This window comes from Bos grunniens, chromosome 2 (assembly GCF_055505025.1).
Source record: "Bos grunniens cultivar Pamir isolate PY7600 chromosome 2, Bosgru_T2T1.0, whole genome shotgun sequence".
Lineage (NCBI taxonomy): Eukaryota > Metazoa > Chordata > Mammalia > Artiodactyla > Bovidae > Bos > Bos grunniens.
In genome coordinates this window covers 112882922-113341854 of record NC_141166.1, presented here as the reverse complement: position 1 = coordinate 113341854, position 458933 = coordinate 112882922, and the positions used below count along the sequence as shown (strand labels likewise).

General features: G+C 41.3%; 1 protein-coding gene, 2 long non-coding RNA genes, 3 other non-coding genes and 1 pseudogene across 16 annotated transcripts; 3 read left to right on the top strand and 4 right to left on the bottom strand.

The window, feature by feature from the left end:
- The first annotated feature begins 9554 nt into the window (after nt 1-9554).
- Nucleotides 9555-37366, top strand: LOC147378559 (uncharacterized). The gene is made up of 2 exons (XR_015147820.1): nt 9555-9982; nt 36707-37366. It is a non-coding gene; the product is annotated as an uncharacterized LOC147378559 (long non-coding RNA).
- Nucleotides 11208-11314, bottom strand: LOC147378560 (U6 spliceosomal RNA). The gene has a single exon (XR_015154067.1). It is a non-coding gene; the product is annotated as a U6 spliceosomal RNA (small nuclear RNA).
- RAPGEF4 (Rap guanine nucleotide exchange factor 4) lies at nt 35723-370159 on the bottom strand. 10 transcript variants are annotated; one of them, XM_086358458.1, is made up of 31 exons: nt 369992-370158; nt 308453-308595; nt 305510-305598; nt 288129-288275; nt 190025-190097; nt 184752-184771; nt 134005-134058; nt 133583-133689; nt 129396-129517; nt 127709-127892; nt 107445-107529; nt 104690-104750; nt 102243-102319; nt 101678-101824; nt 99805-99920; nt 94164-94252; nt 90621-90699; nt 74304-74454; nt 72484-72572; nt 71742-71772; nt 71446-71524; nt 70147-70293; nt 67982-68079; nt 61732-61857; nt 61139-61317; nt 57854-57944; nt 53706-53756; nt 52840-52927; nt 52358-52422; nt 39966-40020; nt 35723-37098 (listed from the first exon to the last, which is right to left on the bottom strand). In XM_086358458.1, the coding sequence occupies exons 1-31, from the start codon at nt 370054-370056 to the stop codon at nt 36971-36973; spliced, it is 3036 nt and encodes a 1011-aa protein (XP_086214584.1). In that variant the 5' UTR covers nt 370057-370158; the 3' UTR covers nt 35723-36970. The 10 variants fall into 10 exon arrangements, with proteins under 10 accessions (XP_086214584.1, XP_086214593.1, XP_086214599.1 ...); XM_086358467.1 differs by lacking the exon at nt 134005-134058 and having other exon boundaries at nt 369992-370159; XM_086358473.1 differs by lacking the exons at nt 305510-305598; nt 308453-308595; nt 369992-370158 and adding exons at nt 294860-294931; nt 297227-297365.
- Nucleotides 45407-59013, top strand: LOC147378558 (uncharacterized). The gene is made up of 4 exons (XR_015147816.1): nt 45407-45637; nt 50060-50176; nt 50431-50492; nt 57478-59013. It is a non-coding gene; the product is annotated as an uncharacterized LOC147378558 (long non-coding RNA).
- LOC147378557 (cytochrome c oxidase subunit 5B, mitochondrial pseudogene) lies at nt 166875-167386 on the bottom strand (annotated as a pseudogene). The gene has a single exon (XR_015147807.1). The product of XR_015147807.1 is annotated as a cytochrome c oxidase subunit 5B, mitochondrial pseudogene (transcript).
- A 48964-nt stretch (nt 370160-419123) lies between the features above and the next one.
- Nucleotides 419124-419230, bottom strand: LOC147378555 (U6 spliceosomal RNA). Its single transcript, XR_015154024.1, has one exon. It is a non-coding gene; the product is annotated as a U6 spliceosomal RNA (small nuclear RNA).
- A 23775-nt stretch (nt 419231-443005) lies between these two features.
- Nucleotides 443006-443078, top strand: TRNAG-UCC (transfer RNA glycine (anticodon UCC)). The gene has a single exon. It is a non-coding gene; the product is annotated as a tRNA-Gly (tRNA).
- The last annotated feature ends 15855 nt before the right edge of the window (nt 443079-458933 follow it).

Sequence of the window (458933 nt, the reverse complement as noted above, 5' to 3'; positions counted from 1 at the left end):
TGAAGCAAACGGGAGACGAGGTTCGAAAGATTCGGGCAGCACAATCCAGGGCTTACTGAGTTTGAATTTTATCATCTATGGACACAGGGGAACTGGGGAAAGTTAGACTCAAAGGAATGAAATAGCTTTTGTGGGTTTTGTTTTTAATGGTGATTTCGAGAGAGAGCAGTCCACAGTAGATGCAGGATGGGTTGCTAGGGCAAAACCAGGAAGCAGCATATGGTGACCACCTGGTTATGTGGTTATCAGGACTTGGCGCATACAAAATAGAATTAGGAAAGAAGAAACGGACTTGAGAGGCATGTTTCAGGAAGAAGCCACAGGAACTGGTGATCCACTAGAAGTGAAAAGAAAGAAGAAAAAGTCAGAGATGATGCCAAGATTTCAGACCTGGGTGACTGGAAGAATGATGGTGTCATTGACAAAAATAGAGATAAGCAGACTAAGAGCTGGCTTTCTGTTGAGTTTGAGGTCATGGGAGGAAAAACCGGTAGAGATGCCCCAGTTGAAACGTGAAACTGATTCAGAAAAGTGGTCGGGAGGGAAATATAAAATTTCTAAACCATTCATATAGTTAAAAATATCAAAGTGGAGAAATGAGTGAAAAAAAACCCCACTTTCTAGTCTGTGATTCAGATTAATTATTTGAATTTTCCCTTTGATTAAAAACTGGAAATTTCAGCATTGATAATCTATTTGGGGAATTGAAAATTAGGATTAGTGAAAACTGTCATACTAAAAATGAAAAACAAAACTCTGGTATAGGTAATCAAAGAATTCCATAAACCATCTAACCATTAAAGGGAAAACTAAGGCTCTTTAACACAGACCTAGGTATAGAGTGTGGAGAAGGAAATGGCAACCCACTCCAGTGTTCTTGCCTGAAGAATCCCAGGGACGGGAGCCTGGTGGGCTGCCGTCTATGGGGTCGCACAGAGTCGGACACAGCGGAAGCAACTTAGCAGCAGCAGTAGGTATAGAGTGACTCCAGTTATTGCACCCCACCTTCAAAGGCACTAGATTGTAATGGAAAGGACACTGGGTTGGGAACCTGACTTCTGGTTTTAGGCCTGCCAATTATCAGCTGGGGTATTTTGCTAGACAGGCCTCAGTTTTCTTCCCTGCAAAACAATATCGCCCATCAAATGTTAGCTGAAGTTTCCAGCTTTCAATTTCTGAATAATACGGCTTTAAATTTGGAGCATATGTCACAATATTTTTAGCCACAATCCCTTTCCTTTCCACCTGTTCTTTTCTTCATTTTATTTTTCTTCAGATAATTAGGCTAAGAGAATAACCAGCAGGAACAGTGAATACTAAAGGGTAGTCTCATAGATATGCTGAAAGGATAACCCTGTAAGGCATTCTCTTGTCTTCCCAACTAGGTTGCAAGGTCCTTGAAGTCATATATTCTATTGTATCTGTTTATAGCTGAAAGAAATATATAATAATTGTGTAATAAACTGATTTCTTCAAGTCTGATTTTTCTTAGGTCAACTTGCCTGTTTCCTTATGGCTATACTGATCTCTTTAGGTCCCAAACTTAATAAATATACTCTAGTGTTTATTCCTATGGTCAATTTTTATTCCCAAGATCAACTCTGCTTTTTCAGACTGTAAAATCTTTTTGAAAGCAGATTGGTTAATTCTCACCAAGCAGAGTATAAGTTTACAAATGTAAATCGCAATAACAAAAGAGAGCTAGTCAAACCTCTCTTATCAGGCTTTCCTATTCCTTTATTTCACATGTCTCTGCACTAAAAATAGATGTACTTTCAGCAGTGGGGTGAGTTAGAAGTCCTTAGCACCCTCTTATATCCAAGAATACCCTCCAAAATAAACATGCAATGTCAGTAAAAAAATCAGTATTTGCTATGCAAATATAGCTTAAAAGTCTCCTAGCCCTTTATTCAATCAGATTGCCACTAAGTTCCTCTAAAATAGAAATTCCGGAGCTGCTATCAGTGGATCAGAGAAGTGCAGGCAGACCTCCCACTAAGAATGGAAGGAAAGGCAACTTGAAAGGCAGAAAGAATTCTGAGTATTCTTCACTCTTCTTGTATCGATAAGAGCTGTCATGCTTGTACATTGGAGTATTTTTTTCTAGCCACCTCAGGTCTCCGTCTTCGATTGTGACTGATTTGTGTTTGAATCATAACTAAGAATTGACCAACTTTTACACAAAAGTTGATGTTTTACCTCCTGTGCAATTTTGGGTCCCTAGGAAAAAAGGCATACAATCAAACATCTTTTAAGATAAGTAGCCTTTACCTTAAACTCACAGATGAACCCCAGGTCATTTTTCGAGCTTAGATTTCACATCAAATTTGAGGACTAAAGGACTCACAAGAGTATTTCGGGTACCAAATTTGCTTAGGTTTTCCAGGACATGAAAGGAGTGGTAGGTCAAGAGTAGAAATTGGAGACTTTTACAAAATTAATTCAATAAGCATTTACTGAATGGCAGGCACTGTGCTGAGCTTTTTGATTGTAGCAGTGACCCAAATATGGTCCCTACTTTCACAGAGTTTTCAGAGTGCCATGGAAAAGCCAGTAAAGATGCAAGCAGTGTGCTAAGTGGGCAAATACCCGGACCTACAGCAGGGCACCTGACACAGTTTCTGGGAGTCAATAAAGGCTTCCAAGAAAAAGAAGCCCTAAGTCCATATGAGAATGATGTTGAGAATTTGCTGGACAGAAAGGTAGGAAAGCTATTCTAGGTGAAGGAAACGGCAAGTACAAAGGCCCAAGAACATTTAACAAGTTCAAAGACTAAATCCCCTAGTAGCTGAGTAAAAGACATTGCCAAGAGGGAATAATAATCCTCATAGTGGCTGTAATAGTAGTAGCCATAGCAATAATAATAACAGTGATGGCTAATATTTTCTGAGACCTCATGTGCCCTGCACCGAGCTAAGAGTTTTACACAAGCTCACTCCACCTAATCTTCAAAATAACCCGACAAGGCAGTTTAAATCATCATCCTATGCTGTAGGGCAGGAAGAAATCTTGGAAATCTTAAGCCACTTATCTTCCCTCATGGAGCAAGACATAAACTTTAGAGCTTGTTCTTTTAGATGAAGGAGTTCTCCAACTTTTTGGTCTCAGGATTTCTTTACATTCTTAAAAATCCTTGAGATAAAATAAATAAGCCATGAGATGTAATATATAGCATAAGGTATATTGGTCAATAATAGTGTATGGGTAATACACTAGTAATAGTAATAGTGTATGGTCAGTAATAGTGTAACTTTGTGTGGGGACAGACTTATTGCAATGATCATTTCATACTGTATGCACATGTCAAATCACTTTATTATGTGAAACTAACATAACATTGCACATCAACTGTATTTCAAAATAATTAAAATTTAAAACACATTTATGTAAGTAAATAAGTCCTTGAGGATGTCAAATAACTTTTGTTTATGTGAGTTATACCTTTTATACCTGTCAATATTTATCATATAAGAAATTAAAACTGAAATCTGTTAATTTCATTTTAAAACAATAAAGCCATAGATTAATGTGAATAACATATTTTAGTGAAAAATAGCTATTATCCAAAATGAAAAAGCTAGTGAGAGAAGTGTCATTGTTTTATATTTTTGCAAATCCCTTTAATATCTGGCCTAATAGAACAGCTGGATTCTCATATCTGCTTCTGCATTAAATCTATTCCAGGATCACATTACATTTACCCTGTGGAAGATTCTACTGTACACTTGAAAGGAGGACAGTGAAAATAACGTCTTAGTATTCTTATGAGAAAAGCTTTGACCTTTCATACAAAGGGTTTCCGGGCTGCTTTTTGAGAATTGCTATCTAGGAATTTAAAGATACTCTTTGGGAGAGTTCATTGCTCTGTGCTTTGCCTCAAGATGCAGCATCATGGGTCAGCTCCATTGAGCAGGATGCTAGACATTAGAAGTTCTGAAATGTGGTGCCAGTCCTGTCCCTAAGCAGCTGTGACTTAGCTGAGATAATGCTGCTTGACGGTTATGTGGGATGATAAAGGCCTATGTACTGAATCTTGGGTCCTATTCACTGCTCACTCTTGCTATTGTTTCCTGTGCTTGTCTTTAAAAATCCTAGATCTAAGGCATTGAGCCCGCCATTATTCTTGTTTGTCCTTCAGTTCAGTTGAGTCGGTCAGTCGTGTCCAATTCTTTGCGACCCCATGAATTGCAGCACGCCAGGCCTCCCTGTCTATCACCAACCCCCTGAGTTCACTCAGACTACATCCATAGAGTCAGTGATGCCATCCAGCCATCTCATCCTCTGTCATCCCCTTCTCCTCCTGCCCCTAATCCCTCCCAGCATCAGAGTCTTTTCCAATGAGTCAACTCTTCGCATGAGGTGGCCAAAGTACTGGAGTTTCAGCTTTAGCATCATTCCTTCCAAAGAAATCCCAGGGCTGATCTCCTTCAGAATGGACTGGTTGGATCTCCTTGCAGTCCAAGGGACTCTCAAGAGTCTTCTCCAACACCACAGTTCAAAAGCATCAATTCTTGGGTGCTCAGCTTTCTTCACAGTCCAACTCTCACATCCATACATGACCACAGGAAAAACCATAGCCTTGATTAGACGGACCTTTGTTGGCAAAGTAAGGTCTCTGCTTTTGAATATGCTATCTAGGTTGTTCATAACTTTTCTTCCAAGGAGTAAGCGTCTTTTAATTTCATGGCTGCAATCACCATCTGCAGTGATTTTGGAGCCCCCCAAAAAAAGTCTGACATTGTTTCCACTGTTTCCCCATCTATCTGCCATGAGGTGATGGGACCAGATGCCATGATCTTTGTTTTCTGAATGTTGAGCTTTAAGCCAACCTTTTCAGTCTCCACTTTCACCTTCATCAAGAGGCTTTTGAGTTCCTCTTCACTTTCTGCCATAAGGGTGGTGTTATCTGCATATCTGAGGTTATTGATATTTCTCCTGGCAATCTTGATTCCAGCTTGTGCTTCATCCAGCCCAGCGTTTCTCATGATGTACTCTGCACATAAGTTAAATAAACAGGGTGACAATATACAGCCTTGACGTACTCCTTTTCCTATTTGGAACCAGTCTGCTGTTTCATGTCCAGTTCTAACTGTTGCTTCCTGACCTGCATACAGGTTTCTCAGGAGGCAGGTCAGGTGGTCTGGTATCCATTCCCATCTCTTTGCCCTTAGCCCTACTTTATTGCAAGAAACTCATGTGTTCCTTCCCCAAAGAAATAACAGTTGGTTTTATTTTCTGGCAAGATTCTAGAGTTATTATTAAATGGCACTATTAAATGAAAGGCTGGTAGTCACTTTGAAAGTGAACATTAGGAACCAGCATGGACTCATTGACATTAAGATATATATGAGACAAATCTAGTTTCCTCTATTAGGATCATCAAGGACTGTGAGGACTTCTGCCAGTGAAACATGTCAAAATTTCTCATGATGACTTTATAAGTCAGAAGAGGATTTTAACTGATGACAGTATAATATAATAAATTGCTGTTAGAAACTATACCCCAAAAGTGCTGATGTCACTGAGGCAGCAGCGTTCTCTTAAGAAGGATTGTTAGACTTCCCTGGTGGTATGGTGGATAAGAATTCACCAATGCAGGGGACACGGGTTCAATCCCTGGTCTGGAAAGATTCCAGACCAGGAGCAACTGGTCATGCTATGGAGCAACTAAGCTTGTGTGGCACAACTATGGAGCCCATGTGCTGCAACTGCTGAAGCCTGTGTGCCCAGAATCTGTGCTCTGCAATAAGAGAAGGCACTGCGATGAGAAGCCCGTGCACCGCAACCAAGAGCAGCGCCTGCTCACCACAACTATAGAAAGCCTGATCACAGCAACAAAGACCCAGAGCAATCAAAAATTAATTAATTAATTTTAAAAAAGAAGAAGAGATGTTGCTGGAATCTCTCTAGCCTGCCCAGTTCAACATTTCTACAACTTGGATGAAGATGTAGGTGGCATGCCTATCTAGAGAATAACATGCATTTTGAAGGAATAATTAGCATATTATGTAAAAGAATATCAAAACTCAAAAACTTCACTCACAAATCTTTATTGACACCTCACTGCCTACTAAATAAAGTCCAAGATCCTTAAGGCATCTTTAAAACCCTCTATTAGCTCACCCAAATTTTCCTCCCCAACATTATCTCCTAGCTCCAAGGGCTTCATTTTGCTCCTCTCCCACCAGCACCTTCCCTTCCTCCTTGAAACTTTTCTCCATCAGCTCTCACTCTCATCATCACATCTGTCCACCAAGCAAACTCTGTTCTTCCTCCACCACAGATGTGGCACTGGCAGTTTCTATTCAAATATTATGTTACTGAAATTGAAAGGAAACATAAAATGTTACAATAGTCTGATTTCTGAAACTGAGATTTCTGTCTTAACAGATCCAATAGAGATAGGTTTTCATCCCCAGATAACTGTCTTAGAGCCAGATGAGTTGGTAAAACATTATACATTATTTGGTTTCTTAGTCCCCAGAGCTTCCAGGAGACACATGGTGCTGTTTTTCTGGATAAACCAAATTCTCAGACCAAAGCACCCAGACATTCTAGGAAGGCCAGTAGTATCCCATGTGATATTCAGAATATCACCAATTTCTTGGATTTAGGCACATGTGATCAGGAAGGAGGGCTGTTTTATTTTTGCTATCTGGAAAAGCTAGAATTGTATTTCATAAGATAATTATTAGTTGCTGTTAATAATTGCTCAATCAAGTGACAGCAACAATTTTTTATATAAAATGTTCGGTTATCTATAGATTTTTAAACTTTTGTTTTTACTTATTTATTTATGGCTGTGGTGGGTCTTTGTGTGAGGGCTTTCTCTAGTTGTGGCAATCAAGGCCTGCTCTCTAGTTATGGTGCGTGGGCTGCTCACTGCAGCGGCTTCTGCGGAGCAGAGTCTAGAGTGCAGGCTTCAGCAGTTGTGGTGCACCAGCTCGGTTGCCCTGCAGCATGTGGGCTCTTTCCGAAGCAGGGGTAGAACCCGTGCACCCTGCACTGGTGGACAGATTCTCAACCACTGGACCTCCAGGGAAGTCCAGATATCTGATTACAGATTTTTCATGGCCCCTCTTAATTGTAAACAGCAGTAGATGATGCCAATAATCTAGTGTTTTCACTAGCCAGTTTTTTTCTCTTCAATATGCAATTTTTAAATAACTGATATGTCTAGTCTCTATTTTCTTCATTTTGCCTGCCTACGAAATGTCTACAACCAGGTGATATAGTTTTTCTGGTCTACCTAGAAAGAGGCTGCTGCTGCTGCTGCTGCTAAGTCTCGTCAGTTGTGTCCAGCTCTGTGCAACCCCAAAGACGGCAGCCCACTAGGCTCCTCTGTCCCTGGGATTCTCCAGGCAAGAACACTGGAGTGGGTTGCCATTTCCTTCTCCAATGCATGAAAGTGAAAAGTGAGAGTGAAGTCGCTCAGTCGTGTCCAACTCTTTGCGACCCCAGGGACTGTAGCCTACCAGGCTCCTCCATCCATGGGATTTCCCAGGCAAGAATACTGGAGTGGAGTGCCATTGCCTTCTCTGTAGAAAGAGGCTAGAGGAAGGAATAAGGGAATGACTACTTTCTAGTAGTTGGAAACTTTCCAGTAGCTGGACCTCTCAAGAGTGGATTAATTAGTTTATCATAATCAGAAAATCCTGATCAAATGTCAAAGTCACATTTTTTATATTATTATTTTGAAGTTAAAATTCTTCTACCAAATACTTATATAAGTTCTACTTGGTTTTTTTTTTGTCACCATTTTTTCTAACTTTTCAATGTCCACTTGTATTAAGTCCCTGTCCTTGTTGTAATGCCTTCCAATTTAGTATCATCTGCAAATTTCATTAACATGCTATTTACTCCCTCTTCCAGATCATTAATAAATGCTATTTTCTTATGTATTAAATTTTGCGGTCAAATAGATTTAATTTGCTGTTGTAATTTCAGTGCATGTTTTCTAAAGATACAATGCCGTTAAGAATGGTCTTAACATAGGCTTAAATCCATACCTAGTTTATAGCTATTTTACTATTATGCAATTCATTTGTGTTCTCTAATCAGCACTGTTGTGAGCTCCATTGAAGCAATAATCTATTGATTTTCTCTTCCTTCTTTTTCAATACAGTCATCATCTTGGCTTTAAATACACAGCAATAGCAGAGTTAGCACTATTGTGTAGTTGTAATCCACCACTATTTATAAGAGCAAATTAAGTCTTTTATTCTCAGTGGATATTTTTCCACTGTTAAAGAAATATTCTAACATTAAAAATTATTTTATGACCATATTTTATTTTCTTAAGCACAGTATCACTTTTCTAAAAAGAAAGAGATTCTAGAATTTTAAAGCAAGTAAATGTAATGTACATTACATTTATATATACATACAACAGATATTTTATATAAATAATATATTCTATATATAGAGAGATAAAGATACATTAGAAGTGTGTGCTATACATTTTCTTTTATAATAAATCAGTTCACTGACTCCCTGACTCTTATAGGCTATGGGGTGACTTTGTTCATTATAATGGACTCAGACGTGCCACCTTCAAATTAGAGAATGAGATTCATTACGCCTTTTTTTCACTTTGTGTCACACATTATCCTCCTTATTGGAGTCAGTTTTCATTTTCAACGAGATGAGGCTTCTCACATGCCACTTATTTCTACTTAATGTTCACATACTCGGAGAAGGCAATGGCACCCCACTCCAGTACTCTTGCCTGGAAAATCCCATGGACAGAGGAGCCTGGTGGGCTGCAGTCCCTGGGGTCGCTGCGAGTCTGACACGACTGAGCGGCTTCGCTTTCGCTTTTCACTTTCATGCACTGGAGAAGGAAATGGCAACCAACTCCAGTGTTCTTGCCTGGAGAATCCCAGGGACGGGGGAGCCTGGTGGGCTGCGGTTCAATGGAGTCGCACAGAGTCGGACACGACTGAAGCGACTTAGCAGCAGCAGCAGTTCACATATTGCAATTTTACATCATTTTTTTCAGGAGGTTAGCCTTCATGTTTCTACATAATAGTTCCAGGAAATATTTTCTCTTCCCTCACTGTCAGTCTCTCTCTCTCTGCTGCTGCTGCTGCTAAGTCCCTTCAGTAGTGTTCGACTCTGTGCGACCCCATAGACAGCAGCCCACTAGGCTCCTCTAGCAACAGAATACAAAGTAACTATAAGGCATTAAAATAACTGTACCCATGCACAGTTGGGGGCAAATTATGAACAAGAAGATACAAAAAGGCCAAAACGCAACTGCCACTTCTGAGGTTCAGGGAGCAAAAGCAGAGTACCATGCATGGTCTCTGCAAACAGCATCAAGGGGGTAGGCAGACCACCTGAGCCACCCCTCCAGCCCGACCCTCCAATCTACCCCTAACCTCTCGCCATTTGAGGGAATAGCTCACCCTCCCTCCCGAGGAGTGAGCAAAGGCACATGTTACTTGTTTTCGTTCCCTCTTGCTATAGCACGGATCCCAGCAAAGCCTTGCCCAAGTTTCCCGTCTGGCCTATAATCAATTTCTGTTGATTAAAGAGTCCAAGGCCCCAGGGCTGGGCTCCAGAAGCCCCTGATCCTGCTAGAGGGTGAGTGTTTGGAGGAGAACTCGTCCCACCCAGCCTGGGGGCCAGCCTGCGGAGGGGAGTCACGTGGTCGCCATCTTCTTGGTGTGTTTCACCTGTTCCCCCAGGACGTGGCTCTCCCCCAGGGCAGAGCCCAGGGCCTGCAGAGCCAACAAGGCGTGGTTCCGGTTCTTCTTCATGAGACCGGCAACTCCCATAGCGTCCTGGGTTTTACCCCACTCTTCTTGGGGCAGCTTCCACGCGTCCTGGAAGAGAGCACGGCTGTCTGCCCCGCTGGTTTTGTATTTTCAAGGGACCGCTGGTTGCCCTCACGCTTTTCTTCGGCTGATTCGTGGAAAAAGTGGCCCCTGCCCTCCAGAGCCACATCGTCCCAGTGGAAATAGAAGCCCAGAGAGAGGTAGGTGTTAGAGGACTGCGGAGGCAGGTTGACGGGGCCGTGGACTGCGGCCTCCACCTCTGTGGAATAGTTCTCAAGCATCTGGGAGCTCTTGAGTAATTGGTAATAAGGAGAGAAGCTGAAAAAATGGTGTGGCTGGTCCTGGTGGCTAAGAATAGCTGAGTGGTTGGTTCTGAAAGTTGTGACCAGAAAGAGGTTGGAGGGTGGTTGAGGTGTCGATGAAAATAATAGACAATCTGTAATAAGACTAGAAAAGTTTAATTTGAGCCCAGATGAGGACTAGCCCAGAATCCTGCTTCCAAGATTACTCTGAGAAACTGATCTGGAGAAGCAGGGTTTTCAACATAGTTTTATATCTTGTGAAAACAAAGAACAATGAACAAGTCAGGGTTACATTTCTTCAGTGTTTCAAAAAAAAAAAAACAGAAACAGGGCATTCCCTGGCAGTCCAGCGGTTAGGACTCCATGCCAAGGACCCAGATTCAATCCCTAGTCAGGGAGCTAAGATCCCACAAGCCATGTGGTGTGGTTAAAAAAACAAACAGAAAAAAGACAAAAAAACAAAAACAGAACAGAGCAGTAGGTACCCAGTGAGTCAGTATGGTCTTGGCACCTGGGAAGGGAGTCTTATCATCAAAGGAGAACCAGTGTCAGTGTCCAAGGAAGAGTGGTGTTTAACCTTAATTTTTTAACATGGACATTATTTACTTCTGCTCAGTAGGCCCTTTTCTTTAATAATTAAAGCAGTTGTACAATGTATGTTTGATAGGCCATAAGCAGGCTATTGTATTTAGCATAAAATTCATATTAACTCATGTATAAACCAGAATGACTTCCCTGTATCTCGATATGTGAAAATTTCTTTTATCAGAGGCTGGCAGAATGGGTTTCCCAGGTCTGTTTCATCCAAACACTGTTAAGCAAGAGACAGATCCAAGGGACTGCCAAGCACACTGCTGAGAGTTGATTCTTTTCTTTTTATGTATAAATGTATTCTTTTATGTGCTCCCAGTGCAGGAGCATTGGGATACATTTATATATGTGTATTCTTCTTAAAAAATTTATTTATTTTTAATTGAAAGATAATTGCCTTACAGTATTGTGTTGGTTTCTGCCACACATCAACATGAATCAGCCAGAGGTATACACATGTTCCCTCCCTCTTTTACCTCCCGTCTGCCTCCTACCCCTCTAGGTTGTTACAGAGCCCCGGTTTGAGTTCCCTAAAAATATGGAATGGTTCACAAATTTTCGTGTCATCCTTGCACAGGGGCCATGCTAATCTAATCTGTATGCATCCGATTTTAGTATATGTGCTGCTGAAGTGAGCACTCAGAGTTGATTCTTCACTATTCACATCTCTCACAAATTCATCCTTCTGACACGTTCCAGTCTATTCACTACAAATCAGGTTGAATGATAAATCTCTGTATAATTTTCCCCACTTACAGTTCTTTCTTTAGAAGATCTTTTAGTTGGACTATGTAGGATTTTTGTTTGCAGCATGTGGGATCTAGTTCCCTGACCAGGGATCAAACGCAGGTCCCCTCCTGCATTGGGAGCACAGAGACTTAGCCACCAGACCACCAGGGAAGTTCCCTGGATAGTAGTTTTTTACTTCATTAATGCAAAGCAAACCTTACCAAACTTTTGTGGTGGACATTTCAAAATAATTGTAAGTCAGATGTGCAAAATCCTACTGAATTATTTCAGTTGAGTAATCAAAATTCAACCTCACTAAGCCAGCCTTTGGAGAAGGAAATGGCAACCCACTCCAGTATTCCTGTCTGGAGAATCTCATGGACAGAGTGGTCTGGCGGGCTACAGTCCATGGGGTGGCAAAGAGTCAGACACGACTTAGCGACTAAGCACAAGCTGGCCTTGGTCAGTGTAGACAACCAGTTTATCTGGATCATTTCACAGAGCTCTCTAACAAGTTTCAGTGTTTCAGTTACGTAGCTTAAGATCTGTGACTAACATCCCTAGCCTCTGGAGGAGTATGCTTTAGACGCACCTCTAAATGGTTCAGATTATTTCTGGTTCTGAAAGATCCAGATACACAAGTTTTAGTGTTGACATCCTGTTATGAAATACAGCTCATGGATATTCTTGAAGTCATAGGCTGATTTTAGTAGTTTTATTTCCCAAATGTATGTAAGTGGAGGCCAAATTCAAGTTCTTACCTTTCCCCAGACTCTTTCTTAGACAAGTCCCAGTGGACCTTGAATGGTCTTATTCCATGAAAAGTTGGGAGATTGGTGGATCCTTTGGGACAAATGTTAATGAGGACTTTGACGTGTCAGACTCGAAGATTAAGGCTCTGGCTGCAATACAGCATAGGGACTAAGAACATGGGCTTTGGAGTTGGATAGACCTTGACTGAGGTCTGCTGCTTATGAGCTGTGTGACCTTGAGTGTTTTACTCAGCCTTTCTAAGCCTCATTTTCTTCACCTATAAAAACAGGATTTTTGTTTGGATTGAATAAGTCAACATATGTACAGTGTTTAAAACAGGGCTTTGAGTTAGTGTTGCTGTTATTATTGGTCATGTTTCACATGCTAAATATTCTTTATTATCATTATTCAGTTATATGAATTGTTTTCTCTGGAATTAGTTTTTCTCTTTTATGGTACTAGTTTTCCTAGGCATCTCTGATCAAATTAGTCATTTAAAAAAATTATTTATTTATTTTAGACTGTGCTGGGTCTTCATTGCTATGCGGACTTTTTCTCTAGTTGTGAGTGAGGGCTACCCTGCAGTTGCGGAGCGCAGGCTTCTCATCGTGCTGGCTTCTCTTGTTGCAGCGCACCAGCTCTAGGGCTCGAGAGCGTCAGCAGTTGCAGCGCGTGGGCTTTGTTGCTCAGTGGTATGTGGGATCTTCCTTGATCAGGGATCAAATTCGTGTGTGTCCTGCATTGGCAGGCAGATTCTTTACCACTGAGCCATGAGGGAAGCCTGGTCATTAGTTGTTTATATGTAAGAATGAAGAATTAGATTTGACTATTTTAGTTAGCGGTCATGGATTTTCTTTATTGTTGGGAAATAGATTTTTTTCCTATAGGACACTTCCTTGAATAGGAAGACTCTATGGTAACCTCGAGTACATGCAAGGACTAGTTGGCAAGCTGTCTTGCTTCAGATGCAGTTAACTTGTACACATATTTTCACGGTGGACTCAGCCAGAACAGCAGAAGTAGAAATCTTGCCTTGGATTTCTTTCTTTCTCATTTTGTGAAGTTATAACTTAAGATAGCTAATGAAAAAGTATGCAGGAGGTGACCAAAAAAGTACTCAGGAAGAGTATCCCATTGGATATTTAAATGAAAGTTTTGCTACAGCTGGTGTGGCCAGTTATCAAGAAGGCCAAAATCAGGAAAAATTAAAAATTGATGAAGGGCATCTAAAGTATCACTGCAGTCTCTGAGTAGTTGTCAAAAATAGCAGGGAAAAAACTGTCCCCTAAGCTTATTATAACTTAGGGGATTTTAAGAGAAAGGAAGAATGATGTCAATGTGTATTCTGGGGATTTATCTTTACATGGAAAGGTAATGGCTTGGTTAGGCTCCTGTGTCTGAGAATGCATCCCATGCTGAACGATGCCTTAGCACAAAACTGGGGAAGGCTTGAAGTTTCAGTCTTTCTTTCTCTCCTCACTAGTCTCTGAAATGAAGAGTTAGAGAAGAGAGGTTTACTTTCCCTGATATAAATTATGACACCTACCCTTATGAGGCAGAAGGAGAGGTGGCTAGTTTGGGTTTTAATTAAGACCATTTGCTGTTATCTAGTATAACAGGCTTTTTTTTTTTTTTTTGTCATTTATAGTTTCCTTTCAAAGAGAATGACCCTAGTGATAGGAGGGTCTTCTGTTGCCCAGTACAAACAATATCTTCATTCCCAGTCAGAATGGAGATTTTTAAGTTTGGAGCTAAGAAGTAGGATAAAATTAAGTTGATCTGCATAAAGAAGAAAGTGTGACTTAGGGTTCCTAAGGATTATCTGCAAACTGGAGGGGTGGGGAGAACCTGGACTAGAAAGAGCAGAGCCTAGGATACACAGCAAAGAAGAAAGCTTTGGAAGACAAATTATGTTCAATGAGGATTTTTTTTTTCAAGGAAGATTTTTTAAAATGAGATACTGTGCAGTTCTGGAATGAAACCCACTTCTCCCATCTTATCTGCCAAAAAAAAAAAGGTAAATCTGCATGGTTCAATAATGCTCTGATTTCAGTAGATTTAGTGTTTAATAAAATAAAACATAGCAAACAATGTGAAAACACACACAGGCTAACCAGACATTCAGCTTCAGGGATAAAATCATATCAGATACAATGGAAGTCCCTCCCTGAATATGAGTGGATAATTTATGGTGAAGGCTTAAAGGCTTCCACTAACATATATATGGTTTATTGATGCAGGGATGCACACATACATTTTTGTTCTAAAGAGAAAACTTCAGAGAAAAATACTCCCAAATCTCTTCCCTAAACTTCACAATATTTGGGCAAAATTAATCTCATGCTTTGGTTCCCAAACTTTTTTTGGTTATTTTTAGCTTTTTCCTCCTTGGGGACAATAGGATAGGCCGATAGTGAAGTCTCACAGTTAATAACGTAGGCTTTGTAATTTTTTTTGTTTACTTTTTATTTTATATTGGACTATAGTTGATAGTTTCAGATGTACAGCAAACTGACGCTGTTATTCATATACATGTATCTTTTTTCACTCTTTTCCCATTTAGATTTGTTACTTATCATTGAGCAGAGTTCCCTGGGCTAGTCCTTGTTGGTTATCTATTTTAAATACAGCAGTGTGTACATACTAGTCCCAGGTTCCCTAACTGTCCTCCCCTTCTCCTCCCGCCGCATAACCATGAGCTCATTCTCTAAGCCTGTTAGTCTGTTTTAACAGTATGCTTTGGAATCAGATACACCTCATTTGAAACCCCACCTCTACCTTAATCGAAGCATGTCTCCTGTATTGCAGGTGGATTCTTTACCGATGAGCAACCAGGGAAGCCTCTTATTTCTCTAGCCATCATCTTTTCTTGGTGCTCAATTTCCATGCCCCGTGTACAGATTTGATTCACTTGCTCCAAAGCAGTTTTTTCTAATGACTAAGAGAACTCTGCACAATAGACCTATAACACAGCTGCATATTTCAATTATCCCCATAACCCCTCCCCCCACAACTGTCTCAGTGTTGACTTAATGTTATTCATTTGCTTGTGTTGTTACTGAAAACAAACTCTTAATTAAAATGGCCAGCATCACCTGGCTCACATAGAGTGCCACAAGCAGTAATCCCTAATTTAATGTACCCTTTGGCTCATACCTCCAATTTAGTTTTTGAAACTAGGAATATAAATGGATTTCATAATGGCCTGTGAGCATCAGGTGACAGATTAGAATCACTAATGAAGAGCCACTTGCTTGGGAGGATTAATATTGCATGATTGTTTCTAGGTTACATGAACTGAACCTGTAATTGAACACCGAGGTCAGGCTAAAATCGAACTTCTTGAGTGAATTATGTATGTATGACTTGTGTTAACACTTTGGTTTGGTTCCTCATCTATTCTTGCATGGTGCTGGTTTAGTCACTAAGTTGCTAAGTCATAGACTCTTGCGACCCTATGGATTGTAGCCTGCCAGGCTCCTCCATACATGGAATCTCCCAGGCAAGAATACTGGAAGTGGGTTGCCATTTCCTTCTTCAGGGGATCTTCCCAACCCAGGGAGTAAATTTGGGTCTCCTACGTTGCGGGCAGATTCTTTACCACCTGAGCCACCAGGGAAGCCCCCATGTATTCTTACATATATGACCATTTTCTCTGCTGGTAAGAAGCATGAGGCTTTTCTTCTATTTTCACCTCCCCACTCTTTCATTCAGTAATTTGAAATGTTTTCTATTCCTCTGAAAATAACTTTTAGGTTGGGTATAGACAAGATAGTTATCCTCTGTTTCAATTATTGCAGTACTCCTTTAGTAAAACTCAAGTAACCCAAGTTTGGGGTGCAAAGGATGAGCAACGCACAGGCCTCTTGAACTGCTCCCCCACCCAGGTCAAGTTCAAGAACTCAATGCCCTCGTGTAAGTTTCTCTTCTTTCCCCTCCTTTCGTGATTGGTTTGACTGGAGACTCTCAGGCATCCTAGAATGTTCTAAAGTTCTCTTCACTGTGGCTTCTTATGGCAGAGAGGCAGAAAAGGCATTCATAGTTTTTGAGAATCCAGTACTCAGTATGCCAGACACTTTATATACCTAAACCCATTTAATCCTCACCACAGCCTGTGTGAGGGTGGTGTTATAATTCTCATCAGCAGATGTGGAAATTGAAGCTCCGAGGAGATACACTGGCCAGTGTTCAAATGCGAGGGCTACTGCATACAATGGGGGTTCTCTAGTGGGGCAGTGCCAGTCGGAGAGAAGGGTTGCTTCTTGTCCTAACACAAGTGAAGGTGTTGTATGGACTGGAGAGGGCTCTGACTGAGTCAAACCCTGATTTTAAAGCCCAGTGTATTTCTGCTCTTGTGTGTTCCTTCCCCCAAATCTACTAACTTCACCCAAGAGAAGCATTTTAAACATCTGACAGCACCAGGCCCTGAAAACTCTCCCTAAACAAGAGCAGCAACACTTCCAGACACTCACAGAGTGTGCTGCCTTCACTTTAGCAGACGGTCAGCAAAAATGGTAGCAATTTTCCCTTTCCTGTATCCACAGCCTTGGCGCTGTGACTTTGCAGCTCTGCACAGTCTGCACAAAGACAGAGTTACTTCTCCACCCTTTGAATCTTGTCTGGCCTCTTCACCCACATTGGCCAGTGGAGTGCTATGCAAGTGATGGCACATCCATTCTGAGCCCAGGCCTCAACAGCTCCTGTTCATCTACTTGTTCCTTGGGAATCCTTCCTAGTCAGCAAGTGAATAAGCCCAGGCTAGCCTGCTGGAGGATGAGAGACTGCACGGAGCAGAGATGAAGCAGTCCATCTGAGGTCATCCTGTACCAGCTGACTGCAGGTGCCTGATGGAACCCAGCCTACTATGTCTGGCTCAGGTAGCAGAATTGCCCTGTTGACCCATGGACTCATTGCTTTAAACCACTAATTTTGGAGTGGTTGATACACAGTGTTAGTTAACTACATGTCTCATTGGAGGATGTTTTCAGATGAGATTAACCTTCCAATTGGTGAACTGTTTTTTAAATTGATGACTAGTCTATTTACAACGTTGTGTTATTTACTGCTGTACAGAAAAGTAATTCAATTATACACATATATACATTCTTTACTTCCATTATGGTTTATTATAGAATATTGAACACAGTCCTCTGTGCTTGTTGTGTATCCATTCTATATACAAAAGCTTACAGTTGCTAACCACAACCTCCTACTCCATCCCTCCCCCAAACCCTTCCCCTCTGGCAACCACCAGTGTGTTCTCTATGTCCATGATTCTGTTTCTCTTTCACAGATAGGTTCATTAGTGCCGTATTTTAGATGTCATGTACAAGTGATGTTATACGGTGTTTGTTTTCCTTTCTGATTTACTTTATTTAGTATGATTATCTTTCCTTGCACCCATGTTGCTGCAAGTGGCATTATACCGTTCGCTTTTATGGCTGAGTTGTATTCCATGGTACGTATGTACCACATCTTCTTTATCCATTCATCTGTTTTTATTGTTTTTGTTCTGGCAACAGCATGTAGCTTTCAGGATCTTAGGTCCCTGACCAGGGATTGAACCTGGGCCCCAGTAGTGAAAGGGCTGAATCCTAACCACTGGACTGCCATTCATCTGTCAGTGGACATTTGGGTGGTTTCCACGTCTTGACTATTGTGAACAGTGCTGCTGTGAACATAGAGATGCATGTATCTTTTTGAATTATAATTTTTTCAGGATATATGCCCAGCAGTGAGATTGCTGGATCATAGGGTAATTTTAGTTTTAGTTTTCTGAGGAACTGCTATACTGTTTTCCACAGTGGCTGCACCAGCTTACAAGATAGTATACAATATAAACTCCCTCCAGTGATATAGGAGGATTCCCTTTTCTCCACATCCTCTCCAGCCTTTGTTATTTGTAGACTTTTTAATAACAGTTGTTCTGAATGGTGTGAGGTGCTACCTCACTGTGGTTTTTGATTTGCATTTCTCTAATAATTAGCAATGTTGAGCATCTTTTCATGTGCCTCTTGGCCTTCTGTCTTGTTTGGAGAAATGTCTATTTAGGTCTTCTGACCATTTTTTGATTGGGTTATTTTGTTGTTGTTGAGTTGCATGAGCTGTTTATGTATTTTGGAAACTTATTCCTTGTTGGTTGCATTGTTAACAAATATTTTCTCCCATTCTGTAGGTTGTGTTTTCATTTTGTTTCTGTTTCCTTTGCTGTGCAAAAGTTTGTAAGTTCGATTAGGTCCCATTTGTTTATTTTTGCTTTTATTTCTACTGCCTTGGGAGACTGACCTAAGAAAATATAGGTATGGTTTATGTCAGAGAGTGCTTTGCCTATGTTCTCTTCTAGGAATTTTATGGTATCATGTCTTATGCTTAAGTTTTTAAGCCATTTTGAGTTTATTTTTGGTGTGGTAAGAGGGTGTGTTCCAACTTCATTGATGTACATGCAGCTGTCCAACTTTTCCAACACTACTTGCTGAAGAGATTGTCTTTTTCCCATTGGATATTCTTGCCTCCTTTGTTGAAGATTAATTGACTGGAGGTGTGTGGGTTTATTTCTGGATTCTCGGTTTGGTTCCATTGATCTGTTTGTTTTTGTGCCAATACCATGGTGTTTTGATTACTGGAGCTTTGTGGTATTGTCTGAAGTCTGGGAAGATTATGCCTCCTGCTTTGGTCTTTTTCTTCAGACCCAATTCTGGGCCTTTTATGGTTCCATATGAATTTTAGAATTATTTGTTCTAGTTCTGTGAAAAATGTTATGGGCAATTTGTAAGTTGGTAAACTTCAAGTAAGCAGATTGTCCTTCATAATTGGGTGGGCCTCATCCCATTAGTTGAAGATCTGAATAGAACAAAGAGGCTGGCTTCCTCAAAGGAGGAGGGAGTTCCCCAGCACACTGATTTGGACTTTATCTGCTCTATCAACTCTCCTGTGTCTGCAACATGCTGGCCCCACTGCAGCTTCCATATTGTGTGAGCCAATTCCTCATAATAGATCTCCTATGTATATACACATTTTATTGGTCCTACTTCTTGGAAGAAACTTGTTTAATACATACAATAACTGATACACTTGCTGATGTAGTTTATCTTTCCACTGAACCACTTCTTTCTTCATCCTACTAGAACTGCTGCGTCTTGGCCGGTCCAGAACCTGTCTCCCCCCAGAGTTGCTGCATCTTCTTACATTCAGCCTTTTATTCTGCCAAGAAGACTAAACCATCAATGCATTTCCATTCCTTCCAGGTCCCTGTTGTTAACACACTAGAAACTCTTGCCCCTGCCTATGGCTAAAGGAGGGGATGGAGGCCTCAGAAGGGTCTTCTTGCAGTACCTGACAGTAGAAGAGGACTAGAACCTATTCTGAAAAATTTTATGCAAACCTTTGCTCCCGTTATTTTCTTACGTTTGTCCTCCTGTTGTAGGGGTCCACTCTTCTCAACTCTCCCTGCCAAGGAAGAGTCTGAACCCTCCCCACCGGTGCCAAGTGGAGGATACTATTTCAGAAACCAGCTGTGCTTACGTGCCCTGGCTCCAGCCTCTCTCTCTCTCTCTAAGTCTGGAGGTTCTCCCGTATCAGTCAGTGCCCACAAACTCACTGTGCTTTGTGCTCACTTCCCTTTAGAGCAGGTCTTTGGACCCAATTTTTCCACATTTAAATTGCCTCAAGAACAAAGATCCTAGCTTCCTGTAACCTTGACCTTCCCTAGCTGCTGGGAAAGCACGTGCAAAAGGAGCTAAAGTAAGGCAGGCACTTTTCCCATTCCCATGCTCTTATTCTCTGGGGTTAGTAACATTTCCTCCAGATCTCCCATCATTTAGTGTCAAGCAAAAGGCCACGGTAGTCTGATAACTTAGCCAACAGAGCAGCAAGGCAGACCACGGCTCTGGAGCTGTGACTGCCTCTGGGCTGTCATGGCTTAAAGGAGGGCACAGTGGCAAGTGGAGGCTTCCTGTCCATGCCTGGACACCCGCACACTGAGCCCTGGTCCTCTAGTCATTGCTTTTCCTAGCAGCCATGCCATGCACTGTCAGCCTCCATCTCTAAGACAACATGGAAAACCGTGGACTATGCCAGATACAGCCCATAAAATGGTGAAGCCACTGTGGAAGACGGTATGACAGCTTCTCGAAAAATTAAGCCCAGAAGTACAAGTTCAGCAATTCCATTTCTAAGTAGGTGTCAAAAGAATTAAAAGCTGAAAGTTGATATTTGTGCCCCCATGTACACAGCAGCATTAGTCACAATGCCAAAAGATGGAAACAAATCAAAGTCCATTGATGGGTGAGTGGATAAACAAAATATAGTGTATACATGAAATACAATATTTTTTAGTCTTAAAAAGGAAGGAAATTCTGATACGTGGATAAACCTTGGAAACATTGCCCTAAGTGAAACGAGGCAGACACAAAAGGACAATTATTGCAGTATAGTTGATTTACCTTGATGTGCTATGTATACATGTTTCTCTCATTATAGTTTATTACAAGATCCTGAATGTAGTTGCCTGTGTAACACAGTAGGACCTTGTTTATTTCCTCTATAGCAGTTGGTGTCTGCTAACCCCAAACGCTTAATTTATCCCTTTGGTATCCATAAGTTTGTTTTCTGTCGGAGTCTGTTTCTGTTTTGTAAATAACTTCAATCGTGTCATCTTTTAAAATGCTGCATATGAGTGACAGCATATGATATTTGTCTTTCTGTGAGTCACTTCCCTTAGTATGATCATCTCTAGGCCCACCCATGTTGCTGCAAACAGTATTATTTCATTCATCTTTTATGGCTGAATAATATTGCATTGTATACATTTAAATACCATGTCTTCTTTATCCATTCATCTGTCAGTGGACGTTTCGGTTGCTGCCGTATCTTGACTGGTGTACACAGTGCTGCTGTGAACACTGGGCTACACGTCAGAAGAGCGTTTTGATCTCCTTCCTGCCCTCTCCAAACCCCTTCCCAAGCTCTTCCGGAGACGAGCTTTGTATCTGTTTGCTCCCTGGAGCAAAAACATGGAACAAGTCTTCTGCCCATTTTTTGATTGGGTGTATAAATCATATGTGTATATATGTATACCTGTATGAACTGTTTTTATATTTTGGAAATTAAGCCCTTACCATTCACATTGTTTACAAATATTTTCTGCCAGTCTATAGGGTGTCTTTTTGTTTTATTTATGGTTTCCTTTTAGTGTGCAAAAGCATTTAAGTTTAATTAGGTCCTGTTTGTTTACTACTGATTTTGCTTCCATGATGGATCCAAAAAAAAATATTACTGTGATTTATGTCAAAGAGTGTTCTGCCTATGTTTTCCTCTAGAAGTTTTATAGTATTCAGTGTTATATTTAGGTGTTTGATCCATTTTGAGTTTTGTATGCAGTGTTAAAGAATGTGCTGTTAATAATTTCATTCTTTTACATGTAGCTGTTCAGGTTTCCCAGCACCACTTATTGAAAGGCCTGTCTTTTCTCCATTAAGTAGTCTTGCTTCCTTTTTTGTAGATTAATTGACTGTAAGTGTATGGATTTATTTCTGGGTTTTCTATCCTGATTCCATTAATCATTGTGTTTGTTTTTGTGATGGTACTGTGGTTTTGATTACTGTAGTTTTGTGTATAGTATAGACTGAAGTCAGGGAGCATAGTTCCTCTACCTCCGTTCTGTCTCAAGATTGTTTTGGGTATTCAGGGTTTTTTGTGTTTCCATATTTTGTTCCAGTTTTGTGGAAAATGCCATTGTAATTTGATAGGGATTCCATAGCACCTGGATAGAATGATCATTTTAACAATATTGATCCTTCCAATCCAAGAATGTGGTATATCTTTCCATCTGTTTATTATTGTTGTTTTTCAGTCACTAAGTCATGTCTGACTCTTTGCGATGCTATGGACTGCAGCATGCCAGGCTTCCCTGTCCCTCACTATCTCCCCAGGCTTGCTCAAACTCATGTCCATTGAGTCAATAATGCCATCCAATCATCTCATCCTCTGTTGCCCCCTTCTCCTCCTGCCCTCAATCTTTCCCAGCATCAGGGTCTTTCCAGTGAATTAGCTCTTTGCATCAGGTAGCCAAGCTCCAAAGTATTAGAGCTTCAGCATCAGTCCTTCCAATGAATATTCAAGGTTGATTTCCTTTCAGATTGACTGGTTTGATCTCCTTGCTGTCCAGGGAACTCTCAAGAGACTTCTCTAGCACCACAGTTTGAAAGCATCAATTCTTTGCTGTTCAACCTTCTTTATGGTCCAACTCTCATATTCGTACATGACTACTGGAAAAACCATACCTTTCACTAGACAAACCTTTGTTGGCAAAGTGATGTCTCCACTTTTTCATATGCTATCTAGGTTTGTCATTGGACTTCCCTAATAGCTCAGTTGGTAAAGAATCTGCCTGCGATGCAGGAGACCCTGGTTTGATTCCTGGGTTGGGAAGATCAGCTGGAGAAGGGATAGGCTATCCATTCCAGTATTCTTGGGCTTCCCTTGTGGCTCAACTGGTAAAGAATCTGCCTTCAGTGTGGGAGACCTGGGTTCAATCTCTGGGTTGGGAAGGTCCCCTGGAGAAGGGAAACCATTCCAGTATTCTGACTTGGAGAATTCCATGGATTTTATATTATATAGCCCATGGGGTCATACAGAGTCAGACATGACTGAGTGACTTAAAAAAAAAAAAGTTTTGTCATAGCTTCCCTTCCAAGGAGCAAGTGTCTTTTAATTTCATGGCTTTAGTCACTGTCCACAGTGATTTTGGAGCCCAAGAAAATAAAATCTGTTACTGTTTTCACTTTTTCCACATCTATTTGCCATAAAGTGATGGGACCGGATGACATGATCTTGGTTTTTTTCATCTGAGCCAGCTTTTTCACTCTCCCCTTTCACCCTTTTCAAGAGGCCCTTTAATTCCTCTTTGCTCTGTGCCTTTAGAGTGGTATCATCTGCATATCTGAGGTTGTTGATATTTTTCCAGGCAATCTTGATTCCAGCTTGTGAGTCATCCAGCCTGGCATTTCACATGATGTACTCTGCATATATGTTAAATAAGCAGAGTGACAATATACAGCCTTGATGTGCTCCTTTACCAATTTTGAACCAGTCTGTTGTTCCATGTCTGATTCTGACTGTTCCTTCTTGACCTGCATACAGGTTTTTCCTAAAATAGGTAAAATCTCTTTAAGAATTTTCCACAGTTCGTTGTGATCCACACAGTCAAAGACCTTAGTGTAGTCAACAAAGCAGAAGTAGATGTTTTTCTGGAATTCCCTCACTTTCTCTGTGATCCAATGGGTATTGGCAATTTGGTTCCTCTGCCTTTTTAAAATCCAGCTTGTATATATGGACGTTCTCGGTCCATGTACTGCTGAAGTCTAGCTTGAAGGATTTTGAGCATTACCTTGCTAGCATGTCTATTTGCATCATCTTCAATTTGTTTTTTCAGAATCATAGTTTTCAGAGTACAGGTCTTTTTCCTCCTTAGGTAGATTTATTTCTATATATTCTTTTTGATGCAGTGTAAGTGGGATTGTTTATTTAATATCTTTTGATCTTTCATTGTCAGTGTATAGAAATGCTAAGATTTCTATATATTTTGTATCCTGTGGTTTTACTGAATTCATTAATGAACTCTAGTATTTAGGTTTCTGGTAGCATCTTTAGGATTTTTTACCTGTGATACGATGTCATTTGCAAACAGTAACAATTTTATTTCTTTTTCAATTTGGATTCCTTTTGATTTTTTTCTCTTATTGCCATGGCTAGGACTTCCAAAGCTATGTTGAATAAAAGTGGTGAGAGTGGATACCCTTTTGTTGTTCCTGAGGAAATGTTTTCATCATTGAGTATGATGTCTGCTCTAGGTTTGTCACATATGGCCTTTATTATGTTGAGATGTCTTCCTTTCTGGAGAGTTTTTATCATAAATTGGTGTGGAATTGTGTCAAAAGATTTTTTTTTTTTTTTGCATCTATTGCGATGGATCATGTGGCTTGATGTGATGTATCACACTGATTGATTTGTGGATACTGAAAAATCCTTGCATCCCTGGGATAAATTCCACACCATAAATTGATCATGGTGTATGATCCTTTTAATGTATTGTTGGATTCAGTTTGCTGGTATCTTGTTGAAGATTTTTGCATGTATATTCATCAGTGATGTTGGCCTGTAATTTTCTTCCTTTTTTTTTTTTTGGTATCTTTGTCTGATTTTGGTATTAGGTTGATGGTGGTTTGGGAGTGTTCCTTCCTCTGTAATTTCAGAGGGATGCTGCTGCTGCTAAGTCACTTCAGTCGTGTCCGACTCTGTGCGACTCCATAGACGGCAGTCCACCAGGCTCCCGTCCCTGGGATTCTCCAGGCAAGAACACTGGAGTGTTCTTGCCATTTCCTTCTCCAGTGAGTGAAAGTGAAAAGTGAAAGTGAAGTCGCTCAGTTGTGTCAGACAATCAGCGACCCCATGGACTGCAGCCTTCCAGGCTCCTCCATCCATGGGATTTTCCAGGCAAGAGTACTGGAGTGGGGTGCCATTGCCTTCTCTGTTCAGAAGGATAGGTTTTAACTTTTCTCTAAACATTTGATGGAATTTGCCTGTGAAGCTTTCTGGTCCTGGACTTTGGTTTGTCAGGAGTTTTTAAACCTCAGTTTCAATTTCAGTACTTGTGATTGGTCTGTTTATGTTTATATTCTGTTTCTTCCTGTTTCAGCCTTGGGAGACTGTACCTTTCTAAGAATTTTTCCATTTCTTCTAGGATGTCCATTTTATTGGCATATAGATGCTTGTAGTAGTCTCTTATGATCCTTTGTATTTCTTTTGTGTCCGGTATAACTTCCCCTTTCTTATTTCTGATTTTATTGATTTGAGCCCCCTCTCTTTTTTTTCTTGATGAGTCTGACAAAAGGTTTGTCAAGTTTTTTGTCTTTTCAGAAAAACCACTTTTAGTTTCATTGATTTTTTTCCTATTGTTTAAGCCTCTATTTCATTTATTTCTTCTCTCTTTTTATGATTTCTTCTATTAACTGTGTTTTGTTTGTTCTTTTTCTAGTTGCTTTAGGTGTAAGCTTAGGTTGCTTATTTGAGCTTTTTCTTGTTTCCTGAGGTAAGATTTTATTGCTATAACTTCCCACTTAGAACTTCCTTTGCTAGTTCCTATAGGTTTTGGATTGCTGTGCTTTCATTTTCATTTGTCTGTCAGTAATTTTTTATTTCCTCTTTGGTTTATTTAGTGATCCATTGGTTGTTCAGTAGCATTATTGTTTAGACTCCATGTTCTGGGTTTTTTTTTTCTCTTACAGTTTTTAACTTGTAGTTGATTTCTAATCTTATAGCATTGTGGTCAAAAAAGATGATTGATTCCGTTTTCTTAAATTTACTGAGGCTTGTTTTGTCACCCAGCATGTGATCAATTCTGAGAATGTCCCACGTGCACTTGAATAATGTGTGTTCTGCTGACTTTTGACGGAGTGCTCTATGAATATCAATTAAGTCTGTCTGGTCTAATGTGTCACTAAAGGCCTATGTTTCCTTATCCACTATACGTCTGGATGATTTGTCCATCGATGAAAGTGGGGTGTTAAAGTCTCCTACTATTACTGTGTTACTGTTGATTTCTCCATTTATGGTTGTTAGTTTTTCCTTTTAATTTAGGGGCTTCTATGTTGGGTGCATACATATTTACAATGGTATATCTTCTTCTTGGATTGATCCCCTAATCTTTATATAGTGTCCTTCTTTGTTTCTTATAATGCTCTTTATTCTAAAGTCTATTTTGTCTGATATGAGTATTGCTGCTCCAGCTTTCTTTTGATTTTCAGTTGCACAGAAATCCTTTTTCCATTTCCTCACTTTCAGTCTCTGTGTGTCCCTAGATCTGAAATGGGTCTCTCGTTTTTTTTTTTCCTACTCGCTCAGTCGTGTCCGACTCTTTGCGACCCTGTGGACTGTAGCCCACCAGGCTCCTCTGTCCATGGGATTCTCCAGGCAAGAATACGGGAGTGGGTTGTCATTTCCTTCTCCAGGGGATCTTCCCAACCCAGGGATGGAACCCAGGTCTCCCGCCTTGCAGGCAGACGCTTTAACCTCTGAGCTATAGACAACATATATACAGCTCTTGTTGTTGTATCCATCCAGCCAGTCTATGTCTTTTGGTTGGAGCATTTAATTTGTTTATATTTATGGTAATTATGTATTTCCCTGGGGGCTTAGTGTTAAAGAATCAGCCTACCCATGCAGGACACCCAGGTTCAATCCCTGGGTTGGGAAGCTCCCCTAGAGAAGGAAATGGCAATCCGCTCCAGTGTTCTTGCCTGGGAAATCCCATGGGTAGAGGAGTCTGGTGCTCTACAGTCCATGGGGTGGCAAAAGAGTCAGACATGACTTAGTGACTAAACAACAACAGCGATTTTCCAGTTGTTGTCCTTTTGTTAATTGTTTTCGATTTGTTTTTGTAGATGTTTTTTCTTCCCTTCCTCCTTGTTCATGACTTGCTGATTTAATTTTAGTGTTACATTTGATTCCTTTTTCTTTTTTTGTGTGTATCTATTGTATTTTTCTGGCTGTGGTTTCTATGAAGTTTTTATATAGCAGCCTATAAAAACAAGATTGTTCTAAGTTGCTGATCTTTTAATTTCAAATGCATTTCCAATATCCTGCATTTTTGCTCTCCTCTCCTCACAATTGCTGGTTTTGATATAATATTTGTGTGCAGATGATTTCCTACCTTTAATGTACGTTTGCCTTTACCAGTGAGCTTTTCCATTAATAATTTTCTTGTTTCTAGTTGTGATCTTTTCTTTTTTGCCTAGAGAAGTTGCTTTAACATTTGATGCAAAGCCGGTCTGGTGGTGTTAGTCTAGCTTTAGTAAATCTTTTGATTGCTTCATCAAATTTGAATGAGAGCCTTGCTGGATAGAGTATTCTTGTTGTAGGTTGTTCTCTTCCATCACTTTATTTATTTATTTATTTTAAAATTTTATTTTATTTTAAACTCCACAATATTGTTCTAGCTTTGCCAAACATTGAGATGAATCTGCCACTTTAAATACATGGTGTCCCTCCCTTCTAGCCTGCAGTTTCTGCCTAGAAACCAAAAGCTGTAGGAATTCCTAACCTTGTAGGAATTCCCTCATATGTTATTTGTTGCTTTCTCCTTTTTGCTTTTAATATTTATTCTTTGTTTTTAATTTTTTGTCAGTTGATTACTTTGTGTCTTGACATGTATCTCCTTGGGTTTATCTTGCCTGGGATTCTCTGCACTTCCTGAACTTGGGTGACTGTTTCATTTCCCATGTTATGGAAGTTTTCAGCTATTCAAATATTTTTGAATATTGCAAATATTTTTGAATATTTTAGCTATTCAAATATTTTGAATATTCAAATATTTTTGAATATTCAAATATTTACCCAGGTCCTTTCCTTCTCTCTTCTCTCCTTCTGGAACCCTATAATGCAAATATTAACGCATTTAGTGTTGTCCCAGAGGTCTCTTAGAGTGTCTTCATTTCTTTTCATTCTATTTTCTTTATCCCATGAAAGTGATTTCTGCCATTCTGTCTTCCACTTCACTTATCCATTCTTCTGCCTCAGTTATTCTGCTATTGACTACTTCAGTGTATTTTTCATTTCAGTTATTGTATTGTTCATCTCAGAGAAGGCAATGGCACCCCACTCCAGTACTCTTGCCTGGAAAATCCCATGGACAGAGGAGCCTGGTGGGCTGCAGTCCATGGGGTCTCTAAGAGTTGGACACGACTGAGCGACTTGACTTTCACTTTTCACTTTCATGCATTGGAGAAGGAAATGGCAACCCACTCCAGTGTTCTTGCCTGGAGAATCCCAGGGACAGAGGAGCCTGGTGGGAGGCCGTCTATGGGGTCGCACAGAGTTGGACATGACTGCAGTGGCTTAGCATAACATAGCATAGCATTGTTCATCTCTGTTTATTCTTTAGTTCTTCTCAGTCTTTGTTACACATTTCTTGTATCTCAATCTGTGCCTCACTTCTTTTTCCGAGATCTTGGATCATCTTTACTATCATTACTCTGAATTCTTTTTTGGGTAGATTGCCTAATCTCCAGTTCATTTAGTTGTTATTCTGGGGTTTTATTTTATCTTCTTCCTTCTTCTGGGTCATGTTTCTCTGCTGTCTCATTTTGTCTAACTTGCTGTGATTGAGGTTTCTCTTCTGCAAGCTGCAGGGTTGGTTGTAATTCTTCTTGCTTCTACAGTCTGCTTCCTGGTGGATGAAATTGTCTAAGAGGCTTGTATAGGCTCCCTGGTGGGAGGTACTGCTTCCTATCCACTGGTGGGTAGAGCTCGGTCTTGTTCCTCTGGGCAGGGACATGTCAAAGGGTATGTTTAGTGGGCAGCTGTGTCCTCAGAAAGACTTTAAGCAGCCTGTCTACTGATGGGTGGAGCTGTATTCTTGCCCTGTTGGTTGTTTGACCTGTGGTGTTTCAGTAGTGAACCCTACAGGCTATTGAGTGGTTCCAGATCTTGGCAGCCTCCAGGAGAGCTCACGCTAATGTATACTCTCCAGAACTACCACTGTCCCTGTGTTTGTTCCTGCAGTGAGCTGCAGCTACCTCCTCTCACTCCACTTCCACAGGAGACCCTCCAATACCAGCAGGTAACCTGGCCCTGAATCCTAAGAAGTCCCTGCTTTTTTCCCCTGGGTTCTGGTGTGCAAGAGACCTTGTGTTCACCCCCAAGAGTAGAGTTTCTGTTTCCCCCAGTCCTCTGGAATTCCTGCCGTCAAACCCCACTGACCCTCAAAGCCAGATTTTCTGTGGGCCTCCTCTTCCCATTGCTGGACCCCCAGGGTGAGGAGTCTAACCTGGGGTTCAGAACTTTCACCCCTGTGGGAGCGCTTCTTTGATATAACTATTTTCTAGTTTGTGGGTTGCCCATCTGTAGGATATGGGATTCAATTTCACTGTGACTGTGTTCCTCCTGCCACCTGGTTGTGGCTGCTGCTTTGTCTTTGGGTGTAGGGTATCCTTTCTGATAGGCTCTGGTGTGTTTTGGTTGATGGTTGCTTAGCAGTCAGCTGTGATTTGGTGTTTTCGTCTGAAGCAGTGAGGTCACATCCTTCTACTCTGGCGTCTTGTTTCCATCTTTTGATGTCCTCTTTTACATCTTCATGTTTATCCTTTTGCTGTTCATTGTGCGTACAATTGCTTTCACAATTAAAAAAACTTTAGAAATCTACATACTGGCTTATTTAAATGATTCACTTTCCTATTGTGATTTTCTCTTTCCTATGTATTATTGCTTCTTTTCTATTTAGAGAATACCTTTCAGTAGTTTTTTTAAGGATAAGCTTAGTCTCACTGTATTCTTTAATTTTTTAGCTTGTCTAAGAAATTCCCTCTTCCTCAATTCTATATGATAATCTTGCTGATAGAGTATCCTCATTTGGTAGTTTTTCCTTTTTAGGATTTTGAATATACTTGCCCTTGCCTCCTGGCCTGTGATGTTTCTGTAGAGAAATCAGCTGATACCCTTATGGGGGTTCCCTTGTGACTAACTCTGTTTTTTTCTTGCTGCCTTTAGACTCTTTCTGTCTTTAACTTTAACTAATAGTCATTTTAATTATACTATTCTTGGTGTAGGTCTGTTTGGGTTCATCTTGTTTGGGACTCTCTGTGCTTCCTGTACCTGGATATCTTTTTCCTTCTTTAGGTTTGGGAAATTTTCAGCCATAATTGCTTCAAATATATTTTATATTCCCGTTTCTTCTTATTCTGGATTCCAATTATGCATAGGTTGGCTCACTCTAATTATCCCAGAGGTCTTGCTTATTGCTTTCATTTTTTTTTTTTTTCACTTATCTTTCTGTCTGCTGTTGTGATTGGATAATTTCCATTGTTCTAGCTTTCGGATCACTTGTTCGTTCTTCTGTATTATTTAGTTTGCTACTTATTGCCTTTAGCTCAGTTTTTGTTTTGGCAAATGAGTTTTAAAATTTTCATGGCTTCTGTTTATAGTTTCTACTTCCTTGTTACAATGATCTATATTTCTTTTTTCCCTTGCCATGCCATGAGATGTGTGGGATATCAGTTCTCTGACCAGGGTTTGAACCTGGGCCACAGCAGTAAAATGTCATAACCACTAGACCACCAGGAAACTCCCTATTTCTATTGATAGCCCTTTCTTTCCTTCAGTATTTATATTACGTCCATTTTGAACTCAGTGTTTAGTAGACAGGAGACATCTGTTTCATTATTCTTTCAAGGACATTCTCTTGTTCTTTTAGTTGGGAGTAATTCCTCTGCTTTTTCATTTTACTTAACTTTCTTAGTTTCTCTGGGCGTAGGAGAAACAGTTATCTACTTTGATCTTAAAGGGCAATTTTATGTGGGAGCATCCCAGTGTAGCCTGTGTCAGTGTAATAATTTTACCGTGAGGACTGTTTTTGGTATGGATGCCTGTCACCTCTTTTCTCTGTGTGTGCTGGCCATTATCCCCTTGTTAGGGGGTGCAATTGGTGTTGTGTTGAACAGAGACTACTCTGGACACTGAGCAGGGCTTCCTCTTTGCTTTGGGGTTGTCTGTTAGGGTCAGGGTCTGCTTCCAAGTTGAAACAGAAGCCCTCAGATGCATTTCTGAGCTGCAGTGTGAGGTAGATATTACTGGAGTGCTCCTACTGGGAGCTCCTTTTAGTTTCATGGCTGCTTGCACGCTCCCAGAGCTCACAGAGGCAGAGCCATGCCCACTGTGAGTGTGCTAAGGGGCTGATATGGTGGGGCCCCACCCCTCCCTTGGTATGCAGATCAACAGTGGGGCTTTTATGGCAAACCTGGGCTCCATCCTGTGCACATCCCTGGTTGTGGCCTGGACCACACTCCAGTCCCTTTGGCCCATCTCCGTGCACCCAACCCCAGTCCTCTCCTCGGATCTGCAAGAGGACAGCTATTGTATGGTTCCACTTAGATAAGGTAACTTCCAAATCCATAGAAGGGGGGTACAGTAAGTCCTCTACATACGAACCTTCAAGTTGACACTTTGAAAGGTATGAACATGTCCTGTATGCTAGTTGTACTGTTGTTCAGTCGCTCAGTTGTGTCCCACTCTTTGTGACCCCATGGACTGCAGCACACCAGGCTTCCCTGTCCTTCACTGTCTCCTGGAGTTTGCGCAAACTCATGTCCAATGAGTCGGTGATTCCATCCAACCATCTCATGCTCCGTCCTTTTTCTTCTGCTTTCAATCTTTCCCAGCATCAGGGTCTTTTCCAATGAGTCAGCTCTTTGCACCAGGGGCCAAGGTATTGGAGCTTTAGCTTCAGTATCCGTCCTTGCAGTGAATATTCAGGGTTGACTTCCTATAGGATTGACTGGTTTGATCTTGCTGTCCAAGGGACTGTCAAGAGTCTCTAGCACCACAGTTCAAAGGCATCATTTCTTTGGTGCTCAGCCTTTTTTATTGTCCAGCTCTCACATCTGTACCTGACTACTGGAAAAACCATAGCTTTGACTATATGGACGTTTGTAGGCAAAGTAAGGTCTGTCTTTTTTAATATGCTGTCTAGGTTTGTACTGTTGTACTGTACTACTGTGATTTTCAGCATACTGCACTATAAGAATAAAAATATTCTCTTTGTCTTTTGTCTTTTTTTGGTGTAATTTGTGTGAAAAGTACTATAAACCTATTGCAGTGCAGTACTATATTGTGTTAGCTGGTGCCTAGGCTAACTTTGTTGTACTTACATGAACAAATTGGACTTATGAACGCACTGTTGGACCGAAACTTATTCATGTGTATGGGACTTGCTATTGTAGCTTCTGGGGGCTGGGGGTAGGGGGAAGTGGGGAGTTACATAATAGGGGTTTTCAGTTTAGACTGATGAAAAGTTTTGGAGGTGGATAGTGGTGATGGTTGCACAATGTGAATGTACTTCATGCCACTGCACTGTATACTCAAAAATGGTCAGAATGGTAAATTTTATAATATCTATATTTTACCACAACCAAAAATTAAAAAGTAGCCCAGTATGGACCAAGTCAGGAGGAAGAAGGGTATTTGACTCTGTGTGGGTATCTAGGCCCGCCACTACTCTAGTATTTACCATTATGCACAATTCTCTCTGCCTTACGTTTAAGCCTGTATAATAAGTAATTAAGGAATTAGGTACAATGTGTGTCATCCACAGTGAGATATCGTAAAGCAATGGCCCTGGCCTGTAAGAGCTGCTATTAGAAATGCAACCCCCTGCCTTGAGCACTTCAGGCTTCCTACTGCTCTGGGATAAAAGACAAAGGTCCTTAAAAAGGCCGTGCAAGGCTCTGCCCGCTCAGAGCCTGTCTCAGGTCTCCAGCACACCTTACACCTGCTCACCCTTGCTGTCTCTGCTCTTCCACAGTGAGGTTTTCACCTTCTGTTCTTCATGCTGCTGAGGTTGTTTCCTCCTTAGAACATATTCTCTCCTCTCTCTCTGCTGAGTTAGCATTTTCATCCTTCAGCGTTCAGATCAACTGTTCCTCCACAGAAAACATTTCCTCACCTCAGATCAGGTTAAGTCCTGTTACTACATGTTCCAGCAACTCTACATCCTTCCTTGGAAGTGTCTTTATGTTTTCTTGTTTATTTGGTTACTCTTTAGTTTTCATCAGTAGATGATAAGCTCTAGGAGAACAGAGACCCTCTAGTTTTTCCTTACATTGAATCCTGAGATCATTGAGGGCCTGGCACTCACTTATAAGCCCTTCAATCATTACTGGCTAATGAATGAATGAATAGAAAAATAACTAACAATATCGAACTATTAATAAGTTAAAGATTCTTCTCCAGTTTTTAAGTCATTGATGCTATGCTCTGATCATCTAATACCACATTCTTCTCTATGTAAGACAAGTGGAGGAAATGAAGATTATTCCACAGCAAGAAAGGCAGTACATTTTAGATTAACAGGTAAAGGAAAACTATTTGAGGTAGGGGTTCATTTTTACAACACTGCATTTTCTGTGCTTATTTTTCAAAAAAATTAGAAGCCCAATGTGAAATCAGAATGACACTTCTTTTAATTTCCCCACACTGGTAGTCATTGATTTGCATTCGTATTTCAGAGGAAATGCCATTGAATTCAGGAGAAATTTATTTAACCTGCATGGCATTCAAAAATTGCTGGAAAAGCTTAGTTTCTGTACACTGTGCTAAGCAGGTATGTTAAACACTTAAATGTATAATTTTCTGTAGGCGCTTTTGGTAAAAACATTCTTTCTTCTTTCTCACATCTTCTAGAAAACCTCATTATCCTTCTTGTGACCCTGTAGGCTTCTCATTTTCTCTTGGCTTGTTTGCAAGTTTTAAAGTATTAACTGCATCTCCTGCTTCAGGGAGGGTTGCTTGGCTACTACTCTGTTTTTGCTGGGTGAATTCTTTTACTTCACCATCGCTACCTTGAATAATGGCATTTAATGCATTTTCAAAGAAGCCAGACATAATTAAACATCCCTTATCTTTATTAAGTATAGCAATAGTTATTCTCGTTTGGAAGACCAAGGGGAATATAATGGGAGAGTATGTATTAATTTTGAATAATGTGGGATCCAAATTAAAATAAGGTCAAAAGGGGTCAGTCACCATGGAATTGGAAGAAAGGAAGGATGTCATGTAGGATACCAGCTTTTAAGTAAGATAGGAGTAAGGAAGAGTAAACAAGAGCAAAGATGCCCAAGGGATAGGCTATCAGCTTCATTTTGTCAGCTTTTAAAATTATCTAGGAAAGAAAACTATATAATAGTGGGAAAGCATTACACATTATATAAGGGAAACTGCAGCTGATACTAAGGTCTATGAGATGGTATAATGCTGAAGAATAATAACTTCAATAAAATTTATTTGGTGACTTAAAATTCTCTGGTAAATTCTAGGCTTTCAGCTCGACTCTGGATAGAAGGCATAATGTTACATAAAACATCACCTCTGTGCCTGGGGACCTTGAATTATTACATGAATGAACACAGAAAGGCATTTGGCTGCTGTAGCATTTCTCAAAGAGGCCTTTGACTGTGAATGTGAAAAGGGATTACAGCAGGACTTCTCAGAGCCCTGACTATGTTAATGAACACTGGGAATCATTTCTAAGAAGGGGTTATATTATGGTTTCCCAATTTTTTGAAGATGTCATCTTGGTTTTGTGTCTCGTTCTGCAATTGTGTGTGTTTTGGAAGGAACAGTTTGTGAACTTGTGAGATTATAGCCTGAAAATGGTGACATTAAAAAACAGACATGGGTTGGGGAATTAAATTGTCTTGGAAATTTTTTCATCAAGTAGTATACCAATTTGGAGAAGGCAATGGCACCCCACTCCAGGACTCTTGCCTGGAAAATTCCATGGACCGAGGAGCCTGGTGGGTTGCAGTCCATGGGGTCGCTAAGAGTTGGACACGACTGAGCGACTTCACTTTGACTTTTCACTTTCATGCATTGGAGAAGGAAATGGCAACCCACTCCAGTGTTCTTGCCTGGAGAATCCCAGGGACAGGGGAGCCTGGTGGGCTGCCGTCTATGGGGTCGCACAGAGTTGGACACGACTGAAGCGACTTAGCAGCAGCAGCAGCAGTGTACCAATTGCTCAAATCACTAAAAAAGTGGTATAGGACCCATAATAGCTCTAAAATCCAGTGCCTCTTCATAGCAGCAGTATTCCTAACAGCTAAAAAGTGGCAACAACCTAGTTTTCAATTAATCAACAATTAATTGATAAATAAGCAAACAACATGTGACATATCCATATCATGGAATATTATACAGCCATAAAAAGGAATGGAGTCCTGATACCTGCTGCAATGTGGATGAACCCTGAAACATTATACTAAGTGAAACAAACCAGACACAAAAGACTCTGCATTATATGATTCTGTTTATACAAAATGTCTAGAATAGGTAAATTCATAGACACGGCAGACTCAGTAAGTCCCCTATATATGAATCTTTGAGAACTTTCAAAGATGTGAACATGTGTTTCATCAGCATCAGGCGTGAATGAAATTGCAACTTGCCCTTAGTCTCCTTCTGCTGAGTGTTGTTCAGCTCTACCATCTCCCACCCCCTTGCCCTCCTCCAGTCAGTAACTCTTCTTGCCTGTTCATCTGATGCCAGCCCCTGTATGCTAGTTTTACTGTACTACTACTGTACTTTTCAAGGTGCTGTACTATAAGATTAAAAATGTTGTCTTTATTTTTTGTGCTTGTTTTAGATATTTGTGTGAAAAATAGTATAAACCTATTACAGTACCTATATATCTAATATATGTACAGTACCTATTATATGTACAGTATATGTATAGTACCTATTATAAAGCTATGTAGTTGTTAGTTGGGTAGCTAGGCTAATTTTGTTGGACTTATAAAAAATTAGGCTTATAAATGCACTCTCAGACCAGAACTCATTTGTATATAGAGGGCTGACTGTAGTGGTTTCCAGGGACTGGTGAGAGAGGAAAGTGAGGACCAGCTGCTAGAGGGTATGGGGTTCATTTAAGGGATAAGGAGAATGTTCTTGAATTATATAGTGATGATGTTGAACAACCTTATGAATATACTAAAAACCAATGAACTGTATACTTTAAAAAGGTGACTTTTAGAGTATGTGAATTTTATTTCAATTAAAAAAAATATACAGGACTCCACCATGCCAAGTGGTTATCTCTCCTATATTATAGGAACTGAGAACAATACTTCTTGTCACAATTATATTTAATGAAGATACTAATTGTTATTTACAGAAGATATACATACATACAATTCCTGCACATAATGTAGCCTAATTGTGGAAACAGGAAAAAATGTACTCCAAAATTACATACTAAATAAATAAAAAGTAATTATTTGGCACAATATCTATTATGTAGCAAATAAATAACTCTATACCATTGATTGAATGAACTATTTACAATCTATTTGAAAGTGCAAAACAATTGCTGAAAATTAAGGTATCTGTAATAACATTTAAGTCCAGAAAATATGTGGGTTTTTTAAATCAGTAACAATAATTAGCCAATAGTAAAGGTTTTTTAATGCCCAGGAAAATAATTTTGAAAAATGTTTTGTGCATATTGTGCTCTTCTGAAATGTCATTTTTTTTTTAATCTTAACGCTGGCAATTTTAAGAACCTTAGAGTTTCTCAGTGGAATTCTTATATATGCAATCCTGATTTGTAAATTTTAAAAAGTTATATTGTAAACATAAATATTATTCTGTAAGTCATTCAGAAATTACAGACCAGTCTTCCCTAAAATTACATAAATAGCCAGAATGTTTTATAGTAATGTGGTCAGGTACAATTCCTTCAGAGGTAAGACTATGAAGATGGAAGAATACAGCCTCTAGTTTGGAGTTACATGGATTCCTCAACACCTTCCAAAAACCCCATGCTCAAATCAAGATGTTGAGTTAGAAATTATGAAACTATACCACCACTGATGTAGCCAAATAAATACCATTTGTAGCACATCTCATCCTGTAAATACTCCTAGAAAAAATATCAGGAGCTTGATACTTCTCTTGACAATGATATTTCTACCATACTCTTCATGTTGCTCTTATTTTATGTTTCAGCAAAGAAGATGGCACGACTGGAAATAAAATAAGGTGACTATGAACAGGGGATTTCTAAGTTAGAGTGTGCAAGCTGTATGCAAGTCAAAGAATTTCTTCTCTTGTCATGATGCTGGTAAGCTGAATGCAGCCCTGAGATGTCTCAGGATGGGTTTTTGCTTGTTTTATAGAATTCTCTAGTGACAGTATGGTCAGTAGTAGCATAAATGGCATTTTTGAAAGATTGTGAATGGAGGCAAACGTTGTTCTGGGCACTTGAAATGTCTATGGTCGACGAGGCTCTAGTCTGTGTGACATCTGTGATAAAGTTCTCTGGTTGTCGATCACATTTAATTGCCGAACGTAACTCCGGACATCCTGATGGTTCTTATTAGCTTGAGCTGCATCAGGATCTATCAAAAGAGCAAAGAGTAGGATTGGCATTGCATAATATATGCATATAAGATACAGCTTTATTTTCTCCAGCCTATTACATTTATCATGGATTCCTGGTTTCCATCAAGACCTTTCAACACACTGTATTCACTGAACTGTTTCTACTTGGATGTTCCATCTCCTCCCTCCCACCCTTTTCTTCCCTATTGCCTATTTTGATCATTTTCCTTTGCATCAGATATTGTTTTAAAAACACCAAATAAAAATGAAAGCGTCACCTAACAACCCTGGTTATATATTAAAATTGTTTCCCCTTGCCATCCCCCAGAGTATATCACTGATCTCTACTCCCTTTGACCCAGAGGAGGACTAATGACAAAAAGACATAGTTCTCATTAGCTTCTAACAAAAGCACTTAACACCTGAGCTGACCTGAAGCAAGCCAGTGCGACTCTTGTTCTTAATACTTGCAGACAACATACAGCGTTACTCCATAGATTGTATGACTGTCCATACTCAGGAAAAAAAAAAAAAATCTCAGGCTGAAGTCATGACTTCTACTAGACTTTCAATTCTCTGATGCTATTTGTTCTGAAATCCCAGTTACCATTCTAGTTTCATCCACTCCCCAAAGCATTTGAGTACCAGAGCGATCAGAAGTCAACCAATTTCCCTAAAACCAGGCTGAAAGAAGAATAAAATGCCCAATCAGATGCCTATACAGGGAATAGATGTGAATGAGGAAGGTCATTTGACCTCTGGTGAATGGGAAAGATAGTTCCCTTCAGAAGTGACTATCTGGCTCCTGTATCCTGAGTTGGCGGATCTTCCTATTTTTCTAGAGAAATGAGAAATCTGGATTTCTTCCCTGGGAATTCTTCCATTTTTGAATGATTACATTATTTCGGAATAAAAGGGGAAAAAAAGCTCCATTTAGATCCAACATCTCAGCCATGGTCCCTGGGTGGCCTCTGACCCACGGATGCCAGTGTGGGACACCAGGGGCGGCCGAGCCAGCCTGGACTCTGGACCAGCGTCCTTTTTCCCATAGCACGTTGCCTTCTGCCGTCCATCTGTTCTCCTTAGATCCACACACCACTCCCAAAGACAATTAGAATGCCATCTGCATGGGGGGGGGTGAAGGGGAGTGTTGCAGGTCTGAACACAGAAAAGCAGAGAGAAGATACAAAGGCCCCACTTGCTCTAAGAAGAAACTCATCAGTATAATTATCACATATAAATAATACCACAGTGCTTAATTTCCTTGCTTGTCACTGGCAGTGTACTCTACATGTACAATATACTATAATTACATTGTACATATTCCCACAATGTTTATGAATCTATTCCTATAGCTGTATCTATAGATTGTTGACTTCAGAGCCAAGCAGCTGTTGTTTACTAGCAGTTACTGATAACTTCAACAAATGCAGTGGAGATATATATATATCCCCCCACCATGTCTCTAGGAGATGTAGGAGAATGTAGGATTATACTTCCAAAGGAGCTTATAGAACAAAATATATTCTATCTTGGTTCTTGGACCTCATGGAGAACCTTCTCAAGGCTTTGAACCCTCTTAGACATTTTGTGTTTAATTTCAGGAATTTCCTAGACCCCCCTGAAGGGCGGTGGATTCTAGGTTATGAACCCTTGTTGTAGTCATCACCTATATATTTTCATACTTGTTTGTATAACTGCTTTATGACCATGTATTTATACATATAGTACATTTCTAGATGAAGAGATACGAGACACTTTAATTTTGGCAGAATCCACATAAGAACAAGTGATGATGTGCAAACTGTTCTCGTTTGGGGAGAAAGAGGAGACATAATCACTTGAACAAAATTTTTTCTTAAGGATCTTGCTCCTTAAGACAAGACTATTTTTCCTAGACCCCCCAACCCCCAGGCATTACAAAATAAATGTTTAGCAATTCTGGTATCCTGTGTTAGCAAACCCTTCGTTTGGGCCAGTTCTGTGCTAAGAAGAGCAAAGATGGCTCTGATGAATAGAATGAGAAACTTTAGTCTCTGGACACTAGGTTTATTGGAGGGGATGGTACTGGTAGCCTCGCAGTCATGTCTATGTCAGACTATCGTGTTAAATTAATGAGCCCAATGGCTTCAAGTGACTCATACAATGAAGTTGGCACAAAACTTTACAGGGGCCACCTTCTCACTCCCAGACCAGCTGGAGGGAGCCAAGGCTCCAAGCTCCACCCAAAGTCCCAGCCCTGAGGAAACAGTAGTACTGGCCCAGCACGATGATCTGGTGCGATGATGCCACTTAACTCCCAACAGTTTAAACTTGCTATTCATTATCAGTGACAGTTTCATATTAAAGCATTTATTATACCAGCTGTTGTACTAAATGTGCAGATTTAAGAAAAGCACCTTAATTCACCTCGAAATACTAGAAATATAATATGAATTCCTGCTAAGGGACCTTTTACAAGTGTGCTTATACACATTCAGGCGGTCTCTCAACACTCCAAGAGACAATAAATATTATCCTTCCCAGTTTATAAACGACGGAATGAGTCATCATGAGTTGATGTAAGTTTCTTAACATGAAGCAGTGAGTCATAAAGAGAGTTGGTTAGAGGCAGGGTTTGTTGGCATTCGTGCCTTAGCTGTCTCTATCCATTCTGAAAAGAGCAAATGAACTTTCTGAGTTCATTCATAAAATAATATTCTTACGGTTATTTTCTAGTTTTACAGCTAGAAAATCTTTAAACACAAGGCCCTTGTCCAATGAGATTCACGATTCAAAGCATCTCTGACACAATCAAATATTGTCCCGGCTTCCAGAATGTCTCTGTAGCCCATTAAAAAGGACTTAATCACCAAGATCCATATTGTGGCAGCATTTAACTTACTGAAGGGTTGGCTCCTGCAGTATCTCACTGTTCTGGCAGTATTTGCAATCATTCGCTAAAAAAAAAAAAAAAGAAAAGAAAAAAACTGAAATGCAGGTAAGCTTAGTGTAGAATCCAAAAACAAAAAACAAAAAAACCCCACACCATTATTTACTTTAGTGATACCTGGGACCATGAAAAATAGCAGGTTCTGATCTGTTGATCATCTGGAGGCAACTGGTTGATATATAACCTGTTTAATTACTTGACAGAGGCACCCCCTACCACCCACATACACATACAAGGTATTTGTCAAGTGAGGAATACTACTGGCATATCTTTAGTCTAATTGCTTATTCCTTAGGATGTAAAAAGCAGGCCGTTGTTCCTGAGACTGAACCTTACTCTTCAGGACCAGTTCTTACCATCCTCTCCTGAGGTCACTGTGAATTTGCAAGAGAATTTGTAGCTGTTTGGAGAGGGTTTAGCTTGTCAAGTTCCTCACTGTAAACAGTAATGAGATATTCGATGATCTTGACAGAATAGTCATAGATACTCTATCTCCACAGTTTTCTATACACTAAGCATTATTAGCCTTTTCCATCTTCCAGCAAAAGTGTGTATTTTAACATTAACCTTAATTATGTGATTCCCTCCCTCTTCACCTCCTTCATCCTTTCTGATTATAACAGTAACACACGCACATTTTAGAAAAATCACAAAATCTAGAAAATGTTGAGAACTAAGTAAAAAAATCACACAGAATACTGCTTCACAGAGTAATTTCAGCTATATTTTGGTACATTCCCTTCTAATATTTTAAAAATAAATATATATAAGCAGTTTTTTAAAAATGGAAGTCATATATTTTTGTTTTGATTTGAATTGTTTCATATGGAATTATGACTTTTCCATGCCATCTGCACTTTAAAATCTTTTTTAAAAATAACCAGGTATTCAGTCATGTGGATGGATCATAATTTATTTAACCTTTGTTAATTTTGTCATTAAGTAATCTTAATGCCTAAATTTTGGCTACCATAAAAACTTATAAGGAAACCTATTGAACTGCACTCAACTGAGTTAAAAACAAAGAAAGGAGGAAAGAAATGGACAGAAACATGAGGAAAGACACGAGGCTAAAGCACTGTTTCTGAGCCACTGTTTCTTGCTCCTGCCATTCTGAGGGTAACTGGGACCCTCAGTCTCTGTGTAACATCTCAGGGATACTTTTCTCAAGGTTGTCCCTCAGAGATGGTGGATTAATTCTAATACTAGCAGAAAATTGACAAGGTTCTGGCCAGGAAAAGAGACTTTCTAATCTCTGAGTGGCTATTTAACTCCAGTCCTTACTTTCTTCTCTCACTGAAACCTCGGCTTGCCAAAATTAGAAGATGACTCTGAGAAAACTGACACAGTGTTAAAAAAATAAACTTTTTTGGGAGGGAATTTTTCTCATAGAAGAGTTGAAGTTTTACAAGTACACACAGGTGAACGTTCATAATGCCTCGCTGAATATTACTGCTTTGAGGACTCTGGCAAGCATGAAGGGACATGTGTCTGCAGTGGGTAATTTCTCATACACAAAGAAGTAATCGGAAAAGTTTGAACTTCACTTTCATAAAGGATCCTGAAAACCAGCACATCCGTTGATCAGCATGAGAAATATATTACAAATACCTCCAAGAAAACATAACATACAATGTATAATTAGCCTCTGATATATGGAGCCCTGAAATAAACAGTAACTACGATAATTTTCCTGCTAATTTACTTTAAGTTGTTTTTTCACTTCTCCAAAGGCTTTGCATCCGAAGGGCACAAGTATATTCCATGTAGAATTATTGTAATTCTTCAGATATTGAATGGAATGTAATTACTAGGAAGCCTGGGAAATGCTGCCAGTATGCCCCTCTGAAGAATAATAAAATAATTAGCAGGGGTCAGAAACCTCTTCCTATACCATTTTGTAGGGAGTAATTGTTCTGCTTTTTAGTTTTGAAAGCTAAAACATTTCATTCTGACTTTGGTTTTAAGACTACTCTTTACAGCTATACTCTGAGACTTCATAATTTTTAGCTCATTATGTAGTTTAAAATGTGAGAACAATTGTTTAAATCAGTAATTTCCAGCTCTGGAGTTCATTCTCCCTTTCTAAATCTTTGATTAATTTTAACAATGGTTTTAATTTTGACGTATCCCTTTTAATTGTACTCAAAGATAACTTCAGTTTAACTTTGCAATCCAAATCTGGCTTTGCAACGAGGCCCATTCTTTCTCTCTGAGATGGCTGCACAATAATGTTAGAAGATGTAACATTAGCAGTAGCAGAGCCCGGACTCCATTAGCTCTGCTGGTCACTGCAGCTACAGAACGCTTTCTCAAAGCCAAAGAAGAGTTAACTTGATAACCCTACCCTCGTCTGTACCCACTGACCCATGGAATGCAATATTTAATATTCTACAGGTGCTTTCCTGGGTTTGCAGGAGAGTTCAGAAGTTCCCTTAACTATCTCCAGGGGCATAATGCCATCAAAGCTTGCCTACAGATACTGGCCCCTCATTGTTTGAATGCATCCAGCAATAAGGAACTCATTACCTCCAAGGTCAACCCCTTGCATTTTTCAACATTTATGACTACTAGACATTTCCGTATCATTTTGAGCCCAAGTGTTTGCCCCTCTGTTTTTCACCCCGCTTATCCTAGCATCCTATCTCTGAGCTCTGAAGCCACAACAAACACGTTTAGTTCTTTTAGGACAGTTCTTCAAATACTTGAAGATACTATCATGGCCCTCTCTTCACCCCCACATCTATTCTGGTTCAGCCTAAATATCCCCATTTTCTTCAACAATTTCTCAGGTCTCTTCTAGACAGCTCTCTAGATTGAAGTCCACAATTTAAAAAAAAGCCACATTGCTGATACTTGAACTTCTAGTGAATTAATTAAACCTCTCAGCCCTCTTCACTGAACTTCCTTCTCTGTAGATGTGCAGGTGGTTTCATGGGCCAATGTGGAGAATTTTGCATTTATCATCACCAAAAGCCATCCAGTTAGTCTTTCTGTTCTTCTGCAGACTTAAGTCTTGTGTGTCATTTTTGACAGCGGGTGACTGTTTATTCATTGCTATTCTCAGTGAAAGTTGGCAAAAACTAAGGTTAAAAGATATAGGCTGTATTATCCAACTGCCACAGCAGGGATGAAGCCAAAAATTATACCCTAGGCTTTGGGGCCCTGCTGGAGCAGGTTGGCCTGCCTGGAGCAGGCCAGGCAACTTTCCTACAATGCCAGCCAGTGGGAAAATACCTGATCACTCCAAAGCAGAGCTTCTCATCTTTTTTTGTTTTTCCCATCCCAGCAAACCCAGGGTTATGACACATTCCTATTAGCAACTGGCTTGTTAAAACAATGATTTGTAATTCAGGGACGAAGTGAGGAGAACATGCTGCTTTAGAAGGCACCTGGATCAGAGCAGGTGGGCAGAGCAAGTCCTTCTCTACACCTGCCCTGACTCTGATACAGCACCGCCCCCCCCCAGCCCCTGCCCCGGGAAGGCCCCACTTAGGGTTCACTCATCAGCCTACGCTGGTGGATGCAAACCAAGAATGCCAGGCTTCCCCTTGGGAATCCACATTCCAAATTTCCCAGGACCACCACTTTCCTTGAGACTAATTCTAAGTACAGGTCTTCAGAACTTATTTGCAAGAATTATGTTTATACAGTTCCTCACCTACAGGGATGAGACAAGGACCCAACTGAAAGCTGATGAATCTCCCTCAGGATGTCAACTCACACAGGGAAGCTCAGGAAGGAAAAATGAGGTAGCAAGCCAAGGTTTCTGTAACTACCCTCAGGTTTTTTTTTTTTTTTTCTCCTCAGTGTTTATTTTGAAGTAATTTCAAATTTTAAGAAAATTTGCAAGAGTAGTCCAAAGAACTCACATATAACCTGGTAATGTGTCTTAACAAGACCAACCCTTTTAAGGGCACCTCCCAGGCTTTGGGCCTGTCCTATTGGGCAGGTCAGTGGGACAGCTGACCAATGTGAGAGTCTGGTCTGGATAAAGGTGTAGACAGTGCATACCCAGTGACCCTGTGTCAGGTATTTATTGATTGTATTAAATATATTATTTATATACATTATATATATAAAATATAGTAACATTAGTAGTATTTCTGTATCAAGCTGTAAACAGAGCGACCCAGAGGCAGATGTCCTTCCTAGGGTCTGAGTTGCAGAATGACCAGCACAAAGATGCCATCTAGCAAGGGAGTGACCAGCTGTGGGCAGTCACGCCTGGCCCATGTGAGAGGCTCTGAGGCTGTGGTCCCCAGTGTGCGCGCGCACGCGCGCGCGCACACACACACACACACACACACACACACACACACACACAAAGTCGTTCAGTCGTTCAGTCGTGTCCGACTCTTTGCGACCCCATGGATTGTAGCCCACCAGGCTTCTCAGTCCATGGGATTTTCCAGGCATGAATACTGGAGTGGGTTGCCGTTTCCTTCCCCAGTGCAGATCTCCCTCGAACTACTGCTGCTGCTAAGTCACTTCAGTCGTGTCCAACTCTGTGCTACCCCAGAGATGGCAGCCCACCAGGTTCCCCCGTCCCTGGGATTCTCCAGGCAAGAACACTGGAGTGGGTTGCCTGCCATTGCCTTCTCCAATGCATGAAAGTGAGAAGTGAAAGTGAAGTCGCTCAGTCGTGTCTGACTCTTAGTGACCCCATGGACTGCAGCCTACCAGGATCCTCCACCCATGGGATTTTCCAGGCAAGAGTACTGGAGTGGGATGTCATCACCTTCTCCGACTAGGAGGCAAGTAATTCCTTCCCCTTGAATCCAAGGAGGTGTCAGAGAGGGCTCTTCTCAGATGGGTCCTTGGGGTCTGGGCTTCCCTGTTTATCTTCTGTGGCACCCTCCCCTCAGGGATGGGCTGGCCACCTTACACCATCACTCCTATCCAGATGGCCAACAGCCCACCAGCTCTCCCCAGCCATCTTGCTCTTCTGGCCAGCTCTGTACTGACTCTTGTGCCGGGTCTGAGCTCTCCCTTCACTCTCCTGTCCCTGGAGGGGAGCAGACTCCTTTGTCTGCTTTTCAGGTTCAGGCCAGCAGGCCCTCCGGGCGGTAGCACCTGGCAGGGTTCCTCTCCTGACCTCCTCCCCTTCATAGCAGTTGTGGAAACAGCCTTCCTCCCTCAGGCCAAGCTCCCTCCCTGCTCCCTTAAGTAGGCACTCCTGCCCTCAACAGTTTATGTCTTTCCTTCTATTGCCCCTTGAGACCTTTGCCCACCTTGTTCTTAAAGGTTGGCCAGACTGCTCTCTCCTTTCTTCTTTCTGCCCCTTCTGACTTGACTCTGCCCCCATCCTGTCAGATACAGGACCTCAGTCAATTACTCCCAGCTTACCATGTGTAAAACCACATTCACACCATTCTGATTATTTCACTCAGATCCTCATATACTGGGACAATAATTTTTTTCCACGTATATATGTAGAAGTATATCTGCCTCTCACCTGCCAAGATTGTGCCCATGACAGCAACCAAGAGGAAATAAATGCATGGTGAGGACCAGAGATAAAAGATAAAATGGCCCAGGAGCTGAGCCAGTCTTCACTATATGTTTCCCTGAGGAAGAATCCTGGCTCCTGTCTCATCCTACGGATCTTTAATATCTAAGAGGTGAGTGGCATACAGATACAAGCATGTAATAAGCATGATGCTCATGGTATACTGTACATACGATGGCCATGGCCATGGCAGCGCAGGTGTCTCTGTGGGCTCTTGCAGAGTATTGTGCATCTCTGTGTGCAGGGAAGGGCACTCAAGGACCGACAGAGCACCACAGGGAGGAGGGTGGACAGAATAGTGTCCACTGAGGTAACGTATTGGTAATAGAAGATGCTTGGGACATTCTGCTTTATCAGGTTTTCTAATAAGACAGAAAAATGCATTTGGGTTAAATCGGTACATAAATTCCTTTATAAATGCTTTAGTGTGTTGTCCTATCTCGCTAAATCTAACACCGGAATAGGATTATTCTTTTATGCAACAAATATTTCTTTCACACTTATGACATGCCAGACACCTTTCTTGGTGCTAGAGAAATATCAGTGAACGGAATAGATCAGATACCTGGTCTAGGACATTTACATTCTAGTGGAGAAGATAAGCAATGAAGAGACAATAAAAAAGATCATTTTAAAACGTGAAGCCAGTTGTTGAAGCAAGGTTATCTGTTGAGAATCAGCTGGCTGGCGAGGTGTGGAGCGTAGAAGAACATTTGAAGAGTGGTCAGGGAGGCCTGCTTGGAGGGAGGGACGCATGAACTGAGACCTGAATGATGTGAAAGTCAGGCTGGTGAAGGCTGGAGGAAGACAGTTTCAGGCAAAGGTAACAGCTAGTGCAGAAGCCCTGAGGCAGAAAGGAAGGAAAGCAGGTTGGTCTCACTAACTTGGACTGAGTACAGAGAAGATGAAGTGTGAGATGAGGCTGAATGGGTGCTCAGAGTAACAAGTCTGGATTTGATTATATTATATTGTATTTAACATGGTTTTATTTTTCTCTGATATAAGAAGTTACTACCTCCTTTGCATTTTGCTTTTTCACACCTTTTTAAAAATAGAGGTATAGTTGATTTACAGTATTAGTTTTAGGTGTACACAAAATGATTCAGTTATGCATATACATGTATAAGTCTATATTTTTTCTTTTCCATTATAGTCTGTTACCAAGATATTGAATATAGTTCCCTGTGCTATACAGTCTTTGTTGTTTATCTATTTTCTGTATATTAGTGTGCATCTGTTAATCCCAAACTCCCAGTGTATCCCCTCAACCCTGGTTCCCCATTGGTAGCCATGTTTGTTTGCTATGTCTTTGAGTCTGTCTCTGTTTTGTAAATAAGTTCATCTGTATCACTTTTAGATTCCACATGTAAGTGATATCATATGATATTTATCTTTATCTGACTGACTTCATGTAGTATGATCTCTAGGTGCATCTGTGTTGCTGCAAATGGTATTCTTTTTTTAAGCCTGAGTAGTAGTCTGTTTTATGCCTGAGTAGGAGGAGCCTGGTAGGCTGCAGTTCATGGGGTCGCTAAGAGTCAGACACGACTGAGCGACTTCACTTTCACTTTTCACTTTCATGCATTGGAGAAGGAAATGGCAACCCACTCCACTGTTCTTGCCTGAAGAATCCCAGGGACGGGGAAGCCTGGTGGGCTGCCATCTCTGGGGTCACACAGAGTCGGACACGACTGAACTGACTTAGCAGTAGCAGCAGCAGTAGTCTGTTAACACACACACACATATATATCACATCTGTTTTCTCCATTCATCTGTCAATGGACATTTAGGTTGTCTCCATGTCTTGGCTATTGTAAATAGTGTTGCCATGAACATTGGGGTGTGTGTTATCTTTTCTAATTAGAGCTTTCATCTTTTCTGGATATATGCCCAGAAGTGGGATTGCCAGACCATATGGTGAAGTGAAGTGAAGTCGCTCAGTTGTGTCCAACTCTTTGTGACCCCATGGACTGTAGCCCACCAGGCTTCTCCATCCATGGGATTCTCCAGGCAAGAATACTGGAGTGGGTTACCATTTCCTTCTCGACCCAGGGATCGAACCCTCGTCTCCTGCATTGGAGGCAGACGCTTTAACCTCTGAGCCACCAGGGAAGATCATATGGTAGTTCTATTTTTAGTTTTTTAAGGAACCTGTATACTGTTTTCCATAGTGACTGTACCAATTTACATTCCCATCAACAGTGTGTAAGGGTTCCCTTTCCTCCATACCCTCTCTAGCATTTGTTATTTGTAGATCTTGGGATGATGACCATTCTGATTGGTATGAGGTGGTACCTCATTGTAGCTTTGATTTGCATTTCTCAAATAATTAGTGATGCTAAACATCTTTTCATGTGTCTGTCGGCCATCTGTATGTCTTCTTTGGAGAAATGCCTATTTAGGTCTTTTGCCCATTTTTTTTAATCAGGTTGGTTGGTTGTTTTTGAGTTGTTGGAGCGGTTTGAATATTTTGGAAATTAAGCCCTTGTTAGTTGCATCATTTGCAAGTATTTTCTATTCCTTAGGTTTCATTTTGTTTATAGTTTCTTTTGCTATGCAAAAGCTTGTAAGTTTGATTATGTCTTATTTGTTTATTTTAGCTTTTTCTATTGCCTTGGGAGGCTGACCTAAGAAAACATTGCTACAATTTATGTCAGAGAATGCTTTCCCTCTGTTCTCTTCTAGGAATTTTATGGTGTCATATCTTATATTTAAGTCTTTAAGCCATTCTGAATTTGTTTTTGTGTATAGTGTGAGGGATTGTTCGAAGTTCATTGACTTATATATGGATGTCCAGACTTTCCAATACAACTTGCTGAAGAAACTGTCTTTTCTCCATTCTGACATCTCTTTTATTACTGTTTTGAACTAGTTTTATATCTTTTATTGATTTTTATGTGTTATGTTTTATTTTCAACTGCATATAATCTAAAAGCCAAGGACTTTCTTTATATTTCCTAGCAAAATTTTTTGCTTAGACACTCAACACATATTTAATTGCTTTGAAACATACCCTTTGGAAAATCTACATTTAGCCCAGATCATGTATTCTGTATAAAGAAGTAAACTTTCAAAGTCCTTTGAAAGATTTCTATTGTGTTGAAAAGGTCTGGGAAATGGGTAGATTTGAACACTTATAGAGTTTTACGTGGAGATTCTTTTTTCCATAGCTTGATATAAGTCCAGTGCTCTCACCATGAATCTTGTAATAATGTTATTGATGATAGAAAATTGTTGCTAATAATGTAACGGCATGATTAGCAATACCCAAATATAATGATTCAAAACATTTTTCTTCCTTTATAAATTAGCTTCTGTTAATGTTTCCAGAAGAACAGAGGTTTTCCTCAGGCTTCTCATTCCAAATAAAATGACTATCTTAAAATAATATTAATAAATAAATTCACCTAGATATGGGTATGTCTGAAATAGAACCAACCTCCTAATACAGCAGCAACTGTGGCTATCAGCATGCTTCATGCAGCCTGGGGTAGTGGCAGCCGGCCAGCATATTATCCTCTGATCCATTGCTAGTCTACCTCCTAAATGTTATAAATATTCATGTATGCCATAGAAAGCTACAAAGGGCTTTATTCAAACATTTTTTTGAATACTCCTTTATGTTTCCCCCAAATGAAAGAATGTCTGTTTTTTTTTTTTTTTTGCATAGGATCAGAGTGTGAATTCTCTTTTGTTCATACTCATAAATCCTGAAAACCAATATGCAACAAATTCTCTAATCCTCATTTCATACCCCAAGGGTGAAGAGGTTCAAAATAAAAATACTTAGGATTGGCACAGCAGCTCACTGTGACTGTGCAATGCTGCCACCAAAAAAAGCATCTGTGTCCCCAACTACCCAGGTGACTTCTGCCCCGGGCAGGGACTCCCTCAAGGGATACAGCCTACCAGCCCCATGAAGGCTGCCAGCTTTGCTCACCACCGTGGCCTCGCTGATGAATGAGGGGCAAGCTGCGCACATATCAACCTGGAAAGGGAAACAGATACGTCCTTCCCCAGGAATACAGAACTAACAGCAGTCACTAGTGGGAGTTAAGTGGCGGTGGTGGTGGTATGGGAGCAGGGTGGGCTAGCTTATGGGGAGAAAAGGTTAGAAAAGTTGGCACCAAGGGCCAGGCTGGTCAAAGCCAGGTTTAAAAAACATAAATCCTTTTTTGAAATTCCAGTTCATTTTTCAGTAACACCTAACTCATGGAAGGGCAGTTATAAAATTCAGCTTTCTCACACTGTGATTTAGCAAATGAAATAAAATGTATCACTGCTGGAGCAGAGAACCATTATAATAGTGCTCTTGCAGTATTCTTTCTCCCCTTTTCTTTCATAGTAATTACAACCCCTTAATTTTGAGTGGGGCATTGGATACCCAAAATAAGGGCTACACGTTCTTTCTTTTCATGCGACTATGTTTCTTCTGTCTGATAAAAGGTGAGCCAAGTGGTTACGTGCAATTCTGGGTCACATCCCTACAGGGAAGAAGCAGGTCTTCACCTTTTTCCTTTCCCCCTCCCTCTAGCTGGAATGGGGGTGGTGCTGGTCCACCATCTTGGACCATATGGATGGTGAAATGGCACAAGAGAAGAAGGCTGGAATTGTGACTGCTTCCTGGAGCAGAGCTGCCACACTTAGACATGTAAGTGAGAAAGGAATAGACTTATCTTGCGTAACCCATCATTAATTCGGGCTTCTGTTATTGCAGCTGAACTGCTATCTTAGCTCTTCAGTTGCTTTCAAGCAAAAGTGGACTCTGTCAGAGCAGGCTGTGAAGGACCTCTCTCCTCACTGCCAGGCATGTAAGAACACACTGCTGTGGGCATGAAGTACAGAGATGGGGCAGGGGAACTCCCTTAATGTCCATTAAATACGGTCTTGACTTCTCCTTCCCAGGTTACAGATGCGACAGCAAGATCTAAAGATCCAGATGAGACAAATTTCATCCTCCTTGACAGGTATTTTTGCTTTTCTTGTTTGTTCTGTTCAGTTAACATTAATAATCAAAAGTTCTAAAGCTCAATCAACTCTTTAGGAGACTGACTTCTACGCCTCTGTGCACATGTATTTTTATAGTCAAATGGTTGGCTTAACCACCCTTTGGTCTGTATTTCTGCCTAAGTGATCTGGAAGGTTCTTTACCTATTTGCTATATCTTTCATTTCTGGAAAACAAGTTTTCTCTTGAGAAATTAGGGAACTATGTTTAATTCTCCATACTAATAAGTGAACAAATGTTTTTACTTTGATCATAGAATTATTCAACTGACACAACAATAGAGATGTTCATACCCTACCCTTGGTATGGGTGGAGGGGGAGACTGCTAAGAAATATTTGCCCTCTAGCACAGACTTTAAAGAATCTGTACCAGAGGGCGAATTCAGTTGGTAAGAATCTGTCTGCAATGCAGGAGACCTGAGTTCAGTCCCTGGGTTGGAAAGATTCCCCTGGAGAAGGAAATGGCAACCCACTCCAGTATTCTTGCCTGGAGAATCCCCTGAACAAGGAGCTGGTGGGCTATAGTCCGTGGGGTCACAAGATTCAGACATGACTTAGTGACTAAACCACCCCACAGACTGTCCTTGAGGAGTGTGGACTCAGGTGCCATTTCCTAAGAAGCTTAAGATGCAGGACCTGGTGCCCAGCACTTGCTGCTGTTCTTTACCAGGCTGAGCTTTGCGATAAGCTCATTCTCAAGGCTGAATAGTATGATCTTTACAGGATGACTGTGGGATGTTTTGAATTCTCCCAGAGTCCCACATATTAGCTGGATTTCAGGAAACAGTTAGAACAATTTTTCTGGTAAGAATGCTTATAACACTCTATGACTTCCAGGAATAGTTAAATACCCTGGCCCCACCAGTGATTCCCCAGGGGTAGCTGGGGGGTGGGGGGCACCACCCCATTTTCTGTAGGGGAAACTGACCCATGGAGAACTTAAGGGACAGCTGCAAAGTGATGAAGCTGACTCTAATGTCTCCTGAACTCTCAGCCCTGGGCTTTTCCTGTGGTGCCACATTCACCGCTGCAAAGTATACCCCGGGCACATGCTCATCCACACAGAGATAATATCGCACCTCCCCATCCATGCGGGCTGCGGCCAAAGGATTTAGAAGACAATGGAGCATGCCATGAGCATGCACTATGTCGCTAAAGAAAGGCTTTGGCAAGACCTGCCTTATTGCTTCACAGAAGATGAGAAAATTAACTGCAAAGTAATGAATGCTTTTTTGGGGGGCTGGGGGGTGGTGTGGGAGGGGCTGGAAAACAGTGAATGTGCACCACTTCCACACAACTGTTCCCTTCTAAAAAATTTTTGTTTTCGGTTAAGGAAGATGTTCAAGTTCCCGCCCTGAACTTGGGTGAACTTTACTGGACTAAGGAGCACACATTCAGGTGACTGACTGCTCTGTAACAAAGAGCTTCTGTAGAGCTGCCTTTTACCTACATGCACTGAAGTCAGCCTCAGCATATCAACATTTCAAAGGCATCCTGCGGCGGTCTAGCTCCACAAACAACAAAACGACAGGGAAGTTGCTCTGGAACATTCGTGCATTTTAGCAACAGGCTGCGGAGGACGAGGCACACGGCAAAAAAGCTAGCTGCCGCTGAGGCCGCAGCACAAACACCATTCAGTGTCACAGAGGAGACTGACAGACTAAACGACGTAGCCAATTTGAACCGAGTATTTTAAAACTCCTTTATGTGTAACTAGCTTTTCAAGGCGGCAGCATATATGGAAATTATTTCCTTTATTAGTAGAAATGCAAATTTTTATTTTAAAAAAACATCGTCGTTAAGGTTAACAATACTGTACACGTACCATTTTTTCAAAGTTTACGAGATTGTCAATGAACGTCTTGTTCCCCTCATGAGTAAATGTCATATCTGCAAAGAAATAAAAGTCACATTCTAATCACTAACAGAAATATGTCATACAAAGAAGCCACAATAGCACCATTAGATTATGCTGAAGGATTTGCATAACACTGCAGCTGAAAAAAGCCGATAATAGTTCCTTTTATGTTAGGTGTTTAACTTTCTAAAAGCATTTTACCTGAGCTTAGTTAAAATTTCCAAACTAACCCTCTGTTTCACTCTCAAGTCTTCCAAACCACACACAGACTCCCGCTCCTGCAATAATCTTGCCAACCCTTTCAGAAAAGTCAGGGCAGAGGGGAGACGCCAAGGAAGGTGGGAAACTTGGATCATTCTTCCCAAGGAGGTCAATCTGATTAGGCACCTGATCCTTTTCTTCCCCATACACTCATCACTGGCTCGTCCTGTGCATTTCCTTGGAATTACCTTTAATGAGCAAAGGCATGAAGGGGATGAGAGGAGGGTCCAGTTTGGCTACTGTCAGCCTGTAGGCCCTGTGGTTTCTTGAAGGATCCTTTAGAGAAACAGAGATGCTGGTTAAGGACGAATGAAATATACACCACCCCCTTCTACCTCCTGACCCAACCCAGCCTTGTTATCTCCCAATCAGGTAGTTCTGAATCAAGTGTAGCTACAAAAGAAAGGTAAATTTAGTTAAACAAATGGATTTTTGTTTTAAAACAACTTCCCGTATGACAGGAAAATAAATAGATTTTTTTGTTTCCTTTCTTTGTTGAAAGGAAGACACGCCTCCAGGGATCTAGGGAAGAGATCCCCTTTGAGAGCCAACACAAAATGTTAAACAACCCCCAACCACAAGAGTCCCCTTCTGGGAGCACGGCCTCCTTCCGGGGAGTCCAGCTCACCCTCCTAGCTGCCTTGCGCTGCCAGTCTCGACTGCCTTCTCTGAAACTCTCCTATGACTCCTGCCAAGTCCCACTCACTCCTTTTCTGTGAACATCTCCCTGCCGATGGGGAAAAATAATTTGGCAAGCCAAGGAAAATGCAGCTTCCAGTCCCTGGCCAACCTGTGCTGGATGGAAAGGATCCCATTACACTGCTTTTCTTAGTTATACAAATTGACCTTATGTGGGACATAAGTCCTCTTTAAGTTAGTACCTGAGAGTGCCATTCATTAGTCAGACATGCTTGTTTTAGCAGCACTAAAATGGGATCATAAACTTCTTAAAGTCATACAAGGACAGATAAAATTCCTGAAATGAGAACTTCAGCTAATCAGAAATTGGATTAATGCAGACAGTGAATGGAATAAAGCAGCCACTGTCACTTACCATTAAACTTTCAAACTCTGCATAGAACTTCTTGAACTTGCTTGGCAGTTTCTGTTAATGAAATGAAAATGCCACACTCATATGTCAGATTCAATATCTAGATATGTATCCTGTGTTACCATTTCGAGGGGAAATGTACTTCTTTTGGCTCTTAATCAAACATCTCTAAGACAGGCTAGACTGTAATCTGTCTTGTCATTTGAGGATAATCTTAGGGATCTCATCTTTTAAAAGTCTTAACCTAGTTGAACCTAAATTAACTATGGATGCTTTTGGTCTTACTGCTTTCTATAATGTTTTCTGAAATGGATTATTCATAAAGAGGGCTGTATTCCCGGACTACAAGTGGTTTGGCATTAACTGCCCCCCTGCCCCCCGCACTGTTTTAAACTCTCAGATTCCCACGATGAAGAATTTAGAGATTATTACAATTAAAAGTTTTAGAAACTACCTAGTTCAACCCTCCTCTTCCTTTACTATGTAACCTACAAGAGAACAGGGATTTTTATCAGTTTTTTTACGGCTGTATTCTCAGGGCCTAAAAGAGTAGCAGCACTATGTCAGGTACATAGTAAATGCTCAATACATATTTATTTGGCTAGATTAAAACTGTGTTTTATAGACAGAAGAAATTAACCATCAGATTAAATGACATGCCAAAGTCACACAGCTGGTGATGGTCAGAGCCTCTGTAAATTCACGTTTCCTGCCTCCTTTTCTCTTGTTTCTCTTCTCTGCACTACGCTTTCCTACACAAGCATTTCTCCCACAGGATTTCTCAGCCCTGCTCTAATACAAAAATTGATAGTTCTCTCAATTTAGTAATTTCTCATGGTTTTATCTTGGCAGATGATTCAAAACCACTGACTGTAGCCGTACATTTACACCAGTAGGTCAGTGAGGAATCATTTTTCAATCTGTTGGTTCTCACTTTGCTAGGTCCTGAGCCCATAGTGAAGCTGAACTTTTCTGACAGGGCCACCCAAAGAGCAGTGTGATGCTCCCTGTTCCAAGACCACGAAGGTGCTGACCAGGTCGGCAGCCTCGGATGCCCCGCTCAGTTCTGCTTCCCAGTGACGTCCACTGGCAACAAGTGACTCACCTGTCAGGCCTCTGCAATCCCCTCAAAGTTCCTCTCTCTTTTCTCTCTCTTCTGTGAATGGGTTTGACCTATTCCCATTTAAACACTGTTCTTGTTTAGTTGCTGAGTCATGTCTGACTCTCTGTAACCCCATGGACTGTAGCCTGGCAGGCTTCTCTGTCCATGGGATTTCCCAGGCAAGAATACTAGAGTGGGTTGCCATTTCCTTCTCCAGGGGATCTTCCTGATCCAGGGACCAAACCCACTTCTCCTGCTGGGCAGGCAGATTCTTTGCTGATGAGCCACTGGGGAAGCCCTTAAACACTGTAGAACATCTTCTTTTGTTTCTAGGAACTAGTACCCTCATAATAAACTCATTGTTCTAGTGCCTCTTTTCAAGCTGGGTTTCAGGGAAACTTGATATCCTTGTTTAGTGGGGAAGTTCAAAGGGACGAAGGCTGGCATGGACATCAAGGGATACAAGAGTCTCATGCCCCATGGAGCATTCAAATCACTGTGCTCAGTGATAACTTTCCGTGAACACAGACAACTTACAAAATGAGGAGTTGACGGGACTTTTGGTTACGTCAGTCACTCTAGTTCTTTCTTTACTTAGCTGGCTTTTGGGTCAAAGGCAGGAGTGCACATGCGAATAAAACTTGTGTCTCTCTGTACTATTATCTGTGCACACCCCATGGGCTTCCCTGGTGACTCGGTAGTAAAGAGTCTGCCTGCCAGTGCAGGAGACATAGGTTCAATCCCTGGGTTGGGAAGATCCCTGGAGAAGGAAATGGCTACCCACTCCGTATTCTTGCCTGGAGGATTCCACGGACAGAGAAGCCTGGTGGGCTACAGTCCACAGGATTGCAGAGTTGGACACGGCTTAGTGACTGAACAACAGCAACGATAACAAAATCCACACCCCATGCTTCCAGAGCAGGGGTTCTCAAGTGGAGTCAATTTTTACTAACCCTCATTTGGTAATATCTGCAGACCTTTCCTGATGTCAATAGTGGGGTGGGTGGAGGTGCTACTGGTTATACAGTAGGTTGAGGCCGTGCATGCTGCTTAGCCCCCTCCATGGCACAGGACAGGCCCCTCCACCCTCATGCATACAACAAAGAATGATGCTACCCAAAGTCATTACCACTGGGGCCGAGAACCTCGGCTCTGGGTCCTCATTCCCACTGGCTTTATCTCAGATGAGTCTTCTCCTCTATGTGGAAGCATCCCCTATGCCACATGGTCTCACTCCATTTTCTGTTTTGTTGGACTGCCTCCCACCTGCTCTCTAGTTCCTGGAAGGCAGGCACTGTCCCTCAGGCTGCCGCTGCTGCTCACTGCTGTGGTGTGGGAAGTGCGTGGGAGGGGGTCGGCAAGTCCAGGAAGATGAACCCAAATCAGAGATGCTTGAGAATGAAAGCTCTCCCTGCAGAATGACCCAGTTCCATTTCACTTTAACAGATAAAGGCTTATACACGATGCGAGGGGGCTCTCCTCTTTGCAGCAGCATGCAAGGATGGGAACACAAGCTCACAGACTGATGTGTTTCTGCCTCTCCTTGTGGAATGAAGGACTAGATGATGCAACTCCCTGTCTTGGCTGCCTGCACCCCATTCCCTCCACCCCCACCCCCTGCCCCAAGCAGCCTCCTGTTTTTCTCTTTAGACCACAGGAAAGGGAACTCTGAGGGTGTTCCTCCATGCTACAGCCTTAAGGTCTAGCTCCTATTATGAATACCTAGACCTGGCCTTCCCCGACCCCCATGAGCCTTCATACCTTATTTGATTTTCCCAACCAAATCATTTGGACTCTGCAAGAGGATTAAATGCTGGAAACAGGTAAAGGAAAGCAGACTCTCTGAGAGGTTACCCTAGATTTCCAAAGATTCCAAGAGCCGTGGGCTACAAGAAGGAGAGGCTTGCACCCTGGCTTCACGGCTCAGATTTCTTGACAGCATTAACTTTCACTAGCTGGAAGATGCCTGGGATGTGTGGCACACGGGCCTCACCAATTCCCTCATTCCTATATTCGGGGGATGAGCTGCTGGGTGCTGCATCTGCCTGGAATTTTCAGAGAAACCCAAGACAGAAGGACCTGTAAGGACCTGTTCTATAAACAGTGGGAATGCAGAGGCGGGACAGAGGGAGAAAAACAGATTCAAGAGGGAAGTGGGGAGGAAAATGTTTCAAGGAAAACATTTAGAGATGCAAACAGCTGACTTCAGGACTTTTTTAAAGCATCCTTGCGAATTAAGTCTCTCTCGTATACTCCTTGCCCTCTTTTTGTGTCCCACTTACAGACACATTTTCTATTTTTAGTAAGAGCCTATTTTTGTGTCTGTGTTCTATAAGGGATTAGTATTTCTTTGACTATATACCACATGTAAGGGGTCAGGCATATTTTGAGTACTTGGCTAATTAAAAACGAAGCTGTTCTCTAGCACGAATAACCAACTGTCAACAAAACTTTCATTGTATTCGCCATAGAAATTCACCACACACCTGCTTAACTTTGGCACCAAACTGAATTCTAGCCAACTGTTGTTCCTTCCTACCCACAGAGGTCTGCCAGGTAGTTAGGAGATACTTGGTCAAAGCTGGGCCAAACAGTTGGCCTTCTGGCTAATTCGCCCAGGAGCAAGATGACTACTTGGATAAAAATGGATCTTCTGTCCTCTCTTAATTACAGATACAGCTTATTTCAAAAGCAAGAGGCAGACACCAGAGAAGAACAGGATCTGTGAGCAAGACCTCTGAAGTTAAGCAAGCAATGCTGTTGATTCCGGTTACACGTAGGAACTAGACTTATTATTATTTATATTGTATACAGCAAGAAACTCAGACCCCCCTCTTTCTCTCCCCACTGCATCGGACAATGCCTTTTATTTATTTATTTAAAATTCACTCTCAGATGCAAAAGGAGACAGATCACCTCCCTCAAAGTGTCCCACCTTTTCCACTGTTACATAAGTGTGAGCGATACTTCTGTTAAAAAGAGCTCACTGGTGAGCTTGTGCTTTTGTACTTAAGGCAAAAGTCACAGCTGGGTCTCTGCTGGTGCTTACCTCCCACGTCAGTGCCAGGCGGCTCACAGCTACATTACTTAGTCCCATGACGATGGCAAAAAAGGAATTCAGATTTTTGTACTCCTTACAGCTGAAACACAAGAGGCACATGTTGTAGTAAAATGCCACTTTGGAGAGAGATAAACAAATTAGAGTTCTATTTTCTGATGGTCATTAATAGTCGTCAGGACTCCTTTACAAGAACGGGCACTGATAGATTTAATGCTTTAGGTTCCACTTGGGTGACCATGATCTGCTGTTTGATTTTTCTTGCTGTAATATTAGAAAGGTGATGATATTAGCCATCTAGGTTCAGGTTTTGAGAAGGAATTTCAAGACACCTACACTAGGCATTGCTATTATAATCCCAAAGCTTGCTAAAAGCCCTGTGGACCTGGAGGAAAACATCTCATGGGCTAGGAAGAGACACAGCAAAATGTCCTTGGAGAATTCCAGGTCAATGCTGGACACCTCAGGCTCTGGTAGCAAGAGAGGGAAATAAGGAAATGACGCTGCTGCAGCCGCCAGGGCTTCCGGCTGCCATGTAATGCTTCTGATTCGTTGAAAAATATCAATTTACAAATCATGATCCCTCCAGTGCAGGAGACCTGGGTTCAATCCCTGAGTCAAACGATACCCTGGAGAAGGAAATGGCAACCCACTCCAGTATTCTTGCCTGGAAAATTCCATGAACAGAGGAGCCTGAAAGCCTGAGATTGCAAAGAGTTGGACATGACTGAACACACGCACACACAGCTAATAACCTAAACAAATGACCAAAAAATAACCTTATTTTTCCTGTAATTTTTCAATGTTGATGAAGCCGATCATTTTGAATCTGTACTTACGCCATTATTAGTTTTTATGAATATATATTTGGGAATAAGAATATTTTGGAACAAGACCAAGGGTTCTTTCCAAATTGCAACATTTAGTCTAGGTGCTTGGTTTAACTTAAGAAGAAAGAAAAAAAGGAATCTTCAACTTCTTCATACCCGCTCCTTGCAAAGGGAAAGAAGAATTCATTTTGCAATGAACACAAATCCTTTACCACAAATCAATATGGTTATCTAAGTTGACTACATCATAATTAAATCTTGTTTGGATTAGCATTTTTGCAAGAGGCTAATTAAATTGCTGCATTTGCTCCCTGTGTTCTCCTTGCAGAGTGCTTCATAAATGGTCTGTGTGGAAATGGGAAAACAGATTTAGAGAAGCTATGGCTTGTCTCTCGCAGTGCTGGGGGAAGCGGTGGGGCTTTATCTGTGCGGGCTGGTCAGGGGCTGAGAGCAACTTCAGAGACCCCAGGCTGAAGGTGGCGAGGAGGGTCATGGACACGGCTTGCCTTCGGCCTGCGTGTGTGCCCATGAGAGGACATGCAGGGCTGCAGACCTGCTTTTGTGCTCACTGCTCTGGTCACTTGATCACCCTAGGTAAGTCACGAAATTTCTCTCTGCCTCAGTCTCCCTCCCCTGGAAAAGGCAAGGATAACATTTGGACCCCCAACTTCACAAAGCTCTGGGCAGGCCGAAGAGCTTCAATAGAATATATGGAAGTTCTCCAAAAATAGCACGCGAAACATACTTCCTGCCACGGGGTTTACATCTAATGCGTGAAGATCTTGGTTTCTGAGTCTACAGTCTTCTCCAGCTGGATTGTGTGAAGAGTTCTACTGTGTGGGATAGTGCAGCTTAAATAACATTTAAATAACAGAAGTCAATTTATCCTGAAGGCTAAATTCACCCATAATCAGAAGGAAGAGAGAGATAAGAAAGGCAAAAACATTAAAAAAAAAAAAAAAATTCCTGAGTTCCTGAAAGACTCTCCTATGCTGCTGTGTAGAACAGCAGCGTCAGGCCCCTACAGGTTTTCCATCTCCATGTCTGTGTGCAGACTTCCTCTCTCCTCCCTTGGTGTACGCGGCCCTGCCAGGCTAAGGTGAGGAGAGGAGGTGCCCTAGAGAACAGGGAAGCACATACTCTCACAGCTTCCACAGTCATCTCCTTCCAGATAGAGACATCTGCCCCTGCAATCAGCCGATTCAAGGCTCCTGGGAAAGTGGCTGCACTCCGAACCAGAAATGTATAAGCAACATTTTACCAAATCTTTCTTTCAAAAGGCATATTTTTTTTTCAAATTAAGAGATACCAGCATTTGAATCCAAGGGCTTTGGATATCCTGCTGAACTCCCAAATTTTTGGCAAAATAATTCAAGGCATTTGGCAAACTGGCATGTGTGAAATGTCAAGCAGTGGTTGCTTCTTTGTTTAGCTCTGGAAATTAGACTCTGTATGGGATCTAAAGTTTTTGGCTCAAGCAAACTGCCCAGCTGGGGTCACTTGTGCTCCCCACCTTCCTAGGCTAGAGCTCCCTGCTTTTAGAAAGGAAAGACATCTCCCAGCCACAAGCTGCATTTAGCATTTTATTTTTAGCACTGTGGTGATACCAAAAACATGGAAGTAAACAGGAGGTTGTCAGGCATATCTAAATAGCAGGAGAAGATTAAATTCATGTCAGGGAGAAATCTAACTGGCCCCTGCAGTAAATAAATTGTTTCCCACGAAGTGCTGTTAAATAGAATATTTATAAGACGCTCGCTTTTTCTGATGTTTGTGGAGATGATTTTCATGGGCCAGGTTAGCTCGTCTTTATGCATTTTATGGATTTTATCCTGGCTGAGTTGGAAGCACGGTTTTACATGCATGTTCCCACTGCCCTCTACTGGCAAGAAGGTGTCAAGTTAGACCTCGACTTGCCCAGCCTTTAAAACAGAACTTTTGCAGCAGAACTTTGCTGACAGAGCCCTTAAACTGAAGGAGGCACACAGTCTCAGTAGTTCAGAGCAAAAAGAGGTCATGATTTTAACTTGAGCATCAGTCCTGTAGGATGTTAATTTATATATTGGTGTCAGTGTTACAAAAGCTAGACAAAGCACAGCTCTCACAAGAGTTCAGTAATTCTTAAGCCCCTGTGGTTGGTGTGTTAGTTGCTCAGTCATGTCCCCAGACTCTTTGTGACCCCATGGACTGTAGCCCACCAGACTCCTCTGTCCATGGAATTCTCTAGGCAAGAATACTGGAGTGGTCTGCCATTTCCTTCTCCAGAGGATCTTCCTGACCCAGAGATCGAACCTGGCTCTCTTGCATTGCAGACATATTCTTTACCATCTGAGTCAGCTGGTGCATAAACAGATTTAATATCTCACTTTGCTTTTTAAGGTGTAATCTAAGGGGACAAAATGAAACCACAGCTCAAATGTTTTTCTCTCCCCGAGTGAATACTTACTGGGCTGCGATCTTAATAAATTTTTTTAAGAGCTGAACACGCTTGCTAGGCTGGGAACAAAGGCAGATCTCAGTGACAACCCAAAACTGAATTTCATTAAACCTCCTCAGGAACAAATCCAAGTTTGCTGTGGTCTTTTTAAAATGATGCCTTCCAAATGTGTGATAGATTAGCTCCAGCTAGAAGAAAGGAAAACAGTGTCACATCTTTGTTTTTAAATCAAAACACCAGCTTGCTCCTCCATTTGACGTGGCAAATTGACACTGGTCAGCAAACATGAATACAATCACTGACTGGCATTCAACTTGAACTTCAACTTGAAGACCTCAAGGGCTCAATGAGGCTTGCTGAATACTGTAACTATAAACTAGGTGCTATTAATGTACTCAGGAAGACAGAGCTTATTGCAAATCGTAAAGATTTGTCTTTACTCTCAAAGGCTTCATAACAGGCTTTATTAATATACTCAATATTTTGTGCAAAAAAAAAAACCTCTTATGTGGCTTTAACATTGCAGCACGTATTCACATTTGCAGGCAACACCAGAACTGCCATGATACCTATGAATGCATGCTCTCAATGGAGCACCTTACCTCATGCACACAGTTGAAGAGCTCCCAATCATAAATTGTCATCTGGTAGGCCAAATCTTTGGAGCTCATCAGTTCGAAAGTTCCCATTGTTCCAACAGTTGGGCCCTCCTGTTCTGGCAAGGGAGTCTGTGAATAATAATATGGAAATATATCAGAATCTCAAAACAGACAAGCTGAATGCTTGGGACTTGGAGGGGAGAGGATTCTGAAGATGCTTTAAGGAATACCTTGAAACTTTGATTTTACCCAGAGGAGAGAAAAGTCTTTGCTCTTAATGCTCACTTGCCTCCATGCATTTTTATAGTAACCATTATCCCTCTAATCAATTCCACTGACTGAAAAACATGGACCGTGGCAAATAAGATTCAGTGACAACTGACCTATGGAGGTTCTCTTCTGCTTGGGCCTGGGAGCTCCCTGGAAACAATTCCTTTTCCCTGGCAAACATGGAAAAAGTTCTGGTTCCCACTGAGGCTGCTCCAAAGCAGGTACTAGCATCATTGTTTGGGCGTTTAGCTACTTACTATGGCAGGGGCTGGTGACAGTGGTAAAGCTCTGCATCTCCATCTCTCATAATACACTGCCTGGACTACTCGGTGAAAGAAGGATCTGTGATTACATGGGATTATGTGTGATGTTCAATTCCTCCACTTTCTGAGAGACGTAGAGCCAGGAATGATAGTCACGTGGTCATGGTGTTTGGACCTAGGCATCAGAAAACTAAATTCTGCTACTTTCTGGAAGACCCTTGGTCAAAATTTTCCATCCAATTTATGTACTTGATTTTTACTTTACGAGAAATGAATTAGGGTGCTTTTCCTTAATAAAATGAATGATTTGTATATACTAGAAACTTTACTTATAAACCCATTGATCTATGATAATAGTTTAAAGTTATAAAAGTCACATGAATTAAAAGATAGTTTCCCCAGCATGATACAAAACATATTTGGATATCCAGTATTTAGGTTGGAAGTACTAATATTGTTCACACTCTATCATCATGCATCATTGTCATCATCACCCGTAACCTTGACATTCTCTAAATGCCTGCTGCTTTCTGGGCATTTGAAAGTTTGCAGTTTAACAGAGGAATCAGCTCTGACCTGTGAGTACAGCACTGCATGTCAATAAAGAATCAGCTGTTGGCATTTGTTTGCATGTATGTATAAAGGGACAGACTTTATACATACATCAACAAACACCTGACTCCCAGATATATGGAAAAACAGGTGAGGAAATGTGAACGGGCTTTTGAGAGGTAGTGCGCATTTGGAATGAATACATAGCCTTAAGAGGTTCTTGGAAAAAGAAGCTGGGCTTTAAAAGATGAAACTGGGCAGGTTTAGAAGGGCAAAGTTTTCCCTGAGTATCCAGGATGGTGGGTCTTAGGTTGGAGGATGGCAGCAGAGGCATGAAGGTGGGGATGTATCATCAGACTTGCTTGGCAGGAACAGAGAGTTCAGGGGAACAGAATGGACCATGTTAGAAAGCCTTGGAGTGCTCCATGGGAATTAGGGTTTTGTAACAGACCAGGTTAGTGCCCGTTTCAGAGAGCAGCAGACCCACTCTAATTACATAGACTTGGATGATCCCCTAATCTGTTGACTGTTTTTAGCTCTTATGAGTTGGGGACCCATTACCTAGTACCTAGATACCACTCTAATGGCAGAAAGTGAAGAGGAACTAAAGAGTCTCTTGATGTGGGTAAAAGAGGAGAGTGAAAAAGCTGGTTTAAAACTCAACGTTCAAATAACTAGATCATGGCATCTGGTCTCATCACTTCATGGCAAACAGATGGGGAAAGAGTAGAAACAGTGACAGATTTTATTTTCTTGGGCTCCAAAATCACTGTGGATGGTCGGTGACTGCCATCATAAAACTAAAAGACGCTTACTACTTGGAAGAAAAGCTATGACAAACCTAGACAAAAGCACAGACATCACTTTTCTGACAAAGGTCCATTTAGTTAAAGCTTTTCCAGTAGTCATGCATGGATGTGAGAGCTGGACCAGAAAGAAGGTTGAGTGCAAATAATTGGTGCTGGAGCTTTTAAACTGTGGTGCTGGAGAAGACTCCTGAGAGTCCCCTGGGTAGCAAGGAAATCAACCCTGAATATTTATTGTAAGGATTAATGGTGAAGCTAAAGCGTCAATACTTTGGCCACCTAACGCTAAGAGCTAATTCATTGGAAAAGACCCTGATCTGGGAAAGATTGAGGGCAGGAGGAGAAAGGAGACGATGGAAGATGAGATGGTTGAATGTATCACTGACTCCATGGACATGAGTCTGAGCAAAGTCCAGATGATAGTGAAGGACAGGGAGGCCTGGTGTGCTGCAGTCCATGGGGTCGTTAAGAGTCAGACACGACTTAGTGACTTAACAACCACCACCACCTAGTACCTAGGCTTGTTAGGAAAACAGGATGGGAATAATTGAAGTGTGGCATGTGAGCAAGTGCCCAGCACAGAGGTGGCCCCACCTTCCCAGCTGTGCTGTGCCAATGCAGAGGCACAGGAAGAGTGAGGAGCGCAGCACCTGTATGTACGAGCCAAACACGGTTGTTGCTGATTCACTCTAGGGCAGGAAGAGCAGGGCACACAGAACATGGAAGAAAAATCATTATTCCAAAGGTTCAAAACTTAGGGAACTGACTTGAAGCTAATGGGCAGGTCGTTTATGGAAACAAGCAGTATGGTTTCAAGCAGGGTAGGTCTCAGGTAGGAATGTCAGGAAGCTCTTACACGCTCAGCAGGAGGACTCTGTCTAAGGCTCTGGCTGACTGTCCACATCCTGCCTTCCCTCTTGCCTGTTTGCTCTGCTGTGGACCTGTCCTCTATTCCTTGGGTTTGCTCTTTCCTCAGTCTGAGTCCTCATCTCTTTCCCTTGAGGTCTTACAGCTTTCACAGAGGGGATAAATTAGCCCAACTACGGGGAAGATGGCTGAGCGTCAAAGAATTGATGCCTTCAAACTGTGGTGCTGGAGAAGATTCTTGAGAGTCCCTTGGACTGCAAGGAGATCAAACCAGTCAATCCTAAAGGAAATCAATCCTGAATATTCATTGGAAGGACTGTTGCTGAAGCTCCAATACTTTGGCCACCTGATGCAAAGAACTGACTTAATTGGAAAAGACCCTGATGCTGGGAAAGATTGAGGGTAGGAGGAGAAGGGGACGACAGAGGATGAGATGGTTGGATGGAAGGATCAACTAAATGGACATGAATTTGAGCAAACTCTGGGAGATGGTGAAGGACAGGGCAGCCTGGTGTGCTGCAGTCCATGGGGTCGCAAAGAGTCGGTCATGACTGAGTGACTGAACAACAACAGGGAAGATGCCATAGAATACTTTTAGTCGTGGATGCTAGTATATCATCCTGAATCTCTCTTGAGAGAAATAGAAACCCCTGTTGAATCTCTACTTTTTATGAGTGAACAGGGCTCACCAAGCAAAGGGCAGGCTGACTGCTTCCCTCCGTGAACCACCAGGGAGCAATCTGAGCAGTGCAGAGGGCTCCTGCATCTGAAGGGGGAATTACATGCTGGCCCCGCAGGAAGCAGATTCCTGGACCATTTTCTCCTAGATATCCCTGTGGAAATTTCCTACAGGTGAAGCACAGAAGAACCTATGTAGGGTCTGCATTACACATACAGATCTGAAAAGTCCCACACAGAGGCAAAGAACTCCTATAGACTTGACTGCTCTTTTTGAGAGCTGATTGCTCTGTTAAGCTTGGACGGAGTGATTAGGAAAATAGCACTCTTATGCTCCCACTGTCCTGATGAGGAAACTAAGATATTAAAAGGATGTGCTGATTGTCAGTGACAGATGGCTAAAGCAAGCTGCCACCTCAGCGTCCTCTTTCCTCGGGCTCCCACATGCTGTACCCAGCTCTGCAATGGCATTTGTCATACTGGATGCCATCACACTCTGGTGTCCCACACTACACTATGAGCTCCCTGAGGTGCAAGGACCGTGATGGATCTATTTTCAAGACCATGTTAGAGCCAGAATCATCCACGACACCAGGAATGATATAGGTTAGGCCCCAAAGAAGAACCTAAGGAGCTAGTGAATGGATAAAAGTAGAAGCCAATTACAGTACAGTGGCGTTTTATTGTAAGTTGCTCTGTACTAACATTTATGCTTAAAATGTCAAGAAAGTAAAGCTCTAGAATCTGAGCCCTTAAGTGACAAGGACAAACAGCTGGCACTGCTAATTCTAGACAGCACTTCGGCACTATGGTTTGTTCTGTTCCAGGCTGTCTGTGTTAGTTTCATCTCCCAATTTGACCATGATTATTGTCAGCACAGAGGCTCTGGGACACTGGTGCAGTGTCACGCAGATGCTGGCACTTCATACTAAGTATGTGTTGATGGATCAAAGGTCTGGCCAGCATTCTGTCCTGCAGAGTCATTCTGTGTATGACTCTTCCTGGATGGACTGTCCTCAAATCTTTAGAAAGCCGGAAAAAGAGCTTCATGCCTAGAGTTTTGTGACCACTCCTTAGAAAGGATGGCATAACTGGTAGGCCAGGGAGTGGCAGAACACCAACAGGGAAGAAGTTAAGCATGTTCACGTCCAGATACTTGCTGCAAAGCAAGCTCCTTGCAATTACGCATGACTTAAAATGGAAGACTAGGAAGGACTGACAACTTGTGAGGCTGCAGGATTGTGTGCAAATAAACAGAGGCTTAAAAAGTTAGTATCTTCCCACAGAGAGCTGGGGATGGCCCACATTGTGCATCTGTACACCATGTCACCAGATACTGCGGCCAAGAACCAGCTGGCAGGAGAGGCCCAAGCCCCGAGTGGCAAACGCATCACACAGCACCTTCAGCAGGTCTGCAACTAAACGGGCTTTTGCTGAGTTTTGCTATCAGGAGAGGGTAGTATGACTCATTCATGCCATTTCTCTCCCCAGTCTCTCAATACTGGGAAGTATTTATTTTCAGAAAGCAGTGGATGTAGATAATGAAAAATCCATTTAAAGGACTGTGAACAGACTCAGATCAGACAGTGCTGGTGGGTGAGGGAGGTCAGGAGAACTCATGCCCCCTTTGCAAAGTTCCTCTCCAGGTGAATTCAAGAAGTCACAAAATCTGCTTAACCTGTGCAGCTGCACAAACTAGCTCTCCCCAGGTCAGAAGGTCAGAATCACAATGAGGCTAAGCAAGCTCTAGAAAGTCCAAGGAGGGGAATCTTGATTTACCTACAACATCTGATCTGATTACACTGAACGTATTCATGCATCACTCATGTAGTTAAATTCTCCCCTCTAAAATGCTTCCTTGGTGGCTCAGTGGTAAAGAATCCATCTGCCAGTGCAGGAGTCGCAGGTTTGATCCCTGGGTTGGGAAGACCCCCAGAGAAGGAAATGGCAACCCACTCCAATATCCTTGCCTGGGAAATCCCATGGACAGAGGATCCTGGCAGGTCCAGAGGGTCACAAGAGAGTAAGACATGACTTGGAAACTAAACAACAGCAACAAAATGCAACACACCATAGTGCTTGTGTCGCACTTTTCTTAGTAAAGAAGTCCTGTGTGTCTAACAGATGGAAGAAACTAGTCCTCTGAGCTGGCCCCACGGGCTCTCGAAGATACTCCAGTAGCTACTCATTTCCATGCCTAACTATTGAAGGAGAAACAGAAATGAACCCCACCAGAGCATAAAGGAGAGAGGGCCACACTTGTTAACACAGTTGATTAAGCTTTTACTCAGAGAGCTGTGTGGGGCTGTGAGCAGTGTTTTGGAGACTTAGGGAAGACAGCTGGCCTCTGATATTTCCTGCACAAGATGGAGAGAGCCCTTTCAGGGAACGGCATTTTCCCTGGACCGTAGAGTGGCTCTTTCATAATGCATTTCTACATCCCCCTAAGGAGCAGGATAAATCGCAATGTCTTGCCTTAAAAAAATTATTTCTATCCTGGTCTCTAAGTGTTCATGTTTTTTAATATCAGTATTTAAATCGGGGACATTTCAAGGAGGTGAATTACTACAGAGAGTTCTGAAAGCTGAATTATGCCCCAATCATAGTGCAACTTGGTGAATTTCCACAAAGGTAAATCTAAAGCTCAGAGCGTCTCAAATGAACACCTGAGGCTTACCTAATAGACTGGAGAAAAGAAAAAGACAAGTAGCATTCAAGAATTTTTTTAGCAACTGAGTTCAATGTGACTGCAAAATTAAGCTCCAGACAAGTTTTTCTGATTGCAGATGCTGCTCCAAGGCGGCCATCCACACCTACCAGTGAATCGAATTGCTCTCGCGGGCAAGCAAACAGACGTCCATTAATGGTGAGCGTTGTAAATACTGAAACATCATTAGGTTTGAGCACCACCTTTTCTGTGAACATAAAAAGCATGAGATTGCCTATTAAATGCATCTGAGATTTGCTGTACTGCCCTAATCACACCAACAAATTGCCAGCTTGGTGAATTACTGGAACATGCGGAGTGACTGCACAAAATACTGTACTGAAGGGATCCACTGAATAAAAAAGACACAGCAATCACGCAGGCACACAACACTCAGGATGCCATCAGAAATGACCCCAAAACAAGGATGGAAATACCCAAGGGTCAATTTACCCAGTTCTGCATACAAAAACCACACCTGCTACTTAAAAACAAGTTCTGCTTCTAGATGGTGATTAACGCCCAGCCCTTTGGAGATGACAGTATCACTTTTAGAAAACTTAGGGGGCTTTCTGAGATCCCATATGACTTTCGAGGTAAAATTTATCACTATTTTTTTCACTCATTCCCTAATTTGGAGGGCAACTGCATTATTAGATGAAGTCTCTTATATTTAAAATAGTTCATACAAAAGATATTTATTTAGCATTTACTATATGCTGGACACTGCTCTGGACACTGAGGATACAGAAGGGAATGATAACAACAACAACAACAAAATAGTCCCCAAAGAGCTTACATCATAGTGAGGGATGCAGACAGTGACAATGCATCAGAGAGTAAGCAGTGAGGAGGAGACAACAATAGAGCAGGGAGGGAGGCTGGGAAGGATGGATAAGGGGGAATCAAAGAGAGGAAGGAGGGGGGCCTCCATGAGACGATGACAGGAGAACCTGAAGGCAGTGAAGGAGGCACCTGGGAAAACTATGGCGAGAGTGTGCCAGAGGGCTCATGGTGGACAGACAGACGTCCTGGGTCATGTGCACCAGGAACAGAAATGGAGGGGGATATTTTGGGGAGCCAAGATATATTTAAAAATTCTGCCTCAGTGGAATAATTTGTCTTTAAATGCGGTAGAAATGGCCTCCCTCGGATCCTGAAGGATGCTCCAATGAGTATCAAATCATTGCTGGATAAGCAAGCCTCATGGCTCCCTCCCACAGCCTCTCGCTGCAACGCGTGCAGACCCTTCTCGTCACCTGGACGGTGACTGTTTATTGTCTCCCTCCTCGCCAGCCTCTGAGCCACGTGGAGGCACAGGCTCTGCATACACCTCCCCTCGTGTCACAGCCACACTGAGTGGCCAAAAATACATGATGGATAAAAGCAGGCAGTAGTCAAGTAATCCTGTGGGGGAAAATACTCCTCACTTTGTCGATGAGCTGAGTTCCTGCCCTTTCTACTGGGAAAGGAGGGAGACATCATCAGCCAAAAAGAACCAGCCTGTGACCACTGCTAACTTCAGACTCATGAAAACCTGTAGCCTTTAGCCAGAAAAGCCAGGTGTCCTCTTGGGGTCCACATGTCTCAGAGCTCCAAGGCCTTAAACTTCTTTTTTTTTTTGGTCTTAATTAAAGTATATTTGATTTATAGTGTTGTGTTATTTTGGGGCTTCCTTTGTAGCTCAGATAGTAAAGAATCTGCCTGCAAAGCAGGAGACCAGGGTTCAATCCCTGGGTCGGGAGATCCCCTGGAGAAGAGAATGGCAACCCACTCCAGTATTCTTGCCCGGGAAATCCCATGGACAGAGGAGCCTGGTGGGCTACAGCCCATGGGGTTGCAAAGAGTCAGACATGAATGAACAACTAAGCATGTTGTGTTATTTCAGGTATATAGCAAAGTAATTCAGTTACATGTATATAGGTATTTATACACACACACACACACACACATATATTTTTTCAATTCTTTCCTATTATAGGTTATTACAGCATTAAGCTTTTCTGTTTAGGGTTTATAGGAAAACTCCAGGCTGACATCCACACCAGAGACCTCATTCCAGCTTCCTCTTCATCTCTTTCTGCTTCAGAGTGGGCACCTACTGGATAGGGGATATTAAGACACTAGCCCAGCCCACTTCTAACCACCTTCATTTCTGTTATTTGTGGGAACACACACGGCACCCACTCGTCCCTTTGGATCAGCTTGAAAGGCCCCACTAACTGCCTGCCAGGGTTCTGTTTGCTGGCATATCCCCTCTACAGAAGGCTCTCACCTCCCCCGGAACTCATCTTGACGATGATCAGGCCTTCCCCAGAGCCCAGTTTGTCGGCAACGGCGCTGAGGACTTCCTTCACCGAGGCGGCCACCGGTACCCGGATGGTTGTGTAGGTGTGGTCCACGCAATAGACTTTAAACAGAACTATTGGGAAGAGAGCAACAATAAGATGAATTGATCTTGGGAGTTCTTAAAAAAAACATAAGCTATGCAAAATGTTTGGACGCACCCTCCAAAATGTGCATCGCCTTGCCATTCTTATGACTTGTATTGATTTGTGCTCATGGATGCCTACACTTGTCCTCCTCTAAAACTTACCTTAGAACAGTCCATGACTGCCAATCCCAGTTACAAAAACCACAATAGATAGTTGTGGAAAGCCCACACACAGGTCATGGGGAAAGAATGAGAGGCATGTTTAGGCAAGTTTGCAGGGTCTGCCCTTGTCTGTGAGTGTTTCTTTTTCACAATACAGGAGTGTTATGTGGCAGGCAGATCACTAGTTTCCCACTGCCTAGTTCAGTGGTAGGGAGTCAGCATGAACACTCCTGCAAACAGGAATGCTTCTGCCTGGGGTCATGAACATTCGCTAAGATTCCTGCTCACTTGTCCACTGGTGTATGTACTCTGAGGCCTGGGCACATGGCTTGGGTGGTGTTCAGTTCAGTAAATCTGCATGTGGTTATCCACATGTTCAGCTCTGAACACACAAGTCCTGGAAGTAATTCCACCTCCTGTAATTCTTGAGTTTGGGGCACCCCTAAATTACAACATTCATCTGTGGCTGAAGATGAAGATTTCATCATGATCATTTTATTTTGCCTGTGACTCTTCAAAGAAATCTTAACCAAGCAAACAATAGCAGCTGGTATTTGGGCCTCCCCGATGGGTGCTAACGAGGTAGTGCTCAGGGCTGGGGGCACTCTTCCTGGGCAGGAGCCCTGCTCGGCAGGTGAGCAGCTGACCCTGGTGCTCCACCTCTGAGAGGCATCTGCAAAACACCAACCACCTTCCAGCCACCTTGACAAGTGGCCCCTGAGATAATCTTTCTCTCCTTCAAGGAAAGGTGGCAGTGGGGTAGAGGCAGAATCAGAGAAGTGTGAACAAGCACCTTGGCTCCAGGTACCAAGTTCAAGGACAAAAATAATTAGAATGCCAAAGGGCACCTCCAAGCAAACCATCTGGAGTGCACAGAGAGCCAAGAAAAGCTATTCTGTGGGCCCAAGGGGTGACGCCCAGAGGGAAGATTTCATTCTGACTTTAAATAATCTACACACGCTGGAAAAGAAATCTCACCTTCATCAGAGCCACGGATAGGCTGGCGCTTCTGGGCTCTCTCATCGCCTGTGTTGAACTGTTGCAAAAGAACTTTGTGCTGTAAAAATAATAACAATAGTAGCTGCCATAAGGGGAGGATGACAGATGAATATCTGCAACTCAGAGGACACATGCCTGAGAAGCAGAGTCAAGAAATAAAGAAAACATATTTTGTATTTACAAAGACATCACTGTCACATATTGCGATGTTGTATTTCTGGAGAACTGTCAGTCTACAGGGCATAATTAGAGAATTCTGATCCATTGCCACTGACCTTCTTTTGTGGAGCCTTTGCATCTTCTGAACTACGAGAAACAGAGAAAGCACATTATTTAATACTGTTGGTACTATTAAATGGTTTCATTTGTATATAACTTTAATCTTGTGTTAGAAATGAAATCACAGCATCCCTTCAGGGGGCAATTTGAGCCTCCTTATTTCAACACCAAGAGGCCAAAGCACAGAGGGGACAGCTAAGAGATCAGCTTTTGTCCCAGGCAGATCCCTGGTCTAAGTGAGGCTAAAAGCCTGGATTACTCACTCTCAAAGTCTATCTAGGAGCCAGTATTTAATCAGTGGCTCAAAGGACAGCATGTGCAAACCCGTGTTTCCACTTAGAGGACACAAGTATTCACCATTAACAGCTTTGGCAGCGTCACGCGAATTTCCCAGGTAAGTAATTCTCTTCAAACTTTGCTTAAATTCCACTGACCACTGTAGTGTTGGATTCCCTGCCTTGAACCAAAGGGACCCAGGTTTATTGAGTCAGACGTCCAAGGAGGATCTCTGGCTCCCCAGGCTTTCTCTGGGCAGCTGTCCGGTGCAGAAGGCAGCTGAGCAGATTCTCCACCCTTTTGTTCATCTGGCCTGACTGCACCCCCTCGCCTGAGGCCCACACCACTCAAATCAGCTTTCACCCTTTGTGGGGACAAAGGACTTTTTGGATGATGATGTGATTGAGAGTCAGCAGACACTTACTTGGTGAAAGCTCACCCCAAAGCCAAGCCCTTCCTTACATTTGCTTGACAATCTTCTCCAGCTCAGGCAGTTGCTCCTTGAGGGCAGCAAGCATCCGGGCATCATCTGATACAGACACATAAAACTCCTGTAATTGGCAAAGGTCACAGGCTTTTAACAAGAACTGCAAAAGGTACGTAATTCTGCAAAGAGCAACAAAGACATGTCCCTATGTCATCTGCCTCACTAGCATCTCCAGACCATGGTTTCATGGACTAGGGACAAATAAGAAAATGTTACAGCATGTCTAAATTCAACATGGCAAGTGAGAAAAAAATTGTGGAAACTGATGGTAGTGATGCATGCGTTCCATTGTGAGTATAATTAATGCCACTGAATTGTACACTTAAGAATGATTAAAATAGCAAGTTTTATGATTGCTGTGTTCTACCACAATAAACAAATTTAAAAAATTTAAATCGCAAATGAAGTGTTTATATGATATTTATACAGAAGGCAAAGCAACGCAGTATTCTGGAATGGGTTATTTTATGGTCTTTAAGAGCACTTCTTTCACCTTAATCTTTTTTTCAGGGGAATTTTAATATTTATTTTGAATATTATTTTAGTATTTGTTGTTTATTTAATATTTACTACTAGTCGTGGTTAACTGTTGGTGGTAAAAGTACAGCCATGGTTTTCAGCACTGCACTGAAGTTTTGTGGAGTTTATGTCACTAACTCAGTACTCTTCACTGATGTCCTGCGATGGTTCCACCCACTGAGCAGCAGAGTCCCTGCCCTGCTTTGTGCAGGGGCAGTGGGCTCCCCAGCAGAAGCCGAGAGCTCTGGCAGCAGCAGCATCACCATCATTCTGACTCATCTGCAAAGTGGTCCTTTACTCGAAGCAATGGGTAGAAGCCATAACCCAATGACCCAAGTGACTATTATTCCTCTACATCTTCAAAATCTTTCATTCCATAGTCTTGAGGGACTCTCATTATCCACCTTTCCTCCCAGCCTCATTTCTCTGCCTGCCAAATGATATGACTAAGAAGGAGTGAGTGAGGATGTTTCTTTTGGATAATTCATTCTTAAACAGACAGACTGATAAAGCTTGAAACAGAAATCATGTTGCCTTTCGCCTGCACAGAAGTAAGGTCCTCATCTCAGTTTCTGAGGACAGAGTGAATCATTAAGGATTAAATGCTCAGGTCACTGTTGTAACGTGGGCTGGAGTCATGGGAAGGAAAAGGAAGTTCAGCTTAAATCAGTGTTTACAAAGTAAATCATGGCCCTTCAGAACCACTTCATGGACCTAAGAATTCTTTAATAAAGTTATCTGCTCCACTGTACTCAAAAGCATCACTATTTGATCTAGTAATCCCACTTCTAGGAATAGAACCAAAACTAGACCTATTTGTACAAAAATGTTCATTATGCTCTTCTAGGAAAGTAAAAATGGAAATGATATTTTCAACAATATGGGAAGAAATAAATATATCTGTGGCATAGCTACTCAAAGGCCATCAGAAAATTTTATTAGACTCTACTGACATAGAAAAATCCTTACATAAAGTAGAAAAGGCATCCTGTGAAATGATGGGTACTATGTTGATTATAACTACAGAAAATATAACAAAGAAAGCAAATAAATGAAAATACATCGGAATGCTACTACCAGTTACTGAATTAGACTGGCAGGATAATGGATGATGCTTTTCTTTATACTTTTCTGATAGTACCTTTCTGATGAATGAACATGTTAACAAAGTCTAGAATTTGCGCTTACTCTGTCTCTAGGGAAGCTGCCATGCCTGTGGGTGGTCCCTGTATTGTAGGACAAAGACACACTCTTGGAAGGGATGATCCCCACCTACCTCCAGGAAAGCCATGGCCACGTCATCCTCTTGTAGGATGTCTCCATACATGGCAGCCCACTGCAAAACCAGGCGGATGACTCGCCTCTTGTTGTTGAGGGCATAATCCATTTTCTCTTGTTCTGTACCTTGCGAAGGCTGTGCATGGTAAGTACCAAGGAGTCAAGGAAGAACATTTAGCCATTTCACTGTGCTACGAGCAAAGGTAGAATGACAGATCCCAGCTCCAGGAAGGCCTTTTGGACTGATGGAATTTCTTCCTTAGGCCCTCAAGAAAAGCCCCACCTGCCTAAAAGTTCTGGACCAAATGCATACAAACCCAGCAGACTCTGCCTTGATAGTAGCCCAAAGAATTAGACTTGCACGGCTCTACTGGACTTGTGTGTTGATAAGGATTCTCGTTGCGCCTAGCTTTGGCTCCCATCACATTCCGTGCCTACCCCTTGCACTGCTTTCACCTCTGTGAGTGGTAACGCTTCCTGCTGTTGGGCCTCACCAACTCTCTTTGGCTCCCACAATTCTGGACACATCTCTATATTATATGCACTTCAGTCAAACCCTTACAAGTGGGTATCTGGTCCTTCTGGAACTGTGACTGATTTAAAAAGTACACGGGACAGAAGTGAGGCTGAAGATAGATAAACTCACTGAGGGTTAAGATGAGGAAACCTTCCTGCTATATCTGTCTTCCGGTGAGGGACTCAGACACACTTTTTATGCATGCTTTCTTCTCTTGTTTAGAGCCATAATTTAATTCACATTGGTTTTTCATGCATGGATGGCTAGTCATCCTAACTATAAACTCTTTGAGGCTAGGTTAATACATTATTCTTCTTATATTCTAAACCATGCCCAGCACACTGATGCTTACATGGAAATTTTACCCATTAATACAACAGATACTTGATAGAATGTCTACTCTCTGTGTCTTGTGAAGGTCCCTGCTCTGTTTACATTCTTCTGTGGATTACAGTAGAGAGAACAGAATATGTGATCCAGAAAGAGTTTAGATTAGACATACCATTCCCTTTTCAGTGATTTATAGTAGTTCATATTATAGACAATTCATTCATAAAACAATCTCCTCTTTTTAACTGACACTTGCACACAGAGTACCTCAGTTAAGCCCTACTTTATAGTCTTGTGATGAAAGACATTGTGCTTTTTCTACAAGTTAGCAAACTTGACAGTAAAGGAGTGTAAACGACCAAGATTACATTGTGAGTTTTAAGTCCAAGACTGGTTTTAAATCCAAGACTCCTCATTCCAACTAGCTTAGTCCCCATTACACAATATCGCCATGCCTCATACCTGGCTACAAGACTGAGCATGTCCTAGCTTACAACCATGACTTAAAAGAAAACTGTCCCATGGCAGTGCTATACTTGGGAGCTAAACCAGTCAAGGGCCTTTTCTAAAGGGACTATAAATAATGATCAAGGTAAATGACAGAATCTTAAAGCAAAGGTTTACTGCATGTAAATGGCTTGCAAAATGGCTTTCATAAATTGAGCACGGGATTCACAAAAAAAGAAAATTGCTCAACCTGTATTGCTACAATTCTTTGAGCTTACAATAAAACAGGGAAGAATGTGAAAATTATTTTGTTTCTGATTAACCCTTTGATCTCTTGCCAGTAGGCACACATAACTCAGTTTTTCTTTCCAAAGAATTGTAATGCTGGCCATTACTAAGACTTTTTAGGGTACCTTGCAGTATAGTCAGGCACGTGGTGGGTACCAAATGGGTAATTGGCTGATTGAAAACCATGTATTCGTTCATCTACAAATCAGTAAGAGAGAGAGAGACTCTTTTCTACTTGTATGAGGCTGAAATGTTTGAAATATCAAAATGATAGCAAGATGATATAATTCTAACTTTCTAGGTTACCTTGACTTGGATCAAGAAAGCAACACAAACCCCTGTGTACTGGATCCAGAAACATCAGCTGCACACCTGTAGCTAACCTAGAGGGCTTTAGTGTAGAATGCCTAAATTGTCATTGTCTCTGTGGGTCAGGCAAAGATTCTTCTTGTCTTCTCTCTTGCTGGGGAAATCTGTCTTTTGTCTACAGTAAAAGATAGAAGAACACAACTGGAAGGATTAACATGTTTAACACCGCAAATGTGTGTAGAGCATTACAGTTTATAAGAAATATGTTGTGTGCTTACATGGTCATGTGATGCTCTCCACAAACCGGAAGGGTAAATATTTACAGATGAGGAGACTGAGGGTCAGAGAGGACTTCTGCCCAAGGTTGCTCAGTGAGTAAATGGCAGGGCTTACAAATCCAGACAGGGGTTCTTTCCATTATCACCACCCTCATGGCCCAAACAGTGGCTCTAGTGACTACACACTAGTGCTCAGGTTCATGAAATTATTAGGAGTAATTGCATCTGGGAAGCAAAAATCCTAATAGGAGAGATTTCTCCTCCTCTCTCTTTTCCTTCTCTCTCCCTTCCTTAATTTTTTGTTGAAGCTCCTAGGTTTCTAGAGATGACTCAGCCGATCCAATCCTGAAACCAAGGGCTGACTGCCTGCCTCTCTTCACGTATACTCCATAGCCTCCTGGAGCTAGAATTGACTGAATCCAGTGGGACCAGGAAGAGGCTTTCCCTTTTTTCTTGTGAAAGTTACATATGTTTGCCTCTGGAAATAAACAAAAGGAAGCACTGATTTGTTTCACCAAGTCTTACCTTTCCTCTTTCAGGTATATATTTAACTAAGATGGGATGGGAGTTAATAGCACTTTCATAGCTGAATCCAAGTATGTGCTCAAGGATTCGGCCCCTCCACAGACAACATACCCTTCTATTCATCAACAGTCTGCTGAACCAGATTCTCAGGGGACACAGACAGGACTTTACATGTAATTGATTAGATGGTTACAGGTGAGGTACTAGGGCTTCTGTTTATCCCCATAACAATCTATCCAGATGTTTAGAACATTAATGTGATTTTTAGATTTTATTTAACTCCTACAAAAAACAAGTGGAGAGAGAAAAAACTACATTCCCTTCAGACAGTAATCAGAAGAATAAAGAACATCTCACCAGGCCCCTTGTCTCAATATGATGTCAGAAATGCACCCTAACGAGTAACATTTCAAATAATATGTTCATAAATTCACATACATCTGAAAGGCTCCAGAAACCATTATTTTTGTGGCTAAAGTTGGAGTAATAATGTGTTAACTATTTGATGGAGAAAGTCCAATGTAGAATAAAAATCTGAGTCTTCTCCAGCACAAATAGTAGCTTAAAAGGATTATTAATGCATACCACACACATTTTTAACATATGAAGGACACTATTGAAGATACATACTTAGTTAATGTCTATTTCAAGAGTGGATTCAGTTCAGTTCAGTTCAGTCACTCAGTCATGTCTGACTCTTTGCGTCTCCATGAATCGCAGCATGCCAGGCCTCCCTGTCCATCACCAACTCCCAGAGTTCACTCAGACTCACGTCCATCGAATCAGTGATGCCATCCAGCTATCTCATCCTCTGTCGTCCCCTTCTTCTCCTGCCCCCAATGCCTCCCAGCATCAGAGTCTTTTCCAATGAGGCAACTCTTCGCATGAGGTGGCCAAAGTACTGGAGTTTCAGCTTTAGCATCATTCCTTCCAAAGAAATCCCAGCGCTGATCTCCTTCAGAATGGACTGGTTGGATCTCCTTGCAGTCCAAGGGACTCTCAAGAGTCTTCTCCAACACCACAGTTCAAAAGCATCAATTCTTCGGCGCTCAGCCTTCTTCACAGTCCAACTCTCACATCCATACATGACCACAGGAAAAACCATAGCCTTGACTAGACAGACCTTTGTTGGCAAAGTAATGTCTCTGCTTTTGAATATGCTATCTAGGTTGGTCATAACTTTCCTTCCAAGGAGTAAGCGTCTTTTAATTTTATGGCTGCAGTCACCACCTGCAGTGATTTTGGAGCCCAAAAAACTAAAGTCTGACACTGTTTCCACTGTTTCCCCATCTATTTCCCATGAAGTGATGGGACCAGATGCCATGATCTTCGTTTTCTGAATGTTGAGCTTTAAGCCAACTTTTTCCCTCTCCACTTTCACTTTCATCAAGAGGCTTTTGAGTTCCTCTTCACTTTCTGCCATAAGGGTGGTGTCATCTGCATATCTGAGGTTATTGCTATTTCTCCCGGCAATCTTGATTCCAGCTTGTGCTTCTTCCAGTCCAGCGTTTCTCATGATGTACTCTGCATATAAGTTAAATAAGCAGGGTGACAATATACAGCCTTGACATACTCCTTTTCCTATTTGGAACCAGTCTGTTGTTCCATGTCCAGTTCTAACTGTTGCTTCCTGACCTGCATACAAATTTCTCAAGAGGCAGGTCAGGTGGTCTGGTATTCCCATCTCTTTCAGAATTTTCCACAGTTTATTGTGATCCACACAGTCAAAGGCTTTGGCATAGTCAATAAAGCAGAAATAGATGTTTTTCTGGAACTCTCTTGCTTTATCCATGATCCAGCAGATGTTGGCAATTTGATCTCTGGTTCCTCTGCCTTTTCTAAAACGAGCTTGAACATCAGGAAGTTTACGGTTCACATATTGCTGAAGCCTGGCTTGGAGAACTTTGAGCATTGCTTTCCTAGCATGTGAGATGAGTGCAATTGTGCGGTAGTTTGAGCATTCTTTGGCATTGCCTTTCTTTGGGATTGGAATGAAAACTGACCTTTTCCAGTCCTGTGGCCACTGCTGAGTTTTCCAAATTTGCTCGCATATTGAGTGTAGCACTTTCACAGCATCATCTTTCAGGATTTGAAATAGCTCAACTGGAATTCCATCACCTCCACTAGCTTTGTTCATAGTGATGCTAACAGTGGATTAGTAAAGAATATAAAATATATGATAATCTAATGATTTATTATCAAGAAATACATGTATAGAATAAGAATAAGGTCATGGCTCATAATATCATGACAGCTGGTTTCTGTTAAGAAGCAATATGGCTACTCGAATTCATGGGGAAAAGAGTCACAGAAAGATAATATGGTTCTGGTATCTGATTCTCGTACCTCATAAAGTGCTAGGTTAAAGTCTGTAAGAGATTCTGGAATTATTCCTTGAATTGTTATTTTCAACACAATTAAGAAAAAGCCAGAATAGTCAAATTGGCCACCTCATATACTAAGGTGATTTCAGATGATTCACAGAATCAAAGAATCTGAGTTGTAAAAGTCCTTTGATTTTTGTCTCCTTTAACTCTATCATTTTATCATTTTTAAATATAAATTTATTTATTGTAATTGGAAGCTAATTACTTTACAGTATTGTATTGGTTTTTCCATACATCAACATGAATCAGCCATGGGTGTACATGTGTTCCCCATCCCGAACCCCCCTCTCCCCTCCCTCCTCCCTCCCTATACCATCCCTCTGGGTCATCCCAGTGCACCAGCCCCAAGCATCCTGTATCATGCATCGAACCTGGACTGGTGATTCATTTCACATATGATATTATACATGTTTCAATGCCATTCTCCAAAATCATCCCACCCTTGCCTCTCCCACAGAGTCCAAAAAACTGTTCTATACATCTGTGTCTCTTTTGCTGTCTCGCATACAGGGTTATCGTTTCCATCTTTCTAAATTCCATATATATGCATTAGTATACTGTATTGGTGCTTTTCTTTCTGGCTTACTTCATTCTGTATAATAGGCTCCAGTTTCATCCACCTCATTAGAACTGATTCAAATGTATTCTTTTTAATGGCTGAGTAATACTCCATTGTGTACATGTACCACAGCTTTCTTATCCATTCATCTGCTGATGGACATCTAGGTTGCTTCCACGTCCTGGCTATTATAAACAGTGCTGTGATGAACATTGGGGTACACGTGTCTCTTTCCCTTCTGGTTTCCTCAGTGTGTATGCCCAGCAGTGGGATTGCTGGATCATAAGGCAGTTCTATTTCCAGTTTTTTAAGGAATCTCCACACTGTTCTCCATAGTGGCTGTACTAGTTTGCATTCCCACCAACAGTGTAAGAGGGTTCCCTTTTCTCCACACCCTCTCCAGCATTTATTATTTGTAGACTTTTGGATAGCAGCCATTCTGACTGGCGTGAAATGGTACCTCATTGTGGTTTTGATTTGCATTTCTCTGATAATGAGTGATGTTGCAACTCCACCATTTTAGAGGCAAAGAAACATGTAGAGTGAGGTGAAGTGATTTTTCTGAAATTTATCAATGGAATTCTTAGAACTAGAACTCAGTTCTCTTACCTCCCTTTCCAGTACTCTGTTGACTTCTCTATGTTATTGTGTGTCTAATATTATTGTTTCTTTATCCAAACATACATTATGCAGCAGAATTAGGTGACTTAGCATTTTGTTGGATAATGGAAAAACCCATCTGAGATATAGAACCTATCCCCCAAAGCCCTCAAAGAAGACAAAGCACATATAGAAGATTAAGATTTAATGGTTGCAGCCTTTGCGATCTGAGAGCCAGGAAGGCAGGATCCCTAGGGTCTGAACTAGACCCTCTCTGCTATAGTTTTAACCACTTCTCTTGTCCAATGCCTGTTGCTTTAGAAAGCAGTGTTAAAATTACTGATGATTCAGATCCTAACTTGAGGTTTCTCATTATGGTAATAAGACCTTTCACCTCCAAGAGCATTAAATCGGAATCCTTCAGCAACACGATGGACCTACAGATTATTATATTAAGTGAAGTAAGTCAGACAGAGGAAGACAAATATATCACTTACATGTGGAATCTAAAAAAAAAAAAAAAAACGATACAAATGATTTACATACAAAATTGAAACAGACCCACAGAAATAGCAAACAATCTTATGGTTACCAAAGGGGATAGAGGAATGGGGAGAGATAAATTAGGAGTTTGGGATTAATATATGTGTGTGTGTGTGTGTGTGTGTGTGTGTGTGTGTTTTGGTTGCTGAGTCATGTCCGACTCTCTGTGACCCCATGGACTGTAGTTCACCAGGCTCCTCTGTCCATGGAATTCTCCAGGCAAGAATACTGGAGTGGGTTGCCATTCCTTCTCAAGGGGACCTTCCTGACCCAGGGATCAAACCGCAGTCTCCCACATTGCAGACAGATTCTTTACCATCTGAGCCACCAGGGAAGCCCAACATATTCCCTGGTGGCTCAGATGGTAAAGCCCAACATATATATATATATATAATATATATATATATCACATAAATAAGACCAGTGGCTCATATGGTAAAGCCCAACATATATATATATATATATAGATAGATAGATAGATAGATAGATAGATATACATATATAATAAATAAGACCTACTATGTAGCACAGTGGAGAAGGCAATGGCACCCCACTCCAGCACTCTTGCCTGGAAAATCCCATGGACGGAGGAGCCTGGTGGGCTGCAGTCCATGGGGTCGCTAGGAGTCGGACATGACTGAGTGACTTCACTTTCACTTTTCACTTTCATGCATTGGAGAAGGAAATGGCAACCCATTCCAGTGTTCTTGCCTGGAGAATCCCAGGGACGGGGGAGCCTGGTGGGCTGCCGTCTATGGGGTCGCACAGAGTCGGACACGACTGAAGCGACTTAGCAGCAGCAGCATGTAACACAGGGAAGCATATTCAACATCTATTAATAACCTATAATGGAAAAGTATATGAAAAAGAATATATATATATATATATAAAAACATGCTGTGCTTAGTCACTTCAGTCATGTCTGACTCTGTGATTCTATGGACTGTAGCCTATCAGGCTCCTCTGCCCATGGAGTTCTGCCATGCCACATTGAACCCGTATTCTTTACCATCTGAGCCACCAGGGAAGCCCAAGAATAATGGAGTGGGTAGCCTATCCCTTCTCCAGGGGATCTTCCTGACCCAGGAATTGAGTAGCAGTCTCTTGCACTGCAGGCAGATTCATTACCAGCTGAACTACCAGGGAAGCCTGTATATATGTGTGTGTGTGTATATATATATATATATATATATATGAATCACTTTGCTCTACACTTGAAACTAAAACAATACTTTAATTAACTATTCTTCAAGAAGAAAAAAATGAAAAATACAAAAAATGGAATCCTTAAGAGCAGGAACCATGTCTTAAACTCTTCGTGAATCTCTGCATTTCCTAATAAAGGATTGGGCACATGAAACATAAAAAGCCTTGAATGTTTACCTTAAACTATTCAATGACACTGTTTGGAGTGCTACATATAATAGTATTTTCTTATACTTCTCCCCCCTAACCCCAATCCACAGCTCTTTAAAGTGAAAGTCGCTCAGTTGTGTCTGATTCTTTGCAACCCCATGCACTATACAGTTCATGGAATTCTCCAGGCCAGAATACCTTCTCCAGGGGATCTTCCCAACCCAGGAATTGAACCCAGGTATCCTGCACTGCAGGCAGATTCTTTACCAGCTGAGCCACAGGGGAAGCTCTTTAAAGGGAAGCTCTTTAAAGGGAAGCTCTTTAAAACTATCTAAATTACCTTTAATTCCATTTTGTTGAGATATTCAATACAAATCATAGATATATTCTAAATAACTTCATATTCAATGTCACCAGGTTAGGTCTACAACAAATACCAGCTTCTGGTATATTTTTAAAATAGAATATTTCAGTTATTGGGTACTTAGTCTACAGGCCCACAGGCTTTTAGAATGACTAAATCTTCATTGAATCAGACCAACTCCTTTGACATCACAAAATCATGGATGAGGACAAACTGGATCTGTTTTCAGCGAGGTATTTGGGCTGGGACTCAGAAGAGGTGAAGGCCACAGAGCCTTTCTACCCCGCCAACAGCAGGTTTAATATTCCATTGAGTCATTTTCCTCATGCCGGCTCTGCTGTTCAAACACTATAATTATTTCATATATTTTTACCTAGTTATTATCTTACTCACCACAGGCACCTGTAATTTTTCTGTATTTTTTTTTTTACTGCTCATTTACTTATTCTTAATTCAGCTAATAATGGTTCCACGTATTAAAATTATCATGGGGAAAGTAAGTGAAAACCTCCTAGGATGTAGAGGCAGCAGATTCATTACAGCCTACAACAGGGAATAAAATATTATGTATACTTTTTGCAGTAAGTACATGCTAATTATGCAGCTATTTATAAAACACTTATCAACATTCAAACTGATACTCTTCAATGTTGTTGTTTTTTAAAACCCTGCTTTGCATGCAAGATCTCTGCTTGAAGCTGAAAACAAACTTTGGGGGTCATCTGCCCACTGACTCAACAAAGCTTTACTATATTCTTTACCTTATGCTATGTCCGTCTCGTGGTGTACAATCATTTGTTTATAGAGGGGCAATATTTATAAGGGGCTTTAAGGTTTATAATGTACTTTCACACACATAGCCTTATTTGGTCTTCACAACAACCTGGTGAGGAGGGTAGGGCAGGTGTAATTACCCCTATTATACAGGCAGGGTTCAGAGAGGTTAAAGATAATTGCAAGTCATATAGCTTAAAGGATGTAGGTTTTAAACACGGGTCTCCTGACTTCAGAGCTCTTGTTCTTCCCACTGTATTATGGGCCTCTTTACTACCCAGCTTGCCTTTTGAAGCGCCTCCCCTCCCCCATCCTGAGCACTAAGTCTGTTCCTTCCTTGATGCAACGTGTGCTTGGGAACTCAGGTTCTGGAATTAGACCACCTGGGTTCATCTTGTGGCTTCCCAACTTTTCTGTGAGACCAGTCTCTCCATCAGTAAACTTCCTAGGATAGCTGTCGAGGAGGAGATGAGGCAATACTGGTGAACCATGCAGAATATATCTCAGACATACCAGCTGCTCAGTTAAAGGTTACTGATCATCAATATTATTACTGCTCTACCTCTGGAAATAATTCAGAATCTGGAAATGGATGGTTTTGGAATTCTTCACAAGACCTGGCATTCCTGGGTTGATCTCTGTTTGTGTGTACCTGTTAACTTGGAGCTCACAGAAGCTCTTCCTACTTCTTATTTTCTTGCTCAGAATTTTTTTTTTTTCTCACTGATTTTCAGAATTCTCTGTTTCTAGAAGTCTTTAGTTCTTGGCTATTTTTAGTTTTAGGCAGGGGCTTGTACTCATAGCAGAGCAGCTAGGACTTGGTCTAATGCAACACATTGCTTAGGTTCAAATACTGTCCCAACCCTTGTTTTTGTTGGTGTTCAGTCACCCAGTCGTATCCTACTCTTTGCAACCCCATGGACTGCAGCATGCCAGGCCTCCCTGTCCCTCATCATCTCCTGGAGTTTGCCCAAGTTCATGTTCGTTGCATCGGTGATGCTGTCCAGCCCTCTCATCCTCTGACGCCCTCTTCTTCTGCCCTCCATCTTTCCCAGCAAGAGGGACTTTTCCGTTGAGTCATCTGTTCAGGTCAGATGACCAAAATACTGGAGTTTCAACTTCAGCATCAGTCCTTCCAGGGAGTATTCAGGGTTGATTTCCCTTAAGATTGACTGGTTTGATCTCCTTGCTGTCTTAAGGGACTTTCAGGAGTCTTCTCCAGCACCACAGTTTGAAGGCATGAATTCTTTGGTGTTCTGTCTTCTTTATAGTCCAGTTCTCACAATCGTAAGCAACCACTGGGAAGACCATAGCCTTGACTATATGGACCTTTGTCGGCAGAGTGATGTCTCTGCCTTTCAACACACTGTCTAGATTTGTCATTGCTTTCTTGCCAAGAAGCAATTGTCTTTTGATTTCATGGTTGCAGTCACCATTCGCAGTGATTTTGGAGCCTGAGAAGAGGAAATCTACCACTGCTTCCACCTTACCCCTTCTATTTGCCATGCAGTAATAGGGCTGGATGCCATGATCCTAGTTTTTTGGTTTTTTTTTTTTAGTCTTAAGCCGGCTCTTTCACTCTCCTCCTTCACCCTCATCAAAAGACTCTTTAGTTCCTCTACACTTTCTGTCATTAGAGTGGTGTCATCCACATATCTGAGGTTGTTGATGTTTCTCCTGCCAATCTTGATTCCGGCTTATACTTCAGCCAGCCCGGCATTTCTCATGGTGTGCTCAGCATACACTTTAAACCAAAAGGGTAACAGCAGAGAGCCCTGTTGTACTTCCTTCCTGACCATGAACCAGTCAGTTGTTCCATACAGGGTTCTAACTGTTGCTTCTTGACGCACATATGGGTTTCTCAGGAGACGGGTAAGATGGTCTGGTATTCCCATCTCTCTCAGAGTTTTGCACAGTCTGTCATGATCTACAACCCTTACTAGTAGGTAACTTGGAGCACATTATTCATCTGCTCAGTCTCACTTCCTTAATGCAAAAAGAGTACACATCTCCCAGTGTTAATATGAGGCTGAGAAAGATACATATAAAATATTTTGTAGAACATCTGATAATATAGTCATTTTCTTTGAAAGAGGATACTACGTTCATAGCATCATCAAACTAAGCCTTCTTATTTGAAATAAATTCTCAAATTGTATATCTGCAGGACTAAATTGCTCTCATAGTGACACAGAGATCAAACATTTTTTCAGAAACCAAGTAAGGGACTAGAATGATAAAATTTGGCTTCAACAGAATTGAAGCTGACAATTTTCCTTAGAAATGCAAAGAATATCCCTAAAAACATGGCTTTAAGAATCTGATACCCTTTTGTAAATCTTGGTTTACAAATTTTGGTTAGTGTTCCTCTTAGAGAATCCAAGTCAGCTTATAAAGAGAACATCCCCAGATCATATTCACAAAGAAATAAGAGATGGATACCCTGCCTTTTCAATAAGGAAACCTATTGTATTTACTCCGTATAAGGCAGTTTTAGCTAAGACTTAGTGTTCAGTAAGCATTTGTGGAATTATCTGAACAAAATGATGGCGTTTTATTTGCATATATTGATTTCAAAAGATCTACAGCATATACTGGTAGATGAAAGAACACATATTTTTACAAAGCATGTATAACATGATCTCACATACATAAGATTATACATGTATATAAGTTCTGAAAGATTTTTCATAATTCAACGGTGAGATATCAGGTGAACTTTGTTCTCTTTTTCTGTAAATTGAATTTTTCACAGTGAGAATGTTCTATTTTTAATGATGACCAAGCCATCTATATTCAGAGAAATGATATGAAAAAATTAATGGCAGAAAAATGGCTCTGTTTGTTTAGTAACAAAACATACATAATTATTTAGAGTGTGACCCATCCTTATGTTTCAAAGCATATATCTAAATGTATAGGAAAAAGACTGAAAGGCTACATATCAAAATGTTAACCACAGTAATACCTGGTAAGGTTATAAGGGGCAGGGGTTAATTTTCTTTTTAAAGATGAACAGAAAATTGAACTGTATTTTAAGTGCAGATTTTTAAAAGATTAAAGAAACTAGAGATGAAAAGTACAGAAATTGAACAAATATAATTGAAGAAACTCATTATAAAGCACTTGTATTCATCAGGCCAAATCATGTCCCAAGCATATCTAATGAATAGAGTCTCTCTCATTAGCACATAAAAGGCCTGAAATATTAATGTTAAACAGAGTTCTACCATCGTCTCCTATGCTAAAAGCAAAATTGGAGGAGACGCACAATGTGGATTAAGGACAGAACAGACGCCAGTGGCTCAGAGCTCAAGTCTTTTCTGTACTAGTAATTACCTTTCTCTGAGCAAATCATAATTTTTCATTATCCTAGTTTATTGATTTGGAAAAAGAGCAGTGAAAATACTGACTTCTTCATAGGGCTGCTATGAAAAGTCACATATATTAATAAGTACTTTAAAAACACACAGCCAAATCAACGCACTTAATTTAAGTGCTTTAATGGAATGCAGTTAAGTATTTTACTATCCCTAAATCCCATAACAACATGGGTATTAGCCTACTTGTTCAGTTTTACATTCTAGCTCCCTGTCACATGAGGACATGATGCTAAACAGTTTATGTGTTGTTGTTGTTTTTTTTCCTGACTGTTCATCTTCTATTTCTCCACTTTCTCCATTTTTCTTTATAGGCAGTCTCTGAAAAACTATTCAATAAAGTGCTTTGCCTTCCTTTGACCAAGACGTCACCAGTCACCCGGGCTACTCCCAGGGACGTGGGAATGAGGCAAGGGCCCAGGAAGCTCAGCTGGTAAGAATCCACCTGCAGTGCAGGAGACCCCGTTTGACTCCTGGGTCGGGAAGATCCCCTAGAGAAGGGATAGGCTACTCACTCCAGTATTGTTGGGCTTCCCTGGTAGCTCAGCTGGTAAAGCATCCACCTGTAATGTGTGAGACTTGGGTTCAATCCCTGGGTTGGGAAGATCCCCCAGAGGAGAGAACAGCTACCCACTTCAGTATTCTTGCCTGGAGAATTCCACGGACTTTAGCCCACCAGATTCCTCTGTCCATGGGGTCGCAAAGAGTCGGACTTGGCTGAGCAACTTTCACTTTCACTTTAGTCTAGCAGCTGTTCCTTCGTTGCTGCCCCCAAGGTTCCTTTCTAAGGCCTGGGCTCTAAGGATTCCTTCCATTCTCTGAGTTACTCCATCCTTTTGATGAATTCCCTTATTGCTTAAGTCAGTTACGGTTTGTTAATGTTACTTATGATTGAAAAAGAAGCTTATGTAAGGAAGCTATATAGCATCTCTCCGGAGCCAAACACACTAGAAATTGAGTCCTTAGCATGGTTTAAACACACTTACACACACATGACCTTCAAAGTTACAGCCCTTTCCATTTGCTTGCCTGCAGCAGGATGTCTTCCTGGCCTCGCAGGCATTACAGGACAGTAATTCTTGTTTTATTCCCAGTATCTATAAGCTGAAACTCCAGTACTTTGGCTACCTCATGTGAAAAGTTGACTCATTGGAAAAGACCCTGATGCTGGGAGGGATTAGGGGCAGGAGAAGGGGACGACAGAGGATGAGATGGCTGGATGGCATCACTGACTCGATGGACGTGAGTCTGAGTGAACTCCGGGAGTTGGTGATGGACAGGGAGGCCTGGGGTGCTGTAATTCATGGGGTCGCAAAGAGTTGGACACGACTGAGCAACTGAACTGAACTGAATTGAAGGACCGGACTTAAGCTGTCCTCTATAGCCGCCGCTAGTTACACGTGGCTATTTACATTTAAATTAACTGAAATTAAATAAAATTAACAATACAGTTCCTCAGGCATAGAACCCAATTTCAAGGCTAGTGGCTACTGGGCTGCACAGATACAGAACATATCCATCACTATAAAACAAAAAAAGTTCTATCAGACACTTTATTTGGTTTCAACAAATCAGGCCCACTTTTATTTTAGCCAACTGAAGCACAAATAAACATGTATCATGCAATAAATTTCCAAGAAATGTTTCGAAACTCTAAAGGATAAGCCTCTGGAAGAGTAAGTTGTGAAGGAAAAAAGTGCCACACCCCAGGCTTGGAATCCTAACACCTGGATAAATCCTAGTTCTGCCACTTGCCTTGGACATGTTTGTTTTTGAGGCTCAGAATTCTCACTTTTAAATAAAACTGACACTAACCCAATAAACTCCTATATGGATAAAGAGGTATAATATGGGTCAGTGGTGCCTGGCATGTAAAGGGTTGTTTCAAAACAGAACGGTTAAGAGAATCTGAGTTCTCATGGGGCAGGGTGTGAGGAGGGTGGCCTGAGGACTTAGGTAGTGTGGATGGTACCCAACCATCCTGACTCCCTCCATCTCTGAGAAAAGTTAGGACTGGACACCACAGGCCTCCCTTGACCCTACTGTCCACTTCTCCTGCCTTCGCCTCCCCTCCACGTCGTTACCCCCCACCTCTACACCAAGGCATGGTGCAAACTTTCCCTCTGGGATCTTCTACTTTCAATACAGAGGTCAACGCTGTGAATGTTCTCAATCAATTCTGAAGGAGAACAAACTAACAAGTGAAGAAACAAAAATCTGCAAAAAGACTATCAGCTTAGTATTTGGGGCTCTGAGCTGTCAAGATGATATAACTTGGCCCATGACCTTCCCTCACTCTTCGTTTGGTTTCGTTTGCCTTAAGCTTATCAACATGCTAACTGTTGGGGAGAAAAAAGTCTACACTCAATGGTGGTTTTCATTTTTCCTTCCAAAAATCTCAAAGGTCTAATAATGATTACCATGTATGGAGGTAAAAGAGCACAGAGAGATCCTGAATGTGTTAATTTTACTTGAGAAAAACTGAATATGAGCCAGAAAGAATATATAATATATTTAAGTCTCATTAAACTGTCATTACTTGGAAAGATAGTTTCCAGGCAAATAAACACCCAAATCTCACTCTTGCAGCGTTCTCTGAATAGCATATTCAACTCCAATCTCCTATTCTCACACCTTCTGTTGACTTCAAAGAGAATTATGAACAAGGAAATGAGAATCAGGTAGGGCAATTATAATTCTGAAAAAGGAAAACATGCCAACATTGATTGGATTGCTTAGAAAAAAAAGAAAGTTATTCTCCTTCCATATATTTAGCTGCTCAAAAAGGCCAAAGTGTTTGGGGGCCTGTATTTTTGCTGCTTTAAAAATAAAGCAGAATTGGAAAATACACTTTCACATTCCCCCAAAGTTGAGGGTTCCACTCATTAACAATATTCACTTCTTTTATTCAGCTTCTGTCTTCTGAATGTTCCCTCTGCCAGACACTGTGCACCAGCTGGTCAACTCAAGAGACCACTGAAATGCTGCCCCCCAAAAAAGCTCAGGGTCAAGTTACCTAGAGGAAACGCCATTAGAATTTCAAGTTTTGTGTCCTTGACATAAGTCAATGGGATAATAATAAAAACAGCCACAAAGGGATAAATATCAGTATCTAGAGGATAGGGTTGACTAGGATGAATGTGAAAGAAAAGTGGCCCCACAATTATACCCTGTATATATCTCAGCAGGTCTGTGGTCTGATTAAACTACAGCTTAGAGGGACATGAACAGATCATGGTCCATCCTGCCAGGCATCCTGACAGAGGTGCAAAGTCTGTCTCCAAGCCTAGGACGCGATCCCTAATAATACTTCCTAATAATATTTTCCGCCATCACCTTCTGTAGTCTACTTCCCAGGCATGTATATTTCTCATCAGCATCACCTTCCTTAGGTAAATTGGCTCATGTTTCTCTACACAGGTAATAAGGAGAAAATCCTTAAAACACGGCGCATGAAAACCATGCCAAGGAGAGATCAGAAATCTGTGTGTGTAGGGGGTGGTGAGGCAGGGAAACTGCTGATGTTTCAGAGTTTGACAAGGGCAGAAAGCATAATTCTGCCCCAGTCATGACTTACCTTGAGAGCATGGGATGAAATAATGGCCTTAGACATGGGGGGTGTCGTCAAGGGAATAGAGTTTTCACAACAAAAGGATATTGGGCCACCAGAGCTGGGCAAAGCTGGGTATTTGGCATAAAAACACAGTGCATCATAACAAAGTCATTTAAAACAGAATCTGCAGGGGAGGAAAACAAAGCAGAAAAAGAAATTACATTCTTGTAGAAATGTTGAGGAAAGCAAGAGTATCTATTCGTTTGTTCTTGGCCAATGGTTATATGTTGTCTTGGGGTATTGTGGTTTTACTATATGAAGAAGCATGGCATATGAAAATAAAAAGATTAACAGAGTTTGAGATCAAAACTCAATTTCCTTAGGACAGTGGACAAAAAGTACAGTAAGTTTAAAAAGAGACAGACTTGTAATAATGGTACTGGTCACCTTAGCCACAATAAATGAAAAAAAAAAAAAAAAATATATATATATATAATTTAAGAAACCACACACGGGTAGTACCATGTATGCAGAGTTAAGATATGGTCATTTCTTTGTCTATTTTACACCATCTGTCTTTTGTCAATGTCTATTTTCTTTATTTCTTTTCTACTTTCTATTTCTAGAAGGAGCAATAAAAGACGAAAGGGTGATAGGATTATGGAAAAAGGACATGATAAGAGCAGAGAACTGGTGAGGGAAACAAAAGCAGTTGAAAAGAAAAGAAAAACTGTGAGCAATAACTGAAGCAAAACAAAAGCTCTCTGGGAGATTAAAGTGGTATATGTCTTATATTTGAAGCCGTTTTGTAGATAGGTAAGCAGGGAGATGGCAAAAGAAATAAGGCAAGTCCGCCCAGATATGCTTCATTTTGAATCTGATGCTGGTTCTTCATTGCAAAGACAATATTATCCAAGCAACCTCAAGGGGAAAGCACGTAAAGGCAGATCTAAAAGCCTTAAGAGTACACATGTTAAAGTTTTGGAATCCAAGATGCTACAGGGGTTTTCAATTAAAAAATGAACCACCATGGCTGAGATCTGTGAAACTCACATAAGGTTTCAAATAGAAAATGGTGAGAAATGCAAAAATTTTAACTATATATACTGAATTTCCAATGTCTGTGTTTTAAATTAACAAATATTATCAAAGTTGGAATCAGTGACTAAAGGTTTAATCATTACACTCATTAAAAAAACTGATAATTGTCATACAACATTATGTAAGTTTAAAGCACACAATGTATTGATTTGATACACGTATATATTGCAATCTGATTACCGCCTTAGCTTTAGTTAATATCTCTGTCATGCCACACAATACCATTATACTTAGAAACAAAATGAGAAAAAAACTACAGGAAATGAAGTTCAGTATTAAAATATGATGAGAACTTAGTTCTAATATCAAAAATGGAATCGTCAGGAGTCACAGCCTATGTGACAGCCATACCATGCACTGATTTCTGGGCTTCAAGTTTTTAAGAAGCAATCATCTAGTCCCCTCCTCTTTCAGAAGTGACTTTAAAAGGAAGAATATGTTTGTTCTTCATGGGTAGTAAGTCTTACAGATCTTTTCTTAGATACCATCATCTCTAATGTACTAGAATGTTCCTTTTTGGTCAAAATCACTTTAGAGAAGATGCTGGTTTTTTGTATTATGCAATCACACATTCTGGGCAACAGTTAATCAGAGGGGAAAAATCTGCCGTATTTTTCCTGACCTCGGGTCCTAGAAATATGATTTATTTGAGGTTATGTTTGCTTCTTGAAAGTAAGCTATCCCCTTGTAACTGATCCCTTAAGGATTTCCTTTTTCAAGAAAAGATGTTAACCACATTCTCTTTGCTCAGACATCTTCAACCACTTCCTCATGCTTAGCTTCACATCTAACATACTTGAAGATCTGGACCCTAATTCCTAGGCCCCATCTTCTCTCTGACAGTTTAGTGTATGTGATAGTCTAGCAAAGCCAGAGCATCTGGTCCTTCTTGTCTGTTTCTGGGTCAGCACTCATGTTGCCCCTTAGCATGAAGGCTTCCATCTCCAGTCTGTAGTCATTGATCACTGACCTTCCTTCAGGGACATTTCAAAGCTATTTCCTCTGTGACACTCTGCCTGGTCCTCTCAGACTTTTGATCAAGTTGTTTGCATATTCCTTTTTGTCCTCCAGGAGGTTATAAGCTTTTTGAGGACAGGAGGGTGGTTTCTTATTCACATTGCTTTGTCCCTAGCATCCAGCTTAGCGCCAGCCCAAGAAGATCCTCAACAAATATTGAACTGAAAACAAGTGCTCTGGAAACAGATCCTGACTTTTCTGTCTACTACTCCCCAATTAATTCACTACATTAAAAACCTCAGATAGTCTATTTACACAAAATAAGAAACTAGAATGAAAAGATAAAATAAGAAGGTAGCCAGTGGTAAAATACTTTTAGAAGGAATAATAATAACAACAACAATAATGCTGACTTTACCTTGAATATACTGCAAAGATGACAGAAATAGATTTTGAACCACCACTAAGATTTTTGGACAAATATTTGAACTTCTTTTAGTGAGAAATCTTCTATGGAGCTCAATGCACTTAAAATATTAGCCTATTATTCTGAGAGACAGGACAGTAGCAAATTATTTTTTAAAAAAAGAGCTGAATGTGGGCTGTTTCAAAGTCACACATAAGATGGTGACCAAAGTAGAGAAGGATATCAAGCTCTAATAGTAACAGTTCACTGATGAGATTTATCTCATTCACCATCAAATCTCTGTGTAATAGTTAACATGGCTAGTTAATTGAACAGTGGTATTATTAGTTGATTTTTTTTTTCCTCCCCATAAGATATGCTGAAGTCCAAATCCCCAGGACCTCAGAATGTGACCTTATTTGTAATTGGTTAAGATAATGAATATGGAACCTAATCCAATATGATATAAAAAGAGGAAATTTGGACAGAGAGACAAATGCATGGAGAGAAGATGATGTGAAGTGACACAGGGAAAATACCGTGTGAAGATGAAGATAAGCGATGCCTCTACAAGCCCAGGGATGCCAAAGAGTGCCATCAACCCACCCCTCAACCGGACGTCAGGCGAGAGATCTCAGACTCTCCCCCACAGCCCGTGGAAGGAACCAACACTGCCGGCACCTGATCTTAGACTTCTAGCCTCTTGGACTGAGAGGCATTCAAGCCACCCTGGATGGTGTTACTTTGTCACAGTGGTCCTAGGAAACTAACATGTGTACAGGTCCACTCTGTGGCAGTCCAAGAATCTCAGGAAAAACCACTTTACTCCCAGTTGGAGCAAGGTTGTGACTTTTATGAAGGCAGCTTCTAATCCTTCGCGGGAGTAGACAGAATTTAAATTATAACCAAATAGTTACCTATGGAAGATGGGATTTAAATGATAACTTAAGAAATGCCATTGGAAAGCTACTCCTAACATGTATGAATGAGACTGGGCCATCTACAAAGCACAGCCAGGATGAGCAGGCAAAGTAGGGTTGGCAGGATGCTCTTCTAATGATCTCACACATGACCCATTTCTAAAACTGCTGTTGATACACTACTGAGAATGAATTCAGAATGTTTTTTTTTTTTTCACAGTACTCTGCCCAGATTTAATGGCCATAACTCTTCTACGTGTTTACCTGTTGCTTCATTTAAAGCTGGCTCAAGGCGTATCGTTTCTAGAAAATGCTCTAAAATTTTTTCAGGTGTTCCTGACATCACAGTATACCTGGACGAGAAATAAAACCATCATTAATTTTTCAATTAATTTCAATTTTTAATTTAATTTCAATTTTTCAAAAGTGAGCAAATCATTGATATATAACTTTTTACATATCTAAAGATTTTTTGAGATCCCAGAGAACCATACTGACTCAACTCATGACCCATATGGTAAAAAAAACAAGATCATGTACCTCATCAAAATCACACAGGAAGGCAACAGAAAAATCACAATTGAAGTAGTTACTAAAACATTCTTCTTTTTTTCCATACATGAGACTAAACTTCTTGGAGAGTGGCTCCAGCAAGCTGGGAACGTCAGCCTTGCTCCACGGGGAATGAAAGGGAACATGTAAATCCCAGGGCAGCTCAGGGCAAGGGGAAGCGACAATAAACTAGGTTATCCATATATGGGTTACTTGTTGCAAAATTTCAGCCCGGTACTGGATTCCCCTGCCTATTTCTGGAATGCTGCATATCTCCCAACTGTACACTGGAATGTACTTTGGAAATGCAGCTAAAAATAAGAGAAAACAAACCCCTAAAACACCAACAAGCAAACAACCTCCCATAACAGGAAATAAATCTGCAGTAGAACGTCCATATAGTTTCAATGTCAAAGATAAATTATTTGGCAGGGTGGGGGGTATTAGGCATTATATCAGGAGATCCAGCCATGAAACCGTTTAATCAACAAGGGAGGATGTATTTTTTTTAACTGAGTGTGGGTTATTTCAAAGTCATATTCAAGACGGTCATAGGCAAAATACTTTGAGGTGATCTGGGTGGTCCTGTTCCAAAGTTAAGACTTTGCTTCTCTGCTCGGCATTTACACTTATAGCAAAATGACAAGAAAGGAAAACAACACTGAAAATAAAATTCTCTCATGTTTAGAAAGCAGTGGTGGGATTCAGTTCCAGGAGAACTCCGTTTCCTTCTCCTCACCAATATCCCTTCCCTGCCTGCTTGAGACCCTGGAGGAAGGGTGTTGAGATCCCAAGAATTCTTCTAATGTATGAAATCTCAGGGTCTTATCCTCCTGCCTGAGGAAGGGAAGAAGAGGCAATCCAACATACGGCTCTGTGCATATGAACATGCAGTGAGTGAAACTACCCTGGTTTTGAATGAGGTAGCAAACTCAGTCTATCTGGGAGATAAAGTAAAAACTGAAGTCGCTCAGTCGTGCGACCCCATGGACTATAGCCTACCAGGCTCCTCAGTCCATGGGATTTTCCAGGCAAGAATACTGGAGCGGGTTGCCATTTCCTTCTCCAGGGGATCTTCCCGACCCAGGGATCGAACCCAGGTCTCCTGCATGATGCTTTACCGTCTGAGCTAGCAGGGAAGCCCCATCTGGGAGGTCACTGTTACTTACACTTATTGAGTATGTGCATGCACATGTGCTGTGTGTGCTCACACGTATGTGTGCCTGCACTCAGGGCCAAAAGAAAGCTGAAGAGTTCAATCTTTGAAAAGAATCTGGCTTTGCAGCCTACGGGAGGAGCCGGGAATAAAAAAGTCTCCTTCAAACGGCTGACCCTTTTCTCAAAGTAAACAGGGTAGAAGACAAAGGTTTTTTCCTCTTATAGGCAATGACTATTTGAGGGCTTCCCTGGCGGCTCAGACTGTAAAGAATCTGCCTGCAATGCAGGAGACCTGGGTTCAATCCCTGGGTCAGAAAGATCCCCTGGAAAAGAGAATGGCTATCCACTCCAGTATTCTTGCCTAGAGAAGCCCATGGACAGAGGAGACTGGGGGGCTATAGTCCGTGGGGTTGCAAAGAGTGGGACATGACTGAGCAACTAACACTTTCACTTTCATTTGAGGGAAGGAGAGGGCATATCTATAAATGACTTTCAATACTTCAAGGGCTACATTACATAAACCAGTTACTTTCTATTCCACATGGCTTTGGGCAGCTGTTGCTACTAAGCTTCCAGCTCTATAGCTGGCCATGTGACTCACAGATCAGTTTGAAATTGGTTCCCTTGTCAAAAGTTTAACTCTGATAGAATGCTGGTTTCCCATCCTGGTATTCTTGGTTAGGACATCCCTTAGCTAGAGTGTATTGTCTGGTCAAAAAGAATAAAGGTTTACCTGGGTGGCAGTCCTTCATGCTATCATCCCACTAGTGAGAGAAAAATGGTGTCTCTACTCTGCCCAGCTGTCAGTCAGAGACATTAGGGCGTCCATCTGTTTCTGCCAAAGGCTCTCTCTAGTGGTACAGCTGCCTGATCTTATCCTTTCCCTCTCTGCAGCTCCGCAGAAGGGGCTGACATTCTCTCAGAGCAGGGGACTCTGACGTTGGGAAGGGGGCAGGGAGCTTCTGGCTTGTGATCTGGCAGGTCCGGGTTTAGCTGAAACATGTTACTGCTTTGTTTCAGGCTGGATGCTGCCAGATGCCTATTGCTTGACCTTTGTTTAAATGGAGGACTTGAAGACCAGTTGGTACAGCTCTTTTCAGTTTACTGCATGAAGAAGTTACTCTAGTACAAGTTAGAGAGAACCCTGACTGGTTAGGCTATCCAAGCTGTGAGGTTTTAAACCTGTGACAGAAAATCTTCTGATACCAAGTCTGGAAATGCGGACACTTCTGCCTGTGCCTAGAACAAAAAAAGAGGTGGGAGGAGGGTGCCTGAAAGAGGCCGTCTTTCTGCAAATAGGATGGAGCTGAATGTCTGGGTGGTTGATAGTCTAAAGAAAATGTAACATGTTAACAGAAACAGGAGTAGTCATTTCAAATTCCCTCTTATTACAGCCACATAACCACACAGTGGAAGATACCCAAAATGGTAATGTTTGAGGGCTTCATATAGTTTATCTATCATGAGAAGTACTGTCTCGCTATTGACATTTTAATATCACACTCAGAGTTGAGTGGTTTGAGGAGAGTCAGGCAGCTTTCAAAGTTTAAAATGCAGGGAGTGGGTTCCAGGACCTCCACAGATACCAAAATCCATGGATGCTCAAGTTCCCTATATAAAATGGGGTAGTATTTGCATATAATCTATACATATTCTTGTATACTTTAAATCATCTCTATATTGCTTTTAGACCTAATATAATGTAAATGCTATGTAAATAGTAGTAGACACAATATAAGTGCTATTGAAATAGTTACCAGCATATGACAAATTCAAGTCTTGCTTTTGGGAACTTTTAGGAAATTTTTCCCCCCAGTATTTTCCATCTGCGCTTGGTTGAATCTGTGGATGTGGAAACCAAAGATACAGAGGGCCAACTGTATGCATAAACTGCTCTGGATTTCTCAGGGTAAAAGTGAATCAGAAAAATAATGTTATCAGCACCAACATGGTGACCCTCTTTGAGCTGAAAAAAGTTAATTTCTGAGGATACAGAGGTCCTAACGGATCCTAAACTTTAAGTCCACCCACTGCCATGGTTGTTCCCATGTTTTCCAAGTTGTCCAGAACATCAGTCAAAATTCACTTACGTGGCCCCCACTTTTCAACTCTGGTTTGGCTTGGGAAAATTCAACCTGGAAAATGACCCCTTGAAAGAGAGGCTTTTTACTTTTCTGGATTGGCATGGTGCACTGTTTTGTATGCCTGTTATTTCCAAACGGTGTACTGTGAATATGCACATGTCTTTGAATTATATAAGAAATGTATACAAATTGGTCTACCAGACACAAATAAGGAGGTATTCGATTGACCAAAAAGTTCATTTGGGTTTAAAATCCGAATGAAATTTTGGGCCAATCCAATTATAATAGAAATCAGATCCAGGCCAAAAATAAAATCAATATATGTGGGCTCTCTTTTTCCTTTTAGTTTGAGTTAATAAAAAATCTATATTTGGAGAGCACTCTGAATATAGTGCTGTTGTAATTTGCAAACCCTTTTGATCACTGCTCCCACCACACCATGAAGAGGTGAGGGAAGGGGGCCTTCCAAGGACATCTTTAAGGTTACAGAGAATTTTCAAGGCTTACTTTTGCAGGTAACAAAATTTTCCTGAGACATCTGAGGCATTATCAAAGATGTAGATGATCACATAAAACGGACTGTTATATTTAAGAGCAACAAAGAAAATCACTGGGGGTAGTCCCAGCCTTCACATTAAAAAAAAAAATGTTTTCATTCTTACCCTCCTTTGTCAGCTGGAAGGACAACTGTTGAAAAACATTTGCGCAAGAACATTTTTCAAGAATTTATAGTTAGTGAAAAGTAGAAAAATAAAGAATTCTGGACAGTAATTTTATAGGTTTGTAAGTGAAAAGTTTGTAATATTGTCTATTTTATGTCAGCCCTTTTGAAATATACTGCTTTGCAACATTTACTAGATAGTGTTAAAGATATATTTATATATTAATAGTATATTTTGTTAGAGTAATTTGTGAGGCTAAAGGAGCACAGACTCAGAAGTTGGTCAAGCTGGACTGGAATGCAAGCTCTACCATTACCAGTGTTGTAATCCTGGGCAAGTAGCTTACTTCTCTGAGCCTAAAATTTTCCACCATTCATTAAAAGGGGTTGTAATAAGGATTAGATAAAATATGCAAGATACACTATGGCTCTTCAATAACATTCTGTTCCTTCCTCTCTTCTTTGCAGATATGTTGACTCATCTAGATGAAATGTCTGAGCCTTAGGCTTTCAGTCTAAACAATAAAAACTCATCATTTATGGTGAGTGGACTGATTAATGGGAACAGCCCATTTACTTGGCAAACAAAGAAAAATACTTGGGATGCATTCTTTTCCAACACAGTCTTTGGCCACATGTCTTTAGCTACAGAATTGGTGTTTTTATTACTCTAAGATTAAAAATTAATCTTTATTTTTAAAATGAGATTCTGTAGTTTTCTTCCATTTCTTAGAGCCACATTTCCTAATTCCTCTGTCTTACTATTCAAATGTTGATACATTTGATTAAATCTCATGTAAGAAGTTGTAGCAAAAAAAAAAAAAAAAAAAGCTGCAGCAAAAGATGGAACTGAGTACACATATACTGAAAAAGAATCAGTTAAATGGGTGATCTGATGTTAAATGGGAAGCAAATACCCTTCTGAAATTTGCAGGAATAACTATGGATGAGGTCTAATGTATGGTTCCAGGTCACAGTCAATAGACTGTTTTATATCTGAAGTCTGGGTTTCCATCAAAGATAGTTATGCAGATAACAAGATGAAAACACTTCTTGAGAAATCCTACATATGAAATTCAAATGCCAAAGGTTCTCCATACCCAGGGGCCTGTGTATCCCTCAAGCTGCCTGGCATTCCTGTTCCTATTGTTCTTACCGATGCCTTCTGCTCCAAAGCTACCACAGTTGAACATAGTATAGAGGAAGCATTCTTAGAGTAGGGGAATATTCTCTCCGGAATTACTCTAGGCAGCACCAAGCTCGACGCAGTGCCAGAAACAGATACATTATCCTCCACAAGATGTGTGATTAGTCAATAGAGAGGAAAAAAAACAGTCACACAGGCTGCCGTCTTCCACAAAAAAAGGAGAACGTGCTATTGTAGAGATGATGATACCATGTGAAAAGGTTAATCATAGTCTGGCAATTGCAGTGTTGGAGGCAAACCTACTTTTGCTGAGGCTGTGAGTTTCCTTGATTGGAAGCCCTGTTCCCTGCTGGGACCTTCTCCAGCACCAAGACATCTTGGTCATGTTCTTTAAGTCTGACTGTATTCGCCTCAACGTCCTGCAAATACAAATTACACCACATACAGATGCTGCCGTTTTCTCAGACAATGACAAAAATTTCAAATGCTTCAGAAACTCATTTTCTGCTTGTGATGCTAATTGTTGCGTCTACAAATTAAGTCATTTTCAAAGTCAAGGGCTGGAACGGTCAGAGAGGACCAGATGAGGTTGGAGGCACGTGGTTTTAAAATGCTACTTTTACCCACGATTCAGAAAATCAGCCAAGGAGAGAGGAGTGGCTGTGCTCAGAGGAACCTCTGGGAGAGGGCGGTACAGCGGAGAGACAGGAGCCAAGCCGCTTAGTCTCTATAAAGCTATGTGGCAAATAGCCCTCCACTCCACAGAGTTCTTGCATTCTGATTATCTTCTGAGGGCATATAGTTTTCTTAGGAGTGGCATGTTTTTAAAAATCAAAAGACTTTTAAAAATACCAGTTTGAAGCTTGTTAAAAATATTTTTCAAGTACATCCATGATAATGGTCCTAATCTGATTCTTTCAAAGAATTTTGTGGCTGAGTGTAAATTCCATGTGTGTAAACTTTGAAAAGTGTAAAGTTCAAATTTCAAATTCATTTAAAATAATTTATTAAAAAAATTTAGTATGCTTTTTCTCATCCTTTGGCTATTTGAAGAGACAGGATAACAACCAAGTCAAATTCCATATGGTGGATTTTTTTTTCCTATATTATTTAATTTTTAACTTAATTTTGTTCACATTAAGAGAATATATTCCTAAGACAAATTTTGTTGTCAGGAATCTTGCCATGAAAGAGTAGGGATAGGTGTCCACACATAAAGAATGGGAATGAGATTATAAGTCATCATTAAATAACACCAAAGGTACCAGAAAGCATAGAAGGTGCATTGAGGATTTTAGCGGAGGATACAGAAGGATGCTCAGGCTGGGAGGGGCAGAGGAGGAAGCCTGCTCTGTGAGCTGGCAGGGATGAGAGCAAAGTGATCCTGGAGGGAACAGTCTCTCTGGGTGAGGGGGAGAGGCCACAGGCCACCTGAAAGGCCAGGACCGCTGGCACGCTCTCAGATGCCCAGCAATCCACAGTCAGGCCTCCACCACTTAAGTTGGATTGGCCCTCCCAAGGGACCAGGAGCTGGCTGATAGCGAGAACCTAGGGATCATCTATTCTAAATGTCACCCGCTCTCACTAATACTGTCACAAGCTTCCATCTACCACAGAACTATTCTTCATCTACTTGTTGAAGTCTGAAATTCCTTGAGGGTGAATCAATTTGATTCACTTGAAAGGAAAACGCTTCGTGGAATAACCATGGTGGATATTAATTGCCGCTAACATGTAGTCACTAAATAAATTCAGAGGGTGGGAGAGGATATAAGGTTCAGATCTGGGAAGAGATAGGAGGTTTAGGATAGAGAAACATATGGAGAAGGAGGAGAGGACAGACGCAGAAGGGGGAGCCTAGGATAGCAAAGAGAAATGTCTCAGATTGTGATATTTTGCCAAGGCATCTCTGTTATGCTCATGAACTGGTTCAGGGGTGTGCAGGGTTATTTGGTTCGGAACAGTGTGACATATTTACAGCTTTACTAGACTATCACCTCTGAACCCCAGAACCCACACCAGCACACTGAACATACCAGGTCTGTAAGCAAGGCTCTTTGGCCCTAGAGCATTCATTAGTCACTGCGCTGCTCGAATAACACTACCATCAACCCTTCACTTACCAGGCAAAAGTGGAAACAGGGAGCCCCTCAGCCACACTGCACCTCAGACTCACCCTCAGGATCCGGTTGAAATCCTCCTTGTCTACTCTTAAGAAATGGCAGTTATCTTCTCTCAAGACGATGGAGGCAGCTCTTGGGGCATCATTCACTAGGGCTAACTTGCCAAAGTCATCGCCCTCATGCAGGGTACAGACCACACCCTGGAGAGAACAAATCATGCAGATGAAGGTGATCCCTGGAACAGGGCACACACCCACCGGCCTCACACCACAAGCCCCTCTGCCCCGAAAACACTGAATATATATCAACAGGCTGTACCCAGAGAAGTCACGGGGGAGGGGATCACAAAATTACATTATAGTGTTTCATTTTTCTTTCAATGAGTAACGTGTGCTAGGACCTAACTTACATACATACATTATAATCCATGAGTCCCAGAAAGTTCAGTGCTACTCTGAGTATAAAAATTTAGATAGTATATGATTAGGGAGGCTATAATGTCTTTTCCACATTGAGTACCAATATTGTAGCAAGTTTAACTGTAGCATTACATTCTTAATACTTAGAGCCAGTAGTAAATGCAGCATAATAAAGTTTCAAAAGAAAAAAAATATATACCTTGCCATAAATGACTACATTCACTGATCCTTTTAGAATAATGTACCAGGAGGTGCCTTCTTCCCCTTGGTTAAATACTAGATACAAAAAGAAAAAAAGACTTATGACAAGAATAGAAGCACATCAATATAAATTACAGCTTATCAAATCATCATTTTAAAGGCCTCAGAATTATGCATTTAATTCCAGGAGGGAAAAAAAAAACTAGCAAATGCTAACTTATTCAGGTGGAATATTACTTCCTTTTCTTTAGAACATGAAAGAAACAGGAACACTGCACTCCTTGCTATGTCCTACAGATATATATTTACTATTAATTCTCCAGCAATCCATTCCTTAAAGCAATCCACTTCCCCCCACAACTCATCAAAACTTACTAAGCTATAGAACATCGTTTTTAAAAGTAATCTGACCAATAACATGAAATTTGTTGTCGTTTAGTTGCTCAGTCGTGTTTTATTCTTTTCCGGCCCCATGGACTGTAGCCCGACAGGCTCCTCTGTCCATGGAATTCTCCAGGCAAGAATACTAGAGTGGGTTGCCATTTCCTTCTCCAGGGGATCTTCCTGACCCAGGTGTCAAACCCACATCTTCTACATCAGCAGGTGGATTCTTTACCACTGAGCCACCAGGAAGCCCAATGTGAAGTCTGAAAACATGCAAATCAGCACTACATATTGTTGATGGATACATATCTACATATATTTTTAAAAAATGGGTTGGAATGATAATCACATGATATAGGGTATGAGTTACCTTGGAGAGGAAAAGAGAAGAATGAGATAAAAAAGGAAACAGAGACTCTTCAAATGTAGGATTTCATTTTTTAGAAAATATAAAAAATGAAAATATTAAAAAATAGAGTGTCAGGTTAGTACTTGATAAAAGTGTTTTTTAAGAAGGGGTTTGTAAAAATAAATAAATAAATAAAAAGGGGTTTGTAACAATCTCTAGTGATTTGTCTGAAATACTTAAATATTTCATAATAAAATGAAAACTGTCAGAAAGATTGAAGGAAAAGCACAAAAGAAGTTGTAAGTCACCAGTAATATAAACATTTTTTAAATGTTAATGTGAACCTTTAAAAAGTAAAGAAAAAACATTCTTTTTAAAGTAACTAGCAATATTAGATATACACTTTTGAGGACTAAAAGTAAAATATTTGAAACATCGATGTTAACTCTTTTTGCTTTTACAATTCATGGTCTCTGTTTATTTGACTAACACAGCTCAATCTGAAGAAAGAGCAAGATTTTCCAAAGATGGTCTCTTGAAAAGTTAATAGGTATCCAATAAAAATGTTTTCTATGTTTCATTAGGTTAAGGCGGTATCAGTTTAAGTGGTGTGAAATTTTTCCTTATTGTAGAACTCCTGAGAAACAGAGCATGCTTGTGTCTTGCAATTCTCCAAGAGAAATTAGAGGAGGCATTTCGTGTCCTGAATACCCCACTCACCATGTTTTCCAAGAATGGTTTTGTAGGATGAGTGGGAAATGCTAGTCAAAATAATTCTGCTCACATTTATAATATGAAATTTCAATTTCTTAAGAGGCCTTCTGGCTTCCCCGGTGGGCTCACACAGTAAAGAATCCACCTGCAATGTGGGAGACCTGGGTTCGACTCCTGGGTCAGGAAGATCCCCTGGAGAAGGAAATGGCAACCCACTCCAGTATTCTTGCATGGAGCATCCCATGGACAGAGGAGCCTGGCAGGCTACAGTCCATGTCGCAAGGAGTCAGACACAACTGAACGACTTAAGACTTTCACTTTCAATTTCTTGCTCCCATCTATGGTCATAGAACTAAACTACGATGTACTTACTGGAGAGATACTACATAGTGAACGTGAAGTGAAGTTGCTCAGTCGTGTCCGACTCTTTGCGACCCCATGGACTGTAGCCTACCAGGCTGCTCAGTCCATGGAATTTTCCAGGCAAGAGTACTGGAGTGGGCTGCCATTTTCCTTCTCCACTACATAGTAGTACTGCATAAATATCTGGGCAAAGAAATTCTCTCAGGCTTGCAGCTGATAGTGGAAGCGTGAGAAGCAAGCAGGAGAGTACGCTATTCTAACTAGCCTCTCAAGAGACAGATTAGGTCTTCCCAAGCCACAAAATTGAAGTGAGGTCACTGTGTGAAGGTTTTCCCTGAAGACAGTATGACTTCATCCCACCCTCTTTAAACACGACCTTGAGCCAGCAGGGGAGGGAGCAAGTAGAGATGCTGGCTGGTAAACGCTCCCAGGCTGGTACCTGACACCCACCAGGCTGCAAAGCCACAGCCATGCTGGGAATAATCACGGGTCCAGAAAAACAAAAACATGCCACGTGACATCCTGGCAAGTCTGTCTTAGGCCTAAGAAAGGGGAGCATTTACAGTCAGGCTCCAGGGGCACATGCTCGGGAGGGGGCAAGCCAGGCGCCGTGCACCATTACAGCCTTCACTTACACACAGTCCCTCCTTTGGCATGAGACTCAAAAATGAGAACCGCTGCCAACTCCCGTTTCACCTAGAAGAAAAAGAGAAAGAGTGCAGGGAAAAGGCAGATTGCGGGGTGTGGGGAAGGGACTTGCGCTCTTTCTGAACAGCGCTAACTTCCACCCAGCCGCCTCCCACTCTGCCTGGCTGCTGCTCCCACCTAGAACCACTTCCACGACATGTGACACTAGATTTGTTTTTTAACTGAAATATAGTTGATTTACAATATTTCACCAAAGTGATTCAGTTATACACATATCTATTCTTTTTCTGATTTTCCATTTTATTATAAAATACTGAATACAATTCCCCATGCTATACAGTAGGACCTTGTTATTTATCTATTTTATAGGTAGTAGTTGTATCTGTTGGGCTTCCCTGGTGGCTCAGACGGTAAAGTGTCTGCCTGCAATGCGGGAGACCTGGGTTCGATTCCTGGGTCAGGAAGATCCCCAGGAGAAGGAAGTGGCAATCCACTCCAGCACTCTTGCCTGGAAAATCCCATGGATGGAGGAGCCTGATAGGCTACAGTCCATGGGGTCGCAAAGAGTTGGACACAACTGTATCTGTCAATCTCAAATTCCAATCATATCCCTCCTTCCCTTCCCCATTTGTAACCATAAGTTTATTTTCTACATCTGTGTGTCTGTTTTATAAGTGAGTTCCTCTGTATCACTTCTTTTAGGTTTCACATATAAGTAACATATGATACATTAGCCTTTCTCTGTCTGACTTACTTCACTTGGCATGATAATCCCTAGGTTCATCCATGTTGCTGCAAATGGCAAGATTTTGTTCTTCTTTGTGGCTGAGCAGTACTCCATCGCATATGCATACCACCTCTTCTTTAGTCACACACTTGTCCATGAACAGTTTGGCTGCTTCTGTGTCTTGTGCCACTAGATTCTTGACACTTTTACAAAAGCTATTTTATATGCTCATTCATACAAGCTCAGCTTCCCAGAGACTGTTTACAACGTGGTCGCATGTGCATGAGACCTAGGCAGCTTCTCTGCCTATCTTTTGTCTTGGTGAGAGGGTGAGAGCATCCACAGTATCATGTAACTCTTGCTCCGGGAGGTTCTTCCTTGCATCACACATCATGCGTAAGTGCAAACATGTTGAAAAACTCTGTCTTGAAGTTGAATGATTAAGCTTAATGTGGGAAGAGATTTTTTAAAAAATATTTATTTACTTGGCTCTGCTGGGTCTTAGTCGTGGCACATGGCATCTTCAGTTGTGGCCTATGAGATTTAGTTGCCTGACCAGGAGTTGAACCCATGCCCCCTGCGTTGGGAGCAAAGAGTCTTAGACCCCAAGGGGGAAGTCCCTGTGTGGAGATTTTGATAGCTGTTTCTTTTTAAATTCCAAATTATGGTCCCAAATTATGGCTCTGTCTCCCTAAGAACCAAATAACCTGAGAACTTCCACAGTGCCTGGGGACCTGGAGTTTGAGGTAGAAGCCTCCCCCTCCTCTCTACTACCCATGGTTCTTCCAAGGCGGTGGAAGTCAGAACACATGCAGGGTGGAGACCCAGACAGCAGGTAGGGCACAGGGGTCTCCTGCACTCCCCTCTCCAGCATGAGCTTGTGGGGCCCCTGCTGCTTCCCCTACAGATGTGGGAGTTCCCTGGGTGAGGCCCCTGGGTGCTGGATGTATCCCACCATGGAGAGAGTGATGGTGACAGGGTGGTGGTGGGAGGGTGGGCTGGACCAGACCCTTGGATACCCCGGGTAGGTGAGCAAGCTTCCCGACCCGAGGAATGCAGGCAGGGGGAGCATGTGAAGGCAGCCCTGGCTGGGTTAAAGGGGAAGGTCTGCAGCACTCCCCCTGGGGTTGTGGGGAGTGCCTCTCTGCTCTCAGCAGAGACCCGGGCTTTACAGCCCACAGCGGGGACTGCAGACGCTGCCACCGAGTGACCCTCACAGCGTGGTATCACCTCGTGAGCTGGGAATGAAAGACCAGCGAGGCAGGCAGACACCGCTGACGAGCCTGGCATGTCATTTGCAAACATGGCATATAATCTGTAGGTGTTGAAACAACTTTTTATTATCATCATCCTCATTATTATTAATTATTACCATATAGGAGACGTACGTTGCCTGGAACTCATGTTTCTGTGTTCCTCCTATGGCAGGAGGCATTTCTGTCTGCTGCTTTTCTATAATATCCTAATCATGTAAACGTTCAGAGTCAGATACAGGCATTGGGCCATTTTCTACCAGCAAGTGTTGCTCTTATGCCCTAAAATACCTGAACCAATGCGCTTTGGCACCTTCTGCTTCTTTTCTCAATTTGGCAGCAAACCTGGGTGGAGTGGCCCCCTGGGCCAGGCCAGGTCATCTTGATTTCTCTCGCTGCTGCCCCATATGGCTCTTTATTTCATGCAAGGGACTGAAAACCTATCTTAAGGCCTGGCTCTGTGCTGAATTATGGCAGGTTCCAAGGCTCGGGAAGTTTGAAGTATATGCTCCAATTCCACTCACATCAGGCTGCTCTAATGTTTAGGGCAACTCCTAATAACGTAGTAATACTTGATCCTTCTTTGGTGATTGTATGTAGGTATAACTTCCTTAGCATCTCAGGAGAGTGAGAAGGGGTGATTTATGAGGTAGAATTTAGGCATCCCTGTTCCTCCCTCAGACTACAGTCCTCTCCCCCCAGTCCTAACAGTGCATTTAATTCAAAGTGCCCCCAACCATGCTCAGCTAAGAGACAACTTACTGTGGTAGAAAGATGGGATAAGGCTTTAATGTGAAGGAGTTCTTCATAGATAATTTCTAGGTCATCCATGGTCCTCTGTCCAGGTCTACAAAGAAAAAAGTAACAAGGAAATAATGAGCTAAAAGTCATTACTAGAGTTTGAAATACAGAAGGGGCTTCAGGGGCCAGTAAAACATGTTCAGGGAATTCTTAGGAGAAATCCTGATAAAAAGACCCTGGCAGGAGGACAGATGATGCTATGATAATTCCTAAAGGGAATTTTGACATGAATCTGTTCCTTGATGGAAGGACACGGAAGAAATCAAAACTGCACCTAATCCCCTTCCCTTCCAACCTCAGAGGGAGGAACATCTCTGCTCACATCGTAGTTGGCTAACTTAGATCTCTTACTTTGTAGATGATGATTCTGCAAAATTACCTTTCATTACTACCTTAATCAAGATCAACAAAGTTATCTTTTAACATCACCAGGAACTGCTGGTTCAATCAACTTGATGACTGACACAAATTTCTTGGGATCCTATGTGGTATCTTAGCCTAGGAGAATAATGTTGCTATCACTTTTGTTCTGGGTTGTGTAATGTGTTTCTACCACAGGACTTAAAGGATTTATACAAACAATGTTTTCTCACCTCCCTCTGGAGGTGAGGACATGAGATGAGCAGAAGGCAAATAGTGTGTGGAATTATTAAGAAAGGGAAAGTAGGGAAGAATACCTCACATTCCCCAAACTCTGTACCATGGTCTACCACTCTTCCATGAGATGTTAATCAGTATACTAGGCACAGTTTTTTTTTCCCCTGTAATTTAGTCTAAAACTACTGTCATATACCTTGCCTTTAAGAATGAGGTTTGGACACATTATGGACATCTTGGCATGGGAGGACTGAGAGGATTTCTGATCATCTTTCATGTCAGTAGTTATTCTGAAATCAGTTCAGTTCAGTCACTCAGTCGTGTCCAACTCTGTGATCCCATGAACCACAGCACGCCAGGCCTCCCTGTCCATCACCAACTCCTGGAGTCCACCCAAACCCATGTCCATTGAGTCAGTGATGCCATCCAACCATCTCATCCTCTGTCATCCCCTTCTTCTCCTGCCCTCAATCTTTCCCACCATCAGGGTCTTTTCAAATGAGTCAGCTCTTCGCATCAGGTGGCCAAAGTATTGGAGTTTCAGCTTCAACATCAGACCTTCCAATGAACACCCAGGACTGATCTCCTTTAGGATGGACTGGTTGGATCTCCTTACAGTCCAAGGGACTCGCAAGAGTCTTCTCCAACACCACAGTTCAAAAGCATAAATTCCTTGGCGCTCAGCTTTCTTTATAGTCCAACTCTCACATCCATACATGACCACTGGAAAAACCATAGCCTTGACTAGACAGACCTTTGTCTGAAATCACGACTCGTGTTTAATTTTACATCAATGGGAAAAGGGATGATTGGTTAGTAATTTGGACCTTCTATTGCTCTCTGCAATATAAGGAACCCTAATGTTTTTGAAACTAAACAAACAAACAAATGTGTTATTAATTCTGAGAGCTCTAGGAAGTCACTCTCCACATTGGTGATCAGGTGGCATTTACTCTCAGCTGACTATTGTAGTCATGAGTGTTACTTATTACATAATCATCACCTGTGTTATACACTCTCCCAAAATTTCAGTAACTTATAGTATTACTCAATGTTACAATATACAAAACTTATAAACCTCAGTGAGCTACCAGTGGTGTTCCATCATTACACTACTATAAAGAATGTTCTTTGGGAATTCCCTGGTAGTCCAGTGGTTGAGACTCCATGCTTTCCTTTCATTGACGTGGCCTGGGCTTAGTCCCAGGTCAGGTAACTAAGATCCACAAGCTATGTGGCATGACAATTAAAAAAAAAAAAGTAAATCTTTCCTTGATCAAGTAAATTCAGAAAGTCTTGCTGCTGTACTGAGCAGAGCACTGAATTTAGAGTCTGAAGATCAGGTTTTAACCCTCGTGCAACCCCTGACCAGTCACGTGACATCAGAGACTCAGTTTCTTCTGTAAACTGGGGACAATATCTTTGTGAGAGTAATGTGAGAGCTAAAGGAAGCAGCAAATAGGAAGGTATCTGCATATTCATTTGTGTAAGTGAAAAAAAAGCAGCAGCCTGATATCTAAAACTCAAGCCCTTGCATAAGAAAAATGAACTTAAAAATTAAGTATGACATTTGGTTCAACAAATTATATCTAGAACTTAGTCAATTGTTAGATAAGTACTTTGAGCTATTGAAAGTGAATTATAAATATTCTAAAATAGTTGCATTAGATAATTTGTAACCATATCGCGGATCAAAAGGGGGCTAATTGGAAGAAAACTCTTTTTATACCTTGGGCATTACGTTCTCAAGGACAGCTTTAACATGAACCGAAGAATACGATAGCCTTCTCTTACAGAAACAAAGAGGACTGTTTCTATATTTCCTAATCCTGCCTGTATAAAGACAGGTACTAAATCCATGAACCAGGGAGATGCCAGCCAAGTTCACCTCCTGCCAAGGATTATCACTTAAGGACACATGTGGAACGCAGAAAGTAGGGGGACCCACAGACACTGAAGGAAAAGCTATGGCCACAGGGATTCTGAAGGAGCCAGGCCTTCTTAGTAAGGGGCCTAATCTACTACTTGACTTAGACATGGGGATTTTGAAACTGGGACCCTTGGAGATTTAAAAGTCAATTGAGTCACCTCAGTCCATCTACTGCTGTAGAGGCAGCCAACGCGAAAGCCTCAAGGTGGGCGTAATAGGATTATGGCTCTTCAGCATGAGGAGCAGCCCTGCTGTTCCTGCTTCTTGACATCAGCTGCAAATAGCATGGACCCTTCTAGAAGCTTGGCTAAAGGAGAAAACAGTCACCAAGTCTCATTCTCACCTCCATGGGGGGCGGGAGTGGGGGGCTATTACGGAGGGAGAAGAAAAACCTATCTGGGAAAAGAAAGGTCAGAATTTAGCTCTAAAATCTACATCTGAATTTAGATTCAGAGTTGAAATTTGGGGAGCAGATGTCTACAAGTTTAGGAAGAGGGTTCACATAGTATCAACATGAAATCCACACTGATCAAGTCTTACAGATTAAAAAATTAAGTGCTGCCTTTAAGATCAACAAATCCCATTATGTTAAAAATCACTGAATTTCATCCAAGAGTTAAAATATGATGAACAATGTGCCCTGCTGGCTCGCTTCCTGTCTGCCAGGCATCTCTCCTCATGTCTTTCATGGTCTGTTGTTTCTCTGTTCACCTCATGAATTGTGCTGTGCCCCAAGGCTGTCATCATCTCTGTTCTCACTTCCTTCTACCTTGTCTCCCTGGGAAAAGTCCCCAGCTTTCATCTATGTGATGCTGAGACCTAAATTTTAATCTCCAAACAGATTTCTTTCTTGAGCTCCAATAGCTTTCTGACCATCAATTCCCAGACAACCCATAAGCTCAGTCTGTCCAGAAGTGCTCCCTCATCATCACACAAAACTTTTTCAGCTGGTCCCAGTGGACCTTTCTAGACTCATCTCTCCTCTCTTCACACCTTTCCTCCTGGCTAACGTGCTCTGTGCTCGAGGCATAACCGGACATGTCTCCAGTTCTAAAACATGCAGTGCTCTTTCACACCTCTAAGACTCTTCACATGTTCTTCTCTTTGCCTGGGATATGTGTTTTCTGCTACAAGCCCAGCTCAGATGTCCCCTCTCTGAGGCAAAACTGGTTCTCCAAAATTTACTCTTCCAAGGCACATGGTCAAACTGCTGTCGCAATTGAAACATACTATGCAGAATGTTATTTGCTTAGAAATCCATGACTCTACACTGCTCTTCTCAAAAGAAGCAGCATCTGGTAGTACAAAGGGCACTGTGTTAATATCAGAAACAGGATTTGAGATCTAAAATAGGAACTTCCTAGGTACCCAATTGGTCTAATGCTTGGTTCCTACATCTGTAAAAATGGGGATAATAAATAGGATTGTTGTAAAGATAGAATGAGCTAATATACACAAAGCACTGATACACTGGAAATATGGTGCCCATGCAGGATGACATGATAAAGTGGGAGGTGTTCAATACGTCTCATTGGATGAATGCACAAGTTCTCGCGATTTCTGCTGAACTCAGGGTTTGCCCGGGGGAGGTGGCAGCAGTACCAAGGACCAGTTCTTGTTCTGTATCCTGAAGGCCTTATGCTCTGTTATCCTCCCCACTGAAGGTCCAGTAAGACAAGATGCCCATGACCCCATTCTCTTTGACTATAGTACACATATGTGACATGGTAAGCAGTTAATTATTAATGGAGGGAGGAGACAGGATGAAAATGTTGGACCTGACCTCTTACTCCAAATCCCATTCAAAGATAGAAATTTTTTTTATTTTTTTGGTAGGATTATAAATTTACTCATCCAGTTTTTTTTTTAATTTTATTTTTTAGCTTTACAATATTGTATTGGTTTTGCCATATATCAAAATGAATCTGCCACAGGTATACATGTGTTCCCCATCCTGAACCCTCCTCCCTCCTCCCTCCCCATACCATCCCTCTGGGTCACCCGAGTGCACCAGCCCCAAGCATCCAGTATCATGCTTCGAACCTGGACTGGTGACTCGTTTCATATATGATATTATACATGTTTCAATGCCATTCTCCCAAATCATCCCACCCTCTCCCTCTCCCACCGAGTCCAAAAGACTGTTCTATACATCTGTGTCTCTTTTGCTGTCTCGTATACAGGGTTATTGTTACCATCTTTCTAAATTCCATATATATGCATTAGTATACTATATTGGTGTTTTTCTTTCTGGCTTACTTCACTCTGTATAATAGGCTCCAGTTTCATCCACCTCATTAGAACTGATTCAAATGTATTCTTTTTAATGGCTGAGTAATACTCCATTGTGTATATGTACCACAGCTTTCTTATCCATTCATCTGTTGATGGACATCTAGGTTGCTTCCATGTCCTGGCTATTATAAACAGTGCTGTGATGAACATTGGGGTACACGTGTCTCTTTTCCTTCTGGTTTCCTCAGTGTGTATGCCCAGCAGTGGGATTGCTGGGTCATAAGGCAGTTCTATTTCCAGTTTTTTAAGGAATCTCCACACTGTTCTCCATAGTGGCTGTACTAGTTTGCATTCCCACCAACATACTCATCCAGTTTTAAGAAATTATCAGCTAAAGCTACCCCGTCTAAATCAAGTTCAATGGGGGCCTAAACAGAGATGACCGTCAAAAACCAAGCAACACCTGTTGGACTGGATCCTTGTTTTGGTCAGAATTTTGTCTGCCATGCTAAACATATAATAGGAAAGATGTTTTAAAATCCAAAACAGCACTGAAAATAAGTCACACCACCGTGACAAACCCTAAAATAGTGCTATCAGCAAGATCAGAGTGTTTTGGGAATTCTTGGGTGATGGGAAGCAGATGGGGACAGAATGGCTGAGAGAGGCCTGGAGGCAGACACAGCTCTGCACTCACAGAAGGAAACCCACACAAGAGGAAGATAGCGCTGCTGATAAGACAAGGGCAGGAGAAGGTCCCAGGGGTTCATCGCATCACTGCCCCGTGCAGGGCAGGGGCTGGCGAGCAGCAGGCTGCCCAGGCTCCAACTTGAGACCTGCCAAGACAAATGTCCAGGAAGGGCCTGAGAAGGAAGCAGAGCCCTGGGCCCTCCTGCCAGACACAGAGGAGGGGGAGAAGTGGGAGCTCTCCCAGGAGGGACTTCCTGGGAAGGGCTCCATTCCTGGGAGAGCCTCCTGAGTTTGGCAGCTGGTGGGAGGACAGGAGGGAGGGGTTCAGCCTGCCTGCTCCCCATGTGTCTCTCATAGGAAGCAAGGCCTGTCCTGAAGCACAGCCCCCACTGCCTTCAGGGGTTGGGGTGCTGTTGGCCAATCTGCAGAGACCCACGTGGAACTCATTCTACCCCTGGTCCTCCATTCATCGGTAACAAAACCAAGAAATAAAGACTTCCATGGGGCTTGCTGGATGCCCCGGAGAAACCCATGACAGCCATGTGAAACCAAATGGAACAAAGCCTAGAAACAGTTTAGTCTCTGAGTCCTAAATACCACTCTGAATGAAAGGGGAAAAAAACGAACAACAACAACAACAAGCCTGTGGTCTACAGTGGTCAGTGTCATCACAGGGCAGGCCACTGTCGCTGGGTGATCCACCCAGACAGCAACCGTCCTTTTGGTCCTGTTTACAGCACATGTTTTAACGAGGTGAGAGAAGTCAGGACGGCAAGGTGAGCAGAGACTGGCTTTAGAAAATGAATACCTTTACAGCTGAAAAAGCAACAAAAGCATTCATTGGAGGTGTGCCGTGAGGGGTTTCCATCAACATGTTGTTAGGGTTGAAGGTTGAGGGAGGTCCGGGGGAGGAGGCCAGATGGAGCCAAGGTCGGTGTGACCATCCTGTGTCCATGAGTGGGAGTCAGATGGGAGCCCCTCCCCCAGCCCAGCGGCCCTAGAGCTTGTGGCTGCAGCAACAGAACAGGCCGAGCCTTGGCAGGGACGCCGGCTCAGAGCTGCTGTGCCATCTGGTGCCTCAGAAAAGACCTCTCTGCTCTGGCCTCAGACAAAGCTTCTCCCCTCCGTGTGCGCCACCTACTTCCCCACCATCACCACTGAACAAAGTCGCGTTTTACAAGCAGGTTTCTTGTGGCAGACAGTGGCATTGAGTACCTCTCATGCTTTGGTCTTTGTAGGGGCAGACAGGAAAGAAAAATGGAAAAGGGATCCCACAAATCAGCTCCCAGCCTGTTCAAAGAGTCATGAAAGGGTCCCCAGGGCTGAAGGCAATCTGGCTTTCAAGAGCCAAGGGAACACTGTGCCCCGATCGAGCAGGAGGAGGGACCTCACATGTTACCTTCACAGAGGACCTGTGAGGCCAGGGAAGTGAATCGGCTCTCTGGCTGCTCTGAGTGGCAGCACGTGAATGTACCTGGTCTTTACTTGTCCTTCTCCAGATGTCACAGGGAGAGGCATTAGGCATCCCTGCTTCTTTATAAACCTGCGTGGTGCCACATTGATGGGGATTTGTAGAATCCTGCTGGGGAAAGGCCTAGTTTCTGCAGGGGACGCATTCTGGCGGCAATGTCTAGTTACAGACAAGATAATAAACGGGGATAGAGGGAGAGGCATTTTCTACATTAAAGGATGGAAGGGCTCAGGTGATATTGGAAGCTGCTGGTAAATACAGTTTTATCAAGGAATTTATCAAGGTCAGAGACACAGCTCTTTGGTTATTGGAACGTGGATAAAATGAGGGATTCGCCCGGCACCAAGCAGGCATGCTGGCATGGCCAGTGGTAACCTGGGCAGGTGAAAGACAAATAACCCAGTTCTTCTAGATTTGTCACCCAGTAGACCTATTCCCTGGCGCATGGGAAAAATACCCAGAAAAGTCAGTGTTATAAATATGTAAGACCTGGTCAAGCACCAAAATAAAGGAAATGCTTTACTATATTTTTCTTGGGGCTGGAATGCTTTATTTTGGTGGTAACACTCCATCTCAGTCCACCTGATTCTCCTGCTTTCAAGTCATTTCTCAAGCATGGGTCACTTTCCAATGCTCTTAAAAGATTTTCTTGAGATTCAACTCTTCCACTTCCCTTAAAGTTTGGTGTGGTTTCCCACCCCCTTGTCTAACAAACCAGCACAACGTGTTTGCTTCTTTTCTTCACCTCCCAGGACACTTGCTTCTTAAGAGTTAGCTCTTAAGTATTTGAGACATTCCCAGAGCCTGGTGATGGGCCATTTAAGGTATCCTCCCCCACTCTGTTGGCTCATTTCCCTACTACACCACAACCCTCTCACCTTACTCTCAACCCAGAAAAGGACATTTTAAGCTTATCAGATACATCTTCTCCATTCTGTTTTCAAGGTTTTTGGTCATCTTTACTATCATTATTCTGAATTCTTTTTCAGGTATGAGAGAATTTATTAGAGGATACTTAGGAAGCCAAGCGGAGAAGGCAATGGCACCCCACTCCAGTAGTCTTGCCTGGAGAATCCCAGGGAAGGGGGAGCCTGGTGGGCTGCCATCTATGGGGTCGCACAGAGTCAGACACGACTGAAGCAACTTAGCAGCAGCAGCAGCAGCAGCAGCAGCAGGGTTAGTTCTCTGGTAGTCTAGAGTCTTGGAGTCAGTGCTCCTGCTCCAAAGGCTCAGGGCTTGTTCTCGAGTTTTCCGTGGTTCTGTATATTCTTTTCCAGTGGTCAGGTACTCTGGTCTGCTCTCAGCTGGAGTTCTGCAAGCATTTCTGTATCTGAAGGTGTATTCCTGACATATCCGTGGAAAGAGACATACTCCACATCCACCTACTCCTCTGCCATCTTGTTTTTCCCTTTTAAGCTTATCAGATACAATTAGACATTGTCTAGTTCTGACTGCAAACCCTGTGTACATGAGGATTCTTCCCTTCTTTGTGAAGTCAGAAATGAATGTGATTTAGCCTCCTGTTAAGGGTAAAAGCCTTTGGAGAGAAATTTGGGAGAAATGAGGTCATCCTCATTTCTTTACCTCATGTCCTCATCATCAGGACATGGGGTAAAGATTCCATAATTCAGTGCCTCTGAGGCCTAAGTGTTTGGGGACATTGTGATTTGAGGTTTTTCAAGTTCAGAAGCTAAATATGCCAGAAATTCTTCCAGCAAAAGTGTTTACTATCAGAGCACAATAGAAGTGTACCATTAAACCTTTTCAAAGGTACAGCCACAAATATTTTCCTTTAAAATACCTAAGCAGCAAGTTGAGAAAAGCAAATTTGGATGGAAGCAGATAGTTATAGCTACCTGTATTTGTGTATGAGACATATATATCAGATAGAAAATGCAAACATTTTTTGAGGAGATGCTATGTGGGTACATTATTTTTCCTTTATAAAAATTAATTCTTCATGAATCAGGGACAGAAAGATATTTCTTTGCATTCCACTGCTTGTTCAGTAAATCCACCAGAGAACTTGAAGCTACCTGTTAGAGATGAAATATTATTATTCATGAAAAAAAAAGAATGAAATTGGATTTGGAGTAAGCAGACTTGGGTTCTGTCTCTGGTTCAGCTACATATACTACTGCGTGATGAAGAAGACACTCAGAATCCACTAAGCTCAGTTTCTCCATCTGTAAATTGTGGGTAATAACATTAGCACTACTCAGTTTGCACAGTTAGGCTGAGGTTCAAAGAGGGGATGTAAATGAGGTCACTATATATAAAAGGTATAGTGCAAAGCATATTTAATTATTACGTTTGTCTGTGATCCTGACTTGTGTGTTGATATGAATTTTTTCTACAGTAGATGATATATTTGAACTTCATTCAGGTCTATATGGGCTTCCCTGGTGGCTTAGATGGTAAAGAATCTGCCTGCAGTGCATGAGACCTGGGTTCGATAGATTCCCTGGAGGAGGGCGTGGCAACCCACTCCAGTATTCTGGCCTGGAGAAACCCATGGACAGAGGAGCCTGGTGGATTACAGTCCATGGGTTCACAAAGAGTTGGGCTGAGCAACTGAGCACAGCACAGCATAGGTCGATATAGTCATCATTTAATGAACTGAGACTAGTCTGTAGTAACTATTTTAAAATCAGATTTCCATGACATGTTTCCTCAACAATGCTCAAAGAACAAAGCCAAGAGACCGTTTTGAAGCCTTTTTGGCCTGGGACAGGTGGTAGATCGCAGAACAGAACACAGGCTCAAGTCAGAAAGACCTGGACCAAATCCTGAGTCCCCCTCTTTCAGGATAAACAACAAGTGATTTAACATAAGCCTCATCTTCCTTATTCATAAAATGGGGATAATATTAATCACTACCTCAAAGATCTGTTGAAAGAATAGAATCAGACAGCTGTTGAGCACAGTGCCTAGCACACATGTGCTCGGTAAACGTTGGCTGTAATTAAATACTATTGTAGTTGTTTTTCCGTTTACAATCCCTTGTGAAACTGGGAGAGAGTAAGAAAGATAGCGCTGCTGCTGCTGCTGCTGCTAAGTCACTTCAGTCGTGTCCAACTCTGTGCGACCCCATAGACGGCAGCCCACCAGACTCTGCCGTCCCTGGGATTCTCCAGGCAAGAACACTGGAGTGGGTTGCCATTTCCTTCTCCAATGCATGAGAGTGAAAAGTGAAAGTGAAGTCGCTCAGTCATGTCTGACTCTTCGTGATCCCATTGACTGCAGCCCACCAGGCTCCTCCGTCCCTGGGATTCTCCAGGCAAGAACACTGGAGTGGGTTGCCATTTCCTTCTCCAATGCATGAAAGTGAAAAGTCAAAGTGAAGTCACTCAGTCGTGTCTGACCCTCAGCGACCCCATGGACTGCAGCCTTCCAAGCTCCTCCATCCATGGGATTTTCCAGGCAGGAGTACTGGAGTGGGGTGCCATTGCCCTCTCCAAAGATAACGCTAAGTCGTGTCCGACTCTTACGATCCCACAAACTGTAGCCCGCCAGGCTCCTCTGTCCATGGGATTCTCCAGGCAAGAATACTGGAGTGGGTTGCCATTTCCTTCTCCAGGGGATGAGAGTAAGCAGGTATTAAACTCATGTTATAGTTTAAGAGACTTGTAATCTGACGATGTTGGGGGACTTACTGGTAACTTGGTAAGACCAGAATCCAGGGCTCTTGTGCTTAGTATGGCTTTCACTTTATTTAGCAGACTCTTAGGTCAAATGCATGTATCTCAAAAGCTGTCATTAATTTCTCAAAATACCATTAATTCTCCTCTCAAAAAAACTCACTATCCGGCATTCTGTCTTTAGTCTCGGGCCCTCCAATCCATTCTCTACAGATAGCAGAGAAACCTACCTACTGCAAAGCTGGCCATGCCACTAGTCAACGGTGCTCCAAATGGCTATAAAATAATACACAGACACACAGAGAAGCAGACCCCCTTCAACCTGGCCTCAGCCTAACTCTCCAGCCACATTTACCCACATGCCTGCTCTGGGGGCACTTCTTTGGCTCCTTACTGGAACTTTCTTGACATTTTTCTGGCCCCACACACCCCTGCACCCCTGCTAGGCTAGGAATTCTTTCTTCGTTCTAGGAAGAAGGGCACTTCTTATTTTCTTCTGTGGTTAAAAAGAAAGGGTTTGAGAATCAACCTAAACACCCAACGGTGACAAACTGATCGCACTAAGGAGTTTTCAAAGGATAGACTACTATGCACCTATTAAAAGTCCCACCTTTTAAAAAATACTTATGGTTAAGGGAGAATGCCATGCTATATTATTAACTGTAAAAAGTTAGGAACTGAAGAATAATCAAGGGATAGGTACCAAAATGTTAATGATAATAATCTCTGGAAGATGTGATTGGCAGGTGTTATTTATTCTTCTTTGACTCTTTTTAGTACTTTCCAAATTTTCTATGCAATGAACAGATCAACTTGAACATTAAAAAGGCATAACAATCTTGAGGCAATCTAATAATGATGCCTAAACTGTAAACTGTGGTGTTGGAGAAGACTCTTGAGAGCCCCTTGGACTGCAAGGAGATCCAACCAGTCCATTCTGAAGATCAGTCCTGGATGTACTTTGGAAGGACTGATGCTAAGGCTGAAACTCCAGTACTTTGGCCACCTCATGCGAAGAGTTGACTCACTGGAAAAGACTCTGATGCTGGGAGGGATTGGGGGCAGGAGGAGAAGGGGACAACAGAGGATGAGATGGCTGGATGGCATCACTGACTCGAGGGACGTGAGTCTGAGTGAACTCTGGGAGTTGGTGATGGACAGGGAGGCCTGGCGTGCTGCGATTCATGGGGTCGCAAAGAGTCAGACATGACTAAGTGACTGAACTGAACTGAAACTGTAAACGGCAGCTATATCCATCTTTTTCTATCCCAAATCTGGGTCCTAAGAGCATCAATCCATAGGTTGGTTCTTGGGCATGTAAATATGAGAAACAAGGAGTAAACTGCTTTCATAGGGCGAAGGCAAATCTAAACTCTAGAAACAGCCCACTTAATGCAGTCATTTCTTCTGGTAAATTCCAGAAACTTACACTTAGGGCACAGCTGTCTTTTCAGGAAAAACAAAGGCAAAGTTCATCATGTGCTGAAGGAAAAGACTCCATAGTGAATTTTTTTTATTTCCTCAGGATCAGCTCTTTTAGTCATGCTTCTGTTTTCATTTGATTTGCATCTAAGGATGGACTTTTTTTCACTCTGAACATTCTCTTGGCATACCCCAGCAGAAATCACAAGCCCAAGCACTAATGGTTTTAGGCTTGCTAATCTGGGTTCCACTGAAAAAACAAATTTTCCTATAACTATCAGGATTTCAAATATCACACCCTCCAAAAATAGCTTGGGCAGGTAAAGACTATTAAAAACAGGCTCTGCTAATGAAGAGAAAACACACAACCTCTCACGTGCCCTCTAGAGCACATGTGTGGAACAGCAGGTGGTGGCTGTCTAAACAACTCTTCCTTCTGGTATTTTCTCGTATCACTTGATTATCTTAAATTGTTTCCTTTCAATCTTATGTCCCACAGTATATGTTAGAAAATATTACTCAAGCACATGAAATAAATGAATTTAAGATTATGAGTTTCTGACCATTTGGTAGACCTAAACCTGCCAGCATTTCAAATATACATATATAATTTATATAAATATATATATATTTGTATATATTTCCTGGTGATTGCAGCCATGAAATTAAAAGATGCTTGCTCCTTGGAAGAAAAGTTATGACAAACCTAGATGGCATATTATAAAGCAGAGACATTACTCTGCCAACAAAGGTCCATATAGACAAAGCTACAGTTTTCCCAGTAGTCATGTATGGATGTGAGAGTTGGATCATGAAGAAGGGTGAAGGCCAAAGAACTGATGTTTTTGAACTGTGGTGTTGGAGAAGACTCTTGAGAGTCCCTTGGACTGCAAGGAGATCAAACCAGTCAATCATAAAGGAAACAAATCCTGAATATTCACTGGAAGGACTGATGTTGAAGTTGAAGCTCCAATACTTCGGTCACCTGATATGAAGAGCCAACTCATTAGAAAAGACCCCAATGCTGGGAAAGATTGAAGGTAGGAGGAGATGGAGATGACAGAGGAGAAGACGATATGGCATCACTGACTCAATGAACATGGGTTTGGGCGAGCTCCAGGAGATGGTGAACGACAGGGAAGCCTGGTGTGCTGCAGTCAATGGGATTGCAAAGAGTCAGACACAACTGAGCAACTGAACAACAACAACAAATACAAATTTATGTGGGCTTCCCCAGTGGCTCAGTGGTAAAGAATCTGCCTGGCAATGCAGGAGACTTAAGAGACACAGGTTTGATCCCTGGGTCAGGAAGATCCCCTGGAGGAGGGCATGGCAACCCACTCCAGTATTCTTGCCTGGAGAATCCCGTGGACAGAGGAGCCTGGCGGGCCACAGTCCCTAGGATCACAAAGAGTTGGACATGACTGAAGTGACTGACTACACATAAATTTATATATAATTTATAAAATACATATAAAACTCAAATATATATACATATATAAAATTTCATTTCCCCCCCTTCTGCTCAGGCCCAATTGACAAGCTTCTAGGCTTTTAGGGAGTTTCAAAATTTCAGACAGACCAGAATTAGATTCGGGAAATGGCATCCACTCATTTCCCTTCTGCCTGAGGCTGTTTTCTGATCGACAGCTTCCAGTGGAGAGCTAGGTCTCACTTTACTCGAAAGAGGAAGTTGGGAGCCTTGTATGGCAAGAGCCTTCTTTGTCTCCTTGAAGCCTCTTTTCGTCCAGCCGGCCTCAAGCTTACAACATTCTGTTTACCTGCTCAGTCCACATCTCTTTGTCCAGTCCCTCTCCGAAGCACTTGCTCAAAGGCAGCCAGAATGTATGTTTCTGCTGGTAAGGGTCTCTACTGTATCTATTTGCTGTAGGGTAGCCTCTTGTTTTTAGACTTACAAACAAAGCAAAATCAAAACAGTAAGCTGCAGAAGCTCATGTTAGGTTTGCTGGCCCTGTCTGGAAGCCGCAACAACAGCGCCATCAAACTCTCACTGTTGTACAGCACTTACCCCCAAAAGCCGCCCAGGTCTGCACCTGTGAGGCTGGGTGGGCATTGTGAGCCACTCTGCCTGCCACCACATAAAAAGCTAATTTCGCATTCAGAATATATGTTTTTTTTCAATACCAATAGCAACAAGAGTGTGCCAAAAAATTTCCCCTGAAGCTCTATTCTGTTTTTTAAACTACAGAACATTCTTTCATAGTTTGACAGTTAAAATGCCGCAGTTAATGTAATAAACAGAGAATTTTTCTAAGTAGCCTGTCAAAACAAGTGACACTTTTTTTTTTTTTTGCTAGCGAGTCTCAGATTCAGAACAATAGGAAGTACCTTTCAAAGCAACATCTTCATTATACAATCAAATTCTCAAAGTAATCTTCTCATCAAAGAATATTGTGTTATTTCTTTCCCAGTAATTACCAGAGTTCTGCAACCTCCCTGGCAGTGGTGACTATTATAAAATGCAGCTGTGCTGAGTTACAATATTGGGGGGTCCTGCCCCGGTCAATATGGAACCAATGCAGCTCATGCCTCCACATTTCCTAGTGACTTGGCAGTTTGGGCAGTCAAAAGTCAACATTTCCAGGACCAGTGAATATACCATCAAGTTCCCAGGAGCAAAGGGCTCAGCTGTTCTCTGCAAGGACAGCAGAGACACCAGTAATTCTTGATGAACTCAGCTCATTTTCTTTCCACTTAAAGTACAGTAGAAGTTTCAAAGGTTATTATCTGATAAAAAAATGGGGTGTGTGTGTGTGTAGAGTCGGAAGTCTGTCTCATAAAATTAGATTCCTTCTTTTTCACTTTTCCATCTATTAGGGACGGTCATTCACATAGAAATAAAAGCTAAGAGTACTGAGTCACAAGAAGAACTAGCAGTTTAATTTCAATGTTTGAGGTTTCATAAAGCCTGAAAAGATGGGACAATCCTAAGGGCACCCAAGATGATGTATCTTGGGATACTCATGAAACCTGTACTCTACAGCCAGAGATGGGCTGGAAAAGTCCAAACTGTGTAATGTAACTTTCTCTGAAGGATCTCTGAGTTAGTGCTGTATGGAAGGAAAAGAAATACAGGCTACTCTTTCTAAGGGAGACTCATGACATCAGCTCTCAGGCTCTTGCAAGGGTGAATCAAACAATTAGCATGAATATCCTTAGCATGCTGTCTTCCTTCCACATAGCCAACGCTCAATATGTTTGTGGCATCCAAATCTAATTTGGGAGTGCCTAATCCCCACCAACTGTATAAAAAAGATCTTCACGACCAAGATAATCACGATGGTGTGATCATCCTGACATGCCTCTTGAGAAACCTGTATGCAGGTCAGGAAGCAACAGTTAGAGCTGGACATGGAACAACAGACTGGTTTGAAATAGGAAAAGGAGTATGTCAAGGCTGTATATTGTCATCCTGTTTATTTAACTTATATGCAGAGTACATCATGAGAAACGCTGGGCTGGAAGAAGCACAAGCTGGAATCAAGACTGCCAGGAGAAATAGCAATAACCTCAGATATGCAGATGACACCACCCTTATGGCAGAAAGTGAAGAGGAACTAAAAAGCCTCTTGAAGAAAGTGAAAGAGGAGAGTGAAAAAGTTGGCTTAAAGCTCAACATTCAGAAAACGAAGATCATGGCATCTGGTCCCATCACTTCATGGGAAATAGATGGGGAAACAGTGGAAACAGTGTCAGACTTTATCTTTTTAGGCTCCAAAATCACTGCAGATGGTGACTGCAGCCATGAAATTACCCCTTGGAAGAAAAGTTATGACCAACCTAGATAGCATATTCAAAAGCAGAGACATTATTTTGCCAACAAAGGTCCGTCTAATCAAGGCTATGGTTTTTCCAGAGGTCATGTATGGATGTGACAATTGGATTGTGAAGAAAGCTGAGCGCTGAAGAATTGATGCTTTTGAACTGTGGTGTTGGAGAAGACTCTTGAGAGTCCCTTGGACTGCAAGGAGATCCAACCAGTCCATTCTGAAGGGGATCAGCCCTGGGATTTCTTTGGAAGGAATGATGCTAAAGCTGAAACTCCAGTACTTTGGCCACCTCATGCGAAGAGTTGACTCATTGGAAAAGACTCTGATGCTGGGAGGGATTGGGGGCAGGAGGAGAAGGGGACGACAGAGGATGGGATGGCTGGATGGCATCACCTACTCAATGGATGTGAGTTTGAGATGGTGATGGACAGGGAGGCTTGGCGTGCTGCGATTCATGGGTTGCAGAGTCGGACATGACTGAGCGACTGAACTGAACTGAATCCCCACCAGGTGGCGCTAGTGGCAAAGACCACCCCCCCCCCCTCGCCCTGCCCCCCGACCCCGCCCCGCCCCGTCTGCCAATACTGGAGACAGAAGAAACATGGGTTCCATCCCTAGGTCAGGAAGATCCCTTGGAGAGGTGTATGGCAACCTACTCCAGTATTCTTGTCTGGAGAATCCCATGGATAGAGGAGCCTGGGGGGCTACAGTCCATGGGGTCGCAGAATCAGACACAACTGAAGCGACTTAACATGCTGTTAGCACGCACATTCCACAGGATTACAAACTCTCCAAAGGCAGGAACTATTTCACTACTTTCAAAAAACCTCTTTGGCAGATGCTCAAAAATACATGTGAATTGAATGGCATTTCTGTCTCCCTTGAAGCAACTGAGAGCTGAGGGACATCAGAGCTGGGGCTTTATGTTCATTTGTTCATTCAATCACTCAGCAAAGGTTTGCTGATAGCTGGCTTGGCGTAAGGCACAGAGCTTGGGATATGCCCTTTTCTAACTTCCACATCAAGTTCAGTTTCCCTCTTCAGATCATGTTCTATCGATATGTACTACATTTTCCTTTGTAGCGTGCAATGCAGCTGTTATTAAATGATTATTTGCATAACCAGTTGTTAATGGTCTGGCTCCTGCCCTAGACAGAAAGCTTCAGGCTGGGGGTGTGACCCTCTAGTTTAATGCTGCAGCCTTTGCAACTAACATAGTATCTAGGACAAAATAAATGTTCAATAAATATTGGTTAAATGACTAAATGAATGAAATAAAATGAGCTATGCCTTTGCCTTTAAGAAACTCAGTTTACAATAATGTTTCTCTCTCTCTCTTTTTTTTTTTTTTTTTTACAATAATGTTTCTCAACAGAGGCTTTCTGTTCAGGGCAGCTTCTTATTTTGTAGGGTTCTAGGAAGAAAGCTGAGCACTGAAGAATTGATGCTTTTGAACTGTGGTGTTGGAGAAGACTCTTGAGAGTCCCTTGGACTGCAAGGAGATCCAACCAGTCCATTATAAAGCAGATCAGTCCTGGGGGTTCTTTGGAAGGACTGATGCTAAAGCTGAAACTCCAGTACTTTGGCCACCTCATGTGAAGAGTTGACTCATTGGAAAAGACTCTGATGCTGGGAGGGATTGGGGGCAGGAGGAAAAGGGGATGACAGAGGATGAGATGGCTGGATGGCATCACTGACTTGATGGACGTGAGTCTGAGTGAACTCCGGGAGATGGTGATGGACAGGGAGGCCCGGTGTGCTGCGATTCATGGGGTCGCAAAGAGTCAGACATGACTGAGCAATTGAACTGAACTGAACTGAGGTAGTGGAGTGTGTTCAACATCCCTAGGTCCTGCCACGGCCCAGCAAATGCCAGCAGTGTGGCAACCAAAACCCACAATTTCTGATACCTGCCCCTCGGGGCTGGCCTGCAGCTGTTTCAGAACCAGTGTGATATGGGCTTGAATGAACGTGGCAGCAAGAAGGGACGGAGCCAGGACATGAAGCGGAGGTAAACAAGGGACAGTGAGACACGGGCCACAGGGAAGAGCGGAGAGAAGCAGTCTAAGGGCAAGAGCACAGTGCAGCGTGAGAGCCGTCGTCTGAGTTCCCCAAATCCAGGGGATTCTCCCGTCTGTCCACCCACCGCCCCCACTGCCCCACCTCATGGTCCTTCAGAGCTCAGAGAACATCAATTGCTGGGCAGGTTTCTTGAGTACAACTCATGATGAGATCAGTGAAGCTCTGGCTTTTCTCTTTGGTAATTTTGGACTTTCCCGCAAAATTTTTGTTTGAAGAGAGGGTTTTGAAGCTAAAGGAACTGAGAATCATGGTTGTGGAGTTAAGGATGATGATGCTGATTGGGTAGAGGGAAGGCCTCTGAAACACATGGTGTGCAATTAAGAGAAAGTTGTGACCAAAAATGAGCTATGCTGAAGAGCCTCCTTGCAGCTCAGAGTAAGGGCAAGGGAGAGGGAAGAATCCTGGGGAAAGGGGAGGAGGGTGCAGTGAGAGGCTGCTGGGAGGTGGGGCCAACACCAGGAAGCTGGTCTGAGGGACATGGAGATGTGTTAAAGGGCAGTGCTTCTGTCGAGAGCCACTGGTAAATGGAGGTTGGCCAAGCCAGTGACTCAGAGTCGACACCCACAGCTGGCTGGAACCAGTTGCTGGGTGGAGTGGGATTTCATTTCCAGCAGAAAAACATAAGCCCTGTGTGCAGTGGCTGCAGGACCGTGTGCCAAGTCAGCCTTTAGTGAGAAGGTTTCCCTGAGGCACTTGCTTCTTTGTGTGCCCCACAGGGGTCGTGGAGTGTCCTAAACAGCTGAGCCTTGAAGAGCTGACGCTTTTGAACTGCGGTGCTGGAGAAGACTCTGGAGAGTCCCTTGCCCTGCAAGGAGATCCAACCACTCCATCCTAAAGGAAATCAGTCCTGAATATTCATTAGAAGGACTGACGCTGAAGCTCCAATACTTTGGCCACCTGATACGAAGAACTGACTCATTGGAAAAGACCCTGATGCTGGGAAAGATTGAGGGCAGGAGGAGAAGCGGGTGACAGAGGATGAGATGGTTGGATGGCATCACTGACTCGATGGACCCAAGATTGAGCAAGCTCCAGGAGTTGGTGACGGACAGGGAAGCCTGGTGTGCTACAGCCCGTAGGGTCACAAACAGTCAGACATGACTGAGCAACTGACCTGACTGACTGAAACAGAGGAAGGGAGCAACAGAGTCTTTCTGCATTGATCTGATTAAACACTTGAGGGTCCTCAACTTTAGCGAGCAGGTTGCTACTGACGCTCAGGTAGGTTTCCACTGAGCTGGATGGGAGGGAGCACCTCACTGGACGAATGGAGGCCCTGAAGAGTTAACAGAGCAGTGGTGTCCTCTTGTGTCTTTAAGATGAAAGCCCTGATTCTAAAAGATACGTATACCCCTATGTGCATCACAGCACTATCTACAATAGCCAAGACATGCAGGCAACCTAAATGCCCATCAACAGATAAATGGATAGAGGTGGTACATATATATTGATACCATGGACTATTACTCAGCCATAAAAAGAATGAAATAATGCCCTTTGCAGCAACATAGATGAACCTAGAGATTTTCATACTAAGTGAAGTAAGGCAGGCAAAGACAAATGTTATATGGTGTCACTTATATGTTGAATCTAAAAAGTAATACAAATGAATCTATATATAGAACAGAAAGACTCACAGACATAGAAAGCAAATTTATGATTACCAAGGGAAAAGGGAGGGGGAGGATAAGTTAGGAGTTTGGGATTAATAGATGGAAACTGCTATACATAAAATAGATAAACAACAGATTAAATATATAGCACAGGGAACTATAGCCAGTGTCTTGCAATAACCTATAACGAAAGTAATCTGAAAAAATATATGGAACTGGATCACTTTGTTGTGTGCCAGAAACTAACACAATATTGTAAATCAACTGTACTTCAATTTTTTTAAAAAGAATGTGTCTCCAAGCTAAGGAGAGAAGGCTCTGCATGGGGCAAAAGAAGGTGCTGAATGAATGAATGTGGCATAGGAGAACAGGCATGAAGTCCACAGTCCTGACATCCTCTGTCCTGCTGCATTAGAAAGAAGGGGGCTGCCCCAGGCTGGCACAGAAGCAGAGCAGTTTCTGTTTGTCATGGACCAAAGGTTGTTTAATACGTGGACTCTGTTTTGACATCCTGAGCCGACTGCTAACAGTCTCCAGAGTTTTAACTCATGCAATAAGGGAAATGGAACTATCTGGCTCAAACATAGAAGAACATAACAGGAGGCAAACACTGCTGCATTGCCCCTTTGCAGCCTCTCCTTTGGCCCTGGGTGAAGTCAGGCCAGGACTTTTGAAGTCAGCCACGTTTCCCTCCGCGCAGGGGCAAGCCTCGCACAGGGTGGCCCCAGCGACCAGCTAAGGGCTCTCACTCACGGTTTGCGAAGGACCATCCTCATGTGGGCGTCCGGGCCCATCTGCGACAGCAGCAGCATGGTGTCCTGCAGCTCCTCATCACACTCCTTTTTTTCCTCCTCCGTAGGCAAAGGGGCATCCTCATGCTCATCATCCAGAAACCGATAAAATAAATATTTGTCTTGGAAGTGATGCTCCTGATCCACTACGGGAAACATGGGGGCAAGCGTCAGCCGTGGGCACCTCTGCCTCACAGCCCGTTTGCCAGAAACGAATGATGGTGTCGGGCAAGACAGCCAAGTGGCAGCGAGGCGGTGGGACTCCTCACCCTTTTCCCGTGGCCTCGCCCAGGGCCCTGCAGCTGGAAGACGGGACCTCCGGGTTGCAGGCATGCACCTCACAGCTCTCTCTGACCCGCCCATCTCCTGAGCTGCCCTAGGACTCTCCTATGAGAACCGGCCAACTTCCCTGAGATGAGCCCTCTGACCAGTGAAATTGCCTTGATGACATTTTCTAGTGTGTGGGTTACACATCCCAAAGAGGAAAATGACCAACTGCCAGATCATGCTCTATAGTGGTTTTGTCAAAGTACAGACTGAAAAAAACCTGACTTTATCAGCATCAGAATTGATTTTTTTTCTTTTTATATTTACTGTTTATAACCATGTCTGTCTGCACTTTAAAAATTAAAATAAAATTGTCTGAGCAAAGCTGACAAGACCAACCATCTAGGTCATATACCCCTAGTATCTAATAATAATTTCCTTCTAGTTCAAGTTTTAAAAAGTTTTTTTTTTTTTTTAATCATATTGCCTTTAAACCAGAAGATTTAGATCTCTGAAAGACAAAGTCATGAACTTGGTTTATAATCTGTCATCTATGTGTCTTAAAGTTTTAAGCTCCTTTTCAGGAGGGAGCATCAACACTGTCCAAAGATAAGGAGTGATAAATCCTTGCTGCTCAAAAATATGAATCAGCATCATCTGGGAGCTTGTTGGAAATGCAGACTCTCTGAATCAGAGTCTGCATTTTAACAGGAGTTCCAGGTGTTCTGGATACACAGTAAAGTCTGTGAAACACTGGCAAGACCATCATTACATTCCCAGGTATTAAAGGAAAGATTTTAGTAGTTTGTCTGTTTGGAAAAGTGATCCTTAAACAAATGGCATGAAGAGTTAAACCACAGTCCCACTCCTGTCCTGAATTGTTACTCTGCTTAGATATCAGGGGCTACAACCATAGAGCACGCATGATTTTACATACGGTCATTGCGTGGGTACACAAATTGGCTCTCCCAGAAAACGCAGGTTCTGAATTCATTACTCTTTCATGTCATCAGCCTGGCCACACACTTCATTGCTCTCATTTGGCCGCTGCATCAGGATTGCTGTGCGATGCTCAGAGTATAATCACGCTATCAATGAACCGTGAATGCAAACTAATAAACATAATTGGAACTGATGCACTCGGGTTGCAATTTCATTTTCCCTTCATACGTTCTCCCAAGTTAGGAAGGTACAATGGTGGAACACTGCAATCAATGGCATCCATTTGCTGCATTTGTATTGCTAAATGAAGACGCCAGCTCTGCGGGTCCCTAAAGAGATCATAATTCTTTCTGGCCTGTGTGGGAGTTCAGCCACAACCAACCCAGGGAAACACGCTTGGCATTTCTTGAGGGCTTTCCAGGGACCGCGTGTCATCTTACCATGGTTGAGAACGCTGTCTTCTACCAGGACTTGCCACATGCCCACAGCTTGCGTTCGGGAGTGAACACATGGAGTCTGCTGCAGCATCCAGTCCACCAGCTCGGTCCCCACACAGCACTGTCTGAAGAGTGGCGGGACACAAAGGAGGGGAGGTCACCCACTTGCAGATGAAGGATGGGAGACGGCTTCTGAGAGGAGCCCCTCCTGAAGGGCTTGGTGCCCGTCTACCCTTTGGCAAACAAAGCACCACACGATATGGGCACAGGTTCTCAAACTGTTGTACAAATCAACAAGACCACTCAACTCACAGGCAACCTTCTAGGCAAGGCTGGCTAAACTTCGAAAGAGCATCATAAGTTGCAGCCCCAGGGGAGACAGAAGGGTTGCTAGGCAAGAAGCATCATCTGGCAGGTGAATCCCAGGGCCAGAAATTCTAAAGCTGGTCCCAGAAAATTTCAGGGTCAAATGAAGTGTTAGTCTCTCTGTCGTGTCTAACTCTTTGACCCTATGAGCTGTACCTTGCCAGCCTCCTCTGAGGATAGAATTCCCCAGGGAAGAATACTGGAGTGGGTAGTCAGTCATTCCCTCCTTCAGGGGATAGCCCGACCCAGGGATTGAACTTGGGTCTCCTGCATTGCAGGCAGATTCTTTACCAACTGAGCTACCAGGGAAGTCAAGTGAAGGCAAAGCATAATTCTGACTTCTTTCCCCTGAGCTTTGTGAGGAATGAGTTAAGGTTTATGAGGCCCTAGGAGGTGCTCTGTGACAGGCTCTGGATAAGTGCAAAATTATATACCACTTTCTATTTTCAAGTAATACTACTGAGCTTCCTCAGAGGGGTGTTGGGAGAAACAAGCAATTAGTGATGCAAATCTCTCTGAAAAAAAAGTTCAATGTAATGAACATCAACACTTTGACAGAGCCTGTCATCTGAAGAGCTCCAAATGCTTTCTGTATAGGCACATACTCATCACTATGATGCCCCTCGGGGGTAAGATGGTCAGGATGGGCAAACTATTAATATGTACATTAGTTAGGAAGCACAGAACCACACACATACACACATGTTAGGAAAGCTTCTGTGGGGAGAGAAGTGTTTGTGGCATGACCATTCAGTTGAGGAAATGGGATGATGTAGTCTAAGGGAGGAACCCTAAGGGACAGAAGGACAAGCAGAGAGTTACAAGCAGCTGGCTGCCTACAGCTGGGTCTAGGTCACTGGTGGCCTCACCTCCTGTGCTGAGGATGCCACCATCTTTGAGGCACTGAGGCTGGTTCCAGCCCAGGGAGTTCCTCTCTAGTTGAACTGGAGGGGATTCCTGGTGCTGGTCCATTCTAGGAAGAGCGTAGCCCGGGAGGAGTCATGAGCTCCAGCACCAGGTCTGCTACATATTAGCTGCATGACTCTGTCTATATCGTTTCAAATTTCTGGTTCTTAATTTTTTTTTTATCTATAAAATAAAAGAAGAGGGAAAGATAGCCTCGAAGGCCACGTCCGTTTCTAAGATTCTAGGAACTCTGAAATCTATCAGAGATCCTGGGATGTTCTAATTTGGATCTGACCCACCACACAAGGAAGATGTCCTGAGAAGACTATTAGATTTCCAGGACTGCTCTGATTACAGACTATTACACATTAGAGCCTCAATGGGCAAAGAGGTACCTAGTTACTCTTTGTCCTGAACCAAATGTATGATCTGTCGTGTTCCTCTTCTAATTTGAGAATTTATTAATGGGAAAAGTCATGTAAAAGTATAAAAAATCAATTTAATGTGGCTTTTAAGTCAATGATTGCTTTTACGAAAAAAAGCACATGGAATTGAGATGATCCCAGGGCTTTGGGGCCCTGGGACAGGGAATAAGGATCTTGTATTCAGAACAAAGACACATGGTGGTGCGACTTGTAGCTGATGGAATCATGGGTTTCCTCTCGATTAATGACATTTAGTTATTTTAAGATTCACAGCTGACCTCTGGTGTGGTAATCACTGGGGATGACACTGCATCTGGGCAGACTTTGACCCCTAATGCTGCTGTCATGATAGAAGTGGGGAGAAGCATGAGTAGGGGAGGGGATGAAACGGGAACCAAGATCTGGGACCAGGCACTCAAAATGTCCTGCAGGAAAAGGAAATCATGCCTCATGGGTCATTATCAACAGATCATTAATTTGTGTCATAGGGTGTGGAATAGAGTTAACACCTATGTTTCAGGGGTTTAAAATCTTACTGCTATGGAGCAAGAAAGAGATTATGGTTTCTGACTTCTAGTTTCCAATATTTGTCACCAAAGATGACATCTTTAATGGAATTTCCCTAGTGCAAGTCAACACTTGCGAAAGCATAATCACACTTTAAATTAAGGAAAAGAAATTAAAAAGTAAAAGGTCCTTCAGCTGTATGAGACTTTGAGAGTCACTTGATTAGTTAAAGAGGTTGAGCGCTCTCCCTGAGGCCACAGACAGGTGTTTGAACCTCTACTTCCCTCCAAATTATAGCAGTGTGTAGGAACTATAGACTTAAAAAAAAAGGATGAACTTCCAGAGTTGAAGGAAAGGCTTCCAAATGTAATCATCCAAAATGGTAGCTGGTAAATATCCATATTATAAGGGCAAGAGGAGCAATCTGTCCTTAGAGATGGAACATGTCCCAAGAAGAACATGCTACTGATTAAAATGTTTCTCAGATCCCACCAAATAGAATTCCAGAATTCTATCAAGAAGAGGCCATTCTAAATGTAACAAATAGGGCTTTCCATGGTGGTCCAGTGGGGAAGACTCTGTGCTTCCAATGCAGTGGATGTGGGTTCAATCCCTGGTTGGGGAACTAAGATGCTACATGCCCTGCAACGTGGCCAACAAATTAAAAAAAAAAAAGTAACAAATCATTTTGGTCTTATAAACATATTCATGACAAATGCAAGCAGAAGACTGTTTGCATAGAAAGCAGAAAAAGTGATCCTAAGAGGAAGAATTTGCCATGCATTTCCAGCTTTCCTTGGGAAGAGACTGGATTTTGAGGCAATATATTCAAATATTCACTGTAGGGTGAGTCAGGAATAATTTTATAGGTTCTATCATGGTTGACAATAGCTAGAAAGATATATATCCTTTGAGATAACTTTAAAATTTGTATTCTAGCTTTCCACTGTTTTATGAATTTGGTTCATGTGAATCAAATCGGTTTTGACTCATGCTAAGTCTAATGGGTTCTGAGATCATGTCTAGGCTAAATGAGACAGAGGGCCCTACAATTGCTGAAAGAGGACTGTGAGTCTGAATCATAGGTGCCGGGAGAGAGAGTGAAGGCTTATGTGCCATAAACAGGCCATTCTAGTTCCTGAATCCTTTTTGAATTGATAAAATCAAAAGTTAAAGGTGAGACATGAATCCTTCATTGACCCACTATGGTTCAATCATCTCAGAAGGTCAGCTAAATCACATGGCCCCAGTCTTAATCATTTCTTAACTCCAGTGGCAGCCATAATGAGTCTTTATTCTGTACGATCAGAGGTGTGAAAGAGTTGAATATCTTACTATATTCATACTACAATGAAATCCTACATTAGAAAGTAAATTATGTAAAGGGTATTTTATATTTTTTTCCCTCCTGTATCCTTAGAGTTTGAAACACAATAATGCTTGATGCCCAGTAGGTACTTAACAAATGTGTAGAATGAATGAAAGAAACTTAGAAGTCAATTAACCTTGGTTTAAATCCTGGCTCTGCCACTCACTAGATTTGTGACTTGATCAAGGAAAACTATTTAATCTCTCTGAGTCTCAGATTTATCATCTGAAAAGTGGCCCTGTATCTCCCCTATAGGTTGTGATGAGGATGAAATGAGATAATGTATGGAGAGTGGTCTTTCTTGTTCAGGGCTTCAAGTATAAATGAACACTCAGTAAACGTTAGTTGAATCTCATCTAAATCTAGTAGTTTTCCTAAAATATACTGGCAAATAGAAATAAAGGTTTTCGTTTCCTTGTTCATCACACTTAAACCAGTGTCTAAGCAAATTAGTTCAGGAGTAATTCCTGGGAATATTAAGGCTAATTAGAGTTAAGTGAGGATCCAAGGCAAGCTCAGAAATTCTAGACCCTGGAGGATTATAAAACATGCTGCCTGTAGATGGAAAACAGGGAAACACAAGTTTGTTGTAATTTCACAATTTATATCACACATACCTGTATGTCTTTAGGTGGTATTTTCTATCTCTTATCATGTGAGGTGCTCGAGAGAGAATGGCGTTTCGTAAAATTTTTCCAGCCCTGAGGATCTTCTCTGAAGGAACCTGAATTTTCATCAAGTGAGAGGAGGGGGAAAATAAGGAGGAGAGATTATAGATGGAAAACAAACCAGATAAATCTTTAAATCACTTTTCAATCTGACTCTGTGCTTAAAAAATACAGTTCATTCATACATATGCATTGTTCACTTGTGTGACATGTCACTGTTTTATACTGAGAACCAAGACACACTGATATGTATTGTTTCTAGAAAGTGTATTTGCAGTTTCCTGATGTGCTGCTCTGACATATGGACCACTTCTCATAGTTACTTAAGAAACTAGCTCTGACGGCTCATCAACCCACCTACATCCCATTACCTTGGTAATGGTGTTAGCAGGACGAAGAGGAACGTGAGGTTCAATGAGAGGTGTCTGAAAAATAAAATGTTAAAGCAAAAGAAAATTAAACAAAAGTTCACTAAAGAAAATTATGGGTTGGGGATAATAAGAAACATCTATTTTTATAAAACTCAAAATAGAATTAAAAAAACAAGAGATAAAACCTGCCTAAAGAACTTGAATGCACAGGCATTCAAAGGGCAAGGTTAGACCACTCTATTTGCCAAAATTTAAATATAAATTATTAAAAATGAAAAAACCAAACAGGAATGATTAGATGTTTGTAGGCTTAATGAGAAGGGAATCAATATCTACTCAAAGCATAACAAACATCAGGGCAGAAGAAAAAGCAAAACAAGGTAAACATGAAAAGAGATTAAAATGATCTATCTCAGAGGATAGAGAGAAAGGATTGTTTAAGAATGGAAATGAGTGATTTCATCCTCTCTCATGCAGTTAAGATTCTTTTCCTGAAATCTGTATTTTTAGCAAGTTTTAATTTTTTAAATGATGCTTCTTGATGGTTTAACACACTCACATTCCCTGAACCCACTGGGGCAGCTAGGCTACCATCTCTTCCATTTACAAAGTGGTATAGAAAGTTTTCAGGTTCTGTGACTGTCAGAACTGCTCTAGGATTTAGAGAAAGCGCTTATAATTATCCATTCTTCAGCTGAAGGTGCTGAATTGAAATTCCAGGGAAATGACTTGCTATACAGCTACACAGCTGAGTCCCCTAGTCCTACTTAATCTTCTTTGCTCTGTTTTTCTGAAATATCTGGTAATGGCGTTTCCAAACAGAGGAGAAAGACACATTCCATCAAAGACTGGTAGAACCATCAATACAATGCTGTTTATGCTACTTCCAAAAGGTAAGAGAAGACAGCAGATTTACATACGAGATTGTTGTGGGCAGAATAATAGCCCTCACAGATGTTCATGTCCTTATCCTCAGAACCTATGAATATATTCGATTACATGGCAAAAGGGACTCTGTGGATGTAATTAAGTTAAGGCTCAAAATAAGAAGATTATCCTGATGGTTCTAGGTAGGTTCAATGTAATTGTAAGGTCCTTAAAAGATGGACAAGGGAGGCAGAAAAGTTAGAACCAGAGAGATAACAGTGGGAGTAGACTCTGCCTGATTTTGCTGGCTCTGATGGTGGAGGTGGACATGGGCCAAGGGCCAAGGAACGAGGGCAGCCTCTGGAACATGGAAAAGGCAAAACAACAACATATAATCATGAGCTCCTCTGGAGGCTTCAGAAGGAATGGGTCTGATTTTAGCCCAGAGACTAATTTCAGACTTCTAAACTATAGCGCCATAACGTTATTCATTTCTGTTTTTTTAAGCTTGTGGCAATTTGTTACAGCAGCCACAGAAAAATAACAGATTATTATACTTTACACTAATAACCCTTACTTTTTGCAAATAGAAGCCATTACACTGAAAATAAATTAGTAGGGTTTTCTTTTGTCCCAATTAAAAAATATAATCAATGGGGAAAATAAAAATCAATATTAATTTAAAATATGTACATAAATGTATTCACGTCATGCATGTATAAACATATACCTTTTTTATCAACAGTAAATTTCAGATGAGTTGCTGCTTTTAATATTATAATAGAATTAAGAAAAAAAGGGAAAAGAATCCTATGTTTTAAGAAAACCATAGATGAGAAAGATTTGTTTAGAATGAAATTGCAGTGAATTTAAACATTTTCATCACCTTGCTGGCATCTAGTAGACATCTTTTCCCTCTTGAAATCACTAGAGCACAATTGTCAAACAATGTTATAGGATTTTAGCAGCATTCTGTTTGCAACCAGCATAGACCAAGGAATGTAAATCTGGTCCAATTCAACAGCAGTTTTGAACAGAGCCCGACTTTGTTCTGACATAGCCCACAGTCTTTTATGGAAGACCTTTCATAGGAAAGGGACCATGAGCTCTGAGTCCTGTGTTTGTACCACCTCCTCAAAAAAGACAGGAGAGAATTCTGTGATGCCAAATCACCTGGAAACATGTTCAAAAGTGGGAGACCAGCATGTATGAGGGCCCTGACAATGTGTGCAATCAAAACTCTTGATTATTTCTGAGCCTTGAGTTTCCAGTATTCATGTATCTTGTCTCTTTACATTACATAGGTTGGCTTCTGTCTAGGTTATATGTGCCTGGTTATAAACCCAAACTGTAGAAGCCTCTGGTTTTTCTTGAAAATAACAGCAGAAACCCATTTCTTCTTCCTGTCTTGAAAGAGAAGTGCAGGTACATGTGGTCTAGAGTAGACAGGAAGAGGATAAGCTTCTTTTCTATGGGGGAAAAAAATATCTATTTTTCCTTTGCAGTGGTCTTTGAGAGGCTGGCTGAGCCAGAGGTCAAGAAGATGCCCATGCTCGAGAGTTAATGATGAGTGTTTATTCTTTGGTAGGCACTATGAAACATTATTTGAAGACTGCATCTTTTTGTTTCTATAGCAATGACTACACTTAAAATGCTAGCAAGTAGTCCCTAGGTAATCTATTTGGTTGGACAGTTCCCTTTTTGCTTTCCTGGAACTCTGAAAAGAAACTACTACCAAAGCTGGGGAAACATCGGACTTCAACCAATATTGTTCCTTTGATTTGCAACTTCTAACGGGGCAAAATATACACAAGATTTCCTTTTAGCACGCTAATCTTAGTGCCAGTTCCAGGACCAAGAGGCTGTTTAATCTGTTGAAAGGCAGCATTCTCAGAGCCTTCCCTGGCTCAGAAGTTTCAGGTTTGGAGGCAACATAATGAATAGACGCTTTGAGAAGGGGAACAGTCTCTTTATTTGAATGAAGCCTCCAAGGAACAAATGCAGCATGAAAGCAGAGAAAGTTTTATTTGGGTGGTGGAGGGAGATAAAAACTCGTTTTTGAAAGGGACTCTGTATTCAGTTAGCCAAGCCTCTAGGTCCTAAGAGCTGTGTTGGTGCCTAGCAGCTGTGTGCTGTGAGGTAGGGGGCATTTGTGACAGGTAGGCTGGGTCCCTGGGGCACAAAGTCATTGCCAATGCCTGTTCAGGGGCCCCTTACACAGTGACTGTGACTTTTCTGCTTTTGTATCTGCTTACTTGTTTCCTTGTTAGTTTCCCTTCACTTTCAAGTAAAGTTTTTATTTTTGAGAATTTCACTTTTGTGTTCACGCTCAGTCTCTTCAGTAGTGTCCGACTTTGTGACCCTGTGGACTGTAGCCTGCCAGGCTCCTCTGTCCGTGGGATTCTCCAGGCATGAATACTGGAGTGGGCTGCCATGCCCTCCTCCAGGGGATATTCCCAACCCAGGGATGGAACCTGGAATCTCTTACATCTACTTGAATTGGCAGGCGGGTTCTATAGCACTGGGAAGCCCTCACTTTAGCTGAGCTTTAGCAAAATGAGGACAGGAATTTCAGTTTATAAATGATGAAGAACAACAGGAGAGGGAAAGAAGCAGGAATATGGAGATTAGTGAGAATCCAAACAAGAAAAGCAGCCCCAAAAGCAAGATCAAGGATTTCCTGTGTCAGCCTTTTACACGGGTTATCTTCTTATTACACCAATGTTTTATTGACAGAACGAAGGCCAGCAACAAAATGGACCTGAGCTCAAACAGCTAACACCTGGAAGAGCTGGGAGGTGAATCCATGTCAGTTTTATCGCAGTGTCTACGCTGTAGGAACCCATGCCACCTGCTCTTTCCTCCTACAGACATCATGGCTCACACTGTGGGAGAGATAATATTCTGCTGAATTAAAGTTCACTGAGAAAAATGCTTCTACGCCCTTCTTGGTTGTCAGGAACCAGACTCAATCTTATGTATTTCCAGAAATAAGTGTTCACAATGTCCTACTGAAATGACACGTTAGCATCATGTACCGTGCTTGGTCTGAACTGACTTTTTAAAAAGCAATTTTGTGAAAATGAAACATTTGGCATCTAGGAACTGCCCTTCTAGGTCTGAGACAAATATATAAGGAACACAGGTAGCAGTCAAAGTCCAAGCAGGTAAACGGAGAGCAGTCTATTCCCGTGGAGGGAATTTAACCCTAGGAACTAGCTTCACACGTGGTGGAAGAGATGCTAGCCAAGCAGGTAGCCCTCAGGACTGGGGACAGAAGGAGGAGGAAGCATTACTAGAGCCAAAGTCAGATGTCTGGTAGGAGCTGGATCTCTGAGGGTCATCCCTTCCTAGAGGACCAGGCATACGAGCGCAAGACTGTCCCGCATTCAATCTCCCTTTAACCATAAACCAGAGAAATAAGGGAAAATTTTCATTTTATAAATGATTAAACAGAAAAGAGAAAGAAGGAGCCTGTTGAGATGATAAAAGCTAGAAAACCAACTCTAAAGGCAAAATCAAGGACCTGCGGAGTTCAGCCTCCTTGTGATGCACAATGGAGCACAGAAAGGGCAAAGTATTGCTTAGAGGACAAACAGCCCAGGACCCCCACAGAGGGTGTTTGCTGTGACCACAGAGTGGGCGTAGGGCCACCCCCTGTTCCACTCCAGCTCTCTCACCCTCTCTTCTTCCATGTCTTCCCAGCCACACTTCCTGCTGGGCTCAGGCAAGGAAGGTGGACAGTGGGTAGCACAGAGTGGACCTTCACTGATGCTTCCTGGGCTGGTTCCCAGGACTGCTCTATAGTTTGATTTAAAGCCAGAAAATGTATATCACAAATGAACCCTAGAAGAAACAGACCCCCTCTCCCATTAAATGTCATACGTTTTAATACATCAATCATGTTCTGAGGACAAAAATTCTTCCTCCCTACCTGGGTATGAAAGAATCTGAATTGGGCTGTGAAAACATGATCCTCAAAAGCTAGGCAGAGAGGACAGATAAAGGCAGGGGTATTCAGCTTTCTCTCTGCTTTTCTTGGCTTTCTCCCCTGAAGACTTCCCTTAGGAGTGACCGTAATTGGTTTTTGTTTGTTTCTGGAGAGGAGATGCATTCTAGTGCTTTTTATTATGTTTATATTACTACTGAAAAGGAGAGGCAGTAAGGGAAAATATTCCTTTTGGCACCAGAGCCAATTCAGAAATACTAATCAGGTGATGAAAATACGAATTTAGCCTCTATTACAAGATGCACAATAACTCCCCAGTAGATCATAATGAGGTATAAGGCACTGTAATAGGCCTCATGAAAAACCATATTCAGGCCCTTTTCAAAGGGTGTAATTCTTTTTACTCCAGTATTTGCTCATAGAAGCCTTTTGCAAGGCACAGCATTTTAAGCCAAGAGATAAGAATAACAAGGTAGATTGGGACACAAAGCTCATGGCAGAACTCTGGCAACCCAGCGTAATAAAAAGTCATATAAGCCCACATCCAATTCACGTATTTAATGAAGGCATATTGTGTGCAGAGCAATGTGCTCGGCTAAAGGACAGACTCTGATAAAGTACCTGGTCTAAATGTGCCCTAGATCTTTGGGGGAAAGTAGAACTTTTTATGAGTTAAACAATTATCGAGAATCTGAGTCAATGAATAAATGGATTTTAAATTCGTCTTTTCTCAGTTCAGGTGAGAAAATCTTTAGGAAGTAAGAAGAAACATATTTAATTTTTTTTAGTGAAAATGATATGCTTTTTAAGAGTTACAGTCCTTTATTTTGGCATTGTGGAAAAATACAGCTGAAGTCTTAGAAATTTGTGTCTCTAAATCGCAGCAAGATACTCTATGATCCACCTCCTAGATTAATGGAAGTAAAAACAAAAATAAACAAGTGGGACCTAATAAAACTTAAAAGTTTTTCCACAGCAAAGGAAATTATAAACAAGATGAAAAGACAGCCCTCAGAATGGGAGAAAATAATTGCAAATGAAGCAACCGACAAAGGGTTAATCTCAAAAATATATAAGAAGCTCATATCAGAAAAACAATCTAATCAAAAAATAGGCAGAAGACCTAAACAGACTTTTCTTCAAAGAAAACATACAGATGGCCAATAAACGTATGAAAAGATGCTCAACACATTCACTATTAGAGAAATGGAAATCAAAACTACAATGAGGTGTCACCTCACACCAATCAGAACGACCATCATCAAAAAATCTACACACAATAATAAAAGCTGGAGGGGACATAGAGAAAAAGAAACCCTCCTGCTCTGTTGGTGGGAATGTAAATGGTAATAGCCATTATGGAAAACAGTATGGAGATTCCTTACAAACCTAGGAATAAATATATCACATGAGCCAGCAATCCCATTACTGGGCATATACCCTGAGAAAATCACAACTCTAAAAGGGACATGTACCATAATATTCATTGCAGTAATATTTACAGTGGCCAACACATGGAAGCAACCTAGATATCCATTGACAGATGAATGGATAGAAAAGTTGTGGTACATTTATACAATGGAATATTACTCAGGCATAAAAAGGAACAAATTTGAGTCAGTTGTAGTGAGGCAGATGAACCTACAGCCTCTTGTACAGAGTAAAGTAAGTCAGAAAGAGAAAAACGAGTATCATATATTAATACTTATATATGGAATCTAGAAAAGCAGTACTCATGAGCCCAGTAAAGAATGGACTTGTAGACAGAATAGGGGAAGGTGAGGATGGGACAGACTGAGAAAGCTGCACTGACACAGATACACTCTCATGTGTAAAATCAGGCTTCCCTGGTGGCTCAGATGGTAAAGAGTCTGCCTGCAATGCAGGAGATCTGACTTTGATCCCTGGGTGAAGAAGATCCCCTGGAGACGGGAAGAGCTACCCACTCCAGTATTCTTGCCTGGAGAATCCTATGGACAAAGGAGCCATGCAGGCTACAGTCTATGGGGTTACAAAGAGTTGGGTACAACTGAGCGATGAACACTTTCACATGTGTGAAATAGTTAGTGGGAAGTTGCTAAATAACACAGCAGCCCAGCCTGGTGCTCTCTGATGACCTAGAGCCTAGAGCTGGGGGATGCGGGGAGGAGAGGGAGGCTCAGGAGGGAAGGGATATATATATAATTATGACTAAATATAATTGTCATATGGCAGAAACCAACACAAAATTGTAAAGCAATTTTTGACCAATTAAAAATAAATAAAAAAGAAATGTATGTCTCACAATAATTGATGAGTACCATTTTTTGGTTGAGCAGATGAAATTAAAAGAACTAAATCAGGATTGGGAACACGTGTACACCCGTGGTGGATTCATGTTGATGTATGGCAAACCCAATACAATATTGTAAAGTAATTAGCCTCTATTAAAATAAATAAATTTAATTTAAAAAACAAATAAAAGAACTAAATCAGACTCATACCAATGTCATCACTCTGAAATAACTCTGTAAGTTTCCCATTTGTTAAACAACAGAAAATTCATCTATAAACCTCTTTGGCATCTATCAACAGGTTTTGTTGTTTTTTGGTTGTTGTTGTTTTTAAGTTTTTGCTAATTCAAAATTGACTTGTAGATTTCCAACTTCAACTTGTAAAAACTGTCACTTCTGCTGTTACAAGAAAAAGCTGAACAAGTGAAAATAACAACTTCTCTCAGGCTCATCAGAGAACTGACTATGTCAAGAAAACTGTCACCCTGAAATCTGGCAAAATAGGAGAATCCAGTCATGGCTGACATTTGTCTGCCTGGATTGGGAGCCACATATAGGTAGGAATACTTAAACAGTGTTAAACTAAACCAGGAGGCTACTAGACTGAGGTGGTTCTAATGCCTAGAGGCCTGTGTAAGCAAATCAAAATCTCAGCCTGTAACTGCTTCCGGGTTCTAAGGTTGAAACTCAAGGACAACCAACCATAGCCAAGCAGGCTTTACACTATGGCCGATCAGTAATTTCCTAATTTTGCCTTCCTTTTCTCTATAAAATTACACCTCAAGCTCCCACTGCTGGAGTGCTCCTAACCACTTCCAGTTTGGTGATGCCAGATTTGAATCAATTTTTGCTCAAATAAACTCAACATTTTTATTATGCCTCAGTTTATCTTTTAATTATGGTAATTTTAATGAAACTTGCTGGAGTTGAATGTGGAGTAGTTTGAGACTGAGAAATTTCTGGGGGGTGATCTTAGGTGGGCCCCACAAGTTCGTGGGTTTTACCCCTGGGAACGCCACAAGAGTCTTATGGTGACAATTCTCATGGCTCTGGCAGGGGGAGGAGAAGAGTGAGCATTATGATATATATCCAAATAAATATAACATAACCAAGCCTACTCTCCAAGGACTTTGAGAGTTTTATCCTACCTGGGGGAAGGGCATTTCTTTGTCTCTAGCCTCCTCCAGCCTTCCTGTCTCACCTAAGGGAAGAAAAAGCAGCTAAGAAATAGTTGTGAAAGTCCCATTGCAGGGACACAGGCCTACCAAATGACTGAGATTTAACCATAAGATTATAGGACTGCTCTTCCCACAAATGCCCCTCACCATGCCAATATAAACATAGTGGATTACAGCTGACAGACATTTCTATTCAGACTCTATCTAAGGAGGAGATCTTAGGGAAGCCCTAACACAGCAGAGAAGACAAAAAGGAATCAGAAGATTCTGGAATCTATATAGCTATAGCAAATATTAAACACAGCCCAACTCCTAGCCAGAGTAACATAAAACCTCACTCTGAAGGCTTATTTATCTCAGTTTCTATTACCCAATACATCATGCCTGGCTTTCAACCAAAAATTACAAGGCATGCTAGAAGTCAAGGAAAAACAGAGTCTGAAGAGACAAAATAAGCATCAGAGCCAGGCTCAGATGTGACACAAATTCTGGGACTGTAAGATGGGAAATTCAAATGAACTGTGATTAATATGTTAACTATGGAGTAGTATTCCATTAATAATACTAATAAAAAGTAGGCAATATGCAAAAATACATTGTGTAACATAAGCAGAGGAAGAAAAACTTAAAGAGACATCTTCCTTCCTTCTCCTTCCTCCATAGACCAACCTCAGAGAAGGAAGAGCAGAAGGCGGATGGGAATTGGAGAAGGCAGGCCATACCCCTTAACAGTGCTGGAGCCACCAGCCCAGCCTCTTCAGAGAGTCAACCCCACCAAAAGCTAAGAGTTCAAAAAAATGGACCTAGCAAGGTACCGTGGAGATTAACAAACTTATTCTACAGTTTATGTAGACAAGCAAAACACTCAGAATAGCCAACACATTTTTGAAGGAGAAGAACCAAGTTGAACTGATGCTACTCCGCTGTAAGACTTACTATAAAGCTACTGGAACCACACTGTGGTACCAGCAGAAGACAAATGTTGAGTTGGCCAAAAAGTTCATTCAGGTTTTTCTGTACAACGTCATGGAAAAACCCAAACTTTTTTGCCAACCCTATAGATTAACAGAACAGAAAGCCCAGAAATACACCTACATAAACACAGTCAATTGATCTTTGACAAAGGAGCAAAGACAAAACAATGGAGCAAAGATAGTCTTTTCAATAATGGTGCCAGGACAACTGATGTCCACATGTAAAAAGAAATGAATCTAGACACAGATATTATATTTTTCACAAAAATTAACTCAAATAAACATAAATTAACATAAAATACAAAGCTAAAATAAAACTCCTAGAAGGTAATATAGGAGAATACCTACATGGCCTTGGATATGGCAATGACCCTTTTTTTTTGAGGTTGGGTCAGCCAATCTAGAGTGCCTATCATCTATTGATTATTTTTATATACTAGACAGATCACCCAAGGATCCTACAATGGAGGAAAGTGAGAGAGTAGGAGGGTGCCCACAGCCTCAGTGCTGTGAACAGGGGGACAGGATTGAAGCCCAAGACTGTCCAGTCTCAGAGCGCCTGCCTTCCCACCATGCCCTGGGATCTCTAGGTTACCAGTTTATTATGAAAGGAGATACCTCAGGAATAGCCAGGCAAGAAAGATACATAGAGCAAGGTATGAGGGAAGTGGTGAAGAGTTTCCATACCCTCTCCGGGTGCACCACTGTCCTGGAATCTCTATGTGTTCACTAACCTGGAAGTCTGGCAATGACTTTTTAAGATACAATACCAAACGCACATAAGCCATGAAAGAAATAACTGATAAACTGAACTTTCATTAAAACAAAAATCTGCTCTGTGAAGACAATGTTAAGAGAATGAGAAAACAAGCCACAGACTGGGAGAAAATATTTGCCAAAAACACCTATAATAAAAGACCGTCACCCAAATTATATAAAGAACTCTCAACACTGAAAAAGAAAACAAGCTGTTTAAAAAAAGTGGCCCAGAGACCTTAACACACACCTCACCAAAGAAGGTATGATGCTGCTGCTGCTGCTGCTAAGTCGCTTCAGTCGTGTCCGACTCTGTGTGACCCCATGGACAGCAGCCCACCAGGCTCTGCCGTCCCTGGGGTTCTCCAGGCAAGAACACTGGAGTGGGTTGCCATTTCCTTCTCCAATGCATGAAAGTGAAAAGTCAAAGTGAAGTCGTTCAGTCGTGTCTGACTCTTAGCGACCCCATGGACTGCAGCCTACTAGGCTCCTCTGTCCATGGGATTTTCCAGGCAAGAGTACTGGAGTGGGTTGCCATTGCCTTCTCCAAAAGAAGGTATACGGATGGCAAATGAGCAAATGAAAAGATGCTCCCCATCACATGTTACCAGGGAAATGCAAATTAAAACAAAAAGATACCACCACACACCTATTAGAATGGCCAAAATCCGGAACACTGACAAGCCCAAATGCTGACAAGTTTGTACAGCAACAGGGACCCTCATTCATTGTTGATGGGAATGAAAATTCTGTAGCCACGTTGGAAGACAGATTGGCAGTTCCTTACAAAACTAAACATGCTCTTATCACATATGATTTAGCTATCAAACTCCTTGGTGTTCACCTAAATAAGTTGAAAGTGTATGTCCACATAAAACCCTGCATGCAGTATGTACAGCAGTTTTATTCATAACTGCCAAAACTTAGAAGCAACCAAGATGTCCTTCAGTAGGTGAATGTATCAGTAAACTGTGGTATATCTTTATTCAACACAAAAGGAAATAAGTTATCCAGCCATGGAAAGACAGGGGGAATGCATATTTCTAAGTGAAAGAGGTCAATCTGAAAAGGCTACAAACTATATGAGTCCATTAGATTGGACAAAACTAAGGAAAAACTTAGGCAAAACTCAGGAAGCAATGAAAAGATGAGTAGCTGTTAGGGGTTGGGTGCATGGATGAACAGGCAGAGCACAGAGGATATTTAGAGCAGTGAAAATACTCCGTATGATGTCACAGTGATGAATGTATGTCATTATACATTCGTCCAAAGCCAGGGTGAACATTAATGTAAGCTACGGACTTTGGGTGACATGATGTGTCAGTGTAGGTTCATCAGTTGTAACAAAAGTGTCCTCTGGTGGGAAATGCTAATAGGGGATGATATGCACGTGCAGGGGCAGAGGGTATAGGGACACCTCCGTGCCTTCCCCTCGATTTTGCTGTGACTCTCAAGCTTCTCTAAAAAAAAAAGTCTTAATTTAAAAATGGACATGACTAATCCTTAATAACTGAAGTAATATTTTTTAGGGCCTAAAGTGACAAAAAAATTATGGAGTAAGACTGAATGTTGTTATGGTTGCTAAGTACCAGTGGGAAAGAACATATTTAACTCAACACAGTTAAGAGTGATTACTTAGGAGACGGGATTATTTCAACTATAATTTTCATGTGTATATATCACTGAGTTGAGACTCCTCAATCCAGCCAAATAAATAAACACGTTCATATTTTTTTTAAATTGTGGTAACTGAAGTCTCTTGAGAGCCCCTTGGACTGCAAGGAGATCCAACCAGTCCATTATAAAGCAGATCAGCCCTGGGATTTCTTTGGAAGGACTGATGCTAAAGCTGAAACTCCAATACTTTGGCCACCTCATGCGAAGAGTTGACTCATTGGAAAAAACCCTGATGCTGGGAGGGATTGGGGGCAGGAGGAGAAGGGGATGACAGAGGATGAGATGGCTGGATGGCATCACCAACTCAATGGACATGAGTTTGGGTGAACTCCGGGAGTTGGTGATGGACAGGGAGGCCTGGCGTGCTGCAATTCATGGGGTCGCAAAGAGTCGGACACGACTGAGCGACTGAACTGAACTGAAGTCTATAGTTTAGTCTCACTATAGTTTAGTCTCCGAGTCTGACTATTTGGCCAGGCTTACAGAGCAGAAGAAATTTAAGTGTACTAAAGGCTGCTTGGGGAGTCCATAAAACTGGAACAAAGAGGTCACGACAAGAAAAGTGCTGCCCAGATGCTTCTGCTGAGTGGGCCGGGAGGACTATTCTCTAGCAGGTGCTAGCAAATGGTTCAAGTTCCTCCCCAGCACTTCCTAATGCGATGCTGGAAGATGGTATGTTTGTAGGATGAGCAAGCTTTATTCTATAGTAAAGATTGCTTCTGATTTCATCTGGTGGTGGGTAAAATCCTCTGTTAGATACTAATCTTTCTTTCAATATATGAGATCTTCTGAGCGTTCACTTCCTAGGAGGCATGCCTACATATCTACTAGACATGCCTAAGCCAGATATTTGGTGGCAAAACCAAACGTTAATTTTTTGGAGAGGCACCCATTCTTAACAGTTGGAGTATTCTCTTAAAGTTCTTACACAAAGTGGTTCATTTTTTCCTTATAAATTGGCCTGATTAGGCACAGATTTTCTCTTCATGGTCATACCAGCATATTACTATTAAACTTTCATTTCAGCTATAGGAGCTAAGAGATGCAAAATAAGCTAACCATATTATTCCACAGAGGCCACTGTCCACTGTGGTATATCTACCCTCAGCAAGCATAATTTTCATGGAACTATAAACTGTGTGATAGATTAGTAAGCCCCCTTTCCCTCCTCTGCTTAGAAATCTAAGCTTGGCCTCATCATTCATCCCTTCTCCCATTACAAGAAATTCTGTCCACAAAGTCCGGAGTTGGACCAGCAGCTCGTATAACTTAACACCAAAAAAAATGAACCCAATCGAAAAATGAGCAGAAGTTCTATATAGACATTCTTCAAAGAATATATACATGATGGCTGGTAAGCACATGAAAAGAGGCCCAACATCACTAATTACTAGAGAAATGCAAATTAAAACTACATTGAGGTATCACCTCATACCAGTCAGAATGGCCATCATTAAAAAGTCTACAAATAATGAATGTTGGTGAGGGTATAGAGAAAAGGGAGCCCTCCTACACTGCTGGTGAGAATGTAAGTTGATGCAGTCACTATGGAAAACAGTATGGTGGTTCCTCAAAAAACTAAAAATAGAATTACCATACGATCCAGCAATCCTACTCCTGGGAATATACCTGATGAAACCATAATTTAAAAAGATACGTGCACCTGTATGTCCATAGCAGCACTGTTCATAATAGCCAAAACACGGAAGCAACCTACGCGCCCACAGATGAATGGATGGGCATAGATAGATGAATGGATGAAGAAGGTGCTGTGTATATGTGCATACACACATACACACAATGGAATACTTCTCCGCCACAGAAAAGAACAAAATAATGCCATTTGCAGCAACATGATCAAACTAGAGATTATCATACTAAGTGAAGTAAGTCAGGAAGAGAAAGACAAGTATCATGTAACTTACATGTGGAATCTAAAACACGGCACAAGTGAACCTATCTGAACAGAAACAGAGATCAGATTTGTGGCTGCCAGGCGGTAGGGTGAGGGATGGACTGGGAATTTGGGGTCGATAGATGCAAACTATTACATTTAGAATGGATAAACAGTAAGGTCCTACTGATGGCACAGGGAACAATATCCAATCTCCTGGGATAAACCATATTGGAAAAGAATATCAAAAAAGAGGGCTTCCCTGGTGGCTCAGAGGTTAAAGCTTCTGCCTCCAATGCAGGAGACCTGGGTTCGATCCCTGGGTCGGGAAGATCCCCTGGAGAAGGAAATGGTAACCCACTCCAGTATTCATGCCTGGAGAATCCCGTGGACAGAGAAGCCTGGTAGGCTACAGTCCACGGGGTCACAAAGAGTCGGACACAACTAAGCGACTTCACTCACTCACTCATATATGTGTAAAACTGAGTCACTCTGCTGTGCAGCAGAGATTGGCACACCATTGTAAATCAACCATACTTGAATAAAAAAGCAAAGTCCAGAATTAAGCACTGCCTCTTTTCCCATTCCAAATTTGGGAACAGTGTGTTGAGCACTTTTGGGAAACAGTGAATACAAGATTCAGAGACAGTTCAGGTCTTGAAACTTTAGTGAATTGGTGCTTATTAATATACAAATCTAATAAAAACCATCACATTTCCTTTTAGAATCTCCAATTTCAATTTGGGCATGGTGGATTCTGGAAGATAACATTTATTTAATATTTAAAAATAGGATGAATACAGAAAAGCTATGGTTCAAACTCCACTTTCCTGGAAGCCAGGGAACAGGGCTCCTGCTGGGTCCACTCCAAAGGCAGATAAGTGGTTTACATAATGTGCTTCCGAAAAAGCTTTTGTACTGAAGAAGCTAAATGGCATATACAAGCCAATACCAACACATATTCTGTCCATTACTCCCCCCCCACTTCAAAATGGTATGTACGTACATTGGCTTGACCATGCTTCTCTTACTTAATATCTCTTAGAAAGCTTTTCATATTAGAACATAAAAAACTACCTCATCCTTTTTTTTGTTGCTACATGCACTTTTGCGTAACTGCATGGTACGCTATTGTATGGTTATGCTATAATTTGCTTCACAGTAATTTATTGATAAATATGTAGCACAGTGCATGAGTCTACTGTACGTGTGTGCATGCTAAGTCTTCAGTTGTGTCTGACTGTGACCCCGTGGACTGTGGCCCGCCCAGCATCTCTGTCCATGGGATTCTCCAGGCAAAAATACTGGAGTAGGTTGCCATTTCCTCCTCCAGGGGATCTTCCCAACCCAAGGATGGAACCCATGTCTCTTACATCTACCTGCATTGGAGGGGGATTATTTACCACTAGCGCCACCTGGGAAGCCCAGATGAGAAATTATGGGATGCCCTATTTCTATCATCTCTGTGTTCTTAAAAACCCAGGATGCTCATTGTGGAAGAAAAAAAGACATAGCTTTGAAATAATGACCAACCAGTAGCAATGAATATCTTGAATTTTGAAATCAAGTCTTCTTAAGAGAAATGGCTGATTCCAGGGATAAGAAATGCATAACATGAGCCTGGACTATCTTTTCATGAAAGCTAGGAAGAAAGCTATCAAAAATTACAAGCATTATGTCAAAAATGACCCAAAGCTACCTTGGGTACACAGAATCATAGATATTTTAAGGCAAAAAGAGCAGAGAAATGATCTCATCATTAATCCACCTATTAAGCACTGCCTATCTGTCCAACTATACAAAAAAGATCTTCACAACCAAGATAATCAGGATGGTGTGATCACTCACCTAGAGCCAGACATCCTGGAATGTGAAGTCAAGTGGGCCTTTGAAAGCATCACTATAAACAAAGCTAGTGGAGGTGATGGAATTCCAGTTGAGCTATTTTAAATCCTGAAAGATGATGCTGTGAAAGTGCTGCACTCAATATGCCAGCAAATTTGGAAAACTCAGCAGTGGCCACAGGACTGGAAAAGGTCAGTTTTCATTCCAAACCCAAAGAAAGGCAATGCCAAAGAATGCTCAAACTACCGCACAATTGCACTCATCTCACACGCTAGTAAAGTAATGCTCAAAATTCTCCAAGCCAGGCTTCAGCAATACGTGAACCGTGAACTTCCAGATGTTCAAGCTGGATTTAGAAAAGGCAGAGGAACCAGAGATCAAATTGCCAACATCCACTGGATCATGGAAAAAGCAAGAGAGTTCCAGAAAAACATCTATTTCTGCTTTATTGACTATGCCAAAGCCTTTGATTATGTGGATCACAATAAACTGTGGAAAATTCTGAAAGAGATGGGAATACAAGACCACCTGACCTGCCTCTTGAGAAACCTATATGCAGGTCAGGAAGCAACAGTTAGAACTGGACATGGAACAACAGACTGGTTCCAAATAGGAAAAGGAGTACGTCAAGGCTGTATATTGTCACCCTTCTTATTTAACTTCTATGCAGAGAATATCATGAGAAACACTGGGCTGGAAGAAGCATAAGCTGGAATCAAGATTGCCAGGAGAAATATCAATAACCTCAGATATACAGATGACACCACCCTTATGGCAGAAAATGAAGAGGAACTAAAAAGCCTCTTGATGAAAGTCAAAGAGGAGAGTGAAAAAGTTGGCTTAAAGCTCAACATTCAGAAAACTAAGATCATGGCATCCAGTCCCATCACTTCATGGGAAATAGATGGGGAAACAGTGGAAACAGTGTCAGACTTTATTTTGGGGGGCTCTAATATATCTGTAGATGGTGATTGCAGCCATGAAATTAAAAGACATTTACTCCTCGGAAGGAAAGTTATGACCAACCTAGATAGCATATTCAAAAGCAGAGACATTACTTTACCAACAAAGGTCTGTTTAGTCAAGGCTATGGTTTTTCCAGTGGTCATGTATGGATGTGAGAGTTGGACTGTGAAGAAAGCTGAGTGCTGAAGAATTGATGCTTTTCAACTGTGGTGTTGGAGAAGACTCTTGAGAGTCCCTTGGACTGCAAGGAGATTCAACCAGTCCATTCTAAAGGAGATCAGCCCTGGGATTTCTTTGGAAGGACTGATGCTAAAGTTGAAACTCCAATACTTTGGCCACCTCATGTGGAGAGTTGACTCATTGGAAAAGACCCTGATGCTGGGAGGGATTGGGGGCAGGAGGAGAAGGGGACGACAGAGGATGAGATGGCTGGATGGCATCACCGACTCGATGGACATGAGTTGGGGTGAACTCTGGGGGTCGGTGATGGACAGGGAGGCCTGGTGTGCTGCGATTCATGGGGTTGCAAAGAGTAGGACACGACTGAGCAACTGAACTGAACTGATCTGTCCAACACAGCACTAATTTTGCTGTAGAAATAAAAGACACGACTGTATTATCTATTATTTCTCTGCCTGTGCTGTCCAATATATTAGTCACTACTCACATGCAGTCACTGCCATTTCAATTAATTAAAATAAAAAATATTTATTTCTCAGTCTCATTAGCAATGTTTCAAGTACTCAACAGCATACATGTCTTGTCTCAGCCATGGTCTGCTCCTGTCTAGGACCATGAGAGTTTCCTAAGAGGTCTATAAGCTTCCATCCTGGTCCAGTATGACCCTACACCTAATATGGGTCAGATGTCACTCTGCCTAAACCCCTGCGATGGCTTCTCCTCCCACTCAGAGTGAAAGCTAAACTCCATACAATATACAAGCAGTTTGGTTTTTTGTCACCTCTCTGATGTTACGCCACTCTCTCTTCCTCTGCTCAGTCCACTCCCCACTCTACTTCCTGCTTGGATACGTTCTTCCCTGTACCCGCATGGCGCACACTCTCACCTCCTCCAGGTCTCTACACCTTCTTAGGGAGGCCTGTCCTGCCCATCCTAGAGTATAAAGGATCACTGCCCCAAATCTGGCATTCTCTATTACTGCTTATCATACTTGACATTTTACGTATTTGTTTCTTATCTGTTTTCTCCACTGAAATGTTAGCTCTATGAAGGCAAGAACTTGGTTTTGCTCACTGTTCTACCCCCTCTCATGACATGCAGCTGCTACTCAAGTGTTTACTGAATGAATGAAGGAATTTCTTCATGGGTTCATTTGCTCTAGCAGGCCATCAGTGTTTCAGTGAAGAGAGAACTCTCTATGAGAGCTGGTGAGGGATAACTAATATGAAGGGATATTGAGAAGGAAATGACTGCTGGTTTCCACTGCCATGAAGAAATGATTTCAAGGGCTTGCAACTGAGTATAAGCTTTTTAAGAGAGAGGACCTTTAAATAATGCCTCGCTTCCTGCCTTCTTTTGAAAAAAGTACTGGCGTTTGTGTTTGATAAAATGAGGAATATAATGAGTGCTTCTCAAATTTTAATATCTGTTTGAATGACATGGGAATGTCATTAAAATGCAGATTCTTACTCCATCGGTCTAGAGTGTGACCTGAGATTCTCCATTCCTGTCTAGTAATGTTGATGCTGCTGGTCTGTGAACCACACTTTAAGCATCATGGAAGTAGATAACTATGAGTAGCATCTTTTGGATCTGTAATTTCATAACTCCTTCCTTCCTAATGGAAGAAAAGTGAAAGAAAAATGTCAGTGTTTCCTAAAAATTGAGTCTAGTTGATACAATGATAAGGTCATCACCTAACAAGATTAATATTACCCTAATAAACCAGTATGTTTTCTGGTTAAATGAATCATTTTCCAACCACTTTTATTTTCTGAATACTCAAGTATTTTACAGGAAAATGAAATATTTATGATTTATTAAAGAAAATTAATTTGGCCTGTAAGAGTTATTTGAATGCTATACTTAATATTCACAAATAACATACTTCACAATTTCTAAATTACAAATAACTTATCTCAACCAAATTCATTATATAAATATTTAATAAAGCCTCTCAAGCATAGGTATAACACAACATAATCCTTTTATTACTTTCCTCAGGGAATAAGGTGAAAAAGTCACATTCAATATTTATGAAATTAGTATTCAAAAATGAAGGAGTGTTTAAAATGAGAATCTGAATATCAGTAGCATAAAGTATTTTCAGAATTTGCTGGGTATCTCAATCTGCATTCTTATTCTAGCTAGTGGAGGCAGAATAGGGATTTCTTAATAAAGAAAAAACTCTGGAAGAGCCATAGGGACAGGGGAAGGGGTGACTCAGCTGGGGACAAGGCTCAAACCACACCGCAGGTTCCCTCAAGCCAAGCCTCATGGCCTCTGCCACGGTGCATCACTGCTGCTCACAGAGTACACAGGGTGGATGCCAGAAACTCTGCCACCGCTCACCCCAAACCCAGCCTCTCCCCTGCTACCCTCACCAAAAGATGGATTCTGCAGAGAGGCAGTGTGGGTCACATACTTGGGTTTTAATTGTAGGACTGGACTTCTAAAACCCAGACTTTGAAAAACCCTGAAGTTCACATTCCCACCCTACCCCAAAAAAGAGAAATGGCTACCAACCAGGGTTGTTAGAATCTAAGTGTAGGGAACAGATTTGTAAATATAAACATGCACACTTATGTAACATATAATCAAGATTACAGCTATCTTATATATTCTGAAAGAAAGGCAAAGTTCCCATCTCTTAAAATTTGGAAGTATTTTTAAAAATAACTCTTTGCAAGCCCATTTGGTAGAGATTAATCCTCAAAATTATGTAACATAATCATACACTTATAATAACATACATATACACAGCAACCTATAATATAATGAACTATCATGTTATATAATTCTAGTTTGAATAAAAACATGAGTAAATATCAACTTATTCCACAGACATTTGAGAATGTCCTTTGTGCTGTGCTAAGCTGATTCATTAGAATTCAAAGGGGATTAGTCTGCTGAGTGATGCTCAGTGTGGAAAAGTGTGTTAGGTTTGGGCTACAAAATGTTTAAAAATGAGATTGACCGAATTAGAGAGACACCCTCTGATACAATCTGGGAAGTTATAAAGACTACTTGAATCAGTCCACTAGAGGTGATTTTTCTCATCTGGGTGCTTTAAAGATTCATAATCAGAACATTAAATTAAATGATTCAAAGAACCATTAGGGCACTTTCCTGGTTGTACAGTGGATAAGAATCTGCCTTCCAATGCAGGTGACATGGGTTCGACCCCTGATCTGGGACGATTCCACATGCCGTGGAGTAACTAAGCTTGTGTGCTACAACTACTGAGCCCGTGCTCTGCAACACGAGAAGCCCCCCTTCCCCATTCCCCACAACTAGACTGCGAGCAGCAACGAAGACCCAGTACAGCCAAAATAAATAAGTAAAAAAGAACCATTTGGGAAGATCAGTGATCAGGTAAGGGTATTTCTGAATTTCTTGATTTGAGAGATCTATGGATCACATTCCCTACAGACATCAATTATGTCCTGAGTTGACCTTTGGGCCCCTCTGCATCTCCTAAATTCCCATTATTGCAAATTTTTCAATGGCTGTACCACAGTTATTTACATTATTTTTCCCCAAGTGCAAGACAAGCTCCTTAAAATAAAAAATTGTGTTGTTATCTCAGAATCCCCATAGTGCTTTGTTTACAGAAATTATGCATTACATATTTATTTATTATGTGGAGAAATCTCTGAGGTGCTTTTACTTGGCTGTGATATTAAAAGAATGGGAAGAATTTTCCCCTTTTCATTTCTGAAATTTCAGTTTTACTCTTCATGGTTAGATACAGAAAGGCTAAGTTTATTGGATGTTAGCTGATAATTTGTGGACTATTTTACTTTTTCTTCTTCCTTCCCAAGAATAACAATTCTTTTCAGTTCATATCTGTAAAACTGTATTTTAAGATCGGAAGGGAGAAACATTAATTTAAAGTTGACATTTTTGTATTTCCTTTAGATCAAGGAAGTTCTTGAAAGCAGATTGTCCTAGACACATGAAACCATCCTTCTTTGTCATCTTGGCTTCCTCATTTTGCTCTTGATAGACGCAAGATCAGTTTTTAGTTTTCCCTGTATTGTTAAGTATTTCTGAATGTTTTTAGGCACTTATGAAAATTTCATACAAGTGATGGAACCTCCAAGATCCACATACATACATCCAAAATTCTACATATAGTTAACAGACTTTCAGAAGTCCACTCACATATCCTAAATATAAAAATGTATATTCCTAATACTCCAGAAATCCACTGCGAGACAAAAGCCCAAAAGAAATATGTACATATATTCACCAAGAGGCATACACTAAATGTTCAGAGCACAGCCGTTCACAATAGCTTACCAACCACAGAATAGACAACAGATTGTAGCACATTCCCATAATGGAATGAAAAGAAACAATTTACAACTGCATACAATAATGTGTATAAACCTCACAAAGAAAAGAAAGTGGAGTCGCTCAGTTGTGTCTGACTCTTTGCGACCCCATGGACTGTAGCCTGCCAGGCTCCTCCATCCATGGGATTTTCCAGGCAAGAGTACTGGAGTGGGTTGTCACTTCCTCCTCCAGGGGATCTTCCCAATGCAGGGACTGAACCTGGGTCTCTGGCACTGCAGGTGGACAAACCTCACAAACACAATATTAAAGGAAAGAAGCTGGATATGGAAGGTATTACCAGGTGATTTCATCTACTTAAAGTATAAAGACAGATTATCTTTAGTTGGAGGAGTGGCTAGAAGGAAACAGGAGCTTCCTTCTGGGGTGGTGGTGATGTTCTGTTTCTTGATTTGAGTACTGCTTACCTGGGTGTGTTTGTGAAAATGTATTGAATTAAATGACATGCATTTTTAAAAAATGTATATGCTAACTTTCAAAAAAAAGTTAGAAGAAAACACCTGTTTTAGAGTAAGAAAATAACTTAATTTCATTAAAAAAAAAATAGGGGCTTCCCTGGTGGCTCACTGGTAAAGAATCCACCTGCCAATACAGAAGACACAGGTTCGATCCACAGTCCGGGAAGATCCCACATGCTGTGGGGCAACTGAGCCATGTGCCACAACTACTGAACCTGTGCTGCAGTGTCCATAGACCGCAACTACTGAATCCCACTCACTCCAGAGCCCATGATCCGCAACAGGAGAAGCCACCACAGTGAGAAGCCCGCACACCACAACCAGAGAAGAGCCCCTGCTCATCACAACTGGAGAAAAGCCCGCACAGCAACAGAAACCCAGCACAGCCAAAAGATAAATAAAAATAAAGTTATAAAAAAATCAGGAAAATATTTACCAACCTTCCATTATACATAGAAAAGAAGTAAAGGAGACCTCGGAATTCTGAAACAGCATTTCAGTGGCATCTAGTCCTTTATGATCCTGACACAGAGCAGTCTGTAACCCTTAAATCTCCTGTAAGGCTGACTCAAAGGAAAAAAGAGAATGCATAATACGTTTGTACGCATGGAAAGCACCTGGCAAAAATGTTAGCACCAGCAACCTCTAGCGAGGGCGGCCTTCAAGACTTGGCTAAAGAGTGAGCCTAGACCACCTAGCACCTTTAGACAGATTCGTTCATTTAGTGATTCTGGAACAGTCTGGAATACTGACTGCAAATGTCAAGTCTCCACCACTTAAGACACCATTATTGCCTCAAAGGTATGTAAATACATGAAAAATCAAAACAAAGAGAGTATTACAGCAAGTCAGCATAAAAGTAATGTTTTCACAGCTATTTGATTTAAATACTAGCTATATCAGGCAAAGCATACCTTTTTCTGGGAGATCACTCTTGGTAATTGTAAATAATGATGCTATGAACATAAGTGTACATGTATCTTTTGGAATTAGTATTTTGCTTTTTTGGATATATATGCAGGGATGGAGTTGCTGGGTCATATGGTGGTTCTATTTTTAGCTTTTTGAGATACCTCCGTAGTGTTTTCCACAGTTGTCGCATAAATTTACATTCCTACCAGCAGGGTACACAAGGGTTCCCTTTTCTCTACACCCTTACCACATGTTATTTGTGTTCTTTTTGATGAGAGCCATTTTGACAGGTGTGAGGTTATATTTCATAGTGGTTTTGGTTTGCATTTTTCGGATGGTTAGTGATGTTGAGTATCTTTCCATGTGCCTCCTGGCCATCTGTATCTGAGAAACCTGTACGCGGGTCAAGAAGCAACAGTTAGAACTGGACATGGAACAACAGACTGGCTCCAAATAGGGAAAGGAGCACGTCAAGGCTGTATATTGTCACCCTGCTTATTTAACTTATATGCGGAGTACATCATGAGAAATGCTGGGTTGGATGAAGCATGCGCTGGAAGAAGCACAAGCTAGAATCAAGATTGCTGGGAGAAATATCAATAACCTCAGATATGCAGATGACACCACCCTTATGGCAGAAAGCGAATAGGAACTAAAGAGTCTCTTGATGAAAGTGAAAGAGGAGAATGAAAAAGTTGGCTTAAAACTCAACATTCAGAAAACTAAGATCATGGCATCTGGTCCCATCACTTCATGGCAAATAGATGGGGAAACAGTGGCAGACTTTATTTTTGGGGGCACCAAAATCACTGCAGATGGTGACTGCAACCATGAAATTAAAAGATGCTTGCTCCTTGGAAGGAAAAGTTATGACCAACCTAGACAGCATACTAAAAAGCACAGACATTACGTTGCCAACAAAGGTTGTCTAGTCAAAGCTATGATTTTTCCAGTAGTCATGTATGGGTGTGACAGTTGGACCATAAAGAAAGCTTGAGTGTTGAAGAATTGATGCTTTTGAACTGTGGTGTTGGAGAAGACTCTTGAGAATCCCTTGGACTGCAAGGAGATCCAACCAGTCCATCCTAAAGGAAATCAGTCCTGAGTATTCATTGGAAGGACTGATGCTGAAGCTGAAACTCCAATACTTTGGCCACCTGATGCGAAGAATGGACTCACTGGAACAGACCCTGATGCTGGGAAAGATTGAAGGTGGAAGGAGAAGGGGACGACAGAAGATGAGATGGTTGGATGGCATCACCGACTTGATCGACATGAGTTTGAGTAAGCTCCGGGAGTTGGTGATGGACAGGGAGACCTGGTGTGCTGCAGTCCATGGGGTCACAAAGAGTCGGACGCAACTGAGTAACTGAACTGAACTAACTGAACTGAACTTGACCGTCTGCATGTCTTCTTTGCAAAAAAACATCTATTCAGGTCTGCTCATTTTTTAATTGGGTTGTTTCCTTTTTGATATTGAGTTATATGAGTTATCCATACATACTGCATATTAACCCATTAGTGGTTATATCATATTTTCTCCGAATCAGTAGGTTGTCTTTTTGTTTTGTCAAGGAAACCTTTGCTGTGCAAAAGCTTCTAAGTTTAACTAGGTCCCATTTGTACAAAGGATTTTCCTTAAGTTAACAGTCAGGAAACACATATACTTTTCCAGGTCATCCTTACGCATGTGTCACCGGCCAGTGTCAGCACGAAGAAATTAGCAGGTGGGATTCACAAAGTCAGAGGCATGCCTGGGGCAATCCTCAAGGGGCACAAATGGATGAAAGTCAGAGTTAGCTGAACCCCATTTGCATAGGTATTTTATAGAGACAGAGGGCCACAGCTGCCCTGGGTGACTCAGGGAAGCCTCTCCAAAGGCAGCAGGATTTGAATGAAGTTTTTAGGAGGATTTGATGGATGGACAGGGAGCAGAATGGCACTGTAGGCTGAAGCCAAAAATCATAGAGCAGAATTCAAGGTATTCTTGAATGCTTGAGTGCCCTAACCAGGCTGCAGCAGAAAACTGGAGCTGGAGAAGTTGGAAGAAAGTGCAGCAAGATGCTACATGTGAAGATACTATAGACTTAGGTAAAGACATTGAAATGTCAGATTATCAACTGCAGTAAAATCATACACCGAGTTAATGGTTTTTACCTTTTTCATCTTTTTTTAAATTACAAAATAACACAAGTTCACTGGACTGTAGAAAAATGTTAATCATACAAACCACTACTCAAAGATAACTATGAGTAGCATTTTAGAATATTCATATTAATCTCTTTTGTTTAAGTGTGGGTTTGCTTTTATTTTTAACTCAATCATACCCTAGATAAAATTCTATATCTTCTAACATAATATTAAACCATAAACAACTTCACATCTTACTGCAAACTCTTTGTAACTATTATGGAAACATTCCATTAAATGCACATAGCATAATTTAATGGTTCTCCTGTCATTTCATCTTTATATTGTTTTTAGTAAGATTCTAATATAAATATGCTATGAATTTAGGTTAAAAGTTCCCCTTACTCATATTTATTTTCTCAGAATCAACTCCCAGAAGTAGAATACCTAAGTCACAGATTCTGGTTCCTGCCACAAACTGATAAATTATGAAGCCTGCATTGAAGGTAACTTTGGATAGGACATTTCTTCTGGATAAACTTTAGAAAAATGATCTATCTTTGGCCTCTTGAATGTAGCTGTTGGCTTCTGTCTTAAGACTAATAAATATTAATGTAGAACAAATTAATCAGTTAAGACAAAGAATTTCCAACAGGAAAACACAAATACATTTAGCCAGGTTCAAAATACATGCTTTGCAAAATGCCTTAAGCCATTATTTTAATAACATAGCAACTCCCAGTTGGGAAAGGTAAGATAATTACCTTGAGAAAAAGAGTTCTTTGTCCTACTCCTTGAAATGGAAATTGTGCACTCAATTGACTTTTATACAGTCTTCTGTGTGTAGGTGTATTTATCTATATTGATTGGAAATTTTAAAAGTTGTTTTTTTTTTTTAAACCTCAAACAACCTAGTACACTAAAGCTACAAAATACACAATCTTGGCACCAGTACAGGGCAAGAGCATAGAGTGGCAATATGGTTAGTCTTTGTTATGCAAAACTCCTATAACAGCAAACACCTATTAATGTTTTCAACAAGCCCGTTAAGCCTTTACAAAGTTCATCAAAACAAAAATAATCAAAGGCCTAAAAGGCATATCATATAAAATATGAAAACCAGGCAGAAAAGTAACATACTATATAAGATACCCAGCTCGTCTCACATCTGGCTCATAAACCAGGTTCCCCAAACACGGCCTTTTTTTAAAATCAAGTTGCTCTAATGCAGATGATGTTTTTAATTAGATATGCAAACGGTGTATCTTAAAAGGTCAAAGAAATAAATAGCGTGATATATTAAACTTTAAAAAATTTGATTGCACTTACATTTTTCTTTCTTCCCCTCTCTGTATTTTTCTAATTTTCTAGAGTGTGCATAAGAAGAGAAAGAAAAACCTCAAATTTAAAACCTTACTATTACTGGAGGTATAATAAGCCGATGGAGGCTTAAGCATACTTTAGAAACCTGGCATTTCTACCTCAGGGTTATGGTTTTTTATTCAAAGTAATTTGAAAGGCTTTAGAAATACTTGAAACATCTGCAAATACAAGGAGAAGGAATCAAATGTTATTGTGTTCTTTTATTGACTAGAAACTTAAACTGTGGACATAAATTTTTGGGGGAGGTATAAGATGAGGATTACTGCTCACCCTCAGGACAGATTTTCACAATATCTCTTCAAGAAAGCAGAAATGTTTGGCTGTGTATCACAAAGCTCCAACAGCCCCTTGATTAAAGCTTTCAGCTGGACTGGGGTTAATCATTATAAGATTTAGTGATTAACTGGCTGTTTTGAGAGAAAGCACCAAGTATCTTGTTCCCATTTGCTTCAATTACATGAGGTTCCAGATTCTAGAAGGGTTGGGTTTGCAGCCATGAAATAGCCTAAGGGTGGGCAGGTAGTCACGACCTGATATAGTGGTGACACAGACTGCTTTGGGCACCCACCCAAGACAAACTCCACCGCTTCCCTCTTTTCTTGTCTCTACATCTATCTGGCATTGGAAACGCTACAACCCTCTGTCTTGTGCAGCTTAAAAACTAAAGAAACAATAAGCTGCATTTTAAAGTAAATCGCCTTTCCAAATAGAGTAAACTTTAATATGCTAGTGTCTTACAGTTTAAAATCTGAAAGAGATTTTAAGAACCAAAAGTTTTATTCTTTTTACACAACGGGGTTCCCTGCAGGATGCAGATGAGGGTTTCAGACTCTTTGTGACGCCATGCACAGTAGCCCACCAGGCTCCTCTGTCCATGGGATTCTTCAGGCAAGAATACTGGAGTGATTGCCATTTCCTCCTCCAGGGGATCTTCCCAACCCAGAGATCAAATCCACATCTCTTATGTTTCCTGCATTGGCAAGTGGATTCTTTCTCACCAGCACCACCCGTGAAGCCCCAGATGTGGGTGAAGTACCAGAAACAGAGAAGAAGAGGAAGGGGACAGCTTCAGATATTCATATGTTTGGGCCAAAAGTGAGGGAAATACTTCTCCATGTGATTTATTCTTTGTATTAAATTATCTTATTTCAAAACTTTGCAAGTAAAATGCTCTGAATGATTCACTATGCCTGAAAACACCATAAATAAATGGTCTGTTACCAACTGGTAACATCATTGCTTTTTCTGATTTAAGTAGCCACTTTGAGAACTATTTTATCATTAGGAGTTTAAACCTCAGAAATCTTAGCGTGTTTTTAAAGAAGGAGCACATGGGAATCTTTATGAAGATAAAGAGCACAGAAAACCTTGAGACTACATAGTTCATATAAAAACTGTTCTCAGGATATACAGGCACACACATACTGGAGTGAAGGACAAGGCGGTGAAAGTGGTTTCCCTGTCTTGGGTTGCTGGATGGGAGAAGTTGTTTGCTTCTTTCCTCATCTCATAGGTTAAAGGTGTTTCAGAATAGGATTCCAGAAAAGAAGAGGAGGAAGGAAGCTTTGCAGATTCACCCTATAAGGGACTATTTTGGGCTCAGGAGAAGATAAGAACAAATATTTATTAAGTATGATATGACTTCTTGGTGGCTCAGATGCTAAAGAATCTGCTTGCAATGCAGGAGACCAAGGGTCAATCCCTGGATTGGAAAGATTCCGTGGAGAAGGAAATGGCAATCCCCTTCAGTATTCTTGCCTGAAAGTTCCACGGACAGAGGAGCTGGGTGGGCTACAGTCCATGGGGTCGTAAAAAGTTGGACATGACTGAGCAACTAACACATATGCTAAGTGGTGGAAATGGCAACCCACTCCAGTATTTTTGCCTGGAGAATCCCATGGACAGAGGAGCCTGGTGGGCTACTGTGCATGGCGTCACAAACAGTTGGACATGACTGAGTGAACACTCACTCACTCACATGGATTATCTTACCAAAGTTGTATTTGATGAGGATAGGATGTTACTGCTTTGATGAGGTACTTGTATTATTCCCATTATTATATTGTCACCTTGCTTATTTAACTTATATGCAGAGTACATCATGAGAAATGCTGGGCTGGATGAAGCACAAGCTGGAATCAATATTGCTGGGAGAAATATCAATAACTTCAGATATGCAGATGACACCACCCTTATGGCAGAAAGCGAATAGGAACTAAAGAGTCTCTTGATGAAAGTGAAAGAGGAGAGTGAAAAAGTTGGCTTAAAACTCAGCATTCAGAAAACTAAGATCATGGCATCTGGTCCCATCACTTCATGGCAAATAGATGGGGAAACAGTGGAAACAGTGGCAGACTTTATTTTTGGGGGCACCAAAATCACTGCAGATGGTGACTGCAGCCATGAAATTAAAAGATGCTTACTCCTTGGAAGGAAAGTTATGACCAACCTAGACAGCATATTAAAAAGCAGAGACATTACATCGCCAACAAAGGTTGTCTAGTCAAAGCTATGATTTTTCCAGAAGTCATGTATGGGTGTGACAGTTGGACCATAAAGAAAACTCAGTGTCAAAGAATTGATGCTATTGAACTGTGGTGTTGGAGAAGACTCTTGAGAGTCCCTTGGACTGCAAGGAGATGCAACCAGTCCATCCTAAAGGAAATCAGTCCTGAATATTCATTGGAAGGACTGATGTTGAAGCTGAAACTCCAATACTTTGGCCACCTGATGTGAAGAATGGACTCATTGGAAAAGACCTTGATGCTGGGAAAGATCGAAGGTGGGAGGAGAAGGGGACGACAGAAGATGAGATGGTTGGATGGCATCACCGACTCAATGGACATGAGTTTGAGTACTCTTGGGGTTGGTGATGGACAGGGAGACCTGGCGTGCTGCAGTCCATGGGGTTGCAAAGAGTCGAACACAACTGAGTGACTGAACTGAACTGAACTGATTATTTCTATTTCACAGGTGAGGAAATTGAGGCTTACAGAAGGTTAAGCCTCTTATCTTGGGTCACATGGCTGGCAGGTGGCAGCTTTGGTATAGGAATCCTCTAGTTAACCACCATTCTATCCTGCCTTCTATGGGTAATGTCCTTGTCCTTTTTCTCTCTGAAGTAAGACTGATTTTTTTTTTACAAAGTCAATCTGATCATATTGCTTTTCTACGTAAAACCCTTCAATAATTTCCCATTCTTCCTGGAATGAAGCCAAACTTCTTAACATTATTCTAAAGGCTCTTCATAATTTTCCCCTGCCTACCTCTCCAGCCTCATTTTCCATTCTCCTTCTTGTTCCAATTGCTCAGAATGCCCTCCCCTCAAAAATGTCAAAATCTTTTGTTTTATAGGTTTTGCTGCATCTATTCCTTCCTCTTATAACATATGGGTACAGGTAATCAAAACCACTACACAGGTATGCTGGAATTAGAAAATTAAATAGATGGCAAATGGTACAGGGCTTTCCTGACAGCTCAGTTAGTAAAGAATCTGCCTACAATGTAGGAGACCCCAGTTCGATTCCTGGGTCAGGAAGACCCACTGGAAAAGGGATAGACTATCCATTCCAGTATTCTTGGGCTTCCTTTGTGGCTCAGCTGGTAAAGAATCTGCCTGCAATGTGGGTAAATCTGGGTTCAATCACTGGGTTGGGAAGATCCGCTGGAGAAGGGAATTTCTACCCACTCTAGTATTATGGCCTGGAGAATTCCATGGACTATAGTCCATGGGGTCACAAATCAGATCAGATCAGATCACTTGCTCAGTCGTGTCCGACTCTTTGTGACCCCATGAATCACAGCATGCCAGGCCTCCCTGTCCATCACCAACTCCCGGAGTTCACTCAGACTCACATCCATCGAGTCAGTGATGCCATCCAGCCATCTCATCCTCTGTCGTCCCCTTCTTCTCCTGCCCCCAATCCCTCCCAGCATCAGGGTCTTTTCCAATGAATCAACTCTTTGTATGAGGTGGCCAAAGTACTGGAGTTTCAGCTTTAGCATCATTCCTTCCAAAGAAATCCCAGGGCTGATCTCCTTCAGAATGGACTGGTTGGATCTCCTTGCAGTCCAAGGGACTCTCAAGAGTCTTCTCCAACACCACAGTTCAAAAGCATCAATTCTTCGGCGCTCAGCCTTCTTCACAGTCCAACTCTCACATCCATACATGACCACAGGAAAAACCATAGCCTTGACTAGACAAACCTTCGTTGGCAAAGTAATGTCTCTGCTTTTGAATATGCTATCTAGGTTGGTCATAACTTTCCTTCCAAGGAGTAAGCGTCTTTTAATTTCATGGCTGCAGTCACCATCCACAGTGATTCTGGAGCCCAGAAAAATAAAGTCTGACACTGTTTCCACTGTTTCCCCATCTATTTCCCATGAAGTGGTGGGACCGGATGCCATGATCTTTGTTTTCTGAATGTTGAGCTTTAAGCCAACTTTTTCACTCTCCTCTTTGACTTTCATCAAGAGGCTTTTTAGTTCCTCTTCACTTTCTGCCATAATGGTGGTGTCATCTGCATATCTGAGGTTATTGATATTTCTCCCGGCAATCTTGATTCCAGCTTGTATTTCTTCCAGTCCAACATTTCTCATGATATTCTCTGCATATAAGTTAAATAAACAGGATGACAATATACAGCCTTGACGAACTCCTTTTCCTATTTGGGACCAGTCTGTTGTTCCATGTCCAGTTCTAACTGTTGCTTCCTGACTTGCATACAAATTTCTCAAGAGGCAGGTCAGGTGGTCTGGTATCCCCATCTCTTGAAGAATTTTCCACGGTTTATTGTGATCCACACAGTCAAAAGCTTTGGCATAGTCAATAAAGCAGAAATAGATGTTTTTCTGGAACTCTCTTGCTTTTTCCATGATCCAGCGGATGTTGGCAATTTGATCTCTGGTTCCTCTGCCTTTTCTAAAACCAGCTTGAACATCAGGAAGTCCACGGTTCACATACTGCTGAAGCCCATAGTTGGACATAACTGAATGACTTTCACTTTCAGATGGTACAAGTCAAATTTATCACTATTAGAGTGGGATCTTTCAGAAAAGCAAGGAGAAAGGCTAAATGACCCATTTAGTAATGGATTAACAATTAGATAAATCAGTATGAATTCATACTTAGCTAAGTATAGATACAGATAGGGGTGTGTGTGTGTATATATATGTATATTTATAGATATAGATTATGCATGGCTGGTACACTCACATATATTTACTTGCTCTTTCAGCTGAGAAGGCTTAGAAGAAATGTGTGTGTGCTCAGGAGCTCAGCTGTGTCCAACTCTTTGTGACGCCATGGACTGTAGCCTGCCAGGTTCCTCTGTCCATGGAATCTTCCAGGCAAGAACACTGGAGTGGGTTGCCATTTCCTCCTCCAGGAGATCTTCCTGATCCAAGGATCAAACCTCAGTCTCCTGAGTCTTGTGCACTGGCAGGTGGATTCTTTACCACTGTGTCACTTGGGAAGCCCGCCTTAGAAACAGTTAACATCCCGATAATCCCAGTAGTAACAAGGACATCTACCACCCAAATCTTGGCTTCTAATACTAGTCTTCAATAAAAGAAACCAAGAATCCTTGGCAAAACAGCTCTTGCTAAGATGGGGACAGGGAATATAAAAGCATCTAGCTGTGTCAGAAAGTGTCCAAAAACATAAAACAAAATACAGTGATAGAATATGTCAAAGAAACACAGGGGCCAACTTAAAGAGCTACTAGTGGTCAATGCTGGAACAATGTGACCAATAAAATAAATATAGTGATTCTGGGTTATAACCCAAAATATACATACCCATGAGTTCATGCTGATCTGAAAAATAATTGAATAAATACATAAATGTAGTAGAAGAGAGAATACTTCATATGGAAAAATTCCAAATGATGTATGTTGATACCTGCTATCAAGGAGGTAGAACATAACTCCCTTCTCAAGTGTGGTCTGTGCATAGTGACTTTCCCCCAAAGAGTTCAGTATGGAAAAGGGATGACTTTATAGTGGAGAAATGTTAAATACTACCTTAACCGGATAATCAAAGTCAACATTAACAATGGTAAATTGCCTTAATAGTATGTATTCTTGATACAGTGTGATAAAAATGATCTATCTCTGGTTTTTTCCCTGAAAACCTATAATCTGAGCTTGATTTTGAAAAAAATAATCAAACAAATCACAACTGAGGAATATCCGTCTAAATAATTGACCAGTATGCTTTAAACTTGCCAGCACTTCAAAGACTTTTCTGAGAAACTGGAACGGCCAAGGAGCCTAAGGAAGCAGGACCACTAAAGATGAAGTGATATCCTAGAAGGGATGGATGTAGGAACAGAAAAGGGTACTATGTAAAAACAAAGGGAGTTTGAATAAACAATGGACTTTCATTAATGATAATGAATCAATCAGTTCAGTTCAGTTGCTCAGTCCTGTCTGACTCTTTGCGACCCCATAAATAGCAGCACGCCAGGCCTCCCTGTCCATCGCCAACACCCAGAGTTCACTCAAACTCATGTCCATCGAGTCAGTGATGCCATCCAGCCATCTCATCCTCTGTCATCCCCTTCTCCTCCTGCCCCCAATCCCTCTCAGCATCAGAGTCTTTTCCAATGAGTCAACTCTTCGAATGAGGTGGCCAAAGTACTGGAGTTTCAGCTTCAGCATCATTCCTTCCAATGAACACCCAGGACTGATCTCCTTCAGAATGGACTGGTTGGACCTCCTTGCAGTCCATGGGACTTTCAAGAGTCTTCTCCAACACCACAGTTCAAAAGCATCAATTCTTTGGCGCTCAGCTTTGTTCACAGTCCAACTCTCGCACTCATACGTGACCACTGGAAAAACCATAGCCTTGACTAGACGGACCTTTGTTGGCAAAGTAATATCTCTGCTTTTGAATATGCTATCTAGGTTGGTCATAACTTTTCTTCCAAGGAGTAAGCGTCTTTTAATTTCATGGCTGCAATCACCATCTGCAGATATATTAGAGCCCCCCAAAATAAAGTCTGACACTGTTTCCACTGTTTCTCTATCTACTTCCCATGAAGTGATGGGACCGGATGCCATGATCTTTGTTTTCTTTCTTTCTTTTTTTTTTTTGAGAAGCCAATGTAATAGCTAGTCTTTACTGGAAAGAATAAATTCCACATCATATTCTGAGTGCATTAGTGCAATGGCTCAGTGGGCCAGCTGGTGTGGCACCAGCTTGTAATGGGTTCCACAGCTGGGGCATCGCTGGGCCTCGCCTTTGTGCAGCCAGAACCAGATGACAGTACTGTTGTCTTCTTCACAGATGCAGCCCACTATCCGCTTGTTGGTGATGGAGGGCACTAAATTAGGGTCATCCTTGGTACCTGAGGTTGCCTTTGGGGCAAGTATATTGTATGGGTCCTGTCCCTTGCGAGCAGCCAGCATGACCTCCCTCTCTAGCCCAGTCGCCTGCTCTTCATCAGTAGGAACACCACGTCCAGACGCCATAGAGCGCACCACAGAGACTCCATTTGGACCCCGGGCCCTCAGGGCCTGGGAGGCCAAAGCTCCAGCTCCACGGAGTAACCTTGATGCCATCACCGATCTTTGTTTTCTGAATGTTGAGCTTTAAGCCAACTTTTTTCACTCTCCTCTTTCACTTTCATCAAGAGGCTTTTGAGTTCCTCTTCACTTTCTGCCAGAAGGGTGGTGTCATCTGCATATCTGAGGTTATTGATATTTCTCCCGGCAATCTTGATTCCAGCTTATGCTTCTTCCAGCCCAGCATTTCTCATGATGTACTCTGCATATAAGTTAAATAAGCAGTGTGACAGTATACAGCCTTGACGTACTCCTTTTCCTATTTGGAACCAGTCTGTTGTTCCATGTCCAGTTCTAACTGTTGCTTCCTGACCTGCATATAGGTTTCTCAAGAGGCAGGTCAGGTGGGCTGGTATTCCCATCTTTTGAAGAATTTTCCACAGTTTATTGTGATCTACACAAAGGCTTTGGTATAGTCAATAAAGCAGAAATAGATGTTTTTCTGGAACTCTCTTCCTTTTCCCATGATCCAGTGGATGTTGGCAATTTGATCTCTGGTTCCTCTGCCTTTTCTAAATCCAGCTTGAACATCTGGAAGTTCACAGTTCACATACTGCTGAAGCCTGGCTTGGAGAATTTTGAGCATTACTTTACTAGCGTGTGAGATGAGTGCAATTGTGTAGTAGTTTGAGCATTCTTTGGCATTGCCTTCCTTTGGGATTGGAATGAAAACTGACCTTTTCCAGTCCTGTGGCCACTGCTGAGTTTTCCAAATTTGCTGGCATATTGAGTGCAGCACTTTCACAGCATCATCTTTCAGGATTTGAAATAGTTCAACTGGAATTCCACCACCTCCACTAGCTTTGTTCATAGTGATGCTTTCAAAGGCCCACTTGACTTCACATTCCAGGATGTCTGGCTCTAGGTGAGTGATCACACCATCCTGATTATCTTGGTTGTGAAGATCATTTTTGTACAGTTCTTCTGTGTATTCTTGCCACCTTTTCTTAATATCTTCTGCTTCTGTTAGGTCCATACCATTTCTGTCCTTTATCGAGCCCATCTTTGCATGATATGTTCCCTTGGTATCTCTAATTTTCTTGAAGAGATCTCTAGTCTTTCCCATTCTATTGTTTTCCTCTATTTCTTTGCAATGATCGCTGAAGAAGGCTTTTTTATCTCTTCTTGCTATTCTTTGGAACTCTGCATTCAGATGCTTATATCTTTCCTTTTCTCCTTTGCTTTTTGCTTCTCTTCTTTTCACAGCTATTGTAAGGCCTCCCCAGACAGCCATTTTGCTTTTTTTGCATTTCTTTTCCATGGGGATGGTCTTGATCCCTGTCTCCTGTACAATGTCACGAACCTCCGTCCATAGTTCATCAGGCACTCTATCTATCAGATCTAGTCCCTTGAATCTATTTCTCACTTCCACTGTATAATAATAAGGGACTTGATTTAGGTCATACCTGAATGGTCTAGTGGTTTTCCCCACTTTCTTCAATTTCAGTCTGAATTTGGCAATAAGGGGTTCATGATCTGAGCCACAGTCAGCTCCCGGTCTTGTTTTTGCTGACTGTATAGAGCTTCTTCATCTTTGGCTGCAAAGAACATAATCAATCTGATTTCGGTGTTGACCATCTGGTGATGTCCATGTGTAGAGTCTTGGGTTGTTGGAACAGGGTGTTGCTATGACCAGTGCGTTCTCTTGGCAAAACTCTATTAGTCTTTGCCCTGCTTCATTCCATATTCCAAGGCCAAATTTGCCTGTTACTCCAGGTGTTTCTTGACTTCCTACCTTTGCATTCCAGTCCCCTATAATGAAAAGGACATCTTTTTGGGGTGTTAGTTCTAAAAGGTCTTGTAGATCTTCATAGAATGGTTCAACTTCAGCTTCTTCAGCGTTGGTTGGGGCATAGACTTGGATTACTGTGATATTGAATGGTTTGCCTTGGAAACGAACAGAAGTCATTCTGTCATTTTTGAGATTGCATCCAAGTACTGCACTTCGGACTCTTTTGTGAATGAATGAATGAATGAATACTGGTTCATAAAAAATGCTAAAAAAAGCTGTCAAGTCATAATTCTCTATCCTTTAAAATATCCTGTAGGAATGAAGGTAATGGAAAGACATTTCAAATGAAGAAAAATGTTAGCAGATTTGTAGCCAGCAGATGTGTCTTACAAGAATTTCTAGAGGAAGTTCTTCAGTCAGAAAGGAAATGATACCAGTCAGAAACTTAGAACATCAGAAATGAAGAACAGCAATGTAACCAAAAATAATTCCAAAAAATGGGAAGGGGATGACGTGAATACTAACTTTTACAAGATATAGATAGCTGTTTGAAAAAACAATATTTCAGAGGAAATTCATTCTGTAATATTGTTGAGACAATATTAAAGTCCTTTAAAAAACTTCACTGAAAAAAGACATGAAACTATATATACAGTGTAAACAAAATTTTGTTACTATGTATTAAATATAGAAACACTTGGAGCTCTGGGTGGTGGCATTTATAGGAGATTTTAAAAACCAGTTTTATGTTTCCAAATATTCAAAATAAGCACTATTACATTCATGATCAGGGAAAGATAACCATGATTTTAAAAATTCACTGTCTTGCTAGACTTCATCTTAGACTCTCGGCATAAACATTTCCTTTTAGGCACACAATATAAGCTTCAATGACTCATCTGAATGTAAATTTGGCTCACAGACTCTAAAGACTTAGAATGAAATAGATAAAGAAGAATTCCTGTAATATCCTAGGACAAATAGGATTGCCACTATCATCTACTGGCTCAGAACCCACACCGAAGTATCTCAAAAGACTTAACAAGATCAAATCCTGTTAATTTCCACATCATACATGTTAAGAAGACAGTGAAAAAGAAATTACGACTCTGACTGAATGGAATGCATGGAATTTCTAAAGCACAATGCTTCCTGCAATCAAAGCTATTGCAAAATGTAATGTCAACATTATTCTCATAACTGCTTCTGTCCTATTTCTTCATAAACAAGGGATGAAGACTAACCCTCAAATGAGGTATTGATTGCATTATGATGTTATCTGAGTACACCAGAGGAAGGGGGCTGATTTTTTTTCTAGCAGTCAGCTGAATGTGCTCACTTGGGTGGGATAGTGAACAGCTACTATTTCCTGTCCCCCGTTCTTCCACGCACAGACATCCCCATGGTCAGAGCTGAGCCCACAGTGGTATCTCACCCACACTGACTCAATATTGGGGTAGAGGGATCACATGTCCGTGTCCTTCCCCAAGGTTTTCTAACAGCAACTGCTGGGGAAACCCCAGGAATTCTTGGTGGCCATGTTTTCAGGCTTGAGGAGAAGTGGAAGCAGTCTCTGGCTTCTGTTATCCTGAGGTCAGTGCCATACCTGCTATTCCTGTGGACTTTACTTTTAAAGTGGCTTAAAATGGGTTCCTACCGCCTGTATCCTCCATAGTCTCAAGTTATACAGTAACTTAGTAACTGTATTCTATTAGGAAGGAAAACATTCACAGTGGTAAATAATGAAACTTTCACAGAAATCCTTTGGGTTCAAGGGACATGGTTCTTACAACCTGTGCATTATTTTGGTACTTAACTCCAATCTCTCTCAGTACTACATTCTGATATAATTATTCCTTTACTCATCTGTGTCCTAGGCAGTTTAAACTGTTAGGCTGTTTGCTCTTTGAGGTCAAGAATTGGTTTTATTGGACTTTATCTCCAGAATCAAAGTATGTATCTGCGTGGCACAGAGTAGGCACTTAATAAGTGTTGATTTTAAAAGAATTAAATATGATCATTTTGCCCCTATTATGGAATTACTTCATTCCCTCAAACTTAATTGGAAATTTGTGGCTAGGCTAGAAAAATTAATTTAGTTAAGAAAAAGGGGGCTGTTAGCCCATTTAGTAATATAAGAAACTATAAAGAGAATGATTAAACTAATTAACAAATTGTTTCAAGCAGGTCACAGCCATTTAAATCATATAGAAATAATTTGTGAGCTAAGTTACAAATAATATCCCTCTACCTATTCATTAAAGTGGGTCCCTGAGGATGTCAATTAAGTCACACTTTGTTAGCTTGATTCATTTACTATTTCTACTTGAAAATATTCCATAAATCAATCTGTTATTAACCTTCTGTTTGAAAGGTAATACCTGCAGTTATATACAAAATTTGCTCACAAACACAAATTCTCTTAAAAATCTACAAAATACAACAGGGGTGGGGAGAGCCAACCCTAATACAATTCTTGCTTATTTTTGTCCTATTTTTCATTCTTCAGATACATTCTAACTTTATTCATGCCCTAGGCATATGCTACTCAGTATAAATACCCCAAATCAAATCTGATTATCACTCTCTAATATTTATTATCATTAACTGTTGACTGGATAGGGGTATAGTACAAAAGCCTAATCACACCTCATTCCTGCATACTGTCTAATATAGTGACCTTCAAACTAGGTCTCCAAATTCACTTCATCTTCAGTCTTTCCTTTCTTAGTTGTTTGAGCTGCATCCTTCTGCGAGGTGGGGCCAAGAACCCTGAAGTCATCCCTGACTTCTCCCCTCCTCTCTCACTTCACTTTTAACTCATTAGAAAATCTGACTCCATTTTCAAAATCTACCCAGAATGCCACACTTGCTACAACCTCCAGTGTAACCACAATATATCTCTTTCTCCATGAGGTACCACGCTAGCTGCCTAGGAGTCAAAGAATTTAGTGACATTGCTATTTAAAACTATTTCCATTCCCTCTGCTTATTTATGTTTACATATCTAAAAACCAAGAAGTGGAGTAGAATTGATGTTAACCCCTTGCTGCCTATAGATAACAAATTCATTTTTAGGAAGCACCCATCATTCATTAATGCATTTCCAGTTATAATTTACTTTAATATTTAATAATGATTTCTAAAAATATATAAAATATTTATTTTGTTTCAGCAATTGTCTACTACTATTATTACTACATTGAAAAGAAACATTTTAAAGGAGACTTACGGTCATTAGAAATTTTAAAACACCAAGATTTAAACTTATATACTTATTTTTGATACATCAAAGTACAGAGGACGATCAACAGAGACTTTCAGTCACAAAAGTACATTACAACATGCAGGCGCAACGTGAATCCTGGACAGCTCACATTTTGACACTTAACAAGAGGGAAAATTACCTTCTGTTTTAGACACTGTTACGTTTGGGCCCCATGGACGGAGGAGCCTGGTGGGCTACAGTCCATGGGGTCGCAAAGAGTCAGACACGACTGAGCGACTTCACTCACTTCACTTACTTATGTTTGGGTCTTTGTTAGTGTAGCTAAATCTGTTTATTGACTAATATGGGCATTATTAAAAAGTAAACAGGCCTGGACAAAGATTCATTACAATAGGATAAAATTATATGGGGTAAATAGAACGGGTATATGATTGAAAAGAGAAAAAGAAATAGTACAACACTGACAACTGTTAAAGAAGAGTTTATTCATATATTTTTAAAGTAAGCAACAAAATCTTTCTCAACTCTGAGTTAAAATACAGCCATCATTCTATAAAAGCATGCTAGTCAATACAATCACTTCTTCGGAAACTCTGTTTGACTTACAGAATTGGAACTCAATGTCTTTCTAAGGACTTGCAGACCAGATACCCCTTCATTTAGAAAAGTGAAACTATGGACAACATATTAGACTGGAAGACATGTGTGAATGAATGGATGAATGAATGAGTTGGATATTTTGGCTAATTGGAGGTTCCCAAGTTCCAAGTCATCTTACAAAAGAAAATAACATTTACTGTCAATATTTCCATTTTCATCCACACGTTTTGTGCCATGTTAACTAAACCTTCAGCTATAAAGTTAAACAGGCAGAAACATTGGAATGGCCACCAGAGGGAGCCCAAGTGTTTTCTGAATGTACCAGAGAGCACAGAGAGAAAAAGACAGAAAACACACAAAATATGAACCTGGGGAGTGGGGACAGGTGCATATGAGGGGAGGGATCAATACCTGTTTCAGTAAAAAGAATATCTTGTTGAATGATAGTGCCATTTTTGCAATATGTTACAAATTCTTTTTCTAGGTGGTTGTACATTGTTATCTTTTGACAATTTAAATAGAAGAACTGGCTAAACATAATATTAAAAAGCTCACATACCCTAAAACTGGAAGGTGCTGGGTAGACTGCCATGATGACATCCATAATTCTCTCTGGGCCCCAAAACAATCCAGGCGCCTTCTTCAGCTTATCGTCTTACTCTCTACTCTCTTATAGCGCTTACTCTCTACCCTATTCATCTTTGCAGTCAACTTCGGGTGTGGTTTCCTCACTTTGTTTGGGATTGGGCTATCAAATTACAGCACTAAATCAGTGCTTGGTGTGACTTGGGAATTGTTCCTTCTCCTGGCTAAGCCAAGTTATAAGGACATTAAGATGAACGACTTTTCGTTTGGCATCCTGCTGTCTTCCCAGAATTAAGCACTGGACCAAGTCCTACCAGGATGCAAGAGCACCTTCATAAGGCTTCTCAGACCCAGTCTCCTCCCAAACTAGAAACCACTGGACAACCTCAATGATTCCCACGCTAGGATAATGTCCCCAGGCTGAGGTTACGAACAAGGGTCTCATCTCATTTAGAATGAAGTTTCAGGAAAGCTTGATGTAATGTTTTATATTTGCAGGCAGTGGTCAAGTTTGGGAATTCTCCCCCTGAGTTATCTTTTTTGATCTCCCAACAATCCTTTTGCTGTGGGTGTCAGGGAATCACCATTTTATCGATGAGGAAACTGAGGGTCATATACCTAAGACTTGTTCAGTCTTGCTGGTTATTAAGTGTCAGGGACAGAAGTCAGTATACCTCTGAGGGCACAGATTATAACAATGAACAAGTATTGAATCCAGTCATACTAGTGTCTTCTGAGACAAATAAAATTCTCCCCTTCCTTTTCTGTCAAACTATAAGTAAGTAGAAAGCAAGACGCAAGCAAATTTAATGACTTTGCACCTGTTTTATTAGTTATTTTCATGGTATGCTTTCCTAAGTTTCTTTTTCATGTTCGGATGGGGTAATTTTATAATGTATGCAAATAAATTAGCAGAAACCAAATTAAATTTCACAAGGTTAGGTCCTCTGCTGAATGCTGCTAGATTTAACATGTTGATTAATGCCTTGAATATGGAATCAAAAGCATTCTTATTAAACTTGACAATGATACCCAATTGGGTGGGGGTGGCTGGCACTTAGGAGAACTGGAATGAAATTTAAAGTGACCTTGACAACCGGAAAAGGAAAAAGAGGTCAAAATTCAATAGAAAGCTTTGTAGAGTGATTCATTCAAGAGAAGAGGGGGGAAAAAAAAAACAAAGGAGAACCACAGAAATCAGAGAGCACTGACTGGGCAATTATAGCAAAAACGGAGCTGGAGATCAGAGTGAACAATAGGCTTCAAAGGCACCAGCTCTAGATCTGTCATTTCTAAAAGGAAGGCATGATATTGGGAGGGACAAATAGGGGGGAATTCAAGCTGATTCCCCAACTACATTTAAAAGAGACCAACCTTTACGGGAAAAAATATGGTGCTTTGTTGGAACCCTGAAATGCCTGAAGCTTAGAAGCCAGATACTGACAACTTTGCAAGGTCTCCTAGCAAATGAGAGTCTGAAATAATGAAAAGTTTTTTATTTTAAAAGATTCTGAAAAGTTCTGGTACTCTCTTCCTTTGTTCATGCCACGTTCTTCTTTCCCTTCTACAGGGGCAACATCTACTTTCCACCAAGAGGGCATGAAGGCTTTTCCTCCTCCTCCAGGAGGCCTGCCCTGAGCCCTCCCCTTCTGGGAACCCCACTGACCCCTGGTGTCTCCTGAGAGAACTTAGCGGTGGAGGGCTTCGCTTGTGTCATTTCACTAGTCTTCCAGGAAGCTCCCTGCCTTGCATCTACTACTCCTACACTGCTATAACTCCTACTCTGTAAATGGGAAACCGAGGAGTAAAAGCTTATGAACTGACATAGCCACCTTCACTTGATTAGTGAGCAGCAGAGCTGGACTTGACTCAAGCCTCTGAGGCCATGCCCTCACGCTACACCCGCCCAACCACGTGTGCCCACAGCACGGCCCTGTGCTTGCTGTGTTCACATGCCGCCTCCATCCATCTGCAGCTCACTGAGGTGCCACACTTTATTTTCAGAGCCCCACGTGGGGCTTGGGATGGATCAATCCATATGCATTCAATGAAAGGTTTTCAAACAATTAGATGGCATTCTGTGGGAATTTCTGAATCATTCTTTGACTGAAGGAAAACAGAAAATAAAACAAAGTCGAAGAGAATCTACACATTTATAGAAACTGGAAATCAGAATTCTGAACAAAGCCAGATCATATTACTAAAGTGGTTTACAATTTTCTTTTCAAGGAATTCTAAAGAATGCAAATTGTTAAACATAAGTTTATAATACCTCTGTACATGTCTGTAAGTGTACACATGTGTATATATGTACATCTGTAGTGTAATTTTATCTAAAGGTAAGGAGAACTATGACCCTCAGAACATGACCCTCAGTTTCCTCATAGATAAAATGGTGATTCCCAGATACCCAGAGCAAAAGGATTGTTGGGAGATCAAAGAAATAGAGGAAAACAACACAATGGGAAAGACTAGAGATCTCTTGAAGAAAATTAGAGATACCAAGGGAACATTTCATGCAAAGATGGGCACAATAAAGGACAGAAACGGTATGGACCAAACAGAAGCAGAAGATATTAAGAAGAGGTGGCAAGAATACACAGAAGAACTACACAAAAAAGATCTTCATGACCCAGATAACCATGATGGTGTGATCACTCACCTAGAGCCATACATCCTGGAATGTGAAGTCAAGCGGGGTCTAGGAAGCATTATTATGAACAAAGCTAGTGGAGGTGATGGAATTTCAGTTGAGCTATTTCAAATCCTAAAAGGTGATGCTGTGAAAGTGCTGCACTCAATATGCCAGCGAACCTGGAAAACTCAGCAGTGGCCACAGGACTGGAAAAGGTCAGTTTTCATTCCAATCCCAAAGAAAGGCAATGCCAAAGAATGTTCAAACTACCACACGATTGCACTCATCTCACATGACAGCAAAGTAATGCTCAAACTTCTCCAATCCAGGCTTCAACAGTACATGAACCGTGAACTTCCAGACGTTCAAGATGGATTTAGAAAAGGCAGAGGAACCAGAGATCAAATTGCCAACATCCACTGGATCATGGAAAATGCAAGAGAGTTCCAGAAAAACACCTACTTCTGCTTTATTGACTATGCCAAAGCCTTTGATTGTGTGGATCACAATAAACTGTGGAAAATTCTGAAAGAGATGGGAATACCAGCCCACCGGATCTGCCTCTTGAGAAATTTGTATGCAGGTCAAGAAACAACAGAACTGGACATGGAACAACAGACTGGTTCCAAATTGGGAAAGGAGTACGTCAAGGCTGTATATTGTCACCCTGCTTATTTAACTTATATGCAGAGTACATCATGAGAAATGCTGGGCTGGATGAAGCACAAGCTGGAATCAAGATTGCCAGGAGAAATATCAATAATCTCAGATATGCAGATGACACCACCCTCATGCCAGAAAGCAAAGAAGAACTAAAGAGCCTCTTGATGAAAGTGAAAGAGGAGAATGAAAAAGTTGGTTTAAAACTCAACATTCAAAAAACTAAGATCATGGCATCTGGCCCCATCACTCCAAGGCAAATAGATGGAGAAACAATGGAAACAGTAACAGACTTTATTTTCTTGGACTCCAAAATCACTGCAGATGGTGACTGCAGCCATGAAATTAAAAGACGCTTACTCCTTGGAAGGAAAGTTATGACCAACCTAGATAGCATATTAAAAAGCAGAGACACTACTTTGCCAAGAAAGGTCCGTCTAGTCAAGGCTATATTTTTTCCAGTGGTCATGTATGGATGTGAGAGTTGGACTGTGAAGAGAGCTGAGCACTGAAGAATTGATGCTTTTGAACTGTGGTGCTGGAGAAGACTCTTGAGAGTCCCTTGGACTGCAAGGAGATCCAACCAGTCCATGCTAAAGGAAATCAGTCCTGAATATTCATTGGAAGGACTGACGCTGATGCTGAAACTCCAATACTTTGGCCACCTGATGCGAAGAACTGACTCATTTGAAAAGATCCTGATGCTGGGAAAGATTGAGGGCAGGAGGAGAAGGGAATGACAGAGGATGGCATCACCAACTCTATGGACATAAGTCTGAGTAAGCTCTGGGAGTTTGTGATGGACAAGGAAGCCTGGCATGCTGCAGTCCATGGGGTCGCAAAGAGTCAGACATGACTGAGTGACTGAACTAAAATAACTGAAAGAGAACTATAGAGTATTTTAATATTATCAACTCAGGGGAACATGTTTGACACCAAATAACTATTAGAAAAGAATCCAAATTCTAAATGATCAGTAATCATTAGATTAGTTTATCCAATCTGATAATACTACAATTTTCTTTCCTAAACCTAAGACATAATTTGCAAATAATTTGATTTCAGTTTGTCAAAACAAGGACAATAACAATTCAAGTACACCAAACAAATGATACTATATATATTTTAGTCTCATAGTCAATTGAGATAGCACGCTATTAGCACCCAGTTACTAGGGTAAAGCGTCTGCCTACAATGTGGGAGATCCGGGTTCGATCCCTGGGTCCGATCCCTGGGTCAGGAAGATCCCCTGGAGAAGGAAATGGCAGCCCACTCCAGTACTCTTGCCTGGAAAATCCTATGGATGGAGGAGCCTGGTAGGCTACAGTCCATGGGGTCACAAAGAGTTGGATACAACTGATGGATTTCACTTCACTTCACTGGTGATGAATATAATTGCCTGCAGCATAGGATAAAATATTTCTGAAGACAGCGATGTACTCACCCATAACTCTGGAATCAGCAGTGTAGTGTCTTAACTATCAACATGACATCATGTTCCTTGCCCGGCAGAGAGTGGAACTAATTCTCAGCAGCACAGCCAACACCAAGCAGCCTCCCCTCAAGGCCGTGCCATTTGTTAAAGGGAGAGCAGGCAGGGGCTAGCGGCTGGAGAGACTAGCGAATATCATTTCTTTTATGATATTTATTTATTCTTTAATGATTATTACTTTCAACCATTAAACACGTCTCAGGTTCTCTGTGATATCTCGCTCAGGTCAAATTCTGATTACAGAAAAGACTGAGAACATATTCAAAGCAGGGTTACATGGTGTAACTCAGTGGCAGCCCTAGGAAACCATTAGCATGACTGCAGCATTCAAAAGCTCTGCTCCATAAAAATGTAGACACACTAACATGAGAGCACTGAATCAGTCACCAAATATCATTCATAATACTACAAAAGTAAGTCTAAAATATATAAGGAACCATCACCTCAATACATCCTAAAAGATACCCTTTGATCAAGCAAACTCACAGCAAGCCAGTCCTGTGAGCACTGGGGAGAACATTCAGAGGTTACAAACACATGGCTTAACTGACAGCAGAAGATCAGATCATCAGAGAGTTCCCTGCATTAACCATTTACTCTGCAGAGGAAGGACATCAATACATCATCTTAAAAACTCAATCAGAAATAGAAACAGACTTATAGATATCAAAAACAAACTTATGTTTACACATAGGGAGACAAACATGGTGGGAGAGGGATAAACCAGGAGCTAGGCATGAACACACACACAGCTACTGGAAATAAGATAGGTAACCAACAAGGACCTACTCTACTGCACACTGCATCGTTCCCTGTATATAGGGAACTCTATATTCTGTGATAATCTCTAATAGAAAAGAATCTGAGAAGAAGGAATATATGTATAACTGAATCACTTTGATGCACACCGGAAACTAACACAGCATTGTAAATCAACTCTATTCCAATAAAATTTAAAAAGAGAAAAAAAAATTCAATTAGGATACCACTGCAGAAGCTAGACAGAGAGAGAGAGAGAAAAGCATGGACCAGCTTTTATGTGAGGAGAGGAAGAGATGGAATAAGCAGCAGAAAGAAATTGAGCAATGGCCTCCTGCCCCATAAAATACATAACTCACAAACACAAACATTTCTTCAGAGACCAAGAACTGAAGTTGTCCTTGGCACCTTGGACATTAAGAGGCTGTTTTTCCCCAGAGGTGGTGCAAAGTCAGTCTTTGCTCACTGAGCTCTGCTTTCTAATAGGCTAGCTAAGGAATGAGTATTTACACACTGCACAATTCATAGTTTGGGGTCAGCGATACTGCTAAATCTAGTTTTCACTTTGGTGATAAGCAACTTGTCCCTCAGAATGAAAATGAGCAGCTTGGGATTTCCTGTTTTCAGCATTTGGTTGGTTTGCTCTCCTGTGTAGAGCGTCGCACCCTGAGCTAGTCATATGTGTATTGCTTCAGTGTGTGACAGTGCTGGTTAAACCATTCTCACCTTAGAACAGAGAGACATGGCTCCTAGGGCAAAGCTGTGAACTCTGGCCAAGGTGTCCTGATAAGTTCTGGATGCTTACTCAGTTCAGCTCAGTTCAGTCGCTCAGTCGTGTCCGACTCTTTGAGACCCCATGAATCGCAGCACACCAGGCCTCCCTGTCCATCACCAACTCCCGGAGTTCACTCAGACTCATGCCATGGAGTTGGTGATGCCATCCAGCCATCTCATCCTCTGTTGTCCCCTTCTCCTCCTGCCCCCAATCCCTCCCAGCGTCAGAGTCTTTTCCAATGAGTCAACTCTTTGCATGAGGTGGCCAAAGTACTGGAGTTTCAGCTTTAGCATCATTCCTTCCAAAGAAAACCCAGGGCTGATCTCCTTCAGAATGGACTGGTTGGACATCCTTGCAGTCCAAGGGACTCTCAAGAGTCTTCTCCAACACCACAGTTCAAAAGCATCAATTCTTCAGCACTCAGCTTTCTTCACAGTCCAACTCTCATATCCATACATGACCACTGGAAAAACCATAGCCTACTAGTCATGTTTTAAAGTAGGATTTTAAAATTGTGTTCCACCATATACCATTGGTTTGAATTCAGTTTGAAAGCTGGAGTTGAAAGGTCTTGGACAACAAGGAGATCAAACCAGTCCATCCTAAAAAAAATCAACCCTGAATATTCATTGGAAGGACTGGTGCTGAAGCTGAAACTCCAATACTTTGGTCCCCTGATGTGAAGAATGGACTCACTGGAAAAGACCCTGATGCTGGGAAAGATTGAAGGTGGAAGGAGAAGGGGACTGAAGATGAGATGGTTGGATGGCATCACCGACTCAATGGACATGAGTTTGAGCAAGCTCCGGGAGATGGTGAAGGGCAGGGAAGCCTGGCGTGCTGCAGTCCATGGGTTAACAGAGAGTCAGACATGACTTAGCAACTGAATAACAACAACATGAGATCTTTTTTATTTTTTAAAGATTTTTTTAAAAAATGTGAACCATTTTAAAAGTCTTTATTGAATTTGTTACAATATTGTTCATTTTATGTTTTGATTTTTGGCTGTAAGGCATGTGGGATCTTAGTTCCCTGAACAGGGACCTAACCTATACCACTGCATTGGAACATGAGGTCTTAACCACTGGACCACCAGGGAATTCTCTGTAGAGTTTAAATTTTTTTTTTTAAATATGTTTTAAGTTTGTATAAGAATACACAATTTCCTTTCTCTTCATCTGGCCTAGAATCACAGCCAATCTATAATGCTAAAATAAGATGCTGTCATTTAATTGGTGGAAAACACTCTGATTTGCTTTCTCTAACCCTGAAGAAAAGCAACAGTAGAGATGTTATTATAGTTCCTAAAAATTCCTAAACTTGCTAACCTATTGACCCTAATAGTTACTTGCTATTTATTCTTCTACTGCCCTCTCCTTAATGAGAATTTTCACAAAGCACATAAACTATGTCCTTACCATTTGCCATTTAAAAGCTTACGTCTTTATAATAATTTCCAAAAGTATTCTTCATATAAATAACCCATGATCTTTTTTTAAGTTTGGGAAGCTTAAGTAATCTACTTAAAAAGAGACCTACCAAATAGTTTTGCAAGACCCCCAGGCTTGCTTGTTATTAACTGCTGGCATCATTTCTTCCAGGCCTTGGGAAATCCTTGAGCTCTGAGTTGACAGTGCTTTGTATTGGGAAAGTATCCTTGCATACTTCACAAGAAGCTTGCTAATCACACTGTCAGTGCCTAAAACATGAAGATCTCAAATGATCCTTTTAGAAACAAGATGTTTGTAAATCAGAAAATGGGATTTTTTTCTTAATATCTTCCTGAGTCTATTTTCTGGTTCCTTCCATACTGAGGAAGAAATGTATAACTTTCTAAAATTACAAAACTCCTTAGCAGTTGCCTCTCAAAAGAATGGAGCACAATAAGCAACAAAGTCTATCTAAGCAGAAAATATTATAGACAAGCTCATTTCTTCAAAGGGCAATCCTAACATTCAACTAGAAAGCTTTCTTTTCATTGTGGTTATTTTTATCTTCTGTGTTAAACATCGTCAGCCAGGTATGGCACTTACAGGCGACAGACAAAAAGAAAACTTAAACAGATTAAAAAGAAGAATCTATAAAACCAAAGGCCTCAAACAACTGCACCCACGCCAAAATAGTTTCCTTGCTTTATTAGTTCAATGGTCATTTGTCTAATACTGTTATCAATTGTTTTACAGGTTCCAGTATCTGGTGTGATCTAAAGCTGAATGATGTTCCTACTAATTATAGTAAGCAGTAAGCAAAGGAATCCAGCAAGTTAGCTGTCAGCCTATTTGTTTCTATGAAAAGTGCAACTTGTGAAAAGAAAGTTCTTTTTATGAAAGGTAAGCCTGGGTCTGAAATTAAAATACAGCTGGCAAGGCAGCTAAAAACACCACTTACTGATGTCTGATATTGGATTAAAAGTTAAACATGGTGATTAACAAAATCAAGAGCAGGAGCTAGAAAAGAGAATATATTCTTTATACAAAGAGTCTGTTTGGACCCTGAGAAAATAGCCTAAGTGCTTTTGTTTCAGTCCACAGGCATATTGTTGCTATTAGAGAAACATAAAGGGTCTATAATATTGCCCCACATGTAAAGAAGGTAAAGGATAAAAGAAATCATGCGAACACAACTTGTCTCTTTTAAAGGAAATAATTCAATTAACACCACTTTAAGGCTCTTAGGCTTCCTTTTATCTTTCTAGAGCTTCAACCCTACTCATGAATGTTTTTCATCTTATTTGCTTTATTTTGACTGATGGCATTGGAGAGCTTTCTGAATAACAAGCAGTGACATTCTATCCACTCTACTTACTGATAGAGAAAAGTATGCTTCCTTTTACTAGAGAATTTGACATAGAATGACCCAAACAAATACAAATAAGCATGTATGATGACTAGTTACTGGGCAGATAACCTGGCCAGCCCCTTAAATCTTTGAGGGCAAGATGCTGTTAAAATCCTTGTATCTGACTTTCTGTGAACTTCAAATTCTTCTTTCGTCATGAAGTGAGCTACGTGACAGCTGGTAGGCTCTCTACTTAGAACGCTATGTCTGTTGATCCACTGCAGGGAGGTCCAACCTAAAGGTCACCGGGTGTCTAAGAGAGACCGAGCTTCCCTTTGAAGTTTAGAATATTTGAGACCTCCTAGGGGCTGGCCATTCTGGGTGTACTCTCCACACCACTGAACGTTCCTTGATGGGGAGGCACCAGGCCCTTTTAGAATCTTTATTTAGCTCATGATCCACATATTATTTGTCACAGTGTGCTTTGGAATATCCATGTCCAAAATGATGCCAAGTTCGATCACTTTAGAGTCTAAAGGCTATTTTTTAGACTCGCCATGAACCTAGAGCTTTACTCAACACACAAAGATGTATTTTTAATACCAAAATATCATTACAAAGGTTTACTGAACAAAGGTATTTTAAGAAGGGGTAGGAGACATTTGTTTATGTCAAAAATGTCCTCTGGACACTTGGTCCACATCAAAAGGTCCTTGAAATTTGGTTATATCCAAAAAAGCACATAAGCATATTTGGTCCATGACAAGTGATTATGGAAAGGACAAATAACAAAGTCTTTTTGGCATGGACCAAATGTCTCCATGGATGCTTTCAATAGGACCAAATGTCTTTCAAGGTTAAGGAGAGCCATAAGATGTAAAAGGATAATTACTTTATAAAAGGTAGGATATTTTTCAGAGGAGAAAAAATAGGTAGTAAATGATATAAGACTTGATAAAATAATTATTATAACAGTCTTCACATTTACTGAGCTCTACTGTATGAATCTCTATTCTTGCCACAGATCATATTTAATATTCATGATGGCCTCTTAAGATAGTTACAACCAACATCCACATTTTAAAGATGAGGCAAGGATACTTATAGAAGTCAAGAGGCTTGCACAAAGCCCCACAACTAGGAACTGAAGTCCTCTGCTGAACCCAACCAATGAGGATTTGATGTGACATTTGAAGTGATATTGTTAGGTCTTGAACCCAAGTTTGTGGTGGTACAGCAGTGGGTCAGAATTCCCCACCAGCCCTTTAAAACCAGCATTATGAAAACAGGAAGACCTAAAGAAAGCTAGAGTCAGACCTTTGAAAAGCAATACAGAAACAGTCTGAAATTACCACAGACACAGGACCAAAAGCAGGGAAAAAAATAGGAAAGGGTGATAGTTCTGTAACACTGCCACCGGCTACAGCAACTGAGGTACACAGGAAGTTGATACATCCCGGAGCCACCAAGCACCACTTCAGGTTAATCCTTACACACTTCCACATTAACCCTCCCATGCTGTTGTCTCAATTTAGATGCCAGTTCATATTATTAACGTTATTATTTGCATGCAAAGACAACGCCACTATACCACTACCAGCCTTAGAAGGAGTACTTGGCACTGGTTCTTGGTAAAAGGTTTATCCTAAACCACCTAGGCTCTTACCTGTTTGCCCTAACCAATTAGATAATTCATTATTTTCAACTTCCAAAGAGAAACGTTAATGTATTTGGGTGCATTTATAAAATCAACTGGCCTCAAATTTCATATTTTATATTCCTATTAAGGAAAAACAGTTTATTTTCTATGTGCCATTAAACTAATGATTTGCTCTACTGCCATGTATGCATCAGGGGAGAAAGAAACACTTAGCAACGTCTCCCTCTAGGATAACCTTTCTTCGTACGAGTTAATATCAAGGACATGTGACGACCATGTCAAAGCCATTGGCCTTCTCCCCTTCATATTTCACAGTGACTCACCCAAAGATGCGAGAATAAGATTAGAAAAATATTTATGACTCTGTTGAATATGGATAAAGAGCTCTCTTGTTGATAAAGTTACCACAATTATTTTTTTTACCTTATGACAGTTTTTAGAAATTAGGCAGAGAAAGAGAGTAGTTACTCACGTTCTCCTTGTCAGGAATCCCTAGAAAAGGAAAGAGAGAAAGAACATGAGTTAGAAGATCAGCTTGGAAAATGGAAATTAAATCCCTTGCTCAATCAAACCAAGTAAAAATTTGATGTTTTCAATTTGTCTTTCCATAAAAATGTACATACTGCTGCTTGGAAAAAAAGCAGCACCTACCAAAATCTGTAACATAAACAAATCAATGAATCAGAGCAGGGCTATGTGCCAGACAACAAAATATCACGCTTATTTTGCTTTTCTACCATATGCTTTACTCTCCTAGAGGTAAAAAATCATCCTTGCTTATTTTATACCATGTGAGCAACTAATTCCTCTGTCTTGAGCACAAGAACACTCAGAATTTTAGAAAAACACATCAAACTCTTAAGTTGCAATTGTTATATTTTTACAAGGCAAACCACCTCACACCATTCAGGGATCTGAACTTGGGGGCAAGTTGCACATAAAAACCACCAGCACACAATTTTTATCTTGGGCACAGCCAACTCTTGCTTCTTTCAAGTCAGGTGTGAGCACAGCAATGGCTATTTCCAGAGATGTCTCAGTCTTCTTAGCAAATAAGTTAATCATTCATCCATTCACTCATTTACAAACATTGGCTCAGATGGTAAAGAATCTGCCCGCAAGGTGGGAGACCTGGGTTCGATCTCTGAGTTGGGAAGATCCCCTGCAGAAGGGAACAGCTACCCATTCCAGTATTCTGGCCTGGAGAATCCATGGACAGAGGAGGCTGGCGGGCTACAGTCCATGGGGTCACAAAGAGTCGGACAGAACTGAGCAACTAATACTCAATCACCCAATATTTTTAATAAGGAGCCACACAGCACGTAAAATATTGGCATTAAAAGCACCAAGCGCCCATCCTAATAGGCAGCAGTAAGCAGGAGAGGGAAGAAAGGAATAGATTACTAGGAAACACACCCTAATTAAACTTTGACCAACATAGTATCAGGACATTAAAGTTCTGACAGAAAACAAGTGGATGGAGAGGGTTGTTCTCTCAAGCAGAGAGTATTAATGAACATGTTTGCCATCACTTCCCAGATCTCTCAGAAACAGTAAGGGTATCCCAAGGTCAGCATTCAGAAATTCATCTTGAATCCATCTAGCCATTTATCCCTCCACCCATCCAATAACCACTTGAAAAGACTAGATTTGACAGAATGAGGAGATACAGGTTGTAACAGAATGAGGTTGTAACAGAAGCTTACTTTCTAGGAGGTTTAATAAGACAAATGCAGTTATACAAATCCTCATATTGGAGTGGATAGAAATTAGGGTATCTGAAGAGAAACAATATTGAAAAGGTGATCTCAGGACACGTAGGAACCTGAAAGTTGGGCTAAGGCATTAGCGGTCTTGGAATTTCACTTTCTATGACGGGCAGTGGACTATCATTAAAGGTTCAGAGCAACAGAGTGATATGAACAAGAAAAGGAAAGGAAGGGACTTTCAAAATTAAAAAACATTTAAGATACAGAAACTGGAGACAATGACATGGGTCCGTGATTGAAGTCCAAAGACATTCAGTTGAGGAAATTTGGACTTGGATTCGGTGGGGGCTGTTATTAAGGAAAATCATCCTAGCAATTGGGTGTGGTAATGGTGTGGTTTTTGCATGGAAAAGTCTACATTTTCAAAAATGTCTGCTGAAATGTATATAACACTCTCCGACATACATCACAGCAGGATCCTCTATGACCCACCTCCCAGAATATTGGAAATAAAAGCAAAAATAAACAAATGGGACCTAATTAACCTTAAAAGCTTCTGCACATCAAAGGAAACTATTAGCAAGGTGAAAAGACAGCCTTCAGAATGGGAGAAAATAATAGCAAATGAAGCAACCGACAAACAACTAATCTCAAAAATATACAAGCAACTCCTACAGCTCAACTCCAGAAAAATAAACGACCCAATCAAAAAATGGGCCAAAGAACTAAATAGACATTTCTCCAAAGAAGACATACAGATGGCTAACAAACACATGAAAAGATGCTCAACATCACTCATTATCAGAGAAATGCAAATCAAAACCACTATGAGGTACCATTTCACACCAGTCAGAATGGCTGCGATCCAAAAGTCTACAAATAATAAATGCTGGAGAGGGTGTGGAGAAAAGGGAACCCTCTTACACTGTTGGTGGGAATGCAAACTAGTACAGCCACTATGGAGAACAGTGTAGAGATTCCTTAAAAAACTGGAAATAGAACTGCCTTATGATCCAGCAACCCCACTGCTGGGCATACACACTGAGGAAACCAGAAGGGAAAGAGACACGTGTACCCCAATGTTCATCGCAGCACTGTTTATAATAGCCAGGACATGGAAGCAACCTAGATGTCCATCAGCAGATGAATGGATAAGAAAGCTATGGTACATATACACAATGGAGTATTACTCAGCCATTAAAAAGAATACATTTGAATCAGTTCTAATGAGGTGGATGAAACTGGAGCCTATTATACAGAGTGAAGTAAGCCAGAAGGAAAAACATAAATACAGTATACTAACGCATATATATGGAATTTAGAAAGATGGTAACAATAACCCGGTGTACGAGACAGCAAAAGAGACACTGATGTATAGAACAGTCTTATGGACTCTGTGGGAGAGGGAGAGGGTGGGAAGATTTGGGAGAATGGCAATGAAACATGTAAAATATCATGTAGGAAACGAGTTGCCAGTCCAGGTTCGATGCACGATGCTGGATGCTTGGGGCTGGTGCACTGGGACGGCCCAGAGGGATGGTATGGGGAGGGAGGAGGGAGGAGGGTTCGGGATGGGGAACACATGTATACCTGTGGCGGATTCATTTTGATATTTGGCAAAACTAATACAATTATGTAAAGTTTAAAAATAAAATAAAATTAGAAAAAAAAAAGAAAATATGGCAAAATGATTATGTGAAAATACCTATCAAGTTAATAAAAATCACATTCAAGTATTAAATATTAATTAAATCAAAGCAATGAAAATATAGGTGTTAACTGTATCATCCTGTATGTTTGAAATTTGTCATAATAAAACGTAAATTGAAGAAGTTCTGTGTAAGTCAGGTGTAGGGTAAACCTTGAGTGAAATAATGAAGACTCACAGCCATTGAGCCATCTTTGCTCTCAGGTCAAGGGTGATGAGGCCCTCAGCCAGGCGGCTGCAGCAGGGAGAGAAAGCAAAGAGTATGAGCACTAGAGAGGAAGGAGCAAGGGACAGACCAGTGATTAACCTCAGTGGGTGGCGGTGAGAGAAGAGAGGGCTCCAAACAGTGGTGGCCTAGCACCTTGTACGGGAGGACAGTGAAGTTATGAATGGAAATAGGCTTTCAGCAGAAGGACGGTTTGTGGGAATCACCATGTGCTCCATTATCAACACTGTGAGTGCATGAGACCAGCAGGACGACCTGGTGGGAAGAAAACCAGCAGTCATTTGGAAAGTTAGGCTGCCTTTTGTAAGACTCAAATGGAGCTACTGGTTTCAGGAAGGATCTGTATCAGTTGCAAGAAAGGATGCAATGATCGAGGGGAGAGTATAGAGAAAAAAAAGAAAAACAGCCAAGGCTGGACTTGAGTAGTGACTGAATTTCCAGATGAGGGGAAGAAGTACCCATGAAAGAGACAAGAATACAAGTGGCCATGAGAAAACCAGGATAATTCAGTGGAGCATGGGACCCAAGGGAGAATGGAGACTGAACATGGAAACTCTTACTCAGTCAGAGAATGGAGAATAGTAATGACTGAGTCTGGTTATTGGTTGGTCACTGGAGAATTTAGATGGTTCGAGTTGGAAGTCAGACTTTGAAGGGTTAAAGATTCACTGGTGTTGAGAAAATAGTAGTTCACATCATTTGGGTTCTTATTATACGCCCAGTGCCCTTCTAAATGGAGATTCCAAGGTGGGGCGGTGTTAAAAATCTGCCTGCTGAAACAGGAGATGTGGGTTTGGTCCCTGGGTGAGGAAGATCCCCAGGAGGAGGAAAGAGCAACCCACTCCTGTATTCTTGCTGGGAAAATCCCACGGATAGCGGAGCCTGGTGGGCTACAAACCATGGGGTTGCAAAGACTTGGAGGTGACTGAGCATACACGCATGCACCCTTCTAAACATTTGACACGTGCTCTTCTTTCAGTCTCCAAAACAATCCTATGAGGAAACTGAGGCGCAGAGACATTAAGTGCCTTGCCAGAAGCCACACAGCTAGGAAACAGGACAACTGGGATTTCCAACTTGGTTACTGATCATCCCTAGATCAGCCAGAAGAGAAAAATCAAGAACAGGAGAAGAAACTAAAAGAAAGATCCATCCTCCAACATCCACCTCTCCAAGGACAGAAAAGAAACTGAGAAGGAGAATGCACAGGCTGCCCAGAAACATGAAACAGAGGGAAAGGGAGCTCACTTCAGATCCTGATCAAGCGAGAAGGGTCACCTGTGGAGAGCGATCTGTTTGAGTGAGAGTGGGAATTCAAGGAGGTATTCAAGAAGACATGAGGGTGACTCTGGCTCTGAGATGCTTGGAGTGGAAGCACTGCTTGATCCATCAGTGTGTCAGCATTGAAGTGCTACAGCATCAGAAACCCCAGGGCTTGCTGCGTTATCACACATACATGGACAAGAGCCAAGTCAAGGGACCCAGAGCCTCAACAAGCAACTCTCAGGGATAGTACTGAGTGCTAAAAAGGTGTTTCCAACATGCGTGAACAGATAGACTCAGGACACAAAATTACTTTGAGTCTAGTGGGCACCCATTAGGAAAGAGTATCACAGAGAAAAACTTCCTTTCTTTTATGAGCAGCCAGAGACCGGTCTCCTACAAAAGGCTCAGAATTTGAAGAGAGCACGATTTAAGAAGAATAAAGAATGATTCGTGCTGCTTCTTTCCTTAAGAGCATCAAAATAAGCAAGAGGTGGAGCAATCAGGTGTCTACATGTGACTGAGATAAGCACAGTTCATGAATCCCATTTTAAAAGAACCTTCAAACCATACTTTAAGATGAAGGTCCTTTGAGAAAGCATGCTGAAGTTCCAACTAGCACCAGAGCATACCTCCCTCTATCAGCTAAGGCCACATAATTATATTGTAGGAACAATTTTTTAAAATAACCCAAGAATGGGCTGGAGGGTCTGTTTATCCATAAAAGAGTCTGGAGACTTATTCTGTCAAGCTGGTGTTGGACAGATTTTTCTTTGTCACATGAAAACACATACCGCATGACAAATTTTTAGATACAAGTGTTCACATTTTTCACTTACTGTCATTGTTAGAGCCCGTTTCCATAACACCATAAGGAGGAGCCAGAAGTCCTGCCATGTACTGTCGATATTTCTGAAAGACAAGATTGTAAACTCAGTGCACAGATATTTACTCACTTGGAGCATTCATGTGTTTACATGTTAAAAAGAAGAAAAGCTGGATGTCAGTAAGCATCTGAGTCTTGTATTTATAGAGCCATGAAGCGTGCTGTCTGGGCTCTGTGGCCTAAAATAAAAATGCTGTGTTCTAAAGAGGTCTTCCCGGATGAGACTGAAAGTGCCCCTGCCTCGGGAGGGGTTTCTACTGCAACCCACTCCTTCACGGTTTGTGATTGATTAACCAAACAGTGTGGGCTTTTGCCCTCCCCTCCACCTCCTGCCTGGCTTCTCATTCTCTCAAACACGTGCTCAGGTTTTTGTGGAGGAAAAAGACATTTGGTTTTTATAGATGCAGATACAAATAAAAGTGCCACCTTCCTAACAGGTGAATGGCACTCAATCGGCTGTCTTTCAAAGCAAAAAGAAATGCATCTCTGGAAAGTGTCTGATGTGAAAGAAGCTGATTCATTACTATTTGCCAGCTTCCTTTTACACTGTACACCTGCCCGTTATATGACCTCCAAAGAACCTGTGGGATGTTGTCAAATAGAATAGTTTGGCTTCATTTAGAACTATTTAGATCCTTCTGAATTTTCTCCCTCTGACTTTTGGTCCAGACGTGCTTTAAAACCTGAGGCTCAGTGATACATATTAGCGCCGGGAGTCTGTGCTGTTTTGAAGGAATAAGGCTTGGTGAGCATACAGCAAGCAGATCAAGCTCCCAGTGAGACAGAAGTGACATTTATGAAGAATGGAATATGAGTGTGAGACATTCTCTCTTCTCAGGTAATAAATACAGCCTCCTCCCCTTGCAGAATGAAAGCTGGGCAATTTTATTTGTTGCGTGGTGTCATGTATATTTATGGTTTATAATTATGATGGCACATAAATGTTAAACAGCATCAAAAGAATCAACACTTCATAATGTGCTTGTGGGTTACACAAACGTCAGCAGAAAAGACTTCATCTGTAGCAATGGGCAGCTGGCAGCATGCAGTATTTGAGCAGCCATCTGGCCCATTTGGTAGATTTGAATGGTGTTTGTAATGTAACATTGATGAGCTCTCAAAAGAGCCTTCTTCTAGTCAAGATGTGACTAGCTTTTTTTTTTTTAATCCTTTTTTCTTCTCCTTCTGAGGCAACTATACTAACACCTGCATGCAGACATTCAAAATCATGATTTCTCTCTGCCTCTGAGTTAACTAATCACTCAAACATACCCATGGGACCAATCCATCACCCTGAATTCCTGACATTTCCCTTTGATAATTTCTTCGTTCTGCTTTTCCTTTTTCTTATGATACCATCTACTCTTCTTCCTCATGAGAAAGCACCGGGCAAAGCACACTTCTGTGCATAATATTATGCTGGACTCTGAAAAAACAGGCTCAGAGAGAGCAGATGGGGGCTAGGTTATGTTCTAAGAAGGTTCTATGACCCCGCACAATCTTTTGAGGTATTCCTCTCACTGTTAGCAACTCCATTAACAGGCTCCTGAAAGAAATAATTCATGTTAAATTAAAGGAGCAATTTTGCTTGGCTTAGAAATGCTGTTTTGGATGCAGCGAATGCATTTGTCTTGGGCACCTCGAAATCAAGTTCCATGAACTCCACGGAAGCACATTCCTGACTCCTAAGTGAACAGGACTTTGCCTCCCTTCAGCTCCATAGCATGGGGTCTAGGGTTTGCTCATGGAGCGTGATACCAGAGCAGTCACTCCTGGGAAGGGAAGACAGAGCAGCCATTCAGGGAGCAGAGTACGGGCTGCGTTTCAGCATGTAGATGCACTGAGCACCCACTGTGCCCTCACTGTGCCCTCGACACTGGGCTCCCTGCAGAGAATGGGCAGGGCCCTTTGCACTTCGAAAGCATCAATCTCCTAAGGACAGCAGTACTGTTGTACTCAGTACAGGGTACTCTGTCTTGCACATAATAGAAAATTAATATATATCTGTTGGCTTTTGGAATGTGAATGGAAATTTTCATACATATATAAAAATAGAGTATCACACCACATACTTAACATACAGCCTCAATAACTGTTAACTCATGACTAATGTTATTTCATCTACAATCCTATCCACTTGCCCCTTCCAGAGTTATTTTGAAACAATTCCAGATATCATATCATTTAATCCACATATATTTCAATAGGAATCTCTAAAAGGTAAGGATTCTTTTTTTCTCCCAAAACAAAACCATAATACCATTATCTCAACTAAGAAATGTAACATCTCCATAATATTCAGTCAGTTTCAAATGTCTAATTGCTTTATATATGTCATTGCTGAATTGAATTTATAAATAACTTATTAGATACATAGATGAATGGAACGGAAAAGACTGCCCCAAAATAAACCCAGGCCTACCTACATGGCCACTTAATTTACAAAAAAGGAGCCAAGAATATACAGTGGGGAAAGGACAGACTCCTCAATAAATGTGAGGTGTTGGGCAAACTGGACAGCCACTTACAAAAGAATGCTCAGTCATGTCCGACTCTTTGCGACCCCATGAACAGCAGCACGCCAGGCCTCCCTGTCCATCACTAACTCCTGGAGTCCACCCAAACCTATCTCCATTGAGTTGGTGATGCCATCCAATCATCTCATCCTCTGTCGTCCCCTTCTCCTCCTGCCTTCAATCTTTCCCAGCATCAGGGTCTTTTCAAATGAGTCAGCTCTTCGCATCAGGTGGCCAAAGTATTGAAGTTTCAGTTTCAGCATCAGTTCTACCAATGAATATTCAGGACTGATTTCCTTTAGCATGGACTGGTTGGATCTCCTTGCAGGCCAAGGGACTCTCAAGAGTCTTCTCCAACACCACAGTTCAAAAGCATCAATTCTTCGGCACTCAGCTTTCTTTGTAGTCCAACTCTCACATCCATACGTGACCAGTGGAAAAACCGTAGCCTTGTCTAGAAGGACCTTTGTTGACAAAGAAATGTCTCTGCTTTTCAGTATGCTGTCTAGGTTGGTCATAACTTTCCTTCCAAGGAGTAAGTATCTTTTAATTTCATGGCTGCAATCCCCATCTACAGTGATTTTGGAGCCCAGAAAAATAAAGTCAGCTACTGTTTCCATTGTTTCCCCATCTATTTGTCATGAAGTGATGGGACCAGATGCCATAATCTTAGTTTTCTGAATGTTGAGCTTTAAGCCAACTTTTTCACTCTTTTCTTTCTCTTTCATCAACTGGACCACAATCTTACACAAAAATTAACTCAAAGTGGATGAAAGTCTCAAAGACCTGAAGCCATAAAACCCCTGGAAGAAATCATAGGCTGTAGGCTCCTTGACATTGGTCTTGGCAACGGTTTTTTTTTTTTTTTTTTAATACCAAATGCAAAGACAACCAGACCAAAAATCAGTAAGTGGGACTACATTAAACTGAAAAGTATTTGCACAGCAAAGGAAACAATCAACAAATGAAAAGGCAAGGTATTAAATGGCAGAAAATGTTTACAAATCATATATCTGATAAGGGGTTAATATCCAAAATAAATGAATATAAAAAATCCAAACTCATAGATACAGAGAATAGACTGGTGACTGCCAGAGGTGGAGGGTGAAGCATAGGTGAAATGGGGTTTAAAACCTATTTCTGCAGAACCCGGAGCTCCTAGAGGACCCTCAGGCAAGGTAACACATAAGCAGAGCCTTCAGCTCCTGTGGCAACTTGAGTGTCTTCACTTTTAGCTGATACAGAATTTAGAGTTCCAAGAGTAATTTCATTTGAAAGATGACTTTTGCTTCTGAAAACTAAAAGTCAACAAACAACAAGAATAAATAATCTTTAAACTCCCAGCCAGAAAGATGCTATTCAGAGAAGGCATTTCTTCTTCCATGAAGAAATCAGCAAAGACCAAATTAGGATTTGCCTATGAAGTGCTGGGGGGGAGAGGAATAAATTGGGAGATTTGGGACTGACACATACGTACCACTATATATAAAATAGATCACTAATAAGGACTTACTGTAGAGCACAGGGAATGCTACTCAATACTCTGTAATGGGCTACATGGGATAAGAATTTTTAAAAGAGTGGATATATGTATACGTATAATGGATTCACTTTTCTGCACAGCATAAACTAATACAACATTGTAAATCAACTATACTCCAAATTTAAAAAAAGAAAAAAAAAGGGTTAGACATCTATGGTTGTAGACTGGCCAAATGACAAGTTACCAACAGAATCGGAAGAACTAAGAATTTAACTAAGATGCATCATAGTGCAATGCTGACCTTCTCCAAGTGAGGTGTACAGACCCCCAGTGTAGCACCCAGCAGGACAAGGGAAGGTGTGACAGGGGTTAACAGAAGCTCTCCCTAGAGCTTAAATTTTATTCTATGTCAAGTAGTTGAAAGGACTACTTTTATACTTTTATATTATGGAGCAGAAAACTAAATTTGCATACATTTTAAAGATTAAAGCATGCAACTTCAAAGAAGTTTGAGCTTGCTGCTGGCTGCTTCTAGCTACAAAGGGTCTAGACCCCGGGCATTATGTATTGATTCCCTCTGCATTCAGAGAACTTCAGTGGAAAAACTCAAGTGCCTCTAATGTAATGGAAAGCATGCAGATGCTGGAATCACACAAGAATGGAGGCAATTCTGATTCTGCCACATGCTACCTATGTGAACTTAAGTAAGTTACCTCAGTTTCCTGGGTAAGGAACTTGGGATAATATCATCTATATTTCAGGGCCAGTGGGGGGATGAGAAAAAAACTCTAAAGATGTGCCCAGCATATATTAGGGACTTACTAAATGATTGCTGATGATAATAAAAATAATAATGATAATGATGAGGAAGAGGAGAAGAAAAAACAACAATCAAGAATTGATCAAACAAATCCCAATATATTTGATGATATATCCCAGACAGAGTCTCCAGCTTTAGGGAAAAATACTCTGTGGGTGACTTCTTATTACTGAGGCCGCTGATACACACACAACATAAAGACCCACAATACATCCACTGACCTGTCACTAAAAGGAGTTGTAAAAACAACATCTTAAAGAGTAGATGTTCTTAAGTCGTTTTACTATATACTGCCTATTTTCATTGGAGAAGACAATGGCACCCCACTCCAGTACTCTTGCCTGGAAAATCCATGGACGGAGGAGCCTGGTAGGCTGCAGTCCATGGGGTTACTAAGAGTCAGACACGACTGAGCGACTTCACTTTCACTTTTTACTTTCATGCATTGGAGAAGGAAATGGCAACCCACTCCAGTGTTCTTGCCTGGAGAATCCCAGGGACAGAGGAACCTAATGGGCTGCTGTCTATGGGGTCGCACAGAGTCGGACACGACTGAAACGACTTAGCAGCAGCAGCAGCCTGTTTTCATACCCACATGGTAAATTAGTCCCAGGAGAAAGGAAGAGCACAAGAGAGTAAACCCAGAAATAACTGAACAAAAATCAGTGAAACCTTATAGCCATCAGAACAGTTTTTGGTTTACCAAATCTTTAAAAAAATTCTCTAAATTACAATTGGCCAGTTTATAAGGCAAAGTCAGTGCATGGAAGAAGTTCTCAGGCTACAGAGGCTAGAAGGCTGTCCTAGATGGAGGGGAGAGATGTGCCACTGGCTATCTTAATGTTTTCTGAGAAAGCTGAGAAAAGACAAAGTATGACAGTCTTAGGAAAGTTAAAACCTGGTCCATCTCTCAGCTCCTTCACTACCCCGTCAAGGCCACTGAGCTACGCTGGCTGGAAGGCTGTCAGAGCAGCCACCAGGCCAAGGGCGGCTGGGGGTCACCCAACTCTGCTCCAGAGTCTGGAGCCCCAGCCTGGGCTGCTCCATCCCCAAACAGGGAACACTTCTCCACACAGTGGCTCCACATGGCCCAGCTGTAGCCCAGCAGCCAGATACAAAAGTCGGGCGGCATGTGCTGGAGGAGCAGGCATAGTAGAGATATGTCACATTCTAAAGGCCAGTCTCAATTTGCCAAGCAGGGGATCTCCCTGGAGATCAGTGGTTAAGACTTCACCTTCCAATGCAAGGGGTGCAGGTTGCAACCCAGGTCAGGGAGTTAAGATCCTACAGGCCTCGTGGCCAAAAGAAAAAAAACATAAAACAGAAGCAATATTGTCACAAATTCTATAAAGCCTTTAAAAATGGTTCATGTTAAAAAAAAACAAAACAACTTAAAAATTTGCCAAACCAGACTCACAGAGAATAAAGGAAGGCAGGCAGCTTGAACCCTGGCTGAATCCTCTGTGACAAGAGAAGAAGGGATCCCTGTAGGGCAGAACTCCCCACCCTGGAGGTCGAGACCTTCCTAACACACTGAGGCCTTTCCTAGATGTTCTCTGAGCTGCTGCCCGCTGCCAAGGCATCTAGGCTGCCGGTGTGCCACGGTCACCACATTCCCAGCAGCCAGGCAGAGACCTCAGCTTCCAATACAGGCCTTCCCAGCAACTGTCCCCTTTCACCACCAACTCCATCTACCTAGGAGATCATCAAGTTGTAGGAAAAGCATAAATACCATCCATAGGTTGGGATATCAGCACTGGAAAAACATAACAAACAGGAAGTCATGAGGACTATGGACAGGCCCGGCTATAAACACCTGAGGGTAGGAGGGATGCGCGTGTGCTCAGAACAGGGACACGCTCCTGACAGCCCGTGGTGGGCAGTGTCCAGGGTTGGGGAAGAATAGAGGGCACTGCCTTGGTGGTGTGGGGATATGTCCTACCATCATGTACCAGTCATTACATCTGTACTAGGTTCCCCCAAAGTATTAAGGCTGAGTTCATGAAATGTAATGACAAACAGGTCACCTGGACTTTCTCTGAAAACACCCTGAGTATGTGGTAGAATAACTTGGAACAGGGATATAAAATTTAGGCTCCCCCCTTTTTGTCTGTTTCTTGGCAATGATTATTTCTTTACAACTTCCATATGCTATGTAAGATATGGTGGGGAAATGGACATAGCACACTGCTCTAAAGTCCCAGAGTCTGGAGAATTTTTAAATGTGTGAAGCACAGATGAGAAGGGGGAAACAGAAAGCTGTTGTAAAGGGAAATCTCCCAGGAGAATTCCCCGTTTACCCTTTTAGAGCCGTATGGACTGCTGCTCTCACAGCAGGTCACTGGCTGGACCAGGTCACCTCTTATGCCAACTTCTTTTGTTTCCTTGTTTCTTGATTTCTATGGCATTGACCTCATAGGGCACAAAGAACTTTCATCGCCTCTTCTTCAATGATGTTTAATTCATCCTTTGGCTCTAGTACAGCTATTTCTAAACGGAGGCAAAATTCTGCTTGCCAACTCATGGCCATTTTAAATTCATAAGCAGCCTGCAAGAGCTATAGTTTGGAGGTGATAATGACAACAATAGCTCTAATGGAGGAAGTTTTCCAAACCTGAATCATTTAGGAATCCTAGAGTAAAGCCTGAGTAAGATGACACTGCAAGTGAGCAAATACAGTCTCCCTCCAAAATCTGTTTGAAATTCTCTCTCCTACTGGCCTGTGAAGGTGCAGAGATCCCAACCAAAAGGTGGAGGGACCCTCAAGTACTCTCAGGTGAGATCAGGGCTGCAAAGAATACAGTTAGGCAGCCCTCGCTCAATCACAGAGATGAAGTCAGATTAGCCCTGAAGGAAAGGAAGGGAAAATGCATTCACTTAGTCAAGGGGACAAGAGAGGCACAGTGGGGTCCTCATAGAGGGGTCCTCATGGGCTTTGCATCTAGTGAGGGGACAGCCATTCTCATCCGATCATACAGTCATCTCAGTGCAGGAGCTAGAAGGAAAAAAATACACTGAAAATGTGGCTGGGTGGTGGAGCGTGGGGCAAGTTCAGATATGGGGCTCCGGGCAAGGACATGGAATATGAGACTGAGGAGGCTTGGAGGTAAGAACCAGGGGGCCTTCCAGGTAGAGGGAACAGGGGTGCTGCGGAGACAGAGAAGTGTGTCTGGCAAGAGAGGGGAAGTCGCTGTGGATAGAGCAGTGCTCGGGCCAAACGGCGAGGCTGGGAGGCCATGATGGAGGTTTGGAACATTATCCTCGTACAACTGGAAGCAGTTTAAGTGGAGAAGTGACAAGGGCAGGTATGTGTTTTTAAAAGATCATTCTGGCTGCTGTGTGGAGAACGGTTTTGATGGGAAAACAAGAAAGGCATTAAGCCCTTAAAGGGAGGACAGGCCTGTATATGGCCCCTCAAAGGGGCCTGAGTCTGGGGGAGAAGGAAGAGAGAGGAACGTGGACAGAGGGTGGTAAAGACCCTTTGTTCCTCAAGGCCAAACAATCTCCAACCACTTAGACTTACTGATAACAAAGACTCAGATTTCTTGTTGAAGCATGCTCAACACACGTGCACTTTTAATATGACTAAAAGATTGGGGGATTTCAGGGGGCTCACTGGAATGATTATATTAATAATTCTAAGTTAGTGCACACCCTGCATCTTTGAGTATGATTTAGTTAGCCATGTGATTCAGTTAGCCACTCAACTTTGACTGAGTTAGCCATGAGCTTCTCTTAGAAACATTCAAACTGAGAGGCAGACACACACAGTAGGTCAATACTACTTAATTTAGTCATAAAATAATGGCTCTGGAGCTGTTACTGCTGCTGCTACTGCTAAGTCGCTTCAGTCGTGTCCGACTCTGTGCGACCCCATAAACGGCACCCCACTAGGCTCCTTTGTCCCTGGGATTCTCCAGGCAAGAACACTGGAGTGGGTTGCCATTTCTTTCTCCAATGCATGAAAGTGGAAAGTGAAAGTGAAGTCGCTCAGTCGTGCCCGACTCTTAGCAACCCCATGGACCACAGCCTACCAGGGCTCCTCCGTCCATGGGATTTTCCAGGCGAGAGTACTGGAGTGGGGTGCCATTGCCTTCTCTGCTGGAGCTGTTACTGCACAGGAAATCCTCCTCACCTCTCTTTTTGCTAAGCCCGAACTTACCACAGTCCATCTACTGTATAAATGAGATTATGAGCACTGTCTCTACATAGCTGCTGCCTCCTTGTTTATAGAAAAACCTACTGATTGACATTTTATTTAACCATATTTGTCTTCAAAGTGATGGATATATAGTCATTCTCAATTAAAATGATCAAGCCCAGTGCTTATGAAACTAACAAGAATATTGTAAAACATATCATGGGAACAGGCAAATTTCCTGTTTAAGTAAGTGTTTAATGTTGACACAGAATTAGGATGCATCAGTCATTTAAAAACCTAAAATAAAGGATCATTTCACAGAAAGTAATAGCCTGAGACTGTCATAAGAACACAGAAGAAGCTACCAACATTTTGGTTTGCTTTCTTGCTCTACAATGTACTTTATAAAGGGCAGCAGGCAGAGCAGGAGGCGGATGGTGAGGAGTGATTCAGAAGGTGCTATGGTCTGGATGCGTCCCCTCAAATTCATATGTTGAAATTCTAACACCCAACGTAATGCTGTTAGGAGGTAGGACCTGTGGGAGGTGTTTAAGTGTGAGAATGAAGGATCAGCGCTCTTCTGAGAGCTCCCTAGCCCCTCCTGCCAGATGGGGACACAAGGAGGAGTGTGCATCCCGAGAGGGCCCTCAGCAGAGGGCTGGCACCCTGACCTCAGACTGCCAGCCTCCACAACTGGGAAGAATAATTTTCTGTTGTTTAAAAGCCACCCCGTCTGTGCCATTTTGCTATTGCAGCCCGAACAGACTAAGACAGTGGGGTAGGAGGACTTTTCCTGGCCCAAACAGATACCTAACTTCCCAATTGAGCGGCACTTCTTTAGTTTTTGACTTTGTCCCTCAAAACTTGAAACCACTGGGTCACAGGTACTATGCATTTCTGTGCTTATTTCCTCTTGAAGCATCCACCAGCTTCCCAGCTGTCCTATCTCCTTAATCCCAATCCTACCCTGAAAGCCCAGGGGCCATACAGGATTCCAGCTTTTGCCGCATTCACGAATGGACAACAGCAGTGCCTTTTTCCTCTTTCGGATGTTGACGGAGCTCCACAGCCTGGAGTCGGCCACTTCCCAGCTTCACATACGCTAGACCTTTGGAGCCTTTGTATCTGAACTTACTCCTAACTCCTGCAACGTTCTGCTCACACGGTGCCTTACTTTCTCCATCTCCCTTCACAGGTAACATTTCTATTCTGCTCCAAGTTGTAGTACACAACCTTGAGACATCCTTGTTAATCCAACACACTCTGACTGCCTATATCTGGGGAATCATGGCAATACAGCCCTGGTAGTTCTGGAAGCTTCTGTCTCTTATGGAATACTGTACCCCTTGAATCCCTTGAGTGGTTCCTGGTTCCTGTCATCTCTCCATGTTAGATCGTCCTGAACTTTTTGCTTTTAAAGAAGGGACAGGAGAAGCATGAAGATTAGTTGATGCTGATAAAACAAGACCTAAACTCAACTCATCAAAAATCTCTAAATACTAATCAATTTTGTTATTTAAAAGAACATACAGTGGGATAGAGCAGCCAGTCTGCTCTACCAGAATTAGCACCAAAATGCACTCGTTAGTGAAAATTTAGTTTTAAGAGACCCATGTATGAATCTAGCTGGAAAAAACTGGCAGCCATATATAAATAGATGATGGTAGAAAATGATTCATTTTATATATCCAACATTTTTTTTTCATATTTCTGCCTATTGCTGTTGCTTTCTAAACCACATTTTTAAATAAGTTTGCCTTTTGATTTCGTTCTAACTACCATCTCTATCTCCCACTCTTCCTCTCTAGTATAAAAATTGTTATTACTATAAAATTTACAAAGTGAAGTGAAGTGAAGTGAAGTCACTCAGTCGTGTCCGACTCTTTACGACCCCATGGGCTGTAGCCCATCAGGCTCCTCCGTCCATGGGATTCTCCAGGCAAGAACACTGGAGTGGGTTGCCATTTCCCTCTCCAGGGGATCTTCCCGACCCAGGGATCAAACCCAGGTCTCCCGCATTTTGGGCAGACGCTTTAACCTCTGAGCCACCAGGGAAGCCCGTGCTAAAAAATTTAAACTACATAGTTTGTAAAATGAAAAAAACGATTCTCCCCTTTCACTCCCCTCCACCTACAGACCTACCCAGCTTCTGCTGCTGCTAAGTCGCTTCAGTCGTGCCCGACTCTGTGCCACCCCATAGACGGCAGCCCACCAGGCTCCCCTGTCCCTGGGATTCTCCAGGCAAGAATGCTGGAGTGGGTTGCCATTTCCTTCTCCAATGCATGAAAGTGAGAAGTGAAAGTGAAGTCGCTCAGTCGTGTCCCACTCTTCGCGATCCCATGGACTGCAGCCTACCAGGCTCCTCCGTCCATGGGATTTTCCAGGCAAGAGTACTGGAGTGGGGTGCCATTGCCTTCTCCGACCTACCCCGCTACCGCTGAGTTAACCACTGCTGACACTCACTTCTTCTGTGGATCATATGGTACATTACAGTTAATCCTTTTTTTCCCTCTCCAATAATATATTTTGGATAGCTTTTGCTATCAGAACACATTTTACTATTATTGCTTTCTTGTTAGACACCTCATTTTTTTTGGCTACACTCCCATTTAGCCCAATTGGGGGAAATCTGGAAAATATATTGAGTCTGCATTGGCAACAGATCTTCTCTGAGCTTCAGGCAAAAAGATAAAGATCATATACCCAGATCTTATCACATGGTGATTTCAGTTGTATTCTTGACAATGAGATAGAACTGTAAAAATTTAATTCCAAGGCCAACAAATATGCAAGCATATCACTCAGAAAATGTCTTTGATCTTTCTGATGGCTTTATCTAATTGGTGTCATTATGTTGTAACTCCATTGACTGCCAACTGCATTTTTTTGTAAATTTGGCAAAGGCTTCCCATGTCATACATTTGAAGAAAAAACATTGCCTGTGCTCTCTCTCCCCCAAGACTGTCAGAAGAAAAAAAGAAATTTAATTAAATTTCAATCTCTGACAGTTTAAAATAATAGAACAGAAATTATAAAACATTATGGATGGTGGCTGAATATTGTTAGTGTTAAAAGGAACCAGATTTACTGATTTTGATAACAGTGTTATGGGTTATATAAGAAAATGTCCTTGTTCTACTGGAACATACCCTGAAATATTTAGGAATAAAGGGAGTACAATGTCTCAACTTACAAATGATTCAGAAAAAAGTAAAGAGGCAAAGAATGATAAAGCAAATGGGGCAAAATGTAAATAATTGGCAGAATTGAAACAAAAGGCTTAGGGGAATACTTCATATTATTCTGAGTATATTTAAAATAATAATAAAATTAAAAGTTTCCAAGAAATGACAAGAAATCAGAGTTGAAACTCTAGATGATTACTCTCAGGGCATTTGGGGGCGTCCCTGGTGACTCAGATGGTAAAGAATCTGCCTGCAATGCGGGAGACCTGGGTTCGATCCCTGGGTCTGGAAGATCTCCTGGAGCAGGGAATGGCTACCCACTCCACTGTTCTTGTCTGGAGAATGCCATGGACAAAGGAATCTGCCGGGCTACAGTCCCTGGGGCCACAGAGTCGGACACTCCCGAGCGGACACACTTGGTGCCTTTATTCTGTCAACATCAGCCTCCCCCAACTCAGCTCAGTTACAGGCTCCGCCCCCAGTTTGTAGGTCCAGCGGCCTCTGCCTCTCCCGCGGATGGTTACTGAAGCGGAAGCCCTGTCCCTACCAGCGGGGAAGATCCGGAGCAGCCCCTGGGTGTCTAGGTATGTAGCCTTTGGGGCGGAGGGGTGAGGAGGTGGAAAGGGCTACAGAGTCACAGCCTCCCCAGAATCCCACCGGGTGTGCTTGGTCCCGTTGCTGGGCTTTGACCCTGACTTCGTACGTGTTCACTCCTTCGCTGGGACTCAAGTCCGCCCCTCGGTGAAGTCCGCAGCCTGCTTGTCCTCGCCTGCCCCTTCCCTGGAAGGTATTTCTTGTCCCCTGTATCTCTAATTCTAGGCTGGAATACTGCCCAACCTTGACCGACGACCCTAAACTGCAATCCAATCACTTGGCCCAGTTTTCGTTTGTTCTCTGCTGGCAAACTTTCCTCTAGGCCCCAGCCACCAGACTCAATGCTATCCTGGATCAAGGGGTCTTTTCTGGGCTCTTCGAGTAGTCATTTTGATTGCTGGCCACAGCCCTCAGGGGTCAGCCTTCCAGCTTCTGTGCCCAGGTTTTCCGGGAAGTGCCTTCTGTTTTCCTTGTATTCTCCACTCCGGGCTGTCTTGGGGCCTGAGGACACCAGCTGTTCCATCTCCAGTGCAGGCAGAGCTGAGGAGTCCAGCTGTCCCACACAGAGTAACCTCTGATCACACACAAACACAGGCTGATTTCTGCTGCAATCTAGAAACTCAACTTCAAATGTCAACTCTCAGAAAATAGCTACACTGGACTTTCCTATAAATTCTCTCTCTAGCACTGCAAGGAAAGAAACCACCTTTCCACCAATCAACACAAAATCTAAACAATGATACAAGCATGCTGTGCTTATGAAAACCCAAAGTATAAAACACGAATTTGTGTTTTCCAACACTTGTAACATGTAAATATTCTTGATTTTATTACAGGTTTAAATAAAATTCTTGATGATTTAACAATATCATATTTTGCCCCAATCTATATGGGGTTTCCCTGGTGGCTCAGATAAGTAAAGAATCTGCCTGTAATGTGGGAGACCTGGGTTCGATCCCTGGGTCAGGAATATCCCCTGGAGGGGAGCATGGCAATCCACTCCACTATTCTTGCTTGGAGAATCCCCATGGACAGAGGAGCCTGGTGGGCTACAGTCCATGGGGTCGCAAAGAGTCAGGCACGACTGAGCCACTAAGCACAGCACATATGGACATGGTTTTTGGCTCAAACAGTAAAGACTCTGCATGCAATGCAGGAAACCCCAGGTCTGATTCCTGGGTCAGGTAGATCCCTTGGAGAAGGGAATGTCTACCCACTCCAGTATTCTTGCCTGGAGAATTCCATGGACAGAGGAGTCTGGCAGGCTACAGTCAATGGGGCTACAAAGAGTCAGACATGACTGAGTAACTAATAACTTTCACACTACTTTCATTGAATACACTGAGGTATATTTAGGCTGGGAGAAAAAAACTAAAGCACATTGCATCAGAGATGTAGAACGATTTGGAAAGAAAACTTCAGGGGGTAGAGGGGCACCTTATTAAATATTCCTTATAAGCCTCACTGGGAGAGGAGATACTGCCAACTACATTTCCACACAGCACACAGCTGATGTGGACAAAAAAGGATTCTTCCTGTAGTGAAAATGTCAAGCTGAAAATGGCACCTTTAAGGAGAGATGTGGGGACAGCCCATGAGGAGGGCACTCAAGTGAGGGACCTTGAATCTGGACCCCGGGACCCATAAAGAGTCTTGTCTGAACCTTCTCTGCCCACCCTCAACCCCCTACCAAATGACGACATTCTGGTTCATCTTTGCTCTTTCCTCCAAGCAGAGATGGGTCAGTCCAGCCTGTCTACATCCCAAAGAGCTGGGACTCCTGCCCAAGTGCCTCTTCATTGCACATATGGGTGTAGGGAGCCCGTCAAAGGGAAGGAAATTAATCTAAAAGAAAATGCTGACTGGACGGGGCCTGTCCAAATGGGCCCACAGAGCAATGGGGGCCTGGAGAAAGGTATGGAGTTGTGGGGGAGGGTGGAGAGAAGAAAGCACCAACAGAGTGACTCAGAGCCAGGTGATGGGGAGTGTGTGTGGGGGGGTGCTGGGTGGCTGGTGGGGTGCACTCAGAGGTACAGGACTCGGCAACCATGCTGGATTTCCTGGCTTTTCTATGCTGACCCCAGCTCCTCCCTTCTCAAGTGTGGCCCTCCTTGCCATCTGGTTATCTATGGTGATCTCCACCTCCCTTTCAGATCCTTGTCATGATCTTGTTTTGACAATATTCCATCCTGATGTTTGACCTCTAAACCCCCAATCTCCTATATGGAAATCCTCTTGGTACCTACATCTCTATTCTCAGCTTGGATCCACCTCTGGCCACTGGTTCTCCTGCTATCCCCATCCCACACCAGACTCCACACAGTTGGGCTCAGGTTGCTCCAATGCCCAGCTTCCAGCCTGCAGGCCCATTCCTCTGATGCTGCCAAATAACATGGTTCCTCCAAACATCTCAGCCCCAAACTTGTCACGCTGCCATTTATGCTTCTCAGCTGCAGTTGACAAGAGAGTTCTCTGCACACTGTAAAGTGCCATACAGATGCTATTTCTGAGTATTAAATACAGTTGCTATGCCATGAAGCTAAGATACAAACTGGAGAAGGCAACTCCAAAGATGAGAATTTCTATTTAAAAGCATCCTAGAGAATGTCCACCTTCATTTCATTAGTTTACCCAAAGCTGAGTCTGCAGAGAACACTAACTGTGGTGTGGTTTGTCTTTTTGGGGTGACAAAAATGTTCTAAAATTGATTGTGGTAATGGTACTACAACATACTAAAAGCTATTGAGTCGTACACTGTAAGTGGACAAATGGTATGTCTGTGTATTGTGTCACATTAATGCTGCTTAAAAGAAAGAAAACCCTAAATGGTCTACAGGATGTGACCCTAACTTACCCACTATATCCACCTGGCTGTCAGAGGGAAGGATCAGACAAAGATGTCATTTTCCAGAAATCCTGGGTGGGCTCTGCTGAAGCATATACCCTGATTTTACCTGCATGAAGCCCCAGGCTGACCATCCCTCCTGCAGGCAGCTCCCCACGCAGGAACACTGCACACCAAGAGGATTGGCATGTGTAGGTTTCTTGATGCCTATAGCATGCAGAGCTACGCCCACTTTTTTCAGCATTTGATTTTTCCAAACAAAAGGAGAAACCAAGCACATAAAACCCAACAGTGAATTGATGAGCAACTTTGCATATATATAGAATTTCCAGGCAATAAAGCATGCTCTCCAACAAGCTTGTCTTTGTTTAGAGGAAAATTATGCTTTGCTTTCACACAATGCCCTCTGCCAAGCCCGGTGTGCCCTCCTAATTTAAATCAGTCTTTCAATTGTATGATCGTTCCAAAAGAAACTAATTTTCACTACACTCATTCAGGGAACTTAACCAAAACTTGCATTTTTGTTGGGGGAGGTGGCAAACCCACACAGTGAGGTTTTCTGCTTTGCCACAGTTTTAAGATTAATCATTTTCTGAATATCTATAAATATTATTTTGATTATGTGAATGGCTTTAAATAGCTGTTTATGAAAAACTCACAATACTGTAAGTCTGCAAAGAAATAAGCCTAATATAAAATGTGAGCAAGAGAATGACACCCAAATTGCACAATTATATTCTAATTTGTAGATTATAATTCAGTGTGCCGTAATAATTTATCCTGAAAATTATGTTATCTCAAAAAGAAAGATTAAAAAACTGATTAAGATAACTTTTCTCACAAATCCTAAAACACTTCATTCCCTGGGTAATTTCATTCTGTCCTGCCTCAATAAGGACATTTCAAATCAAAGACCTCAGACGGAAGGTTAATAAATCTTGACGGCTTCAATAGGCTGTTTTCTTATTGTATGTTAAATTCTGTGTGAAGTTCAGCAGTTCATATAATCTGGCATGAAATGGAGGGTTTTAAAAAAAAAGTTTAGAACTTGGCTATTCAAAAAATGTTTTAATGGTATCTATTCCTCACTACTGGGATATTTCCAAGAAAGGGCTCCATTTCACTATAATTTTTTCTAAACAGAGCTATGATAGAAGGGAATACCATGACCTTGGGGAGCATGAGAAATCTGATCAACAGTGGCTTAATTTTTTTTAATTGTCATAAATATACAGCTCATTCTATAAATTCAAAATCTGGACAAGTCAATCATTCTAAATGGCTTTGGGGCAAATTCTGTTTGTTTGGTTTTTTTTGGAGAAAGTGTTACTTTTATCCTTTGCCTTTCTAACTCCCTCCTTCCCTATACAAAACAAGATATTCATCTCTGAATGCCCTTGGTAACCTAAGCATATATATCTTGGGGACAAATTACATCAGCATAAAGTTCAGAATTGGCAGTCTCAGAGAACAGAGTCAGACGTAGGTTTGCTATTCAGAGAATTAAACCATTTTAGTGATAATTAAAATCACAGAAAATTATGAATGGAACTCAGGAAATACACCTTTTTTGGCAAGTTCATATAGGTCACAAATCAATATATACAGTTTAATCTCAGGTAGAGCAGGCATTGTAAAGTTTCACCAAAAGCCAGGAGTAAGTGAACACTCAACTCTTGGGTAGGGGAGGCTGCAAAGGTGGAAAAAGGGTCTTAGATGCCTTAAAAAATATTCCCTGGCTCTGTTTTCTAGCAGTTGCCTGTGACAAGTTCCAAAGAGCCGAAGTTTTAATTAAATACTGTGGAAAAGTAGGATGCCACATCCCTTAAAAAAAAATCAGAGTGGCTCACAACAGGACAGGGAATCAAGAGTAAGTGCTAAAAGCAGAATCCAGCTGTTGTCTCAAAAAGATTAAAAACAAAGAAGAATTGAAAACATTAAAGCAAAATGGTCGCAGGGATGCTGCCAAGGGAGCATTTAAAACAGACGCAGAAAGTAACAACAAATCGCTCCCCTCTCTGCCACCTTCCCTCACATACCAGAAGCCATAGGGAGAGCTCGAAAGAAAATTCAAAACACACTTCTTCTGTTTGGTATACTTTGAAGATGCTCAGAGGACAAAGCATCAATCAGTCAATGAACACACAGAAAGTTTAAGACAGTTCAAGTCCAATTTTGTGATAATTATTATATAATGTTCATTGCCCACTTTAGAGGCCAAAATAGTGTGTGCAAATGCCTAAGAAAGTAGGAGCTTTTTTCAAAAGGTTGGCACACACTGGTATAAGAAAACAGATGGCAAGACATCTATGCCATTATTTTGGGCTTCTCTGAAATGCCCCCTTGGAGCAAAGATTTCAGCACCCACCTCTCACAATGTCACAGATGAGCTTTCTCTTCTCATTAAAATTTTATTCTTGCAGCCAGTCTCAAAGCTCATGGCAGACTAAATTCCTATTCAGACTGAAATGAATGAATCATTTTTTCCCCTACTTTTCCAGAGTCACTTATGTGCACTTCCAAAATAAATCTTTGGCTTTTTACAAAGTGACTCTTCTACTCTGTCTCACTGAATCCTTTTCCCTAGAAGGAAGGGAAGTGGGAAGGGGTGCAGAAGGAAAGGCAGGCAAGGAAGAAAAACATAAGAACCAGAATTATAACCAGGATAAAGTTTAGCCCTGATTTTCTACTGTAAGCCTTATAGTAAAAGGTAGTTTAAAATTCGGATTCAATACTAGCAAGTTAATTGATGTAATACACCACATTAACAAAATGAAGGGTAAAAATCATATTATCATCTCAACAAATATAGAAAGAGCATTTGAAAAAACTCATCATCCTTTCAAAATAAAAAACTCTCAACAAAGTGGGTATAGAGGAAACACACCTCAATATAAAGGCCACACACGACAAGCCCACAGCTAATATCATATTCAACATAAAAAGCTGAAATATTTTCCTCTATGATCAGAATGCCCATTCTCACCACTTTCATTAAACATGGTATTGGAAGTCCTAGTCAAAGCAATTACGCAAGAAAAAAAATAAAAGAAGCATTCATACCCTAAAAGAGAAGTAAAACTGTTATTATTTACATATGATATACATTTATATACATATATAATGCTGGATCATTGAAAAAGCAAGAGAGTTCCAGAAAAACACCTGCTTTATTGACTATGCCAAAGCCTTTGACTGTGTGGATCACAATAAACTGTGGAAAATTCTGAAAGAGATGGGAATACCAGACCACCTGACCTGCCTCTTGAGAAACCTATATGCAGGTCAGGAAGCAACAGTTAGAACTGGACATGGAACAACAGACTGGTTCCAAATAGGAAAAGGAGGACGTTAAGGCTGTATATTGTCACCCTGCTTATTTAACTTCTATGCAGAGTACATCATGAGAAACGCTGGGCTGGAAGAAGCACAAGCTGGAATCAAGATGCTGGGAGAAATATCAATAACCTCAGATATGCAGATGACACCACCCTTATGGCAGAAAGTGAAGAGGAACTAAAAAGCCTCTTGATGAAAGTGAAAGAGGAGAGTGAAAAAGTTGGCTTAAAGCTCAACATTCAGAAAACGAAGATCATGGCATCCGGTCCCACCACTTCATGGGAAATAGATGGGGAAACAGTGGAAACAGTGTCAGACTTTATATTTTTGGGCTCCAAAATCACTGCAGATGGTTACTTCAGTCATGAAATTAAAAGACACTTACTCCTTGGAAGAAAAGTTATGACCAACCTAGATAGCATATTGAAAAGCAGAGACATTACTTTGCCAACAAAGGTCCGTCTAGTCAAGGCTATGGTTTTTCCAGTGGTCACGTATGGATGTGAGAGTTGAACTGTGAAAGCTGAGCACTGAAGAATTGATGCTTTTGAACTGTGGTGTTGGAGAAGACTCTTGAGAGTCCTTTGGACTGCAAGGAGATCCAACCAGTCCATTCTAAAGGAGATCAGCCCTGGGTGTTCTTTGGAAGGAATGATGCTAAAGCTGAACTCCAGTACTTTGGCCACCTCATGCGAAGAGTTGACTCATTGGAAAAGACTCTGATGCTGGGAGGGATTAGGGGCAGGAGGAGAAGGGGACAACAGAGGATGAGATGGCTGGATGGCATCACCAACTCAATGGACGTGAGTTTGAGTGAACTCCGGGAGTTGGTGATGGACAGGGAGGCCTGGTGTGCTGCGATTCATGGGGTTGCAAAGAGTCAGACACGACTGAGCGACTGAACTGAACTGAACTGATAACCTTAACAATGCCACCAAAAAACTGTTAGAATAAACACATTCAGTAAAGTTGCAGGATACAAAATCAATACACAGAAATTTGTGGCATTTCTATACACTAATAATGAAGTATCAGAAAAACTAAGAAAACAATCATATTTACAATTGCAGCTAAAATACCTAGGAATAAATTTAACCAAAGAGTTGAAAGATCTGTATATTGAAAACTACTAGAAAATAATGAAAGAAATTGAAGAAGACAGAAATAAATGGAAAGACAGTCCAAGCTCATGGATTAGAAGAATTAATATTGTTAAAATGTTCATACTACTGTAAGTAATATACAGATTCAATGCAATCCCTACCAAAATTCCAATGGCATTTTTCACAGAAATAGAACAAACCTAAAATATATCTGAAATCATAGAGACTCTGAATAGCCAAAGCAATCTTGTGAAAGAACAAAGCTGTAGGTATCATACTCCTTCAAACTATATTAAAAAGCTATGATAATTTAAACAGTATGGTATTGGCATAAAAACAGACACAATGATCAATGGAACAAAACAGAGAACTTAGAAATAAACCCACATGTATATGGTCAATTAATTTATGACACAGGAACCAAGACTATACAATGGAGAAAGGATAGTCTTCTTAGAAAAATGGTGTTGGGAAAATTGGGCAGCCTCATGCAAAAGAATGAAACTATATCACTATCTTATACCATTCACAAAAATTAACTCAAAATGGATTAAAGACTTGAATGTAAGACATGAAACCACAGAACTCTTAGAAGAAAATATAAGCAGCAAGCTCCTTGACATGGTCATGGTGATAATTTTTGGAATTAATATCAAAAGCAAAAGTCAAAGCAAAGGCAAAGCAAAAATCAACACGTGGTACTGCAGCAAACTGAAAAGCTTCTGCACAGGAAAAGAAATCATCAGCAAAATGAAAAGGCAACCTGCAGATTGGGAGAAAATATCCACAAATACTATATCTGATAAGGAGTTAACGCCCAAAATTTATAAAGAACTCATGCAACTCAATACAAAACAACCAAATAACTCAATTAAATCATGGGCAGAGGGTTTGGACATTTTTCCAAAGAAGACATCTGGATGCCAACAGGTACATGAAAAAGTGCTCAACATCACTGAGGATGTGGGGGAAAGGGAACCCCTGTGCACTCCCACTCTTGGTGGGAATGTTAAGTTGAGGCAGTCACTATGGAAAACAGCACAGAGTTTGCTCAAAAAAATTAAAAGTAGAATTATGGTATGATCCAGCAATTCTACTTTTTGTATTTATCCAAAAGAGATAAAAATTCTAACTCAAAAAGTTACCTGCATGCCCATGTTCATTGCAGCATTATTTACATTAGCCAAGTCGTGGAAACAATGTGTCCATCAATGAGTGAATGGATAATGAAAATGTGGTGTGAGTGTGCACACTTGTATACATATGGTTGTATGTCAATTATATCACAATTACATAAAGAATCTGGAAGTCAGTTTAATAGGAAAGCAATATTACATAGTGCAAAATGCCTAAAATCGCTGATCAGAGGTGAACTATTGTCAAGTGTCTATTTTTCATCCATGAGGAAGTTATGAATGAACTTAAAAGGTCTCTCCACAGACCCATATATAGAATTCATCAGACTCTAATGTTCTCTGTAGATCACTCTACACCAAACAGGCAGTAAGCATGTTCCCTGAACGGTGGAAGCAGCAGCAAGAAGGTAGCATAGTCGTTTATGGGGACAAGGCTATGGATCACCCTAGAAACGATGTACAACTGACAATTGTGATGAGTCTTATCCATGATGTGTCCTATGGATACACAGATAAGCAGCACTGTTACCAAGCATTTGAGCAAACTTTTCTCTGCCTTGGACCTCAAGGATCGGACTGTAGCATTGTGAATGCAGTGTGCCACTGAGGAAGGTGAAGATTGGAGGAGCACTTGGAAGTGAAAACCATACTGGTGGTAGCAGGGAATCTGGCCATGATGAAAGGAATCAGGTTTCAATAAAGGTACTTTAGAGGCATATTTCTTCAAGTCTTTGAGGCATTCTTGGAACACTTTCTTCTGAAGAAGACAAGGATGTTAAGATTTGCCTCAAAGAAATGCATTATATTGAATATGACAGTGGCTAATATGGCCCTGAGACACTAGCTAAATAAAAAGACATTTTTAAAAAATAGAAATAAAGTTGTCTTAACATTAAAAAGAAAAAGAGTCTAGAATCTTGAGTCAAAAGTCTTGTGCTCACCTCCCATGGTTTGGGGCAGCAATCTGTGGGTCTGCTTTGTAAGATGCAGAGGGCAGCAGGAATGCAGATGCTCTTGTTACAAGGTTTCAGGAGTGTTTTCTTAGTCCCCCACCAGCTTCCACTGTCTTTAAAAGGGGCATCAGGGAAGTGCTCTCATCTTCTAATCAGATCAGATCAGATCAGATCAGTCGCTCAGTCGTGTCCGACTCTTTGCGACCCCATGAACTGCAGCACACCAGGCCTCCCTGTCCATCACCATCTCCCGGAGTTCACTCAGACTCACGTCCACCGAGTCAGTGATGCCATCCAGCCATCTCATCCTCTGTCATCCCCTTCTCCTCATGCCCCCAATCCCTCCCAGCATTAGAGTCTTTTCCAAAGAGTCAACTCTTCGAATGAGGTAGCCAAAGTACTGGAGTTTCAGCCTTAGCATCATTCCTTCCAAAGAAATCCCAGGGCTGATCTCCTTCAGAATGGACTGGTTGGATCTCCTTGCAGTCCAAGGGACTCTCAAGAGTCTTCTCCAACACCACAGTTCAAAAGCATCAATTCTTCGGCACTCAGCCTTCTTCACAGTCCAACTCTCACATCCATACATGACCACAGGAAAAAAATCCTTGCCGTTCTTCCCTAGGGCTGAGCTGTGTCTGTGCTCTGGCTTTCTCCTGCCGGGCCATGCCCTTGCTTGGTCTCTCCTGCTGGGTCTCACCCATTTATCCGTCACAGCTTCTAATCACAGAAGTATGATCAACCATCACCATTGGGTCCTATTATACTCTGGGCAGACTTCTAGCATCATCTCTGAGAGGTCATACATTCCCATTAAGCAGCAAAGTGCCTTATTTCTCTGACACCACCCTGCAGCATGGTAACTGACAAAAGTTGGGACCTCAGTCAAGCTGATTACGTTAAGTGTTAGTCAGCTCAGTCCTGTCCGACTCTTTGTGACCCCATGGACTGTAACCAACCAGGTTCCTTTGTCCATGGGGTTTTCCAGGCAAGAGTACTGGAATGGGTTGCCATTCCCTTCTCCAGGGAATCTTCCTGAACCAGGGATCGAATCTTCCTCCAGGGATCTCTTGCATCGCAGGCAGATCTTTACCATCTGAGTCACCAATTGCATAGATGAATCTATAATGAATTGCCATCTATACATGGGAGAATGTTCATCATGAGAATATTTTTAATTTTCCAATTTTCTCTTTTAGTTGTCAGTTCACAGTTGTACTCCAAAGAATGCCACAGCTGAACCAAGCCATATGGAATGTTGGCATACATGCATGCTAGCCTGGCCAACACCACATCCTACTCATTCATTCTATGCACCTCTTTAATTTGTATTCCTTTGAAAGCGGAGCCTGAAATGAGGACTTGGATGCCGCTCATTTGGGAAGTGATCCCAGGAAGCAGGAGGAAAGAGCAGGAAAACAGACCAGGAAGGAGGAAAAGACAATACAGGCTGTGTAACTGGGTTGGTTAGCCCCCTGGGGACCCATGTAGAATGCATCTCAGAATTCTGCTTCCAAAAGACTGGTCTGGGGAATTTATCTGCAGATTCCCATCCCCATTAATTGAAGGCTACTTCCAGAGGCACTCTGTGCCCCCAAACTTCCGAACTATCCAGAGGTTAGGTTGTACAAATTCTTGTGGTTTAGAAAGAAGCGGTGAGGCAGGGCATAGTTGAGGTGGGGCACGGATGTGTACAGGAACTGTCCATCCAGCTGCAGCTGACATGGAAGGTGGGCCACAGCTCATGGTTAACCATGGCTAGGGGAAAGGCAGCACAAGTAAATAATTAGGGTCTTATATCATGTACTTCTGGATGATGAAGCTAAATTAAAAACTTGATTCCAAAATATAATTCATTAACTCTCTGGTGTCTCAGCTGGTAAAGAATCCTCCAGCAATGTGAGAGACCTGGGTTCGATCCCTGGATTGGGAAGATCACCTGGAGAAGGGATGGCTACCCACTCCTGTATTCTGGCCTGGAGAATTCCATGGACAGAGGAGCCTGGTGTGCTACATACAATCCATGGGGGTGCAAAGAGTCGGACACAACTGAGCAACTTTAACTGATAAAAAGAAAATGCTTAATGAGGCTATGAAGATGTCCCAGCTGGGCCTTGGGGACAGAGTTCCCAAAAAAACTGATAATCTTCCAGCTGATGCTTAGTAATATCCAAGATTTCTAATCTCCCCCCACCCCAACCAGCCCTGACTCTTACCTTCCACATTTCTTTTCATCTCCAGTCATTCACGGGGCCAAGGGCTGAGAATTGCCCAACATTCCTCTCACTCATTGTGACTTCTTTTCACCTTGTAAATTGGTCTCCATGACTATTTTATAAAAATAAGTGATCAGATCAGATCAGTCACTTAGTCGTGTCTGACTCTTTGCGACCCCATGAATCGCAGCACGCCAGGCCTCCCTGTCCATCACCAACTCCCGGAGTTCACTCAGACTCATGTCCATCGAGTCAGTGATGCCATCCAGCCATCTCATCCTCTGTCGTCCCCTTCTCCTCCTGCCCCCAATCCCTCCCAGCATCAGAGTCTTTTCCAATGAGTCAACTCTACGCATGAGGTGGCCAAAGTACTGGAGTTTCAGCTTCAGCATCATTCCTTCCAAAGAAATCCCAGGGCTGATCTCCTTCAGAATGGACTGGTTGGACCTCCTTGCAGTGAAGGTAGCAGCAAAGGAGACAGGAGGAGGGGCTTGCTGATCGGACTAAATTCAATCATTTAAAGATCGCTTCCCCTTTCCTCTCTTGGGCTCTGATAATTGATTAGAAAGAATTCCCATCTACCTTATATGCTGCCTTCTATGTGCAAACGACAGTAAACACATACTGCTTAGCTTTCTGCAAGTATGTCTGATAAAGCTCCTTGTAGGCACTGTCATCAGAATTTTCTATGCCAGTTAGAAAAAGGACAGACCAACTGCAGTGCCTTTGTTCTTTTTTACCTGAACCTCTGAGCACACTGTTTCTTTTTTTGGTGCAGGTGACGTCAGGCACCCACCCAGCCCTCCCCAGCGCACGTGCACCCTCCATTGATGCAGCCCATCTGCTTCTGCTCCCACCACGCAGAACAACTGTCAATGAATTTGGCCCTTTTGTTTCTTGCAATCAGTCTCACTTTTCCAACATGAGCCTCTTAGCTTAATACTGGCCCAGAATTTTGAGATAAACAGATGTCATGGCAGTGAGATGAGGAAAAGGGATATAAAACCAGAAATTGAAGTTGGCTTCTAAAGAAAATGTCTTCTAAGCAGCAGCAGCACAGAGAGGGCTTGGGGCAGTGCAAAATACTTTATCATAATGTACACATGTTGATACATTTGTCCAAGTTTATGGAATGGACAACACCAAGAGAGAACCATAATGTGTTGAGCTATGGACTCTGAGTGATTATGATATGTCCCTGAAGGTTCATCAGCTGAAACAAACGTAACACTCTGGTGTAGATGTTGATAACGGGGAAGCCATGTGTGTGGGGGCTTTCCTAGTGGCTCAGTTGGTAAGAATCTGCCTGCAGTGCAGGAGACCCGGGTTTGATCCTCAGGTCAGGAAGATCCCCTGGAGAAGGAAATGGCAGCCCACTCCAGTTCTCTTGCCTGGATAATTCCATGGACAGAGAAGCCGGATAGGCTGCAGTCCGTGGAATTGCAAAGAGTTGGACACGACTGTGCAGCTAACTTTAACTTTCATGTGTGTGGGGAGGGCAGGGGGTATACAGGAAATCTCTGCACATTCTGTTCAATTTTGCTGTAGAGCTACTAAAACTGTTCTTAAAAAAAAAAATCTATTTTACAAAAATAAATAAATAGAAAAAAAGAGGAAGGGAGGAAATAGGAAAAAAAAAAAAGGAGAAAAATATAAATCAAGAATGAGAGAAATCAGAAAAGACCAGGGACACATGCCTGAAATTTAATATCTGTCAGATGTCACAGGGCAGTATTTGTTGAGGTCATGGAAGACGTTAGTGAAGAAGGTAACAGAGGACAGAGAATCAGGGCTGATTTCTTGGAAGTCCTACCAGCACTGTCACACAGGGCCCAGTGTTGAGAAAGGCTCTGTCCTTGGTTTGATTCTCTGCTGCTTCCATCCTGGAATTCTTAATTTTTAAACAAAGGCCCCACGTTTTCTCTTTGCACTGGATCCCCACAAATTTTCTATCTAGTCCTGAGTAAAATAATAGGAACTGTGAGATTTCAAAATCTTTCCTTTGTAGGCTAAAGCCCAGCACAAAAATATTTGCAGGAACATTCTCAAAGCATTCCCTCCCTTCTTATGGATCCACATTAACCTGTCTTGGTTTAAAGACAGGAGGAATTTCAGACCTCCGTGTTCCTTGTCACACGCATCCAGTGGATTGGTGCAGAGATGCAGGAGAGAATTGGTACGCTGGTTGATTCTTGCTGAGCGCAGGAAGTCTCAATGGACAGAGTTCTAAATGAATGAGATTCTAAATGGGTGAGATTCTAAACCCCCTTCCCTGGCTTCCTTATTGGCAGAAGTGGGAAAATAATACTCCCCCAAATAACTGATGATTACCCTTCAAAATGAGATTTACTCATCTACAGCCTAACTTCACCTTGAGGAAAATGCCTTAAAAGTCATCTGTAATACTGCCTGACTAAAAATCTACTTTTCTTAAAAAAAAAAAAAAAAAAAAAAGGCACAAGAGGCAACAAGCTCCCACTGGTCCCCAGGGACCACTGTGGAAATGCTGTCGCCAGGCTTCCAATTCCTGACTCTGAGCCTTGACTCTTATCAGTCATCAAACTTCCTCTCCTTAAATAGAGCCACTGCAAATGTCACCACCAGCTTTCCTCGGATAAATCCAGGAGTCTGGCGTCAGAACTCCAGCTGCCAAAATAAAAACTCTCTAGATGACTGGACCTTCCTTCCTCCCGCGGTTCTCAAGTCACTGTTTGCCACCAGGATGTGTCTTCCAGTCTTGCTTTCAGTCCTCAGGAGTTCACCCTGGTGGCTTTTTAACTTGACAGCTGTAAACCACTAAGACAGCATTCCTTTTTTTCTCCTAGGGCTAAAGAAAAATATCCAGTGCCCCTTGGGGGGCATTCCCCCCAGACTGCACAGATGCACAGTCCAACTGAAATGGTTTTGCACACGGTAGGATGTTTTCCTTCTCAAAATTGGCTAAGAGAAGACACATTATCTACAAGTTTAAATAAATGGCTTGGCTCTGAATCTTACAAAATGTCTATCCATACTTTTTAATTTTTCCTTGCTGATTAACATCTAAAAGTAAGGCAGATACAAACAGAGATACACTGGTTAGCCTGAATATATGTATATTCACATCCATTTGATTAAAGCTCATCCTTGTGTATAGACGTGTCCTCTTGTGAAACCTTGTTCTGTCAGTGGAAATTGCAAGTGGAAATGACGTCCATGGGAGAAGAGGCACTTGGTATTTGGACGCGATCCTAATTACAAAGTAGCTGGATGAACAGAGACCAAATACTGCCCATGTTTCTAGCAACAGGACACAATTTGGTCTCTCACCAATTGAAATCTGTTTGTAAGCAAACAAGACCTCTTTACTGACACTATTACTATGCATAAGCATTATCGCCAAAGCCTGAACAGTGGAAGTCCAGTACAAATGGACTTCTTTCGTTATAAAACATGCCCAAAGATGTTAAAAGCCCATTAACTTGAAAGTAGACAGTGTTACATGATCTCTTCCAGCTAAGTAGTAAGGCAAAAAAAAGGAGTGCCACAACCCTTAAAACGTTAACTTTATAAATATTAAAGGAGAAATTCTAGTTTGTGAGTTCTCAAATAGACTTTTGACATGATACATATGATTTTCCTGGTATTTAAAACTAGGTCCAAATTGCCTATCAATCTCAGAAACTGCTCATCAGCACTGACTCTTTCTTTTCCTCCTCTCTCCTTCCCCTCAGTGAGGAGGCATCTAGGAAGTGGATAAATGCTCATGCTTATTACCCCATAAGTGGTTACCAGCCCCAGGAAGATGGACAGCTAGGCTCTTTGCCAGATCAAATTTCCCCTATCAGGCAGCTGGAGAATATGAAGCAGCTAGCAGTTAGCTGCTCTAGCAACATGAAATCGCTATCACTCAGATAAATATGGGGAACTCTTGAAAAAGGCTGTTTTCCATTTTTAATTCGCTCTTTCGTAGAAAAGGGGGAAAATATCAGGCTGATCATAACAAGTAAGATCATTAAATTGATATTGCAAAGGCCATTATGGATTCAGAATAGCTGTAACAACATTCACATTTTATAGATAAGATAGAGGCAACATCAAAGACTGAGAATTATCCTTATTTTCCAAAAGGAAAAATTGAAGAGAGAATCAACTTATTTGTGTGCAAGTGAAAGGTGGAGCTAATATTAAAATTCTCTATTCTGCTCCCTCCTGCTGGATGCCAGTTCACCAAACACCCTCCTTGTTTCACCATGGAAATAAATGTTAATGATTTTTACTAAGCATTTAACTCTCCAATTTACACATGGTGTCTAGTCAGCCTACCCTGGAGGGTCTCTAAGGTGGTGCTGCCCAGTTGAAGAATCAGTGCACTGAGATGTAGGAGAACTCAGTTAACTTCGAAACATCCCCTCTTTGAGCCTAGGTTTTTGCCCATTTGTAAGGGCATGACTGGGGAAAAGTGGGACAAAGTAATTCCCGGTTGTACAGATGTGAGAGTTGGACCATAAATAAGGCTTATTACTAAAGAATTGATGCTTTTGAACTGTGGTGTTGGAGAAGACTCTTGAGAGTCCCTTGGACTGCAAGGAGATCAAACCAGTCAATCCTAAAGGAAATCAACCCTGAATATTCACTGGATGGACTGATACTGAAGCCGAAGCTCCAATACTTTGGCCACCTGATGCAAAGAACTGACTCACTGGAAAAAACCCTGATGCTAGGAAATATTGAGGGCAGGAAGAGAATGGGGTGACAGAAGATGAGATGGTTGGATGGCATCACTGACTCACTAGACATGACTTTGAGCAAACTCCAGGAGATAGTGAAGGACAGGGAAACCTGGCGTGCTGTAGTCCACGCGGTCGTAAAGAGTTGGACAAAACTGAGCGACCGAACAACTTTACAGATAAAAGTCTATAATTCTTCCAACTGCTGAACATGTTTCTGATTAACCCCACACCTTTCCTGTGCATGGGTTTTAACACACAACACTTCAATATTAGCCAGTCACTTCTTGAGCAACTACTTAGGGTCAGGCACCTGGGTGATGAACTGAACAAAGATACAGAGTCCCATCCTCTACACCTCATACTCTAGTAGGAGATTAACATGAAGCTCTTGCCTGGAAAATCCCATGGGCGGAGGAGCCTGGTAGGCTGCAGTCCATGGGGTCGCTAAGAGTCGGACACGACTGAGTGACTTCACTTTTACTTTTCACTTTCATGCATTGGAGAAGGAAATGGCAACCCACTCCAGTGTTCTTGCCTGGAGAATCCCAGGGACAGAGGAACCTGGTGGGCTGCTGTCTATGGGGTCGCACAGAGTCGGACACGACTGAAGTGACTTAGCAGCAGGAATTATGATACATGTAGCAATAATAAGTGCTTTAAGGAATATTTCTACAAAGTGCCCTGGGAGCTCAGAAAAGCAAAAAATGGGGGAAAATTTAGAAGCTTTACAAAAGAGATTAAAAACCAGGTGGGGCTTAATAGCTTGTATGAGTTTTCTAAGCAGGAAAGAGGAGAGTGGTCTCACAGGCAGAAGGAAAGGCATGTGCAAAGGCTCAGAGGCGTGACAAAATCTGGTAAGCAGAAGAAATGATGAGAGCAGATGGCCATGGTTAATATAAGAGTTTTCAAGAACAAAGATCAGCAGAAAAAAATTTTTTCCATGAAGAGACAGAGAAAAAATGTCTTAGGCTCTGCAGTCCATACGGTGTCCTTTGCAATTACTCCTCTACCACTATAACACAAAATCGGCCATAAACAATATGTGAATAAATGAATGTGGCTATGTTCCAATAAAACTTTATAAAAACTGGCAGCAGTGTGGCTTTGGCCCAGAGGCCATAGCTTTATAACTCCTATCATAGAGCATAACAGGAGATATGAATACAAAGGCAAGTTGGAAACCAGACTGAAGAAGTTCCAATGGGCATTACAGAGATGCTTGAGAAATAGCATTTTTACTTTTATTTTTAGTAAAAGAATGAGATGACAACATTTGTATGCTAAAAACAATAATAGCATCATCGTATATGGACGTTTTCATATCTTGTATTATTAAAATAAAACCTATTAGCTTTCTTTACTTCACTGTACTTTGACATCCTCAAATTAAATCTAGCTGTGTGCTTAGTTGCTCAGTTGTGTCTGACTCTTGCCACCCAATAGACTGTAGCCCTGCCAGGCTCCTCTGTCCATGGGATTCTCCATGCAAGAGTACTGGAGTGGGTCGCCATTTCCTTCTTCAGGGGATCTTCCCACCCCAGGAATTGAACCCAGGTCCTCTGCATTGCAGGCAGACTCGACTGACTGAGCTACGAGGGAAGCCCTAAATCTAGCTGGGACATGCTTTCCCAAGAATATATAGAAATGGGATTCTTTTCAACCAAGTAAGCATCTGGAAAACACTTACATAGCACATGTCCCACTTGGTCTAAAACACCTGGCCAAAAAAATAGTAACAGCTTTACCTCTTCAGTAAAAGCATTGCCTATAAAACTAGTAACCATTACAGTGGAGAGGAATCTGACTTCTGTCTGATAAAGAGTTATAGGAAAATGGTACTATATACCTCCATAGGAAATGTTTTATTTAGTAGGCAAAGCACTGCCCCTCCCCCCCAAAAAAATTCACAAGGGCAAATAATAAGGAAGTAAGAAATGCAACATTTGCAGAAACTTTGTTTCAAGTCATACAGTTTTTTAAAAAAGTACACATCTATTACTGTGGCTTTTTTCTGTCAGAGACTGCTGGGCGCCAAGTCACAGAAGTGAAAGAGAGACTGCTGTCAGAGAGTCCACAGTCTAGAAAAGAGGTCAGCAAACGTTTGGTAAAGGTCTAGATAGTCAGTCTAGTCAAGGCTATGGTTTTTCCTGTGGTCATGTATGGATGTGAGAGTTGGACTGTGAAGAAAGCTGAGCGCCAAAGAATTGATGCTTTTGAACTGTGGTGTTGGAGAAGACTCTTGAAAGTCCCTTGGACTGCAAAGAGATCCAACCAGTCCATTCTGAAGGAGATCAGCCCTGGGATTTCTTTGGAAGGAATGATGCTGAAGCTGAAACTCCAGTACTTTGGCCACCTCATGCGAAGAGCTGACTCCTTGGAAAAGACTCTGATGCTGGGAGGGATTGGGGGCAGGAGGAGAAGGGGACGACAGAGGATGAGATGGCTGGATGGCATCACCAACTCAATAGACGTGAGTTTGAGTGAACTCCGGGAGTTGGTGATGAACAGGGAGGCCTGGCGTGCTGCGATTCATGGGGTCACAAAGAGTCGGACACGACTGAGCGACTGAACTGAACTGAACTGAGATAGTAAATATATTAGACTGTGAGCCTTGGGGTCTCTGTGGCAAACACTTAACTATATGGTTGTACCAGGAAAGAAGCCACAGATAACAGGCAAACAAGTGGGTGTGGCTGTTCCAATAAAGCTGTAATTGTTTACACATCCCTAGTTTAGAAAAAGAGGCATCATTGAAAATATGTTACATTGTTGCAAATATGCAAAGCCCTATATTCAAAGGCACAGGGTTCTCTAGAAACTGCAGGTTAGATGGACAGGTCCAAGAAGGCTCCAGTGAGGAGGAGTGGGTAAACAAGAGAACGCATGCTAAGTCACTTCAGTGGTATCCGACTCTCTGCGACCCTGTGGACTGTAGCACACCAGGTTCCTCTGTCCATGGGATTCTCCAGACAAGAATACTGGAGTGGGTTGCCATTTCCTCCTCCAGGAGATCTTTTCTCCCCATCCAGGGATTGAACTCCTGTCTCTTATGTCTCCTGCATTGGCAGGAAGTTTCTTTACTGCTAGCGCCACCTGGGAAGCCCAAACAAGAGAGCAGGGAAGAACAACCCAGACAGAGGAACAGCAGTGCAGGGAAGCAGGGATGAGTGGGGAATGACCGATACAGGGAAGCCCCGGGTCAGGGGTGGGGAACATCTGGAAAATGCTTTACAAGGTACATCTCAGATGCAGCTGAAGTGCAAAAGCAGCCAGGCTGTCAGGGATCTTGGATTCTATTCTAAGGCAAGAGGAAACCACCAAAGGTTTGGAACTCAGGCAGAACTTGAACAGTCTGCATTTCTAACAGATTCAGAGGTGTTGGTGGCAAGAGGCCACGCCTGGAGACCAGCTGGGAGCCTAAATCACTAGGTCAGGCTTAGTTTGGCTTCCACCAAAAACAGACCCTGAGAAAGGTCTTCGCTTCCAGGAATGTATTTGGGAGGTGATCTCAGGAAGCACATGTCTGAGAGTGGGAAAAGTGAGCCAGGGACGGGGGTGGGGCAGAAAAGCCAATAGTGGGTGTACTGGTGAGTGAATTACTGCTGGGGGCCCATTGAGAAAGTGAGCTGAACACAGGTCAACACTGTCCCATGGAGGACTGTAGAAGCTGGGGTATTTGTCACTGGTGCCCCTGGGAGCATGAGATTCCTGACACTTTTGAGCTGGCTCATCAGCTGTGAAGATTCCTCAACAGTCTGGGTGGGGGTTGAGGGTGGGGGGGGTTAGGGAGCGCGGGAGACAGGCCACCGCAGCTGCAGATGAATTTAGAAATGGGCCAAGGGTATATGGAGTGAGCTGTCAATTACCTTTGCTACAAGTAAGTTTTCCGTTTCATCAGAGTAGGTAAGAAAAATACAAATGATTTTCAAATTCTGTCAACATTTCTTAAATAAATCTCTCCCTTTCTATCAAAGACTGAAGGATGCTAAACTGAAATGTGTTTCATATATATTTTACCTTCATGACTCAGGGGCCATGTTCGGAATATTTAACAACTGAAGAGCAAAGGCTCTGACCGTTTAGAACGGACCTTGACCTTAAAAACACACACAGGCGTGGACTAGCTGAATACCAGTCCCGCCACATTTCCTAAAGACGCTTCTGTTGGTAGGAACAGAGTGGGCACGGCTCAAAGGCAAGCACAGAATTTCCATGTAAGGGGGAAAGCTTCTGGGTCTCCAGTTAGATAATGGATAAGAAATGTATGAATAAGAAAATGCTGCCCAACAGAGTGGCATGAGGAAGTCAGAGGTATCTTGGGTGAATTCCTTAAAGAAAAAGTGTATCTGATGAGCACTGACATTGCACATGTGAACCCCAGACAGGTATGTGGATTCTGCATCTGAACACCATCTACTGACTGCAAACACAGGTTTTCTAACCAATCTACCTCCCCACTGTAAATGGGGAATAAAAGTACTGGTTATCCAAATTACAGTCCAAGGTCAACCTGAGATTAAGGTCTTGTATCTGAAGGTAAAATATTTCAAACCGTTTTCACGGCTTCCAACTCGGAAACAGTGCTCTCGGAGTGTCATCCCAGCAAGGAACGGCCTCATACATTTTAACAGCTCACTGCTGGCTCCCTGGTCCTGGGGTAGAGTTACACGGGTAGAGGAGAATTTAAACACTGTGATCACAGGTCACTGTTGAAGCAAAATTGCTGTGGTGGCAGTTTAGTTACTAGAAGAAGCCTAATCGATGAAGACAAAATTGGTCTGGTGCCACAGCTCCTGTCTGACTCCATGAGTCCAATTATTTCACGGACCATATATATATCATTCCCCTTCTAGACTCAAAAATGACTCTCATACATGGTGTGTTCTTTTTTACTAACCTAAATACAAGTTAAGGAAGCACTCAATACTCCTGCCTTCTTCCACACCATATTTTGCATCTCATTTCACACCACCTGAAGTAAGAGCTGGGTTAGGTTTTCCACGGTCCTGAGAACCAACTGTGAGTTGATTCAGACATTGCTAATGGGAGCAGGCTTCCAATCAACCCCACCTTTTCTTAAGGAGGATTCAAATATCTTTTGGTTAAAAGTTTCACCAGGTATTTACCTGGTAGACTTTTTCTTTTTTAAAAATGTATTTATTTTTTAATTGAAGGATAATTGCTTTACAGAAGTTTGCTGTTTTCTTGGCAGACTTTTTTCTTAATGTCTAGTCCTGTTTTCCTTCTATTATATGTTTGACCAATGAGCTGGTCTTTCAAGAGTCTTCATCCATCTCTGATATGAATGTTTTGGCCTCTTGGCAGAGGAAATATATCTTAAGGTTGGGTTAACTTCTTTATATACATATTGAACATATTATTTAGATATATTAAACACACTGCTTTTAAAACTGGCCTCCTCCATGTGCTTGGTCATCTGCTACCCTGCCCCAACTCCATCCTTCCAAGTCATCAAATAATTAGCAGTTAATAAAGTCAAGATTTAATGATATAATATGAGTAAGTACAACAATTTGACACAGAGCAACTAAAGGCAGGAAAACAGTCTGGTGCTCCAAGTAGGCAGCACTTCAGAACTCTTGGATCTAGTTTATGGCTCCTAACAACAGTTACCATGACGATGATGGAGCTGGTGATAGTGGTGATGATAATGAGGATAATATTTGCTAGAACCTTATAATCTGTAAAGCACCTTCACATGTTACCTCATTTAAACTTTACTCAACCTTACAATACAGTTATTAACAGCACAGATATCCTTATTTTTGCCGATGAAAAATGCATCTCAGAGAAGAAGGGACCTGCACATTGTTAAGTGACTCACACGGTTATAAACCAGAGGATGAAGATATAAGCGCAGACCTTGAGATTCTAGATTCTTCCCTCATATCACGTGGCCTCCTACTTCCTCCTCCTCTGGCAACTTCTCGCAGTGCACTTATTAATTTCCTTGTGGTTGAAATTAAACCTTATCTTTCAGATACATGAATTTTAGCCTTAGAATCACTCCAAAGTCCTGCACGCCATTAAACAGCAGTTAAAGAGGCCCTGAGCCAGGCTCATTAACTATATAAAGAAGGCAAAACTGGGTCTATACTCAAGGTATCCATGGGTTTAGCCAGCCCCAGAGGACACAGGGGGCTTCCCAGGTGGCACCTGTGGTAAAGAACACACCTGCCAACTCAGGAGACATGAGATGCAGGTTCAATCCCTGGGTTGGGAAGATCCCCTGGAGGAGGGCATGGCAACCCACTTTAGTATTCTGGCCTGGAGAATGCCGTGGGCAGAGGAGCCTGGCAGGATACAGGTCATAAGGTTGAAAAGCATTGGACATGACTGAAGTGACTTAGCACACATGCAGAGGACACAGGAATGCAAAGAGGAATTCATTTCAGGTGGATACCCATAAAGGTTGAAAGAGACTAAGAAGTAAATATGAGAGAGAGGAGAAAAGTGTCAGCTAAAACAAGTCTGAAATAGAGGGGAAAAGAATATTAGCTAAATATTCTCTAAGCATTTCACACTGTGCACACCATGGCAGAAATCAATCTAATAAATCTAATTTGAGAAATTTAATATACATTTAGAAGAAAAATACTAGATCTACTTAATTATCAACAGCCCCTTATTGAAACCCATGAACACACCACAAACATATTTTTAACACTTTCCCATCTGTATATACCAAAGAGTTTATCAGCAAAATCTACTGGAATAAGGAATCTCTCCCCCTCTTCTCGGTTCATTGACCACCACAGGGTGGCTATTTTCATTACCTTTTGCCCACCGTTTTCTGTGATCCATTAAACAGCAGCTTCACAAAGTTTCATAAAATATTTTAAATGAAGGTACTTTATTGAGAGGCCACTGATGAATTTCTCTGATAAGGCACACACAGTATTCTCTCTCAATCCAGATCCACGGAAGTACAATTAAAAAAAATAAACTGCAAATGTGCTGGAGTAATAGCAATGCTAGCTATAAAATTTCAGCACTTTAGAATAACAAAGCCCTTTCACTTATATTGGGAGAAGGCAATGGCAACCCACTCCAGTACTCTTGCCTGGAAAATCCCATGGATGGAGGAGCCTGGTAAGGCTGCAGTCCATGGGGTTGCTAAGAGTCGGACACGACTGAGCGACTTCCCTTTCACTTTTCACTTATATTAACACATAGTATCATATGTAAACCCCACTGACAACTGAGAGCAAGTCTTACGCTCCTTGTTAGAAAAGGAGAAACTGAGTGGCTGGTTCAGGACATGAACCCAGCAGCACAGGCTGCTTCCTTCTGTTTGGAGAAGTGCTACAAGCTCTAGTCCAGTGCAAGGGCATTATGTTGCTTTCCAGCTAAAACTGTAGAATAGGATAGAGAATGAAGTGTTTTCATGGATGGCAAGGACTTCATCTGTCTTAAATCTACTGATTATTGATGTCAAATAGGAGATAACCAGATAACACAAGTTACAAAAGTCACTCAATTTAGTCATTAAAGAGCTCAATAAGCCTCATCGAGTAGCTCCTATACAAGTAAAACATGCTTGGTTGTCTGATTCCCAAGAACACATCATATTAGAGAAGAAAATTATAAAGGTGAGAGAAAAGGCTAAAAGCGGGCCATTGTGAGTAGTAAGAACTGACAGCTGACCATTTAGGAAGCAGAAGCAAAGAGCAGAGCCGCTGGGAGCCATGACACCCACACACCCATCCACAAGCTCCCAGTACTTCTGTGCTCCACACCGGACAATAATGCCTGCCGAGGATCACGCTCTCCAGGTAAACATCAAGATGCTCATCACTGTGTTTCGGGAATAGAATCCACTTTTAAAATATATATTTAAAAATTAGTAACATAAGGAATGGAGAAGGCAATGGCACCCCACTCCAGTACTCTTGCCTGGAAAATCCCATGGATGGAGGAGCCTGGTAGGCTGCAGTCCATGGGGTCGCGAAGAGTCAGACACGACTGAGCGACTTCACTTTCACTTTTCACTTTCATGCATTGGAGAAGGAAATGGCAACCCACTCCAGTGTTCTTGCCTGGAGAATCCCAGGGACGGGGGAGCCTGGTGGGCTGCTGTCTATGGGGTTGCACAGAGTTGGATACGACTGAAGCGACTTAGCAGTGGCAGCAGCAGCAACATAAGAAACACCTGAGTGTTTAGAAGGGGTATTTGGACAATGTGACCAACTAGAATGACTCATGTCTCAAAGGTTCTGGACAATATCAATTGCTACAGATGAACAATGCATGAATCTGTCTGTGTGCCCAGGCTTTGCTGTTGAAGTTCTGCATTAATTGTCTCACTGAATCCTAACAACCAGAGCACAAGGTAGATTATTTTGGTCTCTTGATTTCACCGATGAGAAAACTGAGACACGGGGAGTTTAAGAAATTTGCCCAAGTCACCAGCTTGTTAGGGGTAGTTTCAGGATTCGAACATAGGCTATTCAGTCCAAAGTCAACACATGGAGCCAAGGGGCCATTTGGCTAAGAGTCCACTGTGCTGGTTTCTAACTGTTGGCCTCGTACAGCCAACCAGAGGAAACCTCACTTTTCCAAAGTTTACTTATCAATTAGTCATTTGGAATTCAGGCTTTCCATCATTCATTCCACCAACATTTCTTGAGCATCAGCTGTGTGTCAAGACACTGTACAGGGTGCTGAGGACACAAAGATGAACAAACACAACTCCTGCACCGAAGAAGCTAACGGGGAAGGAGGAAGACAGACTTATCAACAGTGAATTACTGCACAATGTGCACTTATGGAAGGAAAGTCTGGTGTCAAGGAAGATGCAGTGTTATGCCTGGTAGTTAGCAGCCTAGACCCGTACTTTTTAAAGAGTGTGAGCACTAGTGAAACTAACAATAGCCCTGACCCCTGAGCCTCCCTAAGCTTCCCTGAGCCCTAAGTCCAGCAAAGCTCCGGGGGCGGCAGGCAGGGAGGTAGACAGTACAGCGTGAGTAACGCTTAGGTTTCCCATATTTAATGATGGGAGTCTCTGGTTCTGGTCAGCAAGGGAATATGAGTTTCGCACACTCTCTTCAATATACTGGTATGTAGCTGCCTTGACCAGCTGTGTATAATGCCCTTCCCCCATCTTCAGGCTATGCAGGTATGTTTTCCAAAAAAGTATATGGAAAAAAAAACAACCTCTCTCGCTTCGTTATATAAATAAACCAACCACTACCAAAATAAAAAGGGAAAAACTTCCATTACACCCACCTTTGGTTTCCTGAATAGCCTCTTTGGGAAGCAATTCAGTGTACTTTTCCCAGAAAACCTAGTTGCAACCTCCCTATTTTTATGTATGTTTGATGAGTTATACAAATAATACATTCTCATTATTTAAAAAATCAAATGATCAGAAGTATGCTGAGTAAAAAGTAATAGTATCACTTTACCTCCTCACCCCAACCCCTCTGGCCAGCTCCACTGTTAATAGTCTAGTATATATCATTCCAGAACTTTGTGCATTTGCTTACATATCTAAGTATCCATACCAATCCATGGCTTCAGGCTCATTTTTAAAGTACATGGAATCACATCAGCACGCACTGTCCTGCAGCTCCCTGTTTGTAAATTAACAATATGGCCTGAGGACCCTTCTATATCACTACATACAGATCTTTAGCTTCTGAAACTGCTCCACAGTATTTCAAGTTATGGATAATTTTAATTTAGTTAACCAGTCCTCCACTGCTGGACACTTAGGGCTTTCCCAGTGATGCACTATTACAAACAATACTGAAAAAAAGACTCAAATAAATATCTTTGTGAATATGTGTGTTTTTTTGTTTTTGTTTTTCTTTTCCTGAATTATAGTTAACATCCAATACTATTTTAGCTTCATGTTTAGGACACAGTGATTCAATATTTTATTTTTATTTCTATACACTTGATAGAAAGTTACTGTAAAATAGTGGCTATATTCCCTGTACTGTACATTATATCCTTGTATCCTATTTTATACCTAGTAGCTTGAACTTCTTAATCCCCTACCTTTGTCTCACACCTCTTCACTTGTAACCACTGGTTTGTTCTCTGTATCTGTGGGTCTGTTTCTGTTATGTTATATTCATTCATCTTTTATTTTTAGATTCCACATGTAAGTGAAAACATACAGTATTTGTCTTTCTCTGACTTACTTGACTAATCATAATACCCTCCAAGTCCATCCCTGTTGTTGTAAATGGCAAAATTTCATTTTTTTTAATGGCTGAGTATCCATCATGTTAAAGTATTTTTGGAGGAAAGTATCTAGATCTGGAAACAGTTCTCCCAAATGGTTTTATTTCAAATTTTATAGATACTGCCAACTCAGCCACAAATTTTGATTCATACTTGTAACCCTGCCAACAGAGTGTGAGAATACCTGCTTTCCCACAACCTCCTCAACCCTCAATATCTATCAGTTATTTCCGGTTTCTTTTTACAAATCTGTCGGGAAAAGAAAGCATATTTAATTGCTGTTTTATGTTTTTCTAATTGTGCTCTGCTGTGTGCTCTGCTAAGTGGCTTCAGTCGTGTCTGACTGTTTGCAACCCCATGGACTATAGCCCACCAGGCCTCTCTGTCCCTGGGGATTCTCTAGGCAAGAATACTGGAGCAGGTTGCCATTCCCTTCTCCAGGGGATCTTTCCAACCCAAAGATCAAACCCCTGTGACATATATCTCCTGCATCGGCAGGCAGGTTCTTTACCTCTAGCGCTACCTGACTACTAGCGGTATTTACATATTTGCATACATGTGTGCTGAGTCATGTGCAACTCTTTGCAACCTTATGAACTTAGCCCATCAGGCTGCTCTGTCCATGGGATCTTCCAAGCAAGAATACTAGAGTCAGTTGCTATTTCCTCCTCCAGGAGATCTTCCTGACCCAGGGATCGAACACACATCTCCTGTGGCTCCTGCAATGGCAGGTAGATTCTTTTACTTCTGGGCCATCTGGGAAACCCTTTACATATTTATTGGCCATTTACATTTCTTTTTTTTTGAACTGCCTGTACATTTTGGTTACCTATTTTTCTAGCTAGTGGCCTTTCCTTGTTGACTGACAAGATACTTGATTTCTTTATTTTAGAGGGGAATGTAATTTGTAAGCCTTCTCATCCAGGTGATGCAAACTTGAATGTCAACCACAGAAATAATCAAACTGCAATCTGGAAAGTTACCATATACACCAGCTGTAATTTTAGTCCTTCCTAGAAATGAACAGACTAAAAATAGATTCCCTGCAGTCAGCACACACAGAATCCTTCTGGATACAACCTCACGTGGACATTAGAATGCCCTGAAGTAAGGGAACAGGTGAGAACGTGAATGGGTCTGTCAGCACCACTCAGCATCACTTTGTGAGTGAGTGGGACCAGGGAAAAGAAAATGATTGGGGGAGAAAAGGTTGCTGATAAACTTTGTGCTTGTGCTCGGTCCTGTCCAACTCTTCGCTAACCCATGAACTAAAGCCCGCCAGGCTCCTCTGTCCATGGAATTCTCCAGGCAAGAATACTGGAGTGGGTTGCCATTTCCTCCTCCAGGGGATCTTCCCGACCCCAGGATCGAACCTGCATCTCCTGTGTCTCCTGCATTGGCAGGTGGATTCTTTACCACTCTGGCACTAAGAGGTTGGGCAAAAAGGACCCAGACAAATATGATGGAGGCAAAATCACCACAGTCACTTTTCTGCCTCTAGTTGTGTGACCACCTCTCTAACCTTACACTTTGCTTTTCACATGAGGTGGTGCATAGTAAATTCACTGGAAGTGCAGATTCTAATGCAAAGAGTACCAACTTCAGTAATTTGTTCTAACAGATTCAAAGCCTAACTCCCACAGCAAATTAGTAATGCTGGCTGAGTCACGGAGGGGTCACAGACAACGTTTCTTCAAGTCTACCTGCCTCTATTCTTAGTAATCATCTTAGAGTGAGAGAACAATAAATAACAGGAATCTATTCATATCTCAGACCTCTAGCATGTTTGGAATCACATAGCACCAACTTTGGAACGGGTCAAAGATTCACTGCTCTCAAATCAAGGTGGAAGGTCCCTCAGAGCTAATGCTCTCCGGGGCTGAAAAGTAGCAACGAAGACAAGGCTGCAGACCAGCGCTTGGCGGGGTGTTTCCCAGGGGGCAGGTAGCCAGGAAAGAGGGAGAAGTCTTTGACCTGAGAGGTCCGTCCCAGGTGGGTGAGCGGGTTGTGTCTGGATTTGCTATAGCCCATCAGGGTGAACAACGAAGCCTGGAAGAGCCAGGCTCAGCTGGAGCAAAGAGCAGCGCATAGTCCAGGTGTTGAATTCTTTTCTTTAAACTCAATGGTGATGATAAGGAAGACTTTAAACCATTGCATCTGTACATATCTTTACTCCGTGCTGAATCACTGCATGTTATGGGTGGATTAGGAAAGAGAAGATAGCAGCTCAAGGGCCAAGGAGAAAGACTTGTAGGCACTCTGATAGTTTCTACTAAGTACAGTCTCAAAATTCTGCCAAGGTTGTAACAAATGGAAATGGACAGTGGAAATGTCTTGGCTTCCTAAGTATCCTCAAATAAATTCTCTCATATTTTACTTGTAATCTTAAATGTAATTTTAAATATACTTGTATGCACACACATAGCAACATCCCTCTGAATTCAAAGTTCTAGCAGAAAACGTGAGACTATTTCAAGGCAATATGAAAAATAGGATCATTCTTAGAGTTCTGAGGAATCTCCCAAAGCCTGCTCATGAATATCAGCCATCTATCTCTCTGTTGTCTGGCTGCACTGAGGATTCAATCATAGACACATTGTATTTACCGTGAAAAAATTATTGGACTTTGTATTCAATGATTTACACTCTGTCCTCTAAAGTAGCATCTTCAATTAAAGAGCCCAATTACCTTGCCTGAGCTGGTGGTGTATTAGAACAATCAATTGCATTTGACTAATGCACCCAAGTAATGGCCATTCAATAAATGTGCTCCAGTCAGTCTGAACTGTTGTTAGACAAAGAGAGCCTGGGTGAGAGGGTTTACATCACTGCTGCTTGTGAAGCTGGAAGGAAAAGCAACAACAGCCTTAGTACTTCATGCCCTCAAACAAGATTTCAAAAATGTGACATCTAACTCACAACAACGGGAGGGCATATTTGGTGATATAATAATTTGTGGGGGACAATATAACTGCAACAGAACCCCCATTAAGTATTAAATAATATATCGTAAGTATATGCAACCAGGGCTTGGCAACTAGAAGGCCATCCAGCTGGCTTGAAACACTCCTTAACCTAAAAGTTGTAAATTATTAAAATAGGCATAACAAAGATTACTCACTAGAAGTCAGGCAGTCACATATTTTAAAAAAGAATAAAAATATTGTCCACATAAGTCCCTGAAGAGTTTTGTTAACAGATGCTTAAAAGTGCCAGTAAAAACTCTTAACAATTAACAAATGCATTTGATAGAAACAATAAGGTTGAAACAATAGAATAATCTACACATTGAAGAATAGCTGCCTTCAGCAGAGAATGAAGTGAATTTGGAAGCAGATACCATTTAGAAACTAAATACAGGTACTTCAGTTATGTTTTTTCCCAGAAATGGGATTTATTTTAGATAGAGAAATTCTATCATCTTTTAATACTTCATCAAAGACAGGGTATGTACAGGAGAAGGATGCTGGACCCAACACTGGAGAACTTGAACTTGGGTTCTGCTACTTTCCAGTTGTGTGACTCAGAACAAATAGATTCACATCTCTGAGCCTCAGCTTCTTTATTCATAAAAATTGCAAACAGGACAATAACCAGCTGCCATCCAGCACTATTGAGAGGATTAAGCAACCATGTAAGAGTAAACCGCAAAGTGGCTGGAAGACAGAAGTTTCTCAATGAAAGCTTTTTGGATCTGAAGGATTTATCCTAGTTTTAATACATACTTGCCTTGGATATCCATTTTCTGATTTCAGTAATATGGTTATTTCAAAATTTTGTTGCAGCTCTCTGTTACAATTGCCTTCAGTGCCAAAAGCAGTTAGTTTCTTCCTTTTGTCAAAATGTATAATATCCATTTTTGTGGTCTTTGAAATGGGAAAATTATTGCCATTTTACAATTGAAACCAGAGGCGCAGAGGAATTAAATGATTGGGTGAAGGGTATGAAACAGGTCAGAAGCTGAGATAAATCACCTAGATGTTTTGCCCTGCCCTCCACTACACCCCACCTTACTCCAGACTCTGTGAGGCATTTCTCCAAGTTTTGAAAAGAAATTTCCTGTGACTGCCACATCTCCCTTGAGTCAGCTCTCTCCCCAGCAGACAGGATGCCAATACCCATCAAAATACTCTGCTGACAGCCTTGACACCTCAAAAATCAGGGGAAGGCAGGCTAATTCACAGGTTTCTCTTTTGAGCAAAATTCTGAATCCATTCAGAAGTCACCGAAGTAAGAAAGTCTTATTCATGCCTCTCATTCCTTTCTGATTAGCAGGTTTTCAGATAGCATACAGGCTGGTTTGAACATGATAAAGCCCTACAGAGAGCAGTAACTGTCTCTTTTTTTCTCATTGGAAATATGTGATTCTCTGTGAATTAAAAGCAGTGAGCCACTAGTAAAGTCACATATAAGTAGGTTACCTGAATCTTAAGTCAGCAAGTAATATATATTTTCCTTAATTCTAATAGAATTTTTCTTAATTTGAATAATACACAAGTTTTATACCAAATTTTAAAATTGAGTTAATGGTGCTATAGCTCTTTTCAAAACATTTCAAAAGTTTTGATCAAAACCTAAGTATTTCCAAGCTGCTGATTCTGCTAGCACAATCCCTAGGCTACATTCAATTAGATGGTTTTCCATAGGATTTTTGATAAACTTAAATCTCAGCTTATAGAGAAGACAAAACCCATAAAGTTATTTTAGGAATAAGAAACAGGCATAAAGAGAAATAACCTCACCCAGCTATATCCATGAATGCAGCAGCAGATTGCTGGTGATATCTGTGGTTATTCTAAAACATTCCATAGCAACTGAAATGAGCCATTACCACCTAGAATTAATTATATGGTTTCAGAATTTCGTTACTGAAGCCATAGCCCCATCTTGGGGCTCATTTGCTAGGCTGTAGCCATTCCAGAACAGGAATAAGAAAACAAATCCTGACATAAACTAATACAGACCACACAGCTGCTTAAGACGGATAAAAAGCTTAAAGATTGAGCTGGCATTTTTTCTCTTCTCTCCCATGAGGCACAAAAGTCTTCACAAGTTTAACTGGATCCTCATTTCAAAAAGGACATGATGGAGAGCTTCTCAAAGCTGGGAACTGGCTTGGCTGTATATGTATATGATACAGATATATCTATATAGATAGATACAGAATATATAATAGACTATAGCATACAGTGTCATGATATGAACTACATTCCTATTATGGGTTATCATATCATGGAATATGATTTTTAAAAGTCTGGAAAAGCAGTGCAGGAAGATACCCTAAATTCCTCTAATTAAGTAGCTCAGTTCAGTGGCTCAGTTGTGTCTAACTCTTTGCAGCCCCATGGACTGCAGCACACCAGGCTTCTCTGGTCCCTATCCATCACCAGCTCCTGGAGCTTGCTCAAACTCATCTCCATCGAGTTGGTAATACTATGCAACCATCTCATCCTCTGTCGTCCCCTTCTCCTCCTGCCCTCAATCTTTCCCAGCATCAGGGTCTTTTCCAATGAGTCAGTTCTTTGCATCAGCTGGCCAAAATATTGGAGCTTCAGCATCAGTCCTTCCAATGAATATTAAGGATTGATTTCCTTTAGAATTGACTGGTTTGATCTCCTGGCAGTCCAAGGGACTCTCAAGAGTCTTCTCCAATACCACAGTTCAAAAGCATCAATTCTTTGGTGCTCAGCTTTTTTTATGGTCCAACTCTCCCATCCATATATGACTACTGGAAAAACCATAGCTTTGACTAGACGGACTTTTGTCAGCAAAGTAATGTCTCTGCTTTTCAATATGCCATCTAGGTTTGTCATAGCTTTCCTTCCAAGAAGCAAGTATAGTTTAATTTCATGGCTGCAGTCACCATCTGCAGTGATTTTGGAGCCCAAGAAAATACAGTCTGTCACTGTTTCCATTATTTCCCCATCTATTTGCCATGAAGTGATGGGACAGGATGCCATGATCTTAGTTTTTTGAATGTTTTAAGCCAGCTTTGTCCACTCTCCTCTTTCACTTTCATCAAGAAGCTCTTTAGTTTCTCTTCACTTTTTGACATAAATGTGGTGTCATCTGCATATCTGAGGTTATTAATATTTCTCCCAGAAATCTTGATTCCAGCTTGTGCTTCTTCCAGCCCAGCATTTCTCATGATGTACTCTGCATAGAAGTTAAATAAGCAGGGTGACAATATACAGGCAAATTAAGTAAGCTGCAGGCAAAATCATCAGCTACTGCACAGTGGTAACAACAGCAGAGGGAAGTGAGGCCATAGGGAAGGAAGTGGAGTGAGGAAGGAGGTGACCTGAGGGCGATGCAGCACAGCCAGGGCACTGCAGTTCCTGGGACTCCTCTTGATTTGAGCTGAACACCTTCCCGGGAGTGAAGAGTTCACCCTTGGGAATCCCCAACTATTAAGCACCTATGATTTCCTCTGTATTTTCTCCATGAACAGTGTCAGTGATGGCATATGCAGCTCACATGTAAAGACACCTCACTTGTACATTTCATATCATACACTATCTGAGCTTAGACTTCCCTTTAGGTATCAGATACAACCTCTGCCCTCCAGATGCCTACATCAGACTGAGTGGATAAACAAGTGAGCACCCATTCAATAACAGCAATAAAATTATACTAGGCTGGACATGCGAAATTACCATGTTTGGAAATCAGAAGTGGTTGAACATCAGCCATTTTGTATGTTTAACTTAATATAAATCACCAAAATGCAGTGAGGGGCCAAATAGCTTAGAGACGGGGCTGAGAACCTGAAGATTGAGGCAAATTGTTTCAAGTACATTCCCTAACCCCATATTCCACCCACAACAACATGGGAGCTAAGTTGCTTCAGTCGTGTCTGACTCTTTGCAACCCCATAGACTGCAGCCCACCAGGCTCCTCTGTCCATGGGGTTTTCCAGGCAAGAATACTGGAGTGGGTTGCCATGCCCTCCTCCAGGGGATCTTCCTGACCCAGGGATCGAACCTGAATCTCTTATGTCTCCTGCATCAGCAGGCAGCTTCTCCACCACTAGCGTCACCTAGTAAAGATGGGTGAATATATCTAAACATTAGAAATCAATTTTTCATGATTTTCAACACAAAATCCAACATTAAGTTTGTTCAAGAGTTTGGACTTCCTTTGCTTTCTACTATTTTCCTCAAAATAATCAAGTATAAAATTAGCCAGAGGGAAAGAAATTTTAACAAAAAGGTTTTCAATATGGTGACTTTGAGGGGTTCAAAATAGTACCTACTAGTGTTTATTTTTAAACTCATCACTTTTCAACAAGAACACAATATAGAAGAATTTATCGAGGCCTCCAGCTCATCTTATTTTTCATGATAAACTTTCTATGTGAAGAGAATGTGACTGTTTCTGAAGAACTTTCCTGCGTTATCTTATTTAGGCTTCTAAAAACATCATGAGGTGAGAATTAGCATTCATACTTTACCGAAAAGGAAATGAATTGTTCTAGAGGCTTGCTTAGAGGGGAGGAAACCCGGTTCTGTTTTTCAACCTAACCTTTGGCTTCTGATAGAGACTCTGATTGGCTTCAGATTCTGACGTGCAAACAGCTAATTAAGCACGTACAAGATGCCAGGCCCTTGATTAGGGGGTTTTCCTTGTGGTACTGTTCATCTTCTAGCAAACACTTGACCAGGAAGTCAAGCCTTTCTTTAAGTGTGCAAAAACTCAGGAGTCACGATATTCAGTTGCATCAAAAGAATATAGCTCAGCTTTTAGAAAACAGTCTCTGGAGAGAAGCTCTTCTCCATGTAGGCTCCTTCAATTGTTGTTCATATTAAAGAAGGAGAAACAAGAATGAGACCTGGGCTGTGTCACTTAAGTGTCCTTGTGTAGCCTCAAGTTGAAGAAACATTTCTGGGATTTTTTTTAAACAAAGGTTAAACCTCCTGGTTCCCTCTATGCTATGTGACTCAGATGAAGAAAAATTTCCTTGTCCACAAAAGCTAAGGACAATATAAAGTGGTGATATAGAGTTATTTGTTAGTAAAAGTGCCTTTTGAAGAGGCTTTTCCAGGTGGACAGTTCACCATCATCACAAATCTGTCTCACCCACTGCTCTAAAGATATGCCTGCTGCTGCTGCTGCTAAGTCGCTTCAGTCGTGTCCGACTCTGTGCGACCCCATAGACGGCAGCCCACCAGGCTCCCCCTTCTCTGGGATTCTCCAGGCAAGAAGACTGGAGTGGGTTACCATTTCCTTCTCCAATGCATGAAAGTGAAAAGTGAAAGTGAAGTTGCTCAGTTGTGTCTGATTCTTAGCGATCCCATGGACTGCAGCCCACCAGGCTCCTGCGTCCATGGGATTTTCCAGGCAAGAGTCCTGGAGTGAGGTGCCATTGCCTTCTCCAAAAGATATGCCTAGGATAAGCCAAACAGGAGTTAATGGATGAATGGAAACAAGCAAAGGAGTAGCTTACAGAGACACGGGGTAACCAAGGCCAGTCCCTCCAAGACTGAGGAATATCTCAAAGAACAAAGATGCCATAGCCTCTCCTCACACCTGAAAGAAGTTAGTTGGCTAATGCTAATTAGCTGAGGAATGCTGTGCTTGTTATGCTCGAAAATTAAAGATCTTTGCTTTATGCCATGAACTGTGGTTGATAATGTGGCCGCTGTCTTATTCAAACTTAGGACCAGCTCTCAACTGTTGTATGGATTTGGAGAAATGCTTCTCCAATCAGCTACCATCCAATTTCTGAACATATCAAAAACTCCTGTGGATGAACACAGGTCTAAAGACAGAATGACACATGTGAATAATTTATTCACAATAATAATAATAATTCACAACAATAATTTATTGTTGTTGTTTAGTCATTAAGTCATGTCTTTGTGACGCCATGGTCCAAAAGATCCCATGGTCTTTTGCCAGGCTCCTCTGTCCATGGGATTTCCCATGCAAGCATACTGGAGTGGGCTACCATTTCCCTCTCCAGAGGATCTTCCCCATCCAGGGCTCAAAATCATGTTTCTTATATCTCTTATCTCCTGCATCAGTAGGCAGGTTCTTTATCACTGAGCCACCAGGGAAGCCCTGTGAATGATTATAGCATTGCTCAATTCTTTGGCAGAACTCCCATTCATAGGATGGTCTGAAGACCACAGGACTCATTTTGCAACCCTGCTAAATTTAGCTGGAAACAGTAAGTACTGGAGAAGAGTTGCCTGTCTTTGTAGCTCAACACACCACTTGGCTGCAAAGAGAGCTGAGGCTGCTGATAGATTTGTCCTGACACTAGTATTCTGGGAAAATCTTTCCTTCTGCAGGGCTCCAAATGTGGCTCAACAGACACGCACAGTTTTGACCACCACTGATTTTTAAAATTTATATTTTTTGCTTTTAAGAGTTCAAAGCTCTTCCTATGTTCCCCTTCTGGAACAGGAAAACTATAGAACCCCGCTTAGTCAAGATGAAACTGGAACTATAAACTTAGTCCTCAGAATTAACAGGAAGGGTCAGCTTCAAATTAATAGCTGCCTCCATGGTTTGGATCTCTGCATAAGTGGCACACCTTTAAAGAAAGTAGGAGCACAGTTAATGGGGGAGAATTATACACATGACTCCTACTCCCACCCAAAGGTTCCTTCCCCTCTGTAGGCATATATTATTAGGCAGTCTGCTCTAATTTTGCGAAATGAAATACAAGATTCGTATTTTCCAGAAGCACTGGGATGTCAAAAGAAATGTAGAGTTTTCTGTAGATTGCAAATGAACCTTGAAGCACAGGTCTTTCTTTCAGTTAAGTGTTATCATTAAGGATATGAGTTTTGTGAGTAATATTGATCAAAGAATATTTAATTTATGCTTTTATTATTTCAGGGATTGATTCCTGGGATGCTTGTTTTGTTAGGTGGTCCAATAATCTGTTCATGTGTTCACAAGGCAATTGCAAAGCTGCAGGACAAGAGCCCGGCCACTGAAGCACGGCACACCCACACCGGTTTCTCTGTCACTGACTGCCACTTAAAATTTGGATTAACTTAGGTATGACATGATACAAATTTATGAAACATATTCCACTATCTTCCTTCTTATGAAGTTCAAATATATTCTAGATTCTTCAAGCCAAAAATGGCTTTCAAGATATTTAATAAAAATGTAAAAAATTTTCTGAGCCAAGTTATTCCATGTCACATAAACCTTTCCCCAATGTAGTCAGAGCTTAAAAGGTTCAATACAATTTCTTAAACGTTACCCCCTTTACCTTTATAGATTGGCAGGGAGGGACATTAGTCTGTGCCGATTTAATCAAGACAAAACCAGAAAAGGACAATGGATTGAGTTCCCTGTCTCACCACAATTTATTATAAAGACCCAACACATAGCTATATTCTCAGCCATAAATCCATTTTACTCACAAAGTGCTGAAAAGTCAGAATTTTCCAATCATTTCTGGTTTTAAAGTAATATACGTACATGTGGGTGGTGAGCAATCTGTTGAGATGAAGCAAAGGGGTATGTTCTTGGATCTCTGTGTTTAGGTTCAAGAGTCTTTTCTCTTGGTGATTCCTCGGGCTACAAGTAAAATCAACTTGTTTTACTTTTACTCTAGTTGTAGGTTAAAATATTAAAGAGTGTGTATCTTATTGCTGCTGTGACATTCTGCCCCCTTCCCTTGCTGAACTGCCTCAGAATCAGTCAGTGTTTCCCCAAGGACACAGGAAGACCTGAGGGAAACAAAAAAGCCAACTGAGTGTCTAAATAAAAAAATTTTTACATCCAAAGCACAGAAAGTCAAAGCAGTTTTTGTTTTACTAACCATTTTGGGGACAGAAAAGGCTTTTGAGTTCCCAAACTTTGGTTTAATTTGAAGGACAAATTCTATGAGGTTTACACTATAAACAGTAAAGTAGGGAAGAATGTATGATTTCAGAGTTAGTGTTTCATCCCCAAAGGAGATCAATACAACAGAATTGATGGTGGTGGCAAGGCATGTCTGAGGGAGGTGTTTGGGGAGAGAAGAACAATTCAGCAAATTATTGGTATGGGTCAGGGAAAGAAAGAGGCCCAGCCCCTGACCACTCCATTATGGGGTCAAATCCCAGATGAGTGAGGGGGCATCAAATCTCCATCTTGCATCCTGAGTTGAGGGTTAGTATAACCCAAGAATGAAGGCATGCGAGAGCATGCAAACACTAACAGAAGGCTCATGAATGGATAGAAACCCCTCGCTATTCCTTCCAAAGTCAGAAACAAACAGTGATCCCAAACATCACCTATATTTTAATAGCACATAAAGAAAGATAAGACCACAGAGACCAAGAAACAGGACAGCACATTCAGAACAAGTAGGCTCTGGATGGCTTTACCTAGAGGGATTTCCATGAAGTGGCTGGAGTAGAATTTAAATCACAGTGGATTTGGGAGTGTTAAGAAAGGGAAGAAACGGACCCAAAAAATGTAGACAATCTTTTTAAGACATTTGGCTATAAAGGGGGAGAAAAGGATGAGAAGAGATAAAAGAGTATGTGGCAAAGATAAAGGTTTTGTCCCTTTTTTTTTTTTTTTTAAGATGGGACTGGCCCTCTACACTCTGATAAGAAGGACCCCCTAGACATGAAAATCTGGAAGATATATAGGAAATAGAGGAAACTGTACACATGTGGAGGGAAGAGAAGAGGAAAACCTCTTCTAACTGGAGGAAAGGTAGGATGTATGAATACAAATGGGCAGTTTTAATTAATATATATTAGAATGCATAAGGATAAAAGGATAATTGGTCTGCTGAACTCTCTGATTTGTGCTGACTGTGGTGAGAGGTGGGAGGAAGATGACCCACACCACAGAGACTAGCTGCTCCACCTATGAAGGGACGAGAGAAGAGAGGAGTAAGAAGATGGGGTGAATTTGTGTGAAGCTGGGGAGAACAGAGGAAGAGAAAAAACTGACAGCTGCTGTGAGGGGCCGACTCTGGGGGGAAAGAGTGGTAAAAACAATTGTTAGAAAATCCAGCTATGTGTTCTGAGATTAGTTCTCCTCTTCATCTTGGTTAACTCCTTAAGAACCTTTCAGTAAAGACCTTCATTGTCTTCCAAGGCTTTCTGGGTCATGCTACACTTTCACCATGTTGAACTGTCCTCAAAGCAACTGGCCTTACTCCAGGTTATGTAGCTAATAAGATTTGGTGGTAGGAAATTTAGATCTTGCATAGTAAGAGGTGAGACTGTCTGCTGAATGCGAGGTAAGGAAGTGGTTTGGTCAAAGATTGGGAGAAAGTAGAGAAGTTTTCACATGAGTGTTGGGGAGAATGGCAGGAGTGTCTTAGGGAAACCTAAGAATCACTTTGGGGGCTTCCCTGGTGGCTCAGACGATAAAGCATCTGCCTGCAAGGCGGGAGACCCGGGTTTGATCCCTGGGTGGGGAAGATCCCCTGGAGAAGGAAATGGCAACCTACTCCAGTACTCTTGCCTGGAAAATTCCATGGACAGAGAAGCCTTGTAGGCTACAGTCCATGGGGTCGCAAAGAGATGGACACGACTGAGGGACTTCACTTCACTTGAAGAATCACTGAGCTATACTGAGGGGTCCAGTTGAGACTGGAGGTCAAAACTTTACCATAGCAACCATCTGGACAGTGGTTTTTCTCTGAAAGTGCTTAGCAGTATGGTTGGAAGCAGGAGAAAGCACTCAACTGGATTAAGCATTGGTATCCCGCCGTGTAAGTGTTAAGATTTTAACTTCCCAGTACTAGAAAGGTTCATGTCTAAGTATCCAATACTATAATGCCTGACAAATAGGAATTGCTCAATAGACCTTTATTGACTGGATGAACAGGAAAACTGAAAATACTGGTAAGAAGGTGTTGAAATAACAGGCCATGGTGTCCACAATTAATAGGGAAGGAAGTGGAGACAAGAGGGGGCTGAAAGGGGAAAAGTCAAGGGGACCAAAGGTTCCTAGGAGATTTCTCAGGTCTACCAGTCACATGAGCAGTATCACCACTCAAGAAACTTTGAGTCTTAAAGCACCCCCCAGCAGCTGATCCAAGAAGCTATTAGGCCCAGTATTGGCCTTTAGTTCTTACCAAGAGCAACAAGCACATCCTTATATACTCTCATCCCTTAGTATCCATGGGGGATTGGTTCCAGGACACTCCCAACTTTCTGCAGATTCCAAAATGTGCAGATGCTTTAAATACCTTATATAAAATGGTGAAGTAGAGTCAGCCTTCCAAATCTGCAGATAAGGAACCTGGAGGGCTGCACATATTCCTCTTTTCAATGTTCAAAACTCCCTTAATAGAGAACACAACACTGTACAGCAACTATATGCCAATAAAAGCTAATTTAAAAAGAAAAAAAGTTCCCTGCATGTAATATCTTTCTCATTCATTCTTTAAACCTGCTGTTCCTCTTTGTTTATAAACTTTTGCCCTAGCTACCATAGGTTTCTTTCTTTCTCCTTTATCTCTCATCCTCATTCACTTTCCATTTTCAATTGGTGAAAATAATCCTGGCCATAGCAGATATCACTAAAGATGAAATTCATGATACATCTGCAACGAAGACAAGGAAATCCTTACATTTCAAAACTAAAGAAGTCAAAGTCTCTTACAGTCAGTGAAAATGGATACATTTAAAAATAGTCACAGCCCATACCTTCTTATAATCAAACTGCATTTTCCCAAGTACTTGCATTCTACACATTTTCCATTCTTAGACTATTGGTTATATTTTAATTATTAACATAAGTCTTTCTGCTATTAATATTTTATTACAAAGGTACACGATTTCTACAGCAGGATGAGTTGGGTCGACTTTTGAAAAGTAGCCCAAAGATGTTTACAGTACTGTTCTGATGAAGGATTTGAAAAGGAACTTTTGGACTACAACCTATTTGCTGGGGTTTGGCATAGTCTCAATTCCTGCTTGAATTTCCTGAAAAATCACAATAAGTTATTTCAGGAAAAACAGTTGCCAAACTTTCTGAAAAGTCACAATGAATGGTTAAATTCTGAAAGATCAACCAGCCATCTTTTGGCTCCCATCTCCTCTTTAAAACCAAGCTATTTTGAGAATTTCCATTCCTCATGCTCTTTTTCTTCCCAACCCTGACACTATTTGAATCCCCTCAGTGGCATTTTTTTTTTTTTTTTGACTCAGGAAAACTTAAATAAGTTCCAAGATTGCAGAAGAGCCTTATTATTTGATGATTGTGGGTCTTGTCTGGGAAAAACTCCAAACAGAGATTTGCCATTTTAAGCAATTCCTTTGAATTCTCACTCTATTATCAGCAATAGTTCAGTATTATTGGTTTATTATTGATTTTTTTTCACTTCCATTTACATAAGTTAACTAGGCACTCCAATTTCCTCTTCTCGCTTCTGTTTTCTTAGTTTTTAAGTCCCTGAAGGACTACACTGTTTTAGCTTTTTGAGTTTTGGAGAACACACACACATGATACCTTGCCATTATCACAAACCCGTAATCTTTTCCCCTTCAGCACCATGACTATTTCTTCTTTATAATCTTCCTTCTTTCTCTTTACCCTACTTTAATATAATCAGCTGCCACATTCTGTCAATTTTCCCTTTAAAATCTATTTTAGGTCCATCTTTTTCTCTGACTTCCCACTGGCACTATCCTGTCACAGGCCATCGAAGGTTCTTTTACACTCTCCCAGCCAGCTTTCCTGCACCCTCCTCCCCTCTCCACACCCATCCCCATGCCCCGCCACACACTCAGTCCATATGGTCCATTATCCTGCTTAAAATATCCTGTGAGGGCGGGAAAGCATCTCCTATGCATTTAGGCACACCTCTTAATTCTCACAGTCCTGCATGATAAATGTGACTTTCCTCATGTCATAAATGAGGAAGCTGACTTGCCCAAAGGTTAAGCAGCTTGTCCCAAATCACCCAACTTGTAAGTGTTCCAGTCACTGGCCCTTAAATTTGAAGAGGGAAGAGTTGTCTGTGTCGTAACAGAAAAATAAAGCATTAACAGAACGGAGATTTGATATTTACTCTCTTTAAAGTCGAAGAATTAGACATATGTACAATTATTATCGCATCAAGGGCAATGACTGGCAAGAGATGGGATTTACACCAGACAAGTAGAAATCAGAGCCTGCTCTCAAAGAATTTATAATCTAATTGGTCAGAGTATGCATCTAGTACATGCTGGATATACAGCACATGCTAAATAAATGCTTGCTCAAGCCAGGCCCAAGGAATGGAAGGAGTTTGCTAGTCTCTTTCTGGCTTGTCGTAGGATGCTTCTTAATATAAAGGGCTCTGGCACTTCCTCCTAACCCAGTCCCAAAGAATATCAGAACAATACACTGTTGGGAAAAAAAAAGACGTGGAGATTACTGGGCTGCCTTCCAGCCACAGACCTATTTATTTTTCCCTAACAACAAGATAACTATTGCTGGATATTATTATGGGATTTTTCCATATATCATTTAGTTAGGACAGTGACGACCCATTGCAGCCTTTTAAAGTGCACTGGGCTTCTGCCAGCTTACCTCACTCTACAATTTTATCTTTGGTTTTTATTTTTATGATTATTCAAACTTCCCATTGCCTCACCAATTCCTCATTTGACCACTGCTGCTGTGGACTACACACCTCGACAAAGACCCCTTGGAAAGGGTCTTTTTCACTTGCGGTGGGCTCCTTTGAAACAAGTTCTTGCTACGTTCCACATTTTGGCAAACAAGGACAAGTTCAAGGAAATTGGAGGCCGAACTCGACAGAGCACTGGGTGCAGCTGCTGGCCCAGCTGTGCAATGATTCTCAACTGGTCCATTACCTCCAAAACTCAACTATTCAGCACAGCCTGCCCCAGTCCAGGACTCCTGTTGGTCTAATATATTTGGCAACAGCCATTATTTCAGAAATGAATGCTCATGTGTATTTATAGCAAATCGCGTGCCTGCTCTATCAACAATTAAAGAGATTAGGATTCAGCAGACATATTCCTCTAATTAGGACAAGATGGAAGATACAGCATACAGAATGCTGCAGTTTGGTCAAGGTTTATTCTTTCCTAACAAGACTGCCATGTTGTCTCCCATCACTCCAACAGCCCCTCAGTCCCAGGGCCACCCCATTCCCTGCATGACATGCACTGGGTCTGTCCCATAGAATTTTCAGGCAGGGGATTCTGTTTGCAACTGACGTTTCCAGTTTCCCCTTCCTCCCTCCTTCAAACCACACCGGAGGCTTGAATGGACTGTTTCAAGGCTTGTTTTGAAAATAACGTGGACAGCACCATGTGGCCACTAAGTTCACTCAGTTACGCCCTTTCCCTGGAGCTTTGGTGGATGCTATAAGCTCACACTTATGTAGTCTCTCCTCTGAACAAAAGCCTGAACTCAGTGTCTGGGCCATAAATTCCATCTTGCCTCGCTCTTGCCCATGCATTATTTAAGCAATCTCCTCGGTGAAGCCGGCATGAGAATTTCCCTCTGAGTAACAATCAGTGAGTGCCTTCCGCGCTGTTCTAACGGGAAATGTAGGCTATCTGAGAGAGTTCCACCCATTCACAGTCTTGATAATGAAATATGATAATCTAATTTGGTAAAAATAAACTGTGAAATCAGAGATTTGAAGCAAAAACTTTAAAGATGCAATTCAGACGAGCAATCAATGCTTATTCAGTTTCTGTACTATCTCAGCTTTCTCCCTGTGCAGATGCTTAAGTGATGCTAAATTAAATAATTGACAAATTTTTAAAACTGCTGGAAATTACCATCTGTACTTAATTTTGGAATATAAAAAGGTCCATAGAAAACACCCTTTATGATTATTTTGTCTAATAACAGATATGAAACAATACAAACATCCCAGTCATAAAAATATAATGCATTTCAAGCAGTCTGGTTTACATATTCAAACAGTTATTCAAAACAAAAGACCACAGGAGGAGTAAAAAGCTGGGTTACCAATCCGTCTTTTCAAATGAATGGCAAAAGAACTGAGTTTTCAGTTTAAAATCTATCCCTCTAGCCCTCACCTCCCCACAAAACCAAAACCAAAACCCCAAAAACTCACCCACAGGCTTGCTATAGACAGTAATGATCACATCACTTTTTCACATTTCTCTTCTGGATAAACCCTGGGCTTAACTGTTCTCTGTTAAGAACTTTATTAGGTTGGTATTCCATTTATACAAAATGAAGTCTAGGACTGTAAATAAACATGCTTGAGGCTTCCATGAAAACAGAGAAAGAGAAACAAGCTCCCTGCGTGGGAACACACTGGCAAATACGTGGATAAAACAAGCTGAAACTTACAACAGACTCTCCTCCCAGGTCCAGCTCAGCAGGAGCCCCTAAAGGTACATTCTAGATTTTTTTAATCCATGCTCTGCTCTTCTCACTGAGGGGACTACTCAGGCACATGGTCAAGTTGCAATCAGCTTCTCCCTCAGTGATGTATGAGAGCTGGGCTGATTTATCTCGTCTTTCTGCAGCATATTAGCACTAATGTTCCTGCGTCTGCATCCTACCTTTCTTGAGCCGTAGCCCGGGCTTTATCATTGGTAATCTAAATTAAAGAGCCAGTGAACAGAAAAGGGTTGTTGTCCCCCACCCCTCCCTGTTTTCCATGAAACAACTGCCAGGCAGTCATTCCCGGACAAGGATTCCACTGTTTATTCTATGGAGCCTTCTCTTCAGTATCCCATTGAGACTGGAAGACAATTGCAAAAGGAGAGGACCAGCGAGACTGTCTTAGTTCAGAGGCTTACTTATGACTTATTCTCTAAAACGGGCCGATGGCCTCAGGACTTACTAGAGAAAGCTGTCATTTGCTGGTTTTTCAGTCTAGAATACAGAATCGACACTATTTACAACAACAAAGTAACTTGATCCCCCACTTACTGCCCAGGGTGCAGCACACCTTTCGGTGCCTTTTTTTGCCCCTGAGAAATCTCTTCCTTTCCCCACTAATGTTTATTTTATACATGCTTCAACGTTCAATTTAATGTGGAATATGGGTGCTATGATTTAGCAAGTTGAACACAAGAAGCATGAAGTCCTATAAAAAATGGAAGGGAAAAAAATCAAACAAATTATTAACCTTGTTATAACTTTCTATCAACAAACTAGCTGAAGCAGGAGCACAATGCTCTATGTAATTCACGAGTTGTCAGTTCCTGTAAGATACATTTAAAATTTTCTCCAGCTCCACAAATGTTTGGGAAGAGGAAACATATCAATAAATTTTCATAGGAAGGTTTTTGATCTCTTGAAAATGCTGACATCTCAGCAGCACCTCAGTGCTTTTAACTCAGGTTTCCAACAACTACTGGAATACTACCAGGCTTGTTTTCACATTTGAAGCAACAAAACTTCTTCAACAGCTGTTAGGCAGCAGCATTTGTGGGTAACTATAGTAAGTTTCATCTTTATTTTGGGGTATTTTGTTAAAACATTGTTTTAATAATTTTAAACATGTATACTGAATTTTTAATTTTGCTTTTGAAAATTAATAAACTATGACACAGACATATCATATAGACTTGCCACTTTTCATAGATTTAGAATATTAAATTCTCAGGTTCCTTGGTAATTGCATTGCTTCGATTTTTCATTATTAAAACTATGTCTGTTGTCAGAAACACAAAATACTCATATTCTGGGCCCTTTTGTCCTCTCCAACTCCTTCAAAAAAAATTTTAATCTCGAACTTTCTGCTTCCCAGCTCTTTTCAGAGTTGCAGTCAAGACAGCACACTCAGGAGGGTTCCTTGAAGACTATCCAGAGTATCAATTCTAGATTGTATCTCTGGGTTAAAATTTTCACATTTATATGAATTTCTACACTCTAGAACTGGTTTATATTGAACTTCTCCACAAACATCCAGGGTAATTATTTAAAATTTTAAATTTGGGCTTGTCACTCAGTCATTTAAAACTCTGCATAGCTTCCCGTTATTCTTAGGATGAAAGCCAAAATCTTTATCACAGCCTTCAAGGACTCAGTTTTACTTCACTCGGAAGATAAGCCCACCTTCCCAGAACTGACTGGCTGGGATTCAGAACCATGAATCAATCAAGTATTGAACCCCTGCTCTTTACTGGCCAGTCAGCTCTGAGCATGGTATCCGAGCACCAGTATGGGATGCTGAGAGAATTCCAAAAGCAAACATATGGACCTTTTCTTTTAGTTTGAAAGTAACATACATGAATAAGATCTTATTAGTTCCATATCAGCTTATAAACTATGACAAAATCAATATGAAGCAAGTCAGACTCAAACACGCAAAGTGAAGATAAAATCAAGAGTAAAAACAATAAGATGAAATTAAACATTGGATGAATGTTAACTGAAACTGACAGGCTACAGGAGAAAAGGAGAAACAATTAAGAAGAAACTCCAAAATAAGTATTGCTCAAGCTTGGTATTCTTAGGCTTCCAAGGTCTGTGGCTCACATGAGCTAAATTAGACTTACATTTTTTAAAATCAGCTATTCCATGACTGTGTTTATGGGATTCTTCCTAAATAATTCCTAGATTTTCATTATATTACTGTTGATATTATTCTCTTTCAAAAGTTCTCTTTATTTTCATCACAAAACAACTATAAACTTCATCAGTTTCTAAATAAGATGGCCAAGGAGCCCAACAACACAGAACCATGAAAATATGGGCTTTTTCATAACCTGAAGATCTACTTTGCAGTTAACCAAGAGCAACATGATCCTTTCATGCAACTTGTATGTATGTTCATACATAAAATAATGTAAAGTCCCAAAGACATATGAAGCATCCACTAATGAAGCTTTGACATAGTCCAGTGTGTTAGGAATTGACATCACAAGGCCCATGAATCCCACAATATGTGCTATTCTTCTCGCCACTGTTCAAATAATTTATACCATTAAAACCTCCCTTGGAAGAAATTCTAAGACTCTGAAACCAAATTACTGTGTTCAACTCACAACTCTGCCCTTTACCAGCTGTATGATCTTAGGTAAGATACTTAAACTTATTGTAGCATGGGTGTGTTAAATTTATCTGTAAAGTGGGATAATGAGAGTTCTGCTTCTGGTCATGTATGTAACACCTCAGTTTATAACAATTATAAACTCCAAATAAAATATTAAAAACAACTACTATTTGAAGGCACTGGAGAGTGACCACGAGCAGGCAGAAACTCACGGGAGGCTGACACTTGGAAGAACAGTTCTCCATAAATTACCCATTTTTAAAAACTGGTTTACAACTAAGGGCGGGCCCAGTTGGTCAGTTCTGCAGAGTCGCTATATCTCAGGTAGAACTTGCCATCTTACTGGTTGGAGAATCAGAGGATAGAGTTCAGAGAGAAGACAGAAGCTGACAAAATGAAGGAGGAAATACAGAGAGAAAAGGAAGCTCCAAACTCAATATATAAAATCTGATAAAATTTACAGCTGATGCCAATACTAGATATATGTAGAACAGATTTCAAGCAGTCCAGCTAAGGTGAAAAGAACCAACCAGATTCTGCTACTCTCTGTCACAGGGAAGACATATTTGGAATTTGGAATTCAAGTTCCATCAAGTTAATTACCTGTTAAAATAAAAAATTTAGTATTCTTAATGGGTATATAACCAAATTCAGAAGCTCTATAACATTCCACTCATAGTATCCACAGTACATTCCAAAATTACTAGTTATGCAAAGAATCAGAAAAATGTAACTTGTCCTCAAAAGAAATGGTAATTCATAGAGACCAACTCTGAGATGTTGAAGATATTAGAATTAGCAAACAGAGTTTAAATCTGTTATTATAACCGTGCTAAAGGATATTTTTAAATTCACAGCAGAGAAAAGTAAATTACAAAAAACAAAAGAACCAATTGGAAATTTGATAACTAAAAGATACAATATCTGAAAAAAATTTCACTGGCTAGTCCTAACAAACAGAGGAAAGTAATAAGTATCAGTGAACTTGAAGACAAAAAAATATAGATTATCCAATCTGAAGTGGAAAAAAACTTTAAAAATGAAAAAAAACCTCATGCTCTAACTGAAATTCCAGAAAAATTGGAGAGGAAAGAATGGGCAAGAAAAAAAAAATTTGGAGAAATAATCCAATTTTTCCAAAATTTGGTTTAAAACACAGCATAAGTTTGCAAATTCAAAAATTCTTGTAATCTTCAAATAGAATAAATAAAGAACAAAACAAAGTAAAAAATCATGCCAAGGGACATCATATTCAAACTGCTTAAATTCAAAGATAAAGAGAAAATCTTGAAAGCAACCCGGGAAAAATGCCATAAACAGGAGAAAACAATACTAATTTCTCATCACAAGTAATGGAAGCTAGAAGATAACATAGTGAAAACTTTAAAGCACCAACAGGAAAAAACTGTCAAGCTAGAAGTCTATATCAGGCAAAAAAATTCTTAGACAACGAAGGCTTCCACTGTTTGCAGATAACACAATTGTTTCTAGCCGTGTCTAATTGATTTTGACCCTTTGTAGCCCGTCAGGCTCCTCTGTCCACGGGATTTCCCGGGCAAGAATACTGGAGTAGGTTGTTATTTCCTCCTCAGGGGATCTTCCCGACCCAGGGTTCTTCCTGACCCAGGAATAGAACCCAAGTCTCCTGCATCTCCTGCACTACAGGCAGATTCTTTACCTGCTGAGCCACCAGGGAAGCCCTCATAGAAAAATCGTTAAGAAATCTAAAATTGGTGAACAGTACCTATCTCATAAAGTTGTTATCAGAATCAAATGAATTTAAATGTTAAATTCAGAACTGTGCCTGACACCTAGTAAGCACTATATATGCATTAAAAATTTAAAAAAATACATCTAAATATAAAATCTGGGAGTGTTAACATATTAGCTTATTGACAACAAGTACAGATTAATTTGTCAGAATAGCTAAAAGAGAGGCTACTTTAAGGAATAAGATTATCTTTGGTTGGTGGTCCAGGTTATGAAAATGTTAGTCACTCAGTTGTGTCTGACTGTTTGCGACCTCGTGGACTGTAGCCCACCAGGCTCCTCGTCCATAGAATTCTCCAGGCAAGAATACTGGAGTGGGTTGCCATTTCCTTCTCCAAGGTTATGAAAGGGTTCAGGGCAAATAATACTTGGGAGGCCTAGAGAATGATCAGTCCTGGCATTCCTAAAATAGGAAGATGAAGTTTGTTATGGAGGTCAGACTGTTTGTTACAGTTTGTTACTGTCTACAGAGTTACAATTTTATATGTGATCTATTATGTGTATAAAATTATATAAACTAATCCAGTTGTGTCTAATGAGCAAATAACTTGCTGTGACCTATGTAAGTACTCTCCTGGCAGAATATCCATGAAAGACTTGAAGTGAAAAAAAGGCAGTTTGTATAATAGTATATTTACACTATAACATAATTTTCAATGCAAAAAAGATATGCAAATATGATAACTGCATTGCGATGTACATAGAAAAATTTCTGGAAATACCCAAATAAAAGTGTTAATTAGTAGTAGAGAGCCCTAGATAGTGGGAGCAGAAAGGACTTTAATTTTTTACTTAATATCTTTGGCATAGGTTGAATTTTTAAAAATATTGATATTTTTACTTTGTAATTAAAAAAATAAATTCCTTACAGAAGCAAAAAATGCATCAACACTAGAGTATTTGTTTCCTAAGTCAAGTAAGATGAAAAGGACCCTTCCTTTGTGTTCTTTAAACAAAGGTAGTTTTATTTTAGACATCAAGAGCATATTCCAGATGTTTTCGCCCCTAAAATCCCTCCCAGCATCGCACTTGATGGGGATGAATTAAAAACCCCAGTCAGGTCAAAGTTCCAGTCTGTCTTCTCAGGTAGGCTCATTAGAATAGACAGCACTGAGACAATGAAGGTCCTGATGCCCCTGCGAGCCCACTTCACCCTAATTCACGCTTTCTGACTTCTGAACCAGTCCAGGAACTGGTTTCCCCTACTCCTACCCCTGCATGCGTGGAGATCATGGAGACGAAACCAGATCAGAGACAACCCATCATCTCAAGAGGTACAGAATTGTAAGCAGAATGACCTTAGAAAATGTTTAATTCATCCACAGACAACCAACCACTCTCCAGGTAAGGAAACAGAAGTCTACAGACATAACTTTTTTGCTCAAGATTGCAGGGTTACTAAGTGAACACAGCAGGTCTCTTGAGCCCCCGGGTAGCATCCTTTTTACGATGATGGAGAAAGGGTCTAAAAGGTCCTATTGGTGCTGGACCAGGGGATATGCCTTCATAAACAGAGTATATACTAGGATGTAGGTTTGACAAGGAGCGGAAGAGAGTCATCTTCCTGCCTTTATCACAGACCTTCAACCTGGACTGCAAACACCAAAAAGTGACTCTGTTATTCATTTACTCTCATTACTAGTGTTCCATAAGATGCAGATACACTTTCTCTACAAATAATCCATTAGTACAGAAGAGGGAAGGTTTCCTATTCGAGATGTGCTTTCTGGCCACATCACTCAGAGATGCTTTTAGTATATAACTCACACTAATGAAGGTCTCTTGTTAGAATGTTTTCCACATTTTGGTCAGGCAATAGGAAACCTGGAGAAATTTAAATTAATGCAATGTGTACTACTATGATCTATCATATTGTTTTTTTTCCCCTCTATAGTGGGAGTTATAAATCAGTTTCTAAAGTTTAATAGGTAAACCAGTGATTAGGTTCTGGAATTACTTAGAATCAATAAATCTGAGACTGATTTAATCAAATTGCCTTGCAAACCTGTCCAGAATCATAAAGGTATCCCTCATTCCTCTCCACTAAAAAAAAAAAAAGAAAAACTCCCAAAGAACAGTCACGAGAGCACTCATGGCTTTTACATACATAAAAATCCATATGTAAGATCTAAAATAATGGATAGGCTATAAGAAATATTTCTTACTATTTATCAAGACAAGTTCTCTAAAGCCTCTCCTAGAGGTGGTTATTTATTAACATTGATTTCTGGCTACAATAATCACAGAATAATAAAACTGTTGCCTGGATTCAACATCACATTTTTTCCACTAATAGCAGAGAAGCTTTCCAACAAATTATTGTAAGTTCCTCAAATACATTAGAAATATGATTCCTTTACGTGTACCCTCACATCTGCAAGAATACATCTTGGGATTAAGGAGATGAATACCTATGTGCATTGTAAGAAGCTAAATGAGGACACATAAGTAGCAGTCCCTGGCTAGACACGAATGCTACTCACATTTATTATACTGCCACTTGCCCCCTCCCAGACACTTCATTACTAATGATTTTCCAACACAAAAGCTTTTAAAAACTTTGATCTTTTGTGAAAATTCAGTAGGATAATAAAAACCTTCCAGCTGAACAAACAGACTAGGGCAGAAAGATCATCTCCTTAGCATTTGCCACAGAAAGTATCATCTGCCCTGACTCCACCCTGGTATTTCATTAAAGTGGTGTCGTTCAAAATATGCAAATGACAGTAATAATTTGAGCAAACAAATGAATTAGGTGAGCCTCTATAGGCAATTTACTTGGGGTAATTAAGAATGCTAAGTCAAACAAATTATTACTTTAAATGGCAAGTAAGCTTTAATTAAACTTGATTTCTATACTAAAATGAAACTACTAACCCAACAGAAGGCATCTTGTGTGAATTAAAAGGCAAAGTGCCAAGAAGGGAAAAAAACTAACATACGCTCTGCTTTTTGATTCACCAGATTAGGACCAGGTATAACTGTATTCTCATTGGAACAAGCTCAAAGAGAAATATTTCTGTGCATGAATTTAGTATTGATATAATGCATTTGGGGTGCCTCAAGCACTAATGTAGTTTAAATGGTAAGGATGCTAAGCAAAATTAGAACCAACCCAAACCAAAGGTAATTTCTCTCCAACTAGCATCTCAAATTTTTTCTACCATTAAGAAAGGGAAACCAGCAGACTGTAGCCCACACAGATTAAGAGTTCTTCCTAGGGGTTAGGGGAACATGGTGACCCATAGGAGAGCCTCCACAGCTATGCTAGCCACCAACCAAACATACATGTGTACGATGGAGCAAACCAATGGGCCCCAGTCGATAAATATGGAAATAATGGTGCCCAGAGAGGGAGGAAAATCTCCAGACCTATCCTGAGATGGACAAGGCTAAAGCATGATCCTATTAAAGTAGATTATACTTGTGTATTTGCTCCTACAGAACAATATAATAATTACAGACTATTTTGAAAGCTTCAAGTCTTCTCTGAGACTAGACATAAGTACATCACTTCTCTCTTTAATGCTTTGTCCCAGTATCTGTAATGGGACTCTGATTAGACCCCAGCCACCAGCACTGGCAAGCAGAAAAGCCCTCACAGAACCACCTGTTTTCTTCTCCACATGGAGCACCTCTCCTGGTTTAGCCTCCTGGGTCTTCACTCTTCCAGCCCAGTGCTCCTCAGGAACACACAAGCTGAGTCCCGTCCTCTCCGCTCCTGGCTTTCCGGTCAGGCCGGGTGACCCAGGGCAATCGTCAAGGAAGAAGCTACGAGTAGGAGCGGGTGGTGGCCAGGCACAGCAGGGAGGGCCCTGGAGAAGTCATTCTAAGTCACCGCCTCTGGCACCTGGATCCAGTCACCTGCCACACAAGGCCATTTTCACACGGTCTCGCTAAAGAGTCTGCCCTCAGGGGGACCCTAGGTATACTATTATAATACTCACGACCGTGGGAAGGAGTTGGTGTCAACCCTGTGTTCCAAGGAGCAGAGAGAACTCCAGATGACTCCATTTTCTCTTCTGGACTTGTGCCTTCTCTCTGGAGAGGCAGCCATGAACTGACCTGAGGCCTCTCCTCCTATCTGATCCCACCCCTGGCCAAAGAGGGATTCATTCATCCAATAACCACCGGGCACTGTCAACATGGCTTCCCTGGTGGCGCAGATGGTAAAGTGTCTGCCTGCAATGCGGGAGACACGGGTTCGATCCCTGGGTCAGGAAGAACCCCTGGAGAAGGATATGGCAACCCACTCCAGTACTCTTGCCTGGAAAATTCCATGGACAGAGGAGCCTGGTAGGCTACAGTCCATGGGGTCCCAAAGAGTTGGACACGACTGAGCGACTTCACTTTCTTTCTTTCACTGTCGGGCCCTACACTGTGCTCAGAGCACAGAGCAAGACATCGTCGCTGTTCTCAAGCTGCCCATATTCCACAGACAGGCAACACACACAAACAAGAATTACAAAATAGTGTGCTGGAAAGAGGATGGAATGCTCGCATCTGAGGAGCAAGACAGTCAGGGGAGGGGACAGAGGGAACCGCCTGTGACTGAACCTCAGTCCCATTGGAACGTGTCCACCCCTCCAACCCACCAGAAGGGGAGCAGTGCCTGACGTGAAAGAGCTTTGTCTCTCGAGTTAGAGCAGAAATTCCAAGAGTGCTGGGGGCTTGGTGTGCTGTGAGGGCTCAAGAAGTGTTTGCTGAATAAATGAATGATTTAAGAATCTGGACCTGCCCCTGGGACATCTGGGGACAGAATCTTGGCTAGTGAGGATCTCAGAGGTCATCTGATAATCCGCCCCTCTAGAATGTATAGATAAAAGACTTATTTTAAAATATCTGCACAGAGGAAGTGTGCTGGGCCCATGCAATGTGTGCAGGTGGAATGGATAGATATGATGTGTATATCCAGTCAATGAAATATTATTTGGCAAGAAAAAAGAACTCCTGACACATACTACACCTTGGATGAATTTCAAAAGCTTCACTCTCAGGGCAAGTAGCCAGACACAGAGACCACATGGTATCTGGTACCCCTGATAAGAAACATCCAGAAAAGGCAATTTGAGAGAGAGAAAGTAGACCAGTGGTGCCTGGGGCTGGGGGTAGAATGAGATGAACTATAACTAGGTATGAGGGTTCTTACCAGAAGGATAAAACTGTTCTAAAACTGGACTACGGTGACAGCTGTACCACCCTGGACACAAACTGAATTGTATACTTGAAATGGGTGGATTTTATGATATTTAAAATATACCTCAAAGTTGTTTAAAAGTTTTATAAGAGGAGTCATAAGTTATACATTTATACTCATGCTGGTATGAAGGGGCTGCTACATGTTTGCGAAAACAAAAAAGCCCAGATTTGAAAGAACCCCCACCCCATCTGCTCATTCCCACCCTCAGGGCCTTCCATCCCCCTTCCTAAAAAGTCTGCTTGCAGACACAAAGCAAATTAGTGGTTCCAGGACTGGAGGGAGTGGGATGGGAAGTGACTGCTTAATGGGAATGCTTTCCTTATGAGGTGTTGAATCAGTTCTGGAACTACATAGTGGTGATGGTTGCAAAATATTATAAATGTACTTAATGCCACTGAATTGCACCTTCAAATGGCTAAAGCGGTAAGTTTCATGTTATGTGTATTTTACCTCAATTTTTTTTAATTTAATTTTTAAACTTTACAATATTGTATTAGTTTTGCCATATATCGAAATGGATCCGCCACAGGTATACATCTCCTTTTTTTTAAAGGCCATGTTTGAGGAACATTTTCACATTTCCTTTCCATCTGCCAAATGCATTCCCCAGTAGCCACAGAGGGGCCAGCTGCTGTCCCCAGCCGCCTCGTGTCAGGATGTCTTAGTCCAGGTGACAACATAGCTCTCAGCAATTTGTTTGCTGCATGCTCTCCTCATTTTTTCCTGGTTGGCAAACATCAGATATTAATTAAAAAAAAAAAAAAAAAACAACCTGGGCTTGGTTTGCATTTTAATCCTGCCCAGTTGAAACTGGCTGGCATCATTCAAAACAACACAGGAAGGGACGTTCCCAAGCTGTCAGACCATGTCATTAAGTGTTGCTCCTGAGGCTTCCTGACTCCCTGAAAGTGTAGGAGGCAGTGACTCCTCCTGGCATGAATTTAACCATACCGTATTATGAAATACCTGCTGCTCAGTCAAAAATTCTGCAGGTCCACAAGGCTCTAGGGCTGCCTGTTTCCACAGAACCCAAAAGCCCGCCTCTCCTGGAATCACTTCCATGTGGTTCCTATGGCAAATGTCCTAGGTCGCTGGGATCAATGATAATTCCTGGATTACTTCTTTCACCAATATCATTGGCCTTAGGATTTCTATCCGGAGAAGGCAATGGCACCTCACTCCAGTACTCTTGCCTGGAAAATCCCATGGACGCAGAAGCCTGGTAGGCTGCAGTCCATGGGGCCGCTAAGAGTTGGCCATGACTGAGCAACTTCACTTTCACACTTCACTTTCATGCATTGGAGAAGGAAATGGCAACCCACTCCAGTGTTCTTACCTGGAGAATCCCAGGGACAGGGGAGCCTGGTGGGCTGCTGTCTATGGGGTCACACAGAGTCAGACACAACTGAAGCCACTTAGCAGCAGCAGCAGCAGGATTTCTATCAGACAATCTGAAGGGTGTATTAAAACATTCTTTCCTTTTTCCCCAATGGGACGACAGTTGCTAAAGAATTTAGTCAGTTGCCCATAGATGCCCACTGATTTAGAGCTAGAACCAGGGTCTGAACATGCTCAGGATTCATGTATTTGATTGCTGTACATAGGAAGTAAGAATGTTGAGCTGTAAAATATTTTCTACCTCAAAGATGACATTAAACTGATACTCTCATTTTAGAATTGCTTAAAATATGCCTGGTACTGAATGAACTAGAAAAAAAAACCTTTCAGGTTTCCAGTTGTGAAACAGTGTTTGGAGAGCAAGTACTAAATGCCAAATGTCTAAAAGACCTCCTCAGAAGAAATCCTTACTGCCAGCCCAAAATCACAGGAACACACTGTGGCTGAATGTTTAAATTGTGTTTTTTAGACACTGGATAATTTTCTGACCATTAAAGATAATCACAGCCAAACCCAACAATAAAAGTAATTGAATCTCATGCTTGAGAAGCACACAGCTGATTCACGGTGAGGAGGAGGAGACGAAGGAAGCGCATGAGAGGAGGTCAGAAACTCAGGAGTAATTTTCCCTCCTACGTTGAGCAGAGCTTGCCCACACAGTGGACAAACCAGCGATGGAAGCCTGTCCTTACTGCCTGAGTGTCCGTCCCCGCTAGGACCCACACTCCCAGGTGGCACCTGAAAACCATCTACAGGTGTAAGAGATTTAACTCCAGGTCAGGTCATTAGGATGAGGTTTCCTGGAGAGGACAGAGCGAGGCCACCGGCACTCAGGCCTTGGTAGACTGTGCCTGCTCCGAGGCTCCCAGGGCACCTGACGGTCCTGGCAGTGCACAATGACCAACCGTAAGATACAGCCTACCTTGAGGAGTGTGCATGAAAGCTTCTGCCTTACATTTATACCAACTGCATTAAATCTAAAGATGCCACACTGACCCTGACTGAAAAGGATTTACAAGCTAATGGCAAAAATACTAGCAGCCATCAGAGATAAGCTAACCAACCAGTTGGTGTCAGAGCAAGGTCTGTTTCTGCAAACATTTCATGTGTATCTATTTTGAGATCCATCTGGTGGTCACAGAGAAGGTCTCAATGTTTTGGCCAGGAAATAGATCCTGCTGTGGGAGCCTTGTGTAACTTTCTGAGCATCAGTATTATCATCTATAAAATGGGTATTCAGAGCCACAATCTCAAACACATGAAAAGCCAGCAATGCAATCATGCTAAGTGGGATAAATAGAGACAAAAAGTGACCTCCTGTCCTTGAGAGTTGAGTCTACATTTTTACTTAGCTCAAAAGAGTGACATGACCCATCTTATTCTTTGCCCTTACTCCTCTTATCTAATTATATTTTCCATCCTATATTCCATGGCCATGCCTCTCATACCTGTCACCTTTTTCTAGTCTTCAGTCACCCTTGTAAGGCTTATCCTGGCATGCGAGACCACTGTCGTAAATTCCCAGTTCACATACAACCTCCAGCCTCCCTCTCAAACTATCCTGCACTTTTTTTCTGTCAGATCTTTCTCATTTATAATCACTGTGTTGACATCAAAACTCTAAAGACTCATCAGTGTCCAAGGGATCAAGTCCAGATTCCAGACTGGCTTAGAGTCTTGCCCACATTCCCATCCACAAATTCTCTGCTTCCACCCAAAATAACCCTCAAATGCCTTTAACTTAACCACCTCTGCAACTTTAGCCCTATATATTGCCATGAGCTGGGTGCAGACTGTTCTACAAAACAGTCACCACAGTATCTCCATACCATTTACTCTTCCCATACTGCGACTTTAATGTGTCAAAGGCTGAGTCTACATTCCCTCCACTTGAATCTGGGTGCATTTATAACTATGACCAAAGTGGCAATGGATGACTTAAGGTAGGTCATCAAACTGAAAGCACTTCTGCCTGGCTCTCTTGGGATACTAGCTCTTGTTACCCAGCCTTCATGCTAAGAGGGAGCCAAGCAGACATGTGGAAAGGCCATGTGTAGGCGCTCTGGTCATAAGTGCCAGTTCATCCCAGATGACAAACCAGCATCAGCTCATAGACATGCAGTCTTCAGTTGATTCCAGCCCCCAACCATCCTCTGAATTGCCCTGGATGATCCTACATGGAGCAGAAACAAACTGTTCTCTCCCATCTCCCTGCCCAGCTACCCACTATGCTTGATCCAAGTTGCAGATTCATGAGCAAAAGAAGAGAGCATGATTGTTTTAAGTGACTATGTTGGGGTGGTTTGTTATGTAGCAATAGGTAACCAGAATAGACTAAAATGCCCTCCCCTTCTTTTTGGCTTTCTCAAATCCTACCTGGCTTTCAAAAGCCCAGTACAGATCTCACCTTGTTCATGATCTTAAGCTCACCCCAAATGATCTCTGTCTCTCTCTTGCTTGAAGCTTTAACAGCACTCAATAAAGACCTACCATAATGGACCATACTCTCCTTGAAAGAGAATATCATGCCTCTGTTTATTGAGAACACTTCCCTATCACTTATCAGAATACCTTACACATAATAGGAGGTCTCTCTCTCTCTCTCTCTTTCTCTCTCTCTATATATATCAATGGATAATTTTCTAGTCTCCAGAGTAAAATGCGCATAGTAGGTATTTACATGATATCATGACACATGTTTAATATTAAAAAAATAGGAAAAAAGACAATAAAAATTATCTTTAAATGGAAGATCAGGTAGCAGTAGGAAATTCAAACTTTTCAAGACTTTAAACTTTTTCTACTGAGTAAAGTAGATGCTTTTTAAATTAACAGTTTAAGTTCAGGAGTATGTGCATGTGTTTTCAGCCAAGTTGGTGTAGATTTGTATGTAGATTTATATGTCTCTTTGGGAACCGTTCCTTTGTTAATAATTAAACTGTATACAGGAATTTTGAGAAGTGGCAGTAACTATCCATGTTCTATGGTCGTGTAATTACTCAAGCGTAATTAGAATACGGGAGGGTTTAGAGATGGGCAGAATGTTTCCTGTCAAATACGATCTGTTATCAGGACTTCTTAAATTGGGAATCATGTACCCTCCATGGTTGTCACTGGATGGGCTTCATGAAGTTCATGCCTAAAATTACATACAAAATTGTGTATATATTTGTATTCTAAGGCAAGCAATGGGGAAATACCAAAGCAGGTTTGGCTGGGCCACTGCCTAGCATCGTGGCCTTGGGGAAACCCTGATAAGCTCCGTGGACCTGCTTCTGGATCTACTCTACTGTAAAGATGGGGGGATGCACTAGAGCCATCAGGACATCTCAAGGCAGTTTCTCCAAGAAAGGCCCTAAGGTGGAAGGAGAGGGCTACCTCACTTGGTGTTTTTCCATTGTATTTTCTTTCCTATAAAAGAACAATACTATTTTGATTAAAATATGTATCTGTGTTTACAACTGTTTATTTAATAAACTTTAAGTGCCTATGATGTGACAATCACTGGTTATGAATTTCCCACTCAGTCTTTGAGACTTGGAAATTACTAAATAGACTACTCCAACACTGCACAGAATTCTAGAAGATAAAGTGGACAATAAAAATATCAAAAACTAACAGCACAAAAGACCCCCAAACCAAAGGATTCATCATTAAATGGGTAGAATAGGGATAGTGCAAAAGATCAAGTAGACACAGGGTACTTACTACGCATAAACCAGGCTGATTAGGCTAATCTGCACTACAAGGTGAGGGCCCACTTGCTCCTCTGCCTTCCAGACTTGCACGCTCGGTTAAGAGAACAGCTTTCCTCCCTAGAGGAAACTCTTTAGAGATACAGAAGAAGATACTCTCCTTCCCAGAACCTCTGAACCAGCTCTCATAGGAATAGAGAGTCAGAAACAAAAAGCAAGCAAACACAGAGGCTTAATGGAACAGAAGACATATAATGAGTAATTTGGACCCAAGGATAATCTGAACAGAATTCTTCTCATGCTCAATGATTTCAATAGGGGAAGTATGACTTTACAAAAACTTTGAGTTACAGATAAAACAAAACCCCCCAAAAAGTAAGTTCTAAGCACTTAAGAGGATGAAAATATGACATTATTCATCATTTCTTGGTCCATCCATTGTCTCCTTTAATGTTAGTATTTTTAAACTTTTAAATATATATGTGTGTGTGTATATAAGACTTAATATGTCATATTTTCTGGATGTCATTTGAACGATAATGTGACCCTACTAAATATTCAGTAATATTCTATGAATGAGTAAATAAAGTTTCCTACTAAAGCCCAAAATGTCAGTAAACTAAGGACCTGGCTTTATAAGGAAGCTGAACCATTTTTCTAAATTATCACAAATAATATCCTCAGTATATTTCTTTCGTTAAAAGTAAAAGTATAAATGGAGATTCTCAGTTTGTTGCTGCTAAGTTGAGGGTGGGGCATGGAGCTCTACACAAGGAAGGGGCTTTTCTCTGCTTGGTGTGTGGGGATCAGGGTAGGGGTTAAGAGACAGTCTTCTTTATTGCCCACATTCAAGAGCTGTGGTTAATTTGTGCTTAAGAAAAAATAAGTGCAGTAAAGAACAACATAAGGTACAAGTAAATTGGGTTTGGTTTTCTCCAATATGTGCGTGTTTCATGCAATTCTTTCCCCTGGTTCTCCCCCATGACTGGGTGTTTGGTAAATGTGACATACCTTTCTAGACTTGAGATAAATTTGTACAAGTGTGAACAAAACACCTAGGGCAGAGAAAGTATTTGGGGTGTCCCCTATCTCCAAATTATATTAAAAATGTGTATATAAAGTCTTCCAGAATCACCTCCAGAACAAAGCCAACCCTATGATAAAATTAAAAAAGGCATATCTTCCCTGGTGGCTCAGAGGTTAAAGTGTCTGCCTCCAATGCGGGAGACCCAGGTTCGATCCCTGGGTCGGGAAGATCCCCTGGAGAAGGAAATGGTAACCCACTCCAGTATTATTGCCTGGAGAATCCCATGGACAGAGGAGCCTGGCGGGCTACAGTCTACGGGGTCGCAAAGAGTCAGACACGACTGAACAACTTCACTTCACTTCATGCAGTAAAAACTAAATGTGGTACTCATCGCCAGCATGTTCAGAAAGACCTTAAGTTTAAATACTTGCTTTATACTATGCATTAGATTCCTTAGACAAAGCTGCCTCAGGATTCTTCCTTTTGGTCGTAAATCAAATAATCAAAAGCTGATATATAATGGTATATTACTTCATTTTCTCTAAATTGATAATTTTAGAATGAAAACACATTTCAGGCAAAACAAAGGTGGAAAATAGTAGATTATCTTTCACTCTAATTTCCCAGTGTATTTAGAGGTTGGATTATTTGATCATCTTGGTACGATGGACCAACCAGGACTTTGAGATCCCTACAAAGTAGGCTGAGGTTGAAATGAGGAAGACATTTCTGAGGTGGATGGTCTTTCACATGATGATTTTTACAGAGACATAAACATATCTCATCTCTCAGGAAAACAGAAGGAAGACCTTCCAATGATATGTATGTAGGAAATAACAGGAAGGGCTAAAATAAAAACATATCTTATACAAAGTATCTCTAGGTTTTTCTGAAGTATCTCTTGATTTTTCACCTCAGGGTCTTATAAGAAGCATGACCAGCACAGTAGCCACTTCGTATTTGTTGAATTTAACTTGATGTTATAGATTCCAGTTTCTTCATAAATGTCAGTGAGAATGAAACACTACACCATATTTAGGCCGCTGCTGAGTAAATATAAGTATTTTTCTTACATATATTGCATGCAACAGGGTTGAAATTGGGGTGTTTTTTTGAGGGTTGGTTTATTTGTTTATTGGCTTGTCTGTCTGGTTGGTTGGTTTGTTGCTGACATTGTTTGATCACAGGACAGTAAGAGAGAAACAGTACAGCCCAAATCATGAGGTGTGAAGTCAGAGAAGACTAGCTTAACTCCTACCTCTTCACTGTACTAGCCGTTCAAGCTTGGGCAAGTTCCTTAATCTCTCCAAGTCTCAGACTTCTTACTTATAAAATGGATTAATAATCCCTACTGGCCAGGGTTATTAGGAGGATTAAATAAGACAACAATATATATGATGCCTACTTAGCATATTGACAAACTCACAGTAAACATTAGGCATGTAGCTAATCTTATGTTTATTATTACCTCATTAAGTCAGAGTTCAGTTCAGTTCAGTTCAGTCGCTCAGTCGTGTCCGACTTTTTGCGACCCCATGAATCGCAGCACGCCAGGCCTCCCTGTTCATCACCATCTCCCAGAGTTCACCCAGACTCACGTCCATCGAGTCAGTGATGCCATCCAGCCATCTCATCCTCTGTTGTCCCCTTCTCCTCCTGCCCCCAATCCCTCCCAGCATCAGAGTCTTTTCTAATGAGTCAACTCTTCGAATGAGGTGGCCAAAGTACTGGAGTTTCAGCTTTAGCATCATTCCTTCCAAAGAAATCCCAGGGCTGATCTCCTTCAGAAGGGACTGGTTGTCAGAGTTAGGATTAGACAAAATAATACATAGAGGTACTTACCATGGTTCTTGGCATATAATTAATGCTAATGCTCAAGTTCTAGAAGGACACAGTTTAATACACATGAGCCATCTTCCTTACATACCCATGGAGTTCTCTCACATGACAGTTCTCCTGGCCACATGGTTTTTTGTGCCACAGGAGTTCATGCCTAGGTCTATCTCAGGCATACATCAAACACCTGATGAGTCTCTCACTCAGTGTTAACTCTAAAAATGTTTCCTGGTTGTCAGAAATCATAAGAAATAGAAAGCATCAGCATCGTTGGATCTGCAATGAGAATGCTGGGAAACATGACTGCTTTGATGTGACACTTGTGGATGTTGAAAGCACAAGCATCAAAGACACTCCCATGTAGCCATGAGCTATTTTCAGCCCTTCATGCATTTCCTGGCTCTACCTGGATGAGATATGTGCACACAAAAGCAATTTGTCATACATGCCACTCAACTAATTATGGCCTGAGTGATCTCGTGTGTCACGTCCTCAAGCTCTTCGCATGACTCATCATTCAGATGGGAAGCAGGAAGCACTCCCCTGGGGGTGGGGGTGGGGGAGGAAGTCAGAAGGATGCCACACCTCGGGACAATACCCTTCCTACCAAAGCAGTGTTGTTATTCTCAACTACCCGGCAACACCCAAACACAGCATGTCTAATCACCCCATCAGAAAGGAAGACGGGCTGTGAGTTTACCCTGGTGTCACATTTCAGGCATCATGTGACAAAGAGCTATTAATACAACCAAGGGCCCGTTCCACTGACCCCTTGTCCAGGTGATGTCTGGTGGTTTCAAAGCACCAAACCTCCAACCTCAAAGCACAGAGACTCATCCCCTTTCAGCTTATTCTGGCATATCTCTTGGAAGTGACAGTTACTCTGGTGCAGAACTCAGTGCCGGGAGGCAGAAGTGAGTATATTTTGCACCTATTTATGCAGACGTACATGTCCAAACATGAGCAGTTTTGGGCACCTGAAGAAAGCTACTAGGAAAAGTTTTGTTGCCAAGATTGTTTGCTCTTTATCAATTCTCGTTTTTCAAATAAGTCAAGTCTACACCCAGGTGTGACATCTTTAATTGCACAGAGAGTATATTTCCATAATATAAGTCAGGAGTTACCCCATTTTTCACTGCTGTTCAGAAGGTCTAGAATGGCCAGAAAGATCACCCTCATTCAAGGTCAGAGAAAGCTGGAAGAAGGATGTTCAATCTCATTCGCTTTCCAGCTGTAGACCCAACCCACACTCCAGTCTGAAAATGGAAACCTTAGAACAATGAAAACCTCTCTAGCCTTAACTCTTTCATGACCCAATCTTCCACTGCCACTGAGACTCTGACTTTAGAAGAAGAAATGGACAATGGCTAAGAGATCTTATTATTATAGAATTGTGTGTTTTTTAAAAAGCAATTTATCAATGTTTAATTTCTCACAGACACTGAGAATGTACTCTAATGATTTATGCTCATAAAACATAGTAAATCAAATTATATATCTAAAGTTAATGAAATTCTTTTGTTCAGTGTTTACCTATGCACTAGACACTCAGACTCTCTCAACAATACAAGCTATGTTTTATCTCATTAATAGGTGAGAAAACTGGGGTGCAAATTTCTGGCTCAATATCACACAGCCAGGGAGTGATAAAATCTCATTTGACCCAAGTCTGTCTGACACCCAGGCCATGTGCTTTCCACCTGAAAAACTGTCCCCTCTATTCATTTATGAACTTGCATATTAGGACAGAATGTGATTGCAGCTTGAGGAGCAATGTAGAAATGATATTCTATAAATGGCTGCACTATGCAGCATGCAGGATCTCCATTCCTCAACCAGGGACCTGACCTGCACCTCCTGTAGTGGAAGCATGGAGTCTTCACCGCTGGAGCACCAGGGAAGCCCCCATACACCCTGTCTTAGATGCTCCTTCCTCTGAGGTTTCTGAAGCTGCCTCTGCTGTCTTCCACACTTGGTTCGATCCTGTTTTTCTAGAATGGAATGACTAATGGGCAATGCACTGAGCACCTGTGAATGATCAGATCCTGGAACAAAAGTAGAATTACTTCAACCCTTTATCCAAGATTTTTAACTCCAACTCTACAACTCCACAAAAAGTATCAGATCTTTAAAGAGAACGAGAGACCTTGTACCAAATGCATACGTAAAACAGATAGCCAGTGGGAATTTGCTGAATGACTCAGGGAGCTCAAACCTGGGTGACCTAGAAGGGTGGGGTGGGAGGGAAGCTCAAGAGGGAGGGGACATATGTACACCTCTGGCTGATTCACGTTGATGTATGGCAGAAACCAACACAATAATGTAAAGCAGTTATCCTTCAATTAAAAATAAATAAAATGCTAAAAAAGAAGATGCTTTCCCTCACCCATGATTAAGGAAACAAAATAATATTAAGATTCCACCTTTTTCCCTGGCAAATTTCTCAAACTTTGAAATTAGTGTTGAAGAAATGGTAAAACAGTATGCTTATACACTGAGAAGAGTATAAACTAGTGTAGATTTTCTGCAGTATAATCAGAAAATACTCACCAGATTTTAAATTTCACATAATGCCCATATAATTCCACAGGTAAGTATTTACCCCACAAAAGTACATCCAGATATATGTATAAGAATGTCCATACACACGGACATTGCAGCACTGTTTATAAGAACACAAACCAACATAACTGTCTGTCAACAGGGTGATAGGTTAAATAACTAGAATAATCCAGCCAGTAGAAAACTCTGAAGCATAACGTGGTTAATCTGAATGGCCTGAGACAGAAGGGTCTCTGGGTGGAAAAAAGCAAGCTATAGACACTGTGAATGATGTAATCCCGTTTATGGAAGTATGCAAATTTAAATGTTTTTAATGTATATATCATTATATCATTATTGCTCATTACAAACCACTGCAAAATTTAATGGCTTAAAACAATGACTTACTTCTTATAATTGTGTTGGGCTCTCTGGGTGGTTCTTCTGTTGGTATCACTGGAGCTTACTCAGGTAGTTGGAGTCAGCTGGGGTGGGGGTGAAGGGAGGAGGTAAAATGGACTCACTTCTCCGGGGCCTCAGCTGGTGGGGCTGAAATGACTAGACTGGACTACGTGGTTCTTCATTTTGGGCATCTCTGCACAAGGGAGGAAACACTCCCAGAGCACAAGCCTGAAACTACAGGGTCTGTACAGGCCAACATGCAAAGTCAAATCACTCCCCTAGCATTCTATTGGTCAGAGCACATCTCAGTCCCAGTCTGGATTCAAAAGGAGAAAAGCAAACTCCATCTCTAGATTGGAAAAGCTGCAAAGAATCTGTGGTCATATTTAATCTACCACTTCACATGTATGCATCTACCTATCTATAGCTATGTCCAGCTTTAAGTATCTGAAATGTTCATGAAGAAACAAGATGATTTTCTCAAAACTACAATGAGATATCACCTCACACTAGTCAGGATGGCCATCATCAAAAAGTCTACAAACAATAAATGCTGGAGACAGTGTGGAGAAAAGGGAACACTCCTGAACTGTTGCTGCTGCTGCTAAGTCGCTTCAGTTGTGTCCAACTCTGTGCGACCCCATAGACAGCAGCCCACCAGGCTCCTCCAGAACACTGGAATGGGTTGCCATTTCCCTTCTCCAATACATGAAAGTGAAAAGTGAAAATGAAGTCGCTCAGTCGTGTCCGACTCCTAGTGACCCCATGGAGTGCAGCCTATCAGGCTCCTCCGTCCATGGGATTCGCTGGACAAGAGTACTGCACTGTTAGTGGGAGTGTAACTTGATACAGCCACTATGGAAGATGGTATGGAGATTTCTTAAAAAACTAGGAATAAAACCACCATATGACCCAGCATTCCCAATCCGAGGCATATACCCTGAGGAAACCAAAATTGAAAAAGACACATGTATCCCATTGTTCAATGCAGCCCTATTTACAAAAGCTAGAACATAGAAGCAACCTAGATGCCCATTGACAGATGAATGGATAAAGAAGTTGTGGTACACATTCACAGTGGAATATTACTCACCCATAAAAAGGAATAAATTTGAGTCCGTTCTGATGAGGTGGATAAACCTAGAACCTATTATACAGAGTGAAGTGAATCAGAAAGAAAAAGATAAATATTATATTCTAATGCATATATATGGAATCTAGAAAAATGGTACTGAAGAATTTATTTACAGGGCAGCAATGAAGAAACAGATATAGAGAACAGATTTATGGACATGGGGAGACGGGAGGAGAGGGTAAGATGTATGGAAAGAGTAACATGGAAAATTACATTACCATATGTAAAATAGATAGCCAACAGGAATTTGCTGTATGGCTCAGGAAACTCAAACAGGGGCTCTGTATCAATCTAGAGGGGTGGAATGGGGCGGGAGATGGAAGGGACGTTCAAAAGGGAGGGGGTATATGTAAACCCATAGCTGATTCATGTTGAGGTTTAACAGAAAACAACGAAATTCGTAAGGCAATTATCCTTCAATAAAAAAATAAATTAAAAAAAAAGTCAGGAAAAAGTGAATGTGGCACATTCCTGTAGGTTTCAAGGAGTTAGCATCTTTATTTTATTTTCACTGAATATCACAGTGGGCATTATGTCATGATTATAGAAAAGCTGGAATTTTTTAATGCAGTGCTTAAAGGGTGACAGTGATTTAATTTTACAAACAAAAAAAAAAAAAGAAAGAAAGAAACAAGATGATTTCCTTTGGTAAGAAGAGCTGGGAATGTGCGTGGGAAAGGAAAAGGAAGAAACTTATTTTCTATTTCATGCCTTTCTATACTCAGGGCTGGCTCCATGAGCATGAGAACTGTGAGGGAGCTGGCATAGAGCCCCACACTCAGGCTCTGGAAAGTTTAATGCTCTGCTGTCACCATCTTGAAGTTCTTGATAATTTTGTCTTTGAACATGTGCTTTGTAAGTGAAGTCCAATGGGACAGCGGGGCATGTGTGTGGATGAAGGAGACAGTGCAGTATGCATGCCTACTGTTCCCTGATGCCCTGTTACATACAGCATTCACACGCCTCCCGAGGACAGAATTGAGGTGGACTCTTGCTGCCCGGGAGTTCAACATAAGTCTAAGTACAAGGTAAGCATGTTACATCTTCCAATGAGCAAATCCTGGTGCTACAGCCAGAGTCCCAGTTTTCTGGGATAACCAGACTTGCTCTGAACAAGTAAGAATGCCAAAGCACTGACAAAGGAATGCTATCTTAGCCTTCCTTATTCGTGTTACTTCCCTAGATTAGCCAGCCACTTACACTGAAAATAATGAGGAGGAGAAAGGAAAGCTAGGACAACTCAGTCCTTTTCCTTTCAGTCTTCCCTTACTTATCCGTAAGCTAAAGGGGGCAAATGTGGGCAGAAGGTGTGTGCATCAACTGAAGAAATGAAAACGGCTGAGTCAGCTTTGTGCATGGTTTCCACTCTTCTGGTTAAAAAATGAAACACCTATGCATGTATGAACTAGGAAACACTAACTGTGTAATTTCACTAATTCCACATACAAGTTAAATATTCTTAGTGTTGCTTTTCTAGCACTGCACTGCAGGAAGATAAAGAGTAAATCTGTGCTAATAATTTAAATTCAAAATTTGTCTTTACTTAGAACAACATTATAGAGTAAACAAGAAAAATGATGAGTTCAGATTAAGAAGAAAGAAGAAAGGAAAAAGCTTTATATTTTAGTACCCTTTTTTTTCCTCTGGGGAAAGAGACCTTACATATTTATTTTGCACTGGGCCCCACAAATTATGTAGTCAGCCTTGTTTATACTCTTTGACTTTGTATACATATGTCCTACTTCTGCATTTTAAAAGAATAGTTTTTTTTTTTTAAACCATACCACTCTCTTCTTTCACATTTTAGTTTTATGAGTTTTATGCTACCCCTTACTTCAAATCATCATCATAGACCTGTTTTAAAAAAACATGACAAGATCTGGGGGCTAGCAGCTGGAGAAAAAAAAAACAGGTACCCAAATGAAGAAACGTTTTTACTAAAAACAAAGGCCATATTTCATATTATTCCTACTCTCTTTTTCTTTTGTGGGCAAAACACTCACTGATTTATAGCACTTGAATCATAGTCAGCACAAAGAAATTAAGCAAGAATAATATGTCAGATTAAAAAACCCAAGCCCAATTTTATGAACTCAATTCATGACAGCTGCACTATCAACATAAATATTTACTCTCTCAAGGGCCCTGGATACAAGGTCATATACACCACAGGGGACGCTTGCCTTCATTGGTACGCATACAACAACTCAGGAAATGCAAAAATAGAGGTTATTAACAGAAATAACTTCTTATAAAATTAATACCAAAAGAATTCCCCATGTTTTATTTACTAGCAAGATATCAATGTTGATATCCTAGAGTCATCATAATTAAACCTCTCTATTGAAGGAAGTATCATTTTTACACTTTTCATATGTTTAATATTGCTAAACATGTGTATTAGTTTGAATTTTCAAACTTTCAGTTCTCAATAATGAAAAACTAATATTCTACCACAAAGCCTATTACATGCTTGGCTAGAATTTTTCGAATTGAACCATGGTTACACTTTGCAATTAAGTTCTCAAATTTAAAAGATTAGATGATGATGATAGGGGATTCAAGTTGTTGGAATTTAATGAAATAGTAAAGCAAACAGAGACAGTAAACTAAAACCCTGGCAGGTATGCTAGGGTCAATTTGTGTAACGAATGTGATACAAAATATCCTGAAATTTTAGAACTAAAAAAATTTTTTTTCTTTCTTTAAGGGGTTGAGAAAAAAGTCAATTATCAGCTTTGTAAGTCTTGCCCAGTAATCAATCAAAGAATATTCTGCATAAAATATTCTATAGAAGATGCCCCAAAACAGGGGGTTGCTACTGCAGAAGATAGCTGTGGCTGGGGGCAGGGGTGAGAGAAAACTATACTTTCATTATAGATACCCTACCCTAATTTTAGAATTATTATTATTTTTTTTTTTTACCGAATGCATGTGTTCCCTAGTCTCAATAAATTAAATTTCTCTAAAATAAAAAAATAAGATAGTCTTTTTACTTTGCATAATGGGCCATGCTTTAGCTAATATTTTAAAGTATCACGGCCTGACTATCAGAATAGGAGAAAATATTTGCAAATGAAGCAACTGACAAGGCATTACTCTCCAAAATATACAAACTGCATATGCAGCTTAATATCAAAGGAAAAAAAAACCCACCCAATAAAAAAATGGGCAAGAGATCTACATAGACGTTTCTCCAAAGAAGACATACAGAGGGCCAAAAAGCACATGAAATGAGGCTCAACATCACTAATTAAAGAACTGAAAATCAAGACTCTAATGACATACCACCTCACATCCATCAGAATGGCCATCAAAAGATCTACAAACAATAAATGCTGGAGAGAAGAAAAGGGAAGACTCTGACACTGTTGATGGGAATGTCAATCGGTATACAGCCACTATGGAGAACAGCATGGAGGTTCCTAAAAACCTGAAACTAGAACTACCATATGACCTACAATCCGATTCCTTGGCATGTACCTGGAGAAAACCATAACTGGAAAAGACACACCAGTGTTCATTGCAGCACTATGTAAAATAGCCAGGACATGGAAGCAATCTAAATGTCCATCAACAGAGGAAAGGATAAAGAATATCACTCAGCCACAAAAAAGAACGAAATGCTGTTTGCAGCAACATGGGTGGGCCTAGAGACCGTCATACGAAGCGAAGTAAGTCAGACACAGAAAGTTAAATATCATATGATATCGCTTATATGTTGTATCTAAGAAAAGGGGGTACAAATTAACTTACAAAATACAAGTACAGATATAGAAAACAAGCTTGTGGTTACCAGGGAATAACCTATATGGCCTATATGTGACAGAATCTTAAGGGAAAAAAAAAGAGCGGATATATGCATAACTGATTTAATTTGTTGTATACCTGAAACTTACACATTGTAAATCAACTATACCCAAAAAAAAATTTTTTTTTAAAAGAATGAGGGAAAGAAAAAAATATAAGTACCATTGTCTAAAATTGTCCTGTTAGTTTTATGGGCATCATTAAATGTGGATTGGGCGGGGGCGGGGGGAGGTGCTATATGGAACTGAGAATTCAAAACCACACTTACATGAAAAATTATTAAAGTTCAATCATTTTGGAACTGAATACAAAATATTCAAATATGCTCTACTTAGAGGGACAATGGATCCATAAATTAGCATTTTCGTTTTGACCACAGAACTTGGCATTTTTTCTAATTATTTCTTTTTCATTACAAAAAGTTTCTTGATAACAATGGCAAAACCTAGAGCCACAGTGAAAATTATTTTTCTATCTCCAATTGCACCATCACTAAGTCTATAAAGATGCATTAAATTAAGAGTAAAGGTTCATTTCATTCTCCCACATAATTTGCTATCTAATCTGGTCTGGATCATTCTGACTCTGTGGAAATTGGTCCTTAATTTCTTTAGAAGTAACAGAACTCTTTCAGGTTAGGATGGCCTTTTCAGAAAAATGTACGCACAAAAAAATATCAGGTTTGCAGATTTCTCAGGAACTGCTCCATAAACTCCCGGGGCTCACAAATTTCAGAGAAGAAGCACCTGCTCTGGACGATTCCTCTTTCCTGACTCTACCCATAAACCTCTGTGCCAATGGACTAAATAAAGGTATTCTACTACTTCAGGACAAAACACAAACATTTGGGTGTAACCCTAAATTTTTCCTAAGCAAACGAAAAGCTCTTTTTAGGCCAGAATTCCCCACAACTGAATTCAGGATACTTAAACTATATTCTTGAGACTAAGCTGGCACTAATTTAATGCTAAATAATTAATATGTAAAAAAGATGAGACTGAGTGCTGGCACTCAGTTGATGGTCAATAAAATTCACCCTTTATCATTAGTTACTATTCACACAGAGAGACCCACCACGCAAATGCAAAATACTAATAACCACGATGTTTTTCATGCAGATCTGCCCCTTTGACAGATGCCATGGGCCCTTCAAATAGGATGCTCTAGGGGGCTCACCTTCCTCCTACATGAGATGGGAGAAGACTCCCCCAAGCCCTGGAGAGAACACATGGAGTGATGTGGAGCATTCTATGCCTCTGATAAAAGACGTTTTCACATGTTGAGATATAGGGGAGTCATTCTGGTTTACACATGACTTAAGTTGAATTTTATGCTAATTAAAATCGCCTGTTTGCAGACTATCAAACATCATATATCTGCTCTAATTATTAAATAAAAAGGTGCATTAACTAGAAGAGAATGTCCATGTTATAGATAAAGATTAAATGCATCCCTTCCTGGGACGCTAATGCTGATTCTCCTTCAGTGATAAGACTCCCTTCCCAGGTGCCAAGCCCACACTGACTGGATGTACATGTGCTAGTCTGGTTTGCTTATTTTGAAACCTTGAACAAGAAATATATCCCTGACTTGTTTAATGTTCTTTGTTCTGACAAGACATAAAACTGTGCTGAAAACCCTGCATCTCCAGAGCAGCATCTCAGAGTAACCTAGGAGCTGGCTTCTGGGCTGGTCTTCAGTTTGGTTCAAATAAAACTCTTCTATTCTTATTACTGATTGTTTATTATCTTCACTGCCACCTTCTGTGACCCAAGAACCCAGGCCTGATAGCCACTAGGAACCCTGGCTGCACCGTTCTGCAGAGCCCCCACTGGAAGCCCTAACTCATGAAGCCCTGCAGGCCTCCAAACCCAGGAGAAGCCAAGTGGACCCCCTAAGTGTGTCTATAATAGTCCTTAGTTCACTCTGGGTCAGTCTTGAAGCCACATTTGGCCTCTTGCTCAGGGGTCTCTTGGTCCCAGCGCCTCTCGGCTCCCAGGTTTCTCGGTCTGCTTGAAGAATGGCAATGCTCTGGGCCTTCATTTCCCATGAACTTCAGCAAGCCCAGATGCTGGCTGTCCTGATGCCCAGCCCCTGATCTGATCTCAATCTGTCCTTCTCAGCATCCTTGTTTTTTTGATCACCTGGATCCCCAGCTCCTCAGGAGGACACTCAGACTGCTCCCAGCCATCCAGTCACAGACAGATCTGATTTAGAAAATGAACTGCCAAGAAGAAACACCTATGTGAAGGGGCTGCTGTCATTCCTTCTTGATCCTGTTCACTTGATCTAGGGGAGGGGGCTGGGAAATGTCAGAGGAGACATCGTCCAGGCTGGATCATGGGACAGCGGGAGAAACAGGTGGTTGGAAGCAAAGGGAACATTCAGCAAAGAGACTGGGAAGGCAGGATTGGAGAAGTAGTTAGTAAACCTGAAGTTGGGGTCTGTTAGGGGCTGTTACACTGAAGATGTTACCTTCAGTCTCTGGGTTTGTTATGTGTTTTTGCTCCAGGGAGCAAACAGTTACACAGCTAGTCTCTGGAAAAGCTAGAGAAGGACTTCAGGAAGGTGAAGAAATAAATAAAAAACTGTGTTCTGATATGCACCATTATGTTCATAGCAACACTATTCACAACAGCTAAGACATGGAAACAATCTAAATGTCCATCAACAGGTGGATGGACAAGGCAGATGTGGTGCATATAATCAATGGAATACTACTCAGCCATAAAAAAGAATGAAATAATGCCATTTGCAGCAACAAGGATGGACCCAGAGATTATCATACTACATGAAATAAATCGGAAAGAGAAAGACAAATACCCTGTGATATCACTTATATGTGGAATCTAAAATATGGCACAAACGAATTTATCTAGGAATCAGACTCACAGGTATAGAACAGACTTGTGGCTGTCAATAGGAGGAAGAGTTGGGGAGAGATGAATTGGGAGTTTGATTAGTACATGCAAACTATTATATATCAGATCAGATCAGTCACTCAGTCGTGTCTGACTCTTTGCGACCCCATGAATCGCAGCACGCCAGGCCTCCCTGTCCATCACCAACTCCCCGAGTTCACCGAGACTCACATCCATTGAGTCAGTGATGCCATCCAGCCATCTCATCCTCTGGCGTCCCCTTTTCCTCTTGCCCTCAATCCTTCCAAGCATCAGAGTCTTTTCCAATCAGTCAACTCTTCGCATGAGGTGGCCAAAGTACTGGAGTTTCAGCTTTAGCATCATTCCTTCCAAAGAAATCCCAGGGCTGATCTCTTTCAGAATGGACTGGTTGGATCTCCTTGCAATCTAAGGGACTCTCAAGAGTCTTCTCCAACACCACAGTTCAAAAGCATCAATTCTTTGGCGCTCAGCCTTCTTCACAGTCCAACTCTCACATCCATACATGACCACAGGAAAAACCATAGCCTTGACTAGACAAACCTTCATTGGCAAAGTAATGTCTCTGCTTTTGAATATGCTATCTAGGTTGGTCATAACTTTCCTTCCAAGGAGTAAGCGTCTTTTAATTTCATGGCTGCAGTCACCATCTGAAGTGATTTTGGAGCCCAGAAAAATAAAGTCTGACACTGTTTCCACTGTTTCCCCATCTATTTGCCATGAAGTGATGGGACCGGATGCCATGATCTTCGTTTTCTGAATGTTGAGCTTTAAGCCAACTTTTTCACTCTCCACTTTCACTTTCATCAAAAGGCTTTTGAGTTCCTCTTCACTTTCTGCCATATGGATAAACAATGCAGTCCTACTGCATAGCACAGAGAACTATATTCAATATCTTATAATAAACCATAATGCAAAAATATGAAAAACAGTGTATATATATGTACAACTAAATCACTTTGCTGTACAGCAGAAATCAATGAAGCGTTGTAAATCAACTATACTTAAATGAAAAAAACAAAACAACCCTGTTCTCTTCTCAGGAAAGGCCAGGAGGTTCTGATGGGCTCTTGTCTCCATGAAGAACTTGAGGATGAGAGAAGCTTGCCCTCTCACCGAGAGACCGGCTATGACCCACTTGTGTCCCATCAGAACACAGGTGTGTTTCATCTGTGGCACCTGGATCCTTTGCCTGTGTCCGGCAGCATCTTTCTGTCAATCACACTGGTATCAGCCTCACGATGGCAGCTCACAGAGGAGGTTTTACTCTGGCAACTCTCCAACTGTCCCTGGCAGATACTCTGTTCTCCTCCCAGCTCCAGCCCCTGCATGAGCCTCTGCTGGAGCTCATGTCTATTCATACTGTAAGATTTATTTTCATATATTTCTCTTCATTAGACTGCAAGCTCCTTGAGGGCCACAGCCTGTTCAGATCTTTGTCCCCATGCCTAGCACAGCCCCTGGCATTTAGTGGATGCACAGCTAATGCTTGCTGGCATGATTCAGGCTGATATGAGCATGTGTATAAATTAGTAGAGGCAATATGGCTGGAAAAGGATGAATTCTCATCCTTCAAATTTAGAGAACTTTGAATGCCAAGGTAGAGAGCTTGAAGCTCTCCCCAGGCAGCAGTGAGAGCAGCACCATGTGACTGAGCAGGCCCGCGTGTCGGAACTGCTCCTCCATCTGTGTGTTCAGCCTTCACTGCTTCCCAGGCCATTTACTGGATGCTTCTCTGGGGCTAAGAGATAGATTACATCACATCATTTCTTCCTCCCAACCATTTGTAATAGGATTATTGTCTTCCTCACCCTTTTTTAAAAATTATTTTTATGAAGGAGGTTTAGGAAGATTGTGACATTCCTGAAGACACAGAATTGGTTGGAAGCAAGACCAAGACTTTCATCATGACCCAGTGAACTCTCAGTTTTTCTGAATGTTTGAAAGTTTGAATAAATAGTTAGAAGAGGAAAGAGACAAGTTTGACATTTCAGACCTAAAAGAAGTGTGTAAAAGAGGCCAGGATGAGGAATAACAAAATATAAAGCAAAAGCAGAAAGCAAGAAAGTGAATATGAAGGAGATTAATTCCCAGCTGTGCTAAAACATCTCCAAAAAATTATTAACAATACCAGGACTCACCAGGTAGTGCAATTATTATTAGGAATTCATGTAAGGATTTTACTTTATTAATTTTCAATTATTAATGGTCCTCTTGCTTAATATTCCATCTCCTATGACAAAACCTTTGGTATTTATGGAAAACTGTGGTAGATTTAATGGATTTAGAAGTTATATACATTAAATATTATGAAAAATGAAAACAGACCAAGAAAAAAATATTTGAAGGAAATACCAGAAAGGGTCAATGTCTTGATAAAATACAGCATTCACATAAATGGATAAATAAATGCCAATCTATATATGAGTAACATGTCCTGAAAGAGGCTGTATGTATAATCAGTAAAGAAATACTGAAGAAAATCTCCACCATCTCAGCAGTAATCAAACACACTAACAATATGATGGAAATAAAAACCCACATGTGCTGTGCTTAGTCGCTCAGTTGTGTCTGACTCTGAGATGACAAAGACTGTAGCCCACCACACTTCTCTGTCCATGGGGATTCTCCAGGCAAGAATATGGGAGTGGGTTGCCATGCCCTCCTCCAAGGGACCTTCCCAACCCAGGGATCGAACTCAGGTCTCCTGCATTGTAGGTGGATTCTCTACCATCTGAGCCACCAGGGAAACCCAAGAATACTAGAGTGGGTAGCCTATCCCTTCTCCAGGGACTCTTCCCGACCCGGGAATTGAACTGGGGTCTCCTACACTGCAGGCAGATTCTTTACCAGCTGAGCTAAGAGAGTGTGTGTGTGTATAAGTATATACACATATATATAAATAAACATATATAAAATGGTCATCCTGACCAAGGCCAGATGTAATAAGAATGCTCAAATACTCTTGGTGGCAGAATAAAAACCACTGAAAATAAATGTGATCATATTTATCAAGAGCCATAAAAGTTTTCATACCCTTCAACTAGTATTTCTTTTACTGGGACTTTATCTTAAGTGATTCTCAATGTATAGTCCAGGGACAGATCAGGGATCTAGGGGTTCATGAGTTCAAAACTTTTTTCATAATAACACTAAGATACAATTTGCCCTTTTCACTCTTATCTCGTACAAGGTCACAGTGAAATTTTCCAGCAGCTACGTGGTATATGAAGATATCATTATTCTGACAACTAAGCGAACATGTGCTTGTAGGACTGGAATTTGGTGGTGATTTTGCACCTAATTCTTGCACTTTTAATAACCAGACCACATAGGCAACGTCTAATCAAAAAGCCTCAAACAAATGCCACTCACTCGGTCTCTAAAGTTCTGATGGCCATTATCACTTAAATCTGGCAGAAACCCTAATTTAGAAGCAGAATGTCTGCAAAAGGGAAGGAATAACAGCACTTGGAAAAGTTAGCACAGACTAGTAAGGAACCAACATATCATTCAGTCGTAGAGCCTTAGCACAGGGCAGGGTCACACAGGAGCAGCGAGCGCAGAGCTGCAGAGTGGATACCTAAGGCCGGTGCTGGAAGACAGGGGTTCTCGGTAGATCCAGCTGGGGAGTTTTAAGGAGCTCTGATGCCTAGCCCCTACCATCTAGAGGCCTTAGTTTCACTGGTCTAGAGATGGCCCATCATTGGAATTTTCTAACAACTCCCAGGAAATTCTAACATGGAACTAGTTTTATGAATTACAATTATAAATGATGAAAGAAACCAAAAAGTTCTTGCTTTTCAAGTCACATATTCTGATATTATATCAACTGCTGCCTATACGTTATTCTTTCCATTCACATAATCTGTGGCTGTGCCACCTTGAATTTGCAAACCAAAAGACAAGTGGAAGGTGCTAAATTGTTCAACTTATAAGGCACCTAACATTCAACATTAACTTGGACCATTGCTGTCAGCAAGGCAGGATTTCAGTAAAGGTATATTTATCTTGCAAATAGGTGGCCCAGGAAGCCTTCCAAAAAGGCATTCAGCAAACTTGGGTGAAACCAGGAATAGTTCAGAATTTCAGGCCAGAACACTCAACCACATCAAGAGCCTTCAGAAGGTCTGTCTTGCATTTATTGGTTTGAGCTAGACAGCTCAAAACACTGAGGTCAGTGAGAGCAACTGAAGCAAGACTGCAGGAATTTGGAGCTACCGACTTTGGGGCAGGATTTCCTGCTGCTCCTTCCTCAGTGTCAGACACCCTGCCCTGGTGACTGGGCCCTAACCTCTCCATGGGGGCCTGCAGACTACACAGGAGTGGAATTCGGTCTGATGAGAGTAGGAAAGTCCCATGACCACAGGGCTCCTGACACATAAAGAGCTTAACAATATCCCCAGCCCACACCACGAGTTCCTTCTGAAAATCTCAAGCTCTTAAAGTTCTCCCAACTCACACTGCCTTTGCCTGGGGGACCCATTAAACTTCAGAACAGATTTCTCCAGTGATAACTGAACAACGAACAAAACACAAAGCCAGACATTTGGAAGTATAACGCATGACACCCTCAAGAGAGCAGGCAGACCCCTAAACAAGCTGGCACAAGCAGCCCAGGACGGGAGAAGGCCGGCCAGCATGACACAAGCGAGGAAGTCCAAGCTCTTCTGTGTGGTCAGTCCCTTGGGACAAGGCTGCCTCAAACACTATAATTTGGTTAACTGACCCCAGTCCTTCAGGGAAGCTGAAAAACGGCCTTGTTAGCCACACAAGAATTCACCAGATCTCTTTGTCTTTGGATGAAATGATAGCCTGCATGGAAATGAATCTCTCCCTGCCCGCCCCCATACACCCTTCAGAACCCTCTATCTTTTCTGTAGTACCTTTCAGTTTGTATCAGGGTGATTTGTGTTCATGTTTGTCTGTCTTCTATGCTAGATCCTAAGCCAGAAAGACAGATACGGTGCATTTTGTATCTCCCCATGGTGCGAGCCAAGTCTGCTTGCTAAGTATGACAGAAGCTTCTAGAGAAATTCCCAAGAAGCATCAATTAACATTGAGCTGAGCATCTCTTTAGCAAGTATGCAGCCTGACAGGTGAGAGAAAGAAGAGGGATACTGCTAGGTTAAAGTGTAGGGAGAGGGCGGGGAGTTGTCAACGGCATGCTGGCACAGGCACAACCAGAGGAAGGATTTCAAAGCCTCTACCAACAGCAACTCCTAGAAGACATGAACGTCCACTGCACACTCCTGAAATGAACACCCAAAGGAACACTGGCTAAGAAGGAATGACACTGCTTACGGCACCCTGCCAACAGCCCTACCAGCAACATCTGGGCACTTCTGGCACCTGCCAGCCAAGCCTTGATCTGTTCAGACCCCCTGGTCATCATCTGAGAAACAGTGAGATCACAGCTTTCAGAGCTGGTGGGACTGCAAGTCATCAATAATGTAGCAGAGTTTCCCATAAACACTAAGGACTTCATATAGTCTGAGAGCTGCAGGCATTCAGAGGGTGAAATACCATCACTTTCAATCTGTTTCCTTGCCCTAAATTCATTTTTAATAGATGCCATTCACTAAATACATGTATTTAATATTAATGTGATAAATGTAACTCTGCCTAATTAAGAACAAATATTTTTATCTTCTAGAAACATTTAAGATCATCCGGCTAAATAAACAAATCCTTCACCATCAGAGACACAAGTCACTACTCCCCCCTACCACTCTCTCCCCACAAATAAAGATGAAATCAAATTATGTCAGTGCCATGGTACATATTTAGGTCTGGTGGAACTTCATTAGAAAAGCCAGAGATGTCTTAGAGTATAAAACCAAACTGCAAGCTGCGACATGTAATTATTTCCCCACTAAAGAATAGATAAGAATCCATCCTGACCTTGCAGGGCATGCGTCCTTCTTTTCCTTTTTCTCAGTGTTCTCAGACATCCAGTGAAGAGCTGTCCTGTATCTGGACAGCAAAATGCACCTTCATCGCCGATAATTTCCTGTTAGGATCTGTTACTGTTAAGAGGATCTTAGTCCCGAGAGAGAAGCAGGGCTGGTGCCTCTCTAGGAAAGCTCAGGAAGTCTTTTCTGATTGCCTCTGACTGCCTATGTGTATATAGATCTTTTTAACTTTAGTTACCTCCTAGTAACTTCACTCCCTTCCCCTCTGGATCTGAATCATTCTGCCACCCCGTGGAAAGGCTGGTGGACAGAGGAGTGAGAGCCTGGGGCAGACATGAAGCCCTAGTCAGCCGAGCAGGCTTCCGCTCAGTTTAAAAGCAGCAGAACTGTGAGCAGAGAGGCGGGAGAACCAACAGGATGTGTGTGGCTGGAGTTCCTGGCACGAAGTCTTGGCTTTCATGTTTATTTTTGGATGTATTTTTCTTAGTCCTTTGATGCAAATTTCTGGCCTGGGAAGTAACCCTACAGTACAAGCTCCAAAGTTGCCAAAAAGTCAGTACAGGCCTCTGACTTGGGAGAAAGCAGGTCACTTGGCTTTTAGGCTCTGGTTAATCCTCAGCTGGGGGTGGGGGAGACCCTGCATATTAACAGGCAGGTCAGGGGCGGCCTACCTGAGGGTGGGTCACAGAATTCAACAGCTATACCCAGAGTTCAACATCTATGCATTTATTTGAAATATCAGTCTACCTTGAAAGGCTACCATTAATGCAAAAGTAAAACAACCTGAATTTTTTTTGCATGCTAAATAAAGTATTAAAACCCACACAAAGGGCTTCTGAGATTTTTATGTTCTAAGATACTATGTTTTAAGTATTGGGCTTTAATTTTTCTGACAGCCCAAGACAGATAGGAACATCAAATCTATTCAAGCTGGAGCGGATGCCTCTGAGAGGTATATTATTCCAATATGGTTTTTAAAGTGCATCAGCAAAGACTAAGCTGCTGTTATTTCCATAATTCCTATTCTCATAGTGGCTTGAAAGATTACTAATGGAAAAGGGCTTTTTCTCTCTGCATAGTCCAAAAGAGGCAGTAAACAGAAATGGCTAAAAAGCTTTTCAGTCCAACAACTGCCAATATATCTGGTAGAATCGAGAAATAAAACACTGAAAATTAGGGAATAGAGACAGATGCAGAAATATTTCTTTGGCAATATTCATTACTCTTAGAAATATTGTTTACAAGCTGTATTCTCTTCCTAAGAAAGAAACATGCACATCTCTCTCATTTTCACCATTCCATTTTATATCTCAGAAAGCATAAAAAATCATCAGCCAACAATATTTACTGAGGCCACAGACATGTATGGCGAATAAACTCTACTGGATCAATCACTGCATCTGAGCAACAGTTCTCTGTGATACTGTAGGTCTTGGTTGGGAGAAGGCAATGGCACCCACTCCAGTACTCTTGCATGGAAAATCCCATGGACGGAGCAGCCTGGTGGGCTGCAGTCCATGGGGTGGCTAGGAGTCGGACACGACTGAGAGACTTAACTTTCACTTTCATGCACTGGAGAAGGAAATGGCAACCCACTCCAGTATTCTTGCCTGGAGAACCCCAGGGACAGAGGAGCCTGGTGGGCTGCCGTCTATGGGGTCACACAGAGTCGGACACGACTGAAGTGACTTAGCAGCAGCAGCAGCAGGTCTTGGTTAGAATAAAATCACAGAGCTTCTGGGTAACTATTACAGCCAAAAAGCCACTTTTACGGTGGCATGGCTCAGACTACAAATTTAAAATACTGCTTTATTTTTAAATAAAATTAAAATTAAAAAATTAAAATAAAAATTTTAAATAAAATAAAAATTAGTTTCATTGCTGTCTTTAAAGGTCAAATAATTTATTCACCAGTATGTATTACTCTGAACATGTTCAAACATAGCTTGCAATGAAGGAGAGTTTTCGCCCAGAATGATGTTCATGCAGTTGGAACACAGTTGGTAGATGACCAGTGCAAGTACCTCTCAGTGGCATCTTTTATGAGTCTGATGGAGAGTGACTCCCCAGTCTACTTCTCTGAACATATTGGGCTCATATCCTTATTCAAGTCCATGTATTTGGAATATTCCCTGTAAAGATGTCAAAATGCGCTGTAAACCTGAAAGCATCTTCATCCAAAACATCAGCTGGAAAGTCAGGAAGAAAATAAAAAAAACCCTTTGTTATTGGTCTAATCGCTGACAACCTTAGACTGTGTGTGCTCAGAAGGAATTCATGGAGTTGGACAGTAAATTGGTATTTATTTATTTCAAGAGCCACCAGCAGTCATAAATACTCATAATCTTGGATCAAGTATTAATAATGGCTTAGAACTCCCAAACCAACACTTAAACTGCTTTGCCATTTAACTGCCTTACTGAGGATATACAATGCCTCTAGAGTCAGAGTTTAAATCACAATTCTCAAGAACTAAAAAATGGTACTTCGACTTTTTAAATTTTATTCTGAAATTCAAAAACATAACTTTCTCCTTTCACTCTTACTTTTTCCCTCCCCCCTCCAAGATGCTATTAAAAAATGAGATGTTTTATAACCTAGTTAATATTTGTATTAAGTTCTAATATCAAAGAAGCATGAAAAAAGAGGGACGTGTTATTGACAACTCTGAATAAAGCTACTGTAATTCACCTAAGCTAAGAAAATATGACCTGACTTTGAGATGGAGCAACCTAGCACCCTCGGATATGACCATAAATTGGCAACTGAAGCACGGAAAGAGGAAAGAAAGTAGCTTTCATTAGGGAAGATTGAAAGATTTAAAGATTTCATTAGGAAAGTAGCTATCAGGAAAGATATAGGGTACAAAAGAAGCATCAAGCTGCTACCTCAGTTATATCTTGGGGAATATTTTTTTGATTTTATATATTTGTATAGATGATTGACAGGGAGATGATGATGGACAGGGAAGCCTGGCGTGCTGCAGACCAAGAGGTGGCAAAGAGTCAGACACAACCCTGTGACTGAACTGAACTGATAAATGACTGAGAGAATGCTCTGGTCACATTTATGACAATTTTTTGATGTGAATTTTCTGATTTTTAAATTTTTTACTTTTTAAAACTTTTTATTTTGTGTTGGGGTATAGACAATTAACAATGGTGTGATAGTTTCAGGGTAACAGTGAAGGGACTCAGCCACACATAAATATGTATCCATTCTCCCACAAACTCCCCTCGCATCCAGGCTGCCATGTAACACTGAGTAGAGTTCCATGTGCTGTACAGTAGGACCCTGTTGATTATCCATCTTAAAAACAGCAGTGTGTACACGTCCATCCCAAACTCCCTAACTATTGCTCCCCCACAACATTCTCCCCTCTGCCTGGCAACCATAAGTTTGTTCTGAAAGTATGATAATAATTTTTAAAAATACTCTGGGTGCTATCAGTTTGACCTACAACATTAATGACAATATAAAGCAAGAGTATTTGATGAAATTAAGTAGAATTTCAGTATCTCACACGTAGGTCTCTGAGTGTGCATTTGCTGAGAACTGAGAACACTTGCCTCTGATTAGGAAAGGAAGCAGGATTACCAAGCTCTCTGTTGGCATTAAAGTCCCAACTGTAAGATTTAAAACAGATAATTCACTCAGCCTGTTAAACAGCTTCTTTAGACTGGGCTACCTGTTCCTGGTTAGACACCATAATTTCCTAGTTAGAAGGACCTCAGACTCCTGGTCCTTGTCAATTACTTTGTTGCTCAGTCTCTCAGTCGTGTCTCTTTGTGACCCATGGACTGCAATACGCCAGGCTTCCCTGTCCCTCATCATCGCCCGGAGTTTGCTCAAACTCATGTCCGTTGAGTCAGTGATACCATCCAACCCTCACTGCTTTAAACGGCATCAAAGCCATAGATAAGGAGGGAAGTCTCCGAGAGTGCCTGCCACACAATGGACCCACCATGCCAGTCCTCAAAAGTGAGCAGGCAGATGAGATGAACACGTGACTTTAGACCCATGACTCAGACAATCTAATTTTTACTGTGTGGGAACTAGAGCCTAACAGTGAGCTTCTTGCCACACTGACAGGAGCAGCAGCATCCAGCTGGCCATTCTACTGCCTTCTTCCTGCCATTTCATGGTTCAGTGAGGCTTCTCCCTGAATCCTGAAGCTATGTCCTCCTTCACTTTTGATATTTGGCTATCAGATCGAACTCAGACTTCAGCTGGCACTATGAGCTTCAGTTTTAATGTTGCTTACAGATACTATGTACCAGTGTAATGAATGGCTGAATTACCAACTCTGTTATCTGACATAATCAAGGAAAAGGTGTTCTGGTTATCCAATATTTTGCTAGCAGATTAGTGTTACATATGCCATTAATAGATCACCCAAATTCAAATAATAGAAATAGATTTTACTTAACGATAATGATATATTATACCCTGAAATAATATTATTGACTTGCTAGTTTATTTTCTGTCTCCTCCAAGCAGAACAGAAGCCCTGGCCCAGCAAAAAGAAGTTCTGTCAATCTTGCTCACTGCTCTTGCCAGGCCTGACACACAGGAGATCTTCCTTAAGTGTTTGCTGAATAAGCGAACAGTAGAATAAACAGAAGTTGATCTTTATTCCTCAGAAGGTAATCTAGAGTTTCACAATTTCTTAGGATGATCGTGCACTGTAAATGCACAAGTGTGCCCATGAATAAAGTTCTGATTCACACAGGCAGCTAGATAATGGAGTTCCCTGTACTCTCACTTCAGTCAGTTAAAATGCTGGAGAGGCACCTAATTTGTACTTTGCACTTGGTTGCATGAACAGGTAAGTAAAGTATCTTATTAACTTCTTGCTCACTATGAGGTTCCACATCCTGACCTGTAAAATAAGAGGTCAGACTATATACTCCCTCCATCCTTTTCTGCTCACTGACAGGGGAGACCAGAATCATGCTGTGAGGTTACAGGTGAAGGGCTGGACCCACTGCATTACAAAATCACATGGCAAGGTTTGGGAAACCAAGGACCACCTTCTACATCAATACCCCCATTTAACAATCTTCCTCTAAGGGAAATCTCTGCAAAAAACAGCCCACCCTAAAATATACTCAAATACAATCCAACCGAGGGATCAAATGAGTCAAATCAACACATCACTAACAGTGAGGCATCCAGACATTAGCAGCACCTTAATGTACTCAGCATCACCTTTGGCTTCTCCTTGCCAAAACGGTTTGACTTGACCTAATCAAACCCTCAGCACCAACTTTCATTTTCAGGAAACCCTGGAGTAGAGGTACAAAAAAGATACCATGAGAAAACAATCAGACAAACCTCGAATTTGGAGGAAACTAATCTGGCCTTTTTAACAAGTCAATGCCATAGCGAGACAGAGACAGGGAAGCCGTGAGGAGGAGAGAGACTGACTTAGATATAACAATCAAATGTAATGCACAGTTCTTGATTTGAGCCTCGTTTGAAATAAAACAGATATAAAAATACCCATGGGATAAATTTATGGGTATTTATGGGGAAATTTCAGCTGTGCACTGGGTATCAGATTAGGATATTATCTTTAGTTTTGTAGGTGAAATAACAGTATTATGGGTATGCAGCAGGATATTCTGATTGTCTGGAGATATATGCTGATGTTTAGGATGAAATGTCATGATGCCTGACATTTATATTAAAGTGGTTCAGCAGAAAAAGATGAAGCAAATATGGCTAAATGCTAGTAACTGCTGGACCAAGTGAGATTGCAGTCTTTCATTGTATTATCCTTTTTGATTTCCTGTATGTTCGAAAATGTTTTAAATAAATGTTGTAGAATGTTCACAGGTAGCAACTTCTCAGGAACTTTTCACAGCACTAGGACCTCCTAATTAAAATAAATTTTTAATTATTGCCCGCAAACCATCCTCGACCAACAACTTGAATAAGTCATCACAGATGAAAGCAGTTATAATGACACATACCGCAAGCAGGAGTCATTTTTTGTTCTTAAACCAGTCTTCCAAATTTTCTTTTGGAAAAGACTTTTTGGTTTACCTTTTAAAGATCCAAAAAGCAGCTTATTTGCCTCAAGCCTGGGCCCTTTTAATTGACAGAAAACCTCTCCGCACAAACCTCACGCAAACCTACTTTGGCTTTGCCTTCCTAAAACTCGCTTTTGTCTCTGAACTTTACAGAGCAGTTGGAGCTCTTTAATATTTTCTAAGAGGAACATTTCAAACAAGTAACCCTGCAATTTATTCACTACTGCCAAGAATAAAAGTACCAGGTTTCACCACCGGGGCCTTCCAAGGCTTGCAGGACTTTCAAGGCAAAGCATCACTCACTCACCTGCAGGCTTGCTCCCTTAATGCATCTGGCATTTGTTTGGCTCTGGAGGAAGCAATTTGATTACACAAAATTCTTTTTAGATCAAGTTTAAAATCTTAGCCACACTGGGACAAGTGGTAAAGCCTGCCAGCTCGATGGGTTAACACTTGGACATACTGAGCCCAGGACAAAGATAGGGAACAACCCACAGGTAAAAATCAGAAGCTTCAAGAACTGAAAAGGAATAAGCATAAAAGATGAGAGGGCCTAAGTGCTCCATTTGCCATGACTGCATATAAGATTTATTCCCCGTCCTTTTTTGTAAATGAGCGTGGTACCCTAAGGGATGCTGGTCAGCAGCAGGAAATGTACCAGCCACCAGGACTGGCTGCTCCAGCCACTGCTGTGACACCCGTGCATTTTAGGCTGGCAGGTAACCAGCCATCTTTATGTCCCTCGTTTCCCATACCTTATTACAGGGCACTTCATTTTTAAAAGCATTTGAATGAAGCAGATGTTAACCCCATTCATCCCACTTTTCCAGGGATCATGTCAATGATGATTTTGAAAATGCCAAAGAAAATGTCAAAGTATTTTGTTCTATGGTTAAGAATACATTTGTGGAATAGGAGGGAGGAAATACATAAAACACTCTATGGTCATTCAAGAAATAATTATCATGTATGTCAAACCACAGGAAATTGAGCAAGCGCTAAATTAAAAAATAAAAAAAAAGAAGGATGTCTTGTGTCAAAATGCCTTTTTCACTCACTCATTTCAAAAACAAGTTTTGAAAATTAAATTCCATCCACTGGCTGAGAACAGAACACATTAAGGCTTGACTAAATGCCATTATCCACGTGGTACTCCCTTTCTTCTCTGCAACCACGTTAATTGACAAAGCCGCCCTGAGGCTCACCTCCCATAGTGCCTTGAAGTCCTTCTGCTCGATGCGGAGCAGCTCACTGCTCTCCCTGGTAACGATGGTCGCATGGCGCGGGGTGTTGTCCAGAATGGACTCTCCAAAGGCTGTCCCAATTCCCAGAGTGCAGATGGTCACTGCGTCCTGAGAACCCCAAAAACCAGTTGTTAGAAAAGTCGACATCTTATCAGTGGATGAGTTGTTTTTTCTCAGAAGTGGACAGCTGACCCTTGAACAACGTGGGAGTTAGAGGTGCCAACCCCCTCATGTAGTAGAAAATCGGGAGTATATCGTGGTTCCTACACATCAACAGATTCAGCCAGCCACACACTCTCTTATACTGTCGTATTTACTACTGAAAAAACTCTGCTATGAGTGGACCCCCACAGTACAAACTCGCCTTGTTCATAGGTCAACTCATTTCTATACAGTAAAACACTCGGTTCAATTGCACAGTTTAACAAGCTTTGACAAATATATACACCCTGTAATCATCACCCAAATCAAGACAGAACATTTCTGTCACTACTGTGACTTCCCTCATGCCCCTTTCAAGTCAAGACCGTCCTTTCAGAGGCAATTGATCTTCTGATTTCTATCACCATAAAGGAATTTTGCCAGTTTTAGATTTTACCTAAAAGGAATCAGACAATATGCCCTCTTTAGTGTCTGGCTTCTTTTGCTCAACATAATGTCTATAAGATTCATCCATGTTGTCATGTGGAGCAGCTGTTTTTCCCTTGACCTGTGGACCACTGCATGGATATGCCCCAGTCTGCTTATCCATTCTCCTCCTGGTGGACATTTGGGTTATTTCTGGTTTGGGCATATTATGAATAAGGCTGCTGCCAATCTTGCACATGTCCTTTTTGTGTGCGTGGTTATCTTTCTATATGACTACTATCTCAAGGTGTCCCACGTGGCATTGGTAGTAAAGAATCTGCCTGCCAATACTGGAGGCACAAGAGACATGGATTCGATCCTTGGTTTGGGAAGATCCCCTGGAGTAGGAAATGGCCCTCCACTCCGTATTCTTGCCTGGAAAATTTCATGGGCAGAGGAACCTGGCGGGCTACCGTCCATGGTGTTGCAAAGAGTCAGACATGACAGAGTGACTGAGTATTACTATCTCTAAGAAAATGTGGGACATTTTTTGAAGATGAACTTGCTTTTTTCCCCAAGTGAGAGAGTTCAATTACGGTATTTAAATAAAAAGCCAAAATAGGGATACTGTTATGTCATTCTGTCTTAAAGAGACGAGGAAAATGAAGGTGACCATGGTTGGTTCGTGAGGCCCTGGTACACAGATAGCAAATAACGCACAGCCAGATTCTAGTTGTGACTCTCTGACTACAGATTCCAAGCTTTTTGTATTATGCTGCCTCCCGCAGCCACAACATAGTAAAAACAGCATCCAACGAAGTACAGTGCAGGAAGCTTATAAAATGTTCTGAATCAATGATTTTAAAGTTTAAGGTGTGCTACACAAGTAATTTCCTCTCTGCATGCACTATATGTGATAATACTTGGGTTAATCCTAACTAGTCTCAAGCAATGCAAACCCTTGAAATCACCTGGCTATTCATTTTGCAAGGAATTATCAACTAAGGTCCGTACATATAGGCAATCCTGAGCTAGAAGGCGTAGTTTTCCTTTCATGCATCTAATACATGATAACAGGAAAGTTATTAAGATCAAGTTAGTGACCTTCTAACCACATTAGCAGGACAAATGCCCCTATGAATCCAGTTCCTTGAACCATAGCAAACTGCTTCTGCACAGATATTATCATATAAAACTGTGTTCAGGAAAATAACATAATACCTCAGAAGAGAAAGAGAGATCAAGGGGAAACAAAAATGGCCTGCTAATAAATTTTCCAGAAAGGCAGCTACAAACAAACTCAGTCAGAAAAATATCCCCAGAACTGAAATATTAATACCCAGCAAGTCAGATACTTCTGAGTAATTTTCAAATTCTAGTAAAAACACAAGATGGATTATGATGAATCACAGACTTTCACAAATTCTCTAGATTATTAGGTTTTCTCAAAGATCCCACTAGCCCACTTCATTTTTAAAAAATCATCTGAATCTTTCAGAAAGAACTCTTTTAGCCTAATTTACACTCTCCAGTGTAAATATCTATTTAAAAACCTGTCAGGGATGAACCATACCTATTACTCCTGCCACTATCCCTGTAGCTTAATTATCTACGATTATCTACAAAGTATAATGCGAAAGAACTCTGAAGATCTGAAGATCTGTTATTTGTGAGCCAGCTATAGATTTTTACAGACTAAGTTGTTTCCTCCATTTCTCACCTCCTATCCCTGACACCTGTCATCGTGTGTCACCAAAACAAATACAAAGACACAGGCTTTGAAAGTCCAACTGTGAAAATCACTCACATGAGTCCGTCTTCTTGCTAGCAAGCAGCTCTTGTGAGAAAGACAAAAGACTGAACATTTTCTTGGTCTTCCCCAGAGAGTTTAACGTGACCCCTGCCTCCTCCTAAACATAACACGTTTAGTTATGTTAGTGTTGCCAAGCGCTCTCCTCAGCAAAGCCTTGTGCGTCAGGACCTCTGTACAGAGGGGCACCGGCCCCTGTCATTCCATCCAGCACCTTTGCTCATTCCCAGTGTCCCCGGCTCTCCCACCAGGGCTGAGGGTGGGAGCCCACCCGCCTTCATCTCCTCCTTCATCCTCCATCCTCTCACATGTAAGGACAGGGAGTCACAGATACAAGATTCGGTCTTGAAAGTAGGACTGTAAAACCTCACCTGAAACAAGGGCGGCTTGCAAATTCAAACTCGACTTTCAGCAGACTAAGTATGCTCAGGACCAATTTACTCAGAAATCTGAATGGACTGGGGAAGTGTGGGTTGGGCACTGGGATAACTGGGCACAGGGAAGAAGTCTTGAGAAGAACATTTTCACCCTAAAGATGAATCACTGTCTCTGTAGTCCCTGAGGGTCAGGCCTTGTTTATATCTGAATTCCAGGCCGGGACCTGCAATGTGCTTAGGAAATAAATCTCAAATAAAGACATTTACATTCCAATGTTCTCAATGCAGCAGAATCAATATGCATTGCTCAGTATGTACACTCAAAGGCAGGATACTACCATTCCTTTAAACTCACACATCCACTGGAGATCTGTTCATGTCTCTCTACTTATTAAATAGGGACTGTTGAGACTTTTATTTTCTGCTCATTTGCAAATTAATGTTCAGAAAGGCTACTGAAAGGAAATATATACAGTGACAAAGACTGAAGAAAGCAATCAGCACAAACTGTGAAACATCAACAGTGAAGAAATGTCCCATTTTATATTAAGATGGCCATTTATTTTGAGGATTTTCAAACATGAAACGATTTAAAAACTGGCGTGTTTTCAGGGATGAAGGTGGGTTTAGCAGATGCTGCTGGAGTCCTACCAGATCCTCCCCACCCATTTCTCCCACCCTAGCCTTACCCTCAGAAGCATCCATAGGTTTCTGGACAGTTCCGGCACATACTTGCAGTTTCCCTCTTCATCTGCATTGCTCTGCTTAAGGGCAGAGTGCTGGACACCGGACAAGTTAAAGCTTGCCGGGTACATCTTCCAAAGAGGCATGACAGTAGAAGATAAATACCCTGGCTTCTACCTGACACAATTTGTTAGAGGGTTCCTGGAAGGAGTGAGCCCAGCTGCCCACAGCTGAACTCCTCATCTACACATTTTTATTGGCATTCCTCATTCCGTGTCTCAATTCCCCTACTTCCTTACAACACTTCCTGGGGTGTCCTCCATAAAAACCACTGCAGCCAAATCCTTGTCTCCAGATAGGCTTCTGGATAAACACGAGATTGGATTAGCTAAACCAATCTTGACCTGTGAGTCCCAAGTTACACTGAGACCTCTGGAGAGGTACTGGGCCAAAGCTGCATCCCCAAAGAGATTCTGTAATAGCAGCAGAGGCCAGCTTATCACTGATTACTTTGCATCAGACACACCCGAAGAGCAATATCCCTTGCGTGTCACCTAGGAAGACCTCATTGTGTTTCCTGTAGAGGATACAGGGTCTCTGAGCCCAGTCCTACGATGTAAGTAGTGGTGATGGGCTCTCAGAAAAAGAATTAACTGTGGCATGATACTGAGACGATCGGAGGGTTTCTCCCTCCTATCTGACCTAGCTCTCTCTCATCTATCATTCCACTAAATCAGTCCTTCTCCTACCTTCTAAACACTTAATGACCCACTCACCCTGAACAGTACTAATCTCCTGTGCATCCTGTATGCATGTGGATCTCCACGTGTGTGGCTGGAACACTATGCACCATATACCGCCCCAGGCGTCTTGACTATGATGTCTCATTAATTCTTCACAACAATTAAAGGACATAATTTAAGTGCTCTACACAATGGGTGATTCAAAAGAAACGCTGAATAAAGCTATTCTTACTGATGATAGTTTTAAATACTTCTCAAAACTGTAAAGCAATCAATCAATTAAAAATAAAAAAGAACCTCTTTCCAAGGCTCAGTAGGAAAATTGATTAATTTTGATTAAGTATTAATTTTAGCCATACAGGTTCTTTTTTTAACCAGCCAATTGATAGATTTATTGACTACCTAATCATTCCAAATCACCAGGAAAATACAAAACATTTGGCATTGCTCCCCCTCTCACCTTCTGGCCCCAATACTGGGGCTCACTTGACCCTCTCCTAGAGGATGCAATCCATTTAGCTCTTCTCTTCCTCATCAGGAGAAAGGGAGGCAATCAAAGCCAGAACTGAGAAGCGTGTCTGCATTACTGCTTTTCCCACTCTGAGCACCAGGTGCCCCATTCTAACGGAGTTCCTATTTCAGTTGGAGAAACTGGGTTTCTGTCTTTCTGCATCTGGTATCCTAATTCTTCTCAAAGTGGCAGACTGCCTTGTTGACAGCACTTCCTGGCATCCTTCCGACACCCGGCCTGTTCATCAGCCTGCCTGGCCACCCACCTCCATCACGGAGCCTGTTTCCTGCCTCCCTGTCCAGCACCCAGCCCTATCATCGCGTTAAACGGCCTGCCTCAATCCTTCACCAAGCTGACCTGTGCTTGGGTCACAAGCTGGGCTGTGCTGCTTCAATCGCTGGCTTCCTACCTCCTGACCAGCACTGCCTGCATACGCCTCTAGGTGGCGCCCACCGTCATCTAGAAGAGGAGGTTCTACCCACTCCTGCCCAGCAAGGCACCAACTGAAGTCATGAACAGTGTCTTGGACTGCTGTGTTTCAGCCGGAGAGGAAAATCGCGACCCACTCCAGTGTTCTTGCCTAGAGAATCCCGTGGACAGAGGAGCCCGGTGGGCTGCCGTCCATAGGGTCGCACAGAGTCGGACACGACTGAAGCGACTTAGCAGCAGCAGCATGTGTTTCAGCAGAATAGGTGGGGTCTGGTTATCTTCACTCATAAAAGTTGGTGTTAGGTGAGTTATCAAAGATGTCAACAATCTGGCCCGGGGCGGGGTAGAGGGGAAGGCAGGGAGCATCAGGCATAGGAAGGGTTGGGCAGAGTGAGGGTAGGAATCCCTTGGAGGCAGCAGAGGGAGAAGACGGTGCACCTTGCAGACCTAGATTCAAAACTCACTTCTGTCAGTTACTAGTCCCCAGCTTCGGGCAGAATGCTCCCAGGAGCCTCAGTATTTTTATTTGCAAAATGGTGCAATCTTTCTCACAAGATTAGTAGTAGAATTCAATATACATAATAGATAGTCCTACATGGTTCCTGGCACACAGGTGCTCCACAAAAAAAAAAAAAAAAGGAAAATATTATTTCTAACTTAACCTATGCATGTATATACATATGGCTATCTACATTTCTAAAGCAAGTTATGTTTTTCTACTACTGAAGTAACAGAGAATCTCTTATTCATTTTGTGTTAATCTCCAATTAATGATGGCTTTTTCAATGCTTAAATTCCAAGTTTCTCTGTCCCCCAATCTGGATGTCAAGTGGTTTGAATGATCTGCAAAACACTTCAGCTCTCTGGGGGAGCATGTATTCAAAGGAACCCTTCCGACGAATCCTGCTGTAAATCAGAGAATCCTTTTGTATTGCAACTAATCACCCCTGTATTTATCTGCTTTGTATGTCTAGACGATGGTATACTAGGTTTTCTTAAAGTACGCATTCTCGTATGAAGCATTTTGTTTGTTTCATTACAAACATAGCTACATAGCTACAGTATGAACATAGGAATGGTGTTAAGAAACGCCATGATTATGTGTCACTGGAATTCAAGCTAATACACATGGACCTTGCAAATGATATTTATAAGCAGCCACAGAAATTCAATTTACACAAGTTAGACATTCTGATGAAATTTAAAATAAAATAGAAGGATTTTCTGTGGTAATTACATCGATTTTTGACTCTCCTGTAATTTTAAGGAGTATCAGTTATTTTATTATGTATGCATTGCATACATGCTCAGTTACTCAGTTGTGTCTGACTCTCTGCAACCCCACGGACTGTAGCTCACCAGGTTCCTCTGTCCATGAAATTTTCCAGGCAAGAATACTGGTGCAGGTTGCCATTTCCTCCTTCAGGGGATCTTACCAATGCAGGGCTTGAACCAAGTCTCCTACATCAGCAGGCAAATTCTTTACCACTGAGCCACCTAGGAAGCCCATTTTATTTTGTGTATTTAACCCAATTCCTTATTAATGGCTCAAGAAGAGTTAATTGTCTTACCACATATTTATTGCTTTGGATACTTGTTGGGTTCATGCCAAGGAACAAACTGGTCCTTAAAGTTTGTAGACCCTGAAATAAATTTTTACAAAGCAAATACTTTTACATATTTTAGACCTATAGGCAATACTTTCCATTAAGTTTTATTGTGCAGGGTTTGTTTCATGAGCTTGAATTTAGTCTTGAATTTAAGGAGTGTTCCAAGTCCTTTTAGAAAATAAAAATTTAATGGAACCTAATCTCTAAATTTGTCAAGACATTAGAGTATATGTGCAGTCTAAAGGATTTACTACCAAGCAGGAAGGCAAAATACTTCTAAGACAAATGTGCTTTTCTTCCTGACAAACAGCAAAGACAAGTTCTTCCCTGGAATCAGCATTAGACACAGCTTAACAAGATCAGGCAAGCTGGCTGCAGGAAGGTTTGATGAGACGGCCCAGTATTAGCATCTGATAACCGAATCAGGGAGGCCAGCCTTGTCTCAGGGGCAGCCAGTCTTTCCTGCACCAGGGCTCTCTCTTGCCTCTGCCTACACCAAGAATTACACGGCAACAAAACTCAGCCCAGTACGCCAAGGTCCCAGGCTGGATGCTAAACAAACTCTAATCAGGTCTCAACAAAGACAGTGACCTGAGCATAGACAAATATTAAGATTACAAGCAACCACTGTGGACAAGGCACCTTTCAGGTTTTACTGGCTTGAGACATGGGTTCAGAGAATGTTTCCTGATGATAGCGATGTCTGAAAATAATGGATCAAAAAAATGTATTAAGGAATCTGGCAAAAACAGAAAGAAGGGGAAAGATAAAGCAACTACACAGAGAAACATGCCTGTCCTCCAAATTTTACAAATATGCAACACTTAAAAACATCTTTAAAACAAAGAGGGTTTAAAAAAAAAAAAAAACCCCACATTTTACTTTAGGGGGGAAATCAGTAAGAGATCATTTTCCAAAACTTTCCACAGAACTTTATAGATGGAGGAGAGGATGAATAAAGTGAGGACCAAGGCAAAACACAGCCCATTCTCTGATCCCATGAAATGGCTGAACACCACTGTTAAACTTCTTGCTATTTCGAATACAATTCGCATTTCCTGCTTTTTCTATTCTAGCACTGCCCTCCTGTGGTAAAATGGCAACATTGCAACCTACAGCACTCCACTTTAGCCAATCACCTTTTCCTTAAAAATAGTAAGAAAAAAATCATGGAACCCCTGCTCTTGGTCAAGCTTCATACTGAGTGCTCTATACACATTAACTTATTTAAGATAGGAACTAGTATCTCCAATTTACACATACTCTAACTTGCTTGTGGTCACATAGTAATTAAGTGGCTCTGAGAATTTCAAAAGATTTACATGATCGTGCATTGCATTAGGTAAATATTAACATTTTAAATAAACATCTGTTACAGAAATATAGATAGGAGTTATATTAATTACTAAACCATCCTATTCCCTATTTTTCAGTATATACTTCTATTTGCTCTGCAGCCATCAGAAATCATTTCATGTGACTGGGGAAATGTTATACTTTTTTGGTGTAAAGATTAGTTTAACCTTCTTTATGTTTAGATTTTAAATACTTACCAAAGCAAGATTAAAATAGTTACCATACCGCTTACAAAATCTGCAGAAAAAAGCAGGACCTTGTCTCTCCTCTCCCACTCACACGAAGTGGATACTGTCTGAGATAATGAGCTTTATAAAACTATTGTTTTAAAGCTTGATATTTGTTTATAACCTGTTCTAATGCTCACTTCTAACCTGAAAGCTACCTAAATATTAATGAGGAATAGTCCACCCACAGTATTATTCATTCTAATAGGAATGTAAATCTCTGGCTTTTAGCCCATTAAGTTAAATAGGCACTGGAGACAGGCAGGCTATTGAGCACATGAGTTCAGCTGTGGATATCCAAAGGCCTGCAGGTCCTGCTTAGACTTAGGTAAGAGACCAAGAGCGGGGGCAGGTCTTGCTGGAAACTGAAGGGTTCATCCTTGACAGAATCTGGGATGCCGAGTAGAAATCTACATGAGCACACGAGCCAAGCTGGGACACTCTGGTCTGGGATGGGGAAGTGGTCTGCAGGCAGGGCCTCTTGCTGGGTGTTCTCAGTTTGATGGGGTAAGACAGAGTGACCAGGCAGGAGAATGTCTGTGAAGCTGGGAGAGATGCCTCCGACAACTGCTCAGGGACACAGGGTAGAAGTACTTCCAAGGTAGGTTTTATGGAGCAGTGGAGTCAATATAAATGATATCAATTGATATAGTTGATAGGAAGGCATTTCCAAGGATGGTAGACTCTAAAAAGTTCACCACAGTTATAGGAACAGGATAATCCATGTATTTCCCAAAGTTCTTACCTGCACACAGCTTCACGGCTGTAGCACAAGAAATGAGAGCACCATGAGACCAGTTCCTCAGGGAGGGTCTCAGGGAGGTCGGGCCACATCCCTCTCTATATCCAGAGCTTGGGGTTTTTCCCCTCCAGTCCACGCTTGAGGCCTTGGACTGGGAGAAGGCAAGGAAGCAGAATTGAGCACTGGCCTTACTGCATGAGAGCAGAGAAGCTGGTTCCAACCAATTCTCAGCAGGATTCTGTACCCTCATCTGCCGGTCCTGAGCTAGGAACGGACCCACAGGGTGAGGCTGTGGTCAGTAGACAAGGTCCTGCCTCCCCAGCTAGCAAAGACTGTTTCTAAACTGACTGGCAAGTGTTTTGCTGGGCTGACCCCAAGCAAAACTGGGAGGCGAGCCCAGTAGCTTTTCCCCTCCCCCTTCCCCTGCTCGGAAAGGGCCTGAAGTTTACCTTACTACTCACTGAACATTTGTGTTTTCATCGTTCTCCCAAATGAGGAATCAGTGGCTTTCTTTGTTATAATGCTGGCCATCAGTGTGATCCAAGGGGGTGCAGAAAGATCCACCACCCTGTGACCACCACGGATCCTGGCAGTATCCGGGAGCATGCTCCCTTTGTATCTGTAGCCCCTCCCCTACGCCCAGGTAGCTGGATGCACCGCACGTGTGATTAATGTTAAGTGAGGTACCAGCAGAGCACTGGATTGGGCAAGGAAGTCAGGTGATTTCCAGCGCTACGGGTTACTACTGTGTCATCCTGGGTGGGCAACTCACTCACCTGTGTCTTAGCAAGATGCAGCACAGCTGGGTCAACCTAACAGGGCAGCTCAAATGAAAGAGGGCAAGTGAAATGCTTTGCAAAGGATGAGATTTAATACTACTCTGCTCAGAGGGTATCGCCAATGAGACATAACTATGACCCTCCATGTGGGATCCAAAAAATTCAAGGAGGATCTGTCAAACCAATCATACGGAGAGTGAGAAGTATGTTTTCTTACCCTAGGGAGCAAAAAAGTTTAATATAAAGGGTGATGGGGAGAAAAAGTAATATATTGAGACAGGCAGGAAGGTAATATGAATTTATGAGCCAAAGATAATATATTTCTGCTCTGTGTGTTCTTGAAAGTTATATCTTCGTATCATGTAGAAGAAAAAGAGTGATTTTTTTTTTCAGAAAAATTCAATGAATAATACCTAATAAATGTATAATATGAAAATACTGTACCAGAATCTGTGATGCATTTTCTTCCATGTTCCTTATTTCAAGCAGTGGCATCACCACCCACCTCTTCATCCAAGTCAGGCTCCTCCCTTTCTCTCAATCCCCCCCCATCCCATCAACACCAATTATACCCGTTTCACCTCTACTTTGTATATACCACATCTAAATCTCCCTCCCTGATCACCCCTACTTCTCAATCCCACCTTCCAACTTAGAAACCCTTTAAAGGGATGGGCCATGCTCATTTCACTGTTTGTCTTTGGGTCTAAAGCAGGTGTTCCCCAACAGTAGGCCTTGGTGGGTAGAGGGGCGGGGGGGTGGGAGTGCAAACACTTGAAAGGAGGAGCTTGGAGGTGAGGCATGGAGCTCTGAGCTGGAAACCGAAATGCAGGACGGTGGCTGCAGGAGCTTCAGGGGAAAAGCTGCTCCTCCCCACATCATTCCTAAATGGCTCAGCCCTCACTCCATCCCTTCCCTCTCACATCCTCTGGATGGCACCTGTACAAGCACAATGGTCTAGAACTTGAGTCCTAGAATCACAACAACCTAATGGAAGAAAAGCTACGACAAACCGAGACAGCATATTTAAAAGGAGGAACATTACTTTGCCGACAAAGGTCAATATAGTCAAAGCTATGGTTTTTCCAGTAGTCATGAGAGTTGGACTATAAAGCTGAGCGCTGAAGAACTGATGCTTTTGAACTGTGGTGTTGGAGAAGACTCTTGAGAGCCCCTTGGACTGCAAGGAGACCCAACCAGTCCATCCTAAAGGAGATCAGTCCTGAATATTCATTGGAAGGACTGATGCTGAAGCTGAAATTCCAATACTTTGGCCAGCTGATGCAAAGAACAGACTCATAGGAAAAGACCCTGATGCTGGGAAAAATTGATGGCAGGAGGAGAAGGGGACGACAGAGGATGAGATGGTTGGACGGCATCACTGACTTGATGGACATGAATTTGAGCATGCTCTGGGAGTTGGTGATGAATAGGAAAGCCTGGCGTGCTGCAGTCCATGGGGTTGCAAAGAGTCAGACATGACTGAGCAACTGAACTAAACTGAATGGCTGTGTGCCCTGGGGCAAGTTATTGAGCATCTGTGAAATGAGACTAATCATAGTACTGAATGGGGGAGGGCGATGTAGGGTGTAGCCAGTGAAATAAAGCTTGTAAAGTGCTTTGCATAAAGCCGCTCATAGTGAGCGCTCTGCCACCATTAGCCATTCCAGCCCTCATCTCACCATTCTGGCTCAGCTAAAACCCCACTGAGGAGTCGAAACTCAGAGCTTAAGTTTGGAAGTTTATCTCCACCATCTCCTCTGACTCCTGACTCTCAGATGAGAAGAGAGGCATGCAGGGCAGGGTGAGACTTGAGGCAAGTAAGTGGAGGGCAGGCTAGCAAGAAACGCTGCTCTATCCACTTTTAAAGATTTGAGTCTTTGCTTAATTCTATTTCTTTAATTCTATTAATTAAGGAATTCAAGGAATTAAATAGAATTCACTTCTATTTCCTTAATTCTCTCTTAGTCTCTTTAAATTTTTCTTCTTTTTCGGCCCCCACCCACCTTTCATTTGTGTATGAGAAGCAAGAAGAATGTGAAATTGGGAGTGTGTCTGATAGAAATTCAAATCTTAATTTAGCCATGTACATTTGTGTGGCCCTGCAGCTTCCCTGGTGACTTAGAGGGTAAAGTGTCTTCCTGCAATGCAGGAGACCCGGGTTCATCCCTGGGTCGGGAAGATCCCCTGGAGAAGGAAATGGCAACCCACTCCAGTACTCTTGCCTGGAAAATCCCATGGACAGAGGAGCCTTGTAGGATACAGTCCATGGGGTCACAAAGAGTTGGACACAACTGAGCGACCACACGTTTGGGAATGTTATACCTAAGGTCACTGAGCCTTGTTTTCAAGCTCCTGTAAAACAGGGCATAAAAGATGAAGTCAATGAGTACCCAGGGGACCCCAGCACAGTGTGGCATATGAAGGCAATGGGCAGTGCCGGTGCTGGTCTCTGGGAATTCCAGGTCTTTTCTGGCTTCTCCTCCCATGGCCCATTGCCCAAACCCATTTTGCCCCCCACGATAGGGGCATACGATAATTAATTTTATGTGTCAACTTAGCTAGACTATGGTATCCAGTTGTTTAGTCAAATAGCCTAGATTCTGAGGTAAAAGTATTTTTTAGGTGTGATTAACATTTCCTTGGAAGGAAAGTTATGACCAACCTAGATAGCATATTCAAAAGCACAGACGTTACTTTGCCAACAAAGGTCTGTCTAGTCAAGGCTATGGTTTTTCCTGTGGTCATGTATGGATGTGAGAGTTGGACCATGAAGAAGGCTGAGCGCCGAAGAGTTGATGCTTTTGAACTGTGGTGTTGGAGAAGACTCTTGAGAGTCCCTTGGACTGCAAGGAGATCCAACCAGTCCATTCTGAAAGAGATCAGCCCTGGGATTTCTTTGGAAGGAATGATGCTAAAGCTGAAACTCCAGTACTTTGGCCACCTCATGTGAAGAGCTGACTCATTGGAAAAGACTCTGATGCTGGGAGGGATTGGGGGCAGGAGGAGAAGGGGACGCCAGAGGATGAGATGGCTGGATGGCATCACTGACTCGATGGACATGAGTTTGGGTGAACTCTGGGGGTCGGTGATGGACAGGGAGGCCTGGTGTGCTGCGATTCATGGGGTTGCAAAGAGTCGGACATGACTGAGCGACTGAACTGAACTGAACTGAACTGAACATTTACAAGCAGCACTTTAAAACAGATTACTCTCTATAACATTCGTGGGCCTCACCCAATCAGTTGAAGGTCTTAAAAGCCAATGTCTCCCTTGAGGTTTCCCAAAGATGGAATTCTGCTTCCAGAATGCAACATAGAAATTCTCTCTGAATTTCCAACTTTAAGATTAAAGTCTGTAAAGTCTGCATCATCTGCTTTCACCTGAATTTCAGCCTCCCAGCTTGCCCTGAGGATTTCCAATGTGGCAGTGCCCACAATCACATAAGCCAATTTCTTAAAGGAAATGTCTACCATCTATATATCTATCTATCACCTGTTGACACTGGTTATCTGGAGAACCCTGACTTATACAGGGTACCACTCTGATTGGCTAACCCACTGCCTTGATTTGGCCACATCACTACTGGGAAGAGACCCAGAGTCCATTACAAGGCCAGAGCAGATAGCAATGACCTTTTTGTTTTTGTCTTTTGAGTCACTTGCCATGAGAGAAGTGTCAGCCATCTCACTCATTCTCCTTAGCTCCTTCCTCTCATGTGGTTGGAATTCTATCTTGTCCATCAGAGCTAGCTGGAAGGCTGGTCTTCTGTCTATTTCTCTGGAAGTTTGGAGGCTATAGAGGTCAATGCATCTTCTCTTCTTTATTTCTTGGGGACTCTACAAATCAATTCAGAAAACTCTGGCTGGGACTGTGGTTGGATTCTGTGAAGTACACAGAAGAAGAAGCGATAAGCCAGCTTTGGTATAGAGCTAATATGAGAATATGAGAAGACTAAGCCCAGCTTCATGCCAAACAGAAGAGAAAAAAGTGGAACCAGTGACAGATTTTATTTTCTTGGGCTCCAAAATCACTGCAGACAGTGATTGAAGCCACAAAATTTAAAGACTATTGCTCCTTAGAAGAAAATCTATGACAAACCTTAGACAGAATATTAAAAAGCAAAGATATCACTTTGCTGACAAAGGTTTGTGTAGTCAAAGCTATGGTTTTTTTCAGTAGTCATGTACAGATGTGAGACTTGGACCATAAAGAAGGCTGAATGCCAAAGAACTGATGCTACCAAATCGTGATGCTAGAGAAGGTTCTTAAGAGTCCCTTGGACTACAGATCAAACTGGGATCAAACCAGTCAGTCCTAAAGGAAATCAACCCTGAATATTCATTGGAAGGACTGATGCTGAAGCTCCAATTCTTTGCCCACCTGATGCAACTCACTGGAAAAGACCCTGATGCTGGGAAAAATTGAAGGCAAAAGGAGAAGTGAGCGACAGAGGATGAGATAATTAGATAGCATCACCAACTCAATGGACGTGAGTTTGAGCAAACTCTGGGAGATAATGAAGAACAAGGAAGCCTGGTGTGCTGCAGTCCATGGGCTCACAAAGAGTTGGACACAACTTAGTGACTGAACAAAAACAAAGCTCAACTTAGGAAAGTTCTCTTCATTGGGGCTGAGGTCAAAGCCATAGCTAGAATCTAAAGTTAAAGTTTACTAATTTTTTTTTAAATCCACAACTGTTGCTCAGCTATTCTTGGGGAGCACCCCACACTGAGAAATAACTGGTCAAGGGCAATACTCTGGCAGCCCCTGGCCAAATACTATATTAATACCATCAAAATCTCATGCCAGCTTAGCATCTGAGGTGTCAGCACATTGCTGCTTCTGATCTTTATCTTCCCTTAAGAACACTTCCTCTGCCTTTTCAAATTCTTTCCTCATCTCTCTTCCCTGCTTTTCTTCCCTTCTCACTTTTCTCCTTCCTAATCTTCATCTTCCTTCCTTTTCCTCTTTCCTCACCTTTCTTTATTCAGCTTTTCTGAATCACCTTCATTACTCATTAACAACCAGACAGAGGAGGAAGGAAGATCATCCTTTTCTAGGCCCTGTCCCCTCCGCACATCCATGCAGGTAAGAGCAGGTGAAGGTTAGCGTCAGAAGCAACTCTGAGCAAAAAGGTCTGGAGGGGACCCACCTGGACAGCAGTCTGCAGGCAGAAGGTATGCGGAGGTACAGGGCATGAGAAGATCTGAAAGGATGAGAAACAGCCAAGAGAGAGGGAATTGCTTCATCATATTTCTTCTGAGTCAAACAGTACAGAGTGCTGGCTAAGAGCATATGTTCAAATGCCTAACTGCTTATTCATCTTGGTCCCCCTAATTTCTAGATATGTTAGTTGAAACTAGTTAGTTCGCCACACAAAGACTTGGTTTCCTCATTTGTAAAATGAAACAGTAATGTGACCCACCTCACAGGGTTAAAGGAGCAAGTAAATACAGTTAAGTGCTTGAACACTGCCTGCTGCTGCTGCTGCTAAGTCACCTCAGTCGTGTCCGACTCTGTGCAACCCCATAGACGGCAGCCCACCAGGCTTCCCGTCCCTGGGATTCTCCAGGCAAGAACACTGGAGTGGGTTGCCATTTGCTTCTCCAATGCATGAAAGTGAAAAGTGAAAATGAAGGCGCTCAGTCGTGTCCGCCTCAGTGATCCCATGGACTGCAGCCCACAGGGCTCCTCCATCCATGGGATTTTCCAGGCAAGAGTACTGGAGTAGGTTGCCATTGCCTTCTCTGAGAACATTGCCTAGCACATAACAAATACCCAAGAACTGCTAGCTGTTCTCAGTCCCACTGGAAAACTGAGGCAACTTATAAGAATCAAAACTCACCTCCCTCTTTGGGCCACTCTGAAATTCAAGAGGGAACTGGCCCTGCAAGAGAGGGCAGGAGGACAGTACCATCGAGGCCAGCAGGCACAGATTCCAGGCAGTTCCTCATGGAACTTTTGATGCACAGATGCACTGCAAAGGTATACTCTCAGGTGAGGAGGACTTGGGTACTGGCCTGAGACCCTAACCCTCCATGACAATGGGCAGAACACAGGCTACTGTACTCCAAACTCCAAATGTCCACTAACCAACAATCCACTTGTTAGATGGTAACTGCCCACAACTCCAATATACACACAAATTCCTACAAAGTTAAACCTCAAATGGAGTATGTCATAGATGTTTCTCACAGTTGAAGTGTGCCACATGTGGAAAAGGCTTAGAAGCACTATCTTAAACATGGTTTTTGGCTGGAGATTATTTGTCCCTTTAATTCCTTGACCTTTCTTGATATTTCTTTCCAATTTTGTACTTAGCCGATTCTCTTCCTTCAGTTTTTATCTGAATTCTGATACATGTGAATATAAGACTCGGAACATTTTCATACTGAAGCTGGACGGCAGCCTCTAGAGGGGTGTCCTTTTGAGACCAGAGGTTCTTGGCTCTACATAGGAAGGTTCTGTACATATAGGCCATGTGGAATAATGATGGCGAAAGGGTCACTGCAGACGTGAAAGGAGAATCTAGGACCCATTTCAAATTCACAAATATGATGGAGGAGGCAGCAAGAATATGAGTTTTATCTACTAGGACACCATGCTCCTCAGAGGTGACTAATGAAGATAAAGTAAGCCCATGTTTCTTGGCCCTCCACATTCAACGAGATGTAATTTGTCTTAAATAGTGAGCGGTATTCGGGAGACTGCCTTGACCACGTTTCCCGCATTGCTGGAGCTCACGAAAGGCTGATAAGAGGGGCTTCCCTGGTGGCTCAGTGGTAGAGAGTCTGCCTGCCAATGAAGTAGACACAAGTTTAATCCCTGATCCGGAAAGACCCCTCACGCCACAGGGCAATGAAGCCCATGGCATGCATCACGGATATTGAGCCTGTGCGCTGGAGCCCAGCAACCGCAACTACTGAGCCCATGTGCCCTGGAGCCTGTGCTCTGCAACAGGAGAAGCCACTGCCATGAGAAGCCTGAAACCACAGCAGAGAGCAGCCCCTGCTCGCCCCAACTAGAGACAAGCCCACGCTGCAACGAAGACCCAGCACAGCCAAAAATAAATAAAAAATTTTTGAAGCTGACACGGGGGTCACTTTTAGGACAGAGAAAAGTCAGGAAACCAGATTCAGGAGGATCTAAGGAGGAACCTCGGAAGACTTGCTTCTCTTTCCCCTTTGCTCACGTTTCACCTCACACGATGGCAGTTTCCCACTGCTGCAGACTTGTTTGCATTTTTCTAACAGACAGCAGGCTCCTGGAGGGCATTCTGCATTTCATATTTCCACACCTGGCACCATACTTAAATCGTGGAAAACACTCACTATGTATGTTTCTTGAGAATTCAACACATACCTATGGAACTCTGAACTATGGGAAAGATAAATGGGTTTGAAAATGTAATTTTGATAGCATTCAAGACAGAGGGATAATGTATCATTAAAAATAACAATACTAAATCTTACTTTAAGAAAATAAAAAGAATATGGTATCTTACCTGGTGACTGCTGGTCTCAGAAACTTTAACATCCAAAGACCCTGCCAGGACAGCATACCAGTTGGTTCCAATATCACCTTGGCGAAATACTGGAAAAGAAACAGGCAGGTAAGCAGGCCAAATGTAAGTTGGTTTTACCACATAATCTGATAATTTCTCACTGACTGTTCTGAGCCTAACTTGGACCTAGATGAGATTCCTCTATGTATTCCCACCAGAGCATACCTTAATTTTCTTTCCCTCTTCTATCAACAAAGCAATATCCTATTTATTTAACATTCCATGAAGCAGAACTCTATTAAACAGAACACTTTTATATTTATACAGTAGCAATAAGGGATGTTAATCCTAAAGGCTATAAGATTCTTTGAATGTAAGAAGAATTGTCTGGTATTCTCTGTAATTTGTCTTAAATGCACTTCATTGTGTTGTGATACTTGGAAAATCATTACTCTAGATGGGGTATGTGTTTAAAAAACTATGTGACTCAACAAAACCAGATCACCACCCTCAATTTCACAAATCTATTTATATTAAAAAACAACATGTTTTCCAGAATAGAATGTCTCATTTCAAGCTAACCAATGACTGATTAAGAAAAATAAAATCGGTTAAAAAAGTTTTAACTACCATATTGTCATTGTCCACTTGCTAGTTTCTTGTATAAATTCACTGCTTTTAGGCATCAAGAGGTAACCACTCTTTGGAAATGATTCTCATCAGAAATTTCTGAACTCAGTTTTGCTTTACTTTTGTTATCTCAGAGACAAAGCATTTAGTTATTTAGTGAGAATCTTAGTTCCCATGTCCTAGTTAAGACCAACAGTTTGGAAAGTCATTTTGAAACACTGGTTCAAAAATCTCATGCAAACCCAACTATCCTTTTAAATATTCTAGCTAAATAACTAGATGGAATGATTTGATATTTTAAAATTCTTTTCACAGAATCCTACTTCAGAAGTCAAGTGGCTCAATGAAAAATCACATGACAACTCAGTGGGAAAGTTGAGTTCTGGCAAGGCTAGGGCTCACTGCATAAGAGGAAGCTTCTGGGAGCCATAATTAATGATGACAAGCTGTTCTAAACTCTCTGACTAAAGCATGCTGGGGAAAGGTAAGGACAACAATGGTGTCCCACCAGGTGCGATGACAAGCTTAAGATGGGGGACTGATGAGTTTATAGCTGGCCTCGCCAGTGACTCTGCTATTCCTAGCCTTTGTAAGTGACTTATTTTAGATTTAGGGCTTTGCCTTCCATGAACTTCTTGGCCCCCAGAGACATTATCACTTGCCAATCAAATTCACATTACACATCATAGAAGACTCATTTTGAAAATGGCTGTAAGAAATAGAAGACAGAGTCTTATCTCTTAAAAAAATAATGTTCCCACCAAGTAAGAATAAAAAATATTGGTTTGAAAACAATATGTACGGATGATTTTTTAAACAGAAGTGTGACTGTGCTTTGTGTGCACATAGGCAGATATCTTGAAGGATGCACACAAAACATAAACAGCAATCTCTGGATTTGGGGATTGTAGGTGATATTTGTTTTGTCTTCTAAATTTTCTACAACGCTGTTGTGACAAACCCTGCTAGTTCCCCACTTGAAATCATGCCCCGAACAGGGATTATATACAAGTTCCCACTCTCCTCCACAAGGCCAAATACTCAGAGCGTATGAGTTTCTTCCCTAGCTCCACCGGGGTAACCATGATTGGTCTAAATCAATCATGTGGTCCCATACTCTGTGCCAGTGATTGGTTTAATCAGAGGCACATGATGCAGTTCTCCTCATTGAAACAATACAGAAAGTCTCCTGGGGGACTTCTGAAAAAGAGGTAAGAAATGGTCCTTCAGCAGGAATGTTTTGTATCAGCATGCAATGCCTCCAACGGCTGCAGCTAGTTGCCTCAGAACCACTTGGGACAAATCTGAGTACAAAAGCCGACACCTCAAGCTGAACAGCAAAAACAAATAAACCAACAAAAATATGAGAGAAACTTGAGACCTTAATAACGTCATTGAGCCACTTAATCAGTCCTGAAGCCATCCTACCTCAGGACTGCTTATACGTGGATAACTGATGTTCCCTCCTTATAGGAAACATAGTCAAACTAGTTGGATGGGAGTTTTCTGTTACTGAAGTATAAAGCATCCCAACAGATGGTAATAGCATTACTTTTTTAATGAAAATGTACTTGTATATTTTTTAAATGCAGCTGTCAACCTATCATTTTACTCCCCCCACCCCTTAGTCACATCTGGAATAGATGTTATCAGTGAGGTTAATTCAAAACATTACTATTGTAAACCAGCTGTGCTTTAATTTTTAAAATGACTATTATCATTATTTGAGACCTTTTATCTTATTTAACATCCTTTTGCTGTTGCTGTTTAGTTATTAAGTCATGTCCGACTCTTTATGACCCCATAGACTATAGCACACCAGGCTCCTCTGTCCATGGGATTCTCCAGGCAAGAATACTGGAGGGGGTTGCCATTTCCTTCTCCAGGGGGTCTTCCCAACCCAGGGACTGAACCTAAGACTCCTGTGTCTCCTGCATTGGCAGGAGGATTCTTTACCACTGAGCCACAAGGGAAGCCCATTTAATATCCTATTGGCTCCCATATTTCTAGGGTTACAGAAAATAATTGTATATTAGAACTTCCAAGGATCTTGCCGAATATATAAATCCTTCCGGCTCCATCTGAAAAGGAGGCTGCCCTGGAAGAACCATTTACATGCTATGGACAAAGGAGTTAAGGAAATGCTGGTGTAGAACTGAATAAACAAGGAGAGAGAAATGTCAACCTCATACCTTTGATTGAGCTCAACTGTTTGGCACAAAGATACCCCATTTGCTATCCATCTCCACAGCATAACCACAGATGATCACAAACTTATATATGAAAACACATCACTGGAGTTGCATTTCTTACATGTTATTCCTTTTTCCAGATTCTCATAATAACCACATAAACAAATCTGATGAAGGAGATTTGGGTGAAATTTCTCAAAAGCTTTAACTTCTTTCAGCCGTGTGAAGATTATATCCACATCTTCACTGGATCGTTCCAGTGGTCTATAAAGGGGAGAAAAGGCACAAAGCTGTATCAGAAAGAACTTACTTGAGTCCACATGCATTATTATTCTAAATGCAAACAAATTAATGGAAATATACGAATTGCAAGTATTTTACTGCAAATATTGATTCCTCTACAACCATTATAAATATTTCCAGGCCTAGAGTCTGTCATATAGAGAGAAATAAGTCAGAAAGAGAAAAACAAATATATATTGACATATATATGTGGGATCTAGAAAAATAGTACAGATGAACCTATTTGGAAGACAGGAATAGAGACAGATGTAGTGAGCAGACTTGTGGACACAGAAGGGGAGGATGAACTGGGAAACAGACTGACATATGTGCAAGCCATGTATAAAACAGAGAGCTAGTGGGAACGTGCTGTATAGCACAGGGAGCTCAGCTTGGTGCTCTGACAGACAGATGAGATGGGTGGCAGGGTTGACTGAGGTCCAAGAGGGAGGGCACGGATGTATACACACAGCTGATTCACTTTGCTGCACAGCAGAAACTAACACAACACTGTAAAACCCCAATAAAAAAAGAAAATATTTCCAGACCTTTGTCTACTACTCACCCTAAACGACTGCACGTGAAAAGTCACAATGACTGCAGATGGTATGATATAGTGACTTATAATAAAAAACACAAAATTGTAAGAAATTGTTCCCTGTTCCTTGCACAGAGCTAAAACTCTTGCTATTTCATATATAAGCGTCACAGGTGTATCTTTGGCTATATTTGGCCTTTTGTCCTCAGATGCTGAAATGCTTAACAGGCATAAAGGTGAAATGGGTGTCAAGCTCCTTTCCATCACAACTGAGTTTATATTAACAAAGTGACTTTTGGAAAACTCCTAGGTAACCTAAGGATGGGGACTGGTTGCCTGGAGAACCAGTCATGTGACTTAGAGGGTTGGAAATTTCAGCAGCACTGTGGGGGCGGGAGGTTGAGTTCAGTCACCAATGACCAATCAGTTTCATCAAGCACGCCTAAGTACTGAACCCTCCATAAAAACCCCTCAACAGTGGGACTGAGGTTGGTGAACACTTGGAAATGTGGGGAGTGGCACCAGGAGAGGGCATGACCTCTCTGTGCCCCTTCTCATACTTTGCCTGTGCTTCTCTTCTACCTGGCTGCTCCTGAACTATATACCCTTTTATAAGAAGTCTAGTAAGTAAGTGTTTTCCTGAGTTCTGTGAACAGCTCTATCAAGTTCATCACACAAAGAGGGGCTCGTGGGAATCTCCAGTTTACAGCTGGTCAGTCAGAAGTACAACGGTGAGAGCAAAGACAAATTGCAAACTGCAGAGGTGGGACTGTCTACAGGTGAGTGTGAGTGAAAGTCGCTCAGTTGTGTCCGACTCTTTGCGACCCCATGGACTATATAGTCCATGGAATTCTCCAGGCAAGAATGCTGGGTTGGGTAGCCTTTCCCTTCTCCAGGGGATCTTCCCAACCCAGGGATCGAACTCAGGTTTCCCACACTGCGGGCAGATTCTGTACCAGCTGAGCCACCAGGAAAGCCCTTTATTATCTCCCGAGTCACTGTTTTCCTGCTTTTTCCTCTTCTTGTGGTTCTTCAGCTCTACAAGATGAATTTCACTGTCCATTATTAAAAACTTTCTAAATCAGACAGCAAGGTCAGACAGAGGTTAATTCCTCTAAAGTTAAAGACACAAACCAAAAACATTTTCAATAAAATAAAATTCTTTTGAGTACTACATAAATTATAATGGCAAATAATGCCTATTGGCAGTACCGCAAAAGAACATTTTATTAGAATATGTTTATGATCTTGAAAGGAGTGGTTTTAATACTTATAACTTTTTACCATATCTACCTTTCAAATTAATGGCATTCAAATAAACAAGACTTAACTTTGCAATATGAGTTATCAAAATCTGGAGACATAAGAGACCTGGGTTTGATCCCTGGGTCAGGAAGATCCCCTGGAGGAGGGCATGGCGACCTATTCCAGTATTCTTGCCTGGAGAATCCTCATGGACAGAGGAACCTGGCAGGCAGTGGTCCATACAGTTGCACAGAGTCAGACATGACTGAAGCAACTTAGCATGTGAAATTTTAAATGACTCTCTGCCAAACACATGCTTTCATGAGTGCACATTCATTTTAATTATCCATTCACTAAACTATATTGCTTTCCTACTTATATAAGATATCTTCCCCTGGAATAACAGAGATGAACAAGAAGCCAACCCTACACACAAGGAGCTCATACTCCAGTGGGGAAGGGCACTCCAAAACCAGAATTAGAACACTGTACGGTAAGCATGGGAACATGGTGCCCACAAGGTTCTGGGCTGGACCTTCTTTTACTACAAAGAATACAAACATGGAAAATACCAAAGTCAGGTATATGAGGGAGAGCAAAGGTTCTGGATTCCACCTGCTGGCCACACTCATTATGCAATGTGAAATTTTAATATGGTTTTAAATCTTAATGCAGTCAATTTGGGATCATCTAGGGTGGATACAACTGAAGCGACTTAGCAGCAGCAGCAGCAGCAGGAACCAATGAACCAGTTTCTGGATTAGTCAGATCATAAGATAATAACACATAGGCATCTTCATGGGAAAATGTACAATAACCTTAAAATCAGCAAAACATCTCCCCTCAGATGACTTCTGTTGTTTGACTATATGATAATAGACATTTGTGAATCCTCTGCCTCGAGGAGGGCCCCCTTCTTCACCAATCTGCTAAGTAAGCACACCCCCACCCTGGGCTACATCCCATAGAAGCTCAGGGGGACCTTCCAGGACAGGGGGTGCCAACACCCAGCAGTCAGACCTGGGGCAGGGGTGCAGGAAGTAGATGAAGAGGGAAAGGAAAGGGCGGAGGGGAAGGCAAGGCTGCTCTCTGCCAAGGTGCCTTCCCAGAGTCGTGAACAGAAGGCTCGTCCAAGAAATGGACAATAACAGGCTGTAATAGGACCGTCATCTCGTGGGAACGTATGGAATGCTTAATAACTACTTCCTTTATATTTTTTCTAAATTTCCAGATGCCTTCTGAAGATCAAATAAACGTATTTCAGAACATTGGGGATAAAGCTAAATGAATACATTTGCATTAAAATGACTTTGCAGTTTGTTTTGATTCTTTGTGCTTTAACAGTAACTTAGGGTTATAAAGAGCTTGTCCCCATTCCTACTGAACTGTTGAGTCCGAGATAATACATGGAGCTTTATATAAAGGGCTACAGAAGCTATTCTTATTATGAGTACCTTCAGATTCATTGTCATCATTGCCACAAAGACCTTTTAAAAGAATGAATAAGGTGCTTAAAAACATATACTGAAATTCTCCTGTGTTTTTGGAAGGGTTTATAGATAGGTGTACATGGATATTTTTCTCTATTATAACAACAGTAAAATCTCAAACAAATGTACTTGATAACATCAGCCTTTCACTACTGACTCCTTAAAGGGCTTTGAAATATTCATCATCACAGCCTTGTTAGATGAAGCAAGTATTATGAAATCTATTTTTCCAGCAAAAACATTATAACAGACTAGGTAAGTATTAGTATACTAAAATCATGTGTTTATAGAGCCAGTGATGACATGGATATTTCAAAAGTCTTTGAAACTCAAGATGTTTACCACTTATCATGTTAGCATTTTAATTATATGATTATTAACCACTTAGAAAGTGAAATGTTGACTCTTTACTAATTACAAGTTTTCCCAACAACATCAACAAAATTCAGAAAGAAGGTGTTGAAACGCATTCATTTGATCTGCAAACATTTACTGAGTGTCTGTACAAGAGAAGAAAGGACTCGGTGACACAAAGAGCATGGCTCCTGCACAGAGGAAGTTCAAGCTGAGTTAGCGGGAGTTGTACATGTCCAGCAATTATCAAGGTGATATCTGGTAAGAAGGGCAATTAACATAGGAAAGAAGGAAATATGAATTCAGAAGAACAGGTATCACTGGTGAATGCAAATTCTACAAAGACTTCCTGAAGGCACAGCTGCAAACTCTTCCTAGAGTCAGTTCTTCCCTGTTTCTCTTTTAATTTCTATTGTACCACCACTGTTCCATCATTTATTCCTAAAAATGTGGTGAGTCACTAGGGCTCCTCTCCCTAGAGACCCGCTCTACCGACTGCTCTCTGTGAATTTCTTACCCACCAGCCCCCTACCACACACACACACACACACACAGATAATATATACAGATACAGATATGTATACACACAGATATACATATGTACAAACACATACACACAAGCACACACATACACAATGATAAAGATTCTTTGTTGACCAAACTGGAGTTGGACTCCTGAATCTTTTCCTAGACCCATCTGTGTACTTCTTTGTAAAAGGCAGTTTTAGCAAGAACCTTGCTTAAAAAGTCAGTTTAACCAGAGCCCTCTGTTCTTGATATCTGACCACCCTCCATATCTGATTGGGTTTCACATCCTCCACCATCCCCCAGATGATACCTAACCACCCTTGTCTTCAGTAAAAATCCAGTCAGGTCACTTTACCCAGAATCTCTCTTACCCTTGATGTTTTCTCTTGGTAATTTTCCATCCACTGACCAGCTCCCTAACACACACACACCTTGTTCCTTGACTATAAGTTCCCACTTGTCCATGCTGCATTCAGAGTTGAACCCAATCCCTCTGCCCCACTGTAAAATCCTATGGCAGGGGTCCTCATAGCTACCTCAACAGTCCTAAATAAACTCTGCTTACTGCCTTTAATAAGCGTCGGTGAACACCTTTTTCATTAACAACACACACACACACACACACACTTGAGCACATCCCTCAGCTCAACCAATGGCCAAAATTCTCTCGTCTCTTGAGTCTGCCTGTGTTCAGGGTGACTCTGAGAAAAAACCGCTTGATGGCTCCGAAGACCCAGGTGCAGCTGCAGCTTTTTATGTCCACAGCTGAGACTGACTGTCACAGTGCACACCATGACCTCTGTGACCCTCCCAAAATATGGCCTGCGCATCGGCCGCTGGGGAGCAGAACGTGTTAAGTCTGCAAATTCCTTGTCTAATGCCTCTCTATTTAGAAATCATGCCCCTGGCTTCTGTGTCTCCATAAAAGAGTGAAGAACAAATGGCCCCCCAAGGGTCGCAAATAAGAGAGTTGGGACTGGAGGTCACCAGGAGCACCACTGTGGCCCTGAGCAAACAATAGAGGGGGCAGAATGCCTCCACCTTCCTTTACTGCCAACCAGTGTGTCATCAGTCTCACGAGAGAGAGATGCCAGCTCTGGGGCCCAGGGCTGCTTGGACAGTTGAAAAAGCCTGTCATCTGGCTGAGGGCAGGATCAGTCTTGCTAATATCTAAACAAGGCTAACCCTGCAATTATTAGTGCAAAGAGAAAGGGAAACCTTTTGACCAGGCTCAGTGTGCTACAGGTCCTCTCATGACAAATACAAAATCAAAGTACAGCCTGGCCCAATTTTAACAGACCCTTTTCAAAAACCTTCTCTGACTGCATGAGTGTCTGACCTCAGGATGGAATAATCAAGCTGGGCACACACCTCTCCACTACACACTGCAGTCAGGGGATCCCAGCCAAACCGGATGCTTACTGGACTCCAAGCATCACATCAAGTAGAATGCTTTCCTAATTTTCCTCAGATGATACACTTGCTCCATTAGCCTTATGTTAAAAATAATTTCTTTTGGCTCCTTAACCTTTTAAAATGGCTTCTGGGATGACTCATAACTGATGCCTCCTTAAAAATGCTTTGTAGAGAAGTCTGAAATGACTGCTTTTATTTTTTCTCATGCAATTTGCACCATAGCATACAGATGCTCTCAAAAATCATTCCACAATACTTAGTGCTACATTCAACTTTGAGATGACGCTGTTTAAAAAATTGCCACTGCAACAACTAACCACCTGAAGAGACCTAAGACCCTTAGGTTGTGAGGATTAGAAAAAAGGAAATGGGAATCTCTTGAGATCTTTCTGATAAGTCTTTTCTTAGTGCTCTTTATTCCTGGGCAACAAGAAGGAGACTCTTGAAGGAGAAACAAAGTGGAAAAAAAAGGAAGGCTGAGGATGGGGGAGTGGGGAGGACATTATTTTTAAGCTTTTATGCATTCCAACCTATGGGCAGCAGCAGAGGGAAATGCATTTTGAGCAGGCAGTTTGAAAATGCCTTCCCCTCTATGGATCAGCTGGTTGAAAATCTCTGGCTTTAAAAAGGGTATTGGGTATGCTACCATGATGGTGGATAATCTGGTCCCCATGCCCCACTCCAGCTACCTATTTCCCTTGGCCCTTCTGAAGAGGAAAAGTTAAAATTTTACATAACCTCCTGCTCCTTCTGCCTCTGTAACTCAGCTTGCTCCTTGCAAAGTCTGGATCACGTAGGTCACGTAGTCTCAGAAAGTGGGGACTTACAATGCTAGGAACTGGAGCTTATCTCACTCACCCTTGTCCTGCTCTTTGCAACTGCCCAGCCCCTGCAAACCTGATTTATCATGCCTGTCTATGTAAAGGTCAAGCAGCCCCCTTCCCATCTTGACTGCGGTTCCCACGTGCCCCAAACCCCTTAGTTTAAACCAGCCTATTAGCAGCCAGTGTTGCCCACTATAGTCTGTCTATAAAAACTCTGTAACTCCTTTGTTCGGGGCTCAGAGTTTGGAGCGTTAACTTCTCTGGGCCCACCGGCGTAATAGACCTGAGTTCTCCAGCCCTCCGAGTGTGGTTCTTGGTTTCTCAAGTACTGGTTTCTGCAACACTGCCTCTTCTAGTCTCCTCCAGACACACAGGTGTCTTTGTTGCCCCTTAAAAGCCTCTGCCCCACCTGAGAGCCTTGCAACAACTATTACTCCTGCCAGGGATGGCTTCCCAGGTGGCTCTAGGGGTAAAGAACCCACCTGCCAATGCAGGGGACATAAGAAATGTGGGTTGGATCCCTGGGTCATAAAGATTCCCTGGAGGAGGAAATGGCAACCCATTCCAGTATTCCTGCCTGGAGAATCCCATGGACAGAGGAGCCTGCTACAGTCCATGGGGTCGCAAAGAGTCAGACATGCTGAGCTATTAACATATCTCCAGCACCCTGAACAGTGTCTGGAACACTGTTGAAAGAACAAATACACTTTTGTGCCTTTTGTATTTGTACTTGTAAATGTATTATTATTTATTATTGAAAATGAAGAACATTTCAGAGAAAATTATATTACTTTTTGGTTAAGAAGCATCTTCCCTGGTGGCTCAGTCGGTAAAGAATCTGTCTGCAATGTGGGAGACCAGGGTTCAGTCCCAGGGTGGAGAAGATTCCCCTGGAGTAGGAAATAGTTACCCACTCCAGTATCTTGCCTGGAGAATTTCACGGACAGAGGAGCCTGGTGGGTTATAGTCCATGGGGTCACAAAGAATCAGACACAACCGAGTGACTAACATTTTCACTTTAACTTTGGTTAAGAAACTATCAGTTAAATATTTGTTCTTCTTGATCACACTTACCAAATTAGAGTGATAATAAATCCTCACACTTTCAGTGTTCCCAGTGAAAGAATACAGAAAGAATCATTTCATTTTTTATATTAACAGCAGCTTAATTATTGACCAAGTTTCTTGTGGGATCCATTTATATTTTTTTCATGTGAACCCATGCTAATTTTCATGACTAATTTAGTACATCTAAATATTAAAAAATGGGATATTACTCAGCCTTTCCTGAATGTAAAAACCATATGGAGAATGGAAATAATGTAGTTTAAAGCTGTAGCCCTGAAACAGAGATTGGTACCATTTTTTTGAGATACATACTCAAATGCATTCAAGTAGGCACAAACAGAAAATAGCTCTAAAGTGAAGTATATAGAACAGCACCAGCAACTACAAGAGAGTTTATCATCCTTGTGCGGAGGTAATTAGGCTGCTCGTGTGGTAACTAATCTGTCCTGCCCCACAATACTTGTAATGGATATAAGGATATTTAAATTGGAGGGGGCAGGCCTGAATTTTACTTTAATTGATAAACAACAGATAGGAGTAGAAAATTAAGTTTCTAGGCACACTGAGTGAAGACACATCTCCAGATTAGTGATGGGATCATGGAAGCTTGAGTGTTCAGTTCTCATAAAGAACTAGAATGCAGGCAGGAGGACTAAATAATAAGAATTCCTGTGAAGAGCTCAAAAGAGACAGAAAAAGGACTTAGTATGTCAAGGTGGGCAACATTTTGACCTAGAACCAAAAATTTTCAACCAGAATTTATTTCATCAATTTATCAACTTGTTACTGAAGAACACCCAGTCAAAGAAAGACTTAGACAACAGTCAACAAAAGCCTTATTGGTGGTTTTAGTTCACTAACAAAACCATCTCTATATCTGATGCCACAGATTGATCAGTTGAGCAACATGTAGAACAGTAATTTTTTTTAAATATATGGAATTTTCTATTTATTAAAAAATCTATTGTTTCAATACAAAGAGAAGAGAACATCCACTCCTGCTATGATGGAGTAACTGGTGCCACAGTAAACAATTTAAAAGTTGAACAAAATACAGGAAGCAACTGTTCTCAGGCATTAGATAACAGGTAATGCAGGACTACGATCCTAGGACGGATGGAAATGCAAGAGGTGATCCACACAATAACTTTGACGCTTTGCCTGGAAATACTTTCTGGAACACAGACATGGAGGGAGACCAAGTAGAGCACAGCAGTATCACGGGGCTAGTGGGGCAGTTATTGGCATTCAGGGATGCTGAAGTAGCTGAAATCTGCAGTGAAGTGACCCCGAAAGAGGGAAGTTGTTCATAAAAAGGGCTCCAAAATTTAGCAGAGGGGTCTTCTTGACTCATTAGCTGCCAATGTGCAGTCCAATACTCATGCAGAAGCCCAGCAGGCAACAGCTTCTGGGAAGTAAAAGCTGAACAGAGATTCTGGAGGTCACACAGTGCTGAGAGATATAGCAGCCCTGACCAGCCAGAGGAGTCAGACCTCACCGATCACCCTGGACATTCAACTGAGACTCAAAAAGACCATTCTAGCCCCAAACCTAGAATTACCCTAACAAGACTGAAAAATAAGCCTCAGCAGAAACAAGCCTCAATAGAAACTTACTGATCAGTAAATAAGTTACCTGCCTATGGAAACAGAAGGTAACATGACTTAAAGAAAGTAACAAACTCCAGACTCTTTAATATGAGAGGATCATACTGTCTAGCATACAATCAGAAATTACCACATATATGAGGAAACAGGGAAATGTGACTCATAATGGAGAAAAAAGTCAATAGAAACAGACCCAGAGATGATAGGGATGGCAAATATACCAAACAAGGACTTTAAAACAGCTATTATGTTTAAGGACTTACAAGAAAAGATTAGCATGAGTGAAGAGATGAAGAATATCAGTAGAGGAAACAGACACTATCTAAAAAGAAGCAGATGAAGATTCTAAAACTGAAAAATACAAAATATGAAAAAGAGAAATATTCACTGGATGGGCTTAAGAGGAGGTTGGGCCCTGTGGGAAAACAAATCAGTGAACCTTAAGGCAAAGAGTAGAAAGTGACCAAAACTGAAACATGGTGAGAAAAAAGGATAAAAATTAAACAGAGACTTGATGACATGGGGGATAATAACAAAAGTTTAATATATATGTCTGAATACTCTTTGGAAGGACTGATGTTGAAGCTGAAGCTCCAGCATTTTGGTCACCTGATGCGAACAGCTGACTCACTGGAAAAGTCCCTGATGCTGGGAAAGATTGAGGGCAGAAGGAGAAGAGGGTGTCAGAGGATGAGATGGCTGGATGGCATTACTGATGCAATGGACATGAACGTGGGCAAACTATGGGAGATGGTGAGGGACAGGGAGGCCTGGCTTACTGCAGCCCATGGAGTCGCAAAGAGTCAGACACACCTGGGTGACTGAACGACAGCTGAAGTCTCAGGAGAAAAACAGAGAGAAGATAGGAAAGAAAAAAAATATTTTTTAAGAAAGAATGGCTGAAATTTTTCCAATTAAAGTGACAGCATATACCTCCAGAGAGCCTAAACTGTTATGAAACAAAATTTCTACTTTATGAGGATAGTGTAGTAAAGATGGTCACAAAAGCTTTGTCATGATCTCCATCAAGAAGTGGGACCAGGCTTCCCTGGTGGCTCAGTGGTAAAGAATCTGCCTGCCAATGCAGGATACACGGGTTCCTGATCTGGAAAGATCCCATGCACCATGGGACAACTAGGCCTATGTACCGCAAGAACCGAAGCACGAACGCAACGAGAGAAGCCGCCACGATGAGAGGCCTGTGCGCTGCAGCTAGAGAGTAGCTCCCACTCGCCACAACCAAAGAAAAGCCCACACAGCAATGAAGACCCAGTTCAGTCAAATAAATAAATAAAATTATTTTTTAAAAGAAGAAGTGGGACTTATTTCCCTTCCTAATGAATCCAGGCTAACCCTGTGACCAATAGAATGTGGTAGAAATGATACTATGTCACTTATATTATCAAGTTGCATTACCTTCAGCAAGCTGCTTAACCTCTCTGGGCCTTGGCTTCTTCATAACCAAAAGGGAGCTGTAAGCCTAAATTATCTTGGAAATTCTGTCCATCTTTAAAAAGGCCTATGTTCTAAGAGGAGTAATATACTGAGACAATAAATAAATTGCTGTCGTTTAGTCACTAAGTCGTGTCTGACTTTTGCAGCCCCACAAACTGTAGCCCGCCAGGCTCTTCTGTCCATGGGATTTCCCAGGCAAAAATACTGGAGTGGGTTACCATTTCCTCCTCCAGGGGATCTTCCTGACCCAGGGATCGAACCCAAGCCTCCTGCATTGCAGGCAGATTCTTTACCACTGAGCCACCAGAAAAAACCAAATAATAAATACATAAAAATAAATCAGGGTAAAATGAAAAGTGTTGCCCTATAATTACTTTGTGGCTCAGACTCCAAATATCTTAACCAAAATGAGACTGGGCCTTCCAGATCTATGGCTAAGGCACCATGCACTCAGGAGTTTGGTTGGAATAATGTTCTCTGTATGGTTTAGTTGGCCATGGCCTACACAAGGGTAGAGGGTACCATTAGCTAAAGTTCTTAGTAAACCAAAGATTCCCTAAGGCATGGTAGGATATAGCTTTTACAGATAGAGTCAAACACTCCTTTCACAGTACTCAGGCTTTAATAGTGAGAAGACTGTTTAATAAATCTAGGGTTGGATAGTAGAGAAAATACTGAATAAAATTTCACAATAAGTTTTTGTTAGACTAAAGCCTTTCGTCATACTCACTAAGTCTAAGACAGCATACTTCCATAGTTTCAACACAACAAATGCCAGGGAAAACAGATGCCTTAAATTTCATTCTTTTGGGAAACAGCTTTGGGTCCCCCTTCAGAGTGTAAAATGGCCAGAGCAGTCCACACGAACACACATTTCCAGCACGCTTCACTGCAGAGAATGAAACGCCCCAGGCAGCAACATGATTCGTGCCAAGGGCATATGGCAGGTATTATGATTAGTTAGGGATGAAGATTCAATTTGACAGGTTTTCTTTTTGTTGTTAGTCATTTCAGTTTTCAAAGTGATCAGAATTAATAGTCCAGGCCAGGTAGGCGGGTATCTAGAACGCTGATTTAATAAAAAGAAAGCCGGCCTTGCATATCATTTCAGGCAAGATTTGAATTATTGCATCCAGCATTATGACTACTCAGGCAATAAGATGCCTGGAGATTGAATTCCCAAAGAACCAGTAGCTGGACAAGGCCAATATCAGAAAGGGATCTTGTCACAGTTGTGTGTGGTCCATTTAGTAATAGGATATTGTGACTCCCCATCTATGCCAAAGACAGATCTAGCTGGAGAGATCAGAAGCTGGTCTACCTCATCTAGTCCTCCTTGGAGGGTAGGGAGCCAGTCCTCAGAACCAACAAGAATCAGATGCTAACACCGTCCCAGCCCCAAGTCTCCACACAAGCAAAACACGAAGTACCTTTGTTCTATAGCTTTTCTTCACCCAAGCAGAGATAAAAGGCATGAGAATTCTGAATTTCAGACTCTAATCTCTCATCCAACAAATCTATTGCATGTTAACCAAGTGCAAAGTACAATGAAAAGTTTTCTGAGAATTACAGGAAGAATAAGACTTTCATTCTGCCCTAAAACCACTTCTGATCTCCAAGAGGATCTAAAATCTCTATATAAATGATGAAAATGCAAGGATGAAAGCAGTCATATGGGTCCATATAAAGATCCACAGAGGTCTATATAGCGACTCCTAGGAGTTCAGAGCTAGATGAAACAGGAATGAGTGGATAAGGCTTCACAGAGAACTTTTTCCTTCCAACTTTCAGCTTCCCACAGCATTTAAGCTGAAATTTGAGCTGGGTCATGGAGAGTGGACAGAAATTGTATAAGCACAAACACAGGGTAGAAGGTTTCCAAGCAATAAGATGATAAACTGAAAGTGTTAGTCATTCAGTCATGTCTGACTCTTTGCCACCCCATGGACTGTAGCCCTCCATGGAATTCTTCAGGCAAGAATACTGGAGTGGGTTGCCATTCCCTTCTCCAGGGGATCTTCCCGACCCAGGGAATGAACTTGTGTCTCCCCATTAGGCAGATTCTCCCATGTTGCAGGCAGATTCTAACAAGATGATAAAGCATGAGCAAAGGCATGGAGGTAAGAAATTATAAGCCAAGAGTATCCAGCAGATTCAATGGTCTGAAGTTCCAATGGCCTCTCAAAGAGGAAAACTAAGAAACAGGACTGGATCCCTACTAAGGGCAGGGCTGGAATGCCAGCCAGTGAGTCTACAGACTTTAATCTGCTAACCAGGGGGGACCAGCAGAGATTTTAAGGAGACTAAAGAAATCAGAGCTATCATTTTGAAAAATCAGTCTGCGAGCAGGGAATGAACTGGAGGAGAAAGGGATAAAAGTTAAGGGGACTAATTAAACAGAGCTTTAGGGCTCCACTTGCCACCTTCATTCAGGGGTAATAGCCATAACTCTCTTCTCCTTCTCTCTGTAATGCCCACCTAGAAGTAAGGCGACACTAAGTCCAGGTTTTCCTGGGACAGTCACAGATATACCTACAGGCCCAGTGAAACTATTAACAGTGTCCCCATTCACTCTCACAAGTGTCCTAGTTTGGACAAGTTATTATACACGCCCCTTTCTTGGATTGCCTTTCTCATTCCACCTCTCAGCAGGTGCTCTGCTAGATATCAGGGATGCAAAGCCAATTCCTACACTCACTGATCAGCAATCATGTGATGTTTGTCTCCCTCCCATGGACAGAGGAGCCTAACGGACCATAGTCCATGGCGTGTCTAAAGATTTGGACGTGACTTAGTGACAAAACACACACAGTTGGCTTTTAAGGCTGTTCTGACACTGAAGCCTCATTCTTCTGGGTTTAGAGCTTCTGCAGTCTTGTGCCCCAGCTCTTCGACAGCAGGGAGGGGCCAGAGCAGGAGGTAGCTCTGACTGAAAAGATGCTGGTGTTGGAGAGTGGAGGCGGGATGGCAGAGGAGGTGCAGGAAGACGACATGAGGATCCTCAAGGCTGGGGCAGGGAGCCATGGAAAACAAGGGCCCTTCCAGCTGTTGATGAGTAAGGTTCCGGAATGACTTTTCTCATCTGCAAGCGTCAGTGGGTGTGCGAAGATGATGAAAGGGTACACTGAATAAGGAAAACTAAAAATGTAGCTTGACCACAGGGAAGTCATCCTAATTACAGTCATTTATTTGAACATCATATGAACCATTTGCTCATAATTACAATGCTGTTCAGGAACAAATACGTAAATCATGAAAAGTGTCAGATCATTTTTATTGTAGTTTTATTTAATTAAAATAGTAAGTTCTCTACAGTATGTGTTTATAATGTAATTATGGTTTGTTATTCATGTGGCATGATCACTTGCTTACAATATTAATTCCTTCTAATACTAATATGCCATTGTATGCAGTAAAAAATCTGGATTTTTCAGATACCTGTGAACTTTTAGGGAAAAATTCAAAAGGCATCTCAGAGTGCTCTCCCTGGTCCTCTGCATGTCTGAATCATCACAGCTAAGATGACGGAAACCCAGAAAAGGAAGGATCCAAACCACACATCTACCCTGTTTGTTGTAAAGACTTCTGCATACCAAAACTTCTACCCAAATATAAGGTGATCTATCCACAGGACACGCCATCCAAGTGCGAAGAATGGGGTATGGCCTTTGTCCACCTGACAGAGACACAGGCACACTGTGCTGGGCGCCCCTCCTCCTGTGTTGAATGTGAAGGGACCTTCACTGGGCTGGAACCCCTGCAAACCTCTCAGCAGGTTTGTACTGGAGAGAAACCACACTTCTGTGCTTCCTGTGGTCTTGCTTTCACTGAGCCATGTGCTCTGACAAGGCGTGATGGACTCATAAAGCAGAGAAATCCTAGTGGCTGGGACAGTTCTGTTTATAATCACCTTTCAGTTCTATCTCCATTAAGACCGACTGCAGGCTTTCTAATAGAGTTATTAACTTGTCCAGATTTTTTTTGTGTTTCCAAGATCCTGCATCTTCATGGATCTTAAATAAATTTAATACATTTATTTAATATAGCTTAGTAAATTTAATATAGCTTAAAATAAATCTAAGGATATGGTTCCCTCCCCTTAGAAATGCTATGGTCATTTCTAAGCAGGAATAAAGGAGGTATTTACAGGTAAGAGAACACTGTTATTAATAAGTGAGGATTAAATGAATTTTAAATGAATTTTTCAGTTGGCAGACTTCTCATCAAGAAATCTTCAGTTCTTTTCATAATTTGGTCCTCTGCTTGTCCTTTAGGACTAGTCTTTATCAGAGTTTTACATGGTTGTCCTCCTTGTGCAGATCTGTAAGCAGTTCAGGATGCAAATGTAGCCTCTTTCCTAGAGTACATTAGTAATTTGGTTTATCCTTGTCATTTTAATTCTTTCATTTTTTTCAAAAGAAATATTTGTTTTTCTTAAAAGTTCTGACAATACTTAGATGAACTTACACCTTTTAAACACTACATATACTGTATTATATATTAAAAGAGTAATTGCTACCTGTATAAGAGAGAAGATGGCTAATTATTGAAACCATGTACAAGCCCCTGTGTCCTAGTCCTTTGAAGTAAAAGGCTGACTCAGAGTTAATGACTAGGAAACATGAAAATGCAGAAATAAAGAACAGCTGTTGGGCAGGGAAGCTGGTAAGAGTTTAGACTAAAAATCCACCACATAGAAACACCAAACTCCCAGTTCCCTGAAAGATATGGACAAAGGCCTGACACACATTTCTGAGTTGTTTCTACAGGAAGCAGACCCCCACCAGATAAAAACTGCTGACCACAAGAACAAAGATCCTAGACTGGCTGAAAGCAGAAGGTTGATGATGCTCTAAATTTCACCTTCATGCCAACCAATCCAAGAACTGTGCATAAGCTGATCACACACTCTGCGGCCCCCTCCCTCACACTGCCTTTAAAACCCCTCCCCTGAAAGCCATCAGGGAGTTCAGGTCTTTTGAGCATGAGCTGTCCGTTCTCCTTGCTTGGTACCCTGCGGTGAACACTGAACTTTCCTTCACCGCAACCCAGTGTCAGCAGGACCACTTTGCTGCAAGTGTGTGAGTGGGTCCAGGTCTGGCTGCGTAACATTATCACATCAGGAATAAATTCACTTCTGCATTTGAAAAGAACCCAATGTAAATGTGCAAAATGTGGCATTACATTTCTGGGAGGGCCAAGATTACTAAATGAAAGGAAGAACAATCCAGCCATTCCAGTGGAAGCCAACCTAGTGAGTTTAAACCAAGAGACGAAAGGGTGCTTGCTGACATTTCCTAGGAAACCTGGTTGCTGAGCAGATTCAGAAAGCAGTTCCTTGCAATTCACTACTAGCAATCCTGGGTTTAGAACTCAACCAGTACAAGTGAATAAAGAACACAAAATGATAAGAAAATAAACAACTCTTCCCCCCACCCTGGGCAACTTTAGCAGCGGGGCCACAAATGACATGCACAGTGCCTAACACATCACAGGTGCTTGCTTATCACTTATTCAGTCAGCAAACATGCTAAATAGTTAATGAATTATTGGTTCATTAAATTCACTTTGCAATGAATTTTAAAATAAATTCTTCAGTTCAGTTCAGTCGCTCAGTTGTGACCCCGTGAATCGCAGCATGCCAGGCCTCCCTGTCCATCACCAACTCCTGGAGTTCACTCAGACTCACATCCATTGAGTCAGTGATGCCATCTAGCCATCTCATCCTCTGTCGTCCCCTTCTCCTCCTGCCCCCAATCCCTCCCAGCATCAGAGTCTTTTCCAATGAGTCAACTCTTCCCATGAGGTGGCCAAAGTACTGGAGTTTCAGCTTTAGCATCATTCCTTCCAAAGAAATCCCAGGGCTGATCTCCTTCAGAATGGACTGGTTGGATCTCCTTGCAGTCCAAGGGACTCTCAAGAGTCTTCTCCAACACCACAGTTCAAAAGCATCAATTCTTTGGCGCTCAGCTTTCTTCACAGTCCAACTCTCGCATCCATACATGACCACAGGAAAAACCATAGCCTTGACTAGACAGACCTTTGTTGGCAAAGTAATGTCTCTGCTTTTGAATATGCTATCTAGGTTGGTCATAACTTTCCTTCCAAGGAGTAAGCGTCTTTTAATTTCATGGCTGAAATCACCATCTGCAGTGATTTTGGACCACCCAAAAATAAAGTCAGCCACTGCTCCCACTGTTTCCCCATCTATCTGCCATGAGGTGATGGGACCAGATGCCATGATCTTCGTTTTCTGAATACTGATCTTTAAGCCAACTTTTTCACTCTCCTCTTTCACTTTCTTCAAGAGGCTTTTTAGTTCCTCTTCACTTTCTGCCATAAGGGTGGTGTCATCTGCATATCTGAGGTGATTGATATTTCTCCCAGCAATCTTGATTCCAGCTTGTGCTTCTTCCAGCCAAGCGTTTCTTATGATGTACTCTGCATAGAAGTTAAATAAGCAGGGTGACAACATACAGCCTTGATGTACTCCTTTTCCTATTTGGAACCAGTCTGTTGTTCCATGTCCAGCTCTAACTGTTGCTTCCTGGCCTGCATACAGATCTCTCAAGAGGCAGGTCAGGTGGTCTGGTATTCCCATCTCTTTCAGATTTTCCCACAGTTTATTGTGATCTACACAGTCAAAGGCTTTGGCATAGTCAATAAAGCAGAAATAGATGTTTTTCTGGAACTCTCTTCTTTTTTCCATGATCCAGCGGATGTTGGCAATTTGATATCTGGTTCCTCTGCCTTTTTGAAATTCAGCTTGAACATATGGAAGTTCACGATCCACGTACTGTTGAAGCCAGGCTTGCAGAATTTTGAGCATTATTTACTAGCGTGTGAGACGAGTGCAATTGTGCGGTAGTTTGAGCACTCTTTGGCATTGCCTTTCTTTGGGATTGGAATGAAAACTGACCTTTTCCAGTCCTGTGGCCACTGCTGAGTTTTCCAAATTTGCTGGCATATTGAGTGCAGCACTTTCACAGCATCATCTTTCAGGATTTGAAATAGTTCAACTGGAATTCCATCACCTCCACTAGCTTTGTTCGTAGTGATGCTTCTTAAGGCCCACTTGACTTCACATTCCAGGATGTCTGGCTCTAGGTGAGTGATCACACCATTGTGATTATCTGGGTCGTGAAGCTCTTTTTTGTACAGTTCTGTGTATTCTTGCCACCTCTTCTTAATATCTTCTGCTTCTGTTAGGTCCATACCATTTCTGTCCTTTATTGAGCCCATCTTTGCATGAAATGTTCCCTTGGTATCTCTAATTTTCTTGAAGAGATCTCTAGTCTTTCCCATTCTGTTGTTTTCCTCTATTTCTTTGCATTGATCACTGAGGAAGGTTTTCTTATCTCTCCTTGCTATTCTTTGGAATCTGCATTCAGATGCTTATATCTTTCCTTTTCTCCTTTGCTTTTTTACTAGCTTTTTTGCTTCTCTTCTTTTCACAGCTATTTGTAAGGCCTCCTCAGACAGCCATTTTGCTTTTTTGCATTTCTTTTTCTTGGGGATGGTCTTGATCCCTGTCTCCTGTACAATGTCACAAACCTCCGTCCATAGTTCATCAGGCACTCTGTCTATCAGATCTAGTCCCTTAAGTCTATTTCTCACTTCCACTGTATAATCATAAGGGATTTGATTTAGACCATACCTGAATGGTCTAGTGGTTTTCCCCACTTTCTTCAATTTAAATCTGAATTTGGCAATAAGGAGTTCATGATCTGAGCCACAGTCAGCTCCCGGTCTTGTTTTTGCTGATTGTATAGAGCTTCTCCATCTTTGGCTGCAAAGAATATAAACAATCTGATTTTGGTGTTGACCATCTGGTGATGTCCATGTGTACAGTCTTCTCTTGTGTTGTTGGAAGAGGGTGTTTGCTATGACCAGTGCATTCTCTTGGCAGAACTCTATTAGCCTTTGTTCTGCTTCATTCCATACTCCAAGGCCAAATTTGCCTGTTACTCCAGGTGTTTCTTGACTTCCTACTTTTGCATTCCAGTTCCCTATAATGAAAAGGATATCTTTTTTGGGTGTTAGTTCTAAAAGGTCTTGTAGATCTTCATAGAACCATTCAACCTCAGCTTCTTCAGCATTACTGGTTGGGGCATAGGCTTGGATTACCGTGATATTGAATGGTTTGCCTTGGAAACGAACAGAGATCATTCTGTCATTTTTGAGATTGCATCCAAGTACTGCATTTCGGACTCTTTTGTTGACCATGATGGCTACTCCTTTTCTTCTAAGGGATCCCTGCCCACAGTAGTAGATATAATGGTCATCTGAGTTAAATTCACCCTTTCCAGTCCATTTTAGTTCGCTGATTCCTAGAATGTCTACATTCACTCTTGCCATCTCTTGTTTGATCACTTCCAATTTGCCTTGATTCATGGACCTGACATTCTAGGTTCCTATGCAATATTGCTCTTTACAGCATCAGACCTTGCCTCTATCACCAGTCACATCCACAACTGTGTATTGTTTTTGCTTTGGCTCCATCCTTCATTCTTTCTGAAGTTATTTCTCCACTGATCTCCAGTAGCAATATTGGGCACCTACCGACCCGGGGAGTTCCCCTTTCAGTATCCTAGCATTTTGCCTTTTCATACTGTTCATGGGGTTCTCAAGGCAAGAAAACTGAAGCGGTATGCCATTCCCTTCTCCAGAGGACCACATTCTGTCAGACCTCTCCACCATGACCCTCCCGTCTTGGGTGGCCCCACATGGCATGGCTTAGTTTCATTGAGTTAAACAAGGCTGTGGTCCATGTGATCAGATTGGCTAGTTTTCTGTGATTATGGTTTCAGTGTGTCTGCCCTCTGATGCCCTCTCACAACACCTAAATAAAATTGGCATTTAGTGTTCTTATTATGGCCCAATCAATATTGCTGTTGTTCTTCAGTCGCTAAGTTGTGTCTAATTCTTTGCGACCTCATGGACTGTAGCACACCAGAATCCTCTGTTCACCACTATCTCCACAAGTGTGCTCAAAATCATTTCCATTGAGTTGGAGACCATATCTAATCATCTCATCTCTCCTGCCTGCTTCTCCTTTTGCCTTCAATCTTTCCCAGAATCAAGGTCTCTTCTAATGAGTTGGCTCTTCACATTGAGTGGCCAAAGTATTGGAGTTTCAGCTTCAGCAAGAGTCCTTCCAATGAATATTCAGGGTTGATCTCCTTTGGGATTGACTGGTTTGATCTCCTTGCAGTCCAAAGGACTCTCAAGAGTCTTCTCTAGCACCACAATCGGAAAGCATCAATTCTTTGGTGCTCAGCATTCTTTATGGACCAAAGCTCACATCCACAGTACATGACTATTGGAGAAGCCATAACACTGACTATACAGATTTCTCTCAGCAAGAGTGTCTGTTTTTTAATAGGTTGTCTAGGTTTGTCATAGCTTTCCTTCTAAGCAGCAAGTGGCTTTTAATTTCATAGCTGCAGTCCCATCCACAGTGATTTTGGAGCCCAAGAAAATAAAATTGTCATTGCTTCCACTTTTCTCCTTCTATTTGGGACCAGATGCTATGATATTAGTTTTTTATTTAATGTTGTGTTTTAAGCCAGCTTTTTCACTCTCCTCTCTCACATTCATCACAAGGCTCTTTAGTTCCTCTTTGCTTTCTGCCATTAGAGTGTTATCATCTACAAACCTGAGGTTGTTGATATTTCTCCTGACTATCTTGATTCCAGCTTATGATTAATCCAGACCGCCATTTTGCATGACATAGTCTGCATAGAAGGTAAATAAGTAGGGTGATAACATATAACCTTGACATACTCCTTTCCCAGTTTGGAACCAGTCAGTTGTTCCATGTCCAGTTCTTAATGCTGCTTCTTGACCTGCATACAGGTTTTTTAAGAGACAGGTAAGGTGGTCTGGTACTCCCATCTCAGTAAGGATTTAACACAGTTTGTTGTGATCCACACAGTTAAAGGCTTTAGTGTAGTTAATAAAGCAGAAGTATTAATAGATGTTTTTCTGGAACTCCCTTGTTTTCTCCATGATCCAACGAATGTTAGCAATTTGATCTCTGGTTCCTTCACCTCTTCAAAACTCAGCTTGTACCTCTGAATTTTGGTTCACCATACTGCTGAAGCCTAGCTTGAATGATTTTGAGCATAACCTTACAGGCATGTGAAATGAGTAAATTGTACAGTTTGAACATTCTTTGGCATTGCCCATCTGTGAGACTGAAATGAAAACTGACCTTTTTCAGTCCTGTGGCCACTGCTGAGTTTTCCAAATTTGCTGGCATATTGAGTGCAGCACTTTAACAGCATCATCTTTTAGGATTTTAAGTAGCTCAGCTGGAATTTTGTCATCTCCACTAGCTTTGTTCATAGTAATTCTTTCTAAGGCCCACTTGCCTTCCCACTCCAGGATGTCTTGTTCTAGGTGAGTGACCACACCATCGTGGTTATCTGATTAAAACCTTTTTTTGTATAGTTCTGTGTATTCCTGTCACTTCTTAATCTCTTGCTTCTGTTATGTCCTTACCATTTCTGTCCTTCACCATGCCCATCCTTGCATGGAATGTTCCCTTGATATCTCCAATTTTCTTGAAGAGTTCTCTAGTCTTTCCCATTCTATTGTTTTCCTCTACTTCTTTGCACCGTTCATTTAAGACCTTCTTATCTCTCTTTGCTATTCTCTGGAACTCTGCATTCAGCTGGGTATAGCTTTCCCTTTCTCCCTTGCCTTTCACTTCTCTTCTTTTCTCAGTCATTTGTAAAGTCTCCTCAGACAATCACTTTGCCTTCTTGCATTTCTTTTTCTTTGAATGGTTTTGGTCACTGCCTCCTATACAATGTTACAAATCTCCATCCATAGTTCTTCAGGCACTCTGTCTATCAGATCTAATCCCTTGTATCTATTTGTCATTTCCACTGTATAACCATAAGGGATTTGATTTAGGTCACACCTGAATGGCCTAGTGGTTTTCCCTACTTTCTTCAATTTAAGCCTGAATTTTGCAATGAGGAGCTGATGGTCTGAGCCACAGTTAGCTCCAGGTCTTGTTTTTACTGACTGTGGGCTTCCCAGGTCATCCTAGTGGTATAGAATCCGCCTGCCAAAGCAGTAGACTAAAAAGACACAGGTTTGATCCCCACGTTGGGAAGATACCCCTGGATGAGGAAAAGGCACCCTACTGCAGTATTCTTGCTGGGAGAATATCTTGGACAGAGGGGACTGCAGGTGACAGTCCATGGGGTCACAAAGAGTTGGACACAACTGAGCATACAGCACCCACACAGAGCTGCTTCATCTCTAGCTGCAAAGAATATAATAATCTGATTTCAGTATTGACCACCTGGTGATGTCTATATGTACAGCTGTCTCTTGTATTGTTGAAAGAGAGTGTTTGCTATGGATGTTCTCTTGTCAAAACTCTGCTGGCCTTTGCCCTGCTTCACTGTGTACTCCAAGGTCAAACTTGCCTGTGATTCTGGGTATCTCTTGACTTCCTACTTTTGCATTCCAATCCCCTATGATGAAAAGGACATCTTTTTTGGTTTTAGTTCTAGAAAGTGTTGTAGGTCTTCATAGAACTAATCAGCTTCAACTTCAACATCAGTGGTTAGGGCCCAGACTTAGATTACTATGATGTTGAATGGTCTACCTTGGAAATGAACCAAGATCATTCTGTTGTTTTTGAGATTGCACAGAAGTACTGCATTTCAGACTCCTGTTGACTATGAGGGCTACTCCATTTCTTCTCTCTTTCTTGCCCACAACAGTAGATATAATGGTAATCTGAATTAAATTCACCCATTCCCGTCCATTTTAGTTCACTGATTCCTACAATGTCAATGTTCAATCTGCCATCTCCTGCTTGACCAGCTACAATTTACCTTGATGTATGGACCTAATATTCCAGGTTCCTTTGCAACACTGTTCTTTACAGCATCAGATTTTACTTTCACCAGCAGACATATCCACAGCTGAGCATCATTTCTGCTTTAGCCTAGTCACTTCATTCTGTCTGGGGCTGTTAGTAATTGCCCTCCACTCTTCCCTAGTAGCATGTTGGACACCTTTTGACCTGGGGGACCCATCTTCCAATGTCAAATCTTTTTTGCCTTTTCATAATGTTCATGGGGTTCTCCAGGCAAGAATACTGGAATGGGTTGCCATTTCCTTCTCCGGTGGATCACATTTTGTCAAACTCTTCACTATGACCCACCCGTCTTGGGGGGCCCTGCATGGCATGGCTCATAGCTTCACTGAATTATGCAAGCTCCTTTGCCACAACAAGGCTCTGATCCACGAAGGGTATGTGCAAGTATATTCAATCAATTTACTTGCTTTATATATATTAACTTATGTAACCCTCCCATTAGCCTTATAAGGTAAGTATTATGATCCTGCAGATGGGGAGACTGAGCTTGGAAGTGTTCAGTAACCTCCCAAACCTCAGCCTGTAGGGGTAGCTGAGACCTGGAACTTGGTCCATTGACTAAACTCTTCCCCAAATTTTCAACCAGGGCCACGCAGAAGCATGTGACTGCTCCAGGCTGCTCGATAACTGATAACACTACGTGCTTTCTCTGACTGTTGAGTCAACTGTGTGCTTAGCAGAAAGGCTTAGCATGGCTTCGAGGAGGGCAGAGGAGGAGGACAAGCCGGTAGCAGCCTTCAGCTTCACCGCTGCTCCCTCAGGCAATTCGGCAATGGCCCGTATTTGCACACCTGCTCAACAAACAGAAGTAGCCGGGCACACACACCCCGCCAAGAACAACACCAACAGAAATTACGCTTACATTTAATCAGTGCCACTTTCTTTAGAAGGGAGTAAAACCGTCTGTGGTCAGTCATGAGCACCCTGTTAAAGTGAATTTCCCACCACTGAACAACATTCTTTGTGTGGAGTTTGGTAAGCCTAGAGTTACCAGATTCTGCAAATAAAAATACAGGACACCCACTTACATTTGAATTTCAAATAAACAATGAATACATTTTTAGTATGTCTTATTGCGATGATCAAAACATTTTAAAATGTGTTGTCCGTTATGTGAAATTCAAGTTTAACTGGGTATCTTGCATTTTATCAGGGAAGTGTTGTGATTTGTGGTTGCCAAGGGGGTGGGGGTGGGATTGGGATGAATTGAGAAGTAGTGATCAGCAGACACAAACTATTATATATAGCACGAATAAACAAGGTTTAGCTGTATAGCACAGGGAAGGATACTCATCTTGTAATAAACCATAATGGAAAAGAATATGAAAAAGAATATATATGTATAACTGAACCACTTTGCTGTACAGCAGAAATTAACACAACTTGTAAATCAACCATGCTTCAATAAAATTTTACGCAAAGATTCATCTACATTACACACAGGAAATGGAAATAGTGACCCAAGCCTGTGTCCCTCACTGCTGTTTGTGCTTCTCTGGACAGCGCTCATCAGCCCAGGTGGCCTTCAATGCTAAGTGAGGATGCACAGACAAAGCTGCAGGACAAAGAGGATGCTTCTACCCTGAGCATCAGTTTTACTGAAAGATTTCTGAGAAGAAAAGTTGCATTTTTGAAATTTTTTAAAGGACTTATCACATGAATATGTAGTAGATTTCTGGCTTTTTGTCCTGGCCAATGTCAAGCTTTTTCTTGAAAACCAGTAGGCCATAAATATTTCTATGTGCAGCAAAAATACTGCACATTTGGTACTTTAGATTTAGATGGGAATCCCCAGCATCAGCACCGCGGTGCAGGAACAGTAAGCAGCATCTCTGGCAGGACCTGATTATGCTAACGTCACCAGCTCGTACAGCTGGCACTCTTCCGCCTGAGTGTTCACGCCAGGAAGTGTGATTTCTTGATGAATCCATAGAAGCTTTTTATTTTTTTTCCCTTTTGGCTGCAAAAAAAAAATAACCTACTGGCTCTCTCAAATCAGTGCAGCTTCCTACCAGAATTCCTCAAAAATGTGGTAAGTCAAATATTTTGTTTATAAACACAAGACTACAATAGCTCCATTTTCTGTTTAGTGAGTGTCCCAATAAGATAACTCCAATCAAGAGTTTTTAAAATGATATTTTTTCTTTACATTTTAAAATGCCGTTACATATTTTGATAGGAACGACTGCCTGCTGGTGTATTTCATTCCTTCAATGACCTTGAGCTCCCTGACTTGAAGAGCTCCCAGAGTTTTACCCGGGAGAGAACTGGATCTGTCTATGTACACAGAGTGTAAACATTTTGTCCTAGTCCATTAAAAAACACATGCATCAAAAAACTAGGAATCACTGAAGACCGTGCCACCTCACGTCACCCCATAACTTTCCGTAATGAACTCAACAGTGAAGGTGCCGGCAGAGCCGGACCACGGTTATTTTGTGCTACACACAAAACTAGACCCAAAAAGCATAGGATATATTTATATGTTTGTTTCAGAGAAAGGGTTTATCTTTGTGGAGATACAAACGAGCTCAAACCTTTTTATATCTTAGGTGGGAAAAATCCTGAGCTATAACTATACAAAACTATGACTCTCATAATAAAATCCAAAAGCCAATGAGGCACATTTTGAAGCAAAGTTGCCAGAATTGTTGCAGCTCGTGACAGCAGATTTGGCTAAAAGCAGGACTCAAAACCAAACCCAAACAAGAGAATGCAGAAATTGCTTGTAGCTTTCTTTGTGAATGGTTTCAGGATTATCTTGAAAGGTAAAATTCACAGGATAGAAGAAAATGTGGTAAAAACACTGCATAACAGCTATGCCCAAATCTCTTTTTTGGCCGAAAAAGAGGCAGACAAGGTGAAAAGATGTTCCTATAAAGCAATTCCATCAAACAACAAATTGTGCTCAAAAAACCTTGGCTGAAAGACAGAGGTTAACAAGATAAAGCAGCTGGATAAAAACAGGAACATAAGTGATTTTTCCCAAATCCGTATATAAACTAAATCCATATGTAAACGAAACATATATTCACATGGACACTGACTGAGGGTTAAAAACAAACACATGAACAAACACATAAAAGTTGGCTCTGCATCAGAGTCCAGAACAGTCTTTTGGACTCTGTGGGAGAGGGAGAGGGTGGGATGATTTGGGAGAATGGCATTGAAACATGTATAATATCATATATGAAACGAATCGCCAGTCCAGGTTTGATGCACGATACTGGATGCTTGGGGCTGGTGCACTCGGATGACCCAGAGGGATGGTATGGGGAGGGAGGAGGGAGGAGGGTTCAGGATGGGGAACACATGTATGCCTGTGGCGGATTCATTTCGATATATGGCAGAACCAATACAATATTGTAAAGTTTAAAAATAAAATTAAATTAAAAAAGAAATACAAAAAAAAAAAAAGTTGGCTATGAATTTTCAACAACATACATCTTAACGAGAGACAACAGAACTACCAGAAAGTCTGAAGAGCTGCAGAGCTGGGCTGGAGGTTCAGACTTGGGAGTCATCAGCAGGCACATGTCAGCCAAATCCGTGAGGAAGATGAGATTGTTTAGAGAGAGAAAATTGTCTAATGAGATAAACAAGCTGAAAATGGAACTCCATGAAACACTTTTTTTTTTTGCTTTCTTAGAAAACAAAGATCAGGTTGCCAACTTGTTTTTTTCAGAAAAATTTTAACACCTTAGAGGCTTCCCTGGAGGCTCAGTGGTGAAGAATTTGCCTGCCAGTGCAGGGGACATGGGTTTTATCCCTAGTCCAGGCAGAACCACATGCCATGGGACAGCTAAGCTGGTGCAGCACAAGTACTGAGCCGCGCTCTCGGGCCCAAGAGCTGCAGCTGCTGAAGCCCCTGCACCTGGTGCCCGCGCTCCACAAGAGAAGCCGCTGCGATGAGAAGCCAGTGCACTGCAGCTAGAGAGCAGCCCTGGCTGACTCCACCTACAGAAGGCCCACACCCAGCAAGGAAGACCCAGTGCAACCAAAACTAAATGTCTTAAAATTTTTTTTTCAACATCTTGGAAATAAGTGTCTATAGACATGAATTTTTAAAATTTTGTCTCAAAGTCAGCTATCAATGAATTTCAAACACAAACTGAGAAAAAGAGAAAAGGAATACAATAATCAGTGAAAAGAAGTCTGAAACACTAAAGAAGGAAATTAAAAAAAAAAAGAAGAGGAACAAGCACATGTAGGAACTATAATGAAGACAGAGAATGAGTTAACATTGGCTAGGGAAGAGTCAGAAGAAAGAGAGTGACGGAAGCTGTGGGTGGAGGAGTCAGCAGGAAGGAACGGTCAAGCAGTTTTATGCTACAGAAGTAATATTAACATAAGGACCTAAAAATGTTACCTGGTTTTAGCAGTAACAAGCTCATAGGGAACCTTTGCCAGAGTAGCTTCTCTGGGAAAATAAGAGTTATATGGGTTCTTTGATGTACATATTTTATTTTTACACCTCTCTGTTATATTTTTTTACATGAATGTTCATAGTAGTTTAACTTGTATCAGCCCCTAAACTGGAAATAATCCAAATGTCCACCAACAGATGTTTGGAGAAATCAATTCTGTATATCCACACAATGGCGTACTACTCAAAAATGAAAAGATATGAGTTATTGATACATACTGCAACACTGGTAAATCTCAAAACAATTATGCTGAGTGAAAAAAGCCATCCACAAAAGACTACTGATTGAATAATTCCACTTAAATAAATCTCTAGAAAATGCAAACTAATCTGTAGTGACAAAAGCAAATTAGCTGTTGCTTGGGGTGAGGGGTCTGGGGAGGGGTTGGAGGCAGAGAATATAAAGGGGCACGGGAGGATTTAGGGTGATGGGTTAATATTGAAGGTAGTGATGGTTTCATGAGTGTATACATAAGCCACAATGTACAAGTTGTATAATTTAGATATGTGTACTTTATTTTATGAACTTCTACCTCAACAAATCTGCTTTTGATAAACATGTAATAAAACGGAAGTGAAGAATTCAGTTCTTCAACTGAACTAAAAAATATTCTAGGATATAATAAATTTGTAAAATAACTTGTTTCATTAAAATGATAAGCCCACTGCAAAGGGATAAGAACTCTAATTCACATGGAGCACTGGAAAATAAAACAGCCTTCAGATCCCAGTCCAGGAAAATACCTTCCACAAGGCTGGCTGTGCTAGGGTTCAGAACTGACAGCTACTTCACGTCCTCCCCTTAGGCTCACAACCTGAACCCAAGGTCTGAAGAAACAGGGAAAGTTCCTTAACAACGTGCAGATTCCCTACAAACACCCACAGCTTGTTCAGCTGGCTCTTCTACTCCTACCTCCTAACAGTGGCAGCCAGACACAGAGACGGGAACCTGGCCCATGAACAGTAGGGATATCTGTTCATGGAATACGGAATATCTCCGGATTCTCTGATCAACTCTGCTGGACGTGCCCACATCTGATGCTCCTCAAATCAAGAAAAGATATGAGGAAGTCATTGGCTGTGGCTAGACCCAGACTCACACACATAGAACTTCAGCATCCAGCACTGAATACTCAAATGGGCTGAACATTTTCATCTCACAACCAGCCTCCCCAGTGCCATGTTGATCCTTTGATCTGGATCCTCTGTTTCTGAGAGATGGCAAGGCACTGGGCACAAAAAGATCATCTCGGTTCTCCCTCTCCTTACATGAGTGGAATAGAAGTTAGGTTTGCAGAATATTAAACAGAGGTCTTCAAAAACAGGTAAATTCTTTTCTGAATTTTTCTATTACTATCTATACCAGGTTGAATAGTGTCTCTCAAAAATTCATGTCCACCAGAACTCAGAATGTGACTTTTTTTAGAAATAGTATCCTTGGAGATACAATCAGTTAGGATGAGGTGGTACTGAACTAGGGTGGGCCCTAAACCCCATATGATTGCTGTCCTTATAAGAGGAACAGACACATAGAGACAGACACAGAGGAAAGAAGGCCATTTTCTGACGGAAGCAGAAGACTGCTGGCAACCGTCAGAAAGAAGCAAGGAACAAACCTCCCCCAGAAATTTTACAGGGGTCCCCCACCTCCAGGCTATGGACTGGTACCTCCTCTCCCATAGGATCAGCAGCAGCATTAGATTAGAAATAAAGTGCACAATAAATGCACTCGAATCATCCCGAGACCATCCTTGCCAACCCCATTTGTGGAAAAACTGTCTTCCACAAAATCAGTCTCTGGTGCCTAAAAGGTTCGGGACTGCTGCTTTAGAAGGGGCGTGGCCATGCTGACACCTGATTTTGGACTACTAACCTTCAGAATTGTGAAAAGACAAATGCCTACTGTTTTAAGCCACTCAGTTTTTGGTAATCTGCCACAGCAGCTGGAGGAAACTAACACATGGTCACACAGAAATTCTCCATTTCAGCACAAATTCAATTCACAGGCCATCATCCAGGGCTGGCTCCAACTCTGCCTGGTGCCAATTTATTTATAAAACTTAAAACACTCTGGACAAGTAATAAGCCTTTTGTCAGCCTTCATGACCAAGGAGAAAGTACCTTAGACAGATGCTATGTCCAGCATAATTCTCCAAGACTTCCCACAAAAAAGGCAGGTCAGTGTATTCCTAAATTCAGTCACTTCAGTCATGTCCAACTCTCTGCAATCTCATGGACTGTAGCCTGCCAGGCTTCTCTGTCCATGGGATTCTCCAGGCAAGAATACTGGAGTGAGTTGCCATGCCCTCCTCCAGGGGCTCTCCCCCACTGAGGGATTAAACCTGTGTCCCCTTTATTGCAGCAGATTCTTTACTATTGAGCCACCAGGGAAGCCCAAGTTCAGCAAAGTCATAAATTAGGTCCTCTCCATAGGCAGCCAAAACGAAGACTTCCTGCTGTATTTCACAGGATCTGCCCACTCCTGTAGTACTCTTGCCTGGAAAATCCCAAGGACAGAGGAGCCTGGTAGGCTGCAGTCCATGGGGTCGCGAAGAGTTGGACACGACTGAAGTGACTCAGCAGCAGCACTCTCTCTTGTCCTTTTATTGGACAAATGAGATCACGTCTGCTCTTTGAGTTCCCAGTGAAATACAAAACAAAATAAAAGTAGGGAATTCAACAACCTATGTAGTCCTGTAGGACTTGGGGGGTGGTATTTCTGCAGGTTCCATGTTTATTCAACCATCAAGTAAAGTTTTACTTGGCACCTACTTTGTGGAGTAAGTATGTAAGGAAAGAAAGTGACGTTAATGGAGAATTAAAAAGACTTGAATCATGTAATGGTAGTTACTATTGTTGAGTAGTATTTACATTATGTACAGAGTTTCCTTCTTAGCATGATCAAAACACATCCCCCAAAAGGAAATGTGATTGTATACACTTAAAATTTTGTAACATATATCATCAAACAAAGATTTTTTGAAAAGGACAAACTAGATAATATATGTGTTACTAGAGTTTCATTCATTAAAACTGGAGAAAAGTGAAAGTGAAGTCGCTCAGTCGTGTCCAACTCTTTGTGACCCCATGGACTGTAGCCTGCCAGGATCCTCCGTCCATGGGATTTTCCAGGCAAGAATACTGGAGTGGGTTGCCATTTCCTTCTCCAGGAGATCTTCCCGACCCAGGGATTGAACCCGGGTCTCCTGCATTGTAGGCAGACACTTTACCGTCTGAGCCACCAGGGAAATTAAAACTGGAGAAGTAGACATTAATTATTTATAAACAAATTCCTTCAAAATATCTGCTTGGGGATTCCCTGGCGGCCCAATGAGTAGGACTCTGCTTTCACTGCCAAGGGTGCAGGTTCAGTTCCTGGCTAGGAAACTCAGATCCTGCAAGTCAACCTGCCTGTATCATCTAGCCCTAAAAATTAATGGGTCACTTTCTCTTAATCCACATCTCACTGAGTCCAGTCAATTCACAATTTATGTATACCTGGTCTCAGGAGCAGGGAATGTATCACCTGCATGAGACGATACTCAAACATGTTGAATATATGTGACCCTCTTTTGTTTTCTCGTCTATTCCTGCTTATGTTTACTGTTTTCACACCACCCACTCTGGGGAAATCTGGTCTGATCTCTCAGACTCAGGACCTGTGTTCATGTTCTCAGAGCCTGATGAGTACTTCACACCATGTATGAAAATACGTTATATACTCCTCTGGCTACGCATTTGGTGTCTGGGTCCTGATGTTTTCTGTTCCCTTTGCATGAATGAGCCCCAAGCATTAGGGTCACACATAGTGCATTGCTCCTAAGATCAATGGATTCATATGCATAGCACAATGGTTTTTATAAAGGGTTCTTGCAAAATTTATTTCCTTCTTGTCGTGTGAGTCAAGATAAGGATTAAGTGGTTTTTACGGTGAATGGATGGTATGGCAGAGGATGTGCACTGAGGAAGACATGGGGCCAAGTGCAGTTCTGGGATACGAGGCCTCCTTCTTCTCCCAGGACTTCTCCTACAGATGGGGTCATCCAATTAGAATACAGTTTACCTTGCCATCCACACACTCATACCAAGCTCTCCTCTGGGAGATCTCAATTTCAAAAAAAAAAAGAAAAAACAAGTTAAAGCCTTTCTTTCTTTACTAACTAGAAGGCAACAGCAGCACTCAGTACCCTGGCCCCCATGGCTCCCAGGCATGCAGTTACCTCCCTGTATAGCCCACGGCCACTCAGAGCAGAGGCTTCCCAGGTTCAGAGCCAAGGTTCTGTCACTGGTCCACTAGCTCTTTCTCTGTCTGCGCATCAACTAAGACAGTGGGTCTACACACAGGCAAAGATGTCCACTGCCCAATTTACATCATGAGATTCGCATCTACAATCTTGTGTTAGACACTGATACGGTGCATATACAAGGTGGGGACAATGGAAGCCTGAAGCCATGGGGTAGCTGGAGTTGTCACTTGCCAGCTGGGAGTATCTATTATTGGCCACCTGTCTTCTTCTGTCCACTGTCTCTAACGTGGGACAAGTGGAGCCCCAGTCCCAGACAGAAGGCCTCTTTCTACAGAAAAATTCAGACTCTGGGATTCCAAAAACCCCAGGTAATTAATAATTATCACCTGAAGTGGCTGAGTGAGAATGAAGGTTGACTGGAAGGAGGCCCCTTGACCAAAGAACATTTTTTAAACCACTTTTGGGACTCTGTAAGTGTGTGGTTGCTAGTGAAGGTGTAACCATCCTGACAGTCTGGAAGAAGAAAAAGGGAAGCCAAGGTAAGGGTGGTCTCAGCATGTGAGCTTGCATGTGGAGAGGCTGGACTGCTAAAGAGGGAAGATTGATGGATATAAGATAAGGAACAGAAGAGGCTGTACACATCTATCATTAACATCCCTCATATACCCTAAGTGGTAGTGCAAGAGCATCTTTGGATGGCTTCTTTAAAAGATGAGATTCCTATCTTCTACATGTTCTTAAAAAAAAAACAAAAAAACAGTGGAAGCAGGAGGGCACTTGCATTGAGAATTATCTTCCTGCTGCTGCTAAGTCACTTCAGTCGTGTCCGACTCTGTGTGACCCCATAGACGGCAGCCCACCAGGCTCATCCGTCCCTGGGATTCTCCAGGCAAGAACACTGGAGTGGGTTGCCATTTCCTTCTCTAATGCATGAAAGTGAAAAGTGAAGTCGCTCAGTCGTGTCCGACTCTTAGCGACCCCATGGACTGCAGCCCACCAGGCTCCTCCGCCCATAGGATTTTCCAGGCAAGAGTACTGGAGTGGGGTGCCATTGCCTTCTCCGAGTTATCTTCCTAGTATCCACCAATCTCATGCATTTCTGTTTTCGGGTCATTCAACTTCAACTCAAACACTTTTCTCCTGGGCCTCATATTTTTACTCTTTCCATTTTTTCCTTCTTCCTTCCTCATATTCCAAGATTCCTTTCTTTCTCAGCTTCCTTTAGCCACTTTTTCAGAATAGGTCTACAATGACAATCCTACTGTCTTGATTTCCCCTCTATCCCTGAAGGTTATTTTCACAGGGTATAGCAATCTGGGTTGACAGTTCTTTCCTTTCAGCACCTGAAAAATGTTATTCTACTTCATTCTGGGCTCCACGAGCAATCTACTGTCGTTCTAATTGTTTTTGCCCTATAAGGTATCCTTTCTGTATTGATGCTTTTTCTTCCCCACTTTGTCTTTAGTTTTCAGAATTTTGATTAACTTGGCATGGATTTCTTTGGGTTTACCCTGGTTGAGGTTCACTCAGTTTCTGAAATTAGTAGGGTTATTTTTTTTTGCCAAATTTAGTAAACATTCAGCCATTATTTCTTCTAGCAATTTTTCAGCACCATCTTTCTTTCTCTCCTTCCAGTCTAAGGGTCATAAATGTTAGATCTTCTGCCACAGACCTCTGAGTCTCTGTTCCTTTTTTTCAGTCTATTTTCTCTCTGTTGTTCAAATTGGGTAATTTCTATTGTTCTGTCTCCAAGTTCACTAATGCTTCCCTCTGTCTTTGAGCTCATTGGTTGCCATGTCACTCTGTTATTGAGCCATCCATTGAGTTTTTAATTTCAGTTAGTATATCTTTCAGTTCTCAAATTTCCACTTGGGTCTCCTGTATTTATTTCTTTGCTAAGGCTTTCTATTTCTTTGCTTAGACATTCTCTTTTCTCCTGTATGTTCATATTTGCTTACTGAAGCATTTTTATGATCGCTACTTTAAAATCTAGGTGGGAAGGACTGCTTCATCACAGTCAGACAAGAGCGAAAGTGTAGGTTGCACACTTGATCTTGAGAGGAATGGGACTAAGCCTGCAGGTTTTTCTGGAGTGTTTGTTTAAAGTGAGAAGTTATTATCTAAACGTTTTCTGCCTTACTGGGCTCCCCCTTTCCTTGTCCTGGAGACAGCAGGCTTTTCTTGAGGAATTATTTTTGTCTGTATTAAGTGGTATTTCTGGAATACTGTCTCCTCCAGCACCCAGTCTGGGATACATGAGGCAAAAAAGAAAACTCAAGGAACTCACCACTTCAGCTCAGACCTTCAGACAAAAAGGTCCTGTGTCAGTCTGCCTTCTCTCCACCACACAGAGTCTTTTCTCTGTTTGTTTCACATATAATGTCCAGGGTTTAGAGTTGCACTTAGTGGGAGAAAAGAGGAGAATTGAGTCCATTTGTCTTAGCAGCATTTGTAACCAGGTAGTTACAATTTCACAACTGTCTTTTGTACCAAAAGCAAATGTGCACCAACCAGGAACTCATTTACAGAGGCACACTATCTCCAGAGACAAGATGTTTCCAGGGACATGGCAACCAATGAGCCATATGTTGTTTATTTGTTAATCACTTGCCAACTCTGGCTTTATTGATAATATCACTTCTAGGTTTCACAGCAGCCTGCATGCCTCAGCTGTGAGACTTTGCTTCCTTGCTGTTTAGTATTTATCGTAGTGATATTGACTCCCTGCTCTTCTCTCCATCTGTTATAGAGAAATAACGCCCTAGGTTTTCCTAATTGTACTCGTGTTATCCTACCACTTGTCCTCTGCACCTCTGTGCCTGGATTTTTCATCTTTCCTTCCTTGGACACTGCCATTTGCCTACATTTTAGGTGGATGATCTCACTCGAGTTTAAGCCACAGGCTAAGCATTTGCCCTGCACCTTGTGTGTGAGATATTTTATTTTTGTTTTCGGTCCTGCTGTCTTCCTAACAACAACATTCCAAGAACCAGCACTGAATGCAACTCACCCAACTGTTAACCAGGCTGGAAAAGTAGGCCTATTAGCCATGTCATTTGTAAAATATAAAACATCAAATGCAAACCCAGACTGTGGTCTTTCTTTTTTCCAGTGTTCTGTCAAATTGATATGATCTACATGATGAACATTTTGGAAACATCTCCACTTGCCTTTTGAGACACAGTCCATATTCTCTTGTTTTTCTACCACCTGGTTAGTCGTTCTTACACAGTTTCTTTTGCTGGTTACACCTTTTCCCCTGAACCCTTGTAGGAAGATAGTAGTACTTAATAATTGGTCCTCTTCTATTTAACAGTCATTTTCTTGATATTCTTCAATTTCTCAGCTTTGAGTACCAACTGTGTATTTGGTTCAGTTCAGTTCAGTTCAGTTCAGTTGCTCAGTTGTGACTGACTCTTTGTAACCCCAAGAATCACAGCACGCCAGGCCTCCCTGTCCATCACCAACTCCCAGAGTTCACTCAGACTCACGTCCATTGAGTCAGTGATGCCATCCAGCCATCTCACCCTCTGTCGTCCCCTTCTCCTCCTGCCCCCAATCCCTCTCAGCATCAGAGTCTTTTCCAATGAGTCAACTCTTCGCATGAGGTGGCCAAAGTACTGGACTTTCAGCTTCAGCATCATTCACTTCAGAGAAATCCCAGGGCTGATCTCCTTCAGAATGGACTGCCTGGATCTCCTTGCAGTCCAAGGGACTCTCAAGAGTCTTCTCCAACACCACACTTCAGAAGCATCAATTCTTCGGTGCTCAGCCTTCTTCACAGTCCAACTCTCACATCCATACATGACCACAGGAAAAACCATAGCCTTGACTAGACAGACCTTTGTTGGCAAAGTAATGTCTCTGCTTTTGAACATGCTATCTAGGTTGCTCATAACTTTCCTTCCAAGGAGTAAGCGTCTTTTAATTTCATGGCTGCAGTCACCATCTGCAGTGGTTTTGGAGCCCCAAAAAATAAAGTCTGCCACTGTTTCCACTGTTTCCCCATCTATTTCCCATGAAGTGATGGGACTGGATGCCATGATCTTCGTTTTCTGAATGTTGAGCTTTAAGCCAACTTTTTCACTCTCCTCTTTCACTTTCTTCAAGAGGCTTTTTAGTTCCTCTTCACTTTCTGCCATAAGGGTGGTGTCATCTGCATATCTGAGGTGATTGATATTTCTCCCGGCAATCTTGATTCCAGATTGTGCTTCTTCCAGCCCAGAGTTTCTCATGATGTACTCTGCATAGAAGTTAAATAAGCAGGGTGACAATATACAGCCTTGACGTACTCCTTTTCCTATTTGGAACCAGTGTGTTGTTCCATGTCCAGTTCTAACTGTTGCTTCCTGACGTGCATACAGGTTTCTCAAGAGGCAGGTCAGGTGCTCTGGTATTCCCATCTCTTTCAGAATTTTCCACAGTTTATTGTGATCCACACAGTCAAAGGATTTGGCATAGTCATTATTTTTTTAAAATTTTATTTTATTTTTAAACTTTACATAATTGTATTAGTTTTGCCAAATATCAAAATGAATCCATCACAGGTATACATGTGCTCCCCATCCTGAACCCTCCTCCCTCCTCCCTCCCCATACCATCCCTCTGGGTCGTCCCAGTGCACTAGCCCCAAGCATCCAGTATCGTGCATTGAACCTGGACTGGCATCTCGTTTCATACATGATATTTTACATGTTTCAATGCCATTCTCCCAAATCTTCCCACCCTCTCCCTCTCCCACAGAGTCCATAAGACTGTTCCATACATCAGTGTCTCTTTTGCTGTCTCATATACAGGGTTATCGTTACCATCTTTCTAAATTCCATATATATGCGTTAGTATACTGTATTGGTGTTTTTCCTTCTGGCTTACTTCACTCTGTATAATAGGCTCCAGTTTCATCCACCTCATTAGAACTGATTCAAATGTATTCTTTTTAATGGCTGAGTAATACTCCATTGTGTATATGTACCACAGCTTTCTTATCCATTCATCTGCTGATGGACATCTAGGTTGCTTCCATGTCCTGGCTATTATAAACAGTGCTGCGATGAACATTGGGGTACACGTGTCTCTTTCCCTTCTGGTTTCCTCAGTGTGTATGCCCAGCAGTGGGACTGCTGGGTCATAAGGCAGTTCTATTTCCAGTTTTTTAAGGAATCTCCACACTGTTCTCCATAGTGGCTGTACTAGTTTGCATTCCCACCAACAGTGTAAGAGGGTTCCTTTTTCTCCACACCCTCTCCAGCATTTATTATTTGTAGACTTTTGGATCGCAGCCATTCTAACTGGTGTGAAATGGTACCTCATAGTGGTCTTGATTTGCATTTCTCTGATAATGAGTGATGTTGAGCATCTTTTCATGTGTTTGTTAGCCATCTGTATGTCTTCTTTGGAGAAATGTCTATTTAGTTCTTTGGCCCATTTTTTGATTGGGTCATTTATTTTTCTGGAGTTGAGCTGTAGGAGTTGCTTGTATATTTTTGAGATTAATTGTTTGTCAGTTGCTTCATTTGCTATTATTTTCTCCCATTCTGAAGGCTGTCTTTTCACCTTGCTGATAGTTTCCTTTGATGTGCAGAAGCTTTTAAGGTTAATTAGGTCCCATTTGTTTATTTTTGCTTTTATTTCCGATATTCTGGGAGGTGGGTCATAGAGGATCCTGCTGTGATGTATGTCAGAGAGTGTTTTGCCTATGTTATCCTCTAGGAGTTTTATAGTTTCTGGTCTTATGTTTAGATCTTTAATCCATTTTGAGTTTATTTTTGTGTATGGTGTTAGAAAGTGTTCTAGTTTCATTCTTTTACAAGTGGTTGACCAGTTTTCCCAGCACCACTTGTTAAAGAGATTGTCTTTAATCCATTGTATATTCTTGCCTCCTTTGTCAAAGATAAGGTGTCCATATGTGCGTGGATTTATCTCTGGGCTTTCTATTTTGTTCCATTGATCTATATTTCTGTCTTTGTGGCATAGTCATTAGTACCTAAGTTTAAAAGGCTGTGTATAACCAAAATTGAGGCCTAAAATATACAAAAACTCTGAGATTCATATATATTTTAGTGGGACTAGGGGAGAGAAGCCAACTTCCAAAATTAATAGGATTTGATTTATATGAAAAGTAGACTATTTTATTTTTTAATTATTTTTTTTTTACTTAAATTTTTAATTTTGGCCCCACAAACCAGCACCTGGGATCTAATTAGTTCCCTGACCAGGGATCAAACCAGCACTCTCTGCATTGGAAAAATGGAGTCTTAATGACTAGATCACCAGGGAAGTCCCTGAAATTCATACACTTTACTCAGAAAAGGGAAATCCTCAGGGGCAATGTGCATTCGTTCACATTATACATACTGTTGCTTAGTTGCTAAGTCATGTCTAGTCTTTGTGACCCCATGGACTGCAGCCCACCAGTCTCCTCTGTCGGTGGGATTCCCCAGGCAAGAAAACTGGAATGGGTTGCAATTTCCTTCTCCCGGGGATCTTCCCGACCCAGGGATTGAACCTGCATCTACTGCCTCAGCAGGTGGATCCTTTACCAGTGAGCCAGCAGGGAAGTCCATATCATACATACACACAGCTCCAGTAAACTTGGTTAACTTGGATTCTAAGTCCAAAGGGGGAGAAGAAGGATGTATGAAGATAGGACAGACTCCTAGAGAGCAGCAAGCAAGGAGTGACCACTTCCGGGTGGTCGGGAAGAGTCGGGCAAATAAAAAGAGGCAGAACTTAAACACAAAAGCAAAACTGAGGCACTTGATGTTGAAACAGATAATACACATACTTCAAAATCATCATATTACAATACAGGATACTAACACATTCAATGCACTGAGCCTCAATCATTAACTAAAAGGAAAATGATACCCAGCATACTTTAGGAAAGCAGTCATTAAATAGCACTTATAAATACCATTAAATGCCATTTCTATCAGAATTACTAAATTATGCCAAGTTTGGAAGATTAATTGGGATAAACTTGATATTCATCCCAATTAAAGTTGAAATTAACTTCTGTGTGATGCTGAATAACTGAAGACTCACTGTTCATAGCTATCCCATTTGGCTTTTGGACATTTGTTTATTGCTGGGTATCCAGAAATAAATCTTGGGTTCTAAAGCAGAGCAGTCTGATCAACTCAAAGATTTCAGCAGGTTTGTAGAACTCTGGGTAATTTGAGGTTATCACAATTTACAAAACATGGACAGAAAATCCTTAATTGGCCAAAATATCTGGGGAATGATAAGTCCTGGGGAGGTATGCTAGGATTAGGTTAGGTTAGGTAGGTAGGCTAGGTTGCTGCTGCTGCTAAGTCGCTTCAGTCGTGTCCGACTCTGTGCGACCCCATAGACGGCAGCCCACCAGGCTCCCCCATCCCTGGGATTCTCCAGGCAAGAACACTGGAGTGGGTTGCCATTTCCTTCTCCAATGCATGAAAGTGAAAAGTGAAAGTGAAACTGCTCAGTCATGTCTGACCCTTCGAGACTCCATGGACTGCAGCCCACCAGGCTCCTCCGTCCATGGGATTCTCCAGGCAAGAGTACTGGAGTGGGGTGCCATTGCCTTCTCCATAGGCTAGGTTAGAAGACACAAATAACATTTCCCACATTTTCTATCATAAGCCTTTTCCCCTTGAGTTTGCTACTAATATTAGAAGGAACATATTTGAAACACCAGTATAGTGAAGAGGGAATGGTATTTCATCCCATCTTGGTCCATGGCACATACCAGCCTTGTGGCCCCGGATGAATAATTTAACTTTTCTAAACCACAGTTTCCTTATCTGTAAGATACAAATAATACCAGCTATACTACAGTCTTTATGAAAACTAATTTGAAGATATGTATCAAAGCTCTTAAACCTCTTCACACACATACCTTAGTTCTATGGGTATCTCATTCCTAAGGAAGTAATCTCAAACAAAGGAACAACTGCATATAAATGATGATGGCATCACTGATAACAGCAATAATCATCTTAAATGTCTTAATCGTTCAACAACAAGAAAAAAACAATGCCACAGGATCCACTTGATTTCTGCCAATAAAAATTATATTTACAAAGAAATTTTAATAATCTAGGAAAATGATCATCCTATAAGGTTAATTTTAAGAGGCATGAAATCTTAAAGTACGAACTCAAACAGGTTAAAAATACCCATGCCAAAAATCCTGTAGGAAAACACACTAAAATTTTATGACCATGTATTCCTGGTGATAGGATTTGTAGAAATAAATTAATAATTATAAGCCAGAAATGCTTTGATTTGGCCCCAATTAAAATGTACTTCAACACAGTTCATTACCTTTCATAAGCTCCTGTCATTCCCTCTGGGAAGGAGAAAGACGTGTCAGTATATGTCAACTTGTAACATTCTCACAGAGAAGCAGGGTGTGTGCGCCTATTGTCAGCGCTCAGCTGCAAGCCAGCAACAGCTCTGGCAAACCAAGAGAGAAAAGGATGTAGTGGGAGCCACCGCTCACGTGTCACACGGAGGAGTCGTGCTGCTGTCTCAAATACCTGCTTCAGCATCTAAGCGTCAGTGGGGCTTTCTGTTGTCTGTTTTCTTTTCTCCTGTAATTTCCTTTATTACTCACTTTTTAAAATCCCTTTTTAATTCATTCTGTAAGATAAAACTCCCATTGTTTAAGTTTCTACTGTATATTTATAAGTAGAATTCAGCACACAAAACAATTTTATGCCTGTGTTGCTTGTTTTCATTCAAAGGAAAGAAATTCAAAGCTATTCTATTTGTACAGGCATTCTTCTTGCAGAATCTGACTGCAAAATTCTTTACAGGCAGGTAAAAATCAATAGTAGGTAAATAAATAAAAGAAAATCAAGGTTAGCCAAACTAAAATGGAAAGAAGAGAAGCTCCCTTTTAGATAATTTTCCAGCATTGAAAAAATTATTCCATCCTCTTGTTTTACTTTATTACTGTTCACTCTCCCTAATACCTATACTCCTTCCCTAAAAGTGATGAATAAAGTATACAAATTTTTTAATTATTTCAATTTTGCAATTTGACTGCTTTACAGTTCTCTTTCAGGTAAACCCAAATAACAGCAAGCTTAAGTAACATCCACTTTTGATTTATGTAAGCTTCTATGAGGGGCAGTGACATTGCTTGTTTCTCCTGTGGATATTCTGGATTAGGACTTCTAGTGATAGAGACCAAAGAAGAAAAAACTTAACCATCTAAATACAAAGGGTGTTTTTAAAATGAGATTTACTTTAATATCCATAATCTGTTGAATGTTGAATTCTAAAATGAACCTCTAAGGTTGTTAAGATAAATATCCTATGAAGTGCTGAAAAGGTAGAAGCAAAGCAATAGAGATAATGTAAAACTCAATTGAGGAAAAGATAAGGTGCATTCACAAGCTGATAACGTACCGAAGATGAAAGAGCACAATAAAATTGTATTCTCTTCCCAGTCAACCAGTTGGTCTCTAAGTTTGGCTATGCTTTGGAGATCTGCCTCAGAGTAAAGCTGCCTTTTTATATGATCCTGTTGGTATTCTCTGTAATCACACATTTTTGTATCAATAGGGGGCTCCCCAATTATGCTCTGATTACCTGGATAATTAAACAGGGACTCCTGGTCTAAGTATTTTCCACAAATAAAATGTAAAACTTTGTTACTGATTAGACGGCTCTAACTCTCACAAATCAGATCTTCAAATACCAACAAGGAAGATTTTACAATGAGGTTGCTGCATGCATGGTACCTTAACATCAGCAGACACTTAACTACTCTCAAGTTGGCTTTAATTTTTGACATGACAAAATGTATAAGCATTTTGCTATATCATCTAACGAGCTGAGGAAAATTTAAGAATCAATACAAAAACATGATCAAAAGGCAAGTGATAGACTAATGATAGAAAAGTTCCTTAGGATAGTGAACAAATCCTCAACATGAAAAAGCACTGGAGTTTATAGGTACTCAGGACATTATCTTGCTCTGAGAGGTGCATTTTTCTGAAAGGCCTGCTGTCAGAGAACACAGACCCCACAGAGGTACCAAGTGAATTCACCACTGATAAAACGAAACTGGCTAAATATGAAACTCAAAAGTTCATGAGTAGGATGGGATGCTGATACACCGTGAGTCAGCCATCAACATCCATGGTCAAAAGTACACCCACCGTTTCTCTAGAAACTCATTTAAATGAGAGTACTTTTCCTGATTTGTATGCAGCTCGTCAATTCTCTAGGGACAGCTTTCTGTTTTTTCTCAACAATTATTATAATGAAGAATGAAAGTGAACAGCACTTTAAATATCTTTAAGTAGTAATATTTGAAGGATAAACCAAAATTTCAGGATTTATTCCTTCCACCATTGTCTGAAATAACCTTTGTCTATTACATCCACAAAAGCAATAATATGCTATGCTGCTAACTGCTGCTAAGTCGCTTCAGTCGTGTCTGATTCTGTGCAACCCCATAGACGGCAGCCCACCAGGCTCCCCCATCCCTGGGATTCTCCAGGCAAGAACACTGGAGTGGGCTGCCATTTCCTTCTCCAATGCATGAAAGTGAAAAGTGAAAGGGAAGCCACTCAGTCATCTCCGACTCTTAGCGACCGCAGCCTACCAGGTTCCTCCATCCATGGGATTTTCCAGGCAGGTTCTATAAATGAAAAACTCAGCTTTTGTCCTTCTTCACTGCCATGTTTCTCTCTCCTGTGGTTTTCCTTTAACACTCACGTGGAATGCTTCACTCTGACATTTCTGGTCACCCTGTGTGGTGGGGTGGGTTTCACCAAAACAACAAGCAAGTCTCTAATAACAGCTGGATGTCCTACAATGTAACTCAATTCTGGCACTATCTACCTGGAGATAGGGTCAGATCTCACAGATCAGGGTTCAGTCCCTTAAGACTGTGCTCCCCCACCCCTCCTCCAGATGCCAGTGGCAAACTCAGGTTATCACTTTTGCTTTTGACCAATCAAGCTATAGGTCAGAGGTGCCAGCTACCTTCTCCTTGGGTTTGATTAATTAGTTAAAGGAACTCACAGAACTCAGGGAAACACTTACTTACATTTACCAGCTTATTAAAGAATATGATGCAGGATATAGATGAACAGCCAGATGAAGAGATACATACGGCACAGTCTGGAAGGTCCCCATTGAGGTGAGGTGTGTCATGCTCCTGTGTAGATATGTTTGAATCCCCCACTACCAGAATTTTATGATGCTTCCTAACATTCAGTTCAGTTCAGTTGCTCAGTCGTGTCCGACTCTTTGTAACCCCATGAATCGCAGCACGCCAGGCCTCCCTGTCCATCACCAACTCCCTGAGTTCACTCAGACTCACGTCCATTGAGTCGGTGATGTCATCCAGCCATCTCATCCTCTGTCGTCCCCTTCTCCTCCTGTCCCCAATCCCTCCCAGCACCAGAGTCTTTTCCAATGAGTCAATTCTTCGCATGAGGTGGCCAAAGTACTGGACTTTTAGCTTTAGCATCATTCCTTCCAAAGAAATCCCAGGGCTGATCTCTTCAGAATGGACTGGTTGGATCTCCTTGGAGTCCAAGCGACTCTCAAGAGTCTTCTCCAATACCAAAGTTCAAAAGCATCAATTCTTTGGCGTTCAGCTTTCTTCACAGTCCAACTCTCACATCCATTCATGACCACTGGAAAAACCACAGTCTTGACGAGACAGACCTTTGTTGGCAAAGTAATGTCTCTGCTTTTTAATATGCTATCTAGGTTGGTCATAACTTTCCTTCCAAGGAGTAAGCGTCTTTTAATTTCATGGCTGCAATCATCATCTGCAGTGATTTTGGAGCCAAAAAATATAAAGTCTGACACTGTTTCCCCATCTATTTCCCATGAAGTGAAGGGACCAGATGCCATGATCTTAGTTTCCTGAATGTTGAGCTTTAAGCCAACTTTTTCACTCTCCTCTTTCACTTTCATCAAGAGGCTTTTTAGTTCCTCTTCACTTTCTGCCATAAGGGTGGTGTCATCTGCATATCTGAGGTTATTGATATTTCTCCCGGCAATCTTGATCCCAGATTGTGCTTCTTCCAGTCCAGCGTTTCTCATGACGTACTCTGCATAGAAGTTAAATAAGCAGGGTGACAATATACAGCCTTGACGAACTCCTTTTCCTATTTGGAACCAGTCTGTTGTTCCATGTCCAGTTCTAACTGTTGCTTCCTGACCTGCATACAGGTTTCTCAAGAGGCAGGTCAGGTGGTCTGGTATTCCCATCTCTTTCAGAATTTTCCACAGTTTATTGTGATCCACACAGTCAAAGGCTTTGGCATAGTCAATAAAGCAGAAATAGATGTTTTTCTGGAACTCTCTTGCTTTTTCCGTGATCCAGCAGATGTTGGCAATTTGATCTCTGGTTCCTCTGCCTTTTCTAAAACCAGCTTGAACATCTGGAAGTTCACGGTTCACTTATTGCTGAAGCCTGGCTTGGAGAATTTTGAGCGTTACTTTACTAGCATGTGAGATGAGTACAATTGTGCGGTAGTTTGAGCATTCTTTGGCATTGCCTTTCCCTGGGATTGGAATGAAAACTGATCTTTTCCAGTCCTGTGGCCACTGCTGAGTTTTCCCAATTTGTTGGCATATTGAGTGCAGCAATTTCACAGCATCATCTTTTAGGATTTGAAATAGTTCAACTGGAATTCCATCACCTCCACTAGCTCTGTTTCATAGTGATGCTTTCTAAGGCCCACTTGACTTCACATTCCAGGATGTCTGGCTCTAGGTGAGTGATCACACCATCATGATTATCTGGGTCATGAAGATCTTTTTTGTACAGTTCTTCTGTGTATTCTTGCCACCTCTTCTTAATATCTTCTGCTTCTGTTAGGTCCATACCATTTCTGTCCTTTATCGAGCCCATCTTTGCATGAAATGTTCCCTTGGTATCTCTAATGTTCTTGAAGAGATCTCTAGTCTTTCCCATTCTGTTGTTTTCCTCTATTTCTTTGCATTGATCGCTGAGGAAGGCTTTCTTATCTCTGCTTGCTATTCTTTGGAACTCTGTGTTCAGATGCTTATATCTTTCCTTTTCTCCTTTGCTTTTTGCTTCTCTTCTTTTCACAGCTATTTGTGCCATGGTCAATTATTAAATCCATTTTCAGAGCCTCTCCCTTCCCTGGAGGATGGAGTGGGTGGGACTGAAAATTCTAAGCTTCTAATCATGGCTTGGTCTTTCTGGTGACCAGACCCCATCTAGGAGCCCACCCAGAGTTGCCTCTTTAGGACAGAAGATGATCTTAGTACTTTTATCACTTAGGAATTTACAAGGGTTTCAGAAGCCCTATGTCCGACACAGGGTCAAAGACAAATAATAGGACAATGTTTTTATCACTCAGGAACTGACAAGAGTTTTAGGAGCTCAGTGCCAGGAACAGGGCCAGGGATGATAGTGTATATAAATCTTACAGTGACTTTCACAAAATAATGCCTCATAACCAACCAAAAGAGCACTATCACGTGTATTCAGCCCCCATCACAGGCACTAGCCTAACCCATGTTCTCTACAATACCTCAGCCACCAACCACCTATTTAGTAAAGAATGGATTATACTGATTTCAATTCGTACTACATGGTCTCTCAGTTCATTAAAGACCTTTGATCATATCTGACTTTTACAAAAACCTGCCCACCCTCCCTAAAATACGAGCACCCTCCGTTTCTTGTCCTGTTCTCTACTTTGTCTTCCTGCATTAGTCTAATCACTTTCTGACACTGTGATACAGATTTGTCTGTCGCCCTACTGCACCACTCCTTATCCTTTTACCTTTGGCCTAACAACCTTTTTTTTACCACCTAACTTTTCCTGTTTTGTTCACCACTGTATTCCTTACTGCCTAGAACAGTATCCAGCACATAGCAAGTACTCAACAGATATCAACAGCTTTTTGAAGGACTGGTTGAATTAAATAATGTCTTCCCAATGAATAATTAAATTCGTGAGGTCAGAGTCCACGTCAGATTTTCTTACTAACCTATCCCCAGTAAGAATGTCACATGGAAAGTGGAGAGTAAAATCCCTGAATGAATGAACAGTAGGAAAGGAGAGGACTAAAATCATATCTTTTTCCTAAGGAACACATTTGGGCTGAGGAAGATGGAAAGGAGCATTAACAGGGAAAAAGAGAAAGCTAGAGTGGTGACAAGAGTGGCAAGGGACACTAGAGATAGAACTGTCCTATATCGCATGGCTGTTTAAAGAGTGTATAAAGAGAACATCTAGAGTTTAAGAACTTAACTTGTTTCTGTAACATGTTCAATAAGTAAGCAATCAGTGACTAGAAGAAAAAGGCTGTCAGAGCCTGAACACCAGGGAAGACATTAATGTCTTCACTTGAGGTTTAAACAGAATTGAAATGCCACATACAACATCAAGAATCAAATTATCAAGTTCCAAGCAATGTCAACTTCCCATCAAAGGTCTTTTGTTTGTTTTTAACATGTCTAACAATTAACCCTTTTCTAAGGGCCTTTGCACTCATTTCACGTGCCAGCAAAGTAATGCTCAAAATCCTTCAGGCTAGGCTTCAACAGTATGTGAACCAAGAAATTCCAAATGTACAAGCTGGATTTAGAAAAGGCAGAGCAACCAGAGGTCAAATTGCCAACACCTGCTGAATCATAGAAAAAGCAAGGGAATTTCAGAAAAACATCTACTTCTGCTTCATTGACTACACTAAAGCCTTTGACTGTGGATCACAACAGACAATAAAATTCCAAAAGAGATTTCTCACCTGCCTCCTGAGAAACCTGTATGCAGATCAAGAAGCAACAGCTAGAACCAGACATGGAACAATGGACTGGTTCCAAACTGGGAACAGAGTACATCAAGGTTGTATATTGTCACCCTGCTTATTTAACTTATATGCAGAGTACATCATGTGAAATGCTGGGCTGGATGAATCACAAGCTGGGATCAAGATTGCCAAGAAAAATATCAACAACCTCAGATACACAGATGATACAACTCTAATGGCAGAAAGTGAAGGAAATTAAAGAGACGCTTGATGAGGCTGAAAGAGGAGAATGAAAAAGATGGCATAAAAGTCAACATTCAAAAAACTAATATCATGGCATCCAGTCCCTCACTTCATGGCAAATAGATGGGGAAAAAGTGGAAACAGTGGCAGATTTTATTTTCTTGGGCTCCAAAATCACTGCAGACAGGGACTACAGCCACAGAATTAAGAGATGCTTGCTCCTTGGAAGAAAAGCTATGACAAACCTAGACAGATTATTAAAAAGCAGAGACGTCACTTTGCCAACAAAGGCCCATATCAAAGCTATGGAGAGACTTTTCCAGTAGTCATGCATGGATGTGAGAGTTGGACCATAAATAAGGCTGAGCACTGAAGAATTGATGCTTTTGAACTGTGGAGCTAGAGAGGACTCTTGAGAGGCCCTTGGACAGCAAGCAGATCAAACCAGTTAATCCTAAAAGAAATCAACCCTGAATATTCATTGGAAGGACTGATGCTGAAGCTGAAGCTTCAATACTTTGGCCACCTGAGGCAGTGAGTCAACACATTGTAAAAGACTCTGATGCTGGGAAAGATTGAGGGCAGGAGGAGAAGAGGGCAACAGAGGATGAGATGGTTGGATGGCATCACCGACTCAATGGATATGAGTTTGAACAAACTCTGGGAAATGGTGATGGAGAGGGAAGCCTGGCGTGCTGCAGTCCACGGGGTCACAAAGAGTCAGACATGACTTTGGGACTGAACAACAACAAGGGCTTTTAACAGTACTTCTCCATTTAATTAAATAGGAGAGAGGCTCTTGAACTTTCAGCCAATTTATAGGTAATAATCCTATTGAGCAACTGATCATAATTAATATGCTTACATTTTATAATTGTATCCCATAAAATATTTTCAGAAAATTATATTACTCATTTTAAAATTATTTTTTGACATATAGTTGCTTTACATTACTATGCCAATTTTTGCTATACAGCAAGGTGAATCAGTCATACATACACATATGAAAGTGAAAGTGAAAGTCACTCAGACATGTCTGACTCTTTGCAACCCCATAGACCCTATACAGTCCATGGGGTCGCCTGCATTGCAGATGTGTTCTTTACGAACTGAGCTATCAGGGAAGCCCACATATACACATAACCCCACTTTTTTTGATATATTACTCATTTTAAGAATGCTTCAGCATGATTAACACATGCTCCTTAGTTTCCATGGTAACAATGACCGGGCCAGGCTCTTGACCACCATTTGTGTGTTAGAGAGGCACCAACATTCCTCCTTGAGAATACACCATTGCCCCTACCACTTCACAGAGAAGGGCAGGACCACCATTAAGACATACAGTCTTGTTTGGCTATCAAATGAGGATGTAATTATCTTCCATGTTTGGCTAAGTCCAAAGTCATAAAACTCTCCATTTAACCAACAATACATAACAGCAGTACTCCAGGTATCTACTGAAAAATATTACTTCAAAGTCGTTGGTATCCAATGTTATTAATTATCATTAGATGTGAAAAACAATACTTATGGAAAATTTTCTGAAAGAGATGCACTCCACCTATTTTTAAAACAGCCTAAAATCTATCCTGGTATTAAATTGTGTGTGCTTACTTTAGTTGTGTCCAACTCTTTGCAACCCTATGGACTGTAGCCTGCCAGGCTCCTCTGTCCCTGGGATTTTCCAGGTAAGAATATTAGAGTGGATTGCCATGCCCTTCTCCAGGGGATCTTCCCAACCCAGGGACTGAACCCATTTCTCATATCTCCTGTATTGCAGGCGGATTATTTACCACTAGTGTCACCAGGGAAGTTTTAAACAATCAAAAAGCTGTATATTGGCTCCCTCAGAGAAATACTCTCCTTTAATGTCCCTTTGGCATTATGCTATCAAGATATATTGAGAGCCCTATGAAACGCATTACTGAATTCACTACTGGGATGTTGTGGGGGATATTGTTCATCACACGGCACAGTATATTCTCCATGAGGTTGAGGGGATCAACAGGTTCCAGTATCATCCTATTTAATATGAAAGTGAAAGTGTTAGTTGCTCAGTCATGTCCAATTCTTTGTGACCTCATCGACTACAGCATGCCAGGCTCCACCGTCCATGGCATTTTCCAGGCAAGAATACTAGAGTGGGTTGCCATTTCCTTCTCCAGGGGATCTTTCCAACCCAGGGATTGAACCCAGATCTCTGCATTGCAGGCAGATTCTTTACCATCTGAGCCACCGAGGAAGCCATACTTACTTATTATATTGTAATATACTTAGTTGTTCTTCTCTGGCAGAAATAATTTTCATTTGTAAATACTGAATAATGAAATAACTGTGCTTCCTTTTTTGTGCTGACCATGAGAAATCACAGTTTTAATGCTCATATTAGAAAAGAAGAAAAGCTTAAAATTAATTATCTAAGTTTCCTTTTTAAAAAGCCAGAAAAAGAGAGCAAGTTAAACCAAAACCAAGTAGGCTAAAAGGAGGAAAAAAGCACAAATCATTGAATTTCTCAAATAATAGAGAAAATCAACTAAAAATTGGTTCCTTTAAAAGATTAACAAATTGAGAAGCTCCTAGCAAAGTCAGTCAAGAAAAAGAGAGAGCAGACAAAAAAATACTAGTATGAGATATGAAGGAAGAAACATCACTATATATCCTAAGGACATTGAAAGGATAATAAGAGAATACTGGGAACAATCCTATGCCCATGAGTCTGATAACTTCGATGAAATGGACATACTGCTTGAAACAACTTTTCAAAATGGACACAAAAGAAACAGAAAACATGAGTAGTCTTCTATCTATTAAACAGATTGAATTTCATCAAAAAGCTTCCCACAAAGACTACTCCCAGTCAGGAGACATCTATAAAACATTTTAAGAGGAAGTAACATCAATATGCACGCATGCTAAGTTGCTTCAGTCGTGTCTGACTCTGTGTGACTGTAGCCCACCAGGCTCCTCTGTCCATGGGATTCTCCAGGCAAGAATCCTGGAGCAGGTTGCCATTTCCTTCTCCAGGGATCTTTGCTACTCAAGGATCAAACCCATGTCTCTTATATCTCCTCCACTGGCAGGCAGTTTATTTTACCACTAGTGCCACCTGGGAAGTACAACATCAATATTATACCACCCTTTTAAAAATAAAGGAAATAGAGAAAAAGGAAATGTTTCCTGGTTCAAGGAAACCCATGCTTACCCCTTGTGTTCAACTTTGTCCTGGCAATCCTAGCCAATGCAACAAAGCAAGAAAAATACATAATAAAAAACATAAAGATCAGAAAGAATAAGTAAAAGTACCAGTATTCACAGACAATAAGATTGTCCAGATAAAAATACTGAGGAATCTACAAAACAACTACTAAAACTGAATAACTGTCCTAAAGTTGCACCATTAATAAAATCAAAACTGGATTTGAGCACAAACAGTATGGCTCCCAAACTCTTAACCCCTACATTAAACTTTCTACTTAGAGAAGAGCATGCAGCTACATTTTTATTAGCCACAAACCTCAACACAACCACTACAGTATGTATTTGTAGCCTCATCTGATGCTTTGGAAACAGAGGTTCAGAAGAATTAATAATGTCACCAAGATCACAGGGCTAAAGGGTTGGAAGTGGCAAAATTTGAATCTAGGTCTGGCAGACCTTAAAACAAGGTTGAACTGAAAATACCATATTTTCCAGATTGGATAAGGAAACGAGAAGATCCAGATCTAGATGGTAAGGTCCTAAAACAAAGCAGTAGAATTCAAAGACCAAGAGAAGAACTGGTGACTGGTTAGGGACATAGGAAATGTAAGACAGAGGTAATGCAAAGTTTTGAGAATGATTAATTAATAAAACAGAAAAGCAAGGAGGAAAAACTGATGGAGAAGAGAGTTAAGAAAGATGAAATCAGTTTTAGACAAGCTGAAAATCAACTTGTTAGGCCAAGGATAGTTTTGACAGCAAATGATAGAAAACCTAACAGAGTGGTTTCCAGAAATACAGTACGTTTTTCTTCACAAAACAAGAGAGCTGAAGGTAGGCAACTATTGATTTAAATTCAGCAGCTGTACAAAGTCAAAACTGAAGTCTGTGCTTCTCCTGGCCCTTCCTTCTGGCATTATAATATCGTTACCATAGGCCTAAGGTAGTAATTTCAGGCAGAAGGAAGAGAACAAAGTAGTGTCAAACACATCTGTATCTTTCATCAGTAAGGCAAAAGCTATCCTAGAAGCCTCTAACAGGGTTTTACTATGTCTTATTGGCCAGAAGTGTATCCCATGGGCACCAAGCCTCTAGAGAGGCTGGAAAGATAAGTATTTTGTCTTTTTCTAACCTCTCTAGCAGAAGTAGGTGAAGGAAAACAATATCTGCCCCAGATTATTAATGGGATATTTGATATGGGAATATCCGACAGGGAAACAAAAGGGCACCTAGTCTAGAAGATAGACCATGGATACAGGATGTAAGCAATGTGCACAGTTAAAACACAGGAATGCATTGGTGCTCTAAGAAGAATGTGCATGAAGAGAACACAGGGTAGCGACGGTGCTTTGTTTTTCTGTCCATGCAGGGAAAGCAAGTAATGCACATGGATGCGGAGGAGTAAACACGGCACCCAGCGCCTCTACTCCAGCCAGTCAGATTGTTTGCTTTCCTATGTGTGACTGGGTCTTTCCCTGTCCTCCTCTACACCCAGTTAGTTCCATCCTCTTTCTCTTTCCTCAGTCTCTGTTTTCCCAAGACGGTCTCTCCTTTCTCTTTCCTTCAATTTTCAATTAAAGGTTGTTGTTGTTTAGTTGCTAAGTCATGTCCGATTCTTTTGTCACCCCATGGGCTGTAGCCCACCAGGCTCCTCTGTCCATGGAATTTCCCGGGAAAGAATACTGGAGTGGGTTGCCATTTCCTTCTCCAGGGGGTCTCCCCAGGTCAGGGATCGAGCCCACGTCTCCTGCATTGGCAGGCAGATTCTTTACCACTGAGCAACCTGAGAAGCCCACGAATTAAAGTGCTGGAAGAAAATCTCACTCTTCACGCCACCATTCAAGTACATAAAAGTGGATCTAAATCTATCTAAAGAGAAAGTAGCTGCCTTGGTTTAGGGAGATGAAAAAAGATAAGAAGCAGCTACTCCAGAAGGGCTATGAAATCTTATAAGCCCATAGAAAATTCAAACTAAAGAGCATCTGCCCATCCTAGCCTCACTGGAGGAGCATGAAGTCCACTGAGGGGAAGCCAAACTAAGACAAGACAAATTTGCTTTGCTGAGTATGACCCTCCCTGATGACTCTTTAGGTTTCCAGTCTGTGTTCAGGAGACCAGACTGTAGGACCAGGGTGAGATGAACCAGGTACCTTTTTCTCAGGCCTACTGCTTTGCAAGCACACCATTCCCCATGTGCCTCTGATCTGAGGGAGTCCAGTTCCTATTGAACCCTTTCCTTGCCTAAATCCTAAAAGCACAGGTAAAATAAGCACCACAGAACTTAATCCTGATTACACATGAGGATGTGATGTTCTCTAAATGCTCCACACATACGCTCCCATGTTTTGGAGCTACCATGAGATGTCCCTCAAGAAGTTGTAGATAAGATAGTGGCCAAGTATTTAAATTTCAAGAACACTATATTTTCTAACATCACAAAAAGAGATCACTTGACATGCACTCATAACGCAAGTATATAACCCCTCTGTGAAAGACTGTTGTCAAAAAAAAAATCAAATCAATTAATAAAACTGATCAAGCCCTAGAGCCAAATACCAATTTACAGGAAATACAGGGGCCAAAGGCACATATTAAAAGACACCATGAAGGTATAATTAAAATTCAGACTGTAAAAATCTACCTGCTTCTTCAACAAATGTATTACAAGGAATAAAAAGAGAGAGCTATAGGGAAAATCCACAGATTAAAAAAGACCTAGATACATATCAACTAAATACAACTTGTTTGGATCCAAATAAAAACAAACTGCAAAAAAGAAAAAGTCATGATGAAATGGGAAAGTCTGCACTGTGACTGGATATTTGATCATATTAGGAAATTAGTGTTAATTTTAAAATATGTGACAATATACTTAGAGTCCTTAGGTACTAGAGATATATATGTAAATATTTACAGATAAAATGATACTATATGGGACTTGTGATAAAATAATCCTGGCAGTGGTGGGGGACAGTTCAGTTCAGTTCAGTCACTCAGTCGTGTCCACTCTTTGAGACCCCATGAACCGCAGCACACCAGGCCTTCCTGTCCATCACCAACTCCTGGAATTTACTCAAACTCATGTCCATTGAATAGGTGATGCCATCCAACCATCTCATCCTCGGTCATCCCCTTCTCCTCCTGCCCTCAATCTTTCCTAGCATCACGGTCTTTTCAAATGAGTCAGCTCTTCACATCAGGTGGCCAAAGTAGTGGAGTTTCAGCTTCAACATCAGTCCTTTCAATGAACACCCAGGACTGATCTGCTTTAGGATGGACTGGTTGGATCTCCTTGCAGTCCAAGGTACTCTCAAGAGTCTTCTCCAACACCATAGCTCAAAAGCATCAATTCTTCGGCGCTCAGCTTTCTTTATAGTCCGACTCTCACATCCATACATGACTACTGGAAAAAACAGAGCCTTGACTAGATGGACCTTTGTTGACAAAGTAAGGTCTCTGCTTTTTAATATGCTGTCTAGGTTGGTTATAACTTTCCTTCCAAGGAGTAAGTGTCTTTTAATTTCATGGCTGCAATCACCATCTGCAGTGATTTTGGAACCCCAAAAAATAAAGTCAGCCACTGTTTCCCTGTCTATTTCTCATGAAGTGATGATGGGACCAGATGCCGTGATCTTAGTTTTCTGAATGTTGAGCTTTAAGCCAACTTTTTCACTCTCCTCTTTCACTTTCATCAAGAGGCTTTTCAGTTCTTCACTTTCTGCCATAAGGGTGGTGTCATCTGCATATCTGAGGTTATTGATATTTCTCCCGGCAATCTTGATCCCAGCTTGTGCTTCTTCCAGCCCAGTGTTTCTCATGATGTACCCTGCATATAAGTTAAATAAGCAGGGTGATAATATACAGCCTTGACGTACTCCTTTTCCTATTTGGAACCAGTGTGTTGTTCCATGTCCAGTTCTAACTGTTGCTTCCTGACCTGCATACAGGTTTCTCAAGAGGCAGGTCAGGTGGTCTGGTATTCCCATCTCTTTCAGAATTTTCCACAGTTTATTGTGATCCACACAGTCAAAGGCTTTGGCATAGTCAATAATGCAGAAATAGATGTTTTTCTGGAACTATCTTGCTTTTTCGATGATCCAGCGGATGTTGGCAATTTGATCTCTGGTTCCTCTGCCTTTTCTAAAACCAGCTTGAACATCTGGAGCACAGAGCAGCAGGTGCACAGTGCAGGAGGGAGTGGCCGAAAGGAGATACCCCACATTCAAGGTCAGAAGCAGCAGCTGAGAGGAGTTACCCCATGTCCAAGGTCAGGAGCGGCGACCATAAGGATATACCCCACGTCCAAGATAAGGAGCAGGGGCTGCGCTTTGTTGGAGCAGCCATGAAGAGATATCCCACGTCCAAGGTAAGAGAAATGCAAGTAAGACCATAGGCGCTGAGAGAGGGCATCAGAGGGCAGACACACTGAAACCATAATCACAGACAACTAGCCAATCTGATCACATGGACCACAGCCTTGTCTAACTCAATGAAACTAAGTCATGCTGTGTGGGGCCACCCAAGACGGGCGGTTCATGGTGAAGAGGTCTAACAGAATGCGGTCCACTGGAGAAGGGAACAGCAAACCACTTCAGTGTTCTTGCCTTGAGAACCCCATGAACATTATGAAAAGGCAAAAAGACAGAACACTGAAAGATGAACTCCCCAGGTCAGTAGGTACCCAGTATGCTACTGGAGATCAGTGCAGAAATAACTCCAGAAAGAATGAAAGGATGGAGCCAAAGCAAAAACAACACCCACTTATGGATGTGACTGGTGATAGAAGCAAGGTCTGACAAGTATAGAGCAATATTGCAGGAATGTTAGGAATTGTTAGGACACTGGAATGTTAGGTCCATGAATCGAAGCAAATTGGAAGTGGTCAAACAGGAGATGGCAAGAGTGAACATCGACATTCTAGCAATCAGCGAACTAAAATGGACTGGAATGGGTGAATTTAACTCAGATGACCATTATATCTACTACTGTGGGCAAGAATTCCTTAGGAGAGATGAAGTAGCCATCATAGTCAACAAAAGAGTCCGAAATGCAGTACTTGGATGTTATCTCAAAAACAACAGAATGATCTCTGTTCGTTTTCAAGGCAAACCATTCAATATCACAGTAATTGAAGTCTATATCTGACCAGTAATGCTGAAGAAGCTGATGTTGAATGGTTCTATCAAGACCTACAAGACCTTTTAGACCTAACACCCAAAAAAGATGTCCTTTTCATTATAGGGAACTAGAATGCAAAAGTAGGAAGTCAAGAAACACCTGGAGTAACAGGCAAATTTGGCCTTGGAGTACAGAATGAAGCAGGGCAAAGGCTAATAGAGTTTCGCCAAGGGAACACACTGGTCATAGCAAACACCCTCTTCCAACAACACAAGAGAACACTCTACACATGGACATCACTAGATGGCCAATACCAAAATCAGATTGATTATATTCTTTGCAGCAAAGATGGAGAAGCTCCATACAGTCAGCAAAAATAAAACCAGGAGCTGACTGTGGCTCAGATCATGAACTCCTTATTGCCAAATTCAGACTTAAATTGAAGAAAGTGGGGAAAACCACTAGACCATTCAGGTATGGTCTAAATCAAATCCCTTATGATTATACAGTGGAAGTGAGAAGTAGACTTAAGGGACTAGATCTGACAGAGTGCCTGATGAACTATGGACAGAGGTTCGTGACATTGTACAGGAGACAGGGATCAAGATCATCCCCAAGAAAAAGAAATGCAAAAAAGCAAAATGGCTGTCTGAGGAGGCCTTACAAATAGCTGTGAAAAGAAGAGAAGCGAAAAGCAAAGGAGAAAAGGAAAGATATACCCATTTGAATGCAGAGTTCCAAAGAATAGCAAGGAGAGATAAGAAAGCCTTCCTCAGCATTCAAGGCAAAGAAATAGAGGAAAACAATAGAATGGGAAAGACTAGAGATCTCTTCAAGAAAACTAGAGATATCAAGGGAACATTTCATGCAAAGATGGGCTCAATAAAGGACAGAAATGGTATGGACCTAACAGAAGCAGAAGATATTAAGAAGAGGTGGCAATAATACACAGAAAAACTGTACAAAAAAGATCTTCATGACCCAGATAATCACGATGGTGTGATCACTCATCTAGAGCCAGACATCCTGGAATGTGAAGTCAAGGCCTTAGAAAGCATCACTATGAACAAAGCTAGTGGAGGTGATGGAATGCCAGTTGAGGTATTTCAAATTCTAAAAGATGATGCTGTGAAAGTGCTGCACTCAATATGTCAGCAAACTTTGAAAACTCAGCAGTGGCCACAGGTCTGGGGGACAAGTGGGTATAAATAAAACAACATTGAATGTGAGTTGATGACTGTTGGAGGCAAAGGGGGTGGAACAACAGAATTATCATACTATTCTCTCTTCTTTTACATATGTTGAAATTTTCCATAATAAACTTCAAAAAATAAAAATTAGAATAGAGCTATGCCATGTCATATCATTTTTTTAAAGTATTCACATCAGCCAAGAAAATAAGGGAAAATCAGAGGCAGATGCTGGTGCCCAGTCAAGCCCTTTCTATGGCAGAGGGGCCCAGTGTGAAGACTTGCCCTAAAAGTTGCAGAGGCTATTTCATCCCTGAGGAAGAGGATGCCTCTGGACATCTCACCCTGGTCCCAAAAGTACTTTCTACAATTAGGGAGCTGCCCTGAAGCTGAAGGTAAAATGATGACTACAATACAACCTAGCAATACAATACAACATCAAGAGATGCACAGAAAGGAGTAGATAGGCAATTGTGATGAAGCCTGAGTCGTGCTATTACATTGTTGGACAAAGTGTAACAAAGAGTCCTATGGGAGCACTCAGAAGATCCTCTAACTGGAAGAGGTGATGACCAAACTGCCCTGAAGAATTCCCAGAACTATCTTCTGATTATAATTCAATTCCCAAGCTCTGTTGCTCTAGGAAGAGAATGAGCTGGCCAGAAGTTGTAAGTGTCCTGATCTCCTGGCAGCTTTGCCTCTCGTCATAAATGTACAACATGGCCTTCTAATAACAATTGGATTTCCATACAGCTTGCCTAGAGAAGGAACATATTAGCCCAAGGATGGCAGTATCCACTTCTCTGATGCTCAATTCAGTGCAGTTCAGCTCAGTTCAGTTGCTCAGTCATGTCTGACTCTTTATGACCCCATGGACTGCAGCACACCAGGCCTCCCTGTCCATCACCAACTCCCGGAGCTTATTCAAACTCATGTCCATCGAGTCGGTGATGCCATCCAACCATCTCATCCTCCATTGTCCCCTTCTCCTCCTGCCTTAATCCTTCCCAGCATCAGGGTCTTTTCAAGTGAGTCAGTTCTTCGCATCAGGTGGCCAAAGTATTGGAGTTTCAGTTTCAGCATCAGTTCTTCCAATGAATATTCAGGACTGATCTCCTTTAGAATGGACTGGTTGGATCTCCTTGCAGTCCAAGAAATTCTCAAGAGTCTTCTCCAACACAACAGTTCAAAAGCATCAATTCTTTGGTGCTGAGCTTTCTTTATAGTCCAACTCTCACATCTGTACATGACTACTGGAATTATCAAATTAATAAACTTTCTGGTTTTTATAGGTTCTGAGAGTTTGGTGCCTATATATCTATCCCTGGAAAAAATGCATTAATTCTTGATGTGCCAACAAATCAGAATTTCAAGACTGTAAGACCAGCCCAGAATCCTGGGTAATGTCATCCCTTGGAACCTGCCTAGGTAGACATCAGCGTTCCCCTGCCTTCTGCTGTGCATGCTTCTTTGATCTTCTAGATTCCTTAAGGCTGGGACTGTGTCTGATGCTTCTTGGATAGCTGAGTCATCCTCTTTCACCATGTCTGCTAAAAAGCATGCTCGTTTTTAACAAATTTGTTTCTTGATTTCTTTCACTCTCATTCAACCCCATCAAAAATAGCTAACTCAACATCTATTCAGGAATCAAGTCAAATGCAAGAACTATGTAAGGGGCATTTTTTAATGAAAAATTAATAATTTTAAAACTCTTTGGCTGTTTTGAAAGATGACAACATTTTTCACATAGTCATACTATATTAACTTCCTTTTCTGCTTAGGTGGTCCACAAACAGTTTAATCAACCAAGGACCTCCCTCCACACTATACTTTTAACTGAAGAACAAGAAACCAAACATCGTCAACTCCTTCCCAGACAAAGAACAACTTTCATCTCCAGCGATTTCTCTGTTGATCACTTAGGTAGATTCTTTGACCTGTAACAGGGGATGGCAAACTTTTTCTTCAAATATCCACAGAGCAAATACTTCAAAAGCTGTGAGCCACAGTGTCCTGCTATTGTGCTGTGAAAGCAGCCATGGACAATATGTAGCCAAATGAGCATGGCTGTGTTTCAGCAAAACTTTGCTTGTGGACATTGACATTTGAATTTCATATAAATTTCATGGGTCACAAAAGATTAATCTTGTGGTTTATTTCCAACCACTCAGAAATGTGAAAAACCTTCTTAGCTCAGGAGACACACGAGCAGCTGCCGGATCTGGCCCATGGGCCATAGTTTGCCAATTCCTGCTCCACAGTGATGAATACTGGCAACAGTTCACTATACATACTGTGAATGTGTGTGGTCCCTTCATAACACGCCCTTACCAACCATGAGAATTATGATATATAACAGTTCTTAAATTCTCAAGTGGCAAAACTTACAAGCTTGTGGGAAAAATATTTTCACTAATATTTTTAAAAATGGTCAACACATTTTTAAAAGGTATTTTGCATATAAAATATCTTTTATAAAAATATATTTTACATATCTTAAATCCCAAATAGTGGGGTACTGTGTCATACATTTCTAGTTACCATCCCTGCTCAAAAAAAATTTGTAAGATAAATGAGGCAACGCTAAGCTTGTTTTGCTTTGACAATGTTTTCTGTTGAGACTTTTTTCAATGTATTTTTATTCATCCAAATGTTCAATGGCTTTCTGATTTTTACAATTAGTATTCATACACTCTCACCTTCTGAGTTGTACCATAGTCCAAGAACTTGGATGCCTGATACATAAAAAGCTTTAGATTTTGTTTCTTCAACCTAATCCACATATCTACATATTTTTAACCTCCCTCCCCATACATAAGCTTATAGAGCATTGCCTATCTATGACAACTTCCTAGGCACACTTAACAAATATTTCTACTGGATTATTTTCCTTGTTTTTGTTTATTTGTTTCATTACACATCCTTTACTCCTGCAGACTTTCTACTTTAACTCCCCTTTTTATTTCCAACCCTCCATTGCTCTTTTTCTAGCTGTCCACAACAGTTGATGCTTGAATGATACATATATCTAAACTATATTTCCCAGCTGTGGAAAAGGTCCCAGCATCATTTCCCCAGACAGGACATCAAGGATCACTGTACCATTTCCTCTTTGCTTCTGTGTGTGCTTGCAAAAGTCCATAATCGAGAGTTTTAGAAAAGCAGAGCATATGTTTTTATACTCTTGATTTGGTCACAAGAGGAATTTGAGGTTGAGATGAAATGAGCATATTTATCTGCCACACCTAAGTGTCCTTGTTCACACTGCTCCCAGAATTTTCTGCCTGAGAAAATTCCCCTCAACCTCCAAGGACAGGAACCTGTGGGAAGCATCTGTGGCAGATCTGCTGAGGCTCTCCTCTGCATCCCCAAAGCATTTCCTACATCTCCATTAAAGCACTTACGACTGCATTGCGCTTGCTTGTTTATGTAACTGTCCCACCCCCACCTGCCCACCCCACTAAGTCAATAAACAACTTTCATCTTTTCTTGTTTTCCCCTGCCTCCCCCATGCCCAACACAGTGCCTGGAATAGAGCATCAAGATTGCATTTCTCAGAAATATTGAGGGCAGTGTCCCAAAAGGAAGGACTCAGGGGGCTTCCCAGCCAACTTCCATCAGCATCCTTAATCTCCCTCCTCCCCTAAAAAGTCAGCAGACAATCTAAGTAAAAATGCTTAGATTTTTAAAAATTGGGGGAAAAAAAAAAAACAAACACTTCAAAACAAGTATCTCAAGGCCCTCTTATCAAGAGACTGCCACTCTTAAACTCTTCTTCAAAGAAATTCTAGCAACAACACCGTGGAAAATGCAAGGTTCTCTTAACACTACAAAATAATATGCCACATGGCACCTCACAGTTTTCACATTACTTTCACGATTTTTTTTTCCCATTTGGCCCACTAATCCTTGGTAAGACAGATAGCATTAGCCTCATTTTTCAGTCACTCAAGGAAATAAAACTGACATGTCCAAGATCAGAGCTTGTGGCTGGTGACAGCTCTAGGCCTAAAATACTTAATTTGATTAAGGGTTAAATCTTAAATTGATCTGTCTACTCTCCAGCACTCCAGGAAAATTAGGCTTGGTATCTATGGAGGATTCTACCCCCAACTCTACCCTTGAACATTCTGTAGTATCAGAATAAATTGTGACACTATGTTCTAAAAATCCATTCCAAACAAAAATCATTTGGGCAAATACACATTATGAAAAGACAGAGTCAAATATGCCCCACTTGTGTTAGTACTGTTCTATGATTTTTGCCACAAGTACTTACTGACTAGAGGGCTGCCAGTGAATTACTGACTGTTCAAAAAATGGCATGCCATGGATTTCTGCAAATGGAAATATGCAGTCTGTTATCTAAACAATTCACTCATGAGGAAGTACCATTATTTATAAGGACAAGAGCTTGATTTTCTCTTCTTTGATAATTTGTCTTTCCTAAACTATTAAATTTAGATTACTTATCACATTAGCAGTCTCTTCACTTAGCTTCTCTACATAATTCTCTATGATTTAAACGTCACTTCAATTCTCTTACTATTTATTGCACACAACTCTTTTAATATTAGCACATATCATCTTAGACGTAAATAGGGCAGTGCCTGCCAAAAAATCTTGCTACTGTGTGGTAATTGAAAGGCAAAATTATTTCTCAGATATATTAAGTTATTCAAATGAGCCACATTTAGTTTTTTTCAAATTATTTAATTTTTTCAACAAAGGCCTATATAGTAAAGTATGCAAAGCACGTCACACTTAAGATTTTCAAGTTTGATCTGGTTACGAATCTGCTAATTGTAAAAATTTCAATATGGCAGAGTGCAAAATATTTCCCCCAAATGCAAATAGAGATGTCATGCAGATAACTGCAAGACATGAATCACTGCCCTGCTGCATCAAACTGGAAAAATCAGAGGCAGTTCACTCTGCAAGATCTCTCACCCAGTTCTTAAAAGTTCAGATGCATCACCTTTTAATCAGGGTAACAAACTAATTGCTAACATCCTGGGTAATGTTTACTGCTAAACCCACAATCTGGACAAACAGAAAATTATGCTGTCAGAGCCTGCAAACAACTGCAGTCCGCTATTACACTGCACCCTCCTTACACAGGGCTGTCGTCGGGAGTTACAGTGCTTTACGGGTTTAATTTTGTTAGAGTAAGGGTCTCTTCCCGAGAGGTAGGGTATTAAGACGAAAGCAGTCTCCCGCGTGACCTTCCTAACACAGACCTTGAGCGAGCGACTGCGGGGGCAGAAGCTGAGAATTTCAGAAGGCACTTGACAGCTCAACTGGGTCCTTCACACTTGGCTTTCAGGAACAAAAAAAAAAAGCACGTTACTCTGCACCTGCCTCTCCACCCACCCTCCTTGAAACTTATTTACCCCTAAGGATCTAAACAGCCAGAAGAGGTAGGAATCTAGTCTCTCCGGTGATGCCTAGGAAAATAAACCCCCGACCAGAGCGCCGAGCCGGGAGTCGAGAGGGGCAGGAGGCGAGGAGACCTTGAAGGAGGGGCGAGGGGGACCTGGAGGGGCTGGGGCTCCCCTCACTGCGCCTCAATTTCTCCACCACGTGTGAAAATCTCGCGCACCTGGTGCCCCAAGAGAGACCGGGGTCTGCGTCCCCTGGTCCCAGGCGCGGATCCTCCGCTCCCTCCCCGCTCAGGGACCCTCCTCCCGCGGCCCCGGCGGGCGTCCCCGCGGCGGTCTCCGGGCAGACAGCGCGCGGAGCCCCGGCCGGCGGGGACCCTTCCCCGGGTACCTTTTATCCAGACAGGCGATCCACTCGGCCGAGGAGGAAGAATGGGCAGCGTGCGCAGCGACCATGATGGGCAGCGGCGCGCGGTGTCCCCAGGCTGCGGCGACCTCCCGCGCTCGCTCTGCCTGCGCCTCGCCCGCGCCTCGCCAGCCGCGCGGACCCGCTCCTCCCCGCCCGCCTCGCGCCCAGCGCCGCGGCCACGCGCCCGCCCTCCCCGCGGCCCGCCGGGCGGGGGGCCAGCAAGGGAGGGGACCCGAGGGGCGGGCCGCGGGGACCGCGCTGCACTGCGGCGCCCGGGGGTGGGGAGTCCCGCGGTCCCGCCCGCTGCGGGGAGGGGGCTGGGGGGCGACGCCGGGTGGCAGGCACCTGCGACAGGTGGCTGCTGCGTCTCCGGGAGACCTGGGCCGCACCCTCACCTCGGGGCCTCCGGAGCGGGAAGGGAAGGAAGGCGCCGCGGGTGGGGGTTGGGGGACGGGGACGGATGTCAATGTCTATATATTTTTCATACAGCAAATGCCACTAAAATGGCTGCTGCCTCTCGGTTTCCTTAGAAACCCATTAGTCTCCCTCAGCAGCTGTCAAAACTTGCTGGCGGTTTCCTGCTCACCTTTGCTGTTTCTCCTTCAAAAAGGGATGGAGAGGAGGACTATCTGACTTGGCCTGGAGACACCGTCAGGGGTCCCAGTCTCCCCTGGGAGCTGAGGGAGGCCTGGGATGGAACGGAGAGGCAGTGCAGGCACGGCCGGAAGCCCAGAGGGTAGGCCAGGGCCCAGAATGGTGACCAGCGGTGACGGTTGTTTAATCACTAAGTTGTGTCCGACTCTTTCGGACACCATTGACTGCTGCCCGCTAGGCTCCTCTGACCGTGGGATTTTCTAGGCAAGAATACCGGAGTGGGTTGTCCTTTCCTTCCTTCAAGTCATGACTGAAGGGTTGACAAACTGAAGTTTGAGGCCTTGAACCTTGCAGTTGCTGGGGCTCCCATCACCTACTCAATGAAACACACACAAGCACACAATTAAGAATGGCGAGCAGTGGGGCCACGGCAGAACTGTGGTTCGGATCGGGGACCAAGTTCCCACCACCCTTGGGGTAACCTGAGTGGTTGGCCCCACGTGTCCTTCACTCCGTGTCTGGAGTGTGGAAGGGGTGGTCACTACACCTGTCTCTGGTAGGTGTACAAAACTAATGATATGCTCAGAAGTTCAGTTGCACTCTGTCAAAAATCAAATTACACACCAGTGGTTGCTTAGGAATTTGGGGACAAGTTAAATCTTTTAGACTACTACCAAGCAGTGTTTTGATACTGATGGTGCATTTGGAAACAGACAATGAGGAAGGAGACAGCGTTGCTAACCTCACTCTGTTCTTTTTTTTCTCTCCTACTCTCCTCTCATTCCTCTGCTCAAAGGATGTTCAAGGGGACTGAAGAGAATGAAACAGCAGGTGCATTCTGGCATCCTAATAAAAGCAGGTGCATTTTATCCCAATAAAACTCCTCCAAAGAATCACCATTTCCCCTCTGCTCCCTAGCCAGGATCTGGTCTCAGACCTACCTCTGTTCCCTCAGCAACATGGCCTGGTTCAGTGTTTATCCCTCAGGTAACCTCCATCCTGTGGATTTCTACTGTGTTGAAGGTAAATAACATTTAAAATGTTATACTATACAATGTTATAGTATGCCAAAGGTATTTTTGTTGTTGCTTTTTTTCATGACAGAGGTATGAAGAAAGAGATGAGTCTCCTATATTTATTAAGATTCACTTATAAAGGCACCAGAGAGCTCTTGAGAACATTCCAACGTCACCAAATGCTTTCTCAAAATGCCTTTACTCAGAGAATATTTAAAGGTAAGGAGCTAGAGGAAAAAAGGACTGCGCATGACCTGTCATTACTGGAGGCTTGGAGTTGCTATCATTTTTAGCTATGATACTAATAATAGTCATCGTTTATTGAACATCCGCTGAGTGTCAGGTGCTGTGCAGAGTTCTCTACGTGTGTTACCTTGTTTAATCTTCGGAACATTCTATGAAGCAGTCAGAAGGACAGATGTCAGGATTACTCTACAAAGAGAGACAAACGTCTTTGAAAATGTAACGAACTGGAGAAAATTGTTTATCAGTACTTCCAGGGAGAGTGTTGACTGGCTTGGAAAGAAGATGTTGATGAGCTACTTGGAGTGGGAGGGAAAGCCCAAGGCCCCTATTATGCTTCTTAGGGACTGTGGTCTGATGAACTACAAGGCCTTTGTTTTGCCCTTCAGGGACCCTGCCTTTCCTCTAAATAGAAATTAAACGATCATTCAAAGGATCCTTTCGAAGGAGCACCAAGAATCACTGACTTCCCTGAACAGGCACATGTCCCTATCCAGCCCTGGATGTAGGCTCCAGTCACTGCAATATACTCACTGAGACACTGAGCCTTGAGAGGGGTTCATACCTTGCTGGTGAGACCCTAGCTACTGGAGCAGGAGGCCTTGAATCGGATTTGGGTCTGTCTGATTCCACCCCCATTGCACTGGGCAATGGTGTAACTGGTTTTGTCTATAGCATAAGGGTAGAAGACTTGTCAAAAATGACTGCTCAGGGGATAAGAGTAAAATGATTATAAATTGTTTTTCATGATAATTTTAAAAATAATAAACCTGTCCAGTAGGTGAAAGGAAAAAAGAACATGTATTGATCTGTAGGCGGAAAATAAATAAAAGTGTAGATAAAAAGTAAATATTACTGAGAATGCCACCATCTAGAGATAACACTGCTAATGTTTTAGCACATTTCATTCTATATTTTCTATTTTTAAAAGATAAAATCACACATACACCCATAAACACATACATATAACTTGCTGCTTACATTCAAGTATGTATATATGAAAAAAAGTATGTACATAAGTGTATGCCTGCATTCTAAGTCTCTTCAGTCATGTCCAACTTTTTGTGACCCTATGGACTGCATCCTGCCAGGCTTCTCTGTCCATGGTATTCTCCAGACAAGAATAGTGGAGTGGGTTGCCATTTCTTTCTCCAGGGGATCTTCCCCACCCAGGAATTGAACCAGTGTCTCTACTAGCTCCTGCATTAGCAGGTGGGTTATTTACTATTACTGCCACTTAGGAAGCCCATACATGTGTATCAATACATGTATTCATACAGACTTGAAAGCATTATTTTATAGGCTACTTTTTCTACTTGGAATGGAAAAATGCTTTGTGTGTTTAAATGAAATTTTCATTAAAAATTTTTACTGGCTATGAAATATTCCAACATATTGATGTAATTAAACTTTTTAAAAACTGAGATATAATTGACATATTAGTTTCAAGTATACAACATAATGATTTGATATCTGTATTCATTGCAAATGATCACCACAATGTCTAGTAACATACAGTACCACACACAGCTATAGTTTTGTGGGTTTTTTGATGAAAACTTTTAAAATTTACTCCCTTAGTAACACTTTCTTTTGAGGCCTATTATTTTGATTGGCAAAAATCTGCTTAATCTCCTTCCTATAGCTTAGCCTTCAATTAGAGAGCTAAACATCTCCACTGTTGATCTCTAAGGAGATGAGCCGAGAAATGGTAAGACCCAGGGGTGTTAATGCTGTTTTACTAGTTGTAGAACATTGAATGGGTTCCTTAATGTTTGAGTTCCATTTTGTTCATCTGAGAAGAGGTTCAAAGTTAGGAATTTGAGGACAGACAACTGAGTTCAAATTCCAGCTTCATCTTCTACTGCTGCTGCTGCTGCTGCTGCTAAGTCGCTTCAGTCGTGTCCGACTCTGTGCGACCCCATAGACAGCAGCCCAGCAGGCTCCACCATCCCTGGGATTCTCCAGGCAAGAACACTGGAGTGGGTTGCCATTTCCTTCTCTAATGCATGAAAGTGAAAAGTGAAAGTGAAGTCGCTCAATCGTGTCCAACTCTTCGAGATCCCATGGACTGCAGTCTACCAGGCTCCTCCGTCCATGGGATTTTCCAGGCAAGAATACTGGAGTGGGGTGCCCTTGCCTTCTCCACATCTTCTACTAAGTAAACACTTAAAATGAATTGCTTAGCCTAAGACCCTATTTCATCACCTGTAAAGTGGAGAAATTAATGATGTTATACATGAATATGTTGCTTGTAAAACATTTAACATAAGTGCCAACCATGTGGTATGCACTCAATAACTCTTAGCTATTATTATTATTATTCTCTGTACAATGAAGATAAATAGAATCTGCCTGCTGCATTTTACAGGGATTTGGTGACTATCAATTGCGATCACTTATACTGAAGGGCCTTGACCTTTGTAAATTGCAAGTGATCACTGTGTAGAGAACAAGGGATAAATGTGCCTCCTAGAGAAACAGCAAAGCTTTCCAAGGACTTCTTTAAACTTAATCTCACAATCTTTCCTGCATTCAGTCTAAGCCTAGCTCTACCATTTCCATAGGACAGCTATAGGTTATTGCAATGTGTATTAATAGATCAACAGCGCAGTAATTGAAAAAAAGAAAGTGAAAGTGTTAGTCGCTCAGTAGTGTCCAACGTTTTGTGACCCCATGGACTGTAGCCTAACAGGTTCCTCTGTCCGTGGAATTCTCCAGGCAAGAATACTGGAGTGGGCTGCCATTCGCTTCTCCAGGAGATCTTCCTGATCCAGGGTTCGACCCGGGTCTCCTGCACTGTGAGCAGATTCTTTACCATCTGAGCTGCCAATTCCATTCTGGGAATTCTATTGAAGATTGAACATTCACTCCTATCCATGTAAGGGGAGAATCTGATTCACCATGTTTTAGGTACCTCATAGATGGTGGGTTATTTAAAAAACATCTAACCATCACTCCGGCTGTTGATATAACCTATTCATGGAAGAAACTGTATTTTCCAGATGAAGTTATAATAGCAGTTTTAATGTTTTCTCTTACTGTCCCTTTCAGTTCAGTTCATTTCAATTTAGTTACTCAGTCATGTCTGACTCTGCGACCCCATGGACTGTAGCATGCCAGGCTTCCCTGTCCATCAGTAACTCCCGGAGTTTACTCAAACTCATGTGCATTGAGTCGGTGATGCCATCCAACCATCTCATCCTCTGTCATCCCCTTCTCCTCCTGCCTTCAATCTTTCCCAGCATCAGGATATTTTCAAATGAGTCAGCTCTTTGCATCAGGTGGCCAAAGGATTGGAGTTTCAATTCAACATCAGTCCTTCCAGTGAACACCCAGGACTCATTTCCTTTAGGATGGACTGGTTGGATCTCCTTGCAGTCCAAGGGACTCTCAAGAGTCTTCTCCAACACCACAGTTCAAAAGCATCAATTCTTCAGCACTCAGCTTTCTTTATAGTTCAACTCTCACATCCATATGTGACTACTGGAAAAACCACAGCTTTGATTAGGTGGACCTTTGTTGGCAAAGTAATGTCTCTGCTTTTTAATATACTGTCTAGGCTTGTCATAGCTTTTCTTCAAAGGAACAAACATCTTTTAATTTCATGGCTATAGTCACCATCTGCAGTGATTTTAGAGCCCAAGAAAATAAAGTATCTCACTGTTTCCATTATTTCCCCATCTATTTGCCATAAAGTGATGGGATCAGATACCGTGATCTTAGTTTTTGAATGTTGAGTTTTAAGCCAGCTTTTTCATTCTCTTCTTCACTTTCATCAAGAGGCTCTTCAGTTCTTCTTCACTTTCTGCCACAAGGGTGGTGTCATCTGCATATCTGGGGTTATTGATATTTCTCCCAGCAATCTTGATTCCAGCTTGTGCTTCATCCAGTCCAGCATTTCACATGATATACCCTGCATAGAAGTTAAATAAGCAGGGTGACAATATACAGCCTTGATGTACTCCTTTCCAATTTGGAACCAAATTTCTCTTCAAGAATCAGAGATACCAAGGAAAAATTTCATGCAAAGATGGGCACAATAAATGACATAAATGGTATAAACATAACAGAAGCAGAAGATATAAAGAGGTGGCAAGAATACACAGAAGAACTGTACAAAAAAGATCTTAATGGCCCAGATAATCACAATGGTGTGATCACTTACCTAGAGCCAGACATCCTGGAATGTGAAGTCAAGTGGTCCTTAGAAAGCATCACTATGAACAAAGCTAGTGGAGGTGATGGAATTCCAGTTGAACTATTTCAAATCCTAAAAGATGATGCTGTGAAAGTGCTGCACTCATTATGTCAGCAGTGGCCACAGGACTGGAAAAGGTCAGTTTTCACCCTGAACCCAAAGAAAGGCAATGCCAAAGAATGCTCAAACTACCACACAATTGCACTCATCTCACATGCTAGCAAAGTAATGTTTAAAATTCTCCAAGTGAGACTTCTACAGTACGTGAACCAAGAACTTCCAGTTGTTCAAGCTGGTTTTAGAAAAGGCAGAGGAACCAGAGATCAAATTGCCAACATCCACTGGATCATAAAAAAAGCAAGAGTTCCAGAAAAAGATCTACTTCTTCTTTATTGACTATGCCAAAGCCTTTGACTTTGTGGATCACAATAAACTGGAAAATTCTGAAAGAGATGGGAATACCAGACCACCTTACCTGCCTCCTGAGAAATCTGTATGCAGGTCAAGAAGCAACAGTTAGAATCAGACATGGGACACTGTCCCTTTAAACTTGCTCAATGAGGGTAATTCTGTCCTTACCACTGGATATAATTTTTTCTCTCCCTTATAGGTAATATAAAGCATTATTCTTTTATGAGACTATCCAAACCAATGTATTACTAACCTGGCAGGCTACAGTCCATGGGGTTGCAAAGAGTCAGGCATGACTGACCAACTATCACTCAGTCTTTATTCAAAGATAAGAATTCTATCCTCCTCCACCATCTAGAGCTGGTCACAAGCAGGTGTCCAGCCTTCAGGAAGGAGGATGTGGTCAGCTTCTTCTTTCCTTGCTCATCTCTGTTCGTACTTAATACCTGCTGGCTTTTACTCTTCTAGGAACAGAGGAGTAAAGAGAGGAGGTGAAGAAAGGAACAGTTACTTGGCTGGGATAGTTGTAAGATGTCATCACATTTTCTGGGACTGACAAAGGTGTCTTTCAGATGCTTTCATGTATTCTTGGGCAGCCTCCTTGCTGGCTCTTGGAACATGAGCAGGTGTCACTCATTTGGTGACAGACCTAACTCCCCATTCAGATCTGGCTCTCCTGAGACCCCCTCCAAACTCCCTTTCTCCCTAGGAGTCCCAGTTTATCCTCTACTCACATCCCAGGCGTCCTCTGAGCAGGACTTAAAGTGGCTATAGGATGGTTCTCTCTTGTGTGGCCCCAGCTGGTCAATAGAAACACTTGTGCCCACTTGGCTCCAATAAATTGAATGCAGACCAATCCTAATTACAGCACTCTTCACCGTTGCCAAAGATGCTCACCAGTCCCTCTCTCCTGATCTTTAAGACTTCCAGGGCTAGAGTCAAGTCAGACATCAGCCCCCTGTCCCCACTGCCACCAACCCTCAGCTGTAGGGAACTGTTCATGTGTGGCCTATTGAAGCCCTCCCTTCCCTACCCTTGATCCTTTGATGGGAATCACAGCACAGCTCTCACCAAGAAAATACTCCTCATGGAATCCTCCCTCCGTTTCCACTTCTAGACACTTTCATTTACTCCTTTGGGTGAGGTGTTTAGCCTCATGAAACTGATCTTTGTTATTTGATTGAAATTCTGCCTCTTGGCACCTTACTTTGGAATTTCACATCTGTTATATTTTGGTGCCTCGAATGAAATTTGAATTTAGCATCTGGATAGGCCAGTGAAAACTGAATCGAGTCAACTTCCTTTTTTCATACCTTCAACATTAATGCCTACTCAACCAAGACAATTGCCTTTTCCAGGCAAGGCTGTCCATGTGGGAGTTGTAAGGAATACCACACTCATTAGGGAAGTGCAGCTCACTGGTCCCCTGAGTTTTCTAAAGAAGAAATGTGTGATTTAAAATATCTGATCAGGAAAGCCCCAATTTGTGGGTTATAATAAAGAACTTTGTGGTTTTGATTTAAAACTTTGAAGATTTGTGAATTTGGTGGGGAGTATATTTGGATTAAAGTCTCAAAACAGCAATAAGTGGGGATAGGAAAGTGACTAAAATTTCTACAGTAACAAATATTATTTTTAAAAAATTTTATCCATAAGGCAAAATCACAAATGACCCAAATATTTACATTACTAAACTATGTACTACTACATTTCTTTGTGAATTTGGGGGGCACTGGAATTAAAGCAAACATTAAAATATTATGAAATCAAGAAAAAATAAGCTTGGGATTATATGCCTTCAATTTCCAGATTCATAAAGGATCAATGTAAAAGTTTAAGTTGGCAGTGGTTACACTCCCTGTAAAGAGTCTATATGTGGTTCTAGGCCCTTGTTTCACAGAAGGATGCAGGTACCAGGCAGAGTGGTTAAGGCATTGGCCTTAAGATCCAATGGATTTATATCATTGTGGGTTTGAACCCCACTTCTGCTACAAGTGGATCTGCTTTTCAGGCTTCCCTGATGGCTCAGATGGTAAAAAAAAAAAAAAAAAAATCTGCCTGTAATGCAGGAGACCTAGGTTTGATCCCTGGGTTGGGAAGGTCCCCTGGAGAAGGGAATGGCTACCCACTCCAGTATTCTTGCCTGGAAAATTCCATGAACTGAGGAGCCTGACAGGCTGCAGTCCATGGGGTTGCAAAGAGTCGGACACGACTGAGTGTCTAACACAACGCACACTTCACAGAAAGATAAAGTATATAGTCAAGAGGTATAGTTAAAAAGAACCATCTGTCTCAAAAATTATTCAGTTAAAATTTGTGACTTAGTTATGGAAGCAAGTCCTAAAAGAAGAAAAATCTCTTGCTCCAGAAGTAAAATTGTCTACTAGAGAAACATACTTACTTCTATGTAGAAGACTGGCATTGTTGTGTTATTTCATTCAACAGAAGAACTTCCTGCCTAGTGGGAGAGAGCTGTGAAAAACCATGAATGCTCCAACTGGCCACCTTTCCAGAATAGACTATTCCTCTGGAACCAAGACCAGCAAAAATCACTGTTATGCACATCACTCAGATCCAAACTAGGTGTAAGGAATAACCTTACAACCTGTGCAACATTCCACGTGGGCCAAAGGAAGGCCCCTTTATATGTGAAAGTGTTTTGTGTGCCACTTCCTCAAGGTGAGTGGTGAAGTAACACTAAGGAACTTGGATAAATAATTTGGGGTGAGGAAAATGTCACATTATCACTGCTTTCATCTTAGGCCTATTTTCTAGTGGAATATAACAATTTTGGTGAATTAACGAGCTGATATTACTCTCTTGATCTTGTGTGAGAGAAGTGTGGTACATTGTTCAGCTTGGAAATTTTCTACCTGTGTTATTATACACATTTTCATATTAATAGAGAAAATTACCATTAAAAGCAATTTTGAATGAATTACAGTCACCTAGCTTTTGTTGTAATTTCTTCTTCATCTGTAATCCAGTATGGGCTCCTTTAGATTTCAAAACCAGATTACTTATATTGTAGATTCCACAGAGAAAATAAGAATAGAAAAGAGAGAATGTGACTAAACATCTTATTGGTTACATTAAACCAAGAGCACTGGAACTTGACAGAAATAAAACAGAGAATTGTCATTATCATTAAAAGCAGTACACATCACATCTTAACTGGGCAACAGCCTGATGATGAGTTGAGCTCTTATTGGTGCTTAGGTGGCACCAATATTCACATCAAAAATTGGTAGTGCTATACAAGTCAAGAAGATTTTTACCAGCAATTCTGGATTAAAAGTATCAGTCACTTCCAGAAACAGAAAATATCTCAGAAGGTTGAGAAAGAGGTCAAGAAGTGAAGACATGGTTCTTTACCCAGCATGACCTGCAGGGCAAGGGCACCACACACCTTCCCCTCTCCACATTCACACCAGGGAGGTGCCAGCTCTGTCTGCTTTCCTGCTTGATGACCCAGAGACCTCCCTGCCCTTGTTCCCTCAACTCCTCACCTCCACCAGGAGCTGCACTATTTAAACACGGGAAATGGAGCCTTCCCTTCACATGAACCTAGGCCCTGACCTGCTTACAACAGGCCTGACTATGCCAAGATCGCCCCCATGCCCACCCACTCAGTAACCCTGCAACAGACTGGAGAGATAGGTGGAGGCTTTTTCATTTTTTACACCCATCAATTCACCTAGTCATTCAATTCAGCAACTATATGTTGAGTCCCTGCCATGTGCCACACACTGTGCTGGGCACTGAAGGAACAAATGCTCTCATGAATGCAATTACAGTGGGTAACATGAAAGAGAGTAAACGAGCACATAAATGTATCGTATGACCAGCGGAAAGAAGTGCTATGAAGAATAATTAAGTAAAATAAAGGAATACTGAGATGGAGATGGGACTTCTCTTTAGTATAAAGCAGTCAAAGAAGAACTCCCTGGCAAGGTGGCATCTGAGCGGAGCATGGGACCCGTCTACACACCACCTGTCTCATCCTCAGCCAGCTGCTCCTCCTCAGCTGCCACAGCAGGTGACGAGCCCTGTGGTTCCCCACAGCCCATGGATTCCCAGCCACAGGCCTAGAACATGGCTTCTCTCCCCAAACTCAGCTGAAAAGCCAAACTGCAGGGCCTTGTTTCTTGAGCATCTGCCAGTGGGGCCAAATGATGCCATCCAGAAAAGCAGAGTCTTTAATTCCCCTGAATGAACTTTGACCAGTGGTAGACAGGAAACTGGAGGATACCAGGCAGATAAGCCCTCTCCCTTGCTCCCTCTGATGCACTATTTGGCTGCACGGTTTTGCCATACAGCCAATCTAGAGTCAATCTGTGTGATTAAGCCCGCTTACTGGGTGCTATGGACTGGATCATGTTCTCCAAAAAGATAAGTGGAAGTCTCCCATGAATGCGACCTTATTTGGAAATAGGGTCTTTGCAGATGTAGTCAATGGTCAAGCTGAGGTTATTAGGGTGGATCCCATTCCAATGCAACTGATGTCTTTGTGAGAAGAAGAAAAGACAGAGATGCACAGAATATGGTCATATGCTGGTGGAATCAGAAATTGGAACGATGCATCTATAAGACAAGAACATCAAGGATTGCCAGCCAACACCAGAAACTAGAAGAGGCAAGAAAGGATCTCCCTTACAGGTTTCAGATGGCTGGTGGCCCTGCCAACATCCTTGATTTTTGATGACTAGCCTTTAGAACTGTGAAATAATCTATTTCTGCTGTTTTACAGGGTCCAGTTTGTGGTATTTTGTTACAGCAGCTCTAGGAAACTAATACACGGAGTGACCAGCTGTGTTGGGTTGTATCTCCCAAATAAAGCACTAACAGTCCTTGCCTGTGACTCTGTTTTCCAGAGAAACATGACTATGACAATCAGAGACCTGAACAAAGTGAAGGGTGATATTTGAGAGGTTATTTGAGGACAGAGATTATAGTAGAGAGAAGAGTTGATGCAAATGCCCTGAGGTGGTAATGTACTTGATGTGTTAGAGGAACAAGAAGAAAGCCAGTGGGTTTGGGGAGTGAATAGGGGAAGGGTATCAAGGGATAAACTCAAAGAGGGAGCCAAAGACACCCTCCCTGGAAATTTATAGGCCATAGAAAGGACTTAGGCTTTTTTAAAAAAAAAAAAAAAACAATATATAATTGAACTGTAATTTACATTTAGGTAGTAAAATTAACAAATCATAAGAGTATAATTTCATGAATTTTTTTATGTACTGCTATGGTCTGAATATATCTCCCCCGACCCCACAGAACACATATGTTAAAATAACTCCCAAGGTGATAGTACTAGGAGGTGGAGCCTTTCGGAAGTGCTTAGGCCATGAAGGCAGATATTTAATTTATAAATAAGGTCCAAGAATCTGCCTGCCAGTGCAGGAGACACAAGAAACGTGGATTCAATCCCTGGGTCAAAAAGATCCCCTGGTGGAAGAAATGACAACCCAGTATTCTTGCCTGGGAAATTCCATGGACAGGGTAGCCTGGTGGGCTACAGTCCATGGAATCACAAAGAACTGGGCACGACTGAGCAACTGAGCGCGCACACACACACACACACACACGAGGTCCAGAACAGTTCCCTTGTCACCTTCTTCCTTTTGAGGATACACCAAGAAGTCTGTAATCCAGAAGAGGGTACTCGCCATGTTTGTACTCTGATCGCAGACATCCAGCCTCCAGAACTGTGAGAAATAAATCCCCATTAATAATTGGGTTGGCCAAAACATTCATTTGGGTTGTCTGCAGTAGTGTACCAAAAACCCAAACGAACTTTTTGGCCAGCCCGATATAAGCTACCCAGTCTCTGGTGCCTTGTTAGCCCCAGATGGGCTAAGATACATGTGTTTAGCTTTGTGTGACCATCCATATCAAAATGTGGAATATTTCTATCACCCCAGAGAATTCCCTCCTGTCTTCCAGTCAATACAACTTACCAATCCTGAGGGAATGGCTATTCTCATTTTTATCGCTGCAGACTTGTTTGCCCTGCTTTTGAATATTAAATAAATGGAAACATACAGTGTGAACTACTTTTGCTTGAAATGATGCTTTTGAGATTCATCCAAATTGAGATATATATATATTTCACATTTTATTGCTGGGTAATATTTCATTTCCTGGATATATCACAATTTGTTACATATTCTCCTGCTGATAAATATTTGGGTTATTTGCAGTTTAGGTCTGTATCGAATGAAGCTGCTAAGGATATTTATATACTTTTTTTTTTTTTAACGTATCCAATCATTTCTCTTGGTCTAAACCCAAGAGTGTACTTTCTGGGTTAATAGGGGTAGGTTGATATGAACTTTATTAATTTTACAAAGTGACTGCCCCAACTTCACACTCCTGCCAGTGATGCGTGATAGTCCCCGTTACTCCATATCCTCACCAACACTTAGATTGTCGATCTCATTTCAGCCTTGTCTGGTGTGTGTGTAAAGTTATTTAATCATGGTTTTAGCATGCTATGTCCTGACAACAAAGGATAAGCTTCTTTTCATCTGCTCATTGATCACTTGGACATCTTCTTTCTTGAAGTACTTGTTCACATCCTTTTGTCCATATTTTATGTTTCTGTTAAGGCCGTATCCCATTTCCAAAGTCTGTATTGGTTATCTATTGAAGCATAACAAATTACTCTAAAACTCAACAGCTAAAACAAAAAACACTTATTATCTCGCATAATCTGTGAGGAACCTGACAGCAGCTCGGTTGAGCTCTGCTTCAGGGCCTCAGATGGCCAATGAACTGTTAACTGGGTTGTAGTCATCACCAGGATTGACTGAGGCCAAATATTACACTTTTTTTTTTTTAGGCCATGCTGTGTGGCATGTGGGATCTTACTTCCTCAAGCAGAGATCGAGCCCATGGCCCCTGCCTTGAATGCCCAATGTCTTAACCACTGGACCGCAAGGGAAGTCCCGAGACTGCACTTCTAAACTCACTCGCTTGAGCCTCATTGTGAGTTTATGTATGATTTTTGTTAGGCTGGTAAAATATTGAAAAGCTTAAAGACACCCCACCACTCTCACTGACCTCTTGGTGCCCAGGATCTTAGGTTGAAACAGCACATCTAAAGGAGTAGATAGTGGGGAAGAGAGACTCAAGCTCCCCCAATTAGTTGTGGGATGGGGCAAGGAAAGAGGGTTAGTAATCTAAAAATACTCAGGCTCAAAGAAATGTAACTGTTTGAAATGAGTCACTTTTATCAAGCTCCCACTCTCACTAGCAGTTTAAAAAAATAACAGCAAAGTGTTTCTAGTCTTCTATACATGGTCATTTGATCCAGAAATTTCACCTGTGGAAATTTATATCAAAATTAGAATCCACAATGTAGAAAAAATTGTGTACAAAAATGCCACTGAAGCACGTTTATTAGAAGTCTAAATTGTGGAACTACTAAAGAAAATACCTATTCCCTCAAAAGAATTCCCTCAAATTAAAAGTAGTCATTGTAAGCGCTTAAGTAGTAATGTTATAGGAAATGCTGAAATTGTAATGTTAGGTGGAAAATGATGAAAATTATTACAATGTGATGTTATTTATTTATGCACAGAGGAACAGATTGGAAAGGAAAAGTATAGTACATGAGTTAGAAATAATAGGGTAATTCCCCCCACTTCCCAAATTTTCTGTTTATTTTTAAAATTTCAGACATCTAAAAATAACAATTGCCATCCCTATTTTAAACATTGAATTTGATGAAATAAAAGCAAATTACCTTATTTTTCCTTGATTTATTTATTTTCCTCAGCTTTCTCATTTGAAAACGTTCAAACCTACAGAAAAGTTGGGGGACTAGAACAGAAATGCCTGTATATTCTTCACCTGGATTTACCAACTGTCACCCCATTTGTTTTTTTCTCTCTTTGTATAATATGCACACATATTTTCAACCATTTGAGAGTAAGTGGCAGACACTTTAACACCATGGTCCTAAATACTATCACAAGGATCATCTCAGAGCAATGACATTCTTCTACCTTCTACAATTACTACATTTGAGAAATGTAACATTGTTACATCCTATTATCCAATGGAAAGTTTATACTCAAATTTCCCTGCTGCTGCTGCTTAGTCGCTTCAGTCGTGTCCGACTCTGTGCGACCCCTTAGACGGCAGCCCACCAGGCTCTCTGTCCCTGAGATTCTCCAGGCAAGAGTCATTTTTGTCTTTTGCTTGTTTGTCTCTGATTTTTACAAGATTCAAATAAGGGTCACAAATTGCATTTAGTTGTTACGCATCTTTAGTTTTTTTGATCTAAAACAACCCCCTCAACAGTGATTTTTTTTTTAATTCTTTCATGGCATTGGCCACTTTAAAGACTCTAAGCCAGTTATTTTGCATAACATCCTTCAATTTAGATGTGTCTGACTCTTTCCTCGTGATTAGAAATGACTTGAATTTCTTGGCTATACTCAGCAATCTTCTTTTACATAGAAAAATTTTACTCTTTCTCATGTCCTGTGAAAATAGGAAAATCTTTAATGTGTTTGTTAAAGAGATCAAGCTGAGATTTTGTTTGGGTGCAGTATTTGTTGCACTCAGGTATGTATATCTGAATTTCATAATTTTGTCCTCCAGAAAATAGTAACTAAGAACAAGCAGCTTAAGAAATCCGAGCACTTGAGAGCCACTATAAGTAAACTCTAAGTCCCGCAGCAGAAAGAAGGGGTCCGTCTGCTTTTTAACCACCCATGTGCTAAGTCACTTCAGTTGTGTCCAACCCTATGGACTATAGCCCACCAGGCTTCTCTGTCCATGGGATTCTCCAGGCAAGAATACTGGAGTGGGTTGCCATGCCCTCCTCCAAGGGATCTTCCCTACCCAGGGATCAAACTTGTGTCTCATGTCTCCAGCATTGGCAGGCAGGTTCTTTACCACTAGCATCACTTGGGAAGCCCCTTAACCACCCATGGCTGATCTATATAAAAGGAATGTTTCCTATTCTTTATTTCCTTATATTTGCCAGGTTGGTCTGTAAACCAAACAGGGAGTCAGTTGGTCATAGATTTAAAGATACTAGGGCACAGTCCTAGAGGATAAAATCATTTGCTTAGCCACTGTTCAAATGGTAACAGTGCGTGTGCCTCCAACAGTGTTTTTAGAACTTTCAAGTCCTGAAAATACCTGACTTCTGAACTAAGGTACCAGAATCTAGGCAGAGAAAAGACTAAATTTTCTTAATAAGTTCGCGTGTTACAGCTGCCAATAAATCACACAAATTCATATACATAAGGGTCATAGCAAAGATGTTGAGTTCATGATAAGTTCCTCTTACTTGAGACTTACAAGTCTGGGACCTACTATTAGAAAAGGCCTTCTGAATGCATCCAAGGCATTGGCTTAACCCCAGGGATGACAAAATTTTTTGAACCCGTGCCATCACTCTTACCTCATTTGCTTGTAACGGCTACTGATAATTAATCACAGTATTCTTTCCTATTAGCCTGGACACTACCCCAGAAAACTTCCCAGCACGCACTACAAGCAAATTAGTAATAATTTGAAGTCAGTACATAAGATAAATCTTTACAACACTTAAGAAGAATTCTTTTGAAATCCCATCTAGTTTTTGGCTTCTCAACTTCATCTGCACATGAATGGCAAGAACCTGGAACAATGTTTCTTATGAATGACCTACAGATAACTGACAAACTTGTAATCAGAGCGTGTTGACACGGTGATCTAACAAGGGAAGGAAAGGAGAGTGTATTAGTTAGGGTTGACTATTTGCTGTGACATATTGGCCTCAAACTGTATAATAGCTGAATCACAATAGAAGTTTATTTCTTGCTCATGAAATAATCCAGATTGGTTCCAGGTTGAGGGGATGGGAGTGTGTGAGCTTCATTCTATGGTATGATTCCATTTATAGGACATTCTGGAAAAGGTTAAACTAGGAAGACAGAAAACAGATCCAAGATTGCTAAGAGCTGAGTATAACTGGGGATTCCTTGACTACAAAAGAAATGTTTGAGATAATGATCCTGTTCTATATCTTGAGTATGATAGTAGTCATACAACTTTATGTTGTATGAACTGAACACTAAAAACTGTGCATTAAAAAAGATGATTTTAAAATTGTATACAAACATATACTTGGCTTTGTCACACAGCATGTGGAATCTTAATTCCCTGACCAGGAATCTAACCCAAGTCCCTTGCATTGGAAGCACATAGACTTAACCACTGGACCACTCAGGAAGTCCCTGTTTCTAGGCTTTGATTGTGCAGGCATGGGTGTCCCAACCACTGCATTGTTAACTGGTCAACTTTGTATTAATTCTAGAAAATAGGGGAAAAAATTGTTTACTGAATCAACTTTGGCCAACCCAGCAGCTATTTGAGTAATAAGTGTATATTTGAGCCAAGCGTATGGAAATGGTGTAAACTGAGGAAAATGAAGGTGAATATACGGGCAAAGTAAACATTTAAAAAAACACAAAGACTTGCTTCTTTTTAAAAAAATTTTTATTGAGGCATAGTTAATGTACAATATTTACAACATTATATTAGTTTCAGATGTATTACATAGTTTTTCAAATTTTATATAGGCTGGGGCAGTGCTGGCCCACTGGCAGGCACAGCTGGGTCCTGGGGTCTGGCTGCAGGGCCCAGTGGTCCCACAGCTGGTGACAGGCTGGTTCCTGACATAGCTGCCTTCAGGGTTTGGGGCGCCCCAAAGCTTGCATTGGTCTACTGGTGAGTGGGGCCAGATCCCACGGCAGCTATCTAAAGGGCCCAGAGTGTCTCAAGGCTGGTGTTGGCCTGCTGGTAGAGGGGCCAGGGCCCAGCCAGACCCAGAGCTGGTGCTGGACTTCTGGCAGGCTGTGGGGCTGTAGTTGTTCTGGGGCTGGGGTCTGAGTGCTGGTAGTCGAGGCTGGTTTCAAGCAGGCTTGCTGGTGGGCAGGGCCAGGACCCAGGGAACATGGGGGCTGACATCTGCCAGCTGGAGGGTGGAACTGGTTCCCAGGGTCTCTGGCTGCAGGGTTCTGGGGGTCCTGGGTTTAGTGCCTGCATGCTGGTGTGTGGGGCTGCGTCTTGTGCCCTCTGGTGGGCAGGGCCATGTCCAGGTGCGGCTGTGGGCTCAGCCTGTCTGTTGGTAGAGGGGGCTGTCTCATCATTTGATTGCTTGGCCTGAGGTGTCTCTCAATGCTGGTGTCCCCAGGTTGGTGAGCAGTGAGGCTAGTAAGCTAGAGGGAGGGCTCCAAAGTGATGGCTGCCTGCCCCAGTGTCCATGTGGTCTCTGTCTTTTAAGAATGGAGTCTCTATTTCCCGTAGCCTTCTGGGTTTCCCAAAAGCAAACTCTAATGGGCGGGGGAGAGGGGGTGGGGGGGGCTGGCGGAGAGAGGGGCGAAGTGGGACTCAGACCCTAACTCCTTAGGAAGAACCTCTGCAATTATAACTACTCTCTGTAATTGTAATTATGGGCGGTCCACCTGGAGCTATGAGTCAACTGTGCCACAGCTCCGTCCCACCTACCCATCTCACTGTGGTTCTCTCTGTACACCTTTAGTTGTAGAAGATCTTTTCTGGTAGGTTCCAGTCTTCTTAATCAGGACTTTTTCTGTTAATAGTTGTAATTCTGATGTGCCCATGAGAGGAGGTGAGCTCAGGATCTTTCTATATCACCATCTTGGGAACTCACCAAAGTCTTGTTTCCAACATAATTCCACCTTCTTCTTAATGAGTGTGCCATCTACACATCCATCTGTCTTCATTTCCTAAATCTCAGGGGCAGGTTGTCCATTGTGTTCCTTTGCTACCAGATTGAATTTTTTCCAAAAATTTTATAAATGCCTTATAAATTATGCCAATTTAAAAACAGAGGCTAAAAATCATTATAATGTGATGAAATATTCTCTAATGACCTATTATTAATCACAATTATGATACTCTAGATTGTAATATACACATTTATTTAATAACAGAAAAATAGCATCATAGTTTTATTTCTATATCACTAAAAGAATGTTCATTTAACAGTTAAACTCCAGCCGTTCAAGGGATCTTAAAATAAATGTATATTTAACATAATTATGACCTTGTCTGAATTTATCCATTACATTATGGTTTTTATTATACTACTTGAGCAGCCAGTTCTCATGTAACGAGTTTTTTTTTTTTTCTTATGGAAATAAACAATCACCCAAAGACAGAAAGGTATTAAAAGCACTGGATAGTCATCCATCAGACTTTATCTGCCCCATGTCCTACCATCCTAGCTCAGTATTTAGTCAGAAAGATCACAGTTCCCTGAGAAAGGCCATTGTCATACAATGACTCAAGGTTATGTGACGGTCTCTCACAGGGCAGCTTGGTGAGCTTCCTAGCCAGACTTTGTGTCTCTGGGCTCTCTAAAAAGTTAAAACTTAAAATACACTGTGGATTTCAGAGGTCTCTACTGCGGTCTTCAAACTAGAGCTTGTGCAGGAATTGCGGGAATAGAGTATGTTAGACAGTTTCAAGGGGAGTGATTTCCAGCCGCTCAGAGTCTGTATTACTTCTGCTTAAATCCGATCTGCCTGAGCACTTAGGCTTGATCAAGGCATTGTGCCTAGTCTTTCCAAGCTCGTCACTCCCAGTCACTTCTATCCTACTTCCTAAAATAAGGCAGACCTCTCACCCATCTGGAGTCCTGCCAGCAGGCCTGATTTCAGGCTGTGAGTGCCTACAGGGACACTGCCTTGATCAAAGCATTGGTTTGTGTCCCAGCTGCGTGATTTCAAGAAAGAAGAGATAAACATTCCATGATTATCTGCTGATCAGTATTACATTTTCAAGTCTCTAGAACATGTATCAGAAGTGCGTTAGTGTTTTATATCTTCTTGTACGTCATCCAGACTCATAAGAGAAAATTTGTGATAAGCTACTGCATAAACATAATTTGACACTGCATATTCATTTCTTACTTGGATGCATTTCCTGCTGGTTCTTCTTGCTTAGCCACTTTCTACCAGTTTATTCTACCCTATGATGTACTTGTTAGATATCAGCTTAACAAGAATATTTGTGGATTCTACTGTAAACAGTCATTAATATGATTTTCATAAATTCAACATGTAAAAATACCCAATCATTTGATTTGCTGTCAATTTCCACAGAATCTTGTCATGTTTTAGCAATAAGTGATACATATCTATTAATATATGGACTAATTAAAAAGGAAAAAGTCTCCATCCATCTCATTAAGAGATATAGTTCCAGTAACATTTTACTTATTATGATAACCAGTATCAATTTTAATAATGCATTTATGTCATTATATTTAGTTGCTTACAATAATGGTGATGATAATTTAATCCAGAAGAAAGAGTTAACACTCGGCTTTACCATTTCAGGAAGCAAATATTTTAAATTTCAGCATATACATAATTTTTGTTGCAGGAAATTATGATAAAATGATTCACTTTTTAAACTTTCAAATATCAAAAAATTCAATGAGTAAAGTAGACATACAAGTTCAAGGGGGAACAGGAAATGTAAATTTTCCTAATGTTGAAAAAGAGACTTCATATTTTTATTGAGATATAATTGACATATAACATATTAGGTTGAAGTGTACAACATAATTTGATATTTGCATATGTTGTGAGCTGATCACCACAACAAATCTAGCTAACATCACCATACATAGTTAGAAATGTTTTCTTTTGTTCAGAACTTTTAAGATCTACTCTTTTAGCAACTTCCAAATATGCAGCACAGTACTATTAAATAGAGTCACCATCAGTTCAGTCGCTCAGTCGTGTCTGACTCTTTGCGACCCCATGAATCGCAGCACGCCAGGCCTCCCTGTCCATCACCAACTCCCGGAGTTCACCCAGACTCACGTCCATCGAGTTGGTGATGCCATCCAACCATCTCATCCTCTGTCGTCCCCTTCTCCTCCTGTCCCCAGTCCCTCCCAGCATCAGAGTCTTTTCCAATGAGTCAACTCTTCGCATGAGGTGGCCAAAGTACTGGAGTTTCAGCTTTAGCATCAGTCCTTCCAATACATTATATTCTCATGACTTATTTCATAACTGGAAGTTTGTACCTTGTGATCAACCTCATACATGTTGTCTTACCCTGGCTCCACATCTCTGGCAACCACCAATCTGTTCTCTGTATCTATGAGTTCAGGTTTTTTAGAGATTCCACATAAAAGTGAGATTTCACAGTGTTTGTCCTTTTCTCTGACTTTTATCACTTAGCGTAACGCCCTCAAGGTCCAACCATGTGTCATAAATGGCATGTTCATGTGGTTTTAGGAGTATGACAGTGCATATAAAATTGCTTTGGTATTTAGATTATATTGTCTACATTAAAAAGAGTTGTTAAGTCTCAGTGCAGGCCATCCCAAAATATGCCATGATGGCACATTGATTATTTTGAATTATATTGTTTGAGAAACAGTTGGTGCAAGAACACTCTGACCTTCCTTCTCTCTGTCTCCGTGGAAGCAGGAAATAAATCTCTCCTGTGAAATGTGCCCTCCCTGCCTCTGGAGGTAGAGACATAGCCTTATGGCTAGAGAGAGGGAATTCAGAGCTGAGAAGCCTGTACAAACAAACCTTGTTGCTTTTTTGCTAATTTATTACCCCAAACCCAAACCCTGTTTAGATTCTTCACTGATTAAGAATCCAAGCCTAAATTCCTTTGTTCTGTCCATTCCTTACAAATTTGTTGTTTCTTTGTCTAAAAAGTATCAAAGCTGTCTGCTTTGGTCACTTTTTAGGTCCTGTTTCTGTAAGATGCCATTTGTATGAGTGAAATCTGTCTTTTTAAAAAATTCTCCTGTTAATCTGTCTTATGTCAATTTAGTTACTAGATTAGTCAAAAAAAAAAAAAAATCAAGAAGAGTAGCAAGGAAATTCCCCTCTTTACAACAGAGTAGAGCAATAAATAGGTTTTTGTTAAAAGCCTCAGTATTATAATAGGACTACAGCCTTTGCTACTATATAAATTTATGAGGAAAACTTTCAGATGTTAACATAAAATGTTTGAGAAGGCACATTGTTTTTGAAAACTATTTTAGGGAGTATATAAGCCAAAAAATTCACTACTCTAACGAAATAAAATCAATGGCCCCAGTGTTCTGTTTCCAGATCTATTGTAAAACTAAGCGTTTCTTTCAATTTCTTCATTTGTCTTTATTTCTCTAAATATAAAATGGAAATAATAACTCTCCTTATGGTCAGAGATGTCTGCAGAATTCTTGCCAAAAAAAAATCCCCTGTGTAATAGAAAGTCATGTTGATTGTTAATTTACTTGCAAACTACTGACAGATTAGAAATAAAATCATTTACTACCTTGTTCTTTTTTAATATTTGTTAGAAGTTATTGCAGAAGAATCTGAAAATAAATGACCACCCACTATCCAAGAGTTCTAATAAGAAAGATAATTCAGATTCTCAGAGCGGGACTTCCCTCATAGCGCAGTGGATAAGCATCTACCTGCCAATGCAGGGGACACGGTTTCGATCCCTGGTCCAGGAAGATTCCACATGCCTCAGGGCAACTCAGCCTGTGTGCCACAACTACTGAGCCATGCTCCAGAGCCGGTGAGTTGCAACCACCAAGATCGTGTGCCACAACTACTGAAGCCTAGAGAAGCCACCGCAATGAATAGCCCGAGCTCCACAAGGAAGAGTAGAGCCCACTCCCTGCAACTGGAGAAAGCCCAGGCAACAGCAAAGACCCAGCACAGCCAAAAATTAATTACTTAATTAATTTTAAAAAAAGAATCTCAGAGCTTTAAGACAACAGTTTCTAACTTTATCTTTTAAAAAGCCTATTCCCTTTATTGTCTTAACATGACTATATTTTACATAAATAAACACATCTTTTGAAAACAACAAAAATATGAGACAAGCAGATATAAGAATTTTTTAAAGTTTATATTCCTAAATCTCCTCTTTTGATGAGAGTTTTTAATAGTCTTCTGTAAGTTTATAGATATACAATTTGCCCATACTTCAGTTTCTGTTCTCATTACTGAGTGATACTAACCTTGGTTCCTTCACTAAAGAAAAGGAATATTATTTTATTCATACATTTAACAAAAAATTTTATTCAGGATTTCTCATGGATTTAGCCTGTGCCAGATCACTGGGTAGGGCAGTGATATTGCTGCATATAGGAATGTAAACTGTGCAGGATTGGGGGTGAAAGAGGAGATTAATACAATATCTTGGAACTTATACAGTCTGGAAGCAGATCTGGACATTCTGGAAAGAAATTGAACGGCTGTAGAGCTATTTATATCAGTCACTAGACGTCTTTAAGTGACTATTAACACTAAACATTTCTGGGAGTAATTATCCAGGTGGTGAAGACAACTGCAGAAATAGAACAAAGAGAAAAAAATGTCACGTGAAATCTGGCCTAAGTCAAAAATCCAATCTCTGCTTAATGATGATGGTGTTTGAGCTCACATTTGCAACACAACACAACACAATATTTTAGTTATGCAGTAAAAGTAAAAATGTTAGTTGATGCTGGCATCAGCCAGCCTTGGATTAAATAACTTCTGGCATTGCTTCCAACAGGCTTGCATGGGAAGGCTACACTCTGAGCACAGAATTAAGAGAATTCAGTTACATAATTGGTGATTGTTTACTGGCGTCAGAGTCTTTCCCCACCAGTAAATAAAACCACTAATCCAGCCAAGAATTAGAATATCCTTGCTTCTGATGGGAAACACTTTCCATCTTTCAAGGGTGACAGTGAAGGGTAGGACAGGGCAGAAAAAAAGGTTGCTAACCATCTAGGCATAACTTGACAGTCTTTGGACAAGTTCATTAATCTTTGGCACCTCCAGCAGAGGGCAGGCAGGTATAGGGAAAAGAGAAGAAACAGACCTTTCTCGGTTTCATTTACTGGTGTCCTAGCCTTGAGCAGGAGGGTGAGATCATAAAAATGAATGTGAGAACTGAAACTGCAAAGCCACCTTCACTGTCTATACGTTAATATTCACAATATGACTGTTCCATGACCTTCAACATTTTTGTCAGAACATTTAAACTTTCTCACCATCAGTTATAAATGTGTGGGGAAATGAAATAATAGTAAAGGTAGTATTTATTTAGTATATTATGATGTGAAACATTAGATACATTGAGAGTTAAAGTGTTTCATTTCTATGTAAAAAAAAGATTATCAAGAACACAGCGCTTGTTGTAGAACTGACCATAAGAAACAAGCGTCTTTTCTGTTTTGGCTCATCTCTAAATTCGAATCAGCCTGCAGCATGGCATCCTTTGCACTTTCAGTATCAGTATCATCAAGAGTTCCTTGAACAGCAACTCTGGAAAGATAGGTTACACACTGTTTCAACCACTAGCCTCACCTCAGGTACCAAACCAATTGCCTTGAATGTGTTTGGATTTACAAGTCTCCACCCAGCCCTGCCCAGACACCACCTGCTGACTCCCAGCCCAACCACCCAAGACTAACTCCTCTGCAACTGACCCTTCACACCCCAAGGGCTCAAACCCTTGGGAAACTCACTGGACTGAACTCATTTCGGTAGCTGCCACCTGCCTGTCAAGTTTCTATTGAACTCAGCTTTTTTCCTTTTTTTAAATCAAAATAAAGGTTCATCTCAAGACATTTTTTTGTGGGGACTTTGACATACAAATTTGGATAGAAATATCAGAAGAAATAGCTGGCCAACCAGAAAATGCCTGTGTCTGTAGAGCAGAATTTGGGGGTGGGGATAAGGGGATAGAACAGGCAGGAGATGTTTTTTTTTGTTATGAGCCATGGCTTTTTAATTATGTACATCTATTACTTTGCTACAAACAAAAATTCAAAAGGGAAATAAAAAGGCAGGTTTATTTCCTCTGAAATAGGGTAACAATATTTGATTAAATTAGATCAGTAATTGTGGAGCACTTATTATATGCCAAGTGTTGTGCTGGGCATGAGGAAAACAAATCGGAACAGAATGAACCTGCCTGGAAACAGGCCGCAGTGACCTGAATCCTTCAAGTGGCCTCTTAGTGGCCTCGTGGAATGAAATCCAATGTACTGCTTCTAACTCTTATAGTCAGAATAACAATTCGGGCAAGGTATGTATGCAAAGTCAGTGTCTCAGGAAAAAACGTGAAAGATTCCGTTGACGATATCCAAGAACTAAGGGATGTGTTTCCAAGCCCAAATTTATTTATAGATCAGATTCACTGAGAAGTTCTAGTGTTACTCAGTAGAGTCTCCTGACAATTACTCTCTTGATGATGAATAAGTTTTCCTTGGCATTTATTAAGTTCTTGCTGTGCTCATATCCTGCTAGTTTTAATTCTCTCATAGAAAATGGAACATTTATCTTGCCAAAATCATGCTTAATTGAATATATGCCTGCCCATTGCAGCAAACAGAAAGGAAAGGCTTATGTTATTATGACTACATACTATAATTCTTTAGTATTTAATACCAACAAATTCTGAGAACTTGAGACATATACTGATGTGTAATGGCTTTTTAAATATTTTAAACAGTTCTAAAATATTAAAATATGTTTCTCACATAAGAGAAAAGACAGAATCTCTAGAGGAGTTCTGAGTCAAATCTCACTTCAACTTTTATGTATTTATCAGCCCCTCTTTTTTGCAGCCCTTCTCATGTGGCCCCACATTAGCATCAGCTGGGAGCTTCTAAAAACCCAGCACCATGGACACACCCCAGTCAGATTCTGATTTACTCAGTTGTGGGAGGAGCCTGGTCATGTGCATCTGTTTAATATGTCCAGAGATGGTTCTAATTTGTAATTAGGGTTGAGCACTATCACCTATCACTTCGAGTGGCTCTTGAAGTGTGGTCCCTGGGCCAGCAGCATCAGCACCATCTAGGAAATAGTTACGAATGCAAATTCTCAGGCCCATTCCACCCCAGTGAATCCAAATTCTGGGGTGGAGCCCAGTAATCTGCATTTTAACAAGCCCTCCAGGTGACTTTCGCACAGTCAAGTTTGATCCATTAGACTCAAAAGAATATTAAAAACCAGAATGCCAGGAGAATGGAGTTAGGAATGAGAGAGCATAGAGCTAGATGGGCTCTCTTCCTGGGGGGTGGGAAGCTCTGTTGTAGTGTGGGTACAAGTGCCGGCCTTGCTGATGAAGATGCTTTTCTTAATAATAAGCTGACCCAGTACTGATCACACCTTGGTGAAGTGAGTCACACTAGCAAACTAGCCTGAACCTGTTATACTTTTTTGTATCAGATGAGGGAGATTCTTGGGGAGAGAAAAGAAATGTTCTTTGGAAGGACTGATGCTGAAGCTGAAACTCCAAAACTTTGGCCACCTGGTGTGAAGAACTGACTCACTGGAAAAGACCCTGATGCTAGGAAAGATCAAAGGCAGAAGGAGAGGGGACGACAGAGGTTGGATGGCATCACTGACTCAATGGACATGGGTTTGAGCAAGCTTCAGGAGTTGGTGATGGACAGGGAAGCCTGGCGTGCTGCAGTCCATGGGGTCACAAAGAGTTGGACAAGACTGAGCGACTGAACTGAACTGGAAGTCTTCTGAGGCAAAGATAAGGCCATTCGTCTCATCCCTGGATTGTACTTGCAGAATAAACAAATGCTGAGTTTCTGATCATTGTATAAGGTTTCCAACTTTCCAATGAGGTGCTCCAAGAGCTGCCATGATAAGTCCTTTTTGAACAGTATTTTAGATTCTTCTTATTATCAAGGAGCATATGGTGAGGTTCCACCATGCAGTTTTTGCTAAAATAATAACTGTGGTAACACAATATAAATGAAAGCAGGTAGTTTGACTCCTGCTGAGTGGACCCAGTACCTTGGAAATGGGAAGATTTCTTCCTTCATGTGGTCTCAAGATGAGGATTACACATATTTATCGGAAGAGTAAGGTCACACTAATTATTTTTAAGTGGATCTCCAATGTTGGAGAGGACCTAATTTAGTTGTTGGGGTTAATTAACATCTCTAACCATCTTAGAAGATTGTATTAGCAGGGACATTTGGAGTTGAGTTTAGAATCTAGAGCATCAGTGCGCAGCGTATTCTAAAGATAGGGAAGACAGCTGCTCAATCCATCCATCATGATTAATATGGTGAGTGCTATACTCATTATAATCAAAATCTACAGAGGAAATATTCTTCTGGAAATGTCAGAGGCTCATTAAAGCTGGTTATGAGCAGGAGAAAGTATGGGTAGGACTCTACCTGGATAGTTTGCCAGCAAATTTTAAACTAAATGCAATATTTAATCCTGTTGTGTCCTTCTGGGACTGTACAGATAGGGCCGGCCAATCATAGGTCTGGGGAACTGGCCACAGAATTATTTGTTGCTTTAATGATTTTAGCCCAGTAGGTTTTCCCAGCTGGAGCTGGCAAGCGAGAGAACTAGATTTCCTTAAGGCAGGAATGAGTAACATTTAACACAAGGAAGCCTCCCTATTTAGGGTAATATCATTGTCATGATAAATTGGGAAATATGCTCTTAAACATCTTCTGTAACAAGTTTATCAAATTTACATAGACCATTATTTACTTATTTAATAAATAAGTGCTTTTTTACTTAATTTTTTTATTGAAGGATAATTGCTTTACAGAATTTTGTTGTTTTCTGTCAAACCTCAACATGAATCGGCAATAGGTATACATATATCCCCTCCCTGTTGAACCTCCCTCCCCATCCCACCCGCCCAGGTTGATACAGAGCCCCTATTTGAATTTATTAGCCATAGAGCAAATTCCCGTTGGCTATCTATTTTACATATGGTAATGTAAGTTTCCATGTTACTCTTTCCATACATCTCACCCTCTCCTCCCCTCTCCCCATGTCCATAGTCTATTCTCTATGTCTGTTTCTCCACTGCTGCCCTGTAAGTAAATTTTTCAGAACCATTTTTCTAGATTCTGTATATATGCATTAGAATAAGATATTTATCTCTCTCTTTCTGACTTACTTAACTCTGTATAATACATTCTAGGTTCATTCAGTTCATTAAAACTGACTCAAAGGTGTTCCTTTTTATGGCTGAGTAATATTGCACTGTGTATATGTACCACAACTTCTTTATCCATCCATCTGTTGATGGGCATCTAGGTTGCTTCCAAGTTCTAGCTATTGTAAATAGTGCTACAATGAACAATGGGATACATGTGTCTTTTTCAATCCTGGTTTCCTCAGGGTATATGCCTAGGAGTGGGATTGCTGGGTCATGCTGGGATAGTGGTTTTATCCCTAGTTTTAAAAGGAATCTCCATACCATCTTCCATAGTGGCTGTATCAATTTACATTCACACCAACAGCGCAAGAGCATTCCCTTTCCTCCACAGAGTCTCCAGCATTTATTGTTTGTAGACTTTTTGATGACGGCCATTCTGACCGGTGTGAGGTGATAACTCACTGTAGTTTTGATTTGCATTTCTCTAATAATGAGCAATGTTGATCATCTTTTCATGTGTTTGTTAGCCATATGTATGTCTTCTTTGGAGAAATGTCTGTTCAGGTCTTTATCCCACTTTTTGATTGAGTTCTTTGTTTTTCTGGTATTGAGTTGTATGAGCTGCTTGTATATTTTGGAAATTAATCCTTTGTCAGTTGTTTCATTTTCTATTATTTTCTCCCATTCTGAGGGTTGTCTTTTCACTTTGCTTACAGTTTCCTTTGCTGTGCAAGAGCTTTTAAGTTTAATCAGGTCCCACTTGTTTACTTTTGTTTTTAATTTCCGTTACTCTGAAGTAAATGGCAACCCACTCCAGTGTTCTTGCCTGGAGAATCCCAGGGATGGCGGAGCCTGGTGGGCTGCCATCTATGGGGTCGCACAGAGTGGGACACGACTGAAGTGACTTAGCAGCAGCAGCAGGAGGTGGGTCATAGAGGATCTTGCTTTGATTTACGTCTTCAAGTGTTCTGCCTAAGTTTTCCTCTAAGAGTTTCATAGTTTCTGGTCTTACATTTAGTTCTTTAATCCATTTTGAGTTTATCTTTGTGTATGGTGTTAGGAAGTGTTCTAATTTCACTCTTTTACATGTAGCTGTCCAGTTTTCCCAGCACCATTTATTGAAGAGGCTGTCTTTGCCGCATTGTATATTCTTGCCTCCTTTGTCAAATATAAGGTACCCATAGGTGCATGGGTTTCTTTCTGGGCTTTCTGTCTTGTTCCATTGGTCTATGTTACTGTTTTTGTGCCAGTACCATATTGTCTTGATGACTATAGCTTTGTAGTATAATCTGAAGTCAGGAAAGTTGATTCCTCCAGCTCCATTCTTCTTTTTCAAGACTGCTTTGACTATTCGGGGTCTTTTGTGTTTCCATATGAATTGTGAAATTTTTTGTTCTAGTTCTGTGAAAAATGTCATTGGTAGTTTGATAGGGATCGCATTGAATTTGTAGATTGCATTTGGTAGTATAGTCATTTTCACAATATCGATTCTTCCTACCCAGGAACACGGACTGTCTCTCCATCTGTTTATGTTGTCTTTGAGTTCTTTCATTAGTGTCTTATAATTTTCTGTGTACAATTCTTGTTTTTCCTTAGGTAAATTTATGCCTACATATTTAATTCTAAGTAAGTACTTGTAGTAGAGAAACTCAGAAAAATGCTAACTGGGGTAGAGATATTGGAATAAATTAGGATATATTACATAACATGAATTTTTTATTGGTTGCTACAAACATCACCACTTTTTCCTCTCCTCTATATATTATTTATATTTGAAGGTATGTAATATTCTAGAAAAGTTTCATACATACAAGGATATTTAAATGTCATGAATATATCATCTTGTAGATATTGAGAAACTCCACAGGACTCCTTATGAAAGTCACTGACTGGAAGAATTTTAAGACTACAAAAAAATAAAAGAAAATAATAGAATTAAATCTACTCTTTATATAGAAATGTGAAGAATGTTATACATAGTTGGAATGTATAAATGGGAAGAAATAGATCAGTAATATATTAAATCCTAATATGTCAATCATCCTATGTGATCATATTAAAGCATATTATGATCATCACATGCTTTCCTCGACAATAACCTCTCAAGCAGATAATTAGAGCAGCTAAGTCAAAATGGATCACAGTCAATGATATTCTTTTTATTTTTTTGGCTCACCGGGTCTTAGTTGTAGCACACAGGAACTTCGATCTTCCCTAAGACATGTGGAATCTTTAGCTGTGGCATGTGGGATCTAGTTCCCTGACCAGGGATCAACCCCTGGCCCCCTGAACTGGGGAGCCCCACAGAGTCTTAACAACTGGACCACCAGCAAAGTCCCAGGGATATTCTATAATAATGCCTTTTATCAACAGTTTAGGCTATTATGTTGAATTTTATATCACTAAAAAATGAAAATTAGAACATGCTAAAAACCTATTTGTGATGGGTAATATATTAGTTATTTCTTAGTTAACTAATTCCCAATATGGCTGCTTACTCCTTGAGCCAGCAAAGAGAGTCTCTTGAACAGGTCAACTACAAAATGAAGTCTCACATAACATCATATAGGAGGAGGAGCAGCATCCATCACTTCTGCCATATTCTGTTGGTTAGAAGAAAATCCTAGATCCCATCCACACTCAAGGAGAGGGGGGTTACACAAAAGCTTGAACACCAGAAGCAGGATCATGGAGGCAGAGGGGTGGGGGGAAGAGAGATACTGTAGAGACTGTCCAGCACAGGTAACTTACAAAATCTGCCAGCATTTCATTTCCCCCAACTATGAAGCAGGAGCCCATGAGCCCCTAAGCCCTACAATGCGTTGTTCTGTGCATTTAAATAAATATAAGGCAGAGCCTGACAAATAATGGCCCTCAACACACAACAGTTAACACCTCTGTCCTGCTCTCTGTCCCCTTCCTCCACAGTGGGATAGAGTAATTCTTCTTTTGTTTTCTATCTTTGCACTTTTTGTTTTGTTCCTTGATGAAATAGGATCCTAATAATGCCTGTCCAAAACACAAAATCAGGATGCTAAATTCTTGACTACTTGGTTGGGGGTGGGGTGGGATGGGGTGTGGAGGGTGGCAAGGGCAGGTGTCTCTTTCGGTCTTACTACTCTGAGAATATTGCTTTGGGATGATGAAGGATACTTACCTAAAGGTAGTGCAGAGTATACTTTTCTTTAAAAAAAACTTTTATTTATTCATTTATTTTATTTTGGCTGTGCTAGGTCTTAGTTAAGGCATGTGGAATCTTTAGCTGTGGCATGTGGGATCTAGTTCCCTGACTGGAGATTAAACTTAAGTCCCCTGCACTTGGAAGCGTGGAGTCTTAGCCACTAGACCGCCCAGGAAGTCCCTATTTTTCTTAAATTAGTACTGTGGATCAAGAACAGTTTTGACCCTGGAGACTGGAGAACTCATTTCCTATAGTTGAGGGTAAACAGAGCTAAGCAGGGAGAAAGAACAGTTAGCTAGATCCCCTGCCCTCCCCTGTCTCCTGGCCTCACAGTTCTCTGCTGTGGTTACCCTGCAGAGATGAGATGAATCCCCTTACCCAAAGTGGGTTCAGAAATCCCAGACTGATGCCGCTGCGAAAGCATCTATAATTGTCACCCTATCCTCCGGCTCACTCTTCCACACCCATGGGCGGTGTTTGATGGAGCTGTTCATGATCTTGGTTGGATTCCTGCCTCAGACGTTACAGATTGTAGTCTTGGACCACTCTTGGTACAGCCTGTGTTAGGTTGGGTTCTCTAGAAGGCAGATGCTAAGATGGGATCAGATATGCCAAAGGTTTGTTGGGGGAAGTGCCGGTGAAGGACAAAGGAGGAGAGAGTAGAGGAGGCAGAGAGTCTTCAGACCATGATGGTAATGCAAATCTGACACCTGAGAAAGCAAAGATTGGGAGGAAGAGTCTTCGCCTTCAGGGCACTGACCTGGCCATTCATTGTCTGCACGGCCTCTGCAAGAAAGCTGTGTAGGCTCCAGAGCTATTTCAGCTGAGGGCTGTAGGTCAACTCTGCTCCCTGACATAGGTTCTGTTAAAGGGAAAAGTGAAAGTGAACATGAAGTCGCTCAGTCATGTCCAACTCTTTGCGACCCCATGGACTGTAGCCTACCAGGCTCCTCAGTCCATGGAATTTTCCAAGCAAGAGTACTGGAGTAGGTTGCCATTTCATTCTCCAGGGGACCTTCCCAACCCAGGGATCGAACCCAAGTCTCCTGCACTGCAGGCAGATGCTTTACTGACTGAGCCACCAGGGAAGCCCACTCTGTTAAAGGGAGATCTGAGCAATGTGCCTCTGTGGCTGCCATAGGTGATGGGATGTGATTCCAAGGTCAGGATTCCTGTCAACACCTTTCGAGAGACTTGTGTAAAGAACAAAATCCCTTTTGAAGGATATTTTGGCCAATTTGGACCCTGCTTCTTTAAATGCAACAGCATTTGTGTATTCTACATCATACAAGGCTTCCATAGTTAAATTTCAGCATCTAGTACTTAACAACTCTAGAAATAGTATAAAAAACCAATACCTTTTTTTTTGTGAGACAAATTTCTCAGGAGCATAGATTTACATCCTGGAAATGTGAATACCTAGGGTAGGAATTTGTACTTGACTTCATAGTCACTGGAGACAACGAAGATTTTCTGAGCAACAGTAAGACGCTGCAAGTAACCACATACAGCTGTCTGTTCAGCATCAAATGAAGGGTGTGGAGCTTTATAGGTACTTGTATGGAAATAAAAATCACCCAACATAATTACAACCCTACAGCGCTGACTTATCAAACAAATATGTGTTGGGTGTCACATTAGGTTCTGTACTGAGTGCTGGTTTGACTCATTCACAATAATTAAAGGCATCCTGCAAAGCTAAATGCTCACATGTGATTCATGTGGTACCTTATTGTTTAAATTAGCATCATTGCAGTAAGGAAAATATTATTATTCTCATTTTACAGACGAGGAAATTGAGAGGATATTTAAGTAACTCAATAAGACAGCAAGGCATAGTGCATTCATTCACTTAGCGAATGTTTCTTTGGGCACAGCTGGCCAAAATTAGACCACATAGCATTCTGAAGGTCAGCCTCAGGATTTTAACCCAGGAAGGGCTACGCAGGGAAGTGTCGTGAAAAGGTTTCCAGGGCCCCACTCTGCCTCTAATGGGCTCTGCAAACAGGGGAAACCCTCAGGACCGTTTTGAAGAGGAGGCTTTTGGAGTGGTTCAGGTGAAAAGAAGAGGTGGCAGTCAGTGGAGGAGAGTAGATGAAGCTGAGAGATATTTAGGAAGTCAAAATCTTCAGCAATAGGTGAGTGATTGGACCTGGGGTGAGGGAGCGGGAGGTATTAAAAATAACTACCAGGATCTGGCGTGAGCCAGTGAGTACATGATGATACCACTTGCTGAGATCAAGGACACAGGTGAAGGACTAGGTCTGAAGGGGAAGGTGGCATTCACAGTGAACCCCTTAATTCCGGCTTGATTACTATCACTGGGGAGTCACTCCCAAGGCCACTTGAAGTGATGGGTTCATCTTCAGCTTAGTTTACTGGTCTCAGAAATACCTACAAAATTTTCATCTTCCCCCCAGAATACACTCTTCTCCCTGGCATCAGTTCTCTCTTAAAACATAGGATTAATTGCTTATCATTGTTGCTCAAAAAAATATTTTTATCTCCCTCCTCCATTTCAAGGAATAGAATCCAAATGTTTCCCAACCTACCACGGCTGCCCTCAGCGTACTCTATGCCCTGTGAGCACTTTCCTGCCCTCTGATGGGCCTCCCAGAGTTGCTCTCATAATAATCTCACTGGTTAACTTGTCTTTCTCCTGCTCCTGAGAGGCAAGGATCCATTTTCTGGGCCCTGACCTTTAGCATGGAGCTCTGCACTTCCACACATGGTAGGTGAGTATTTCCAGCACACTGTACTCTCCACTCTTTGTTGCTCACTGGTTGCTTCTACTCAGTCACATTTGCTGGTTTCTTCCCATTTTCCCACCTCTTAAACTTCACCTTACAGATAAAGTACCACAGGGCTCAGTCCTTTGACCTCCTCTGCAGCTATATTCACCCCCACACTGATCTCATCCAATTCCATGATTTAAGTACAATCTCTACACTGATGATCCAAATTAATATCCCTGGCCAGACATCTTCCTGGAGCCTCAAATTCATATATCCACATTTCTATTCAATATCTTCACTGAGAGGCCAGTAAACATCTCAGATTTACACATGTGTAACTCCACTCCAATTTACCCCTTAAAATTGATTCCATCTGCTGTCTTCTAACCTTACAGTGAATCAGCCTCAAATCCATGAAGTTAGACTTGCTTCCCCCTTATCTCTTATACCGCACAGCCAAGCTGTCATAAAATTCTCTGGGCTCTGCCTTCAAAAATAAGATTTCATTTTGTGTTCCCTTCACTCCTACCGCATTGTTCCAGGCCACCACAGTCTCTTAGCTGGACTAGTGTGGTAGCTGCCTAATAGATCTTCCTGCTGTTATCCTTAACCTTTCTTAGTTGGGGCTTCCTTAGTGGCTCAGACAGTAAAGAATCTGCCTGCAATGCAGGAGACCCAGGTTTTATCCCTGGGTTGGGAAGATCTCCTGGAGAATGGAATGGCAACCCACTCCAGTATTCTTTCCTGGAGACTTCCATGGACAGAGGAGCCTGGGGGTTATAGTTCATAGGGTCACAAAGAGTCAGACACGACTGAGCAACTAACACTTTGTCTTAGTTAGAATAAGCTAGTTTGCCATAACAGATATATTCCACCCGCACCCCACCAAACTCAGTGGCTTAAAGCAGAGGTCCCCAACCTCTGGAATCTAATGTCTGATGATCTGAGGTGGAGCCGATGTAATAACAATAGAAATAAAGTGCCCAAGAAATATAATGTGCTTGAATCATCCCAAAACTATCCCCCAAGCCCTCATCCCTGGTGCCAGAAATGTTGGGGACTGCTGGCTTAAAGAACAAGTTGCTTGCTTTCTTCTGTAACAGTCAAGCGCTGGGTCCAGGTGTTGAAAGCGGCTCTCGCCAGCCAGCCAGCCTGTACTCAGGCTGCCTACTCTCCTAAGCATATACGGCAAGTTAAGAGGGGTAACAAATCTGGTCCCTGGGCAAGGGACCATCTGCATCCAGTGACAAGTCTATACTGTGGCAGAAGGAGAATAGGTTTGGATCACCTGCCGGTCATCTCTGTGATATTCCCAAGAGCTCGTTCTCACCACAGCAGCCAGACTTTCAAACAAAAATAAGTCATTCCTCTGCCCATTGTCTCTAGGGAGGTCCCCGTTTCTCCTGCAGTAAAAGTTCTGACAGTGACTCTCAGTGCTTCTGCACCATCTCAGTCCCATTACTTCTCCATCTCATCTCCTTTTTCTTTCCCCCTCACTCTCTCCATTTGGACCACAGTGGCCTTGCTGTTACCCAAATGTGCCAGCCATGCACCCACCTCAGAGCCTCCACGTGGCTGGAGTCTCTTCATCCGGATGCCTTGGGAACTCACTCTTTCACCACCTTTAAGACTTTCCTCGGAGCCAGCCTTCAATAAGGCTGACATTGACCAGTCAGAATGACTGCGATCCAAAAGTCTACAAATAATAAATGCTGGAGAGGGTGTGGAGAAAAAGGAACCCTCTTACACTGTTGGTGGGAATGCAAACTAGTACAGCCACTATGGAGAACAGTGTGGAGATTCCTTAAAAAACTGGAAATAGAACTGCCTTATGATCCAGCAAACCCACTGCTGGGCATACACACTGAGGAAACCAGAATTGAAAGAGACACATGTACCCCAATGTTCATCGCAGCACTGTTTATAATAGCCAGGATATGGAAGCAACCTAGATGTCCATCAGCAGATGAATGGATAAGAAAGCTGTGGTACATATACACAATGGAGTATTACTCAGCCATTAAAAAGAATACATTTGAATCAGTTCTAATGAGGTGGATGAAACTGGAGCCTATTATACAGAGTGAAGTAAGCCAGAAGGAAAAACACCAGTACAGTATACTAACGCACATATATGGAATTTAGAAAGATGGTAACAATAACCCTGTGTACGAGACAGCAAGAGACACTGATGTATAGAACAGTCTTATGGACTCTGTGGGAGAGGGAGAGGGTGGGAAGATTTGGGAGAATGGCATTGAAACATGTAAAATATCATGTAAGAAATGAGTGGCCAGTCCAGGTTCGATGCACGATACTGGATGCTTGGGGCTAGTGCACTGGGACGACCCAGAGGGATTGTATGGGGAGGGAGGAGGGAGGAGGGTTCAGGATGGCAAACACATGTATACCTGTGGTGGATTCATTTTGATATTTGGCAAAACTAATACAATTATGTAAAGTTTAAAAATAAAATTAAATTAAAAAAAAAGATTTTGATCATGATAGTTGATAAAAAAAAAAAAAGAAAGAAAGAAATAAGGCTGACATTGACTCCCCCATTTAAAACTGTAACTCCACATCCTGCTGTCTTACATCTTACCCATTACCTTGATCATCTTCTTTGCCACCACTTACTGCCTTCAAATAGTTTATGTAATTTCCTTATTTAATGTTCACTGTCTTTTTGCTCAACTAAAATACAATCTCTCTTACTTACTGTTACTTTCCCAATACTTAAAAGAATGCCTGGCCCTATCACAAGTGCTGAACATTTGTTGAATAAATGCCAGAAGCTGAGAGGAAGGCCTAGTGTTAGTAAGTGCTGATTCAGACTCCATCCCACGGTTAGGGGGCTAGGAACTGCTACCCCCTAAATGTGTGCCAAGTCCCACGAAGGGAATCAGGAAAAGCAACCTCCATAGCTTGGTACAATTCTATTCCCATTACAACACAAAATCAAAACTAATTAATAAGGTAAAACCCCATAATGTAAATGTCTGCTGGTGTACAGCAGCAGAAGCGTCATTTTCATTGGAATGAGGCACGTTACATAATACTCAAGGCTATTGTTCCTTTCCCCTGTGGTCCCCACCTCCTCTCTCAATAAATTAAGTATGGTAGCTAATTTAAATGACTGCTATAGAACTCTTACCAAAGAGAAGGAGAAACTCTCATGGTTATTACAGTCTGGAACAACAGAGCTCACAATATCCAGGGACCATATACCAGCTCAGAAATAAGCCAGACTCACTAAGCCTGTGGCCAGGAGAAGAATCGAGTGCAGTTTCTTGCCGTAATTTATATTTCTCTGAGTTGCTCATGGTTTAGGCAGTGAGCTAACAGTCACTGAAGGAAGAGAAATGTCAACGCCTGAGGTTAATCCAAGGTTTTTTCTTTGGCTAAGTGGCCCTGAGCCCTCTGCAGTTGCTCCTGAGACCTACCTTAAGCCTTCCTAAGCCGGAAGAAATGCCTGCAGGCTGTCATAATACCGACTGTCTTGTTCGCTCTGGCTGGAGAGCTTGGACTGTTGCCAAATTCACAGATTTATTGTCTGAGTCAAGACTTCAGCGAGTCCACGTTGTTGCCACAGACAGTGGCTCCTGCAGATATAAAGTAAAGAAGAATAGCATAATTAAATTTATTCAGCAAATATTGATTGAGCATCCAGTATGTGCCAAGCACTGCCTAGGGCATTCAATGATGAACAAAATAGAATGGTCCTTTTCTCAGAGCCTGCAATTTAGTGAAAGATGCTGACAAGTAAACAGACAATTACATATGAGGCTGATAAAGGCTGTGGCTGAGGGTGCTACGTGAGAGGCACCTGGCCAGATTTTTGTATGTTGGGGTAGACATGAGGCATCAAGGAAGACTCCACCAGGAAGAATGGACCTGATGTAAATGCTTCCTTAAGCATTGAGGGGGAAAATGTGTTCAGATTAAGGAGAGTGCTTCTTGGTAACTTTTGTGTCTGGCAGAGAATTTTGCTTTTAAAAAATTAAGAAGATTGGGGGCTGAATGGGACAGATGGAGAGATTGGAATCTACATATATACACTATTGATACTATGTGTAAAATAAATAACTAATGAGAACCTACTGTATAACTCAGGGAACTCTACCTATTGCTCTGTGGTAAACTAAATGGGAAAGAAATTTTTTTAAAAAATGGGGATATATGTATGCATATAGCTGATTCACTTTGCTACACAATAGAAACTAACAGTATTGTAAAGAAACTATACTTCAATAAAAATTAATTTTAAACAAATTAAAAATTAAGATCAGATTAGATTTGGCTTCCAACACATGTATCTGTGTTACTGCCCTCTTTGTTGTTTCTTCTTGCCTCCTGCCCCATTTTTTCCATAATAATTTCATATGTAGAGAAACAATGAGCTGCAGTTTCACAACCTGTTATATTTCTACTGCAAATGCTCTGCTGTTCACCCTCTAGTGGTCGTCACTGATTCAAGCCCTCCTGGTAAATATCGTACATTAGGTTTTGAAAATGCTTTTAGTCCCCGCTTTCTCCAAGATTTCATCTTGTCATTTAAATGACAAGAAAGAAAAGACTCTTGGGGTATGAAAATTTTGGCAACTTACAAACTAACAGGCATCGATTCTTCAGTAAAAACACAACAAACAAACCAAAAAACTCATCTGTAAAGGCACACAATACAGCCTATGATTTCTGAAAGTTTAATTATTTGTTAATTATAATTAATTAATAATATTATTATTAACTAACATTTTAGGTACTATTGTCTTAAGGGGATCTCTGCAAGAGTGTCAAATTTTTATTTTCTGCGCTGTAGAGCTGTGTTTTAGTAAAAGGTCTCCCTCCTCCAGGTTACCTTCTGATGAATCCCAGACACTCAGAATAAGCCTGGAATTACACCCATTAGGCAATACACCTGTACTTGAAAATATCATCTAATGAACCTAGTATCTAGAAGGTTCTTCTGCCTTTCAAAATATTACAGAATCTTGCTTTTATTCACTAACAAGTATTTACTAAACACCTACTTTCTGCCCGAGGCCTTATTTTAGAGACAAGTAGAATCTATTATCTACTATCTAATCATGTCTTTCTTGGGTAGTGGTGGGTGGGGGAAGCTATACTATTAAATAAATAGTATAGGTAATAAGTATTACAGGAGAACTCAGATATGGCCTCTTGCTGACAGTAAGGAACATATTAATTCATACAAAAATACATTTTAATTCCTATCATTTAGAGCAAGACTAATCTGCTCTAAAATTTAATATTTAAATTTGTCAATATTATGCATAATCATTGTTTTAAATAATACTAAAAACATAATACAAGTGAGCAATCTCCTATCCTACTCTCTCCTCAGCACCAATCTACTCCCTAGAGACAGCCACTTTTAACTTGATTAGCTGTCTCATCTGGCATTTACTGCTACACCTAAAATAATATGCCTATAAGGGTGACCACATCCCCAGTTTCCTCATAGGTTACAGTTTACATCTGCTGTCCTGGCATAATTATTACCAGTGGCTTTCTTCACTGTCAAAAGCATCTCTACTGATAAATTATCTAACTGCCATATTTATAGTGAATCGTTATGATTTGTTGCCTAAATGCTCCTGCATTTAGACTTATGCTCCTTATCTTTAGACTTATGGTAACTGAATCTGCTACTTAAAGAAAAAAATCATTCTTCTCAGTTATATAATTTGGGGTTAAATTCAAAATCAATATTTACCCTGTTTTGACCATGCATTGCTAAGCCAAGTACTTCACTGTGACATTGTTAACTGTCTTATATAACTTTTTGTTTTCTCTGAAATAATTGCCTCTTTAAAGTTAATTTTGGGGGTACCTTACTTTTTTCCCCCAGGCGCTTTAACAGAGCTATGAAATGCATAAGCAACAGTTTTTCCAAATGTTCAGACTCTTCCAATGACTTTCCCCATAGCAACATTGTTCCTAGAGCCCTCTGTCCTTCTGTTCCATTTCAGACCCATTTGCTCTGGATATTTTGCACGGATGTTATCCTGAGACTTCTCTTCAAATCCTAAAAAGATAGTTTTTCCATAGAATTCAAAACCCAGTCAAGCAGTTGAAATGTAAGGACAGAACTGTTGTTTAGTTGATAAGTCATGTCCGGCTCTTTTGCCACCCCATGGACTGCAGCCCGCCAAGCTCCTCTGTCCATGGGCTTTCCAGAAAAACCATTGGAGTGGGTTGCCATTTCCCTCTCCAGGGGATCTTCCTGACCCAGAGATGGAATCCATGTCTCCTGTGTCTCTTTCACTGAATCTTTACCACTGAGTCATGGGTTTCAGAAAACAAAGGGAGAATGCATAGAAAGATAGAAGCATAGCATATTGATACCCCAACTAATAAAATCTCTGAATTTTTTCTTCCTGCCTGAGGAAATATAAATGCTATATGGTCTCCAAAACTGAAAAACATTTATTACTTGGAAACAAAAGCAAAATATCAGGAGATTTAAGCAGCCTTCTGGGTTATGATCTAAAACTGCAAAGCCTTAATAGTTGTGGCATTATAGAAATATGCTTGAAATTTATATTTATGAAGAGAACAAACATTTAAACCTAAAACCAATTTAGTTTGTAAGGAGTGGAGGAAAGAAGGTATGTCATCTAGAGGAGTTATCTGGTGATTTATGATTAAGAATACAACTTGAACACATAAGGTAACTCAGCAAGAGGTTTTGTTCTGATGTAATGGTGCTAGTTTTAAACTTTAAACGTCTTGAAAAGACAGGGGAATGTATGAAAGTCTCAGCTGATTCAAAGATAAATAATGTAAAATCAATAGTTATAGAAAAGATCCACATTTGTCTTCCTCTCTACAGAATAATTTCCATCTCTTTCAGAATCAGGTAAACTCTCTTTATCAATACTCCAACCTCAACCAATTCATTGTATTTATCTTAGTCCCAAGGTTTTCCACAGAAATAGTAAAAGAAAAAAAAAAATGCTCCTGACTTTCTGCTACTCTGTTCAATTAATTTGTTCATTCAAGGAATAAAAATTCTTGAGAATCCATCTTTCTTCAAGTTTACATTTATCTCCACCTCTTAAATATATTTAACTTTTTACAAATAACTGTTATTTGTCCTCACTTTCCTTTTAATTTTCTGGGGATCTCCTGAGGATGACAATGGAATTTTTCTTTTCTTTCTTTTTCTTTTTTAAAGCCTAAAACATTTCTTTTCTGGACTTTTACAGAAAGAGTTTGCCCACTCCTGCTATCGGAATTTTCTTCTAAGACAGAAACATTGATTCTTCCCTTTCTCTTCTGCTGTTGTTTTTTATCATAGACACACAGACATGGAGAGATGTAATTACCCCTTGCTATTCATTTGTGTCCAGATTTACTGGTCTGATTACATCATCAGTATGTACTATATCAAGGATAGCTTTTATATCAAATATAATAATGTAGACCCTAGTCTAAAAAAGCCTTTTTACAGCCAGTAATTTAAGTTATAAATATTTATAATGACCCCCTAGAACAGATGGAGGAAATATTATTATCCTCTGAGGTCTAAAAATACTGAGTTTGAAAAAACTCAAAAGGTCTTGTCTTAGGAGTGTAATCCAATCTTTTTTGGCTATTTTGATTTGAAAATTCCTAAAGATCAGAAACTAACTAAAATTGCAATTATATCTACTATCTATTAAAGTCAGTGATCAAATATCAAATATTTATAATTTAAAATTATTTATATATTGCTATCTAAAGTTGGAAAAAAATCTTCAATATTATAATGACTAGTGAAAAAGAAAACAAATTTGTCCAAAAGTTTTAGATTTAATTGATGAAGATTAGGACGACTAAATTGTTACAAAATAGACTTCTCCTACATTGTATGATTTTAAAAGAAAGATACTTAGAACAACAGTTGGAAAGAAGACATATAAATCTATGTTTTTTAAAAATGATACCCAAAACAGGGTAGAAAGGTATGTTTTTATTACCTGTACTATGAAAATAAGCCTTTTGGAAGGAAAGATTAGGTCACACAAAAAAATTCAAAGTGCATAAGATGGATCAAAGTCAATCATTTCAGCAATTTGTACTCCTACGGCAAAGGATAAAGTTCAGCTACACAAAGAGTATCCAATTGGATGATGGACTCAGGTAAGTCACCTTGGCACAAACACTTCAAGCCCCAAATAAAGGGTTATCAATCCCTGCCATAACCTTAGAGAAGTAAATCTGAAAAATAATAAGAACAGAAATAAAGACAACTTAAAAATCTAAATATACTGTATATGCACTTTTTAAAAAAATATACTGATCAGTGTTGCAATCACTGCAATATTGTTTCTTTCTCTCTTTTTAAAAAATGTGTTTAAAACATTTAAGAAAATCTAATATACTAGACGTGTGGCTTCAGTTGAATGAAAAAAATGTTGTTTAGCATCAATATTTATATACAGAAATTTAGCTTAATAAATTTAGTTTTTGTAAGAGAGCAACAGAGAATGCAGGTAAGAAGCAACAGTTAGAAGTGGACATGGAACCACAGACTGGTTCCAAATCGGGAAAGGAGTACATCAAGGCTATATATTGTCACCCTGCTTATTTAACTTACATGCAGAGTACATCATGAGAAATGCTGAACTGGATGAAGCACAAGCTGGAATCAAGATTTCCGGAAAAAATATCAATAACCTCAGATATGCAGATGGCGCCACCCTTATGGCAGAAAGCGAAGAAGAACTAAAGAGCCTCTTGATGAAAGTGAAAGAGGAGAGTGAAAAAGTTGGCTTAAAACTCAACATTCAGAAAACTAAGATCATGGCATCTGGTCCCATCACTTCATGGCAAATAGATGGAGAAACAATGGAAACAATGACAGATTTTATTTTGGGGGGCTTCAAAATCACTGCAGATGGTGACTGCAGCCATGAAATTAAAAGACGCTTGTTCCTTGGCAGAAAAGTTATGACCAACCTAGACAGCATATTAAAAAACAGACACTTTACTTTGCCAACAAAGGTCGTCTAGCCAAAGCTATGGTTTTTCCAGTAGTCATGTATGGATGTGAGAGTTGGACTATAAAGAAAGCTGAGCGCCAAAGAATTGATGCTAACTGTGGTGTTGGAGCAGAGAAGGCAATGGCACCCCACTCCAGTACTCTTGCCTGGAAAATCCCATCGATGGAGGACCCTGGTAGGCTGCAGTCCATGGGGTCGCTAAGAGTTGGACACGACTGAGCGACTTCCCTTTCACTTTTCACTTTTATGCATTGGAGAAGGAAATGGCAACCCACTCCAGTGTTCTTGCCTGGAGAATCCCAGGGATGGGGGAGCCTGGTGGGCTGCTGTCTATGGGGTCGCACAGAGTCGGACACAACTGAAGTGACTTAGCAGCTTAGTAGTGGTGTTGGAGAAGACTCTTGAGAGTCCCTTGGATTGCAAGGAGATCCAACCAGTCCATCCTAAAGGAAATGAGTCCTGAAAATTCATTGGAAGGACTAATGTTGAAGCTGAAACTCCAATCCTTTGGCCACCTGTTGCAAAGAACTGACTCATTTGAAAAGACCCTGATGCTGGGAAAGATTGAAGGCGGGAGGAGAAGGGGACGAGATGGTTGGATGGCATCACCAACTCAATGGACATGAGTTTGAGTAGACTCCAGGAGTTGGTGATGGACAGGGAGGCCTGCCATGCTGCAGTCCACTGGGTCCTAAAGAGTCAGACACAACTTGGCCACTGAACAACATTTCTGATTTAAGATAGTTGTTCATATCTTCAAATGCTTATATGAGAATATTTCATTCTGCTTGATGTGTGAACTTACAGTTTCTTTATATTTTCTTTCCTTATAGTTTCCTTTGTATTTATGGGTTGTTTTATCGGAGGACAATTTTCCTCTGTTTGATATGCATGAAATTCCATTTCCTTGTTTTTGCTGTATGTGGGTTTCACCTTCCGTGTGTTCATTTCTACGGTATTGGCATGTTTTCAAGATTCTTGGCGTAATGGCGTCATCTCGTGTTAGTACAGCAAAGTCAAGGTACTTTGTTAGGTTTAGGGGGTGTTTTCTTGGGGCAAGGAGGGCTCTGAGTCCTCTTATGTTTCTCTTTTCTCTTGCAGGAACCTAAAGCTTCTCCTTTTTCTTTTTCCCCCTTTTTCTTCTTTTCCTCTCCCCACCCAATTGCCAAAGGGTATTTTTACCCCCCCCCTTTTTTTTTTGTACTTTTTTCCTTCTCCAGAGCTATGAGTTTCAATAATTGCCCCTTTAATTCTCGCTTGTCCCTTGAAATCACTTATACTTCAAAAGTTCCTTCCCTGAAGCCCATGCTTGTGCCTGGACACTTTTTTAGTATTTTCAGACTGAGGGCAGACGTGGTGTTTCTGGTTGTGGATTAAAATCCAGTTTAGGCTTCCCACTACCTCCTGTATGTTGCTTCCCTGCATTTCTGGTTCTCCTTTCACTTGCTCGAGAGCCTCAGGACAGGGCAAGGTGGTGGTGGGAGGGTGAGAAATTGGGCTCTGGGTTTTATCTTTCACTTTTTATCCACAGTTATTTTGAAGTTGGGACATTCTCTGTCTTCTGGCTGTGCTAAAGATGTGATTTGAGTATAAATTCACTTTTTTTTCTTTTGCTATTTGTATTGTTTGGGGAGAATCCATGAGGAAAAAAGTAGATAGATACACTACTGCCTTTATCTGAACCTACCTGGAGGTCCATTCACTAAATTTTTATTGACTTTGGCAAACACTGAGATTTTGACTACTAGTTTCCATCTTTCATTCTTCCATGCTAGCAAAAGCTCAGTTTGCAGTGGAGGAAGTAAATACACACATTAAAAAATTTTTGATTTTCAGAATCTTGTGGTAAGGTGACATGGTTTATTCAAAGAGCTATAAGGAGACATTTACTGGGTAGGGTTTGCAGGAAAGTCTCAACCTTGTAAAAATGGTCAGATTCAGCTGGAAGTACCTTCTATTCTTTTCCTTTTTTTCTTCCATGAATTTAGATATGATACCTGAAAGGGGAGTAGCTATCTTGTGACCACAGGATAAAAGTCAAAAGCTAAGGATGATAGTTTGAGGGCCTGCATCAGCCCTGGATTGCTTACTCTCAGCTTTCTGCTTATGTAAGATATGTAAGTCTTTCTTGATTAAGTCCCTATTTGTCAAGTCTCTGTTCAGAGATACATGTGTTGACCAATATCTTGATTTTCTAAGGCATTTCCTCCTTTGTGCTGTGGAGATGGTCATTTTCACAGCTCAGCTTGTCTAGAGATCCACTAATTTGTTGCATATTGCTATTCCTTGTATATCAGTTATATATTATGAGACTCAAGGTTTTCATCATAGAAGAATGCAGAGAAGATGATAAATATTCCCATAGATACCTTTCTTTCATAGCCTCTGAACTTTTCTTCATTTTGTACTTCCTCCTGATAATAATCTCACCTATAATTTATAAATAAGCCAGGCTTGAAAGTGAAGTTGCTCAGTCGTGTCTGACTCTTTGCGACCCCAGGGACTGTAGCCTACCGGGCTCCTCTGTCCATGGGATTTTCCAGGCAATAGTCCTGGAGTGGATTGCCATTCCTTTCTCCAGGGGATCTTCCCAACCCAGGGCTCGAACCCTGGTCTCCCGCATTGTAGACAGACGCTTTACCATCTGATCCACCAGGGAAGCTACGCCCATAAAACAAGTCACTAGCTAAGTTTGCCATTCACTTATTTATTCATAGTTCACTAGGTGAACTACAAGGAACTTCCCCAGTGGTTCAGCAGTAAAGAATTCTCCTGCACTGCAGGAGACAAGAGTTTGAACCCTGGGTCAGGAGAGGAAACGGCAACCCACTCCTGTATTCTTGCCTGGAGAATCCCGTGAACACAGAAGCCTGGCGGGCTATAGTCCCTGAGGTCACAAAGAGTCAGACATGACTGAAGCACCTGAGCATGCATGCGTGCATGTGAACTACAAAGCTTGCTTATCCAGGCGTTAGGTGACATGTGATGCTACCAGTGAGGGGTGCGTGGCATGGAGCATGCCAGCTGTGGGAGCAGGCGCACCATGGTGTGACATACACCAGCTCCAGATGGAGGGAGGTGAACAGGGCGGTGCTAATTTGGGAAGACAGAAGGCAGGGGAGCAGAAAGAAGGTTACAGGAGGTCCATGAGAGGGCTCCAAACAGGAAACCTCAAAGAAAATGTCACGCCTAAGTTAAATAGAACAATGCTTGGGGTGTATTATGCTTAATCTCTTTTCCTTCTGTTATCCAATGTGGGTTTATATTCCCTAGCAGAACTCCTTACACATAGGGAGTGCTCAGAATGAAGGATTAATTTGATAAACTTTGAGGTAGGGTGTAGTTCTTTTTCTAATGAAATCTATGATCTTGGACTGTCTAGATGTTTATGCTTGATTTCTTCATTTCTGAGTAATCCTTTGTTATAAAAAGGTACCCAGGATTTGTTTTCATTGGGTGTGGTAAGAGATGCAGACACAGAAATGACTGTCAGGCAGGAAGACTTTTTATACCCACATAGCCCTAGAAATAGAGGTACAGCTCATCATGCAAGGCTGCAGAGGGAAGTACCAGGGTTGGTCAGGAGACAGAGAGAACGAGGGAGAAATGTGGGCAAGAGTATTTACTGTGGTTTCTGTGGGGAGGAATGGGAGAGACAGGGTAAACAGGATTAGGACTGGCAAATTTGAATAATGTTAGCAGGTGCTGGGGCATAGGGGCTGTACCTTGTTGTCAGGTACCACGTCCTGGAGTGATTAGGGCAGGGAACTAGTGGCCTGGAATTATGAGCCCAATGAAGGCTGGGGTACAGGCTGGTTTGGGTGGTTTACATATGAAAGGTGAATTATTTGCTATCTCTAGGAGTTAGCTAACCCTGGGAGGAGCAATACTTCCAGGGTTAGCAAGGCCTCAGACCTCAAAGCAGCAAATCCAGAAAGTAGAAAACAGTATTATATACATTTTTGCATTTACTTTAGTTTCCTGTGAATAACATCTTTTTAAAATTTATTTATTTATTTATTTGGGGGTGTGCTGGGTCTCTCTTGTTGCACTCAGGCTTTCTCTAGTTGCAGCAAGCAGGGGCTACTCTTTGTTGCACGGGCTTCTTATTGTGGCAGATTCTCCTCCTGTGGAGCACAGACTCTAGGGTGCAGGTTCAGTAGTTGTGGTGAACTGTGGCATGTGGAATCTTCCCGGACTAGGAATCGAACCTGTGTTTCCTGCATTGGCAGGCAGATTCTTAACCACTGGACCACCAGGGACATCCGTGAATAATATCTAATAAAGTATTCTTGGTAAATACAAGCTAATTCATAAAGTAATTCTATATTCTGTAGTGCTCTTCACTTAGTACATATGCTAAAATCTACAGACCAACAGATCCTAATACAGCTCCTGGTGTTGGGCTTGTAAGCCCTCAGTAAGAAAGGTCTAATGAATCCTATAGAGATTTTCAATAAAATATTAAAGGCAACCAATGGCAGCACAGATAACCCGTCATGAAACTGGGACTTGACCATAGGCATCATGTTTCCTAATGCTTTGTGTTATCCAGTAAGACCATGCTTTGACCACTGCAAAGGCCTGTGCAGCTGCTCCTGAGAAAGTCTAAATAATAAACTTCAGGTAAAGCATCTCACTTCTAGTCAGAAATCAGGAACCTGTTCAAAACAACTGACTCTGGGGAATTTGAGGAAAGTTCCAGGAAGAGTTTTCCCCACTTCTGCTTTCTGGACTTTCAAAGTCCTATTGAATTTCCTTCCCAAAGATGAATCATGGCAAGCCTGACTGAAATCTCAACATTTGGTCGTCTCCAAAGCGTCAGTAATCACGGCAAGCCAGCTGCTGCTAAGGCAATTAGGAAAATTCCAACACCCTGAGCTGATGGTCTCGTCACTTTTTGGCAATAAAACAAAGCATAAGAGACCCAGAGAAATCGTCAAGGTCATATCTTTATTACTTCCCAGATGTGCCACTTATTTTTTTCTCTACTTCCTAGAACAACAAAACAGTAATTATCTGTTAGTCATAAACCTTGTGATTCAGCTCTGTGATTATTATTTTCTCCAATTAAATAAACTGTATATACCCTTCACAATTTGATTTTGAACTCAAGTGGCCAACTCTGGCTGCTTAGCTAGAGACGGAAGTTTAGGTATTAACGTTTTCTTAATGTTGCTTTAATAATTATTTTAACCTCTCATCTTACTCTCACCTTGGCGGAAATTATGGTCTCATTGGATGTTTGCGCTACAGGCTGCAACTAGATGTTAACCAACCTTGGTAAAGAGTTTCATTGTTGGCAACCAGTCAGGCTTGTGTCATTTGTGTTGCCAGAAGAAGAAAGAAATTTTATTTTAAATTGCTACTTCTATACCAGGAGAATTCTTGGTTTATAACCTCAATATAGATAGCTTCTTCCCCATGACTTAAATAGCAAACCACTATTACAGTTACAAACCATTTAAACAAGTGTAACTAGCATCATATCATGTGTAACTAGCAAGATATTACATTGATTTCTATGAATATAAAACCAAGCAAAAGCATGAATAAAATAAGTATTAATGGTATGTAGTCCATTCTTCTTTCTCAGAACCATAGTAAGTGGTTTTCTCTTAGAGGAATAATTCTATATGGCATGGGTGTTGTTTTAGTTCATTGTGCTTTGCTCTTAAAAAAAAGACTCATGTTAATAATAAAACAAAGAATTTATCAAAATCTATAAAACTGTGATACTTTGTGGCATATTATAAGCACATTCATGTCAATTATTTTATTTATTTATTATTATTTTTTTTAACTTTACAATATTATATTGGTTTTGCCATATATCAACATGAATCCGCCACAGGTATACACGTGTTCCCCATCCTGAACCCTCCTCCCTCCTCCCTCCCCATACCATCCCTCTGGGTCGTCCCAATGCACCAGCCCCAAGCATCCAGTATCGTGCATCAAACCTGGACTGGTGACTCATTTCATATATGATATTATACATGTTTCAATGCCATTCTCCCAAATCATCCCACCCTCTCCCTCTCCCACAGAGTCCAAAAGACTGTTCTATACATCAGTGTCTCTTTTGCTGTCTCATATACAGGGTTATTGTTACCATCTTTCTGAAGTCCATATATATGCATTAGTATAGTGTATTGGTGTTTTTCTTTCTGGCTTACTTCACTCTGTATAATAGGCTCCAGTTTTATCCACCTCATTAGAACTGATTCAAATGTATTCTTTTTAATGGCTGAGTAATACTCCATTGTGTGTATGTACCACAGCTTTCTTATCCATTCATCTGCTGATGGACATCTAGGTTGCTTCCATGTCCTGGCTATTATACACAGTGCTGTGATGAACATTGGGGTACACGTGTCTCTTTCCCTTCTGGTTTCCTCAGTGGGTATGCCCACCAGTGGGATTGCTGGGTCATAAGGCAGTTCTATTTACAGTTTTTTAAGGAATCTCCACACTGTTCTGCATAGTGGCTGTACTAGTTTGCATTCCCACCAACAGTGTAAGAGGGTTCCCTTTTCTCCACACCCTCTCCAGCATTTATTGCTTGTAGACTTTGGATCGCAGCCATTCTGACTGTCATGAAATGGCACCTCAGTGTGGTTTTGATTTGCATTTCTCTGATAATGAGTGATGTTGAGCATCTTTTCATGTGTTTGTTAGCCATCTGTATGTCTTCTTTGGAGAAATGTCTATTTAGTTCTTTGGCCCATTTTTTGATTGGCTCATTTATTTTTCTGGAATTGAGCTGTAGGAGTTGCTTGTATAAAAATATGGAACACTTTATGAATTTGCATGTCATCCTTGCGCAGGTGCCATGCTAATCTTCTCTGTATCGTTCCAATTTTAGTATATGTGCTGCCAAAGTGAGCACTCATGTCAATTATTTTATTCTGATTTATAGAAACTGTATAATTTCCCCACCCAGAAATAATGCTGATATATATATATATAAAATATATATATAAAATACATATTGAGTAAAGTTATAAGGGAATGCTGTTTCACAATCTTTTGCAGATGTGTGTGGAAAATAGCACTTGGAGAGCATCATACCACTGTCATTAAGTATTCTTTTAAAATCTCAATTGTAATGATTTCATATAAAGCCATTGTACAAATTATCATAGTTTATTTTATCTGTCTTCAATGGTTAATTATTTGGTTTGTTCCCAATTTGTTGCAATGAAAAACACAATACCCCCACTAAAAAGAAAAATAAACAAAAAAGAAAAATAATAAAACACAAATATAACTCTACAAAGTACTTCTTTATAGCTCAGTAATACTCTTGCCTGGAGAGTCCCATGGATGGAGGAGCCTGGTGGACTGCAGTCCATGGGGTCGCTAAGAGTCAGGCAGGACTCAGCGACTTCACTTTCACTTTTCACTTTCCTGCATTGGAGAAGGCAATGGCAACCCACTCCAGTGTTCTTGCCTGGAGAATCCCAGGGACAGGGGAGCCTCATGGGCTGCTGTCTATGGGGTCGCACAGAGTCGGACACACCTGAAGCGACTTAGCAGCAGCAACAGCAGCAATATGCCTTTTGTTCTTCCTAGGAGAAATTTCTAGAGGAAATGAATGCATACTAGTAAGCTTTTAAAAGAGCTCCCCTGATAAACTGGAAACTCCATGTGGGTAGAACTGTGTCTCATGTTCATCCTTATAGCCTCAACCCCTGGCCCAGTGCCTGACCTGGGTACACATTCAATGTGTATCTGCTGCTTATCTATACATTTTTAAGATTTTCTACAATGAACAAAAGCTCCCACCTATCCACAGAAGGTGCCACTGGTTGATTAACATTGAACTTTTAGAGTGAGTTGTGGCCTCCTGTTGGGGGTGTGTTGGCAAATGTTTAATACTACAGCTCTGAGAATAGTTCTACCATGAATGTTAGTTGATGTTTTCTTGCACTTTAATGAGTAAGAAGGGCTTCCTTGATGTCTCAGATGGTAAAGAATCCTCCTGCAATGCGGGAGATCTGGGTTCGATCCCTGGGTTCAATCCCTGGGTTAGGAAGATCCCCTGGAGGAGGGCATGGCAACCCACTCCAATATTCTTGCCTGGAGAATCCCATTAGACAGAGGAGGCTGGTGGGCTACAGTCCATGGGGTTGCAAAGAGTCGGACATGACTGAGCGATTAAATACAGCACAGCACAATGAGTAAGGCAAAAGATGGACAATGTAGACATACTTTGGAACTTCACTCATTTACCAGTGAAGTGATTGACTTCTTTGCAGAATCAAATAATAGGAAGAATATTTTCTTAATTTTTTGTGCCATTCGCATTGTAATGGATATAGACAGGATACACTTTTAGTTTAATCTGCTTTATTATCATTTTCTCTGACATGTTCTTAAGTCTAGACAATCAAAAAAGAAAACAAGTCAAATCCTGATTCGTAGAACTTCCTGATTTCCATGGTGTAGATACTCCAACCATGGCCAATTTCAAGTTGCCAATGTGATGCCACTACATGTGGTACCGGGCAGAGGTGTGCAGCACACACTATACTATGGTATTTTCTCCCTGCAGGTACTTAATAACCTAAAGAGTGGTAATACAATGTGGTAAGGTAATCAGGAAGGGATTGACTTTATTTATTACCTTTGTTTTTAATATAATTCATTTAACTGCAGCTATGTATTAGATATTTGTATCTAATATATTACAATATAGTATAACTTGTATATAACATAAGAATTTTATATAATTTATATAAGATTGTATATAGTTAAAGTTTGAATAGTGGCTGTGTTGAACAACCAAACTGAAGAATCCTTGAAAATGCAACAGTTGCCTGACCCCAACACACTGCCACCTGGAGGTCTGTTGGAAGAGGGTTGAACCCGCAATAGCACAGCTGCATCAAGCTGAGCGCCATAAGGCCCAGTCATAGCTGCTGATCAAAACGGTGGAACGTTCCTGATGACACGTCAGTTTCCGTTCCTGCCCTTGTCGTTGCTCATCTTGTAGGAGCACAGCCATCATCTCTGCAACTGTTTCCCCAAGGTCAGTTTGAATCGCATTTTTGTCTTTCTTCAAAGAATCTGCCTGCAATACAGAAGACGCAGGAGACCTGGATTTCATCCCTGGGTTGGGAAGATCCCCTGGAGAAGGGCATGGCAACCCACTCCAGTGTTCTTACCTGGAGAATTCCGTGGACAGAGGAGCTTGGCAGGCTATAGTCCATAGGGTCGCAAAGAGTTGGATAAGCTGAGGTGACTGAGCACGCAGGCACGCATATGCCATTATCAAGTCTATTAACATCACTGTTTTCTAGAGCCCTTGAAAGCAAAGTCCAGTCATTCCTGTTCTATCTCCCATTCCACATGGATGAGTGTGAGGCTGAAACCCTCGCTTGGAAGGGTTTAGGGAAGCAGGGCAGAGCCCCCACAACTGCAGGGTATGAAATAAAGAGGAACTGAAGAGGGTGTCTGGGCAAAGGCAGGCTGGGCAGACATCAAGAAAAAAGGCCAAGGTGTCCCTGGGTCTGAAGCTAAGTATCTGCTCCCACCAGGGCCAGCCGCATTAAGCAGGGGCATCGGTTTGGAGCCAGAGTCAGGAGTGTCTCTGAGGCAGTGACAAATGAACAGTGTAAATAAGATTTCAAAGGAGACATTGGCCTACTTGAAAGAGCCATGATTAAGAAGGTCACAATTGCTTTCAGAAATAAGCAATACAAGAGAAAGCAATTTTACTGAGATGGGTGCATTGATACCCCTTAGTCACCGATCACACCTGTTAATCTATTAAAGTACTGCTAAACAGTGCTGGCATCTCTCGAGCCCATGGAACCCCTCCCCTCACCCCCAGCCCCAGTTTCCACTATTTCCCTGGGCAACTACCCAATGCCCAGGATGGTTACCAGACTCCACAATCAGTGGAACTTTCTCACAGCATCACAGTGTCCTCACTCCTTGATGTTCCTGCTAGATGGCAGCCTAGAGCACAGAAGTCACTTCTATTCCATAGATTAAGGGAATATCATGTTTTATTGGCCTCTAACTGCTTCTCCAAGTCAGATCTGAGACTGGCAGCATCAGCATTACCTGGGAGCATGTTAGAAATGCAGATTCTTGGGCCTCAGACTTAAGGAAGCAGACCCTCTGGGTTGGGACTTAGGCATCAGCGTTTTAATGAGGTCTTCAGGGGATTCTTAGGCATTAAAATGTGAGAAGCACAGTATACTATAGTTGGTAAAAATCACAGACAGGCCATCACAATTCAACTCTTTGGTCTAAATACTGCCTGAAGCAGCTGCTCCAAGTTGACTAAGCTTTTCATCTGGGATGTATTTACCTAAAGATTCCCACATCCACTACTATCTTCTTCTTGGGAATCATCCAAATTGTTCCAAACGTGTGATTCTGTGCACATATAAAGCTGTCAAATTAGAGGGGAAAAGTGGATTATTATTTACAAAGAGTGATAGAGATATTCCAACACAGAGCACCACTTCCTTTTCTTTTGATTCCCAGTGTCCTCACAGTAGAAACAGTGCCAAAAAACAAAAACATAGAGTATGTGGGAATTAAGTTGTCATGTAATTTAAGCTGTATTTGTACAATGATAATCACTCTCCAATAGATATATACAAGAAGTGTTCTTTCCTGTTGTGTTTTAATTTATCAATTGAGTACATTATCTATCCATGGCAAACCCCACAATAAATTATAATAATCCAGTTGAAGCAGTACTCATTGTGTGATTCAGTTCAGTTCAGTTGCTCAGTCGTGTTCGACTCTGCAACCGCGTGAACCACAGCACGCCAAGCCTCCCTGTCCATCACCAACTCCCTGAGTGCACCCAAACCCATGTCCATTGAGTCGGTGATGCCATCCAACCATCTCATCCTCTGTCGTCCCCTTCTCCTCCTGCCCTCAATCTTTCCCAGCATCAGGGTCTTTTCAATAGGTCAGCTCTTCGCATCAGGTGGCCAAAGTACTGGAGTTTCAGCTTTAGCATCCTTCCTTCCAAAGAAATCCCAGGACTGATCTCCTTCAGAATGGACTGGTTGGATCTCCTTGCAGTCCAAGGGACTCAAGAGTCTTCTCCAACACCACAGTTCAAAAGCATCCATTCTTCGGTGCTCAGCTTTCTTTATAGTCCAACTCTCACATCCATACATGACCACTGGAAAAACCATAGCCTTGACTAGATGGACCTTTGTTGGCAAAGTAATATCTCTGTTTTTTAATATGCTATCTAGGTTGGTCATAACTTTCCTTCCAAGGAGTAAGCGTCTTTTAATTTCATGGCTGCAGTCACCATCTGCAGTGATTTTGGAGCCCAAAAAAATAAAGTCTGACACTGTTTCCACTGTTTCCCCATCTATTTCCCATGAAGTGATGGGACCAGATGCCATGATCTTCGTTTTCTGAATGTTGAGCTTTAAGCCAACTTTTTCGCTTTCCTCTTTCAATTTCATCAAGAGGCTTTTTAGTTCCTCTTCACTTTCTGCCATAAGGGTGGTGTCATCTGCATATCTGAGGTTATTGAGATTTCTCCCAGCAATCTTGATTCCAGCTTGTGCCTCCTCCAGCCACACTACTTTATTTAGTATTTTAAAATTAGGTATTATTTGCTTCATTATTAAAGGTACATGCTTAGAGACAAAGAAAAGATAATAATGAGTATTTTGGCCTAGTTTATCCACAGTAGCCTGATTCAATCAACCAGTCGGATGAATCCTTTAAAAAATCACTTTTTGATGTGATATATAACCAATTATACATTTTATTTTATTATTGCATGATCAAACACAGCTAGTCAATCATATAGCCAATAAACATCCATTCTGCCATGTATTGTGAAAAATCTAGGTACTTAAAGATAAATAAAAGTCAGATAGAGACAGATGGTCACACTAACCACTGGTGTGACAAACGCTTACCCTACGTGTTCTTCTGGACGTTGTCTAAGCTCTTCTATCTTTTAGCATAGGTACCAATCTGTCTTCTTCTAGTAACACAGTATATAGTACCTAAAAGAGACAGACACATATTAATAGCTCAGTAAACAATTTAAAATATTTAACTTCATTTTCATCTTATTTTGTGCTGCGTAGAGTGCTACATCTTCCAAATGTTTATTGCGTGTAATCAGTGTTGTGCTGATAAATACCTCTCTAGGGGGAAGACAGCCTGATTGGTAGTGTTTGCTGATCTCAGTGGGAGAAATCCTCCCACCATGGCTAATTTCATGCCATTCAGTAGGTAATAACTGACTTGTAAAAATTTCGAGAATTTAACAGCCAACTAGGAGGAAACGATAGGAGCTGCATTAAAAAAAATTTTTTTTTAATATATGGTTGGGGAGATATTATAGTGCAGCTTCTGCAGATGATTAGAAATGTAATAACTTTTGTACAACTTAACATTACTATGAAGTATATGTACAGTTTGCAAATCTATCCTGTTGCTACAGAAATGGGTATAATAGAAATACTCAGATACATAATAGGTTTATATATTGAACAATGTAGTAATATTGTATACCTATGGCACCCCACTCCAGTACTCTTGCCTGGAAAATCCCATGGATGGAGGAGCCTGGTGGGCTGCAGTCCATGGGGTCGCTAAGAGTCGGACACGACTTCACTTTCACTTTCACTTTTCACTTTCATGCATTGGAGAAGGAAATGCCAACCCACTCCAATGTTCTTGCCTGGAGAATCCCAGGGACGGGGGAGCCTGGTGGGCTGCCGTGTATGGAGTCGCACAGAGTCGAACACGACTGAAGCGACTTAGCAGCAGCAGCAGCAAGCACATATAAGGGCTTCCCTGGTGGCTCAGGTTCTATCCCTTGATTGGAAAGAGCCCCTGGAGAAGGGCATGGCAACCCACTCCAGTATTCTTGCCTGGAGAATTCCATGGACAGAGGAGCCTGGCGGGCTACTGTCCACGGGGTCACACAGAGTTGGACTCAACTGAAGTGACTAAACAGCAGCATCAGTAAGTATATATAAAGAATTTCAATATTCCTGATGGAACAGTTATCCGACTCTATATTTGCCAGAGGAAGTATATATAAAAATGATAGGTTGTGCTTTCTTTGGGGCTAGGGGAAATTTCTTTTATTATTATTATTTCCAATAGAATAAAGAAAGTTGACATTCTGATAAGAGCTTTTTCATGGAATGTAATAACAATCACCATCTTTTCATTATAACATGCTAACACATAGCAGTTATTTTACACAAGGAGAGGGAAAGATATTGTTGAAGATTTTATCAATTATATTTACTTTTTGAAAAGAATGAAGTAACATCTATTTTTTTCTTTTAAATAACAGATTGCCTTTATTGAGGAAACAGATGTAGTTAAGGAATTCTTTGTACCTGAACATGAATAAGAAAATATGTTTAAAGTTCATTGCAGCATTCATTGTAATGAGTTAATGGAAGCAACCCAAATGTTTCTCAGCAAAAGGATTTATAAAATGAAACAGTATCCAGAGGTTAAATAAATGGATTAAATCTACATGTATGAACACAGTAAGAACTAAAAAACAATATTGGATGAAAAGTAGACCATGTACCATAAATGTCATATAGGTAAAAGTTTTAAATCTATAAAACAATGCTTTACATTGCTTGTGAATCCAGTTGTATGTAACAGAAGCAGACAAACAAGATGTGGCCTGGCTATACTCCAATTCAAGACTTGTTTTCTCAGAGAAAGGTGAGAAATGAGCATGGGAAGGGAAAAACGGGGAACTTTAACTTTGTGATAATAATTTTTTTGTTAAACAAAATAAATTAAGTAACAAATTTTATTATTAAACGGAAAATAAATTTAATTAAAGCAATTATAAAATGTCAGTATTTGTTAACTTAGGAAGCTGGCTTATGGACGCTTTTTTTTTATCTATTGTTATTTTGAAATGTTTTTCATTAACAAAACTACAAGTGAAACAAGAAAATAGATTGGTTCTATCTGCAAAAAATGTAGATATGTCCATCATGTTATAAATTGTTAGAATAAGTAGTGCCTGTAATAATTTGGAAAGTTAATGAGTATTTCCAAACAGCAGTCCATTTTTACTTTTATTTTGACCAGTTGAAAGTTTCAAGGGAATGAACTAAAGAAACCAAAGGGAAAGAAAGCAACAAATAGAAAATATTAAATTAAAATATATACTATATTTCTCTGAATGATAAACAATCTATGGTCTGATGTAGCAAATTTTTATGCACCAATAAGGAGACAAGGTGGATGGGAACATTTTCAGTTTTGGTTGTTCAGTTCAGTTGCTCAGTCGTGTGCTATTCTTTGTGACCTCATGGAGTGCAGCACACCAGGCTTCCCTGTCCATCACCAACTCCCGGAGCTTGCTCAAACTCATGTCCATTAAGTCAGTGATGCCATCCAACCATCTTATCTTCTTTCTTCCCCTTCTCCTCCTGCCTTCAATCTTTCCCAGCACCAGGGTCTTTACAAACGAGTCAGTTCTTCACATCAGGTGGCCAAAGGATTGGAGTTTCAGCTTCAGCTTCAGTTCTTCCAATGAACACCCAGGGCTGATCTCCTTTAGAATGGACTGGTTGGATCTCCTTGCAGTCCAAGGGACTCTCAAGAGTTTTCTCCAACACCACAGTTCAAAGGCATCAATTCTTTGGCACTCAGCTTTCTTTATAGTCCAACTCTCACATCCATACATGACCACTGGAAAAACCATAGCTCTGACTAGACGGACCTTTGTTGGCAAAGTAACGTCTCTGCTTTTTAATATGCTGTCTAGGTTGGTCATAGCTTTTCTTCTAAGGAGTAGATATCTTTTAATTACATGGCTACCGTCACCATCTGCAGTGATTTTGGAGCCCAAGAAAATTAAACCAGATTGCAAAGATATTTAAATATAGAGCAAAACCAAACAAAGTACATCTTCAAATTGACAACACTCAATAAGCAGGTGTTCTAGAAATTCATCATAAATTAACCCAGCAAAGAATGCACAGGAGTTTTACTGGGAAAACTCGTTATAAGTTTTTTATGAAAGAAGAGTTAAATAAATGGAGAGCAGCACCATTTTTGTGGTTGGTATGACTTAATATTGTAAATGTTCCATTTTTCCCTCTATTAATCTATAAGTTTAATGCAATTCCAATCAAAATCCAAGGGAACTTGAAAAATGTATTCTAAAATTTATATGAAAACATAAAAGTCTAAGTGAAATTTGGAAAAGAAGGAGAAATGAAGACCATCAGTAAAAATAGATTCAGTAAGAAATAGATTCATGACTATATTTACAAATATCAGAACACCCTTCTTAAGGGGCTTACATAGAGGAAGATTCGACTCATGCATCGAATCCAGAGGCAGCAAGGGTTGATACTGAAACTGAACAATGCTATTAATGACCCTAAGTCACTCTACATTTTCCTGACCTGCTGTTTGTAATGTGTAGACATTTCTCCCTACCCTTATCACCTCAGAGTATTGTACCTCCAGGCCTCATATCTACATTCTAGAAAAGAAAAAGGGGGAAAGAGATTAATGGTTTTCTCTTTTAAATGGTAGTCCTTTTATCTTGGAAAAGTAAATTCGTAAGGGAATTTTGCTTCCATCTTATTATTTGTAACTATACCATGTGGCTAATCCTTGCTGCAAGAGAGGCTGAGAAAACAAATAATTTTTGCTGGGAATATTGCTATCCCAAACAAAGTTGGAATTCTATTTATAAAAAAGAAAGGGAGAATGGATATTGAATACATAGAGTCTGTATTAAGGAGAACATATTCTTCTAATGATAAACAACCAAACAAATCATCAGTGTATTTCTGGCACAAGTCAGACAAATTTACCAAGGAATGGGTCAGGATAAGAGAGGAGGATACGATTAGATGGAATGGAATGGAACAGAATGTACAGAACAGAATACTCCAAATAGACTCAGGTATATATGGGAACTTATTTGATAGAGGTAACTCCACAAGTCAGTCTGAAAGGGATGGATTATTTAAAAGATGCTATTTGGTCCATTGGATAGAGAAAAATAAAGTTGAAACTTTGTTACTCACATATAAAGATGACTTTCAAATGGATAAGAGACCTGCATATACAAAGTTAAGTCATAATAGATGTGACTACATGAATATTAAGTTCTATTCAGTGAAGGACACAATAGATAATATTCACACCTGATGACCATTTGGAAGAACATATATACTATGTTAAAAATTGACCAGGGATTAATATTTAACAGTGCTGTCAAATAGAACTTTCTGTGATGATGAAAATATTCTGTATCTATACTCTCTGATATGGTAGCCACCACCCACCTCGAGTTATTGAACACTCAAAATGGGGCTAGTACAATTGAGAACTCAGTTTAAATTTTTAATTAATTTTAATTTAGTCATACATGGCTCATGTCTACCTTATTGGACAGTGCAGAACTAGAGTGTTCAAAGAATTCTAGAAAATTAATAAGAAAAATACAAGACAGTCCAATAGAAACATATAAATAGATCAGGAAGCCTAAACAGCTAGCAACTATATGAAAAGATCCAAAATCACAATTAGAGAAATGCAAATTAAACAGAGGCATGCTTATCACTCATTATATTGGGCTCTGCTGATTTCTGCTATTACTTTGACGCAACAGATTTGTGTTTCAGTTCAATATTTCCCTAAAGAACATAATGCTTTATGAGACCTGTATTGCAAAAAATATCTGAATATTGAATTAAGTCTGTAAGAACAGAGAGAAGAAAGGGCCAAGAAGAAGAGAGCTGGTGGCACTTCACAGGTATTCCAGGAAGCTGCTCTGGGTACAGGTGTAGATACTTTCAGACAAGCTTCTCGAATGTGTCCGTTAATCCTCTGCACCTGAAATAATTTACCTAATCATGTGGCCAGGCCTGGGATTTGATTCCTACTGCATTATGAAGCTTTTAATATTCTCTCCTCTTTCTTTCCCTTTTCCTCCTTTAGAACTTTGTAGGAATGGGTTTGTGGAAATTTCTTTTGCTTTTTATGGAAGCTGATCTTGTAAATCTTTCATAAACTAAAGAATATTCAGAGCTACAAAAGAAAATAATTGGACATTCGTATTTTACTGCACCTTTCCTAAGGCACTGTCATGATCTCTTTGTAAACTTACTTTCTAATATTTTTTAAATTGTGTAAATATTGATAAATTAATGACCTCAGAAATCAGAAGTGACACTTCAATTTTAAAACTGGATCTTTAAAATAATGGAAATTAATGTTTTTGTGGATTTCTAAACATTCTTTCACTATTTTCCTCTTATTAAAAATAGGCATGCCCCTTGAATACTGGCAATCATGTGCTAGTAGAAATTTTAGATATACAAATTTATTTCATTCATCACCACCGTTATTACCAGTTATCAGTCTGAAAGTGAAAGTGTTAGTCGCTCAGTTGTATCTGACTCTTTGCTACCGTATGCACTGTAGCCCATCAGCTTCCTCTGGAATTTTCCAGGTAAGAATACTGGCATGGGTAGCTATTCCCTTCCCCAGGGGATCTTCCTGACCCAGGGATTGAACCAGGTCTCTTGCATTGGAGGCAGATTCTTTACTGTCTGAGCCACCAGGGAAGCCCCAGTTATCAGTCTACTTCCAAATAAAAATCAAACTGGAATTCAGCATATATCTGGCTATTGAAAATTTTAAGTATTTCCATTTCAGGCAAGAGAGCCTGAGCAATTAATCAAATTCAGAATTAAAGAAAAAAAAAAAACAAAAAACCGGTTTCTTAACTGAAATAATTCTTTTGCTTCTCCCAAGCCAGGAAAAGAAAAAAATGTTGGAGCAAATTCAGTACATGACTGAGATTTGAGAGATTTTAGGAAAATTTTTTACCTGCTTCAGCCTTGCTAACTAGTTGACGTCAATTACTACAGCTTGTAGGGAGGAAGATCTTTGTGGGTTTTGTATTTGTTCTTTGTCTTGTTTTTTTGTTGTTGTTGCTGATTTATTCATGTCATTTAAGCACATATATATGATATATATATATATATGGAGAAGGAAATGGCAACCTACTCCAGTATTCTTGCCTGGAAAATCCCATGGCCGGAGGAGCCTGGTAGGCTATGGTCCACGGGGTTGCAATGAGTCGACACGACTGAGTGGCTTCACTTTCACTTTATAGGACATGTATATGTATACATATATGTATATGTATGTATATGTCTCCTACTACATGCCATAAGTTGTTTTAGGCCCTGGGAATGCAATACCCTTGAGCCCTTATTGTATTTATAATCCAGAGAGGGGAAACAAACAATTAAGGAATTTAAATAAGATGTCATTAAATGCTCCTCTAAGATAAAGAACACTGTGAGAGCTCATAGCAGAGGCAACCAGAGTAGGCTAGACTAGTGATTCAAGTCAGGCTTACTGAATAAAGGGATAGTTAAGCAGAGCCCTGGAAGATGAGCCAGACCCTATCCTGTGGAAAAAAGAATGTGAAAGGAATGCATTCCAGGCACAGGGAGCTATAGCAGGGACTAGCAGGAGATGAAACTGGATGGAGTAAGTTACAAACAGAAGTATGGGATGATTAGATGAACATTTCACAAACAACATTCTGCCTGCAGGGTAAGTGTGGAGAGCGATTAAATCTGTCAGGAATCCAAATAAAAGCACAAAGATAGAGAAAAAGGATTTATGGAAAAGGTAAATCCCCAAGATGCCTGATTGATTAGCTGTCGGGGGTGGGGTGGGGAGAGAACACTTGACCCCAAGGCTTACTTGAATTTTAGCCACAGTGGTGAGCAATTAATCACTCAGTTACCTCCACCCAGATGCAGGGGAGGTTGGGAAATGAGGGTTGGCTATGTGCCCATAAGTAGAATGAAGTGGGCTGAGGAGCACATTGCATCATCTGTGCTTTAGTGTCAGCCAAAATTGATTCAACTTCCCAAGCTGAGCTCCAGATCCTTAGGTGCAATTGAATACTAATACATTTGTTTTCACCATTTTTCTAGGGGGAAGAGCATTTAAAGGTTGAACAATCACTCGGAGATACCATGTTTTCTGTTCTACCTGACGATGTCTAGTTCAGCTTCCCAAATAGTTCTTCCCCGACTTTTGTTACTGAAAGCAGGGTCCAGCTGCTTGCCGCTCAAAAGCCATTAAAGAGGCCAGATTGGTAGAAAGGAAAGTTTGATTTATTTTGGATGCCAGCAACCAGTGGGAGTAGGGGTAAGAAGTAGGGATGCCTGGGGTGCCTGTCCAGAGGCTGACTCCCCTCCTGACAATCAGTGGGCAAGAGGTTTTAGAGCCTTTGTAGGCAGAGTAGGGCTACCTGCAGAAACTGCAATCAAATCAGACAGTCATCTTGAAGTTGGTCATTGGTGGTCTGAAAAGCGTCATCTTGTTATAAGTACAGTTAGTCTTCAGTTCCAGAGTCAGTTTGTTTCCATTTCTTGAGGCCAGTTCTCAGAATTGTGGCAACTTACATCATGGTTACCGTCTGGTCATCATGTAATTAACTTCTCCACCTGGTGGGGGTTTTAGTATCTATAAGGCAGCTCATAGAATGTGACTCAGAAAATTATCTATAGCCCTTGAGAAGGAACTAAAAGTCCTTGACTATTCTTAATGACTATATTATTATCATTTCGTCTCCTTTGACTGTTTTCCTTTGTTGCTGCATGTTCTCACTTCTCTGATTAAACTTATTCTTTGGCTAAGTTTTTCCCATAGACTAAGGCGGGCAGAGGACTTTGGGGGTGGGGAGGGGCAAATACCACAGAGTCCTGCTCCATTTCACTTTCGTTTTCTGAGAAAATAGATTTTTAACTTCCATGCTTAGATACTTCTATGTTTTCTCTTTCAGCAAAATATCATCTCAACCAAGATGACCATATTAGTTATCTATTACTATTTTAAAAATTGCTCCAAAATTTAGTGGCTTAAATAATCACCTATTATTATCTCTTGTAGTTTGGGGGTGTGGGGATTGGTCATGAATTCAAACAGGGCATAGTGGGAAGCATGGTGACTGTGTCTGGGACTTCAGCTGGAAGTCCAGGCCTTGGGAGTGGAGCCATATAAAAGCTTGCTCATTCATGCATCTGGAAGTTGATGCTGGCTTTCAGCTGAGGCTTTCCAGTCCTCTTTACTTGAGCCTCCACATCTGGTTTGACTTCCCACACAGCATAGAACCTGGGTTCCAAGGCAAGTGTCCTGAGAGCGCCAGGCAGAAGCTGGATCTTTTTTTTTTTTTTTTTTTTAATTTGGCTGCACTGAGTCTTAGTTGCAGCATGCAGGTTCTTTCTTGCTGTGTGTGGGATCTTCCTTGCAGCATGCAGGATCTTCAGTTGCAGCATGAGAGATCTAGTTCCCTGACCAGGGATCAAACCCGAGCCTCCCTGCATGGAAATGTGGAATCTTAACCACCAGACTACGAAGGAAGTCCCTGAAGCTGCATCATTTTTGTGGCTCAGCTTACAAAGCCACATATCACCACTTTCATCATTCCCCACTGACCAGGGCTGTCGCAAGCCCTGTCTAGACGCAAAGAAGAGTACCTACATGCCCTCTCTTGTGGGGAGGGGTGTTAGCCACAGCTCACAAAGAACATGTGAGATGGGACCAATATATTGGTGCAGCCATTTTTGGAAAATATGCTACAATGATCAATTCATTTTAATTTGAAAGAGAAGCACAAATCTCAGGACAGTTTTGGTGCTCACCATTAATCCTTTTTAAACTAGTGTGTCTGGGTCTCTCTTCTAAAATAGGTAAATGAAATGAGTGACTACATCTTCAGTCCTCTCTAAGTTGTCAATGAAAAGATCTCTTCTCTTACTCAAAGTTACTCTTTGAAGATAATTACCAGAAATTGTACTAGGGATAAGCCAGTAACATAAAAGTAACTCTGATACGGCTAATTGGACCCTTTGAGTGGCAAAGTGACAGAACTGAATTCAAGCTATTTTAAATAGGTAAAGATTCATTATTTCATGAATCTGAAAAGTCCAGTGGCTCAGATGGACTCAGTCATAGCTGGATTCAGAGACTCAGAGGATGTTCTCAGTCCTGTCTCTTTCCATTTCTCAGTTCTTGATTCCTCTCCCCTGCTTTACTCCCAAGGAGGTTCTTTCCTTGTGGTGACACAGATGGGTTGCCAGCATCTCCAGACTCAAACTGACTTGAGTGCTTGTATGATCTCAGGAGATAAGCTTCCTCTACACCTCCTCTTTGTTATTGTTGTTTAGTCACTAGGTCATGTCTGACTCTATTGTGCCCCCATGAACTGTAACCCAGCAGGCTCCTCTGTCCCTGGGATTTCCCAGGCAAGAGTACTGGAGTGGGTTACCATTTCCTTCTCCAGGGGATCTTCCCCACCCAGGGACTGAACTCCCATCTCCTGCATTGGCAAGTGGATTCTTTACCACTGAGCCACCAGGGAAGCCCAACCCTCCTCTTAGCATCCTTAATAATGCCTGGAAAAGGATTCTGGACCTGTTTGGTCAGATGGGGGAAGTTACTGTTCTGGTATGTATTAGGATTCTCCAGATAAACAGAATCGGTAATATACATAGAGACATAAAAGGTGATTTATATAGGAACTGGCTCATGTGTTATGGAGGCCCAGAAGTCCCATCATCTGCCATCTACAAACCAGGAAAACTAGGTGTTTTAATTAACTCAGGTGTTTAACTAAACCAGGTATTATTATTACCTCTGAGTCCAAAGATCTGAGGATTGGGGTGATGATGTAAATCCCAATATGAGTCGAATAGCCTGAAAACCAGAAGCACCGAAGTCCATGGGCAGGAGAAGATGGATGTCTCAGCTCAGGGTGAGCTAATTTGCCCTTCCTCTGCCTCTTTGATCTACTCCATTCCTAACTGATCGGAAGCTGCCCACCTGCACTGGTGAGGGTGGTCTTCTTCACTTAGTCTCCCAATTTAAATGCTAATCTCTTCTGAAGATGCTCACAGACTTACCTAGAAATAGTGTTTCACCAGCAATCTGGGCATCTCTTAGCCCAGTCAGGTTGGCATACAAATTTAACAGTCGCAAGGTGGAAGGGAACTCTGGCCAGCCAGAGTCACCCTCTGGCAGGGACCCTCAGTCATAAGATCCAGGATCTTAGCATTCGCCTCCCCAACAGGTGTCACAGGAGTAGCTCCTGAGTGAAACAGTTTCTGGTATCAGTAGCTCCTGATACCAGATGACCAGTGTAAGGAGGTGAGCTCCAAATTTAACAGCTGTAACCAAAGCTAGTATAAGTTTTAATTCCTCATCAAATTTTGGTCTAGACCCTTGGTAGAGCTGAAGGAAAGTCAACTTATCAAAGTTAGGAGAACCCAATGAGCAACCTCCCGCACACTTATGCTATCGAACGGGGTGACTAAACCGTTCCCACTTTGTAAGTTTAGAATGTCAGATTTTTCTCATAACCATATGTTCATTACTCTTTTATCTTTGAAATAGCATAGTTGGACTTCAATCTTAACCTACACTGAGGTTTATAGGTCTCCTGTGGAAAGCTAAGTTTAAAATCTACTTGGCATTAAATCATAAAGGAGAAATGACCTGCCTTACCCTGTTGGAACATGAGTTATGAATTCATGCTTAGGTGTTTTATGACCACATATCATAACTTTTATTAGTGCTTCCATTAATATTGCCAGTCATGAGCCATAAAACCAACTCTGAGTGTATCCACAGGCTTTTATGAAACTCTTTCTGAATCACTAGTTTTTCTGTAAATCATGTAAAACATCTTTGTAAAAGAGTGAAAACCCAGATGGTTTTGGTTTAGCATTCACATTTTCTGAGAGTCGAATCAGAGCTGCTCACAGCTGAGGGGGCGCTTAGAAGTCATCAGGTCCTATCCATTTCTTCCAAGGGGAGCGCAGGCAATCGATACTGTTAGTAGAATGAATGAATCTCTGTGACACCATGCTGCTGGTAAACATACCACCTCACAACATCCTAGGTTTCTTTTGTTGTTTGCTTGCTTTTAAGAAGAGTTCTATCCGTCAGAAATCTGCCCTGATTGTTTTTCTTTTGGGGCTTCCCTGGTGGCACTAGTGATGAAGAACCCACCTGTCAATGCAAGAGATGTAAGAAACACAGCTTTGATCCCTGGGTCAGGAAGGGCCCCTGGAGGAGGGCACAGCCACCCACTCCAGTGTTCGTGCCTGGATAATCAATTAGCCTCCAAGTGGCAGATGCTACGCTTCTCACTTCCAGATGACCTGGCTTCCTGGGGTTCTACTTCCTCAAGCATCATGTCCTCTGTTCTGTCCAACTCTCTGCGTGTGTCATAGTTGCCTTAACCAACTGTATCTTGACTACTTGACTTTGGCCATGTTCCCGTTTTCACTGGGGATAGTTGTTCATTGTGTTATAAATTTGTCAGGCCCTTTGTTTTCTGGTCCCCATTTATGCATCTTATTCACAGTGATATCTCAGGAGACAAGTCAGTTATTTGCTGGAGTCCAGATACCTTATTTCAAGGCCTTCACTGGACCAAAACAAAGAATAAAAAAAAACCAAGATGAGCTTTGTCTGGCATTTTCTCTATGTGGAACATTAATATCAGTCTATGGTTTGCAGCATCCTCTTTCTTCCTACTTTAAGGGAGACTCTTCTCTGACTTTGATCATTGGGTCGTTTTTTCTTTCTCCCTGAACCATCAAAGACTATTACAAGGTTTCATTGATCTCATCCACAGGTCCTGGTAGGATCCTTGGATGTAATTGTGGCAGGATAATATTCTGAGATGTTACCTAAGATTTTCTTTCCTGAATTTCTTTTACTTTTTGACTTTATTCATTTAGTCAATGCATTCATTGCCTCCAGAACAGGTTGTTACAGCAGAAAAGCAAAGAAAAAGCTTTTTAAATCTCTGAAGCTTATGCTTTTAGACATTCAAAAAAAACAAAAAAACCCTCAGCCCAGAGGGAACTCAGGTCATAAAAATTAGATGGGGAAAGTTGTGTTATCTGTAGTCAGAGTCTGCTTTTCTTGCTGTCACACCCCCTGCTTATTTTCATCTCTACCTGTGGTCTGTTGAGCTACATGAATTTGTTCAGATTAGAAAAAGAAAGGAGAAACCCTCTGTATGTTTGGAAATCCAAGACCAGAAGAAAACATGGGCGCCCCTGAGAAAGATGCAAGACGTGAGGGTTTTCTCCTACCCAGAAGGAGCAGAATGGGTGGAAGTATCTGAATGATGTATCCAGGCAACCAAAGATAGCCTCACAAAGCCCTGCTCTTTCCAGTGCAACTTGGGACATGGCACAATGATTTCCCTTGAGCCTGAGCATAGCACAGAAGTTGAAAGTGATGCTAAAATAGAGGCTTAAACAGAAATTAGTGAGTACAAGTAGATACTGTGTTACTTCACCCAGATTCCCTTCCTAGTGTCAGTTCATCAAATCTCCAGCAGCTGGGAATACCATCTTCAGAACCTATGCCCCTCACCCCCACTCCAGGAAGTGACCTCTGTCCAGTACTAACTGATGCAAGAATAAAATGGCCCCACCATCTCACCTCAGTTTGAGACAGTTCTGAAGAGCCAGCCTAATTCTAGAATTCTCAGAAGGATTTTCTGAGAACCAGTCAGCTGAATGCAACCACTTTGCAGGAAAGCTTCCTGCTCTGCCCATTCCTCCCTCCCTCACTTCCTTCCCAGTTTATCTCCTATGAACTCTCCCAGTAAAATTTCTAACTCAGTTCTCCATTTCATTCTGTTTCCAGGAAACCCAATCTAAGACATCCACATAACTGAGCTTGTAATTTGAGAACTCATAATTCTGCATCAAACATAATTTTTCCAGGTTTGGAGATACATTATTTTAGAGATTCCTGGTGCATACACTTTTTTAACTCTGCTCATTTTTGGCTTCAGTTCTCTTGAAGCAATTTTACTTCTACTCTCTCCTGTCTGATAATGATTATGAAACTGAAGCAAAATAGGAATGGAGTGTTTTAACCTTTACTGTATAGCTTGTTACCATCATTGTCCAAATATTAGACCAGTGTCTGCTTGGCCATCAATTTTTCTTTTTAAGATCTATTCTCTTGGCAGTTTTCACATATGCAATCCCGTATTAACTAGGGTCACCATGCTGTGCATTGCATCCTCATGTCTTATTTATTTTTTAGCTGGAAGTTTGTACCTTTTGGCCATCTTCTTTTCAGTAAAGTAAAACAACTCCTTGCTTCATAGTTTTTCAAAATGTCATCTCCTACTAAGGTTTTAGCTTTTATTTTTCAATCATATAAACTTCACTAATTTTATATCTTAAGATGGATGATGACTTCAGGTCCCCAGCCAGTTTATAGAGATCTCCTCTGCAAGTCCCACCTAAGAGTTCTAGGAGATCACTTCAGATTGTAGGGGTAGTTGGCACCTTCTGTTTTATTTGCAGACTTGAAAGCCTCAGCTGAAACTGACATAAAAAAGTCTCATTTAATGCCCTAATAGGCGATAACTTGGATCAGATCAGATCAGTCGCTCAGTCGTGTCCGACTCTTTGTGGCCCCATGTATTGCAGCACGCCAGACCTCCCTATCCATCACCAAGTCCCGGAGTTCACTCAGACTCACGTCCATCGAGTCAGTGATGTCATCCAGCCATCTCATCCTCTGTCATCCCCTTCTCCTCCTGCCCCCAATCCCTCCCAGCATCAGAGTCTTTTCCAATGAGTCAACTCTTCGCATGAGATGGCCAAAGTACTGGAGTTTCAGCTTTAGCATCATTCCTTCCAAAGAAATCCCAGGGCTGATCTCCTTCAGAATGGACTGGTTGGATCTCCTTGTAGTCCAAGGGACTCTCAAGAGTCTTCTGCAACACCACAGTTCAAAAGCATCAATTCTTGGGCGCTCAGCCTTCTTCACAGTCCAACTCTCACATCCATACATGACCACAGGAAAAACCATAGCCTTGACTAGACGAACCTTTGTTGGCAAAGTAATGTCTCTGCTTTTGAATATGCTATCTAGGTTGATCATAACTTTCCTTCCAAGGAGTAAGCGTCTTTTAATTTCATGGCTGCAGTCACCATCTGCAGTGATTTTGGAGCCCCCAAAAATAAAGTCTGACACTGTTTCCACTGTTTCCCCATCTATTTGCCAATGAAGTGATGGGACCAGATGCCATGATCTTAGTTTTCTGAATGTTGAGCTTTAAGCCAACTTTTTCACTCTCCACTTTCACCTTCATCAAGAGGCTTTTAGAGTTCCTCTTCACTTTCTGCCATAAGGGTGGTGTCATCTGCATATCTAAGGTTATTGATATTTCTCCTGGCAATCTTGATTCCAGCTTGTGTTTCTTTCAGTCCAGAGTTTCTCATGATGTACTCTGCATGTAAGTTAAATAAACAGGGTGACAGTATACGGCCTTGACGTACTCCTTTTCCTATTTGGAACCAGTCTGTTGTTCCACGTCCAGTTCTAACTGTTGCTTCCTGACCTGCATACAGATTTCTCAAGAAGCAGATCAGGTGGTCTGGTAGTCCCATCTCTTTCAGAATCTTCCACAGTTTATTGTGATCCACACAGTCAAAGGCTTTGGCATAGTCAATAAAGCAGAAATAGATGTTTTTCTGGAACTCTCTTGCTTTTTCAATGATCCAGCGGATGTTGGCAATTTGATCTCTGGTTCCTCTGCCTTTTCCAAAACCAGCTTGAACATCAGGAAGTTCATGGTTCACATATTGCTGAAGCCTGGCTTGGAGAATTTTGAGCATTACTTTACTAGCGTGTGAGATGAGTGCAATTGTGCGGTAGTTTGAGCATTCTTTGGAATTGCCTTTCTTTGGGATTGGAATGAAAACTGACCTTTTCCAGTGCTGTGGCCACTGCTGAGTTTTCCACATTTGCTGGCATATTGAGTGCAGCACTTTCACAGCATCATCTTTCAGGATTTGGAATAGTTCAACTGGAATTCCATCACCTCCACTAGCTTTGTTCGTAGTGATGCTTTCTAAGGCCCACTTGACTTCACATTCCAGGATGTCTGGCTCTAGGTCAGTGATCACACCATCATGATTCTCTGGGTCATGAAGATCTTTTTTGTACAGTTCTTCTGTGTATTCTTGCCATCTCATCTTAATATCTTCTGCTTCTGTTAGGTCCATACCATTTCTGTCCTTTATCGAGCTCACCTTTGCATGAAATGTTCCTTTGGTATCTCTGATTTTCTTGAAGAGATCCCTAGTCTTTCCCATTCTGTTGTTTTCCTCTATTTCTTTGCATTGATCGCTGAAGAAGGCTTTCTTATCTCTTCTTGCTGTTCTTTGGAACTCTGCATTCAGATGTTTATATCTTTCCTTTTCTCCTTTGCTTTTCGCTTCTCCTCTCTTCACAGCTATTTGTAAGGCCTCCCCAGACAGCCATTTTGCTTTTTTGCATTTCTTTTCTATGGGAATGGTCTTGATCCCTGTCTCCTGTACAATGTCACGAACCTCATTCCATAGTTCATCAGGCACTCTATCTATCAGTTCTGGGCCCTTAAATCTATTTCTCACTTCCACTGTATAATCATAAGGGATTTGATTTAGGTCATACCTGAATGGTCTAGTGGTTTTCCCTACTTTCTTCAATTTAAGTCTGAATTTGGCAATAAGGAGTTCATGGTCTGAGCCACAGTCAGCTCCTGGTCTTGTTTTTGCTGACTGTGTAGAGCTTCTCCATCTTTGGCTGCAAAGAATATAATCAGTCTGATTTCGGTGTTGACCATCTGGTGATGTCTATGTATAGAGTCTTCTCTTGTGTTATTGGAAGAGGGTGTTTGTTATGACCAGTGCATTTTCTTGGCAAAACTCTATTAGTCTTTGCCCTGCTTCATTCCGTATTCCAAGACCAAATTTGCCTGTTACTCCAGGTGTTTCTTGACTTCCTACTTTTGCATTCCAGTCCCCTATAATGAAAAGGACATCTTTTTTGGGTGTTAGTTCTAAAAGGTCTTGTAGGTCTTCAGAGAACCGTTCAACTTCAGCTTCTTCAGCGTTACTGGTTGGGGCATACCTGCCGTCAAGTCAGTGTTTAAATTCAACCAATGTATCCAATACAAAGGAAAACCATAAAATCTTTAAAAATATTCAGGGTGATTTATGGGTAAAATCATGACATGAAAAATGTCATTGTCAAATAAAAGAATAAGTTATTGAAGAGTATTTATAGGCAAAGAGGTTTTGTGTTTTTATTTTTGAAAGGATATGTGTTTGGTGTGTGTATATATATATATATAAATCCACATATGTTCATATATGCATGGAAAACATTAGTGTATTAACAGCAATCATATCTGGGGAATGGAATTGTGTGATTTGAGAAGTGCACAGAAGAATTTATTCTCATTTAATATTCTTAAGTATTTGAATTTTTATAATAACAAATCATTATTTTAATAAATCTAAAAAAGAGCACTTCAGTGAGAACATGTAGTGTAACTATTCTGTTCTAATCTGTTTAAAGTGGGCTTTTCAAGATAACTAGCCTGGGAGACAAATCTGGGTTTCACTGTCAGTTCTGCTATAAACCAATTTAGATATAGAAATAGGCTATCCAAGAGGTAGCATTATTTCATTGCTTTAAATTTTTTCCAAATTTTTATATGTATAACTGAGTCCTTTATTGTACCCCTGAAATGAAAACAACCTTGTAAACCAACTATACTTTGATAAAGAAATATTTTTAAGTATCCAAATAATTTTAAAATATTTGTAAGTTATTAAAGAACATATATGTAACATATGTAAATTATGTGGCATGATATTATGCCTCTCCATGAATTTGTTATCCAGCACAAAATCTTCAAATTTGACATTAACCCACATTCTCCTCCCTTGCTATCCTGCCCATGTAACCATCTGCCTGAGTTTTGCATTTATCAGCCTCTCACTTTTGAAAACACATAGTTTTACACATGCCTTAGGAACACATTTTGTCTTGTTTGTTTTTGAGTTGTGGTCTCATTATAGTATGAATCTCCTGGGAATTGCTTTTCACTCAAAATTATGTTTCTAAGGCTCATCCTTATGGGTAGCTGTAGTTCACTGATTTTCACTGCTGCGTATTACTTCACTGAGTAAATAGACTATCAAAATTTATTTCCTGTCATTGGATTTGGGGGATATTTCCAATTGTTTCTGCTGCTACAGTAAGTGCTGCTACGAACATTCCAAAATATGTGCAAATTTCTCAAGGATGTATATGTAGGAGTAGAATTTTGGAATCTAGGTAGATTTACAAGGAATTGCCAAATTAGTTTTAAAAGTGACTTATAAATTTACACATACTATACCTCATAATATACACTGAAAATTCATGTTTTTCCATTCTCATCCTTGGCTTTGACAGGTGTTTAATCTAGTAGTAATGTTAATCGCTCAGTAGTGCCCAGCTCTGTGCGATCCTAGGGACTGTAGTCCGCCAGGCTCCTCTGTCCATGGAATTCTCCAGGAAAGAGTACTGGAGTGGATTGCCATTTCCTTCTCCAGGGGATCTTCTTGACTGAGGGATCGAACCAGGGTCTCCTGCATTGCAGGCAGATTCTTTACCATCTGAGCCACATATCAACAGTATTTCAAATGGGGTCTTAATTTCTGTTTTATTTACTAAAGAAATTGCTCACTTTTTTGTATGTGATTTGGCTACCTCGTTTTTCTTTTGTAAAGCACCTGTTCATAGTTGTCTACTTACAATGCCCTTACATTGTAAGCACTTCATAAATGTTTGTTGACTAAATGGATGAATTCTCATACAGCAAAATAAGACTTAGGAGATGTACTTGTTAATTTAAGAATGATGTTTAATCACAAAGAACTATGGGCCCTACTCCCTTCAGTTCAGCTTAGTTCAGTTGCTCGGTCGTGTCCGACTCTTTGCGACCCCATGAACTGCAGCATGCCAGGCCTCCCTGTCCATCACCAACTCCCAGAGTTCACTCAGACTCACGTCCATCTAGTCAGTGATGCCATCCAGCCATCTCATCCTCTGGCGTCCCCTTCTCCTCCTGCCCCCAATCCCTCCCAGCATCAGAGTCTTTTCCAATGACATTGTATTTTACTTTCATTGTATAGTCAATGTTATATGACTGATTGATAACTGAGGTTATTCTTTTGCATGATGGATTTTTTTATTTTAAAAAGTCTTTATATAATTATGTTAAAGATGATTTTTGCATATTATCTTTGGGAAAGTTCTATTATTTACTTTTAATAGCAACAGAGGAGTTCTAAATTTTGTTCTAGTAGCTAAACAATGCAAATTGTGCTTCTGTTCTCAGAATTAAACATTTTTTCAGAAAAACATGAATATTGGATCTAATTCCAACAAACAAATTAGCAGGATTTTTTCTAACATAAAATGAATACTCTAAGTAAATAGTTTTGTGGATGTGATTTTATTCTATGTTCAAGAAAAAGTGTAAATAGCTATTCCTGTCACTGTTGTGTACTAATTCTTGTGAACAGATATGTCATTAGAAGAAAACAATATTGACAAAATTCTATCAATTACCTTTATTTTTATGATTTTTTCCTAAATATTTCCAAATTAGAAACAGGCGATTATTACATAATTCTGTCTGACAGGTGTTCCACAGAAGCATGATGAAAAAACTACCTTTCTCTAGGGAAACCAATTAAGTAAGGAAGGCATTTGACAGCAAAAATTAAAAAAAGTTGGGATTTCCTTGGTGGTCCAGTGGCTAGGACTCTGTGCTTCCAATGCAGGGGACCCAGGTTCGATACCTGGTCAGGGAGCTAGATTCCACATGCCACAACTAAATATCCTGCATTTGGCAGCTGGGACCTGGCACAGCCAAAAAAAAAAAAAAGTCAAATAGGAGATTTACTTCTACATGTCTTCTCCAGTATGTCTCCTAAGGATGTTACGGGAATGTTCTGCTCAGGTCTCCCTCCAGAGAAAAAACTTAACCACTTAGCTGGATCGACAGAAATAATCAACAAACCATCTATAACAGAAATAAGAAAGAGTTTTATTTGAACCACACGGAGGATATAGCCCAGGAGACAGCCTCTTAGATAACTCTGAAGAACTACTCTGGAGAAACATGTTTTTTTCAGTACAGTTGTATATCTTGTCAGAACAAAGAACATCAAAGGAGTCAGTGGTACGTTCCTTAAATGTTAAAAAAAAAAAAAAACAAAAGCCGATCAGCACAAACACAGCAAGTCAGTGTGGCCTTGACACCTGGAAAGGGAGTTTTATCACTGAACGAAAATCAGCATGGGCGTGCCAGGAAAGGAGGCATTTAATCTTTGTCTTCAACATGGACATTCTTCTCTGCTGATCAGTCACCTTTTTCTTTAATAATTAAAGCAGATGTACAATGTATGTTTGATAGGCTGCAAACAGAATGTGTTAGCATAAAATTCAAGTTAACTTGTGTGTAACTCAGGATGACTTCACCATACCTCATTATGTAAGAATCTCTCATCAGCTGTAAAAAGTGCAGTTAGTCAACAAGCTCCGTCTGTGGGTGCCTTCAGACTCTGCTTCAGCCTTCAAACCAAGGCCACTCACCCAGGATAGACATCGGTCTCTGGTTCGGCATGGTGAAGGTGCTGGCCATCTCTGCCATAGGGGGATCCTCACGGGCAAGCTCTGCTCTTGAGCTCCCCGTTATGCTCTAAGCCAAGACCGTCAGTCCCGCTGTCATAGTCTGAGGCTCTCTCCCCAGTGCTGTTTCCTCCCCAGTTCATCTCTAAATTTTGTTCTGGCTACCCCTCAATCAGCCTTTTGCCCTCCTAACTCTGTCTTGATGTCAGCTTCCCCTACAACCCACTGACGCATCTTTAAGTAAAATGCTGGATAGTGGCATTTGTTTTTAGTGACATGCATATACAGTATGTAGATGACTGAAGTCCACTACAGGGAAAAGTTATTAGTAACTATTTTAATTGACTTTGGATTGATAGATTAGTGATTGGGCTTTTGAAAGCAAGCAGATGTTTCCATCATATAAGACCATGGATTTGAGAAATGTATCCATAGCTTGAAAATGCTTTACATTAAAAAAAAAAAACAAAACTTTTTTACAAGTGGTAATATTATTAGTGGCTATCATTTATTGAGTACTGACTCTATGGCAGGAAATGTGCTAAGCATTTTACATACATTATCCCATTTAGTTTTAAAGGCTGATGTCTAAACAATATTAACTCATGAATTAGTTAATTGCTCTTAAGAGTTTCAGCTTTAGCCAGGAAGTACATTAGTACTAGATCTGGAAATTGCTATCCTGGCTATATAATGAATGTGTTCATTCAAAAGTTAATGTACAACGGTGGATCTTGGGAACAGAAATGTTACAGTGCTCATTAGCTTAGTCCAGTAAAGTGTATACCATAGGAGTAATTATGAACTTTGTAACTACTTTATTTATTTACAGAAAGTACTATTTTCTCTAGGTGAAAAGAATCACATTTCTAACACGTGACTTGGAAAATTATGATAAATCTGTGTTTGATTTATACCATTTCCATTCATGTATTTCTTTTGAAATCTGAGTCAATGGATATGAAATAAATTTTTCTTATGTAGTGTACTACATAAGAAATGTATTCTATATATGTAGAATACTCAGAATGGCTATTCTCTTGCTCTCTGTACATTCACTCTGCCACCTATCGATTGTTCTAGAATGACTCCACCTGCTAGTTTATTAAAGGGATATGTCTGCCCTCGGGATGGTTGTGAGGGTTGTTAATCTGAGGAGATTTTAGGGACATGCCCTAGCTGGTGATTTCCCTGGTAACTGATGAGCCAACCTGACATCAATTCTGCCTGTAAATGATAGCTTCCTTATCCCCCACACCCACTAGTGAAGATGCCATGTCCTGTCTGCCATCTACAGTGGGATGTTGTTCCAGGACCTTTTGCTTCAGAGGTGGGTGTGAGATCCCCTATCCAATAAACCATTGATGTCTCGGTTGCCATCTCTGGGCTCTTTCTTTGGTCTTGAGGCTGGGCAACTACAAGGCTTGCAGGCCTTCGCGATGTAGCACAATAGGGAGTATATCAACAACAGGAAAAGTTGCCTGAGAGTGGAGTCAACACTACCAGCTCCCAAGGTATGGATCCCTGACTATTTGGAATGAGGTTGGATTTACTCAAATGCTTTTCCTATCATTGATTTTTCTTCTCTAGCCAGTTTATATGGTGGATTATGTTGATTTTTGTTTTTTTAATGTTGAACTATCCTTGCCTATGTGGAATAAATGCCACTTGGTAATGGTATATGCTTTTTTTTTTTTAAAACAAATTGTTGGATTTGCTTTGCTAATATTTTATCGAGGATTTTGCATCTAAATTGTCTTTTGTTTCTTCATTGCTGCACATGGGCTTCCTCCAGCTGTGGCAAGCAGGGGCTACACTCCAGTTGGAGTACACAGGCTTCTCATTACAGTGTCTTCTTTTATTGTTCAGCACAGGCTCTGGGGTGCTTGGGCTTCAGCAGTTGTGGCACATGGGCTTAGTTGCCCTGCCTGTGCCATACAAGATCTTCCTGGACCGGTGAAACCTGTTTCCCCTGTATTGGCAGGTGGGCTTTCAACCACTGGCCCACCAGGGAAGTTCCGCATCTAAGTTCTTGAGAGAAATTGGTGTGTAGATTGCTTTTTGTACTGTTTTTGTCTGGTTTTGGTATCAGAATAATACTGGCTTTATAAAATGATTTGGAAAGTGTCCCCTTTCCTTCTATTTTTTGGAAGAGTATATAAAACATTAATTTGTTTATGTAAAACATACATTAATTTCTTAAACATTTGATAGAATTTTCCTGTGGAACAATCTGGGCCTAGAGATTCTTTTTTGGCTTTCAGGCTACAAATTTCATGTTTAAAGAATCATGTAGATTAATTCATGCTAGTTGAGTTTTGATATTTTGTAGTTTTTCTCTGGCTGTTTTTAAAGGAAAGAGGAAAACATTAAACAAGAGAGTCACATATAATATGCAGATTTTACTAGTAATTTGAGACATTTGCAGAGTGTGAAGTATCTTCTACTCAGGATTTAACTATTATGGACTTGTTAATCATGAATCTAAACCATTGCTAAATGTAACATTGAGGGCCTTGTTTTTCTTTCTTTCATCCCAAATTTCTGATTTTATTGGTTCTCTTTTCAGATTATTGAGAGTAAATGATTCAATTTTTATGCAACTCAAGCCCCAAGGTCCTTTCATACATGGAGTCTGGAAAATAGAAATATCTTCTGCTATTGAAATAATACTCCAGGTTGTTGTTGTTTTGTCACTAAGTCATGTCCGACTCTTTGCAACTTCATGGGCTGTAGCCCCCCCAGGCTCCTCTGTCCATGGGCTTCCCAGGCGAGAATACTAGAGTGGGTTGCCATTTCCTTCTCCAGGGGATTTTCCCGACCCAGGGATCGAACTTGTGTCTCCTGCGTTGGTAGGTGGATTCTTTACCACTGAGCCACCAGGGCAGCCCCAACACTCTAGATAATACGTGTTTGTATTTTTACAGTTGTATTGGTCTCATATACAAATACAAATAGCAAGATAAACATGCCTTCCAATGATGATGAACGTTTAAGAAAATGCATATATTCATTTTATAAACCTAGTATTCAAGAATGTTTCCTTTTTCACATCTCTGAATCATTTGGGAGTATTTCTTCTGTGTGGTCTTGATTTTATAGGGTGCATTGGCTAGTGTAATGCTGGCAGCAGTAACACTATGCTGCTGCTAAGTCGCTTCAGTTGTGTCCGACTCTGTGCAACCCCATAGACGGCAGCCCACCAGGCTCCGCCATCCCTGGGATTCTCCAGGCAAGAACACTGGAGTGGGTTTCCATTTCCTTCTCCAATGCAGGAAAGTGAAAAGTGAAAGTGAAGTCATTCAGTCGTGTCCGACTCTAAGCAACCCCATGGACTGCAGCCTACCAGGCTCCTCTGTCCATGGGATTTTCCAGGCAAGAGTACTGGAGTGGGTTGCCATTGCCTTCTCCAGTAACACTATAAATTGCAGTAAATCAAATTAACTTCATGACAATGCTCCTGATAAAAGTTAATCAGAGAAAAATGTAAATTTTATTTCCTTTATTGAAAAGAAAATCTTGGATTGTTTAATATGATACTTAATAGGGAAAAGGCCAGTTGTTTGAGTACATTGAGGAGTGGTAAAATCAGTCTTTTACTTTGTTCAATTAAAGATACTTGATCAAAGAATTGCAGCGTTCCCCCTTCTGAGACAAATAGGAGAATCTTCAGTTTGAATGTGTTGTTTTCACTTAAGAATCATTTTCTAAAAATTCTGAGTGTACTTATCATAGTGTTCAACAGAACACTACTGTAACTTTGTTTTGAATTCAACTGCTGCTATCTGCTGATTGGAAATTAAAAGTGCATTTAGGGTGCTTTCAAAGGCTCCCACTATTAACTTGAAGAAACATAGGTCTGAGGCAAGAATATTTTCAGCTTTTATAATAACTCACAGTAATCCATGATTTGGGACTTATATTTTTTTTTCATTATAGAAATTTAAAAGTATACACTTTAATGTGGTTTATGAAAATATCCAATTATCCATGAGCCTCCAAATGTTCTACTAAAAAAGGAACCCAATCAACTGAGTGGCAATTCAATGATACTGGGAAAGAGAAATTTAATTCCATGACCTAGGAAAGCCTCAGAGAAGGCAATGGCACTCCACTCCAGTACTCTTGCCTGGAAAATCCCATGGACGGAGGAGCCTGGTAGGCTGCAGTCCATGGGGTCGCGAAGAGTCGGACACGACTGAGCGACTTCACTTGCACTTTTCACTGTCATGTACTGGAGAAGGAAATGGCAACCCACTCCAGTGTTCTTGCCTGGAGAATCCCAGGGATGGGGGAGCCTGGTGGGCTGCCGTCTATGGGGTCGCACAGAGTCGGACACAACTGAAGCGACTTAGCAGCAGAAAAGCCTGAGGAGGGTACTTTTCTTGTCTTTTTAGGCCTAGTGCCTTTCATTAAGGCTTCTCTACAGCAGACACTCAAAAAAAAATACATGTTCATTAAACAGCAAATCATATTCACCTGGCTTCCGTGGTGGCTCAGACAGTAAAAAATCTGCCGACACATGTGGGAGACACAGGTTTGATCCCTGGGTTGAGAAAATCTCCTGGAGAAGGAAATGGTAACCCACTCTAGTATTCTTGCCTGGAGGATTCCATGGACAGAGGAGCCTGGCAAGCTAAAACCCATGGGGGTCACAAAGAGTCCAACACGATTAACACTTTCACTTTCATATTCAAATAGCTTCTTATTTTTTCCCAAAAGGCCTAGGTGCCTCACATACAGATGACTTATATAATACAAAAGAATACTAATGACTTTAATCAAACAGAAGGAAATGGAACAAGCAAAGAAACAAATTCAAAATAAATAAAAAAACAAGTTTGGAGGTGGTAAAACAGCCTTTGATAAACATATGGATTTGGTTTCACATGGACAGATTAAAAATACAGTGACTCATAAACATGCAATTAAGTATTATGGAGTTTTTTAATTGACCTTTTTGCCTTAGGCATCTTACCCTCAGGTGAGTCAAGTATTAGCTAGGCTACTATTAGTAATCCTTAGATAATTACTGAGATTTTTGCTTTACACTATGAAAACTACATACCATCTCATAGGACTTGGACAACTATGAACATAGCTCCCTTCAAAAGTAATTTTTTCTAGATAATTGTCCAAGAAACATACTGGAGAGGAAGCTGTCCTGAACTGAAAGTTGCAGATTCCAAATGTCAGTTGCCAATTCTTATTCTCTTTCTGGGAGATCCCCTTCTTTCTGCTCCTCATCCCTCACCTGTTGCCTGCAAGGTCCTTAAAGTTGACTGCTGCCCAACCTGCTCATTTAGGGCTGGCCCTGCTATGGCTAGATGTGGGATCAGCCTCTACTTGGAGTGTGGCCAACCTCATTCCAAGTGCCATACTCCTAGGTTCACCGTCACATGACTGCTGCGGAAGCGCACTTCTCTTCATTCCAGTAGTCTGGCACCGTGGGGCAGACTGTAGCCGCAGTGATGACACTGCCAATGCAGTGAGAGCTGGCTTGCCTCAGGCTAACTCTGCATCTTATGTTTGTTTGAGGCAAACCCAGGAATGCCAAGATAACCAGGGGTGTGCTGAAGCCATCATTCTTGACTGGGTCAAACTACATCTTGGAGAAAAGTATGAACAGCAGGGATTTGAGAAAGATCTATAAACATAACTTACCCAATTCAGTTCAGTTCAGTTGCTCAGTTGTGTCCAACTCTTTGTGACCCCATGAATCGCAGCACGCCAGGCCTCCCTGTCCATCACCAACTCCTGGAGTTCACTCAAACTCATGTCCATCAAGTCGGTGATGCCATCCAGCCATCTCATCCTCTGTCGTCCCCTTCTCCTCCTGCCCCCAATCCCTCTCCCTCCGGCCCCCAATCTCTCCCAGCATCAAAGTCTTTTCCAATGAGTCAACTCTTCGCATGAGGTAGGCAAAGTACTGGAGTTTCAGCTTTAGCATCATTCCTTCCAAAGAAATCCCAGGGCTGATCTCCTTCAGAATGGACTGGTTGGATCTCCTTGCAGTCCAAGGGACTCTCAAGAGTCTTCTCCAACACCACAGTTCAAAAGCATCAATTCTTCAGCGCTTAGCTTTCTTCACAATTACATTTTCACAGTTGTTTGATTGTATTTCCAAACACACAAAATTAAAAAAAAAATGCACTATTTTGGATTTTGAATTTAAATTGGACCCAAAATGTAAGCATATTGGTTTAGTCTTTGGCTGGTTTAAAACGTTCCTCTGGGGGATAAAACATCCACAAACAAAACTAGACACAAACTGTTCTATAGGATTACCCTTGTATACTTTCAATCTTACGTGATTTACCACTGCAGAAAATGACTCTAGGATAAGCTCCCAGGAATAATATCCCAAATCTTACTACAAAACTGACATGAGAAAGAAACCACCACTGCTTAATAGTGCAGGGCTTCCTTAAGGGTGATGAAAATGTTCTGGAACTAGAGAGAAATGGTGTTTGTACAGCTGTACTGGTTGCCACTGAATTACTTTAAAATGGTTAGTTTTAGGTTACATGACTTTCATCTCAAGAAAAAAAAGTAAAAACAACAACAACAAAGGGAAAGAGGGAAAAATCACCACCGTGTTCTGCCACCTCTGAGCACTAAAATCTAGGAAATTGACTTTCCTGTCACATGAACACCAATGCCATTTCACAAACACGCTCCTTGCAACCATGACGCCCTCTGCAAGGCAGACAGACTTGCCATGATTCACAGCAGCATATGGGACATTGTGTAGGACTTGTTTCTTCATGTTTCTTAGTGCAGGTTTTCTAATTGCTAACACACAGGTCTGTCTTCTAGCAGCAAAGAGGACTTGAGGAAGCACGACTCATAATATGGAGATTTAGTAAACTATAGAAGGCCATTCAAGAGATGGTATGACTGTATGACTTACTACATCCTCCTTGCCATGTGGATGTCATGGATACTGACTGAGAATTTAAGCCTAAGAGAGAGAAGACCTTGGCACATTTTATCAGAAGACCAAGCAAAAGCTTGGTTTCACAACAACACCATATCTTTGGGGGGTCATTATACTACAGTCAATATTATTTGGAGTATATACTCCATCACTTGTTAAATTGGCCTGCGTTCTTCTTCCCGGCATCACTTCCCAGGAAGTATGCTTAGCCATTGACCTACCTTAGAGGGGGCACCAGAGATGCCACCCATGAAGATATTCACAAAATTAAATGTTTTATGTATTTTTAATGAAAATATAGCTGATTGAAAATATTAGTTTTAGGCATACAACAAAGTAATTTGTTATATATATTTTCAGATTATTTTCCATGATAGGTTATTACAAGATATTGAATAGAGTTCCCTGTGCTATACAGTAAATCCTTGTTGCTTATCTATTTTATGTGTAGTAGATCATATCTGTTAATCTCATACTCACAATTTATCCATACTTCCCTTTGCCCTTCAGTAACCATAAGTTTAGTTTCTAGTTTCTTTGGGTTTTGTATATAGATTCATCAGATTCATGTTGATGTATGGCAAAAATCACCACAATATTGTAAAGCAATTAACCTCTAATTAAAATAAATTAATTTTAAAAATTAAAAAGTATTATTTTTATATTCTACATGTGTTATATTTTTCTCTGACTTTCTTCCCTTAGTATGATAACCTCTAGGTCCATTCATGTTGCAGCAAATAGCATTACTTCATTCTTTCTTACGGCTGAGTGATATTCCATTGCGTGTATACCACATCTTAAACCAATTATCTGTTGATGGGTACTTGGGTTTTCTTCATATCTTGGATATTGTAAATAGTGCTGCTATGAACATTGGGGTGCATATATCTTTTCAAATTAGAGACTTACAGTTTTCTCTGGATGTATGCCTGGGATTGGGATTGCTAGATAATATGGTAGCTCTATTTTTAGTTTTTTAAGGAACCTCCATGCTGTTTTCCACAATGGCTGCACCGATTTACATTCCAACCAACAATGTACAAGGGTTCCTTTTCCACATACCCTCTCCAGCATCTAATTATTTGTAGATTTTTTGATAGCCATTCAGGTCAGTGTTATGTGATGCATCGTTGTGGATTCGACTTCCATTTCTCTAGTAATCTGTGATGTCAAGTGTCTTCACGTGCCTGTTGGCTGTCTGTATGTCTTCTTTGGAGAAATGGCTGTTTGGGTCTTCTGCTCATTTTGTGAATAGGTTGGGTTTTTTGATATTGAATCATTTGAGCTATTTGGATATTAACCACTTGTTGGTTGCATCATTTGCAAGTATTCTCTCCCATTACATAGGTTGTCTTTTTGTTGATGGTTTCCTTTGGTGTCATATGGCCTCAGACACATAGCCAACATGATACTCAACAGAGAAAAGCTGAAAACCTGTCAGCTATGGTGTGAAGTGGGCTGGTGCTAGGGCCCGGCTGCTGTGGCTGCAGGAATGGAAGTGACTGTGCTACCACTTGGGACTTAAGCTGCCTGCACACAGGCCTCTCCCAAGACCTGTCCACCCCAGATCTGGCCTCAAGTTACAGTGTGGAGTGGGTGGCCCTGGAGAGCTCCCACTGGGAAACAAACCACTATGTATTCCTCTCCAGGGACTGTCTGCCCCGAGATATGCATGGCACTGCCTTGTGTGTGGGCTGACAAAATCCCCCACCACGTGCGCTGACAGTGGGTTCCTATGCTGGACCTGTCCCCCTCTGCCTGTGCTGACACGGGGCTCTGAGGTTCAGCCTGAACCACACCCCAGGCCCTCTAGGCTGTCTCCACATAATTAGACAGAGTCCTATCCCAGGGCGTCTATGCTGGAGATTTAATGTCTACCTGCTCTACATTCTAGCTGCCCTGCTCCACACACCTTTGGGACTGAGAAGGGTGGTGAGGTGGCAGCTGTCAGCACTGGTCTCTCTCCACTCTGATTGCTAGCAAGGCAACATGTACACACGCCTTGCAAGCAGAGTCTGGGCCACTCCAGCTTCTCTGACTCACAGACCTCCCAGCAGGCAAGGGGGCTCCCCAGGGCAAGAGCCTGCACGTGTGGACCTTCCCTGCTTCACAGATCCCTTCCAGGGGTGCAGATCCCAACCTGAGGCCTTTTATTTTTTGGTCCTATCCAGTTACACGAAAATCTTTTTTCAGCTTTGGTTGTGTAAGTGGTCTTTTGCTGGTTTTCAATTGGTTTTATGAGAGAATTGTTCTACATGGAGGTGTATTTTTGATGGGTTCATGGGGGTAGGTGAGTTCTAGGTCTTCCCACTGCACCATCTTGATGCTCCCTCCCCTAAGTGGTTTTATATCTATAATAACAGAATTTTATGCTCACACAGAGTATAATCTGGCTCAGAGGGTCTGGGCTGATCTTGAACCTCTTATAATTGCTTAATAATGTCATCTCCTGTCTGTCATTTTGGAGATGAGTGGCAGAGGGTATCAGAGATGAGTGCCCCAAATGATGCTTGGATAAGGACATAGTCAAGATAAACCTCCAGATTCTCAGTTAAAGCAGAACTAGAGAAGTAGTCTGATCACACCAAATTGTGGCACAAGACAAGAAAATTCAAACAGCCCTGGGGTGAGACAGCAAAATGATACTGTTGATCCCTCCCAAGTGAAGTAAACAACGGGTAGTCTAGGTGGGGAGGGCCAGAAAGAAAGGCATGGTCAAGTTCATGGCAGCCCAGCATTAGCCTGGACATTTACTCAATTATGAACCACATCAAGGACCAAGTCAACACAGATGGAACTATCTTATTCTGCTATGTCCAGTCCTCAGTAAAACCCCAGAAGCCACGATTTCTTTTGAGGAGACATACTTGAGATTTGAAGGGTGAAATGTATGAGCAATGAACAACTGGGAAAAAAAGATTTTTTAAGGATATTTAGAGATGGGAATACTAGACCACCTGACCTGTCTCTTGAGAAACTTATATGCAGGTCAGGAAGCAACAGTTAGAACTGGACATGGAACAACAGACTGGTTCCAAATAGGAAAAGGAGTACGTCAAGGCTGTACACTGTCACCCTGCTAATTTAACTTATATACAAAGTACATCATGAGAAATGCTGGGCTGGAAAAAGCACAATCTGGAATCAAGATTGCCGGGAGAAATATCAATAACCTCAGATATGCAGATGACACCACCCTTATGGCAGAAAGTGAAGAGGAACTCAAAAGCCTCTTGATGAAGGTGAAAGAGGAGGGTGAAAAAGTTGGCTTAAAACTCAACATTCAGAAAACGAAGATCATGGCATCTGGGCCCATCACTTCATGGGAAATAGATGGGGAAACAGTGGAAACAGTGTCAGACTTTATTTTGGGGGGATCCAAAATCACTGCAGATGGTGATTACAGCCATGAAATTAAAAGACGCTTACTCCTTGGAAGGAAAGTTATGATCAACCTAGATAGCATATTGAAAAGCAGAGACATTACTTTGCCAACAAATGTCTGTCTAGTCAAGGCTATGGTTTTTCCAGTGGTCATGTATGGATGTGAGAGTTGGACTGTGAAGAAAGCTGAGTGCTGAAGACTTGATGCTTTGGAACTGTGGTGTTGGAGAACACTCTTGAGAGTCCCTTGGACTGCAAGGAGATCCAACCAGTCCATTCTGAAGGAGATCAGCCCTGGGTGTTCATTGGACGGACTGATGCTAAAGCTGAAATTCCAATACTTTGGCCACCTCATGTGAAGAGTTGACTCATTGGAAAAGACTGATGCTGGGAGGGATTGGGGGCAGGAGGAGAAGGGGACGACAGAGGATGAGATGGCTGGATGGCATCACTGATAGACTCCAGGTGTTGGTGATGGACAGGGAGGCCTGGTGTGCTGCAATTCATGGGGTCACAAAGAGTCGGACGTGACTGAGCGACTGAAATGAACTGATAATAGCTCCAAAAATCAAATACTTATGTTTAATTCTAATATGTTCAGAATCTGTATGCTGAAAACTACTATTCCTTTCAGTAGTAGGAACTGAAAGGAACCAAAATCAATCTAAATAAATTGAGATATATTATGTTCATAGACTGAAAGTGTTAAGATGTAAAATTTCCCCATATTGATCTACAAATTTATCACAACCAAAATCTCAGTAGGAATTTCCCAGATACTGATTTTAATATCTTTTTCCATTAATAGTGATAAGGGCATCAGTTTTCTAACCAAATTATAAACAAAATTTCCTTTACTATACCCTTAGCAGTTCCCTACTTACAGGATAGTCATGTATTATGCTAAATCATTGCAATCATCTGCTGCATTATTGCAAAACACTAATGAAGTGCTCCAGTCACGGATATGAGGTTATTACTAGCTGACTTTGATGTGTTATTCCAGGACACACATCCTGGAGACTGGTTCACCATCTAGGATCACCAGAGAAAGTATCCCGTGGACCTTGCTTAAGGGGCCATCCCAAGTTCTCTTTGCCCCATCATTGCTGAAAAGTGCCACAGCTTCCAGGATTGGGTCCATGCTTCCCACCACCAGAAGATAATGGGATGTTAGTGGAGCTGCTATTACTTGCTGTTATCTCCCATGATCCTCCTGTGAAGTGGATATGAAGATAAACACTACACACGCGTATCACTTCCTTGAATTAACTGGGACTTTTATTACTTACATGTTCCACTGGGTAAGATCCTTAAAACTGAGATTTCACCAAAAGTAAGTTAACAAATAGAAATAGGACTTCAAGCTCATGGGTATACCCCACTAAGTACTCCAAATATCAGGAATGGATCACTCCTACCCCTTAACACTCTAAGATAATCAAATTACTAGCTATATCTGACTCCCTACTCAACCAGTTTAACCTCTCCAGTTGGTCCTTTCGATGCTGAGCAGTTTATCCCACAGGCTTTAAAACTCTTGCTATTCAAAGTGTGGTCTATGGGTCAGCAGCATCAGTATCACCTAGAAGCTTGTTAGAAATGTAGAATCTCAGACTTCATTGCAGACCTGCTGAATGAGAATCTGTTTTACCAAGATTTCCAGGTGATTCACGTGTACATTAAAGTTCGACAGGCATTGCTTACAAGGACTTAGCTCTACCTTCCCATTGGTTAACTAAGTCCTTGTGAAGACATACTGGGACCCAGTAACAATAATCAAGGTCAGCTGTGCACCACAGAAAATGAACCATCACCAATCTAATGATTGTTCCTACTGGTTATTTGGTTGGTCACTGAGGGTCCTTTTTGAGATGAAAGGGAACTTTTTCTCCAGAATTTAATTTGCCACTCCACAGCTAGAGAGGGTTGGCTTTATCAAACAGATTCATTGATGAGCTCTAATAGCTTTCTGTTAGCATCTTTAGAATTTTCTATGTATACCATCATGTCATCTATGAAAATTGAGTTTTACTTCTTTTCCACTTTGGAGTCCCTTTCTTTCTTTTCCTAATTTCTGTGGCTAGGACTTTCAAAACTATATTGAATAAAAGTGGCAACAGCAGACCTTCTTGTCTTGTTCCTGATCTCAGAGGATATGCTTTTAGCTTCACACCACTGAGAATGATGTTAGCTGTGGGTTTGTCATATATGGTCTTAATCATGTTGACGTATGTTCCCTCTATGTCCATGTTCTGGAGTTTTATCATAGATGGGTGTTGAATTTTGGGAAATTTTCCTGCATCTACTGAGATGATCATATGGTTTTAATTCTTCTAGTTTGTTGATGTGGTGTACCATACTGATTCATTTGTGGGTATTGAAGAATTCCTGCCCCCTGGGATAAAGCCCACGTGATCATGGTGTATGACCCTTTTAACACATTGTTGGCTTTTACTGGCTAGTATTTTGATTCTTTTCGTGTTTATGTTCATCGGTGATATTGGCCTGAAACTTTTTGTGGTATAGGAATTTTATAGTTTTGAAGTGCTGACAATATTCTATGTGACAACTGTAGCACATTGTCTTGATTTGTCTTGACTCATAGACTTGCAGAAAATTAACTGAGTGAATGTAACATTCAGATGGAAGTTCTCTAGTTGACCTTACTGGGATGAACATTGTATAGTTCTGCTTAAAAATCTCCTAACAAAGTAAAACATAGCTGCCACTATTCCTCAGTATAAATAACAGCTTTTCCAAGAAAAGTTCTGCAGCAAAAACTGGCAATCTTGCTCCAGGATAAAAGGACTTAGAAACACATTCCAAACTCCACTAAAATGGAACCTCTGTTCTGAACGTAATATAGTTGGACTAATTATAATATTGGCACCAGTGAGGAAAAGTGTTAATAGTAATAATAATGATGATAATATATTATTTACTATTTGACAAGCACATGCATATATGAATACAGACTAAATCTCATGTTACACAATTTTCAAAAACTGGCATGCTCGTCTCTTACTGTTAGAAGCCTATGGTTAATGACTGCTGAAGGAATGTGCAGAGTGTGTGGTATGATATGCCTAATTCTCTCCAAATGTAGAACAACAACAACAACAAAGTAGAAGAAAAGGTGCAGTAGTTTAAGAATGCCAGAACCAACCAACCAGTGGTGTGTTCTTTTCTGATATATATAAAGTTCTTCACACCACATTTTTTGAAGTGCACTGGGTTTAGCTATAAGAAAATTCATTTGGGGGCCAGAAATTAATCACATACAGTATGCTGAAAAAAAGTTTCTTCAAGAAAAGCTGTGGGCAAACCAGCCTAACACAACTCTCATTACTCATTTGTTAGAACTTCACAGTTACAGCACAGTAATTGGAGGTACAAGTTGAAGTTGGTTGACTTGTTTTTTGGCTTCCTCTCCAATTGGCTGCTCACAAGGCCACAACGGGCCCATAATGCTAGAAGTCTTCTCCCTGGTCTTTACGTACACAGTCCTATTATGGAACTTGTTGGTTTCAACAATGAAGGGAAGATTGATGGTCTCATCCCATCAATCAGGAACAGGACAGGGACCTATCTTGGATTAAAGGAGTTTAATTCTGACTCACATACAGCTGGTACAAACAGAGGGCAATGCTGGTTAAATTAAGCCTTTTCCTGTATACTTATGCTGTGAAAACTTATTCAAAGTGTACACTCACTTAACCTCTTAAAAAATCACATGGCAGAAGATGTTCATTTATGTAGTAAGTTAGTCATCTGCAGATGTGTGGATAATGGAAATCTAACATAACTCAAACAATACAAACTCTACCACTTGCTCTTGCCATCAGAATTTGGAAATCTCAATTCAAAACACTTCCTCTACCAAGCGTAGTGAGGGGCAGTATGAGCCACCTACCTGCTACTTCTTGTATATTTACAAAATGCTGACTCTTGATGAGAAGAGACCTTTATTTTTAAAACAATTATATTTTTAAAAACCTAAATTGGGTCACTTTATTTTCAGGATAAGAGTTGATCCATGTTTTCAATTTATTACCATACACAAAACATTTTATTAAAAAAAATAGGGTAGACTGCCACTTCAACATCTTCATGTAAAAACTTCACAGTGCAAGAAAGTGATTAAGTATGAAGACATCTAAAGCCAGCTAATATTTTAATTATAGGGCAGAATATTTTTTTGTGATTCTTCCTAAAAAATGTTGGCACACTCATTAAATGCCCAGGTTACAAAAATCACTTAGTATCACTTCTTACCCTTCGGTATATTTTAAAAATCTACAAAGCATCATATTAAATGCTGGTGGGAAAGAGAGTGTAAGACTCTAAAAAACTAGCACAGTAATTTAAAACCAACTAGGAGAAAGCACCCCCTCCCCAAATACTTCTGTATGTAATCTTCTGTCCCTTAACCACAGTAACAAAGTAAAAAACCATTATACCTTTAAAAGAAGCTAAAAAGGAAAAGATTTCACTTCTCCTTTGAAAACACCACTTCTTACCTCTTAAAGAGAGAAATTTTCACTTTGGGTATGTTGGGGGGTTGTTTCATAAATAAAAATATCAAATTTATGTCAGTTGTACAAATGTTTCATTTAGGAAACAAAGCAAACACTTTGATTCAGAGGATTTTAAAATATTTCATCACTACAAGAAAAGTGTAATTTTAAGCTAAAAAATTGTAACA

Bases quoted from the DNA above. Each gene is read 5' to 3' on its own strand.
- RAPGEF4 (XM_086358458.1), bottom strand. From the start codon at position 370,056: ATGGTCGCTGCGCACGCTGCCCATTCTTCCTCCTCGGCCGAGTGGATC. The intron at 133,690-134,004 runs GTAATGGGATGT...ATGAAAATTCAG, and splicing joins CTGCTAACACCATTACCAAG to GTTCCTTCAGAGAAGATCCT. The intron at 127,893-129,395 runs GTAAGATGACAC...TGTTTCCCGTAG, and splicing joins AGACAGCGTTCTCAACCATG to TGGATCAGGAGCATCACTTC.